Source organism: Camelus bactrianus, chromosome 18 (assembly GCF_048773025.1).
Source record: "Camelus bactrianus isolate YW-2024 breed Bactrian camel chromosome 18, ASM4877302v1, whole genome shotgun sequence".
NCBI lineage: Eukaryota > Metazoa > Chordata > Mammalia > Artiodactyla > Camelidae > Camelus > Camelus bactrianus.
Window position 1 is genome coordinate 16,267,223 of NC_133556.1, and position 457,524 is coordinate 16,724,746.

The 457,524-nt window shown below is 43.7% G+C and overlaps 1 protein-coding gene and 1 non-coding gene across 2 annotated transcripts; both read right to left on the bottom strand.

The window, feature by feature from the left end:
* Nucleotides 1-58,679: 58,679 nt before the first annotated feature.
* On the bottom strand, nt 58,680-403,657 carry HS3ST4 (heparan sulfate-glucosamine 3-sulfotransferase 4). Its single transcript, XM_010961116.3, has 2 exons — nt 402,927-403,657; nt 58,680-60,725 (listed from the first exon to the last, which is right to left on the bottom strand). The coding sequence occupies exons 1-2, from the start codon at nt 403,655-403,657 to the stop codon at nt 60,089-60,091; spliced, it is 1,368 nt and encodes a 455-aa protein (XP_010959418.3). The 3' UTR covers nt 58,680-60,088.
* TRNAS-AGA (transfer RNA serine (anticodon AGA)) lies at nt 158,181-158,253 on the bottom strand. The gene has a single exon. It is a non-coding gene; the product is annotated as a tRNA-Ser (tRNA).
* Nucleotides 403,658-457,524: the final 53,867 nt, after the last annotated feature.

Below are 457,524 nucleotides of genomic sequence, written 5' to 3' on the forward strand. Positions count from 1 at the left end.
TGCAATTTTCTTCGAGATGATCCCCGGACAAGAATTCCTAATATACTTATAGTAACCGTGAATTAGGAACTTTCTCTCTGCAGGGCACTGGGCTGAGATCGTTCACCCAAACAGCACCTTATTACATTCTCACCACAACAGGAGGAAGTCAACATTCTTAGCATCTCCATGTTAGAAATGAAGAAACTGAGGCTCCAAGAGTTTAAGAAACTTGTCCAAGCTTACTAGCTAGGACTGAGAGAGCTAGATTTCAAATTGAGGTCTGACTAGCTAGAACTCTCCGTCAGCCATTACTATGATCTTTTATCAACCACATTTTTCTTTATTCTGTTCTCCGCTCCCACCTGCCTGGATTTCCAAATTTTCCCTGGCCACCGTACAACCTCCTCAGGAACCTTTCTTCCCCCAGGCTAACCGTTACCTTTAGCTCCTGATATGATCTGCTAGGGTATCTCTGCTTTGGAGTGAACCTGGATTAATGGTGGAAGTTGGGAGGCTAATTAGGAAGCTGTCAGATCATAGGAAAGTCTTGTAACTGCAGACAAGCCTTCGGTCATTTAATCCGTCAAAGAGGGATGTTGAAGTATATATACCTAGCTAGGTTGTTGTAAGAATGAACCAAATAGCATAAATAAAGAAACTGGCACATGTCTGGCAGGGCTCTGACAGGTATTAATTCCCTCCCCTTCTCCAACTGCTGGAGCTGAGCTTGGCACTAAATCTAAGTGGCAGAAAGTTCTGTTGTCACCAGGAATTAGCCGGTGAGTGCAGGAAGATGCGGGTTCATAGAATGCCTTCAGGTATATTATAAGTCCATTAAAGTCCATGCCCTTCCTCTCACCCGTCTGTATCCCCGCCCACAGTACCTGGGGCTGTGTCTGGCATAAAGCGAGAATTGAATGAATATTTGAACGAAAAACTTCCCGATGAAGAAATGCCAAGCCTGGTCACACCCGCCATCTACCTTCAAGTTCCTTGCAAGTGTGGAGAGTTTAACCTAGAGGTTTAAAGCATGGAGACTAGTGTCAGATCCCTTGGGATTAAGCCCTGCCTCTACCACTTAGTATCTGTGTGACCTGGAGCAAGTTACTTAATGTCTCTGTGTCTCAGTTTCCTCATCTCGAAAATGGGGGTGAGATACAAACATCATAGGGTTGTCACGACAACGTAATGAGTTACTGGAAGTGCTTAGAACAGCACCTGACATGTAGTACTTGTGATAAGAAGTCAGTTATCATCATTATTATAATCTCTCCATTTTATGGATGAGAAAGTTAAGGCTCAGAGTAATCCAATGACTTGTCTTCAGTAAGAAAATGGGTCTATGGCATGACCACTGTCCTGAACGTCTAGCCTTGGCATTTATCTGAGCTTCTCAAGTTTTCCCTTGGGCTTGGAGAAGAGCTGTGGAAGGCTAACAGGGAAGAAAGGCGAGATTCGAGCTTTTTTCCAGAAGGAAGTCCCTTATCCCTGGGGAGCTTATAGCTCTCCCCATTTTCCTCGACCTCCTGCCCCCATAACACACTTCAAGCTGCTGTTCTCACAGTCTGCAAGCAACGGGATGCTAAACACCCATCGAAAGAAGAAATGACCTGTGCTAAGCGCCCACCGTCTCAACACAGCTTTATTAAAAATTAAGTCGCAAATTATAACACTCACTGGGGAAGACTTGCTTTCCTCCCAATTACAGTTAATAGAAGAAAATTAATGTAGCAATTAATGTGGCTGTTCTTACAGCCCGACATAATATGTGTGGGGCCACAGTCCTCGTTGCTCTAACCACGGCCTGATCACAGAACCAGGGCCTGGAGCTTAATAAAGTTTTGCTTTCCTCGTGTTTAAACTCTCGGGCCATAACTTATTTAAGAAACACACCCAAAAAAAAAAAAAAAAAAAAAAAGAGAGAGAGAGAGAGAGATTATTTAACATTTTAGAGGTTCCCATGAGCCATAAATCATTTTCACACACACCATATTTGTTGAAAAGGACAGAATACATTCAATTTTACAGTATATTAAACTTCATCTAATTTGAACGTAAGAACAGACCAGCAAAATAAATGACCAATTTCTGAAGCAGAAATTACCATTTGGTTGGTGCCATTACAGAGCTGCTGGCATTTTATCATGTTCTTAACATAATATTGCTTGTCTAGCGATGCATAGTTATAATGCTATTCCAAATTAGAAGGCGGTGAAAGAGAAGTGCGCACGGTTTTTTTTTTAATAGTCGTCATTTGTCAGATGCTGTTCTGAGGGCTTTGTGCTGATGATAATATGCAGATTATAGGAGAAGTAAATAGGCAAGAAAGAAGCCGCCACCAGGAGAAAGGAAGTCCGCACCCCTGGGCTTCTAAGAGCCCCAGCTGTCAAGGGGAGAGCCATGGCCAGCTGGCCACAGCAACCCCCCACCCCCGGAAAACACAGATAACAGTAATTAATTTGCATGGAGGACTTCCAAGGAAAGGAAGCTCGCGGTGTTTGACAAAAAGAAAAATGCCGCCTGGAATTCCAGCTCTGGGGTCTTGGCTGGTACGGTGACAGCTGTAATTAACCACCGCTGGCCGGGCGCCGTGTCATCCGTGAAACACTTTCACATCCGTTATCAGGCTGGATGGGTAAAGAGATCTCCAGAGGTTGTCACCGCGTTTCCTGATGAAATCCATGGGAGAGGGGATTGGACCCAGGCTAGGCAAGGTGGAACTTGCAGGAGTGGTCACAGCTCAGAAACGCAGGGCAGGGATGTGCAGCCAGGCTTCTCATCAGTTCAGTCATTCATTCGACAATGAGCCTCTTACACATAGGCTCAGGGTCTCTGAGTAATTACAGAGCTTGGGCCCTGACTTTCTGGAAAGCTCATGGTCTAAGGAGGTTTAAGCTAAGCACGTGAATTAAAATACAAGGATTTGGAACTAAACTGCTTGGATTTGAATCCCAACACTGTCACTTACGAGCTGTGTGACCTTATGCCAGTTTCTTAACCTCTCTGTGCCTCACTTTTCTCATCGGTAAAGAGGACAGGCTCGTTGCACCTACAGCACAGACTGGTGAAAGTGAAATCAGTTAAGCTGCGCTTTGGACAGCGCCTGGCTCAGTGTTAGTGAGGATCTGCTTTATGTCCGACCTGTAAACTCCCTGTCGCTTGCTAATCCAGCTCACCGTCGTCTCTCATGTGGAGTTCTCCGCATGTGACCTGGTCTGCCAGCCTCCTCCAGTCAATTCTGCATAGAAAAGCCCCGTGGGAACTTTGTGAAGAGAAAATCTGATCATGCTGCACTCTGTATCCCTCTGCCCTTGGATGAAGTCCGAACTCTTTATCCTGGCTGGAAACGGTCTCCACAATCAGACCCCTGCCCACCTCTCCAGCATCTTCTCTCCCCACTCACCCTCTCTAAACTGTTCTGCCCTCCACCATGCCCAGTGACTAACCACCTCAGAGTTTTCTGTCTTCTCTCTCCCATTTCTTTGAAGCTAATCCTGCTTCCTAGAAGTTTCATTCATGTCTCAGTTTAAAGAGCCCCTCCTCGGGAAAGCCAACCCTTATGCTCAAGACTAGCTTAGATGCTACCCTCTTTGCCCCCTGAATTAGGTTCCCAGACTCAATTCCAGCACGTGTGTGAAGGCTTCCCCACACCAGCAAGCAATTCTCGGACACCAGCAGGGTGTCCAAGAATTCAACTCAATTCAAACTCAGTTCTGACTCTATTTACCCAGAGAGAGAATCAGATTCCACAGATTTAACAGTTCAGTTCCACAGGACCACCCTCAACTTCAGGTGCCAGCTGCAAGCCCAGATTGTCACCCGTGATTCTGACCAACCTGCTACAGATTGGAGGTTCCAACTGAAACCAAGCAGGATCCTTGGGTACCTCCTGGGTACAAAAGCCCTCTGTGTCCCCCATTTCTTGTTTGCAGGAAAAAGGCTTCAGCCTCCTAGACCTTCCCTGAGTACCGGAGGGCAGATTCAAACCATTGCTAGTCAGGGAAGTGAAGGAACACAGAAACAAAGGAGGAGCAGTCAAGAAACAATAGTTCAGCAGCCATAAAACAGGGTTCTAGGTCCTCCTCAAGGAATATATAAAACAATGTATCTTTGAGGTGTTCCTCTGCAGGAACCAAGGCCCCCACCCAGGTGGAGGATGGTAACTTGGGGCTGAGCATGAGATTCCTGTGACCACGCCTTTACCTCACCACCAACCAATCAGAAGAAAGCCACACCCCCTGCAGCCCTCAGTCTAAATTTTGCCTTTAAAAACTCTTTCTCAAAAGCCATCAGGGAGTTCAGGGGTTTCTGAGCACAAGCCACTCATCCTCCTTGCTCGGCCCTGCAATAAACCTGTCTCTGCTCCAAACTCCGAAGTTTCAGTTTGTTTGGACTCCTTGTGTATCAGGCACACAACCACACAACGACCCTCTGCAGCTCAGGATGCTAATCACAAGTCCAGGTTGTCACCTGTAATTGACTCCCTCTCCTTAGGTTCCATTAATTCACTAGAATGGCTCACAGAACTCAGGAAACCCATCCACTTGCTAGATTATTGATTTATTATGAAGGATATTAAACGATATAAAACAACGGCCAGATTAGGATACCCAGAGCAAGGTCCTGAATAAAGGATGTCCTCTTGCATCTTGGGACTCAAAACACAGTAGCACATGGAAGCGTTCTGTTTCCCCAGCCTGGAAGTTCTCTCAACCCCCTTCTTTGGGATATTTATGGTACATAGGCATTGTGGATTAACTCATTGGCCATTGGTGATTGGTTCAACATCTAGCCCCTCACCCCTCCCTGGAAATAGGGGGTGGGACTTAAAGTTCCAACCCTGTAGTCACAGTTGGTCCCCTTGGCAACCAGCCCCCAACCTCAGGTGCTTTCCGAAAGTCACCTTCACAACATAAACCCAGTTGCGGTGGCAAGGAGCTGGTTATGAATAACAAAACACCCATTTCACCTTTATGGCTCTAAAGTGTTTTCAGGAACTGAGGACAAGAGACCAAATGTTATAATAGAAGATGCTCCCATCATTCTTATCCCTTAGGAAATTCCAAGGGTTTGGGGACCCATGAGCCAGGAACTATGGATGTAACTAAATACATATGAGAAATATAGTCTGGTCATCTGCCTGACCAAATATGTCTGTTTCTTGTAAATCACACTATTGCACTCCTACAGCACCTTGTGCTTCCCTTACTAGAGTGCTTCCCACACCATGATAGGATTATTGGCTGCCTTGTTTATTTCTCCCAGAGGAGTGTGACTATCAACAGAGTCAGGACTGTGTCTTTCAAGTTCTCCACTTATATCCCCAACTACCAAGCCTAGGATTTGGCACAGAGAAGGTTCTTAATATTTACTGATTGAGTAAATGATTGACTAAATGAGACCCGGCGTCCTCTGAGCCTAGACATTGATCTCACCCTTTGTAACCCCCACTGTAAGGTGAGAAGGGGCTCAGGGCTGGTGCTGTGCCAAGGTGTGCCAGGATGAATCAGGGCTCCCTGCAAGCCTCAGATTTATGCCCTGCGCTCCTGCTGTGGGGCCAGCCTCCCAGATCACATAAATCACCAGGCAGCAATCTGGCTCCCGAGCTAGGGAGCCTCCTAAGCTTACAGCACTTTGCAGAGGAGCCGCTGGAATTAGGCATAAATCCACTTCTTGATTGAATAAGCAAACACCCCACTGCTCAAAATGATTTACTAAATTACAGTGCACAATGGCAGGCTTGGGAGACTCGTGCGTGGACCTGCTTAGCAATCGGACCTCCTCTAAAGGTACGGCTTCCTCCACCTCTGCCCCTCCCTGGTTCCACCGATGATTTCTCTCACACCATCAGTCAACATTCCTGGAGCCCCCACATCATGTCACATTAGGTGCTTACACATGAATTAGCTCATGGAGTTTAATCTATGCAATAACCCCAGAAATTTGGTATCATTTTTTTCTCCCATTTTTCAGGTAACAGAACTGAGTTTCAGAGAGGTTATGAATGACTCAATATCACACACGTAGTAAGTGGCAGAGTTGAGATTCAACCTATGAAATATCCGTCGGCAAGCCCAAGAATATGTCTGCTGCAGACTGGATTCTCTGCTGTTATATTTCTTCTTTCTTTATTCGCAAATACCTCTTTCCACTTCCTCTCTTTACGCTTTTTCTTTTTCTTTCTTTTCCCCCCCAGCTTTACTGAAGTGTAATCACTATATTAAAAACGGCACATAATTGAAGAGTTTGGACGTAGGTATACAGTTGTGTTACCATCACCACCGTCAAGGTAATACACATATGTATCGCCTCCAAAATTCCCTTTATTGCTTTTTTGATTGCTTGGGTTGTTTGTCTGTTTGGTTTTAGTATTAAGAGCACTTAAAATGAGATCTACCTTCAACAAATGTTTAAGTGTGCAATACCCTATAATTAATGATCAGTGCTAGGCTGCACAGCAGATCTCTGGAACTTGTTCATCTTGGATAACCATAACTTTACATCCTTTGAACAACTCCCTGCCTTCCCTTCCCCATCCGCTGGTAACCACCACTCCATTGGCTACTTCCATATGTTAGACTGGTTCAGATGTCTTATGTAAGAGGACTCAGGCAGTGCGTGTCCTTCTGTGACTCATGTTACAGGCTTCACTTAGCACAATGTCTTCCAGGTCCACCCAAGTTGTTGCTTTTTCTTTCTCTTCTACTTGTATTGGTCAGGAGAGGGTAGGTTAGCTGACAGTACCTACATCTCATTGGCTTAGTGGAACAGAAGGTTTCTTTGTTTTTCACTCAACCTACATGTTTAACGCAGCCAAGCTCAGGGTTTTTGCTCCACGTAGACACTCCACACAGTGCCCTCTGCGCACTAAGTGCATAGACATGGCACCTAGGCTCGTAGTCCCTACCCTTCTGTAGGGCATCATTTGAACGCAGGGTCATCTTGGTCACTACAGCAGGAAGAGAGAGAGAGAATGGGAAGTTTAGTGCTGGTAATTAATGCCTTTGACTGAAAGGGACACCTGACCCTGCTGCTCCCAAGCCACTTGATAGGACATGACGACTCATGTGGTCCACGTCCCCACAACAGGATTGAAGCACAGCCTTCCACGTGCCCTAGTGGATGTAACTTTTTACTGACAAGCAGTATGCAGTATCACCCTCCTCCTCTTGTTCTCACTCACTGACAGAGATGAAGCAAAGCACACACGATCCCTGCAATCAAGAAGCTCACTTTATGATTACGGACACACATATTAATCCAATAAGCGTCCAAGTAAACAAATGTCCAAGTTCTATGAAAGGTAAACAAATGGTTTTACTACGATCTGTAACAGTAGTGTAATCTAACCTGGGAGTAAGGGAAAGCTTTCGTTCAAGTAAAGTTTTTGATGGCAAGCCACGGAATCCACCTCCAGCCAAATTAAACAGACAAGGAATGTAATCAGAGGACATTGGGTTGATCATAGACTTGAATCTACAGAGCCCCTGGTTCTTTCCATTTGAAATCTGGGACACGTAGTTTGGTTTGGTCATGTGATGTCTCTTTTCTGGCTCAAAGAAATTCTGGAAACAAAAGTATCTGGCTTTTCCAGATGCCAAAAAAAAAAAAAAAAAAAAAAAAAAGATAAATGTCCTTTGCAGCTACTCTGAGAAACTAACAGTGGAGCTGAGATTTAAAGAAATAACAAGAGTTAATAAAAGGAACAGGAAAGGGAGCAATAATCATAGACTTCCCTTCCCCTCATCGAAAAAATTCCAAATATATACAAGAGTAGAGAAGGTGACATAATGAAACCATGTACCCATCACTTTGCTTCAACAATCATGAACTCAATGTGGTTTCATTTAAACCCTCCCCCACCTTCCCCTGCATATATATAAGCACAGATATATCCCAGGCATCATACAGATAGTTTACATCGATTTATAAAAAATAAGAACTTACTTAAAAAAACAACATAACCCTGATGCAGTTGTCACATCTAAAAAAAGAAAGAATTATTTGATATCGCCAAATTCCCAATTAGTATTTACATTTCCTTGATAGTCTTAAAAATTATTATTATTCGATTGACCTGAGTCTAAATGAAGTCCATGTATCAGGATTGAGTGACATGTCTCTTAACTCTCTTTTAATATAGAGGTCTATCTTCTATTTATTTCCCCTGTAATAGATAAAAAGGCATAGACACAAAGTCTGACAGAAGTATAGACACAAAAATGACAGAGACAGCCATAGACACGTCATTGGCAAACACATAAATATAGACAAGAGAAAAAGCTGAGTCATTTGTTCCCAAAGTTTGAATTATGCCAACTGTTGCTCGCTCCATCATATTTCTCATAAAGTGGTGTGGACCCCGAAGCTTGATCAGACGCAAGTTCAATTTCTTGGCCACTCTACGTCATGGAAGTTGTGTACTTCCATTAGAAGGCACATCATTTTCGGTTGTCTCCATTTTTGTGAAGCCATTGCTAATCAATGACTCCGTTATTTCATTAGAAGTTGCAAAATGGTAATATTTCTGTTCTATCTTCTTTGTTCATTAGGTGCTATGCACAGTTACTATAGGAGAGTCAAGATAAATCCCTAATTATTCCCTTTGTTTATCAGTTTTCAAAACAGTGAGATGATTCTCCAGCTTTTCCCAACAGTAAGCAATACATTATTTAGTTTCTTTGAGACACCTTATGAATTTCTTGAATCTTGTAGGAAAGCCACGGGGGGGGGAGAAAAATAAAAGCAGTTTCCCAGTAGTCAGTAGGGTTTAGAGTTCGATTGAGACAGTGGCGTTAAGGTGCTCTCATTTGCAATCACAGAATAGCCAAACCCAAGCTGCCCTTGCACCCTTGCAGTGAAGCCCCACTCTCTACAAGTCTCATTTCTTTGTGATTGTAATAAGCCTAATTAACACCATTAGAGGAAATGAAAATAGAGATTTGACTGTCAGTGGTGGCAGAAACCTTTTCCAATTAACCCCTCCCTGCCTGACACTTGGTCTACTTTGGGCTTCTAACAACAGCTCAGACACCTGACAGTTTAATTTATTAACCCTCTGCTTTGTACTAATTGCCCTCGAGCAATGGATGTGGCAGCCTTTGTCCTTTCTCTTACAGTCTCAGTGACGGTAGTGATTAGACCAGTCCTTTTCACATCTTTATTTTCCTGCCATAAAGTTGCCAGCACGGTAGCAGACCCAAGAAGATGCTCCATCAATACGTCTCATGGATAACTCAATTAAAATTATTTTTTCTGTATCCTCTGTATCTTTTTAAAAGCCAGATAACCAGTCAAGCACCAGGTGCGTGTAGAAAAGTATGGTGTCCAGTAGCTCATCGTAAATTCCACGTCTTCCCCGCCTGCGTGGAGATTTCCCTTACTCAGCTCTTGGTCTGGAACACAGGCGTTTGCTGGGGCATTTCCACGAGTGCTGTGGCACCGGCCAAAGCAGGTGACAGGAGGAACCTTTATTCTATTTTGTTACTTTACATAATTTTTCTTGTTCCCAGTCCACCTCTCTGAGACACTTCAATCCACTGGTGCTGGCAGCTCTGGCAGGGGTGGCTGGATTTGAGTTCTGTGCCCTTGGGGAGGAAGGGATGGGGGTGGGGAGTGGTCATTTCAACCTGGAAAAGCTGCCAACACTTTCCAATTTATTTTTTATTTATTCTGGGGGGAGGGAATGAGGTTTATTTATTTATTAAGTTATTTTTGAGGAGGTACTGGGGATTGAACCCAGGACCTCACTCGTGCTAAACAGGCGCTCTATCACTTGAGCTGTCCCCTCCCTGACCCCGGGGGATTTTAATACTCAGCCCTGGGTAAGAACCACTGGGTCAATCAAGGAACACCCAAAAGGTTTAATCTCTCTTGCTATAATCCAAATGAAATTCTGAATTCTCAGCTCGCTTCCCCACACCCTTTTCTTAATTATCCAGTTGTTGATCTTGTCTCCAGGACTCATCAGTTGCCCCACACCCTAGCACTGACAGTCCTAGCCTCCTCCCCCACAGTAAGTTCTCCCCGTCTACTGCAGCCTGAGGGTCCCAGCTTTCATGCATAATGCACTGTAGCATCATGAGGAAGAATCAGAGCATGATGGGAAGAACACCTATTCTGGTGTCACCGAAGAAGAATGCAACCACATGATGGAAAAGCCAGCAAGGGAATTCAGAAGACTCAGTGCTATTGAGAAATCTGGTCTAGGGACAACAATCCTACTTTTTTTCAAAGACCCCAAACTGGGTAGAATAACATCATCCAGCCCAGTGGTTCTCAAAGTGTGATCCCCAGGCCAGCAGCATCCACACCCCAGGGATCTCATTAGAAATGCAGAATCTTGTGCCCCTTCAGACCTACTGAATTAGAATCTTTGTGTGGGGAGATGGGGAGGGGTGGGGTGCAGGAATCTGCATTTTAACCAGCCTTCAGATGATCCTCATGCGAACCCAAGACTGAGAACCATTGTTCTAACAGATGTTCAAGATGATGGCTATGTGAAAAATTAGATTATGCTTTGAGGAGCCGATGCACGCATAAAGCGTTGAAAGAGATTTTCACCAATACATCTTCAGTCTACAACCCCATGGCTATGACAAAGATTCTCCCCTATTTACTTGACCTGTATTCAGTTCTTCTGTTCATTCATTCAGTAAGAAGTTACTGAGCACTGACTTTGTCCTGAACATCCCGTGCCTGCCCTCTCTTGTTGGGAGAAACATGTGACCCCATCATGAGAATACAGAGTGGAGAAGTAACTAGACCTCAACCATGCCTTTGAAACCCAGCAGAGGGAGGAGCTGCGTGGAGAATCCACAAGGTTCCCAGGGAAAGTTGGCTTGACCTGGATCTTGCAAGGGGGCAGTTGTTCCCAGGACTCAGTGTCAGGGCTGGGAGTCCCAGCAAAGGGTGGAGACGGAAAAGAACACGGCATGGTCAAGGCACAGGGGGCCCCTGGAACATCAAGGGTTGCCGGTATCAGAAATGGGATGCGGAGGCTAGAATTCTGGGATGGGGTGAAGGCAAGAAAATGTTTTAATCAAGATTCTGCTGCAGTCGAGTTTTGCACAGGGAAAGTGTAAACTTTTCAGTCTGGGCTCACCCTTTCCTACCAATCGGCTCCTTCAGTAAAACCTGTCAGCTCCTGAGATCAATATTTCTGTTTCTTCTCCTCAGCCCGTCTCCCAGCTTCTCTTATCACCATGCTTCAAACAGGGCTTGTATCTTTCTCAGCTCACACCTGTCAGCACTTGCTAGAGAGGCGAGTGTGCTGTGGAAAGTGGGCCAAGGCCTCAAAGGTGCATTTCTGGACTGCATCTGTTCACTATGGGGGAGGAGGGGGAATGGGCACATGAGCTCCAGTTTGAAACAGAGAGGAAGAGGCCATGACAATTTCAGGGACTGTCGTCACGGCAAATTTTAGGGCAAGAAAGCCAGTTCAAAATCACCTGGTCCTCCCTCTTTCTGTAAAGTAAGTAAAAAATAAAATAAAGTGACCCCAGAGAGTTCAGTGATTTTCCAAAGTCACACAGCAATCATCACATTGGTAGACAGCACAGAGTAATTAGTTGTTTCCAAATTTAACTACCTATTAGAAAGTCCTGGGAAGCTTTCTAAAAAATATATTGTTAGCCCCGCTGTCCTCATATTGGTGGAACTAAATTTTTTTTAGAAAATCTGGGTGTGTTTTGTTTTATACAGCTTCCTAGATATTCTAGGAAGCCAAGTCTGAGAGCCACGATATAGGAGAAAAGGCAAGGGACTTGGAAAGTGATTTATTAGCATTATTTTCATCCCAAGTTCTTAATTCATACTGGCAAAAGCCAAAACAGGGATTTATTGCTCATGGAACTAATTCCAGGATGAACAGTTTCAGGCATGGCTGGATCCAGGGGCTTTGAATAATATCATCGGCAGTCTCTCATCATCTCTCAGCTCTGCTTCATTCTCAGCTGGGTCCTCCCCTGTGGTAACAAAATAGCCACTAGTGACTCAGAGTTTGCATTTTATCTTTTGGGGAACCTTGGCAGAATGAGAACATCTCTTTCACAGCTCCATCAAAATGATCTGGATTAAGTCTCATTGCCCTGCTTGTCTGATGCCACATGCCCACTCCTAAATCAATCACCGTCCTCAAGAAATGCTCTGATTAGCGAGGCATAAACCACATGCCCAACCCTGGATTCAAGGCTTTGTGGAACAGGTCCTGCAAATAAAGCAGGAATAATCATCAGAGGAAAAACCGAGGCTACCAGAGAAAGGAGGGTAGGATTCAGATCAATAAAATAACAACAAGATATTCACTGCACTTGGGTTCAAATGCCATAAATGCTAGAAATGGGACCTGAATGTTAAGGTTTCTGAGTAGGGTCTTCCACTACAGCACCAGGAGGAGGTGACAGGCTTAAATACCATCTGTCATCATCAGGTAAGTTCCTGCATTATTTGTGTCCTTTTATTTTTCTTTTTAGATTCCACATACAGGTGATATCCTATGGTACTTTTCTTTGTCTTTCTGGCTGACTTCACCTAGCACAACAAAGACCCTGCATTAGCTCTAAGTGCTGTCTGAGTGACTGGCTCCTGGCCACTTTAAACAGACCTGAACAAACGCCTCATAAACTCCCAGCTTTAGCGGCTGCCTCCTCTCCCTGTTTGAAACAGGCTGATGCTCCCCACTCTCCATTCGCATTTCCCAGCCTCCCCTGCAGCTCTGGTGGTCACGTGAGTACTCTGTGTGGTCATGTGACCTCAGACTAGCCAATGGCAAACAGACTGGTTGGGCAGAGGCTCCCCTGGTCTCTAATCTCCTCCTTACTAGACGGGAGAAGGACAGGAAGGGGGCAGCTCATCTGAACCACAAAAGGAAGCTTCACAAGAGGAAAATCACCTGCTCGACTTGTCTACCACCTGCATCCCTGGACTGTTCCATTAGAGAGAAACAAAATTCCATTTTGTTTAAGGTGCTTTAGCCTGGAGTCTCTCTATTCTAACAGTTTAGCTTTATCCTAATAAACCATCTTTGTATTTATCCGAGTCATCTTCCTTTAGCCCCTTTCAATCTATTAATCTCTGCTCCATCCTTCACTGACAGTCTCTTTACCACATATCAGGACCCTGGTTCATTTTCCAGGTGAGAAAAATAAGGACCAACGTCATATGACCATTTTGTGTTGGAGTGAGGAGCAGAATGGAGATCCTCTGTCTCCAACTAGTTCTTGAAATTCATTTCTAAATGACTTCCAGTTGCCTCGGGAGATAGCATTCCAGGACACGGAGGTGACATTCTCACAGCCAAGAGAATTTGGGGGATCTTCAAAACAGATAAAATCTCTCTTTATTTAATACGTAGGAAAATGAGACTCCAAGGCAAAAATCAGCTGATTTGTCTAATGCTCTGTTTTGAGTCTTTTCTATACAGTGGTTTAGAGCAAGGGGTTCATCAGCTGACCTAAGGGGTTTCATGAACCAGAAGAGAAGAGAAAAGAAGGGAAGGGAAGGGGAAGAGGAGGGAAGGGTGAGAGGAGGGGAAGGGAGGGGAGGGGAGGGGAAGGGAGCAGAAGAAGAGAAGGCTTACAGATAACACTCTAGTGAAAAATCTTTGGGCATAGATTTTCTTTCTTTTCTCGAATTACATCTAGAGAACTTTTTCTGAGGACATATGTGTATGTATATATGTATCTGTGCATATAAGTATATATGTAACAAATGTATGCACATACATGTTGTGTGTACTAAACATATATAATATTCTCCTTTTAGAAAGAAAGGTTAAAAGTTTAACCTCTCTAAAAGGAGAATATTCATTTCCAGATTATATAAAGTGTATTTTAGTATATGTAAGCAGTGTGTCTATGTGAATTGTGTATGTATGTGTACACACACACACACACACAAATACACGTACGTATAGGTAAGCTATGAAACTAACTCACTGGATGTCTTTCCATTCTATTGAGAAAGAATATTTGTTTCTCATGTTTCAACACAGTTTATTTTCCCTCTCCTAATGATAATGATATCATGAAAACTGCACTAACTCTAACAAATTAGATTTATTAAAAACTTACTGACATATCTTAGGTTCAAGGCTAGGTTCTTTTTAGACCTTTTTTGGATCTAATCTGGTGGGTACGATAATTAATTCCGGTTTAAAAATCTAGAGACTGAAGTAAACAGAAGTGGCATAATTTGCCAAGTTGGCAAGGGTGGAGCCGGAATAGGGCCCCACGTCTGAGGTGAAAGCTCTACTCTGGGAAACAAAGAATAAAAGCCATAGAGTCTCAGCCAGGTTTTCTCCACGCAGACAGCTTTGCCGACGCCTAGGGCTCCGTGAAGGTGCTTCACTGGCATGCTTTTATGAAGCCAATACCTCTCTCTGCTGGAGGGCACTCTCCAGGGAATTAAGAGGGTAAACCCGCATCTTCTTCAAGACTGGGGTACCCACTGTTTATATGCCCTGGGCTACTTCCATTCTTATTCATATTCCTACGATTTGTTTTAACACCTTTATTGTGGCATGGTTCCTGCACAGTAAATTACACATATTTCAGATCTACAGTTTGATGAATTTTGATAGATGTATATACCAGTGAAACCACTACTACAATTAAGACAACTAACGTTTCCATCACTCCCTAGGAGGTGCAGTTTTCAATTTCAAATTCCCAATTTACCCCTCCCTACATCCTTTACCCTCTGGTAACCATAAATTTGTTCTCTATATCTGTGAGTCTGTTTCTGTTTTGTAGATAAATTCATTTATGTCCTTTTTTTTTTTTTTAGATTCCACATTTAAGTGATATCATATGGCATTTTTTTTTTCTCTTTCTGGCTTACTTCACTTAGAATGACAATCTCCAGGTCCATCCATGTTGCTGCAAGTGGCATTATTTTATTCTTTTTTATGGCTGAGTAGTATTCCATTGTAAATATATACCACATCTTCTTTATCCAGTCATCTGTTGATGGACATTTGGGTTGTTTCCATGTGTTGGCTATTGTAAATGGTGCTTCTGTGAACACTGGGGTGCATGTGTCCTTTTGAATTATATTTTTCTCTGGATATATGCCCAGGAGTGGGATTACTGGATCATATGGTAAGTCTATTTTTAGTTTTTTAAGGAAACCCCATACTGTCCTCCATAGTGGCTGCACCCATTTACATCCCCACCAACTGTGTAGGAGGGTTCCTTTCTCTCCACACCCTCTCCAGCAGTTATCACTTGCGGACATTTTAATGATGGCCATTCTGGACTGGTGCGAGGTGTATTCCTACTGGTTTTTATCTTCCTGAGTATTAGAAGGATACAGCATGGTATTTCTCAGACTTCAGCTATTTCTTTTTCTTTCTTTCTTTCTTTCTTTCTTTCTTTCTTTCTTTCTTTCTTTCTTTCTTTCTTTCTTTCTTTCTTTCCTTTCTTTCTTTCTTTTTCTTTTTTTTGTGGGAGGGGGAAGTAATTAGGTTTATTTATTTATTTATTTTAATGGAGGTACTGGGGATTGAACCCAGGACCCCCAGCATGCTAAGCACACGCTCTATCACTGAGCTACACCCTCCTCCCACTGAGCTACACCCTCCCCCTCAAACTTCAGCTATTTCTTGTGTGTCACCAACGTGACTTAGCATAACCATGCACTATCTGTGCTGTGCTAGTAATAAAATAGTAATATTAATGCCGTGTATTGAATGCTGAATACGTGCTTACCATCTATTAACTCCTTTCGTATTTACTACAATTCTCTATAGTAAGTTCTACCCGTCCCCATTTCTCAAATGAAGAAATGAGAGGCACAAAGGGCTTAAGTCACTTGTCAAAGGTCACAGGGCTGGACCTGGTATAGCATCCCTCTTATTCACAAAACCCAACTATGACAATCTAGTTATATTTGGCCTAATCCAAATAACCGTGCTTTTTGGTTTTTGTTTTCTCTTTTTAGCCACGTATCTCTCCCAGTCTCACAATAAACTCAAGATCCAGGAGCCACAGGTTTGATAGATTGGTTGTATTTATTTTTCCAAAAAGGCATTCAAATAAACAGACAATTATGATAACAAAAACATATCTCCATAAAGTCAGCTCATCCACCTGCAAAAGCATGAGTTCCCGCTTTTGAAGATTCTGGGTAGCAGAGAGAGCCCTCAATTTTGGTTTAAGGTCCTGAACGAACCCAGTAGACCTGGCCTTAACCAAGTGATCAAAGTTAACATTACCAGCAGGAGACAAGTAGACATCACGTGCCTCCCAGCATGATGCACTGAGAAGAACACAAGATCCCTTGGGTAGCATTTCCGCCGAAAGTGCAAACCATGAGGAAACATCAAACCAAAATTCAAGGACATCCTATCTAAGAATCACCTAGTACTCTTCAAAAAATGTCAATGCTATGAAACACAAAGAAAGACTGAGAAACCATTCTGGGTAAAAGGAGAATGGATTTAATGTATCACCCAGGATGTTCTTACTCTGAAGACATTTACGGAATCATTGTTGGAATCTGACGACCGAGGTTTGTGCTTAAACAGTATTATTGCATCAGTGTTAATGTCTTCATTTTGTAAAAGAATAAACAATAAATAAGGAGAGGGAAAAGTAAGTTGCAGCATATATATGTATATGTATGTATACATATGTTTGTGTATATACATATATACGGTATTCTTTAAAAAACCACGCAAAGGTAGAGATAAATTTCCCCTTTTTTTTTTTAAGGTTTATAGATTTATTGTTTAATGGAGGTCCTGGGGATTGAACCGAGGACCTCTTGCATGCTAGGCATGCATTCTACCACTGACCTCTACCCTCCTCTGAGATAAATTTTGTAAGCACATAATAAAGATGAGAAACATTAAAAAAAAAAAATTGTCATCCAGCCTGAAATATCAACAGTGCTGAGACTGAAAAGCTCTGGGATAAGTGATATATTGGAATGTAGGGAGCTCCCCAGCAGGAAGAGTAACCAAGCAGAAATTTCTCGGCAGTTCGTTCGGCAGTGCTGCACTAAGGATTTCAGGTCTGACGGAAGGTCGGACTACACCAGGATGTCTCATCTCTTAGATCCTCTTTGGCACGGCTCACATGGCGGGGACCCTCCAGGTGGCAGGTTACCTATAATCCCTATGGAACTACGTAATTCCCCACCTCCACTCAAGAAAGCATAGCTCATGCTTATTTAAGCTACACGTTATCCCTTTGCCTTCACTCATGCCCAGATCCAGATTGGTTCTTCCGCATCAGGAGAGCATCCCACCGACCAAACCTGGGAATCACTGACTTTTTATTACAAGGTCTCTTCTGGTCCTGACATTTGATTATGCGAGGAACTGAGGCCTTAAAAAAAAATGAAAGCAATTTAGGGGAAAAGGCTTAGCCAAGGGAGACTGCAGGCCCTCAGAATTCGTTCATGTGTTTATTCACATATCCCTTCATCAACAAAAAATTACCAAGCACTATTTACCCACCACGCACTATTCCAGGTGCTTGGGAGAAAAATTGGAAATAAGATAGATATTTACTTGGCCCTCATGAATATCCAGGTTCGATAGGAGAAGAACATAAAACCAATAGAACAGTCATGATAAAACAGCAGGATGAGTATTTTGACAAAATTGTGTGGACTATGCTCTGGATGCACAGAGTAGGGTCATCCGAGCCAAACTTGGGTTCAGGGAAAGCTTTCAGGGAGACGACATTTAAGCAGAAGGATATGAGGGAGGCACCCAGGGGGTAAGGGAGAGGGGCCAGGCAGGGGAAGCATCATGAGACATGGCTCAGAGGTAAGAAAGATCCCAGGGGTAAGCATTTGCCAGCTTCCAAACCTGCACTACTGTGCACCAGGCTGGGGAGAAGAAGGTCTGGGATTTCCTGGCTCTTTGGGTGCACTGGCCAGAAATCCAGTTTGGGGGCCAACCCATGTGTCTTGACATTTCCATCTCTCTCTCAGAAGGGAGTCATTTCCCACCCACTTCGAGGGTGACATTTTTTTTTTTTCCTCCAAAACCATGATCTGTAAAATTAGATGTCTCAAGCAGCAATTCTCTCTGAAGGGAAGAGCATGTTCCGAGCCCAGGCTGGAAGATGTGTGTATGTTTCTGTCTTGTGCCAGGAGAGCTGGACAGAACCCAGACATAAGCAATTGCCAGAGACATTTGGGAGGAAACAGAGGGTGTGAAAGACACTGGCTTTTCGTGTAAGGATAGGCTTACATCTCTGATGTCTTGGGTATGAGAATGTTCAGAAGACTGGCGACGAGTTGGACTAACAAGAAATGAGAATCCTGCATATTGCAGAACTTTAATATAGCAAACAAGACCCTAGATGATCCAGCTTCTCTCTGCTTCTTCAGCCTCCTGTTGTGTGCGTTGACTGCCCCCAGCCACACTGAAATCCTTTTACTTCCTTCAAGCCACCATACTGGCTCTTAATTCCAAGCCCTGTTCTCCCTGTGCAAGGAGCAATGGAATATTCTTCCTCTGTGACTTTACCAAAGCAATTCTCCTCAGCTCAAATGGCCTTTCCTCGCCCAGCCCACCTCTCAAAAGGAGGTTCTGTGTTTTGGATTTCTTTTCTTTCTTTCTTTCTTTTTTTTTTTTTGGTGCGAGTAATTAGGTTTATTTATTTTTAATGGAGGTACTGGGGATTGAACCCAGGACCTCAAGCGTGCTAGGCACGCACTCTACCACTGAGCTATACCCTCGCCACTATGTTGTTTTTTTTTTTAATTGAAGCATCATCCATTTACAATGTTGTGCTAATTTCTGGTGTACAGACAGTGATTCAGATATACACACATATACATATTCCTTTTCATATTCTTTTTCATTCTAGGCTATTACAAGGTATTGAATAGAGTTCCCTGTGCTCTACAGTGGGTCTTTGCTGTTGATCTATTTTTTTATATAGTAATGTGTATCTGCAAATCCCAAACTCCTAATTTATCCCTCCACATTTATATGTTCATCCATATTACACTTGCTTACCCTAATACAGTCTTCTTTATACAGCCCTACAGCTGCTTTTAAATGTGTCCATCTCTCCTGCTAGACTATACATTCCACAAAGACAGGATTATGTGTAACTTGCCCACCACCATATATCTGGCAAGTCATAAAGTGCCTTATGTACATTCTCAATAAATAATTGATGAATAAATGAGTGATTGAATGAGGTGCGGAGGAAAATTGAGAGCTAATATAAGGCACACCCTTATCTTCTGTAGGAGACATTGAAGTCTTGGAGCTGGAAAGTAAAAACAGGACCCAGTGTCAGGCTTCCTTGTTCCCACCCAGGCCAGCCCAATTTCCACTGCAAAACTATCTACTGGGTATGAGATAGGCGTTCCCAGGGAATTACTGTTTTTGTTTTAATTTCAGGAGCAAGGGGCGGGATAGAGTCTAATAATGGGAATTCGAGGACCATGAGGCTGTCAAATAAAGACCTGAATAAGTTACCATGGGGTGCACCTGTGTGGGACCAGACACCCAGCTGTCTGCCTCTGTTGGTCTCTCACACTCAGCTTCCTCTACTCTCAAAACATTTTCCAGTCCAGCGGTAGAGCGCATGCTTAGCATGCACAAGGTCCTGGGTTCAAGCCTCAGTACCTCCATTAAATAAAGAAATAAATAAACCTAATTACTTCTCCCCCCTTCCCCTCAAAAAAATAACCAACCAACAAAACATTTTCATCACCCATAAAAACATCCTATGTTCATTAAGTAATTACTTCTCACGCTCCCGTCCTGGCTCTCCCTGGTAACTTCTAAGCTGCGTTTTCTCTCTGGATTTGCCTCGGGGTTTCATATCAGTTTAAAGTCTAGAATATGTAAAGAACTCTCACAAATCAACAACAAAAAGACAAACAAACAGTTTTTCAAATGGGCAAATGACTTGAATAGACATTTCTCCAAAGACACACAAATGGCCAACTAGCACATGAAAAGATGTTCAGTATCACTGATTGAGGAAACACAAACCCCAGCCAGATACACCACACCCCTTACAATGTCTTTAATTAAAAAATAAATAAATAAATAAGAAGAAGTGTTAATGAAAACGTGGGGAAATAAGAACTTTTGTACATTGCTGGTGGGGATATAAAATAGTGCAGCCACTGCAGGAAACAGTTTGGCAGTTCCTCAAAACATCAAACATAGGTTTACTACGCGACCCAAAACTTTCACTCCTGAGTATATACCCAGGAGCCACGAAAACATGCCCACACAGAAACTGGGACATGAATTTTTATAGTAACATTTTTCATAATATCCAAAATGTGGAAACAGCCCAAAGGTCCATCAATGGATGGAGGGATGGATAAACAAATTGTTGAATATCTTCATTTTTAAAGAAAAGTCTCAGAAGCTATTTTTCTTTTCATTTATTTATCTTTCCTTGACGGACTCCATGGTTCTCAGATACTTACCCGCAAAGTAAGGTTTGTTCCACCATAACTTCTGATAGGGCGTTGTGGTGAAATAAAGTATGTATTTCCCCCAGCAAGTTAAGCAAATAGCAGTGCTTTTGACACTTACAGAGATGCACTCCTCAATGCACTTTCACTGCGATTTCCTCTCTTTAGTTACCTTCCTATTTTTGGAATTGACCATAACAACGCGTTTAGAAAACAACCCACATCAGATTCCCTGGATCAGACCAGAATCATCCTTCCCTTCTCCCAGCAGATTTTCTTACTATAAGGTGGAATGTACAGACCATCCATCCTCGGACAGCTGGGACTTAGTCATGCTTCTCCGGTCCTGCATAATCTCGTGCCTGACTAGATTACAATCTAGTTTATAAACTGGTCTGTAAACTCATCGTGTTCCTCTCTACCTTCTGTTCAAAACACTCCAGTCACCTTGGGTCCCCGGGTCAATACAAGCTCAATTCCATTCCAAGTCCTTTGCAACTGCCTGCAATATTCTTCCTCTTGCAGGTCCCACGGTTTCCCCTCTTAATTCCGTTCTCAGCTCGCTTTTGAACTCAAGGAGTCCTTCCCTCACTGCCTTCTCTACCACAGCCGCCATGCCAGGTCACTCTCTTTCACAATCTTACGCTTAATTCCTTGTATGAAATTGGGCACTTTCTCCAGTTACCTTGTATGGCTATTCATTTTCTTAATTTTCTGCCTCTCCATGCTACAGTGTATGTTCCACAAGGACAACAAATCCCTTCCACTGGTCTAGCTCCCGTGTCAGAATATTTCCTGGCATGCAGTGTGCTCCCAATAAATATTTGTTGAACTAGTGAGATAATTAGGCTACCACTCCTCCGTGGACATGTACCCAGAGCCTGGGAATATTCTAGAAGGTTTTCCAAAAGAGATGGCATTTGGTCTGAGCCTTTACAGTTGTGTAGAATTTGCTGTGTAGCAACAACTGCAAAGACCCAGAAGAGGAAATAACAACGACGAGTGCGGGGAGAGGCACTCTGTCCAACCACCTAGAGCATGGCCACTGCTATATGCCAAGCAATGTGCTAAGTTCTCTACCAGCATCTCCTCAATAAAACCTTACCAACGTGGCCATGTTGTCATTACCATTTTCCATACGACGTAACAAATTCTCAGACTGAAAAAAAAACTTGAATAAAGAGTGCAGTGGTTGTGTGTTGGGTGCTCTTAGGTACTGTGCCTTACTGACCTAGTGAATAAGAAGGAGGAGAGCCAACTGGAAAGGCAGGGACGGCGCAGTTGAAGTCTTTGCATGCCGAGATACAAGTCTGGATCCAGTTCTATCAGGAATTGGGGATCCTCCTAAGGTAAAGGAAACATCACCAGATTTGCATATTACTGTCCCGTGTGAAGATGGGTGTGAGGCAGGAGGGATAAAGTTAAGGTATAAAGAAATTAGAAAGCTTGGAAGAGAGAAATAAGATAGTTTTGTCCAAAACAGTGGCACTGGAGATACAGAGGAGAGTAGGGATTTCTGTGATTTGGGGAGGGGGGTTTGAATCACGAAGAGGACTCAACAGGTAGCTGAACAGATAGGGACATGAGGTCCTTAAGAGGGGAAAATAAAGATGCTCCGTCGCTAAGCATCAGGCTTTAACACACAGCATGGAGGAGTGCATTCAGGTCTAGTCACCCCTCTTTGTGAAAGGCAGAGCCAGACTGTCACAGGTCCAGAGGAGTCTGCCAACCCTGTTATTTCAACTCAGTTAGAGGAGCCATCCACCCACTTGCTCAAGGCACACTCCCTCTTCCTCACTTCCCACACTCGCTTAGTCACACATCAACCTCTTCTACCTCCACCTAAACCCCTCTCCACATCCCAGGCTCCACGCTCCTGCCATAGACAGACGCGATCACCTCCTGCCCAGCCCGAGCGGTTTTCACATTCTTTCTTGATGCACTTGAAATTAACACCTTTCAAGAGATTCCAAATGTTCTTACCCCAAATCCATAAGATGATAAACAAGGACCCGCATGATCTCTGCATTTAACTCTACCTACCTCTCCAGCTAATCTTGATTTTGTATATTTTGGTGTAATTTCAAATGTATAGAAAAGTTGTATGAACTCTCACACTCTCCTCACTCAGATTGATCAATTGTTTCCATTTTGCCCTATTTGAATTATATTTTCTCTAGATAGATAGATGATGTTAAATAAGTAATTATGCATAGAGTTTTTTTTTTCTGAGATGTGATGTGCATTTTCAGAATGTATTTCTAACAGCAAAAACATTCTCCTACATAATAGCCAATTATCAAAATCAAAAATTTTAACAGTGAGGCAACACTACTATCTAATCCACAACCATATTCAAAATGTGTCAATTCTCTTAATATATCCTTTCAAGCTCTTTTTATTTTCTAGTCTAGGATCCAATCCAGAATCATGCATGGCCTTCAGTTGTCATGTCTTTTTTTTCATCTCCTTTAATCAAAGACAGTGCCATGCCTTTGTCGTTTTCGACCTTGACACGTTAAAAGAGGGCAGACCAGTTATTTTGTAGAATGTCCCTGATTTTGAGTTTGCCTGATGTTTCCTCATGACTGGATTTGGGTTCAGAATTTTGTCAGGACTCCACAGAGACAATGCTGTGTTCTCCTCAGTATGTCATCAAGAGGCCCGTGATGTCCCCAAACCTGCAGCGCTAACTTTGATCAACGGGTTAAAATGGTATCACTAAGTCTCTCCACTAGAAAGTTTCCATTTTTTCCCTTTTATTACTAAGAAGCATCTTGTGAGAAAATACATAAATACTTCATGCCCCATAAAACTTTTTACCCACAAATTTTATGATTCATTGACAATTTTCTAACTCCGTCATTCTCTCTGTATTTATTAGTGGCACTTTTTGGTAAGAAGGAGCTGCCCTTTCTTCTAGTGTTTATGCATTTTTTCATCAGTTTATGACAGAGTTGACTCACTAATGTTTATTTCATTTGATGGATTAGAATCCATTTCTATCATCCTGTATTTTGATGATCAAATGGTCCCTTATTTGGCCAGGGGGGTGGTCCTTCAGGAGGTTCCTTGACTTTTCAATATATATCCTTATCATTTTGAGCACATTATCAAGTGCTCCCTAAGACAATTTCTTATTCAGCCAGACAGGACTTTTTCCAATTCTTCAAGGAGTGCAAGCTCTTCTTTCCACTTTGGGGCTTTGAGGCATGTATGTCCAGCTACTTACATGATTTTTCTTCCCATATGTCTACCAGATCCATAGTAAGAGTACAACAAATATAGTTGACTAAATGAATAAAAATGTGAAAGAAGGAAGCAGATTTCTATCTGAGGTCGGAAGACAAAAATAGGGACACGTGACTAGCAATTCCAGGGAAGGGTTAGGGTTCTACTCCATGCAGCAAGGAACTGGGGAATGTATCCAAGCAGGTGCTTTTGACCTTTTGCCAGGAATGTCACAGAGAAGAACTTTGCTGGGCAGGGAAAGAAATGAGTGGACCAGATGACCTCTGAGGTTTTTTTCTTATTCCAAGAACCTACATTTCTGGTATTCTACAAAATATTCTTGGGCAAGTGTTTCTAGTGTATCCTAGAGCCCAGCATGTGGGTGCATTTCTGACCTTCCTTTTCTTCTAGCATTTTCACTAAGATTCCTGGGCAGCATGATGTTTTTAGATGCAGATTTTCCCATCAAGGCTGTCATCCACTGAGAGGAGTGAACGAGCATTACTCAGGAAGAATTCAGTTGTAGCAATTTAACGTTAGAAGGCACAATGACATGCCTTTCAATAAGATCCAATTCCCAAAATCTTTTGCCCTAGGAATCGGGATGGTACAGAGGAGGGCAGCTAGACTAGTGTCTAGCAAAGTGGGTTTGTCTTGTAGAGTCTACACCTGCTGGTTAAGATTTCCAGCTAGGTTAAGGCCAGAATCCTAGCTTAACTATCCAAGAAGTGTGGGAAATTTATAATGCTCCCACTTAGTGAACCTCAATGTCCTCATCTACAAAACGGGGAAAGTAAAGCCTATCAAAAATGTTGTAAGGATAAAGAAATAATATTGCATGAGACAATTGGTAGAATACAATACATACGGAAATGGTTGCTGTTGTTATGTAAATGACATGAATGACAATTACAGTCCACCCTCTGTATCCGCGGATTCCTCATTCACGGTTTCAACCAACCTTGAATCAGAACCAGTGGATGGGGGATGCGAACAGCTCAGTGACAGACCGCATGCTTAGCATGCACGAGAACCAGCTGATTAAGAAGGGCAGCTGTACTCCACCATTTTAGAGAAGGAACTTGAGCATCTCCAGATTTTGGTATCCACAGGGGTCCTGGAACCAGTCCCTCACGAATGCAGAGGGACAACTCTATACTTATCTCACAGGGTTTTATTGAAGCTTCACTGCACTAGGGCCCATAAAAGTTCCTAGCATACTGACACATTCTAATTAAATGCTCTGAAATGTTGGTTAAAATGTAACCTCATATGTAGCAATTTATGCAAAAGGAAAGTTTAGATTTTAGCAATATGATGTTCTTTAATCAAATTCTCAGACAGGATTTTTTTTCATGCAGCCTTTATATTTACAAATTTACCCCAGACAGGACTTAATTGAAAAATACCTCTTTCTGTTTGATTTTCAAAATGTGAAAGTAGCTAAAAGGGCTGTGACATTTAAAAATATTTCACGTCTGACTGGGAAAATATTTTTCAACGCAAAACACTCTGGGCTTCTTATTTTTACTAATGAGACTGTATGGGTGACAGGAATTGCTTTTGTGACAAGTCCAGGGTTGACTTGTTCTAATCTACTTTCTTTTTTATTTCCTGATCCTACTCTGTCCACACACACTGCCCTGGATAATTCACCAGACGGCTTGCAGTTAGACTTTGGGCTCTATACGGTGTGGGTACCACAAGTTCCATAGGAGTGAAATACTCCTCTCCTCCTGTACATCATTTTACATGACTTACCATCCATCTGGAACATCCAACCTTATTGCCACTCTGCTCATCCTTGTCCTCCTCGAAAACTCCTACCCTGGTTTCAAATCCAAGTTCAAACAACTAACCATCTCTCCATGGTTTATCAAACTAGAAAAGGTATTTCAAGAAAACTTTTTGAATGAATAGGAGAGAACTAGCAGAATTACCAAGAATAGTGACAGACCTACATTGGGAGAAGGGAAAGAGGAAGGAATGTTTGTGATGGGGGTGACACAAGAAAGCTAACCCACCACCTATACAGTAGGAGGTCAAAAACAATGTCTAAAGTTGATAAATAAGGGGGAGAGGGTATAGCTCAGTGGTAGAGCACATGCTTAGCATGCACGAGGTCCTGGGTTCAATCCCCTGTACCTCCGTTAAAAAAATAAATGCACCTAATTACCTCCCTACAAAAAAAAATTTTTTTAGTAAAGTTGATAAATAAAAAAATAATAGAATGAGAATATTGTCTTAAAATATGGAGAGTACCACCAAGAGACTTAAAGATGATACTGGTTAAAACTGGAGACAAAAATGGGAGAGATTCAACAGATGATTATAGCTTTTTATTATAGGTTATTCTAATATTTTATACTTTTAAAAATCCATATTCATATGTTGTTCTGATATGATAAATTAAATTAAATCACTTCTCTCATGTCCCTGGGTAGTCATTCCTGGGTGTCTCTGGGATCCCCCAGAAACTACAACACATTGTTTATCGTTATGTTTTTATATTTAACTGTTTTATCAAACTGTGAGTGCCTCCTTGGCAGGAGGCAACTATATCTTAGTTATCTCAGTGGCCCTAATGGGCCCTGAATATGATGAGTATACAGGAAAAGGTTGTTGAATGAATTCCAGGGACCTGGGGTTATGAAAAGGAAGTAAAGCTGACATGAAGCTTTCATTTAGAAGTTCATTAAATCGTCATACTAGTGACTATGTACTAACAAACTGACAATAGTGCTCTGATGAGTAAGAACAGAACATAGTTCCAGGAAAAGTTGAAACAAAGGACCTGAGTTAGGCTAGTGGGAACGATAGGGGTGTTCAGGGAGGTCACAGAGGTCTTAAAGAAATGATGTCTGTGCTGGAAACTGGTGTTAATGGGTCAAAATGAGTCACATGTAGTCACTTATAAGAAGGGAACAAAGGCATGGTCATTAGTTCGGGCTTAACATTCTGCTCTTATTGCAACTTAACGTCTTGGGACAGAAAAAAAGGAGCTTTCAGCCAGATGTTTTCTGAGTTCCAGCCAGAGAGAGATTCAGGAGCCAAAAATGTTGGAAGAGGAAGGGGCTGCCACAAAAAATGGTATGAAACACATCATGAATCCCATTCAAAGAAAGGAGTAGGGGAACGGTGTTTCCTGAATAAGTTATTTATCCCGTTGAAAGAAAGAAAGAAAAAGTTTTAATGTCCTTTTTCCCGCCAGCTTCTGTCCTAATTAATTTGGTCTCCTTGGTACTAAAATATTTAGTTTTCTACATTTTTTAACCTCTCATTCTTCTCTTCCTTTTCTCTCATAAATTTGCACCATAAAAACAGCTCTTTTTTAGATCAGGAGTGACCTCAAATTTGCCAAATCCTGGGATTGGTCTTATACCCAAACTCTCAGTAGTATTTCACATCATCATTCATTCTCTCTCCCCCAGGCATCCCAGACATCTTTTCTTCACTTGACTTTCCTGGAGTTTCTCCTATCTCACTGGTTCTCCCTCTCAGTTTATTTTGTAGATGCTCATCTTTCCTTGATCTCATCTCAGTCCTTGGACCTCTTCCCTGTTTACACACACTGCCCTGGGTTTCATTCACTCTAATAACTGTTCCTAATGACTCCCAGTTTTGTGTCTCCAGCCCAGAATTTACTCCTAACCTTCAGACTTATAAATCAGACTGCTTAATCAGTATGTTTTCTGAGATGTCCAAAAGACACCCCAAACTTCCTTGTCCAAAGCTAAACTCTTGACATTTCCAAATCCTGCTCCAACCACAGCCTTTCCCATCTCATGTGACAGCAACTCCACTCTTCCAGTTCCAAAGGTCAAAAATCTTGAAGTCATCCTTTCTATTTATCTCCCTATAATATCTGCCAAGAAATCCTATTTGCTTTACCTTCTGTATATATCCAGAATCTGGGTACCATTCTAGAATAAACAGCCATCATCTCTTTGATAAATTTCTGTATCAATTACTTTGATAAATTACTGTATTAGATTCCTAATAGTTCTCCTTGCTTACATCATTGAACTCTAGAGACGATTCTGATCATACAGCACAGTATTAACACCCTAAAATATAATTAAAGGAAGAAATAACAACCATCTTACACAAATTCTTTCAGAAAATAGAAGTGAACACTTCCCAATGCATTACACAGAGCCAGAATTACTGTGATAAAACCTGACAAAGACACTATATTAACACAATTACAGACCAATATTCTTTATGAACATAAGCAGAAAAATCCATAACAAAATATTAACAAATAAGTTAAATCCAACTATATATTTAAAAGATAATGTATCATAAATAAGTAGGGTTTATTCTAGAAACACAAGGTTGTTTTAACATTTTTAAATTAATTAATATAATTCACCATATTAATAGAATAAAGGAGAAAACAAATCATTTAATAGATAAAGAAAAATAATTTGGTAAATCCAACAGTCATTTAGGATTAAGGAAAAAAAAAATTCATGAAGCTATGAAGAGATGGCAACTTCCTCAACCTAACAAATGGAATCTATGAAAAACCTACATATCCAACGTCATATTTAATTTTAAAACCCTGTGTGCTTTCCTCCTGAGTTAAGGAGCAAGAAAAGGATAAACCGCTTCTATCCAACAATGTGCTGGAGCCAGTGTAATAAGGCAAGAAAAATATATGAGGCATCCATACTGGGAAGAAAAACAGTAAAACTATCTCATTTGTCAAAAGGTGAATACTCTAAGGAATTTACAAAACAATAACCAGAAACAAAAATTAAATTTAGCAAGTTCACAAGATCAAAGTTAATATATAAAAATCAAATATATTTTCGAGTACCAGCAGAAATAGACAATAAAATTAAAACAATTCCACTTAAAGTGATGCAAAAAACTTAAAATACTCAGAAATAAATTTAGCAAAACACATGCAAGACTCTTTCTGACAACCGTAAAACATTGCTAAAAGAAATTAAAAACAATCTAAATAAATGAAGAGATATGCCATGTTCATAGCTGCAAAGGCTCAGGATTGCTAAACTTTCAGTTCTCCCCAAATATATCTACAGAGTTAACAGAATCCCAGTCAAAATCCCCAGTAGCCATTTAGTATGAAGGGTCGAGCTGATTCTAAAATTTATCTGGAAAAATAAAGGATCCAGTTTTGTTTAAATAAAAAAATCAAACTCGTAGGACTTGAACTACCTGATTTCAAAACTTACTATAAAGTTGTGATAAGCAAGGCAGTGTGGTATCGGCAAAATAAAAAGACATGTAGGTCAATGGAACTGGATAGAAAGCCCAGAAATAGGCCTGCGCACGTATAATTCATGGTACCAATTTTTGACAAAGGTACCAATGAAATTCAATTGGAAAATGACTGTCTTTTTTTTAATTGGAGTATAGTCAATTACAATGTGTGGTAATTTCTGGTGTCTAGATAGTGATTCAGATATACATACACATACGTATTCCTTTTCATATTCTTTTTCATTATAGGCTATTGCAGGATATTGAACATAGTTCTCTGTGCCGTGCAGTAGGGCCTTGTTGTTTATCTACTTTATATATGGTTACTCCACCCCATTGGGCTTCTGATTTTCTTTTTAAGAAATGATTATGGGGGAGGGGGACGGTATAGCTCAAGTGGTAGAGTGCATGCTTAGCGTGCATGAAGTCCTAGATTCAATCCCCAGTACTTCCATTTAAAACCATTATTAAATAAATAAACCTAGTTACCTCCCCCCACCCCACACCCCCCCAAAAAATGGTGATGGACCAACTGGGTATCTGTATGGAGGACAATGAACATTGATCCTTAACTAATACCGTACAGAAAAATAACTTACGATGGATCATGAACCAAAATGTGAAAGATAAAACTATAAAATGTGTAGAACAAAACAAGAAAAAAGATCTCTGTGATCTTCAATTAGATCCAGAGCACAGAGAACTGGAAATCTGATCTCTGGCAGCAATCCTATGAAGGTACTGCTCATGTCACAATCACCTGACAAAAGCACTTTCTAATTGGGGTTCTCAGGAAGCTGAGGGAGCAGGTAGGGCTGAGGTGTACAGCAGGGATGGTCAGAGGGCTTGGAAGAAAACATAAGCCCCACCCGAAGGCCCTGAGAGTAGAACTAAGGCTCCTTGGGGTTAGGCTTGGCTGTAGAGTTCATGTTCTCTCTACAAGTATCCATTCAGTTCAATTCAACAAATATTTAATGATGCCAGCACGGTGCTGGGACCCTGCCAAACAGCGGTGAGCAAGCATCAGAACCACCCAGAGGGCTGGTTAAAACACAGATTGCCAGGCCCCGCTCCAGACTTCCAGCTAAGGGAGCTTTTGGTGGGCCCAGGGATTTGCGACTCTAATACGTTCCTCCGTGATGCTGAGTGTGCTGCTCCCAGTCTGGAAGCATCACCTTCAGAACCACTGCTTTAAGCTAAGGATTCAGAGCACAGGGTTTCTTACTTGTGAATAAACCCAACAAAAGAAATGCAAAAAACCCCCAACAACAACAAAGAGTACATGATTTCTCATTAGATCAGTGGTGTACTGGCCAGCATTCACTAGTTTGCAAGAGCCGATTGGTAGCTTGAAATCAGTATGGTGGAAATATTTACACTAGAGAAATGGACAAACTCTACAAATGAGCTCATGGCTTTTAGTTCCTTGTTGGTATTTACCAACATGCTACAGAATCAGACACGCCTATCCTTGTTCAAATTCTAGTTTTCCTCTCTCTGTTAATATGTGGAACCCTTTAGCAAGTCACTTGACCTCACTAGGCCTCAGTTTCCCCATCTGCAAACAGGCTTGCCTACCTCCACAGGACTGTTGTGAAGATTAATTGGTAAGAACGTTAAGCATTTAGCACCAGGCACATTTTTCAGTCCCCGTGATGGGGCTATTATTTGATTATTAGTGGGAGCAGTCTGAAATGTAAATGATAGAGATACAGTCCGATACATGCCCTCGTAGAAGGAAGTGCAGAGTGTTGTCAGGGTACAAAAGAAGGCCCTAACTTCTAAATGGGAAGGGGATGGTCAGGGACATCACCCTTTATCCATTTCTTTGGGACCCAGCAGGGTGGATGTATCGGGGAGGTAGGAGGGAGGGACCAAAGAGCCTACACGCCCATGGAGGAACCTTCTGAGATTAGGCAGTGGGACCTGATTCCCACACAGTGAAATCCAGGTTCTGCGCATCATTAAATATATGTCAGATTCACTTTGTCATCTTTGATCGCATCGACAGCCCTGTTCCCGTTAGCTGGTTGCTCTGGCATTATAGCTGTCTGCTCATGACTTTAATAATGACAACGAGTGGGGATTGTACAATGCTTTCTAATGGGCACAGCATTTCCGCCTCCTTATCTTATCTCATTTTCACAAACAACGTGGTAAGAAATACAGGTTGTATTTGCTCATGCACCTGTTTATTCGGAGACTATTCACCAGGTGCCCACACTGTGCCAGGCACTAAGCCAACACCTTTCAGATGCTGAACTGATCACGACAGACATGGTCCTCACACTCATGGAAAGTATAGATTCAACCCACTCTCTATTCATTTCCTTGTTGAATTACTCTCGGAGAATAAAATGTGAGCCCATAATCAGGAAACTCATATAGTCTAAGAAAGTGACATTCACCCTGATACCTAAAAGGATAAAGGGGAATTAGCTAGTGATGCTGAGCGTGAGATAACGAGATGAGGAGGAAGGCTCCGTGCTCAGGGAGAACTTTATACCAGGGGAGCAGCAGACCTGTCCATGATGTACAAGGAGACCAGTGCGGCCGGAGGTCAGGAAAGAAAACGGAAACGCAAGACGGATGGCTGGGAGAAACGCGGCAGGGTGATTACACAGGGCCTCACAAGCCGGGCTAAGGGCTGGGGTCTTTATCCTAAGAGGATGAAGGATTCTAAGCAAGGGAATGCCATGATCAGATTTGCATTTTTATTGTTATTTTTTTTTTTTTCGGTGGGGAAGGTAATTAGGTTGTACTTATTTATTTATTCTTAGAGGAGGTAGTGGGGACTGAACCCAGGACCTCGTGCATGCTAAGCACCCTCTCTACCACTTGAGCTGTAGCCTCCTCCAGATCTGCATTTTTAAATGTTCTCTGTAGAGAACGGGAGTGTCCGAGACAAAGATCGGAGGGAGAGTCTGCAAGATTTGTTGATTCTTTGGATGTAGCTGGTGAGAGAGAGTAAGGTCAAAGTGAAGGAGTAGAAAGCTAACCAGGTGGCTGCTGAGTGGTTCAGGCTGTGCTTCTAGCTAAACTGATCTTATGAGTAACACACTCCCCTCCTTGTGCATTATTTTCTTAGAGAATATTTCTTTAAGAAATATTGCAATATTTCTTAGAGTCCCTTTTACCCTAGAGGACTTGAAAGAAGGTCATGGACTGAATCTGAAGAAAATGGGCAGACCCTCCCCAAGTCCTTCATAACAACAGCAAGTTCTTATCAAGATGAAAGGAATGTCGCCCCTGCTCACGTCCTGATGGTTATCAACTTTTCTGTTCCATCCAGTTTTTCTTTAAAACCTCAAGACCCCAACCCCAAGAGGGGCTCTCAGTCTTCAAGGCATAAGCCACTTGTGACTCCCTTTGCCTGGCAAAACAATAAAGCTGTTCCTTTCTATCCTCCCCAAACTCTGCCTCCGACTCTCAACTGGGCCACTGGGGTACAGAGACCAATTTTTTTGGCAACAAACGATGAGTCCAAGTTTTTAGACACGACTACCCGGGTGGGTGGGACGCTCTGTAGTGAGACTCAGAACACTGCGGGAGAGGGGTTTGGGAAATTGGAGGTGCTGCGGGGGTACTGAGACCCTGTGAGATGTCCAGGTGGTGACCTCGAGCGGTCAGTTAGATAGATGGGAATGAACCTCAGAAGAAAGACCTGGGCTGGAGTGATCATCTTCCAGAATTATTGGCAAATAGATGACAAAGGGGCCGATCTGAAGGCGCCCACTTTGGGGCCGGGAGGCCATGAGAAGAAACAGGGTCTGGGGTCCTGCCCTAAGAAATTACAATGAAAGAACAGGACAAGGAGAGTCAGAGAAGAAAGAGAAACAGGTTGTGGTGAGAAATAAGCCAAAGAAAGAAAATTTTTCTAGAAAGAGAAAGTAGTCCACTTAAGTTAAGCTGTAAACAATAAGTAAAACCAGGAATGGAGAGACCTCCTTGGACCTAGCCGAAGGGAGCAATTAGTGACCTCGGGAAGGAGACTTCTAGGGGCTTGCTGGAGGCAGGAGCCAGACTGGAGGAGGTGGGTTGCAACCGAAGGTGACGTGGAGTCCGTGAATTTACCGAGATCTTCCTTTGAGGTGTTTGCTGTGTAGTGGAAGCAAGAGAAAGCCAACAGCTAGAGTGAGACGTGGGTGACATTTTTGTGTCACGTTTCCATTTTGTGCCAGCTGGGATGACTTTCTGCCTCAAGTAACAATGGGAAATCGATCACTCAGCAAATTGATTTTTTTTAAAAAACAGTTTGATTTTAGGTGAATTTTAGTAAATTGATCTAACGCCAAATTCAGAATAAAAATTAGTGAGTACTTTCACCCTGTTGGGTGGGTACTCTGAGCAATTTCATTCACGCCTCACAAATCACTCGGGAATAAGGTGGTGTTAGTCTCAACCTACCAGCCAGGAGGCTGAGGCACAGGAAGGGTCTGTAACTTGTCCAAGATCAAACAGCTAGCCAGGGATGGAGCCTGGATTCAAGCTGGACCACCCCACCCCGGCACCAAGCCCAGGGCTCTCCACAGCCACACCTTGGCTCTGTTCCAGTGCAGGGGAGGAGTCTGAGATGTCACATCAGAAAGTGTCATCCTGAACAGTAAACTGTGAGGAACAACTTTAGATCCCAGAGTGAGCATCTGATCTCAGGAAAGCATGATTGTAAGGTTTCTCAGATAACTGGGAAAGGTGCACTTATACTGGGGAGGTCTTCCTTCTTCTTTTTGCCTTTACTTCAAATGTACTATCTCATCTCTCAGATTTCAGTGTAATTGTCACTTTCTCGGAGGGCAGCCCCTGACCTCACTAAGTGGGGATTTCCCTTGATAGGGGTGGAATCTTATAGCTCCAGGTTTCACTCTTTTCAGTGCTTACTGTTTTCATGTGATACTGGTATGAGTCACATCTATGTTCTCCCCAACCAGGAGAAGATCAGATAGATGAAGTCAGGAACTGGGGAGCCTTCCTTTGTTTTTTAATTTTTAATTTTTAGTTTTTACTGACATACAGTCAGTTTCAATGTGTCAGTTTCTGGGGTACAGCACAGTGTCCCAGTCATGCATATACATACATATATTCATTGTCACATTCCTGGGGAGCCTTCCATCGCCCTCCCACATAAAACATCATAGTGCTCAATGAAGTCTTGTTGTATTCACAGGTTGTAGGAGCATCTCACCAGGGTCACGGGGAAGAGGCTGTAGCCCCATCACAACCTCTCCCCTCGTCCTGAATACCCTCAAATGCTGGGATCTGCAGGATGTGAGCTCCCTGGGAAGCAGACAGTTACAGGAATGGAGAGGAGGAGGGTGGCTCAGGCACTCAGGTCCTGAGAGCTATCTTAGTGAATCAAAGAGGCCAAAGGGCTAAGCTATGCTTTAAATCTCTTGCTGGGGATCCCTGGCTGATGAAATTGCCTTTGGATCAAAGGGACATTGAACTGGAATAATCAGATGTTTCTGCTGTGCTTTTTAAATGGAAAGATCTTTGGTATATTTGGCAGGCTATGTACAGATTGAAACAGAGCAGGGCCCTGTGGGGTCCTCTCTGGTACAAAGCCTTTCCATGTCCCTGTTTCTTGTTTGTAGGAAATAGGCTTCATTCAGCCTCCTTGACCTCCCCTGAGTTCCAAAGGGCAGATTCAAACAGTTGCTAATCAGGGAAGGGAGGGGATGCAGAGACCAGAGAGGACCAGTCAAGAAACAATAGTGCCGCCTTGGGGCAGGTCCTGGTTCCTCCTCAGGGAATATCCGTAACTAATCTTTGAGTTCTTCTGCAGGAACTAAGGCCCCCACCCAGGTGGAGGATGGCAACTTCAGGCTGAACACAAGACTCATGGAACGCAGCCCTTTTTTCTCACCACCGGCCAATCAGAAGAAAGTCACACATTCTGCTGCCCTCCCCCAGATTTTTCCTACAAATACTTTCCCCGAAACCATCAGGGAGTTCAAGCTTTTCAAGTGTGATCTGTCTGTCCATCCTCCTTGCTTGGCCCGGCAATAAACCTTTCTCTGCTCCAAACTTCAACGTTTCAGTTTGTTTGGCCTCACTGTGTGTCCAGCATACGAACTTTTTGTTTCGTAAAAAGATGTCAAACCAAGCTTGCTTGTCCGAGCCCCTCCCTCTGCCTCTCTCTCCATCTATGCACCCTGATCCATCCCTTCCTCTCCAGTCCCATTGCCTTAGTTCAAGATCTCGTGACTTCTCACGTTGGCTTCCCTCTCAACCTACCATTGGTGTCATCTACCATCCATTCACTCAGCAGAGGTGCTCTCTGTAAAACAGCAATCTGATCATGTCATCCCTTTTATAAAGCCTGGCAGTGGCTCTCCACTGCCCTTAGGATAGAATGCAAACTCTCTAGATGGGCAAGAAAATACCCCCACAATCCACTCCCATCAGGTCCCTCCCACTCCATCTCCTGCCATTTCTCTGAAGGAGAACTTTTGCTTTAGCACGAAGTACCTGGCATCTCCTGATTGTGTACCCCGTGAATATTCAAGTTACCATGCCTCTGAAGGGGCCATTTCCTCCACCGAGAAAGCCAGGTCCTTGTGGCCAAGTCCTGCTGACTTTTCAAGACTCAAATCAGACGTTCAGCCCCTTTGTCAAACCATCCTGCAAATCCTAGGATAATTGTATTCAGCTGATATGCAGATAATAATCCATTGTCTGTATCTGCCTGAACCTTACGCAAGGACCACAGGGCTCTTAACATTTTCCGTTGTATTTCTCTGCATGTCTGCCTCCTCTGCTGGACTATGGGAAATTTAGGGATGTTCAAGGCAACTCAGAGGTTGAGAATTCAGGCTATGGTGTCGTAACTTTCTAAGTTTAATCCTAGCTGTGTCACAGTATGACCCTGGGGGACTTATTAAACTCCTTGCTCTTGAGATATTTTTAATCTGTAAAGTGGGCACAATAGCAACCAATTTGTGTTCTTCTTATGACGTGGATTGAATATAGAATTAGCTTAGCTTAGCACGTTATTGCTTGGTTTTGCATGTAGCACATAGTAAGTGGACAGAGATGATCACAGGAAAACCCATTCATCTTCTCATCCCTTCAACACAGTGCTTGGAAGAGAGGAGGCATCAAATACTGTGGAATGAACGAGTACGCGTTCATAGGGAGGTGTGGGGATGAGGACACATGCTCCTTTCTTCCATCGGTACTCACAGGCTGGACTTTGACCATCCGGCTCTGTGTTCTTCCAAGCACAGAGGCTGGAAGGAGATTTGACATTTTCCTAGTCAGCCATTGCTGAACCCTCTCTGTGTTCCAGGTTGCTGCGCTTTTACATGGGAGCCGGATGGGCGCGTCCCCATTTTCAAATGAGAAAACTGAGACGCCATGAAGGTTAAATCAGTAAGTAGCCCTGAAAGGACCTGAACACAGATCTGCCTGATTCCAGACTCCAACCTCCAGCCTCTGTAGTCAGCAGCAGCAACGTTATACCCAACTGGAAAGCTTGGAAAGCTTGCTCAGGTTTCCCAGGCGGCCCTGGCATTTCTTTGCAGAAAAAGATTCAGAGGATGGTCCATTATGCCGATGCTGTTGCCTTGAAACATAAATAGTCACTCACTGTGGAACTGTTTGTTATGAGAAATGTACGGGCTAGAGAGAACTGAGACATAAAATCATTATTTCATGCAGCAAGACATTGCCAAAGGGATAGAATTACTTACTATATTAATTCTGTCCTTCAGCCCCCAGCTCATCTCTCTGCATAATAACTTAGTCACGGAGTGTATTGTTGGCAACATTTGGGGACATTTCCTCTATGATATTTGCAGAAATTGAATAATCTAAGACTTCCCGTTCTGTTCCCTTTTGCTCTACCTCCCCTCTCTTCGGTTGGTCCTTCAGTTCTCCTCCCACTGCCCTCACTCTATGTCACCCTATTTGCCAATCCCTGTTTCTTTCCACCAATCTCCCTTCCTTCTATTACTTACTCATACACCCTTTTTATTCCCCTTTCTCTTCTTTCAAACCCCTCTGTCAACCCTCCCTTTCTTCTTTCTCACTTTGCCATCTGCCAAATGCCATCTTCTACAACAGAGAAGAGGAGCTCCCAGTGGCCATTCCACATGGGTCTTAAAAATGGTACCCCAGGAAGAGTGCTCAGAGTCCACCATTTTGAATCACCATGTAGAACCATCCTAGAGAATCACCCTCTAGAGTCAACCCGTAGAACCATCGTGTAGCGCCATCAGAGAGAACTTTCCTATGAAACTATCACATAGAACCATCACATAGCATCTCAGAGGTAGAATGACAAGGATTAAGATAGAGGAGAGGCCAACACCATTTGTTTACCACCGGGTTTATGTATCTATGAATCATTCTTAATCCAAATCTACTTAAGGGCAGAACATGATAGTCACTTCTGCTTGAGTCGGAAATCTGATAGCTTTCATTTGATGTAGTTGGATGGACCTGATAGAGAATGTGAAGTCAGAGCAAAAAAAGAGTTAAAGCCACAACATTGCAACTTGGATTATGTCTGCTAACCTGTTGCCTCACTTCAAAAGATTTATGGGCTAATTGTACCAGGTGCATAGATAGTTGTCATGTGGAAGAGGAATTTTCCTCGTGGTCTAGTATGGACAAGATCATCTGAGGCTGTTCTACAATGTCTTTTAATTTAACACCAACTCTTCCCGCCGCAAGTTGAACACCTGGTGTGCTGTGCACTGCTCTGGGAGCTTTAAATTTGCCACCTCATTTAACCCTCACAGCACCCATGGGAGGCAGGGTGAGCAGGTCCAGTTTAGAGATGAGCAGAGGAAGTTTTAGAGAGGTGAAGTCATTTCCCCAATATTACAATGCTCTGGAATATAAATAGTGGTTATAACTGTTGCAAGAAGGACACAAAACATTCAAGATCAATAAAAAATTGCTACAAGTATTTACTGAGTGTTCATAAAAGTAGACTGAAAAAAACAGAGACTTACTATGTTTTCGTTTGGAAGAATAATATTTTAAAAACATTAACTCTTCTACCTTATGAGTGTAAGCAATTTCAATCAAACTCCTAATAAATTTTACTTCTTAACAAAGTGATTCTTAAGTTTTAAAAATAAACCTCCTGGAGCAGCGGGAAAAAAAATTTAATAAGCAGAGAGAAAAATGTATGTTAGTATAAACTAATAAATTAGTTTACTAATACGATAATGTAATGATATGCTAATAAGTACTATGTATATAAAATGGGATATTAATAAAATCAATATACTTGTTTAAAACACTAATAAGAACTCATTAAATGGATAGTTTGATCAAAGAAAAAGCAGAGATAGCCCAGAAAAAGATCAACATATATAAAAATGCACAGTATGATAAATATTGTATTTCAGCAGGAGAAGGAAGAATCATTCTATATATGGTCAACCCACTACTCATTTATAAAAATATTATAGGAATAAGAAGAAGAAAAAGAAGAAAAAAGAGAAGTGGAAAGGAGTCATTGAATGGTTACCGGAATATATAAAACAAAATGAGTAAGTGGGTTAAAGCATTGTAGTGTTTTAAGAAATGGAAGAAAAGAAGGAAGGAAGGGAAACTAAGAACCATGAAAGACACTCCAGGTAACCAAACCTGATATAGATGGGGAGACTTTTTTAGCATAACTCAAAAGAACAAAAAAAAAATGAACGAATATATTGATAAATTTGATTACCTTAAATATTTTTAAATAAAATATTTCTATCAAAAACATCATAAACAAAACTGAAAGGCCAATTACAAACTATTAAAAAAAAGTTTTTGTTAACTGTGTAACAGAAATAAGATATTTAAGTTTTTAAATGTTAATGTTTATTCCATTGCTATTTATATAACAGAAATTGAATATTTTAAATATCCAGAGCTTTTATAAATCAATAAAAAAAAAAAAGATATATGCCTTGAGAGGAAAGTGGGCAAAGAATGTGAACTAGTTGTTTCCAGAAAAAAAAAAAATCCAAATACTCAATAAATATAGGAAATGTGTTGGATCCCTAGCAGTTAAATAAAAAGTAAAAGAAATGACTGTGAGGTACGTTTCACCCCATTACCTTGGAAGTGAAGAAAAGAACCATTGCAGATGAGCGTGTGGGGTAAAAGCCATGTTCACACAATAACGGAAGTGGGCAAGGGGCTACAATGCTGTTACGTTTTTTGTTGTTGAAGACGTTATGCATCTGTGTATCAAAAGCCTGATGAGACATGCACAACACCTGACCTAGCAATAAACATACGTGTAATCCAACCCAGTGATTCTCCTTCTAGCAAACGTATTCCAAATAAGCCATCAGAGAGGTACTCTGACAGGTATTGGGAGGAAGACATCTCCAGCTAAAGACAGAGATGTGTGTATCAACCTGTGGCAAGCAGCTTCTGACACGGCTTTCAATTACTCTGTCTTCTGGTGTCTAGCCCCTTGTGTTAACCCACTAGTCGTGGCTGCACTTGAGGACTTGCTTCTGTAACAAATGGAATATGGCAAAATGATGGACTGTCTCTTCTGTGATTAGGTTCCAGAAATTGACTTCTGGCTGGCTGGCACCCTTGTGTTTCCCTCTACCTCATGTTGAAGTCCGTACTCCTGTAATCCTCAGAACGTGATTGTATGGGAGGTAGGGCCTTCAAAGAGGTGATTAAGTTCACAGCATCCAATATGATGGTGTCCTTACAGGAAAAGAAGACTCGAGGGAGGCAGGCACACTGAGAAACCACCATGTGAAGAGGCAGCAAAAGGGTGGCCAGTGCAGAGAGGCCCCCGAGGAAACCAAACCTCCTTGTTGAAGCCACCCCATCTCTGATTTTCTTGTTAGCACAGCCTGTTGGCCTGCTAGGGCTACCATGACAAGACACCAGAGACCGTCCCTGCTCTGCGTATCTGTGTCCTAATCTCATCTTCTTATAAGAAGACCACCAGCAATATTGGATTAGGACCCACTCTTATGACCTCATTTATCTTTTTATTTTTCTTTTATAAAGCTTCTAATGTCATTTCCATATATACATGCAAAATTTATGGTTGTTATTAACATGACTCTACCATTAAATTTCCCAAAACAATGGACTGACCTTACCAGTGAACAGGGTCTTACTAGGCAGTTCTCTGATGTCCACCGAGAAAAGACCTCATGTATCTTAATCACCTCTTTAAAGACCCTCCTCTCTAAATGCAGTCACATTCTGAGGTCCGGAGAGTTAGGACTCCTACATAATAACTTGGAGGGGAACACAGCCCGTAACAAGAGACCTTAAGAAAGATAAGGAAGGAGAGACAGGCATGGGCTTCTCTGGCTCATGTACTTTTGGCTAAACCCCATACCAGGGGCTTCCAATCTTTAAAGTGCTGGGAGGTCGACCAGATGGTCTCCCTTTTAAAGGCAGAAGAAGTGAGGCCAGGTGAGCAGACACCCAGTCATCCTCCCAGGTGGGAAAGGAAGGGATAGCCTGTGGGATATGAATTCCTTCACAATGGAGCCCAGGGCCACCTCACCAGCCTCTTTTCTAGCCATTCACAGCTCCCAACCAGAACCCATTTTGCAGAATCGGCCAATCAAAACTGAGATACTAAGAGGACCATGCTCTTAGGCTTGTGGCTGCATGAGATCCCTCCCCCGCCCCTTACCTTTCCCCCCGCAGAGCCCCCAGCAAAGTACTCAGACCTGCAAATGCGCTAAGCAGTAATGGATCCTCTCATCATGATGATTATTTTGAAAACTCTAAGTGCAAGATAGAGGGGCTATCACACTGGTGATTTTACCATCAACTTCTAGGGACCTCAGCCAATGCCAGGAAACTGGAGAGGGGATGTTTTCACACACATTAGCAGCCCTGGAAAGGAAACATCATCATTATCTTCCAGGTAGAGATGTGTGGTCTTGCTCTCCCTAAAGAGGCCCAGATGAACCTACAGAAGCCCAAGGTTTGTCAGCTCACCGGAACGGGCTTATCCTAATAAACCAGCCTCGGCCGCCTCCCCTGCCCCCTGACGCATCACTGTACTGCTGCGCTGGTCATCCCCATTCTTGGAGCTGGTAGATCACATTAAGTCTCTTTTCATCCTAAGGACACAGGTCCTCACCCTCTGTCCCACCTAGAATCCTCCTTCCAATTCTCACTGGTCAAAGCTTCTAGGTCTTGAAAGGTCAGCCCTGCAGCTCCAGGGATCTGCTCCATTCCCCTGAGGAATCTTCCATATTGAGGGGAAGAGGAGAAATAGCTACTGGCTATTAGGGCCTACAATGGACCTTTCATACCCCATGTTCTTTCTTGCTCCTAACTAGGCTATGAGAAGGCAGGCCATTGGCCCAGACATTATGGACGACTGAGGTCACAGAAATGTTCAGCAACTTGCCAAGGTCACCCAGTCACTAAGGGACAAACCCAAGCCAGACTAACTTTATCCTTCCAGAGTATATGAGTTTTTTCTGTATTTGATTCTTAAACCTCCAACCAATTTTACCAATAAGGAAACTGAGAGTGCTTTGGTGACGTGCTAAGGTCAATTAGCTCCCAAGATGGAGCTGGGATCAGAAATGAGTTCGTTTTCTTCTTCTTCTTTTTTTTTTTTTAAATGGAGGTACTGGGGATTGAACCCAGGACCTCGTGCATGCTAAGCATGCCCTCTACCACTGAGCTATTCCCACCCAAATCAGAAACTAGTTCTCCTAAGTCAAATGTCCAATCAATGGTCACTCATGTATTCAACATATATAAATTAAGCTAAAACACAGAAGGAACCCAAGGGTCCATTGATAGATGAATGGGCGAGCAAAATGGGGTTGATATATACAATAGAATATGACCCAGCCTTAAAAAGAAAGGACATTGTGAGATATGCTGCAACATGGATGAATCCTGATGACTTTATGCTAAGTGAAATAAGCCAGATCCTGTACGGTTCCACTTGTATGAGGCACTTAAGGGTAGTCAGACTCCTAGAGACAGAAAGTGGAACGGTGGTTGCCAGGGGCTAGGGGAGGTGGGCAAAGGGGAGTTACCGCTTAACAGGCCCAAAGTTTCAGTTTTGTAAGGTGAAAAGGGCTATGGAGACAGACGGCGGTGATGGTTGCATGACATTATGAACACACTTAATACCGCCGAGCGGCGGTGATGGTTGCATGACATTATGAACACACTTAATACCGCCGAGCTGCTCTCTTTCAAATGGCTCAATTTAGATGGCAAATTTTACGTGTATTCACCGCGATAAAAAATACCAGGAAAAAAAAACAGATTGAGCACCTACTATGCACCATAATAGGTAGTAAACGTTAATAGATAACATGAAAGTAGGGGAAATGGTGGCAATTTGAAATGAGTAAGAAGATGGCCTTTGAGCGAAGACTTAACAGAGGAAGAGGAAGGAGGCTGTGGCTCCCCAGGAGAAGAGCATCGCAGGCAGAGGGAAGACAGAGCATGCACATGGCGGCAGAGCACACTTGCAGCATATCAAGGAGGTGAACACGAGTAAGAGGAAGGCAGCAGGAGGAGATGATGACTGAGTCATGGAGACGATTGGAAGGACTTGGCTTCCTAATACAAGAAATATAGGAAAGCCCATAGTCACAGACTCAATTGCCCCCATGGGCCAGGCACCCCAGTACGGCTCAGGTGGTGATACAGGAAAAAATGGGGCACAAGGGGATGGCCCTGTCTTAGGTCTCAGCTGATTCCCTGGGACATGCCCTGTCCTTGGCTTCGCGCAGGAAAGGATTCAAGAGCGAGCCACAACTGAGGGAAGATAGATTTATTCATAGAGATACACAACCCATAGACAGAGTGCATATCGTCTCAAAAGACAAGAGAAAGGCTTAGGGTCCTGGGAGATGCACATTCCACAGACAGACTGCAGGCCGTCTTACTCAGAAGGGAGAGTGGTGGCTTCAGAGCATGGGGTCTGCTAGGAAAAGAGAGATCGGCCAGGAAGTGCGGGGGCTGTTAGTTTTTATGGGCTCCGTAACCTCACGTGCTAACAAGTGGGAGGATTATTCCAACTACTCTGGGGAAGGGGCTGGGATTCCCAGGAGCTAGGCCACCACCCACTTCTTGACTTTTTGTGCTCAGCCTGGGAACTGTCATGGTGCCTGTGGGAGTGCCATTAAGCAGCTATTGTATTTCAATGAGCCTATATTGAATCTCAAGTTCTGCTGGGGGTTGAATCTTGCACCATCTTGGTGCTAATTGCTGTGTCATTCTTTCAATGGCTGTGTCCTGCCCCCTTCCCCCGTCTCACTGGGACTGTGGCAAACAGGTGTTCCTCATCGGACCGGACCAGCACCTACTCACTATCATTACAAGTGTCCCCAAAGTAGAAGGCAAGCCTGATGTTGCCTGACCTACTGCTTTTCAAAAGAAGCCAGAAATCTGGCTTTTTACATGAAGTCTCCAGATTTTTTTTTAATATTAGCAATGAATTCCATTTTGTCAAAGCACCATGTCTCCCCCCAAGAAACTTCTGATTATAGAACTGTAACAAATCGACCCAGTTTGAGGCCTCTGCATTATGCCGGGTTGCCATGTGATCCTAACATCGCCAGGCCTGTCTGATAGATTTTGAGGCATCAGGGAGAATCAGACCATTATAGTCATTACCTGTATTCAGACATGGGAGTTAACTTCGATCAGCGCAGTTACCTCTTTGTGTTGCAATGATCTGTGTATGTCTGTTTCCCTTATTAATTTGTGAGCTAGTCAAGGACAGAGACTGAGTTTTCCTTGGCTTTGAACCCCTGGAAGAAGTCTACAACACATAATAGGAGCACAATTATTTATTGAATAAAGCTATGATGGTGAATGTAAAAATAGCTTTCGTATGTGTTGAGGACAGAAGGGAAAGAAAAGACACAAAAGTAAAATGTAGATTGTGTTAGAGGTTGGTATTTAAGGAAGTTCGTATTTAAGGAAGTTATTTTCTTTTGTTTTCCAAACTCACCATTCTGTTATTATATTGATTTTATAATTGTTAATGGGAGAAAATGTTACAATAAAAAAAAAAATCAGTTAGTCTTTAAGGCCTCTCCTTTCAGAGCTGCTTGCCCTGAGATACAGACCCTTCTGGGGAGAATTCACTAAGACATCCCACTGTCTGGCTCCAAACTGTTGCTCCCAGCCCTGCGCTCAGAACCAATACACCATCCTAGTTACATCTGGTGATTCACATGATCTCACTGTATTGTTAAGACCTGAAATCTTCTCTACACCAAAGCGCCAATCCAGCCCATCTCAGGCATTTCCCACCAAATTTCCAGGCTCTTTCTGGAAAAGGTTATGTTTAAGAAGTGGCAGGGATTCTGCGGTGGGGACCAATATGGAGAGAAGCAAGAGTCTGGGTGAAGGGACAAAATAGAGGACATGTTGTCCTCACACATCATGGTGGGTGGTCCAGGCACCATGTCTAAGAAGGGACATCCAAAACCTAATTGCCGAGCGGTGCGGGAATTCAATTCTGCACTCAAGGCAGGGCTTGACAGCCGCCAGGTGATAAACATCGGGGACCAGATGCATGGTGAGCAGCCATCCACTTCTTCCCGAGTCGTCCACTCCATGCACTCCATTTGGGGAAACTGACATGATTTGGGTATTTGTAAATGATGCCATAGTAGGCAAATGCCCTCTGCATGGCGGTCCACATGGGCTCTGATGTATGGACAAAACACTGGTGTGTTAGGCAGGGGACCCGACTGGTCCTAACCAGAAGCACCTATTACAGAATCTCTATCCTGTGGATTGAGCCAACAGAGTGGAAAGGAAACTGGAACCAGCTTGCTATGATGGACTTTGGTACACTCACCTCAACCTTGCTCCAGGATCTGACTACAGATAGCCAAGTAAGAACTCAACCATCAGCTTAATTAAACGCCAGCTTCCTCCTTGACTGCTTCCCCCACAGACGGCGGCCCTCTGGAGAGTATGGTTTGAACCTGGCCCTGGAGTAGAGGTTTCCAATTCTATTCCCCATGCTTTGGGGGTGAAATTGTTCTGTACAGAGGACTCAGAGCTGACCTATGACTAAATGGAAAGAAGCTGGGGGAACAGAGCCATCTCTTTCTCCAGTCTTTCTCTCTAAGCACAGGCAGGTGCAAGAGATCCAGGTCAGAGCTACAGGTGAGCAGTGACTAAACCTACAGGCGAGCAGTGACTAAACCTACAGGCAAATGTTGCCCAACGCATGTCGTGTTCTTATCAATTGTATCATATCAGCTACTCTAGTTGCCTTGGGGAAGAACAAGAAAGATGGAATCTCTCCTTACACCCTTTTTTGAAAGGTCAGAAGCATTAACAATAATTTCCTTTTCTATGGAAACCCACCAATGAGGAGAAACATACCTGCTGGGGGATTAGACAGTGGTCTCTGTGTTTTATAGGAGCGCTCCCATGGATTGAGCCCTTTCCAGTGCTCCAGGCAGCTTCCTAGATTTTCACGCCTTTAACCCTCCCAATATCTTATGAGGGAACTAAGATGCGATGAGCCACAGTGAGGCCAAATGATACAGCCAGTAAGTGGCAGAGTCAGACAAAGAACCCGACGGCATCACACCGGAGTCTGGACCCTGCACCTCTGCTCTGGAGCTGATGTTTGCAACCCTGCATCAGCCCTTTGTCCCAGTTTGAGGTAAGGAACGGGAGATTTGCCCCCGGTGCCAAAGAGAGCTGGGTCTAGAATAAAGCTCTGCCTGAATCCAGAGCATGTTCAATTATACCATGAAAGGGCTGTTGCATAAAAGTAGTTACAAAGGCCCCCAAGCCTTGTATCTGATGGGCAGGTAGCGACTCACCTGAGAAGATCCCGCAGTCCCACCTGAGCCAATGCATCATGGTTCTGGCCTGTTATGAATCCTAAACTCTAGCTGACTAAAGGCACACGGGACAAGAGGAAGGCAGAAGTTAATGTGCTGCTACCTCACTGGTCAAAAAGCTCTCAGCCTGCAGCTGGGGGAGATAAACGTTGTGGCCACCATCCTTGACTGCACATTAGAACCACTTGGGATTAAAATTTTAATAATGTTTTTAAAGGTTCCAATGTAATCGATCTGAAGTGGAGCCTTTGCCATAAAGGTGTTTTTTGTTTTTAGTTTAAGTTCCCCAGGTGATTCAAATGTGTAACAACAGTAGAGAAACTCTGGGTCAGGAAATGCACCCCAAACTGACAATTAGAATTAAAAGCTTCCCCCAAACTAACCTTCCTCTAAGACACCTGGGGCCTGACTGAGCAATGGCACCTGGAATGGAAGCGCTCCGCCGTCATTTACGGAGTTTAATTCCAGCTCTTGATACCGCTGCTGGGTCTGTGAGGAGAGCTTGGGGAGGGGGGCGTGGCGGAGGGTGAAATGAACGACGAGGCCACAGAGATGCGACAAGAATCAGCAATGAGCTGCCCTTGTTTGGTAAACACACCCAGTGCTTGATGGTGCCTAATGGTGCCTGTAATTGATGTCTAAAGTTATCTAAAAGTAAATTTACTAGAAAATAATTAGCAATTTTATAGTTCACTACTTCCTCAATTTATGGATCAAAATTTTCTCAGTGGTTTCATCAGGAACCACAATACAACAGTCTGTGAACTCAATTGCCCAAAATGGAGGTAGATACGGGTCCCCCTAAAGAGACAAATACATTTTAAAAAAATTGTTTGATTTGCTATTTCCATCCATTGGAATGTAAGCCTGTCTTTCCTCCCACCATCACTCCCCGCCCTCCCAATCTCCCATTTGAATCTGCAATAAATTATCCTTCATCAACATCCAGGGAAAGTTGTAGGAGGGCGGCTTGGGAACGGCGTAGACTTGACCTTGGGAGTTCTTAACCTTAGCAGTGGGAGTAGAGAAGAAAATTGTTTTCTCATTAGATACATCTTTCCTTAATGAGCTTGTGGGAATGTTCATTACAACCCATTAGCTCACCTCTGCCTCTTTCTGCCCAGCTAGTTCAGGGCTACAAGGAGAGAGGGAATGATAGAAATAAATTTACTAAAGATTTAACTAAAGATTTACTAAAGAATGTGCTTGGATGTCTCTTTCCAGAGCTGTCTGCTCACAGCCAATAGGGGAAGGAGTTGCTATCGTTTTCAGTACAGATGGAGGCGCTCAGTATCTTTTACAAACTTTCTGTGGATGATTACCAGTTTCCACATCTGTGAAACAGGTGAGATAACCTTTCCCCTGCTTGTTCCTAAAAGTGTACGTTGTCCAGAGATCAGTAGCATCAGCATCCTCGGAAGCTTGTTAGAGATGCAGAATTTCAGGCTCCTCCTCAAAACCACCGAAAAAGAATCTCTAGGGGGTGTGGACTAGATATGAGTGTCTTAGTAAATTTTCAGGTACCTCTTAAGCATGCTTGAGTTTAAGAACCAATGATTTACAGGGATATTGTGAACAACAAACGAGATAAATGAAAATATGCTCTGGAAAAAAAAATTGAAAGATGCTGTCAAGATTCTGGGTATTATTATTTCCTTTCATATTATTAAATATAAATGTCACAAAAATATTATGACAGATAGGACTAGAAGACATCCTGTAGCTTCATCAAAACTCTCTAACTGTGCTGTTAAATCTTGAAACTTTCAGAGACAGACATACACCATAAATCAGTCTGATGGAAGACTAAGGATGTGTGGGGAGTGGGGTGGAGCGATCCACATGCTTCCTAAGAGCGCTCCAGTTCTGTTGAAGAACAGTAGAATTAGACCTCGAGATTATCATACTAAGTGAAGTAAATCAGACAGAGAAAGACAAATATCATATATCACTTATATGTAGAATCTGAAAAAAAAAGTGATACAAATTCTATTTACAAACCAAAAGCAAAGTCACGGACATAGAGAACAAATTATGGTGACCAAAGGGAAAAGGACAAGGAGGGATAAATTAGGGGTTGGGGATTAATAGACACATTACTATATATGAAATAGATAAACAACAAGGACCTACTGTAGAGCACAGGGAACTATAGTCAGTTTCTTGTAATAACATATAATGGGAAAGAATCTGAAAAGAAAAATGTGTATGTGTATGTATAACTGAATCACTTTGCTGTATACCTGAAACAAATATAAATCAACTACACTTCAATAAAAAAATTTTTTTAAATGACACAAATGAACGTATTTATAAAACAGAGACAGACTCACAGACGTAGAAAACAGACTTATGGTTCCGGGGAGAGAGGGAAGGGGGAAGGAGGAATAAATCAGGAATTTGGGATTAGCAGATACAAACCACTATGTACAGAATAGACAAACAAGGTCCTACTGTATGGTACAGGGAACTATATTCAATGGCTTGTAGTAACTTGTAATGAAAAAGAATATATATATATGAATATATGTATGTATACGTATATATATAATATGTATAACTGAATTACTAAGCTGTACACCAGAAACTAATACAACATGGTAAATCAACTATACTTCAGTAAGGAAAAAAAAAAAAAAAAGGAGGGGCATAGAATTGTGCTGGCCAGATAAAATAGTTTTGCAAGATGAATTTGATCTCAGGACTGAAGGTCATATCAGCCCTGAGACCAAATTCACATGCACTGTACAAATGTTTGGATGGCCCAAGAAAAATGTGTCCCCAATATCTCTTTGTTATTTTTCTTCAGTTTTTGATAGGATGGAAGTTAATTGTTTAAGAGTCTAGGGGAGTCGAGTAACTTTCCTGAGTGACAGAGTCTTTGGGCCACCCCCCCCCCACCGCCACGCCTCCACCCCGTGGTCTGATAAAGTCACCTGGGAGAAGATGTGAACATTTTCCTCTGTTCACTCTCTCTGGCCACAAAGCACTTCCTCAGATCAAGAATGCAGAGAGGTGTTAATTAGAATACGGTCATCTGGGGGTCTCTTTGCAAGGTCGTCTCTCACAATATTGGCTAGCCACGAGGAGTGATCTCTCTGTGTGAATGGAATCTAATGACATAATGTTACCGAACAAAAGTTCGTGTGCCCCATGTGCAATGAGGCCAAACAAACTGGAAAGGAGTTAGGAGCAGAGAAAGGTTTATCACGGGGCTAAGCAAGGAGGATGGGCGGCCCGTGCTCGAAAAACCCCACCTCCTCGATGGTTTTCAGGGAGAAGCATTTATGAGAAAAATGGGGCGTGAGGGCAGTAGGGTGTGTGACTTTCTTCTGATTGGTTGGTGGTGAGGCAACAGGGCTGCGATCCAGGAATCTCATGCTCAGCCTGAAGTTACCATCCTCCACCTGGGTGGGGACCTTAGTTCCTGCAGGAGAACTCAAGGAATTGTTATTTATATTCCCTGAGGAGGAACCGGGACCTGCCCCAGGGCGGCACTATTGTTTCTTGACTGGTCCTCCCTGATCTCTGCATCCCCTCCCTTCCCTGATTAGCAACTGTTTGAATCTGCCCTTTGGAACTCAGGGGAGGTCAAGGAGGCTGAAAGAAGCCTATTTCCTACAAATAAGAAACAGGGACATGGAAAGGATTTGTACTAGGGAGGACACCACAGGGTCCTGCTCTTGTTTCAAAAATGGCCTTTTTTTTTTTTTTTTCTAAAGCAGGAACTTTGCAAATGGAATGGGCCTTACCCGGCACAGCACATTGAGGAACGGTCAGGAAGTTCCATTCTAGCAAAAATGACCCATAGCCTTGCATAGTCTGGGAGACAGAAGGCCTCTCAGTAAGGAAGAGTCCCTGCTCTTCCTAGCTTCCTACGTGGCTCTCAGCTGTTCACTGTCTGGGGAGACAAGCAGAGAAAAGGAAACCAGGCTGAGCTGGAAAGCTTCCTCTGGGACAGATCACTTAACTTCTCTCTCTTTTGTTTCTTTTTGTGCAGAATGGGGATCATAAGCTAAATCTGAGTGGAAGAACATCGTGGATGGAAAAACAATTTATGGCCTGCAAAGTTAAGGAGTCAGTTTCATAGCTCATCTGTGTCAGTCCAGCAACAGTTCTGTAAATCTCTTTCCTCTGGAGTCCACACGGTGACAGAGAATGGCTGGCTATCACCCTGGGAAAATGTCCCACTAGGTACTTAAGAAGAATATAAAATCCTATTTCTGCTTTTCTAGATGCCCCAAAGGGGAAGATGATCAGCGAGACCCCGGGAGTCCTGGTTCTGCCACTTACGAGTTATGTGACCTTAAGGTGGCCTCTTAACCCCCTCTAAGCTTTAGTTACCTTATCTATAAAGTGGAATGATATTAGTGCCCGCCTCATGGGGCTGTTGGGTAAAATTAAGTAGACTGATCTATGTAAGGTGCTTGCAGATGTCTTCATCAAGTGGGCAAGTTTTTATTGAGTGCTTACTGTATGTGAGGCACTTTTCCAGGAACTCAGGGCAGAGAGGTGGACCACAGCCAGGGGGTCTCTGCCCTGCCCAGGGTTATGTTCCAGTGGATGAGACAGATAGTGAGCAATTGAATGCAGAACGGTGATGTGTGCTGTGATACAACAACAGACATTGAGAAGGGCTATGAACAAAAATTGTCCAGGCTAGAGGGACAGGCACTCCCAGGTGGAGGGGCTGTGATTTTAAATGGCATGGTCAGGGAAGGGTTTCTGAGATGCAGACATCTGAGCAGACACCTGATGGAATGAGGCCATAAGTCCATGGGGATGTCCGACAGGAGAGCACTCCAGGAAGAAGGAGCAGCACTCGATCCTTAGTAAGTGCTCAATAAACACCAACGCAGAAAGAAAGGGGGAAGCTCTACAAACTGAAGGCATCTAGTCAGACATAGACGTGGAATTCTTAGCCCTGATGATCAGATGCTAAAAGGTACATTGATGGAGGTCTGGAGTCTGCAAAGCCTTTCAGGAGGAGAGAAAAACTGTCCTTCCTGGACTGTTTACCTTACCTCTTGAAGTCCTTAATGATGTTTTCAGAGGACAATTCAGGTGCCCATCCCCAGCTTGGCATAGGATCCCATGAATATGTGAACAGCTCTTCTCTTTCTTTTGTTCTTCATGTCAGGTCTTCATTCATCACCTCACCACATTTATTCAGTGGGTAAAGAGGCAACAACGGGAAAGCGAGTGAGATTAAGAGGAGGTAGTGGGCTTGGTAAGGGTTACTGTGTTTGTAACAAAGTAGTGGGGAGTGAGCTCAAATGAACTCAGTTGAAGATTGCAATCTCTTTCCCTGCTGCCCTCCTCATTAAATAACATGTTTACTCATTCACTGACCCCTTCCTCCAGCCTTTTGTTCAACATTTGCTTTATCAATCCTATGACTCAGCATCATTGGAACAGAGATGAATGAGAGACATTCCTACCACCATCCCCCCCAAACAATGGCTTGGAGAAATGGCTTGTCATTATAGAGCATTTAAAGTGCAGAGGATGGGACAACCAGTTCAGCCAGGGAATTACGGAAGGAACATTTCCATCAGGTCTTTAAGCATAAACACAATTTCGCAGGAAAAGAAAGGTTTGGTGCAGGGAAGGTGTCACAAGTGTGGGTACAGCAAAAACTGTCTAGGGGATGATGACAAATCAGTGTGGCAGGAACACTGAGTACACAGTAGTTGCCAGGGAGGACCCTGGAGGGAGGGGTGGTTTGGGCACAGGTTGTAAGAATCTTTTTATGCTAAGCTGAGGAATTTGGAATTGATCATGAAGACAATAGGGAATCATGCAGAACATTTTATTGGCTTCCCAACGTCTCCTTTTGGAATCATTCTCCTCCATTCAATAATTATGTTTTCCAAATCATAAGGGCAGGCGCTGGCTCTGCCTGGTCCCCAGGTGTGACTTAAGCCAGGCTATGAGAGTGCTTTAGATCCTTGGCCACAGTGATTGGTTCCTGAATGGCCATGTGGCCCATCTTTGATGGAGCTCTTAGGAACCTGTGTTTTCTGGGGAATTGTTAAGAGCCATGTAGTTTAGACCGCAAGCAGCCATAATACTATACCGTGAAAAGACTCTGAGAATGATGACTCTTATCACGTAAAAAGAAATCAGTGGAGGCAGAATATTGGAGAATAGAGGGAGTAAAGGGGAGAGGATTGAAAAAGAGCTAACTTACTGATATTACTCAACTCTTGGATGCAGCTATACTTTGAGTCATCACCTTTTGAAAAACTCAGTTACAATGAGCCAGCAATTTCCCTTTAGTCCTTAATCTTATTTGAGTCATGCTGTCTGTCACTACCAGTTGAAGAGGTGACTGACTAATATAAAAGTCACTGGTAGTTTATTAGTAAGGGGATGATGTAATTAGTTTCCTTTGTCAGCTAGCATTGCCCCAGATGCAGAACTGATTACAAATACGAAAGGGACTAAACTAGTGAAAGGGAGACCACTTAGGGGGAGACCTCAGAAGACCAAAGAGGAACGTAACTGATGAGTCTAAGTATGTCCTATGCGATTATTTGCTAACTCCAACCACCCTAAGTGGAGATAATGAGAAGTAACTGAATTCTGGATATATTTGCTTTTAAATTAGATGCAGGGTATAAGAGAAAGAGAAGAATGAGGATGAATGTAGGATTTGGTTTGGAAAGACAAAAGCCATTGACTTAGATGGAGAGACATCGGGAGGAACAGGATTGGGTGGGTTAAAACATCTCAAAATTGACTTGAGTGTATTGAGATAACCTTCTATTTCCCCCAAGTGGACAAGACAAGGGTAGGTTGACATAAGAATCTGGAGTTTTAGGAGAGAGATCTGGGTAAAGAATGTGAGATTGACAGTCACCAACATAGAGATAGTGTTTAAAACCACGACAATGTGGGAGATCACCTGGAGCAGATGTAGATAAAGAAAGACTACGCCCTGGAAAATGAGGACCAGCAAGTGAGGTTGAAGAGCAGACAGTGGTGTAGTGGGACGAGAAGGGGGGTAAATGCATAAAGTACATGGTCCTAGAGGTTAAGAGTTAGGGACTCAAGGCAAAAGTAGGAAATGGTAAGAATTGGTGGAGGAATTAAGGATTCACACCATGGCTAGTAATTTATAATTGATAATAATGAATTGATACTAGTGATAATAATGGCAAGACTATTGAGCTCTTTCTATCTCCAGCCCCTCTTTTAAGTTCCTTACATGTATCCTTTCACTTGGTCCTCACACTGTCCTGTGAGGTGGGCACTATCATTGTTTCCATCTGACAGATGAAGGAAAGCAAGTCCAATGAGAGGCAGAGAGAGATGACCTTGACTTTCTCCATGAAGTCAATTCCCTTGACCAGTAGAACAAAGGGGAGGGGCTATGGGGAGGGGCTATGAGGAGGGGGTAGAAAGCTTGAAAAAAAGGCAGAAACCTCTGAAACAAATACAAGGGACCTGGGGAAAAAAAGCTGCCCAGGGACAAATAAAAAGAATGAGTAACAGAACTGAGAACCTAGCTAAGGTTAGAAACCAGAAATTTATAGAGACCCCAATCTGCATTCTCTGCCAAGAGCATCGGAGCAGAATAAATGGATGATGGGCTTCATCCTGGCTTGGGGACTGGTCTGTGAGTCTATGATTTAAACTCGGTGCTCACTTGTGCTGCCTGTGGCATAAACAGTTCCCATTTTATTTTTTTGCTTTTTCTTTCCTCTCAGCAGGATGGCCAGGGTAATGAAAGCCCTTATTTCCAAAGCCCTTCCCCCAAGCATTCCCAGAAGCAGATCCTCTCCCCTGACACCCTTTATAAGCACTTCTACTGGGGTAAAAACCAAGAAATCTTTTCTTCCTGAAATGACGGAAAAGCAGCTATCTCCTGCTCCATCAGAAAGTCTTGCCTTTGATTGTCAGAGCCACAGTGGAATCTGCAGCCATCATCGCCCAATGGCATTTGTTCTTTCCTCTCGGGATAGAAGGAACCAAAGTGATTGCTAAATATCGCTTTTTCCAGGAGTTACCAAAAAGAACACACACCACTTTTTTTTTCCCCTTTATACCATTTATTGTAGATTTTTTTTTTTTTTATCGTTCCCAAGGCTGTTCCCATGATCTTAGAAACAAATTAGCGACAAGAGCTCATCCCCTAAAGACATGTCCATTTAAGGGGAAATGTCCTTTGTTATTGAGACACTGGTGTAACCGAGCTGCAACTAAAGATTTGGCAGAGGTGGGTCTGTCAAGGGGGTTGGGCTTGAGATTTTTGAGGGGAAAAAAACTAAGTACTTCCATCCAGTGCAGAGCTGTGGGAAGGCTGCCCTGTACTGCCCCACCTTTGCCTTTGTAGACCCACTCCCCAGGCATGCAGGACATGAAGTGATGGGCTCTTAACCTTTCAAGAACCACAATTTGTCATTTTTCCAACCTGGTTCCAACCTAACCCTGCAATTCCAGGTCATCTCATTTTCCCTTTCCCTCCCCAGGATAATCTGTGTTTCTTCCAGAAGCACAGGCTCTTTCCTCCTATTTTAAAATCATCCTTTTCCAAGTGGTCCAGAATGACTAGATGGAATCTGAGCTATTCAAAGAAAGCTGTTCAAGCCCAGGAAATGTCTTAGAGAAAAAGACGATGAAAAGACCCTTTGAAATCGTGTTTCCCGCTATTATTTAGAACAGGCTGTCCTGGCACTTCTCTCTCTCACGATCCCCTGTGCAGAAATCTGCATTGTGATTTTGCTTTCATTACATTGCGGCGCAGCTTTGGGTAAGTCCCTTAGATTCCCGAACCATCACCGTTCCCACCTGTAAATTACAGGGTACGATCTGATCACCCCTGACCTAGAGAACAAGTCTGTATCTAACTGAAGAGGTGTGAGTGTGTGCGTTTTCATTTTCACTCGGATTGATTTTTAGCACATTTTCAGAAAAGTTGGATTTCTTTTTTGGGGGGGGGCAGGTAATGAGGTTTATTTATTTATTATGGAGGTACTGGGGCTTGAACCCAGGACCTTGTGCATGCCAGGCATGCACTCTACCACTGAGCTATACCCTCTCCCACAAAAGTTGGATTTCTATTGGTTTGGATTCCTTCTTAATAATGCAAGTCGACAAGTAGCTGACAGCTAAAGAAAGGGGGTCGTCATTTGACCTTGACCTTAGACAACGCGCAGGAAGATATAGAGAAGTTGGTGGGTCGTCTCTGGAGGGATTTGCATTCCCTATTAATGGCGTGGCTATGGTTATCTAAAGAAAAGATATACAACTTTTCCTCTGAAAAAGGATCATCCTTGATAGCATGTCCCTCATACATACTTCTCTCCCTGCACCAAATCCTTGCCTTGTAGCCTTCATCATTACCCAATCTTGTCCCTTTTGTATTTTTTGTTTTGATAATATCTGCCTCTTTGTGCTTTAGCCTAACTCTAAAGCATAAAAATAGTTCTATGTTTTGAGATGAAGCAAAATGCTACTGAGTAGGGTCTTAGAATTTTTGGGGGGGGGGGAGGAGGTACTGAGGATTGAACCCAGGACCTCGTGCGTGCTAAGCACGCACACTTACCACTGAGCTATACTCTTCCCCCTGAATGGGGGCTTAGATGCCACAAGTACTTGGTGGTCCTTCCTTTGCCCTTATTATTACCACGCCCACCCCCATCTCATGTTTCCATAGCACCCGTGCACCCCCTCTGCTAACAGTGTAAACCTTTCCCCATGTATTTCTCCAGGCTCCAACTTCCCCACTCGGCTGGAAGTCCTCTCAAGGCAAATCAGCTTTGCTCTCTCCCAGATGTCTTTCAATTGTCCCATGGTCACTCTACACATATTTGTGGGATAAAAGTCTGAGTGAAACATGGCTGACTCTAGAGCAGAGCTGTTTTCCTGCGTCCAGGGACACTTGAGATGCTTGCCCATCTTCTGTCCGTGGACCCATATTTCATACATGTTCTTGGGCTTTTTTTCTTCCCTTGATGATGGATGATGGACCAGGATTGCCTTGAAATAACATCATTTCACAATTTTAAAAAAGTGGCTTCACATATCTTTTACATCTGAAAATGACACATCCCTCCCAAAGCTAGCGATCACAGGAACCCATCTCTTCCCACCCCAGTTTGTTACACAAAGAACCTGGGAGGTCCCCCAGCCCGCTTCCAGAAACATGAGACTTGCTCCCAGGCACCTCCCCTGCTCCATCGTCTTCCAGGTGAACTTTTAGGAGTCAGAGCTGCAAGCCCAGAATTCACAGCCTGGAAGCTTGAAAACTTCACCCTAATTTCCATGGGGCGAAGATCCACGGGAACTTTGTGAATGAGCCTCCAGGTCTTGTTGCATCTAAAAGCACCTTGAGTGAGGAACAAGAGAAAGGCCAGAGGGAATAGAATATGCCTGGTGTGGGATGTGGGGAGGGGCCTGACCAAGGAGGGAGAATGCTTGCATCTAAATGCCTGGAATCCAGCCAGTTCTGAGCTGTTTATAGACGGCTTTTCGTCTGGCCTTATCTCAGAGCAGAATCAATGGCGGCCCCCTTCCTCCGAGCATCTCCTAATTGGCCAGTCTGAGTAAAGATATACTCTTGAAACATTATATAGCCATGTTGTTCCGGAAGGGCTACAAGGAACTTCCCTCCTGCTCCTCCTCCTCTTCCACCATCTTCATCTTCTTCTTGACCATCATCAGCACCACCGCCATCATCACCCCTATCCAGTGTGCTCACTGTATTCCTCTCAAACATCTTCCCATCTATTAATTCGGCTTGATCATCACTGTGACTCAGGGTGGTAGTCCAGTAGTGATTAAATCTGCCCATTTTAGAGACAGGGAAACTAAGTTCAGATGGACAATGCTACTTGTCCAGGACACAGATAGAGGCCCAGCTACCTTTCTTCTGACAGTAGTGAGGCAGAAGGGTTTTTTTGGGGGGGGGGTGGATTTGGGGGAGGATAGAGAATAAGGAGGTGGAAGATGGGCAAATGGGAAAGGGCAGGACAGACTGGGAGGATCTGGAAGGAAGAAGCAGAGGGTTGAGGTTTTAAAGAAGTGAGACTCAGATGAGGACTCCCAGGACCAGGGGACTAAGCAGGCCACACTCTCCTGAACTTAAAATTCAGTCTGTCTGAGAGGCTCCTAAAGGTTGCAGGCAATTTCCAATGACTACATCTTTCCCCCTCTGAAGTCAGAGAATATGGAACGTAACAGTCTAAAGCTAAGAGAGGCCGCTGAATGTTTTTGCTATTATTATTCTTGTGCTTTGACCTGGTAGGTCTGTTATAAGGTCAAGGCATTCATGCCTCTCAGGTGCAGAATGTTACCGACAAAAAGCAATGAACGTGGCAAGAATGGCCGCTGCACGACTTGGAACGATGAATCCTCCCTTTCTCATCTCCCAGCCAGTCGCAGCAGCCTTTCCAGGACTGTGAATCATCCATTCGTGGGAAGGGAGGGGAAGAAAAAATTTAATATAATGTATTCTTTGCTAATTGAAATCAAATACAAAATTCAATCTCCCGTGAGTTGCAATGCTCCTGTTGAAACAGGGAGGAAGTATCCTGAACCTGACTCTATCTTAGTAGGTTGACTTGGCTTTTCTGGATAGGGAAATAATTCCTTTTATCAAGATTCCCCACTGAAGAAGGGGACACGACTTCGTGGCTCACTCTGAGTCACAAGGATCCACTGGAGTAGACACTGCAGAAAAGAGAACTCAAACAAGTCAAGTTTGCATTTCTTTTCTGAGCCTTGAGCTTTCAAGCATCTCACCAGACAGACCCTTAAAATAAAAATCCTCCAGAACTCCAGCCCTAGGTTTATGCCCTATTTCTCCAGAGAATTTGAGCCGACTGTTATATGCAAGAGCGGATAAAGACTTTAAGGAGGGTTCTCCACTTTTATTTCTCGGGCCAGAATGGCTTCTTCAGTGTTGGCTAACTGTATTAAAAATGGATTTGCTTGTCATCTTTATGTGGGGAAGCACACTTGCTCAGTTTCTTTTTAAGCAGCCCTTAAGGTCTGGATAGTCTGGGTTTATGGGGACAGGTAGACAGCCAGGGAGATGGGAAAGGGAGGGCAGGTATGATCAAGGGGGTGAGCTAAGGTGTGTCCACCCGCCACAGAAGAGATGAAGGTAGGCTGGAGTAATGGTTATCCATCCTTAGCTGGTAGGAAGACGTCTTTAGATCTTTCCTACAATCAGATACTCCCTTGACCTCTTAAGTTATAAGGTCACCCTTATCTAGTTGTCCCTGAACTCCCAAAGAGACTTACTTATTCCTCCAGGGAAGCCATAAACCCTAGGCGCTACTTCTCTTGGAAGTGATCCCCACGAAAGCATGAAAGGAGGGGAGGAAGGAGGCTGGGGGGCAAAGAAATTTACAGGTAAGACTTCCCTCATTCTCAATCCCAGCTTCCATAAGAAGATTTTTGAAAGGATAGATGCCTGCACCACACTCTAGAAGTTCTGTTTCCTTAAGAAGTCTAAAATGGAGCTCAGGGAACTGGAGCTTGAAGACCCCACAGCTGACTCTGATATGTAACCAGATCCACTCCTCGCTGTCCTTATAAAACAAGGCCCCCAGTCAACCAGCACACAGGACCCTGTTGTGAACGAGCAGGCATTGCCTTCCTTCAAACTTGTGTGTATGTTGTGTGTGTGTGTGTGTGTGATTTTCATCTGTATCTTCTTTTCCTCTGGGAGTCAAGGGATATATGTTGCCTTCAGTTCAATAACCACTTTCTTATCTGGTCAAAAAAATTTGTTTGTGAGGTTGCTTCTGAATCTGGCATCCCAGTCCATTCCTCTCCGGGACTGGTTAAGATAAGGAACGTGACACCCTTTACAGGAGCTGCTGCTTCTGTGCGATTTCAAGAACTGCCCCGCCCTGCACACAGAATTCCCTGGAAGAGTCTCTGATCTGGGTCTCTCTGGCTCTTCCAGAGAAGGGATACTCCCAGAATTCAAGGGTGGGGGGTCGAGGTGGGAATGGAGGTGACCAACACAAACACGCCGTCAAAACCCATTCATCAGATAGCATTAAGCTTTATAACAACACAGTTTCCATTTAGTGGGAGAAATGACAGTTTAATAACAGCTGAACACATTTCACTCCCCCCCACTCAAACATATTTCCAATTTTACTCGAACAGTTCCTGGTTTTGGAGATCTGTGAAGAGTGCTTTACGTCAAATGGTGCATTTTCATTGAATCAGACTAATGGGAAGGGACATTTTATTCAGCAGCCCTTGATGGGGGTGTCTGCGGACGGCCCTTACCCTCCCCCACCCCCACACACTGGCTCTGGCAGATGGAGTCAGCCCTCTTGTCACTGCCCCAATAGGTGTCATCTCTGAATCGAGCAAATGAAGCAGAAGATGACCAAGTAGGGGAGAGGATGGGGCAAACAGAAGAACGGTGACCGAGCCCCTGTTTGTTGCATTGCTAAAGGTTATTCAAAAGGCATGCCAACTTTCTGGTCCTTGACCTTCTAGGGAACCCTGCGGGAGCCCACTCTGATAACCTGTCTCAGAACCGAGGGCTCTGAGGGTCTTCAGGCATGGACACCACCCACCAAGAGGATTGGCTTTCTTTTTTTCACTCCCAGAGATGGCATTCCTCTTTACCAGCCTCAGGGCTCTGAACTCACACTACTCTGAGGCCAGCTCTGTGGGCCTGATCCTAAGGAGGGCATGTGCTAAGCTTCTCCACAACCCAGGATGCTCATGAAGAGAGAGCCCCACCCCCCCGCCCCCTTAGAGGGCTATCAGAAAGACCGCTTGCAGGGACGTCAGCTGTTTTCGGTGAGGAGCGTGCATGCCTCTGCCTTCCCAAGGTGAGGAGAGAGGAAGTCAAAGGGTTGTGGGATGAGACCTTTAAGGAGAAGGCTAGAGACACCTTAGAGGGAGGACCTTGCTCCCCAGGAGTCCTAGGGCATTTAGCCACAATCAGAATCCTGGTGAGATGCCACAATCAGTATTCTGGTGAGAGGCTGGTGGGGCAGGGGCCTTTGCCAGATACGCAGATAGAACTTAGGCTTCTCAAATTAAAGTGAGAGCCCCCTTCAACTGCCCTCAGCCAAAAGCAGACCTTCCTTTCTTTTTTAATCACTTAAACAAACATCCATGGCCCTGTCTCTGACCTTGACAGTTATTTATCCTGTCTTCAGACCTGATTAACCAGCAGAAGACAAGAATTCACCATGGATTCTGGTGGCCATCTAGTCAACCAGCTACTGCAACCCAGGCAGGCCTGGTACCCCCATGAGCATGCCATGGGATCCATCCGTTTGCCTAAGCCAACAGCAATCCTGATTGGGCAAAAGGGGAGATCAGAGATCTACTTGGCACTCCAGCAAGGCTGAGGCTGCAGACCCTGGGGGATGCGGGACTCAGGTAAGGAGCCACCCCCGCTCTTCCCTAGCCTTCCCTCCACATCTCTAGCCTCATTTGTCACCCTCTTCCTGTTCCCACTGGAAATCTTGACCAGTCATTTGGTAAAACATCACGTTGAAGGGTTTGTAGAATTTCCGCAGTCTGTGGATCACATCTGGGTCGATGCGGGGATGAGTCCGACCTTTGCTCTTGCCTAAGCACCTCGGGGCACTGCTGTCTTCTGGCTTCTTTAGGCAAGGGAACCCCTTGGTTTTGTTGAAATAGAAATGCTTCTCAGTCACAACACGCTTGAGGCCTAGAAAATCCTGTACTTTGGCCATTTCTCCGGCGGGGTCCACTATGAGCCGCTCGCCGCTGACAAAGAGGATCTGAGAGAGGGGAAAGAACTGGAGCCAGTTCTCCAGGTGCAGAGCGTAGATGCCTATCCGGATGGCGCTCCACGAGGCATCGATCAGCCCCAGGGTCCGGTTTTTGAAGGCCAGCACCTCAAAGGTGGGGATCTCGGGTTTCTTTGACAGTGTCTGGGTGTAGTCGGAGATGGCCCTGGTCACGGGGTTTCTCACCACCACGATCAGTTTGATGTCCTTGGCCATGGAATGGATGCGCTTGGGGGCCTCGTTTGTCACAAAGTAACTTGGCGTCTTCTCCATGGTTAACTGGCCATCCAAAGTCTTAGGCATCACATTTCTGGAAGAGGGAGGAACAGGAAAGAGAGTGGTTATTCCTCTCCAGAAATAGTTGTAACTTGTTGCACGAAAGCCCAGCGGGGAGCTACCGGGGAAAATTCACATACACTTGGAAGTTCTTTTTTATTCTATGTCCCACTGTAGTTCTGATGGAAGTATTATCAGAAAAGGCGGCAGAAGGTGGATGCATGCATTCTTGGGAACCTGATGATACACTTGAGTGTAAATTGCGGCTCTATTAGATAGACTCTTAGTTTCTCTACGTATCAGTTTTATAATCTCTGAAATGAAGATAATGACAACACCTCCTTCACACTTTTGTAAAAGGATTAAGAGAGAGAATGCCTTTAAAGCATTTAGCCCATGGAAGAGCTTAAAAAATCGAGGATATGATTGCTGGAGTGGCTTTCAGAAAACGCCTGCCTTCAACAAGACCTCCAAGATGACCTGGTCCAGGGGCTGGCAAACTGCTACCTGGTTTTGTACGGCCCACAGCTAAGAATGATTTTTCCTCTTTCAATGGTTGGGAAAAACCCAAATAATAATAACATTTTGTGATGCACAAAAATTTTAAGAACTTCTAATTCCAATGCCCCTAGATAAACATTCATTGGAGCATGGCCACATTCATTCCTTTTTGTGCTGTCTGTGGCTGTTATTTTACCTAAAACAGCAGAGTTGAGTAGTTGCAACAATGATCATGCTACATGCAAAACCGACCATAGTTCCTTTATGGCGCTTTAAGAAAAGTCCAAAGGTATCTTTGTCCAAATGAGGAAACAAGCCCAGAGACAGGGAATCAGGCTTGGTAAGCTCAGCAAGTCGAATCACATCCCCAAGCCTTATTATCCTCATCTGTAAAACCCTAAAACTTAGCTCAAGTTCAGTTGAGAATAAAATGACATATAGTCATTTTATGGTGTGACATATAGTCACTTGGTTTTTTTGTGTGACAGCAGCTAAGCATGGAGCTGGTTTTACACACGGGACTTCTCCTTTCTTGGCTTCCAAGGTTGCCCAGTGAACCAGGGATAGATCCCACACCGGGACCCATGTCTCTTGGTTTCCTTCCCAAGGATACTTCTCCAAACCGACCCCTCCATCCATCCGTGTTCACCTGCAGAGTGGCCTTGTCTGACTTGGGAGCTTCCAGATATTAAGGGAGTTTGATGCCATTTGTCCCCTGATCCCAATGTGGCAGGGTCTATCAGTGAGAAAATGAGGCTTGGGATTCTATGATGCAGTCAATTTGCTATAGGCATCTGTAGACCAAAGTTAATTGACGATAAACCAGCTCAAAACCTGTAGGTACAGCAGGCCATCTGCCACCATGTGCTCCATTAAATCTATTCACTTCCAAGCCTTGCACCAAAGTGGGACATTTAGGATTACACAAGACCTCTTTGTGATGAGGACATGTTTTTAAATGTCTCAGCTAATAAAACTTAATACAGACGAAGATCCCTCGGCTTCCCCTACCATAATTAAATTTATTTACTATCGCGTGTGGGGAGAAAGAATGACTTCTCTTTTATCTCTTATTCAGATGCTCTGTCAATAATTAATTGCTCCTGGGTTTTGAGCTTTCTTGGCAAGCACTTCTCTTAGGCCAGAGGAATTTGCCTGGCAGAGAAATTCACACAGAGTTCGACGTTATTGGAGGATGATGGTTGGACAGTGTGCAGTCTTCAGATCAAAGCATAGCCCTGGACATAAATAATCGTGCTTGTGTTGGACTGATGCTGTTTCCCTAGTATTTTAAAAAAAATTTTATTTTACTATTACTTTTTTAATGGAGGTACTGGGAATTGAACCCAGGACCTCATGCATGCAAAAGCATGTGCTCTACCACTGAGCTATACCCTCCCCCACCTCCCCAGTATTTTGAATGTCTTCACGTTTATGTGCTTACCTGACTTTCACCAGATGGAACTGTGTCCTTTGGAGGGCTTGGGTTAAGGAACACAGTTTGGGGGAGCCAGATGTGCCTGATTTAAGAATTCGGACTACCCACATCACCTTGAGGAAGTTACTTAACCAACATTTTGAATCTCAATTTTCTCATCTAAAAAAATAGAGTCAATGAGTCCCTCCCTTATGAAGACTGAGTGTGATAATGCAGGTCAGTTACTTAGAATAGTGCCCAGTGAAGGCCAGGATTTTAAAACCTTAAGCCAGATGCACAAGATCATTGGCATAGCAACTGTCAGAGAAGAACAAGGAGGAAATATTTACGTTTGACTAACTGGAAAAGCTGAACAACACAAGAACGCAGGAAGTGACCTAGAAAGAAAGGATATTCTGGTTCAAGCCAACATCATCAGCCATGACCCCTGGTCTGGAGGCTGCTGACCAATGGGGCAGCTGCCGTTAGTTCAGCTGGAGTTGAAGGAACATACCGATACCCTACTTTTATTTCAGTTGGAGAGATAAATTCTCTTATTTTTTTTTTTAATGGGACTCATGCTGTATTATAAAAATATTAAATAAATGTGGATGCAAAAATTATCTGAAAATTGATACTTTTTACAACGCCTTTTCCAGATTTTTGCCCCCCAGATTTTTGCTCCTTTATTGTGTTGCATTTTTCTTTAGACCCAGGAGCACCTGTTAGGCTTTTTCTTCTCCTCCTGTCTCTGCCAGTCCCTTCTTAGACCTCAGTGTTTGTCTTTACATAGACCCCGTTCAGCTAATTGCTACAGTCTGTCAAGCTCCTTGTGGACCTTGAGAGTTTTATCTGAAGCATCCGGGATAAATGGTACCCAGCCTGAAAGCCACTGTGTATGGCGGGGTAAGTGCGTGCCTAGCTCAGTGCCTGGGGCAAAAGGGAATGAGAGGAGTGGGGCTGGAGCTGGCACTGGAGAAGGCAGAGGGGAGCAGAGGAGCCCAAATGGCTTTAATCATCATACTGCAGACAGAGGACACCATCTATTTTAGGAGAGTTCCTATTTTGGAGCACACACGGTAAGACCATTTCATTGAGACAAGATACAACTGTCGTGGCATGAGACACACAGGAGTTTTGGGCCAGTAGGAAGCTATCCAGTAGCTGCTCCAAAATGAAGTGGCCGTTCCCCCTTCCCCAAACCAATTCGAATCAGTTATATTCATTCATTCATTCATTCGTCCATTCCGTAAATACCTATTTCCATAAATGGCAATATAATAATGAACAAAACAGACATAGTCCCTTTCCCCCACCGAGCTTCTAATCTAACAACATCTGGTAAGTGGAGAGTTCTTTACAGCATCACATAAGTATTTTAATCAACAGAGCAGGTATCATTACTATTCCAATTTTCCAGAGAAAGAAACAGACTCAGAACCTAAAGGTAATTTTTCAAGGTCTCACTGAGGAAGGATGTCTTTGGTTCCTAAGCTCAAGGCTGAGCAAATGTAACTCCACATCAGTGTCACTGATTCATTAATGGATGAATAAACCATTAATCTCCTGTCCTACAGCGGGGATTTGCTGTGATTTGTTTTGTTGCCCTAATCTGCCATTTCTCAGCCTTATCCCCTCACCTCTCTTATTTCCCGGGCCCTCGATCCAACAACTTTTTCTTTAAAAATTTTTTCATTGAAGTATAGTCAGTTTACCATGTTGTGTCAATTTCTGACATACAGTCATGTTTCAGTCACACACATACATACATACATTCATTTTTATACTCTTTCATTATAGGTTACTACAAGATATTGAATAGAGTTCTGTCTTATATACAGTAGATGCTTGTTGTTTATCTGTTTTATATATAGTAGTTAGTATGTGCAAAGTTCAAACTCCCGGTTTATTCCTTCCCACCCCCTTACCCACCTGGTAACCATAAGTTTGTTCTCTATGTCTGTGAGTTTGTTTCTGTTTTGTAAACGAGTTCATTTGTGTCTTTTTTTTTTTCTTTTAAGATTCCACATATAAGTGATATCATATGATATTTTTCTTTCTCTTTCTGGCTTACTTCACTCAGAATGACAATCTCCAGATCCATCCATGTTGCTGCAAATGGCATTATTTTATTCTTTTTTATGGCCGAGTAGTATTCCATTGTGTATATAGACCACAATTTCTTTATCCAGTCCTCTGTTGATGGACATTTAGGTTGTTTCCATGTCTTGACTATTGCAAACAGTGCTGCTGTGAACACTGAGGTGCATGTGTCTTTTCAAATTATAGTTTTCTCTGGATATATGCCCAGGAGTGGGATCACAGCAACTATTTCTTTATCTATTCTAATCTCCTTCTTCCTGAAAAACTAAAGGATGCAGCTCTTCCATGGGTGAGAGAACCACTCCTCAACTGGGCTTTGGGTCTTATCTCCCTCTGCCTTCTCAGGAACTCTTCAGCTCCAATTTTCTTTCTCTCTCCTGGTTTTAGGTAAGTTCTTCTCGCGTGGGTCTGACATTTCAACACACCCATGTTCTCACATCTCAGTGTGCTTGAGATGCAGAGCGGAGACCAGTCATGCTGGAGAGGAGTGAACATAGCTAAGAAAGTGAGAAAAGCAGAGGGGTGGGGAGGGAAAGGCCATGGTGGGGGGGTCTTCTGGGCCACAGGAAAGACATTGGGTTTTATTCTGTGTGTGATGAGAAACCACTGAAGGACATTAAACAGGAAAACATAGGATTTACATTTTAAGACCTTTTTTTTTTCTGGCTGCTTTGCTGAGAACAAAGAGGAATGTGGCAAGAGTGGGAGGAAGGCAGTCCACTAAGAGGGGGACAGGACAGAGATGGTGGTGGCACGAATGCAGGTGAAGAGGGCAACTGGGGGATGAAGCGTTCAGAATCGGATGCCCTTAAAAAGTACGGCCAATGGTCCTTTACGATGGGTGGGATGTATGTGCAAGAGACAGAGGGTGTCAGAGATGACTGCAAGATTGTTGGCCTGAGCTAATGGGTCAGTAGCAGTGCAGGTTATTGATGTGGAGAACACCGGAAAGAAGCCGGTTTCAGGGGAAGGTACCAAGTCTGATTTTGGACTTGTGATATGAGATCCTTAAGTGCAGGAGCTGAGTAATCATCTTGATCCAGGATTCTCAAACTCAAGGGAGCTCCAAGTTGGAGGTGGACATGTGTTCTCAGTCCACCAGCCAGAAAGTAGGGAGCAGGAATGTCAGATGCTCTTTACCTTCGCCAGTAGAAGATGGGGCCTGACTTTAGCCAATCTGGGGACTTCTCCTGACTAGGAAAGGGGCTTAGATGCTGGTGTGCAAAAAAAAAAAAGAAAAAAAAAGTTTAATTACATTATAAAGATTTTCACTAAGTCCTTTTAATTTTCAGAGTCGTTGGTAACTCCCCGTATTACCCAATTTAGAATAATGTCATAATATGGTTTGTTCCCATGCCTGCCCCCCTCCCCCCACATGCCTAGTCTCAGTTCTTCAAAGCCACGGGCAACGTTTTATTCACTTTGTCTTCCCAGTGCCCCACCCAGTATCTGCCGCGCGGCAGCCGCCCCATTACTACGTGTGGGTGTTGGGTGGACAAATGAATGACCTGTGCACGAACGCATGGCCCCTGCAGGCCAGGAGAACTGGGCAGTTGGGAGCGCACCGGCTCCTCTACGCGGGTTTCCCGCGCGCGCGGGGTCGCGCGTTTCTGAGTCCCGTGCCCCATCCCTGTCTGAAAGACCGCGCACGGCAGCGTGGACCATATGGTGAGAAAACACTGCAGCTGGGCTTGGAACAGCTCGTTAACAGTATCTGGGGTGCTCAGAGCAGCCGTGACACCAGCGTCAACACACAGTCCTGAAGCGAGAAGCAGCCCGCAAGATCGCACAGCTGCTCTCGCAGACACGCTCTCCGACTGGGCTCCGCTCCCCCAGGCGGCGGCGCTGAGCTGAGCGCAAGCGCCATCGGGGGACGCAGGTCAGCGCCCCGGGACCGCCTCCTAGGGAACAACAACAATAACCAGCGTAAGGTGGTAATCATACGCCACTCACTGCGGGCTCATTCTGTGCTGCTTTGCTGTTGAGAGCTCAGCTTCTGACACCAGACCAGCTTCTCCCAGCACTTTCAGACACTGGGCTCTGCAGCCTGGCGGTTAGCAGCAGACACTCCAGGTGAACCGAATTTGGATCCACTTATGAGCTGTGTGTGACTCTGGGCCAAGTACTAACCCAAGTAATTGGCACCTCAGTTTCATCATCTGGAAACAGGCATCATACTGAGCAGACCCATTTTATCAGGACTTTGTGGAGATTATATGAGTTAGTATCTAAAAGAGTGCCTTGCAGATAGCAGGGGAGAGGAAGAAAGAGGGGGGCTTGGAAGATATACAAAGAATTTAAATAACTGGAAAAGAATGAGGAAGTGATTCCAATTTTGAATGACACCTGACCACATCCTGGGAGAAAACAGCAAACTCAGGTCGCAGGTGTTTCTGTGGATTGAAAGTTTGTGCCAGGTAAGTACAGATATTTGAGGATTCAAAAAACCATTCATCTGTTCATTAACTTGGCAATGGTCATATGCCAAGCACTGTGCTAACATGAGGAGATAAAACAAAGAATAAGGTCTTGCCCTGAAGAAGCTTGCATCTTCTGAAATAGTAAAAGTAGTCAGGGAGGTCTGTCTTTATCTCTTAGGATCATAGAAGTCAGTGAGTTTCAGGTAGAGAATCACTGGCTGAGTTTTACGTGGGGAATCACTGGCTGAGGGTTGACTTGATTTCACAGTCTACAGTCATCTCCCTCAGAAGCTTGTCAGTGCGTGCTCACCCTGACCAAGGTGGGTGACTCAGCGTTCAACTCTGGGGTTCCATCTCTGAACCACAACTCGCCTTGAGCAACTCATTTCGTGTCTTTGAGCCTCAGTTCCATCATCCGTCAAATGGGGATAATGACATCTCCTCCTCATTCAAAAGAAAAGGTATCAGGCAGCCCTCATCCCAGCATAGAGCGAGTACTGGGAACTGTCCCCTCTTGTTATTACTGCTAGTGTATCGTAGCGCGTAGCGGGTGCAAACAAATCTATTCGTTGAGTGAGTGAAGGAGACTAGCCCTGCTTAAGTTCTGAGTCCAAGTGCCTATTACCCGTTGCCTAATAGAGACATGTGTCTGCAAATGATGACCCTGATTCACAGAAAGCCACACTGATACATATGGCGATGATACAGCCCACTCTGACAGCACCCAACCATTTCAGTTTGGCACAGATTCCAATGAATTCCTAGAAATCTCTTTCTCTTTGCCACCCCGAGGTGCCCAAGCATTTGAAAAGCCTCAGTTCTGGGCAGAGCTTGGCCACTTTCTAGGGCCCGTCCCTCCAACTGCCCCAATTGTAGGCTTGCTTTTAGTCCTCCTTGTGGTCCCTGACTTTTCCCAGTGTGACTAACCCCCACCCTCCCATTCTGGGCTTCAGCACCCACAGACCACCACGCAGCAGAAGCTGACTTGTTCATACAGTTTGATTTAGAAAACATATGGCCAGAAAGCAACCATGAAGTCGACAATCTTTTAAAATGAATTTGTGATTGAGTCGTCACCATGGAATCTACATGTCTGAAAAGTGGCCAGATGTGTGTGTGTGTGCGTGTGTGAGATTTCTATTGGTTTAGCTGATACTCCATGTTTGGTATCGACAGGGATGGGAGGGTCCCTTGCAGATATTCGTCAGCCCACAGGTTGGGAAGGATGGTTCTAAAATCTAAGCCTTTCTCCTGCCTACAACCTCAGACCCCATCAGTGTCTTCTGACCTACAGATCTCCCTCAATCCTTCCTCTTTTGTTATTGGACCGTCTCAGCCCAGAGATTCTAAAACTAGATGCTCCCTGCTTTTGAATTAACGAGATCTGGCTCAGTTCACCTGCCCCTGACTGGGGATTCCACCCGCAGTGAACTTCTCCGACACTATTCATACACATTCAAAGAGCGCCCTGCTGTAGAAGCTCACACACCAGCTTCTATTAGCTGCTTCATTGTGTTTTCTTTCCTCGGGCTCAGCGTTTCAAAGGGCAGGTGCCACAATTAAATGATGATTACGGAGGTGTCAGCGTTGTCTGCACGGGCACCTTGTGCTCACGATGTAACAGACGGTGACAGGAGGGGGCTCCTCTCGGGAAGGCTCCGTTCCAGGTCCCTCCACCTCACACGGCACTCCCAGCTGTGTGTCAGCTCATCACTGCCTGAGGGATGCTGCTGGCCTGCTTCCTTCTCGCCTGCATCCTGCTGCTGATCCAAGCCCTGCCGGCTCCCGATGAGTCTGCCTGTGTCACCCTTTTGCGTGTCTCAGCCCTGCGGTCCCTAACTGTGTTGTTCTCTCCTGGCTCTGCCGTCCTCACTCTAAAGGACTGCTAACTACTATATATAAAATAGATAGACAACAAGTTTCTTCTGTAGAGCACAGGGAACTCTATTCAATATCTTGTTGTAAAAGATTGAAAAAGAATATGAAAACGAATATATGTGTATATATATATGACTGAAACATTATGCTGTACACCAGAAATTGACACATTGTAAACTTCAATTAAAAAATACACAATGGATATTAAAGATTAAGCATAAGGGGAGAAAAAAGAATGCAAATACCTCATTAGTCATCTTCATACTGATCGCATGATTAAGTGAAAATATTTCAGGTATAGTGAATGCAATAAAATATATTAAAATTGAAACAATTAAAAACAAATAAAGGACTTTGGGAAACCTGTTTGGCCACCTCAAGCCTCAGTTTCCTCACGATATACAATGGGGATCGCAAGTAAGACCAATCTCAGAGCATGTTTTATGAAGATGGAGAGGGCTGGTGCTGGGGGGAGGGTACAGCTCAGTGGTAGAGTGCACAAGGTCCTGGGTTCAATCCCCAGTACCTCCATTAATAAATAAATAAATAAATAAACCTAATTACCTCCCCCCTCAAAAGGCTGATGGTTCTGGTGATGTTTGTCCACCTCCCCCAATCATATTTAAACCTGAACACCTAATGTGATGGTAGGAGGTGGTGTGGCCTTTGAGAGGGGATGAGGTCATGAGGGTGAGGGTCTCATGAATAGGAACAGTGGCCTTATACAAGAGACCACCAGAAAGCTCCCTCCCCTTTTCTGCCCTCTCTGGATACAGTGAAAAGATAGCCCTCTATGGGCCAGGAAGCAGGTCCTCATCAGACACTGAATCTGCCAGCACCTTGACCTTGGACATCCCCGCCTCCAGAACTGTGGGAAATAAATGTGTCATTTAAGCCCCCCAGTCTATGGCACTCTCGTTACAGCAGCCTGAACGAGTCAAGACAGCATGGTGCCTGGAAGGAAAGGCCTGCTGGGTACTGGTGTTAATCACTGTCGCCATGATACGAGAAGGCTGTTTATTTGTTGTGCACGCATAGACAAGGCCACCTCAGGACCTGTGCCGATGGGGAGGTCATTCGATGTTTACCTCATGGGCCTCCTTAGAACAAACTTTGCTTTTCTAGATAATTTGTGTTTCTTCCTTGCAGTCCAAGGAACCTGATGGGCTGGGCAGGTGAGGTTTGGTCAAAGAACTTGATGTGTCCTTGGTGGAAGGGTTGGTCGGGTCAGCTCAAGCCTGCCTACGGAAGCTTGTTAAATAAGTCCGTCAAGATGGAAACCTCCATCCATAGGAGCAGCAGGTGCGAACAGTGCTGCGAAGAACAGCGTTCTGTCACTGCCACGCACCAGCTCTAGTGTTGAAGGAGACTTGTTCTCTCTGCTGAGAGATGCAGTCCCAGAAGCTCCCCGTTTTTTTCTCCCTACATTTGGCCAGGATGGCAGGAGAGCCTCTCCCACAAAGTGCCCAGGCATGGGCCTTCCGTGTTTGCCCTTGAGCTATTTCCTCCATCCAGTTGCATCCCCAAATCAAGATCTCTTGCTTCAATGATGTAAAGCACAATCATAAATTAATTAGTGCATCCTACCGTGCCTGTCCTTAGACCTGACTTTCACAGCTTGGGGCGCGTGAAATACTAAACAGATTTTCAAACCCATCAATCTGATCGTATAACAGATGGAGAAATGACAGCAGGAAAGATCAGCGCAAACCTAGAAAGACATACAAACACGCACACATTGTGCTCCGGAGGTTGAAGACTCTTGTATTATGTGGTATTCGTAATGCGCCGATCCCTGACGGAGGGTCTCTCTGCCTCTCTTTGTCACACATGCACACACACACTCACTCACACACACACACACACACACACACACACACCACTCACACACTCACTTCCCTCTGCTCTTCCCATAACTGGCTCCTTCTCATTATTCAGGTCTTGGTTCAAACATCACCCACTCAGACCGCAGTCCTCTTCCCCGGACACCATCTAAAATCACTCTCCTTCACACCATCCTGTTTTGTTCACTTCCCAGGGCTTCTTGTTACCTGCCATTATCTGGTTTATGTGTTCATTTTCTTGTATAGAGTCTGTCTGTCTTAAAGAAAGCAGACTCCCAAGAAGGAAGATGGTTGGGTCCTTCTGCATACTGCTGAATTCCCGGCACCTCACGTAGCGCATAGAATCACAGAGGTCTGAATAAATATTTGCCCAATGCTGGAAGAGATAGAGGAAAGAAAGAAAAGAAAGAGCACAGCTGGAAAGAAGAGAAGGAAGAATAAAGGAAGGGAGGAAGGTAAAAGGAAGGAAAAAAGGAGAATGGATGGAAGGAAGGATGCATGGATGGAAGGAATTATGCATGAAGTCAACTTAATAAATTTACCTGAACTTTATCTATCGTTATTATCATTATTATTGTTACAGAATTCTTCTGCTTAAATCCATTTACTAATCTCTCATTCTATTAGAAAAGAAATCTAACCCCCTTTGAATGGTCTGCAAGACCCTATATGATATGTCCTCCAAACTCAATCCCAGGTCCTCCAAGTCCCAGCAACACTGGCCTCCAACACTCCAAGTTCCTTCCCTTCTGCATTTGCTCCTTCCTCGTCCTGAACTTGGCTTTCCCCAGATCTCGGAGAGCTGGTGTCTCCCCATCATTCAGATGTTCTATCAAATGTCTAGTTTTGGGCTCTTCTGAAAGCCACTAGCCACCCGTAGCTACTTAAATTTAAATTAATTAAGATTTAAATTGGACTAAAGATTCAACTCCTCAGTGACAGCAGCCACATCTCAGGGGCTCAGTGGTTATGACAAATGGTCAATGGTTGCTGTGTCGGAGATGCAGACCTAGTGCATTCCATCATCATGTAACAAACGTTCTACTGGATACTGCTGGTCTGGTCCATCAGCTATGATTTTCGTCCCTGGTCATTCTGCCAAGTCATGCCTGCTCCAAGTCACTCTCTATCCCCATCGTTCTGCGTTTTCTTCTTCACACTTTGTGGCGTTGGTCAAGATTTGGAATTATTTCCTTTACTTACTGGTTCACCTGACTGCTGACGCCTTTCTATCTGGCATGGAACTCAACAATAGCAGAACTTTGTCTTACTCACCAGGCATTATATTTATCCCTTGTAGAGCCTGGTATGGAAGAGGTACTTCATAAATGACAGTGAATAAATGAATGCTTCTCCGGATGTGCACATGCACATTTTGACACTCATGTCTACTCCTTTCACTCAGCCATACAGCAGTGAGACCGGAAGGAAGGGGGCAGCGCACAGCCATTCAAGGAATGACACAGCCATTAGCACCAAGGTGCTGAAAAATTCAACTCCCAGCCGACCTTGAGGCCCAAGGTGGTGGGAGATTTGACTTCCAGTAGACCTTGAACTTCATTATACACTCACTGTAATACATGAACATGGTAAATGTCACTCCCACAGGCACCATGACAGTTCCCAGGCTGAGCATAAAAGGTCAAAAGTGGGCGGTGGCCCAATTCCTGGGAATCCCAGCCCCTTCCCCAAAGTAGCTGGAATAATCCTCCCACTGTTAGCATATGAAGTTACCGAGCCCATAAAAACTAACAGCCCCCATGCCTTGTGGCCCCTCTCCCTTCTTAATGAGACGGCCCACACTTGGTCTATGGAGTACATCTCTCTGAATAAATCTACCTCTACTCAACTATGGCTCGCTCTTGAATTTTGTCCTGTGCGAAGCCAAGGACCCACACTTGGCGGGGCACATCCCAGGGACTCAACTGAGACCTGGGACACGGCCATCCTCTCGCCCCACATTGTCCTGCATCAGCAGGACAATGGAGGTGAAGTAGAGCCTAAGCTGTTGGGAGGTTGGCCTCCATCTCTTCACCAGCTGGTGAGAAGCTAGAAATGGCTGAGTGCGATGTTTACTCTTTATCCAGGGCCCGACCCCCTTCACTGAGGCTCTACATATTTTGCCAGGCTTCTCAGGGGCTGGGCTCAGCATCCCAGCCGGGTCCTAGCACCTAGGGGAGGGAACCTTGGGAAGACCCCGTCCAGGGGGTGGTATATTTGCTGCTGGCTGGCAGGGGAGGGGCACAGAAAAACTCACAGCCTTTGTTGCACGTCTGAACACTGCCTACAACGTTTATACTTCATCCATCCGCGATAACCTTGCAGTCATTCTATCATCATGTTAAGAAAGCTCCACTTGGTGAGAATATTTTCAGGGTGAATAAATTTTCTCTTTTGATGCTCCTACCTAGATCCTCTCACAATCGTCCTGCTAAAGTAAGATTCTGCTTTTGCTAAAAGTTCCCAGGGAAGCAGGACTTTGCCCCCAGATGATCTTGGATCTCATCCTCTGCCTGGACTCACTCTGCTTGATCTACAGAATTTTTGGTCCTATTCCAGAGTCCAGCACACATTTGATATGCTGCCTTGAGGAACAGGCTTCCTCTTTACTCGTCAGCCACTGTGGATATGTTCTGAATAAGCCTCAAACCTTTGCACCTTGAGTTAGGATATAGATTCGTGACTCTGATTTCAGGGGAATAAAATATTTCCCTTTCCAGGTCCAAATGGCTGGCTTAGTTGCAGAGAAACACAAATACCATTGCCTCCTCTCTGGACAGATGTCTCCCATCCCTGAGAGCTCCCCACCCTCTTTCTGTCATCCCTGACCCTCTTTCTTCATTTGTCTCATAGCTCAGCCATCCTGCACAAGACTCTGTGTCTCTGGATGAGAACACGTGCACGTGGGAGTGTGTTGACACAAATAGTATGGTACACTAGGCAGCAGTCTAAAATCTGGGTTTTCTACTCAAAACTTAAGATCTTCCCATATCAGTTCCCATCTCATCTTTAAATGGATGTTGCGGTCTGTGGTATCTGCAAACCACCGTTTAGCCATTTCCCTAAGGATGAAAATCCTTGGATTTTCATCAATTTTCCATGACGACCAAAAGGGCTGGAGCGAGCATTCATGCACGTGCCTGGCTTTGCACCCACTTGTTGGAGTGTTTTCCTAACACAGTCCTAGAGAAGTTGGATTGTTGAGTCAGGGGAATTTGTGTCTAAAGGTCTTCATAGGTACCCTCCTTGGTGGTCATGCCCAGTTATGCTCTTATGCACAATGTGTGAGTGCCCATGGCCCCTCACCAGCTCTCAACGGTACTGACCCTCTCTGTTTCCATCAACCTGGTGACTGATAACCATCCTTCAGGACTCAGCTCATATGTCCCGTTTTCCCCAGGGTGACCAGTGACCTCCCTGCTCTGGACTCTGCTGCCTGGTCTGCTTCTACCATTGACCCATCACACCCTACCGCACGTATGTATTTCCTTGTCTTCTTTATCAGGCTCTGAGCAACTTGGGAAAAACACCAAAATAGACTCCCGGGAAAAGTCTGCTTAGTTGGACCAGATGGACCCCCTGCTTTTCCCAGATGCTATACTATGTCTTTGCCAGGGATTCGTCTGCCCCTGGCAGCACCAGGAACAGGTGGGGTGTCCTATGAACTACTGGCATTGAGACATACTGACGGGAAAATAATTCTATGTGGAAATGAATGTGATTGGCTGCCCCTGAGCAGAAACGGGGGAGGGGGGGAAGACTCAAAGGAGGGTCTGCTGGCAAAAATAAATATTAGCCGGGCCCTGGTGACCCCTGCATTTCAGCTCCTCCATGAGGAGTGCTGTGTTCTGACCACTGTCCCGCCACGTGCCCCCTGCACTCCGTGTTTTCACCTCTGGGAACCTTTTGCCATTTCTGGCTATAACAGAGTTTGTCACAGCTTAGATTTTGCAGAGGGTGTTCCAATTTTCTGAAATGCCCTTCCTTTCCTGCCTAATCCAAAGGCCTCCTCCACTGCACAGCTTCCATGGAAAAAAATATAGAGATGTATATAATGAATACACAGGAACCATAAATTATTGACATCATCGCATCTATGTGTGTGAAGCCCCCTGCCATCTCAGACATCCAGATGGAAATGTCAGGTAAGCAGTAAGTCCAGAAGAGATCTGGGTGGAGAAATATTTGGGCAATGACAACATATACAGATACTATATGCTAAAGTGTATAGAAAGATGAGAAAAGTTCCAAGGACTGAGCCCTGGGGCACCTCTACATTGATCTCATGGGTTGGAGGTGTGGGGAGATGGACATGCCAGGAGGTGAGCCTGGGGGAGCAGGTGCCTCTTGACAGACAGGACATTTCCTCCCCCAGCTGTGAGTCAATTCTGCATCCCAGACTCTGAGATGCGCTGCCAGGGAACAAGCGCCGTGCCCAGTTCCTCCCGCCCCTCCCTCCCTCCACCCCGAGACGAATTACTAGCGCTAGTTAATGTTTGCTCTGGCTCATAAATGCATAATGCCTACCACACAAACCTCAACTGCCTGTAATAAGACTCACGCACATGCAGAAAAGATTGTGTGCATGGAAGATATAAATGACGCTGTCGCCCGAGGTTGCTGCAGGAAACGGGGCCACTGACATGGAAATTGCCTTCTGCATTTACTACCTAAGCAGCCTGCCTCCCTTGGCCACCGCCACCCTGGAAGGTAGAGGGAATTAGTTGTAAATATTTTACAGTGGGTAATTTGCAGGAATAAATCACAGTTCGTTTTGCCAGAGAGTGCATGGCACGAGTAGTGAGTTTCTTTTTCTTTGAGGGGTTATTTGTGATGTCATCTTCCTGGTTTCATCCCGCATTTAATTTAGTTCCCTGCTTGTTTATGTCTTTGTAGTGTAAGTTATTCTGTGTCTCTTGGATGGGCTGGAGGTATAGGGTGGGCAGGGGAGGGGAAGGGAGGCTAGGATTCCTTTTAGTGCTCCAAGACTGGGGCTCATGGGGCACCAATGCTCATCACTTGGTGATTTATTCATCCATTTACTGAGCCATTTCTGATTAATCACTGTATACCAGACACTCTGCTAAGTCCGAGAAGATGAAGATTGACATGACCAGTCCCTGTCATCAAGGAGTTCACAGCCTATTTGGGAAATCCCTGATCATACCTAAAACTTAGACATACCAACAAATGTTCGCTATTAACATTTGTTGAGATGTTACTATAGGTTCCGAGTGCTTTACAAGATGAAGCCCCTTTAACCCTGACAGCAAACCTCTGGGGTGAAAGTTACTTTTGTCCCTATTTTACAGACAGGGAAACTGAGGCACGGAGCAGTTCAATGACTTGTCCAAGGTCACCCAACTGTCAGGATTCCAATAAGGCAGCCCCTTCACCGCGTCAGTGCTACCATTTTATATTCAAACAAGCAAGAGGAAGAGGGTTAATTATGATTCAGCGTCTATTACATTTGCTTGATGATGCACATCTGTTTGGTGATTTCCACAACAAATTCCTTAATTTCCAATTCTGGAAAACAAGGTCTATGATTTTACCCATTTTGCCAAGGAAATGGGCACGTGAGTTTCGAGGCGCTTCTTAGATACCCGAGTGGAATGACGAGGAGGCAGCTGCATCCCCAAGTTGGGAGCTAATAGGTCTGGACCGAGCGCTGTAAATTGAAAGTCAGTATACGGACGTATTTGAAGCCTTGAAAGCGGCTAAGCTCATAAAGAGAGTGGGTAAACACAGAGAAAATGTCTGAGAGCTGAGTTGGGGGGCGCTCTTTGAGCCCTGATGGAGAGAGCCTCCGAACAAAGGGAGCTGCCGGTCCTTTAACGAGTGCTACCAGCACAGAACGGTCATGTTTTGGTTACTTCCTAGAGTCAGAAGGGTGAGTCTAAGGTGACTTCCCCTTACTGGCCTATTGTCCTTTCTCAACCACGTCGATCACAAACAGCATCAAACCTAGAGGCACAGTAGAGAGTGGGATGCATTCTCCAACTTCCAGGAGGACAGTCTGGTCCCTGACATCCTCAGACAGGATGACTGGTTAGTAGCACTGGAGGAAAGGACACTTTCAAACAAGCTAACGCTGAGATCTGCAGGTGCCTTAACCAAAGCCAGTTTATCAAAACCAGCATCTCCTAATGAGCAACCCAACTAGCGGTCAGGTCCTAAAACTCACACTTTCTTTGAGGAGTTCTAAAGCTGGTCCGATGTTTTTTGTTGTTTTTTTTTAAACCACACATATGACACATTAAGATCTAAACAATATGTTTAAAAGCGTCCCGATTTAGCTCTGTATTTGTGGTGTGTGTTTGTGTGTATGTGTATATATGTGTATTTATCAAATTTGCATACTTTGTGAAAGGCGGGCTTTCTCTGTATTGCTGTGGGCACCGTCTTTTATCTACTTTGGAACATTTTAAGTAGTTTTTAGTGACACTGATTAAAAAATTGGGTTTCTTTAAAATTGGGTTTCCAGGGATAAAAAAGAATAGGATACACAAATGGATGTGAAACCGTCGAGGGTACTGGATTTTAAAGAATACGGTCATTAAGTGATTGCATTGCTTGGCAGGGCTGCCCCATAAAAACTTCCCACTCCATCTTCTTTCCTTCTCTGCCTAGTGGATGGATGTTCACATCCAGAGTCGTCTCAGAAGCGACATGTTTACAATGTCAGAGCCTCTATCAGCCTCTATCCTGAATCACTGAGCGGAGGAAACCTTTTCTCCTCTTGCCCAATAATCTGCAACCCCTTGGCTATTTCTGGGAGTGAAAAATAAACTACTGTATTAGCCTGCTCAAACCGAAACAGGCAGAATCTGACACCTCGTATGAAAAAACACGAGCAAATGAGCAAAAACCCAGAGAGAGTAAATCACCGAACATTATACAACAGGGGTGGCAGGTAGACGTAACGCACGGCGATTGCTGGATGGAGGTGGAATGTATTTGTTCTGTCTCAGATCTGTACCAGATCTTGAATGGTATAATGAGCCTCACGCCGCCCAAGGGACAGCTGTTGCAAGGAATGGTATTTTTCTTGGCTTGATTTGTTACCGGGTGAGCAAATGGATCGGAGGAAAACGGTAACAGCAGGGGAGAAGGCAAGCGAGAGGAATGGTGGAGCGACTGACAAGAAACCCAGAGGCTTTTCCCCGAAGCAACACGGAGAATTCAAAACTTGGAGGATTAATGACAAACGTCCCAGCAGGAAGGTAACAGCAAGAACTCAGGGATCCTGGATGAGGATGAGGATGAGGATGATGCCAAATACCTTGGAGACCTTCTTGTTAAGAAAAATCCTTGCAGCGACTGAGCCAAGGGGTCTTACTGGGTTTCTGCATGACTTTAGGGTTTCAGGCGCCAGGGGCCAGTTTCAGAATTGTTACATTGACCCTACCCACCTCTGTTGAACCATTGCCTGTAAATTAAGAGTCCTTGCAGGTGGGATACGCTTTTGTATCACACAACTGTTTTTTCTCATCTTCTAGGAAGAAGGGAACTGACACCCAAGGATGGGTAGTACTTTTGGAAAACAAGCCCCTTTATTGTGCTAGGACCTTCCTGAAGGATCTCTGGTAGATAAGAGAATCCAACCCTGAGGCAGATTTTAAAAGGAGACAATATCGCAGAAAGGAAAAAGGGGTGGGGCAGCACTCACAAAAAGAAGAGAGCTTGGTTATTTGGTGATGAAAGAAAAAACAAAACAAAACAAAAATCTGAGATCACAAAGTAAAAGGCATATATCCATCCTTCCATGCATCCAAGCATCCATCCATCCATCCATGTGTCTGTTCAAGAACCACTGCTTAAGGATCTTCAATACTGTGCATATAAATGCAAAAAGCAACAGGAAAATTAACCAGGAATCCTATGGAAAAGAAGAGAGAGGAACATACTGATTATTAATATAGGTAACCAATGTAATGTTTTTCATTTCACCCGTGTGTTTAAACTCATTCATTTATTCTGCAAGTGTTTACTGAGCACTGCCCAGGTCCTGGGCACTGAGATGAAACACACACTTTTCTGCCCCCATGGAACCTGGGGTGACAGGGAGCATGTGTGACAGACCATGAACACACACAAACACATCACAGAGTAGAGGACTGAGAAGTTATACATTTTAACGAAGGAGATGGTCAGGAAATCTGCCTGCAGAGGTGACAGACATTTAGGCTGAGATGTGAGTGAAGAGAAGGCTAACCCCCCAAAAAGCTAGAGGCAACCATGTTCTAGATATATGGTTTGGCATGTGTTTGGTCCCCGAATCAAGGAAATAAAAAGTAGCCATCTGGCCCCAGTATAACCCGCAAGGGAGAGGGTTATGATAAGAGTCTGGAGAGGAGGGCACAGTCCAGATAGGGCCCAGCAGTTCGGATTTCATTAGAAAGCCCTTTAGGTAAAAGGACTGAGACAGGAAGGAATAGGGCAGGGCACAGCCATCCAAGGAATGACACAGCCATTAGCACCAAGATGGCAGGAGATTCAACTCCCAGCTGACCTTGAGGACCAAGACGGTGGGAGATTTGACTTCCAGTGGATCTCGAGCTTCATTATACGCTCATTGTAATATATGAACATGGTAAATGTCACTCCCACAGGCACCATGACAGTTTCAAGGTTGACCATAAAAGGTCAAAAAGTGGGTGGTGGCCCAATTCCTGGGAATCCCAGCCCCTTCCCCAACGTAGCTGGAATGACCCTCCCACTTGTTAGCATATGAAGATACCGAGCTCATAAAAACTAACAACCCCCCCACCTCATGGCCACTCTTCCTTCAGAGTGAGACGGACCGCATTTTGTCTATGGGGTGTGTATTTGCTTTAAACTAAACACCCACCCCCACGCCTCATGGCCCCTCTGGCCTCATGAAATGGCCTGCACTCTGTCCGTGGAGTGCGCATCTCTCTGAATAAATTTTCTTTTACTTGATTGTGGCTCGCTCTTGAATTCTTTCCTGTGCGAAGCCAAGGACCCTCACTTGGTGGGGCGCATCCCAGGGACTCAGCAGAGACCTGGGACACAGCCATCCTCTCGCCCCACATTTTTTTCCTGTATCAGGATGACTTGAAGTGAGTCAATTTTGAAAATCCCACTCAAGCTCTAGTTGGGGGGAATGGATGAGAGATGTGGGGGAATTTGAGAATGGAAATGAGGAGACTATTGAAGGAGAAAGATGGCAAGCCTGCTGGGATGGGGGGACATGGAGGAGGAGATGGGGAGGAGTGACGAGGTTGGAGACACATGTTGGAGTAAACAGGTCTGCTGACAGGCTGGATACAGGCAGTGAGGGACACGGTGACAGCCAGGACCACTCCCAGGTTTCAGGTTTGGCAACTGGGGCAGATGGTGAGGCCATTTGCAGAGCTGGGAGACTGCGAGGCCCAGCCCTCCCCGCCTGCCTGAGCAAGGGAGCTCCCACCGCCCCATCTGCAAAATGGGGGAAATGACAGCTTCCTTAACTACCACATAAGACGATTAAGACGATTAAGAGGCTTGCACGAGATACTGTGATGATAATGAAAGCACTAGTGCAGGAGTTATGAGGAGAACACGGCTCTCCATGTTGCCAGGTGGCGGTTGGAATACTTTTTTTTTTTTCAGCCGATACTGATGATTCCAGTTTGCTGGGGGTGCAGAGATTTATGAGGCTTGAAAATAATGCAAGGGGACTGATTTTCATAAATCAGAGTGGAAAAGTTTTCTCATTATTGTGTCGTTGCACCATGGATGGGGAACAGGTGTAAGGAGGGTGCACATGAGTGACTCAGGCACACCATGATGAGCCCTGCTGGCCCCCAAATCTAGGGCAAGTCATCTTCGACAACCTGGGGAGTGGAGAAGGAACGGAGAAGGCAAGGGCTCACGGGCATGGATCTGGAGGATTTGAGAGGCTCCCCTCCAACCAGAGCATTGGTGGCTGAGGGTACCCAGGCCCCTCTGCGACCTGGCGGCAAGTACCCAACACTAGGTCATCACAGCTTTTCACACCTAACACTGGGAAGGATCATGTCCCACAGGCAGCACTGTTCTGAGAAGATGATGTAACAGATGGGGACGTCCTTCCCCAAGATGGCCACTTGTCCCCTCCCTAGTTTCTGTCCTTTCTCCTTCTCAGGGAACCCCTTCTCTTCTCTACTGAAAGAGATAGGATCACCCCTACATCTTTCTTCCTAAATCTTAACACCACTGATTCTCATTTTTGTTTATTTATTTACTGTCTGCCTCCCCCCCGGGAATGTAAGTTCCAGGAGGGCAGGGATTTTTGTCTGCTCTGCTGAATCCTCTGTTCTTTGGCCTCTGGCTTATAACTGGCTCTCAGTGGCCATCTGTTGAATGGATGAATAAAGACATGTGAATAAACCTCTCAAGAAGAGGACAGACGTGGAGCTCAGGTTGGATTTCCTTCCTCTGATTGCCCCGTTGACTGTGGGAGCAATGTTGGCTCATCCCCGTTCATCCCAGATTTGTCCTTCAGGTTTGACCACCTGGGTTCAAATTCTAGCTCTGCCACATCCCAGACGCTACACTTGGGCTGAGTTACCGAACCATTCTGTAGGAGAGCTCTACTCACCAACCCGTCTTTCCATACGTCCACCCGGGTATCCATCCATCATCATCCACACATCCTTTGTGTCTATATATGTGGCTTAGTGGCACCCTCCTTCCCTCTGCACAAGCATCCCCAGCAGCAGAGGTGGAACAAAGGCTGGTCATCATGGTATATCTAAGCTGTCGAGAAACCAATGCCCACAGACACGAAAGATGGACCTCAGTAACAAATACCACCTTGGAAAGGCAGGGAGCAGGTGGCCAGGTTCTCCTCTGCTACTTAAAAAAAAACAGCACATAGGTGGATCCTGTCAGCTATGATTTATATCCAGTAAGCATTCACTGACTATCTCTTATGTGCCGGGTCCTAAGCGAGATGTTTTCAATGTATCTGTTGATTAATCCACCAACCAACACACCTGTAACATGTATTAAAGTTATAGAGCCTTAATATTGCCATAGATCAAGGTTAACATTGCAAGTGGAAAAAAAAATAACCCACTTCGTAATTTTCCATCCATTTCTCTTCTCTACTGGGGGTTGGTTAATTATGTAGAAGGCAGAATGACTTAAATGCCCAGACATCAGCATATAGACATTGTTTTTGCTTCTTTCTTAGTCTAGCTAAGTGGTTCTCAAACATTAGTGTGCCTAAGAAAAACTTTACAGGGCTGTATAATAAAATCTCACGGACTGGGCTCCATGGGTGATGTAAGGAATTCCCAGAGGTAATGTTGACGCCACGTGTTGAATGAGCCTCACCGGCTCACTTCAGAAGCGAGCCTAGTAAACTGAAGTGCCATTCTGTGACCTCATCTGCCCAATGCAGGCTCCTTACAAGTTCCTTGACGCGTGCTCAGGGCCCGGGTGAGGGGACCCAGGCTCACAGGGAAGTGCCAGCTCTTTTCTGGAGTCATGCCACCCCTTCCTATAACTCAGCGGTCCCAGTTTTCTTTGTTGTTGCTTGGAGGCTCAGCGCCGCCCATTAAAATCCCTTCTGACTACTGATGACTGCGTGCCCTCTAGATGGTGGTGCAAATCTGGGGTCTCCCTGAGGGTCTCCATGGGGAGGGGCTGCCATGCGGCAGTGCAGGAGCCTCAGGTCCCCTTTACGAGTCTAGTAGTTTTTACGGGTTCTGCTCTTTGGGTCTCACTCATTGGCTCTTGAGGACAATTGTATTCCTGGAGGAATCAAGTGCGTCCTCTCCAGGTTCCTCTGCAGAGTGAAAGAAAGGGACCACTGTCGAGGTAGGACCCAAGCGCCTTATATACAATCATCCCCAGTGCCTGGTAGCCTGTGTACCTCGGGGAATCCTGGCCAATCTGGACACGCTCCATGATGAATGACTCCTCCAGGATGGATGAAAGGACCATAAACGTCCGATGGCTGGGAGGTTTCATGTGACTCACGGAACTCTTCCGTTCGAGTAGAACCCTGGCACTGTGTGGACTCCACGCCAGTCCTGCTCTTTCCACGTTCCAGCTGTGTGATCTTGGGAAAGTTTCTCAACTAATCTGAGTCCCAGTTTCCTTTTCGGTAACACTATCTAGAGGAGACTTGTGAAATTTAGGGGAAAGGAAAAGAGGGGACTGACATTAAGTGACTACAATGAGCCTGTACCTTCATATGAATAATTTCATGTGAGGCTTATTAACAGGATTATGAAATTAGAATTACTAAGAATAATGATGAGAGTGAAGATGGATTGTTTACAATGAGCCTGGTACCTGGCCAACAGTTTTCTACGAATTTTCTCAGGGTCCTGTCGGGTAGGTAGTGCTGTTTGTCTGCAGGAGAAACTGAAGCACAGAGAGGTTAAGCGACTTGCTCAAAGTTGCACAGTCCAACATCTGGGGCTCCAGGACCCAAACTAAACTCAGTGGCTCAAAAGCCCGCGTGTGCTGTACCATCGCCTGGTATCATCATTCTAATTTTGTGCATGTGGAAATTAAAGCTACAAGAGACAAAAACAACCAGCCTCAAGGGACACCGCTTGCACAGGGCAGATCCAGGGTCTGCTTGCTCCTGAAACACGCTGCTTGTGGGATTAATACGACCACGTGTGTCAAAGCCAGCGGACCAGTTCCTTGCATGAAGGAAGCACTCAGCCTGTGTGAGAACCCTTGCCTCTTTCCTTCAAGTGTCCTTGTCTTCCTGTCTGCTCTTCAGACACTCTCCATGGTGACAATTGGCTTGCTGTCCCTTTTCACAAACCCACCCTAACCTTTCTGGCTCCTGCATCAAGCCCTCCTCCTCCCCCAGACTTGACAACAGACAGCAGAAGTCAGGCCGGGTACACCCTCTACTGGGGCTGTCAGGTCGTCCGCTGCTCTGCTCTCAGCTGCCCCAGGCTGGGAGCCGCCCTTCCACCTCTTAGCTTGAAGAAGTCCCCCTTCACCATCTGGAGATGCAGATGGTCCCGTTCTGATTTCTAGGGATCCTCAGGTTGCTTCCTCAGAGGCACCTTCTCTGGGAGGTGTTAAGGGGTCTGGTTAAAGGCCTTCCAGGAGGAACCGTGGGGATGGCCCACCAAGCTACACCTGCTCAGAAAACCTCCTGCAACCCTCCTACCCTGCTGACGGGAATGTGAATTGGTGCAGCCACTATGGGGGGCAAGATGGAAGTTCCTTAAAAAATTAAAAATGGACTCACTGTATGATCCAGCAATCCCACTCTTAGGCATATATCCACGGAAAACTATAATCCAAAAGGACACACACACCCACAATGTTCATAGCAGCACTATTTATAATAGCCAAGACATGGAAACAGCCTAAATGTCCATCAACAGATGACTGGATAAAGAAGATGTGGTGTGTGTGTGTGTGTGTGTGTGTGTGTGTGTGTGTATAGATAGATAGATATATGGAATATTACTCAGCCATAAAAATAATGAAATAATGCCATTTGAAGCAATATGGATAGACCTGGAGATGATCATATTAAGTGAAGTAAGTCAGACAGAGAAAGACAGAAAGACAAATTCATGATATAACTTTTTTGTGGAATCCCCCCCCCAAAAAAAGATACAAATTTCATTTACAAACCAAAAATAGACTCATGGACATAGAAAACAAACTGTGGTTATCAAAGAGGAAAGGGAAGGGAGGGATAAATTAGGCGTTGGGGATTAACAGATACACGTTACTATATATGTAATAGACAAACAACAAGGACCTATTGTAGAGCACAGGGAACTATATATTCAGTTTCTTGTAATAACATATAATGGAAAAGAATCTGAAAAGAAAAAAATATATATGTATGTATGTGTATAACTGAAATCACTTTGCTGTACACCTGAAACTAACACTGTAAATCAGGTACGCTTCAATAAAAAATTTAAAAAAAAAAAAGAAAAACTGCTGCTAGGCTTGTACATGCATGTGTGGATGGACAGACACAAACACACACACACACACACACACACAAAGCCCCTGCAGGAACCCTGGAGCAACTCTCCAGGCAGGCAGCAAACAAGAGGAGACGGGTCCTCCGGGCAGACTTTCATTCAGAGACGATTAGGCTTCTGCTGTTGGTTTGCGTGTGATGCGGCACAAGAAAATGGCCAGGTGGAGTGGGCGGGCTTTGCAGGGTCTGTTTTGGATGGTCCAAATATAACCTACGTGGCCCAAGGAAAACTTAATATTGGGGATCCTTGTGGAGACCCCAAACAGAAAGGCAGTCTTTCTCCAGAGCAGCTGAAACAGAAAATGAGAGGCCTGTGTGATTTCGGATTGGAGGAGGCGTGGCACACCTGAAAAACCCAGCCGTGATTTACCATCTGATCCGAAGCTCCTAACCGCAGGGGCTGGTTTGCGACGACAGCCACACACTGCAAGCTCCTCCCCCGTTCAGTCCTTGAGTGTAACTGACACGGACGCGTTTGGGGGACCCGCACCTGAAATTCGAGTCACGTGAGCTCATCCGCCTCCCACTCACTCCACAAGCAGCCAGCCACTACCACCGCCAACCGATCAACACAACTATGACAACCCGACAACCAGTACCAGCCATCAACACCGTGATCCACCACCACCACCACCACTAACCACGCACCATTACAGCCAATCAGTCATGACGACCAACCAAACGTCTCCACACAAAACCAGCCATCACCAGAGCTGCTCACTTTCTCAACCAACCCTCTCATCTGCCACAACCAACTCGACGAGATTGTAGACAATCCACCAACCACAACCGTAGTTAATCAAAGACCATCACAGCTAATCAGACGTCACAACCAACTTCCAACACAACCGACCCACCAACCAAATGCCTCTGTATTCAACCAGCCGCCACCACAACCCAGCACCACCACAGCCAACCAACTGCCAGCACAGCCAAGAGCCGCCACTAACTTTCAGCTTATTAGCTAACTTTTATTTAGCATTTGCTATGTGCCAGAAACCGCACGAAGTACTTCCCATGGCTTGACTCATGTTATCCTCACCCTAACCTGGTGGGATAGATGTTACTGTTCCTGCTGCTACCATTACCGTCACTACCACCACTTACATGATAGCACATTATATTAGTTATACCACAGCATACCCCGATGCCGTCAGTGATCATCACAACTGATGCAGAGGGTGTGATACAGAGAGGGTAGGTACTTTGCTCAAGGTCACACAGCTAGCAAAGGGCAGATTTGGAAATGGAACTCCAGCCCTCTGGCTTGAAGCCAAACACTCATCCCCTAAACAAAACTGCTCTGAGTGACAGGCATCACGTGCTAAGCACCTACCCAATGACAGGTGCTGTGCACCGCCACCCCAAGGAAGGTCTGCTCACCTGGTGGGGACATCGCTCGTCAACACTGAGCTGGTGCTGAAAACTGCACTAGGTCCTGGGAGAGGCAGCCCGCCTTGGCCCCTGGTGACCCTGCACGTACTTGCTAAGTGCGCCAAAAAAAACAAGACCGAGCTGGTGCTGCTCGGACACTGAGCTGTTTCCACAGCTGGTCACCACTTAGGGGGTCAAGGCAGCCATGGTGGGTACCAAGTACCGCTCCATCCCAGGGGAGGGGACAGCCTCGGTAATCCTTGCTTCTTTTGGTGCTGGGCCCAAGGCCCTGAGTTCCTTGGGGGCAGAAAAGCAGGGCAGTATTTACTTGCGCTATGACGTTCCCCAAGGGACTCAGGAGCAAGAACTGGCGTGCCATCTTGATGCTCCCAGTTTGCTGGGCTGTGAGTCATGAACAGTCGCACTCTGATCCATGAAGTCTCTACATCAACCCTCAGGGTTACCCCCTGCTGTCCTCTGGAGGGTTAGGGCTCTCCCCTGATGGTAGGCAATGGGGCCAAATATGAGCAAAAATGGATATGGTCCTGCCTTTCCGAGCTGTAAGTCTGATGAGCGAGACAGACATAACAGCCAATAATTAAATAAATGGTAAACTGTAATAGTGACAAGGGCTGCAGAGATGAAGCCTGGGGAACTGGAAAAGCCTGTAATTGAGGGATTGACTGAGCCAGGTGGACAGGAAAGGCTTCCATGAAGACGAGGTGCAGCTGAGCTGAGAGCTGAAGGATGAGCACTGAGTTGAGGAGAGGCGCTTGTGTTCCACATCTGCTGTGGCTGGAGGGAGCCTGGCAGGCGGAGTGGGGAGAGCCAGTCGGGGTGGCTGGGCAGAGAGGGCAGTGCGGAATCTCTCAGGCCCTCGGAGCAGGCCGTGCTCATGAAGGATTTTATCCTTATCGGAAGAGAAATGGGAAAGTCTTCCAGGGTTTCAAGCAGTGGTGGATATGAGAGGTATAATCCAAATCATTTTGTGTGTTTTAAAAATTTTTTTTTGAGTTACAGTCATTTTACAACGTTGTGTCAAATTCCAGTGTAGGGCACAATTTTTCAGTTATACATGAACATACATATATTCATTGTCACATTGTTTTTTCCGCTGTGAGCTACCACAAGATCTTGTATACATTTCCCTGTGCTATACAGTATAAGCTTGTTTATCTATTCTGCATATGCCTGTCAGTATCTACAAATTTTGAACTCCCAGTCTATTCCTTCCCACCTCCCCCCCTCCTTGGCAACCACAAGTTTGTATTCTATGTCTATGAGTCTGTTTCTGTTTTGTATTTATGTTCATTTTTTTCTTTTTTTTTAAGATTCCACATATGAGTGATCTCATATGGTATTTTTCTTTCTCTTTCTGGCTTACTTCACTTAGAATGACATTCTCCAGGGACATCCATGTTGCTGCAAATGGCATTATGTTGTCATTTTTATGGCTGAATAGTATTCCATTGTATAAATATACCACATCTTCTTTATCCAGTCATCTGTTGATGGATATTTAGGCTGTTTCCATGTCTCAGCTATTGTAAATAGTGCTGCTATGAACATTGGGGTGCAGGTGTCTTTCTGAAGTAGGGTTCCTTCTAGATATATGCCCAGGAGCGGGATTCCTGGGTCATATGGTAAGTCTATTCCTAGTCTTTTGAGGAATCTCCATACTGTTTTCCACAGTGACTGCACCAAACTGCATTTCCACCAGCAGTGTAGGAGGGTTCCCTTTTGTATTTTTAAGTCATCACTTTGGATCATTTTGGGGAAAATGGCTGGGGTGGAGGCAGGACCCATGTGGAATGGATTGAACTGGGGATGGCCGGGGCCACTAATCCAAGCAAGAGATGTCATCAGCTTGGCCCAGGGTGGCAGAGATAGTGAGGAACGCAGAGATTTGAATTCTTTCAGGGTTTAAACCAGCGCGCCTGCTGATGGCTTTGATGTCAGAGGAGGGAGGGACCCAGAGGTGCAGGCAGGTCCTGGGTTTGGGGTTGGCTCAGCAGAAGGACAGGTGTTCCTTTGTTCCCTTAGGAAGCCTTGGTTTGGCTGAATCCCAATTCTAGTACCAGCCTGTCCCTTAATGGGAAAGAAAGGGCCCCCAGCGAGAAGGTGGTTCATTATGTTCTTTCTAAGGCAGCGTGCGGCTTGCTTGAACCAAGTCAAGGAGATTGAAATCCTATTCATTGAGTCAATAGATCTGAGCCGTTCGGAGGTGCCCACTCGGCATGGCCGGCATCATACCTGCCCCTGACTTGAATGGTGGAGTTACATGCCCTCCAGCCCCAAGCGGGGCTTGTGAGAGGGGTGCCAGCACACTTGTAATTATCCTGGCTCTTCCAGGTGTCACAAAATAAACAAATGTGGAAACTGGAACCCTTGAAGCATTTGAAGAACAATTAATCAGCACGTTCTACATTAAAGCCTTGGGGGAAAAAAATCCCTGCACAATTGAGGTAAGTCTGGAGGAAGAAATTGTTTGCTTAACAATGACAGCAGGGGGTGGAGGAGAAGGAGAAGAAGGCAGTCGCATCCCGGCTCTGCATTTGGGCCAATATGTGTAGATGCCAGAGACCCAACCGAACTGCGGTCAGGTTACTAGAAAACATAGAGAAAAGACCTAACTGTGCACTTATGAAAGATGCAATTGGAGATTAGTTGGTAGAGAGAGAGAAGGGAAGGAAGGAATTGACATTTGCTAAAGGTCAAGGGTTTTCTGCATCGTGTTCATTCGGCAAGTACTTCTGGTCCACCTGCTAAGAGCCAGGCACTATTCTAGGTGCTTGGAAAAACAGACGCAATCCCTTACCCTCGTGGTGCTGACAGTCTAGTGGGTTCGTCACACAACATAAGCAAATAAACATGTGATGCACTGTCTTGTAACTAAAAAGACTGTGAAGGAAAATAAAACAAAGGGGCTAGAGAGGGAGGGTGTTACCACAAGTAGAGAAAGGAGGAGCTGACACCTCAGCAGAGGCCCTGAGTGATGTGAGGAAACAGGCACTGGGAAAACTGGAAGAGTCAGCATTCCAGGCACATCCCAGATAAATTCCATTTGATGCTCAAGACCAGTTCGTTTTATAAACCCATTTGACAGATGGGACCACTGGGGACCAGAGCAATGAGCTGACGTGTCTGGGGTGGCAAAGCTTGTGATTGGCAAAGATGAGGTTTGAATCTGCGCTGGCCTGACTTTAAATCAGCTGCCCTTTCAACTCCACCTAACTCCCTGTCTGCTGTGACGTGCCATTCAGGTTTCCATCAGTCAATGCCGGGGTTCAGGTCCTCCAGTAACCAAACATAGGTAAGGCTGGCTCAAAGAACCAGGTCTCAGCTGAGGGGAAGCAGAAACACAGAGGAGAGAGGAGATGGATGAGACAGAGGCCACAGAGGAGAGGCGGATGGGTCCCTATTCCTAACTTGACTCACACATAAACCCTCTGTGAGATCTGCTCTCTGCTGCAAAGTGGACCTCCTGAGGTTGGGAAGAACTGGGAGGTCACAGCTGTCAACTAAGAGTTCAACCAATGATAGCTGTGCCCGTGGCTAGAAGCTTCCCACGTGTTCTTTGAAACCCAAGCCAAGCATCACCCCCTTCCTGAGATTTTCTGGATCCCTCCAAGCAGAATTCGTCTCTCCCCTTCTTGTTTTACAAACCCCTACTAAAGTATTCATTTGTCTTTAAATAGATCCATAAAGTGTGCTTTTTGGAGGATAAGACGAAAAATCTTTATGTGGTTTTAGACGCCTCCACAATACCCAGTAGAATTTTAATAAATGTCTTTATGGTTAATATATAATATATGATCTAGACTGGGATTTCAAAATGTAGCATAGATAAACAAGATTATACTGTATAGCACAGGGAAACATATACAAGATCTTGTGGTAGCTCACAGCAAAAAAAACAATATGACAATGAATATATGCATGTTCGTGTATAACTGAAAAATTGTGCTCTACACTGGAATTTGACACAACACTGTAAAATGACTATAAATCAATAAAAATGTTTTAAAAATATGATCTAAGGTGCCCTAGGGATTATTTAGTATATGGTATACAGGAATTTCTTTAAAAAAAAGTATATGGAACGTGAATTAAACACTCTAAACAATCATTATAAGAATCACTTAAAAGATTCTGCCCCACCTACTGTAGAGCACAGGGAACTATTTTCGATTTCTTATAATAACATACAAGGGAAAGAATCTGAAAAGAAAAAATATATATGTATGTCTATGTATAACTGAATCACTTTGCTGTACACCTGCCACTAACATTGTAAATCAACTAGACTTCAATATAAGAATTAAAAAAAAATTCTGCCCCTACCCTGGAAAAGCAAGACCAACTAAAACAAAAACAGTGCTGAATATTCAAACTATGTCTTCCAAGATTTTAAGCAAAATAAACTATCCTCTTCACCTGCACGAAGCCATCAATTACAGCACCCAGGAATTCCACCATTCTTTCTACACTCATTGAGCGTGTATCTTACTGGTGAAGGGCACCGGTTTTAGAGACAAATTGATCCACCGAAGACTCAGCTCCTAGCTGGGTTCCTATTATCTGTTGACCTTGGGCAAGTGCCATAACGTTTTTTATTTTTCCATATTTTTCAAATTTCATCCGTTGTCTGATGTCTAAATTTAGGGCTGATATATACATAGTTCGTAAGGACTGACTGAGATCATTCACGGGCTAGCACAAGGTATGGTTAAAACAATAGCCAAGAAGTGGCAGGATATTATCATCATTATTTCTGCCCAGAGGGTAAGCCTCATAAAGGCAGTGGCTCTGCCCGTATTGTCACCAATAATTTATAACACTCTTGAGTCTCTGGATTCCTACACAGGGCCCGGTATGTCCTACACCCACAATAAGTATTTGTTGAATGAATCAGTGAATGTTACTTAGGCTTCATGCGACCCTATGAGATGGTATTTATTGATACGGTCCCCATGTTAGAGATCAGAGCACAGAGGTTTCCAGAAAGGGGAGAACTAATTGCCCCAAATTACAGAACTGCTAGGGAGGAGTGAGGACTTGATCTAACTTTTTTCGGATCTAAAGCCTAGCCTCGTTTCACCCCTCTGAACTGCCTCCAGAAAGTCTCCAGGATGTTGGATGAGAGAGACGCCAGTAGAGACATGACTTTCCATCCAAGAGTCATATCAGGAAGGCGAGGAGCTGTGTCCCACTGGACGAGTCACTGAAAGGAGGAGAGCTGCGTTCAGATGCAGGGTCTGCAGGGAGCATCACCGAGGTGTTAGCAGCCAGGACTCAAGGGCTTTATAAAGAACAGAGGGAAGTACAGCAAACTCCAATCAACCCTTTGCTCGGCAAAAGCAGGATCTTAGGAGACCACAAAGTGATGGCAGCATGATCACTGCTCAGACCTGGGAGTATTTCATATTTCAATGTCCATAACCTTGTGGGAAAAAGAAATGGGACTTTCGCTGGGGTGTGAGGTTTGAGACTTGACTTCAGAAAGAAGAACAAAAGGAAGAAGGACCAGGGAAAGTGAGTTCTGGCAGAAAGGCTATTTCTGAAGGGCTCTGGTGGCTTGAGAAAGACAAATTTCCTAAAATCTCCATAGATAGCCCCCGGCTGGAGGCACTGAAATAACAGGGAGGGATTAAAAAAATTAAGTCTGTTTAGTTTGGATAAGCAGGGCTGAAGGGGAGGTGTAAAAATGACTCACTGACATCTGAAGAAAGGAAATGCTCAGAAGGGACAGATGTTATAGAAGCTAGCTCGTGGGGACCCGGCCAGGAACAGAGGAATAAAGCTAAGCCAAGGGAAATTAGACCATCTGGGCAAAGTTCAAATTTGGCAGGGAAGCCATCTCACTAGGGTACTAGTCCTCTTGCTAGTCCTCAACTTACTATGCCCATTCCTGCCACAGGACCTTTGCACTTGTCACTCCTCTGTGATTCTGTATTTCCTTGCGATTCTCTCCTCCCCAGATCTCACTGCTTCAAGCTCATTTCATATGTTATCTCCCTCAAAAAGGCCATCCTGATTTCACAGTCCAAATAAAGTTAGCTCTCTAGCCTCCTCCCCCCAGCAACCATGAAGTGATTGTTTTTTCTTATCCAGGGCACTTTGTCACATGTGAAATTATTGCCTTTATTTAACTCGCTACTGGTTTATTTTTTTATCTTCTCTGCTCTAGAATATAAGAATGTAAGCCCCTGTCTGTCTAGATCCAGAGATTCGAGAAGCACTGTCCACAGGCTAAATCTGGTCCCTCGCTTGCTTTCGTAAATACAGTTTTATTGGAACAAAGCAATATCCATCCACTTAAGTATCGTCTATGGCCAGTTCCACTTCACAAAAGCAGAGCTGAGAAGGGTGGCAGAGACCTTATGCTCTGCAAAGTCTAAAATATTTACTACCCAGCCCTTTTCCAGAAAAAGTTTGCCAACTCCTGGTCTGGATAGCACTGGAATTTTGAAGTGCTTAAGACAGATTTGATGGAATTAATGAGTAGAAGAAAATAAACGTTGGAAGGAGGGCAAAATCTATGATGCTCAGATTAGCTGAAACAGCTACAGAAATATTCACATTAATGTAGTTCCCTCATTTGAATACATTTTTCCCAACACTCATTCTAGTGCCATGCACTGTGCTTACAGCTGGGGAAGAAATGAAAGAAATCACAGCATCATTAGAGGGTTGGAGACTCTAAGAGCTGGCATGAGAGAGAGACTAAGAAATACACTGCCGTAATTCCACGTGCTGCAGAGGTACAGGGGATGTGCTGTCAGAGGGCAAAGGAGGAGCAGCTGTAATTATGTCAGACAAGCGAACAGAAGCAGGCAAGGGAGAGCATCCTTGAATCGATGACATTTCACCTTGGCCTTGAATATCATTAATAATGGCTTCTATTTCTTGAGCATTTTCTTTGTGCCAGGCACTATATAAAGGCTTTCCACATCCAGCCTTTACAATAAACCCCTACGGCAGATGCCTGTGTTAGCAGGTGAAGTTATGCCGTAGCAACCACCAGCCCCCCATCTCAGTGTCTTAAAATAGCCCGGGTTTATTTGTTGTTCATATAACATGCGCAGTACAATTGGCTACAAGTGAAGGGATGGGGGCGGTTTGCTCCGTGAAGTCGGCACATAGGACCCCGGGGTGACAGACACCCCACCATCGAACGAAGCTACTATTTTAACATGAAGCCCCAGGTCGGTTGCTGCAAGGAAGGAGCGGATGGAGAACCGCGTTCACCTCTTCAAGTCCTCTGTGCAGAAGTGGCATGTGCTGTTTCGCACTGGTCCAAGCAAGCCACGTGATCACGCCTAACTTCAAGGGCACTTGGAGGGTGCCAGGAGGAAGAACAGGAAATAGTGGCTGTGCATTCGTCATGTCTACCAATGCATTATTTACAAATGATGAAACTACAGTACAGAGAGGTTAGGTAACTTGCACAAGCTCACATCACAAGTGAGAATGGGGTCTGGGTTCAAAACCCAGTCTGTCTGATCTTCCCACGTGTTCCCTTGACCAAAATGTCAAAAATGACCCTAGAGGTTGGACAAGAGCTTCTCAGGGAGAGAAGGAAAAAGTTAAGGCATCTTTAAGTAAATGATTTAAAAAACAGAGGGTAGGGAGTCGAGGATAGCTCAGTGGCAGAGCACATGCTTAGCATGCATAAGGTCCTTGGTTCAATCCCCAGTACCTCCATTAAAAAAATAATAATAATTAATAAATAAACCCAATTACCTTCCACCCCCAAAAAAGATTTTAAAAAAATCAATGTAATATATCACGTTAACAAATGAAGGAATAAAAACTGCATGATAATCTCAATGCAAAAAACAAAGGGCAAAGATCAGCGCTTAAGGACTGATGGAAGACAGCATAAGCGTTCCTGCAGCCTGGGAAGTATGATCAGATGAAGAACAGTAGTCATGTCAAACGAGGCTTAGAGAGTTTTAAGGGAATATGAAAGTGATTGACAGAACAGGATGCCCAGAACACCTCCATAAAGGCTCCGTTCATTTCCACCTCCCTCCCACGTCAAGAATACATCCCCTGAGTTCAACGGTGTCTGTCTCTACTGGCAGTTCCTCAATGGCTTGGTGTCCTCTTGCTGGCCTCCAACTCTCGGTACAAGCTGTCTCCTCTCCCTCAGACATTCTTCTGATTTCTGCACCTGGGGTAAGTCCTCCTGGTCCTTATGGATGCAGCTTGGACTTCTCCTCTCCTGGAAGCTGGGCAGGGTGTATGGCCCAGAGTGGACCGCCCAGGACACTGTTCACTTACTTAATTAGCAGACCTATTGTACTGTATTTGAAATGCCTCATGAACTCCTCAAGGGTTTTGTCTGGGACTTACCCATCCCTGACTCCTCTACACCTCGTGGAGTGCCTGGCACCTCTGAGATTCTCAATCAATGTCTATTGAATGAATGATTATATTTGGAAAAAAATCCTATAGCCTGGTGCTTCTCAAACTTTGATGTATATATTTATTACCTAGGGATATTTTTAAATGAGATCTTTATTTAATAGGGCAGGGGTGGTGCCTGAGATTGTACATTTCCGATAAGCTCTTAGGTGGATGTTACTAGGTGTCGGTCCATGGACACCCTTGGATTATCAAGGCTACAGGAGGTGCTGGGGTTGCCCACTCGTATCCTCTCATCGCGTTGTTTCCATGAATGTCAACTGGACAGATTGTAGCTCCAGTCACAGTGCTTGGGGTCTTTCTCTGGCTGCTGGAACCCATTTGGCCCTGCAGGAGACAGACTGGAAGTGGCTTAGGATGAAGACCCCCAGGAGCAGCCATCAACCAGTGACTGATGGGTACTATAAATACCCCAGCTCCCCCATCCCTTGGATGTTCTTCACAGCGCCTCCCAGCGTTTCCCTGTGGGATTGTGCTTCCACTGCCCACACGGGGACCCTGCCTGATGGTGGATTTGCTATTTGCTTTCTTCCCTTCTCTGCCGCCCTTCCACCCCTCTCTTAGTGTTTCCTCGGATGACTACCTAAACGAACCACTTGTAATCCCATCACTGTCTCAGGGCTGCTTTCAGAGGAAACCAACTTAAGTCAATTCCCAGAAATTCTAGCTACCTGCTCAGTGTGTCCTTGGGCTTCTATTAGGTATTCATTCATTCCTTCCACAAGTGGACATGGAGTGAAAGATCGATCAATACTTGACAGCAGAGAATAATCTTTTCTTTTTTTTCTGTGTTCCCAATTCCTAGCAGAAAAGCAGACAAAAACGGGATTCTAGAAAATGTTGGTTGGTGAGAGAAAAACAAAGGAAGGAAAGAGCTCTTCTGCCCTGACTTCTTGAATCCAGCCTTGGCCATGATGGGTGATGCTCTCCAGGGAGTGGTACAGTCAGAGATGAGGGGCATCTCTGGGGTTGCACGGTAGTTAGGCTGTTGGGTAGGTGAGTTCGAATTTCCCTTCTGCCAATTTCTCACAAGGTATTTGCATTCTCTGTGCCTTGGTGTCCTCATCTTTAAAACCAGGCTATCAAAGGGACCTATTTTTTGGCATAGTTATTCTATGAAGATGAAATGAGGTAATGGATGACTATCCACTGCCCCAAAGATGCCTAACTCCCAGTGTTCAACAAATGGAAGATCCATTACTGTTGTCATTCTCATTGTCTTCCTCCAAGAAGCCAGTTATGTGTGTGCTAAAGCCCTTAGGACTTTTGTCCAAAAGAGTCCAGAACAGAGGTGGGAGGCACAGCTTGCTATGCAGGACCCCAAGAGGAAGCTCCCTCCCTCCACCTGGATAGAAATTGTTTTCCGTATCACAGTGGAGGTTCTGGAATCAGACAGATAAGACCGTGTTCAAATCCCAGCTCTGCTACTGAGGATTCTGGGCAATTACAGAACCTCTCTGAGCCTCAGTTTCCTCATCTGTCTAATGGTCATAGTGATACAGCTCACCTCATAATGCTAAGATACTGTGATGTTTAAATGGCATCAAGCGTATAAAGTAACAGACAAGCAGTAGGAGCTACAAAGCCATTTGCTGTTCTCATGATCACTATTCCTGTTATTAATATCAGACCCAGGGATGCGATGAGGTTTTCAGCTCTGCCAGCATTTCTGTGAATCCAGGAGTCCAGGCTGGACTGGTTCTCCTGGACCACCAGCTTCAAAGGAGCTCTTCATCTTTCAAAGGATACATTTGTTAAGTTTGTACATTTGCATGCTGCCCAAAGTCCCCCGTGGCTCCTGGAAGTCCAGATTACCCTGCTTCTTCCTTCAGCCCCAGCTGCCGTTGATCATGTGGAGGTAACTTGTTTATGTTGTCTCCGGCTTCCCAGGCACCTGCTCAAGGCAGCCTTTGTAAACTCCAGCTGCCACCACCGCCACTGAGTGACATGTGGACGGTTGCACCCACAGTCCTGGTCACCCACAGAGGGGCCTGAGAAGATGTTGGGGCTGGGACCTTCCCGGGAAGAGCCCCTTCCTCGCATCCTTGCCGGGCACCACAAGCAACAGAGCCGCCTGTTTCACTATCGTTTTTCTGAACTGGGTACCAGCAGCTGCGTTCATCCTTATACAAGACAAACATAGTGTCGTTTCCCTGTTTTATCATTAACACATTCTAGCATAATTGCTTGGGCTCTCAGCTGTGACCTGTTAGAGATGCGCTCAGCTGTGGAATTTTCAAGGGGAATACAGCATCGTGGTTAAAGACAGCAATACGCATGTTTCCCGACCAAATCTATTTGCCTGTCAGCCCCCGAGTCAAATCTCTTGTTGAATTTGTTCAAACAGAAATTAATAGTTGAATTTACATAGATTTAATGTCTCATAATCTTTCTGGTCTGGGAATCTATATTCAAGACTAGACGCATTGGCTCAAATAGATGGCATTTAAGGCTGAAAATAATTTTAATCTCTCCAAAGCCCAATCCTTTTGCACATTACTAAGCCAGAACAGCCAGTCCTTTCTAATAAGACGCACAAAACCCGGCTGCTGCCAACGAGTAAACACACATTTCTAGGATTTGGGCCATGTGCATGGGTCTGTTTAAAAAAAAAAATTAAAGCCCAAACAAGTTTTGCAAGAGAAATGTGGTCATTTGTTATTCCTGTCCCCTCCTCCAAATGACACAAACACTGCTCATCATTGCGGGTTATTCAACATGCTTGGGATAAACATTCCTTCAATCACATCCACACAAATGTCAAGTGAATGAACTCAACTCATGCATGCAGCCAACATTCATTGAGTCCCTGCTACATGCTGGGCCCTGGCCTGGGTGCTCAGTACACAGCAGTGAACAAACTGGATGAAGGCCCTGCTTTCCTGGAATTGCTATTTCCAAGAGGGAGACAGACACAAACAAATGTGTACCGTGTCAGGTGGCAGTGAGTGCTCAGAACGTAAGTACAGCAGAAAAAAGGCGGCAGTAGCCGTGGTGGGCGGGACATGGCGGCAGTGCAGCCAATTGGATACAGGTGGTCATCTGCTGCAAAGGCTGAGTGAAATGTGCAGAGAGCCCTGCAGATAACCACATGCCGTAGGTAGTTATCATCATGGCCCCCGATTAACCAGGTCTCACTGTGACCATACCCTTTTGCAACATCCGTGTTGTGGCTCCTCCCATCAAGAGGTGATGTCTGTTTCCCTGCCTCCTTGAATCTGGGCTTGCCATTGCTCAAAGCAAGCCATGCTTGCAGCCCTGCCTTCCTTCACCCTCTTGGAACCCTGAGACCACCATGATGGAGAGAGGCCCAGTCTAGTCTCCTGGAGGCCGAGGTAGCCCAACAAAAAGCCAGCACAATGGCTGGACAAGTCAGTGAAGCCACCGTGGACCATCAGAGGATTACAGCTGTGTGGATGATCCCAGGTGAGAGGAGCAGAAGAGCCACTCAGGTGCCACTCTACAGAAATGGGAGAAAATATAAATCAGAGCTGTTGTGAGGCATTAAGTTTCAGGCGGTTTGTTACACAGCAAGAGCTAGCTGCAATACCGAGGAGACAATATCCCCAGGAGAGCAGATAGTAACACAGAGGCCTTGAGGCAAATGTACTTAGTGGTGGTGCTGGGGATGGGAGATGGGGGTGGTTCAGAGAACCACAAAATGGCCAGTGTGGCTGGAATGAAATGTGTAAGAACTCTTAACTATTCTGAATAATTTCTAAAGAAAGCAGGGTTCCAATTCTATGAATGTAGAAAAGCAGTGGCTACACCTGCCTCCTGCCATCCTCATATTCCAATAACAAGAGCTGGTACGGATTGATACAGTTTCTTATTACCTCATTTAGTCCTCACAGCATCCTGCACGGAACATTTCATTATGCCCAATTCAGAGATGAGGAAACTTTGCTTGGAGATGTGAAGTTTTGTACCCACTTAGCGAGTGGAAAAACCAACAATGGTTCTGGCTCCAAAAGCCATGTTATTAGCACAATGTTTCCCTGGCTGCGAACCGCTAATTCCCTCCCATGCGCAAATGGTGGGGTAGCTTCTTCCAAACCCACTGCCTTGACTGCAGCCACTCCCACAGGGTGAGTGAGCCTACGATGTTCCTCCCCAATCCAGGACCTTAACTGATGCCAACCCTTTCGCCTATTCAAATGTGATCTTTCAGTGGCAGTCAATGCCACTTCAGGTCAGTGTTTTAACCACATAACCCCAAGTATTGTGTTCCTACTGGATTCCTGGGATGCCCGTCTCCTTCCCTACCAAACCCAAAGCGCGCATGCCTCTCTCTGGTCCCTGCCCTTGGTCTGTTCCTGCAAATGCTTCTGTACTTTCACAAAGTGTGCGGAGCTCAAGCTGAAGCCTCCAACACAGCCGGTCTGGGACTAGCCGTGTGGGTTGAAAGAGGTATTCTTTGTCACTGACGGAGAAATGAATTATACTTAGAAATCAAGGCTGGGGATAAACTATTAAATGGCTAAATGACAATAGCTAAGCATTGTGGACATCCCACAGAGGAGTGTTGGGACTAGCCAAGTTTAAGATACTGAGAATTACTTCAAAAGAAATGTGCAACAATGCAGAAGACAGTAAATTCTTTTCAGTAGTGGAAAACCAAGCTGGCATGGATGAATCACTGGGGTGTGTGAAACAGCATGGGGATGCCCTTTGGGAATGTACTGGGCAATGTATTTAAGAAAAATGAACTGCAACCATATTTATATCCTAACCAGTTAGGAAAAGTTATCTGAGGCTCATGCTATGTTGTTTCCTGAACACTTCAGTCCCATTTACTGCCATGTTCCCAAAGGTCTGCAGAATATTTGCATAAAACTGCACATCCTGGGATGAGGCACGCAGGTATCCGGTTAGATTCATAAGTGGTAATAACAAATTCCAAAAGAAAATATTCAGTTAGTCATTCATTTCTTTAGCAAACCTCTGCTGAGGATCTATTAGTGATCTATTATTGATTGAGTGCCGGCAACTCAACGCTGTCCCTGTCCTCAAGGACATTACTATCTATTAGCAGGGGAGTCAGCATGTTAATGATTGAAATAGAGTATTCTAAGCCTTGGGGAAGATGTGAACAGGTGCCAGGCAGTCACCCTGGAGGTCTGCCAGTCCCTAATGTGAGGGAGAGAGTTGGGGGGGAAAAGGACAACCTGGAAGTTTCTTGGACTTAGTGAAACTCTTTTTGAGTCTTAAAGTGAGAGTTAGACAAAGAAAAAAAGGAACAGGCATGCCCCCAAAGTGAACTCAGAGGCTCAGAATTCTTGCTGGAAGCTCAGAGTCAGGACACTGGCGTAAAATACACGGGGAACGTGATGGTTGATGGACAGCGTGCAGGAGATAACAGTAGAAAGTAAAGATGCTCGTATTACAAATTGCATTGTGTGCCAAGTCTGGGAACTGAAGCTTTTTCTCTGATTCCAAAGGTCAAGAATTCATATCCTAAGAATGATAAAAAGATACTCGGCTGATAAACCATGTCTTTTAGGGACCCAGCCGCTTTCTAATTTCCCTTCCATCATTCTCAGCTGCTTGGCTTTTGTCTTTGCTGCGTATCCTTGTCAGTTGGCTACCCAGCTCCAGGCCTCCCATCAACATTCAAAATAGGAAGAGGGAGGGAAGGAGGTGGCACCGGTCCTAAGTGTCCTCTTTATCAGAAAACCGAAAGCAGTCCCGGAAATGCCTCCACAAATGTCTATTTACATCTTTTTGTCCAGAAAAATGCCACGGGGCCCCTATCTAGTTGCCAAGAAAGATGGAAATCTATGAAGCCTTTCCAGCCACGGAGGTAGAAAAAGAGCCGTATGAGACTGGTCAGTAAGTCAACTGTGCCTGATGAGAGATTTTAAGGGAAAAGAAATCATTTAGGGGTGAAAAAAAGCACTTCTGGAAGGTGTGGGGAAGCCACAAGTTTCCTGCCCTTAGAATGTCCCGAGAAATGACACAGGACCGGGGTGAGGAGCGCCAGGGAAATGATACTTCATACCAAGTGAAGGGCTTTCAGTTTGGAAGCTGGAAGGTGGAGAGAGGATAGCGGAAATATTCAGAAAAATAATCAAAATTGGAAAAAACAATGCAAGTTATTGATGGTATGAGCACAAGTTGCCTACCAATTTCTATAATCTTCATAATACCTAGATGGTGCATTAGAGTTTAAAACATAAATAGTGCTCTGTCTTGTTCAGTCCTATGACAGCTCAGAGGTCGAGAAAGCGAAGGAATCAGAGTGGAAGCCACACAGCATCCAGCCAGGGGTGACACCAGTAACGACTGGAGAAGTCCTCCAACCCAGGACTTCTGGCAGCACACCCCCAACACCACATTATCCCTCTGATAGAATATTCAGGAAATTTAATGATATCGAGAGTATGCCTGATGCTTTAAAGATTATTTAGATTTTTAAGAGCATAGGTTCTGGAGTCAAAAAGCAGCGTAGGTCCCCACGTTTGCATAACCCTAAAAACGTTTTCAAAAATAATGTGAACACCACACAAATTGCACCCTCGGCGTTGACACTGGCACCCCATCACCCTGTCAAATGGGACTGCACTCTTTCTAAAGGCTGCCATAAAAATAAAATAGTTCACGTAAAGTGCTCGGCACAGGGTCTGGCATAGATTTAGGGCTCAGTAAATACCTGCTGAATACATAAATGGACAAAATATAAGAACTTAGAACAGTGGAATTTATAGTAAGAACTGCTAATTCCAGAACTCTGTGCGGGACACGGTTCTAAGTCTTTGCATGTATTAACTCATTTAAGACTCTGAGATGAGTGGTGGTGTTTTGCCCCATCTCATAAACGTGCTTTTGGATCAGTATACTATCCTGCCTCTTGTGGACAAGAAGAGGAGTTACTAACTCTTGGGTGCCATCTTAAATGTCTTGAGTCCTTCATCACACAGTTACCCCTTCCAACTACACCATGGGCTCTAGATACCAGTGATCTGCTGTGGATACCAATTCTGATGCCCCATATCCCCTACCAAAGGCACCACCAGCTCATCAGCCAAGATTCTACATGGCAGGTAGAAGAGGAAACATCTCTCTTCTAGCCTGCTCTTCCAAAAGCTAACACCCCCTCATCCAGAATCCTAGGTAGTCTGAGTCAGAATGGCCCTAAGAAATAGTTCATCCAAATACTTCCTGGGAGCTGAGAACACAGAGCCCCAGACAGCAAAGGCACTTATATGAGGTCACATAGTGAGTGAGTGGCCCATCCGGGCCCAGAACCCATTCCTTCCGGTGCTGAGGTTTCTACATTATTTCAGTGTTTGATGGTCCTTCCTTCAGTTACGTCAAAACCTAAGGAGAGTGAAAGTGGGGCCCATTAGAGCAGAAGGGGGGAGAGGCATTTGGCCCAAGGCACACATTTCCAACTGGCTTCAATTCGAATGTTCCAAATGAGATTCCGTATTCAGTGATGGTGATAGGCTGACATGATGGAAAGACAAGGTATCATCCAGGAAGCAAGGACGAGAGAGGAGAGCGAAGTGCCTAAGGCATCAAATGGAAGGCGACTCCATCCCGATTGCGAGTGCCTCCTACACTTTGCCCCCAAGGCACCTCGCTTGCCTCACCTAGTCATGGGACCAGCATTTGCTGCCCTACTAATGAATACCTTTAAAAACAGAAATCTATTTATCTCGTGACGAGCATGACTATTGTGCATCCTATTTTCCTTCGTAAAGGCTTTCAATGTAAACATTTGATAAATACCATCATTCATAACTGTTTTGACATTTCATGATTTTTTAATAGAGCAAAGCCTCAAAAAATGTAAGTGCCCTGGGCTTCTCAGAAATGGAGACACCTCTAAGCACAGAAATACTTTCTTTTTCTCTGGAGTGGCTTTGGACCGAGTTGCCCTGATTCCTCGCTCCCTGCCTCGTCTCCCTCGTCACCCCTGAATCAGGACTCGGGGCCTCAAGACCCCCTCAACTTGTCTCTCCAGCAGCCCCTTCCCTGACCCCCGTTCCCCCTCACTCCTCATCTCCTCCCTCTGAGCTTTCTCTTTCTGTTTCATGTGCCTCCTTCTCAGATCACAAAGAATCTCATCTCCAGGGTTTGTGGTACTCTGTGTAGGGGCCTCTACGGGGCTGCATGCATAATTAATGACAATTCAGCTACATATGTTTTCTATTAGCAATTCAGGCTCTTTTAGGACTTTTTAAAACATACTTTGCAATTCACTGAAATTTTGAGAAGCATTTAATAGGAAAAATCCATAAAAGCCCAGAATGTCGGAGGGTTCTGGAAGGAGGCTTTAATGAAGAATTTCTCCCCAGAGGAATGTTTCCTGAAATGCTTTTTTGCTCTGTACCACAAGTTTCTCCAGATGAGTACAAGACTAAATCGCAGGTCTCCTCAAAAACAGTGTCAGTGGAATACATTAAAAAAAAAAAAATGGTCCCAGGTTACCATAACAACCAAGGTTCCAACATCATGTTGACTAACTGCAAAGTGATATGATCAGGAAGACCAGAGCAGAGAACCAAAGTATCGGGTTGCTATAGCAACTAGATATACAGAAAATGGAGTTGTTTCAATAGGGAAGTTTTCAGTGCAAAAGTAAATGTACAGCATCCTTCTAGGGTGAATGATCACCCAGGTGATTTTTAACATTAGTCAAGAGTTATCCCATCATTTTGTTTGGTTAGCAAAGCTCTAAGGCAGATGCTTTATCTGTTAGCTATTGCTGTGTAACAAATAATCTGAAAATGTAGTGGCATTAGACAATAACATTTATTTTTCCCATGAGTCTGTGGGTTGGCTGGGGAGTTCTGTTCGTCTGGATTGGGCTAAGGTTATCTGTGCCAGGCTCATTGGATTTCAGCTGGCTTTTTCAAGAGTCTGGAGTCAGCTAGCAGGTCAGCCAGGGGCTGGCTAGTCTAGGAATGTATCAAATGTGATGACTTGCTTTGTTCCTTGTGGTCTTCACCCTTAAGATAGCTACCTTGGATTTGCTGTCATGGTGGAGCAGTTCCAAAAGAAAACCATACCTCAGAAGGCTTCTTGAGCCCTTAAATCAGAACTGGCAGGCTACCATTTCTATTGACACATTCTACGGACTAAAGCAAAGTACAAGGCCAGTCCACAACCAAAAGGTATGGAAATAGACTCCATTTCTTGATGGGAGAGGCTGTAACATCCCATCGCAAGAGTGAAGAATTACAGTCATACAATACACCAAAATGCCAACTTTTATGTGTAATATGCCCTTGAAATCACACACAAAAGTTGAACATGCAAAATTCAAACAATCCACCTACATATTTAAAGGCATTTAGCTTCCAGAGAGCAAAACAATATCATAAAATGCCCAAGATATAGCCCAGGCATTGAATGTAATTTTCGATGATGTATTGTCAGGATTTTGTACTTGTTCTTTAATTTCATTCCCTTCCTTCAGAATTGAACAGAGTCAAGTGACCACTTGAGTCGAAAAGGGCAGATAATTGAAGCTGGATCTGAGACTGCCTGAAATGTTCATCCATCAGCTGATGGAAAGAGACAATTTGGTGAAGTGATTAAAGTGTGCGCTTTGGAGTCAGACTGTCTGGGTTCAAATTTTCTCTCAAACCCTGGTTCCATGAACTTGGGTAAAATACTTGACCCCCAGGACCCCCGGTGCCCTCATCTATCAAATGAAGGTAGAATGTTTTGTTGCTGCACTTTTCACTTTGTAATGGCTCTGAAGTTGAAGTTGGGGTGCACCACACAATTGAGACCATGTTAAGTCACACAAGAAAGTGTTGTGTGTCCAATGAATGGCATCTTAGACCCATGACTATGGCAGTGCCTTCCTCAAAGGGTTGAATTCATCAACACTGACTGATTAGAGCAGTGTCTGTCCCCAGTAAGTGGCCAATGAATGTGAGTTGTGAGGAGGAAGAGGGGGAAGAAAATTCACATTTGGCTTACATGTTGGAGGTTTAGGAATGTAGACATAATGGTTACGTACATTCAAGTTGTGCACAGTTTGAATGTTTGAAAGCAAAAGACAGTCAGCCTGCTCCTCCGTGGTGTCTTTTTGGAAGAAGTGAAGAAATTAAACTTCCCTGATTACTGGTTTTGGTGCCAGTAGCAACGTTTCTTGATTGCACCAAACTGTCACATCAAACCCCTGGGAGGACAGTATCATCTGCCCATTTCACTGAAGAGGAAACTGAGAATCAGCAGGATGGGAAAGAAAGATATGCCCAGAGTCACAGAAGTCAACTAGTGGCAGAGAGAGGTCAAACCCAGATACCTCTGGCTCCAAACTGCTTTCGTTCATCCACCCCTACCCTGCCCCAGGACACGAACAAGCAGAGAGGGAACAGAAAGGACTCCATTGCATCAGTGCTCAGAATTACCGTGTTAAATATGCAAAGAGGGCAGTGAGCCAATGCTGATTCAGAACTTCTCTCTAGAAGGTGCTCAGAAGCAGTCATTGGGTGGAAATGGGGCTAGGGACTTTGTGCTGTGGACTGAGTTTTTGTGTCCCCTGCAAACTCGTATGTTGAAGTCCTACAGGAGGTGAGGACTTTGGGAGGTGATAGATCCTAAGGGTGGGGCCCTCGTGAATGGGGTTAGTGCCTTCACAAAGGAGGCCTGAGGAAGCTCCTTGTCCCCTCCCACAGATGTGAGGTTATGGCAAAAAGACCAGCTGTCTAGAACATGGGTCCTCACCAGATAACAAACGTGCTGGCACCTTGAGCTTGGGCTTCCCAGTCTCCAGAACTGTGAGAAATAAATTTCTGTTGTTTATAAGCCACTCAGTCTATGTATTTTGTGACAGCAGCCCAAATGGACTAAGAGAGTCTGGAAATAATGTTTTCACGGGAAATGTGATTTTCACTTAGACTGCATGTTAGTTTTGAGGTATTTGGAAATGTTGTTTGATACAGATTACAAGGGACGAGCTACCCCTCAGAACAACACTGCAGCCTGTAAAATGCTATATAATCCCCCTCTACCTCTCAGATCCATGTGCTTACAAGGACCTTCTTGCTCAATCAAACTCCTTGGAGTCCCTACATGTCTTTATCCATGTCTGCACCTTTGGTCCTTGGCACAGACTCTGCAGCTGATTATTTGTTACATAAAATCCTCTGATGCCTAAAGAATCCTATAGGAATTCATTTCATCTATAGACCGGGATATTGAAGGAACTGATGACCCTGAACTTCATACACTGCAAAGGGATCTCTTTCCTTTGGCCCTAAAAAGACTCTACAGTAAGACTCTTATTCCAAAGTGAAAAGTAAGAAATCATTTGGAATTTTGCAGAGCCAGTGAGGCAAGGGGAATTCTGCACTGCACTCCAACCTCACTTATGCAGGTGTGTGATATTTTTCTGTTAACTAAACTTTCACATGTCTCAACATTGCAGCTGCTGGTGGTGAGTCTCATATCGGCTACATTTCTATTTACCTGAGGGATAGGTTCTTGCTGGGAGTCCTCCAGGTTTCTTGCAGATGCTCAGTGAATGAGTGGAAGGAAAGAGGCAAGAAAGGACAGAAGGAGAAAGAGAGAGAGGGAAAGAAGATGAATGGACCAAAGATGAATAAGACGAAAACCTTTCACCTTTGTTCATTTCTGATGTAGAAGCTTTCGTTTATTTCCTCAATTAACAGAGATAAAACAAAATGATGCAATGATATTATTCCTTCTCGCAAGGGGACTGCCTTGGTCAGTTGGGGCTGCTCTAACAAAGTACCGTAGACTGGGTGGCTTAAAATCACAGAAATATATTTCTCAAGTTCTGGAGACTGGAATTTTGAGACCCAGCTGCCAGCATGGTTGGGTTCTTATGAGAACACTCTTTCTGTTTGCAGACTGTCAGCTTCTTGTTGTATCACCACATGGTAGAAAGAGACCACCTAGCTCTCTGACCTCTTCTTATAAGGCACTGATCTCATTTGTGAGAGCTCCATCCTCATGACTGAAATCTCTCAAAGGTCCCACCTCCAAATACCATCACATTGGGATTAGAGTTTCAACAGAAGAATTTTATGGGGACACAAACATTCAGTCCACAACAGGGACCATCTGCTAAAATGTTCACTGTCTCTTGCAGGAAGAATGCCCTTCCCTCCACTTCCCTTAACAAATTCTTTTTGAAGTTTAGGGGGATGAAAAAGCAAGTTTTATATTATGGGCACATGTAGCTTCTTTTATTTAACAATTAGCTCACTTCCTTTGTGTTGCTCCTGAGAACCTTCACCGTCTCTGCTGTTGTCCCACATGCAGATGGCCATGTCAGAAGGAAAAAGCAAGTCTTCTACTGACTGGGTCTTTCTTGTACCTTGCATTTTAGGGTTCCTAGTGGAGACCACCTTCTGTCCTCTTTACAAGATTATAATGACCTGGCATGTCACACCCAACACTCAATTCCAGTTGTCCTATAGCATATATTCAGGAAGATCATCTCAAATACATCCTCCAAACTTTGTGAAACTCCATCCAGCTGTTTTGAATGATATAATAACATAAAAATGGGCATAAAAATGTTTTATTAACGTACATGAGATATAGATGATTATTTTACTGTCTTATCTTAATCTTTTCTACCACAACGAAGAAGCTAGAGCAAAGGTTCAGTACTTGGTATCAAATTTTCTTCCCTCTGGATTTCTTCATAGCAGGCTGTGGGTAGTTCAAGGGACCTGATTTCGATTCACTTTTGGTCTCTTGTAACTAGGCTGTGTATAGTACTTGGAGACTGGAGGTCTTCAATAACTGTTGAAATCCATGGGCAAAATTTTCCCTTCCTTCCTCTTTTCTTTCTTGCCTTGTGGTCTAGTCTTTGCTGACTGTCCAATCTTACCGCACTGTGTTTTTTAATTCAACCTCAAATTCGCTTTACCATTGGGCATGGAATAAGTAGCCAAATATATAAGAATATATTTCTAGCTGCCATCCCTGCTCCGAGGTTTTTTTTCTGCTCTGTCCTGGCTTATGCCCTCTGCCAGACTTAGTCCCTAAATCCTGTTGCTCAAGAACCTGCAAAGATTCCCTGTAGCTGATGAATTGTATCTAAACTACTCTGGCTGACTGAGTCTCTCCTTAACCTGGCTCCATGCCCCCTGTTTCTTTCTACCAGTCTTCAGTCTCTCCAGGCCATTCACATGCCTCACTCTGGTTCCTGTACGTGATGCTCGGTCCTGCTTCTGACCCTCTGTTCATGGACCACCCACACCTGGACTGCCTCCCATTCTCCCCTCCACACCCTTGTGATCTTCCTAAACATTAAGACAGATATGGGAAACTTTTTTTTTTTTTTTTTTTTACTGGTGATTAAAAAGAGCCAACATTTAAAAATTGAGTTTAGTTTTAAAAATCTAGATTTCCAAAATCTCTTGAAAGAGTGGAAGATTTGGCTACACTGGACTTTCCTTCCTATATGACAACTATTGGAAGGAGCTGACTAACCCGCTGGTGTCTGTAGAAGAGGACTGTATCATCTGGGGACCACAGTCCCTGTCATTCAGACAACAAGTGTATAAACACCAGCCCTGTTCACCCGTGTACATTACCCACCTAGCTTCTTATATTTTTCAGTAGTGAACCTAATTGAAGCCCTAATACCTAATTTAAGGTCAGTTTCTCCATAAGATGTATCTTAACTATGTTTCAGTTGTTTCGTCGAGGAAGTAACTGTCGACAGAGTGTTCTAATTTACTGGAGTTTACCAGTTACCCACAGTTTTGCTGGAATCCTGGGGGTTCACTATTGGCTTCCAAACCATCCTCTCTGTATCCAGCCCCATTCACCCAGCTAGGACCTTCCCCACAGGAGTGAAGTTATGTCAAATGACCTCTAATGTCTTTTCCAACTCAACTCAGTATGGTTTTGTGAGTATCTCACCCACTCAGTTTCTCCCCATCACATCTCATGCCAAGCCTGAGCATGGGCTTGTTAGCTGAAAATGGATGAAACACACAGGGACTAATCAGGGTCTATTCAGTGAACTGAAAGGACTGGGGAAGGTATTAGCCATGATGCAGATGGCTAGGTCGGGCTCTAAGCTAGGAGAAGAAGTCAGACTAACCTTGAACTCTAGAAAGCATTGATATATTCATGAGAAGGCTCAGTATGGGAGTCCCCACAGCGTATGATGCAGGGCAATGAACAGATTCCAAGATGGGGCAAGTAGGGCAGGTGTGTATCAAAGAAGTAGGCTAGCAGGGCTGCAGGCACCCAGCAGAAGCTCAGGTATAACTATCTCATCTTTGGGGGACAAGGAGATAGGTGAAGAGGAAAGCAGATCTTCATTTGACTGTCAGTACCGAGAAGGTTATCACGACAGAAATCCAGATAGATGTGCACCAGTCACTGGGCTGAGCACTGTGAAAATCTATTGTTCTGCCCATTTTAAAGATGAGAAGACTAAATCCCAGAGGCATGAAGCAGCAAATTAGTACTGAATCCAGAAACTGAACCAGATCTTATTCCAGTGTTCCTTTCTCTAACTTCTCTGAATTGGATCTGAGGAATTTACTTGGATTTCGATTTGGGGAATCTGGCTTGGAGACAGAAATTTAATGGTTGGATAGGGGACACATGCTCTTTTAGACACTCAGTGTTAATTAACCTCTTTCTTCCACTTTTAGCCCACATACTTCAAGTAGATCTCCATCATCAACTCCAGAAGGTGGAACACGTGACCCAGAGTAGGTGTTTAGAATAGTTCACTCTTCTGACCACATGAAGATTTGTTCAAGGATGAGCATGTGACATGAGCCAGTCCAATCAGGATGAATCTCAGGAATTTTGTAGGGACTATTGGGAGGGGAAAAAAAGCTTTGCCCCCCCATGGGACCTGGATTTTGAGTGGATTTGAGGCCAAAGCTGCTGGTTCCATCTTGTCACCATAAGATCAGAATTGGTCAGAGAATAAAGTCAGCACAGAGATCTGAACCCCAAGATAGAAGAAGAAAGAGAAACTGAGAAACAGAGTCTTGACGATACCATTTCAGCCTGAGTCAAACTCCCTTGAGCCAGAATAACTCTTATATTGTTCATATTCCTGAGCCAACAAATTTCTAGCTTCTTAGACCAGTGTGATCAGGTTTTCTGCCACTTACAATGAAAAAGTCCTACTCGAATTCTGGGCACAAAATAAAGTTAAAAGGATGCCAAGCTCCCAATTATCTGGCCAGGATTTCTTAAATTCACCCTCCTTCTGGTTATAATTGTTCCCAGATGCTGGTATGCAGCCAGGATGGTGGGTGGAGGTCATGGAGAGCTTGAAGAAAGAAGAGAGGTGTGGAGACTTGGAACTAGGTGAGACTGGGTATTCTTGACCATGACCTAGGGTTGCGCTCCGAGCCAGGACCACACTGTTCAGCAGTAAGTGTGCGCTGCATAATGAACCACCTCTTATTAGAGAGAGACAACACAGTGTCCACAGTCAAGCTCAACCAATTTATTAGTGTTTTTTGAGATGGCAAATAGACATCTGGTTAAAGGAGTCTGCGGAAATAATTTAATTAGACTGAAAAAGGAAAAAAAAAAAAAAGAAGAAAGAAGAAAAGACAAGAAATCCTTTGACAAATTCCCACATTAAAAGCTGTTCAAAACACTGCACCACCATGGGATTAGGGATGTGTGTGCCTTTTGCCATGAACAGAGAATGTGCTTAGAAACCAAGAACAGAGAAGTAAACAGACCCTTGAAAGGACAGGGACATGGAATCACCAGTGTTCCTCAAGGATCAGTGACAGCACTCGTCTTCCTGAACATCTTTATGAAAGATGGAGGATTTGCTGTAGAGTAGAAAACCCCAATATGTGGATACTAGTGAATTTTCCCAGCTAGTGAGAAGCCAAAGGGAAGGGAGAGAGTCTCCCACTGGAATCCTCAGCCACTCAGTCATCAGTGACTGATCAGTTAATTACAAATCCAGGTTGATCAATTGCAGGGTGGTGTTTGAAACTACCCTGCTCTCATGGGCATTTCTAGACCAAAGAGAACTAGAAATTGCTGCCTTGTTCCCAATATTGTATCAGGTAGAAGACTGAACACATAGTAGGCACTCAATCAATATGGTTAGTTGTTAACACCAGATTTCAGATGACAAATGAGCCACGACCTTGGCTATCTCTCACTTTGTGGCTAATTAGAGAACTCTGTTCTCTGTGAAGTGTCAGTGCTATGACTGATTGGCAACGTTTGCTATGGAGGACAAAAAAAAGCAGAGGGCAGTGCAAATGTTGAGTATTTGAAGACTGAAAAAAATTGAGCTATTTGAGAGCAGAAAGAAAGATCCTCAAGCAGGAGTCAATGATCACCAGGAAATTCTCCGAGCAAGTGAGGAAGACAACCACTGTGGCAGAACTGAAGCAGGGTCTACTCTGATGGAAAAGGTTCTACCTAACGTCTTATTGGTGTTCACTTCAGGTTACCCGCTACACCCCGCCCCCAAGACTCCAACAGTAAGAAAGCATAGGTCAAGTTCAAATTGCTGCAGCTACTCCCCAAGGCTTCTGGCTCCTCGTAGTTTGGGTAGTCACCCAATCTTTCTTTGGGGGCAGAACTGAATTTCTCTGACTTGGTCATAAGGAAAACCCTAATACACAGATGACTCTGATGACTGTCAACACAATCACAAGTAAAATAATAATAATAATAATAACAACAACAACAATAATAACAATGAAAGAGAGAGAAGGAGAGGGAGTTTTACAGACTTCAGAATGCAATGCGTTCGCCTTCTTATAGTAACTCATTTAATTGTATCAAAATCCCAGGCAGCTGTCATCGTCACCATCGTCACAGCTCAGGCTGGAAGTGCTCATGTGTGCTGCCTGCCTCTCAAAGCGGAGAGCGGAGCTGGGAAACTTGCATCTCCTGGGCATGTTCGTGAAGCAGTCAATGAATGAATGAACTGGTTTGTTAAGCCAGCTTTTCCGACCCAGGTTTAGTACGTTGCTTATTTTGTCAATACCGGTACCTAAAGGATCCTCTCCTCCCTCCTGTCGCTCACTGTTAGGAATGAAAGGTAACGCTTTTGTGAAAATGGTTCTGCCCCCTTCTGGCCTGGTTGTTTTCTGTAAGAAAACCAGATCTCATATCTTATGGATGGCATTCAAGAGAAAGAGAGAGAAAGGAAGAGGGAAAGGGCAGGAGGGAAAAGAAACAGCTCAAATACCCCAGCACTCATCATCCCGAACTCATGGCCTCTCATTCCTTCCGCATCGTCCCCCGCTGCTTTTTCACACATTCTGGGGTTCCCACTGGCTTCGCCTCACTCTTTGAACTGGAGGCTTCGGATGGCTGCTCTGCCTTCTCTGTAGATTCAGACCTAAAATCGTCCTTTGGGTCACATGCTCTCCACCTTCCTCAGAAAGGTCTGACCCACAGGGCCTCTGATGTAAGGCCACGCCTTCACAGTTGAACCTGGCTGATGAATGGGGCCAAACAATGATCCCTTGACCCACATTCACCTGGACTTGACTGTCGGGACACCAGCACCTAGCTCTGTGGTTCTGGTTCTACGACCTCCCTCATTCCCCTTCCTTCTCTGGGCCTCGGTTTCTCCATCTGCACCAGAAAGGGGCTGGGTGAGATGTTCTAGGAGGATGCTTCCAAAGCCAAGATTTTGGAATCATCTGCATTCAGGTGGCTGACATCAGAGGCAAATGATAGAAGAGAAGAGATTTCCAGCCCCCTGTGAGTCATCTCGACTCTGCCTTAGGGAGTAGGAGGGCCGAGCAGAAATACAGAGTTCTTCAGTGCTGCTCTGCAGCCGAGACGTGATGGACAGGAAAGAACCCTGTAATCACCGAGCAGGAGCACGCACAATCCATTAAGACCTTTTAGTCCAAGCTGCCACCGAGCTGTCCACCCCGTGCTACGCCTGTGAGCCCCGCCACTCCCCAGTGTTGATGGCCAGGTGCCATCAGGCTGACCCCTTCAGCTCATTCCTGTCGCCACCCTCCCCAAAGCCCGCATTTAAGCCGACCCAAAGGCCTGCACGAAGCAACACCGTCTAAAAATATTACCATCACTTGGGACCTGACTTGTTTTTCTTCTTTTGACAAATGGAAGATCTCCAGGGGTTGCTCTGAGCTCATGCCCAGATAATGCCCAGATAACAGGCACCTGCACAGCCCTTAGCTGCATCCCTTTCCCCTGCAGATGGGGACGCTGGGCTTCATGTCCCCATGGGTGTCGTCTAAGATACTCCATAGAAAGATGAAGACCCCACTTGGTCCCAGGTCTCTGGCTCTACAGAGTGGAATACTTGAGTAAAAGGGACAGTGACTAGGATCAGAGGATTTTAAAGTGAGTCATTGAGAGATTCTTACACGGGAAGTTTTTCATCAAACCCACACGCTTTGGTGTGTATGTGCAGCCTTAGCTCCATCAGAGGTAACACCTAGAACTAAGCTGTTGCCGTTAATCAGCGGTTATGCCCAAGGCTTCGCCAATAGCCCCTGTACTGCCCAAATCATCGTGTTTCCCAGCCCTTCTCACCAGGACCCAAACACAGCGCCTGAGTTTCTCCTAAACCATCATTATTGGTCCAGTGCCTGCTATTAATTGGGCAAAGTGTGGTGCTTTGCAAATATCACCTCCTTCACCCTCGCAACTGAGAGTTGAGCCCGGAGAGGGTAAATCACTTACTCAAAGCCACATATCTTCTCAATGTCAGAGCAGAGATTTGGGGCTCAGCCAGTCCAGCTTCAAATCCTCCCTCTTTGATCCCAGCAGGCGCCCTCCCTGCTGGGAGCCTTGCCCCCTCGTGAATGATTCGCATTAAAGAGCCATTTTGGGTGATCCCAAAAGACCAGCTCATCAGGTTAAGAAAGGATAATGGAGACGTGGCGAAGCCAAGCCAAATGACTCTGAATTCAGTCTCGCAGGAACGAAACAGAACAATCTGATCTAATCTTCATCAGGCCCTAGAGAACCTCTAGTCCTGGGGATGGAAATGCATGTGACTTCAGGGGCCAGCTATGAGATATTGAAGAGTTAAGAGTCTCTGCTGTGCGAGATGGCAAACACCTTTCTGTGGTCAAAGGTAGAATCTTCACAAATATTTGCTTCTCTCGCCCTCGGCATGTGGTAGGACCATGTGTCTTCATCTGCTTACACTCAGACTCCAGCTGTATGATGTGCTTTGACCAATCAAATGTGGGAAGAAGTGATGTGTGTCCTGTTAAGATCCAGAGCATCTCCCGCCACTCTCGCCTTCACTTGCCTTTGTGGTAGCAGCAGAAGTCTGTGTTTCAAAGGCGCCTCCATCCACTACCATCCCTGAACCCCACGCTGGGCAGTGCACCCCTGCTGATGCACGGTAAATGTGTCTTCCGAATGAGGAATAAACACTTTTAATTGTTGAGATTTTTGTTGTCATTGTAACTGCAACAGCTCCTAACCTATATTGCTACCCTTGTGGAAACATCCATATTAAGAGCTAATAATAATTATTATTATTATGAAAATTAAGAAAGAGAGGACTATATTGGGGGAAAAAAATCACATATACATGTAAGATTTTGATTTTCAAGTCTCCAGGCAAGTAACTCGGGTCCACACAGGTCTATACTTGACCCTGATGGTGCACAGGGGGACACACGGTAGTCCCAAACCTAGAATCATGATCTTGTCTTGGGTTGATTAGAATCAGACTTCCTAAAGTCCCAATTTTGGTCTTCCTGAGAAAAAATAACCCGTGTTCCTTTTACATCATTGTAAATTCTGCTTCTCTCCTAAGACCCTAGTGTTTAAATCTTCTGGAACCAGATACGTTTATTTTCTTCTCCATGGTATTTCTATGACTTGGGAGGTTCATGCTGGATAATAACTGCAAGAAGTGTTAGCATTAATTAGCTGTCTGAGTGCTGAGATGAGCATTTGAAATGACTCCTCTCACTTCAACTTCGTAAATGGGAAATCTCAAGTTTCCACCTGCTCTCATTGACCATTATAGGAAGATAACATGGCCATCAATTTATGTGGGAAAGTGGGTTTTTGAGGGAAGTGTCTAATATAAATGACAGAGCTGGAAAGGTGCCTAGAGAGCATCTTTTACCGAAGCCCAGAGAGGGAAAAGGTCTTGCCCAAGGTAACACAGCAAACCAGTGGCCTAAGACCTTAGCCCAGGTGTCCAGTCTTGTGGTCTGTTTCACTTTTTCCAATAAGCCTCACGGGATCATCTGAAGGCAACGAACAACATATGCTACGTATGATGAAAAGAGTTGAAGAAGCTAGACAAGGCATATTTTTAGTAAATCAGAAGTTCCCATCTCAAATCAGAAATCATCTGCAGAGATAAAGGTCCCCACATGGAGGCAAAGCAGCACAGTATGAAGAAGAACACAGAAAGGTATTCTGGCTTCAGGGTCCAGGAAGCCTTAGGAGTGGCGGGGACCACGGCAAAGCACAAGCCATGTGGTCTGCATGGTCTGCGGCCATGCACCCCAGCTGCCTGTCCCCCTGGAGGAACAGAGTGCCAGCATTTGCACATCTGTTGAGGTTTTTCAGAATAAGCCATAATTCTGGATCTTACATTTAAAAAAAAAAAAATCCAGTCTCCTGACTTTCAAATGATGCTCCTTCCTTGCAAAAAAAGCATTAGGTAAGACAGACAGAAAACTTCTGCAACATCTGGAAAGCGGATGGCTGTGTGGGCCAGTTCAAGGCAACAGGAAGGAGGAGGAGCAGACAGGAGGGTATCCAAGTGTCTGGTCCTACCTGCTAACAGCTCCTTGTCAACACGTGGAGGGTCTCTCTGCCCCGGCCAACAGAGTTGTACATGATTGGCTCCCAGCTGTCTCCTCTCTGAACTCATCATCTCCCAGTCTCCCTGCTGCTCACTCAGACCCAGGCCCACAGACCTTCTCACCATCCCTCATACACAGCAAACTCGTTCCCACTCGGCACTGTTACGACTCAATGATTGAGTTCCCCCCAAATTCACATGCTGAAGCCCTAACCTCTTGTGTGATGGTATCTGGAGATGGAGTCTTTGGGAGGTAATCAGGTTTAGATGAGGTCATGAGGGTGGAGCCCCCATGATGGGATTCATGCCCTTTGAAGAAGGGAAAGAGACACAGAGCTTTCTCTTCAGTGAGAAGGCAGCCGTCTGTAAGCCTAGAAGAGAGTCCTCACCAGGAACCATAGTGGTCAACGCCTTGATCAGGGACTTCCAGCTTCTTTAACTGCGAGAATTAACGTCTGTTAGCCACTCTGTCTGTGGTTTTTGGGGTTTTTTTTATTATTATTACAATGGCCAGGAGAGTAACCCAGACCCCTTTGCACTTGCTACTTCCTCCACCTGAAGTTCTCACAGGGGGCAGACTTCACAGAGTTTATTCCTTTACCCCATTCAGATCTCAGAGCAGCTGTTGCCTTTGCAGGGAGGCCTTCTACGGCCTCCACTTTGACAGCACTGCCTCGCCATCCCTCCCCATCACCCTGACCCTCCCCTGAACTTATTTTACACGCTTCCTTACTCGATATTCTCTTTGTTCCTGTCTCATCCGTCTCCCCCACTGACCATGCAAACCCATGGAAGCCCAGACGTGGTGCATCTTGACCATTTCTGTATCTGCAGTGCTTAGACCAGCAGCGATGGGAATCACGTTTAAATCTGCTGAAAGAAAGAGAAAGAGAAGAAAGCAAAGAAGGATGGATGGAAAGCAGGAAGAGAGGCAGGAAGGGAAAATGGAAAACAGAAAGAGACGGGTGGTAAGAAAAAGAGACCAGAGAACGAGAGGGAGACGGAGACTGAGTCAGGAGCCCCAGTGCTGTGTGGGGTCCCGGAGGGAGTTTCTGGTCGCACAGACCTGCGTTCTGCTCACATCTGTTCTACTCCAATCTGGGTGACCCTGGACGTATCCTTTTACACCTGTAAGCCTCAGTGTCCCCCTAGGTAAACAAACAGAAGAATATCGACCTCACAGGGTTTGCTATGAATTAAAAGAGACACCCCGGGAGAAAAGACAATTGGATTTACTTGCCCTGCGAAGCTGGGTTTCCCGGAGTAACGCTCATCCTTGTCAGGAAAGCCTGTGGGAAGACAGCTGTGTTATCTGTGCGGAGGGAGCTTAGGAAATCTGCACTTGTCAGTCTCTGCTTGAGGTTTGCAAGGCAATTAAAGGTACAGTAGGCAGGTGTCATTATCTTGTTAACCTGAAGTTTTCTCCCACCCGCGCCCCCACTGGGAGGGAGCTTGCGAGTGGGCTCCCACGAACCCGGTCTGACTTCCTTTCAATTATTCTCCCCGGAGTTCTGCACATTTGTTGGGCTCGTTATTAAAATTCAGGGGCTGCACTGTATTAATCCACAATGCCTCTCTAGAGGAACATGCCACGGAGGCTGGCCTCCTTAAAACTCACTGTTCCCAGAAGGAGATCCTTGACCTCCAGACTGCGTGGTCCCCTCCATCCCAGCTCCCTGCTGCAGAGAGGGTTTTTTTCCCTTTCCTTTCTTTCTTTTCTTTCTTTCTTTCTTTTTTTTAACATTTCCAAGTAAATTGCCCAAGTTAGGCAATTAGGTCTTCTGAGGGGCTGTGCCTTTTGCAGGCTTCTGAGTGAGGGCTGTCGAGGCAAGGACTCTCGGAATGGCACTTTGGAAGCCCTGACTGTAAGGCTCGCGGTAAGAACGCTGACCACATGCCTCCCCACAATTTGCAGATTGTGTTCAGACATCTCAGCTCATCCCTCACCAGGGCTGGCAGGTGGGGCAGGCCTCAGACCACTCAACGCTCAAAGGCTCAAAGAGTTCGTATCCCTTGGCCAAGGGTGCCTTGTCGGAAAGAGGTGCCTTTGGGGGTCACAGCTGTGGGGAAATCCTCTGACCTCTCAGCCGGGACCCTGTCTGTCTTAATCTGTGGTGTAGATCCAGCGCTTTGCACGCCACCTGGCACGTGGAATGAACTCAATAACTCTTTGTTGGTAACTATCTGTTTCCAGAAAAACCAGGAGAATTCATATCATTACGTACTGCAGAGCATGTGGCAGTATTTGGTTCTGTTTATAGACAGAAAACAGGCAGAGCCGTCTTCCTAGTCATCTGGGTTGATGGGGTGATTCCAAGGTATGAGAACACACACACACACACACACACACACACACACACACACACACACACACACACACAAGCACACAGGTCCCTCCCCTCACCAGACACATGCTCAGGCACACACACACACACACACAGGCACATGCGTCCCCACCACCGACACACACACCCATGCACAGCTACATCCTTCCCTAGATGATTTTCCCAATAATTGTCACCCTTTTCCTTCATCTTTTCCCTGGGCTCATCCCACAACAGTATCTCCTGGATTCAGGCTTTGGCATTCCACCTTCATCTCTTTGGCCATGGCTTATAAGAACTACTCTATCATTTTTCCAATATTTTCTTTAAATGAAGCCACTTATAAAAAAAAATTAACTACCTTTAGGTAATAAAGGAAAAGTTTTAGATGGTTATTGCAAGTGGATGCCCAGAACCATCTGTCACAAATGAAAGGCAAGCATAAAAATTAAAGCAGATGAGAAGGAGAGGATGCTCCAAATCTAGCTAGATTCCATCCTCTTCCAAGGCTCCTCGCCTTCCTCTTTGTTCAACAGGGGATCTTAGCAAATGTCAGAGAGGTGTGAAAGGCATCTTAGTGCCAACTGAGACAGTCTTCCTGAAAAACTGAAAGAAAAATGAAAAGGGAATGATTCCCTTGCTGTGGGATTCAGTGGTTGAATATCGCATCCTAGGACCACTTAAAACCTTGTCACACACAGTCACATGTGTCTGTGTGTGTTTACATACATTCAGTGGTGTGGGTCCCATAGAGGGAAAAGGTTACCAAGAGTAAAGATTAGGGCCCAGTCTCTCCAAGTGCTGTTCCAAGCCTTGTGCCACATGATCTGGTTTTTATCCAAAGCCTTTTTCATGCTGCCACTTGGACATACCGTTGGTTCCAGTTCATTATGGGCTGAATGGTGCCCCTCCAAAATTCACATATGGAAATCCTAACCTCAGAAAGTGATTCTATTGGGAGACAAGGATTTTAAAGAGGTGATTAAGTTAAAATGAGATCATGAGTGTGGGCCCTAATCCAACAGGACTGGTGTCCTCATAAGAGGGATGAAAACACAGAGGAAGGACCATGTGGGGACACAAGGGAGAGGACAGCCATCTGCAAACCAAGGAGCGAGGCCTCAGGAGAACCCTGTCCCATGGACACCTGATCTCAGACTTCCAGCTTCCAGGATGGTGAGAAAATGCACTTGTTTCTTTTCAGCTGTCCAGTCCGTGGTACTTTGTTATTGCTACCCTGGCAAACTAACAGTGAAGTCAAAACAGAAGGTGTCCCCAACGTTCATGCATTCCCCAATGCCCAGCCTCTGTCTAGACCATGACGTCACACCTGGTTGAATCAGAAGCCACGCCCCTCTGCAAGCCCCACTTTGAATGCTTCCTCCTCCATGAGGTTTTTTCCCCAACGGTCCACACACCTGTAATTGCTGCTTTTTTTTTTTCCTCTCTCTCTTTTCTCTCTCTCTCTCTCTTTTTTCCCCTCTCTTTTTTATCTGTCTCTTTTTTAAAAAAAATTGATTTATAAGCATTTTACAATGTTGTGATGTAATTTCTGCTTTTGCCCGAATCCTGTGGGCTTCTGTCATGCTGTTCATCGTCCGTGATGGAACCACCACCTTCTACCTTTCTCTTCCCATCAGGAACTTCCTGAGTGCAAAGCTTAGGTCTGTCTTTTTTTTCCCCTCCCTCACTGTTGATTGATTGATTGATTTTCTCTGTCTGACATAAGTTGCTGCAAATAAGCCCAGGTCTTTCATACATAATAGGAGCTCAGGAAATGCACCTTCAATAAGACTAGATTCAGTAAAAGGCAATACTGATGGGAGACAGGAGAAAGAGAGGAATGGCTGAGAAAACAAGGGCTCTGGAGACAAGATTCCGGGCTTGGGTTCTGCCTGTGTTGTTTGTTGGCTGTGTGACCTTCAGTGACTTCGGAGGCACTCTGAGCTCTCCCTTTCTCACCTGTAAAGCAGGGTTAGTAACAGCACGCTGCAAAGTGCTTTTAAGGATTAAACTAGATAATAGGGACTTCCGGGGCAAGAGACCAGCTGGCCAATGGCTGGATTCACTCTCCACCAACCTCTCACTGAGTCATGACAACGTGCACACCCAGCAGAGCTGCTGCAGCCCTCGGAACGAGAATTATTGATCACAGTCTCTGGGGCCTTGGAGGGATTTCCTCTAATCAAGGAAAAGAAGGGTCCGTATGCAGAAAAACACGGCCAGGCTCGCCTGCTACAACTTCTCAGCCCCAGAGGCGGAGAGCCCCGTGCGCGGCGCCAGCCAGAGGCAGGGGAGCCCCCCGCACCGCGCGGGAGCTGTTTCAGGAGGTGCCATGCACACGTTTTCTTTCTGCTCCTCTGATCAGTGCATCCCTTTCTGTACTCATTCAGGACTGAGGTCCCCCGTGGTGGAACACAGCTATCAGGCCACTTCTCTTAAAGGTGAAAGGAAGGGAAATTGGAGAGAAACAAGAAAACCAAGGCAGCTGCGGTTTTCCACCTTTTTTTTTTTTTTTTTAATCTAGAAAGGAATGAAAAGGAAGCTTATCATAGTAGTTAAGAGTACACACTCCAGAACCCATTTGCTCAGGTTTGATTTCTGGCTCAAATACTTAATTGCTGTATGAGGTTGGACAAATTCTACTGACTCAGTTTTCTCATCTGTCAAGTGGGACTGCTAAGAATATCAACCTCACAGGGTTATTATGCAGATTAAATAAACATAAAGGGCTTCAGAATAGTGACCAGTACCCCAGTAAGCATTGTTTAATGTTTGTTTAATAAACTATAGCATGTGTATGAATATATATATACAGACACACACATATATACGTGTACGTGCATGCACATACACAAATTTCTCTGCATAAAGCAGAGAGAGAAAATTCCTCCTGAGTCTCAAAGAACCACGCTGGTTAAAAGACTTTCAGGATGTCAGAAATTCAGTTCAGGGTGGTGACTATCACTGATGGAAGAGACGGTCTAACAGCAACCAGAAGTATCATATGGGAAACAAAAATGAGCCTCACATGGACAAGCGACAGGCCTGGAGAAGAACTCTTCTTGTCCTTTCAAGAGAAACCATCTTCCAAGTGCAACCAAAACCTGTGCGACAAGAAACAAGGATGCAGCACAGGACGAATACCCCCATGAAGAAGATATACCCCAGGCAACCAAAGAAGAGTTCTGGAAGCAAAAATGTCCTATGGTCTCCATAAAGTTTCAAAAACATAAACTCAATGAAATAAGAAACAGGAACGCTAAAACACCTGGCTGAAGTGGAAAGAGCTATTGCAGATAAGTCAGAGTGTTTGGAAAACAAGAACGAAACAAGAGAATTAAAATATGCATCCGGCATGGTAAGGGAACGGTTCATCTTCAATGGACAAAAATATAATCGTTAAAGTGAGAGGAAAATTGGGATGTTATCGAAGTGCATAGAAACAGCAAAAAAAAAAAAAAAGATGAGAATGTTGAGAGAGATGGAAAATCCACCAAAGTTAGCTGCTCCTAAAGAAAAAGCCAGAACACATAAAACCGACATCCACAGGTCTAGGAAGACTCAGTGGCTGAGGAGTTAGACACAAAACCTACATTAGCAGAGCTCATGGTCTAGTGTGGGAGAATCCTGGCTGTGAGGTGAAATCCGCCAGGAAGAGCAGTCTACACTTTTTATCTTCCCATACATTCTGCAAGTTCTAGGGCTGTGCTCGACAAAATCAGTATTTCCCAAGCTGAATCCTGGGGGGATACTGCCTGCCAGGCAACGAGACTTTTCTGGGTAAAAACAGTTCTCTGGTCAAAGAAATTGGGACAAGAATATGTTAAACCAAACAAACCCCAAATTCTTTACGACATAACTTGAATGCTGAGATGCATTATGAATTTTGAAGAGAGGGTGATATTATGCCACATTTTCAAATTCAGAAAGGGTAGAGGTCGTTTCTGGCTGAGGCTTTTGACCATGCGACGCCAAGCTCCCATCTTTTTCATCTCCTATAACAGCTACTGACATCTCACAGACACGGCTGAGAAATGCCACAGCAGACCCTGAGCAAGCAAATGCCAGGATCGTAATATGTCAGGCTTTCACAGATGTGCCCTCAACGTTACACCCACAGCCTTTAGAACAGCTTGATATACAAATTACACATTCACATAGGCTGTCAGTGTCTTTTGCAAAATCATGGCTGGGGAGACCACTGTCAGCCTTATAGGAGGGCACTGAGATCCACAGACTGGTCAGCCAGCAATCCTGTCCTGGAACTTAAGTGCCTCAGTTTCCTTTTCCTGACACTCTGGTGATGGTAACCACAGGGCATGGGAAAGCCCTGAGCCCCTGCTTTCGTCTGGCTGGATGTACCTCCCCTGGGACATGGATGATGTGTCCCCTACAGTACTACAGCATCACGTCGACCTGGGATCTTGGTCCAAACCAGCAGCCTCTGACACCACCAGAATCCAAACATCATCCCAACTTGGATATTCTCCATGCCAGACCCCACCCACTAGACCAGATCCTGGAACAGAGAAATGGAACTGAGTCTCGACTTTCTCCATCTCTAGTCCAGCCTTCCTCCTTTTTTGTACCTGGTCCAGATCTGTCTCTGGACAGCGTGTCATGATGCACCACCAGACAGTCTTGCACCAGAACTCATTTGGAGATTTCTGCCTTTCCTCCTCCTCCTGCTCTCTTCCTGTGAAATGGCTTGGTTGCTCCTGGGAGCTCCTCCCGAGTCAATGTAACAATTGGAGCAGCTCTTCCGAAATATCTGGTGAGGGAAAACCAGGACCCACTTGAGGTACATTAAGAGGTGTAGGAGGCACTGTCCAGTTTCCTCATCTAAATGAGGCACCGCACCTGAGAGCTCCAAGGTAGGGAAGAGCAGAGATCTTGGACCCGGGAGGCTTGGGTTGGAATCTTTGTCACACCACTGACTAGCTGTGTGATTTGGGGCTATTTATCGAATTTCTCTGTCTCAATTTCCTAATCTGTAAAATGGGGCTAATAGTGGGTCATGGAGGCATCAAGCTGAAGGTGGTGAGACTGGTTAAGAGGTCCTTGCATTAATCCCAGCTAGAGATAACAAGGACCCGGACTGAGGCAGTGACAGGGAGGATGAAGATGAGGAGGGAGAATTTGAAAATTATTTAGGAGGTCAAATGGCACAATCTGGCGACCAAGTGACCACAGAGGATGGAGTACAAGAAGAAGGGGAGGGGTAAGAAGAGAAAGAAACCATTCAAGTGTGGCTCCAAATTTTTTTTTTTTTTTTTTTTTTTTTTTTTGCTGGCATAGTTGGGTACCTGTGGGTGCTATTAACCAAGACAGTTCATAAAAGAGACTCATATTTGCTGTGTGTGTATTCCCAGGGGTTCTGCTGTAACGATTACTATCTCCATTCACTTTCATCACCACACTGTGGTTCCAATCCTCAGGTGAGGAACCTGTCTCTGTTGCTTGACCTCTTGTTACTTCACTTAATCCTCACAACAGCCCATGAGATAAATGTTCTACTTCTATCTCTCTCACAGAACAAAGGAACCAAGCATCAGAGAGGCAAAGCAACTGGCCCTAGATCACACAGCACCTTGGCTGGGATTTCAAACCAAGGGCTGGACTCCTTGAAGTATCAGCCTTCCAGTATCACACACTGCCTCTCAAATACACTCCACCGGAGACGCATTCCAGATAGCATCCTCTGCGCAATCTTCCTGCAGGAACTAGTCCAGAATCTTCTACATAATTTCTATTTGAACCCTTCCTTGTCTATTTGAGAGCTTGCCCTGCTAGCACCAAAGGGTTTTAGCGTTATTAAGTATTTGTCACGGCTGTTCTACAAACCTGTGTGGGCATCATGTCTGCATGGTGTGGTTTCTGTGTCTAATTACAGTGTTGAAAGCTACTATACGCATACATAGATATGTGTATAGAGATGAGGAACACACGGCAATACCATTTTAACATAAAAGTGCACATGCCTTAGAAGAAGAATTGCATATTTTTAAGTCTTGGGCACTATTTACTTAGGTGATAGTGAAGTGAAATTGGAGAGTGTTAGAAAGCTGTGAATACTGTTCAGTATTAATATTATAGGTTACCTGGGAAAGGTGGGGGGTGGTTTACAGTATAAAATGATACTGCCAAAATCCAGCAAAAGGCTTAAAAGTCCAAACCACTCTAAATACTGATTTGACTCAATTGTGCAATTTAGAACATTCCTATTCCCCCAGAGAGGAGTCGTTCCTGAGGAAAATTGTGAAAATGGAATGTGAAAAAGGAGAAAGCAGAAAAAAGTAATATTGTGGATCTCCAGCGAACAGCGTTCACTTTCATCTTTTGGGAAATTTGTTTTCACGTCCCCTCCCCAAAAAGAGAGTTACAAATAATGGGTCTCCCAATGAAACCATCCCAGCTGGATCATGCGAAAAAAGCTTTCAGGAGGGAAGCAGTAAGTAAATTCAACTGTTCAGATGCATTTGGATGTAATCCTAAAGCAGTAGCCTGGGTAATCGCCAAGCCATCAACAACTGAAAGGATTGAGACTATTAGATGCGGACAACAGAGAAATAATGGATGTTAAAGAGGTCGGGAAACAGAAATGATTGCATTCACCCAGCACACAGCTTTAAAGCTGATGGTGGGAGAATGGGAGGCTCCATTTTTTAACCACTGAACTATTAAAACACACACACACACACACACACACACACACACGCTCACACAGATAAATGCCAGCCTCAGTTTTATCATGTAGGTGGTTAAACAGTCACTTTCTTATTCAGTGTTTTGAAATGTAAGAGGACTTTGGTCTCCTACTAATCTCAGAGTGGAAGAGAAAGGATGGCTTCCTTCTCTGCCAACAGTTCAGACCGGAGAGGGTTTGATGCTGGGGCGTCAAAGGTTCCAGAACCTTGGAGGCAGGATGCTGGAACAGAAGGCAGGCGGGGACACACAGAATGTCTATCTGTGATCTTAAGGAATTTTTGAATCAGAGCCAGTTCTGTTTCTCCAGCCAAGCTTTCGCTACTTGCCAGGAACATCGTGCGTCAGTAGATGTGTGAGTCCTGCAGTAGGGATCCACAAAGTCTACTTCCACCCAATCATCTGTGTTGCTTGTTGAAATGCAGACCCCCCGGTTGAAAGCCCCGATGTACCGGAGCATAATCACCAGAGGTGGGGCAAGAATTCTCACGCCACTGTCTTTGAGAATTACCACGGTCATCAGCGGAACCAGAGGTTGCGGTTTGAGCGGCGCGATGTTCAAGTCCAGGCTCTTTGACGTTATTATGATATAGACCAGGGGTCAGAAAACTACTGCCTGTTAGCCAAATTTGCCTGCCACATGCCGTTGTAAATAAGGTTTTAGCTGGAACACAGTCATGTTCCTTCATGTTTGTTTCTGAGTAATTGCCAGGGAGACGACAGGGCTTACAAAATCAAAAATATTTACTTTCTGACCCTTTACAGATGAAGCTGGCTCACTTCCAAGGTAGACCAATGGTTTTCAGTCATTTCTGGGCATCAGAATCATTTGTGGATTTTTTTTTTAATGCCACTTCCTCAGACCTGTTTCCAGAGATTCTGAACCAGTTGGTCTGAGGATGAACTTAAGAAGGCAGTTCAGGTGATTGGTCTTTTTTTCAGTAAGTCTACATAAATAGTGGTGGTGATGGGGCTGAGGACAATGATGACAGCTGTGATGGAGGGCAATGTCGATGGCTTTGATAATACAATTAAGTACACGTTCATTAAGCACCAGCTGTGTGCTTGGGAAGGGGTAAGTGGAGAAAAATAAGATGTGATGACCATCTGAAGGAGCTCACAGCCAAGTAAACCAACCAAGCACGTAAAGAGACATTGACTGCAACAGAAAAGAAGAATGGGCAAAGAACATGGGCAGATGAGTCGCAGAAGTAGAAAAACTCACTTCCAATAAACAGACACAAACGAGTTCAACCTCAGGAATGATTGGGGCATGAGAAATAAAATCTGAGACATCTTTTCCCAGTAAACATGCAAGTATCAAAAATATTGAAAATATTCTGGTTTCATGGAAGTGTAATTTTATAGATGTTTTAAAGGGTGAGCTGGCAAGTTACTATCTGTATACTTTTCAAGTCCTCTATCTCCCTTCTCAGTATCTAGTCTGTAGGAATATATATGCACTAAGAGACCTGTGTAAGAATATTCCCGGTGGCAAGGTTGCAACAATGGAAACCATCTACTTACACATAAGATGTGGAATGGCTAACTAAGTCATCACTCTATGTAATGTACTGAGTTTTTCTTTTTTAATGAAGAATACATATAGGTATAAAATGGATAATTGTCAAAGGATTTTGTGGCGAAACAGCAAATAAGAAAAAATGTCAGAACCCACGAATAATAAAGCACACATACCCACATGCAAAACAAAACTTTACATTTTTATCTCTCTCTGGGTATGTAGATTCCTAGACAAGGTTACTTCTGGGAAGGAAAGGTAGATTTAGAGTAGGATAGAGGAGATCTTTCTGTTTACCTATATTGTCTGAATATTTAATAACGTGAATGTGTTCATGTACTTCTATGTATGTTTTAAAAAAAAAAAGCAAGACAATAATTCAATATGGTGAGCACGATAATAGAAGTGTGTGTAAAGTGTGATGGTGGTACCAAAGGAAAATCTGCTGGTGTGGGATGGAGAGGAAGAGATGCCACAGAGACAGGGTAACACTGAATTAGGTCTTGAAGGATAAGCCATTGGAGAAGATCATGGTGGCATCCCAGGCAGAGAGGGGACCATGAACAGGGGCTCAGGGCCCACGGACATGTACACTTTCATTCATTCACTCAACAAACATTTGTGGAGTGTCTCCTCGGAGCTCAGGTGCTGGACATACAGCAGAAAAAAAGACAAAGGTCCCCCCGCCTTGTGTCACTTCTATTCTAGTCTGTCTAGACAGACAAGTTGCATTCAAACAAGTAAAATGCATAGTGTGACAATGAGTGCTATTGGAAGCCTAATGCAGGGAAGGGGAATGGAAAGTGCTGGCACAGGAATGAGGTCCCCACCTTAAGCTAGAGTCACCTAATGGTAGCCATGCTAGGAGGTACCATGGACAGAGATCTGAAGGCACTAAGAGAACTAGCCTTGGAGACAAAGAGGGAAAGAACATTCATTCCAGGCACAAGAATAGCAGCTGCAGAGGCAGGGCTGAGCTTGACATGTCCCAGTGACAACCGGGACAGAACGGCTGCAGTGGGTCAGCAAGAAGACTGTGGGTCAGAAAGCAGGCGGGGGCTGGGACAGGTCATGCAAAACTTTGTGAAGTACGAAAAGGACTTTGAATCAATAACACAATGGAGATACTAAATGACACAATAGAACAGTTGGACTCAATTAATATTTTTAGGACATCACATTAAAGAAAAACCAGAATATACATTCTTTCCAAGTGCACATGAAACATTCTCTAGGATAGATCACATACTCAGACACAAAACAAGCCTCAACAAATTTAAGAAGACAGAAATTATTTCAAGCATCTTTTCTGACCATGATGACACAAAACTAGAATCAACCACAGAAAGAGAAATGAGAAAAAAAGACAATTGCATAGAGACTAAGCATGCTACTAAAAAACCAATGGGTCAACAATGGAATCAAAGAGAAAATTAAAAAATACCCTGAGACAAATGATAATGAAAACACAGCCTCATAAAACCTATGGGGTGCAGCAAAAGCAGTCCGAAGAGGGAAGTTCATAGCGATACAGGCTTTCCTTAAAAAACAAGAAAAATCGCAAACAACTTAACCTATCTTCTAAAAGAATTAGAAGAAGAAGAACAAACAAAACCTAAAGTTAGCAGAAGGAAAGAAATAATAAAGATCAGGGAGGAAAGAAATGCAAAGGGCTTTGGCTTTTCCTGAGAGAGATGGAAGTCACCTAAGGGTTCTGAACTAAGAAGTGGCTGGATCTGTTACACATTTTAATGGATGTGTGGTTGCTCCGCTGAGAAGACTCCAGAGTGGAAGCATTGAGACCAGTTGGGAGGCTCCTGCATTTGCAGGATCCGCTGAGCCCCTGGGCGACTGAACATGTGGGGGCTGGATCATTCATTGCAAGTGTGGGAAACGGAATCTTGGCAACACGTGGGCATCGCTGGTGCCTTTTCCTTGGGTATCAACTCTCAAATTCTCTCTGACAAACCTGCCTATGACGTTGCAGAACTCAGGGTAAGAGTACAAACGAGGGGCCATATACCACATGCCGAGGTATTTGAAAGTTTTACAACAATCTGTTAAAGTGTTATATAAAATATGTACTACCCTCCCATCTTCATAATGACCTGGGAGACCACGTTCAAATTTAAAATCCTCTAATTTCCCAGGCAGCCTTGCCAAAATATGGCAGCATGGGGAGAGCCAGCTCCTGATTCATGGCTCCTGGATCGCTATCCTTAGCCTGTCCCTCACTTCTCTTCCTCCTGCCAGCTCCGTCCATCATTGCTGTGAATTTTTTGCCCATGTGTGGATACACTGCAAACTGAACATTGAAAATTGGTGGGCAACTGGTTTTACGTCCCCTCTGGCTTTGTTATGCAACCTGCCCCCTGGGAGGACAGATCCAGGGAAGAGGCAACTTGGGCAGGGAAATCCAGGTCTTCTGTTACCAAGAGAATGGTCCAGAAGGAAAGGTATGGGTTGTGGTGAGCAACTGCCCTTGTCCATGGCCTCCTTATCCCATGGGAAGACATGCAGTGGGAGAAGGGACAGAGTGGAGATGATCCAAGGCAAGGATGCTTGTGTCAGGGGCTTAGGAATGACACTGCCTTCTTACTCAAGTTGGCAAAACATAGGTCACCGCTCTTTACCCAAGGGGCATGGGATGCTTTGATGGGTAACCCTGCCAAGAAGACACCCAGTGTAGGGGAGTTCCTAGGAACTTGAATCATGAATGGAAAGGCTGAAGATAAAGTCTCAGTGCTGGCTTTTTACTGGCCACAGGGTCTTGAAGAGATTGTTTCTTAACTCTTACTCTCTGGGGTATTGGGGATCCTCTGGTTCCAGTCCTTTCTTAAGTTTCTTTATTCAATTATTTCTTCTACTCCCTGAGGTTTCCCCAATGCATTGTTTTTAAGGCTTGCACTGTTCAGAGATAGGTACTGTGCCTGTAACCAAGAAACCCTGTAAGATGCAGGTCATATTACAAAGAATTTCATGTGTCTCATGAGAACAGGTGAGCTTTAGCTCATAGAAAACTGGAGGCTTTTAAACAGAGAAGTGGCCTGGGCTTTGTTTGTTGTTGTTTGTTTGTTTCTTTTCATTTTGGTTTTGTTTTCTGTCTCCAGAGAAACATGGAAGATGGATGGGAAGGGAAGAAAATATGTCTGGCTTTCCTCCAGCACTTAAATCAGTGGTTCAAACAGAGGCACTGATTCTGGAGTATAAGTTGAACCTCAAGAAAGAAAGAAGAAACATTTAGGGTAAGTAGGTGAAAAAGATGCCAAGAGATTGAAGACGGGCTGATGAGCTCATTCTCAGACAAGGCCAGAGTCCAGGCTGACTCCCAGGAATTGCAGATTGGGCCGAGTGACATCAAACCCCAGTTCAATTCTAGAAAACATGACAGAACAGATGGTTTTTGAGCAGGGAAAAGCCAACAGAGGCTCAGCGTGACCCAGCCACGCCAGACCGCTGTCAGCCGCAGCCTTCCCCAGTCCTGTTGAGCTGCATGAACTGAAACGCTTCAGCAGTAGGATGCATGCTAGGTGTTTTGGCCTCTCTAGCTGGTGTGCTCTTAATGGGGCTGCCATGAACTTGGTGTACATGGTTGGATTCCATTTAGCCGTAGCTATGGGCCTCTTACCGGTAACGGTAACTTGGGACTGGCCATTTTTTGTCATTTCCAGTGAAACTCATATAATAAAGTGCAGAAATTGCTATCTCAGATGTCTAGAGGGGTAATGTAAATGAGTAAAGCAGGTTGTGTGTAGGACAATAGGGAGTGGTGGGGACAGGGGTAAATGGCGAAAAAAATGCCCATCCCATCCTGCCCATGACGGATGCTGCCGCCCATCCCCGGCTGGTCACTGAGCTACTTGGCAAGAATGCAAGCCTCCTGCGGCCAGATCTTTTAACTTCTCTAAGGAAGCTGAAAATCCAAATATTTAGGTAAAATGTCCCCATATTTAAAAGTTGGCAACTTTTTTTTTAATCACCTCATAGAATAATAGAAATTTGCGAGACAAATGTGGCCCTTAGTCAGACAGTGGTCCAAGCCTGCTGAAATTAAATTCTTTTAATTTTAAATTATGAGTGTTTGCAATGATCTCACATACACCTGATGGATATATTCAAACCCTCATGCAAGCTCTACTTGGAGGTTTGAAAGCTTCAAACAAATAAATATCAGCAATCACATTTAATGAGGGCTTACAATATGCTAGGTGCTGTTGCCAATCCTTTACATCTATTTCTTTAGGCGTCTTTTATATATACTTTAAATTTTATTTTAAAATATTTTAAATATATATATATATTTTTTTTTTATTGAAGTATAGTCAGATTACTATGCTGTGTCAATTTCTGGTGCACAGCATAATGCCTCAGTCATACAGGAACATACATATATTCATTGCTATTATTCTTTTTCACCATAAGTTACTACAAGACATTGAATATAGTTTCCTGTGCTCTACGGTATGAATGTGTTGACCGTCTTTCTCATCCCCACTGCGTACACGTGGAAACTGAGGCATAGATAGGTCCGTTAATTCACCAAAGAGGACAAAACTAGTAACTGTAGGGGTTGGATTTGAGTCTAGGCAATGGGGGGTTCCAGACCTGGGGTTTCTTAGCCAGAGCTTTTCACCCTTTAATGTATATACAGATCACCTGAAGATCTAGTTAAATCCAGTTTCTCATTCGGAAGGTCTGGGTGGGACTTGAGACTCATTTCTAACCAGCTCCCAGGTGCTGCTGCTGCTGCTGGTCCCTGAACCACACTCTGAGCAGCAAAGCTCCTAACCACGCCACCAGGGGTTCTCAAAGTGGGATTCTTCAGAACAGTGGCACCCGCGTCCCCTGGGAGTTCCTTAGAAATACCATGCATCGGGTCCCACACCAGACCCGAAACGTCGGCAGCGGGGTCCAGCAATCTGAGTCTGCCAAGTCCTCCAGATGATTCAGATGCAAGTTCAAGTTCTTAGAAATGCAAAGCCTCAGTCCTAAGGCTCCCACAGCCCCCTCCTTCCTGAGCATCCCTCGCTTGGCTGTGCGAATAGTCAGAGTGAGCCTCCCCTCTGTCTTCAGACTTGGATCCTTGCTTGGGTCGGGGAGACACAGTAGAGGGTGCCACTGGCTCTGAGTCTACCACATTACTGGAACCCTATAAAGAGCATCACTTCCTTAAATAGAAGCAAGGGCTGTCTCTGTCATCCACATTTATCCTCCATTCAGGCCACGATCAAGTGAGATAAAGTTATCCCGGTGTGACTCAAGTCACCTCTTTGATTCCACCACCAACTGTCACAGGTGACTGCCACTGTCTTCTCTAGACCTGACATCGCTTCTCAGAAGTTCCCCAAGTCCTGGGCTTTAAGCATTCACAGACTTTAGAAGGTAAGATGGGTGGGAGCTGGGTGTAATTGGAGGGGGGTGTCGGGGGAGCACAGAAACCACGCAGCTGTTATCTGGAGCGCCGCCAGAAGTGTTTTGACAGTTTTCAAGATGGACATTAAATCACGCCCTGGAGAGACAGTGAGGTGGGTGTCAGTCAGGCTGGGGGGGGGGGGGGTTGCAGCTGGCAAGTAGCAATTGCGGTGACTGTGTGAGGGGAGTCAGAATGAAAATCATAAATCTTGATTATTCTCTGTCTCAGCTGATTTGAACCAAACGCCTCGGACAGGGAGAGAGTTCCCATCTCGCTGAAAACCGCAAAAAAAAAAAAAAAAAAAAAGAAAAGAAAAGAAAAGAAAAGAAAAAAAGAAAAAAAACCCTGATTAAATGGACAAACTGATATAAATAGCTCTCAATTCATGTTTGTGTTCTAGCTGTCACCACTGAGGAAAAGAGGTTCCACTTTGCAGATCTGAGATCTGTTTTGATGAGAAGTGGCATACGAGATCCTGGGGAGCCAGAGAGACCCACCGCCCTTTCTCAGTATTTTCATTCTAGTCCCAGGGAATAGCTTATCCCTGGGTGGCCAGAATGCTGGCTGCTCTTATAATGAAGCCAATTAGTATAGCCAGCCCTCCTGATTCTGAGCGCCCTTCTGTTACAGAGAGGCACCCTATAGAAAAATGGAAATGCAGAGTCGTTACCATAAAGCAATAATTAAGTAAACCATTCAATTATGGATGAAAAAAGGCCCTTGGACTAATAAGAATATTGTATGCTTAAGAGCATTAAAATATCAGTGTATTACCATTTCTGCATCCATAATGAATGAACTTCGAGACCAGAATGATTAGGATATAAAAATACTAAATGATGGTGCCCTGCCTCCTCAATGGATGTTGCTGCTTGGGGTCCCAGGGTGGAGGGGTGTGTGAGCAGCACAGGGCTCCTGGCCGTTCCTCTCATTGCTTAGAAGTAAGGACGGAGGGGTGAGATGGAGGGGAGAGCAGATGAGAAAGAAACGTTGGGTAGCTGGCAGCCTCCACGCGCAGAGGGGGAGTGTGGTGTTCTCCACCCTCTCCTGGAGGGCTGGAAGAACCCTCAGCAGCAAGATGAGGACATTAAAGGTAACAGTGTGGAGCAGGGGTTGCAAAGTCCCACCACTACAGGGGCCAGGCAGGTGCCACTCACAGGTGAACTGGGCCAAGTGCAAGGCCATGAAGATGGGATGCCTGTAAGGAAAGTGACCCACTGTTTGCTCCTGAGTTCCTGCCATTTCTCTGAACATGAGGAAATGTGGACCCAGGGTTGCCAGATCTTCTGATTTTTCCAGAGAAGGTAGAAAAGCTGATGTGTGCCTGAAGTTCCCCAAAGTGTGAAACACCACGTGGGCCAAGCATAGTGTTTGTGAGGACCAGATATGGCTCCTGGGTCACTAGCTGTGGTCCTTGGCGTCGTGTCAAATGTTCAGACGCTGAGGGTTGGGAAACTGTTCTTTCCTGACCTTGTCAGCAACTGGTTGTATCAGGCTAGAAAAGATTACATGGCCTCGCTAGGACTCAGTTTCCGTGTGTGTAAAATAAAGTCCTCTAGACTGTAAGTGCCTTTAGGGCAATTACGATGTCTCCTTTGCTCACTATGCTACTCCCAGAGGGTAGCAGCATGCCTGGCATATAGCAGGTGTGCAGGAAATGTTTGTTGAATGACTGAACAAGTGAAAGAATGAATGAGAGTCCTGCTCTGAGTTCCCACATTGGTTCCTCTGGATTCTTACCATCCGTTCCAGCCAGTCTTATCCCCCAGCTCCTCACCCTGCTGATCGAAATACAAACCCTGGTCCCTGACTCTGTGGCTTTCTCCACTTATACTTTATTTTAGCCACGCTCCCCTATCTGTTCCCTCATCTGCGCAGTCTTCATGTGGTCCCATTGTTCTGGGTGAGGTCCTGCGCTGGGGGCACTGAGCATGGGGAGATACACAACAGTGTTAGCCCTGCTCTCAAACAGCATCCAGCCTAGCGAGGTTGAAGTTCACGTGGGCATCAAAACAGCACACAATGGGATCAACTCTCTCACTTAAATGAAATTTTAAGCATGTGTTAGGGGAATCTGCATAAATGTGCTTTGAATGGTACTGGAAACATCTCCAGGAATAAAAATGGTAGACATTCTATTAGGTGCATACCCTACAATTTATATTAATTAACATGTTTGATCCTTACAACAACCTCTTGAGGTCAACGATGTTGTCTTGACCATTTTTACAGATGAGGACGTTGAGGCAAGAGTCTTAAGTAAATTACCCAGATTCGCATGGTTTATAAACGGCCAAACCAGGAGCAGGAACTGAGCAGTCGGGCCTTGAACATCTTGCCTCTAACCACTGGGCTGTACTGCGCGTTTCAACAGTGGCTCGAATCCAAGATCTGGTCTCCTTTTTCTGACCTCTCAAAACACACTTGGACCCGGCGGAGGGTATAGCCCAGTGGGAGAGCACATGCTTAGCCTGCACGAGGCCCTGGGCTCAATCCCCGGTACCTCCATTAAAAACAAAAATTAAAATAAATAAATAAACCTAATTACTACTCCCCTTCCCCTAAAATCACACGTGGACCTTTCCTGTGAATTTCTCATTTCATAAATACATTTATTCAACAAGGCGTACATTTATTCAACACGCATTTATCAAACACCTGCTAAGTTGCCGACCCTGGAACAGGCCCTGAGAATATAAGGGTCGTGGCCCCGCCTGTATACACGCCAGAGTGTGGGAGTAGAGACAAGTGTGAAATTTTAATGCACTGTTTCAATCCTTGAAACCTCATTTCACTATTTCATGTGTCTCCGGCTTGTCTTCCCAACAGGGATGTGTCAGCAGAGGTTGTGATGGGTACAATTTATTGCTAGTGAATCCACACATCTTCATAAACAATGGGGAAACCATGAGTGGCTTCTGAGAAACAAAAAGCTACGGCAGTGAAATTACAAATTTCAAGAAAATCTTCAACTGTGCTCAGAAGGGACCCCGCTAACCAGGTTTTCTCAGCTGCCTGCATGTTGATGTTTCTCCCTGAATCTTGCCTCTGTATTGGAAGAGCTGGCTCACTGGATGAGGAACAAATCCTCCCTTTCTTTTTGCTTCTGTTGCCCATCATTTCTTCTCTCCCTGGTCCTCAAGTTCACACACTTTGATGGGAAACTGCTGAGTCCTTTCCCCCACGGGCCCCAGGAGGGGAGGTAAGACATGAATCTCTGTCTCCTTGTTTTATGGTAAAACAGGATTGTCTGCAAACCACGCCCTGCTGGCTCCTCTACTTCCACACCGGGCCCCATTGCCTTGGCCGATTAATTCTTGAGATTGACTTGGAATTTGTACATATCTCCTTCACCATCATTAAAGACGCATTAATTGAGTATTCAGGTGTAGAATCTGTTCTGTTCTCCAGCTTTACAGCCCTCTCAATCTCTTCCAGAAATTGCAAGGGCCGTTTGGCCTGGCTTTCATTAATCCTGGCTTGAGTAATACATGGGAAAAGAATCTGTGCACTTCATGTCTCCATTTCTGTAACTTAGACCTCAACCTCATATGGCCTTTATTTTTAATGGATTAATAAAACGTGGATTTCGCTTTCCTTTCTGTTATAACCTCCGCATGGTCTCCATTCCAACTGCATATCCTCTACACACACACACACACACACACACACACACACACACACACACACACACTCACACACACACACTCCTGTTGTCAGACTGTAACTGGTAGTCCACCAGTCACACCCAGCCGGAAGTCATGTTTTAGTGGCCACATTCATGTCTTTTAAACAGTTAAATGTGAAGGTTTTCAAGTAACACTGAGGCTCTCCAGGACTGGTGGGTACCACAGACCCGATTCTCTGGTTTCATTTAAATATCTCCCCTGCCTGACTGCTGGAGGAGTCTGAATTTGCGATTCCTATCTCCCATCACATGAAACAACTTCCAGTTTGCTAACCACGCCAAGCTGTGTCTTAGCGTTACGCTCCTGCCCGTGCTGCTAGTCATGCTTGGACCCTTTTTCCTCCCCAAGCTGGGACTAAGAGCTGAGAACGGGACAGGCACTATAGTAAGCTTTCAACATGAAGGAAGAATGGTTGAAAACAAAACAACAACACAAAACAGGAAAACACAATGAACGAGAGACTACTGGCATCCCATTTATAGAAGAGGAAAACTCGGGCTTCCAGAAATTAAGGTAATTGTGTGATATCATGTAGCCAATAGTGAATCCTGGATGAGAAATTCAACCATCAGCTCCCAGACACACCTTCTTTTCCAATAAGTTATCTCGGTCATTCTGCCTTATTCTTCAATACTCAACTCAGACAATCCCTCTTCTGTGATGCCTTCTTGGAGTTCCCAGGGGCAGAATTAGTTACTCCCTCTTGAGCATTCCCTCAGCATTATGCATGACACGTCTCTGTGAAGTTACCACTTTATAGCACTTGTTTGATTCCATGTAAATATCCCACTGGACTAGCATCCCTCAGACTTGAAAATGACAGACATCCCACAGCATATCCACAGAGTCCCAGGTTTTCCTTGAGCCTCAATTTAAAAGCCCGACCCTAACAAACAAAAATACATTGGAAAAAAATCATGATTTTCACACTATAAAGCCATTTAGATGACAGAAATATTGAAAACTCCCACCCAGACTAGTCTAGAGCCCTCTTGAAGGCAGGGGCCGTGTCTTGCTCATTTTTAGATCGTTATTGCTCAGCCATGGGCCTGGCCCAGAACACAGCTTCCGAAAATATTATTTGAATGAATGGATAGATGGATGAATGATAACGTGGGCTTCCTAAGAACAGAGGAGAGGCAGCCCATGTGGTTAGAATGAATTAAGTGAAGATGAAAGGTTGACTTTGCAGGACTGATCCCCTCAAGGTCAGTGGTTGCAGTTCAGACCAGTCTCATAGCTGAGACAGTTGAACTGGTTTTTGGCCGGGTCTGCATTTCTCTTGCAACATAGAATTGCACTTTGCTGCCCTGAGGAGGTTTGACAAGAGCACGTGACTTGCTTGAGCCAATACAACGGAAGTAGAAGAGGAAGTTGTCACTTCCGGGTGGAAGGAGGTAAGTGCTGGCAGCAATCTGCAATTTTCCTTCACTTACAACATTCCAGGTGACAGAGGCAGCATCCGCCTACCCACCTGAGCAAGGATGCTCTGGGGCAAAGGCTGGAGCTTACTGCTCAATGGATGGGATGCACAGCTGAATGGGAAATGGCCCTTCACCGTGTTAAGCCACTCATATTTGTTGATTTCGACTGTGGCAAACCAATTTACTCATTCACTTAACAAATATTTATTGAGCACCTAATATGTTCCAGGTTTTGTGCTAGGAGCTCAGGATGGAATGATGTGCAAAATCAGATATGGTCCTTGATCTCACAGTAGTTTAGTGGGGAAGACAAATATTTATTAAAGAAAGACAGACTTTTAGATGTACAACATGACACATGCTTTGAAGTGAGGGGCATGATGCCATGAAATAAACTGACAGAATCAGGTGATCAGAAGAGCCTTCCCCAAAGAACTGACAGTCGAGCAGAGAGCTGAAGGAAGAGAAAGAGTGATGAGGTAAGGGCTTTGGGGGATGGGAGAAGAGCATGTGAGGCACAGGCAAGAGCGTGTGCAGAGACCCCAGGACAAGACCCCATGAGTTTAAGGAACTCAACGAATGCCAGCGACACGCCAACAAGACTAGCTTAGAACGTCCTCACTTTCTCTGACCCCAGGAAAAATGGAAGCACTGGAATCCTGTCCATGGGTGCTGCCAAGTGAGGCAGTGCGTGTGAAATTACTCAGGAACCTAGTAGGTACTTCACAGATGCCAGCTGAGTCTGAATCCATGGCTGCATGGACTGAATTCCTGACTTCTTGCTTCCTTTTTTTTTTTTTTTTTGGCAACAGGAGCCCAATATCTAACTGCTTTGGCTCCCCACAGTCTATGTCCTTGGGGAAACGAGAGAAGAGCAGAGTGGTGAAGCAGTTTCCCTCCATATTGCTTCATAAACCCCCATGTCCACTCACAGTTCATGAAAACAGACTGTGACGTCCCTGAAAGACATTGTCACATAATGGATAGACGCTCCGGTTTTCATTGTCTGAAAGTGCAAGTTAGAAAGGGAGGGAACAGCCTGATCTTGTGAATCTGCACATCTTCTGAGCAGCAGCCCCGGAGGATTTGAGAAGATGAGACAGGGCAGCAATAGTCATTAAGTTCTAGGGTGCTTTCAGATATTGTCCCTTCTACTTCCCTCAGCCATACCAGGGAGCATTCCCATTTTGCTAATGTGTGCAGACGCTAAACCAGATAAGGAAATGGAGACACCCCGAAGTCCCAGAGCAGGTGACTGGTGAAGCTAAGATCTGAATACAGTTCTGTCAGATCTCAGATCTTCCCGAGGCTAACCGATCAGCTTCAGGTGGTACAAAATTTAAAGCAGGACTTACAAAAGCAAATACCTCCAGGAGCCTGTGCAGGGCAAAGGTGGGAGAAGCAGAGTTGAGAGCGGACCTGGAGAACACGTTGTTTTGAAAGGGGGCAGCTACTAATCAGCTCCTATGGGTGATTGCTGTGTACTGAGGACAGATCGCTGGATATTTCAAGAGAATTCCCAAATCCAAATAATTATGTGATTATCTCCAAGCTGTTAAAATGCTAGCATCTTTAGACAGATAGACAGATAGAGGGTAGATAAGCAATCTCTGAAGAGACCAAAGCTGTACATAAGCCTCATTTAACCCAGTGGTACTTAACCGTTTGTGATTCTGGCCCCCAGGAGACACTTGTCAATGTCTGGGGACATTTCTGGTTGTCACAACTGGGGGCAGGAAATGCTGATCTAATCTGGTGTATAGAAGCCAAGGATGCTCCTAAACATCCTACCAAGCGCAGGGCAGCCCCTCACCACAAAGAATTATTCAGCCCCAAGGGGCCATAGTGCCAACGATGAGAAATCCTGGCTTAACCTGTGGTCCTTCAAGCTCTGATCTCTGGTTGAAAGGTTTCTTTACCCGGCTAAGTCTTCTCCAGGTTTCATCACCCCTCACAGCTACCCTAACGGTGGGGATGACATGATAAGCACTTGCTTTTCACTTGATTTGCCTTGTTCGAGACCTGGGCTAATTCTTCCTAAGGCGGAAGGTCTTGAGTTACACTTGCAAATCCAGCTTAATGTTCAAGTGCATAAGAAACAGGAGCAACTGCACCCCAGTCAATAATGTAAACAAAGCCTGGTTTAGATAAACCCCATTACCAGGCCTGAAGTGGCCCAGGGCACCCCTGCTACTGCTGATTAGCGTAAATGCTAAACACAAACCAATTAACACACTCTAAGGCTGCTTATCTCCTGTCACTTAGCGCGGAAATAAAGCCCAGCGCTAAATACACATATTGATTTAGCCATTAAATCCAGCATCACTCAAAATAAAACTCATTATATTATCGAGTAACAACAAAGTCACCTAAGTTTTCAGGATGGGCTGTATTATTAAGAAATTTCACTTTTACACTTTTCCATTGATTTCCCAAACCTCTCTGAGCACTTCCTCCCAGTGTGGGTCTTAACCAGCCCCGGACAAACCTAGAAAGTAGAGTTTGGCATTCACCTTGCCCTGATCTTTGCTTTTAGCTCTACCAATGTACATTCACGTGGGAATCCCTTTTCTTTAAAACGCTATTTCAGCATAGACAAGGAAATTTTATGCTTGAAAGAAAGGATATTAAACGGGAAGATGAACTGGGATATTAAACAACAAATACAAAAACCACAGGCGTTAACAATAAAAATGGGTTAACTCTGAATACGAACCGTAGGCACTGATCCGATGCTTATGGATATAAAAAAAAAAAAACAAACCAGAAATATCTTCCCAGTTTAGGTGTAAACAACAGACTGAGACGTCTGAAAAAAATGGAATCGAGAAACCACTTTGAATAGGTATTTTAATTTAGAGGTCAAGTGCCATATCCCACAGAGCATTCTACCATTTTGGCAGGCGATGGATTTTACCAAAATGACTTAAAGCTCCTCGGTGGGGAACCAAGCCCCAGTGAATACTTTGTTTCTTATTGACCTGCATATCCCATACCCTAGTTCTGCTAGTGATGGTGTTAGCATGTAGAGGACACTGTTTCAAATGTGTAACAACACAGACCTGGCCATGAGCTGTCTCAAGAAATGCCTGCTTCCAGGAGTGCCGGTAGAAGTGAAGCGTCTGCTTGTAAAAGGATTTTATACATTTTTGGAGAATTGGCCTGTGTGGTGTGAAAGGCAGCAGGGCAGAAAAGTACTGTTTTTTATAAGCCTACAGATTGTGTTGATTTCTTTAACCATGTCCTAGATTCACTCACTAAAATTTAAAATTAATTTAAAATGCCAAAAAAAAAAAAAAAAAAAGAAGAAGAAGTTAAGTGTCTGCTTCTTGTGCTGTGTTCTCAGATTTCATCTGAGGGCTCTTTTATTTCTGTTGGATAGAATTGGACACATGATCTTAAACCTTGCAAATGTCTCTCTACCAAACATTGTCCTTCCCACAACATCCTTGTAGGGTACTTAACAGCCAGTTTATTTATCAGCTGCTCTTAACGCATGCTTCTGGTGTGTGACAGATCAATGGTAGAGGAAGAAGTGTCCTTACAGCTCAGGGAAGAACACATAATCCATAGTCCCTCCAATTTATCCAACACACCTTATTGCTGGAAATCTGTCATACTCAAGAACCTTGTCTGTGAGCATGGCAAGGACCCCTGCCTTAACAAAAACCTTCTGCAGGGACTCAGGACTACAAGGTGGAGTGAACAGGTGCATTTATCTCCTTTCCTTCCAGAAAGACCACTAAAAGGACTGTAAAGACATGTTAAACTCTACTTTCTAGGTTTGTTAAATATGTATAAAAGCACACATGGACGAAGAGAACTGGAGAAGGGGACAAGATGAGGTGAGGAAACTGACTTGGCAGGATGGAAAAAACTGGAACTCAGCACCCACACTGGCGGGGACCAGAAAGAACAAGCAAATGTGTTCCAAAGAAGCAAGGAAGGCTCAGAACATGGAGGTTCCAGGCTTTCAAAGGGGTGCGCACACTGCATGGAGCTCCATACAGCATCGTTGGTTAAAAATCTCCTTTTCCCACACTGCACTGCCAGGCACCTCCTTCACCCAACTCCAACCCACCCTGTCAAATGCCACGCTTAAAATATCACCAACGTGGAAGAGATGGAATCAAATACAATCTGTGCCTTCAGAAGGGGGACACAATCAGTCCAGTTCATCCCACTGCCTGTAGTGACCAGTTTGAGGATGGCCATACCACCTAGCTGTTCCAATGAAAGTCACCCTTGCAACTTTTGCTGGAAGTGTTCAGCAAAAGACACGTTCCTCCTGCTGGGACTGCTAAACTGGTAGCATCCAAGCCTGCAGTTTCTGGTGGTCATCTTTCCCCAGCAGAGAGAATGCCTGAGAATAGAGTCAATAGGAAAGCTGGTCCAAAAAATAAGAGAGGCAGATTCGCGATGGGCATTGTTGAAGAACCAGGATCCAGCCACACCTGAAGCCAGCTATCCCTGGATAAAATCAGCAAGCACTCACTGAGCGATTACTGTGTCAGCCCCTGTTCTAAGAGATTTACTTACATTAAATCAATGAACCTTCACTGCAGCCCTGTGATGAAGGGACTGTAATTATTTCTGTTTTACTGATGAGAAAATTGTTAAGACAAGTTAAATAAGGAGTGGATCAAAGATTCTAACTCAGGTGGTTTAGCTCTGGAGCCTACAAGTTTAAAACATTATATTACACAAACCCTGGTTGTTAGTTCTATGAGTCAATAAATTCATTTGTCAGTTGGAGTTGGATTTCTGTCCCTTCTGTCTGAAGGAGGCTTAACCAATCTACTGCCTTGTCTGATGGGAACAAGAAGGAAATCTTTACTGATGGGAGCCTGCCAAGCATGTTAACACTATTTGCAAACCCTTCTCCTGTGAACTGTTTCCAAGTAAGGAATTTTCTCTGGAAACACTGAATAACCCAAATCTTGTGCTGGTTCTAAGTCCATATGTTCAGTAGCTCTTGTTTCTGGATTTTTCCAAAGATCTAAGCCCATTTTCCCACCATTCATCTGGATTTGTCAGTTAACGCCGAATTTCCAGTCAGCAAGGAATTTAGCTCTTAACCCTTTCCTCTTTCCTCTAGAACTTTGCCTGACTTTGTCCCCCTTGGCCTCATGAGATACATTTCAAGTGTGGTGAATATATATTGTCCCAGATGCTCTGGAGTGGTCCACAAAAAGCGGTATTCATAGACTCCTAAATTAGTCCCTCTCTTTTTTTATACCTCTTTTTCTTTTTCCCGAGTAATCCCAACCATTAAGGCTTTAATGACCACTAACGCAATGATGGTCCCCAGACATCACAGGGAGTTTTGACTCTTCTCTGAACACTGCACCTTTAATTCCAATTTCCTGCATTAAATACATGCAACTGGAAATCCCACAGAAGCGGTAACACCAGAATAATCTCAGTCTTTCCCATGCTGCTCCAGAACCCCCAGCCACCTACCCCTCCACCAATATTTCAGTTCTATTACTGCCATTATCCTTCACTCAAGAGGTCAAAACAGACAACTTGGCTTTGTCATTTTTCTTGCCCTGGCCCCCTTGTTCAATTAGTTACCAAGTCCTGGCAACTTTCCCTTAAAATATCCCTCAAAGATATCCTCTCTTCTCTTCCTTCCTTATTTCCTGGCTGAACTATCGCCAATAGCCCCCTCAGCATCCTCCCCCACCTTCAGGTCCTGTCCATCCTAATCTGCCCTCCCCATCGAAACCAGAGTAATCTCTCTTCAAAAAACATTTCAAATCCTTGGAGAAAATGGCACAGTCGGTGCGAGCAGTCAGGAAATCCTTTCTGGAACCCCTTTAAAAACGCCCTCGGACAACCAATAAGAAGGATGGTGTGGTATCTCCGCAAACAGGATAAAATCAATCGCCTTCTGAATCAGGGCCGAGTTTATATTAATTGCAGTATCTTTCCAAATGGATTTTAAAACATACCTTATTGTATCACAAGCTTGCTGAAAAATCTCAATTACTTTGTTATTGCCTCAAGAAAGATAAATCCCCATTTTTTTTTTAGACTTCTTATTTGGAGCTAATTTCAAACTTTGAGAAAAGTTGCAGGAATAAAAACAGCACACAAAAAAATACCTGTACTCGGATTTGCCTATTGTCAACATTTTGTCTCTCCTGCTTTATCATTTGCTCTATATAAATATTCACACAGACACACAGACTGTCATTTCCCACACCAATTTAAGAATATATTGTACAATATCATGGTCTTTTACCTTTAAACAGTTCGGCGTCTATTTCTAAGAATAGGAAGTGTTTTTATAGACCCACACCACAGTTACCATTGTCACTAAATTTAACACTGATCCAATATTTTAATCAAATCTACTGTCCAAATTCCAATATTGTCAACTGACCCAACAGAGTCCTTTACTGCTTATTCCCCTTCCTTTAGTACAGGATCTACTTGACGATCAGAGGTTGCATTTAGTTATTATATCTTTTTAGTCTCTTTTAATCTGGAACATTGCCACAACCTTTCCCTACCTTTTATAACATTGACGTGTTTTCAGGAACACAATCCTTTTTTGTCTTTTAAATACAACTTCCCTCATATGGGGTTTATCTGATGTTTCCTTATAGTTAGATTCAAATTACTCATTTCCTCATTGAATATCACGTATGTCTACTCTGTTTTTCTCCGGGTAATGTGTCCAGGAAGCCCACACATTACCAATGCGGCATTCAGTGTCTTTGCATTTTGACTCTCCCTCAAGAATCCACACAGTCACCGTACTCTGCCTGGCTGACCACCCAGGGACCAGCCTTTGGAGAAATCTCTTTGCCTGTCTATCATCCACCCCTTTGGGAAATGCCTTCCCCCAATTGCTTATGAATGCGGCTCAGTCGTCTTGGTTTTCAGGGGGTAGATCCCACTTCTCTGGTTCCACAGGGATCATCATCAGAGACCAGGGATGTCCAACAGACAGTTGCCACAGAAGTGCAATCAAGGATGTGTACACATCCCAAGTCAGGCCATCCTGGACTTCCTCTGGACCCTTAGGACAGCTCTCTCTCTCTTTTTTTTTCTTTGAGCTTTGTGAATTATGAGGAGCACATATGTTTGGATCTGTGGAAGAAGAGCATCTTATCACAATGTTGAGTGAACCTTCTCGAGAATGAGGGAAAACGTAGCCCTAACTTAAAGTGAGTGTGTGAGAGAAAAAGAGAGGAAGAGATGGCCTCGTTTAAGCACCTGATTCCAACCATGCCTGAAGCCTTCATTACCTGTGTTGCTGAAGCTAGAAGTGTGTCTGTATCTTACAAACTGCATTAGCGTTGTCACCTTTTTCATGCTAGTCTGTGTTGCTGACGTCCCAGCATGATAACAGACTGGGCATAATACAGACATTTACTTCAACATTGTGCACATTTATCTACAGAATAGATGAGCATTTTTTTAGATTCTGTGTTCACATATTGCTGCACAAACTGTTCAACCCTGCTCACGAGTAGTCAGGTAGAAGAGACAAGTACATAACTATCTAAAATAGTATTTTAAACAGAAAGTTCAATATGAATTTTTGAGAACCCTTAGGATGTGTCTAAAGCAGTTCTCAGAGGAAAACTCATAGTTCTACATGTTATGAATTTTAAGCTATACAAATGAAAATAAATTATATTTAATACAAGGATCTAGAAAAAAGAACAAGATATGTGCAAAGAAAACAGATGGCAGCAAATTAAAAAGATAAAAGCAGAAATTACTAGATTACAGAACAGAAGAAAAATACTTGAATCAGTGAACACAATCCCAAACGTAGTTTTCTGAAAAACCATCTGTTCACCTCATCAGGAGAAGAAGAGGAAAATCTGAATTGGCAGGACTGAAGTAAGAATGGAAGAACAGTCTCAGATGCAGAGGCAATTCCATTATGCAGGAAAGAAACAGAGGCTCAAAAAGCTTCAGAAGTGAACTCCATCAGAACTTCAAGGAACAAAAATCTTGTGTCATGTAACCTGTTTTGGAGCATTCTTTTAAAGCATAACGTGATAGATGTTCAGAGAGAAATCGTAAAAACTCATCAGGGCACTTCCGCAGGGGCATGTTGCTAGTTCTCAGAGTCTGACATCGATTCATCAAATGGTCAAAAGAGGAAAGTCCATCCCAGGCAACGGGAATCTGGGGAGAAAGGCTTGGACGTATGAACATAGGAAGGAAGCAAATATTCATCAAATGGCACAGATCTGGGAAGAATGAAAAGAAGGATTAAATGTCAGGACCAGGAATGAAAAATATTCCAATAACCTGGAGTGATTAGAGTGGATTCTAAAAACACCTGGATGTGGCACCAAACTTGTAGGTAAGACCAGGAAAGTAGTAATGCCTGTGATATTAATTATGCCATACGAATTCCTTATGACTCAGAAATGTGATGTTTTTAGTAAAAAATGTGAAGTAATCTTAGGTTATATTGGAGAAGCTTACTATCTACAAAGAAGAAGATGGCAGTGTCCCTCTGCGGTGCTCTGGTAGGCACACTTTCATACAGTGCTCAGTTTTAAAGGAAGGAATATCAATTTTTTAAAAGAAAGAGAACATATCCAGAGGAAGACTAGGATAAGGAGGAGTCACTTGGTGGAATCTATTGTTTTGCTTCTTCTCGTTCTTTGGGGAAACAATTCATTTCTCCTTGGGGAAGCATTTGTGCCCCACCAACACCAACCCTCACACACATACACCATTCTTAGCACATGTTAGGCCTTAAAATCAGCCAGAGCAATGGGTGCATGATCCAGGCATATCCGATCACAGTTTTATCCTCCCGGAGAAAAATAACTGATTAGATTTTAGGCTCATGATCACCAAATTGAGTCAAGACGAGTTAGAACTATTAGAAGAACATTCACTTCCTGCTAAGATGGCAAAGTTGAGGGGACCTAAGTCTGGAACTACTAGGGGACACTGTGACCACGAAGCCAGTGGAGAAACCATCGTAGATAAGAGATGAAGAGGGACTGGTTCCAGATGCCATTAATAAGAACTGTGGTCCAATCTTGACATCAGTACGAACTTTTCAGTTATGTGAATCTACGATGCTCTTTAACAAGTTTGAGTTCAGTTTTTGCCATTCTCCACCAAAAGATTTCTAGCTAATTCAGTGTGCCATTTGAGAAATGACTAAAGGAACTGCGGATTTTGAAATTTAAGTGACACATGGAAACCAAGACCACCCTCTTTAAATTCTCAAAAACCACTTCTCTGAAATCAAGACAAGGTAAGGATGATCTGCACTATTAGTATTATTTTACATTTCCTTGGAGGTTTTAAAAATATAGTAAGACAAGAAAAATAAATTGCTGAACTACTGGAAAAGAAGAGAACTTCTTTTCTCTTTGCTGATATGATTATCTGGATAAACCATTTTGACTTGACAAAGTGGCTGGATCTAAGATAAATACACAAAAATCAATACACTTTCTAAATCAAGCACTCACAAGCTAGAAATGAAAAAATAGAAAAAAAATTCATAAACAGGATAAAAGAAATACTTAGAAATGCACTAAACCCAAATGCTATGGGAGGTATATAAAGAAATCTATAAAACTGTATTTAAGAATATCATTCTACATATCAGTAAGGAGGAAGGTATATTATGTCCATGGATGGAATGACTTATGCATTAATATATCAACTGAAAAATCACCATATTAATTCAATGAAATTTCAATTTGAATACCAAAATTTTTTTTTATTTTATAAAAGATTACTTTTTTATATGGAGGAATAAATTCCCCAGAATAACCAACAATATGAGTCAAGAAGAATAGTGAGGAATGACTTGCCTTGCAAGGTATTAAAACATACTATGAAATTACCATGATCAAAACAATGCAGTGTTAAAACAAATAAATAAATGGATGAGGGGGTGCAGTAATGAGCCTTGAGATAGTATGTATTATCTGTAGTAACCAAAGCATAGTTTCATTTAATAAATGGTGCTGCCTATTATCTGGGGGGGGGGGGAACCCATTATCTTATAGCGTATATTAAATTTTTGACAGATTAAAATGTAATGCAAAGAAATAATAATATAGTTAAAATCCTAGGTTATAAATATCTCCAGACACTGAAACCACACAAAATACCCAGAAGCTGCAAAACTCTCTTGACACTTTATCTTGTCCTTACTTTTATCCCAGCCCTCTGGTTGAGGGGGACAGATGCAAAGCAACTGCATAACAAGTGGAGGATTCTTAGACCCTATGAAGGTATCAGGGGATAGTGTTGTCATCACCACTGTCTGCAGAGAATTGCTATAACTAATAATTAGAAGGCATTTGGTCTCAAATCTTACCTGGTCTCTGATCACATTTCTTTGCTAATTCTCAGCCAAGGAAAAATTTCCTGTATCATTATTTATACTGATTATCTCCTGGTCTATCTGAGCTACAAATATACCATTTTTTACAAGAAGGAAGAACAAATCAACTGAAGCAAATGTGCTCTTAGCAAGGTGGCACACAGTCACTGTTCGAATATACAGTCCTGGTACAGTCTGGGGAAAATGGAAATTGGGAGCATCAGCAGAAGAGAGAAAAATTCACATTTACTGTTCACCTACTATGTACAAAGTACTTTCAATACCCCAAAACAAAAAACAAAATTAAAAAAACAGTGTGTGTCATTCTTCTTGTCTTAGAAATGAGGAGGTTTCGCCTCAGCAAGTTTGACTTGTTCAAGGTTAAGTTTCCTGATGCATTTTCCGGCCTGTTCTCTCCTTTCAGCACTCTGATTTCTCTTTGAGAAACCATAAACCCCTATTCTTAGTCCTTGTGTATCCAGGCATGGGCACATGGCTGAGGCATCACTTTGTTTCATCCCCTCACCACAGAGATTGGTTCAGGATAGACATGGGACTCTGGTCAGTCCTATTGGAGCAAATTTTAAAATTTTGTTGGAATTGTTGAAAAGCAGAAGTTTTTTTCCAGGCAGGTAGGTGAGCTGGTAAGTGTTAAGCCTAGAGCTAACAGAATCGAGCTGAATAAACAAAGCATTTTCAAGAACTAGGGCAAAAGACAGCGTCTTGACTGTACAGTTTGAGCCCCTGGATCCAGCCATACCTGAAGCAAAAGCTGTCTTTGGACTTTATAGGTACACAGACTGATAAGATCCCTCTATTTATTTAAATCACTTCACGTTGGGCTGCTGTCCCCTGTGCAGAAAATGTCTTGATTCATTGAGTCACCACAGAGCTAAAAAGTGATAGAGCCAAGATATAAATGTCCTTTTTTCTGACTGCAAAAGTCATAATCTTTCCACAAGGCCGTGCTTTCTCGAAAAGCACTATTTATTAGCTGGAGAAAAATAGCACGATTCACAAAAGAATCCGCTGTGATACCTGACACGTCCTTAGCCTGCTGTGAACACTACACTGCCTTTGATGAACGGGATTAGGGACGAACATTCTGGGAAAGTTGATGTTAATGGGATTTAAAGTGCCTTAAAAAAACAGTGAAGTCCGGTTCAAAAGGATTTGTTTTAATTCAACAGGGACATGGTAATTGGGTAAAAGCACGTGTTGAAGTGGAAAGAACAATGGACTCTGAGTCAAAAGAACAGAAAGATAATGCTGGTTTCCCCATTCAGCTGTGTGATTTTAGGCAAGAAGGGATAGTTCTCTGGGCCTTAATTCTTTCTCTTCCTCTTAGCAGAGATTTTGCAAGATGAAAATAAGATCTTGGCTGCTAAAGTCCTTTTATTTATTTTTCAATTGCAAAGGGCTATAAAGGAATGTTATTAAATGTTGCTAGGGTATTTGAGCAGTTTAGATTTCCAGCCCTTATTACAACATATAATTGTGAGTCTTTAGACTGCCCATTAAAAACAAATAAAGAAATGAATATTGGTTAAAAATAAACAAGTAGGATCAAGTTAATTGTATTTACTAATAGAAGACATTAGCTCAAAGGCAGTATTGGAAAGATAAAAATGGTGGCTTATCAATAAACAGCAATATGTTATGTTCTCTTTACAATATTGTATGAAATGGTAAGATATGTAGGTAATATAAATAATATAAAATGGGCAAATAAAGAGAATAAGTAAGTTATAATAAGATTGAAAAAAATAAACCTAAAAGATTAAAAATACCAAACAAGACTATGTAGACTAAAAATTAAAATGTGATAAGGTCATAACAGGGAAAAGAGAAACACAAAGAGAGTTAAGTAACACAAGGTACTAAGAATAGAGGCATTCTGAAGCCAGACAGTTACCTGGATCTGTTGGAGGCAACTGACATTTATTGAGTGCATAGTATGTTCCAAGGACTGAGTGTTCTATATTCAGCATCTCACATACCCTAACAGGAGCACTGCAAGGTCAGTATTAACATTCCCATTTTACACACAAGGACGCCGCGGCTTGGAGCGGTTATACGATGTGCCCTTGGTCTCACAGTAGGTTCACGTGCAGCTTAGACGGGAACTCCACATTTTGGTTTCCAAAGCAAAGCACTTGCTTCGCCCCACACTGCCTCTAAAACAGCTGGGGCTGCTTCTCAGCATCCCCCAAATCCTGCTGCTGGATCCAGTCACTGGGATTTCAAGACAGAACTGATATCCTTGGGGTGTGAAGTAAAAGCTGGCTGGAGCCCACTACCCACCCCACGTTATTTCAGTAACCATCCAACTCCTCCCTTGGGAATCCACCCTCCCACACCCTCAGCGCATCTCAGCTCTGGGCAGAGCACCTAACCCAGGCCTCAGCCAATCAGGTTATTGCATTCCCTTCACAGCAGTGATTGGCTCTCAGGTGGTCAAGATGACCCAAGCCGGGCCAATCAGAGCTGCAACCTCATATTGCAGGGCTTCAGGTGGTGCTTACTGAGTTTCAGTTCTCATCCCCATCCCAACCCCACATCCGTCCAGCCTGATTTACACGGAAAGTATTAAGCCTTCTATTCACCCCAAAGAGGAGGGCCCGCCTGGGAATGGGCCACGCATTGTGCAGGACGGAGCTGAGCAGTGGAGAAAGAACAGCATCTTCGTGGTACTGTTTTACCCTCAGCCGAGCCGAACCTAAAGCAAAATTCCCCCTGCACCTTACAAGGGCTGGAGCCAGCATGCCTGGGGGTTTCTCTTCCTCATTACCTAAACTTTACAAACAGAGACATCAGTTTGAAGCCTTACATCCCTATTGTGAGAAGCCATGAAGGAAAGCAAGAACACTTCCCACCCCTAGCCTCAAAGCCCCAGGAAGATGCTGACTTGCATCTGGGGCCATGGGTGTCACTGTCAGACTGCTATGGTCCTAACTGGGAGCTCCCAGCATACCTCAAACGACTTGGATGTTTCCTTTGCCGATCGTATGGCTAAGAAGATCACAGATTCCCTTTTGTGTTGGGTTTCAGTAAAAAGAGTCAGATAATCCTGGATTCAAATATTAGCTTTGTCACATGCTAGAAGTACAAGCCTTAGGAAGTTAGTGGCTTTTCCCTATCTCTGTTCCTTAAAAAATATTCCTCTCCCTGGAGCACTCTTCTGTCTCTCTTCTACTTCCCCTGTTTGCCTGGCTTAGCACTAGTCATCATTCAGATCTCAGCTTAGACACTGCTTCCTCCAGGAAGTCTTCCTTGACCTCTCACCCTAAGAGCTCAATCAAATTCACCTTTTCCAGATTCTCAAAGCACCTCCATTCTTTCCTTGTTCCAGCACTTATCTCACTATAATAATCATCATCAAAAGATAAATACCAGAATAGAAGTCCCATGCGGGAGGAAGGCTGCCACAGTATTCACCATCAGATCCTCACAGTGAACTCCCACAGTGCAAAAGTTTTGATGAACGAACAGATATCTCAGCCTTTCCATTTTCTCATCTGTGTAACTGACATCATGGTAGGACTGTCTGGAGAAGTAAGTCAGAGTGCAGATAGCCCAGCACACGTCTGGTACACACTGGGTGCTCAATAATTGTTAACTTCCTTCTACTTCATTTACTCTTTCCAAGAAATTTGTTTCTTACGGAGTCATTCTTTGCTAACCACTAACTTGATCTCTCCAAATGCCATGAATAAAACGAGTAACATCTTCACTACTTCCTCAGGAGACCACGACGCCTCAAGGGTTAATGATAATCCGTCTCAGCCTGAAGGTAATTCCTGGGTCACAATCACCCCGGAAAGCTCTTTTTCTCTCAGTAGCTGTCAACACGGAAATAAAGTGATTAAAAATGTTAAATATCATATATAACAAATGGCAGCAATATAAAACTTAATGCCCCTAATATTTCCTTTGAGTTGCTACCTTCTGCATTAATTGAAGCAAGAAATGTTCCACTTAGTTAAAATAGCTACTTAGTATCCTGCTCATAAACATATCTGCAACCCGAGCTCACTGGTTCAGTGGGTTTAAATTAGTTGGTATCAATGTTATTGATGATACGAGGATTCCGAGAGCAGGCTGAGGCCATAATGAGGAGGGCAATGCTCTAGGTTTTCATATTCTCTGCAGGAATGGACACAGAGTTCTGTGAATGTGTGTGGGTGAGCTGACTGCAGGGTCTTACAGCAAAAACTACAAGGAGGGCCACAACGGGAGACCCTGGCATCATAATGGATCCTTTGCTGAAATGAATGGAAACCATCCTGCTGGGTGCCAGAGGCAGAATGACAATTCTTATTGAATATCTCTTATAAATGAGGCAATGGCTTAGCACACTGTTTAAGGGCACTGGCTCCAGAGTCAGGCAGATTTGAACCTACCTCTGCCACTACCCATATATTCTTGGGCACAGCACTTAATCTCTCTGATCTGCTGTTTCTTTATCTGGAAGATGGAGATGATAACAGCACCCGAGTCATGAGCTTACCGTGAGGATTAAATCCATCTAAGTCATTCAGCATCGTGGCTGGCACATGCCGAACTATCATTATCAATATTATCATTATCATAACACTTGTGTGATGTAATTTCCCCTTCACACTGGTCTCATCAGATTGCATTATTGTCCCACTAGAAGGCTCACTGGATCTAGAGCCAAAACATCTGGGCTCAAAAGTGGTTCAGAATGGCCCAAATCCAGAACACTGACAACACCAAATGCTGACCAGGATGGGGAGCAACAGAAACTCTCTGGTTCATTGCTAGTCGGAATGAAAAATAGTGCAGCCACTCTGGAAGACAGTTTTGACAACCTACAAAACTAAACCCACTCTTACACAATCCAGCAGTCACACTCCTTGGTATTTTCCCAAATGAGCTGAACACTTGTGTCTACACAAAAACCTGCACTCGACTGTTCGTAGCAGCTTTGGTCATAATTGCCAGAAGTTGGAAGCTACCAAGATGTCCTTCAGTAGGTGAATGGATAAATAAGCTATGGTCCATCCAGACAATGGAATATTATTCAGCACTAGAAAGTCATGAGCTATCGAGCCATGAAAAGACATGGAAGAAACTTAAATGCATATTACCAAGTGAGAGAAGCCAATCTCAAAAGGCTGCATGCTGTATGCTTCCAACTATATGCCATTCTGGAGAAGACAAAATTATGAAGACAGTGAAAAGATCAGTGGTTGCCAGGGGCTGAGGGTGGGGGAGGGGAAGGAAAGGACTAGGCAGAGCACAGAGGATTTTTAAGGCCGTGAATCTACTCAGTGTCATACAACAATGGTTGATAGATGTCATTATAAATTTGCCCAAACCTGTAGAATGTACAACACCAAGAATGATCTGTATTACAGACTTACGATGAAAAGAAAAACCAACCTAGAGACTAAGTAGCTGTGTCACCTTAGACGATGTGTTCAGTCTCTCCAAAAGTCCATGCTCTTAGTCAGCCATAAAATGGGAATAAACAACCCAGGTAAAGTTACTACGAGTTTAAATGAGGGCATGGCTCAGGGTAAGCAATCAACAAGTCAGTGTTAGGGCCAAGACTAAACAGAGGACACTAATGAACTCATCTACAAAACAGAAACAGACTCGCAGACGTAGTAAACAGTCATGGTTACCAGGGGAGAGGGGGTGGGAAGGGATAAATCTGGGAGTTTGAGATTTGCAAATGTTAACCACTACATATAAAAATAGATAAAAAAACCAAATTTTCTTCTTTATAGCACAAGGAACTATATTCAGTATCTTGTAATAACCTTTGATGAAAAAGAATATGAAAATGAATATGTGTATATGTATGCATGACTGGGACAATATGCTGTACACCAGAAACTGACACATTGTAACTGACTATACTTCAATTAAAAAAAAAAGCATCTTGAAATCCCACGTTGGCCTCAGCTTGGGGGAGGGGCACAACCTGGGATGGGGTTGGGGGGATGGTACTGGAGGCTGGCATGGAGCCAGCACTGACAGGAGGAAGCCAGAGTTGTTTACATTCCTAATTACAGGACCCAAGGCTTCAGCACCGCCAGGTGTCATTCCAACAGACAAGGTTAATAGGATGTGAACGGGCCCAGCTGCCACCACTCTGCTCCCGGACGACAGGCGTGGAGGCGAAGTCAGACGAATTAGCCGGCTGCCCGGCCACGGTGGTCAAACTCAGCTGCTGGGAGGCACAGGTTAAAATTCAATCTTGCAGATTCTGAGTTCCAACTACAACCTCCTCAAGGTTGCTGTAGGTGTGTTTCACGAAAAGGCGCTCTCAAGAGGATGGGGGGTTCAGTGGGCCAGCAGCTTCAAACACTGTCCTCGTTCCCCCCCAGCAGGGGGGCGGGGAGGAGAGATGCACATGGCCGGTAAGCGCATAAGCTTCAGAGTCCAAACCCTGGGGGAGATCCCACCTCTCCCACTTTCAAGTTGTGTGAACAGCAGCCAACCATTGCACCATTTTGGAATTCAATTTCCTCCTCTATAAGGTGGGAATCGTCCTTTTAGGGTTGCTGTGAGGATAAAGTACTTACAGGCACATAGGAAACAAGCTCAACAAATATTAGTGAAACTTATTAGCGGTATTGCTTTAATGGGCTACCTGGGCAAGTTCTGAGCCCAGGCATCCATCAATTCACAGTCCGCGCCCTGCCAGCTGGCAGACGCTTTAACCAGACCGATTAACAACCTGTTTCTGATCGATGATTTATGGCTTATGTTTCCCTGTTAATGAAATGTAATTGCCAAGCCTGAGATGTAACGCGGTGGCAAAACAAACCGCCATCTGAAAATTACATTCCAGGTCCCATAAGGAAAGCTGCAGCAACGCACCGGAATGTCTTACGATCAGAGGCTTCAAGGCGCTTGTTCTGTTTGAAGGTGGAAGAGGTGCTCCTTGCCAGTGTATTATTCTCCATAAAAATTAATGCCGTAACAGGACGCCAAATGGCTTCGGCTAATGTGCTTTTGAATGAGGACTAAATTTTATTCATAAGCATCAGTGTCAGGACTAAACTAACATTTTTATGGACACTGTGGGCATGAACAGCCGTGCTGACTCAACCAGGACTGCCACTGAATTGACTTCTTTTCCTCTGCGTGGCTGTTAAGACAACAGGGCACCAGAAACGAGAGAGCCTGGGCTGGGGTCCTGCCTCTGGCCTCTCCTGTTTTGAGTGAAACAAAAATGAAAACATAGCGCCCCCAACCTTCAGTCTCGTCATCTAGAAAGTGGGGATGGTAATAAAACCAACTTCAGAGAGATGTGGCGAATATTAAGCTCGTTTATTCCTTCATCCAGAATGCCAGCTTCCCATCTTGATTCTGGGTACACACCTATCATCAAAACAGAAACAACCTTGATCTCATGGAACTTACATTCCAGTGGGAGAAGACAGATAGTAGAGACTGAATAAGAACATTGGATGCTATGGTAAGGAGAGGTAATTGCTACTGAGAAAAATTAAACAGAAGGGGATTGGTTGTGCCAGTTGGGATGGAAGATGCAGGAAGCTTTAAACTCCAAACATTCTACATGTAGTGTAGGTACAGTGTAATTTTTTTGTTTGTCTTTTGTTTTATTGTCTGCCTGTGTTTCTTTACCTTTTCTTCTAAGAATAACCCCAATTTTCTCTTGAGGGAATCTTCACATCCAAATCACCAGTCCAGGTGGTTTATCTGAAATAACTCTATCCCCAGGCTCCAGAAATGAGCCATCACCCAACCAGGGCCACTGAATGTATGCCAGGATGTTTACTAAAATATTAGGGAACACACAATTTTTATTCTGGGATGACCAAGCTGGAAAGGTTTAAGCCCTGCATATGTGCGTGCCCATTTATTCCTTTACAAGGAGATTCTAGATGAGAATTAAGAGTAAAACAAAAGGAGACAGATACCAGATGGCCTTGTTTGAACCCCTTGATCTAGCCATACCTGAATCAGTTAAATGCTCCCATACATCTATTTTTTTTTTCCCCGAAGTTGGGTTTATTTTGAGTTGGGTTTCTGTCACTTACAACTAAAAGGCTCTTAATGAACACACATTCTTTAACATTTTAGGCCCGCAGTCTAACCCTTTTATAATTTTTTTATTACAAAGAATGTATTCTATTATGTCAGTGATCTTATAGACCCCTTAAGGACAGCAGCAGATTCCTTTCACAAGTCACTAAGAACTTGTATGAGAGTCAAGGGTACCTGGGGCCTGATCACATTAATTAGAATAACCTGTTTAGCAGTCTTGCGTTTTCATGCTTACAGCATCTATGGTGTCATGGACAGAGATGGGGATATAAAGTCAGGCTCCCTCAGAGCTGGTCCTGCAGTTTCCTGTATGTCCTCGGCAGAGTCCTTTCACCTGTTTAAGTCTCAGTGTCCTCATATAAGTGGGAGAAGATAATAATGTCTAGGATGCTGGGTATAAAAGTGAAGTGATAAGACTCATTTCTTGAGAAAGACAAGAAGTTCCTACTTCCCTTCCCTTTTCCTTGGCCCCTAACTCTGCCTCTATCCACACAGGCAAATGTACCTACTGTTCCAAGCAAGTGAATAGGTAGAAATTTACTTAGTGAGACGCACATGTCAACTCTGCTTGAAAACACAAGGGAACCTGGTGGACTGGTTAACAGGAAAAGCACCACCCACCACCCACCACAGGGCTCTTCTGTGAATTACATGATGCGTGGGAAAGTCTTTGCAAACTGCAGATCACTATATAACTGTGTACCAGGAGAACCAGAGAGCTGATAAGAGGGAATGACCACCTGAGGAATATGAGGATGCTGCTGGAGGAGGCAGAAAAGGAGAGAAGAGGTTCCCAGGCACAGGGCTGTGAGCTGAGCAAGAACATGTCAGCTGAGTGCAAACCACAGGGCAAGCCTTGCCCTGAGGGTCTTACATCTCCATCCCATTTGTCATGCACAAGATTGGGGGATGTAGGTGTTGTTATCACCTTTGTGTTTCAGCTGAGGCTGAGCCTACAGTCACACAAAGCAGGGAGAGCAGTTCGACCTCCCTCTGAAACCCGAGGATGCTTGGGGAAGGGTGAAGATGCCGGTGAGGCTGGAGCATAAGTGGGCCAGCGTAGATGGGTGTGGAAAGCGAGCCTGGAGAAGGTAGCTGGGCTCTGATGGTTGAGGGACCTGAACAGCAGCCTCGTCCCCTATCCCTTCGCCCTCCCTTCCCTCTACCCATTTTCCTTCTAGCATTTACCATCATCACATAACATATCATATTTACTTATTAATGTGGTACCATTTACCTCCCTCCATGGAATGTAAGCACTGCCCCAAGAGCAGGGTTTCTACCTGTTCTTGTCTCCACAGTGCCTAGAACAGCACCTGCCACCCTGCTGGGGCTCAGCAAATATTTGCTGAATAATAAATAAGAGATCGTTGCAGACGGAAGACTAGACTACCCTCTGTAGACACGGGTTTTTAAACAGAGAAGTGCCATTATCAGTTTTATTTTAGTAAGAAAGCCGTGGCTGGGGAAGCATCGGGCCCCAGGAAGTAAAGCTGGGTACCTGTTCATGATGAGGGGACGGAGGCCAAGGCAACAGAGTCAGGATGACCCTACACAGGTTTCCAGATGTTGCTCCAACTCAAGGCCATTTAGCAGACAGGGTCCAACCTCCTGCCTGGGGCTTTTGGGAGGCATGGGGGTGGCTATTTGTCAAAGAGCATCATGAAGTTCAGAGCCCGGTGGGTGGGTGAGGAGCAGAGAATGCAGTGACGATGGAGCCATCAGCTCATCTCCCCCTGACATCCTCCTGCAGCCGCAGCTGTGTCTGGGCCAAGCAGGATGCTCTTTATTTTCCTGGGGAAGTTTTCCAGAAGGTGGAGTGTGCAGACACAAATAGGGACCATCGGGCCCATGGATGGAAATCCAGTCATGTGTGCACGTATGTGTGGGAATATACACACGCGTGCTGGTGCGCGCTCGTGGACGATCTCCGACATGCCCTGTGGAACGTGACCGCGGCTGTTGACAAGGTTTGAGGGCACCAGAGGCCGTATTTTGAGCACTAACTCCATGCGACAGCCATACTGAACATTACCTAAGAGACAGGTATTATTGTCAATATCCCCATTTCGTCCATAAGGGATTGAGGCTCCAAGACCGGGCAGTTCCTACATGGAGAATCAAGATTTGAAACCACACTGCCTACCTCCAAAACCCACATCCTTAGAAGCCACATACACAGCCTCCCCATGGAGGCTCTGCCCCTCCTTTTCGGTCTTTCTTGAATGACCTTCCACTGTCACCTGTGGGATGAGGTGGTCAGAGAAAGCCTGTGGACCCTGCACTGTCTACACAGCAAGCCGGGACAGACCACAGGTGAGAGCCCTCTGCTGCCTGGGCGCCTGCCTGGGTGGGCCTGGGGACTGGTCCTGCAACACAGCTTCTCTGCCCTGTGATCTCTGAAGAGTCACCACCAGAGCGCCACGCACACCCAACTCTCCATCGCGGGGGTTGGCAAGCTCTGGCCCTTCAAGCCAAATCCAGCCACTTCCTGTTTGTGTAAATAAAGTTTTATTGGAACACACCCACACTCATTCATCCATGGGTGTTCTACACCTGCTTGCTATAGCAATGGTAGAGGTGAGTAAGACCTGTCACAGACACCCTATGGCCAGCAAAGCCAAAAATATTTCCCATTTGGCCCTTTAGAGAAAAGTCTGCCAACCCCTGCTCTACTGGGTAGCTCTCAGGGCTGGTTGAAGAGAAGAAAGAACCAATATTTTTGAGCACATACTCTTTGCTAGGGCTTTAAAAACTCCTAAGCGAGTTTTTAATTTGTTACCCAAGGTGAAAGTAACATTTCTATTCTAATCAAGTTCAGTGCTTAAAATTCAAATTTAAAAGAACTGAAATTATACATATATATATATGAGGGTATGTGGATATACAAAATTACTATCATTTGGATTTTTGCCATCCACGGATACACATTGTTGCCATTTTGTTGAACAGCATTCCAAACACACATAGACATGTGTATGTGTGTAAGGGTATGTGCATATAGACGTATATATGTGTGTATAAGCATACATTTATTTAGATAAGTAACACCATGCTACACATGCATTTTTGTAACCTGCTTTTTGCCTGTAACAGTATATTAGAAACCTTTCCGTGTCAATGAATATAGATATAAATAGGCCAAATAAAAACAGAAGGAAGAAATTATTAAAGACAAAAGCAACATTTAATAAACTAAAAAACAGAAGAATGATAGTGTTGGTAATCATATATTCACTTAAGTATTTTTTGTTTTTTTGTTTGTTTGTTTTTTGGGGGGGAGGTAATTAAGTTTATTTATTTTTTTTCATTCATTCACTCATTCATTTATTTAAATGGAGGTACTGGGGATTGAACCCAGGACATCATGCATTCTAAGCATGCACTCTACCACTGAGCTACACCCTCCCCTCCAAGTATTTACTGAGTGCCTACTATGTGCCAGGCCAGGAATATGATGGAGATAAATACACCTGAGCCTCTGCGCACCTGTCTTATAGTCCAATGTGGGATATACACGCTTATTATTCTGATAACCCCATATTAAATCAGCTACACGTTGAAAAGGGATTGTATGCGATGTATGATTAATAACTAGCTGGAGAAGAGATCAGAGCTCAGGGGTGAAGTAGAGGTAGGTGCATTGAGCATTTTTTTTTTTTTTTTGATGCTTTGATAACTTGGGGCCTTGCTGATCCTGGAAGGGACTGCCCCTCCCAGGTCGACCTGATCCCTAGATTTAGCAAACTTGCCCCGCAGCATGCTTGTCATATGCAAACCAACCAAGCTGAAGCCCCGACCTCCCAACTGCCTCCTTTCTGGGGCTCTTACCTGCTGCACCACAGTCCTGCTCCATCCAGTCTCTCTAAGGCCAGGTATCAGATGACTAGGGACAACCCCTGGCCCCAGAGGATGCGGAACTTATTCAAGTAACCAAACCTAAACCTGCTTAGCCTGCTTACCTTGCCTTGCCCATTCCTTCCCCCAGAAACCACACGCACAAGGTCCTGAGTTCAAATAAACAAATAAACCTAATTACACGCCTCATCCCCACCAAAGAAAGAGCTCAGAAGTGTGAAGGCACTCACTGTAGGTTAAACAGCTAGTAAGTGGTGTAGCCAATCACACAACTCTCAGACTCTCTCCAAAAGCCTTGGTCTTTGCACTCTGCTGACCTCCAAGAAAGATGTCTGCCAGAGGGCGCCAGCCTGGGGGCGGCAATTTGGGTCTGACATCACTGGACATCGCAGGGCACCCACCCCAAGGTGCTTGGAGTTCCACTTCCTCTCCATGGAGGACTTTAAATTAGACTGTCAACCGTCCTAACAGCAGTTACTGCTTTCATTAAAGAAGAAACAATACCTTGCCTCTTTCCTTTTATAGGCCAAGTATCATGGGACTGAAGAACTGAATTCCAAAGAAGCCAGCAACCTTCTATGGTGTTAACAGGGTGATGTTTGGGGATGGAGTTCTCAAACTCATTCAAGGGACGGTTCAGACAACTTGAATGTGATTCTATGGGGGAAACTATTTAAAAACAAAGAGACTTTGGGTTGGAGAATATAATGATGAATGAGTAAAAGACCTTTTAGGTCTTAGGGCTCTGTTAGCATTATTCATTGTCTCAGTATTGAGAGGAAACTTGGCTGAACGATGTTTAAAGGATGAAGATGCAGAATGTGATAAGAATTTAAAGGTGAAGGAGGGCACGGCGTGTTCAGAGACCTAAAAGGATTTCAGTCCACTGGAGCCCAGAACGCAGGTGGGGAGCAGTGACAAATTATTTGCATTGACACAGGGTAAGAGAAAGAAAAGTATTCAATGCACCAGGGCTGCGCACGCAATTTAGATCGTCCCAGTTATGCTCCAGCAAGGATGGAAGGTGAGAATTAGCCCTCGTTTTAAAAATGACAACTCCGATATTACAACATTGTGTTAGTGTGATAAGGACAGTAATGATATACGCTGAGCACTCAGTCTTTGGTGCCAAACAACAGGCCAAGTTATTTACAAATACCTTCTCATTCAGTTGGCCCAAGACCCTAAGGCAGAGGCCAAACCCCACCTGCAAGCGAAAGATGGTTTTTACATTAGATAGATTAAAACAAAGAGAAGGAGGAGGAGGAGATTTTGTGACATGTGAAAATTATATGAAATTCAGATTTCAATGTCAATAAATACAATCAATTGGATCACAGCCACGTTCATTCATTTCCATGTTATCTATGGCTATTTTAGCCCCACAATGGCAGAGCTGAATTGCTGCAACAAAGACCATGTGGACCACAGAAGCCAAACATATTTACTGTCTCTGGTCCTTTGCTGCCTTTGGCCCTGGGAGATGGGTAGGTCTTCTCCCTAGACCCATTTTACTGGTGGGAACAAAGCGACAGAGAATCCCCTGTCTGACCCGCTTTGCACAGGCAGGACCACAGAACAGCGCTTGGAAACCAGTCCTCTGATTCCAAACACTGCGTGTCTTAACACGACCCCGCAATGCCTCCCACCCACCTCTCTTTCCCAGATCTGGGTTTGCAGGAAGCACCAAAGCTGTTTTGGAGATTCAGAGATGAGGCCAGTCGAGAGATAAATGGACACTCCTGGAGAAATCTGGGCAGAACACACCAACAGACAACTCACATACGATCAACCATGTTTTGAAGAAGGTATCTGAGCTACTTGTAATGAAGTAAATGCGATGACAAATAGACGCAATATTTAAAATTATGAAGTTGGGATACAGGAAAAATTCGTGAAATTCACTGCTGTTTGAGGGGACAGTTTTTCTCATACACATTTGGTGGAAATATAAACTGGGGGGGGGTGTTCTAGAAATTAAACCGGGCAGCATTATTCAACTTCTCTCCTTTCCTGACAAATTCGAGATGTTGCCTTTATTTAGTTTCGTTTATTTAGTAATCTTGCCTCTAAGAATCCATCTTAGATAAATTATATGCAATGTAGAGAAGGACTGTGGTTCACATGCATCATGGAATAATGAGACTGGGCCTGGGCGGAGGAGTCCACCAACAGGTAAAGAAACTTACTGGTGCATCACACTGTTTGGCCATATCAGCCATTTTTAAAAATCATGTTTTCGAAGAATATTTTACTTATGAATTTTATTCTGACTGAGATCAGAAGCCACAGAGAGATTTGAAGAGACGTGCTTGGACTTAACACTTAATGATCTCTCTTTCCACCCTGGAAGGACTAAATCAAAGGAGGGACGAGATGACCCATTCTAGGCTAGAAATGACGTTGGCTTAGACCCATGTGGTTACAGTAGAAAGAAGAAATCAACAGGATATCTTTCAAAAGTAGAGATGACAAGGATTTGCTGACGTATTAACTGCATAGAAATGGTGACAGCAGAAGCCAAGGATGAGTCCAGGGCTTTTGACCCGAATAACAGGATGAATGGAGTGGCTATTTACTAAGATGGGAAAGCCAGCGCTGGAAGAGGTTTGGGAAGAGAAAAAAATAAATTAAGAGTTTGGTTTGGATACATTAAGGCCAAATTTACTATCATGGCAACTTCATGTGATTCTGTAATTCTGATTATATCAAAGATTTATTACAAGTTCTTGAAGGACCAGAAGTATATCATTTTTAAAATAAGTTTTTCTAATTAGAGTATTTTTTGTAAAAATTATAAAATAGGACATTCATTAGAGAAAATTTGGAAAATAAAAAATACGAACACAGAAAATTAAAATTGTTTACAATGCCCCATCTCTCACAAATAACCTCTGTTCTCTCTTGCCTTTAGACAGCAAATTGCATGCTACATTCTTGGAACATGGTCCTCAGTCACTCAAGGACGCCAAAGGGAAGTTTCCTTGTCGCCCTGAGCTTTAAGGATCTAGCAAGCTTCCTTTGCTGGCTTCTCAATCAGGACGTGTTGTCTACCTCTAGAACCAGATTAAAGGACCCTTCTGGAGGAACGGGCATCGTTTAGTTTCTGAGCTTCAATTTCAACATAATTTCCACGTCATAACAGAGGCCTTCCCACGAAGTGGTGTTGCAAAGTGGCTAAGCAGCTTAGCACCTCCATGCCCCATAATGCCATCCAAGACATCGTGGACGGGGAGTCAAAAATAGCTTCAGAAGCAAACAGCCCGAGACCATGCAGGGCCCTCTGATGTCTCACGCAATCTAGTGTCCCACAAACTAGTAATAGCTAATGGCTTTGGTGACTTAAAAAGGTATTTAGATAAATACAGCTCAGAGATTTAAAGGTGAGTTCTCAAAAAAAAAAAAAAAAAAAAAGAGGCTGACAGATTATGGAGAATTTATGTGGTGAATTTGTAAATTTTAAATTCCTTCCGTCATGTAACAAGTATATATAAGGGCCTTGTTTCTGGTCAGAACTTGGCGAGAAGCTGGGGTAAGTCTGGCCCGGCCCCTGTCTGACCTGGCCCCTGAGCAAGCTGTCCTGAATGTTTAATCCTCAGGCAAATGGAAGGACTCTTCCTTTTCTCTGACTGTTTGCAGAGAGGGAAGGGCCATTTCCTCAGCTCTCAGGCATTGGCACTAGAGCAGAGGCATGTGGGCTACAAAATTAGATAGCCTGAGGTTGTGCTCTGCCAATTATTATTAAAGTCTCAGTTTCCTTACCTGTAAAATGGGTATAATAAAAGCCTACAACACAGTTGAGTTCTTAAAAAGTATTCCATATATGGCAGCATTTGTGTGCGTGTGTATGTGTGTGTGTGTGTGCATGCGTGCATGTGTGTGAGTAACTGTCAAAGTATCCAGGGTCAGCAAAATCATCCCAATTTCAGATGGTGAAATTGAAGTGCAGAAGGTTGACTGACAGCTCCAAGGTCACAGAACTAGACACTAGGTCCAGACTGAATATCAGCCCCGGGTTCTTGGGACTACTTTCCAGCAGCCAAGCAGCAGTCAGACTGGGAGGAAGAAAATGGTGCTCTCCTTATGGGCACCTTTCGAGAAGGCTCTTGCAGTAGAAATATTTGAGTTTCTTGCACTGGATTTTCATCTGTTAGACTCTCTGGACTTTAGTAGGTGGCTTCAGAATCTCCTGTCTTGTCCCCTCCTTTCTGGGCCATCCACCTATGTCTAGGACCTTCCTTGGCTTAAAAATCCTTCCTTGGCTTACAACTTCATAGGAGAGGGACTCCTGTCACAGTCCGGCACTCACGTAATTTTCTAACCTTCAAGTGTCCTGCTTTCCAGCCAAACTGAACAACTGCTAACCCCTGTGCACATCCAGGGCCTTGAGCACTGCAGCTCTGCCCTCCCCTGACAGTACAACAGTCATTTTCTACTTCATGGTCTTTACTTTTTAAATGAACTTCCATCCCCCAGTACACCAGGAGCTCTTTGAGAAAGGACCCACTTACAATTCTTCTGCTCCCAGTTCTCCCCCTGATAATTCCCAGTAACAAACAAGATGGTGACTTTGATATGATAGGAAATGTAATAAATATTTGCTCAAAAAATACAACATAAATAATAATATTGTAATAAGAGTTTTTCAGTGTGAACTTTGTCCCTGACACTCGTCTAAGTACTTTATATGCATGACTCACTTAATCCTCACAAACACTGGGGTGGGCAGCTTCAGACAGGGCTCCCAAGATCCCCCCCATCCTGGCATTCACACCTTGTATAATCCCCTCCCCTGATTGTGAGCTGGACCAGGAGACTAACTCCCATTGTACAGAATACACAAGAGTGATGGGATGTCACGTCTGAGATTAGGTTACGGAAGACTAGGAGGTCTGTCTTGCTGGCACTGTTTTTTCTCTTGTCCTCTCACTTGCTCTCTCCGCTGAACCAAACTGACATGTTGTGAGCTGCCTTACACAGAGGTTCATGTGGCAAGGGACCAAGGGAAGTCTCTGGCCAACAGCCCGGGAATAACTGAGACCTGGCACTCAGGTCACACCACCCTCAAGGAATTGTCCTGACAGTACCCTCTGGAGTAAGCTTGGAAGCTACCTACCTTCAGCCTTAAAGTAACTGTAGCTCCAGTTCACACCTTGATGGTAGCCTTGAGAGAGGCCCAGAGTCAGAGAATTCAGGCGTGCCAAGCTCAGATTCTTGACCTACAGAAACTGTGAGATGATAAATGCTGTCCTTTCAAGCCACTAAGTTTTGGGCTAATTTGTTACACAGCGATAGATAGCTAATACAACCACTTAGGTACTCTCATTACCCTAATCTGTAGCTGAGTAAACCAAGGCCCAGAATGGCTCAGGAATTTCATGCAAACTATGTAGCCAGTAAGTAGCAAAGCCAGGATTTGAACCTAGGGAGTCTGGCTCTAGAATCTTCACTCTTGACCATGATGCTATAATAATAACAATAGGGGATGAATGCAGGAATGAACAATTGGATAATTTTCTCCCTTCCCTGATTGAAGGGGCCTGTTGTTCACCCCTGAGAGTGCTCTCACTATTAACCTCATCAAATTGCACCATCAGCCCAAGACTAGCCTCTGCAAGAGTGTCTTCATCTTGGTGAAGGTGATGTTTGGGTGGAAGGGACGTGAACAAGGTATGGAAACAGACTGCACGAATTGAGAAATGATGCAATTATGTGAGCCTGGAGCAAGCTTCTAACAGATGTATCACCTTGCCCAGTCACATATATTAGAGGTAACTATTTTCTTTCTCTCTCTAAAGATTGCAATGTCCTCAAGTGAAGTATCTGGTGCTACTAATTTCTGTATCCCCAGTGCCTCACAGGGGCTTGTCATATGAAGGGTACTCCTAAAAAGGGTGCCCCTCTTAGAGGAATGAATGAGTGAATAAGTTAAAGGAAAAAAAAAGTGATGGATGGATGGATGAAATGGTTTATGATAATTAGCATATGGATATATTCAACCATGAGCTTCTTTAATATCTAATTCATACGCAAATGATCACTCTAAAACCACCAGAGGAAGGGGAAAAGGAAATGAACATTTATTGAGCACCTATTACATTCCAGGCCTTGCCTTGAAATCATGTTTAATCCCCCCAACAGTTTGATGGCACCATTTCCATTCTGCAGTGGGGAAACTGAGGCTCAGGCAGGTAACGTGGGCCTGCCCAGAGCTGCAGAGTGCCCAACTTCTGAATCCACGGCTTCAGGCTCCAAAGGCCACTTGCCCGCCTGTCCTTCCACTCCTGCCTGCTGCATGAACGGCTGGGGGAGGGGAGACGGGTTCATATGTAGAAGGAGACAGTCTCATCCCGGTCTATTGCTGACGGTAGGAGTACCACCTGGGTATTCATTCCGGCCACAAAGCCTGATGGTACAGGCACCATTCTAGGCACTGGGGGCAGCAACTCTGTTTGTGGTGCAGTTTAGGATGGAGCACTGCTCCGGGAAGACTCGACACAGGGGCCTCATCTCAGAGCATGTGACCATGATAGTGCTCACACCGAATAATCAGCTCATCTTCCCAGGATCTGAAATGGGGACCGTCTGCTCCTTATCAGCAGCACATGGCTAGCTCAAGTTCAAGTGCATGCTACAGCAACTTTCATTTTCCCTTAGGAAAAGGAAGGAAAGGGCAGGAGACCACTGTGTCTGCTGTGCGCCAGCCTCCCACACACACATTCCCACATTCAAGGCGAACTGGAGCTGGTAAATTACCATCGCCCTCAGGTTAAGGAGGAGAAAACTGACACCCAGAGAGGCACAGGGACTTGCCCCAGGTCACAGCTAGGAAGAACCCGATCTCGAATGAAATGAAAGCCATCCAGCTCTACAGCTGAGGCTCTTGGCCGCAATGCTGTGACGCCCACTGACTGCTTTGCAAAGCACTTTTACACACACACACACACACACACACCCGACCATACCACCACTCCCACCAGTTCTGTCCAAGTAGATTGTGGCACCCCCACCAGCCACATCGCATCGTTTTTTTTTAACAAATTCGGGTAGAATCCTCCGTATGGCCAGAACACTCCCTATCTCAAGGAACAAAGTATCTATTCCAGACAGGAACTTGCCTCCAAGTTTTGTGTTCCAAAGACTTTGGGGGCCATGGCACGGGAGCCTGAGAGAAGCTCTAAATCAGTAGTTAATAATTCAGATATCAGTGTGGCAGGTTTATGACGTAAATGACGACTGGCAGGGGTAACAGGATTACTAGTAGTCGTTGTTTGAGCCTTCGCTGCGTTGCAACTAACGACCAGACACTGCTCTCTGCCTCTGACTTGTATTCGCCCATTCATTCCTCATAGCCACCTTGTTTTATGCATTTTAAAGTGGAGGACGTACAATGCACAGAGAGGTTAAACAACAAATCCGAAGTCACACAGCCAGTGAGGGGCAGGATCTGGACCCCAATCGTTGGGATCTAGAACCCGCACTCTTACATACTACATCCCACGATTTGTCACTCATATGAATACAGGAAGGACGCTACGGGCAGAACAGTAAAGGAACACAAACGAAGTAACTGACACCTGTCACTCGACCTCAGTGAATGAGTGGAGGTGATGGGGACTGGGGTTAATTGGAGCGTTCATGCGTCACCTAAGGGCACCCTGCCCCACCCCGGTCCATCTCCTATGCCCAAAGCCTGTAGAGGAGATGGCTTCTATGTTTCCAGAGGTCTTGCTTTTCCAGATTTGAGGGGAAATTTCCTGATTTTAACTGTTGGCGCTGAGAATACACCTGCAGGCCCCACCTGCTCGCACATTGTCCGTCTGCAACTCACCCTCAGGGACAGCAGGTCTCAGATTGCCCGGGCTCTTGCTTACCCCATCTGTCCCATCCAGCCTCCATCCCTCTCCTTCCCTCCCCTGAAACAGCCTCCCACTTCGTGTAAACTGGGAGATTACTCCCTCTTCCCTCTGACAGCCCTTCACCTATTTTGATGGTTGGGGTGATTTCTGAGCTGACATAAATCTTGTCGCCTCTAACAGGGATGCTAAGGCGGGTACCATATTCACAGACAGATGAGAGCGGCTGAGGGTCACTGCCTCTAGGGCAGCTCGGCCAGCCCTGCCGGGCCCTAAGCCTCCCCCGAGGCAGGCACAGAAGCTCTGAGCTGCAAAATTCCCCCCGGGGCCCCTGACTCCATCCGTCCCTGGGTCAGATGTCTCAACCTTATCTTCTTCCTCTTCTCCCTTGGGTCCAGGAGGTGATTCTCAGATTAACTCATTGAAATTAAGGCAAACAGGTGATACCCTTATGATCTGCATGGAGAACAGTCTAAAGAGGAATACTAATAAAGGTTACTTCCTGCTGACAGAGAAGACTGGTGAGTCTTAAATGTTTCCGTAAATTCTCCTTTTGCAATTCCTAACTTTTCTGAAAGGCTGGAGTATGATTTATATTATCGAAATAAGCTATTTTAAATTTCTGATTTTAATATAAGAATTGGAAAATACATTTCCTGCTCTGGACCAGAAGTCCTCACACTTGAACTGGCACCAGAATCACCTGGAGGACTGGTTAGAGCTCAGATTTCTGGGGCCCATCCCTAGCATTTCTGACTGTGTAGATCTGGGGAGGTGCCCAAAAGTTGTGTTTCGAGCAAGCTCCCAGGCAATGCTGATGCTGCAGATCTGAGAACCACATTCGGGAATCACCACTCAAGAGGATTCTGGATAGGCCCATGAAAGTCAAGTAGGACACTGTCTGCCTCCTGGGTCTGCCAGCCACTCCATCTCAGAATTGGAGGCCCCACGAGCTTCTCCTTTTACACGGCTCTGTGGAACAATGCTCCGAGCATAGCCCCCTGTCCACTGCCCATTCAGGCAGAACCAGGCAAGGACGTGTGTTGCAAGACCATCTCCTTGCCACCAAGGTACCCACCTTCCCAGAGCAAAAATGGAGGACAGTATGTAATTCTTGCTTCTACCATATATATAATTTCACTGCAACTTGGAGATACCCAACACGTGGTCGGTCCCTCCGTAGTCAAAAGCCGACCCATACCTGCAGGAGCTGGTGGCCCATACCTGCAGAAGTTCAAGCTACTTGAGGAGACAGAGAATCCAGGGGCAGGCCACAGAGCATCCCAGCTGCAAGCCTATAGGCGGGAATCTGAGACACAGTCTCTAAGGAGGCTTAAACCTCTCTAAGGAGGAGGCTTGATACTCACAATCACTTCATGCGGGCCACGGTCACTTCATGCGGCCCTGCCAGGAGTCAGAGGATGGTTTCTTGGGCTTATTCCTGAGAAATATACTGGTCCCAGCCGCCTTCTGATGGGGAAGGATTGTAACAACATCGCACAGCGAGAGGCACATACAGGATAGCTGTTACGTGTGCGGGCGCTGAAGTTACAACTGTATGAGTTCAAACCCCCAGCTCTGGTCATGTGACCTTGAACACGTCCCTGAACTTCCCTGGGCCTCGGCTCCTTCCTCTGTAAAACAAGTATAATAACCCGGCTATCTTAATGGATGACTGTGAAGATTCAATGAGAAACACTGTATAGAACATTTAGAAGAGTCAGTGCTTTTCAAGAGAAGGATACAAAGTTAAACTAAATAGCATGTACAGGAGAAGTACTTGTGCAGAGTTCTGGATGTAAAATGGCATGATGCTGCAATCAAGTATATTTGTAAATATCTTGCTCATTGTGATCCGGGGTCAAGAATAAAATGCCTCCAGTCGGCATAGATAGGTGAGGGTGACACGGACAGTGAGAAGGAAATGTTTTGGTTAAAAAGATATTTGAAGACACAGGCATGATGAACAGGAAAGGACTTGTAAGGGAGAGCTTTGCAGAAGACAGCGGTGGGGCTCACAGGTCCAGAGAAGGAAATGGACAAGCCTGGGGACTCAATAACTCTTGGGTATGAAATATCCCAAATCGGGAATTCACACTCCCTGTCCCGACTGTTAATATCACTGTGTGGAACGAATCTGGCCCCGGAGACAGCAGAGCGCGTCCACTCATGGATTTATGTGTGGACTTGCCTTGCCAAGGATCCGGGATGCTGAAGTCGGTAGTCCACTCCCTCTGCCGCATCTCCTCTGAAAGGACCCAGCCTCCTGCACCCACAGGGTTGGAGTTCTCCCACGTCCAGTTCCCCAACTCCTTTCATACACAGAATACTTGGTGCGCATTGCTCTAGCAGAACTCACCATCATCTTTTATCTGTTACAATGTCTCCCATTAACCTGGAAATGTCTTTAGAACAGAGATTCTGCCCAATTCGTTTTTATGTCTCTAGGTGCTCAGCCTATTGCCTGGCGCATAGTAGCTACCTATAAATGTTTGTGGAATAAATGAGAGAAAATGAATAAATGGTTAAGTAAAATGGTATATATGGAGCATCATATAATATTATACCCTATCATCAAGATAACTGGCAACACGAAGTGATGCTGATAAGCTAATGTTACGTAAAATTACAGGAAATAAGGTGATGTGTACCCCACCATTGAACTGATGGGGAAACATCTACTTCTGGGCTGAAACTGGAAAAGGAATATTCAAGAAGCATTGCCCTGATTAATTATCCTTTACTGAGTGGCAGAACTTGAGGGATTAAGAGAACAGGCTCTGGAACAGCTTGCCTGCCATGATCAAAATCTCTCCAGCACGAGGGTGTGGGGGAAAAGGGACCTCCGTGCACTCTTGGTGGGGATGTAAACTGGTGCAGCCACTGGGGAGGTCAGTATGGAGGTTCCTTAAAAAATTAAAAATAGAGTTACCATATGATCCAGCCATCTCACCCCTGGGCATAGATCTGGAGAAAACTGTAATTTGAAAAGACATATGCACCTCAATGTTCACAGCAGCACTATTTACAATAGCCAAGGCATGAAAACAACCTAAATGCCCATCAACAGATGACTAGATAAAGACGCTGTGGTATATATATATATATATACACACACACACACACACATACACACACACAATGGAATACTACTCAGCCATAAAAAAGAATGAAATAATGCCATTTGCTGCAACATGGATGGACCTGGAGATTATCATATTGAGTGAAATCAGAGAGAGAAAGACAAATATCATAGATCACTTATATGTGGAATCTAAAAAAAAAAGACACAAATTCTATTTACAAACCCAAAACAGACTCACAAACATAAAAAACAAACTATGATTATCAAAGGGGAAAGGGCAGAGGAGGGATAACTTAGGGGCTGGGGAGTAACAAACATATGTTACTATATACAAAACAGATAAACAACAAGGATCTATTCAATTTCTTGCAATAATATATAATGGAAAAGAATCTGAAAAGAAAAAAAAACACATGTGTATGTATATGAATCACTCTGCTGTATACCTGAAACTAATCTTGTAAACCAACGATGCTTTAATAAAAATTTTTTTAAAAAAACCTCACTCTACCAATTCCTGGCTGTGGGACTTTGGACAGGTATTTCAATATGCCTCAGTTTCCTCCCCAACAAAATGGGACAAAAAAATGGGTTGCTGTGAGCCGTTATATTGACTGAAATGTACTGAGCACTTAAAACAGTATTACATGGTGAGTACCCACTGCTGTATACATTTTTATGATGAGGGAATCCGGGACATTCTGTTTTTCAATATTCTTTAATCTTGTTCTGTTGAATGGTCCACTTTCAAGAGCAGTGTTAAATCCAGCCCGCAAAGCACACCAAGTCACCGCACCAGCCCCTCCCCTCCCACTAGTCAGAAGATCCCCAGCACAGCCATTCCGACTCAGCCAAAAGACCTCAGGTCTGCAGAGGACAAGGATGTCGAGCTAAAACGGAAGGACGTTTGCCTCCAGCATTACAGCACTAAATTCTTTGATGGTTCTGAGAATAAAATGCTGATGAAATCCCTACGGGAGTACATGCTATTGTGTCAGAATCACTGAAGATGTTTGGTCTGTCTGGGAACGGGAAATTCACAGGCCAGGCAGACACAGTAAAAGCAGCTCCGAGTGGGAAGTCAGAAGGGCGAGTCCCACGTCTAGCTGTACCTATAATTGGCTGAGGTTTCTTTTTTTGAAATATGGTGGGACTATTCCCAATACTCCAGGGCCATACATGCCAATATTATTCCACGGGGAAGCACTTTAGATAGTCAATCTAAGACACTAATTAAGGAAGGGGTAGAAAATCCAGAAGCTGGTGGAGAAGGTGATCCCTGCAGTATGGACATTTAGCCAGCAGGAGCATGAGGAATCCGCGCTGGTCAAGGAAAGGTAGACGTGGTCAGCCTGGCATGAAGGCTATTGCTTCACAGTTCATGAGCAAACTCTGGATGTTGAAGATTCAGGTCTCACTGCATCTCTCTGCTTGCAATTTGAGGTGTGGAGGTGATGCCAGGGTAACATCGAGTAAGGGATTTTGTATTTGTTCAGAAGTCCGCCTTTGCTTTCTATACCACACTTGATTTTTATTCCTGTTGCTACTGCTGCCCCAGAATTTCTCTCGTTTTGGTATGATGGCGCTTTCCCCCTGCATCTCAGGTGGGAGGAGGAGGAGTAATTGCAGCTGTAGTCTCAGTGTTTATGGAGTGTGTTTTGTGTGCTGGACATTGTGCTAAGTGATGGTATGCGTGTTAACTGATGTAGTCATGGCAACCCTATGAGATAGTGTGGGAGAGATTCTTAGCGTTCACCAAAGACACCTCTGCCTCTCCCAGCCTACCTGGGCTTGGTCAGCCATGCACCTTACTCTAAATGGAGCAGGACCACTGTGTGTCACTCCAGGCTGACGTGCTCGGTGTCCATCTTGCCTCTTCCATGTTTTCAAGGCTGGATTTCAGGGCTAAGGATTCCAGAGTGGTGGAGCCAAACGAGGGACACACTGGATCCCTGAGTGACTGCCTAGAGGGGAGCCATCCTGGAAACATGCGAGATCCTCATCAGTTTGTAGGAGGAAGAAATGCAGATTGCGGGTAGGCACTGACGTTTGGGCTTGATTTTTTATGGAAGCTAATTAATTACTCTGAGGAAAACAGATGGAGACTGTTGTCATGCCCACTTTACAGATGAGAACACTGAGGCAAAATATGGTAAGTAATAAGTCTAAGGTCAAAACTCAGTGAGTGATAGAGCTGAGATTAGACCCAGCTCTCTTGAGCTCTAAAATCTGTGTTATTTCTTTTTATTTGGTCACACCCTGTTCATTTTTTTTGTAGTTCTCATCTCATTTTCCAAGATGGATATCACCTTGTACTTGTTCCAACAGTTAAAGTGATTTCTATATTAGGGACTGAAATCCACGATGTTCTACCTTTTGTCCTCCCTAGGTGTACAGGAGAGCTACCCCCACCAGAAATTATACTGAAGAGGGTATTGAGCACGTTAGAGAACTGTCTGTAATTCCCTTCTTTTTATAATCACACACTACAATCACATCTGGCTAAAGAGAGAATCAGTGACCAATAACCTTGCAAACTGTCTCAAGCCTAACGAGTTTTATTTTCTAAATATCAACACCACCATGTACCTTGCAGACCTGTTTCACGGTTTACAGAGAAAATATGCCTATATAATTGGGAGCGAGGAGGTGGTATAGCAAGAAAGTTAATGGCACGAACTTTTTAAGTCAGGAAAAATGACATCGTTGTCTAACTCTTTCATTTACTCCTGTGTGACCAGACATAAGTCACATAATCAGTGCCATCAATTTATTCCTTTTTAAGAACAGAAATTTATCTCACCAGGTTGCTGTGCTAATTCAATAAAACAATGCTTTGGACTCCGAGGTTTGAATTAGAGTAAGCTGGAGTGAAAAAATCAGCATGCACAGATATATTGCCCATTCCTCTAGGTAAGAAATATAGTCTGTGTAATTATTATTCATTCTAATTTTCATTATTCCTTGCGGGCAGGAAACACAGTGGTTTCATTCTGTGGGCCCCTTGTCTTTCAAAAGTATACGACAGAGTAAGTGTTCAATGAATGTTTTGGAAAAAGAGGAAAGGATAAACCATGTGGGTATAAACCACATGAGTAGAGACAGAAGGAATAATACTACCAGAAAAGCACAGCACACCGAGATCGCACACACCAAAGACGTGATGCCCACATCATGGTTGGCTTGGGGGGCAGAAACCTCCTCCTCCTACTCACTTCTTATCACCATTCAACATGCTCCTGGTGCCCAAGTAGACAGAATAAGAGTTTGACAGATTCTAAGATACCTACTGTGGCATATTTGCAAGTGGGTGTGGTTACCGTATATGCACTAATAGATTAGCTCAAGAGATTGGATCTTCTCTTTCTTCCAACCTTGCGGAAGACGGAAGATGCAGTCACCTGTCCCAGCGACTGTTGTGAGGCCAGTGCTCTCCTAGTTGCCCTTCTGCGTGTTAAAGTCCATATCTTGTGGACTACAGGAAGAGGCAGCAGTGGGAATGTGGAGAAAAGGACAGGCCAGACAGCTGAATTCTTTCATGTGAATTCTCAGCGGTGGATTTGAGGATTAAACCCAGTTAGCAATCCTCACCCGAGTCTCCTTGGACGAAGTTTCCTCTATTCCCTGCGGCTCCAGAGCTCCTGGGGAGGAGTGTCGGGCTGGGCAAGGGAGTTAACACATCTCTGATTTTTAACATTTTATTTATTTTGTTTGTGTTATTTTTAACATTTATTATCTCATTTTCAACTCCCAAATGACAATGTTACTGAAGGGGTCCCTTTTATAATACCTGGAGGCTTCAGCGCTGATAGACAACATCCCTGGGCCAAGATCACAGGACATGTCTGTAGCCAACGGGAGCATGGGACTCAGATCTTCAGAATTCACCTCAAACAACTCAAAGCACAATTCTCCCAGGGTTTTTTCTAATAGTCTAATAGACCCTGGGGCATATTTTTTTTTTTTAAGAATTCAAAACAATTTTTTGAAGTATAGTTGATTTACAGTGTTGTGCTAGTTTCTGGTGTACAGCACCATTGTACACATATATATATATATATTCTTTTCCATATTCTCTTTCATTATAGGTTATTACAAGCTATTGAATATAGTTCCCTGTGCTACACAGTAGGTTCTTATTGTTTATCTACTTTATATTCAGTAGTTTGTATCTGCTAATCCCAAACTTCTAATTTATCCCCCAACCATAAGTTTGTTTTCTATGTCTGTAAGTCTGTTTTTCTTTTGTAAATAAGTTCATTTGTGTAATTTTTTAAGATTCCACATATAAGTGATATCATGTAATATTTGTCTTTGACTTACTTCACTTAGTATGATAATCTCTAGGTCCATCCATGTTGCTGCAAAAGCATTATTTCATTCTTTCTTATGGCTGAGTAATATTCCATTTCATTCATATATATATAATATATATAATATATATATACACACAAACACATACACACACACACACACATACATACATACACCACATCTTCTTTATCCAATCATCTGTCGATGAACATCTGGGTTGCTTCCATATCTTGGCTATTGTAAACAGTGCTGCTATAAACACTGGGGTGCACGTATCTTTTTGAATTAGAGTTTTCTCCAAATACATGCCCAGGAGTGGGATTGCTGGATCATATGGTACATGGGACCTATTCTAATAGTCTTCTGGACCAGAGAACGAGACCTCCCCTCATTTATTTTATTTAGAAGAAACATAGTGCCTGGGAAACAACAATGACCATGAATCGCACAGAGTCACATCGGAGCTGGGTGGAGCCCCAGTATTGTATGTTTTCCACTCTCCATCATGTTGCTTATTTTTTAAGGTCCTCGCTCCCCCTCCCCAGACAGGAGCCCTGTCTCTGGGTTCTCACAATAGATTCTATTTTCAAAGATGGCAGCAGCCACAGTGCCTGTTCTGTGGGCTCTTCGGCAACGTGATCTTGTCACTTCCCCACCAAGAGATGGAGCCCACTGATTTGCCCCTTGACTTGCAGCTGGCCCTCTGACCGACTGCTCTGACTCACAGAACGTGGCAGAAGTGACATTCTGGAACATCTGCACTTGGATGTTAAGAAGGCCTGCCAGCTTCTGCTTTTGTGCTTCGGGGGAAGTCAGCCACGGTGTAAGAGGCCTGACGACCCTGAGATCGCGGTGCTAGGAGAAACCAAGGCCAGCCACGTGGAAGGGCGCCATCCTGCTCGAGCCCCACTCCCACCAAGAGCCAGCACTGGTTTCCCAGCCTTGTGAGTGAGACCATCGCAGAAGCAGATCCTCCAGCCGCAATGAGCCCGCTCAGCTGATGCCACGTACATCAAAGTCTCCCTAACCATACTCTGCTCAATTTGCAGAAACAAAAATATGATGGTTATCATTTAAGCCACTTAATGTGGAGGTGGTTTGTTATGCAGCGAAAATAACCACAAGTCCCCAGGGCATCTGCCCCATCAGAGCAGTTATTCTACTGAACATTGATTATCGTCTCATCATTCATCTGCCTCCCCAGGGCTTGTTCCCCGTGGAGGACCCAGAGTCCGGAACAGTACCCGGCACGTAGAAGGAGTGCAAAGAATCCTTGCCGAAGAGAGTGGGCTGTGAATATGAACAAGCCTCTGCGCTGTCTAGCCTGCGGCAGACACACTTGCAGTGACCCTGCCTGGCTGTACCGCGAAATGGGACCCCCTGTAAAGGGTCCACCCATCTGTCTCCACGTCTCCCTGCATCTCAGAATTCCCAGCTGCTCCCAGGAAACACTGAACTTAGCCAAATGACACGCTTCCTTCCTTCACGCTGCTGTGTTGCAATATAAAGTGCTTGTGTTAAGAGGGCCGTGGAAGGTTCGCTCATTTTTCATCTGCTACATGGCTGCAGATAAAATTTAATTAAACAGATCCCTGCAGTCATGTGCCCACTGCCCCGGATCAAGTCAATTATTTTCCTTTCCTGCTCTTTACTGGAGAAGATGCAGGGGCAGGGGTTTAAGCTACTGATGTGCTGTGTGACTGAGATACAGGAGGGCTTCTCTTCAAAAGAGGAGTCACAGGGTCCATGGAAGGGCCAGATCTGGCCACAGAATATTCCAGACCCTCATTCTCTGACCTCCTCCTGTCCTTGCCTCTACTACCCAGCTCTGGACTCTGATGGTCTCTCTACTGAAATATTGTCATAGCCTCCTTGTTGTCAGTTTCACCCAGATCCAACATCAAACTCACACTTAAATCAGAACCCCCTCACCCTTTTTTTTTTTTTTAAAGACACACAAATCTAATCACAGCATCTCTTACTCCTGCAAGGCAACCACAGGAAATTAAAGTCTTTACTATTCCAACCTTACCACTTCCCTTTGCTTCATGTGTAGCCTAAGCTAACAGGGCTGGGAGTGAGGGCAACGGACCTAGTTTTGGCCAGTAAGACTTGGTGGTTTCACTCCATGAAAAAAGACACAGAGGGGAGACCTGCCTCTTCTTTATGCCGTGAGCACGGCTGTGTGAGAATGGGATGCTCAGACGTGGGGCAGGCATCAAATGGTCTAAGGCAACAATCCAACTTCCCAGGGGAAGGCAGAGTGGAAACTCAGGCAGGACTACAGTACTTGATGACACTTCTCAGTCACTTCTCAGTCCCAGCTTGGCGTAAGACAATTAAGTATCTTTGGTGTCCATGCCTCCAACTACATTGTTGCTATGAAACTTCCATGACTACTACTGATAGTAACACACTTACAGAATGAATTATGGAATGAATTACGCAGCCAAAGGAAACTGGATACTGTATTGACTTAGGTCAACCAAGTTTTATCACCATGGTCTGACCTCCCAGAAATGGTGCCATTTTCCCCCGAACAAGAGTCTATAAACATGGAGAAAAGAACAACCCTTTGGGTAGGCTACCAACAATCTGCCATAGCCTTAAAATAGCAATAGGATTTTGCCAACAACAGTAGAGAAGAGAAGGTGTCTAGGCAGAGGCATCGGTACGCAGGAAGGCATGGGGGTGTGTGAAGAATGGGGAAAGGCTTAGCGCTTGTACGAGCTCAGGCAGGTTATCGCTTTCCTAACTCCTCCAGGTGAACTTAGTCACTCGTCCCTCTATCCAACACCTTAAAAAGGTACATACGTCATTGTAATATAATTGAGTCTACTTTCCCCAAGACACTGCCAACTACAGTACCACGTCTTAAGTTATCTTATTCATGTTAGTATCATCTTCCACCATCCAGCGCCTCAAACACACCAATCACGCCAATAAATGCTTGTTGAATAAATACACGAATGACATTATCTCATTAGAAGTGCCCTGGGAGTGAAATAAATCAGACAGAGAAAGACAAACACCGTATGTTCTTTGCTTATATGTGGAATCTGGAAACAAAACAAAACCACCACCAAACTCGTAGAGAAAGAGATCAGACTTGTGGTTACCAGCTGAGGGGATGGGAAGAGGGGAAACTGGAGGGAGGTAGTCAAAAGGTACAAACTTCTGGTTATAAGATCCATAAGTACTAGGGATGTAATATACAGCATGATGCTTAGAGTTAACGTTGCCGTCTGTTACATAGGAAGGTTGTTAACGTACCATCTACTAAGAATTCTCACACCAAGGAGAAATTTTTTCTTTTCTTTTCATTGTATCTATGTGAGATGCTGGATGTTAACCAAACCTACTTGCAGTAATCATTTCATAACATGTGTAAATCATCATGCTGTACATCTGAAATTTATACACTGACGCGCGTTAATTATTTCTTAATAAAACTGGGGGAGAAAAAGAAGTTCTTTGGAAGTAAATCTGCCACTAGACAGCCCATGGCCAAACTCTCAGAGCCCAGGGACTGGAGTGATGCCCACACTGGAGATAAATACACTTTGCACACTCATCTATTTACGGAGCCACTGTGAAGATTCCTAGCTGGGAAATGCGTTGTACATGCTAACAGTAAAGGTGATTGCTTAAAACTCTAGACTTGTATGGGCTTCCCAGGGACAAACTATCAGTGGATGAACACTTGCACTAAGGAAGAAAGGATGCTTGCCCACTGTGAACTGGAAACCCATACTGAGGGCGATAAAGGCAGAGATGAGGTTCATTATCCCTTTAGGACCTTTCTCAGAGCCTGTCATGTCGAGTCTCCGAGCCCAGCTCCATAAACCTCTACAACATCCCTGATCATTTGCCAACCAGCCTCTGTTTGAACACCTTTAGGGTAAATGCTCCTGTGCTGGGGGCCAAGAGTACCTACAAGGTTATCTGGTCACAGGTTCAATGGCTCAGCAAAAGGAGCTTTGAGTGGCAAGGGAGGGAAGGAGGAGGCTTTCCAGAGATGCCTCGTTCCGAGTCCCACTCATGGACCACTGTTCCCTGGCCTGGCCTTGGCCTTGACAGAGTTTCCAGGACAAGAGCTGCTCCTGTCCTTTGCTACAAGCCTCTGACTCAGCTCCTCACGTTGACTTTTTCTGAAAATGACCTATTTCACAAGCACATTCACTGCTTCATCCCATCCCAGGTCTCTGTCTTTGCCAAGACGCAGGCTCTTGGGCATTTTTACGTCAGTCCTTCATAGAAGAGGGTTTCGCTTTTCACCATGACACAGAGGTTAAGAGCGGAGGAGCTGGAAATAGATTAATAAGGGTTCAAATCTTGGCTTTTTCTTTATTTTTTCTCGTTTATTCATCCATTAAATACATATTTTCTGATTGCTTGCCGTGTATCAAACAGTATACTAGGTGTCAGGCAATGAACAGGCCATAAAAGATCATAAAACTTACCTTTGTGTATGTGTGTGGGGGGTGGGGCTGGGTATATCAATAAGTAGATTCGAATATCATGTTTAATATATGCTGGCTATCTTTATTACCACCACCACCACCACCACCACTACCATCACCATCATTTGGAATTAGGTTTGGCTGTGAGTGACAGAAAATCCAACAATGGCTTAAACAAATCTATTAGATTTTTTTTTTTTTTCATTTGACCTAAACTCTAGAGGTAAGCTGTCCAAGCCTGGTGTGATGGCCCCACAGTCAGCAGGGACACCAAAAACCTTCTTTCACTTTGCTTACCATGCTGGACCTCTTGGTCTAGAGCACATGATAGCAGTGCCTCTATATCCCTTTAAGTCTTCACCATTCCAAACACAGACTCTCTGCCCCCTTCTCTAGCCAAACACTTGCGGATGAAAACCTGACAGTGCTAGGGAAGTAATGCTTCCCAAGAGCATCCTTCAGCCAATGACAGACAGGTGTTGGGGTATAAATACCCCAGCTCCCCCACCTTTCAAGCAAAATGCCTCTGAAGCATGTGCTACATGATTTCCCAGAGTTCCCCAGCAGGATGGATCTGCCATAATTTCTTCATTAACACACCCTATACTAGCTTCCTTCCCCTCTCCTCTCACTTCCCCATCTCCTATCAGTGCTTTCTGGGATCACCTGCCATGTAAATAACTTGCTCTCAGATCTCTGAGAGTCCACTCTTCTGAGAGAACCTAATCTATGGTATGACTTAAAATGGCCACTTATGCTCCACCCGTCTAATCCACATTCCAGCCAGCAGGAAGGAGGAAGCACTGAAAAGAGGTGAGCCCCTTCCTTTAAAGAACATTTCTTGGTAATTTCATAGGATATCTCTGCTTACACCCCATCAACCAGAACTTACATAGCTTCATTGGGTAATGAAGGAAGCTGGGAGGTTTAGTTCTTATTCTGAGTGGTTGTATGTCTTGTGCAACCAGGCATTCTATCATTAAAGAAGGGGAAAATGGCTTTAATGAGCCAGCTTGTCAATGTCCAGGGGATGTGACAGGCAGAGCCTCGTGGTGAAGGCTGAGGATCCATGAGCAGATGTTTGGGTTCCTGATCAACCATAAATAGCATTTCACAAAGTTCCTCTCTGGCAGCCCCCTGAGCCATCACACCTTGGTGCCTGCCTCCCCACCTGCTCTCCAGCACAGTCTAAGTATAACTTACTCGATCTCTCCAATCCTGGGAGAAAAGCCAGGACTTAGCTACATCAAACCATGCCAGGATGCAATTTGTATATTAAAATCATTCAAGCTGGCTTTTCCTTCACCTTAATTTTAGATTAAATAACAAGTGGCACACAAGACACCCCCCCCCCCCAGCCCTCAAAGGCTTAGATGTCTTAGATGACTCAGAGAGAGGCATGACAGGTGCATTAAAAAGACGCAAGATGACGGTGGCCAATGACAAATGAGTGGTCCCGGGGTGAAAGCCACAGGGGGAAGCTCTACAGACACTGCAAAGCCCTGGAATATCTGTGCTGCAGGGAAATGGAGAAATTTAAGAAACCACCCACTGCATGCTGACTGCACGCAGCAATGCACTATCTGAAGACACCTAAATGTCACAACCACTCTATGAGGTAGGTTTCTTCTACCGGCACTATTTTAAAGATGAGAAGCTAAGGCTTTGATAGAATAACTTGTCCTCAGTCACACAGCCAGTAAGAAAGACACTGAGAATAAAATTTTTTAAATGTGAATAATCATAATGGTAATAATACACATTTTAGCTCTTTTTTATGTGCCAAGCGCTGGGCTGGGTGCCTGTCATGCTTATGCAATTTAAGCTTCACAACAGCCCTTCAGATTATTATATCCATTTTAAAAAATAAGAAACTGAGACTGAGAGAGATTTATAAGCTTGAAAAGAGTGACACCAGGACTTAAGAGACCATCTTGTCCAACTGCCAATCAGATGTCTGAATCCCCTTTAAGGAAGCGTTTACCTGTTGTCTAAAATGGCCAACGTCAGAGTCTCTCAGACTCATTCATTCCTTTCCTGGAGGAAGCCAGTTGGACAGTCGCTGTTTCTGACATCCTAGACTGTGAGCCCCCATGGGAAGGACCATTTCTTATACTGAATAGCCCACCCAAAAGTTTGCCCTAGGACAGAGCTTGGAGAACTTGGAGAAGGATCAGAGAGTAACTATTTTCGCCTTTACCACCTACATCGTCTCTGTCATGACTACTTAACTCCATCATTGTAGCTCAAATGTCGCCAACAACACGTGAACAAATGGGCATGGCTATGCTCGAAGAAAACTTCATTCATGAACACTGAAGTTGGAATGTCATAAGATTTTCATGTATCGCAAAATAGTATTCTCCTTTTGATTTTTCCCCCCAGCCATTTAGAAACGTAAAAAGCAATACTAGCCTGTGGGCAACACAAAATCAGGCAGCAGCCCAGACTTGACTCATGGGCTTGCCAACCTCTGGCTTAGGATCCAGAAAACTATCTGGACAGAAGTGGGACAAAGGAGCCCTGGTCTTCCTCCCTATACTTAAAAAAGGCACTAAGACAGATGACAGTGCATTTGCTTTTCTGATAAAGTGGTAAATGATTAGAGAACTGGGGTATAGTTTGGGGCCAGCCTACCTCAATTTCAAGGGCTAACCTTGAGGTTTGCCTGCTTTCTGAAGACTAGAATGGAAAGTCGAACCCCTATAATAAAAGCCTATAGAGCCTCACTAAGGAGGTTAACGTTTTTTTTAAATCGCCTTTTGGGTGCGTAGTACCATGTGATAGTTCCTGAGATTAGTATGCTAGTGTTTTTTTTTTTTTTAATCCCTAAATCTTTTTTTTAATTGAAGTATAGTTGATACATAAATTACAGGTGTACAATATAGTGATTCACAATTTTTAAAGGTTATAATCCATTTATAGTTATTCAAAATATTTGCTATATTCCCCATGCTGTGCAATTTATCCCTGTAGCTTATTTAATTAATTTGCTTACTTAATTTTTTTTATTGATGTATAGTCGGTTTACAGTGTTGTGTTAATTTCTGATGCATAGCACAGTGATTCAGTTATACATGTATATATGTATTCCTTTTCATATTCTTTTTCATTATAAGCTATTACAAGGTATTGAATATAGTTCCCTCTGCTATACAGTAGGACCTGATTATTTATTTTATATAGAGAGTATCTGTAAATCTCGAACTCTCATTTATCCCTCCATCCTCCTCTTCCCCTCTGGTAACTACAAGTTTGTTTTCTATGTCTGTGAGTCTGTTCCCGTTTTGCAAATAAGTTCATTTGTCTCATTTTTTTTTTTAAGATTCTACATATAAGTGACATCATATGCTGTTTTTCTTTCTCTTGTGTGCTAGTGTCTTATTGCCTTATATTGCCATCAGGAATGAGGAAAGTATTATCCGTATTTCATAGATAAGGAAACCAAAACTCAGAGAGGTTAAGTGACTTGCTCAGTATCACCCAGCTGACAGTAGGAATTCCCATCCAGGGTTGCCTGACACCAGTTTCTTGCACTGCAAATCCTGCACTGGGTGAGCAGAGAATTGAGCCACAGTCAGCTTCCCTCTGGAAAGATTGGCAGTGGCTTCAAGCTGGTCTGCAGCAAATCCATTGCTTCAGGCTTGATCCAGGAATATCCACTGCTGACAGCTGTCTCTAATCTAACTCCCCTCTTAGCTTCCAGTCCTACCCAGCAGCAAGTGATGCTGGAAGGCCTATGCCCTGGTGGCAGGTGAGGATCAACCCTACAGAAGGAGGGATTAATTAGAAGACTCAGTGGGGTGCACCTGCACAGAATCCATGCTTCCTACAAAAACAGCTTGTGCTAGGAGTCCACGTGCTGCTCAGGACGAGGAGTACCTGGTAGGGTAGGGGCAGAGGAGTTGATCCATGGGCAGTGTTTTCAATAATAATGACAAGAGTGATCAAAGCTGGCATCATAAAAGGACCTTTCCTCACACTGGGCTTGGGTCAAGAGGCATCACAAATGTTATTTTACTTAATTCTCAAGACAACTCCAGGAGGTGGGTTTTACCACACTTATGTGCAGATGGAGGGACTGAAGCTCAGCTGATCAATGCATCAAGCTGAGAAAGTATGTTGAACTGTAAAGTCCATGCTCTTCTACCTGCTGGGCTCAGGAATGCAGCTCCAAGGTGTCAAACTGGACCTTTATCCTCCTTTGGCTTGCAGTGGCTCAACAGCAATTGACCCAGATATGTCTGAAATGACCCAACAGAACTGGTTTAAAAATAAACATTTCAAGGAGGGGAGGGTAAGACAGGGGTATGGGATTAAGAGATACAAACTACTGTGTATGAAATAGATAAGCAACGAGGATATATTGTACAGAACAGGGAAACATGGTCGTTATTTTGTAATAACTTTAAATGGAGTATAATCTATAAAACTTCTGAACCACTGTGCTGTACACCTGAAACTATTATAGACTGTATATCAACTATACTTCAATAAAACTTTTAAAAGCATCTACGTAGGAAATTTCTTAAAAATGAATATCTCGGGCAAAGAGTAAGTCAAATCCATATGGCATTAAACAAGAAATTTGACAGTCATCATCCATCCATTTGTTTATTCATCTGGTCATCATCCATCCATCCAAACACCTGTCCAACTATCCGATTAATCAATCATTCATTTAAACATATAATCAATATTGCCTGGGTGTCCCCTATTAGTCAGGGGACTACCTTTAAAGAGAGAAAGTTAAAAAAGGAGTAAGTCCACTCACAGTGGTTAACAGTTTAAAGAGGTCGCATTTCTCAGTGTGTCAATGGGAGTAAGTTGTGGGAAAGAAGAGCAGACGAAGACCCTTGGAAAAGGGACACTCAAGGCCAGGGAGTCAGATGGGTCATCTACCTGGACACGAATGAATTTGTGTTCCTTGATTACTTCCATCTCTTTTTCCTCCAGCCCACTGCGTTCATTGGTGTCAAAACTATCATTCCTTAAAAGATCGGAATTTGGATCAGTGAACAGATGTCACAAGTTGGTAAAACAAAGGTACTTGGTGAAGTTGTGAAGAATTCTTAACCTGGGTTGTCCTGTGAAGGGATATGCACCGGAAGGCACTGGGCTCCTTGGGGGTACTCAAGGAGACCCTGATGACCACCATCCCTGTGTGCAAGAGTTGCTCCCTGACCAACCTTGGGTCAGGGACCATTTTGACAAGGCCCAACCTCGGGCTCAATCCTTGGCTCATTTAGTCCACTTTTAGCAAGAATCCTGCTGACTCAGTTCAGCCAAAATAGCGCTTACCCCGATGTTTCCTCTAGTGATTTTCCAGGCACTGACCCCTCACCTTGATTCTTGGCTATAAATCCCTACTTGTCTTTTGTATTTGGACTGGAGCCGAGTTCTATACTGAAGGCTCTTCCCGTGTTGCAACGAACCCTGAATAAAATCACCTTTCACCACTTTAACTTCTGTCTGGCTCTGGTTTGCTCTGACACATGGATGCTGTAGAAGGAACGTCCACATGGAAAAGATTTCTGTATTTCCTCAAAAACAACTCACTAGAGGATACCTGCTCTGAGAAGCAGTGTATCCTAGTGGCCGTGAGTCACAGGGAGTAAAAAACACCATCTGGACATGTAAAGTCTTTGGGCTGATAGTCAATTCAATACTCTCATCCTCAGATTCCAGCTTTTATTAACTGGCAAGGTATGAAATCCTTCTCTGCTTCAGTTCCCTTATGTGTAAAATAATGGCATCACTGCAGAAAGATGTGAGGATCAAATCGGGAGATGAGTACCTACCAGAGGAACTGACACTGCAAGCGCTCGATAGATACTAGCAACGGTGATTATTGCTGCTAATGGTAACTAGTCATGTAACCAGTAGCGGTCATCAGTACTGGGTGTGGGAAGATGAAGGCATATAGCCTTCGAGTCAGAGAACATTTATGGAGCACCTGCAATTTTACACAATCCCTAAACTCAAGAATCAATACAAGTAATTAGAGCAAAGGGGTACAGAGTGATCAGTGTTGTGGGAAGGCAGCAGAGGAGAAATTATTTCCAGCTTGGGGCATAGCAGGGCTTCAAAGGATGAGGTCATATTTGGGATCATGGCCCAACTAGAATTTATCCACTAGGAGGGGTCTGGAGGGCATGTCAAGGGGCGAGCTCAGCACACACATGCAAAGACCCACTGGCACACCCCGTTTCAAAGCTAACACCTGCCACCACCCTTTTCCCACAAACCTAAAACCCCAAATGCTCTGAAAACCAACATGTTTTCGTCACTAACTTTTGTGACAAACCTGAGCGGATCTCATATATATAGTGTTTATACTTTTTATTTTTCCATTTTGGTAATGTTTCATGGCAGAATAGTCAAGACTTTGGTTATAGGTTGTTACCCCAGAACCCATAGGGGATGCTCTGTATTAATACGGTGTGTGTATCACATTGTCTTCCATTGAAATAATTCTAAATTTCAAAACATGTCTGATTCTGAATAAGGGGATATGAACTTTTATTAAAACTTCCTAATATTTATTGAGCACTTATTATGTCCAAGCATTTCTCTAAGCACTTAACCAAGTTAATCCTCTTGATGTAGGGAGGTATTATTTTATTATTATTATTATTATTATTATTATTATTATTATTATTATTATTATTATTATTATTATTATTATTATTATTATTATCATCACAGATGAGATACATGATGTGCAAGGAGGTTACTAACTTGCCAAGACTCACAAAGCTAGGAAGTTTTAAAGCCAGGATTCAAAGTCACAATGTCTTGACTCAAAAACTTTATTCTTTTTTTTTTTTTGAGGCAGGGGTAGGGAGATTTGTGTGTGTGTGTGTGTGTGTGTGTTTTTAATACTATCCTTAGCCACTTCTGCATTCTATAATTAAGTAAGAGCAAGTGCAGCTGATTGTATCATTTACTCACAATTCTTCCATCCTTCCTTCTCTCTCCTCTCTTTCCATACCTTCCCCTTTAGAGAAGGACTACACTTCCCACTGCATTGATGTTGGCTTGCTTTAGCCAAGAAATGGTGTAGAAAGTGACATGAGCAGAGACTTTCAATGTGCTTTTGTGGTTTGGCTTGGCCTCTCATGTGCTTGTGATTTATTATGGACAAAGCATGATCCAAGTAGCTGGATGCATCTCAGAATGACAGACAAGTAGACCAACGCTGAACCCAGTCCAGAACTTGAAGCAGAGCCGCCTCTGCCAAATCACAGACTTATGAAGGAGAAAGAAAAAATAAAATAAAATAAAAATAAAACCCAAAAAACAAAAACAAAAACCCCCACAACTGCTCATTGTTGTAAGTCACTGAGATTTGGGGATTGTTTGTTACCTAGCATTAGCATAGCAATAGCTGACTCATTTGAATTGCTGAGCATGAGGTGGGTAAGGGAGCATTTCCTGAGATGAGGATTTAAAGCTGACATTAGCCATAATGGAAAGTATCCTAAAAAAATGTTAAAGATTTTGAATTCTATCCCAAAAGCAATGGGGAGTCTTCAACTGCTTCCATGCACAGGCATAAAATGATATGACTTCTATCATCCACACTGCAACAGAGTTATTTCTTGAAAACACAAAGTGAGTCACTACATCCATCCCCCATCACCACACATACACTCAATACATGTTAACAGCTTTCTACTGGTCTTAGGCTAAAACCCCAAATTGTTAACATAACCCAGCGTCCTTCTGTCTGGCCCCTGCTCAGCTCCCCAGTGTCTTTTACCATGCTTCCCCTCTCACTCTGCTCCAACCCCACCAGACTTCTTTCAGTTTCTTGAATGTGCACCATTCCTTTTCACCACAGGACCTTTGCATATGCTTTGCTTGCTGCTAGAAAAGCTCTTTCACTGACTCTTTGCACTTAACTCTCTGTTTAATTGTCCCTTTCTTCTCAAAGCCTTTCCTGAGCTCTTTGGTAAGTCAATTTCCCCAGTTATATGTGCTCTGAGCATCACATGTCTCTCTTTTATTTAACTTATCACAGGTTTAGTTTCATGTTTGTTCATAAAATTTGATTACTGTCCGTCTCGACCACTAAATAGTCAACTTCCTGGAAGCAGCTACAGGGTCTTTTTCTCCCCCTTTATCTTCGTATCCCCAGGATTAGTACACTTCCTGATACATGGCTGGTGCTCAGTAAATTTTGTTGGATAAAAGAATGCTGTCGGCTGACAGCTTAGGCAGCAGTGAGGACAATGGATTCTTTTGGCTGCCGAAAGCACACAAGAACAGAACTAATCCTTCTTCCTTACATCACCCCTCTCGGCTCCCACTTGCTTTCTCTGAGACTTTGCCAAGACAGATCTCTTACAAAGCAAGAGTGTGGTGGGACTGCGTTATCAATCTGTTATCACCAACCGGGAAATATGACCTCAGTGCAGTGCAATATGGTCCATATACCTGGCAGGTGTTCATCCCCTGTCTCTCAACATCACACCGAAATTTTACAATCCAAAAGACCCCCGTAATTGGAGGAGGATGAAACATCTGGATGTTGCAAACTCTCTCGACAGGTTGTCTATATCATCACCTTCAAAATCGATGCACAAGAAATGAGGGTTTCTCAGACAGCAGAAATAGTGGCTGGCAGAGGAACGAGCTGTTTAAGTTCCCCCGATCGCCACCTCCCGGGTATTAAGCAAAGATCATCTGGATTTCCTTTGGGAGTGACTGGGAATCTGGGATCTGGAAATCGAAGAGGCTCTGGGTAGAACGGAATGATGACTTCATTTCAAATGTGTCTGTGCTAGGGAAAAGGACATCCCTGTCACTCACATAATATTTGTGAAATAAATAAATAACTTCAGTAAATAATTAATCAAGACTCCAGCATCATTTTGACCATAAGATGGAAGTCAGTGTCTGAAGAAAGGTCAAGTGAAGGGTAGTTAAGTGGGAGCAAGAAGGCAACGCGGAGAAGCTGGAGACTGGAACACGAGCCGCAGGCAAAGTAGAGCGGGGGGAACTATGACCTAAACTGACTATGATTCAAAAATCAACCGCGAGGGCACCAAAGAGAGAATAAATCTTAGAGACTATAAAAATCCAACTGCTGATATCCAACGTCGGTGAGGACCTAACGGGAGTAGAAATTGCCTTGATTCCTTTGGAAGGCACTTTGGCATTATATTTAAAAAACTGAGATGCATATATACTTCATGTACAATTCTTCTCCTCAGTGTATTCCTAGAGAAACACTCATCCAAGCGCCAGAGAAGGCAGATGATGGGACGTTCACTGCAATGCGTTCATCACAGCAGAAAACTGGGAACAACCCAGCTACCCAGTACTAGAGGACTGATTAAACAAAGCCATCTATGTAGCCAGCTATGGGATACTAAGCAACAATGGGAAAGATCTTCATATGTGTAAACACGTCCAAAATATATTGTAAGCAAGTTGTCAAATGCTGTAGCGAGCATGTTATAGTGATCTTAAACACACATATTTAAAATAATAACATTGTATACTGTGCATTTTTTGCTGACATATATATGTGTGTAATTGTGAAGCGGGTGGCTCAGTGGGTTACACCCCAGATGGTCAACAGTAGTGGGGTGGGGACTGGAATTGGGTGTGGAGGGGGGTCATGGAGATCTTGGCACTGTCTACATTATTCTGTTCATTTCACAAGGGATAACAGAGCCAGACTTAACTAGTGAAATTAAACTTAAAAAAACAGAACAAAACAAAAGAAAAAAGACCCAAGTTGTTCAAAAGCATGAACGCATAACAAAGAAACTAAAGAACTGAACTGAGTGAAATTACACTTGAAACTGCAGCCAGGAGAGAGGGCAGGTTGCTCAGAATGAGACGGAGGTTTCTTGATGCCTGGATGTGGTTCTGAGGGCTTTTATTGACGGCTGGTCTCTCTGTGGACATTCTCAGCCCTGTGTTACCTCCGGGTTCCAAGGAACTTCTGACAAATGTGGAAAAGGAGGCTGTTTCATTATGGATCAGCAACTTGGGAGACGGGGGGTGTGGAGAAAAATAGCAACGAGGAACAGGAAAATCATCACATCTCTCAGATACAGAAAGGTTCCCCAGGCACCACTGCCAACATCGGGCTTATTTAAAGTTTTTACAAATCATCTTAAAGGGATTATGGTTAAATATCGAAATGTACAAAGTACATTTAAACTCTGGTGTAGGAAAATGCCAAGCAGATAAGGATAAACAAACCACAGGGCAGAAACGACCACAGGTCTGACCCAGTCTAAGAATTCTTACATCTCACCACATCGTTGTGGAGGATTAAATACGATTGCTCAGGAACGCCCTCGGAAAATTGCACAACGGTACACAAACGTTGTTTATTACTCTGATTATGACATAGCTGGTTTTACATCAGAATTTGGTAACAGAGCTAGAACAGAATCCATAGTGGAATTTGGTCTTCCATTCAGCTATCCACTCCGACTGCGCTCTATAAGAATGACTTTGCCTTTACAAGGAATCAGCCTCTGGTTTTTTGTTTTTGTTTTTTGTCTGTTTTGTTTTTCAAATAGAAGTACTATATCCAAACTTAGAAGTTGGAGAAGTACAACAGAAAAAAACAAAAACAAAACAAAACAAAAAAAAAACGCTACCCGTAGTCTCAATAGCCCCAAAATGTCACCCAATATTTCCTGTATGAGTAACTGAATAAATGAAAGAATGAATCCACTTGTATTGTTCATTTGCTGCCTTTCCGTTCAGTCTTTCCTCGTTAAGCAGGCTTTACGTAGTGGGAAGTGCAGAGAGCCCTGCATTTTTATAGCCTGCATTTTCCACTGATAACACAAACAGCTCCTCCTGTTGCTCCATAGTCTTCAGAAGTGTGCAGTCTTTCCTGGATTGGATGTATTTAATCCAGCCTCCATGCGGGAACAGTTGTCACAGCCTCCACACCCTTTTCCAGGGGATATCTTTGTACAAAGTTTTCCATTCTTTTGCCACCTGATGCCCAAGAACGTCTCAGGGCTAGGGAAGTCTATTCAACATCTTGTAAAAACCCATGATGAAAAATAACCTGAAGAAAATAGAACTGAATCGCTTTGCCGCACACTTGAAACTAAGGCACTATTGTAAATCAACTATACTTCAATTAAAAAAAAAAAGAAAAAAGAAAAAGAGAAAGTATGTCCAAGTGGCTAAAATATGGTTGATGGCTGGTGGCTGGCAGGGTCCCCATGGTACAGACTTGGCTATTAGTGTTCACAGGTACAGTTATTGTTACCATTTTGTGTTAATGAAGGGGGATTGTCTTCTGAACTGCTTGGTTTATTTCCTTCATTTTTAAGCTCAAGAAAGAAAACACATCTCCAGGTGCTGCAGAGTTTACTGTAAAAAGGAGACAGGGCAGAGAACACACAGTACCGTAAATTTCAATATAAAATCGCATCCACGGAAATAATTCTATGGAGAGACAGATGATTTCAAAGAATAAGTCAGCCCGGAGTGATGAAAGCTTTTTCAGTTCTCTTTCAGAAAGGGTATGGAATAGCAGATGACCCTCCTCCCCGAGGCTGTCAAGAGCAGGCAGATACAGTAAGACATGTGATTACAACCCTGTGAGACTAACTGCCCCCAAAGCAGACAGAATGCATCCGTTTGTTCTTGACTTCCTTCTTACAAGAATTCTGTTATTGGCCAGAGTTTTCAAGACCCACTTTGTATTGTTCACTTTGTGATGGAAACTCGATCAGCTCCTGTTTCTCCTCCCCCTGGTCCCCAGGTTCTGGCCCCAGGTCCTTTACTATTACTGAGTTCTGGAGCCCATCAATTGGAACAGCCCCGACTACCTAAGACTTGCTGCCAAGTAATTCTGGGACCAAGTGACACAGGGGGATTCTATTCATCCCCTGAATTCTCTCAGCCCCTACACTAAATGGGCTAATGTCACCCTACGGACCACGCCGCCATTCATTTGTTGATTCAGAGTCATTTCAGCAGATACTGACTGAACACCCATCATGAGCCACACACAGTCATAGCTCTGAAAATAACTGCGAGAACAAAGATCCCGCCCTCATGGAACTCCATTCTAGCGCTGGGAGATGGATAATAAAGGAGTGAATCCAGAAACAACGCAAGGACAAAAATGCTGTGAGGACATAAAACAGGGTATTGGGTTGCAAGTAACTGGGGTTGGAGGGAGAACGTTCTGGTCTGGATGGTCAGGGAAAGGGATCTCTGAGAAGCTAAGATCTGAGATGAGACCTCCCCAAGCAAGAGCCAGCCAAGCGAAAATCTAAAGTAAGTGTGTCCCGGGCAGAAGAACGGCAAAAGAGAGGCCCCAGAGAGGAAATGAAGTAGATGGGGTCAAAGAACAGCAAAGAAGCCCCTGGTGGGTTTTTCTGGTTGAAGTTCAAAGAGCAAGGGGAAGAGAGCTAGAAGATGAGGATGGTGCCAAGGCCAGAAAGCAAAATCACTTGGGTAATAAAGGGCTTGGTGTAAGGAATACAGTATTCACTAGGGTGAGAAGCATCTGCCTCGATGAGCATCTGGTCAACCTGCTTCACACTCCACTCTCTCAACAGAACTGGTGTTTTCTCCAAAAATCCTGATGGAGATTTTGCAGACTTGCCCCCAAAAGGACATCTCTCCCAGCCCATGGCACAGCTGGAACTGACTGCAACTTTGTGGTTCACTTCGTAAATCTCTGTTCACATCAGGCCTTCTGAACCAATTCTTCTTTGCCTTTGGATTTGACACATCGGGCATTCTGGAAGCGAGTAAGCACCCCTAAGCCCATATCCTACCCCTACTAAGTGGGGTTCCACTTGGCCCTGTATCCTTCCTGCTCCCCACTGGCCAAGGGGCTGGTCCTAGCATCCCTTGTCCTGACCATGCTCTTGTTAAAGCTTAAACTGCACATCACAGTGCCCCCAAAACAGTACTGCTAAGCTTAATCATCAGACCCATTTATTCGGCTTAGCTCCAAATAACTCTTGGCTGTTTCACAAAATCAAATCTGGAGATTTGTCACAATTGAGGACATTTAAAAATTATGTTCAGACTCTGATGGCAATTTCCAAAAAGCAGTTCCCAGAATAGCTGGGAAACTGCCATGTAATTGGAATAAAGCTCTGACCTCCTCAGGGGTCTGCTGGGAAGAAGGACCACATCCATGCGGATGCGTAAGAACCAATGCATTTGTTACTAATCGGCCTCGTTACCGACCTACCACCCATGTGTTTGCGGTCATAACTCCTACAGCACTTTGGGGTCCAGATTCTCATCTGGTAAATTAGGCACCAAACTGGGAGAGCCAGGGCAGCAAAGCTGAATAGTCACATAAAATATCTGCATTTTGGGCAACTGCTCTTTTCAGGGCATAGCTTCCAGACCCTTCATCCTTCTGGCTGCCCTATTTTCACCTGTAGTTTTCAATAAGCATTTTTAAAAAACAGTACAGAGCATAGACTTCTCTCATCCTCGTGCAGTCTGAGCCCTGCAAAGAGGTACTGAGATTTTCTGCAGAGAAGGCCACCCATTTCCCCCAGGGCCAGGGCCCACTTCCACAGGTGATGGCTTTGATCAAGACAGGGTCTACTTTTTAAAACTGCTGTCGTCAGCTTTAAGAAATTGGAAGGGAACCCAGAAAATCAAGACTTCAAAACTTTCTTAACAATATTGCAAGATCTGTGCACATTGAGTCCACTTTGCTTGCCAGGTAACGAACATCTGGATGCCCTGTTGCAACTGTTCCCTTCTGGTCAGGAGATGAGCCCCCATTCGCCACCGTCCCCACCTGGTCCCACGAGGTATATGTGTTTCTGATCTCTGTGTAGGTTTCACAAACCAAACCATGAACAGTGGCAAACATATCTGATTTGGAGTCAGAAGGACCGACTTCTATGCATTCACAGCCAAAAAAGCATTGTCGATCATTTATGAGGTGTCAGATGTCACCCCAGACTCTGAGGATACGGTCATGAGCAAGAGGACACAGAAGTTGCCCTTGGAAAACCTCCAGCTTGGGGTGCGGGGAGGGAGAAAGGACATAAACAAAGTGTTCCCTGCCTTTCTTACTAATTGCAAAGGTGAAACGTGCTTCCAAGGAAAACTGGAGGTCAGGGCAGCCTTCTCTGGTACAGTGACATTTGAGCTGAGGTCTCAAGGACAAGGCGACATAGACAGAGGATGTGAAACACAGAGGAAGAAGAGTCCTGGGATAAGGAAACAGCAGGTGCACGTGCCTTGAGGCACGGAGGAGGCTGGCACAATCTTGGGAATTAAAAGAAGGGTTTTTTTCATTTTTATTTTATTTTTAATACTGTAGATAAAACCTCAGGAGGATTTTATTACTGTTTCTTTCTTAAGAACAGGTCCCAGCTCCCTATCACGGTGACCATCTTTCCAATATGCTCAGCATTGTTGAGCAAGAGACAGGTGTGCGTGCCCTTGCCCCTGTTTTCACACATAGACGCGTGAATCCCTGGCAGGAGAGGCACACTGTCTTTTTTTTCCCCCCTAAAAAGACAATGAAATATATGTAACTCGTAAGTCCCCAACCTCATCAGCCCGTGACTACAAAATGAGATTATGCTCTCTCTTCTTTCATAGGCAAATTATTATGGCCTGAGGCCCTCCAACTGTCTCCCAGCTGTTTCTGAGAGCTTCCCTGGGCCTCCTGTGTGTCCACAATGATGCTTTTAGTTTCAGTTTGCTCTGAGCCTCTTGTCTTACCGGGCCCATCTGTCCTTGTTGGTGACTACAGCTAACGGAGGACTTGGCTTTGGGGAGAGGATGCTGTTGCTTACATCCAGAGGGACAGTCCTGGTGAGTTTCCACACTTGCTAGGGCAATCTGGATTCAGAAGCCTCTTTGGAGCTGGGAAACTTAGCCAGTGCAGCTCCCAAGTGTTGGCTGCCCCAGAAAGCCCAGGCTGCAGGGTTGTCTCCATCCTTCCTGTCCCCTCTTGCCTCCCGGTGGCCAGAAGGCCCCTCACTCCCACCAACGGACCCCTCGACACTGCAGAGCTGGGATTCTTTACTAGATAATCACAAGCTACTCGCTAAATCTCTCCGTTCCTAATTCTGTATTTACAAAACAGATATGCTCACCGACTTCACCGTGTCCCTGGGAGAACAGAAGAAGTAAATGAATGTTGGCGGATTCTGGACCTTGAACAATACCCATCGATGCCTCACACAAGGGATCCGAGCTCTGCCCAGTTAAACGCTGTAACTGACATCCCAGTGCTGGACCAGACAACATGGGACAGTGGAGGCCAGGGGTTCTCAAGACTCACCATAATCTAGCCCCTACCCTCTCTACAGTTGCATTGCCCACCAGTACCCTCTGCAAACCCAGTGACACACACCAGATTTCAACAAGCACACTGTTGCTTCCCTGTGTCTCTGTGCTTCATGCCCAACTAGAATAACTTTTCTCTCTCTCCACTGGCAAAGAAAATCACATGCAATTCCCATTAATTGAAACGGAAGAGATCACTCAACTCAAAGTCATACAAGAAAAGTAAAAGTGAACTGACAGGTTTGTGCAACTGAACAGTCCGTGGATAATATTTCAAGCACCACTCGGTCTAGGGGTCAAATGATAGCAGAGGGCAGAATTTCTCCTTCTTCGTTTCTTGTCTCTTTTCCCCTGATGTTGACTCCATTCTTACCCCCTATAAACTCACCCCCACCACCAGCCGCAACAGTTCCTAGACCAACTTCCTCTCTTGTTGGCCATCAGCTAGACAGATGTTCAATTTTCCTATTAACCCGCAAAACAGTCCCAGAAAGGTATTGCCTTGTCCCTAACTGATCCGACTTGTGTGGCCAGAAAACAACATGCCTGACTGTGCATTCTGCCTGAGATGTGGGAGCTGAGTTAACTTCACACTAAGGGCAAGGCCTCAGAGATCCCCAGAATCTCCATGTCACATGTCAGCTACCTGGTGACAAAAAGCACAAATATTTGCAACGGCTACTCCTTGGACCACACTCTCCATTTTTCACAAGAAGGACTCCTCACCTTCCTTCCAAAATCCACTTTATTAAGAATCCTTATCAGAAAACAGTACTTGTAACTCTGTATGTTGACGGATGCTAGCGAGACACATAGTGATCATTTTGCAATGTAGATAAATATCAAATCATTACACTGTCGACCTAAAACTAATACGGTCATCCCTCTGTATCTGAAGGAGATTGGTTTCAGGACCCCAAGCCTCAAGGATTCCAAAATCCGATGTTCAAGTCCTTTATAGAAAATAGGACAGTATTTGCATATGACTCATGCACATATCCCCATATACTTTAAATCATCTCCAGATTACTTGTAGTACCTAATACAACATAAATGCTACGTAAATGGTTGTAAATACTATGGAGAAGTTGGCAGGGTGGCAAATTCAAGTTTTGCTTCTTGGAACTTTCTGGAAAATTTTTTTTTTCTGAATATTTTGATCTGCAGTTGGTTGAAGCCTTGGATACGGAACCTGCAGATACAGAAGGCTGACTGTATAATGTTATGTATCCATAATATAATGTTATATGTCCACTTTAAAAAAACTCACTTTGCCTCCTATGTGAAATTACGTAATGCTAGAAACTCAGGGACTATATATTTGAGATTCCCATAATCCTCTGTAGAAATCTCCCTGGTAGAATTTACCCCACTGGACGGTAATGTATCTGAGTCTGCGGCTGGGAGAGCCTCCAAAGCAGGGATCCAGCCTTACTCATCTCTTTATTCCCTGCATGTAGCATGTTCCTGGCGCAGAGAAAATGCTTAGTAGGAGTGGATGAACGGGGGGAGGTATAGCTCAGTGGTAGAGTGCATGCCTAGCATGCATGAGGTCCTGGGTTCAATCCCCAGGACTACCATCAAATAAATAAATAAACAAACCTGATTACCTCCCCCACAACAAAAAATAAATAAATAAAGAGTGGATGACTACATATTTTTGGGTCTCAGTTTTTTTAAAATTATCTTTATCAAACTGTTGTCTGTATTCTCATCTTGTGGCTCAACAAATCCTCCCCAGATTTTACCCTTTTCCCCTCTTCACAGGTACACACTCCAGGTTGGTTTTTCTGCTCATCCAGTGAAAATGCAATTCATATTTTAGACCTCAACACACAAGACTTCGCCTTAGCTCCTACTCAGTTTCAGCTTACCTGGTTGTGTCTCTAGCTCTCCAACTTGATCAGACAGTTCTGACTTCATCACTCCTCTTAACAACAGTTATACTCAGCTTGGCATCATCTGCATATCTGATTGGTAGACCTTCAGGGGCCTCATCAAATCACTGTTTAAAACGTTTACTAGGACAGATTCGAACGCAGAGGATCATTAGTGGACCCTTGGATCATAAATAGAAGTCTCCCTCCAGGTGCAGAAAGGACTGTCCATCACATTCCAAGGCTCAACCAGCTGGAAATCTACATGATGATGTCATCATCAAGGAAATACATCACCGTCTTAATCAACAGGGGCATACAGAGATGCTCCCTCAGTTTTCCAGCAGAAGTCAAGAGATCCTGGCACCCTAATGGGCTTTGTTGGTCCTATAGATTTTTTTTAAACCTAGTTGAGTTTTTTCTGACCAAGGCTCTTTTTTTTTTTTTTAATTGAAGTAGAGTCAATTACAATGTGTCAATTTCTGGTGTACAGCATAAAGTTTCAGTCATACATATACATACATACATTTCATTTTCATATTCTTTTTCATAATAGGTTACTACAAGATATTGAATACCGTTTCCTGTGCTATACAGAAGAAATTTGTTTTTTTAATCTATTTTATATATAGTAGTTAGTGTTTGCAAATCTCAGACTCCCAGTTTATCCCTTCCTACTCCCTTTCTCCTGGGTAAACACAAATTTGGTTACTGTAAACCTAAGTTGACATTTTTTTAATGTGGGAGATTTCACATAAAGGTTTCAATTTCTGGCTTTTAAAACCTGGCACTAGGGGGCCCATGTTATCAAACTGCAGCCACCAGCTGAAACTCAGGAACGTGTCCTCCAGTTTGCCATAGTCCACATCCAGACTCTTCATTTACCCTGCCTGGCCCTCACCCACACTGGAACTCACCAGCCCTGGTCTTTGGCGTTCCTCTTATGTGCTAAATCGATGGTCAAGGGCTTGGGAGATCACCAGGTCCAGACTGCCATGCGTGTACCTCCATCAAGTCTCAGGCAGGAGAGCACACGGCCTCAGCCCGAACAGTCCCAGTGTCGAGCCCACAGCGCTGCAGAGTCGGCTCTGCCTTTTCTAACAGAGCTGATCATTAATGCCCTTGCTCGGGGGGGGGGGGGGGATATACTTCCACTAGACCGAATCCTGTCCTCTGGCGCCATGTTGGAAATCATGACCTCCCTCTTCCACGTGCCAGTGCGTCTACATTTGGAGGGCTTTGCCTCCTAACTCCCCCGGGGGAAGAGTGAGTCTTTTTGTTTCCAATGTAAATAATCTCAGCTCCTTCAATCATTTTAATAGGTCAAGGTTTCTAGACCCTACCTGTGAGCCTGGTCCCCTATCCTTAACCCATGAATCTGTGGCAGTACTCAGAGGACAGAATGACATTAAGAGCCAGACAGAGAGCAGACACTTAGAAACAAGTCAAAAAGGTATTTACTTCTATAATGGAAAAGAATCTGGAAAAGAATCTATATATATATGTACATGTGTCACTTTGCTGTACACCTGAAACTAACACAACATTGCAAAATCAACTATACTTCAATAAAAAACAGAAAAAGGTATCTACCTGGGAGGCAAGGACCTCCTGCCAGGAATTATCAAGGCGCCTCGAGGCTGGAAGGAGGCTGAGGAATCGCCCGGCCCCTGCTAAGATACGTGTGAAGCTATCACAAGCACTGGGGAAACCAGGTGTGATTTACTCTCCTCGCGGTGATGAGAAGAAACAGCAGATAGACTTGAACAACAAATGACCTTCTGACAACTGCCAGGGAGTTCCTAGGGCAGGGTCAGCCTTCTCCATGGTATCTCCAAGTTCTTTTCTGCCCTAAGAAAGAGCGGAAATAGGGACGTTTCTCACCTGGGCTGAACCTCACTTCAGATGCACCTGAAGGAGGAAAACCAATGCGAGACGCCTGTGTTTCAGATGTTGTTTCACCTGGGAACCAATTATCACCAGGAAGCGGGTTAGAGAATTAGGGAAACTAACCTTTTCTGATCTGCTGTCTGACAGAAAGCTCTCCGCAGCCAGTCAATAACGTCTGCGGTGGAGGAGCACCTGAGGTCTCCCTCGCTGCCTTCACAACAGTAATTAAAGCCAGTTTAATGAGATTGCCCAAGAGCTGGTGTCTGAGAGCAGGAGAGGCAGACAGCTGCGTTGAACGAGAGCGAGCTACTGGGTGTGAATCACCCTGAACCTCTCTGGCAAAATGGGATGAGGAGCTGTGCAAACAGGTCCCTGAGTAAACAGAAGGGCTACGATCGCCTGCCAGAGCTGACGGCCACCGCGCGATGGAGAACTGGAAAAAGATCCACCGTGTCGAGATCTCCACCCCTCAACTAGGCCACTGCCTCGTTCCCATCTCTGCAGAAAACTCAGCCCTGAAATCTCACCGTCCCCTGCGGAACAGGGAAAAGAGCCTAGAGTTAGAAAAAAAGAAAAAAAACTAGACTGTGTTGAGTTTAAAGGCCAGTTCAGCCACTGAGAAGCATCTTGAGCAGGCTCCCTCACCTTCTTAGACCTCCATCGCCCCTTTCCTAAAGTGGGATTATGAGAGTAAGCACCACGGAAGGACCGTGTGCAGGGTGAGCAGGGTTGTGCGTTTCAAGCCCCAAGCGCGGTGCCTGGCTCCCAGCGAACATTTAACCCATCAGGTGTGCTCAGCAGCAGTGGTTTTCCCTCCACGTCTCAGGCTCCTCCCCTCCAGGTGATGGGAGGGGGAGCACCCCACGGGGGGGATGCCGTCAAGCTGACACGAGATGCAGAATCCCAAGGTCTTAACGAGGCCCAGCAGGCAGCAGCCACAATAAACGGCTGTTCTTTCCCTGGGCCGAAAACCGCATATAGAACATCAGCAAAGAATGAGCAGGTAGAAAACTGCTTTAGACGCTGCAAACACTGTGATTTTTCGGGGCAGGGGTGGCAGAGAGAGAGAGAGAGATCAGGGGAATGAATCTTCAAGACGGGGTTTTGCTCCTCGCCTTTCAAAGACCTCCAGGTGAGGGAAACGTCGCCTTTGGAAACCAAGTGCGGGCCAACAGAACTGTTTCCCCACGATCCACCCACTGGAAGCAATGAGGCAGCCTCCGTCTCAGAGATGGAAAGTCTTGAAAGTAGAGAATCAGCAGCCAGGGGTGCTGGCAGGCCCCAGACAGAACCATATGGCTTGCCACGTGTTCCATGTAAATTACCTTTTGGCACTGAGCTGAACAAAAGAACTTCAGCTAATTCTGCATCTTGATAACAGCCTCTTTTTCTGCAGCAGCATCGTTTCCTGCCAAACAGACTCTATCTGCACATGCCTGGGCCAAGCGCATCCTGGTCAGCTGGCCCGTGATTTAAGACCAGCGATTTCTTGCCTCCGTCCTACATAATGAAGTCAGTCACAATTTTATTGCCAAATGGCCCCGGTAATGCCTCCGTAACTGCCCATCGGTGGTGCTCCTGCTTTTGGAAATAAAGAGCGCATCTGAATTTCACCAAGATAAACTCGTGACTGGGTCAGTACATCGGATGGTTATCAGGGGTGCCCTGCCTCTATCTATTTTTAGGCCTTGTTCCTGCAAGGAAATAAAAATGTATGACCCGAGTGCGCAAAAGCCACGGGCCTAAGGGAGCCAGGAACGTTTGTGAACTGTTTTCTGTAGGGTGGGGAGCAGAGGGAGCGAGGTCTTCACAGTGGGTAGGAAAAAAAATTCAGTAGGGACGGGAAGGGGCTATAAAAGGAAGGAAAAATCACTTACTCCAGAACGAACTTTGCACCTTATAAAGTCTTTTCTTCCCCCATGGGTGACATTCAATCCTCTAAGAGCTTTGAGCGGTCAGCCTCATTTTACACAAAGGGAAACTGAAGACCAGCAGTTGAAGGGGGCTATTGCAAGGTCACACAGGGATTCTGGAACTTAGATGGGAACCATGTTTCCAGTTCTTTCTCCTAGACATGTGGAGAAGTCATACCTCCCCGGCCCTTTTGGAGTGAGGTGTGATCTGTGACTCATTTTGGATCATGGAATGAGAGCAAAGAGAAGAAGGTGTCATCTCCAGCAGAAGCTTTGACAGCCAGACTGCAATTCACGACTCTCTCTCTGCTGGGACAGAACCAATGTTCCAGAAAGTGGCCGCCCTGGCAACCTGGGTCCTGGAGTGAGAGGATATGAAACAGAACTCCAGCCAAACCACAAAGGACATGAGCAAAAGTGAGAAAGAACACTTTGCCGTCTCACGCCGCTGGGACCCGGGTGCTGCTTGTTACTGCAGCACAACTGAGCCCAGCCTGACTCTCAGCTCCCATGCTGAGCTCTTCACTCCACCGAGCAAAGCCAGAAATGGAGCTCAGGGCTCCCAAGGCCAGTTCCCAATTGTTCTTTGGCCCTCCTTCTTCCAGTAGGAGTTCCTCAGTATTTTTATCCCTATTTTGTAGAAGACAAAATTAAGTTCTGGAGACATCGCTTGCCCAATGGCACAATGCCAGTAAGCAGCTTTACAATGTCTGCTTCAGCATCAGAGCTGCCCTTAGCTTCCCCTCCTTTTACTTCCTGCTCCTCAGCTCACAGGAAGTCCTGCAGTCCAGTGATTGGTGGCACAGGCCGTGGAGCTGGCCTGCCTGGATGCAAATGTGACTTTGGGCCAGTGTCTAATCTTTCTGAGCCTTCAATACTTCATCTACAAAATAGGTGTCAACAGTGATTGCATCGAGCTGACGAAGTTATAAGAGTAAAGGTAAAAGTGCTCACGCCTTTCATGGTGTGCTCTAAGTGCCCACTGCATGCTCACCCTCTCTCTCCTTCATCCAACCATACTTTGGTACTCGCAGAGGATGCCAGCTCAGTTCTCCCCTGTGTCCACCAGCCTGTACTGCTAAGATGCCAGCACGCCTGCCCCTAAACCTCAGCAGTGCAGGAGGGGGACCCAGCTTGCAGTGGGCATCCAGAGGGTCCGTGGGCAGATGGCTTCCGGCCTTGGGCCAAGTTTGCCCAAACTTTGTCCTCCACTGCTCACGTGACTTCACAAACTATAATCATTTGTCCTATTGCTGTTATCATTACTTCCGATCTCTAAGAACTTACATTCCTTTTCTTCCGTGTTCATTAATTGTTTACTGAGTGCCTGCCAAGTGCCAGGCACGGTGCTAGGTGGCCCGGAATATAAACGGCGATTCAGACACAGCCCCCCCCCCCCAGGATTCACAATGCAGCAGGGGAGGGAGACCCATAGGAGAACAAATCTAAAGCACTCTGGTCAGCACTTAATGCTAGAGGATGTGTGAGGTGTTCTGGGGGCGTGTTGCTTTATTCAACAAATATTTATCGAGCACCTACAACATTTGGTTCAACCCTGAAAATACAGTGGTGGGAAGGCCAGGAGCTATTCATTCTCACACGGAGTTTAGAATCTGATCTCTGCACCCGCATCTACTCTCCCCATATACTTTTTTAAAATTGAAGTATAATTGGTTTACAATGTTGTGTCAGTTTCTGGTGTACAGCAAAGAGATTCAGTTATATATATATATATTTTCTATTTTCAGACTCTTTTCCATTGTAGGTTATTACAAGCTATTGAATATAGTTCCCCGGGCTGTACAGGTCTTTGTTGTTTATCTGTTGTATACACAGTAGTGTGTATTTGCTAATCCCACTCTCCTAATTTATCCCTCCCCCACTTCCTTCCCCTTGGTAACCATGTTTGTTTTCTATGTCTGTGAGTCTGTTTCTATTCTGTAAATAAGTTCATTGGTCTCATTTTTTTTCTGGTTCCACACATAAGTGATATCGTATGTTATGTGCCTTTCTCTGTCTGACTTATTTCACTCAGTAGGATCATCTCTAGGTCCATGCATGGTGTGTGCCAGCATCTTGCACTTGAACTTCCTTCTTAGGTGCCTTCATGGCTCCCGCAGAAGAGCCTTGGACTAGATGGAGGATGCTCCTGCCGCAGGGTGGGGGGACCATGAGGAACCCCCACTGGGTGCATTCCTCAGAGCCATATGGGAAGGCTAGAGGAGACGACTGGGGGAATAACGTTTGGAACCGCTCAGACTGGGAGGAAGGACAATTGTTGCACAAGGAGAGGTCTGGGGCCATCGGAGGACTCAGGCTGAGGGAGAATAATTGAGGTTATTCAGGGCTTCATCCTGGGGCAAAGCATAGGAGGCCATGCGAATGCTGGTGGATGGTGAATGGTTTGGAGGTGTGATCATTACATTTGAAAATCTCCCATTTAGAATTCTGCATCTATAGTATGAGAGAGGCTTTTTTATTTTTCTTGCTAATGTTTTGTTCGTGATGTTTGTTTTTTGCTTTGTGCCAGCCCTGATAAGACCGATTCCTTACATATGAAAATGAAAATTCCTTACATCCTCTGATGCCTTTTTATGCAATAGCAAAATCAAGTGTGTGTGGTCCTTCCTCCAGCTTTAGAACAGAACTCCTTTACTAAACTGGTAATTTTTTTTCCCCCACTGAGCAGGCTGAAATTTGCTGGAAGGCGCACTTTGGAAGTGAACATGTGTGTTATTGGTGGTTTGTGCTCAGTGGGCAACACTAGTCGGGGGGGAAATGCGGTTGCTTGAACATTCTTCCAGAGACAGGCTGCTTGCGGAGCCAGGTTAAGCTCTGAAAACTGGTGGGGAAAGGATGCTCCCTGCTTGCGAAATGTATAGTTGCGGCAGACTTCCTGGCGTCCAGGGGAAACTGGCTGGACACTGACACCCTCTGTGGGGAGCAGGAAACAGCCGTGAAAGCATCCATGGCCCTCAAGGTCACGGCAGGGAAAAGGCAACTTGGGGTTCAAGCGTCAAAGCCAGAGGTTGCAAACAGGTCCGTGGACCAATCTGACCCGCCAATAGGCTCTGTTATTGGTCCCCATGTTTCTAAAAGCTTTGTCTCTTCTGGTCCATTAGATTCTCAGCACCAAAAGCAGCCTCCTCACATAGTAAGTGCTCAGTAAACACTGACTCAATTGATGAATAAACGGATAAGGGAATCAGGAGATTTTCAATAAGCATCCAGACTTCTAGCTTCTTTCGAAAAAGCAGAAAAATGAGGAAAACAGTAAGCTGGCACCGAGTAGCAGCCGCTCCCTGAAGACAGAATCTGTTCCCCCCACTTTACCACAGCCCTCCCACCGCTCCACAGTGTCTCAGTCCGGGCCCACTTCATTTCTGCACATCACTGCCAGCGTGTAGGCATTTATGTTTGCTGACCTAAGCCGCTGTGAGAATTTTCCAGGTTAAGTCAACTCTAGTCCCTGATGAGGATGCAGCCAAAGGGCCCAGATTACCACTTCCCTTGCTGGTGGTCCCTTGAGCACCCCCCCCCCCCCAAGAAAGCTGGGCTTCACTTCTACCAAGGTCCGTGGGCCTTGGCAGGTCAAAATGTCACAAATCCATCCCGTATCTTGTTCTTCCCTTGTTTCCAACATTTCCAAGATGGGGAACACGAATCATTCAAAATTCAAAAGAATCAGTTCAGTTTTTTTTTTAAGTAAGTTCACAGTCTTTTTTTTTTTTTTTTTTTTTCTAAAACGCTTTACGAATGCTAAGTTTGTTACTATTACCTCATAGTCCACTGGGCCATTGCTTGCAAGCAATCAGTGGGGAAGGGAAACATGCAGTTGATTTGGCTGATCAAGAAAATCCAATGGAGGGGAGGGTATAATTGAGTGGTAGAGAGCGTGCTTAGCACATGTGAGGTCCTGGGTTCAATCCCCAGTACTTCCATTAAAAAAAAAAAAAATTAACCTAATTACCTTCCCCCAAAACAAATAAAAAATACATTAAAATAAAAAACCCAGGGAAAATCAAATGGTTTCACACTACATGAGTCAAAGGCTTAAGGTATTCTGAATGGTCCCCCTCCAGCCAGAGGGACCCCAAAGTGAACGCGACATGGGGCACCCACTGACCAGATCACAATTAAAGTCTAAAAAGTGCAGACCGACTGAGACCCCAGGAAACCCAGCAGGCATGGTTCTAGGGGACACACTTTGGGCAGCTGGGAGGCACTGCAGTTTCTCAGCTAAACAGAACCAGGCTGAAGGTCTGGTTTGTCACTTACTGTCTGAAAGTTTTTAGCGTCTCAGTCTCCAGACCTACTGTAAGTACTGCTAATAATACAAAGTACTTCTTCGATTGAAAGGAAGGTTAAATAAGGACTGTGAAGTTTCAGCAGTAATATAAACACTCAGCAGGGCTTCCGGCACACAGTATGTGCTGAGTGAACGTTAGCTATGTTCTCCTAAAAGAGAAGTGGCGTGCAAGTTTGCCCCCAGATCAAGCAATAAACTTAATTCGTGCCCGTGCTCAGACAGACACAGACAGTTCTATTCGATCTCCTGTGTGCAGGCGTTCTGCTAAGCCCCCAGGGTAAGGAAGTGATCCCGGTATTTAAAGTCTAGTTGGAGAAACACACACATAAACAATAACTATCGGATCATTTTACAAGCTCACACAAAGGATGTTAGGAGCCTAGAGGACGAAAGCACTCTGCCAGGGAGGGCTGAGAGTTCTCAGAGAGGCAAAGGGACAGAGGCAGAAAGCAGATTAGCGGTTGTCCCGGGGGCAGGGTGGGAACGGGGATTGATTGCAAAAGGGCACGAAAGAGCTTTTGGGAGAGAAGGACATGTTCTAAGTTGGACTGTGGTCATGACTGCTGAACTAAAAACCACTGAGTTGTTAAGTGAATTTTAGTAAATCATTTAGTAAAAAATTTAGAAATTTGCTAAAAACCATTGAGTTGTACACTTAAGTGAATTTTAGTAAATCCAATCTCAATAAAGTGTGGTATGCGGTTTTTTTTTTTTTTAAAGGAGTTCACAGAGGAGGTACCACGGAAGCTAAGCCTGCAAGATGGGTGTCATTCACTACAGAGAGAGGAAGGACTTGGTTCTCCCCGAGATGGAGGGTCCTGGCATAGAAGAAAAGGCAGAGAGTGGGCAAAACTTAGTTGATCGGGACCAGAAACATGGCAGGTGGAGAGAGATGGGTAAAAAAGCAGGTTGACTATACTTCGATAAAAATATACATATACCAAAAAAAACCATGGTGGCTGACAGATGGGAGGGGCTTGGGGAGTAGGAAAAACACGTGAAGAGGGTCAAGAGGTGGAAACTTTCAGTTATAACATAAATAAGTCACGGGGATGTGATGTAGAGAGAGATGGCTACAGGCAATAATATTTCAGGGCATACTTCAAAGTTGCTGAGAGTGGAAATCCTAAAATTTAACTTTGCGTGGTGATGAGTGGGAACTAGATTTACTGTGGTGATTATTTCGCCATGTACACAAATGTCGAATCATTAAGATGTACACCTGAAACCAATATAAAGTTATTTATTAATTAAATCTCAATAAATTTTTTTAAATGAGAGGAAAAAAAAAAAAAAAAAAAAGGCCAGGTTGAGGCATTCCACCTCGTGTGAATCTGCAGGGCTTCCCCAGGACAGTGACACGGCTGTCTTACTCCGTCCTCAGCAACGCCTGGACCCTGCTGGGTTACCTTCTATCCTCTGCGCTAACAGTGGGCTTGGCTTTGCAAGAAAGAAAAAAAAAAAATTCTGTTCACGGATTGAAACCAGAAATCCCCTCCGAGGACATGAGAGCAGAGCGAAGTGTTTGATTTCTCCGATGTTTCCCCAGTCGAAGCTTCCCCTTCACTCGTACTTAGGAGATTTGTGGTTTCTTTGCGGAAACAGCACAAGAGGTTTCTCTGCTTAATCCCCAGATCTTCGGGGTTTGGGCTGCATTCGGTTTCTGTTTCGAGAGCGCCACGGTGTAATCTGTGACAGTGAGCTTCGAGCTCTCCGTGCAGGGAGTCAGCTGGGAGAAGTCAAGGTGCTCAGAAACCTTTTCAAGAGCCAAAGCAGCATCTTTCAGAGTTTCTACCTGAATCACAACTTCCCTTCTAGCTGTCCCACCTGCCACCTTAGCAGATGGGGTTACAGTCTCTGACCCCACCCTCCTGACCTACAGTGATGGGATCCCTGGTCCCAGCCAAACACTCACATGATCTCTCCAAAGAGTTTAGAACCCAACTGATGGATGTTCATTGTTCTGGGCTGGTCTGCGGACCTGCACCCATGAAGAATTGACATCTGCTCCGGAGAGAGTGATGGAGCCGACCCTTCCCCTCTACCCTGACAGCTGTCTGGTTTCCGGGTCTAGTCCTCTGCAAGGCTGGGTTCCCTTTATTACACCCCTGGGAGTTATTAGATGCTCTCTGAGTTCCCAGGAAATTGCTGTATTTTGCTTACACAAGTGGGAAATGGGTTCCCTTCACTTGTAACCGCAGCGTCCTAATCGAGTCAGAGCGTGGTTTGCAGAAATCACAATGCAAATTGACACCTGAATCCTCCTCTTCTGCCAGACCAGCGACCTTGATGTTCATTTTCCCAGATGGCAGGGGTCAGCTGCTCATCCGCCTGGGCACCTAATAGAGAATTCAGATGATTGTTTCCAGAAGCAAGTCCACGTCAAGTCTAACCTGAGAAGGGACTGCATTCTATAAAAGAGAGAAAGACTGTGGTGGGTGTGGAAATCACGAAAAGAAAGACAAGGCAGGAGAGGCAGGTAGGGGTCAGAGTAGCAGGACTTTATGGCCATTGCAGCAATGTAGGTTTTACCCAAATTGGGTAATATGGGAATATGGGTTGAAACATGTAAAACACAGAACAAGTGCAAGTTACGATTAAATAATAGTTATCATCCTGAGGGTAAAGGGAAGCACTTGAAAGATTGTTAGCGGAGGTAATATCTTTGCGATTTTGAAAGGTCCCCTCGATGTGGGGTGGAGAATGAACTGGTCCGGAGCCTCAGAGGATCCAGAAGGCAGACAGAAGCTGTCGTCATCCTCAAGATGGAAAAGGATCGTATCTTTAACCAGAGTTGGTGTCGGTGGATAAGAGAGAAGCTGATCATTTAGAGAGATGGTTAAGGGGGTAAAATTGACAGGATTTGGTGATAGGCTGACTATTTGGAATAAAAAAAGCAAGCAGCTCAGAGATGACTCTCAAGATTTTTTTGGACTGGACAGCGAGATGGCTGGTCACGTCATTTTAGCTGAGACAAGCACCAGAAGAAAACTCAGATGTGTGGGGAGGCTGTAAGTTTCGTCTTTGGGCACTTTGAATGTGGGATGAATGTGAAGTAGCCAAGGGAAGATGCCAAGTAAGCATCTCGGTACTGATGTCTCAAGCTCAGATGAGAACGCTAAAAAGGACACATTTCGAGTCACTCTTGTTGCAAAGTTGAAGCCATGGGTATGCATGAGATGTTCCGGTGGGAGTGCCCGGGGTCACTCTCCAGAGAAAGCCCATGGGATCTGCTTAAGCATGATGGATGCTGCGGCCCACGGAGCCCCCCTTCCCCACCAATGCCTCCAGCCCCAGCTCAATAAATAGTTACTTATTGAATAAACAAATCAATCAATCAATCCATGAACGAGATTGAAAGCGAGTGCTGCATATCAGATCCTTCTGTGGGGGCAGTGAGAGGAAACCATGGCCTGGAACCAGATTTGGGTTGTTTTTCTTTTTTTTTTTCTCTCTCGGTTTCCTTGAGAAGTAATTGACATACCTCACTGTATATGTTTAAGGTGTACAAGTACGGCGATTTGATTTACACAGACTGTGAAATGATTACAACAGCTTTAGCTAACATCCGTCATCTCATGTAGAGACAGTAACAGGAAAAGAAAGAAGAAAAGGAAAAGAAAATTTCTCCTCGTGATGAGAACTCCCAGGATTTACGCTCTTAACAATGTTCCTATATATCATACAGTCATCATGTCAGACAGCGCATCCCTGGTACTTACTTATAACTGAGAGTTTGTAAACTTTTGACCGCCTTCCTCCAAACCTCCCACCCCCAAATCTGGTAACCACAAGTCTGATCTCTTTTTCTACGAGGTGTTGGGTTTCTTGTTTTTAGATTCCACATATAAGTGAGATCACACAGTTATCTGTCTTTCTCTGACTTATTTTACTTAGCATAATGACTTCAGGTCCATCCATGTTGTCCCAAATGGTAGGATTTCCTCATTTTTATGGTTGAATAATATTCCATTTAAATATATACATAATACTCCATTTTATATAAAATATATGTGATGGAATAAAATTTATATATATATAAAATGGAATGTATATATACAACTTCTTCTTTATCCATTCATCGGTCAATGGACATTAGGTTGTTTCATGCCTCTGCTGTTGTAAATAATGCTATGAATATGAGACTGTAAATATCTTTTTGAGTTAGTGTTTTCATTTCCTTTGGATATATTCCCAGAAGAGGAATTGCTACATCATATGGTAGTCCTATTTTTAATTTTTTTGAGGAGCTTCCATACTGTTTTCCACAGTGGCTGTACCTGAAACCAAATTTTATTTCCTGAATTCTAGGCTCTCTTTAATTATCATTCATATATATCAACATATGTATATACATTAGAATTATATATATATATATATATATTAGAATAAACACAGAGCCAGGATTACAAGTAAACAAGACATGTCTGAAGTCCCATTCCAAAAACAACAACAAAAAACCCTGAACTTGATTTCACTATGGAAATCTATTCATTATAGAAATACTATCCTTCTAAAATATCTTCCTCTGTGATGGACATCTTATGTTTCAGGCAACAGAATTCCAGAAGAGCCAAGCCCTGTGCTTTCTAACCCGGACAAACGGAAACAGAAAAGAATCAGGCATGGTTGGCTGCAAGTAGACACGTAATAACTTTGTTTTAGAGAAAGGCAGAATACAGCCCTGAGCACTGTTATCTTCCAGATAACATTAGCTTTTCCTCCCAACTCAAAAAAAGCTCTCGAAAACCCCTGCCACCACCCCCCGCCAGAAGAAGTTACAGAGTAGAGTAAACTGGAATTTGAGGAGTGTCATCCTAGACTGCTTTGTGTGAAATTCGTTCAATGCATGGATTTGTACAACAGTGGTAAAGAAAATGGGAGAAGCAAGAGCGATAAAAACCAGGTTGGTAAACCTGACGGAGCAGAGTCAGAAAACTTAATTTCTAAGGGTGGCTGCTGTGGGCAGCAAGCAAGTGTGTATTTATCGAAAAAGTTTCTATCATATTCTAGATGTTGCTACTCCATTGGGAACTGACCCATGGCCCTGGCCTTCTGCCACAGCTGGGTGGACCAGGGTGAGACACAGCTCAAAGGCAGCTATTCTATGTGGCGACAGCCGTTCGATTTTAATGTGCGAAAGAATCACCCAGAACATTTGTAAAAAAAAACACGGTTTTCTGGGACCCAGGCTCAGAGACTGGAATCCAGTTGGGCAGCGGGCAGCCTGTAAATCGGCATTTCTAAGAAGCTCCCAAGTGGTGATGCCGACGCCGCTGGTGCCCAGGACTGAATGCAAGCACTTCGCTGAACAGCTGCCATATGCAATGGCAGTGAATGAATGAGCGTCATTTCCTTGATAACATGCCGAAGGTCTGCTTCCCCATCAGTACTATGGTGACAAGGATATTTGCCCATCTTCGGGCCCATATTACTCGACTGACCAAATAAAACCACGAGGTAGCATAACATTCTATTATATTTTTATTCTCTAGGAGAGAAAGGCTGTTCTAACTGTATTTGTATCAACAGCACCTGGGACAAAGCTACTGGCCAACGAATGTGTGAACTGAATCACTATTATTATTGGTCTGCAGAAAGATAAAAACAAAAGTTGATGTCACCTCCCTGGTCCACAGTGAATGCTCCTAGCCATCTGTCTCAAAAAGATGCTTTGACCTGATCATAAGGTTTGGAGATCTTAAGAATGTTGGGCTGAATCAATACATTTATGGCCTAGGGCAAAGGTTGTGTTTTGTTTTTGGAGGGGGCCCTGAACAAGTTTCTGTTTCCTACCTGTTTTTTTTATCTTTGGGAAGGCACCTGAAGTTCATCAATGAAGGTGGTGTTCTTTGCTTGAAGATTTGGCCAGTGAAAGAAAACAGTTGCAGATTATAGAAAGTCTATTTTCACCCAAAGTCACGTGTCTAGTTCACAAGAACAGCCACGGTTAAAGCAAAGCTGTACAGCCATGGGGAGGGGAATCCCAGAGCTGGCCTGTGGGTGTGGTCGGCCTGAGGATACCCACATTTATCCAAAAGGCTCGCCTCCATGACTGTCCACTGCACGGGGGAGAGTAGCCCACAGGGATTCAGTCTACACAATCCATCTGTGGCTTCCCTGTCCTGTTCAGGATGCACGGTAACAGAATGCAGGCTTGTTGAGCCCCTGTTACGTGCCAGAACCAAGCCAGGCATCCTCCCAACTCATTTAATTCCCACCTAGGAGGGATCATCATCTCCTTTTAGAGATGTGGAAATGGAGGTTCCAGGAGGTTAATTTGCCCAGTATCACAAAATTGGCCAATGGCAAAAGGCACTGGTACCTGCACTGAAGAACTGATTCAAAGACCAGTGGCAAAGGACATAGTACGCTAGACACCCGCACGTTTCAGAGTTTACGCTGCCTCACAGAGCATCACACAGCCAATCACTTTCTGCTTGAGTGACATCTCAGCGCACAGCACGATGCTGTTGAAGAAACATGGGTTTTGGAGTCAGATCTAGATTTGAATTCTTCCTCTGCCACTAATGAGCTAGCTTCGTGATGCCAGGGTACTCGTCTCTCTGTACCCCTGGGTCAGGAGGTCACGCGGTCTGCGGTGGTCTGGCCCGTAACATACACACAATGAATGGCAGTGCCACATTTCCTCCTCCCTGTCTCAAGGGAGTAAATATCACCATGATGTGTCCCCGAAAAATTGACACTGAGAACTTACTTTTTTTTTTTTTTTAACATGCCAGGCACTCACTCAGCTAATCCCTTAACATACCATCCTTGCATTTAATCCTCATGAACCCTTTTTCTTCCAGATCATGGCACTGAGTCTTGGAGAGGTTAAGTAGCTTTGCCCCATCTTAGCAACGGGACCAGGACTCTGACTCAAACCCTATCCTGTTTCAAGCTGCAGCCCATGCTATCTAACCATTACCTCTCTCTCCCTGCACTCCAAGACCATCAATACTGAGAAAGTGTAAGGTTATTTTTGTTGTTGTTCATTCATGTTTTTCACAGTTAACACTCCCTAGCCTGGCATGCTACGTGTACGCAGCATCACTAGGCAAAAGTGAAGGCAGAAAGATCAGGAGACGTCAGCTCAGGTTGTGTGAACATCAGCCAGCCTGATCTGATCTGACGACGGGCAGGAAATTACTAGACGCTCGCTATCTCTGTGGGAATCGACCTGGGTATCATCCTACCTTAAAAGTGTTCTTAGAACTCCAAACACGTCCACAGACATTAAGGACCTGGAATTTTCATGATGCGCCTATATTCTCCTCGACAGCTCCTTGTGCATCCAGAAGCGGGAAAGGGCTCAGAAGTGGAGGAAAGGGGCAGATAATTCTATTACTTTTAAAACAGAATTCATAAGCAGGTGCGTTCGTGTTTCTCACTCCAGACCAGGCTCTCCTCTCCTCGCTGCTGCTTCAGAGAAGCAAGAAGCAGATCGATAGAGCTCGGAGGTGATGCTCTTCAACTGAACCTCTTCCAGGAATCTTGCAGGGCTACTGAATATTTGAAGGATCTGGGCTTCCACGAAGGGGATACAAAGAAGCATGAAACATTTCATGCTTGAGAGCTGTGGTTCTCAACCGGGGGCTGTTTTGCCCCCCAGCGGACATCTGGTCATATCAGGAGTCATTTTCGGTTGTCACAACTGGGGACGAGGATGCTCCGGGCATCTAGTGGAGAGATGCTAGTAAATATTTTACAATACATAGGACAGCACCCCCCGAAAAAAGAATTAGCTGTCTGTAATGTCAACAGTGCCCAAATCAAGAGACTCTGCTTTAGGGGAAGTGTCTGGTTTTGAATTTTTAAAAGATTATCATTGGAAAAGCAAATTACTATCAGCCTGTCAATGAAATGGTCTTTCTAAAACATTCTCCTTTAGATGGCTGCCTGAATGAGCCTCCGTGGCTCCCTGCCCCTTACAGAGCCGTCCGAATCCCTTAGCACAGCGTCCACGCGGCCACCTCACCTCCTACCCGACCAAGGGCCAATCGCGTTGTACTTCCCACAGTCTCCCAGGCCAGCCTTGAACTGCACCCCTCTGGGTACCACTCTCTCTCAGCCTGGGAACCCTTTCCCTTCTTCTCCACCTTGCAAAGCTCGATTCACCCCTTGAGGCTTTATCACGTCACCTTCTCGTTTCTGCAAACTCTAACTCAAAGCAGGGCTCCTGGACCAACAGCATCACCATCCCGGACCTAGCGAATCAGATCTGCCTTTCAGCAAGATCCCAGGCGCTCTACCTGAACATTAAAGGGTCAGAGGCGACCCTGTTGTAGGCGATGCGAGCTGCCTGCCGTGCTCCTGCCTCCCAGAACTTCCTAAGTATAGACCCGTACACCCAGATCATGGGCCACTCAGCCACTGTCTGTTCGTGTGTCTGTCTTTCTCTCTACTCTGTGGCTGATCTGGAGAAGGATAATCTTTTATTTATCTTTGTATCACTGGCATCAAAACAGAAGAGACACACAGCAGACACCCAAAATATGACAGCCAAACAAATGAACAGCCCACCAATCCATGCTCCCCCAGCCCCGCTGGATGGAAACACTACAGCCTCCTCCAGACAGCTGAGCCCAGTGCCGGTCCAGGACCAGCCACAGGGGTCTGATAACACCCTCAGCAACCCCATCTTATTAATCTTACTAATTACTTATCATTTGTTAATTATAATTAATAATTAATATAAATTTATTGGTCTTATTAAGGCTTAGAATTTAAAGGACCTAGGATCCATCCTGTAAAGTCCCACTGAAGCTTCCTGTGTGCCAAGCCCTGGGCTTGGCAGTGGGGCCACGATGAGAAGGAAGACACACCTGGTCCCTGTTTGCTGGAGCTGACGGTCTGGGGAGGAAACCCGAAAGGAACAAGTAAACCCAGGGTGGTGAGTGCTATGGAAAAGGAAGTTTGGGGTGCTGGGGGAACAGCTGTGATGTGAGGGGGTGCAGTGCTCCTGTTAGCGCAGTCTTCCCCCTGAAAGAGTGACATTTTAGCGTAGGGGTTAAGGGAGAACGGTGGTTAGCCAGGGGAAATGGGGTAAAGTCTTCTGGGTTGAGGGGAAACAGCAAAGACCCTGAGACGCAGAGAGTGTGGTGAGTTCACAGCATTTTCTACCACGCGGGCACGGACGGTCTCCTCATTAAAATCCTCTCTATGCACCCTTGTGCCTCCCTCCGACGGCCCTTACCTGGACTAGTGCTTATTTTTCTAGCTGGACTTGAGACCTTCTGAATCAACAGCCCTCTTAGCCCTCTCCATCCTTTCCAGGCTGGACCACGCTTTTCCCAAGCCCCATCTTGTACCTGCTTCCTGTCAGCATTTAGACAGGTGGCTGTCACTCACTCATTCACTCACGCCCTCAGTCACTCACTCAGTATATTTATTTTGAGTTCTTCTCCGGGCTAAGTCCTGGGGACACCGAGGTGAATAAAACAGACATAAAACCAAGCCAAACCAAAACCTGTCCTTTTCTGGTCTCTGCAGGGACTGGGGAGCAGGAGACGGGGACGAGGGAGGGGAGAGCTCCCAGGTGAGCTCCACCTGAGTGAGTCCCAAGATGCCCCGCCTGCCCATAGAACCATCACCGCGGCGCTCAGACCTCCCCGCCACCTCCTCCAGCCCACCGCGGTGACCTCCATTTCTGCATCCCCCCTAAATAAAAGGGGGACCATTTTCTAGGGAGCCAGACTTCATAATTTTTTAAGGTGCTGCCGGGCACGGGAAGCACGCAGGATGGAGCGGCCTCCCCAGACTGATAACACTTATCTGGTCTCCCTGTCTCAGGGAGATTCATTCCATAATTTCTGGGGCCTCGGAGGGACCGTCTTTGCATTTCTCAGTACAATACAAAGCAGTCACTATTCATGGGCCCTAACAGCTCCATTATCAAAGAGTCCAGTATGATTACCACGCATTAAGTTACCTACAATAATTCTGTTTTATTCTCCATTTTGGTGAGATAAGGCGTGCAGACTGGCAGAGTCTGGGCGTCATTTGCAATTTGTATCCAGAGCCTTATCTGCACTCTTTCCTGGGCTCTCTCACTGGATCCCTTGATGTGCCTTCTTAGTAAGAATATCATGATGATACTGCTCTGTATCCGGGGTTGGCAAACCATGACCTGGGTGCTGATCTTGGCCCACCGGCTGCTTTTGTAAATGGAATTTTACTGGAAGATGGTCACACCCATTCGTTTAGCTGTTGCCTAAGCTGCTTTCATGATTAAACAGCAGAGACGACTAGTTGAAATAGACTACAGACTTTGAAACCTAAAATATTTACTATCAGGCCTTTTACAGGAAAAGATTGCCAACCTTTGCCAACAGCTAATGTTTCTCGTGTCTAAGTCCGGTGCAAAAACCAATCACGCTTCAGTAAAATAAAAGTAAGAATTAAAAAAGAAAACAGGAAAACAAAAATCCTTTACATCGTTGGTGTCCTTTAATCCACGTAAAAGCCCATTTTAGAGATGAGACTATTGAGGCTCCGAAGTGATGGCCTACGGTCCCATCAGTGCTGAAAAGCAGAATTGGGGTTCCAGCCTCCGTGGCATCAGCGGTATCTGACTGCCATCTCCACAAGCCTTGTGAGATCTGAACCTGCACTGACCTTCACCAGCTAAGGGACCTTGTTAAATGAGGCAAGGCACTTTGTCTCATTTTGCACATTTGTTCAAAGGGGCCCCTGCTACAACCTAGTGGCACCTAGTGTTTGGAGAGTTAGATGAGGCATGGAGGGTAAAAACATACTGAGACTTGGTTCAACATTCTCCGGTGGTTGCCTCCCAGGTGACCTCTGTCCCATTTGTAGATGGCGGGCTGTGTCCCTGATCCCCACCCCCCAGCTGCATCCAGTCTGACAAGGCTCCTCTGCTCCCTTGCTTCTCGAAGTATAGCCCGCACACCACCCGGATGCTTGTTAGAAATGCAGAATCCTGGGCCCACCCCAGACCTACTGAACCAAGACCCGCACGCTGACAACACGCCCAGCGACTCGGTGGGGATGTGAGATGCTCTGCCTGTATCCCCCACCTGATGAACTCCTGACGGCAACGCCACCAGCCTCCACCGCTGTTAGGGACAGGAGCATCTCCACCACCTCGCCGCGCTGGCCACGTGGACTTCTGTCCTGGTTTGCTCCCTGTAATCCTTTCAAAAAAAGGGCACCCCATGCTGTCCCCTAAGACCTTCTGGTTGTGCTCTGATGCCTTCCCTGGGTCTTGGGGGCTTCCTCTCCCAAGGATTTGCCCTTTCTATCCCTTCCCCTAACTCCTCCGCACCTGCTGTGATGGGACTCTTGACATTTGCTACGCTCCCAGCAGTGGGTACCACCCTGTGTCGTCTGAGGGCAAGAGAAGCCCCCGGGACACTCAGAGTGATGAGTGGGTGCTGCCTCCTTACTTTCTTGACCCTAAGGGCTCATCCTCACCCTGGCTCCAATTCCTGATGTCCCAGCCAGGCTCACGCCTGGGACGTGACCCTCAGTAACTCTTACAGGCGACGCAAAGGAGGTCTGCCTTCACCTTAGGGTGAGCTGCCTTGTCCCCGGGGAGGTGGAGTCCACCTCACACGGCCCCAGCTTCCAGCACAGGGCTCCACGTACAACAGATGCTCAGTCATGACCTGATCATCCATCAACTAATCTCTGTATCTGTGAATCCCAGCGCTGTGTTTCTGGCCTCCGGTCTCCCACCCACCTTCACCTCCATCCTTTTCAAGCACGTAAGAAAGAAAGGCAGTCCCGTTAACGACCGGAGAAGTGAGGTAGCACTACGGCCAAGCGATGTCAGAAAACACATCATTGGCTGAACCTGACCCCCTTCCTGCTCCGTTCTTCGGTATCTCGGCTTCTGAGGGACTCAGCCGTGGCGGATGCCACCAGGTCCAAGCAGATCCAGCTAGGCTGAGCCCGCAGTGTTTGCCGACCTCCTCAAATCAGTCAGATGTTCCAATGCGGACGCCAGCAGGTTTCTCCTCTCTCTCCCCACGCCTCGGATTCATCCTCCTCCTCCCCTTTTCTATCACAAACACACATCTGTTCCGACTTAGGATAACGAAAGGAAAATTAAATGAATCTGTTTCGTGTGTTGCCAAGGTTATTTATAGGACTTGAATACAGGCAGATACGAAACAAAGAAACCAGGAGAGAAATAAAAATAAGTTATCTCCTCAAGAAGCCAAGCAAAGTTCAAGGAAAAGAAAAATAAGTCATGTCCTTCGGGCTGATGAAGCTGTACACGTCTTTGGTTTATCACAGCCTTTCTTCCAGGTCCTGGGAAAAATCAATGAGGCCTGTTGGGTTTTGAGAGATCAATATGAAAAATACGCGCTTTGCAACGCAGAACATGTGCGCGGTGCATGTGTTTCAAGGGGCCACAGGGCCGACAGAACAGTCCTAATCCAGCCCTCGGAGGAGTGTCAATATTGATGGTGGGGATGAGGGCACGGCCAGGGCTTTGCGCTGCCCCCTCAGCTCTTCTCCGTGGGCTTTGCGCTGCCCCACGAGGGCACGTGGCGGAGGCTTTGGGACATTGATGAAATCTGCTGCTTTCCTTACGCCCTGCGTGCGATGATGCCTTTCAGGAATACGCAGGTCAGAGACAAGATTTTATAATAACTTTGGATGGAGTGTAATCTAAAAAAAAATTGCAAATTACTATGCTGTACGCCTGTAACTAATGTAATATTGTAAATCAACTATCCTTTAAATAAATATGTGAATGAATAAATGAATGAACAAACGAATGAATGAATGAATCAATGAATGAATGAATAAAATTGGGGAAAACGCTATTAGGGAATTGCATGGGCACAGGGATCGAGTCTGTTGCTTCCAAACCAGCACATTCTGAAATGCCATGTTATTGGAAGTAAATACAGAGTCACCTCTGTTTTTTAAATTTCTCATGATGGGAGACATAGAACTAGCCAGAAATGGGGCATTTGACAATAAAGAACACAGAGACGGCTCCTGGACAGGAACAGGAAGAGACGGCGTCGGACCCTACGAAGAATCTTCGTGTGCAATATTGGGTAATAAACAAGTATGCAATACCTCTTTCTTTAAAAAAAAAAGAAAGAAAGAAAAGAAAAGGAAAGGAAAGGAAAAAAAAAATAGGTCAGAGAGAGAATTGTAGGCTCCAAAGGAAATGGCTACACTGTCAGGATGAATGTTACCTGTAACTTAGGGAAGTAGGTAACAGGTCCACACCTGGACACCTCTGACTCACCTCCCTCCTCCCCAGCGTCCCCATAGCCACTCGCTCCTTGAGCTCCTCCCCAGCTGACGTCTGCCAGAACCAGCCCCCAGGTCTCACTCAGCCTCTCCATCTCTCCACCACGGTCTTGGTTAATCTCTCCATTAAGTCCACATCTGCCTCCTATCTGTCCTCACTTCCTGATTTTCTTCAGCAGATAAAAATGTTGACTTTTTGGTGATCCCTCTAGTTTAGCATTTACTCCATTGCGTTATATTTCATATTTATCTGTTTACTTGTTTCACTGTCTTCTTCATTGGAATAGAACCTCTTTGAGGTCAGTGATTTTGTTATGTTTAACGGCTCTAACCCCCCACACCCTAGAATTAGTGCCTGGACTATAATAAGCACTCAAAATATATTTGTTGAATGAATGAATCAAAGTCAATGCCCTCCCCCCAGGCTAGTTTGTGAGTTCACTAAAGTCAGAATCTCTTGTTCATTTCATATTCCTGGTACATAGTTAAGTGTCTGGCACAGGGTAAGAATCCAAAAAAATAATTTTTGTTCAACTGAATTGGCTGGAAAAGCACTTTGCAGGGGGAACTCACCAAGGGGGCCCTCAGAATTGCTTCTCTGTCTCTGTGTACAAAGCCAGAATAAACGCTTAGGAAGTTGAGACCGCCTTCCACAGCAAGAGAAAGGAGTCTTCCATGAGGCTCAAGGACAAAAGATCCCCAAATCTCAACACCCCAAATTGGCAATTACGCTTCTCGGGCCTCACAATTCTATTTATGAACGTAAATCCTCACCTTATCTCGAGGAAACATACTGCAATGTCAACTCGATTTTAAAAGACCTTTATGGTCGCCACAACTTTGATATATACATTTTATTGTGGCACCATTCGCCCTGATAAAGTTAAGGTTGAGTCAGCACTTCCAGAAGGAAATCCATGTTGGGGGGATTTACAACTCAGCCATAAACACGTAGCTTTGGCTTTGGTGATAAAGAAAGGAAATTCTGCCCCGATGTGCAAGGATGTGTAAGTGAAGCCAACAAGCTCAAGGAGAAATCCTGGATCTCCCTTTTTATCACGTAAGTTCTCAGTCAGTATCAAGGAGAACATATCATTAATGAGGGCTAACAGCTTCTTCCATTTCTCGTAAAGCAGAATCCAGTAAGCGTGCTCGACTTTGTGGACTCCCAAACTCCTAACTAGTTATCCGCCTTTCAGCCCACACTCAGGTGGTCACCACATCCCGGTGAGTGTCCCTGCAGTCCTTCTCAAGCCTTAATGCACCCATGAATCCCTGGGGAACCTTGCTGACCTGAAGCCCGGGGCGGCACCTAAGAGCCTGCATTTCTAACAAGCTCCCAGGGGAGGCAGGTGTCGCTGTTCCACGGACCAGTCTTTGAGAAAACCAGTATTCAGTTCAGGAGGCCCCAGATGTCCACACCTCTGCCTCCTCCCTCTTCCTTAATGCAGACCCTCCTCATTTCATACCTGGCCTATTTCACACCTGCTCCTCCATCTACCTTTCTGCAATCTCACTTGCCTTTATTTTTTCTCCTCCTTCTTTATGTTGCCGAGGACATTTTAGCGGAAAAATAGAAATCCTATCACTTCCCAGATTAAACCATTATATCATCTCAACATTCCCTTCCCTCCACAGTAGAGCCCAGAATTCTTTAGCCATCCCCAGCCAAGCTTCCCAACGCCCCACAGGGAGGCTGAGTTATTCCCTCCTCAGTCCTACCACTTTCCACGCTCTGCCATTAAATCTGTCCAAGTGTCTAATAATGGACCCGTGCATCTGTCAACTCCACCTGACTGTGAGGTCTTGAGAGGCAGGAAGCATACTCCATTCAGGGTCCACCAGTCAATATGAGTGCAGTAAGTATTTGATGACAGGAGGAATGAATAAATTAGGGGGTTTATAATAAAAACTAACATTTATTGAGCACTGCCTGTTTACCGGGCACTGTGCTTTATGTTTATTGACTCATTTCATGCTCAGAACAGCCCTGAGAGTTAAATACGATGAGGCCCACTTTAGACATGAGCTAAGTGAGGCTCAGAGATGCCAAGTAACTGTCCCAGAGATGCACAGTACCAAGTGCCACAATCAAATCCAAACTCAGTTTTATTTAAATTCCCAAATTCTTTCTCTTAATTGCCAAGCTATGGTGAACGACCGACTGAGCAGACAAATGAAGGCAGGAATGAAGGAATGAATGACTTCTGTTGCCCTTGGGGATCTGTGAAGCCAGGCCGCCTCTTCCCACAAGTCAATGAAAGCAGCCTATTCAGATGGCCGAGTGCTAATATAGAAAGACAAAAAAAGGTGAAGTGTGCTTCTGGTTTACTACTCTGACCTCTGGCGGCTCAAAATAAGATTTGACTTTTGAAAAGCAAATGCCTCCACCTGCTATGTCAGCTCCTTGACACCGAGATGAAGGACATGAAGACGCCTGACTCTGCATCAGAGCTCTGGACCCAAGGAAGTTGAAGAGCAGCGAGTAAGTCTTACCTAGTGATAGCACTAGGGTGTGAGAGGCCAGAACACTGCATATCATTCACTCACTCATTCATTTATCCATCCACCCACCCACCCATCCATCCATCAATCCACCCACCCACCCATCCATCCATCCACCCACCCATCCATCCACCCATCCATTCATCCATCCATCCATCCTTTCACTCACTCATCTATCCATTCACTTAGTCATTTTTTATTCATTTACCCATTCATTGATCCATCCTGATGTTCATTTTTTTCATTCATTCAGTATTTATCAAGCCTTCGTATGCTTTAGGACCTACTGAAGTCTAGAAACATGGCAAGGCTGGAAGGGAGTGGCTGAAGGAATTTTCCTGAAAAAAAAATTACCTCTCAACTGACACTTGAAAAATATATAAAAATTATTCAGGCAAATAGGTATGTGGATTAGAGTGTGTTACACAATGGATGCAGGGGGATGAAGGTAGTTCTGGACATAAGCAACAACACGTGTGCAAGCTGTGGGTGTGAGAGAGTGTGAGCCTGGCAGGCTGGAGGCACTGAAGGAAGTTCAGGGAGACTGAACAGGAATGAGAGTCCAGAGCAACAGGAAGAAGGGAGAATGATGAGCTACAGAGATGCGGGCAAGAGTGCTCAGGCCTCCTCTTAGCTTCTAGTAACTAGAGGGTGTCAGCATCCCTGTGGGTCAGCAAGGGATGTTCGGAGAAAGGACTGTGCCATGTTGAAGGGACTTGATAAAACGATACTCATGCGTATGTCCACATCCTTGTAGATTAGCAATGAAATGAGGAATCAAGTCTGTATACAGCACTCAAACATGGAAGGACAAATGCATACATACAGGAATATTTCTTTCTCTGCCTGTCTGTCTGTCTATCTATCTATCTACCAATTATCTTCATCTTTCTGTACAGCAACTTCAGGGCTGACCCTAAGTCTTTATTATGCAGAGTGCAGTGGGGGGGAATCCCAGGTTCTTCCTGATGCCATCCCCTGACCTTGAGGTTCCAGGCCATGGTGCTGGGAGTTTGAGGGTTAAAGTGCTAATTACTCCAGTGATCTATCCGGCCAGTGTGGCTGCTCTAGCATCGCCCTGCTGCCTCAAACGCTCTCCGCTACTTCTGCATCATGATCAGTATCCAGCAATGCTGTTTTTTTTTTTTTTTTTTTAAAGCTGCCTGCAACACCTTTTGCCTAGAAGCTCCACTTTGACATTTTCTGGTGGAGTCTTGTGGCCTCCTATGCATAGATCCAGGAGGTGTGGGTCGCCTCTCTTTGACACCCAGAGATCTCACCCTCACCACTCTTCCCTCATTCTCCAGCTAGATGGGTTGAAATGAGCGATTCTCTTTCCAGGATGGTAAGGAGGAGGCCCAAACTCTCCCCATGATGCTACTCTCCAGCCCAAATCCCTGCCCCATTCAGGGCTTCAGCTTTTGAACACAATAGCCACAAAGAAAGTCTGGGGCAGGCAACATTGTTTTTTTCCGACCAGATCCTTCTCCTGAAGCAATGAGTACTGAGCTGAGTATCTCCTTTGTCGGGGCAGGATTAGGAGAGAGGAAAAAGAAAAGGCAGGGGGTGTGCAGAAAAAAGAAACATAATTAATATCCGTCTGACCACCGACCTGTGCTGTAGAGGTGAATATAGATAGAGATGCAGTGACAGAACCGGTAGATAGTAGACATACGTATACGACAAGATAAAACAATGTTAGATATGTTCGGATTTCCAAACTTCTAATCCCTGCAGGCTAAACTCATTTTTCCCATTTCCGAAAACTCTTAAGGATGGCCCTGCCTGGGCAGACACATTTGGGGGAAGTTTCGTAATGGAAAAAAATGAAAGTAGGGGCAGGCAGAGGACAAGAAAAAGCAGACAGAAGCAAGGGCGGAGGAACACTGGTATACAGTCCAGGAGGAGAGGTGCTGAAACAGCTCTTCTGTGAGAACAGGGAATGGAGGAGAAAGCAGTAAAAGAGCATTTTAAGAATGTTTGCTGAGTATTTCCCATTACTCCCTGGAGCTGGATGGGGGATACAGCACTGCCAGCTCCCATGGTGGGTGGTTAAGTGTCTGCTGATGCTGAGTGCTGCTCTCAGATGATTGGACCTGGCCCTGGGACCTGGTGGAGCACAGCGACTCAGTGAACAACCTGGGGCAGAAACAGAGCAACGTATTCAGGGTCAGGGATGAATTTTGTCCCAGGTTCTTCACCAGGAACCTGCAGGGGAGGAGGAAAGGTAACTACCAGTTATGGACGATTCAATGCACATGAGCTCAGGGAAGCCAGAGAGCCTCTCCTAATACCACACAGGCACACACTCCAGGGATGAACCTGGGGGTCCCTGCCCTGACTTCCAAGAAGAGTAGATCAAAAGCAGGGTATCACAGGGTCCTCAAGCAGCTGTTATCAGGTGACAGAGCAAGAACAACATGCGATCTGGAGTCTCATAGGACTGCATGATAATATTCAGTCTTTCTAAAGCTATAATCTCTCTGGTGACAGCTACATCCCCGGCTTGTTATGTTACATTAATGCACACACCCAACTCACTTGGCACATAAGAGGATCTGAATCCACCCTAACATTGCCCCTTGTTACCCTCCTAAAAGCTCAGGAATATACATTTCCATGGGTTCGGATAAAGGATGTTAGGAAAAAAAAAAAAAAAAAACTACAGAACAAATGACAGAGCCTCGTGTTTTAAAATCCTAATATAAATTCTAATAAAGCGGTAAAGTAAAACTGGCGTAGAAACCAATTTCTGCAAATCTTCCTGCTGGTAAGTTATTCATGCCTTTATTCATTCATTCCGTTTTGATCCACCACCAGAATTACAACATAGTGGTGAAGGAGGGAGGCTCTGGAGCCAGACACACACAGAGTTCAAATTAATATCAGCTGTTTCTGTTGGTAATAATAAAAATCAACATGCCCCTGCTCCAAGCCTGATGTGAGTGAGGGGATTATAAAGATAACAGTCTACTCCTACCTGAGAATTGCTCAAAACCCAGCAAGGGATGGAGACCAGTAAAGAAACTCTGTTAGGGATGCTTTCAACGGCATGTAACAGAACTCTTAGTTAATAGCGGCTAAAACCATGACAACATTTGTAATTTTTTTAACAAAAAGTTTGAAAGGAGGTGGTCCCAGGGTTGGTCTGGCAGGTCTCTCATCTCCCAGTAAGACGTGTGTCTTTCTACTCCTCCTTCCTTAATGTGTCGACTTACTTATCCTACGCATGTTGCTGTGTGTTCAAAACAAGGCTGCCATCAAAGGAGGTAGCAGGCTTGCCTTTCTAGACAGGAAGGAGGAGGAAGGCGTAGTTCTAGTGGCTCCTTCTCTCGAGCTTGCCCTTAACACCAAGAAGCAAAACATCTTGGGGGCAGGTATAGCTCAGTGGGAGAGTGTGTGTCTAGCACGCACAAGGTCCTCGGTTCAATCCCCAGTACCTCCATTCATAAATAGATAAATAAACTTAATTACCCCAGCAACAAAAAGAAGCAAAACGTGTTTCCAGAAGTCATTCAACAGTCTAGTCCTGACATTATTGGATAGAGACGGATCGCAGACCCCCCCTCCCAGTCTCCCCCGCTCCCCTGCTCCTGGAGGTTCAGCAGAGGCTGGGGAAGCACAACTTGAGTTTTTCAGCTTCTGGAAGGTGTGGGGATACCTGTTGGGTTAGCCAACTAACAGCACCTCCCTCAGAAACTTCCAGCAGGTAGGGACCACAGAGGTGGAGGAGGGGGCACGTTTAAACTGGGACCAGAGGAGAGATCGACTGATTCTCTTTTGGGACTTGGGGAAGATCTTACAGTGAAGGCAATGTTGGAGCAACACCTGGAAGAAATGTGCCAGCTGGGGTCGGGAGGGCTTCCAGCGACAGAAAAGAGCGATGCAGAGGCAAAGACAAGAAAGAATAAGGAGATCAGAGAATTGTGAGACTGGAGAGGGTAGAGGGAAACTGTGCCGGGAGTGGAAGGGATGGGGACTGTCCAGCTGGGTCCCTGCATGTCAGCTTATCACACAGTACTTCTCAACATAAGGGACCACTTTGAAGAATATGAGATGATTGTAGAAGACAGAGGAACTCCATACTGAAGAGCATTGAGTCATACAAATAAGATCCTCTCTTACAAACTCTCCTTTACATCTTGTTTTCGCATCGGGGAGGAAGTCTTGGTTTGGGGTTGCTGTTATCTTTAACATCTCTCATTCCTCTTCAAGTCCCTCTGTAGCACAAAGAATGGCAAGCCTCAGGCGGGGGACCTTGCGGGCAGTCCCCAGTTAGGATTTAATAATGCTCTTTTGTTCTGTTTGCATTATATTTATGCTTAAAGTTACCTGCCAGTGATGGCAAAATGACATTGCATTTGAATGACACTCTGCACTTCTTTTCTCTTAATCTACGTAATTTTGGTTTTCAAAAATGAGCTAATTTACAGAAGAAGCTTGAGTAAATAAAGGGACGGGTGGTACACAATATGACAGGATTCAGGAAGACCACTCATATTAGGGCATAAGGGGATGATCCCATCTGTTTCCCAAAGACTTGCTGTGACCAGGACATGAGTTCATATATGCAAAGAGCTTAGACTCATGCCTGGGACAGAAAATAAATACTGACTACTGGAATCCTGTCAAGGCTGCTAATCATCAGCTTAGAGGCAAAGTGAGTTCAAGGGTAGGAGACTGGACGCAGATGAGTCAGGAGTTTGTAAACTGGATAGACACTGAGCAAAATCTAGGGACAGTAGGGCTGGGGAGAGAGAGACGGGACACATTTAGGCAGAAGAATCTGCAGGTCTCCGTGGGACAGAGGCCACGGTGAATGTCTCCTGTCTCTCTCTGCGGGGGTTGAAGCTGTCTGGGTCCCGGGCTCGCCGTGACATATTACTGGGTCTCTGTGCACAGACTGACTCAGATGAACACTGTGCACACACAGATAAGAATCACCAAGCACATTCTGTCCCCAACGAGGCGCCTTGTCATTTTCAGAATATCAGCTGTCACACAGAGCGAGAGTGCTCTTCTGCTGAAATGAGAGAGGAAGGGGAAAGAAAAAAAAGGGAAAAGAACCTGAACATAAACTAAAAATAGACCTGAAACCTTGATGGGAGGAACATTCCATCAGCCACAGAGCCCACTCAACGAGGCACCCTCTCCAGGCACAGACTCCACGTCTCACCCAGGCGGGAGGAAGGTGGGGGGGGGAGCCTAATTCAATGGGGTTTACGTGGCTAGCAACGCCCCCCACCCACCAGCCGCCCACTCCCCATCCAATTCAGTCCTCACCACGGTCCTGTAAAGAGACCAGAGTGCAGAGGAATTAGGTAACTTGCCAGTGGTGGACCAACTAGCAAATGACGTGAACCCTGTTTGACCAGCCCCACATTTTGCACCTGTGGGCCACTTTTTAAGGAAACTGGAGATTGGGTGAAATGAGGGCTTGGAGGCTCATAGAACCCCATAGTATTATTTTTGGCTTGACTATGTTGAATCACCCAAGACATATAGGCTCACTTTTCTCTAGTCAAGTCACAGCATCCTTGAATAGTTTTGTAGTTAGGTGTGCGGTAGGTGAGACAAGCAACAGGGCACTCACAGATCACCTTGGTTTCAATCCCAGGAGAGTATCTAAGGGACGGCGATTCTGTTGGTTGGGGGCAGGGCCCAGAGGGATGTGGGATGCTGAGCCTAGCCCCCAGCCCCTACTTCCTAAAATAAGTCACTCCACAGGGCTGTTGATATTACTCCCATCCCATCTCCCATCACTCCCCATCTCTCTGTCTCCTTGGCGGCTGCTATGAACGGAATGTTTGTGTCCCTCCAAATTCACATGTTGGATCCTAATCCCCAGTGTGATGGTCTCTGGAGATGAGGCTTTTGGCAGGTGATTAGGTCATGAGGGTGGAGCCCTCATGAATGGGATTAGTGCCCTTGTGAGAAGAGACACAAGAGAGATGATCTCTGTCTCTGTCTCTGTCTCTCTCTCCAAGAAGGTGACTGCAGGCAAACCAAAAAGAGAGTTCTCCCAATCAGCTGGCACCTTGAACATGGACTCCCCAGGCTCCAGAACCGTGAGAAACAATTTTCTGTTGCTTCACTCACCCAGTCTATGGTGTCCTGTGACGGCAGCCTGAACTGGCTAAGACAGGCCGTGTCTCAGCTCTGGTTTTCCTCCTTCCCTGGTCCACTGCCTGCTCCTCAGGCTCCTGTCACTGGTCCTCTGACCACCCCAGGGTCTGTCCATGCTCTACAAATTCATCAGAACGATCTCTCCAGAACAACTCCGATCATGTCACTGCCCGTGATTAAAACTCTCAGTCATTCTGCACTGCCCTCATACACCAGGTCCTGATCTATATTATCTGACCCTTGTCCTCCGACCAAGCTTAATATCCGGCCAAATCCCATCTATCCTTCATCCCAGTCATATTTTAACTCACATCACTCTATTCCCTCAAGCCCTGGTGCCTTTCTTGGTTTATACTTTTCCCACTGCCCGACATACACACACGCACGCACGCACGCATGCACGCACCCTGCCTCCCCCATCTATTCACCTTGTCAGCCCCATCGTCAATGTTTATTGACTAGTGACTTCTTTGTCTAGAGCTGGGAACAACTTCATTTGCATACTATACTGCTTTATTTCAGCCTCACTCAGGCTTAAAGTAAGAAATCACTCCAGTTAAACTAGCAGCCCCCTCACCACTAACAGATCAGAGCATCTTAAAATTTGATGACGTCCAGAGCCCGCCAAGGAAAGCATCTCGAATGGCAAAGAAACTGTGACCTGGGTAGAGTAAGACATGAACTGAGGTTATCGAGGGCAGAAGAATAAATATTTGAGATGTTGTTGAGATGTTATTCCCTTCAAAAGGGCTGCAAGGAATGGTGTTTGGGCGCACTTGACAGGCTTCAGAAGGCAGAACAAGGGCCGCATAGGTGGAAATTGCCCTGGTTTAAAACCTGGAAGGAATGCCTTGCCATTCAAGCAATTCCTTAGTGGCTACCCTGGTGCGTGGCGGAGCGGGGAGGCAAGGAGGAGGGAACTCCCTAGACATCACTGAACGTGTGCAGGCCGAGATGAGATGTCTACGCTTCAGGAATGCCACTGAGGGGGCAGACAGGATTCCTATTACTTTTTCTTGTCTAACACCCATCACCTCACTTGTTAAGTATATCCTCAGTGTTCATTTAAGGAATTCGTTCTTCATTCTCAGTGGATGGGATGGGGTTAACCCCACTCCCAGGCTCCAGAAGTGGATATGTGCTCATTCAAAACACCACATCATCATGGTCACGGTGACTGGTCCATGACTTTGCAGGCTATGCAAGGCTGGTCAATGAGATCCCTCCTTGGGACTTTGTCTGGAGGGGTTGCTAATTGGGAAGGATGTCCGCCTGGACTCAAGAATGTCCATCTTTGCCACGACATTCCCTACAAAGCTGAAAGAGTGATCTTTAATTTTTTTTAATTTTTTAATTAAAAAAATTTAACACCTTTATTGTGATATGATTCTTGTACAGTAAACTATGCATATTTCAGATGTATAATTTGATGAATTTTGTTAGGTGTACACCCATGAAACCACCACCACAATCAAGATGGCTAACATTTCCATCACTCCCCAAGAGGAACAAAATTCTAATTTGCAATTTATCCCTTCCCACCCCCTTCACTACCTGGTAACCATGGAGGCGAGCAGTGAGAGCCACGGATTGGGTGCTCCACTCCTGGGGTCCTGTGCAGGGGAGATGAGCCCCCTTGGCTGGCTGAAGGACCACTGGGACTAGCAGGAAAGCTGTCAGAAACCTGGACAAAGCACTGGCCTGCCCCTGGCAGAGCAGAGAGGGTGGATTGAAGCCACAGTGCTGGCTGACTCCTGAGGGCACACCCCAGTCCAAGCCAAGCAAACACTCCAGCCCCACCACAGTGCAGCACTGGATCTGGGGCAGCCATGACCAGGGAAAAGACTGTGGGATGCAGAGGCGATCCATCCTGGAGTGAAGCCTGGGTGGGGCAGAAGTGGTCATTGCTGGTGCTTACTCAAGCAGCACATCAGAAGCAGCCCAGTTCTCTGACGGTGGCTATTCTAACACAGCTCATGCCCCAGTACACACCAAGAGGCAATGCGGGCACCATCTACCCCGCAGTGTGGCTCCACAACAGGGCAAGGGCGGTGGAGGCTGTGGGGAGTAATCAGCCCTGAAGGACAAAGAGGATTTGGACCCAGGACTGCATCTGAGCAGAGAAAAAGAAACAACTGCTGGCACCTGCATGGGCAGCACATTGGAAAGAGCTCAGATCTCTGTCTCCAGCCAACATAAACTGAGAGCTGGCACAGCTCCCCCACCCCCGCTTTGGTGCTCCCTCCGTCTAGGGCAAGGGTCCCAGTGCTGGGGAAGGGGAAAGTGCGCTTTTAAAGGGAACAGAGTCACTTTGGGACCGACCCTCAGGGCTTCCGCTCCAGCAACTTGGGATCAGACCGCACCTCCAATAAGGCAATGATGGCAAATGAACAAAGGAGAAACCTTGCCTCCCACCCGGCTCCAGCTCTAGCCCCTCCATCTCCAGCCCCACCTCTACCTAGGTGACAGCTGCCAGCACACCCTGGGGAAAGATGTGACTTGCATCCACATCAAATCCAGCTTTCTCCCCACACGTACTGGCCATAGCGATGCTCCCACATAAGAACACCCTTTCAAGACTGTACTAGGTGAATTTCACTTAGTGAATTTTGTCAAATGCTTTTTCTGTATATATTTTCTGTAAAATATATTCACAGACACAGAGAAAGTTAAGCAAAATGAAAAAGCAGAAGGACTGGTCTCAATGAAAAGAGCAAGAGAAAACCTCCTGGAAAAAATAAATAATGAAACAGATAAACTTCTCAGGTAAAGAAACGAAAGCATTGGTAATAAGAATGTTCACTGAATAAGGGAAAAGAATACATGAACACAGTAAGAATTTTAACAAGGAACTAGAAAATATTTTTTAAAGCCCAAGCAAAAATGAAGAATTCAATAACTGAAATAAAAAGCACACCGAAAGGAATGAATAACAGACTAGGTGATACCAAAGAACACGTAAGTGATCTGGAAAATAGAATAATGGAAATCCCTCATTTAGAACAGCAAGAAGAAAGCAAGTTTTAAAAAAATGAGAACAGTTTAAGAGATCTCTGGAATAACAAAAAATGTACCAACATTCCCATTAGAGGAGTCCCAGAAGGAGAAGAGAGAGAGAGAAAGGGATCAAAAATGTATTTGAGGAAATTATGGCTGAAAACTTCCCAAACCTGAAGAAGGAAACAGATATCCAGGTACAGGAAGCACACAGGGTCACAAACAAGATGAAACCAAACAGACCCATACCAAGACACATCACAAATAAAACAGGAAAAGTTAAAAATAAAAAGAGAATTCTAAAGGCAGCAAGAGAAAAACAAATAGTCATTTACAAGGGAGTGCCCATAAGGCTGTCAGCTGATTTTTCTGCAGAAACTTTGCAGCCCAGAAGGGAGTGGCACGACATATTCAAAGTGCTGAAAGGATAAAACCTGCAACCTAGGATAATCTACCCATCAAGATTATAATTTAGAATTGCGGGAGAGATCAAGAACATCTGAGACAAGCAAAAGCTAAAAGAATTCAGCAATATTAAACCTACTCTAGAAGAAACATTAAAGGGTCTTCTCTAAGTGGAAAAGAAGCAATAATCTACAAGAAAGGGAAAAATCCCACTAGGAAGGCCAACTATATAGTAATGACTGAGAATCAACCACTTAAATAAGCTAGTACAAAGATTAAAAGACAAAAAAAAATTGTAAAAGCAATTATAAATACAATAAACAGTTAAGGGATAAACATGAAGATGTAAAATATGATATTAAAAAACAAAAAGAGGGGAAGGGAATAAAAAAAGTAGTACTTTTAGAATGTGTTTAAACATAAATGACTACCAATTTAAAACAGGTTGATAGTTATAGGTCAACATATTTGAACCCCATAGTAACCACCAATCAAAAACTTCCAGCAGATACACAAAAAACAAAAAGAAAGGAACACAAACATACTACTAAATAAAATCATATGCCAACAAATTGGACAACCTAGAAGAAATGGACACATTTCTAGAAACACCAGCCTGCCAAGAATGAATCAAGAAGAAAACAGACAATTTGAAGAGATGAATCACTAGCAGTGAAATTTAATTTGTAATTAAAACGAAAACTCCCAGCAGACAAAAGTACAGGACCAGACAGTTTCACAGGGAAATTCTACCAAACATATAAAGAAGAGCTAGTAACTTTCCTTCTCAAACTTTTCCCAAAAATTGAAGAGGAGTGAACAATACAAAATTCATTCTGAAAGACCACCATTTCCCTTATACCAAAACCAGACTAAGACAAAAAAAAAAAATTACAGATCAATATCTTTGATAAATATAGATGCAAAAATCCTCAACAAAACATCGACAAACCAAAATCCAACAATATATAAAAAGATCATATACCATGATCAAGTGAGATTTATTCCAAGAACACAAGGATGTTTCAATATTTGCAAATCAGGCAATGTGATACACCATATTAATAAAAGGAAGGATAAAAATTACATGATCATTTCAATAGACGCAGAAAAAGCATTTAACAGAATTCAACACCGACTCATATTAAAGACTCTCATAAAAGTTGGTATAGAGGGAACATATCTCCACATAATGAAGACCATTTATGACACATTCACAGCTAACATTATACTCAATGGTGAAAGGCTGAAAGACTTTCCTCTAAATTCAGGAACAAGTCAAGGATGCCCACGCTTGCCACCTCTATTTAATATTGTATTGGAAGTTCTAGTCACAGCAATCAGACAAGAAAAAGAAATAAAAGGCATTCAAATTGGAAGGAAAGAATTAAAACTGTTACTATTTGCAGATGACATAAAACTTTAAATAGAAAACCTTAAACTCTCCACCCCAAATCTATACAAACTAATAAATGAATTCAGCAAGGTAGCAAGATACAAGACTAATACACAGGAAATCTGTTGTTTCTCTTTACAGTAATAATGAACTATTAGAAAGATTAAGTTTTTTTAATCTCATTGAAATTGCATCAGAAGGAATGAATAAAATACCTAGGAATGAAATTAACCAAGGAGGTAAAAGACCTATACTCTGAAAACTACAAAACGCTGATGAGGGAAATGGAAGATGATACAAAGAAGTGGAAAGATAGTCTATGCTCTTGGATTGGAAGAATTAATACTGTTAAAATGGCCACACTGCATATAGTAATCTACAGGTTTAACTCAACCCCTATCAAAATACCCAAGACATTTTTCACAGAACTAGAATAAATAATCCTAACATTTATGTAGAACCACCAAAGACCTCAAATCACCAAAGCAATCTTGAGAAAAAAGAACAAAGTTGGAAGTATCACCCTTCTAGAGTTCAGACTGTAATACAAAGCTACAGTAATCAAAACAGCATGGTATTGGCACAAAAAGACATACAGATCAATGGAACAGAATAGAGAGCCTAGAAATAAACCCACACACTTATGGTCAATTAATCTATGACAAAGGAGTAAGAATATGCAATGGAGAAAAGACAGTCTCTTCAATGAGTGATGCTGGGAAAACTGGACAGCTACTTGTAAAAGAATGAGATTATAGCATTTCCTCACACCATCTACAAATATAAACTCAAAATGGACTAAAGACATAAATGTAAGACATGAAACCATAAAACTCCCAGAAGAAACACAGGCAGAACACTCTTTGACATAAATCATAGCAACATTTTTTTTGATCTGTCTCCTAAAACAAAAGAAATAAAAGCAAAAATAAACAAATGGGACCCAATTTAACTTAAATGCTTTTGCACAGCAAGGAAAACCATTAGCAAAAAAAAAAAACCCCAAAAACTTAGAGAATGGAAGAAAATATTTGTAAGTGATATGACCAACAAGGGGTTAATATCCAAAATATATAAACAGCTCATACAACTCAATATCAAAAAAAAAAATCAAAAAATGGACAGAAGACCTGAACAGACATTTCTGCAAAGAAGACATACAGAGGGCTAACAGGCACGTCTGAAAAGGTGCTCTACATTGTTAATTATTAGAGAAATGTAAATCAAAAAAATGAGATATCGCTCCACACCTATCAGAATGGCCAGCATCAAAAAGAACACAAATAACAAAGGATGGCGAGGATATTAGAAATGGGAACCCTTGTACACTGTTGGTGGGAATGTAAATTGTTGCAACCACTATAGAAAACAATAAGGAAGTTCCTCAAAAAAATAAAAATAAAAACAGATCTACAAGTTCCACTCCTGCATTTATATCTGGGGGAAAAGAAAAAACTAATTTGAAAAGACACATGCACCTCAATGTCCCCTGAGAGGTCAGATCTGAGAAAGTTGAAAGTTGAAAACAAGATAAATTACAGATTCCAAGATGGAAAAGCCACTGCGTTTTTCTCCAGGCAGAGAGTCCACCTGATATCCCAAGAGAACAACAGCCGTGGTCCAGATCGCCTCTACTTTGGAAACACACCTTGCATCATAAATACATCTAGGGAAGAAAGATGGTCCTTCCCCGTGAGTTGGTGTGGTGGATGTGACTAAGAGGATGTGTACTGGACAGATTCCTCCAGATTTTCTCTCTCTCTTTCTGTTGCATTCCAACATCTGCAAATCTGGGTCCTTATGGTATGAAATCTGCCTCTAATGAGTGCCTTCTTATGGATGTAAACATATAGGGGCAGCTAAAAGAACAGCCTTTGGGTGTCAAACAAAGGTATAAATACATGCCCCTGCTACTCACCAGTAATACGAATTGTACGACGTGGGACCAGCTAAGTAACCCGGCGAGTCTCCGTGCTGTCATCAGCACAGTGGGGATAAGAGGACCCATGTCATGGGGTTGTCGTGTGGACTAAATGAGATAATGCACAGATTAGCATATAATAACCCCCCCTAAAAAAATGACCAGTATTATTGTTATTATACATGGAAATGGAATGATTTCCTGCCAAACAGAAGTAGGCAGAATCTTACCACATCCTGGGAAAAAACACCAAATTATCTCAAACTACAGTATTAACAATCCCTTAAATCCCACAGAAGCAAGAATGCCAACTCCGACATTCCCAAGTGTTTATTCACACAATTCCAGCCCCTTGTTGCTAAGAAACATTTTGACACTCGTCATCCCCTGCAATCTCAAGATACGAATCACCACATTTCAATCTTCTCCAGTAAGTCTAGTAGTTGGAAGACCCAGCTTCTGACCTAGAGACTGGAGGTGGGAGCCCTGACCTTCTTAATCTCCAGTTAAAAAAAAAAAAAGTTAGGTAAATGATGAGAGCAGTGTTCCATGCTTCTGGCAAAGAGGAGAGTCCATAAAAGCGAGTGAGAAAAGATTCCATTGTAGGCCAACTAATGCATCTCCAGAAGGGTTGCTCTCTGCATTCGCATTTAAGAAATCAATTCAGCATTCGACTTCTTCTCCTGTGGTGCATACTGAAGTGGGATCTGACAAGGATGGAAAACAGATTTGTGTTAAATACTGCCAATAAAGCCTGTAGCTCAAGGTTATAGCAGTCAACGGAAATCCAGTGCCGCGGAAACCCTGAGACCCTCATCCATCAGCTAGAGTCGGCAGCTTTGAAAGGAAGCCATCGGTCTGGCTCAGGAAGGGGGACAGTCAACAAAATTGGGTTTGGGGAGGCCACGGTAGCCTAAGGTGCTGATTTTGCATTGGGTCCTTAAAACAAGCTGGAGCTTCCAGGTCTCCAAGCATCTCGTTGGCTTTTCTTGGTTGTAGTGGTTATCTCTTATTTTTGCTTTCCTCGCATCTATTCAGCTCATCTTTTTTCTATCAATAGCACCCACTTTATCTCAGGAAACAGCTCTTTTTCTGCTTCTCAGTCCATGGGATTTGGCTGGAATTTAGCCCACCTCCAGCTCTAAGGATACGTTGGCACATGAACTCACTCTGGCCAATCAGAGCTAAACAGCATCCTGACCTCAGTGAATTCTTCCAGGAGGTGTACCATGACCCACGAAGGCCGATCAGAGCCAGTGTGACTCTGGAATTTATCATAGTTGTTTGTTAAAATAAGTCTTCTTTCGACTGGGTTTGGTGGGAAGACAGGAGGCAAACCTGAAGCTTCTGGAAAACCATCTTATCATAATAAGGGAAGAATGGAATCAGCCCAGAGAAAGAGAGAAAGAGATGGACAGAGATAATCCAAAATCTGATTAGATCCCTGGAGCTCCTAGAACTAAGCTGTACCTGAAGACCATCCTTGGACTTTACAGTTTCAAGATCTACTAAATTTGATTTTTTTTTTTTTTTTTTTGGTTTTAACCAATTTGAATTAGTTTTTTTGTCACTGCAAGTAAGAAAGAGCTGATGACGTCAACGTAGCTGTATGTCCCAGGTAAGGCAGGCCTGCGTGGACAGTTCCAGCTCCCTGGGGGGCCAAACTGAAGGCCATACTCAGCAATTAGACACATCTTCCAATCAGATTCAACTTCCCAATATATTAAGAACATCCAGGCATATTACGGAAGCTGGCACGCAATACCTGGGAAAGCAGACACCACGTCCCAAACCAAGAGGGTGCTGGTGACCCTCCGCACACCCACTCAGATCCCTCACCACTTCCACGCACTCCATTCTGCCCTGAGCAGACAAAGCTTCCGTCTTCCCGCGAAGGCTGCCCCAGGTTTCAGAATCCTGCTTTGCCCTGCCTATGACGGGTCGGCAGTGCCCAGGGAACTGGGCACTCCTTCACCGTTCACTTCCCCTTTGGCCAGGCTGATGCAGAGGCATTTTATTCCATTTTTTAAAATTGAAGTATAGTCAGTTTCCAATGTTGTGTCAATTTCTGGTGTACAGTGTAATGTTTCAGTCACACATATACATACATATATTCCTTTTCACTTTCTTTTTCATTATAGGCTATTCCAACATATTGAATAGAGTTCCCTGTGCCGTACGCTATAAACTTGTTGTTCATTTATTTTATATACAGCAGTATCTGCAAATCTCAAACTCCCAATTTATCCCTTCCCACCCTTCCCCCACCCCATAACCATGAGTCTGTTTTCTATATCTGTGAGTCTGTTTCTGTTTTGTAAATAAGTTCATTTGTGTCTTTTTTTTTTTTTTTTTCAGATTCCACATATGACTGATATCATATGGTACTTTTCATTCTTCTTCTGGCTTACTTCAATTAGAATGACGATCTCCAAGTCTATCCATGTTGCTGCAAATGGCATTTTCCCAGAGTTTCTCCCATAGGGTTCGGTTTTAGACACCCACAATGACGGCTGGCTTACTAATGCACCCGTCAGCTGTCTTCCCTTTCCCCATCACCTCCCCACTCCCTTCGTGGTGTCCCCGCACCTCCCAAATCACCTACACAAGCTCAGTCACTGTCTGCGTCTGCTTCTGCCTAGAGAGCAGAAAGGTCATCAAGTTTCCCATCAGACTCGTCTGTTCTCACCCTAATGGAAACACCACCCCCTTCTCTTTTTAGGCTGCCCAGCCTTTTACAAATCCCCTTTCATGATTCCTAGAAACTCATCTCTCCCCTCAGCCTGCATATCCTATGAAGGAAAACAAAATCCTAGAAGCTCTCACAACCGCTCCCGCCCATCCCCAAAACTTATCAATATATTCATGTAGCAAAAATAGATTCCCTCCAGAAGGGAATGCTGCTGCCACCCAAATATGATGTACCTATAAATACCAGTGCAAAGGATGGCAGCCAGCACTCAGCTGACGCCAAAGCTGCAGTCAGAAGTTCGGAGCATGGTCTGCTGTTTCCCGAGGGTCCGTGCTGCCCCCCACCTCACCTCTCCCCTCTCCCCACCTCCCCTTTGGCATTTTGTGTAGATCCAGCCATACTGAATTAACTACTTGCAGTTTCCCTAAAACAGGCCACGCCGTCCCCTTCTTTCTGCCTAGTTAAATGCTGTTCCATCTGCCTAAAATATCTTATCTTCCCAGAGGCTCCTAAGGACGTGTTTCCTTCTCACTCTACTCAGGACTCCCACGTTCCAGGACTTTCTCACCCTAGAAAAGAGAGGACTTGGAGGGGATTGGGCCAAAAGACTGAGCTTCCTTCAAAGGAGATGATCAAGATGGGTCTGATGATAACTTGGCCAGATGTTAGAGCTAAGACTGCAGACTTGGATAATGAAGTGGTTGCCAAGTTCTGGCCACACAACCGTTAACATCTGGTGTTTTGCCAGATGTCTTTAGGCGATACAGAAATACAGCAGTAAACAATATTAAAATACACAGTAGGAAAGATACTCTTTCCAAATTGCCTCCATTCTTTCTGACTACTTTAAAAAAAAGAAAGTCTAATTTTCGTTATTCATGTTTTTAACACCGAACATTTGTGAATCTCTCATTTTCAAAGGGCACAGAATTAGTAACATTGTTTTCTTCCCATTGTATTCTAAGTCCCGTCTACATTAGGTTAGTGATGCCTTTTGTTTTTTTTCCCATTTATGAATGATATAAAGTTTTCATTTAAATGTAGAGTCAAAATAAAGATATTAAGTAATTGTTCACACGCAGAGATATTTACACATATATGGGTGATAGACTTATATATCATATATAGAACATAATGTGATATTATACATATGATTGCATATATTAACCTCAGGTGGTGCCTGGATATGACAGAAAGTTGTGACATTAACACTCAAACTAAGTCAAGTTTAGTAAAAACCCCCACAAAATTGTGAAGTTAACACTCAAGTTAAGTTTAGGGAAACAACAACCTAGAAGAATTAGCTAGAGTGGCTGACTTTTAAGATGCCCTCCTTCCTTGATATTTAGGAAGGTGAGACAGGAGGGAAGCGGGCAGGGTACAACCATTAAAAGAATGACACAGCAATTGAGGACAGGACCGAAACTGGTCAGAACCAACTAAGCCCAAGATGGCAGAAGATTCAACTTCCAGTAGACCTTAAGCCTCATTATACATTCACTGTAATACATCAGCGTGGTAAAGGACACACCCACAGGCGCCATGACAGATCCCAGGCTGACTATAAAAGGTCAAAAAGTGGGTGGGGCCCAATTCCTGGAAATCCCCGCCCCCTTCCCCCAAAACAGCTGGAATAAACTCATTACCATATGAAATTACCCAGACCATAACGGCTGACAACCCCATAGCCTGGGGATGCCTCCTTTGCCTTCGGAGATGGCCTGCTCTCTGTCTATGGACTGTGCATCTCCTTGAATAAACCTACTCTCACTTTACTGTGGAACGTGTATCTCCTAGGCCACTCCCACTTTCCTTATGCTCTGGGGCCTCTCCCTTCTGAGACAGACCACGTTCTCTCTATGGAACGTGTGTCTCTCTGAATAAACTTGCTTTCCCTCTACTCGGGCTGACTCTTGAATTCTTTCCTGCAGGAGACAAGAACCTACTGTCCGGCAGCAAAGAGTTTGGTGATCTGAGCCCAAAAGCAAGTGTACTCCCAAATCCTCTGAAGAAGCAGAATTTGAGAAACAGGCTGGAGCTATTCTTCCCAGCTTCATAAAGGGCTTCAAAAACCAGCTAACAATTTGAACTTTCCTGCATTCCCTCCTCTTAGGGTGTCTAAGCTGAATTTTCACATTTCTGGATTATTTCAGAGTTGAAACACCACTGCTCTAGCTACATGTGGCTCCTCTGATGTACAAGGCAGAGGAAGTCCCCGTCTTGCCAAATCCCAGCTGTGATCCCAGCTGTGATGTAGGACAAAGGCTCTTCCGTCTTTGATAAACAAATGAAGCTAAACATTAAAGGTGCTTTCTGATCCTCACTTAAAGAGGCAGCCCCAAAGCCAGCCAGCCAGCCCTTCCTAAGCAGCTTTTTGACGCCCAGGTTGAAAAGCAATGAGTGGTTAAGCTTGTCATTTTTTATTCTGAAATGTGGCTCAGAGATATGCAAGACGAAACTTTCCTCTTCCTAACCTTTCTGATTGCTCCTTCTCACTCGACCAAACTCATTCAAATATATTTACCGAGTAGGTTTTCCTGAGTCAGGCACTGTTCTAAAACACCAGGGATAAACAAGAGATCAGAACCACGAAGTACCTTACTCTCCAAAGGCTGTCTGTGCTCCAGAGAGTCTAGAAAGGGGAGACAGACAGTAAACACATACAATAAATGAACAGATGATTATTAATCAATAAATGAAAAGGTGATTCCAGAGAAGGCGGTGTTATTTAAAACATAAAATCAGATTCATCAAAATATGTCTGAGGGGGTGTGTACACACAGTGGGTGGTTCACTGAGAGGTAGTCAAGGATGATCGCTACCTTTTGATCTGAAACTTGAATAATAAAAGGATCCAGCCTTATAAGATCTGAAGAGAAGGTGTTCCTGGTAAAGGGAGATACGTGTACAACAGCCATGTGATGAGACTCCTTGAATTTACCTCTTTATTCACCTTCCTCAAGTAATGACCCTCCCTAGGTTCCTGCCACTTCTTTTCACACAGCTCAAAGATGGGGCTGTAAACTGGCTTTGATTCCTGGTTCCATCACTAACTAACCACGTACCTCAACTCTGTACCTCAGTTTTCCCATCTGTAAAATGATAACAAGAATAACAACATTTATTTCATAGGACTGCTGTGAAGACAGGATGATGTCTCTAAAATGCTCAGTTTTCTTCCTGGGTAAACATAACTCAACAATGGTTCCTTATGCCTCTAATTTTCTTGCTTTCCTTAGACAAACTCCAGAAGGCACTTAGGTTCATTTAAGCTACAAGATGAATCCTTTGTAAAAAGCCATCCTGAATTTGAATTCTGAGTCCCTTCTTGTTTGAATGACTTTGGGACTGATGACTGTGCAATAGAAACTGATGTAAATTTTATTTTAATTTTTTGAGTTCCACGTATTTTCTGTTACCCCTTCAACAGCTAGAGCATTCTATGCCCACTGTCTTCCCTGTAGGTTCCCCGCCACCCCCCCCCCCCCTTAGCAGGGATCCAAGGAGAGAAAGAAACAATGTTTGGGGACTTTGAGGTTCAAAACAGGTCTTTGAAACTCAAGGCAAGGACTATAGTGTTGAGTAAAAAGGTTTTTTGAGTTTCAAGAGCTCATATCCTTTGAGTTTCAAAAGACCAAAGTCCTGTGCTAAACAATCGGCATGAAAGAATATTCTCATTGATCAGTGAGAATGAGATTTTCCTCTGCCACAAAAAAAAAATCCCACCAGCTGGGGAGAAGCCACAGAGGAGAAACATGAGGGTTAGAATCTGGTCAGGGGACCTAGAGAAGCCAAGCCCAGTGGAGTATGAGTTCAGAATAAAGTTGCAGATATGCGGGGACAGGTCTCCAAGTGGAGACCAGGAAAGTGAACAGGATTCAAGACTTTGCCAGCACCCTCCTGAGAACCAACATCAACCTGGTGTCACTGATGAGGACAAGAGGCTAAGGTTCCCGGAACAGAAGGCACTTTATGGCTAGGGGCTGAAGCCAGTACCTGCCCGCACCTTTCAGGTGAGCACTGGGCATCACCATGTTAATTGCTCTTCTCCTGGGTATCTGGTAAGGGCAGCAGCCAGCGTCCTTGACAAAGAGAAACCTGCCTGTGACCTAAGACTTGGCTTAGCACCATCTGAATTACACAACGTGGACAAATCCCCTTTACAACGGCCCAGAGTAGTCGTAAGCCATCAAGATGGAACGGAGGCTCTAAAAATCAAGATGAAGCAGCCTCAGCACTGATACTTCAGTGGGGATGAAAGGAACCAGCTGGAGATCCCGCCGGAGCTCGAAGGACACTAACGCACCTACCTTCATTATACACTTGCAATCAAAAGAGATTTGCTGGAAAGACAATCCACCATCAATAAACCCATGGTCTAGAGAGAAAGTAGCCGGAAACTGCCTGGCACGAGGCTGGCACAGCCCTCTACCTACCTGTCGTCATTCACCTTCTCTCCTAGAACGGAAATGAAATTTCAGGAACATAAACTCCTGCACCGTAGAGTCAGCTGGGGGAGCGGGGTGCACTATGCCCCAGGGTCTCCCAAGCTCATTCCTTTCACTTTCTGGACTCCACGCCCCAGAAATCTTTCACGGGAGCTCTAACAAACAACTTGACAAGGGGAGGATGGAAGAAAGTGCTCGAACGTGTATTCAGCTGAGGAACTGTGCCTTAATCCTGGGCTGCCGCCTGAGCGCCGTAGCAGGTGGGACACAAGCCACCAGCTTGACTGGATTCACAGTGACTCTGTGTACGTGCACATCAGCGACAGAGAAGGACGGAAGGTGACTGCCTTGGTTTCCCCAAGGGGACTACTCTTCAGGTTTGTGAAAACCAAACAATCTGAAGACACTGAAAGCAGACCCTTAAGAAGCAAAAGGTGAACTGACTTGACTCGGCTCAAGAAATAGAACTTTCCATTAAGACTGCCTGTAAAAAGCACTGTTGGAGGCCAGCCTATAAACCTGAAGGTCTTTTTTTTAAAAAAAGTAAATTTAATAAAATAAATTACATAGTCAATGTGACTTACACTTGGTATGAACTTGTGGGTCACTGAGTGTCCTGAAGTCTGAGTCCCCGGTTGCTCTCCGAGGTTCCAGTGTTCCAGGGAATGTGGGCTGTTCTCCTCCAGATGTGGACACCAAGGTCTCAACCCCGGAACCAGTCCCACCCAGCCTAGCGGAGCACGACAGGATATATGAAGCCCAACAATTGCACTTCCAGGAATGTATCCTAAGGCAATAACCATGCACCTATGTGGAGCTTCAACTACAAGGATGTTCATCCCAGAATTAATTATAATAATGAAAACTGTAAATAACTGAAATATGGGACAACTGGGTAAGGATGAACTAAATTACAGGAGATCTGCGGGGTAGTATGTGGTCCTTAAATGTTCTGTTCTGAAGAATATTTAATGATGTGGGAAACTGTTAAGAGTGTCACATCTTTATATTACATGAATGCGCGTATGCACAAGGTTTGTAAATATTCACATAAATAAAGTGGGTTCACCAAAATACAACAGAGACTCTCTTTGAATGGTGGGACTACAGGTGTAGTTAAGTTTCCTATGTGTGAAGGTTTAGGCCAACTGTGAAGTTAGGGGGCACGGTTCCCAAGACTGCCCTCACTTCTGACGCCAACTACAAGTTTGTCAATGTCCAGTTCTTTGGTGGCTCCATTATGCAGGCATGACTGGTCCACAGGGCTGATCTGTCTCCCATCCCCACCCTACTGGACATGACCCAAACCCCCCCTCTCAAATCACATTGTTGGTCTTTCTGGCATGGCTCACCCTCACCCTCAGGTGTGGCCGCCCCCCACCCTAAATCATATTGTTACACCATCCAGTGTGACCCAAGGTCCCAAGCAAAGACATTCCAATCACGCATGACATTAGGTGACCTCCCAGTAGCCAAAAACAAAGACTGGACTTCTTGGGCAAGATTAAATTCTTTACTACGTGCTATGAAAAAGAATAAAAGTTATTACAAACAGTGATAGTAAGATGCTGCGTTAGGTAGCTACCGTGTTTGAAATCTGATCCTGGGACACTCAGACATGCCCAAGAGCTGGTTCTGACCCCTCCTTATCGCCCGGGACACTAGCTAAATGGGCTTCTGCCTTTCTTTGGGTTGCACCCTATGCCGTCAGTGGGGCTCTGACCCTGCTGTCATTTTGTTGTTGCTATTTTATTCTTCTTGTAGCACAACGTCAGTAATGCTGACTGTAATAAGAGCAACTACTGCGATCACGGATTTGATCACTGACAGGGTTCCAAGTACTGAGATAAGTTTTTAACATACGCCATCAAACATTTTCCTTTAGAAAATGTGTTCAGTTGATATGATTTTAGCCCCACTCTGCAGATGAGAAAACTGGGGAACACACGGGTGAAGTTCTTCAACCAAAATTCCACTGCTAAGAAGAAACAGAGCTCAGACTCAAACTCCAATCTGTCTCACGTCAAGGGCCCTTGATTTTGCTGCTGCACTAACAGCCCCTCCCCCTCCCCGGGGACCACCACTCTCTGGTTCATGGCCCCCTCAACTCTGACCAGTCCTTCATCAACCCAAGATGATCACCTAGGAAGCCAGGCAGCCACTCACTTGAGGCCAGTGATGAAGCTTCCACCAGCCACCGTACATCGTTCTGAAAACAGCCCCATGCCAACCACAGGAGCCAAGAGCCCCTGTCTAGACGATGGACACCAAGATGCAGCCCCCTGCCCACTTCACCCAAATAACCACTGCACCTGGACCCTGATCCCTCCCCAAACTTCAGTTCCCTTTTGGATATCTTGAATTTCCACTCATCCAGCTAACCTTTATGGCCAGTCACTGACATCTAAGGATTTTTTTGTTTTTAAAACAAATTGTCTGAGGACAATTTCATCAAAATTTTACATGTCTAATAAACACCAAACAAATCTCAAAAACATTTTAGGAATGTTCTATATCCTGAGGGACTTCTTTGTCTGTTTATTTTTATTTCACTTTGATTCTGTAAAAAGTCAAGTTCTGATTAAGTTCCATACTTCAAAATTTATTTTAATTCCTACTGACGGACGAAAGGATGTGAAAACACACAAAATAGGATGCGGAGTATCTTGGTCATTAAGAGAAAGAGTTTAGACATATTTGCCTGTAAGGGGCTTTCACGGGGTGAACTGGTCCTCACCCCTGTCCCCTGACTTCAGCGGTTCCTGTTTATGTACCTTTCCCACTGGACCAGCACCTCTGGGCACCTCCTGCTTGTTTTCAATCGTTGTCAAAAAGGCCTTTCCCATCCCTGTTTTGCCCCTGCTCCAGAAGCCGGCTGGTTCTTTCTCCCTTCCCTTCTTGACGGGTGAGCCCTCTGTACTTAGAGCAGAAGATGACAGACGGCCCCCAAGACTTCAGACAGAACCAGAGGAGACCACCCATCAAACACAACCCCCGCGTCCTCCCACAAAACCACTGAACTAGCAGCCCCGAGTCTATAAAAATCCATTCTGGCAAGCCCAGCTCGAGTCATACTCTCTATCTCAGAGACACACAGGCAGAGAAAACCTCCGTATCGGGACGTCTCTATTCATTCCACACGCCCGTTCCCATTCTCCCTCTATTATTTCATCTATTAATTTAGCAACCCAAGCACTCTGTGAGTTGCTCAGCAATTACTGGGGGCCACACGGGTCTAACACACTGTGGAGGGGGAGGAGGTTGACAAACACCCATTAGCACCAAAGCCCAGTAATGGCTCCATAACGCCGCGGTGCACTTAGCCAGATGAAAGCAGCTATCTATTATAAGGAGTTTTAAAGGGTGTCACAAACCTTAATTAATTCTCAGTTCTCTGGGAGGAAAGTATTTACTCCCCTCTGGGACTCTGGGAAGGGGCGCTCAGAGATGGTGGCATGTCAAAAGAAAAATACCCTAAATCTAGTTTATCTTAGAGTCTCTTGAAGTGTTTCAAAGCCCATTTGCATCTGAAGCCCTTTGCTCATTCAACAGATATTTACGGGGGGCGGGAGATGGAGGTGGCCACGTGCTGGGCAGTGTGCGAGGCTGGAGGGGGACAAGGGTAAGTTGAGTAGACGCGGTCTCTGACCAAACACATCTGAGTCTCACGGATGAAACTGCCATGAAAGCAACTATCTTTCATGAAACTGATGCATCACACAAACATCCTGCTGAGCTACGTAAAGAAGAGTTGCTTGGTGCTTAAGAGAGGAGCCTGAGGGAACCCGGAGTCTCAGGGAAGAGATGCCCGAGTTTGAGCAACTGGAGGACCCGTGATTAGCCACGTGCCCTCAGACAACGTTCTTAACCTTTCTTAGACTCAGTTTCCTCCTCTACCGAAGAGCATTCACATCAAAATTCCTTTGAAAGGATTAAGTGAGTCCGTGTGTGGTGTCTACCCCAGAGTAAGTGCTCCATCAAGGGGAGAGGTTATAGCAACAACTGTTACTCTCCATTAACCTCCTAAAGTGTGGGGTCATTGCTCATCCAAAGACACATCACTTACACCTGGAAGAAGTTTCTGGAATCCCTTAGAATTAAATGGAGGTCTAAAGGTCTCCTATGTGCAACTGTGTCTAGAGTCAACCCCAGGGAATTCGGCTGAGATTCTTGAAACAGCAACATCCTCCCATTGTCCTAGGAAGAGTATCCTTGCCTGAAGTTTTTCTGAGAGGAAGAGCCGGGAGAGAGAGGCTCTGGGTGCTGTCTCAATCTGAAGCAAAGGTCAGCAGATTCTTGGAGCCGTTTCCAGAGCTGCCAGCAGGGGCCCCAAGATACTGCCAGAGCAGTGTCTTCACCACTCAGCCACGGGCAGAATAAAAGCAGATAAAAATCTGCACGGGATAGAAAGTTGGGACTTTTACCATGTAGGCAATATGCTTCCTAATGGAATTCAGTTCCCAGAAGACCTCCACCAGCTGGTGTGAGAGACTGAATTACACAACGTGAAATGTATCCGAGATCAGCGCAAGGTCCTGCCCTCGGGGCCCGACAACCATCTGGACAAGCCCTGAGCGGGGAGGCAGGTGTGACTGCACCTGGCTGGTTTTCATCACTTACAAGCTCCGTATCAGTCAGCAGAGTAGTGTGGCTCTCACAGGGCAGTCAGATCACTTTTGGTTGCATTACCAGAAGTAGATTTCTAGAGCTAAGGAGGTGACGTGTCTGCCCTGCTCTGCTTTACAGGTCTGGGTGTCACTCTGCTAGATGTTAGCATCACAAAATAAACGGAACCCGGGCAGTGATGTGGGACTTCGAATCACACCCTTTGTGGTTGAAGAAACTGGGAGTGATTAACATGGAGAGGAAAAGCCTTGGCGTAGCAGGATCATTACTGTCACATTTTTAAGAAGCTGTAAAAATAGCAGCTGATTTGGGCCAAACGATGCTTTGAACACTTAGCATGCATAACGCCTTCCGTCCTCATCACAACTCCACGTGATCCTCAGCTGAAAACGAGGAAACTGAGCCCTTTAGGGGTTAGAGGACAACTTGCCCAAGCTCACACATCCAGTGAGTGGAGGAGCCGAGTCAGGTCCGTCTGACTCCAGGCTCAGCGCGTTAACCACAACGCGACGTGCTCTATGGGAGACGCCCCTTCCTTGGAGTCACATCACAGAACAGGGCTTACGGGTGGCCTGTTTGCCTGCGCCCTCGCCGGGAAGACCCTGACAGTACGGGCCCAGCACAGAGTCATATCTAATGAACCTGCCGAAGAAACAAGTGGGTCAGTGAACAAAGATAAGCCGCAGGGCTGCGTAGGGAACAACTCTCTCCAGCAAGAATCATCACGGTGCTGGATCCTAGGGCTGCCAGCACGAAGCATCATGAACCAGATAGCTCAAAACAACAGGAACTTGTTCAGAGTCCTGGCGGCCAGGAGTCTGAGATCAAGGTGTCACCTGGGCTATGTACCCTCGGAAGGTCCTCAGGAAGAATCCTTCCGTGTCTCCTCCTAGCTTCTGGCAATTTCTGGCAGTCCTTGGGGTTCCTTTGCTTATAGCTGTGTCACTCCAATTCCTGCCTCTCTGTGGCAACCTTGCCACACAGGGTGTGTCGCTCTGTGTCTCTAGAACTCTTCTTCTAAGGACCCAGTCATCGGATTAGGACCCCTGCGAACCCAATATTGGATTAGGACCCCTTCTAATCCGATATGACTTCCTCTTAACTAATTCCATCTGCAAAAACCGTATTTCCAAATAAAGTCTCCTTTTATAGGTTCTGGGTGACCATGGATTTTGGGGGGACACTATTCAACCTGCTGCAATCACTGAATACGATGAGAGGTTTTAGTGGGTAGGGCCTGGCTTGACCCTAGCAATGATCAGGAGAGGTTTTCCAATTTACTAATGAGGACTCAGGCCAGAAAATTAAAGATCGATGTAGAACAGCATCCTTTGGTTCAATAAACATTGACTAATCCCAACTGTCTACCTAGCATGAAGTCATATGGTTGGGATATTTCACCATGAATAAGGCACAGTGGTTCCCTTGGTGGGTCTCAGAGCCTGAGGAGGGAGACAGATGTGCAAAGGAACAACCAAAACGCGAGGCAGGGAAGTTTGCTCCAACGAGCTACAAAGGTACGGACGTTAACGTAAGTAACTCAGCCTGGAAAGAAGATGGAGAGGAACAACTGTGTCGATGAGGAGTGGCATTCTCCCAGCAGAAAAATGATGGCAAAAATACAATTTTTATCACTTACAAGCCCCGCCCAGATTCCATCTTTCCTTCCTCCTTCTGGCAAAAATACCAACTTGTCCTTTGGGAAACCACTCCTTCTCCATTCCGAGCAGGCTCAGTTGTGTAGCATACTCTCACCTACAGGTCCAAAAATTTCAGGCCCACCAGTATATCCCACGTCCTTGTCTAACTAAGGCCAATAAGAGACAAGGAGACAGTGGCCAAGGTTGGAGGAAAGAGACATTTGGATTCCACTGCATTCAGTGTTACAAGAATAGGAGGCTTACGGCAGCTGGAACCATCTTGCAACCCAAAGAGGAGAGTCTTGAAGCTGCCAAGAAAAATAGCAGATCCCGGGAATGCAGCCAATCACAAGAAGCACGGCCAAAGGCTGTCCTGTTAGTATCATCTATGTCCTGAATCAAACCGTACCTGAAGCCAGCCCTTCCCACGGACCCTTCATTATGTGAGTCAATAGATACATTGCATTTGCTTAAGTCCGTGCGACACTTACAACTAAATGACTCTTGACTGAAACAGCAGTCCAGGATGTAAAAATGGCATGTCAGAAGTCACAGAGGCCAAAAGAGAAGGCTGCTTTCTAGAAATGGTTGAGAATTTAGTGTGGTTGGTAAGTGAGCAAAGAGATGCTGGAGGTCTCACTGGAAAGGACTTTAAGCCAAGTTGGGTTGGGGTTTCATTGGGAAGGTTTTACATCCTTTCCACTTCTGGAATTCTTTGGTTTCCGAGGCTGTGTTCCAGAAATCTCTGCAGGAGAAAAGGAACTTTAGCCCGAGAGTTGCAGCCTTGCTGAGTTACAGCCTCGGAGCTGAATGGGCCTTCTGCTGGGCACTTTATCTGGATCCATTAATCTACAGGGAAGCAGGGAGTCATGGGTAAGAATTACTGCCCTGGGCGGCTGGAGCCCTGGTCCCTGGGATGCTGATCACACACCTGGCAGTCACCTTTACAGACTGCAGGAGCTACACCTCCATGGCCAAGTTCCTCCAGCCTCAAGTACCTGCAATCCAGTCATACTCAGTGATGCTGGAAACTTCTACCTCTGGGCTCCTGAGCATTCTCAAGAGCAGGCGAAGAGCTGAAGCCTGCAGTCATATCTTAATGTGCATTACTGGGCTTAGCAGCTGTGACACAGAGAAGCACATTGCCCAGGAATCACCAGAAATTCATTCTGACCACTCCATATGGGGGCACATCTGTCTGGGGGGTGCGGGGAGATGGGGTCTGCAGAGTCAGCAGTCAGCGTCAATATGCAGGCTGGACTGGGCACATGGACCCCAAGAGATTACTTGGCATTCTCACTGTACCATGAATGGCCAAGGCCACAGAGAGGGGGCAGAAGGTCCCCTCCTTCTTCAAATGGAGCCAAGGAAAAAAGCAGCCAGGCTCCCGAAGACCCAGGGATCCAAGAAGCAATGACAGAGACCAGGGAACAAGTTCAGATAAAACTGAGGTGGCAGGAGAGTTTGCTTATCTGGACTCATCTTGGTTACCTGGCTGTTTGCCTGATAATCATCTAACTCACTAAAAGGTAGGTTCCATCACAGCAGGGACCTGGTCTTTTTTTGATGAACACAGTATCCCATTTATTTAATGGTAATAAACCAGCAACCCTACAATGGGGCTACAATGATCGGGCAGTAGTCTAAGCGCGCGTGTGTGTGTAAGTGGGTCAGGAATCCTCTCCATAGCCACAGGAGGTAGGCACTACCATTCACCCCTCGTCCAAATGAGCAAGCTGAGGCTGGGGCCGAATAACTCACACAAGGTCACACAACTGGTAGATGGTGGCGTCAGGATTTGAGCCGGAAACGAACTCACTCCAGAGTCCATGTGCTCATTATTACTACGCTTACACTGCCTGCCAGCTGTCTCTGGGACATTCACTCAACAAGTACTTATTAAGTATCGACTACACTCCAGGTACATTTCTAGGTGTTGAGGATTCAGCTATGAATAAAAAGAAGTCAGGAGTTCATTAAACACTTGCTGGATGGATGGATAGATGGATGTAGAATGGATGGATAGAAAGATGGATGAGTTGATGGATGGATGGGTTGATGGATGGATAAAAAATATGGAAAGGTTCCATTGACTATTACAAGTGAGTCATCAATAAAAGAGACAGTGGATCTCTCCTCCTCCAGCTTTTTTCCTGCTTTTGATAGTAATTTGTCAGTGGAATGCACACGGGCTCTAGGACTAGAATCTTGGCTTCATCTCTTTACCATGTGTGTCACCTGGAGCAGGTCACTTAACCTCCCCTGGACCTGTTTTCTCACTTACAAAATGAGAATCACCCCCGTTCGTCACACGGTTGCTGTGGATTAAATATTATTTGCTATTGTTTGGAGCCCAGTTCAAAGGTTATCTCTTTTCTGTAGCTTTCAATTCAAGTCAATTCAACAGTGTTTATGAAATGTGTCCTTTCTGCAGACACTGTGCTGAGGGTGAGGATACAATGGTAAATTAGACAAATATGGTCCTTTTATTCAGAAAAATTTTAGTTTAGCAGGGAAAACATGAAAAAAAGGAACATGTCAGATGGGTGTTAAGAAAAGGGAACTGTGGGATGCTAAGAGAGCGCTGAACAAGGATAGAATCAGCCTCTCCTATGTTCCCATGTTGCTTCACTTGGGTTAGCTACTACAGTGCACATCTGTCTCCCCTGTCAAACAAGGCTGTTAGAGAGACGCCCACAGAACCCTCAAAGAGGAATCAACTGCACCAAAGGGATATATGGATGGATGACAGATGATGGATGGATGGATGGATGGATGACAGATGATGGATGGATGGATGATGGATGGGAGGAAGGAAAGCTGAAGAGATGGGTTGGTGGACGGATGGAAGGAAAAAAGGAAGGAAGGGAAGGAGGGATGTTGGCAAAAAGAATTATTTAGATAGCTGGACCCAGAGGCACATGAGCAGCATGGTATGTTACAAAAATGGCAACAAAGGTTTCCCACCCGTAGAGATGCACCCGTTTCTAATATGACTTGGCAGCTCCTCCCATCAACAGGTGGAACTGATTCATCTACACCTGGCATCTGGCCTTGCCCAGGTGAGTTGCTTGGGTCAATGGGACATCAGCAAATGTGATATCAGCAGAGGCAGAAAAGCACTGGCACGTTGGAGTTGACTCTCTTTGCTGCTTCGGGAACCCTGAAACCACAGTTCTGTGACCCGCCAGGCTCACTAAGCTTGCCAGATATTGAGGGACACCTGGCTGAGTCATGCCTATTGCCCCACTGACACAGAGCCAACCGTCAGACGTGAGTGCGACCATCCTCGAAGAGGCAGCCACGCTACCAGCTGCCTGCAGAGAGCAGGCTGCGTTGGCCCATGACCAGAAGAACCACCCCACCAGCCAGAGAATCATGAGAAATTATAAAATAATTACCATGTTAAGCCACTAAGTTTGGGGTGGCGGGTGATGCTCTGAAAGCTCATAGAAACACAGGGAATCATGAGTAGCCACGCCCACCCCAGCAGACTCCGCCCACAAGCCAGTGAGAATTTAGTCTCTTCTTACTATTCACCAGCCCTTGGGGTAGAGGGATCACTTCCAACAAAAACCTTCTCTGCGGTCTGAGCACAGGTCCGAGCTGACCACTCCCTGGAACTCCAGAGACAATTTGCATGCATGTATTTATACAACCACATTTTAATTGGTGAGTAACTTATTCACCAAACATTAACTGAGCACCGGGATGGGTTAAGCCCTGCAAAGTGCAGGGAAGGCAAGATAGACCTGGGTCGTGTCCTGACATGGGAAGTGATCACATCAGGGGCTGGCGTGCGGTTTTGAGCAGGAAGAGAGTTTTGAGCAAGAAATAGCATTGTGACAACTCTCTGGCCTGATCCTGAGCCTTTAGCAAAAAAAAAAAAAAAACCCCAAAAAACAAAAACAAAAAATCCACCCACGCTCTGCTCACCAGCACCCAGGAAGGAGGAACTCCAGCTGTCTTTGCTCTTCACAGAATGGTTAAGAGGACACACACCACTGTCTGAGTCTGGATGCAGGACTTGTAATTTGTGTTAATTAGACTCTGTGCATTTCAGTTTTCTTATTTGAAAAACAGAGCTGGTAACAGTCACTACTTGATAGGGTTGTTGTAAGGATTAAATAAGATACTGCATACACACAGAGTGCCTGGCTCTAGGTAAGTATACGTCAGTATTTCTTTTAGCCTTCTTCCTGTCATCCTGTTCTCACTCCTCACTCTATGAAGCTTCTGACATGTGGCTCTGATTTTTTGGCCCCGAAATGGATTTTCCTTCCCCCAGTTTAGATCCTGGGCACCCGCTTTGAGGCAGCTGTGAAAACAACACGCCTCGAGTCCACGGCAGCAGGAGCGTAACTGATGGGTGGGTGGCTCTGGTTTGAGGACTCTCCATTAGCCCGGCCCAGTTTCTTCTAGAATCGTGTCTGCGGCAAGTCCTGCCCAACCCTCCTTCTTCGGCCTCTCCTCTGCAGGCGTCAGGCCTGCACTGCAGCCTGAAAACTCCCTGCCACGTCCATCTTCCTTGCCTTTTTCTTCCACCTTCTCCCCTAAACCTCCTGTATGACTCATCTTGTATCGGCCTCTGCTTCTGCTCCTTGGAGGTACCAAAGTAACAGACCCTCTGACACCATCTCCTACCTACGTTCTCTGAGTGCCCTGACTGCAGGTCATTGGGTCGGTTTTGTTCACTGCTGTGCTCACAATATGTAGCATGGCATCAGGCACATGAGGGAGAGAGGGAGGGAGGGAGGGAGGAGCGGCGGATGGATGAATGAAGGGAGGGAGGGAGGGATGGATGGGGAGATGAAGGGATGAAGGGAGGGAAGAAAAGAGATAGAGAGGGATAGAAGAGGAGCAGAACCACGGATGGAGGGCTAAAGGGACGGAGAGATGGATGAGGGATGGAGGGATGGATGGAGGAGAGGAGAAAAGGACAAAACAAGGGCAAGAGAGAAGGAGGGAAGAGATGGGGCAGCCAGGTGCTGGGAACACCACAAGGCTCATCAGAGAAGCAGACTGATCTCAGCAAGGACATAACTCATGCCCACGGGGATGGGACCCATGGATTTACCCTGAAAATACCCCACTCTAATCTAATTTAATTCATCCCTCCAGGCCCTGAGTTGAGTGGGCCAACAGAAGATTGGATGGCCTGGGACTTCAACCTGCTAATATTCCAAAGACAGAGAGAGGAACATGGCAGGAAGACCTGAAGCTTTGGAGAGAGACAGACAAGAGATCTGAATCCTGGGCCTGTGCCGTCTTGGCCAAGTAACCAAACCTCTCTGAGCCTTATTTTCTTCATCTCTAACACTAAGATAACAATACATTTATATTGAGCTTACAACAGAGGTGTTCCAGGAATTAGATGACACATACGAAGGGCTTGGCACAGAGTCTGGAATCTGAGAAATGCTAGTGACTCCCGGAGACAAGTGACTCTGTGCCTTGGTCTCCCCGTGGGGAAGCAGGGGTTAATAGCACCTCCTACTCATAGTGTTCCTGTGAGGATCATACGAGGTGATGCTGAGCTCCGAACAGAATCAACGTGCGGTGTTGCTGCTTCTGCTGTTGAAGACGGTGGGCTCTGCAGACGTGGGATGTGGGTCCAAGGTCCCTCCGATATCCTGGGACGAGCAGTTGAACTCCTGAGCCTACCCTGTAACTACTAATGAGATGTTCCTATTTACTTACTTTGCTTCAGAGAAGAAAAGTCAAAAAGACGTCAAATAACTTGCCCAAAGCCACAGAGCTTACAAGTGGCCGAACTAAGATTAAATCCACGGGTGGTGGTGGTTGGGGAGAGGGGCCTGCCTTTAGCATCCATCCTCTTCCCAAGTCTCTGACGCCATCCCCACCATCCCCTCGCCACAGGGGAAAGTGGCCATGACCTGTCCTCTTGCACTTGTTAAGAGAGTGATATTATCTCACAGTCCAGACTTCCTCTCGCTCATAGGGGATCGATCTGTAGAACTCGCACCATCCGTGCTGTTTCTCCACAGACTGCCAGTCACCAGGCTGGTCCCTGGGGCTGTGACTCTGATGCAAGCCCCTCCCGCTCCCCAGGAGCAGATGGCCGCCCCTCAAGCCATCTTTCACTGAGCTCCTTTCTGGTACCCCAGGAGCCTCCAGTAATTACTGCTATTATTCTTGCATTACATGTGTTCATAAAATCAGAATCACAGAGGTACAGTGGAAATACACACACTTAGAGGCCACAGGGATTCTCAGAGGCTGTGAGACAAAGCAGCTCTGGGAGCATCACCCGACCAGCGGACCTGCCTGAACAGGGATCTTTTCATCCCGTTTTCTCTTACAGGCAGACGCAGTGTTTATGAACCACCTCGCCTGCAATTTCCCGGCAAGGAGTGTGGCAGGGGCGTTAGGCAAGAATCCCAGCCAGTGTGTAAAGTTGACCATCGGAATTACCGCATTTGCTCCTTCAGGAAATTCCTCCCGCAGAGCTTCAGCCTCCCGATGAAACGCCCGCTTTTACTTCCGTTTGTTTGATCCTGAACCTTTTCAAAGTGAGGGCTCACCAAATGGTTTCTGTTTAGGAAATATTTTCTTCTCCAACCTCAACAGCGGTCGCATTTCCTTTCCTTTTGAGACGACCCTGCCATGCCGCAGGCTGTTGCTGGGGCAAGGAGCGCCGGGCCGTGGAGTGGGGGCAGCGGGCGAGGAGAGAGGAGCAGGCTGGGATGCCTGCCGCTCCATCTGATTTAGTAGCTTACAATGAATCTTCAAGCTGTTTAAAAAGAAAAATCAGCTTGTTGGCATAGAAGTCGTTGTAGCCACCAAAGTTCCTAAGACTGTTCCATTCTCTTTAACAAGATCCCAGAGACAGTGGTTGAGTCCTGGCGTCTTCCGTCTTGGCGGTCCCCATCCTCGTGCAGGTGGGAGGCAGGAAGAGGCAGGGGCAGCAGGTGCAACGAGACAAACACGGAGGGATGGATTCTGATCTGGTCGGTACCTGTGCATCATTGGACAGGAACCATCCTAGGACCTTTTTTTTTGCTTTATTTTTCTGATGTCTCAAAATAACACTCTCAAGGAGATACATGCTTACTTAAATCTACATTTCTACCTGTCTGTCTGTCTGTCTGTGTGTATATTTTACAGCCGAGTAAACTGAGGCTCAGCAGACACCGAGCTCCCATTACATGTCAGGCCCTGAATGGTCGAGCCACTTGCTTGCATGTGGGGAGACGACCTTAGCTGTCCCAACCTCACTCCCAATGTTCCTAATCAGGATCCCATTGACTTAGTAATTCTTAACGGTGTCGGCCAACGATTCAGCATTCACTCAAACTATATTTATTGAGCACCTAAAATGCACCCGTCCCTACAGCCAGTGAAAGAGAGATTGGCTGAATCCTGGGTATTCAAACCTGCCATTAAAAAAATGCCTCAGTAGACCTGTACGCATTGAGCAATGTGTGTGCGTGCGTGCGTGAGACTGTTTGCTGAAGGTGAAGACAGATGATGCACAAATCTGAAACAGAGGGACTGCGCCACAGCAGAATGTGACTGATTAGATTAAAGGAGCCAGTCTTCCTAGCACAGGACCCTAAAGCCACACGCAGGGCACTGTAGGGACAGGAGACTCCCCTCTTTGGGAGAGTTTCAAATCTAGGGGTTGACAGAATTTCTCCCCTTCCACCTTTGCCAAATCAACATCACAGGAGAAATGGCCGTATCTGCTCCTCCTGTCGACAGGGCTGTTAACTTGCCCGTGCCCTCCTTCACCCAGCGCCTCTCCCCGATACCCTCTGTGAATCTGCCTGAAGCCTTCAGGCACGTTCCTAAGGCACACCAGTGCTCTGGAAACTGGATCCCAGCCGCCAGGGCGGACAGAAGGTGTAGGGTTTGACAGATCTTCTTTATTCTCAGTGGGAGGCCGGGTTTTAAGGATGGATTTTATACTAAAGTTTGTTTTAACTCTCTCAAGGACAAGACCGCCTGGGTTGGGTATGTTTTCTGAGACTCTGTGGCCTGGTAAGACTGAGCCCACTTCTCTTCTACGTGCATGGCTGAGGGAGCCTTCCAGGAAACCAGGATTCCCTCAACACTCATAAAGGAGGAGTATCAGACTCAGAGAAGCCAACGAAATGGATGTTCTGACCATTAAAATTCCTGCGCAAGATCCCAGCGCATGGAAGAATGAACCTTACTGCCTCCTCGGCAATAAATGTTATCTTTAATACAGAGGAATAAGCCCTCTGCGCACGAGGCAGGTCTCCAGCCTTTTAGAGGGACCCGTGAGTTACTCAGAAGCACCAGTCAGCTCCCATCAATAAAGGACACGTATGAAGTCTCAGATCATTAGCCTCCATTATGAACTGAATCATGTCCCCTCAAAATTTATGTGTTGAAGCTCCAGCCCCAATACCTCAGAACGGTACCGAATTGGAAGATGGGGCCTTTGGGGAGATAAAGCTGAAATGAGGCCATCAAGTGGCCCCTAATCCAATCTGACAGGTGTTTTTGTAAGAAGAGGTTGGGACACTCAGAGAGACACCAGGGGTGCCCTGCACAGGGGGACGGCCACGTGAAGAGGCAGCAAGAAGGCGGCCGTCTGCAAGCCCAGCAGAGAGGCCTCCGAAGAAAACCAACCCGCTGACACCTTGATCTTGGACGTCCGGCCTCCAGAACTGTGAGAAAATCAATTTCTATGGTTTAAGCCCCCAATTCTATGGGATTCTGCTATGGCAGCCCGACCAGACTGATAACGTGACTCCAAATGCCGGACATCGTGGGTGAAATGAGGTAGCACTGGAGGAAAGCTTTATGCACAAAGTTTCTAGGTTCAGATGACTTTAAAGGAAAGAGGTATTTAAACCTCTACCTACCTAGATTAAATACTTTTTTTTTCCCCCAGAAAAACATACCATAGAACACTTGTCTATATAAAAAAAATTAAGTTCAGGGGCTAACTTGATCTTTTAAATCAAGACTGAATAATTTTTTAAAATATATCCAATTGGCCAAAATTATAAGAGTTTAGAGGATGATACAGAATACCTCCATGCCATCACAGTGGACAGAGAAATCTTCAAAAAAACCCAAGAAGCTCAATGAGTAAACATAAAGAATAATACCTTTTTATTACATTAAAATTGGTTAAGTTTCTATTTATCTTTCTTTCCTCCTTAACGGAGGTACTGGGGATTGAATCTAGAAGTTTATGCACGCCAAGTACACATTCTACCACTGAGCTATACCCTCCTTCCCACTAATAAATTGTATTTATCACAAAAAAATCATTGAGAGAGAGGAAAAATCAGGCCACACAGTAGAAAATATATTTCAAATACATAAAGCTAACAAAAGATTCATATCCAGGATATTTAACAGTAAGAAAGCCGGATACACAGGAGAAAAATGAGTAAATTACAACACAAAAGAAATAAATCCAAATAGCCAAAAAAGAAAGAACGGGTGTCCAATTCCATTAGAATCAGGGAAATGCACATCAAAACCGCAATAATCTACCACTACATGTTTTTTGGCAAAGATGAAGAATTCAAACAATATCAAGAATAAGCAAGACCGTGGAGCAACAGGAACTCTCAGGCGCTGCCAGTGGGAGGAGACACTGGCAGAACCACTTTGAAAGGCAGTCTGGCATTGTTCGCTAACACTGAAGATACAGGTACATCCAGTGACCCAGCATTTCTACTTCTGGACAAGTGCTCAAGAGAACTCTTGGACACATGCACCGAATACAGGTACACATACAATCACACTGTCAAAACAGTGCTCGAAAGATGACGGACAGCCATGAGGGTAGGTATTCAGAACAGAACCCAGGTAGTTGGGTCTTCTTATTTTGCAGGTGGATGAAATGTTATCAGAGAAATAAAGCAACTTAGCTGCTTAGAGGAAAGCCTTTGCGAGGGCACATCAGAGCAATTGATTATGAAACTGATTTGGTCCTGGCCCTGCACTTAACTAGGTGAATTTCTCTACCTCTCTCAGCCTCGGTTTTCTCAACTATAAAATGGGCCTCAGTACATAGTTACCTGACAGTTCAGCTCTGGAAATTAAACCAGATAATGCAAGTGAAACACCCTGAGAACGTATGGCCATATTTAATTTTCTTTGTCACTATTGTTTTTCAGAGATTTGCCAAGAATTGCACTGTATCTGTTTTTCCTGTCTTAACAAATATACATTTGTTAAAACTGCTGGTCCATTAAAATGTACATCGAGAAGACTAAATTAATGTGTGATTTTTATAACAAGTGTTTCCTTTCTCCACCAAAATCCCAAGAAATGACCCCAAAACATGTTTTTTTTAAAAGAATAAGTTTCAGAAGCCAATGAATTGTGCCAGATCTATTGGGGGAAACACTGGAGTAATTCCCACACTGTAGGAAATGACTGTGCTGAAGAGGAAAGAGTGGTTGATTCCAAACCTAAAATGAACAAACACAAAAAGTTGCAAGTCCCTCAGGGTATTATTCTCAAGTTGAAAAACAGGAGAGTTACTTTCAGAGCAGCTAGACAGAAAAAGAGAAGACACGTACAGACACAGTGTTCAAAGGTCTACAGATGTGGGGGAGAATTTTAAAAATTGTATGAGAGCACTATGTAAAATGTATACCCAACTTAAAAATCCATGCAAAATGAATGACTTCTTGGGAAAATACAATTTACAGAAACTGTCTCAAGAAAAGGTGGAAAACTTGAGTCAACCAATAACCATCGAAGAAATTGGAAATGCTGTCAGTGAAAGCAATGGGGAAACAGCTATTAAAATTAAAAACACACATATCTCTCAACTCAGAAATCCCACTCCTGGGAGTCCATCACATAGAAATAAAAGCACCAGTACACAGACATGTGTTAGGGTTCTTAATGCAGAATTATTTGTAGAGGAAAAAAGCAAGGGAGAAAGTACATGGCCTACTGTGGGAAATTACATAGTCACAACAAAACAAGCTTCATTTTTATCAGCTGATTTGGGGCAATTTGCAGAATGTACTGATAGCAGAAATGGCAAGACACAGAGAAGTCCATTTCAGTGTATTCTGCTTTTTGCAAAAAACAATCATCAAAATAATTCCCCGGGTGTGTGATGGTGGGTATGTGTGCACACACCTGGATTTGTAGAATTTTATGATCGTAGAGAAGGTTCTGGAAACCTACATACCAGACTATAAGCACTGGTTACAGAGTGAGGGTTGGGGAATGAGTTGCTAAGGAAAGAAGGGGGAAAGTAGAAGATGAAGTTTGATCAAAACAGGAGAAACAAAAGATTGCACGTAAATTAAGGATTCCATGACCAAACGTCTTCATGCTAGCTAGTCCTTTGAAGTAGCATTATGTATGTGTATGTCTGAGTATGCGTGTGTATATAGGTGTGTTTGTTTTGTGTGTGTTCATCAGTGCAAACAGTACAAGAAAAAAAAAAAACACAAATAAATGAAAAAGACACCCAAGCTTTTCACAGGTTTCTCAAACCTTTAGGATACAATAAAAAGCCCTAAAATTAAAAAGAAAGGAAGCGTCTCAGCTTATTCTGTACAAACAAGATACGCGCACACACACACCCCGATGGAAAATGACAGCCTAGTCTCACTGATGGACACCGATGTAAACTAGAGGGCAAACCTCTTCAGAAGTGGATGAAAGAATACCAGAGCCACGTAGGGTTCATTCAAACAATGTGAGCAGACTTCCAGTTTTAGTTTCAGCATCAAAAGATCTTGGAAGTTGTCGCTCCCAACCTTCCAATAAGAAAAAGTTGAAGAAGTGGAAAATCAATTACTTTTCTTGGATCTGTCAGAGAACTGAAGTTGCAGGGGGCAAACCCCCACCTTGTTATCTGGAGAAACAGGTGACTCGAGAGAGTTCTGGTCAAGATCTGCTTATCTGGACTGTAGGAACAGGTAAATGGTCATTTTGACAAATTGCTGGAGGCCAGGTGTGGACCTGGTGTAGCGTGAGAGTGAGAGAATCATGGGGGAGCCCCAGCCTTAGGATTCTCCGATGCCAACTGGGTGCCCAATGACTCAGTTTAATTCTGACACCACCCAGAGTTAGTGCAGACCCCACGGGTCCACGTGCATGTCCAACGAGACAGCCCCACTTCAGATGCCAGCCACAAATGGGGTGCTCAGTCTACTGACACTTTTGCCAGCCAACTACAAATTTGGGGTTCCCATGACCATCTTCTGAGATTCTACAATTTGCTAGAGTGCCTCACGGAACTCAAGAAAACATTTTATTTACACTGGCCAGTTTATTATAAAGGTTGCAGCTCAAGAACAGCCAAGTGGAATGCATGTGTAGGACAAGGTACGGGGGCGAAGGGTGGTGCACTCTTCATGTCCTCTTTGTCTGTGACACACTCCCAGGGCACCAAGGTGTCCCCTAACCCAAAAGCTCTCTGAATCTCATGGTAGTTTAGGGGTGTTCGTGGAAGTTTTATTACACAGCTTGATTGGCCATTAGTGATTGCACTCAATCTCCAGCCCTCCTTCTTTCCCCAGAGTTTGGGGTGTGGGGCTGCAAGTTCCAACCCTATAATCCTGTCTTGGTCTTTCTGGTGGCCAGTCCCCACCAGAAAGCCATCTAGGGGGCCCCTGCCAGGAACCACCTCATTAGCATACAAAAGATGGTAAATTCCAAGGATTTTAGGAGCTCTGTGCCAGTAACTGCGAACAAAGAGCAAATGTTTATTTTTTATTACACCACAGAGGGACCCCACACTTCCATGGGCTTTACCTCTGGAAACCCCACTAGGTTCTCCCAGTGAAGAGCAAAGAAAGCACAGCTTGCAGGTCTGGTGAGGGAAATGAGAAGACTGACCCCTGCAGAATTTGTCCAGAACATTCTCCACAATGAAGGACTACTCTCTGGGGATGAGACTGTATCTGAGTTTTATCCCACCCACGGGAAGGGCATTCCCTCACTCCAGGAATTTGAAGTCCCTGGCACGTGCAGCTACAGCGAGTATTAAATACAATCCACCCGAGAACCACAGTAACATAAAACTTCACATTAAGGGTCCATTTACCTCAGTTCCTGTTACTCAATACATCATGTCCAACGTTCAACAAAAAAATTACAAGGCCTATTAAAAGGCCAAGAATGAAAGGACTGATGAACTTGAGAGGGTTTCTGTTTGTATAACTCACCACATTACAGATTAAGAACAAATGTATCTGATTACTCAAGTAGACACTAGAAAACCATTTCATAAATTTCAGCCCTTATTTTTTCTTTAAGAAAATTCTCAGAAAAGTACCTCCCAACTCAAGAAAGTATACCTACCAAAAATCCACAACAAATGCAAACATAAAATTCTCAGTGAAGTCAGGGAAAGACAAAATTCCTGACATCACATTTTTCTCTATAACATTATTCTAGAGTTTGAATGAAAGCAATAAGCCATCTAAAGGAGATGAAATATTACAAAAGAAAAGGTGAGAGTCATTATTAGTAGAAGATATTTTTGACCATCTGGAAAAACGAAGAAAATCTACTGAAAAACTATTCGAACTATAACTCAATCCAATTAAGTGGACAACAGATAAATACACAAAAGCTGTTTTCTTTCCTGTACACAAACAACAATGAATTTGAAGGATTAATGAAAAGATGTATCTTCTTCAAACAAATGAGATGCACAGGAAAAAACAGGCAAGGCAAATATAAAGAAAATTGTGTAAATTTATAAAAGTATCTTAAAGAAGGTCTGAGTAACTCAATAAAGCAAATTTTTAAAATCTCCCCCCAAAAGTACCTATAAATTCAGTCCTCGATAAATTAAATTCTCAACAGTATTTTTATCAAAATTGGCAACCTATTTTTAAAGCAAATATTTTTTAAAAATCATAAAAATGCTGTAAAAAAAAAAAAAAGTGAGGGACACATGCTGTATCTGCTACCAAAACATCTTAGCAAGCTAAAGTAATTTAACAAGTGTGCTGTTGACGTAAAAATAGACAAATAGATTAGGAAAACAAGAGAGTCCAGAAACACAATTACAACTTGAAGGAAAGTTTGTGTGCCATGAAGGTGGCCCTGAAAATCACAGAAGGCTCACTGAACTGTTTTAAAAACTGGGGTTGGCATAACTGACTATATACATTCAGAAAATTTTGAGTAACAGTCATCCTTCACATTATACACACAACATTAAACTGCAGATGAATTAAAGATCTGGGCATTAAAAATTAGATTGGAGGACAATACAGTACTTTTATAATCTTGGGATGGGAAAAAAAAGGAGCAATAAACAAAAGAATCAATAAAAGAAATAACTGACTGATTTGACCTTGTGATAAATTTAAAACATCTGTTTGACAAAAGACTCTGTAAAGAAAGTTACAAGATCAGATTCTGGGAGAATTTATTTGCAGCATACATGACAGTAATAGGATGGTGAAATCCATAGTATTTCAGAACTCTTAGAACAGATTTTTAAAAGAAAAAAAAAAGACTACCAATTTTTTTTTAATGTGGGGAAAGACACACAGGAAATAAAGAAAGGAAGAAAAATAAACAGCAGATAAATACTTGAAGGGATGTTCAAGTTTACTAGCAATCAGGGAAATGGACTGGAACTCTCAAGCAGTTGGATCTAAGATATTTTAACAGTACCGAGAAGAAACTGGCAATGAGTTCCTGTACCCAGTCTCCAGAACTGGCTGCATTCCTATCCTTTCTGCTACCTTTTTATTCAGTGTCATCTTTAATCCCACAAGCTGCCCCGTATCTTTGCTCTGTATTTGCCCTTATGTTTTCTAGGCTCACCGTTTGTTACTTACAACCTTAGCTGATAGAAATTTCAAGGGATTTTTAGCAGTCCAGAAAGCCACATATTCTTCTTGTATTCGTTTCCTAGGGCTGCTGTAATAAACTATCATGAACTGGATGGCTTAGCACAACAGAAACTACCATCTCCCAGTTCGAAGGCTGAAAGCCTAAATCAAGATGCTACCAGGGCCATGCTCCCTCTGAGCCCTGCAGGGACGGGATCTTTCTTTTGCCTCTTCCTACTTCCTCCTGGCTCCAGGAATCCCTTGGCTTGAGGCCTCATCACTTCAATCTCTGCCTATGTCTTCCCCTGGCTGTCTTCTCCGGGTGTCTTTGTGTCTTCCCATGGCATTCTCCACATCATGTCTCCCTATTCTTCATAAAAGGACACCAGTCGTATGGGATTAAGGACCCACCTCACTCTACAATGACCTCATCTTAACTAATTGCGTCTGCAATGGTCCTATTCCTAGTAAGTCACATTCAGAGGTACTAGGGAATAGGACTTCAACAAATATTCTGGAGAAGTGGGGGACACCGTTCAACCCACAACACTACTCAATAATAAAATGAGTGAAGTATAAATACACACAGATTTGGATGGGTCTTAAAGACATTAGGCCAGTGAAAGAAAGCAGTCTCAAAAGGTCACGTATGGTATGATTTCATTGGTACAACATTCTCAAATGACTGAACTATGTGATGGAGAACAGATCAGTAGTAGCCAAGAGGCAGGGGTGGGAGGAGGGCATGACAAGAAAGAATTTGAGGAGGGCGGCGATAGAACTATTCTGCATTCCAATTGTGGTGGTGGTCATAAACGTAACACATGAATCTTTATATGTGTTAAAATTCATAGAACTGTATACTTTAAAAAAGTGATTTTTACTGTATGATGATTTAAGAAATAAAAAATTTAAAAGCCACACATTAGAGGGCTGTTGGACCTGCAGACTGCACTCACAGACCCAAAGACTGATGTTCTGAGGGCCATTCAAATAGTTAGACTAAGATCATATCTTGTGTTGTTTCTGCCTCATAAAATCAGCCCTGAGCAGAACTAAGTGATCCTGACATATTCCCAGCCTTACATGTATAGTCTTTGATTTGATATTTTCCTCTATTGAGAGCTGTAATGCAACATTGTTGACTCATCATATCCCTCACAAATTGATGATTATAGAGTCAATCCTACAAAGCTGTGGGAGTTCTTTAAAAAAAAAAAAAAGAAATGGTGAAAACTAAGCTATTTTGATGTAATTAATACAGCTCAGATGTGGAATCGGTTGCTTCAGACAAATTTGCAGTGATCTGACCCTCCCATTCCTCTTAGAATTATTGTCCTTGGTACTAACCAATGATCATGTGATTCTGCTCTTCCCACTGCAAAAGACCTAGCACAAAACAGGTAATGTGCATTTCGTCTTGATTCAGTCCCTGATGACATGTAGAGATTTCTGTCCAGAGTGATGAATGACTTTTATGGATGGTATGTAGGCCTATTCTTGGTTTCCACAATGTGGAAACTGAACAATTTCAGCCCATCATTCACCAAAATTCATTGAGCTCCAAAATGTGCCAGTGTCTTACCATGGACATCATCATCACCACCATCCTCATCACCTCTACCACCACCCACCACCATCATCATTATCATCATCATCACCACCATCCTCATCACCATCATCACTTCTACAACCACCCACCACCATCATCATTATCATCATCACCACCATCATCATCCCCACCATCATCATCCTCATCACCATCCTCATCACCATCATCACTTCTACAACCAACCACCACCATCACTATCATCATCACCATTATCATCATCATCACCACCATCATCATTATCACCACCACCACCACCATCATCATCATCACCATTATCATCATCATCACCACCATCCTCATCATCATCACCATCCTCATCACCATCATCACTTCTACCACCACCCACCACCATCATCACTGTCATCATCACCACCATTATCATCATCATCACCACCACCACACCCATCATCATTATCATCATCACCATCAACACCTTGAAGAGTTGGGGTTTATTTCTTGCTCCCACTCTATGTCCATGGGCTAGCTGGCTGGAAGCTCTGCCCCATGTCACTCATCTTTCCAGGACCCAGTCTCTCTATCACCTTGGCCAAGAAAAACTGGAGAAGTCTGAACATCTTGGGTGGGGTCACGTGGGATGTGCCATGAGAAGGAGATTGGCAGCAAAGGCTAATGGCTAAGAATGGCCTCTGGACTCACATCATCTGAATTTGAATCTCTGCTCCATCACTTACAGTCTCTGAAACCCTGGAATAATAACTGAACTTCTGTGTGCCTCCATTTCCTCATCTGGATAATGGGGGTAATAATAATAATCACTTCACAGAGTCATGAAGATTCAGTGAATCTCAACAAATTTCTATGTTCTATGTAAATCTGTGATGTTATCTTAAAAGTGATGGAGACCACTTGAGGACTTTAAATAGGGGGTAACAACATTTGCCTTAATTGTTTTAAAAATACAGTTCATTCTAGCTTTGCTGTGGAAAATGGACTGGAAGGTGGGACAGTGGATATAAGGTAGAGAACAAATTTGCTGCCCTTTCTTCTGTGTGTATACACGGGGGTGGTGAGGGAGTGGGAGCATCTAGCATGAACTTCAAGTTTCTAAGAAACTTCATTAATCAAGATAGTTACCAAAATGCTGAGTTGAGGCTTTGTGAATCATCCAAAAAGGAGCGCCCAGCATACATGTGGCATACAGTTCGGGAAAGGTCTAGACTGTGGGTATCAACATACAGAGAGAGGTGAGCAGAGAGAGGTGAGCATACTTCAAAGAGAGTTGGTAGGATAAGAAGTAAAGCCCAGAGTTAAAGGAGTACTTAAGGACTTTCAGAGGAAAAGGATTCAGAAAAGAGCTAGACAAAGAGGATTCAAAGAGAATCAAGTAAAACTCAGGGACAGTAAGAGTCTAGTTGTCATGAGAAGCCTTGATGATGGTTTTCTCACCAAACCTTGGCAACACTGATTCAAATCCCAGCTCCGCCACCTACTCATCTGGCTTCGGATGAGTCCCTTATGTCATCTTCCTCACTGATAAAGGCAGATAACATAGAACCCACCTCATAACTATTGTCATTGGTGATTAATGAGTGAATATATAAAACACACAGATCAGGACACGGAGCCCATGGTCCCTAACGATCCACCACTATTATTGTATCACAGCCAGACCCATTAAGAACTTTTCTAAAGTGATGATAGGTATTTATTATTAAGATATTGTATGTCACTATCAAAACTGAACTGAACCGAATGGAACCTTTTGGAAGTAGTGTCAACAGGTGACAAATTCTTGGTTGTTTTCCAACACACTAGCTCCTGATCTGGCTGTTCATCCCCAGAGTCCTCCCACCTGACCCCACTCCCCTCCACTGAAGCAATAGAGATTGTCTGCCTGAGTCCTCTAACTGTGCCCCACAAGCTATGCCCCAGAGTTTTCTTCCAGAGGAATCTGTGTTTCAGCTACCTCTGGCCACTGGAATGGAGGAGGGGGCTAGGTTTTGGGAGGGCAGTCTCAGGAGTAAACCCAAGAAAGAACAATGATGGGAATTATTCCGGAAGAAAGAGAAGGACAGGCAATGGCAGGGGTGCAGGCACTAAACACAACGGAGGCGGGCTCTCTGAGGCAGAGGACTAATGATCAACCAGCCCCGTCTGTAACACCACATGAGCATCAGTGCTCGCCGAGCTGGGGACAACGGGAAACACTGATGACAGCCCTTTGCAACGTGCCCTTCTGCCTGGAATCAAGGACAGTAAGCAAATAATCAACACGCAAAAAAAGCAAAATGAGCCTGGTGCCCAACCTGCCAGGCATCTGAGTGGAAGTGTGAGCACATAATATAAACCCACAATACAATCAAGCGCTAGCAGGGACGGCAAAAAATCGGAACGTGTCGCATTATTTATGAGTGCCACAATCCTTCGCCATGTCTCAGTTCCCTTAGCAAAAATATTCCTTGAGTGACTTCTCCAAGCTAAACTCCATTTTTTTAGGAGTCCAAGGACTGCCAGCCATTCAACCATAGGAGTGAAATGGGAAATGATTAGGTAAAAGGTCCAAGTTGAGTCCCAAAGACTTTGTAATGGGCCAACAGACTCTACATCTCCCCTTGCAGGAAAAGAGTCTTTCCACCTGAAAATCTATTCCTTTTTCATCCTCACCTACCACCACTTCCTGCTCCCTCTTTAATAGAAAAGTAGTTTCTAGCCACAGTGACCATCTAGTAAAGTCCCAAACAAGCCCAGTGCTTTCCTGCCTTTGTGCCTCTATAAAATTTCCTTCTCTTTCTTTACTTTGAAATCCTTCTGCATGCAGCAGGCATCAACTCTGATTACTCAGGAGATCCCACGGTCTCTGCAGGGTGGTTGCAGAACCAAGAATAGCAGTAATTGTTTTGGGGGGAGGGGTTGGGAACAGGGAGACTACAAAGAACTTTGTTTTCTTTTTCATGAATCCTGGAGAAAGTTCATTAAGTAGATATGGATAACACAATGTTCTAAGTGTTAGAATTTATATACAATAAAGTGACATAGAAAGAGAAAGGAGAAATCCACTTATTTTCAGTTTTTTCAGCACTAAGAATATCTAAAAAGGTTTCATATGGGAGGTGATATTTGAATTTATCTCAAAGGCTGAGCAGAATTTGTCAAGGCAGTCAAGGTGTGAGGCTTTTTCAACTGATAGAGAATTTTCAAATTTGTGATGCCAGAAGATGTTTCATTATATATATACATATATGCTCATTAAAAGACACCCTCCTGGAACAAAGTAACTCAAAAAGATTGAAAATAAAAGAAAAATACCATATGGTATGTCTCATATGTGGAACCTAAGAAAAAAGAAGACATTAATGAACTTATCAACAAAACAGAAACAGACTCACAGACGTAGTAAACAAACTTAGGAATGGATAAATTGGAAGTTCAAGATTTGCAGATACTAACCACTATCTATAAAATAGATAAAAAACCAAATTTCTTCTGTGTAGTACAGGGAACTATATTCAATATCTTGTAGTAACTTATAATGAAAAAGAATATGAAAACAAATATATATAGAGAGATGTATGACTGAAACATTATGCTGTATACCAGAAATTGATACACTGTAACTGACCATACTTCAATTAAAAAACAGATTAAATTAAAAAATAATAAAAGGGAAAAATGTCAGTTAAATGTAGAAAAAAAGAAAATGGAATTAGTAATTGAAATATCAGGAAAAAGACAGAATTCAAGAGACATCATAAGGACAGAGGAGGGTATTTTATTAATAAAAGATGACCAGATAAGAAGCTACAAAAGTGATGAAATGTTATGCATCAAACAACAGAACTTCAAAATACATACACCAAAATCATTTGGAATTCCAAGGGAAAAGTACACATTTCCCACTCAATATATTCACAGATCAAAAGAAAAATATAGAAACGATTTCAATGATGACAATTAACAAGTCTGAGTAAACAGAGATACGTTCATATATATGCTTATGTACAGGTAAATACAGTTGACCCTTGAACAATGTGGGAGTTAGGGATGCCCACCATCCACACAGTCCAAAATCTGCATAGAACTTTACCGCTGGCCCCGCCTATACGTGGTTTCACATCCACGGATTCAAATAACCACAGATCGTGTAGTAACGTAGCATGCATTTGTTGAAATAAATCCACATGTAAGTGGACCTGCATAGCTCAAACCCATGTTGTTCAGGGGTCAACTATACACAGGTATGCACTTTGCAGGTTCATTTTGTACCCAGAGGACATACATCCTTTAAAAATGAACTTACCAAAAGTTCCAAAGTTTTTTATCAGGCCATAAACAAAAGCTCAAATTCAAGAATAGTCAAAATTGTCACAGGTGCATAGAGGAATTCATGTGGTCAATTTAGACATTATTAACAAATAGCCAAAAATCAAACGTAAGTAACAATATCACAAAAATATCCATTTTTATACTGAACACTGCTTTCTAAATAACTCTTGGGTTAAACAGAAATTCTAAACTGAAATTACAACCTGTCTAGAAGTGAACAGTTAGAACAACTATGTATCTAAATTATGGAATTTAGCAGGACTGAGGAAAATTTGTAACAGCAAATGCTTGCATTAGAAAACAAAAACTGAAAAGAAATGAACTAATCATTCAACTCAGGAAACTGGAAAAGAACGAGAGAAATATTAAAAACAGTGAAGAAAGTGAAAAGAAAGAATAAAAAAATGAATAAAGATAAAAGTAGGAATAAATGAAACAGAAAACAAAAGAAAAATAGGAGACTGCAGCAATAAAAGCTAAAAGCTAGCTCTGTAAAAAAGAGCAATAAAATGAACAAACTTCGAGCAAGCTCAGTAAAGAAACTGAGCACAAATAACAACTTTAGGAATGATAAAGGGAGTTTAACTACAAATGCAAGGGAGTTTATGGTATATATAAACTTATATCACTAAAGCTGAAAATCCAGGTTATATAGCTTATTATTAAGGATTGTTAACTTACAAAGTAAATTCAAAGAAGGGTTTTAAAAAAGCAAAGAGAAATTTTTAAAAATTAAAAGTCAGCAAAATAACCCTCCCAAATCACCAAATCTAGAGAGTTCTACGGAAAAATTCTACCCACATTCTCACAACAAATCATCTGTAGTTTATTGCGATTATTTTAGAACATTAAAAAGATGGAAAGCTTTCCAAATCATTCTCAAATACAAACATAAAACTGATACAAACACTGAACTGTACTTCACCAGAAACAAAAACTCTCAAAAGGACAAACCCATTTAGTACATAAACACGAATGCCAAAAATTACAACAAAGGTCAGTGGTTTTAATCTAGCAGGGTCTACACCTATAATACAACAGGATCAAGTAAGAGTTTTCTCAGAAACACTATGATGGTTCATTATTAAAATTTCTGAAATTAACCACCTTCATGAAATAAAGGAGAAACCTTATCTGACCATCTCAATACACATTGCTGATTCTGATAAATATCTATCTAAATTCCCAAGAAAAATTCACAGCAAGTGAGAAAAGGAAGGAGATTTGATTTCATCTGTAAAAGGATATCCAGCAGAAATCTATTAGAAACACCACACTAAGGAGTGAAACATTACAAAGCATTCCAATTAAAATAGAGGATTAAACTCAAATGTTTATTATCACTGTTATTATTCAGAATTGTTTGGGATATTCTAGACATCATACTTAGTCAAAAAGAAAACAAATTGAGGAGTTGAAATTATTTTTAAAAAACCACAAGTTGTTCTCATTTGCATGTGTTTTAATTCTTGACCTAAGGGGAAAAAGTCTGTTAAAATCAACTTATTTTTTAAGTTAATAAGAACATTATAAAGGCAGCTAACTGCAACAAAAATCAATAGCTCTCCTCAACACCAATAAGAATTTACAACGGGAAAAGATCCTAATTATAATGATACCAATATGGAATACCTAGTTATAAGCATAATAAAAAAAATACATAAGATGAAAGGAAAATTACACAATTTTACTGAAATATATTAAAGATACTTAAAAGGTTAAGTATTCATCTTTTATTTTACTTATTGATTATTATTTCAGTGCAACCCCATAAAAATTACAATGTGACATGTAAATGAAACTTAACAATCTGCTTGCAAAATTTATCTGTAGAAGCAAATAATGAAAGAATATGCCAAAATAAAAATCTGGTGTTGAAGTGGCTGGAATAGGCAAAGGTATTTGCCATTCTGGGCATTAATATTAGCACATAAAAGAAGCTGTAGTAATTAAAAGAATATGGTTCTGGTAGAGAGATGAATGAGTGGAACAGAAGAGATAATATGGAAACAGATGAAAAGTTCCATTATGATACTGAGGAAACTCACTATCCAGAGAGTGACATTAGCAAGATGGTGGACTAGGTGGTCCCTCAACAAAAACAATGAGTTAATAACTATCCATCAACAAAAATAGTTCTGCAAGAGTTTGGGGGTATAATCAAGAAACTGTAGCAACCCAGTAGACCACAAAATACAGAGGATGTCTGCACAGAAAGGTGTAGAAAGAATTCTACTTGCATTAGTTTATTGCCAGACTGGCACAGCTCAGGGTCATGAGGGATCTCCTTGGCCACAACTTCCCCCTATGGTGGAAAAGGAGAGCAGGAGGACTCCAGAAGCCTTTGCCACTGAGGATTTCAGCAGCCATTGCTACCACTGCAGATATATGCAGCCTTCACTGCTGAGGACCCCTGAAGTCCTGGCCCACACCAATGCTGATCCCAGTTAATGAAGCTGCCTGGAGTCCATGCTGCTGTCCCTTCTGGGAGCCAGAGCTGCAGCTGCTACTGCTCAGCCCAGAGTTGAAGCTGTGCCACCAGAACCACCACTACCACACATCCTATCCAGTCAGTACCCATGTGCCCACTAGGTGAAGGTCTTTCCCCATGGAAGCCAGTCCATAAAGTCTGGAAGAAGTGACTGCTCTTTCAAATGCACAGACACAAAGGCAATAAGGTACATGAAAAAAAAATCAAGAAACATAACACCACCAAAAGAACACAATAAATTTCCAGTAACTGAAGAAATGGAGATCTACAAACTGCTTGACAAAGAACTTAGAGTAATTATTTTAGATGCTCAGCAAGCTACAAAAGAACACAGACAATTCAATGAAATCAGGAAAATAACACAAGTTCAACAAAGAGTTATAAATCACAAAAAAAGAACCAAAGAGAAATTCAGCAGCTGAATAATATAATATATTTAAATTTAAAAAATGCAATAGAACACTTCAAAAGCAAATTTAACAAAGCATAAGAAAAATCAGCAAACTTGAAGACCAAGACACCATAAGAAAAGAAAACTACAGGCCAATTTCCCTAAAAAGATAGCAGCAAAAATTCTCAACAAAATACTAGCAAACCAAATTTAACAGCACATTAAAAGGATCACACACCATAATCAAGTGAGATTTATCCCTGGAATGCAAGGATGGCTCAACATATGCAAATCACTAAATGTGTTACAAAACATCAATAAAATAAAAGGTAAAAATTATTTTGTCATCTCAATACAGAAAAAGCATTTAACAAAATTCAACATCTTTTATGACTTAAAAAAAAAAACTCTCAATAAAGTGGATACAGAAGAAACAAAACTCAACATAATAAAGGCCATATATGACAAGCCCATAGCTAACATCATACTCAGTGGTGAAAGATTGAGAGCTTTCCTTCTAAGATCAGGAACAAGAAGCCAAGGGTGTCCACTCTCACTACTCCTATTTAACCTAGTACTGTAAGTCCTAGGTAGAGCAATTAGATAAGAAAAAGAAATAAAAGATATCCAGATTAGAAAGGAAGAAGTAAAATTATCTCTGTTTACAGATATGATCTTATACATAGAAAATCCTAAAAAACAAAAGAAAAAAAAAACTCCAACAAAAAATGTCTTAGAACTAACAAATTTAGTAAAGTTGCATTGTATAAAATCAACATACAAAAATAAGTTGCATTTTTATACACTATCAGTGAACTTTCTGAAAGAGAAAACAATCCCATTTATAAAAGCATCAAAAACAATATAATACTTAGGAATAACTTTAACCAAGGAAGTGAAAGAAAGTAAAGTAAACTGTAGGACAGTGATGAAAGAAATTGAAGACACACAAATAAATGGAAAGATAAACCATGTTCATGGAATGAGGAGTTAATATTGTTTAAATGTCCATACTACCCAAATCCATCTATACATTCAATACAATCCCTATCAAAACCCCAATGACATTTTCCCCAAAAATAGGGGGGGAAATCCTCAAATTCATAGTAAACCATAAAAGACCCTGAATAACTAAAGTAATCTTGAGAAAAAACAAAGCTTGAGGCTTCACACTACATGATTTCAAAGTATATTACAACATAAAAAAGCCTAATTCATACAAAGAGAGTAGATTGCTGGGCCAAGGACTAGAAGGTAGGGAAAATGAGGAAATGTTGGTCAACAAATACAAACTTCCAGTTAGAAGAGGAGTAAGTTCTGGGGATCTAAAGTAGTGTGGTGACTATAGTTAAAAATACTATATTGCATGCTTGAAAGTTGCTAAAAGAGTAAATTATGTATTGTTACAACAACAACAAACGGTAACTGTGTGAAGTAAAGATTGTGCAATATATACATGTGTCAAATCATCACATTGTACACCTTAAACTTACACAATGTTATGTGCCAATTATGCCTCAAGAAAGTTTGGGGAAAAAAACATTATAAAGCAATAAATAAAAAGAAAGTGAGAAAAATTCCTACTCACAGTAGCAACAAAACAAATAAAATGGGAATAAACTTAATCAAATATTGGTACAGTGAAAATTCCAGAATATTGTTAGAGGAAATTGAAGACACAGATTAATGAAAAGACATATTGTGTCAATGCACTGGAAGAATTAATGTTGTTAAAACATCTCAGAGTAATCTACAGATTCAACACGATCATTCACATAGAACCACAAAAACCATAAGGAGCCAAAGCAATCTTGAGCAAGAAGAACAAATCTGGATTCAAAATATATTACAAAGCTACACAAATCAAAATTGTATAGTAGTGGCATAAACGCACACATACAGACCAATGAAACCGAATCAAGATTCCAGATACAAATCCACAAATCCACTGCCAAAGATACCATGAACACACAATGGGGAAAGCAAGGTATCTTTAATACATGGTATTGGGAAAACTGGACATTCCTAGGCAGAAGAATAAAACTGAACCCTTACCTCACACCATACAAAATGGAAAGGCTTGGAGGTAAGACGTGAAAACAGAAAACTACTAGAAGAAAACACAAGGGGAAAATTGTCTTGATGTTAGTCTGGACAACGAATTTTTTGAATATGACACCAAAAGCACAGGCAACAAAAGCAAAAATAGTCAAATGAGATTTCATCAAACTAAAAAGCTTTTGCACAGTGAAGGATACAATCAATAGAGTGAAATGGAAACCTACAGAATGGGAGAAAAGATTGGCAAACTATATATCAGATAAAAGTTTAGCATCCAAAATACACAAGGAATTCATGCAACTCAATAAAAAAACTAATTAACAAAAAACCTAATAATTCAATTTTTAAAACAGGCAAAGGACCTGAGGAGACATTTCTCAAAAGAAGACATACAAATTGCCAACAGTTACATGAAAGGTGTTCAGCATCACTAATCATCATCAAAGTGTAAATCAAAACTACCATGAGCTATCACGTCACACCTGCTAGAATGGCTATTATCAAAAAGACAAAAGATAACAATTGCTGATGAGAATGTAAATTGATACAACCGTTATGGAAAGCAGTATGGAGGTTCCTCAAGAAACTAAAAATAGAACTACTAGACGATACAGCAATTTCATTCCTGGGTATTTATCCAAAGAAACCAAAAACACTCATTCAAAAAGACACATGCATCCCTATGTCCATGGCAGCGTTATTCACAATAGCCGTGAAATAGAAATCATCTAAATGTCCATTGATGAGTGAATGGATAAATAAAATGTGATATACAAAGAACGGTATTAATAAAAACATATATTATTATATTAATATTATTCAGTCTTAAAAAAGAATGAAATCCTGCTATGTGCATATGAATGAACCCCTAGGACTTCATGCTAACTGAAATAAGCCAGACACAGAAAGACAAATACTATATAATCTCATTTATACGGATCTAGCAAGGAGGGAATGAGGAGATATTAGTCAAGATACAAAGTTTCAGTTATGTAACATGATTAAGTTCTTTAAATCTAATGTACAACGATGTGACTGTAATTAACAATACTGTGTTGTATATTTGAAGTTTGCTAAGAGGGTAGATCTTAGGGGTTCTCACCACAGGAAGCAAGGAAGGAAGGAAGGAGGGAGGAAGGGAAGGAGGAAGGAAGGAAGGGAGGAAGAGAATGGTTATGTGAAGTTGTGAGGTGAAGGAAATGTTAATTCTTTTGATTGTAGTGATTATTTCACAATGTAAACATACTTCAAAACATCAAGTTTTACACCTTAAGTATACATAATTTTTGTTTGTCAATTATACCTCAATAAAGCTGAAAAGAACTCCCTTAACTATAATCTAAGCTATAATTTTTTTACAGGAGAAACATAAATTTCCTACTTGTTTTGGAAAAAAAAAACCTACTGGTTTTCACTGTGGGGAGAGGGAAAAAGTATTTTCCCACATAAATAAAATCAAATCCCAGATTGATTTTTAAAAGAAACAAAAATTGGAAATATGGCTATATTAGAAAAATAGGAAAAAATTCATAATGGAAGTAATGAAAACTAAAATCACCAACGAATGTATTAACAGAATTTACTGCCTTCTAAAATGTAAATTCCTGTGAGCTGAAAGATACTACAAATTTCATTAAGATACTGATGACAAATGGGCAAATGTGACTTAAATGGCAAGTAACAGGAGGTGTTAATACCAAAGTGGGAGGAACTGCTGGTTAGTTAACCCAGAACTCCTTATCAATGTCTTTTGACTGTTCCTGTCTCCATTCCAGCCATTATAAACTTCCTTGCAGATTCTGGGAAAGCTATAGCTTTCTGATAAAAAGGACAGATGCCATTGGCACTATTTTGCGTTCAAAGGGAAAAGGCAAAAGACTTACAGAGACCCCGGAGCTGACAACAGTGAGCCACAGAGCAAATGCCAGCAGCCTCGTACCTCCGGGCTTCTTGTTGCATAAGAAAAATAAACCCTTATTTGTTAAAGTCACTGTTAATCCTGTTCCCTTTTCCTTGCAGGGGACACTTCCAAATACTATTAGTAATACAAAAGAAGCATAACAGGAATCACCAAGATAAACAACCCAACAGGAAAACAGGCCAAGGTCAGAACTAGTAATTTAGAGGAAAAGAGAAACAAAGAAGCCAACGTGCATTCAAGTTATAAGAATAACCTTGTAAGAAAGGATGAATTGAACAATGAGATGGCATTTTTCAGCCTTCAGGTTGGCAAAAAATAAAAAGAGAGAGACAACACTGTTGGTGGGAATGTATTTTGTTACAGCCACTATGGAAAATAGTATGGAAATTCCTTAAAAAACTGAAAACAGACTTACCCTATGATCCAGCAATCCCAGTCTTGGGCATATAGCCAGAGGGAACTCTCATTCAAAAAGATACATGCACCCCAATGTTCACAGCAGAACTATTTACAATAGCCAAGACATGGAAGCAACCTAAATGCCCACTGACAGATGAATGGATAAACAAGTTATGGTATATGTATACAATGGAATACTACTCAGCCATAAAAAACAATAAAATTATGCTATTTGCAGCAACATGGATGGAACTGGCGATCATCATTCTAAGTGAAGTAAGCCAGAAAGAGAAAGAAAAATACCATATGATATCACTCCTATGTGGAATATTAAAAAAAAAGACATAAATTCATATTCTTTTACAAAACAGAAACACACTCATAGACATAGAAAATAAACTTATGGTTACCAGGGGGAAAGGGTGTGGGGAGGGATAAATTGGGAGCTCAAGATTTGCAGATACCAACTACTATATATAAAATAAACAAGTTTCTACTGTAGAGCACAGGGAACTATATTATCTTGTAGTAACCGAAATGAAAAAGAATATGAAAAGGAACATGTATAGGTATGTGGATGACAAACATAATGCTGTGCACCAGAAATTAACACGACACTGTAATCGACTATACGTCAACTAAAAAATGAGACAGACAGACAGAAATACAATATCCAGTGTTGCCACAGCCCAGGGAATCACTGTCATTATCACGTGCTATTCCTTGTCACAGCCAATTCTGAAAGCCAATTTTTCAGCCTCACTCAATCAAAATTTTAAATGAGTTTTTCCTTTGACCCAGCATTTCCACTTCTTAGACTCCATCTTACAGGAAAAAAAAATCTTGTGTGTTTGGCCAAAGATACATGTTCCGGGAGGATCCCTGTTGGGTTGTTTGTAGTGTCAAAAAAGTGGAAATACGACATGAGCATCATTCAAGGAAGGGCTAAATGAGCAAGCTCATTCTGCAGCTAAAAAGCGGAGGGAAACTAAATGTACTGACAGAGAAGAGTGGCCAAGATATGTGGCTTAAAAGTGAAATAAAATTTCAGACCTACTGGCACTCAGTATGTAATTTCTGAACCAATAAACGTGAATGCTGAGTTAAATGAAGAAATGAGCCCAACTTTATTTAATAAGCAACAAAAATGTAAGTATATCTTTGCAAAAGAACAGAAAGTGGTTTTGGAGGATGGACACCAAGGTGTTAAAAAATGAATATATCCAGGGAGAATAATGATGGCCCAGGGTGGGGATGAAGTCTGTTCAGCCGTTGGGAATTACTATTTTAACTCATCGGCAGAGGAGCTCAGGGATAACAACGCCAAGCTTAAATACTGTCTGTTTCAAGTCCCAAGATACAAACTCCAAGAGGCAGGGCCAGTGTGAGAGGAGAAGCCATTCAGAACCCATTAGAGTGAAGGTCAAGCAGAGTCATAGCAGATCACCTTGCATCAAGCAATTCTGATTCTTCAAATGATCATGCCGTCCAAGACTTGCATGATAATCAGAGAATCCAGCCTACGATGCCACAGGCTGCTGCCATATACGTAACAGGACTCATTAATAGCCATGAATGACAGATTGAGGTTGATTACAGTTGTTAAAGGTAGATGATCATTGGACAGATTCCCCCACCGTGTTTATTTCCAGGCCCTCTGTCAGAGGCGCTGAGCTCACTTTGGTAGCTCATCTCGGAAAGATAACCTTTTATCCTTCCTTCCCCAGTAAACCGTTTTTCCCAGTATCCACGCCCTGTGAGAGTTTCTCCCCTCAAACCTGGGCTGGCCCTGGGATTTGACCAACAGAATCCAGAGGAAGTGACACAGGTCTAAGGCTAGGTCATGGAAGTCTTGCAGTTTCCACTGAGTCTCTTGGCACATTTGCTCTTAGGACGCCTCCCTGTTGGAAATTAGCTGTCCTGGAAAAGGGCAACTTCCTTGAGACCACCGTAAAAATCCTCAGCCTTATGGAGAGCCCACGTAGAGGGGCTCCGGCAGACACTCGCAGCCGACAGCCAGCGTCAAACACCTGCAGAGTAAGTGACCCCAGACAAGCCTTCAGAAGCCACTATTTTACAGAAACTGCTTTAGAGACCAAAATGAGAACTGCCCCCACTAAGCCAAATTAATCCACTGACTGTGAGAAATTATAATAAATTGTTGTTGGAATCCACTAACTTTGGGGGTAGTTCATATGTACCGATAATCATTCACTTTCAAGAAGACATGGGTCCTGTAGGAGGAGTGAATGAAAGTCAGGCTGTGAAAAGTGCAGGGAGGTGTCCACACGTCTTGCCAAGACTTATAAGTTGCTTACAGTCATCATTTATCTTTCTCATCTCTGTATATGGTTAATTTCATGAAATCCACTACCTCATAGGTAGACACTGTAACTAGCGCCATTTTCTAGATGAAGAAACGAAGACTTTAGAGGGTCAGAATAACTTGCTCCAGATGGCACAGCTAGCAGACAGTGAAGCCAGCATATTCACAATTACTTGTTCTCTCAGGAAATATGGACAGAACACCTGTCAGGCACCTACTACAAAAAGACACCAAGCCCCTTAAGTTCAAAATATTTGTCGGTCCCTGAAGATTCTGATTTCTAGGATTCTGGTGGTGGAACCACATTTCAATGACTTCCTAATAATGGGATGGATAAAGCACAAACTAATTCAATTTTCAGGACTAATTCAATTAATTTACAGAGTACCTAAAATGCGCCCATCCAGGTCCTAGATTCTGGGAATCAAAAGATGAAAAAAGACAGAGTGTCTGCCTTCAAAAACATTCCAGCCCACGGGGAAGAAAGAAAAGAGAAAAATCACAGTACTGTACAATAGACACAATTATTAAGCCATTTTAAGTGTCTGAAAAGCAGATAAGAAAAAGCCCACATTGTTTCAGTGTTATCAATTATCCAAATTTACTTTAACATCAACTCAGATCTTTTGGTGGGAAACTGTTAAGATTTCTACATCAGTCCCGCAAGTATTTCACTCAGCCTCAAAGAAGTGGATCACAGTGCCATATGTCATCCTCAAACTTAAGCCAAAGCTTCAAGACTCCTTGAGGTGACCTTTTCTTCAACAAAAAGCAACCTCATCTGAGCCACTTCCCTGCCCACTGGAAAAGGGCATGTTCTGCAGCTGGCCTTGCCCATATGATGAAGAGACCAAAATGTCAAGGAGCCATTGACTTCCGTATTGGTGCCAACACATCGCAAATATGGTTTCTTATAGCGGTGGGGCTGGGCTCAGCCCCAAAGCGCCAGATGGTGCTGAGTACTCGAGAATAAAGCCATCTGCAGAACTACTCCTTCTACGGCCGTTACAATTTGTACTGATTATAAGCCTCCATCAGAATGTGTTTAGAACTCTTATCGATGGGTAATCCTACCCTCTTCATTACAGCTCTGGGTTTAAGACTATACTTCCAGCTCTAAGAATGGGAAAAACATATTGAACGACTATTCTGCGCATCACCCACTGATGTAGGTCCTAATCTGTTTCACACCCCCTTCATTCGGAACTCGCAGACCAGAGGACAATTTAGACCCACTTGTGAAAGCTAATCTAACGATACAAGATGCTACCTGGGACTGATCCTGGGTTTGAATTAAATGCGAAGGAATTAAATGTTAGAAGAATTAAATACTGGATTTCATCTGGCAAACTAGGAGGCTCTCTCCTGTCTAGGACAGAAAGCCTTCTGTGGGTTGGGCCAAGCACCACAAGTTCACTCTTATACGATATTTTCATGGGTGCTGCCCGCAACAATAAAAACTCTGCATTGTTTATTCGATCCAGGATGTTAGGATGTATAACAGCTCGTAAGAGTATATTCTGTAGGTGATGAAATCCTTTTCTGAATCAATTTTGGCCCCAGTAGGTTGATACATAATTTCCTTACAGTGCTCAAGGCATTAAGGTACTCATAAAATGAGGTAATGACCCATTTAAAAATGCCCTTTATGGAAAAAAAAATTAGTTTTCTACTCCAGGAAGCTGACATGACATTATCTTTATCATTACAATGTGATAGCATCTGAGAACTATTTACATGAAGGCACTGGCTAGGCTCGAAGTTACATGATGACCAACCATTTACTTGATACGGGGAGTAAAATCAAATAGGAGAATTATTTAACATAACCTATCAAAACACTCTCTAGTGGAGTAGTCACTCTACCATGCCGACTTCACAGAGCCATATTATGCAGGGAAACTTCTGGGTCGTGGGAGATGGCTTGTCAAAATGGCGAAAGGCATCCTAAACCAATCTCAAATTCCCATTGCAGTAACCAAAGCTTTCTGTCCAGTATTCGCAACATAGGGCTTCCCAGAAACCTTTTTTTGGACAGTTAAGGGATTGTGGACAGGAGTCTTGTCTGCACTGTCTCCATCACACCCCCTCATATTCCAATCAGTTCTCAGGATAAAAAGGATGTGCACATGATCGAGACACCTTATGCTGTCGTCAGAGATCAACCAGAAAGGACACCCTGGTTTCTGCTGATCAACACGCCAAAGGTGGCCGAACTCAACCATTTCGTTCTGGACCAAGCCACTGTCTTATAAGACAAGTATTTTGTAATGAAATGTTCCAAATTTAGCTTCTTCTCTGCCTCTGCTTTCCCCTTTTTAATCGGTAGTGTTTACCTTTTCTCGCCACAGACTAGATCCGCCCTAAAATTCAGTCCATGATCCCAGTGGCACCTAAAGCTCAAAGTGTTGTTTGGCTTTGGCGATCATCACTTTAGCCATAAAATCAGGGGACAAGACAAGGGCAGGAAGTTCTACCTACAACCTCTTCTGGCTGACATTCTAGGTCCTCACTCTGCCCACTTATCACAAACATAAAAATAGAGCGATGGTCACTGACCACTACAACTGTTCTTCAAGGACCCTGTATTTTAATCAACACTAGAATGTATAGCACAACACCTTCCTGCCAGAAGAAAGAAAAAAAAATCATGCAAATAACTCAAGGAGGGATTTCATGTGTCAGAGAACGCTGAATCAGTAATAATTCTGTGTATGTGGGGGAAGGTGGGTGGGAAATGAATGGAAGGTGCTTTGATTTTGCTGATAACCTCTCATAACCGCTGAGGAACAATGATTAATTGTCCTAATGTAGAAAATTCTAGAAAAATACTTTAAAACTGGGAGAAGGGAGGATCAAGCAGGGAATGTCATATTTTATCCCATTGTCTCTCATGAGAAGAAGGCCACTGGCAGAAAAGCAAACAGCCTTCTTTGGTGAGATTTCCTTTATTTTCTGTATGATGTCCCAATGTAACCAGATTATTTCTTCCCAAACAGATACATAAATAATACATTCCATAAAGACATTCTCTTTGGTCCAAGAAGTTCATCTTTGGAGATCTGTTTTAAAAGGCTCAATACCAAAGAGGAGATTGCACAGGGTACTGGATTTACATCTGTCAAATAATTTTCGAAGGCTTTTTATGCAAGGTTGGTTCCTGTCTCTCATGGCCAGTCTTTAGGTTACTTGGCCGCTTCAAAATGAGGGACTACCTAAACCTGCCAGATTCCCTTAACCAAAGGCCAACTCTCACAGTGCCAAGGCCAATTTGGTTCCATTTTATTTATGTGGAGCAGTGACACCTAGTGGCAGGGAAGGCAAATCACAAGAGGTAATTCTTCGGTGGTACCTCCCCATCCCTCAAGGGATCCTTAATTTCTCATTGGGATTAGTGGGGGGAAAAGTGACCCTTGAAAGGGCTTATTTTCATGGCTGAGCATTGGTCTTATTTTGAAGCTATCCAATGACTTATGATGAAGAACCATCTCAGTGGGCTGGATCTATTCCAGCTGGAATAGATGCAAACCTAGTATAGTGCTCAGGGACGGGAGGGTCTACGAAAAGACACAGAAGGTACAGGTGTTCTCAACAAGGTGCATGAGCAAACAGGGCACCATAACTCTTCAAGAGCCAACTGAGAACCCTGGACGATTATCCAAAGATTCTAGAGTGAATGGCACACTGAGGAGATCTTACCAGAAAACGGAGATGGAAGAACGAACTGCAAATATGCAGCGCAATTATACACTCATTGGTTTCCTGCCATTAGACAGTGAGTTCCCCAAGAGCTGAAACTATTATCTTTTCCCTTTGTTCCAACCAGCTCCATGTGTCTGACAAATGGCAGGTAACAGTAAACGTTGAACGAAAAAAAAAGAGCGACAAAGAGAATGAATCAATCGGATGAGTACTTCAGGGAAGCCTGCATAAGATAACGAAGCTTGCGGCACACCTCCCCTGAAGCTGAGACAGCTTTCAGCAAACTTGAGGTCGTTAAGTAACAGTACTGGTAGTTGGTATCCACTGAATACTTACAATACACTATTTAAATGTATTCCCCTCTTAGCATTCCCATGTAGCATCTAAACCAAAGCACGTTTATGCCAGCTAGGAAGTTGGCATTCTAACCAGGCCGCCTTGCTCTTCGCCACAATGGTACACTGCCTCTCGTCAATAGAAGTGATTAAGTTGTTTTTTTAAAAAAAAATTGAAGTATAGTCAGTTACAATGTGTCGATTTTCTGGTATACAGCATAATGTCCCAGTCATTCATATATATATATGTGTATATATATATATACACACACACACACATATATATACATATATTCATTTTCATATTCTTTTTCATTAAAGGTTATTATTACAGATATTGAATAGTTTCCTTTGCTATACAGAACAAATATGTTTTTATCTATTTTTATACATAGCAGCTATCATTTGCAAGTTTCAAACTACCGAATTTATCCCTTCCCACCCCCTTAAGTTCTAAAAGAATTATTTAACCCACAACAGGACTTCTTAAAGAGCGAGATCCATTATTGCATAGAAACTATGATTTACATATATTATTTCTTCAATGATTCTCTTACATAGAAGGAATCCAACCCTTACTTATACCATGCTGATGCAGAAAAATGTGTGGCGTGAGAGGATGGCCATGTCCCAGGTCTTGGTTGAATCCGTGGGACATGCCCCTCCAAGTGTGTGTCCTTGGCTTCGCATAGGAAAGAATTCAAGAGCGAGCTACAGCTGAATAAACGTAGATTTATTCAAAGATACACATTCCATAGACAGAGTGCAGTCTGTCTCACTCAGAAGGGGGAGTGGGCACAAGATGTGGGGGCGGTTAGTTTTTATGGGCTCAGTAACTTCATATGCTAACAAGTGGGAAGATTATTCCAACTATTTTGGAGAAGGGGCTGGGATTCCCAGGAACTGGGCCACTGCCCACTTTTTGACCTTTTATGGTCAGCCTGGGAACTGTCATGGCAGCTGTGGGAGTGACATTTACCAATGCTAATATATTCCAGTAAGCGTATACTGAAGCTCAAGGTCTACTGGAAATCAATTCTCCCGCCATCCTGGGCCTCAGGTCTACTGGGTGTTGAACCTTCCGCCGTGATTCTGCCGTGTCATTCTTTCAATGGTTGTGCCCTGCCCCTTTCCTTCTTGTCTCAATGCAATGGGCTGTCCTGGCTGGAATATGGGTGGAGGTAGGCGCTGAGCCCTCCCCTATCCCAGTGACATTTGTTTTTTATAACTTCAGCATATTTTACAAGAGATAGGCTCTCCCTTCCTCTGCTCTCCCCCAGACTTTTTAAAAACAAGATTATGTCACTTCTTAAGAGTTCCTGGAAAATGGCAGCTGGGTCTCATAATTCTTTTTCACACATTCCTTATTGAAAAACTCCTCCTGAGGCCATACGAAACCCCCCTTTGTCTACCTGGGGGCTTAGTCATTCAGAATGAAAGGAAAGCAGGGTATGGGTATATTTCACATTCAGGGTTCATATGTGTCTCACTTGAACATGAATGAGTTGGATGACATCCAATGAGTTTTTGGACTCAACAGTATTTTGCGGTGGAAAGATCTGTTAGCCTTGGTTGCAACATAAGGTCAGCTCTTGTACTCAGGAAGGAAATCTGGTATCTCTGAAGCCTTATTTGAAATCACCCATGAACTGAAGATTGGAAAATCAATCGTGATTGGCATCAGCCCATATTGACCTGAGAAGATCCGAGGTCCCCAAGAGGGGGCGTGAGCACATAACCACATAGCAACTCCTCCTCAAATTTCCTTCTTGTTATTATTATACCCAGAGTTACTAAAGAACAGCTGTCAAGCACATTTTGGGGGAGCACTCAGACCACACCAAGAGTCTCGAAGTCACCTGAACTATAAATCGTGCAGGCTTCCTTTAGTCTGAATTCTTGCTACCTTGGGTTTTCTGGTCCTCATATCTTATATTCAAGAATTATGCAAGGTTACATTCTAGGTCGATAGTAATTTAGCATTTATAGTCCACGGTGCCTTTGGGACTAGATTACCTCCCTGCGTGATACTGTTTTTCATTTCTATGCTGACAAATACACCATTTCACCTGTCACTTAAGCAACCAGTTCAAGCTCCGCTGTAATTTTAGCTCCATATTGTCAAACAGGTGGATTTATAAATGTGTTACCTGAAGGAAACGTTCCCCCAAAACAGTAGAAGTGGAGGCTTTATCTATTTATAATTATTTGTTAGATTTGTAAAAATGTTCCTGTTGCCGCAAAGCCTCTGGCTAAATACAAATTAAAACACTTTTGAATGTAGTAAAAGCAACAGTGACATCATTTTAATTACCCATCGGGGGACGCCAGCACACAAAGATGTATTTTTTTCTTTCCTAGTTTAATGTGACTGCCTGCTTAAGGATATGAACTTCCTGTCTATGTATCTGCCACCCTGACTGCATTTTCAGCATCTGTTTGGCGGGGGAGGTAAGTGGGAGAAAGTTTATTCTCTCCCATGTTGTAGGCTTCGGAGGAAAGTAATTCAGGATGACTCTCTCCCAGAAGAGAAGGAGGAGAGACTAGCTCTTCCCTCTTCCCGGTCTAGACATGGGCTAGACTTGGTTTTGCTGCCCAGCCCTCCAGAACATCCTTCCAACAATTTCCATTTCTTCCAGTCTTCTTTTCTATTCCTCTTGATAGCCTCCCACTAAGTTCTTGTCCGTTTACATGAGCCAGCATCAATTTATGTTACTTGTGATCAAGAAACCCAACCTCTACAGAACGTTAAAAGAAAAACAGAGACAATATGGAGATCCTGTTTCCAAATCCAATCAGCCTTACTTAGGCAAGTTAGGGAACCACACTGCTCTTTAAAGAGAGCCAAGAATGGTCATTCAAGCAAAATTTTGAACTTCAGGCAGATCTGATTTTGGCTTCTGACTCTGCTCATACTGGACTTGAGCAAGTTCCTTGAACCTCACTACACCTCAGTTTCTCCATCTCTCAAATGGGCTCACCATAATGATTTCATGAGAGAACGTGTATAAAGCACTTCTCTCTTTAGATGGTAATAAACAGGGCTCAATAAATGGTAGATACTTTTTTTCATCATCTGTCAAGTGAGGAATAACAATACCCACGCTGAGTTATTTTTGCAGAGTTATTTTCAGGATGAAATGTGTGAGACAACCTTTTGAAATATATAAAGAGTCTACAAATATGAAATCAGAAAAACCAGAGGAGCTGCCCTCTGGCTCCAGCACAGAACTGGACCGGCTCATGTAACAAGGATGTGCTTGTCCAGCGATTCCTCTGGTAAAGGATGTTTAGCAAGTGGTTGGAAGTTTTCATGTTCTAACAAAGGTGGGAAAAGGGAATCTGCCCTGAGGACAAAGAGATGTCTTTTAGGAAAGCTGCTTTTTTTTTTAATTAGTTGATGAGGATATATTTTAGACATTCAAATATGACGAATAATATACTAGAAACCAACATGCCCATCACTCTACTTGGTGACTCTACTGTTTAATTGCCCTAAACCTCACATTCCACCTTTTCGTCCAACAGCCCTCTGTATGTAACCAAGATGGAGCTTATGCTGGCTGAATCTGCCCTGCAGGGTTCATATTACATGAGCGCTTGGGGAGGTCTGTTCTCAGGGGACAGGTAGAAACCTACATGCACTGAGCATTATCTGCAATTCATATAAGTTACAGAAAAGTTAATAATAATAATAATAATATCAGCTAAAGTTATCAAGTGCTTCCTGTGTGGCAGGCAGTGTTCTAGGCTCTTTGTATGGCTCAGTTCGTTTAATCCTCCCTACAGCTCATGGTATGATGAGTCGTGGTTTAGCGCAATTAAATAACCTGATTCCAGTCCCAGCACCAGTCAATGCAGTCCTAATCCAGCTCACTCCAAGATCAGCGTTCCTCCCTTTTTCACAATCGGCATCAGTCACTTCTCTGGTTCACACATAACATGGAAACCCCAAGTCTGGGGAGATGCAGTCTCAGCTTTGTTTCTATCAATTCAGCTGAAATTAGTCCCAAAGATCCCAAGCCATTAACGGGAAACACACAAAGCCTTATTTGAACAACCTCTTTTTTTTTTTTTTCTTCTTTCCAAAGGAAACTAGCTAGATTCAGTGGGCCAAAACTCCAACTGGAAAGCTGTTCAGAAGAGCTGAAAATCAACACAAAATTTAATTTGAAAATATGCTTACCGACACCCCTCTGTCAATCAGATGTCCACCCGGCGTTTGCCCGGGTCTAATAGCTGTGAACTTCAGCTGTCTGCCGCCAGTCAGAATTATCATATCACAGTCCATTCACATTCAGAAGCTGTTGCCTTCCCTGTATCTTATTTTTTTGTTTTGGGAAATACTGAGAGAGTTTTTTTGCTACAGATTGTGCTACCAGACAAGATGAATGATCATCAAAATACAGTCAGCAAAATTTAAAAATATGGATAAAGAAAAGATATTAATATCCTTTCTAAGGTAATCAGTACTTTTTGTTTGACAAAGAAATTGCCCACTGTTTATGGTTTATGCAAATAATGTATGTTAATGTCAGAGCTGCCGAGTATAGAGCTTTGTATCTAAGTGTTTGTGGAAAATACATGCCAATACATTTTAAACCTTTTCCTCATATAAACACAACGATTCCATAAATATACAGCACCTTGTTCTTGGAAACATTTATTATAATTTTATGCAATGCAAATCACATTAGAATAAATTATTTTTTGCTAAAACGGCAAAGTCAGCAAAATTACAGGGAAGTATCAAGTCCCCGCCATTGTGTGCTTTTCAGTGACATCAAAATGAGCCCACATCCTCCCTGGCGGTATTCACTTGGATGGTCTTAGCCAGTGGGGCCCCTGGCCTCTCAGTCAACCCAGGGACTCCCTGTGTTCATGGCACCAGCTCGTGCCATTGCTGCCCGAGGTACTGGAGAATGAGCTTGCTTTATTATGGATTGATAATGAGGGCCTTTAGCCAAGGTAATTTTTGAATATGGGAGAATCAACCTTGATCATTACAGACGGAGCAGGAACAGGCCCACATGGAGACTGTTCTTACAGGGACCCAAAGCAAGACCTAAGAGAAAAAGAAGATGTATGTGACTGCAGACGGTCACTAACATAAATCCTAAGTAACCATATCTTCATCCTTGTAGCCACCCATGTACTCAGCTAGTTACTGAGCCCCTACTGTGTGCCAGGTATGATTCTATGCTTGCACACAGAGCAATGTACACGACAGAAAAGGCCCACGTCCTCATGAAATTTATAGCCCAGAAGCTTCGATATGTAAACAAAGAAGGAAAGATGATTATTTCAGATAGTGATGAATGAATGTACCTCTCATGGGAGGCACTCTTGATGGGGTGGCGAGGGGACACTTCTCCAAGGAAGTGACATTGGAGGGAAAATTAAAATGAAGAGATGGAGCCAAACATGTGACAATCAGAGGGACGGTACTCAAGGCCCAGGGAAAGCATAGGCCTGAAGTAGGAATGACGATGGGAAAGGTCAGGGTCAAGAGGGGATAAGTGAGAGAGGGACAGAACACAGGGTTGGAGAAATAACCAAGGGCCGCGTTGGCTGGAGCCCTGGAGGCCAGGGTATGGAGTTTGGAGTTGATCCTAAGCACACGGGAAGCCACTAAACAGGGCACTGACACATTTTAAAATGTCACTGTGGGAAGAACAAGTGGAAATGCAGGAAAGGGGAGCCCAGATGGAAGGCCGTTGCTGTCCACGGGATAAAGAGAAGGAGGGAGGGTGGACCAGGGATTCAGAAGTGGGCTGTACACACGTGGACCAAGGTGGGATACATTTGAGAGCTAGAAAGACAGAACTGGCTGATGAATTGAAAGTGGAAGAGGAAGTGAAAGAAGGAATCAAGACTAACTCATTGGTCTTTGACATCAGCAGGTCAGGAGACGGGGGCCCCATTTACTAAGAGAGAAAGAAACAAGTTTGGGGGGAAACCAAGACATCCATCTGTCTCCCCCCAAGTCATACTCCCCTTCATCCTTTCACAAAGGCCCCATGGCTGCCTCCATCTGCCACTCCTTAGTCTTTATTCAGAACTCAGTCCAAAAAGGGAGATTTTTTAAAATTGTGCACCCACCCTGCCTTGGAGACCCCCATAGGCATTTTCATGTACATTAAATTCTCACATCAACTTTATACTTTCATTCCTATGATCCACCTGAAAGAAGAGAAAACTAATGTTCAATGAGGTGAATTACTTATGCAAGTTCGTAAAGCTAACCAGGGACAAAGCTTCTCTGAATCTATAGCTTGTGAATCCAAAACTGGCTTTAAGAGCCAACTCTACTGATGGGGAGCTCTGCGGTCTGCAATGAGTTTCCTCATCTGTTAAACGGAAGTGAACAATTTCACAGACAAGTGTTGTGAAGGTTAAAAGAGATGAAATTCACAAGCCAATCTGGCACACAGTAGGTCAGAGTTACTTTTGAAAGTGATTCCTGCAGATTAATTGTAAAACCTGAAGGTTAAAAGAAAATAAATGCTCTAATAATTTCAAATATAAAAATATATATATTTTATTACCCCGGTCTATAGAAGCCAATTCCTTTAAGTTCTTATACTAGAAGTATGCTATGTTTCCTTTATATTCAAAAAGGGTGCCTACGGTTTAGAAAAATCTTCATAAATTTCTTTTAAATTAAACTAACTTTTGATACATTAAAAGAAACTTGAAAGTTATTCAATAATATTGGAGAACTCAGAAGAGGCTAAATACAGCATCTTCAGAGATCTTTCTTCTAAAACCTCTTTTTTGGTTCTTTAAATCCAATTGATTCTTTAAGTAAAATGGTTGTGTTCCATCTAGATACAAAAAGACTCTTTTTTCTTTTGCAAAGAGCACATTTTATTTTGTTTGTTTGTTTTTTACATTGGCAATTAACAGCAAGTTTAAAAGACAGAAAAATCTTCAAAGGGATCTGAGGAACTGCAGTTTATTCCTTAACCGTCAGTGCATGTTCTGGAAAGCCCGACTCCACCTGAATGATGCCTGCATCTGTCCTAGACACCTGTGTTGCGGAATCAGGGCACGGATGATAGTAACTCTCTGCTGACTGTTTGAACGGATGGCACACAAACTCTGAGACTCTTGTGGGGCTGATCCCACACTTCCGTGACAAGAGAAAACCCATCTGGAGGGTTGCATGGCTCTCTGTGTGGCTGACACACAGAAAAGACCTGGTGGCTCCAAGAAAGAGGCTGACAGAGGAGCTACCTTGGACCCTGGTGGCTTTCTGATTCTTGATTCTGGTCCCTCGTTCCTGTCAAGTTTCCAATTTCTGATTCTAGCCCCCTGAGAGGTCTGGCTCTATTTCTTATTAAGTTCCGTTCTATACCTTTGAATCCTTATAATAAATCTCCCTTTCACTTTTCCTGAGCCTCGTTGGAACAACCTCCTGTCACCCAATAAAGGCATCACAACAGATGCAGATCTCGCTAATGCTGGAGCTCAGGCGGTGGGTCATCACTGTCTCAAAGAACGCATATTCTGGAAGGCTTGAAAAGGGCAAGCATGTCTATGCTTTATAAAGACATAAATGGCTCATAAAAATGATATGCTAAGGAAGGCATTAAAATCACCGCTGAAATCACTAACATAATCACTCCACTCCACAACCAAAGCTCCAACCCACCGACTCAACCACACCCTCCATGACCCTCGCTGGCCCCACCAGGACGTCTTGTCACTGGCTCCAATACCACCTTCTCTTTCTTTCAGTGTCCTCCCCGCACCTTCATTTCTCTCTCTAGTTCCATGGTCCTTAGTCCTTATTTCTGCAATTTCCTTGATCGCATCCTGGCCACGCCCTCCCTTCCTCACTGCCCTACACTCACCAGGACAACACTCCCAGCCTCGTTTCCATGTGCTATGGGCTGAATTGTCTTCTACCACCTCCCCTCTCCCCAAATTCCTGTGCTGAAGTCCTAACCCCCAGGACTTCAGAATGTAACTGTATTTGCAGGTAAGGTCTTGAAAGAGGTCATTAAAGTGGGGTCGTTGGGGTGGATGCAATCTAACATGACTGGTGTCCTTAAAAGGACATACACACAAAACAAAGACTCAGTGAGATGGAGAGGAGATATTTACCTACAAGTCAAGGAGAGGCCTTGACCTGGGACTTCCAGCTCCAGGACTATGAGAAACAAACGTCTGATATTTAAGCCACCCAGCCTACGGTACTTTGCTTTGGCAGCCCTGGGACACGTTGTCCACTCCTGAGCATCTGAGAGTTGCTGGAGAAAAACTACACAACCAGGCAGAATGCTTTCACAATACATTTGTGATCACCAACCCTAACTGGACCCTTGGCACAGCCCAGGAATCCCGCTACAATTCTCTGAGCGACTTGTGTTTCCACTCTCCTCAGTAACCAGTTTTTTGCCTATTATCTTCCAATTTCCACATGTCCCCTACTTCACTTCCCATCCCTCTGAATGATGATCTTAGCTCCTACTTCACCCTCAAGCGAGACTATACCATCATAATCCGGGACCTGCAGAACCTGAAGGTCAACACAGCTCGCACCCACGACAGTCCCTCTCTTCACAGTGCTCTGGCACACAACGTGCTCTTGAGAGGTCCCTAAAGGCCAAGAGGTCTGGGACATCATGAGTCATGACGAGGAACTGACAAAGGAGTTGAGCGGCCTCTTCCAGTGGGTAGTGGCCGAAAGCAACACGTACTGCAGCTCCTACCAGGCAACCAAGATCTTAGACGCTTGGACTCTCAACTTTTCCTTGTCCTACAGACATTCAGAAGCAGTGTCTACTCCATCACCATCACAAACTATTGCATTGCCTGTAGAATTACAAGAACCTTATTGCATCAGCTTCTTAGGGTTGCCATAACAAAGTCCCACAAACCTTGGCAGCTTAAAACAACAGAAATTTCTTCTCTCACAGTGCTGGAGGCTAATGGTCCAAAATCAGTATGTCAGCAGAGCCAGGTTCTCTCTGAAGGCTCTAGGGGAGGAATGCTTCCTTTCCAAATTCCTGGCTTCTCGTGGTCGCCAGCATTCCTTGGCTTCTGGGTGCACCACTCTAATCTCACAAAGCATTCTTCCTGTGTGTCTCTTCTGTCTCTGTGTCTTTGAGGCCTTCCTCTATCTGTGCATCTGTCTCCAAATTTATAAGGACACCAGTCCCTGAATTAGGGTTCACCCTGATCCAGTACAACCTCATCTTAACTTGATGACATCTGCAAAGATCTTATTTCCAAACAAGATCATATTCACATGTTCCAGAGGTTAGGAACTCAACGTATCTTTTTTGGGGGGGGAGATGCACAACTCAATGCATGACACTCATCCAGGTGTGAGACATCAAACACAAGGAACAGATGCAGAGCTCACAGATGCCTGGGTACCACATGTAGCCTGGCAGTCCCCTCCATGGCACAGCAGATCAAAGTCTTCAGTATGTTCTACCACTGGCCACTAGGGCCTGGGGCATGGACAGTATGATCTACATACAAGATCCTCATGTGGCAACTGGGAAGGTGGATGAGTTGGCAGTGTCCCACGTTGGCTCTACTGGGGGGCCATGGATAGGACATGGGAAGGCTGGATTTGCTCACAGAGTATCCAGGCCAGGCCTTGACTCTCCCTGAAAGCATCCTGAGCCTGTCTGAGCCAGGCCACCACCTCAGCAGGCCCTTCTGTTACTGTATCTGCCATGCAGGGACGGGTGGCTTAGCCAGGGCCCTCCCAGCCCCAGACTCAGTGAGTTGGACTCTCCGCTCAGCACTGATTCTCCCAGCGCTGCCAGGACAGCACCAGGCTGCCCGCACTCGGTTGCCGGGTACGGTGCTAGCTCAGTCCACACACTCCCTCCCAAAGGCACTGGAGCCCACTCTACTCCAGTGTTCCACTGTTTTCTAGATTGTATATAAGTTTTACTATTTTCTGACTTAAAAAGGCAAAAACAAGTAAATATATAGTAACCTTTGGAAAAGATTTCCTGGAAGTCTTACAAATCCAGTACATACTAAGTCATCCCAAATGATTAAAGGAAAATTAAGACTGGGAAGAGTCGTGTAATGAGATACACACCCCATTCCTGTATTTTTCTTTTTACCTGTGGCGCCTCCTCTGTTTAGACAGACAACAGTCATTATCAAGAGGAGGCTAAACAGAAGTAGGGAGTCTTTCTCTTGCTTTTGGCTTTCAGAAGTTTAGGCCTTTGAATTTTGGAAACCTAAGCCCTGAGGGAAATCAGGAAGCAGGAAAGACAATGTGTAAGCACATCCTCTGAACAGAAAGAATTCCCTGGGCTAAAGGAGTCACTGGCACAAATACGGCCATTGGTACAAATTTCTAGGAATCCTTTTTCAGCAGAGCAGCAATAGGACTAAATGTCAAGAAGAAACTGGGGCCTGAATTGCAAACATCTTCCCAAGAAAGCAGCTTGTTGTTATTAAAGTGACAGCAAGAATCTGGGAACACCACCAGCCCCGCTCCCCCCGCCCCCTCCTCCACATGCAGGAACAAGGTGCCTGCCACTCTAGATATGCTTTCTTCTAGTAGAGCAGGTCCTCGGCAGTTTCCACGGTCTTCTATAAACATTAAGTCGTGTGTCCCCCACAGCACTCTGGGAAATCCACATTTCACTGGTGAAGAAATTTTGGCCACTGACTGCAGTGAGCGCTAAAGCAAGGGTTTTATGGCTCCCAAGTTCCGGCAGGAGCTACACGGTACACACTCATTCCAGCCTTCGGGCACCAAGACAGTCTCACAGGAGAAAAACATTAAATAAATAATATCACAAATACATAATTATAAACCACAATAAGCAAAACTGGAGCTATATCTCCAGCAGCAGAGGAAGTGCTAAATAAATGATGGTTCGTCCATGTATAATAAATTACTAGTGGAGGCAATAAAAATGAATATGCTATCCGGAAGAAATTTAAAGTTGAAAAGATACGTGCACCCCAATGTTCACAGCAGCACTATTTACAATACCAAGACATGGAAGCAACCTAAATGTCCACTGAAAGATAACTGGATAAAGAAGTTGTGGTATATAGACAGTGGAATAGTACTCAGCCATTAAAAAGAATGAAATCATACCATTTGCGGCAACATGGATGGACCTAGAAATTAAGTGAAGTAAGTTAGAAAGAGGAAGAAAAATACCATCTGATATCACTTATATGTGGAATCTAAAAAATATGATGCAAATGAACTTATTTACTAAATGGAAACAGACTCACAGGCATAGAAAATAAACTTATGGTTACCAAAAGGGGGAGGAGGGGAGGAATAAATTGGAAGTCCGAGATTTGCAGATACTAACTACTATATATCAAATAGATAAACAACAAGGTCCTACAGTATAGCCCAGGGAACTATATTCAATATCCTGTAGTAGCCTATAATGCAAAAAAATATGAAAAGGAATAATTATCTATATATGTATAACTGAATCACTATGCTGTACGCCAGAAATTAACATAACATTGTAAATTGACTATACTTGAATAAATAAATAATAAATGAACATGTATAAATACATTCATTTATTTACAATATGCCCTCTGTATGTTGATAAGTAAAAAGAAAACAGGGTGCAGAACAGATTGTAAAAATCCTATTTTTATTAAAAGGAAAATAAAAGACATAGATACATAGCCCAGGCTTCTAACTGCTATGTGACACTGCCCCTATTCTGGGTGAAGACCATCCTGTTAGCCCATCCTTTAGTACAGGGATGGGGAAAAATCACAGCCCATGGACCAAGTCCACCCTGCTGCCTATATTTGTAAATAAATTTCTATTGAAACACAAACCCACTTATTTACATATTGTCTATAGTTCCTTTCATGCCACAACAGCAGAGTTGAGTAGACGTAGCCAATCCTGTATGATACTAGCAAAGCCTAAACTATTTACTATCTGGCCCTTTACAGAAAAAGTTTGCCAACCCCTATACTAGTCTAGCCAGGAATCTGGGGATCTGAATGTTCTGAAATTACTGCCATCTCAAGTCCCGTCTCAGCGCCAGTCCCTGTGTGAGCATGTTGCAAGCATCACTCACTTCATCCTCTCCACATCCCTATGTGGTACGTACCATTATTAATCTCACTTTGCAGAGGAGAAAACTGGGGTGCAGGAAGGTTAAGTAACCTACCCAAGGTCACATCGTGGATAAGAGAAGGTGCTGAGATTCAAAGAAGGAGCTTTCACAGACTCTGACATCAGCAGAAGACAGATGCATCCTCTTCCTTCCCCTCCTCACCTTCGTGTCCTTCCCTCTGGCATCATAAACAGAGCCTTACCTCTGCCCAAAGTCTTGTACTTCTGCCACTTTCCCTAACTTTGGACATAAATGATTAATAATATTAATCAGATCGGACATCAGCAGGAATGGGGGGCGGGCAGCCAGGGCAAACCACAAGTCTGGACGGATGTCGGAGGTACAGATGGCAATGGTATTGATCATCACTGGAGCAGTCAGCTGTCGATGGAAGCTTCTGGAAGGGGTGAGATGAGGGTCACCGTCTGATCCTTGATTCTGGAGAATTTTTAAAGATAGGACAGTGGAGAGGGGAGAAGGCAGTACAGAGAGAAGGTATAGGGTATGCCAAGGCCAGAGTCGGAAATGGTCTCATGGAATGGTTCCCAACATTAAAAGCACCAAGCTCTGCAGGGCAAGGGAGGAAGCGAAAGGTGATGGCAGTAACTCACAGGTACATACTTAGCCCTTTGGTTTAGTCAGGACCAAGCATTTACACAGTCGTATGCACCTTATTTTATAATAAATCCCTTTCTTTTTAATTTCTCCTTTATATTACAATTAGATCATACTGATTTTTTAATTATGCATGTGGATTGGTTATATTATCTATGAATTTCATTTCAGAAGGTCTTACAAAAAAATTTTTTTTATAAAAAGGGAACTCTGGGTCAAGTGGACATTGAAAAACCACTAGCCTAGTAAATTCAGGCAGTAGTGGGAAGTCCCACAAGGCTGGAGCTGGGTAGGAGGTTGGAGATACGAGGTGTAAAGGGATGAGTTGAGTGTGATAGGAAGGAAGCAGATTACGGGAAAGTCCTTGGGCACAGAGGCAATTTTACCTTGAAGGTGATGAACATGACGCTTCAGTTGGCCCCTCACATGCTTGGGGCCAATCCAAGACCTTGGGAGGAACCCTACAGCATGTTCAGAGGGTCTTTTATTTTTTTCAATTTGAAACATATTTTAATTTTCATTTTGCTTCAAGAGGGCCTTCCTAAAATGCATATGGTGGGCCCCACCAACTCTGGATAGCCTTGCTTGGGTGGAATTCATGCTTCAACCACGGGGAAACACAGAAGTGTTTCTTCTTTCCCAATCCACAGCAGTGAAACCGGCAACGTGGTGCAGATTCGCTTGCTGCACTGACTCTACCGTGAGGACACACCTCTATCCATCTCTTACCTTCCTGAATCTGTGGCTCCATTACCTGGGTAAGGCACAGCGATGCCAGCACTCATGTCAAATGCATTCATTCCCTCCACAATCATCCATTGCACTCCTGCTACAAACCAGATCTCGTGGCAAATGCCAGAAAGATGGGTAACAGGGTGGTTCATGTGTAGCCGTTGCAGTCTTTGCCCACCTCTTACTCGCCATGTGAACTTGTGCTTGATGTGAAATACCCTACATTTCTACAAGAGGAGAGAGACAAGAACAATCTATGGGGAGAGCTCATAACTGGACACAGAAAAGCACGTCAAACTTTCCAACAAACAACTGGAAGATTATTAGGCAATAAGACGACTTGGGAAGGAAGATGGCAGAGGGATGCAGTCTCTAGAAAAAAGGAAGAGCAAAGTAAAAGGTCAATGGGATGCAAATACTTGTGGCATATAGGCAAGGCTGCCAGCGTGTGGTACAGGTTGGGACATGATGGGAGATGGGCTTAGCAAGGTAGAGGAGGTCAGATTATTGAGGGTCTTTGCCCCACAGGGTTTGCTTTTTGCCCTACAGACCTAGCTTCTCAAAAAGCATCCTCAGAGCAGCAGCAGCAGCACCAGCATCGCCTGGGAGCTTGTTATGAGTGGCCAAATCAAAATCTGAATTTAAAAAATACTCCATTTATATTCAACCAAAGTCTGAAAAGCACTGCTAGGGACAATAAGAGTTATCTGGAGATTTGAGCCGGAGAGTGATTTGATCGGATTTATAGGTTGGGAATTTGTGGAGACAACATGGAGAAAGGTCTGAAGGAGGTTAGAACACAGACAGGAAGTCATTTAAGAGTCACTGTTGTTAGAACTCAGGAGTTACTGTCTTTTTTTATTAAAACAGTTTTGGGACTCAGCTTTTCTTGGAGGCATCCCTACAATGTTGTCCTTCTAAGAACTTTCTGTAGACATTTACTAACATTACTAACCATCACCATCATCATAATATCAAGTGTTATTTGATATGCAATGAATAACACCAGGCACTACAAAGGGTACCCTTTGCATATTATTTCTACTCCTCATAGCAACCTTGGAATACTGGCAACTCTAATAGACATATATTGTCTGCCTCCCCTGCATCCATTTCCCCCTTAGACCAAGAGAGATCCCAATTTTCAGCCAAGTGGTTTAACCAGGACCGACACTGCCCTTAGCGCCATCTTAATAGTCATGATGATTGGTTCAGAGAAGGTCATGTGATTCAGTAACAGCCAATGAGAAGCAATAAAATGTCTGGAGTACTGATGAGGAAGAAATTCCTGTAGGAATTCCTTTGGACATGATGGGAGATGAGCTTAGCGAGGTAGGGGAGGTCAGATTATTGAAATTCCTGTAGGAATTTCTCGCCCAAGGAGATGTTCACCCTGTCTATGTAAACTGTGGTGGAAAGGTGAGAACCTGTGATGTCTGCAACAATGCGAGTTATTTAGGCTTCTCTGAGGGATGCCACTCCAAGGATAAAACTGTCACAGAAGGCCAAAATTACAGAGAATCACAAAAAATACAGCTAGATTCCCTGATGAGAAAAGGAACTTCTGACTGGATCAGGCTGTATCTGGAATGAGTTACCTCTGAAATTTTCTATGAAATAAACCAATTTTTGTTGTTCTTTAAGCCAGCAGTTCTGTCAATTGTCACCAAAAGGTTCCCAGTTGACAGAGTGCCATTATTTTCATTTTCCAACTAAGAAGCTGAAAATCAAAGAGGCTAAATTATCTGTTTGATCACATAGTGGATATTTAAAATCAACTCTGTCTCACCCCAAAGTCCATGCTTTTCTAGTGAAGTTTTGATCCTTCTCAAACTTAACAATTTTTGAATCAACATTAGAAACCATAAATGAGGAATAAGATTTAATTGAAAACTACATGATGCATAATTTATACTACCAAGGGAGAAACAAATCACAGCTTGAGAAAGTGAAACATTTTCCATCCTTCACTTATGTACTTATTTAATTTTTAACCTGCTAAATTGCTCAGGGAATATTTGCTGAAAGCCTCTATTACATGTGGGCACTGTATTAGAAATGTAAAAATGAGTAAGAGACCGATCCTAAATGTGTGCTCACCAAACAACAGAGCCTGAAAAAAAAAAAATGAAACAAAAACAGCGCTAAAAGGAGAAACAGACAAATCCACAGTTAGCGTTGGAAGCATTAACACCCCATCTCAGCAAATGATAAGATGACTAGACAGAAAATCAGCAAAAGAACAGAAGTTCTTGAACACAATCAGCCAATAGGATCCAATGGATATTTATAGAACATTCCATCCAACAAAGCAGAGTATTTTTTTTTCAAGAACCACAGGACATTCACCAAGATAGATCATACTCTGGGACATAAAGTAAATCTCAACAAAGATTAAAGAGTTGAAATCATACAAAGTTTTTTGACCACAATGGAATCAACCTAAAAAGCAATAATAGAGAAGACAACAGGTAACAGCTCTAAACAATTTGGAAAATGAACAACACACTTCTAAGTAAGTTATGAGTCCAAGAGAAAGTTTCCAAGGAAATAAAAATTATATATAGCTAAATGAAAATGAAAATACATCAAAGTATCTGGGATGCAGCTAACACAAAGCTGTCAGCAAAATCTATAGCATTAAAATGTTTACTTGAGAAAAAAGGGAAAATCTCAAACCAAAAAAGGTAAGCTCCTAAGGGGAGGAGGGTGGGAAGGGACAGACTGGGAGTTCAAAATTTGTAGATACTGACAGGCATATGCAGAATAGATAAACAAGATTATACTGTATAGCACAGGGAAATGTATACAAGATCTTGTGGTAGCTCACAGCAAAACAAAAAAAAAATGTGACAATGAATACGTGTATGTTCCTGTATAACTGAAAAATTGTCCTCTACACTGGAATTTGACACAACATTGTAAAATGACTATAACTCAATAAAAAATGTTAAAAAAAAAAGAGAGAGAGAGAAGGGGCAAAGACTGCTGTTTTTCCTCCTTTAGATCAGCCTGCCTCCCGTTCTTGGAAGTGTAATTTCCCCTTGCTAAATAAACCCTTTAAAATCTTTCACTAAAAAAAAAACAATAAAAATAAATTAAAAATTTTAAAAATTAAAAAAAAGGTAAGCTCCTACCTCAAGAAACTAGAAAAAGAGCAAAACAAACCCAAAGGAACCAGAAGAAAGCAATGATAAAGATAAGAACAAAAATCAAGGAAACTGAAAATAGGAAAACAATGGAGAAGTCAATGAAATGAAAAACTGATTCTTTGAAAAAAAAATCAATAAAGTTGGTAAAACTCAAGAAAACTGACAAAAATAAAAATAGAGAAGATGCAAGTCACAAATGAAAGAAGGGACACCACTATAGATCTTGCAAACATTAAAAAAGATAATGAAGAACTATGACGTATAACTTCACATTCATAAACTTAACAACTCAGAATGCACTCTTGGGCATTTATGCCAGAAAAATGGAAACTTCTGTTCATATAAAAACCTGTACATGAATGTTCATGGCAGCTTTATTTCTAATAGCTGAAACTGGAAACATCCCAGAAGTCTTTCAAGAGATGAACAGTTAAACACATTGGATGACATCCATGGTGTGGAATACCATTCAGCCATGAAAAGCAATGAACCAGAGATACATACAACAACTTGGATGAATCTCTGGGAATTACGTGGAATGAAAAGAGCCAACCTCAAAAGGTTGCATACAGCATGATTCCATTTATATACCCTTCTTGAAATGACCAAGTTCCAGAAATGGAGAACAGAACAGTAGTTGCCAGGGATTAGGGGATGTGCAGGGTGGTGTTGGAGGAAAATGGGTGCAGCTATAAAAGGGCAACATGAGGGATCGTTGTAGTGGTGGAAACGCTGCTGGCTTTTGGCTGTGGACTCACAAACCCATACCTGGGGTAGACTGCACAGAACACATGTACACACACACACACACTCATGGATAAGTTCAAGTGAAACTGAGGAAATCTGAGTAAGATCAATGGATTTCATCGATGTCAGCATCCCAGTGGGGATATTGTTCTACAGTTTTGCATATGTTACCATGCTACCATTGGGGGAAACTGAGTAAGAGAGGAGGTGTGATTTCTCTCTATTATTTCTTTTTTTTAACATGAGAAATGGGTTTATTTATTTATTTTTTGAATGGAGGTCCTGGGGATTGAACCCAGACCTCGTGTATGCTAAGCACGTGCTCTACCACTGAGCTATTAACCCCTCCCTATTGTTTCTTACTACTGTCTAGTAACTGAAATTCGTAATTATCTCAGAATAAAAAGTTCAGTTAAAAAAAAAGAGTAAGCAGTCTCCACTCTATAGAAGCTCAATGGACTGCTGGAGAGTACAAACATTTAAAGGAATAGTTAGACCATATGATATCACTCATATGTGGAATCTAGAAAAAAAAAGGATACTATGACCTCATCTACAGAACAGAAACAGTCTCGCAGACATAGTAAACAATCTTATGGTTACTGGGGACAGGGGGTGGGAAGGGATAAATGTGGGAGTTTGAGATTTACAAATGTTAGCCACCACAGATTAAAAATAGATTTTAAAAAGTTTCTTCTGTAGAGCACAGGGAACTATGTTCAATATCTTGCAATAACCTTTAATGAAAAAAATATGAAAATGAATATATGTATGTTTATGCATGACTGTGACACTGTGCTGTACACCAGAAACTGACACATTGTAACTGACTATATTTCAATTTTAAAAAATACAGAATAAAAAAAATCGAGTGTGGTAACTCTCATGTGTAAGTGTGTGCAGTTAACATGGGGATGCAATGGACGTGACCCTGACAGGGGAGCTGACAGTGGATGAGTGGAGGACTTGTGGGGAAAAGGGAGGCGTAAGGATTAGACTAATGTCCTGTCTCCGTTGTGGACACACACATATACACACTCACTCATGCACACAAAAGAACTCACTGGAGACCCACCAAAAACAGGGAACTTCATCTCAGTGTTGAATCTAGAGAAAGGGTACCCTTGACTTGTCAGCACTTTGGGAAACAGGCGACATACATGGCAAATGTAGGGACACTGAAATAAAAGACCACAGACAACTTCCTCTCTGGAAAGTCGCCAGATGCAATTTCAGGGAAACTGAACAGCATCCTATAAGGGCCGTCTTAGGATAGAAAGCCCCGATTCAGTAACCAGTAAGTAGCATCAAAACAGGGGTCTGGTTGGGTCGTACTGCTTTGCCATCAAGCAATCGAACAGACACAGGCACCAAAGTTTTAACAAACATACAGAAATTGCTGACTGAACTGTCTTGGTCCCCAAAGCCCCCTGGGCATCTCACCTTGACCTCCTGGTGCCAACCTAGGTCAGCCTGAGAAAATACTGTGATACCAAGAATGGTAACTAACAAGTACTAAGTGCCAATGGCAAGCGTTAGCCAATGAGTGATGCTCATTAAACACGTTATTTCACGTCATCATTCATGGTATGTGATCGAAGCTAAGGATCCCGGAGGGCATAAAGGCGAAGAGAACAAAGCCCTGGGAAAATGCTGCGCAATTTTGGGGCAAATGACAAGCTGGAGCATGACTGTCCACAGTCAAGGATAAATTTAAAAGAGAACAAACACCACCTCCACCACCACAAGAGGCTTGTGAAAAGAATGTGTAACTCTGAAGGAGGATTTAAACATAACACACAACACGCAGAGGAGGGTCCTATTTTCAAGGAAAATTGCTCGGGAAATTTTTGATACCATCTGCTTTTCACTCTCAAGGAAATCATAGAAAACACAGACCCTGTAAAACAAGAGAAAATAATACGGCAATTTATGGAGGGGAAAAATAAAAGAGAACGCCGATAGGGCTAGGGAATTAATTCAAGAAAAGAAATAACGACTTACAGAATTAAAACATTAAAGGGGGTAAAAAGCTGAACTGACAACACAGGAAATTTCAGCACCTGGTTGAGCAAAACAAATTGAAGCTCGTTCTGAATGCATAAGAAAGAGGAAAGGAGATAAAGCTAATTAGAAATTACTTTTATGGTGGTTTCTATAGATAAGCTGATGACGGTGATGCAAAATAGAAACTCAAAACCCTGAGGAAGCACAGAGGACCAGTGGGAACAGAAACTAGATGACCACAGATCAGGTCCTCACTTCATACACGTGAGGTGGACCTCTTCTGCACTGCATTCTACAGTCCAGGAAACTGGGACCTACCTAAGTCAGGTACTTACTCAAGGTTCCGCAGCCCGTGAACAAAGCTGGAATTCACACCCAGAGACCAGTCTCCCCCTCTAGGGGAAAAGGGGAAACAGAGAGAGAAAGACAGAGAGGAAGAGAGAGAAGAAAAAAGGAGCGCACAAACAGAAGGAACCTAAAAACCACAAAATGGGAGGGCTCCTTTTTTACCAAAGGGAAAAAGTGAAAATAGAGCCGTATCTGCACACGCCTTAATACAACGGGGATTGGTTCCAGAACCCTCACGGATACTCAGTGCACCACATACAAATTTTGCTTTTCGGAATTTTCTGGATCCTTCCCTCCACACACCCGAGTCTTTCCCCAACTGAGGATGCAGAAGCCACAGACAGGGAGAGCCAACTGTATGCAGTTCTGATGTGAAGCAGCTGTAACCCAGCGACTATATATTCAGGCAAGTTGTGAAAGCAACAAAAAAGAAGTTCTCTTGACAGAAACTGACCAAGGAAATGAAGTCCTCATTTAACTTTCATGAAAGAAGGCAAAAAAAAAAAAAAAAAAATTGATAAGAAAACTCAGTAAAATAAGGAATGAATTAAAAAATAAAAATAAAAACCTCACTGGTGGGGAAGGCATGTCATAAAAGAACCAAAGGGCATGAACTGAGAGCTGAAAACATCTGCACATAAAACTTCCCTGACCTCCCTCCAGCATCCAGCACAGTGCATCACCTGCAAAATATTAAGTGCTTGAGGGATGTCTGCTCCATCATATTTAATGATGATACGAGGAAGTCTCATTCAAGTTGAGAACAGGAAAAGGAAATTGTCTCAGTTTTTAACGTCCTTCTGGAAATTGTTGGCAATGCAGAAGTAGAAGATGAAGCAATATTGGGTTGATATTGGAAAGGAAGAGGCAACTATAATATTATTTGTGGACCGTACCATACAACTTAGAAATCCAGATTTCACTAAACTTAACTACAATTGTTCAGTAGGAGGTCCACAATATATATCATTAACTTATTATGTATTTTATATATTAAATTATGTATATAATTTAAAATCCACTAGCTTCCCCCTATGGCAATAATATCCAGTTAGAAAATTTAATACCCAATTACCAAATTCACAATAGCTACCAAAAATGTCCAACGCCTTGAAATAATGTTACAGAAAAATGCACACAACCACAATGAGAAATATCTGCCCTTTGATAGAAAACAAAGTTAACAGAATATACTGTTCATACAAACCAGGTTCTTAGATGGGACAACTCAATACTGTATCAATTGACTTTAAGTCCTTAACATTAATCTATACATTTAATATCACTGAGTAAAAATCCTGAAGTGACTTTATTTAGAGCTTGAAAATATGATTCTAAAATTTATCAGCAAGCATAAAAAGATCAGAATAGTCTAAAAGACACTGCAAAAGAATGAAAAGGGGGGGAAGTTGCAGTCCTGGAGAATAAAATACAAGGTAACGATAAAAAAAAATTGTTCCTGAGTCCATAACAGAGGTAGATCGAGGGAACAGAATACAGAAAAGAAAACGACCCAAATATAAATGTTCGTGCACCCTGAAGATATTTCAAATATGTAGGAAAAGAACAATATAATCAGTAAATAAATTTAGATCAAAGCAAGCCTTAAACCACATGTCATGTCTTCACACTAGGATGACTTGTAAATGAATGAAAAATTGAACAATGAAATTATAAAAATACACTGAAGAAAATCTAAGTAAACATTCGTGTCATCCTTCCCTGATTTGTTTTTCTCCACGGCAGTCATCAGTTTCAGAAATACTGTATCAGTTCTTTATGACTTTGTTTGCCGTCAAGTGCACAAGCCCAAGAGGGTAGGATTCTTAACTGTTCATCCCCAGTGCCTTGGAAAGCTTCTGAGTGAAAAATATGTGTTAAATAAACAAATAAACTACTAATATCAGGTTATGAAAAGTTTAATCTAAGGACAAAATCCAAGAGGAAAGTAACATGAAGGAAAAGAAATATACATAAACTACAAGGCAAATTAAAATTTTCTCTACATCAAAAAAGGCAAATAAAATTATATGATAGATGAGAAGATATATGCAACTTTAAAGGCTGACTGTCTATGATTAAAGGACTAGCTTTTAGAAAACAGTAAGAATGAAAAAATGGGCAAAGATGGTATGTCCAAAAGAAAAAAAGTTAATGGCAATAACACATTTAAAATGTGTAACATCGCAAACAAAAGAAATTATATTAAAATAAAAATGAAATACAATTCGTCTTCCCTCTGACTGGCACAATGTGATCGCTCTCTGTCTTCGACCAGCATGTGAGGACCACCAGTAAGCAGAAGTAAATTTGAGTACGATGTTTCTGGAAAGCAGTGACATGTGTCAAATTTTATAGGAGCTTGCCCGTCTGCCAGCAATGCTGCTTCGAGGAAACTGTCCCACAGAAAGGTCTGCACAAATGCAGTATTCAGACAAACAGGCACCAGGATTTTTGATGCACTGCTACCATAATAGTAAAATCGCAACAACTTAAATGCCTCTGATATCAAATAAAATCAGGGTACCTCAACCCAATGAATGGAATCGTAGGCACGCTGGTGCATAGCAAGGTGGTATGAATACTATGTGTGATAAACTGAGAACGACATGAACTACATGAATACTGTCTGGGATAAACTGAGCAAAAGACAGGAAGTTACTGAGCACTGTGGGCGCCTGGTCTGTGTATAACAGCAGTGGTTCTCAAACTGTGCTCCCCAAACGAGCACAATCAGCATTACCTGAGAACTTGTCCAAAATGCAAATTCTCAGGCCTCGTCCCAAACCTACTGAATCATAAATTTGGGGTACAGGAATCGGAAATCTGTGTTTTAACAAGCCCACCAAGACTCCCTAATCCACAATAAAGTGGGAGAACCACTGGCACATCTTGAAACTTAAGACACCAAACTGCACATAAAAGCTGTTTCAGGGTACAGTTTCATAGGAAATTTCATTTTCTCCTTTATAGATTTCCATTTTCCAGCTGATACGTATTGCACCTGAAATTAGGAAAGTTATTCCCATCAGAGAGAGAAAGAGGGGGAGAGAGGGAGAGAGAGGCAGGAAGAAAGAGACAAAATGAAAATACGAGCAACGAAAAATGGACAAGAGATTTAAGTGGGTGATGACGGGCCCACCAAAAGAGCCAAACATTTTCTAATAAAGGTATATTTTAAACATTCAACTTGATTAGACTTAAAAGAAATGTGTATTAAAATTTGGCAGTTTTTCCCACTTACTAGATAAGCAGCATTAAGAAAAATACTAAACTAAATGGAGTCACAGGTACAGAGGATTCCCAGAAACTTCTGGCAAGCGTTATAGAAAGAGTATTGGAAATCAAACACAAAAAAGTGCAAATCTCTGCATATATTTGACCCAGTAATCCAAAACCCTAAGGATTTCTCTTAGATAAATACTTCAGGGCATGTTTTCTTTCCAATAATAATAATAATAAAAGCATCTGAAATATTCTACAATATAAAATTGATTAAAAGAATTATGTTATACATTGCTATTGTAATGTAATTATCTTATTAAAAAGGATGGCATGACTATAGATATATTGATATAGAAATATACTAATTACATGGATTATCAAGGAAAAATATACCTGTCAATATTAAGCACTTAATATGTGTTAGGCTGTAGTCTAAGAACATTATAAACAGTAATTCAGTCAATCTTAACAATGATATGAGAAAGTAAAATTACGATTTTACAGATGTAGAAACACACTTGAAGCGTTTGAATAATCTGCCTGGGACCACCAAGGCATCCACATTGGTAATCACCATGTGTATATCATTGACATTGTTGGTGATGGTTCACAGAGAAAAATCTGAAAGATCAAACACTAAAACATGAATAATGGTTATCTCTGGGTCACTGAATTCAAGGTAATGTAAATCTTGTTTTCTGTTGGTTTCTCTTTTGTCTCTTAAGATTCTGTAAGACTTGTGCTAAGTCCTAAGTGATCAATATTTAATTGGGAGCATTTTTTTTTTTTTGGTATATTAGCAAAAGAGAATGAGTAAGAGCTCACTAGGAGGGCAAACCCTACAAAATCCAACCAGCAGAGAAAGACCCTTTGGAAAGCATGGAGTTTTGAAAAGAAATGATACTTCAAAGTAACAAGGAGAATCTGAATGTGGGTGGCATGGAAACCACTTATAACAGCCTCATCCCACTTTGAGACTGCAGCTACCAGGCTGCTCCATGGAAATGAAAATGTGGTTCTTCCTCATTGGAGAGACCCTGACAAACTGGGATATTGAAATTGCACAGGACCCTCCTGCTTCATATACATCACCAACAAGATTATACTTGAGTTCTTCAAGAAAGTCTTTATTTGCTCATTAGAGAGGTCACATATGTTATTATCTGTGCTATGCTATCAACAATCTCAACTGAACGTCTACAGATATACTGTGAGAGGAGGCAGGTGGGCATTCCTGATGAGTACAGATCTCTGGATGAGAATACATCATAATGAGATCGTGGGCTTGAACAGAAGACTGGAGATAAACATCATCAACAAGGCTGCTGCAGGACCTTATATGGCTCAGCACTTCCCAACTGCCAGCAGTTTATATTCAGGTTTCTCCAATCAAGCCTTCCTAGGGCACCCAATCCTTTTCGTTGTGGGTGAACTTGTCCTTGTGACAGATATGATTCCTCAAGATGTTCACTGCCTCACCCTACGGAAGGCTTGTTTTTCTCCACCCCACTGACATCAACATTATCCATGTGACTTTCTTTGACCAATGAAAGAAAAATGAAAGTTTCACATAAACACTTCTAAGTGGAAGCTTTAGGAGTCATTGTAAATGTATGATATTCATCTATTATGTTCTCTTTTCTCTCCACCATTTTTAAAACCACTGATATGCCAGATAGGTGCAGCTCTATTAGCTCGGATCCCAGAGAAAATAAGTTGTGTAGCATAATTATAGCTGGTTTGTGGTTTTAAGCCAGAGACTTTGGGGCCATTTGTTACTGCAGCATATCTCAGTATAAACTAACTGATACACTACCACATGCCCACTTTCATACTTGGAGGTCCACTCAACACCAAGACTCACTTCCTCTTGGAAGCTGTGTAACAACTCTCTGCATTGTCAGAGATAGAAAAGCTAGCCTGTGTGCATCTTCCTTCTTGGAACTGAAGGAAGTTTTCACCTCTCCTTTGGATTTGATGATTTGAACCACTGGTCCCTCTCTGGAGTAGAGTGGCAGGCTCATCTCCTTGCCCCTTCCTTCTACCCAAAATTCACTATGTAATTGTATCAAAAACCTCTGCTTTCTTCCAGCAAGTCACACACCCTCTGCCACTCTTCTGATGACAGGATATAAGCAGCAATAGATCGCTTAACCAACAAAGAATGAAGCAGGACTCAGACAGCAGCCAAAAGATGAGAAAATAGGACATCCCTTGCTCCAGCCAATATCCTCAAAGGCTCTTGGTTTCTCCAGCCCTGCATAAAGAAATTTAGAGTTTGAGTACCACTGTTTTCCAAGAATCCAAGATTCTGGCTGTTACTCACACTTCTACCCATTAACAAAAAAGCATCATTGTCACTGGCAATAAAATGCAAACATGTGCTTTCTGAATGGTTTATGAGTGGTACCTTTGGACCTCTGCAAACCTACCACTTGGCTATTACAAGGGAAGGCTCGGACGGAAATGAAAATACAGGAAGCTTTGGAAATGGTCAAGAGGCATTAGTAACAACAGCAAAAATAGCAACAATAATATTATTATTATTAAATATGATAGCTAACAAGAGCTCTTGCTGGAACACATAGTGTTCTAAGGTCTCCACATGCATGAATTCTTTTGCCATTCCTCTTATCTGACACTAAGGTATAATTTATTATCCATACTTTAACGAAGACAAAATAGAAGATTAAAAAAGTAACTTGCAAAGGGTCATCTCATAATTCAATGGAAGATTTTGAATTTGAATGCAGGTGTCTTAACACCAGAGTCCAAGAACCTATTCATTATATATTGCCTGAGATTAAGGATACAAAAAAATATGTGGGGATTCTTCCATATCTAGAATCTTCTTTCAAGAAAAGTAATACAGATGAAGGAGAAAAACTTACTGTGTAGATATCTAGCTTTTGTTTGAGTCCAAATAGTGGCATGTTTTCACTGTATGATCTTGAATAAGCCACTTAATCACTCCTAAAAGGTGCTACCCGATTTATAGAATGAGGGAAACGATTCTCATTTTATCAGGTTGCAATGAAAACAGGAAGTGGTAATAGACAGGAACAACAACTATAAACTCCAAGATACTAAACACGTGTCATTTATAACACATCATTCATTTTTGCAATGCCATAATATGCTGTCCAATGGCAACAAAGAACTGATACTGACCAGTACTATTAGACCAAAGGCCAGAAATCTGAATATAATAGCAAATTCTGAGCATCCAGTGTCTTCTAAACTGGAGTAGCTTGTAACAGAACAATACTCCCACCAACAGCAATGATAAAAACCAGTAACATATCAAAAGTCATTTGTCTGAAAGCATCAGAGAGTTTCTGGGGCAGCCAGAATTTCAAATTCAGACCCCAGAGAGAAGGAAAGCTCACTGAGATGAGCCTTATTTCAGAATATTGATATTTTCCACAGGACAATTTGTCAATTTCTGGCACAGGTTAAGAAGCTGAAAGGATAGGCAGGGGTAATTGTTACAAAGGAGAGAAACCAAAAGAGATATAAGTGATTGCATAGGACTACGGTTAAAATAAATTGGGGTTCAGAGCTGCCAAGTTAGCCAGAACTTGAGGAGCAAAGATCAGAGACAGAAGGAAAGAACAGAGATTTGAGGCATTTATCTCTTGAGGCATTTATCTATAAAGTGTCACAGAACAGAAGGTTAAGAAGCCAAACTAAAAGGGATAAAAAGAAAACAGAGTTTTGACAGTCTCACAGTGCTAGAAAGACAAAAATTAGAGTTGAGACCTGCCAGAGGGAACAGTTCTAGAAAATGTGATAAGCTCTAAGTTGGGGCACCTAGTGGGTGAGGCCCTAGGATTGTGGCTGAACAAAAGGGAGATTAGGGTTTATAAAGAATATAATCTAACCTCAAGTCAGCTCTATCCATGATGGTATGAGATGATCTGTTCCCTGACGCTCGCCACAGAAAAAGGTGACTCTTCTCTGAAGAGCAAAAACACCATCCAGAGCTTCTAAAATTTGACGTCCACACTGGTATTACCAGAGAGATCAAAAATAGTATCCATGGGAAATAAATAATCAAAAGAAACCCCCAAGTGAGTCAGTTATTGGAGTTTACAAGACTCAAGACTTTAAACTTTGATTACAATGGTCAACAAAATATTTGACCAAATAAATGAAATATATTTTAAAAAGGACAAAATAGAATTCTCACACTGAAAGATGCAATAACTGAGGTTAAGAACTCAGTAGGCAGGTAAAAGAACAGATGGGACTCAGGTGAAGAGAGATGGAAGATGCATGGGTAGAAATACCCAGAGTGAAGCACAGAAGGTTAAAAAAAAAATACAGAAAAGAACATGAAAGACATATGTATAATCCTGGAAAAAAGTTTATCATATATGGAATTTGAGTCCTACAAGAAAGAAAATATATGCAGCATAGGACCAGATCAATATTTGAATAGATAATAGCTCAGAATTTTCTAACACTGGTGAATAAAATCAAGGTGTGGATTACAGAAGTGTTATGACTCCCAAGATGGACACCTACAAAGAAAATGACACCTAAGTACCTCATATAGAGACTACCAAAATGAAAGAAAAACAGAAAATTTCAAAGCATTTGATACCTTCAAAGGGGCAAAAATTAAACTAACAGCTGACTTTTCAATAAAACAGTGGAAGCCAGACACAATGAAACAGCACCTTTGAAGTGGAGAAGGAAACAACCACCAACCTAAAATTCCATATTCAGAGAAAACATTCTTCACTAAAGAATAAAGTGAAACATAAGTGAATTAAGTAAATAAAGGTGAAACAAAAACATGTCCAAACATTCAAAACTTCGAGAATTCACTGCCAGAAGATTTGTGCCAGGTAAATACTACAAGGAATTATTCAGGAAGGAGGAGAATAATCCCATAAAGAAACAAGAAGTGCAGAAAGAAATTTTTTAAGTTTAAATATAAGGATTAACTTAATGAAACATTGCCCAGAAATGTATAAAGTTTTGAAGTATATAAAACATATGTAGAATTAAAATACATGACAACAAGAACACAAAGGGCTTGAAGGGGTAGAAGAAGCTAAAGTGTTTCATAACCCTCACATTATTTGTGAATTCATTAATATTAGGCTGTAACAATTCAAAGATTCATGTTTTAATCCCTAGGGAACGCCTAAAAGAATATCTGCAAACAAATAGAAGGGGAAAATGGAATAAAAAAATGTTGAACTAACCAAAAAATAAGCAAACAGAGAAAGAGGGGGAGAGAGAACACTGGGAAAATAAAAAAATATAAATGGTTATGTACAAATAGCCACATATCAGTAATTAAGTTAAATAGCTTAAAGGTACCAACTTAAAGTATCACAATGAATTAAAATTAAAACCTATATTTATAAAAGATATACCTTTAATACAAGAACAAAGGCTGACAGTAGGAGCTGGAAAAATGTAAGCTTGCAAACACTAAACTGAGGAAATTGATGTAGCTAGAGTTATATAAGGCAAGGTAAACTTTAAAGCTAGACACATAACTAAAGATAAAGAAGAACATCTCATGCAAATAAAATGGTCAATCCTCCTGGAAGATATAAACATTCTAAATTTCTCTGCAACAAATATCATAACATCAAATATATAAAGCAAAAAAAGGCTATAACTAAAAGAAGAAATAAATAAACACATAAATATAATAAAAGACTTCAACAAACTCTTCCAGTAACTCATAGTAACTACTAGAACAAGCAAAGCAAAAATACTAGAAAGAATTTTTTTAAATCTTAACATGATGTTACCTAAATGAAACATATAGAATGCTACAATTAATTAACAATGGCATAAAAATACACAAAATTTCCAAGTGTATTTGAACATTTATTAGAATTTATCATAGTCTGGATCATAGAGTTAGTCCAAGCAAATATAATTCAGAATATACTGTTTGACTATATTAGAATTCATCAACAAATCAATAATAAAATAAAAACTGGGAAATCAAAAATGTTTGGAGATTAAGCAATAACTGTAAGTAACAATGGGTGAAAGAACTTATTAACATGGAAATTAGAAAATAGTTTCCTCTGAATACTAACGAAAATAAAATTGGTAGAATGTAGCTAAAGTTGTAATTGGAGGGAAATTTAAAACCTTAAATGCATCTATTAGAGAAGAAAAACTGAAAACAATTATCTACTAATCTAGCTCAAAAAATTAAGAAAAGAGCCAAGTAAACTAAAACAAGAGAAGGAAAGAAATGATAAATGTAAGGGAAAATTTAATATGAAAATAAAATCAAAGAAGAAGGTGGTTTTTTAAAAAAATATACAAATTCATAAACACCTAGCAGATGGTCAAGAAAAGAGAAACAGCATAAAATTACAGTATCAAGAGTGAAAGGCGCATCAGTCCTCAACAAAATATTAGCAAAATGAACTCAACAATACATTTAAAGGATCATACAACATGATCAAGTGGGATTTATCTCAGGTATTCAAGGAAGGTTCAATATCTGCAAATCAATGTGATATACCACATTAACAACTTGAAAAATAAAAATACTATGATTATCTCCATAGATGCAGAAAAAGCTTTTGGCAAACTTTAACATCTATTCATGGCAAAAAAAAAAAAAAACTCTCAGAAAGGGGGTCTATAGGGAATATACCTCAAGACAATAAAGGCCACCTATGAGAAGCCCACAGCTAACATCATACTAAATGATGAAAACTGAAAGCATTTCCTCTAAGATCAGAAATGAAAAAGGATGTCTACTCTCACCACTTTTATTCAACATAATATTGAGAATCCTAGCCACAGAAATCAGATAAGAAAAAGAAATCAAAGGAATCCAAATTGGAAAGGAAGAAGTAAAACTGTCACTGTATACAAATGACATGATATTATACATAGACAATCATAAAGATATCAGCAAAAAAACTACTAGAGCTCATCAACAAATTCAGTAAAGCTGCGGAGTACAAAATTAAGATACAGAAATCTGTTTCATTTCTATACACTAACAATGAACTATCAAAAAGAGAAGCTAAGAAAACAATCCCATGTACCATCAAATCAAAAAGAATAATATACCTAAGAATAAATCTAACTAAGGAGGTAAAAGATCTGTAATGGGGAAACCCTGATGAAAGAAACTGAAGACAACACAAACAGACAGATAAACTGTGCTCATGGATTAGGAGAATTAATATTGTTAAAGTGACCGTACTACTCAAGACAATCTAAGAGATTCAGTGCAATCCCTATCAAAATACCAATGGCATTTTCCACAGAACTAGAACAAATTATCCTCAAATTTGTAAGGAAACAGAAAAGACTCTGAAGAGCCAAAACAATCTTGAGAAAGAACAAAGCTGGTGTTATCACACTCTTTGACTTCAGGGTGTACTGCAAAGCTACAGTAACCAAAACACTATGGTTCTGGCACAAAAACAGACACATAGATCAATGGAACAGAACAGAGAGACCAGAAATAAACACATTCAATTATGATCAATTAATCTATGAGAAAGGAGGCAAGAATATACAATGGGGAAAAGACATTCTCTCCCATAAGTGGTGCTAGGAAAACTGGACAGTTACATGTAAAAGAATGAAGTTAGAACATTTTCTTACACCATATACAAAAATATATTCAAAATAGATTAAAGATTTAAATGTAAGACTGACAACCATAAAACTCCTAGAAGAGAACATAGACAAAACACTCTTTGACATAAATCGTAGTATTTTTTGGATCTGTCTCCTAAGGCAAAAGAAACAAAAGCAAAAATAAACAAATGGGACCTAATTAAACTTAAAAGCTTTTTGTACAAAACAGGAACCCATCAACAAAACAAAAAGAAAACTTACTGAATGGGAGAAAATATTTGCAAATGATATGACCAATAAAGGTTAATATCCAAAATATATAAACAGGTCATACAACTCAACATCAAACAAAAAAAATGGTTAAAAATGAGCAGAAGATCAGAATAGACATTTTTCCAAAGAATATATATAGACAGCCAACAGGCACATGAAAAAGATGCTCAACATCACTAATCATCAAAGAAATACAAAGCAAAGCCACAATGAGACAGCACCTCACACCTGTCAGAATGGCTATCAGCAAAAATCCTACAAATAACAAATGCTAGCAAGGATGTGAAGAAAAGGGAACCCTTGTACACTGTTGGTGGAAATGTAAATTGGTACAGCCTCTATGAAAAGAGTATGGTGGTTCCCCAAATAACTAAAAATAGAACTACTATATGATCCAGAAATTCCACTCCTAGGTATATATATCTGAGCAAAAAGAAAACACTAATTTGAAAAGATACATACACTCCAATGTTCATAGCAGCATTATTTACAAGATATCCAAGATTTGGAAACAACTTAAGTGTCCATCAACAGATGACTGGATAAAGAAGATGTGATACATGTACATAATATATATGTGTAGTGACTACTCCAAATAGGAAGAGATGTATGCATACAGCATACATTTCTGACAGGAAGGTGTCAGCAGGAAGAAGAAAACTCTATCCAAAGACAGCCCAGCCAATCACAGACTGTAGGAGCCCAACCAATGAGAAGAAGCCTCCATACTTTGAACTCCCAGCTTCCTCCAAATGACTCTTTGGTTATTGCAGCCTCTCCCAACTCCCTCTTTTTCCCTAGAAAAGCAAGTTCCCCTCCCTTGTTCCCTGGGTTTGCCTAGGACAACCACAGTTCCTCTACCCTGAATTGCAGTTCCTCTGTCTAGTAAATAAACTTGCTTTTGCTGATAAAGTAACTGGCAATTACATTACTAATGTTGACAGCTTCAAGAAGAAATGGGAAACCTTAATAGTTGTATATCAATTAGGGAAATTAAATATAAATCAAAACTTCCACACATATAAAACTCCAGGTCCTGATGGCTTCACCAGTGAAGTCTTTCAAACATTTAAGTTATAATTAACACTAGTTTTACGCAAAATCTTCTTGAGAATCAAAAGAAAGAACAAAAACAAAAACAAAACAGGAATACTTCCCAACTTGTTCATTGAGGCCAGCATTACCTTAAACAACAACCAAAAGCTAACATGACTAGTATAAGAAAGGAAAATTACAAAGGAATCTCTCTAACAGACATGGATATAAATATGCTAAATAAAAATTACCAAATGTATCCAGTCAATTCATGTAATACTACATCTCAATATTTTTTAAAAAATCAACATTACTCACCATATTAACAGAAAAGAGGAAACAGTCATACCAATAGACGTATAAAAATCACTTGAAAAGATGTAACGCCCATTCATGATGATTTATAAGCAAATAATTGATAAAACGATATATTCTTTATCTGATAAAAAGCAACTTAAAAACCCTAGAGCAATTATCATAATTAAATTTGAAATGTTGAACGTTTCCCCTCTGAAATAAGGAACAAAAACTTGCTACTTGCTGTCCCCACTGTAATCCAACAATATATGGGAGACAAAGTGCCATAAGAAGAGAAAATGAAATAGGAGGATTAGAAAGGAAGAAATAAAAATGTCTTATTCACAATTCACTGGCTCATATATATTAGAAAATACCAAAGAATATGCAAATTATAAGAACTGAAAGTGAATTTGGACAATATCCAAAAACTCTACTGTATTTCTATATACTAGTAACAAATAATTAGAAAATGAAAAACTTTTAAACATACCATTGGCAGTATCCGTAAATACTTAGGAGTAAGCCTAGCAAAAGATGGGCATGACCTCTACACACACACAAAAAAACCCAGAAAACATTACTGTGATAAATTAAGACACCATAATAGATGGAAGGATATATCACATTCATGGGTTGATAGAGCAATTAAATAAAGATGCCAATTGTCCCACAAAACACACCATAGATTTGGCGTAATTCCAGTCAAAATCCAGTAAATTAGTTTTGTGGAAACTGATGCGATGAGTCTAAAAGATATCTGGAAACACAGAGGGTCAAGAGAAGCAAAGACAATCATGAAGAAAAAGAATAAGCCTGAAGGGCTTCAACTTTCAGATATCAAGAGTTATTATAAAGCCACAGGAACCGAAATGGTGTGAAACTGGCTCAAGGAGAGATTAAACAGTCCAGCAAAACTGAAGCGAGTACAGAAAGAAACTCACAAATATTCAATCTTTTGGTTTGTAACAAAAGTGACATTATATTGTAGTGGCAGGAAAGTGGACTTTTCAGTAAGTCGTTCTGTGTCATCTGAATACCCTTATCAGAAAAATAAATAAACAAAAGAAAGAACAAATCTTTACCTTTACTTCAACCCTTGCCAAAGAAAACAATCAATCATATACGGACTGTAGACCGAAGTTTGAAAAATGTAACAATAAATCTTTAAGAAGACAGTATATCTTCAGACCCTAAGATAGTCTTAATTTTTAAGTGGGATGATAAAAGCACTTATTTTTTAAGGATACTGATAAACTAGGCTATATAAAAATTAAGAATTCCTGTCCACAAAGACAACATGAAGCAAAAAGTCATGTCACAGACTGGCTGAAGATACATACAATACACATATCCAACAAGGGACTTCTATCCAGAATATACAAACACCTATAAATCAATAAGAAAAAAAAAGAGTAAACCATTAAAAACAATGGGTGAAAGATTTGAAGATGCACCTCACAAAAGAGTATAGCCAAATGTTGGATTAGCATATGAAAAAGTGCTCAATCTCATTAATCATTAGAAAAATCCTAAAACCACAATAAGATACACTGCAACCACCAAAAAAACCCAAAAAAACAAAAAACCTAAGAATTAAAAATTAAAACAACTGACAACACCAAGTGCTGGTGAAGATGTGCAGCATCTTGAATCCTGAAACACTGCTGGTGGGAATTTAAACTGTCAGCAGCAAATTTCAGAAAACTGTCCACAATACCACCTAAGTTTGAAAGTAAGTATACATTATAACCAAGGAATTCCACTATTTGGAATACACTCAGCAGAAATGTGTATATATCCCAACAAAGGAATGTTTAAGAATGTTAATGGTAGCACTTTTCATAATAACCAAAACCCAGACTCATTCTAAACATTCATCAAGAATAGAATGGATACATTATTTTCGGTATATTCACACAAAGGAATACTACATAGCGAGGAAAAAGAATGAATGACAACATGGTTGGATCTTACAATGTGGGGCCAATGAAACCAGGCACAAAAACCAGATACTTTATGATTCCGTAGATGTAAGGTTCAGATAGGCAAAATTAATCCGCTGTAACAGAAGTCAGGGTAGTCTTAGTGATTAGATGGTGAGGAATACAAGTGGGCAGTGTTCTATTTCTTGATCTGGGTGCTAGTTACATGGGTATATTCACTCTGTGAGAATACATCACACTGTACGCTTAGGTCTTATGCACATTCCTGTATGTGTTACATTTCCATTAAAAATTACTTTTAAAAATCCAGTTCTACTCATTATCATCTTTTCATGAGACAATAAAGGAAAAAAAAAAACTCTTTGGATCTGGATTCTTTTATTAGGAAGGGGAGAAACTGGAATTAAATAAGATCTTTTGTGGCAATCATTTCAACTTCTTCTGGAAGGAAACATCCATGCCCCTCACTCCCAGGCCAGGAATTTCAGGTAGAATGGACCCGCGATCTCACATGACCCAGGCTTGGCCAGAGTATTCCATCTCCTGGCCACAACACTGACTGACTAAGAAGTGAGCATTTAACCCAATAAGACCAATGATGTTTTAAGACAGCTTTTTGATGGAATTACCTAACAAGAACAATGGAATTACCACTGAGATTGACATCTAAATAGTGAACACAATCCTTAGCATTGCTATCTGCCTGAAAATAAAGGAAAAAATTGAGAAAAGCAGAAATGATGATGATGACAGACAGACAGACAGATAAGAGATAGATGGAGCCAGAGACAGACAATACACAAATGATAGAGAGAGAGGATAAACTGGTTATTCGTAGAGACTGACTTATGATGGCATAGTTTTGAGAACCTGGATATAGTCACATCCAATCTTGGACTTTTCAGTTTTGCGAGCCAGGAACTTCCCTCTTTGGCTTGAGGCAGTAAGTTGGGTTTCTGTCACATGCAGCCAAGAACCCTAACTGATAAAATCCCCAAGGCCACTTTAATTCCATGACTTAGACATGCATTCCAAACTTTCCCAAACATAAGCCTGCCTTATAGCCTAAGGAGAATGAACAACAGATTCAGGAATCAAGCTCTTCCATTTGCTAGCTTGATGTTTCTTTGAAGTCTCATATATTATTTTGTAAAAAAAAAAAAAAAAATGCAAATTTTCAAACCTACTCTAGAATATTGTCTTAAAATGAAGATACTTCCTCCATACTGTCACATAAAATTGACACTCCAAGAAGATGCACTGTATTATTCTGAAGTTATCCATGTCACCACACACTACCGAGGACTCCCAGGGACAGCACATACCAGAACAGACATAGGGAAGGGGTTACAGGCTCAAACTCCTACCAGGGTCAGGCAGGGAAGACAAAAGGATATGGAAGACAGGGAGGTCAAGCCAGCCAAGGTGGGCAGTTACTTTTCAGCTCTACCCAGTTGTGGCTACCTGGGATTTTTTTTTTCTAATCGTCATGCAGGCCAGACACATCTGCAAGATGAATAAAGTCTGGGCATGACCCCTTCCTCCTTCCCCCTTCCTCCAATTTTGAACACACTTTCTTCTATTTTCCCATCTAAGACTCAGGCAATATACCATTGCTAACATCCTTTCTCCAAATACCCAATATTTTTCTTCTTATAAAAGATCTTTGTTTCAAACAGAGATAAGGCATAGAAGCTTTGGCATATATTTACTTAGCGAAACTATATTACACTTTCTGAAAATCAGATGGCTTTACCTATGCAAGCTCTAGAAGGAAAATTACCCTAACCCAACAGGTACCCTCCCGTTTTCTGTGACATTTTTAACAGCCTCGCAGTTTCAACCTCCAGCAGCAATGTTTGAATTGCTTTTAATTTAGCAAGTCTGGAGAAGGGAATAATCTGGCAGCTTCTACTTGATACATGTCAGAGGCGGGGGTCCTCCCAGGAGAATCTGGTGTTCATCAAAGTCATTTTTCCCATTCATCCTGCTGAGTGCATCTCCCTCACAGCACAGCCACGTGGCTGTCACTCTCTGAGTCAGACACCAGCCTCTGAAATTACAGGGTGGATTTTTTTTTTTTTGAGGATAACTTAATATAATCAAGAATTTGATCTGAACTATTAAAGAAAGGAAAAATTAATTTAAAAAACTGACACCAGTGACCTTCACAATTATGTACGGTGGCTCTTGTACAACATGCATTCAAAGGCGACTGTTTGCCTGATTTATTTGTAATAAGATGTCCTTTACAGGGAACAAGACTGCATTGTTCCGGGGAGTCCATTGTTAAGTCAAGAAGGTTTAATTGGTATATACCGAAAAAGTAAAGAGTTATCCACCCTGTTGCCCAGAGGTTCTCCAATATTTTATTTTCTTTCATTTTTTGCAGCAATAAACTTGACATGTTTATTAATTAAACTATCACTTAAATTTTTAAAAGTGCATAGAAAATAGACATGTTTAAAAACTCTTGTTTTTTACAACTACATACACTTTTTGCCCTTACATTCAGTCTTCTGTCGAGAATTTTCAGCATTATTATTTTTTGAACTATTAAAGCACTGTCCTTCCTCCCTGACACAGGGACTTAACACTGATGGACTTTAGACACATTTTTTTCCTTTTTTTTTCTCTCTTTCTCTTTTTCTCTAACCAGAAGCCTGGAAGAACACAAGGGAAAAAAAGAAAAAGATTTGTTATACATGATAAAGTTGTCAAGAAATGTTTCCAGCATTTTAGAATAATCATTTCAGAATAACACCAGTGGTGATCATGATAATGATCTAGGTAACCAGACTGAGTAATACTATGAGCAGAAGACTGGGTTAAGATCTTCATGCACATTTTCAACTTAATCCTCTCAGTGCTTTAGGGCAGGTACTGATAATATCCCTTTGACCCAAGAGGAGACTGAGTGAGGCTCAGAGGAGGGACTGGAAGCTGCCAGAAGTTTCAGAGTGTGGACCCCAGTCCATGCTTTATGCCAAAGACTATGTTCTTAATGACACAAACTTGCTCCATGACTTGCTGATTCTACCTCGTCAACAGCAACTGTTACCAGTTCACTTCTCTGACATCTCCATCACCAGCAGCCTTGTCCAAGCCACCAACATTTCTCCAAAGATTGCAACAGCCTCCACTCCGATCTGTGTCCAATTTGTGTTCAGTATGGCTGAAATCTTTTAGAAATACAAACGCCACCTTTCCTGCTCAAAATCATTTGATGGTTTTCCATTACCCTGGGAATAAAGACTGGAATCCCTAAGATGGCTTCACTAGCCCGGCACCCTGCCTGCCCAGGACCCCGTGCCTCCTCACTGGCCTCACCCACTTCCCCCTTTCCTGTCTGTGCTGTAGTGGCCACACTGGACTTCCAGGTTTCTGAAAGCTCTCTACTTCCTCTGATCACAACCATTGTGCATGATGTTCCGTCTGCCCAGAATTCTCTTCCCTTCCTCTTCACCTGCTAACATCTATACATCCTTCAAGTTTCAGCTCAACAAATTCTTTCTGAATGTCTGAAATTTCTGAATTAACGAACTGTCGGAGGCAGCTTGGTGAAACGGTAACCATACATGTTTCAAGGTCAGGGACCTGAGCTGGAATCCTGACTCTATTTACCAGCTGTGTGATCTCGAACAGAACACCTCAACTCCCTGATTCTCAGTTTTTCTCATATATAAAGTAGGATGGTGTCCACACTCACCCCTTCCCTCCCAGGGCTGCTGTTCAGGTCAAATGAGGCAGAAAGGGGAAGGGACTAGCTAGCCCATAGCTCCTGCCACGCGGGGAGGTTTCAGATACCATTTGTTGGAAGCTTATATATAACAATATGGATTCATTTCCAAGAAATATTGTTTTGTAAAGAGCAAACTACAGGTGGCCACAAAGTACACCCTTCCACTTACAAGATAAATAGGGGGTATAATGAACAGCAGAATGATGATCGTTAACACTGCTGTACAGTATATTTAAACGTTGTTAAGAAAGTAAATCCCAGAAGTTCTCATCCCAAGGGAAAAGAAAATCTTTTTTCTCTTTTTCTTTTTTCGTATCTATATGTGAGAATGGATGCTGCTTAAACTTACTGCGATAACCATTTCATGATGTACGTAAGCCAGATCATTACTTAAACTTACATAGCGCTCTATGTCAATTATATTTTAATAAAACTGGGGAAAAAAGCAAATCGCTTAGCAATGCGTACAATATAATATCATTTATGTTTAAACACGCATGAGACAGGGCTAGGGAGAAAAAAGACTACAATGATAATCATCCAAATATAGTATTGGGATAGGGTTTGAGAAGACGACTAGCGGGGAGATCAAAGTAAGGGGACTATGGCCTTATTTCTCTGAAAAGGATGACACACTCATGTATGTGTGCAATAAATAAACGTCAAATAGCTAAATAAGACGTATAAATCACTCCAGTCGACTCACTAATGTACGAGCCTGTGTCTTTCCAGTTATCACTCTGGTCTAAGAACTATGTATGCCTGGATCAGCAAAAACACTCAATAGATACACAGTAAATGAATGAAAAAATATTTTAATTGGAATATTGTTGATGTTGAATATTATGTTACAGTGATTCATAATTTTTAAAGGTTATATTCCACTTATAATTATTATATATGGCTATATCTCCTGTATTATACAATAAATCCCTGTAGCTTATTTTATATCTACTAGTTTGTATCTCTTAATCCTCTAACCCTATAATCCTTCTCCCCCATGCCTGCTCCACACTGGTAACCCCTAGTTTGTTCTCTGTATCTGTGACTGTTTTTTTTTTCGTATATTCACTAGTTTGTTGTATATTTTTAGATTCCACATATAAGTGATATCATGCAACATTTGTCTTTCTCTGTCTGACTTACTTGGCATAATACTCTCCAAATCCATCCACGTTGCTACAAATGGTAAAATTTCATTCTTTTTTATGGCTGAGTAGTATTCCATTGTGTGTGTGTGTGTGTGTGTGTGTGTGTGTGTGTGTGTATCCATTCATCTGTTAATGGACACAGGTTGCTTCCATATCTTGGCAATTGTAAAAGATATATTTTAAAGAACAATTAAGAAATACATAATGATATAAAAAGTGCTTTAAAAGTGTTTAACAAATTTGGTCACCCAAGTAGTTCAGTATCTCTGAAATCTATGTAAGTTCTGGAAGTGGATGGTGGTGATGGTTGCAGCACAACACTATAAACAGATTTAAAGCCCCTGAATTGGATGCTTAAAATGGTTAAAATGGTAAATTTTATGTTATGTATATTTTACCACAACAACAAAAAATGTTCAAAAATGTCTTTCTTCTGAGCATAAAAATAAAAGTAACCTCTGTGTCTGAACTACCTCAAATTCTTTATTAATCATATTTTTCACTGTCACTGTGCCCTATTCTTCAATAGAACAAATTTCTCCCAAGAGGGCTGCAGTTTCAAAATGGTTCAAGTGTATAGAAAGCAGGAAATTGTCATCACGCCACAGGCAGGAAAAAAAAGCTCCAACTGGCTTGATTACTAAAGCTCTGGTGAAAAGCAGCGATGTGATTCCCGGGGACAACTGCCGTCAATGGAACTGATGGTAAACAGAGGGCAGGCAAGCCAAACCCCTGTGGTTCTAACTACAAAAACTGGAAATACAGGCAATCAGCGGTTGCTTTAAAAACCGAACCATTCTGGAAAGTATTAGAAGGTTTGGAAGAGGAGTCACAAGCTATAAATAAAAGCAGTGATGAGTTAACGAGATAATTAGATTGGTGAATAGAAACATAGCGGAAAATTGAAAAAGAATCCTTTCACCCACAATGACACCTCCAAACATCTTTGCAATCTACAAGATGTGACAGGGAAAAAAAGCAGCAGAGGATTCCTCTGATATAAGAAACTGGGGCAAGGCAGATTGGCTTAATAGCTCCCAATCTTACTTTTTTTTTTCTCCCAAAGAAAGCAGGAAAATGAAGGAGTGCGGTAGATTTTCTTTGCGTTAAGTGGGGAAAGAAAATGCTGATGACAATGAAAGCATCTGACAAGAGACCCAGTACCACTGAAACAGACAAGCTATTACCACCAGAGAACTGAAACCCATGAAAAGTATTTTTAAACGATTAAGCCAGTGAGACTGGCAGTTTGATTTCATAGGCTCATGTTGGCAGAAAGGCACGAATCAATTTTATTTTTGCCTATTTGGATCGTCTAATTTAATAAAATCGCATTGATTTTAAATGAGGTCAGAACATGAACAAAAACTGGCTGATATTTGATTTGCTTGCATTGGATTAACCAATATTTTTATTAAAGACAAATGGAGCAGCCCCGCAGCTGCAAGGAGCATCCTTCTTTCACTAATCGAGCCCTTTCTTAATCAAGTTGACTTCTCAAATAATCCTGAGACACCAGACGTATCAGTGAACAGATACAGAGGGTATGCAATATAATGAAGTGTAATCTACTCTTCTTATAAATTGAATTCCAAACTGTACCATTAAGATCCGATAGCGGAGAAAATCTAAGCGTGAGCTAAAGAGAACTGGTGCGAAACACACAGAAAAGGCGAAAAGCAGAGAGACAGCTCCTGGGAGGGGTACCGTGTCCAGCACGCCCAGGGGTCAGGTTCCGTGATGCTGAAACAAGAGACACCAGCAAAAGACACGAGTGTTTCTCTTTGGTGGATGAGTTTGGTTCTCTTTTTCTGTATGGTTAGGTCTTTTGAAGGGAGAAAACATCAGATGAAGATGACTAGAATGGTTTCAGCCCCATATCCAAAAAGAAAACCCAAAAAAATCCAAAAAAAAAAAAAAAAGAGAATTGTACACAATCTTTAAACACCTTTTCTCAGGAAAGGAAAACAACAGTGCTAAGTTTAAGTTGGGAGTACGACGCAGGTGGTCAGAACCTCAGGCTCTGGGGCCAGAAGACCTGGATTAAGACCTCGATGTCGTCACTGACTAGCTGTGTGATCCTTGATAAGTTACAGGTCCACCAGATGCCCCAAGTTCTACCTTTGTCAACACGGATAGCGATAATTCCATCCCATCAGGGCAGGGAAGATTAAACAAGTTTTTTGGGAAGCTCATGATTCTATGGACCAGATGTAGGCTGTATGTGAGGGAAAGTTCTGTCCAAGCAGACAACTTGGAACGAAAAAATGGAACTTCAATAGGAAAACGAGGGAAGTGAGAACGTACTTTCCTGAAGGTGGAGGAGGAAGCCACAAGTGACAATACAGAAATAGAGACGCAGTCACTGCCGCCCAGAGAACTGCTGTTGAGAAGGAAAGCTCCAGCTATCAGGGATGTAAATACATGTGGGAACCTCCAAAGAAACCCCAAAAGCAACCACAAGAGGAAAAGCCTGCTTGGAAACATCTGCCAGTTCCGGGAACTGTCGATAGCAGCTCATGACAGTTCTAAGGAAGTGCATTCAGATCCCCTTTCCCCCTCCCCCTGGGACCTTCTCCAACCCTGGAGAAGGCCCAAACTGGCCAGCAAGATGAGGGAGAAGATACAGAAAGGTTGGCCACCTCCCTTTGGTGATCGCAAACTGCCCTGTAGGTAGCAAGCCCCAGAAACCAAGTTCAAAGGTTTAGCAATTGCACCGGACTGGGTACTTTAATTCCTGATGTGCAGCTCAGTTTTGTGACTTACAGGGACTGGAGGACCTTCTATTACTGACTAGGCACCAGAAAGGTCTGGAGGACCTTCCAGAATTTTCATCCAGAGGCAGCCACAGAACCAGTCCCACTGAGCAAAACTAAAGAGCCAACAGAAACCAGTAAGTAACTTTAGGCTCACATCACACAAATCACACTCATTTAACACAGTCGGTGAAATGTTTTAAGGTGCGGAGTAGCCGTTAAAAATGACTATGTCCACTGGGCATTGACTAAGGGCCAGAGACAGTCCTCAACACTCTCCAGGCAACATCCCATTTAACCTTCACAACATCCCTGTGGGGCGGGGGACCGTCATCATCCCCATTTTACAGACGACAGAAAACTGATAACTTGCCCAGAGTCATGTTACTTAGGGGCAGCGCTGGAGTTTCGAGAAACTGTGCCAGTTCTCTGCCTCGCCTCCTCCTTTGAGGATGACTTAAATAATATAATAAAAATAATAATTCTCAGGGATTTAGGGCTTATGCTGTGATTTATGTGGATTAGCTCAAATTACAAGTGCCCCCTATGGTCCACGCTTTACTGATGCAAAAACCGAGGTAGAGAGCGTGGCCAGCCCAAGACGATTCCTCAGCTGGGCTGGAACTCAGACCGTTTGGCTCCGAAGACCAAGCCGTCAGCTCGAGTGACCTACCGCCTCCCCGAAAGCTCTTTATAAACTTATGGGCTCCATGAATGTCAAAAGGGACCACGATTTACTTACAGAAAGGGCAGGACTCCCACCGACCTACAAGAACAGGGAGGGCACACCAGGAAAGGCGAGAGCAAAGGCCCAGAGGCAGGAGTGAACACGGCAGGTTCTAGGAGGAGGGAGGCCAGGAACTGCTCCCACAGTGGAACTCCGCAGGGCCCGCCAGGAGAGCGAATCAAGCAGAGAAGAAAACAATAAACCCACGAAACAACAGTTTGCACCCGTGTGCTCGCTTGCCTCCGAGGACACCCTCATCACTCACGTAAAGAAGGAACGGAGCAATAATCAGCCCGGGGACCTCGGGATGAAAGCAGGGGAGACGGACTCCTCCACTGGCGACCCCGGGGCCATAACTCCGCAGCCCGCCAAGATGCCCAGGCAGCCCTGCGCGCGGACCCATCCATCTTCCCCCCACCCATCAGGAGGGCTTCCCTCTTGTAACCTGCGGTGGGTGCGGGTGCCATGATTGTTTTTACCCTCCTGTTTCTCTGCCTGACTTCATGCTGTGAACTGAAAGCCAGTTAGTTTGGTGGGAAAAGAATTTGTACTCATCTCTGAAGACCTGTTTGGATTGGGGTGTGCCTGCTTTGAGAAGCTCAAGGAAAGAGGGTTGTGTTCAGAATATCTGAAAAATGGTCTGCATCACAGGGCATTTTTTTTTTTTTTTTTACTTTTGGGAGGGACACATTTAAGGTCAGATGGTTCCGATTCCTCAGGATCCAGCACAGTCTATGCCTGTCACAAGTGAGCAACTAGTAAATATTCGTTTACTGTTGGTTAGTTTGGTTGGTTGGTTGGTTGATGAATGAATGAATGAAATGATTGATACAGAGGAAAACATGCAAACTTCAAGATCAGGCCCACTTAGGCGTGGATCCTGCTCAGTCCCCAACTTCCTGTGTGACTTTGACCAAGTCACTTAACCTCTCTGAGCTTGTTAATTGATTTGTAAAAGGGAATAATATTCACTACAGTGATGGACTTGTGTTCTCTGTATTATTTTGTTTCCTTCCAGCCTCCATTTACCTTACTTGCTGTAACATTCTGATTTTGGTTTGGTGACCCAGCCTTCTCCCAACCTCGGTACTCTGGTCATTTGGGTGGATCTCACTCTACCCACTGCCTCAGGAGTGAATATATAACCTTAGCCTAGGCCAACCAGTGTGTTGCATTCTTATGGGGCAGGATCATGACTCAAACTAGGATAATCACAGCTGTATTAGTCAGGGGACTCTGGGGAAACAGAACCAATAAGATACATAGATATGTAGATAGATAGATAGATAGATAGATATACATATAAAGAGAGTGAGAGAAATAGACAGACATAGGTGATAGAGACAGAGACACAGAGATGGAGGTGGAGGTAGAGATACAGGCAGAGATAGAGACAGATTCCACTGATTGGATGAAGCCCCACCCACATTATGCACAGTAATCTGCTTCACTCAAAATCGACTGATTTAAATATTAATCACATCTTTAAAAATACCATCACAGCAACACCTAGACTGGTGTTTGACAGAACAACTGGGAACCATAGCATCACCAAGATGGCACATAAAACTACCCATCACGACAGCCCACAGGGCTCAGCCTCAGCTCTCGTTTGAGCTGTAGAGAAGCAGTCTCTCCTTCCTGGTATTTGAGCCAGAAAGGACACAAGGGCAGAAAACCCAGGGCAGGAGGCACATGGCTCAAAGGGAGGACAGGAGGCAAGGCACTGTGGGGTGTCAACCTTAGGAAGCCAGCTGTCAGCCATGCAGACCTGACAGGCTCAGCCAAATGGCCAAGGTCCCTGCAGAACATCTGGTGATGCCAAGAAGTTGTGAAATGTTGACTTAAGAATGAAATGATGTAAGAGATGTTGGGTGCACTTTGGAAGTCCTTTTACTTAAATTATCTAAATTTTATAAAAATATGTCACTATCTATAGATATAATATAAGTATTATAAATAGATATGATGTATATTTTACCTGTATGTATGTATATGTATTTTATCACAAACCAGCAATCCCACTCCTGGGCCTCAATCCAGAGAAAGCTATCATTTGAAAAGACAAATGCACTTCAGTGTTCACAGCAGCACTATTTACAATAACCAAGACATGGAAACAACCTAAATGTCCATCGACAGATGACTGAGTAAAGAAGATGTGGTATATTTATACAATGGAATACTACTCAGCCATAAAAAATGAAATAATGCTATTTGCAGCAACATAGGTGGAGCTAGAGATTATCACATTAAGTGAAGTCAGAGAAAGACAAATATGATATCACTTCTATGTGGACTCTAAAAAAATGATAAAAATTCTATTTACAACCAAAAACACTCACAGACATAGAAAACAAACCATGGCTACTGAAGGGGAAAGGGCAGGGGAGGGATAAATTAGAAGTTTGAGATTAATAGTTACACACTACTATATGCAAAATAAACAACAAGGACCTACTGTATAGCACAGGGAACTATATTCAATTTCTTGTAAAACATATAATGGAAAAGAATCTGAAAAAAAAATATATGTATGTATATGTATAACTGAATCGCTTTGCTATACACCTGAAACTAACATTGTAAATCAACTACACTTCAATAAAAAATAAAATTAAAAAAACTCAAATAGCATGAAGTAACATTAAAAAATAAGGCTTCCACCACCCATGCCCCCTTGGGAAGTCTTTTTAACTATTTCAGTTTTATAAAAGTATGTATGTCAATATTTATACTTTTGATATAAGTGTATTTTTTATATGTATGTGTATGTTTTCTAACATTTTTCAAAAATCAAATGGCATAAGATAACTCATTGAAAAGTAAGTCTCCATCTCACCCATGACCCCTCTTCCACCTGGCCCCACCAAGAATCCAACACTGTCTCCAGTTTCTTACCCATCTTCCAGAACTGTCCTAAACACACACAGGTGTGTGTCTGTAAATATCCCTGTCTCCACAAACGGAACCTACCATACACAGTGTGCTTCGTTTTAATTATTCTCCCTCAAAATATATCTAAGAAATCACACCATATTGGCACACTAGTCTACACAATTTCTTTCCAGTACTGCACATTTCTTAACTGATCCAATCAATGGAACTTTAGGTTTTATCTGTGTATCTCATGAGTGATTCCATACACTTTGTTAACATTGATATTTTATATATTTATATTTTACATTGTGTAGTACATAATCATATCTCATCCATATACATGTGAAATTTCCAGAGAAGAGAATGTCAAAGTGGAAAAAAAAAACTAATTATTTTCTAAGGAAGTGAAACGACGCAGGATCTCATCCATCCTTTGATGGACAGTTTGATTAAGACCTAGAAATAACAGGCAGAGTCTTCTCAGCTAGATTTCATCACATTAAGATGATCAGAAATGATGAGTTGTCTCCTGATGATTCAGTGGAAGAGCTGATCTCTGGGGGAAGAAGCACTTAGCCTTCCAGACCTAGGTTAGGTTCCTTGTTCTACCATTTACTGGCTGGGTGACTTAAACCCTTGGAACCTCAGATATCCCCTCTGTATAACGGAGATGGTGCTTCATGAGGCTGTGTGGGGATGAAACGTGAAAATACACACAGGACTTAGCCAAGGTGACCCATTCAATTCATGTTTCCATTAGGTAGCTTTGCCAGGTGCGTCCTGCCCTCCAAACTGTTTACCATGTCCTAGGCTCTGTGCTAGTCCCTGGGAATTCGGAGATGAATGAGCAGCCCCCCCCTCAGGATTTCCAAGTGAAGTCAAACAAGTGTAAGAGACAAAAAGTCAGTGATTACTAAAACGTGGAATTTACACAAAATGGGAAATTACGCAAAATGTGATGAGAGGCCAGAAGAAGACAGTCTGGTAAAGAGTGACACAAGAATGCCCCAGCCCCAGATCTGACAGGAGAAAGAGTATGACAAGTTGATGGTGGGGCCGGGGGTTGGGGGTGTCTTCAGGATCTTAGACCACCGCTGTGTGAGCCTCCTTAATCGCACATGTGGATTACCGCGCACTTTTCTAACTGGTCTCTGTTTTCACCCTTGGGCCTGAACAGTCTATTCTCAACACAAGAGCCGGAGAAATGATGTGAAAACACACAGTCTATCATGTTTCTCCAACTCAAAACTCAATGTCTTCCCACCGCACTCAGAATAAAAGCCAGAGTTCTCACAATGACTTCCCATCGCCTCCACGATCTGCCTCCTTGATGTTCCTCAAATCTATTAGGCCCGCTTCCACCTCAGGGCCCTTGCACCTGCTGCTTCCTCTTCCTGGAATGCTCTTCCCCCAAAGAGCGACCAGGCTTACTCTTTCGCCTCCACTTTTCTCCCTGGTACTCTCACCTTCCAGCACAGTATTTAACTGAGTCACGAACCCAATGCATCAGCTAATCATTGCTAGATGAGTACTGCTAGGTCCCCAGTGCCTGGAGCTGTGCCCGACACAGAAGGCAAACAATAAATATTCGCTGGAAAAAAAAAAAAAAAAGGAGTGGTCACTGAATCCTGGCGAAGCGATGGAGGTGTGAAGGATGTTGGCAGGTTCTGAGTAAAGGATTCAAGAAACAAACAAAGCAGACAAAGTGGCGACAGGAAATGTTCACGCTGAGGTTGTGTCCGTTGCTGCCTGAGTTCATCTCACCAACGTGGAGATCAATGGGCTATGTCAACAGAGAATCCCGACCCATATTGTTGGGGTGCAACAGAGACATCTCACACTTTTCAGAGAGGAAGCCCTACAGGAACAGGTGACCAGGAGGGACATGGATTAAAACAAGGAGGAAGTACTGACTTAGCAATACCCATGAAAAACAGGTACCTTGTAAAGAGGGCATCAATATTGGGGGGGGGGGTGTCACATTTTGCTGCAAAAAAAGGAATGCATTGACTTTGTAGAACTAGACAAACATGTCTCAGTCACCAAGATGTGCAGAGCCCTAGGAAAGATGCAGAGGAAGAGATTTTAGAGTTGAGATATTCTTGTGTCCGAAAGAGACAAGAAAGAGCTTAAGTACACGTGGCCCAGAGCTAGAGCTTCAGATAAGAAGGGTTGTATGGAGTGTGTGCAACTGAGCATATATGGAGCGTAGGACCTGACCTTTCTTCTCCCTTGGGCATGATCACAGCCACGGTTAAGCCGAGCATCTGAGGTCTGAGGACTGAGGTCTAGTCTCTTGTCCCGAATCCTTGCACCATGGTGTTGAAGCACTCTCAGCGGAAGTAGCATGCGGGGAGTCTCCTGAAGACCCAGGCATTCATCATCAGTGCTAAGGCTGCAATTCAACTTCTGTATTGGGAGGAGAAGGCTGACTTCTTTGGTAGGCTATCACTGCTGGACCCCAGGCTGAGACTCACCAGGTAGGCATGGCCCTGCAGAAACTAGATTCCTTCAAGCCAGGATCTCTAACACATCTTTCATCCTTATAATAAGCACGGGGCTGGGACTATGCCAGGAATTCAAAGATAATTGGTCTCTGCCATCAAGGAATAGGGACTGGTGGAAAGACATACAAAATTAAGTGGATCCACTATCATATTAGAGAAGAGAGCAGTGGATGAGGAGAGAGGGTGAGTAATTTGGCTTATGGACCTTGTAGAAGGCTTCTCCAAAGGAGGTGTTATCAGAGCTGGGTTTTGAAGGATAAGTAGGAGTTTGCTATTGAAGAAAAGGGGGGAGAGCATTCCATACAAAAGGAAGAGCACATGCAAAGGCAAAAGCTATAAATGAACATCAGCCAGCTAGAGACCAGTCAAGAAATTCTGTGGAAAGTGACTATGGTGTACGTGTCGGAGGAAAGGGGTGGCTTTGAGGACACAGCTAGAGATGGGGTGCCTATGATTGTAACGGCCTTATGCGCCATGTGGAGGACTCTGGGGTTGATTCTGCCCCTAACGGATAACTAGAGGAGGTCTGCAAGCAGGCAGGTAAGATGACTGGATTGGTGTAGGAAGGGCTTTTCCCACTAAACCATCTAACAAGCCCTGATGTTTTTTAATGACAGAATCTGTGTCCCTTCAGCCACGGAACACTCTGCAGTCATGTACCGCCTTCTTTTGTGGAAGGGCAGAGGCAGGCAACAGCGGCTCATCCTGCAGACACATGCCAGCGACACTCATTGCCCAGATCCATTCTCTAGAATCTTCAGTATTGATGTCCAGCGAGCCGGGGACCCTTAGCCAAACCATCCTCCAGCATATCAAACAGAGAGCATGGCCAAGGCCTTCGCAGAATAACAGAATGGAACGCGCTTCTGCTTCTGGAGCCTTTGCTGAATCAATCTGCCAGTTCGCAAACTACACTTAAACGTGGTGGGGGCAACAGCAGCTTAGCCCCCAAGGCCCCTGTGTAAATAGCATCCTATCTAGCTGATGCTAAAAGAGGTCTCCCTGGGATGCCTCATCTTGCAGAAGAAAAATAATAGTCACCAGGTTTTCAGCTATGAGCCAGGACATTATGCAGCAAAGGTTTCCGTGTCCCTGGAAATTCAGTGCCGCCTGAGAAAGGGACAGTGGGTGAAGAGGACAGGGCAATATGCAAACAGACTCTGTGTCAGCCAACTGGCCTATCAGGAAGATGAATGCAAGACTATGAAACAAACAGATCAAGTAGGTATGGTGCATGGGGAAGAGGTAGTCAGTCCTGTGGGATAATAACAAAGGCTTGTGTGGTGCCGACTGCACATCAGACCCCGTTCTTGGCACTTTATACATATTACATCATTGAATTCTCACAACGACGTAGGAAGCTGTTAATATTTTTGCTTTACAGGTGAGGCAGCAGAGATACAGAGAGGTTAAGTAACTTGCCCGAGGTCACACAGCTCATAAGCAACCGAGCTGGAAGTGAAACTCAGTCTGGAAGTCTGGCTTTAAAGCTCATGGTCAAAACCACCATGGCCACAACGGGGGAAGAGACTACTTCTTGAAAGCAGGAGACCTGAGTTTGAATTTTAGTTCATCCAACTCTCTAGCTTTAAATCTTTGGGACAGGTGCTTAATCTTTTGAACCTTGATTTTCCTAGTAGGGAAATGAAAATATTGGTAGTGCTTCTCTCAGAAGATCTTGAAGCAACTGAGTGAGTGCCTGGCATACAGGTGACAGTCGATGGATGCTGGCTCAATCCCTAAACTGAGACGCTATCCAAAGGGTCCTCGCTGGGGCTGCCGACTCTAATTTAAGAGCTCACACATTGGACATTAATCACTTCCCAAAGTGACTTTTTCCACCCAGTCGCCTTGCCCTCTAATCACCCTGTATCAAACCTCTTACATAATGGCCACGACTAGTTCTCAGAGCCAAAAACTTCAGATCCTAGGGTGTCCCTGGAGGGGTGGTTCCCTTCCCTAGGGCTCCCACAGGAAAGCCCTATGAGACTGACATTTGGAACGATGAATAAAGGTCATCAGTAAAACCAGTCACGAAGAACTTTGAGTAATTTTTTCTTTTTTGGTCACCAAGATACTCTGAGATTCATCAAAGATTTATTAGCAGGGCTGGCTCAAAAGAATGGGCCACTCAACTTTGGAATCAACACAAAACTTTTTTTTTTCCAGACTGCCAGCATTTCAAGCCATTTTCAGTATGTCAACTTGCAAATATCTCCCAATTTATCAATAATTTCCTGTTTTCAAGTTCAGCAGTACGTATCAGGCTTTTATCATGTGCCTGCCACCACACTAGGTCCTTGAGCTAAAAGGATTCATAAGATATGACCCCTGTCTTCAAGCAGCTTTTAATCTATGAGGGAGACAAGTTCACAACCAAGGTCAATTCCATGTTTTAAGTGCTCTGGGGTATTAGAAAGAAAATGCTGTGGGGCTGGACCAGAAGGAGCATTTTGATCTGCCTTGGGGAGGAGCCAGGTCATGGTGATAAGATATAAAAGATGACCAAAGCTCAGGGGTAAAAACACGAAGATATTTGCAGCCAAAGAGCATGGAAATCAGCCTGGACCAGAGACATTTTTGAACATTTGCAGAGATCCTGTCTGGGAACAGAACTGGGGAAATGTGGGCAGATGAGGAACCTGACAGCTCTCTGTGTGACATTTAGTTGCCCTACACCATATGCAAGTAGTGGTGGAAGGCATGTACTTTTGGTACGTGGTGTGTGGAGACAGAGATGGCGGTCTGATTCCGTCTCTTCTATTTCCTGATGGAGAGTCTCAGTTCTGAGTCCTTCTGGTCCCGGTATTTTCGTAAGAGTCCCTTCAATATCTTGTAGGTATCAAATCTACCTGCCTTGCAGAGCTGAACACGGCACCTCTGCCCTTGGTCTATTGAACACTCACCCTGCAATCCTGGGACCGCTTCCCTGTCCCCTGACGTCATAGCCACCTTTGATTCCCAGGCTTATATTAGGCTTGTAACATTACAGGTGTGAAACTGAAATGTCAAATTTTTCTCACTCTCTCTCAAAAGAATGGTGAGACAGTTTAGAAATGACGAATTCCTCAGACTTAAATGTCTCTCACTTTTCAAAGGCTCTTTCTAGAATTCTAAAGACACCGGGCCTCCCTGGGCTCCACTGCCTTTTACAGTTTACATTTCCATGTTTCAGTGGAAAGGTTGAGCTTTTGGGTAAAAGTCGGCGGGAAGACAAAGTAACTCCCAGTGACTCAGTCGCTCCTATTATGTGCCTGAGACACACTAAATGTTGGCAGCCTATTAAAACCCTACAAGGTCAGTATGATGATCTAAGTATCACAGATGACAGAAGTGAGGATCAGAGAGGCTCAGAAACTCACCCAGGGTCACACAGCTCAAATGCAGAATCCAAACCAAAATAGTTGACTCCAAAGCATAGGTCCTTTCCACCATAATCTCTGGCAAGATGATACCCAGACGGACCAGCAGGGATGCAGAGTGACTGATGTATGACATAGAGTAGATAATCCTGTCTTCAAGGTCCAGGTTAAGTTCCTGGTTTAGGCACCTAAACTAATCTTGACTGTGATAAGAGAAACCCAGCTACCATCTTCCAGTACTTGTCAAGACAACAATACTCTAGAACAGGGCTCAGCAAGCTACAGCCGGTGTACCACATCTAGCCCGCCACTACGTTCTGTCAACAGAGTTTCATTTCACGCTACAAGAGCAGAGTTGAGTAGTTGTGACAGAGATCACATGGCCCGCAAAGCCTTAGAATACTTACTATCTGTCTCTTTACAGAAAAAGTTTGCCAACCCCTGGGAGGGGAACATTATTCCATCTTCCACTACCTGCCATTTGACATGCCAGAAGATGATGGAGAGGTGGGAGAGAGAGCAGCACGATGAGAAGCCACCAGTGGAAATTTACTGTGATGGTTAATTTCATGCACCAACTCGAAAGAGTGAGGGAAGCCCAGACAGCTGGTAGAACATGATTCTTGGGTGTGCCTGTGAGGGTGTTTCTGAAACAGACTGAATCAGCAGATGGAACAAAGAAGATCCACCTGCATCAACGTGGATGGGCATCAGCCAATCAGTGGACAGCCGGAAAAGAACAAAAAGCTAGAGGAAGGGTGAATTCTCTCTCTCCTCTTGAGCTGGGACATCCGTCTTCTCCTTCCCTCGAACATCAGAGCTCCTGGTTCCAGGGCCTTCAGACTCGGACTGAATTATACCACCTGCTTTCCTGGTTCCCCACCTTGCAGGTGGTGGATCCTGGGACTTCTTGGCCTCCATAACCACGTGATTCAGTTCCCATAATAAATCTTCCCTTCTTTGCATCTATAAATATTCTATTGGTTTGGGTTTATTTGGAAAGCCTTCACTAATACAAGCAACCTATTACAAGTGCTCGGTATGACTGCTCCTGTCCTCCAGGCTGGATGCCAGCAAGAGAGAGACTCATTTACTCACTCAACAAACACTTTTTGAGCACCTACCAGGCACAAAGCATTGGAGCAGGTGCTAGGGAGACAGTGATAAACATCATATTCTAGTGAGAAGCATACCTCATAATCTCTGCCTCGAAGAATTTATGACTGCATGGGGCATACAAATTATGACAATACCGTGTACAGAGAATAGTAAGAGAATCTAAAGACACTGAGCTTCCCTGGGAGTGAGGAGGAAGAAACAGCTAGGTCTTTCCCCAGAAGATGAGGAAAGCTTTTGGAGGTGACATCTGAACTGGGTACTAAATAATAGCTCGTTAAGGGGAGAAGAGGAGGAAAGGTATGCCAAGCAGAGAGAAGACGTGCAAAGGTCCTGAGGTAGGAAACCACTTAGCATGTTAAACCAACAGCAAGGAGCCGTCCTGTGGCTGGAGCAGAGGGCACCGGATGCGGGGAGAGCAGAAGAGGAAGCTGCAACATCGTGGGCTGAATGGTAGGTTCTGAAGACAACTCCACAAGTTCAATCCTAACAGTATACATCCTGCTCCAAATCCTAGCTGTGGGATCATGGGCAGTGACTTCCACACCCAGCTCTCATAGGCACTGTGAGGGCCAATGTGAAAACACATTTAAAGCACTTAGCACTGTCCCTCATACAACAAAGGCACTGAATATTCACTTCTATTGTTTATATGGGGCTGATCAGAAATGTCCTGCCAACTACACTTCATAAATTGCAATGTTCAGCCTCCACGGACCTTTAACTGATGGAGAGAAAAGTATCAGGAAACACACAACCAGGTGAAATGTATCAACATAGGCTACAGTGTAGCATGTGTTCCATTTAAGAGAATGGGCAGAGCTCAAATCCAGACACCACCATCCCCCACTGTGTGTTACCTAACCTCTCTGTGCCTTGGTCTCTTGATCTGTAAACTGGGGATGATAATAGAACCAAACTCCTAGGTAGATGTGAGGATTACAGGAGATGATCATGGAAAGCGCCCAGCACAATACCGAGACGTAGAGAGTGATCAATAAACGTTAGCTCTTCACTTATCATCTTCAAGACCATCATTCTGTGAGTGCAGCAAGCGTATGCTTCCTTTCTCACACTCCAGGAAGCCCTAATGGAGGAGCAAGGGCTTTTACTCAACTCCTTGGCAAAACCACTTAAGAGTCCAGACACCCCTAGTAACAGCAGAGAAAAATATTCACTGGGTGGGAGGCAACTATGACTCCTGAAATTCCTAAGTTTCGTTCCAATGGTCAACACTCTGTCTCATCATCTTTACTGGAAACTCCACTAGGTTAACAATCAAACGATATTTCCTTGTCTGCATTGTGCATTTATAAGGAGGGAAAAAAAACCTTGGAGCGACCACAAATTATGGCAATGGAACTAGAAGGGGCAGGACAGAGTCTACACGGGGAGGGGTGGGGAGAGGAGGAAGAACTCCACCCATGACTGCATTTGCCATCTTCTCCCCACTCCCGACTGTTGTCAACAACCTTGTAAACATCAGGTCTGTCCCCAGGCTGGTGAGGAATTACCCTAGACGGCCCCTTTCACTATCAGGAGTGGAATCAATTAGAATATTGTTTGCTTGTTGAAAGAATATAATCCAGCCTGCACTTCAAATCCCAACAGTTAAATATGTCCTTATTTAAAAATCAATCTGAAAGTCAAGGTTTCTTTTTCAAATCCTTTCCAAAGGAGGGCAGGGGTGGCAGAACGGAGGGATAAAGCTTTGAGCGGTACCACCTGCTGAACACGTGCATCTCAAGGAGGCTGCCACAGATTTCAGAGCATCGCAAATGGAGAATGATTGTGAGAGGCGAACAATGGATAAAAATGCCAAGATCGCTGGCCACTAAAGGGCCCCCATCATGAGCAGGAGGATGCCTGGTCCTGCCTGCACCAAATAGCAAGAGGTTGCTTCCTCCGAGCCTGAGAGCCAGGGCTGAAGACTGCAGAGGGAACTGCCGGGTAAGCTGACTGAAACAGACATGAAAAGGATCAAACCCACATGTGCACACAGAGAAGAGGCAGGGGTGTACACACACTCACCCATTCACAGACACACACACACACACACACACACACACACACACACACACACACACACACACACACACACACACACACACACACACACACACACAGACCTTACACCAGATGCAGGTGAAAAGGAAATGAGTCTTGACATGGGGAGATCCCAGTAGGACTCACTTTGCTCCTGGGAGTTACCTCCTGCTTGGGGGGAGATTGATTCTTGCTGCCAACCCACGCTGACACCAGGTGAGAAGGAATGCCCTTTTTGTGTTCCGACCCAACATAGATTCGAACCTGAGACCACAAATTCAAAAGCCTGGAGGAGCCAGAAAGATCACATCAGTAAATAAAAGTGAGCCAGAAATCAACAATAGGGGGTAGTGGGGACTGTGGCAAAATAAAGAACACTTAACTGTCTCAAGGAACTGCCACCACTCAACACCAGTGGACTGCGACTGGGTAAGAATGTGGACCAAGTACTGTTCCACTGTTGGCTCTTTATTTTTTCAAGAGGCCAGAAACCCAGATTTTTATGTGAACTCTCCCAAGTTTAAAATATTAGCCATGGATTCAAAATAGTCTTAAAACCCTCTGAGGTAAACAAATCAAATCTGATCTTTGATGCAAACCCACCTCTTCTCTCCACGGAGAACAGCAGGACCTGGGTGGCCCTTCCAGGCCAACTTTTTTTCTTAATTCATTTTTTAATTGAGTTATAGTCAGTTTACAATGTTGTGTCAATTCCTGGTGTCCAGCACAATGTTTCAGTCACAGATATACATATATATATGTTCCTCTTCATATTCTTTTTCATTATAGGTTACTACGAGATTGGATAGAGTTCCCTGTCTTATATACACTAGATGCTTGTTGTTTACCTATTTTTATATATAGTAGTTAGTATCTGCAAATCTCCAACTTCCAATTTGTCCCTTCCCACCCCTTCCCACCCCACAACCATAACAACAGGAGAAACAGGAAGTCATTCAGGCCATACAGCTTCCGTTGGGAGCTCACTCACAGGGCCAGTGGCCCTGTTCCACCCCACATCTGGTCTGCAAAACCTACATCCTCCTCCCTCAAGCAACATTCTGGCTTTGCAGCTCCTGGCCTGCTCAGACCCAGTGGGATCCCCTGCCCTGAATTCCTAGCACCCAGGAGTTGGTCTTCTAATCATTGTGTTTGTTCAAGAAACAAGTGAAACAGGGAGAGAGGTATCAGAGCTGCCCTCCTAGGGCCTCTGGATCAGTCTGATTCCCCAGGAGACACACTAACCTTCCCAGCAAATAGCAGCGCTGTGACGCTTTAAAAAAAAAAAAAAAAAAGACGCTGGAAGGGTATGATCCAGGAAAAAATATATATGCTGTATGATTGCAATCATGTTGACTTAGGCGTGTGTGGGTGGGAAAAGACAGGAAAGCCACAAGGTTGGGGTATTAGAAAAAGCACAGGCTTCAAAAACCTAGTTCTCCATCCCGCCCCACCCTCCCCCGCAACCCCATGTGACACGGGTCTAGTCCCGTCATCTCCTGGGCCTCTGCTTCCTCCCCTAGGAAATGGAAAGGCTGGCCTTTAAGCGTTAAATTTCTAATCTCCACAACGACACAGATCCTGATTCTTTATGTACCCACTGCAAAGTACAGCGCCGGGGACACAGCACACGGCGGAGGAACAAATCTGCCCAGACGCCATAAGGAACTGAGAAGAACCAGCCAACGTGAGTCTGAGCGGGAGCTTCATCACACACCAGCTGTGCAACCCTGGGTGTGTGACTTAACCTCTCTGAGTGCCCGTTTTCACCGAAAAGTGTTTATGGAGCATCTGCAACAGGCCAGGCATTGCTTAGTTCTCGGGCACAGAGGAGGTGCTTCGAGGAAAGCAGCCATCACTGTCCCATCACCAGCATCTTGAAATCCGGAGACTGAAAACTCTCAGCCTATGACCCAAAAGGCCTGGCCCGCAGGCGTGTTTGATTTGGCCCACATGATGGGTTTTGTTTCCTTTTGTTAAAACTGAACTAAAATTTAAATTCAAGATATTACGCAAAGACATTTGATATGTGTTATCTCTTAAAGGAGAAGTGCTGGCAATATTGAGCACCCTCAACGCCGCCCCTGACCCCACCACGGGAATGGGATGGAGTTGAGTAGTGGCGCCCCCTGAATGCAGGTATGTTCACTTCCAGGACCACCAGCATTCGCACCAGGCCCCCTTCACTCATTTTTGACATCAGCCTTGCGGCTCCGGGACTAATCCAACAAGAAAGGAAGAGAATCGTCCAGAACGCTGGGCTAGGGCCAAACTCCAGAGTGAAGCTGCGCAGATAACGGTGACGTTGCATTATCCGTAAGGAAAAATAGTTACCTGGCATCAGCAAGAAGCTGAAGTACCCTCAGCCACTCAGAGAAGGTGTGCTGTGGGAATTTAAAACCAGTCGTGAAAATAAAAGTAACCGAGCGAGCTATTTTTTCCCCCTTTGCCATTCACAGAACTTCTGCAGGTTGATTTACAAACTGTTATTTTGAAAACTTTCTCCTTTTTTCTGGCAGTCCGTATTTCTTCCTTCCCCTGGAAAGTTCCATTATGACAAAGTCCAAAAGACGCAGGATTTGGAGTCAGGAGGCTCTCAGCCCCAGACTGGCTGTGGCCGCCTGGTGACATTGATGCCCCTCCCAGAGCCTTCCTTCCTCATCCTTAAAATGGGATAAGACTCACTTCACAGAGATGCAGTGAGGGTAAATCAGGCCATGCACGAGGAATCTCATGATACTGTCACTAGCTGCCGTGTGCTGGCTTTCACGTATCACCTTTTATATCACCTTAACGCCCCAAAGGTAAGCTCTGTGAAGTCAGGGCATGTAGCAGGCATTCAGTAAATATTTCTCGATTAAAAACTGGTATGTACAGAGATAGACAAAATAAAATAATGAAATGAGTGAGCAGGAAAGACAGAGAGACAGAACTATCACCACTACACCCATGGATGTCTCTCCTCTCTGGATACTGACCCAAAGTTTGGCCACAGCCCACCAAGCTCTTTTGGCTACAATAACTAAAAACCTTTACACCAGTTACGTCCCACTCGCGTGCCCCTGGGAGGACACACTCCTTCTGCGATTTACTGTTCACTGAGAAGGTCACTTATATTTCGCTCTAGGGAGACTAACATCATTACGTGGCTCCTAGGTACCAGGAGTGAGGCCGGCACATCTCACATGATCCTCCCAACCATGGGGGGCGGCCATTGTTATTCATCCAGCTCAATGGTATTAGAGACGGAGGCTCAGAGGGGTTAATTGGGCTTCCCAAGACCACACAGCTATTAAGTGGTGGTGCCCTTTGACCCAAGGTTCTATTTTTGAACCTTGCCCTTTGACCCAAGTCCAGAGAAATTCCCACATCGCTGATGGAGTAGACTAGATAAGCCTGGGAGGGTCTCTGCATCATTCACAGATTCCTGACTTGCTACTCAACGCATGTGCTCTTCCTGGTCCCACTCTCCAACCACAGCGGCCATTAACACACCAATCCATTAACCAGCCTGGTGACTCTGAGCTAAGCCTTTGCCCATGACAAAAGAGTGCGCCCTGGGCAAGTCCTGGTTCAGCCACACCCAAATGCCCCTCCCAGCACGGTGCACTCAACAAAGTAACATACTTTGTCTGACTTGCCCACTGATAGGACTAGAACGGGGCGCCTGACTCAAAGAAGATACATGCGTGTTGGCCAACGACTACCCTGAGGCTTGCTATAGAGGGTTCTGCCCACCAGGGGGCAGTGGTACCCAGTGAAGCCAACGAGGGTGTTCATTCTGGACCAGTTGGACCAAATTCACTGAGATACAGAGAAGCCAAGAGCCCACACAGGGCCTAAAAGGGACTTGAAAATTGTCATAGCCATTCCTGGAAGATGTGCTCCAGTCTTGAGTCCTACTGGCAGAAGGGCAGGATCAACACCCACTGAGTCTCCCTGGTCAAAGCAATGACAGCCCCCTCTGGTCTGGCCCTGACTTAGTATCTGGCCCATGTGCTCCATTCCCAGCTCTGAACTTCATCTGACTTGGCCCTTATTTCAGAGGCACTCGGGGAGCCCACATTTTCAATCCCAGCTCAAATCTAACCACGTCAAGGGCAACCAGCACCTCACGATTGGGTCTTGACAACCCGAATCCCTTAGAAATGCTTTCTTGGCGGGATCTCTGGATTTTCATGGCGCCGTGGCCCACTGAACAGAAGCATCTCTCAGAATAAATTCAGTGGAGCAGCATTTCATGCCAGGATTCATTTCCTTTTCACACACACGCACACACACACGCACACACACACACGCACACACACGCACACAGTCTGCTTCTAAGGTTCAAAACATAACTTTTAATAAGGGTATGGCCCGTGGAAGCCCGAAGGCTGTGGCCTTGCTCTGTGCTATTTCACAGAGTGCTTGACACGGTCCCCACCCTGCCACGCTCCAACAGCTAAGTGCATCGCACGCATGGCTGTGCCACCAATCACCCCCCACCCCCGTTCCATCTCTCCCCCTTAAGCGGCTTCTCCTCTTTCATGTCGGAGCTTTCTTTCCGGGTAAAGGAGAGGGCTGGCAGGGTCAGAAGGTGGCCTTTCGCAAGGCGACTCTTACCTCAGATAATTCCGTACCAAGTTCACGCACACACAGCGCTGAGCGGGCTGGTTTTCTGATCTCTTGTTCTTCAGTCCAAGAGTGATTTCACCAAGATCTACGTTCATGGCCACGGTAGCTGCCCATATGGCAGGGTGCAAAAAAGCCCCTTCTAAATCGAGCATTCACCACTCATGGTGACAAGATTCTCCGTGCATTTTCCGAGCCATCCAGCTAGCACTAGATGGAGCCCCGAGTTCCGGTACCAACGTGCCATCCCTCGTCTAGGGGCAGTCAACGCTGGATGTCCCATAGAAGTAAGCCAGGGATATGTGCCAAGTTGGCAGAGGCGACTGTGGTATTGTCAAACATTGGCTGTCACAGGGAAGAGTGATGACAAGATTGCCTCTTGGGGAAAACACACACACACACACACACACACACACACACACATATACACACAAAGGGTGTGGTTCAAATCTCAGCTTGGATACAAAGCCGTGTATGATCCTTAGCCTTTATGTGCCTCTGTTTTCTCACCTGTAAAATGGGGCTGTATTACAGATATTAGAGGAAAAGACTTCGATGACTGTGCCCTTTCTCACCCTCCCCTCCTCTTACAACTCTGCAAAGCATCTCCAGTCCAGGTAAATGGCTGGGCCCGGGGTCTGATTGCCTGTGGTCACCTCCTTTCAATGTCCCAACACATCCCCAACAGAATTCATCATCTTCCCCAACATACCTGCTCATCCTTCTGTGTTCCCTGAATCCCTGCCTGGGACCACTTCCACCCAGACGCCTGAGCCAGCAGTCAGCCTGGAATCTGCACTCTCCTTCACGAGTCCTCTAGAATCTGCCTACTTCCTGACTTCATCCACTTCTTTCCAACCCTGCTTCTGCCTCCGAGACGCAATCCAGGCCATTGCCTATGCTAGTCATCTTCTAACTGCTCTTCCTGAACCCTTTATTGGCCTCTCTCATCCATTTCCAATCCCACCAGCTAGAGCGACGTTCCTAAACATTCAAATCTGAACATCACCCCCTTGCTTAGAAATCTTCAGTGGCTCGCCACTGCCTTCAACATAAAACACCATCTGCTTACATCCCGGGGCATAGGAAGCCCTTCACTGTCTGATCTTACGCATCTCTCTGCAGCCACACTTCCAGCCCCTCCCTGTTGGCTTTTAAGATCCAGGCACAATAAATTTCTTTCTGACTCCTGAAGGCACCTGTCAGAGCTCTGAACACATCCCTTCCCTGTGCCCCCAATACCCCATGCCCCTCCCCCAGCCACACACCCTCACCTGGCTAACTCCCCATCCTTCCAATACTTGACCTAGACCGTGTCCGTCCTGTCTCTGCTCATGTCCCAGCACCCACCACAGTGCCTGGTGCACGGTAACTATTTGGTAAATGCATCAATCATCCGACACGCAAAGGTCTGCCCAGAGGTGGCAGAAAAATGTCTCTCTGGACCCCCCCCAAGGTCTTTAGCTGGGATTACCTTCGCCAAGCCCATTCTCAAAATCTGGTTGAAGCCTGCTGGGAGGAGGCTTGGGAGGTGGCCTTCAGGTGGCATTTCCCACTGTCTGGGCTGCCTCCCAGCCCAGAGGAGCAGCTGAGCAGAAAGCAAACAGCCTCGGAGGTCAAAAGGGGTTGCCATGCCCCCCAAAGGCAAGTTTCTCCTATAAACCTGGAGTTTCCTACCGTAACTGCTGTCAGAGCAGCCTTCTTCTCAGGCCGCCTGGTACCCAAGCTCGCTGCTGCTCTGAGACCGCAGAGGGGCAAGGCTGTGGGAAGTGATCAGAAGCAGGTGGATGAGATCAGTTCTTCAACTTCCACGCATCCTCTCTGCCTCCCGGGCACCTGGGTGTCTGTTCCTGTCCCCAACACACCTTTCACGACCCTACAAGACTCGAGTCCTTCACTGGGTCTGGACACCTCGCCCCTTCTGGTTCGGCATTTTCACAGTCTGCTTTCTCCCACATTTCGCTCGAGTTCCGTGCCTCGGCAATGCCTGTGGATACTCTGCCCACAGCATCCTCCTGACAGGAGTTGGTCTTGCAAGCGACAGCGTCTCTAAAGTCAACCAGACGTGCTCCTTCCTTTGCTCTTCGTGGAACTTCCCCGGGCCACGCCCCTCACCTGCACCCTCTCTCCAATGGGATCTTCGGAAAGAGCAGTGGTTATGAGTATGGACTCTGAAGTCAGACCGACCTGAGTTCAAATCCTGCCTCTTCCAATTACCTGGGCAAGGCACTCAACTCAACCTCTCTGGACTCAACTTCCCTTGGCTATAAAATGAGAACGATAATAGCTACCTCAGAGGATTGCTACAAGGATTAAATTAATACATATAAAGTGTATGTAGCTGGCACATGGCAACCACTCAGTAAATGGTAGAATCAGGTAGTAAGGATTCTGCCAGTGGAGCACAGCAGTGATGCTGGAACAGAGGCACAGAGTAGGCACTTAGGAAATATTTACTGGATAAAGAAGTTGTGGTGTATTTATACAATGGCATACTACTCAGCCATAAAAAAGAATAAAATAATGCCATATGCAGTAACATGGAAGGACCAGGAGATCATCATTCTAAGTGAAGTAGGCCAGAAGGAGAAAGAAAAATACCACATGATATCACTTTAGTGTGGAATCTAAAAAAGACACAAATGAATTTACAAAACAGAAACAGACTCATAGACATCGTAAACAAATTTATGGTTAACAGAGGGGGAAAAGGGGTGGAAAGGGATAAACTGGGAGTTTGAGATTTGCAGATACTAACTACCGTATATAACACAGATAAACAAGTTTCTTCTATATAGCACAGAGAACTCTATTCAATATTTTGTAATAACCTATAATGAAAAAGAATATGAAAACAAATATATGTACGTTTACGGATGACTGAACCATTACATTGTACACCAGAAATTGACACAACATTGGAAACTGACTATACTTCAATTAAAAAATGTTTAATTAAAAAAAGAAATATTTATTGAATAAATAAGTAAACTCTGCCTTTTCTTGAGGATACTGGAGGGGGCTGGTTCCCTTCAGCGTCTCAGCTCAGTCTCCAGGTCAAGCAGGTGAGGACAAACTGCTCCATCCAACACAGGCCACTCTCCATGGGACTCACCCCAGCCCTGGTTCGTGGAGATGCCCTGAATCCTTTCTGGCCGAGACACCAATCAGTTTAGATCAAGGGCGCACAGACTAGGAATGAGTTACCCAATATGGTAGCCACTAGCCATCTGTGGCTTTAAAATTAAAATGTAAGTTCACTAAAATGAAGTTAAATTAAAAGTCAGCTCTCAGTCACAGGCCACGCGTGATCCGTGGCCACCATTCTGGAGGGCACGGCACGGAGAACATCTCCGTCACCACAGAAGGTCCTCATGAACAGGGTGGGTGCAGGGCCATCTGAGTCAGATGGCGGCTGTGGAATGATGCCCGGTGAGTGCCTGCTGAGCAAGACACGTGGCAGGAAATCCTCCGGACAGATCCCGACCAGGCCCTGGTTTCCCCAGGGCCCGAGCCTCACCAGGCCTCCTCCCGGCTCTGACTCCGGTGTCCGGTCTGGAGACCGCTCTGCGTGCCTCCGCCCGCCCTGGAAAGCCACGACTCCCCGTGCCCTGTCCGGCCCGGCCTTCCCCACCTGCACACCTCCTGTCCGAAACCTCACATCAGGGAGGTTCTGCAGTGCTTCCACCTTGTCTCTGACCCACCCACCCCTACAGCCCACTTCCCTGGACCATCCTAAGCCCTGTCTTTGGGGAGGGTCACTGCCATGGGCTGAACCGTGTGCCCCCTGCAAAAAATTCACGTGTTGAAGCCCTAGGCTCCAAAAATCAGAATAGAACTGTATTGGGACATAGGGACTTCAAAGAACTAACGAATGGGGTCATTGGGGTGGGTCCTCGTCCAGTATGACTGACGTCCGTAAGATCAGGACACAGAGACACACAGACACGCACACGCAGACCAAGGGACAGCCAAGTAAGGACACAGCAAGAAGGCGGCCGTCTGCAAGCCGGGTGAGAGAGACCTCAGAGGAAACCAGTCCTGTCAGCACTTTGATCTTGGACTTTCAACCTCCAGTGTGGTGAGAAAATGTATTTCTCTTGTTTAAGCCCCATCCCCCACCCCCGTGGGTGATGTTTTGTTAGGGCAGTCTAAGCAGACAAAAACAGCTGTCCAGAATGGAGCTCAAGTCGTGACTCTGTCCTTTACTATGTCACCTTAGACAGACTCCTGGATCTCTGCCTCAGTTCTCCCAGCTCCTAGTTCCTAAGGTTTCGGTCCCTCATACTGCTCACTCTCTTGCTTCACAGCTATTCCCTCTGCTAAGGAAGTCTTGCCCTCCCTCCCCTCTTCAGCCACCCAACCCCTGCCTTCAGATCTCAGCTGAGTCGCACCCCAACCTCCCTGAGAGGCCTGTGATAAGTGTATGGCCCCTGCTGGCAAATCAGGCAAGACCCTGGCCCTCCCTCCTCCCAGTACCTGTCCTCAATGTCTACATGGTTAGTTCATTAATACCCATTTGTATAATTAAGATTGTAACCTACAAAGACAAGGGCCTCTGTTTCCTCGCTCAGCTGAGCCTCCCAGCACCTCACACTGTGCCTAGAACATGGCAGAAGCTGTTCAATGGATAAATGAGAGGGCGATTGGTAAGATTAAATTAGATAATCCACGCAAAGTGCTTAACACAGTGCCCCGTGCGAGGCGGGCTCTTCCCAAATGCCAGCTGTTGTCATCTTTAGTGAATCGTGTAATTAACGGTGCTCTGATCATCCGCTCAGCACTTGAGGGGCCTTACGACCTTATTTAGCCTCTTGTTTCCTGTTCCTAAGCATCGTCTCTGAGCCTTGCTGACCTTTCTGGGCACCTTCGTTTACACTGAAGGCCCCTATTCCTCTTTGGCTGTAACTCTGTGGAGGCTGGCAGGTGAGTCTCATCCAAGTCATCCATTTCCCCTGCCTCCATACGTCTTACAAGAAGCTGCACAGGTGGGCGCAGGGCTCCCGGCTGAGGAGGCCATTATACCCACGTAGGGGATGGAGGATGAGCAAATGGATGACCCATTTTGAAGTTCAGGTAGGGAGGAAAGCCAGGCGCCCAATGTAGAGTCTAGACCCTCTTAAAGATCCTGGAAAGAAGGGCTTTGAGAGAAGTGGGCTTGGCCCAACGACAACATACGAGATGAGCCTGGGTGCCGTCAAAGACTCCTGACAATGGGTTAAGTCTCCAAGGCAGGGAATGGCAATTTGAGCACAGGGATGGACAGCAGATACAATCCATTAGGCAGGGACCGTGATGAACATCTGTAACCAGTTAGAAATAACTAAAAAGAGGCTTCATGATGTGATCAATACCGGTATAGGACTAGAATGATAGAATAGAGCAAAGACACTTGAAAGGTGGGGAGAAAGAGGCAGGAAGGACCTGCTCTGTTCAGAACTGCCTACTCCACTCTCCCCTTTGCAGTGGAGAGAACTGGAGGAAATGGGTGGAGGGTGTACCCAAGGAGGAACTTCTCCATCCTCTCCCATCCTGGGTGCCCATCTTTTTGTGACATCCTGGAAAGGCAGCAAGTTATTCCAGGGGCTCAGGAGAGAGGCAGCAGAGAGAGAGCGTGCAGGAACTGAGTGTCCCTTAGACATCTCTCTGGAGAACAAACGTTACCTTCCTTTCAACGTTCCAACTGGGAAGCATATATATTAAACATGTATTGTGATTCTTCAATGATCCACACAGTGGAATAAGGGCTGGGAACTCAACAGTGAACAAGACAGGTTCAGTCGTCGACTTCCAGTAGTTTTGCTCCTCCTCAGCCCCCACCTGCTCTCAGTCTCTGTCCTCATGTCCAGGAAGAAAGGATGAGGAGCGTGGGATTCCCGCTAAATTAGGCACCAGAGTAAAGGAAAAGGAACGGAGACAGGAATCCCATAACACATGACCGGAATGTAATAGGTAGACATAAATATAAATTACAAAAAAAAAATTGACAATGCTCCACATCATATGTCATCAGGGAAATGCAAATCAGAACAATGAGAAACCACTACACACCTATTAGGATGGCCAAAATCCAGAACACTGACAACACCAAATGCTGCCGTGGGTGTGGAGCAAGGAAAACTTTCATTCACTGCTGGTGGGAACGCAAAGTGGTACAGCCCCTTTGGAAGACGGTCTGGCAGCTTCTCACAAACTAAACACATTCTTACCATAGAATCCAGCAATTATGCACCTTGGTATTTATTTACCCAACGGAGTTGAAAACGTTATGTCCACACAAAACCCTGCACACAGGTGTTTATAGCAGCTTCGCTCATAACTGCCAAAACTTGGAGGCAACCAAGACGTCCTTCAGCAGGTGAATGGATAAATCACCTGTGGTCCACCCAGACAATGCAGTATTATTCAGTGCTAAAAAGAAATGCGCTGCCAAGCCATGAAAAGACATGGAAGGACTTGAAGTGTGTATTTTTCAGTCAATGAACACAATCTGAAAAGGCTACATACTGTACAACCTGCTGGAAAAGGCAAAACTATGAAAACAATAAAAAAGTGGTTGCCAAGGGGGAGGAAGGGAGGGATAAGAAGGCAGCATGCAGAGGATTGGGGGGGGGGGCAGTGAAACTGCTTTGTGTAATATTGTAATGTTTGATGTATGTCATTAGAAATTTGTCCAACTGCCTAAAACATACCACAGCACAAGTGAAAGCTAATGTTTACTGTGGACTTTGATAATGATCTACCAATGCAGGTTCAGCAGCTGTAACAAATGTACCATTTCTGGTGGGGAGATGTTAATGATAAGGGAGGCAGTGCATTTGTGGGGAACATGGGACATCTCTGCACCTTCTCGATTCTGCCGTGAATCTGGAATTGCTTTTAAAAAGTCTATTTTTCATGCATAAAATGGCAATAAATAAGTTAGAATGGATAAACAGGCAAAAGGAGAATTAATCAAAAATAATTTTTTTGAAAAATAAAATTTTAAAGTATAAAGATAAATTTCTTTTTATAGAGTAAGACTCTACCACCATTCTTCTAGTGAAGGAAAACCATATGCTCTCCTGCTTCAATTGCTTGAACTGGGATTTCCTTGTTCTAGTCTTTTCAAAGCCCAACTGGCAATGTTTGTGAAGCACATAGCAGTCATCCAACTGACTGAACATGTACTTTATGTCAGGCCCGGGGATCTTCCCCAGGCCCTACAGAGCAGAGAACAAGTTCTGGGAAGGACATAGTATCTTAAACTCACAAAACAAGCAATAATTTGCTGAGTTAAAATAATAAGCTTTACGGAGCTATGATTCTATGCCAAACATTGCACCACACGCTTGCCTTAGTAAGAGCTGGCCTTAATTGACCATCTGTTAGGTGCCTTGCTCTGTTCTAAGCACTTTACACATATTAACTCATTTAATCTTCAACAACTGATGTATGTGCTTTAATTGTCCCATTTTATGGATGATAAAATGAAGGCACCAAGAGTGTAAGTAAATTTTGTCAAAGTCCCTCAGCCAGGAGGTGGCAGAAAGAAAGGTTCAAACCCAGGCAGCCTGGCCCCAGAGCCCAGAATGAAGGTAGGTATCATAACTGTATCAAGGTTAAAGAGAAGGAACATAAGGCTCAAGGTAACTAAATAACTTGCCCAAGGTCACATGCTTTTAAGCAGTTGAGATCTGAACCCACGTTTTAAAAAGTTACACGAGAATAAAGTTGGAGGACTCTCACTTCCTGGTTTTGAACATACTACAAAGCCACAGCAGTCAAAATAATGTGGTTCTGGAATGAACTGAATCTAACAAGGCCACTTAGTACAGCTGTGCAGGTTGAACAGGGCATAAATCCAGAGAGCGTCATTCACACTGGGATCTGTGTGGTGCAGCCTCCTAGACTTGTGCAGTGCACAACCCGTTCAACCTTACATGGCAATCCTGAATGCATGGGAAACTGGTTTTGTTAAACTAGAAACACAGGTAAGGGGTTATTAAACTAATATAGGAAACACATGGCTAGGTAAATGCCCTTTTTAATAAGATTCTTGATCTTATTAAATAGATAAGACATACAGGATAAGAGTTGAAGGAGCTACTATAACAAATTTTGTTCTAGTTCTTTTAATGAAGCCTGAGGTTTCACAGGTTTTCACCAACCGGAGCAGGACAGATATGTAACTTCAAAGCAGTTTTGCTCCTTTGCTGTGCTATGCTCTTAGGTCTTTTTTTTTTAAAGGTGTTTTCAACTCCATTGTAATTCTTTATCTTTCCTCATCTTCCAGCACCAGCACCAGTGACATCTGTTTCACAAAGGATCATTTTTATCAACAAAGCAATTTCACTACAAGGATACAGCGTAGATTGCAAGAGGCTGCCACAGAAAGGTCTGTGGTCAACATCGAATGTGAAGACCTGGGTTCTTCTCTGGGGTGAAATGAGAGGAGGAGGAGGAAGGGTACACATGGCTGTCGTGCAATCCATCACTTGCACGTTCTGTCTCAATCTCTAACCCCACCCTTGCTCTCAGCTCCTCCTGTTGCTGTCTTATTTTCATTCACACTAACATCTTTCCTCCACTGTACCAGCCGTTCCACTTGGAGATCTGTCCAGCACCCTCCCCTCCAACTGCAAAACCATCATCATCATCCACAACCCTCCCTCCGGAATCAGAGTGATTTTACTAAATCACTGTTCCAACCATACCTATGTCACAACTCTGCTTAAAATTATTCAAGATGCTTCAACTCCTGCAGCAAGGGTTATAGATTCAAACGTCTTTCAGAGGCAAACAGGTAATATAAAGGAAAGAAACAGGTGTGTGCGTGTGTGTGTGTGTGTGTGTGTAATGCTACCTAGAGCTGTATCCTTCCCACACTGACATACCTTGTTTGCTATTAAAGATGAAGGAATATTCCTCACTCTCACTAAGAAATATGTTTTCTCCCTCGCTTTTCTTGAAAGAGACAGACCTTCTCAGTCTAGCTTTTGTTTTTCTTCTTATAATGGAGACATCAGGAAAGGAAATATTTTTCCTCTTTCTTCTCAAACAACAGTGCAAGTGTGAAGGTAAAAGAAAACTGATACTCAGCTTCACTATCAGGGAGGCAGTTGGGGAGGGCAGGACGGGGGCAAACCAGGGGACACGTGCCCCTGCTGAAGACGGCTGCCTTGACAGGACGGCCAGCCCCAGGTGGGCCCAGAGTTCCTGAATGTTCCGATTTTTCCAAGAGAAGTTGAAAATGGGCATTTCTGTGTCTGAGATCTCCTCATTAAAAACTGGGAAATGGGTTTATTTTTTACAAACCTCCATCCAGCCGCAAGTCAACTGTAACCTGTGACTTCGGTTTTATGATCTTTGATCTAAAATACAAAAGTGTCCTCACCTCCCTGAACTGCCTGGCTCGCTCCATTCACTCTTAGGCCCCCTCCAGGTGTGCCTCGGTCTACTCACTGCATCTTTGCACATGCTGTTTCCTCCTACTCCTTTTCTACTCGGAAAAACTCCTTCTCCTCCAAAGCACAAATGTCACCTCCTCAGGGAAGCCTTCCCTGATTCTTCCAGGAGAGTTCATCACTGTCCCTCTAGGGCTCCATGAACATCACATGATGAACCCACTTTTTCCATTATCTATATTAATTTCCATCTCTCTTGACAGTATGTGAACTTCTGAAAGGAAGAATTCTACTTTAATCATTTCTGTGGCTCCAATGCTCACAGTGGAGCTCACTGCAAAGTAAGCTTACATGAATATTGGCTGGATGGATGGATGGGTGGATGGGTGGGTGGATGGGTAGATGGATATATGAATGGATGGATGGATCATGCTGGCTGGATGGATGGGTGGGTGGATGGATGGATGGATGGAAGGATGGGGTAATTGGAGGTTCCTCACCAGGACCTTAGGAACAGCTGACAAGGATTAATCCAGACCCTCTGGCTTCATTTACAAGTTCCTCAAACACACCAAGTTCCTTCTTTTACAAGGAATTTGAACTTGTTCTTTGCCCAGCTCTTTCTAAGACTAGCTCCTTCTCATGACTCAGGTTTTCAGATGAAACCTCATTTGATACGATGGTTCCTTTCTCAACCATCCCAATCATAAGAACCACAACCAACTCTATAATTATTACATTGTTGTGCTTGCTAGTAATTCTCACTGTCTAAAATTGCTTCGTCTATATTTTTGTTTACCTGTGTATTTTATGCCTCCCATCTACCTCCATTAGAAAGCTTCATGAAGGCATGGCTATAGATTTATGCCTACCATTGTGTCGGGAACAGTGTAGCTGCTAAAAAAATATGGAAAAAATGAATAAACGGATTCTAAGAGAGGAAATAATCAATTAAAAGAACAAGTAGAACCCACTTCTTTGGTGCTTTTATTGGCCTTTGTGGCAAAACAAAACAAAACACAAAGCAACACTGGGAATAAGAAATCTCTTGTCCTTGCTAAGATTTCCTCTAGGAAGCCACAAGCTATAGCTGTTAAGAACCAGGGGTTTATCCCCAGACAGGGCTGCGTCGGAGACCAGGACTTGTCACTTGTCTTCACTAAGTGCTCTGGGGGAAAAAAACCACTTAACCCTCTAAGCTTCAGTTTCCTCATCTGTCAAACAGAAATAATAATCACAACACAAAGTCACGAAGCGCTTGTGAGGATTAAATTAGATCATGGCGCACAAAAAGCGCAGAACACGAAGTCAGCCACAAACGACACACTTCAACCGCAAGGGGGCACCACGGGGCAGCTGTGCGGCCAGGCGGCCCTCTGACCACTAATATCGCGAGACCTGGCCCGTGACTCCTTCCCAACGCACTTGCCTTGCTGGCATCTGGCAAGCCCCCAGCTCTGCGAAAGCCTGTCGGGCTGGACAAATGTCACGAGCGATGCATCACACACCGTGCTATTCACTCAGCTTTGGAGAAAGGCTCGGGGTCCCCCCCTCCACCAACTGCAGCAGTGGGGGAAGGGCGTCCACACCCAGTGCCAGTCTGATCAGGAGCACCTCATGCCAGGACAGCGCTCGTCTCCAGGCTGACTTCCTCCCGGCGAGGGCCACTTTTCCCCGGGGAAGTTTCCACGGAGCCCGGTTTCTTTGGAGGTCAGACCCCCATGGAAGTGCATCTTCTTTGTGGGCCCAGCATATGTCAACATGGCACTTCGCTAAGAAAACTCATAAAGAGGATTGCCGGCTGCAGTACGACACTCGCTCTATAATGCCGTCAGTCTAATTGTTTCCAGAAGCAAACAATTAAACGGTTTATGAGAAAAACTCTATCTGTAATTGTGAGGCCCCCACACAGCTGCTTCCGAAGGAAGGCAGTTGGAGAGGAGCCGGTGCAGATACTAAAGTTCAGTGTGTTTAGCAATATGGCACCTACATGCATCATAGCAGACCTACTGGGGAAATAAACAGCATTCAAGTGTATTTTTGGAAGACAAATACTCGATACTTCATTTAATGTATGGTGTGCAGTTAGTGGTTAATCTAAGACAATGAAGAGAGAGCCGTGTTTCACGTGGCTATTGAGGAAATGCAGAATTGATTGTGAGAATGATAGAAGATTTTTAAAGAGCCCAATTCCCAAGCCAGTAATGCCCTTTGTTGCTTTTTTCCCCCTCCTTTTAAATGTGCCTATAATCCATTCAGACACATCCTTTTATCGCGTTGATTTCCTCTCCTCATTATAACCAACGTGATTAATTACTCAACTTTTCTCTCAGTCTTGCATGGCTCTGAGATCTCATTTTTCATGTGCAGAACGGCCTGTCTTGTCCAAGTACACATATCTGCACACCCCCAAAGCATCTCTATTTTATGTCTCCAGGTTATTAATAATAGTTTTCAATTGGCCCATTCGGCTGTCCATTTGCAAATGTGAAATATATCGAGAGAGCACTGCGCAATGCTGGAAAGGAGCCCAATGCCTTGATTTGATAATTAGTTAGTATAATTAGTGACCATGACCCTCAGAGTCTTTCAAGAAAGTCTTCTTCTTGTGACATATTTATTCATGGAGTAAAAGGAACTGGGAAAGCCCTGCCTGCTCCAGTCACCACCTGTATTTTCAAAGCTGGTCTGAATCATCCCCTGGTTCGGAAGCTTCTAAACAGTCCCAGATTTCATCTAAGGATAAAGAAAGAAAATGGAAGCAGTAGAGCAGATTTAAAACTTACAAGTCACAGAAAGACAGCAGGAAAGCCATTTTTTTTTTTTAACAATTGAATGCCTAACAACTTAGGGACTTCCTTTCATCCATCGTAGCCTGAGATCACTACCAACAGCAGCAGATGCATCTTTTCTCACGCTTACCTTCCAGCAAGCCGGTCTAATCCTCGTTTCCCACAAACGCTAGCACTGTGCGTAAGCCAAGCAGCAGCAGAGAACATGAAAGGCAGTTAGATTTAAATCTAGTCCTGCTTACCCTCCATCACTCCATTTTCTTTTCCCCCATGAAGATGCTCTTCAGTCTAGTAACAAATACAATTCCTGTTTAGCACAGAGCGAGGCAGGGATGAAATTCAGGTCTGTGCGCACTCTTCAGCTAACTGATGACTTTTCAAACTCCCGAAAGGGGACTCTAAACACAGATCACTAACAAAAACGCTGAGTGCTTTGTAATTACGTCTGTGTCAATCCTACCTAATCAGTTCGCTCCAGCACTCACAGAGCCTCATTCCTTGCTTTGTGCAACGTTCTCTGACATTCTGGGAGTCAAATTATAAGGACTTTCCACTCGATCTCTGCCACCGACTGCACCTTCCCAGTGATGGTCACGAGGAAAGAGCATTTCCGTAATTGGAGAGGATGGAAGAGAAAGGAACGAGGCCTGGCACAGACACACGTCAGCACGCGGGCATCCATCCGCATCTGCACACACTCTCAGGGGAAATCTCTCTTCCAAAGTGGACAAAGGAAGGATGGCAATGAGCCATTTCAAAGCCAGGCTTTGGGCAGGACCCACACAACACCCTCTCGTAAGGTCACGGGTCTCCACACGTGCAGACACAGGGGACGGCGGAGGGTGCAGTTTTGAGCGTCCTTCATCAATTCTTCATGTGTCCGTGAGTACATCAAGTGGCAGTCCCTGGGCTCCTCGTCAGCAGCGCTCCCACCACGCAACAGGGACTCCCCGCAAATTAGCATTCCTTTCCTCCTGCTGGCCCTGTCCTCAAGTTTTCAAACATAACAACAATCTAAATGAAGCAATGAAAGAGTCTCATTTGAATGCTGTGGAGGGAACCGTTTTATTGCCAAGGCAGCAAAGATAACTAATTGAATCCACTGGAAAGAAAGAATTAGAAGGGAAAAGGAGGAAAGGAGAGTGAAGTGAATGGGATGGAAGGACGGAGATGAAGAGGCTGTGACTGCATGTGCCGGCACTACACGCACGCACGCACGCACACACACGCATGCACGTGCGTGCACGGCAGGTGAGTGGTTGAATATTCATAGGGGAGAAACTGCATATGTGTGAGTGCAAAGAGCCTGCAAGATGGCAACATCACCCAGGGCTGGGCTCACGAGTACTGAGAAGTTCCTCAAGCAGTGCTCTGAGCTTTCCAAAAGCCGCACGCATCATAGGAGCTGGAGCAAGTAAGAGCGCTCCACATCCAGATGCAAAGGTCACATCATGTCACAACAGCATGCATGGTGGCTAAAGCACACTGCTACAAAGTCTCTGGCACTTCTCCCGTGGAAAATGGAAATCTCTGTCCCTTTCCCTGGGACTCATCACCTTTGACCCACTAGAGCATGGAGTGACGCCATGTGACTTCCAAGGCTTGCTCATTCAAGACCATGAGGTTTTCTACCTTTACCACCGGAATGCTCCCTCTGGGAGCCCTGAGCTGCAGTGTGAGAAGTCTGACCACCCTGAGGTCACCATGCTGTGAGGAAGCCCAAGCCACAGGGAGGGGCCACATGGAGGCATTCTACCCAACCAGCCTTGATGAACCCAGCCTTGGTGACATCCCAGCCCAGGCAGGCCCAAGACCGATGAAGGCAGGCGCCTCCAGAGCATTCGGCACCAAGCCATCTGGGTTCTCCCAGCTGAGGCCGCAGGTGCAATGGAGCAGAGACAAACCAACCTTGCGGGGCCCTCTACTATTTCTTCCCCACAGAATCCAGGAAACTAATAAAATATCTCGTCGCGTGGGACAAAATTTGGTGAGTTCGTTACACCACAACAACCCAGGATAGTACGTGCTTATCCTCTCTGCTTCTTCAGACAATAATCAGTTTCTATATTATTAACCTTAATTTCAACATATGGAAAGTGGAACTAAGACTAGTAATATCCACCCCACTGAGTTTTTTGAAGAGCCACCAAAACACGATACTATTACTAATAATAGTAATGATAATAATAATAATAACAAACTGTCCACATTTATTGAGAACGTCTTGTGTTTCTGGACCCATCTCGCATAACTTAATTCTCTTAACGTCACGAGATGCAAAGCTGTTATTATTCCTTTTAAAAATGGGAAACAGAGGCACAGAGAGAACAGGAGCTTGCTGAAACTCACACTTCATTAAGTAAGAGGCAGAATATGAATTCGAAACCAGAGCGGTCTTGCTCTAGCTTCTTAACCATTCTAAAAACCTGCTTATAGACAGACAAGCCTACAAGACAGCGCCTGACATACTTAAGCCTAAGCAATGTTCTGTTGTTGTGATTACTCTTGTTGTTGCTGTCATTCTCGTTTAAGAATCTGATAATTACTGGACACAGGCTTGGGAAACACCAAGATGGGTTTTCCCTGCTTCTCCTGGGTTGGCATCTACAGGTGAACTCTGCAGTGTTCTCCACTCTCTGTAATCCCCCCCCCCAGAAAAGGGAAAGGCTATTCACATTGTACATTTCATATGCCAAAAAGATTTCAATTTCATGCTGTACTGAACCTTAGAAACCCCCCCTTTAATCCTGTTTTTATTCTACCGCCGTATAAAAACTTTAATATTTCCTAATGGACTGTACGTTTATTCATTCGTACCAATCTAATGGCAATTTATGAAAAGTCAGGCAATAGCCAGTAAGATAAGCTTAAAGCTTTGGTTCCAAAAGTTCAATCAGTTAACCTAGGACAGCAATCACTTCCCCAGAATGAATAATGATGTGGAATAATATTTGGATGGAGATAAACCCTTTTTTGCATAGAAAATTGCATTATCATGTGCAGTATCTCAGCTGGATATGTAAGTTTACCAATAAGGATATTGCTTCATGCATTTTTATCATGGAGTTTTTTGATTCTGAGATTTCCAGAGGATCCTGCACTGGAAGAGGAATCCTTAATGTCTGCATAATGTGTGATGTTCTCTGAGTTGTAGATGTAAGGGTGGGAAGGCGGGAACAGGGCTCTGTAGCTTCTGAAAAGCTGCCACCACGTTTTCCCAGGGGTTCTTCATTCCACTTAGCAAGGGGGGAAAGCTAGCAATGCACAGTGAGACTGAGTTCTTTAAAGAAATGGCATTAAAATAACCATCATGTCAATTTCAGCTAATGGGGCACAGTATGGGCTCATTTTAAGGCGAGGAGGAGTGGCATGCAAACATTAAGAAAGAAATGCTTATGCCATATGTGAGCATGCCCATCCAAGCACAGCCAGGAGTTCTCTGGGAAGAGCTCAATGCATCTCTCCCACAGACTTGGAGCTGGGCCTCCCACTGACCAGATCCCAGACAACCATTAAGGAAGAAGGATAATTATAAATGAAATTACTGAGAAAGTAGCTGAAGTTTTTTTTTTTTCCACCCGAGCTTCAAAGACTCCTACTGGCATGAGAGAGAGAAAGCTAATTCCTGAATGCCACAAACTTCCCTTTCACAGGTGCAATTGCTGGAACATTAAGATGCACACACCTGCTTGCCAGCTGACACGTTTATCTGAGAGCACCCTTCCAAACTCAGGAGGGAGAGAACTAGGGAAAGCCCTCTTTCTTCCCACCACTGCTGGTACTACTGAGCTGGCTCAGGTAAGATTCCAACTATGAATTACCTACAATGCTGGTTCTCTGTTAAGAAAATCCACACTTCGGCACCTGAAGGAAGTTGGAGACTTCCACAAGAGTCTTTTGGTGCCCACTGGGAGACAAGCGTAGGGGCTAAAAGCAAAGATACTGGTATCAGGAAGACCCACGCTTGAGTTCTGAATCTGCCCCACATCTCTTCTCTCTGTGCCTCAGTTCCCTACTCTGTTAAAGAGAATCAAAAGTGACATCTACCTGAGAAGAGTTGTGAGGATTCGATGGGGAAATGCACTACCCCTGGGCCAGTGTTCCTTTTTGATTCTGAAGTGTGAATGCTCTGCCATTATACAGGTCAAGCCTCCCATCCTGCCAAGTGTCCTGCATGGAGACAAACCAAATATCTTGTTGGCCTGTCGAAGGCAGCAAAAGCTCAGCGCTGCAATGGGTGCTGTCCTCAAGCCTGGTGCTGAAAAGGAGCCACGGCTCTACCTTCTGAGCTAGCACTGACGACTATCTCTGACTCGTGTCCACAGCCTCTAACTGGCCAGAAACCAATGGAAAGAGGGATATTAAAAAATAATGTTGAAGGATTTTTCCCACATCAAATATAAGTTTCTCTCACTTCTTTGTGATTCACTGGGATGGTTAACATCAACTTCTGTTTGGCTCACAGCTTGTTCCCCTCCTTGCTCACTGCACACCTTAGACACTGATCACTTGCAACTCTTCCTCCCTCTCAGAATACCTCCAGTCCACTCATCTGTCTCCATGCTTTCTGTGCACACTGGTTGCTGTATTCAGGATGCTCGAATCCCATTCTCTGCCTAGCAAATTTCCTTCAAGGTCCAGATGACAACCTCTACAGGTCACTCTCTGAATCTCCACAGCCATATCCTTTGCTGACCTGTAGCACTTTTACATCAAATTACAGCACTTATAACACCATTTTGTGTTCAATCAATCACTTGAAAATATTTTTCAAGTACTGTCACCAAACCAGATATTGCCAGAGGCACTGAAAGCCACTGCCCTTAAGAAGCTCACAGTCTAATGGAGCAGATGAACAGTAAGCTTAGAATCAACAGGCAAGTCCACGGAGCAGTGCAGCACATACAACAAGCACCCGATGTATGACAAGAGGAGTGAAGAAGGCTTTCCAGTGGGAGCGAAATCTATGTGAAGATCCAGAGGATGACTTAACGAGATAAAAATAAAGGGTAAAAGGCTGTATGCAGTGGACACTTTTGTTTCAGTATCTGTCAAATATAACATCTGACAAATCGTCCCATGATACTATAGAGACCAGACTAGGAAATTAGAGCCAAATGAAACAATAGTTAAGTTAGAGCTTATTTTTACTGAAATCATGTAGATTAGTGAATCTCAAATTTTGATGATAATGCAAATGACTATGGCTCATATATTCGTGTTATATAAAATTCTAGACAAGGCAAAAATAAACCACACAAAGTACATTTCTTGGGAGGGGACGGCAAAGGGGAACAAAAGAACTCCTGGGGTGATAGAAATGTTCTATACCTTGATGGTAAACATGACTGTATATATTCATCAAAACTCATCAATTTAACACTTAAATTTTGTGAATTTTATTGAATTGAAACTATACTTCAATAAAATTGATTTTTAAGAGAGTAATAAAATATTTAATGTGTATGAAAATATAGGACATGGCCCAGGATTCTGCATCTTTAATAAGCATCTCCAGCAAATTGGCTACGGTCTAAGAACAACCATTTCAGAAATGCTGATGAAGCAATTGCCTACCAGAGTCATATTCAGGAAACTCTCAAGTTGTCCAACACATGACCTAATGCTTGATCTTATTCAAAATGTTACCATGAACATATCTGTGGCTAACACTGTCAGCTGCCCAGCTCATCATTTATTCCTTCTTCCATCCTTAGTACCAACCCTTATTTTCTATCTGGGTACATAGTCTCTAGCCAAAAGACTATATTTTCCAGCCTCTCTTGTTAACTAGATATGATCATGTGATTACGTCCTAGACAATGAAAAGCGTTTTTCAAGATTTCCAGGAAAACACCTACAAAAGGAAGAAACATGCCCTTCTTTTTCTCTTCTCTATTCCTCCCACTTAGAATATGAGTGCAATGGCTGGAGTCCCAGCAGCTATCCTGAACCCTGAGGCAGCATATTAAAGATGGAGAAACATCTGTTAAAAGGATCCTGAGTCCCTGATGGCCATAGAGAATTTATAGACTACATTAGAATAAGCTCAACTCTGGAATTTTTTTTTATGTAGAAGAGAAAAATAAACTTCCGTCTTACTTTAAGTCACTATTATTTGAGATGTTTTTACTATATGCAGCTGAACCTAATCCTAACTCATACATGTAGTTTATTAATTTTGTTTATTAATTGTGTATTTCACACAAAGCTGGTTTCATTATCCAGCATGCTGGGTGACAGAATCAAACTTTAGGAAAATGTCTAGACCCCCTAAAAATGCAACTATAAAAGATATCCAGTCAAAATTGGGACCAATGGAAAAGTCTATTGGGAGTCTTAGTTGATCACAGGACTCAGTTTTAGTTGATGTTGTGATGTAGATAATTAAAAAAAAAAAACTAATTCAGTGTCAGGTTATATTAAAGGAGGTAGAGCATAAAGAACAGAGATGAGCTTTCTAATAGGCTTTTCAGACAACAGATGGAATACTGCACTCATTTCTGAACATGTCTTTTGAAGAAGAATGCTGACAAAATTGAGGTGCTCCAGAATGGAACAGAGTGGTCAAAGGCCTAAAAAATGTCAACTGAAGCGAGGAATACTGGGATGAGATAATACAGATGATGGGAAATATCTGCAAAGCCATCACATTCTAGAACAAGACACTTTCTGCATAACAATGGAAGAAGAAAGTGGGACAGGATGTGAGACTCCAAGGAAATCAGTATAAGAAGACCCATCAAGCAAAAAAAGAACGAGCTGCCTTACAGAATATTGACTTCTCTGATATGCTGATTGATTAATTGATTTACACCTCACGTTGTGCCCAAAATAAATGTCTTAACATTTTTAAAGTGATTATGTGATAACACTATTCTGAGTGCTTTATATGTATAATTCATTTGATTCACACAACACTCTTAAGTAGTTACTATTATTATCCCTATTTTTATGGATGAGCAAACTGAGAAAGAAAGGTTAAATAACTTGCTCAAGGTCACACAAATGAGAGGATGGATGCTAAGCCGAGATTCAAAGGCAAGTGCTCTGGTCCTAGAAGCCCATGTGTCCATCATCAGACAGCTACACTGCCTCTTTCCTCCCGGAAACATGCAAGGCTACTTATGATTGTCCCGTTACTGGAGCAGATCATAATAAATAGCTAACTGTCTGGAATGTTGAGGTGGCAACTGGGTATTGTGGACCTCTAATGCCTTCAGTGACTTGGGGCTTCGGGAAGCCCAGTGCGATTCCGGTTTGGTGGAACAGTTCATATGCTGGGTTTATAAAATGTAGAATTTGATGTGAATATAACACAACCAGAAGGTAGTTCAAGGGAAGCGTTAGACATCAGCATACATTTGTCAGAAAGGTCAAGGTAGAGCTACAGAATTTGAAATCACCCTTTGGATACATGATAAGTGAAGCCAGGAAGCATTCACATTTGAGAAGGTAGAAAGTAGAGAACGAGAAAGGCAGAGATGCCAAGGCTCTAACCATGAACCAGGCAATGCACACAGAGAGTGGAAAGAGAACTTAATGGCAGCTAAGCATGGAAATAGTCTAATGCTCCAGAAGACAGTACCAGAGTCTTTCAAAAAGCTGGATGACTGAGAAGTATGAGATCTCTATTGCTTTTGTTTACCCAGAATCCATTTCCACTTATTCTTCCAACAGTACCCCCTTTTACTCTGGGAACCCCTCGTCTCTGTCATGTTTTCCTGGAGTGGTTGACCCCATTCCCCTGGGAATCCAAGGCTACCCATGTTTCCAAGCTGGGCAATAAACACAGTCTATTCCTTGAGCACCACGGTTGGTTTGGTACGAATATAAGACCCAAGGGGGTCCCATGAGAATCAACACTGGAACTTCTGGTGGAATTATCAGGGAAGATAAACTTTCTTTTTACCATCCAGGGCACTAAGGCTGTAAGACGAACGCACGGAGCTACCGGGACCACCTTTGCCACTTTAACAGGAGAGCTTTCATGAACTTACACAAAAAAAAGTAAAGTCAAGGGATTGCTGGGGCGGGGGGATTGGACTCCCACATCCTGCTATTTGGGTATTTCCATATACTCCCTGGATTTTTCAGTTATGTGAGCCAATAACTTCTTTTCAGTTGGTTTCTGCCACTTGCCACTGAAAGTGATGGCCAATATATCACTACTCTGCTTCAGAGAGATCCCTTTATATATCCACGCCTGTCTACTACATCACAAACTCCCTGAGAGCAAGAAATGTGCTTCGCCACATGGTAGCACCCAGCACATTCTTAGTAGAACAAACCTCAGTGAATTAATTTGAATCCAATGAAGAAAATAATACAGGCAAGGCGGTGTTACGAGCTGCAGAACAACCTCTGCTTTTAACTGTTTTTAACTGAATCTGGAGTTCAGTCAAGTTCACTACGGAGAGGTACCCTCAAAGTACTTTGCTCAGCTACATATAATCCTACCAACCCGGACTCACTGCCTTCCCTCCCCCCTACACTGCCTGTCTCGAATGCATCCTTGAAGGCAATCAAATCTTGGCAAGGTAAATGCTTTCCTTTATACAAAAACAAAACAAAACCAAAAAGACTGAAGTACATCATTTAAAGTAATAAAAAAAAATTTATGATCCGTCTCTGATGTTCAAATGCAAAACGGGACGGAAAAAAAAATGTCTGCATATAATGAATTTTGCAGCATTTGCTAAAGTCCTGCATGGGAAGGAAAGAAGACAAATGATTCAAAAATAGAAATCTCTTCAAGTCAAATACCTTTCTCAAAAGTAAACTACACACACACACAGAAACAAACTGTATAGCATAATCAAAACCGTAACAGTGACAGATTTCTAGACAGAAGCTGAAAATCTATGGCAGACTCAGTAATGAGAAATTCTCTCCATAACTTTCAGCTAAATTTACTCATATACTCTTTCCTTCCGTGGATCTTAGCAAACAGAGATGAAAAAGTTAATAATGGGAGAGGAGGAAACCCCATGCACTACCGCAATTAAGAACATGGGTTTGGGAGGGTAGGAACATGAGGGACCCTGGCTTTGGCACTATGTGACCTTAAACAAGTTGTCCTATGTCTCTAAGCCTCAGTCTCCTCACCTATATAAGGTGTAATAGTCATAGGTTGTTGAGATTGAGTGAGAAAACAGCATGGAAAGTGCCTACCATAAAGGAGGGGTCATTCTTTCAATTACCTTTTCATTTTGCACGGTTTAAGTCAGCCACCAGGACAGCAACCAGACTCCTCTACATGAAGGGAAGGATACCTGCTTGTTAACTGTGGCTCTGCTCCCATCTTGACCAAATTAACTCACCATCTGCAAAAGGAGTCACTTGGAACCTAAGATCTTTGAGGTTTGTTCCATCTAAGACACTGGACTTGTTCAGAGCAGGCAAATATTTATATTAAGGGAACAAGCAGAAACACGTCTTTGGCTTAGAAGGAGCCCTGGGCACTGGTTAAACAGTCTCTCCTGAGTCTCCTCTCTCCCTTTAGGAAGGAAGCCTTGAAGAGATGCTGATACTTCAATCACTTCAACCACAGGAAGGTGCCAATGCCGGAACAGCATTGTTGCCCTGTAATCAAAAGGTCTGTGAACTCACACTTGTAATCTCAAAGAAAGCTTAAGTGGAGAGGACTTCTTTCAATAACCAACATCATAAGCCACACTCTTCCCCCCACCAAGGTCTTGCCATCCCAAATAGACAGAGACTCCAGGAAGCCTTGCTCCAGAAAGCACTTTTCAGGAAACAATCAGCTTAAGACATCAGCCGCCCAATTCACTTTGACACTGATGTGCAATGACACTGTTCCTTCGAAAACAGGAACAGGAATCACAGACGGTCACTATGACAGCCAGCTAACTACGGGTAAGTCTTCTGAGCTGCTTGTTTTGTTGTTTTGTTTTTTCTTTAAGTACGTCATTCACTGAAGAGGAGACAGAGAAAATGGGCAGGCTGCAAAAAGCTTCCTGTCTAACTGAGGCTTAAGATAATCAGCAGACAATTCTGAGCCTTCATTCTCTTGTTCATTTATTCAATAAATATTAAGCGTGAGGTTCTGCTCTGGACGCTGAGGACATGGCAGGAAACAAAAGGGGCAAGATCCTGGTTCTCATGGAGTGTATTTAGTGGAAGGACACAAACAGAAAATAAAAAAGTAACAGCACTGCTGTGAACACTGGGGTGCATCTCAAAATCAGTGTTTTCGTTTTCTTTGGATAAATATCCAGGATTGGAACTGCTGGATCAGATAGTGGTTCTATTTTTAATTTTTGTGAAAAACCTCCATACTGCTTTCAATGAAAGTAACCTGAGTATCTATCAACAGAAGAATGAATGGCTGAAGATGATGTTGGATAAGTGTATGTGTGTGTGTGTGTGTATATATATATATATATATGAATATATACGCATATATTGTATATGCATATATGTGCATATATATAACGGAATATTACACAGCCACAAAAAAGAATGAAAATTTGCCATTTGTGACCACGTGGATGGACATGGAGGGTATTATGCTTAGTGAAATAAGTCATACGGAGAAAGACAAATACTATATGTTTTCATTATATGTGGAATCTAAAAAAGAAATAAAATGAATGACAATAACAAAACAGAAACAGACTCACAGATAAAGAGAACAAACTAGAAGTTACCAGAGGGGAGGGGGTCAAGGTACGGCCACACAGTGAATAGGATTAAGAGGTACAAACTACTAGGTATAAAATAAGTAAGTTACAAAGATGTACCGCACAGGAAACACAGCCGACATTATATGGAGTAGAATCCATAAAAATGTCGAACCCCTATGTTGTACACCTGAAGCTAACATAATATTGTGAGTCAACTATATTACAAGGAAAATAATCATTATCAGATAAACAAACAAGACAACCTCAGACAGTGACAAGGGCAGAAATTAAGGAGTCTGATAGAAAGTGGCCTGGGCTGGAGGGAACAGGACTGCAGCCCACGCAGGCAGGGTGTGCTCTGAGGACACCATTCACACCTGGAAGGAGTGACGAGGGAGAGAGACAGCCAGGCAAAGCCAAGGGCAGAAGCCACTGATGTCAGGTTTTCTTGAGAGGGATGCTACTGGCATTTGGCGCGGGATTGCTTTCCTTACGTAGGTCTGCCCTAAGCATCACAGGACACTCAGCATCGCTCGACCTCAGCAACCTAATATCTGTAGGGTCCCCTCTGTAGTCACTAAGGGAGGAGAAAATGTTCCCCTTCATTTCCAGAAAGAAAGGGCCAGGACTCCCCTTGCTGAGAACCGCGGGTACAAGAGAACAAAGAGCAAGGCCCAGAGTTAGGAACAGCCCTGGGCTGCGCAATGAACAGAGAGAAGGCGGTGTGTGCGGCATGTAATGAGTGATGGGGAAAGAGGCAAGGGTGGAGTTTACAGTCATCTCCGCTGAGCTGCGGCACACTGAGTTTGCATGCTGTCAGCTGGGAAGATTTTCACGCAATAGACAGAGGATGAACGGCACACAGAAGCCACAGTTACCCACACATTTGCTGTACAATCTCAGGATAGGAGAGACAAGTCTATGGGCAATTACAGTGCCCTTTGCTGCAATTAGCAAAGCTGGGAGGAGCTGAGGGAAGTGAGCAAAATACTGTACTTCATCACTCCTAAAATACATGTTTTTATTCACAGTTTCACCTATCTGAAATCAAACTGTGTCTCACAGTTGTCACGACATACTGTCAGTGCCTGAGCCTCGGCATCGTAACAAGCAGCAGCCTGGGAGAAAATCCTGGGGGCAGCAGTGGAGCCCTCTTTAAGAAATGCTGCCAGAGTGACGGCCTGGAAGGGGTTAAGAACAATACCAGGGCATAGATCTGGAGGGCACTGCAACTCAATAAGATATATGCACCCCAATGTTCACAGCAGCACTATTTACAATAGCCAAGACATGGAAAAAGCCTAAATGTCCATCCACAGATGACTGGATAAAGACGCTGTCGTATTATACAGTGGAATACTACTCAGCCATAAAAAAGTATGAAATAATGCCATTTGCAGCAACATGGATGGACTTGGAAATCGTCATTCTAAGTGAAGTAAGCCAGAAAGAGAAAGAAAAATACCATATGATATCACTCATATGTAGAATCTTAAAAAAAAAAAAGACACAAATGAACTTATTTACAAAACAGAAACAGATTCACAGACATAGAAAATAAACTTATGGTTCTTACCAGGGGGAAGAGGGGATGGGAAGGGATAAAGTGGGAGTTTGAGATTTGCAGATACTAACTGCTATACATAAAACAGATAAACAACAAGGTTCTACTGTAGAGCACAGGGAACTCTGTTCAATATGTTGCAGCAACCTAGAATGAAAAAAGAACATGAAAAGGAATATATATATGTATACATGTGACTGAAACACTATGCTGTACACCAAAAATTGATGCAACATTGTAAACTGACTATATTTCAATTAAAAAAAATAGTAATAATAATAAAACCAAAAAAACAAACCGGAAAGAATGTGCAGGGGCAGGGCACTGTGAGATGGGGGTGGCTTAGAAGGGTCCAACTTTGGATAGGAAATGTTAGGGATACATGAACCCATTTATATCATTTTTTTTTCTGATGAATGCACAAGAGTGACAGAAGATAAATGTCCAAGCCTAAGGAAGCTCTTTCCAATAAATACAAACTTTTAAAACTCTAAAGCTAAAAGTAGCATCTCGGTGTAAGGAGCAATGATCTATTCCTAGTATCAAAAGAATGAGAACGCACATTATAGATTCAAGGAAATCTGAGAGCATTTACTGAACATCCAGTGAGTGCCAGGAATTCTGTATGTGCTGTGCAGCACATAATCTCCCGGCAGCGGTCTCAGAATCCACCCGGCGAACTCCACTCCACGGACATTAATGAGTAACTTCACGTAGCACCGTTTCTTTTCTCACTTCAAACGAACCATATCCAATATTTCAAGGGCCAAGGTCACTCTGTAGGGACATTACGGCCAAGAGTCGTTACAGCCTCCAAGACATGTTCTCCCAACACTGTTTTTGATGTCACTCCAATCAGCCTCCTCACTCTGCCTCTGGGATGGTTCATTTTAAGCGTCAACTTGCCCGGACAAAGGGAGGGAGGCCCAGATAGCTGGTCAAACAGGATTGCTGGGTGCGTCTCTGAGGATGTTTCCAGAAGACATCAGCATTTGAATCAGGAGCCTCAGTAAAGAAGACCCACCCTCACCAACGTGAGTGGGGCCATCCACACTTCTGAGGATGAACAGAACAAAAAGATGGAGGAAGGGCAAACAACTCCCTGCCTGAGCTGGGACACCCACCTCCTGTCCTCAGATATTAACACTTCTGGTTCCCGTGATGAATGACACCACCAGCTTTCCTGCTTCTCCACCTTGCGGACAGCAGATCATGGGACTTCTTGGCCTCCAAAACCACATAAGCCAATTCCTATAATAAGTCAAATATTTTTCTATAGATGATACAGACACAGATACACTATTGGTTCTGTTTCTCTGGAGAGCCCTCATACAGCCCTGGAAAATATCCTTTGACGTCTGCTCAGACACATGGCGGGAGGCCCATCTGGAAGCCACTCTGAGGCACGAAGGGGTGACACACGCACCAGGACGGATGGAGAGGGATTTGTAGGAAGCATTGCAAAGCTCAGTGGAAATAAGTGATGAGAGAAATTAAACTGTTACATCTTGGGGAAAGAATTTGACCCAATAGAGCCTCCTTGCCCAGGTTTTATTCTTCCATCTTCTAGCGTTTAGTGCCCCAGTGTTCCCTTGGGGAACATCCTTCCCTCTTCTTGGTCTGTGTTGTTTGGGACAGGATGCCTCCAGCCCAGCTCCAGGGATGGCAGAAGGCCCAGGTCTGTGCCATCAGGTTCATAGTGACTGGTTCACAGATGGGTATGTAGCCCAGTCAGGGCCAGTGAGAATCAGCCGTGGAACTTCCCCTGCATCTATTTAAAAATGCCGCATTCCCTTGCCTCTGCTACGGGGGGACCATCTGAAAGTAAGCCTGCCACTACTGGCGGCCACCACGTACAGGAGGCCTGCCTCAGAACGAAGTCAGTGCAGCACAGAGTAAAGAAGTAGATAGATAAAGACGCTGTGGTGTATTTATACAATGGAATACAACTCAGCCATAAAAAAGAATAAAGTAATGCCATTTGCAGCAACATCGATGGATCTGGAGATCGTCATTCTAAGTGAAGTAAGTCAGAAAGAGAAAGAAAAATACCATATGATATCACTCATATGTGGAATCTAAAAAACAAAGAGGAAAAGAACACACTAATGAACTCATCTACAAAACAGAAACAGACTCACAGACATAGTAAACAAACTTATGGTTACCAGTGAGGAAAAGCAGTGGGAAGGGATAAACTGGGAGTTCAAGATTTGCAAATATCAACTACTATATATAAAATAGATTTAAAAAATGAATTTCTTCTGTATAACACAGGGAAGTCTACTCAATATCTTGTAGTAACCTAGAATGAAAAAGAACATGAAAAGGAATATATGTATGTATATGTATGACTGAAACATTATGCTGTACACCAGAAATTGACACATTGTAACTGACTATAGTTCAATTAAAAAAAAAAAGGAGAGAGAGACAGAGCCTGGATGGTTTTGAATCCCTGGATCCAGCTTTGCCTGAAACCTCTGCACAATGCTAGATTTTTCAGTTTGTTGGGCAAGTAGATTCCTCTGTGGGGAAGGGTGATGTCACTTGGAACAGAGAGAGCCCTGACTTACACAAACACTAGACAAGTATGCCCCATTTTCAAAAGTTCACTTCATGTATATGTATAATTGAATCACTATGCTGTACACCAGAAATTAACACAACATTGTAAACTGACTATCCTTCAATTTACAAGAATTTTTTAAAAGACAGTTCACTCCATGCCATTTGGCTTTTACAAAAGACCTACCTCAGGACCTATTATTGCTAACTGAAAGAAATCCGTAAAGGCTTTCCACTGAAATGAAAACAGGTGCAAAGCAAAAATAGCTTTCAGTGTTTTGCAGCGAGCCCAGTCATTACAGAGGCAATGCACACCCCCTGCAGCAAGATGGTACCCCAGGCTCCTTCCCGGGGAGCTACAGTTGGCATCTCAGCCTTCAGTCGCCACAGCCTTGAACTGTGTCTGTGAGCATCGTTGCTTTAGCTCAACTTATTTTGTGCATCCATGAGCAAGATGTGTCCTAAGGCTTCCTCACTTTATGCCATTTCAGCTCACAGAAGGCTTCGCAGGCACACTCTACTTTTGGATAGCGAGGGAATCCTGTGTGCCACCAGATCCGGGAGTGCCAATGGCTTCAACGTTCAGGCAGGTGGACTGTGCTCGCATCTGACCCAAGCTTTGACTGAGACTTCTTCTACAAGAGTGTAAATAGCTGGTGGCCAAGCTCTTCGACACGCAGACACCAGAAGTGTACTCACGGCAAAACCCTAGGAAATCAGTTACATTGCCAAGGGTTTTCTGAATCACCACCTGGTTCGGAATTTACGAAGGACACTCCACTGTAGACAGCATATCTGGTAGGGTCAGTCCTCCGTAGTCCAGAGTGAGTGTCCCAGGGGAAATAATGTCACATCCACAAGAAAACTCTACTGGGCCAATGAAGCTACTGGTCCCCTCACCACCCCCATAATAAAGCCTGAAGTCCCCGCCATCAGGTGCCCCCTTTGGTTTCCAACACTCTCTCTCTCTCAGAGGCTTCTGTTGGGATACATTTGTGTCACACAGGAGAGGTCGCCTGAATTCACAAGCTCACCTGTCCCGATCACTGAGGTATGCTCATTATACGAGCTGCAGCCTCCCAGGGGAGTCAGGAAGGCCTGGGATGGTGGGCTCGTTTGTGGCTGGACGCTCCACTATGCTGCAGATTCCTCAAGAGGGAGGAACTGTGTCTTCCTGGGCTTCACTGTACTCCCGGCACCTCATACGGTGCCTGAAACAGAATATGTACGGATAAATGGTTTAAGGTAGAGAGCCCCGGGGCTGGGTGTTAGGGGCCTGGTTTCTGGCCCAATTTCTGCCTCAAGCCTACACCCTCATTCATGCTGTGCCCCCCGGGGGGCCTGGGTCCTCAGTCCAACAAATGAGAAGGTGAGTCTCTGAGATCTGAGATCAAAGCCAGCAGTCCTGCACAACCAGGTTTCTTTGGCCCAACTAGTGATTAGACACTTTTGTTACAGTCTAAAATAAAAAATGAGAAACGTCATAAAAATTCAGATCTCTAGTTTTTCTTTCCAAATGGAAAGCTCTCACAACACTGAGTCCACATCGCACGTGGCAGCCAAGGGCCAGAAAAGAGTAAGGGCCACCTCTTTGGCTGATGCCCGAAATCTCCCCAAGCCTGCCTCCCCCATCCAGTCCCAATGTAGTCCCTGCACCAAGGTCAAAGGTCAGCTCTGTATGACTACATGACCCGGTTTTTTTCTTTTACTTTATAAATGTCTATAAAGATAGACTACGAAAGCCATGTTTTAAAAAAAAAATGGTTAGAGGGAGCACATTTCTTTGTAGGAGTGAACTTAATCCCTACACGGTTAATAATACAATCTATCATCCACGCAGCATTTACTATACACGCCAGGTACCATTCTCAGCATAGTACATTTATTTAACCCATTCAATCCTTACAGCTATGAATACGAGGTAGATACTATGACTCTCCACATTTTTACCGGGAAGAAAGTGAGGCAGAGAAAGGCTCAGTAATTTGTCCAAGATCACAGAGTCAATGAGCAGCCCCCAGGCCCGGAACTCGGGCGGCCTGCACGTACCCATCACATACCACACCACGGCCACGTGCTTTTGGGCTGAAAGAACCCAGCCTAACTCACGCCCAGACTCCTGCACTCACCTGTTAACCAGTGTAGTCTCCTCTGCTTCCCCGCCACTTTCCAGAAAGGGAAACTGAGACCCATAGATGGAAAGTGATGTTCTTTCCTCCGAATTCATAAGAAAATTGGGGCAGGACAGAAGCCAAAACTCAAGCCAACCAACTTCCAGCATTGCTCTTTTTTCTACACCAGGATGTTTAAACTCAGCTTCTTTAGGAACCAAGAGAACTGAGTCGTTTTAGAGAGTCTCACTCACTCCTCTGTGAAACGTGATGCCACATGACCAACCTTGATGCTCAGGTACCCGGGGAAACAGGCCCAGATACAGAGGGGTGTCCAGTGTTGGCCTGGGCAGAGGGGTCTCCCGGCCAACAGGTGACTCCCAGTGAACTCCTGTCACTCTGCCCCAAGATGCTTGAGAAAGGAGACTATGTAACAAATCCAGGTATCTGAGACCTGGCTCAGGATGGAAAGAGTCAAGATGACTCAGGTGAACAATAACCAAAGATACTAAGAGTGTGTCTCACATCACCAATGTATTGGCACTTCTAAAATAGTAAGATGCATGTGCTTCCACCTTGATAAACTCTAAAATACATCAGCCACTAGTCCCATTTCTCCCAATCCTGGAGGAAGAGGAAGCCTAGGCAGAAGGTTCTAGAAACTCCCTACAAGGGATGGACCTCAGAGACGGTCTTATAGGGAAGGCTCCTTTCATCTATAAATCTACAAGGCAGGAACGGAGATCCTTAGCTCAGCATCAGCTGAGTACCAGGATGTACAGTATTACACTACTAATGTTGACAACAGTGTCTGTCACCATCACATGGCTGTCTACTAGGAGCTGACCACAGTGCTGAAAGCCTTCCTTGCTCTACCCCAGCGTAACCAACCAGTGTAACTACGCCATAAAGTAGGTGCTGTTGCTGCCGCCATGCAACTAATGAGGAAACAGGCAGCCTCGGGGATTAGAGGATGTGCCCAAGGAGCACCGTGCACAATTAAAATACAGAGTTTCCAATAACCCACACTACACTGCCTCCTTCCAGAAATCTAACTGGTCCCGTGCAAGTAGTGAGACGCTTTCTGGGTCTTGTTGTTTAATGAGTCAAGACGGCACAAGATCATGGCCAAAATCCTTCTCCTGAGACCTCTTCAGGGAGTCAAGAGCTCCACGAGGTCACCCAGGCTCTAATCATCCATTGTGACATCCAGAATGTCAGCTGAAGGTCAACGGGTGCCACTGTGAAAAGCGAGGGGGGGAAAAAACGCTTGTTGCTCTCCAGTGCTTGTTAGTGTGAAAATAATCATGCATTTCCTACTGTTTTGGTGGCAGAGTAACAAGGGTCAGCCAAAGAGATGGCATATCAATGTGGTTCACCATATGAGTCATCAGGATGAGAATATCAATTTATCTGAGCAGGCACGTGTCGGCAGGATTCAGCCTGATCCAGAGGCTTCGACTGAAGCTTGCTCCCTGGATTCTAAGAGATTCTAGTCACTTGCCTTGTGGGTTTTGCAATGTGTCCACCCCAATCCTGGATCAGGAGAGGCCAACTGGAAATGCAGCAACACAACTGAACTGCTCCTTTGCAAACACTATGAAAAGACTCATCCTTCCAAGGCAGAGTCTAACAAAATTGTTTGCTCACCGTGGGACAGCAAAGAGAGAAAGGCAAGGCTGACAGCCCCAAGCACGTGTTCAGATTTGCACATAAGGAAGCCTCTTTGCTTTCCCAGCCACTTGCACCTGCCTGACCCAGTCTGCGCTGGGGTGGGAGTGTACATTAAAGGGGTTGCACAGCAGGCTTGGAGTCCCTAAGTTCTGCACAGTCCGAAGACTGACTGACCCATGACCAGGGTCTCTGAGCCCTTGGAGTACCCTGCCTGATAAGAGTGTCTCTATACCTGAGACACTGGACAATGCTGAAAAGTTTATGCTAACACTGTGATGTAAAGTGAACAGCTGTTTTTGTTTGCCTGGGGCCCTGGGCCACACCGTGGACCTCTGGGTGGGGAGGTGGGATCCTGGAGACTGAGTAGCTAAGGCCATCACATGGGCACTTCATTCCGATGCGACTGGCCCCCAATACAATTCCTGGACACCAAGCCTTACTGAAGCCTCCCTGACAGGTAATAGCACATCTGTCACACGTCACTGCTGGGAGAATTAGTGCTGTCTGGGCACCTCCACTGGGAAAGCACGACTGGAAGCTTGGCTCTGGTTTCTCCCCTGGACTCTGCCCTCCCTGTCTTTTTCCTTTGCTGATTTCAATGTGTATCTTCTCACAGTAATAAACCAGGACTGTAAGTATAACAGCTTTTCTGAGTTTTGTGAGTCCTTCTTGCAAATCGTCAAAAACAAATGTGGTTTTGGTGAACCCCCATCCTGGGCAGGGAGAGAGAGAGAGGAGAGGAAGGGAGGAAGAAAAGAAGGAAGGAAGGAAGGAGAAAGGGAAGGAAAGGAGGGAATTAGGGAAGAAAAAAGGAGGGAGGAATAAAATGAAACAAACAAAAAGATAACAACCCAAGGAACTGTTCTAGTGCCAAATGTCTTACTATTTAGGCTCAAAGTAACAACAGGAAAGAAAATACCATGTACATGAGAGCCCTGAAAGACACCGAAAACAGATAAAAATCAGACGCTGCCCATCCAACACCCAGGGCATAATTTAAGACTCCACCACGCCGTCATCGAGATTGCTTTGTCTAACTGTTTCCCCACTACAAGAACTAACCTTCATCTTTGAGAAATCGGAACTGTTCCCTTTTGGTAAAAACATTCCATTTCAGAAATAAAATAAAACTTTCAAAAGTGATCTGGAAGAGACTTAAACAGATGATAGCATTCAATAATGCCTTTTTGTTTTCCTTTTTGTGGTCAAACAAGAGAATAAAATGGATTGCTGCCTATTTCGGTGCCCTCCCAGGGCATCTCTACACCCACGTTTGATGCTCTGACAAGGCGGAGGGGACCTGCTCCACGCCTGGACCCGCTGCTAGAAACTCAGGCCTCCGTTCATACTCTTAACCCTTCCCAATTCGTTGAAAACCACTTCAAGCCAAAACCATTTGAAAGAAATTACCTCTGTATATTACACCACGAGCAGTGAAAAATGTCCCACCCGAGACTCGATGGTCCCGAAGCAATAAAATTTTTGCTGAAGTGCAAAGATGTAATAACTCAGGGAAAAGAAGTCCCCAGGATAACAAGGAGGAAAAGGAAGTGAGTGAGAATCTGAGGCTTCAAGTCTCTTACAATACAAAGCATCACTAATGTGTACTTGGAAATCTGTCTTTGGGACTGAAATCCCGGAAAGTAACTTCCTCTCTATTGCATCTCTACCTGCCCAAGTGGTATTGTTAAATCTAACTCTGCTTCATCAAAAGAGGATGGGAATCCAGGCACTAGGCTGGAACCTGCATCCATTCCGTGCATTCAACATTTCCTGAATCAGAATGATGCAGGTGCGCTGTGGAGTTTCTACAGCAAGACTGGGATTTTGGAGGGTTCCGTACGCATGCGTACAGAAAGTGTGGCCGGTGCAGGAAACCACAGGATTTCACACTGAGATGTCTGGGGTCATTTTCCAAACACTGTGTCCTGTTCCTTTTTGCTTTTTTTTTTTTTAAATGTTATCTTTATTTTATCACAATAATCTTTTTAAAGAGGGAAAAAGCTGTGGTCCAAGAATTAAAAACAGCACTAGTTTTCAGAGCTGACTTATTTTAAATGGCACTTTGTCTCTTGTCTAATCCATATTATCTGAAGGAGCACTGCCAATTAGTGAGTCAAAGTTTTATGCAAGGGTTTGCTTTTATAACAGGTGCACTTTTTAAAATTGAACTACAGGTGATTTACAATGTTGTGTTAGATTCATGTGCAAAGTGATTCAGATGTGTGTGTGTGTATATATATATATATATATATGTATGTATATATATATGTATGTATGTATATATATATATAAAAATACATATACATATATATATAAATACATATACATATATAGATATATATATTCTTTTGCAAGTTCTTTTCCATTATAGGTTATTACAAGATATATTGAATACAGTTCCTGGGGTTATACAGTAAATGCTTGTTGTTTGTTTATTTTATATATAGTGGTGTGTATCTGTTCATCCCAAACTCCTAATGTATTCCTCCCTCCCCCCTCCCCCGTTTCTCCTTTGGTAACCATAAGTTTGCTTTCTATGTCTGAGTTTGCTTCTGTTTTACAAATAAGTTCTTTTGTATTATTTTTTTAGATCCCACATATAAGTGATATCATACAATATGTGTCTTTCTTTGTGTTACGTTTCTTTTTCAGGAAAAGATCCCAAGAAGGACCGCCTATTTCCCCTACCAGATTCCTTGGTTTGCTACTACCAGCCTGGCTCCTTGTTGGGGCCCCATCTCTCCAGACAATTCCTTCACGCCCCGCCGCCAAATCCAATGGACTAAAACTTCTTAAGGGTTTACTAGTTATCAATACTGAGAAACAGAAGACACAGAGAAACAAGCACTGGAGATTCTTCTGGAATCTTGGTTTGGACAGCCACTTCCCCCCTGGGTCTCTGATTCTTCAGTCCTGGAGGTGTTGGTGCTGTGACCCTCCCCGCCCTGCACAGCCCAGAGACCTTCTTTAATTCCCACGAACACCTTCCAAACAGAAGGCCTCTCTCCCCAGAACATCATAACAGAGACAGCTTTCAGCTAGCCAGGACCTACCAAGGGCAGCCACCAGGCTAGGCACATGATGTAACTTATCTCCTTTAACCCAAGCCAGAGCCCTATGGCAAAGGCACTGTACTTTTCGCTTTGCAAGATCAAAAAATAAAGTTCAGAGAAGGGATGCAATTAGCCCAAGGTCACACAGCTAGGATTTGGCTGTCCTGAGACTTAAGCCTGGGTCAGAAGAATGCTAAAATCTGATCTACGGAAAATCCGTTCAGAACGTAAGTCAGGTGAAATGTCGGTAGTAAGTGATGTGAAGTGTAGAGGGCAAGCTCCCAGGGTCTCCACATGGAGCCAGACGTTCTCTCTTCAAGCTCACCCCAGCATTTCCACAAGGTCCGTGACGTTAAAGTGTGTGCACGAGTGTCTGTGTGCACGAGTGTCTGTGTGCACACGGTTTTTTTTCTTCCTGCCAGTTTGACTCTTCCATAAAACACTTGAATGATCAGCAACCCTAGAAGCCGATCACAATTCTAGTCATGAGGTGCACCAACTGGCATAATTCGGCTTTGAAAAGGCTCCCTTCTAAATGGATTAAGTATGATTGAATGATTGCCGGTTCTCCCTGGGTGTAAATGGGGTGGCAGTGGACGGGCACTCTGGGAAGTGGAGTTAATTCTTTCCAAGTGTCTATTTGATCTCCAAGGATTTCCTCCACCCAGGGAGGACTCAGCTCAAAAGCGTCCATCAGAAACAACACAGTGTCAATATGAGACAACTGAGGGGTTTTTCTGATGGACATTTTTCTAAAATATCTTAGACACTTGCTAATCTTTACTTTTTTTCATCGTCTGTTTTAATTGGAGTAATACACTCACAGGGTCTTAGAAAAAGAGAGGTGTAAAGGCTTTAGACCAGACGCGTTTCTGCAGCCTGTTCTTTCTCATCTACAACAGACCCTAGAGATGGTGCTTGCCTACATGCACAGTGCGGCTGTCTCACTCTTTTTAAAAACCGCATTGCATCTCTTCTGTGGATATCCTATAACTCACTCAACCAGTCTCCCACTGATGTACACTTAGGTGCTTTCCAATTTTTGCCATTAAAAATACAACAACTTGTGTATGCCTTTTGCTGGGCCACTGAGATTTCTCCAAACTGAACACAGAGTAGTGTTGTTCTCAATGCAGGTACATACCTGTTATTACGGAGATGCTACAATCCAACTCAAAAGTAAGGACAAGTAAGAAATATAGGCGGACCAACGCAGAGCTGGAACATTTGAAATGAAATCTGTCCTGAAAATTGCATGATGCATGGTTACTGCATTTTTACTCCTCCTGGGAGCATCCAAGGGTCCATAGGGCCATGGACAATGGAAAGATACACAGGATCTAAAGAGCATTGGGCAATGTTTAAAATGAGCTCTTTTTTTTTGGTGACGTACAAGAGAACTAGGAATGCTAAACCTCACCTGCAGAGTGGCTGCACGGGACATTAACAGAATACAATTTAGACACAATAGCGATCCTCAGTCATAGAGCAGACCGTGATGGCTGCCAAAAGCCTTTCTCCCCTCCCTGCTGAACGATGCTGTGAATTTCATCTGTGACTGAGATTCTAACTCAAAAAAGTAGTTCTTATATGTAAGGGCAGGGGGAACCTGGCATCTCCAGACACAGGTGGGGAGAGTGTAAATATTTATAAAAGCTTCTTGGAGGGAAATTTAGCAATGTGCGCCACAAGCTTTAAAATCATACGCACTGCTCACCTTTTGACCCAGTGTATGCCCTGGAATTTATCCTGAGAATATGTGTCTGTGCATGTGCGTGTGCATGTGTGTGTGTCTGTGCCCATTTGTTTACTGCCGTGTTTTAGGACCAGGGAAACACTGGAAGCAATATAAATGTCCACCACCTGTGTGACATCAGTTAAATACGTTACAATACACTCAGACCATACAGCGAACACTGCACGGCCAATAAAATTCATGGAGGAAAGGAGCTGCTGTCAAACTGTGGGTCACAAATCATTAATGAGTCGTGAAACCAGATTTTGTGGACCATGACATCTTTTTAAATAGAAGAGTATCAGAGTGAATTACACAAAGTAAGTGTAAGCATGGTTTCACGAAATTTCTTTTAAATGCATGTGTGTTTATTCTAGGTCATTATATATAACGTATTTCTTACTGCAGGATACAGGAAAAAATAATAATAATAACTGAAAGCCACTATGGTAATAGAATTTTCAGTAGCAGGGGAAAATGTCAATAATCTATACTTAAGTGGGAAAAAATAGGTTAAAAATTATATAGTATAATCTCAAATTTGTGGTAATATCAATAATCAAATATACATGCACATAGTGCACAGCAGAGAAACATCCTCTGGATAGTAGGGTTACAGAAGAAGGCAATTTTTCCCTGTTTTCCCTATGTGCTTTTGGTATTTTTCTAAATTTCCTCCAGGGAACAATTACTATGTTAGTCAGCAGAAAAATCCAGAGGCTACTCCCAAGTGTGGTTTTGGTTAAGTTACCTACCACCTTAGAAGGGCTTCTAAGAGAGAATCAATGGTGACAGCAAATGAACGTGGTGTCCAGGCAACCATCCCATCCTCTGACACCGTCCTGTGAAAACTCATCTTTCAGAAATGCTGCATACCAACGCACTGGGACCAGCAGCATGGTCCTAGAAACAGCTGCACAGGAAAAATAACATAATGGTAGTTTGTTCAAAGTATCCTGTGTAACAACATACACAAGTGACTATCGTTTCTGTAAAAAAGAAAGGGAGGAAGGGAGAAAGAAAAGAAGGAAGGGAAATAAATGGAGGGGAAGAGTGAAAAGTTAAGAAAGTACCAAAAGAATCTGATACCCTAAAAAAAAAATTAAAAAAAAAAAAAACAGGAAAGCTTGTCTTTAAAATACAGCAGCCAAAAAATGGACAAAGCTCTCTCCTTTTATGACTAGAGGTTTCAGCCACCAAATATCCTTCTGAGGTTATTAAATTTTAAAATGCCCAAGAACTCAATAAACCCTTTGTTTTAATTCATAATGAGTTAATGAAGTGGTCAATGACTTGACCTCTTTTCAAACTGGATGAGGGATTTGATGAATCAGTTCTAACTCAGACTCCGTTCTAACTGAGGTGACCACTTCTCTGTTAGGGAAACACACTTACATTTTAAAAAGGGTGGGGGAAGCTTTAGTATGGAAGCATAATCCTTAGTGACTCTGTTTAATCTTCTGCTTCACCTCAGTGGGACCCCAGGGAGGCACATGGCTGATGAAATTGCTCAATACTAAACAAGGAGGTGGCAGCTTTTCAAAATGAATGCCATTTCTTCATTTCCCAAATCTTTCTTAAGCAGAGAGGGGACCCTGTCCTCACAATGTGTACACTCTGTTAGAGGAGACAGTGGTAGCTCCTGGATTTCTATTTAAGTAGGTGATGGAGAGGTTTGGTCGGCTTGGAAGAGAACACTTGCTGACGGAAATGATTGGCGGTAAGAGTTAAAGCCACCCTTCCTATTGCCTCTCAGACGAGACATGAGTAACAAGATACAAAGCACAATGAGAGAAGAGAGTGCTAATAATAATAAATAACTCAAGAAGAGTCGAATCACTTCTAGACTGAAGGAGAAAAGCACGTGGAGCTCACCAGTTATCTTTTGGGGACAAGTGGTACAAAGTTGTTTGACACATGGACAAACCCATCCTTTCGGATGCTACTGTGAAAATTTGAAGCCAAACTAAGGCGGCGTCACCGATCACATAAGATTTTTCCACAGAGTATACTGGTCAAATGTATACCACTTTTTTAAGTCTTGAGACTTGTTTGTGTATTCCTAGCATCTTGCAAAGCACTGGAGAGAACAGACAGTTATAAAGGAATTATCCAATATTAGATGAATACAGTTGCTTGATTTTTTTTTTAGTGGAATCCAATAAGGATTTGAGAAAAGAAACATAGATACTGAAGGAGAACTGGGATTGAAAAAAATACCAAAAAAAAAAAAAAAGGCACCAGAAGCAACGTGTCTAGCCTCACAGATAACTGGCTTCTCATTTTTAAAAATTTCTACATTACTGACTTTGCTTTATAAGTACCTCTTTTCCCGAGCTTGGCATGTGTATCTCATTTAATCCTTACAACCAGCCTATAAAGTATGTACTATTAATATCCCCATTTTGTAGATGAGGAAATTGAGCCACAGACCAGTTCAGTAACTCATTCAAGGCCACACAACCAGCAGGTCATACAGCCCATATTCACAGCCAAGCAGCTGGTTCCAAAGCCCATGTGACCCTACTGCCCCCTATTTCCAAGGCAGTCTAAGTGTTCGGCAGGTGGAACCTTATTCTTTTTCCCAAAACCCACTTGAAATAGCTTGTTAAAGTGCTGTGACCTTCCCCAAGTCACATGCCCTTGCTGTGTATTGTCTGAGAGACCAAGGTAATTTCCCACAAGGCCAGCTTCACTCCTCACTAGCTAAAACGCAAAACAAAATGAAACAGAAGAAAAGAACACAAGGGGTTCTTTAGGCACTCGGTGTATTGGACATAAACAAATAAAATGGTTTTAATAAAGGAATGGCAAGTGAGAACATATACCAGTCACCTTGGTAGACCAGATAACCCTCCTCCCTGAGTCTCAGAGACATGAAAAAGGATGTGCCCTTGATCTGAGTTCTGTATCCTCCAAGGTCTGATAAATGTCTGCAGGTTTTAATGAAAATAATTTGCATTGTTTGAACATCTTATGTGATCAGTGAAGCCGCGTTTAGTATGGCTTCAAATTTTCACAGTAGCATTCAGTGCAGAAGGTGGCACGTTAATTTTAGGGTGGAGTTAGTTGGTTAGTTGTATTCTCTGAAAAGGTTTGGTTATGTCAACCCCACTCCCAGTAGAATCCCCCAGGCAGCTATCTAACAAACTGGAGTTTCCCAAACGAGCCGCACACTGCCAAAACATAATGCTGACAACAAAGAGTCTTCTAAGAGTATTGAATAAAACTGGGTGCATTAAGGAAATCTGGTCACAAATGAGCAAGGAGATGCATTAAACCTTCCCCACGTATTCCATGCCTCCCTTCCAGCTTGGTGTTTCTTGTCAAGAGAAGGAAGTCTTTCAGTATAAATATGCATTTGAATCATAAAAAAAAACCACCCCGTACTTTTGCAGAAAGAGAGAAAGAAAAAGGCACTCCAGCTGCCCTCTCTTCCACTCTCCTCTTGGCGCCGAGCGGTACACACACTTTACACAGACTGTCAGATATAATTCAACAGATGTCACTGCGAAAATGGAGGAGAAAATGGCCCGGCAACAGTCTCACGAGAGTTGCCTGCACAAAAATACACTGACCGCCTTTGATTTTGAGGGCAGTGGTCAATGAGACCAGCCCCCATGGGGGCAGGGAAACCTGTTCCCACCGTCACCTGAGTCAGGCGGATGCGAGTTGTGAAGAATATTCCTTTGGCAGAAAGAAGGGTATCTCATGGCTACGCAGGCATGTGCCATCAGGAAACAAAATAAGCAAAAAAAGACTAAGGCTAGCCCATATAGGGTTGTTCTTTGAGGCAACCTTCAATCCAGAATATAAGTGTGCCTCAGGGACCCCCTCCCGCCCCCTCCCAGTAATAATCCACACTGAAGACATGTTTAAATAGAAGAATCATGTCATTTCACCTTCTGATGTTTAAGTACCATATCCTTTCTCTCCTCCAAACCTTCGCAGACTCTGTTCCTTATGCTCTGACACTCTCCCCTTCCCACTGGCTCTTAGCCTAAATGGTAAACCCCTTCTCAACTTAAGGGTCACTTCCCTTGGGAGCTCCCTTGTTCTATGCACTGTGTCTACCCCATACCTACAGCAGTGCCTGGCAGGGCGCAGTGACTGAACAGATTATTTTTATAAATAAATGAATATGACCCATTTGTGGCCAGTGGTTGAAGAGGAAATACACTAGGGTCTTGTAGAAGGAATTTCCCCCCTGATGAAAGGCAAGAGCTGCCTGCAGAAGCCTTTGTGTCACCTTTCCTCCCTTCCTCCTTCCCATACTCTCATGCAAGAATACCATGCCTAGCGCTGCAGCCGTCATCTTCAGATCACGATGCAACAACCCACGGTTCAAAGTCCAACGGGCTAACATGGCAGAACAGAAGGATGTAAACAGCCTGAATCCTTCACAGGCTGAGCTTATCCTGGGACCCCCATCTAGATTTCTTGCTAAGTGAAATCTAAACAGCCCAAGTCACTGTCCATTACGTTTTTCTCTTGCTTACAAACCAAAGCATCCAAAGCAACACATTGTGCACTTATTAACTGAAATTGCGATTGGCATTTGCTTGTCTGTCTTCCCACCTAGACTTGAGCTCCACAAGGATAAAAGTGTCGTGCTGTTTACCATCTCCCCGGCATCGACAGCACCTGGCAAAGAATGGGGTATCTTATTAAACATCTGTTCAATGACAGACTCGTTTCCCTCACACTCGCCTCCCCAAGTTCCCAAGAACTGAAACTCTATGCTGACCCATTTCTATCTTTCTGAACTTTCAGAGGTATCTTTGATGTGTGATCTGGCATTTCTCAGCTCTCAGAATGCAATGATACATCTTAAAAAGTCAACTCTTTCTCAAGCTTTGTCTAAGTCAAATGAACATTTTTTTCAGACTTCAGTATAGAAAATCTCCTAGTGACATTCAATGTGGTTGATCAGTCTTTCCTTTTAAAAGTCTTAGTACCATAAAACTTGCATTTTCTTTCTTTTTTTGGAGTATAGTTGATTTACAGAACGGAAGAAAATATTTGCAAATCATAAGACTGACACAGAGTTAATTTCCAAAATATATAAGCAGCTCATAAAGCTCAATGTTACCAAAAAAAAAAAAAAAAAAAAGCAATTTGATCGAAAAATGGGCAGAAGACCTGAACAGACATTTTTCCAAAGAAGACATACAAATGACTAACAAGCACATGAAAAGATGCTCAACATCGCTAATTATTAAAGAAATGCCAATCAAAACAACCACAAAACACCTTTCTGTTGATAACTCTCAAATTTGTAACTTCCAGCCTGGTCCTCTCCTCTGAGCTCAGATACATACATCTGACTACCTGTTTGATACCTATATAGAGATGTCACAAAACCATCTGAAATGCAACATTTTTGAAACTGAACTCATTATCTCCCCTGGCAAATCAGCGTCCAGGTGAAGGTATCAGAAACCTACCTCAAGCTGAGTCAAGACACTAGAAGGAAATGTATTGGCTCAAACACCCTTGGACAGAGCTGGTCTTGGGCATGCTTGGATTCAGGAATTTAAACAACAAAATAAAGTCTCTCTCGCCATCTCTTGTCTATTAATGGCCATCTAACTCTTTTCTCTCTCACTGAAAACCAGCTTTCTCCGTAGGCAGGAACCATCTCCCTCGGCAGAAACATTTGTAGGACTCCATCCTTTCTGCTCCAAGACCCCTAAGGCAAGTCACCTTCACCATCACCTTCAATTTCTCACAAAAAGGAATCTCACTGTGCAAACCCTGGTCACTCAGCCAGTACTGCCCCAACCACGCTGCCTTGCCAAGCACTGTGTGCTACAGCCGGGGAGGTGGGTTTTTCTTAAGGAAAAGATAACCAAAAATCATGATTGGATTGACAGTTCTTCAATGGAAGAGGCCACAGGGTTTGCTGGACAGACAACCTCTAATTACACCAAGCCAGCTCTTCTCCTGGTGGTCACTTGGTTAAGTAAAGCCATCATTCTCCCATCCAGTTACACAAGCTGGAAACCTAGGAGTTCTTGCAAACTCCTCTCTCGCATCCCCCAAAGGCAAGGCTACATCATATCCCTTCAGTCTTGCTTCCCAAATGTCATTCAACATCCTTCAATTCTTTCCATCCTCACTGCCACCCCCCTAGTCAAAGCCACCAGAAACGTTCTTCCTGGACTATTTTAAGAACCTCCTCGAGGCACTTACTCTGTCTCTCCAGTCCATTCTCTACAGAGCAACCAGGATGATCATTTCAGAGTACGACCCTGACCCTGTCACCTGTCCACTAAAACCATTAGAGAGGCCTCCATCTCGCTGAGGAAAAAGCCCCAAATCTTCGGTTGGTTTTTTTTTGGGGGGGTTGGGATTAGGTTTATTTATTTATTTGTTTATTTTTAGGGGAAGATTCTATTTTTATTATTTATTTTGTTTTAAAATTTTTTTAATTTATTATTTTTTTTTTTTTTGGTTTATTTGGGGGAGGGAGGTAATTATTTATTTATTTATTTATTTATTTATTTATTTATTTATTTTTAATGGAGGTGCCAGGGATTGAACCCAGGACGTTGTGCATGCTAGGCATGTGCTCTACCACTGAGCTATACCCTGCCCGCAAACCCCAAATCTTAAACATGTCCTGCAATTCCCTGCATAACTACCCTCTCCAGCTTCATTCTAAGCCACGCCTCTCGCTCTTACCGAGCTCCGCGCTGTGAGCCTTTAGTTCTTCCAACACGCCCTCCGCCTTCCTTCAGATCTCATCTCAAATGCTGCTCACTTGGGAGAGTGTCCCCAGACTCTGCAGACCTCCAGTAGGTCCGACGTCTAGGTTCAGACTGCACCCGCTGTTACTTTCTCTTACCACACTGGGTCCCGTTCCTTCATAGGACTCATCCTGCTTACAATTTTATTTAGCTTGATGGATTTTATCTTTCTTCTCCACTAGAAGACACACAAGCCCCAAGAATCATCTGTCCTGGTTTACTTTTGTGTCCCCCGCGCCAAGCACAGTGCCTGCCACATTCCCATTGGGAGGTAACCAGTGTGAATTGCGAAATGAATGTCTGAATCCCTTCTGGAAAGTACAGAGATTAACACAAGTACAGGTGTGGAGTCAGGCAGGTTAAAACCCGGGGCCAGCAGGAATACACAGAGTGTGTCCTGTTGGACACATCGCTTATAACTTCCCGTCTTTAAGTTTCAGTTTCCTCATCTGTTAAAATATGGACAGCAATAAAGAGTCATAAGACGACCTACCTAAGACACTTGAAACAATGCCTGGGATGCAGACGGGAGATGTATCTGTTACAATTCAGTTTATCCAAGAACAGCCAAAAGCCAAAACAATACGGCTGAAGCAATACAGAAACGTCTCTCCCTCGCTCTCTTTTTTAAAGTGTCTGATGTTCTTTTTTTTTTTTTTTTTGGTTTAATTGAAGTACTAGAATTTGCACATACGAACGGACCATGAATCTCTCTCTGACCCAGAGGTTTCCATCGGGCTCCTCCTGCTTCTTGCTTCTCGAGATGATGCTCTTGCCACAACAGCGCCAAATTTCTGTTCAGGCTTCACCTCTCATATTCGCATTCTCATCAACAGCAAAAGAAAACAGCATTCTCGTGAGGACCTTTGCTCAGAAGTCATACCCAGCATCCGCTGTCAGATCCCACCGGCCCAGACTTTACCTTGTCAGCCACACCGAGCGGAAGAAAGGCTGGGAAGCATAGTCTTTAGTTCAGAGGGTCACCTACCCAACAAAAATTGAGGGACAAATAGCAGCCCCTTTCACAGCCAGACGGTGAAAAGAACTTTCTGATACGGAGATTGGGGATTTTGTGTCAAGGAGCGCCTGCATAAAAGCCTGTGAGGACAGCTGAGACTCTGGAAGCACCAGCCACAGAAACGCATCCTGTCGCGGCCACAGGCTCATAAGTGAATTAACTGCTGGGTTTTAAAGGAAACCATCACCACGGTACCACTCGCCAACCTTCTTCATCCACGGGCCCCTGCTTCCCAGGTCTCCAGTAAAACCGTTCAGCTCTGCTCTTGCCCAGAGAGAAGCCTTCAGAGGTCTGGCCCATTGTCACTCACCTAGGCCTGCCTTGGGATCTGCTCTCTGAATGACGCAAGGTGCCAAGAGGTGACAGGCTGGACTTCCCAGGGCGCCCCGGGGCAGTCTCTTGCCTACAGAAGACCCCCTACCCCCAAAATCCAGGGCAGGTCCCAGACAGGAGGACTCTGGTTCCCCACCTGACCCTAACCACCACCTCTGAAATCTCAGCTTGCTGTATGGCTAAAGCCATCCTGTCGCTCCACTGAAATTTGCTGGGGAAAAGTTTAAAAAAAAAAAAAGAATCTTTGACCTCACGGTGAATTCTCAAGTCTGTAGAAAAAGAAAAAAAAAAAGAGTCTGCAGCAGTTCAAAGAAAGAAAGAATTTACTTTTTCCCCCCATTCATGCAGAAGGGAAAGGCACATTGATTATTATTTTGTAACAGAAGCCAAATGCCAAATAACCAAGAGGGATAACCACATGCAAACTGTTTATTTTCTTTCATCTCACGGTTATTTTATACAGAACCATCATCCTTATTATTAAAAGCTTTTATCAAGGGCCAGTAGGTGCCTGGGGCACCAAGGGGCTGAGTTTTACTAAAGCTATAACATTACTCGGGCACTACATGGAGATATTCCCCACGAACTGAGGAATAAGATTGCTTTCTGACAACTTATCAAAATACATCAAAGTGTATCAAAATTTTAAAAGTACGGACTCCTTCCATTTTCTCTACAGACACAACGCATTCGAGAGCACAAGGGTATTCTCGGTAGCCTTGTTTGTAAAAGCAATGGATGGAAATGACAGAGATGTCCAAAGAGAGGAGAGAGCTTAAGTATATCATGATAAAACCCTACAGGGCACCAGAAATTGACACGATATGGTAAACTGACTATACTTCAATCAAAAAAAAAAAAAAAAACCCTACAGGAAAACACAATGTCAAGATTATAAAAAAGTGAACTCAGGCTCTACGTACAGTGTTAATGGAGAAGTGTCCACGATCTAATGATGAGTAACCACAGCAAACACAGCTCTGAAGCCAAAAGGTCTGGCTTAACCGTGTCCCAGCTCGGTGCCTGTGAGCGCATTACCGGACATCTCTAAGGTGAAAGCTGCCCATCCGAAAAATGGGGTAATGCTGGGACCACCTCCTAGGGTCCTGGAAGGATGAACCACAGCACTCAGCCTAGTAGGTGGTGAGCCGGCAGGGCGTCCGAGTGCTAACGAATTAGTTTCGTGGCAGCCTTAATAGTGTCAATGACACCTCATCCTTGTCAACAGACTAGGTCAGTGACCACCACAGGGAAGGAAACACAGCCTACGCAGTGGCTCCCTCCTGCGAGTGAAGCTGGCAGTGCAGGAAGACGGAGCGGAGTGTCGGGGAGATGAGAAGTCTTTTGCTTTATTTTCATGTATTTCCTGGTGGTTTTTCTTTTCCTTCTAAAACCAGCTCATGTTACTTTTATAATAAAGTTTTTTTCCCCCAGAGTGGCCTCTAAGAATTAAAACTTTAATTGCATCTCTTAGTGGATGAGAGCAGAGATAGGCAAAGTCCCCAGGAAGGAGATTCTGAGCCTCAGGACTTGATGTAACGTGACTGGAAATAGTTAATGTCGCTAAAGAAAGGGTGTGACGGCCGATGGGCTGGGGGTAGGGGTGGCACCAAGTCCCTGTAGCTGAAGAAGAGCAGGGACAGCAGAGGTGGCAGGGCACCCCAGCAGCTCACGGGGAGAAGGAATCATGGCCCTTAGACCCATGTTTGCAAGTGTGTCGTTCAGGCTCCCCACCTGGCTTCTGCTCTGTCTTACAGACTGAGTAGTGTGTCCCCAAAATTCGTGTGTTGAAATCCTAATATTCAGAATGTGACTTTGGAGGCACGGTCTCTCAAGAGGTAATTACAGGGGGAGGGTACAGCTCAGTGGCAGAGTGTGTGCTTAGCATGCACAAGGTCCTGGGTTCAATTCCCAGTACCTCCATTAAAATAAATAAATAAGTAATCTAATTACACCCCACCCCCCAAAAAAAGAGGTAATTATGGCCAAATAGGTTCATTAGATCAGCCCTAATCCAATACTAGTGTCCTTGTAAGAAGAGCATGTGAAGATGCGGGGAACAGAAGACACAGACAGACCTGAGAAGAAGCCAGCCCTACCGACACCTCGATCTTGGACGTCTAGACTCCAGGACTGTGAGAAAATAAATGTTTGCTGTTTTTTAAGCCCCACAGTGTATCAGCCCTAACAAACTCATAGCCTCTGTTAGTGTTTCTTTTTCTATACGTGAATTTTACATCCTCTATGTGCAAGTCCATCAATCTTCCCCTTTATGAGTTCTGAGTTGTCATTATTTTTTCAGAGCTTGATTTAAAAGGACGCTGCCAGCCCAGTATGGCTAAGATCTGTCCACACCGCCTTCTGATACTCGTCATTTGTGCCGTTGTTGCTGTTGCTCCCATTGTGCTGTGGCACCTCTTCTGTTCCATTTTTTATCTGAAAATTTTTTTTGTAATTGTGGTGTGGTCAGGCCCTACTTTGGGGCGGCCCACTGTCTGTATTACTTTCGTATACTCATAAAAAAAATGTTAAAATTATATTACAGAAGTGCATCTCAGACACAGGAAAATATTCAGGATCCACTTTGAGGTGAAAAAAGGAAACTATATTTAAAAATATACACTTTTGAAATGAAATGATTGATAGAATTCTTTGCAGGTATTGAAAAATTTATGAAAGAACATACACTAAAGTATTAATTATCTTTGGGTGATAGAATTTTTTATGCTTTCAGTATTTTCTAATTGTCTTTACCAAAATATAATGATTTAAATGAAATTCTTCTGGGTCCCATGTGCTCTACCAAGCGCTGAGTGGTTAGGAAGATCAGGAGAGAACTCTGACAGGGATACAGAATTTGACAGTGAGAGTGTGGGATTCAGACCAACTCATGTTAGGATCAGGGCAACCTTAGGCAAGTTACCCCACCTTCTCTACCTTAGTTTCCTCACGTGTAAAAATGGGGAGAAGGACAGTCTCTCTCTCACGGGGTGGCCACGAGGACTGCTGTTTGGGGAGAGAGTGCATACAGAAGTTCTCAGCAGGTGTAATATGCATTCCATCAATGGCACCATAATGTTCCCTCTGACTCTGAAGCAGGGCGAAGCCCCAGGAATAGCAGGTGTCCATCACCAGGACCACAGGCAATTCCGCAGGGGTGGTTCATCAGGTGTAGTCAGGGGGACAAGAAGTAAAGCCCAGCTTACGCAGGAGCCGGGATGCAGAAGCTCTTCTGCTTTACTTCTGCTTTATAAAGACCAGGAGTAGTCATGCCCCAGAGCTTGGTAACAGGGGGTGATGCTATTACCAAATTTTCAGCCCGAGTACTTCTCATGAAAACACGTTTCCAAAAGCAGTTGTCAGTCTGAGGAGGGGAAAAAATTCTTCATCAGGAACAGGAGTGTGGCCATGATGCCACTGAGCAAAAAACACAGCCTCGCCACCAGCCCCTCCCTGCAGAGACCCCACACAGCCAAGGCAGCAGGTGGAACGCATCCCAAACACGATGCCAGTGAAGAGATGCTCTCCTTCCCTCGCACCGCTTTGAAACAGCCAAGGCTGAAGGATTTTTTTTTTCCCCTCCCTGTCTTTTTAAAGAAATATACATCCCAGGGCACTTCTTGTACCTCAGCTGCCCTGAGAAAGGGTACTCAAGTCACTGGGTCTCTGAAGCTGCCCGCTCACAGCAGGGCTTGGAAAATCAACACCTCTCTCTGAAGTCATCTAGAGTGCCGAGACCTTTCAACCAAACCCCAGTAGGGAGACCCTATCAACCGTCTTTCACAGCATTAGAAGATGTGGATGTATTTCCCAAATAGCCTGGAAATGCGACCATGGGAGGCTACCCTCTAAGATGCAGACATGTGGAGTTTGGCTGCAGAAGTGGTTTCTAGAGAATCCCAACTCTGTCTGCCCACAGGAACAGGAGACAGCAGGACTCTGGATAACTGTGGATGGAACATTCCCTTAAGCGTCCCAGCATTGTGGCTACAAGAACACATCCTAAATGCTTACGCTGGAATCCAGGTCACATCACTAATGACCGACCTGTGTATCTTTGGGGATCACTGTTCACCTCTCTGTGCCTCGGTCTTCACCTAAAATCCAGTACCCCAGCCCGACAAAGATCACAGTGAGGATTACACAGGATAAAGGAGGGACACGCATGCACGGGGGTTTCCTTTTAACCTGCTAAGCACTCCAAGGACGTTAGCTGTTGCTATTAAGAGTGCCTAATATCCAAAAGCCCGACGGCTAGACAGTAGACATCGCAGAAGTCAACTTTGCACATAATCGATTCGTTTTTAAATTTTGCCTTTTTCTAAAATAAGAGAAAAACACGAAGAAGACTTCAGACTCAAAATAAGTCATAAGAAATCTGGAAGAGCACTCTCTCTCCGAAAACAAGCGTGCAAATATATCAGCCTAACGGAGGCAGTACGGCCAGCAGAGTTCAGCGACGCTTTCTAGTTCCTCCACCCCCTCACCTCTAGCAGGCAAACCCTTACAAGGAAGAGTTCTGTGGCTTTCTTTTGGCGGGGAAATAAGGCACAAGCTAGACTCCCCACTCCACCGGGGATGCGGGAGGGACCCTAGGCAGAGGGAGAAACATCGCTGCGTTCTAATGAGAATTCCCCAGACAACACACAAGGTACCTATTTTTAACCAACACATTAGATTTGCTCCCCCTCAAAATTGTTTTCCCCAAAATGTGCATTTATTTTCATGAAAAGCCTTACAAAAGCATAAAAAATTAAGTCACGCTTAATTCTAGATCACTGGCCTTACCTCAAATGCAAAGAAGAAAATGACATAGAATCAGGGCTGTTCTAGAAATTCTGGGCTATCGAACTGTTACATGAAGGCTGATCAAACGCCAAATCATGTCTCCCTTTCTACTTGAAGTGAATCTGGGCAGGAAGACTTAATGTGATGAAACGATTTCACTTGCTATTTGAAGAATTTTCTTGTAAGCTATACATTCCCTTTGCATTTTCCCAGGCAGCTGCTAGGGGTTGCTAAGGAAATGATGGAAGGAGAAAATATTCTAAATAAATAATCAGTGATTTCTGAGGGGCAGGTCCTTTAAATTTTTTTTTCCAGGAATTCACGCATCTTAGGTACCGAGACTGGACAAGTGTCCTGCCTTGTTTTCCCTCCCTCTCTCTCTTCCTCCTTTCCTTCCTTCCTTCCTTCCCTTCTGTGTTCATGAAGAGAGGTGGAATCTTCAGGAGATTCTGAGCTACACTCTGCCCACCCTGGCGGAGAGGCGCAGAACCAGCACCCAGGCCCTCCAGCCTCACACAGGTCAGCGGAACTCTCAGTGTATCTGTTTTAATCTGCTGTTGCTTCGGTGAAAGATTATGTCTGAACAGAAGAGTCTTGAAATAGACATCTGTTGCTTTGGCACCAGCATCCACTTCCCTTCTTTGATAACCGTATCCTGGTTCTGCTTTGGGAAAATGCCAGCATCTCATCCTTTGCGCCCCCAGGAAAAGCATCCCTCTGCTGCAGAGGGACAGTGCCTCAAGCCTTCCACCATCTCTGGCAACAAAGGCTGGTTGCTGAACATGTGTGTGTGACTCCATAAGAGAACAACGAGCTTCAGTGAGACGTTAGCGGACACTTCCAGGACAAAGATGGCGTCCTCTGCCTACTGCATTAGGAGCAAGAAGATTGGGTGGGCAACCACTTCCAACCACAATGGGACAGGTTATTAAGAAAGCAGCCAACCACCTTAGAGGCAGTAGAATCCAAAAAATGAGCGACCTCCTGACATTAAGACCTAAGAGGCCCTTCCCCACCTAGGACTTCTCAAATATGTAAGCCATTAAATTCCTTTTTGGTTCATGCTTGGTTCAGACTTATAACCAGAAGATCCTGGCCCACAGAGTTCCACGGCAGAGCTTCAGACCAAAGGAAGATTTTCTTTAAACGTGTTCTAAAATATTATGATGGGGGGCAACTTCTTCCTTCTGGTGGATGAGAAGTAAAGAGACTGGAAAGAGACACAATCCCAAGAAATTGGGAGCACTATGCTCAGAAGTTGAAGGCAAACTAAAAGGAAGAACTTTCAACACAGCAATTCATAAGTGAATGAGAATCAGTAAGTCCAGAACAAACTCACACTGTATTCCTAATAAGAAAATCAGTGGTTCTGGGTGAGGTCATGGGGTTTGTGTTGGTTGAAATCACCACGTGATGTTCAGAGTCCAAATGGGTAGCATTACCTATTTAATATCTGGCATATATGTTGTAATAATAATTTCTAATATTAAATGCCTTAACATATATTTATGGAAATCTGCCATGTTCATCTTGTTTTGTCCACATTCAGACACTCATAGCTAAGGAGGAAAAAAAGTGCCACCTGGCAATATCCTCTCTGCATCTGAACACTAATTTTTAAAACTGGCTAACAAGTGGGTAGAGAAAAAAGATAGCCAACTGTATTTGAGTTTGTTTGTTTTAAACGTGCTTCTCAGCATCTGCTTTGAGGTCTGTTTACTGTTTACTGAAAGTGAACCTTTAATAAAGCGTCTTATTTTACAGGGGCAAGATAGGCAGGGTTAACCCAGGGGGGAAGGAGCCTGAAGCCACTCACATCTTTCATCTCAGGAAACGCCTCGCTCTGAAGTCTGCATGTCACATCACCACCACCTAGTGGCGGTGTCCTTGAATTGCAGGGGTAGCTGAGAGTTTAACATCTTTTAAATGGACCCCAGCAAGGTCATGGTCATTTTGATCAGAACTAGATCTTCCCTTCAGGATGGGGGGATTAAGAACCAGGAAATTAAGACACCAGAAATCTGAGTGGGGGCATAATAACTACGGAATTAAGCAAATATTAGTGGTAACACCATTTTTACCAGCATTTTCCAATGACTGGCGCTCCTACCACTAGGAGCACACAAAGAAGTCCAGGTAGTGTAAGAAAAGGGCATACTGAGGAGGGACAGTTGAGCAGAGGCTCAAATGAAGGGAAGAGGCGAGTCAAGCAGTTACCTAAGGAAAAAACACAGTCAGAGGAAGCAGCAAGTGCAAAAACCCTGAGGCACGGCCACGTTTGGTTTCTCAGGGTACAGCAAGGATGCTCGTGGGACTCAGACAAAGGAGCAAAGGGAAGAAGGCAAGTGAATGTAGTTGAAGAGGTGGACCAGATTCCATAGGGGGGCTTGTAGATCAGCACTTGGGATTTTTTTCTAAGTTGACAAAAGGCCATTGGAAAATGGAAAGGAGGAGAGTGATGTGGTCTGCTTTATGTTCTAAGAGAAGCACCTACTCTAGTCACCATGTAAAGAGCAGACCACCGAGGTCAAGAGCGTTAGCAGAAACGAGACCAGAAGTCTTCCGCAGCAGTCTGGGCAAGAGATGAGCGTAGGTGCCAAGGCAGATGGACAGACACAAAGACAGGTAGGCAGCAATCTATAGGCACAAACATAGATGTGCGTATGCATGTATGTCTCCGGCTCATCAAACACATTTATACTAATGAGATAATCTTTACAAATATTGAAGAAAAATACTGTTTTTCATGTGAAACAGTCATTATAGGCAACTATATCTATATGGGAAAAAAAAATCCTGCAAGAGTAATACTTATACAGCTGATGTTTAGAAGATACCGAACTTTTGATATCAAAATACACTGTTAGAGAATCACGTAAATTTTACATGTCCCTGTAAAATTTCCTGTGACCTCCTAAAATAGTTCTGTGTTCCAATTGCAAAAAACAAGCAAGCAAAAAATGTTAACGCCTACTCAATTTATCATCCTCCCAACTGGACTCCCTTCTAAAAGAAGAGAATAAAAAGAGGTATAGTATGACCATATTCTTGTGTCAGTCACTTGAGCAGACTGCTGATTGTCCCCCAGACTCATTTTCCCCTCCTCCTTGGGCACAGAAACACTCATATGTTCTGCAGACTCCTCTGCAGTGGGATGTGGCCATGCAACGGAATTCTCACCAACAGAACGAGACCAGGAGTCGTGAGAGTCACTTCCGCCCCACGTGCTTAAGAGGAAATTGCTTCCTGAACTTCCACCCTCTTTGATGGAAGGTAGATGGTGAGGGGAAGTCTCAGCTCCGATCACGCAGGAGAATAACCCTCTAAGGCAGGGGTTTTCACTCAATCACAGGCAAATTTGCTCCCCAGGGGGCACCTGGCAATGCCTGGAGGCATTTTTGGCTATTCAAACGAGGGGTGAGGAGTTAACTACCGGCATCTGGAGAGGCTGCCAAACATCCTTCAATGTACGGAAAGAACATCCTCGCACCACAAAGACTTTCCTGACCCTAAACGTCCACAGTCAGCACTGTACGGTAAGGTGAAGAGCCTTACCATAAAGCCACCTTTCTCAAACTGTGCGCAGAACAATTCCCTAAGTACCTTCTTAACAGGTAAATTTGGCTTCAGAAAGTTTGGGATGGGATCTGGGTTCTGCATTCTTAACAGGCTCCCCAGGGGACTGTAGAGCAATGGAAAGAACAGAATGTGGGTCCCTGAATGGTCTTCCTGAGCACAGCTGTCCCAGCAGTGCAGTCTGGCTGGAGTGTCCCGGCAGGACGGCTGTTCAAACATGTACACCTGTACGCCTGAACTCACTGTTTTCAGCTTGCATTCCCCCGGAGTGGTTGGTCGCCACCGACTGCTACGAACTTTGCAAATCAACTTTCATTATGGAGGAGAAAAATCATCTACCTATTTAAGCCACTGTACGTTGGGGTCTCTGTGTTGCAACAGTTCGGTCCCCCACCCCCACCCCGCAACTAGTCCAGTGACGGTGGACGGTGACATCTGTGCTGCTGTTTGGAAGGAGACCTGAAGAGCCCCCGAGGCAATTCTTTCTAGAAAAAGCAAAGGGAGGAAAAGAAACCAGATGGCGAGTGCTGGAGATCCTGGGGAGCGCGTACTGCTGTAACAAACGACCACAAACGAACTGGCTTAACATGCGGGAAGTCAGAAGTCTGAAATGGCTGTGCATGGGCTGCCATCAAAGTGTCAGCAGGGCTGCATTCCTTCTGAGAGTCCCAAGGAAGAATCTACTTCCTTGCCTTTTCTGGAGCTTCTAGAAGCTGCCTGAATTCCTTGGCTCATGGCCACTTCCTTGGTGTTCAAAGCCAGCAACAGCAGGTTAAGTCTCTGTCAAGCTGCTATATCCTTCAAATTCTCCACCTTCTGCCCACCTCTTCCATTTAAAAAGGACTCTGGTGATTACATGAGGCTCATCCAGATAATCCAGATAATCTACCCTGACCAGGTTAGCTGTTGAGCCATCATAATTCCATTTGCAACCTTAAATCTTCTTTACCATGTAATCCAGCAGAGTCACAGCTTTCAGAGATGAGCACCTGGTTATGGGGAGGGTGCATTATTCTGCCTTCCACAGCTTATGTTTTTTTCAGTGTCAAAGGATGATGCCTCAGTGGTCATGAGTCAGGTAAAGGAATTATGCAGACATATGCTGCTCAGCAGAAATTGACACACTGTAACTGTCTAAGTAAATAAATAAAAATAAAAGAAGGGGACATGAGCCAAAAGAATTACACAGACAGAAGTTCTCCAGGAATTCTCAGGATCTTTATGCAGTTTGCCGTCACGGTGTTGGACATCCACGGTAGATCATAGTTTCTGTAAATTAAACTTCTTAATCTAACTTTAGGATAAGAGTGCTAGTCCTGTATTTTTCAGCTACTCCTTGGAGTGCAACACTCCAGAAAACCAATTACCTGGGGGATCTCATGGAAACGTGCGTGGGTTAATAACAACTGCGGTATGGAGATAGAGCAGACCCCAACACATCACCACTATTCTGTTCTTGCAAAATCACTGTGGCGTTATTGGAAACTGTCACTCCCATTTTAGAGATGAGAAAACAAAGGCTCAAAGGCTAAATACTTATCCAAGCACACAAAGCCAGGGAGACACAAAATTCAGATTCAAATCTTTAATTTCTGATTTTCAGTGGGGTTTTCTTTTTCAAAATACCATATAGCCCCCAAATAGGTAAACTGTCCTATGACATAGGCACTCAGGTAGTTTGACTCGGATTTCCTCAGCTCTGGGGACACCCAAACCTCCAACCGCCTGCAGAAGTTATACCCTGCAGGCAGAGAGAAAGGTGTACCCACACCTATGATGAGTAACAAATCAAACACAGCCTGGGTGGAACTGTTTGATTATTAAAAGGCAATTACGTCATGTTGATAGTGCATTCAGAGAAACATAATCCCACTATTCTGGAGCATCGGAAGAATCCAGGATATTCCATAACTTGGGCCACCCCACCAACAAAAGCCAGGGGCCAAAAGCCACAAGTTACAGTGGAAAGACCGCTGTCTCGTGACAGCCTGCTGTGTGACCCCGGGACTGTCACCTGCCTTTCTGAGGTCTCATTCTCTTTATTTGTAGAACTGGGATAAGACAGTCTCTACTTTGTGAGGCTGCCGGGAAGAATAAACGAGGTACTGTGGTGAGCGGCCGGGACCTTTTGGGGAGACCGTCTAGCCCACACAGCTTGTTTGAGTGGGTTTCTCTTTCTTGTACCCAAAATAGTCCTGCAAAAATAGCACCTGAAAGCACTTAGAACAATCCTTACCCAGTGTTCCCAGGAAATGTGGGTGTGTTCTTTCTTTTCAGAAGCCTGGAGTTTTGCAACAGAACTGAGCACACAGGAGGTACTCCTTTCATTCAATCATTCATTGATTCAGAATTAGTGATTAATAAGCCACCATTATTAAGCACCTACTGTGTGCCCAGTACTGTTTCTGGTTCTGGGCATGGGCAAGAACGGGTTGGACAAGACCCTGCTCCTGTGTAGTTTACCTTCGTACGCAGGATGATGTGGGAGAGTAATATACGCTCTGAAGAAAATACAGCAGCGTAACAAGCTTGGAAGTGGAAAAGGGGTTTTAAATTAAGCAGTTAGGTAAGGTCTTTGGGGGGAGCTGAAACTTGAGCCAAGATTGGAAGGATAGATAAGGAGATATCTGCAGTTTAGGGATCTGGGGACAGAGTATTCCCAGAGGAGGAGGAAACGGAAAATTAAAATAAAGTGGGAAGGAGCTTGGTCCCGGAACAGAAAGGGAGACACGTCCACAGTCTGCTCTGGGGGCAAACGCCGACAGTTAGTCTGTCCTGCAGACCAGCCAGTCCACGCACACATGGGAAATCAAAACCTTCCAGCACAGAGATGCTAGCATTTATTATTCACACCCAGGACACTGGAAGACAATCCTTCTGTTAGAAAAGAGCTTTGGGATAAATGAAAGGAAATGCTCTAGGCTTGGGGCCAAACTCCTGGGTCTGAATCCCAACTCCACATTTTGAGCAGGTACTTCCCTCACCTGTAAAGCATGAGCGATCACAGCACCTGTCTCACTAGGTTCTTAGGAGGATGGAATGAACCCATTCCTTGGAGCAGAACCCAGCATATACAAATAAATTAAGTACCCCACCGCCGCCCATGAGTCTCACCACCCCACCGTGTGATTCTTTCCAGTCCATTTCCCTGTTCCATTCAAAATAACCATCACTTGTCCCTGATTTGTTTTGCGCTGTGTAACAACAGGGGTGCACCCCTGTTAATCCACACAGTGGCATGACCCTACGACCCCCATCCTGGGGATATAAAGCAGTCAGCACCTGCCCTCCACAGAGATTTCTAACACTGGTGATGAATCGAACAGTAACGACCGTCTTACCAGCCTCTCCTCAGTCAAAGAAAATGCAGAAAGTAAGGGAATCCTGTGTATGAAGTACAACGTTTCGGCCACGCTCATATAAACAGTATCTTCAGACCACTCTCAAACACATCTGACCTCAATTTAGCAGCAAAGATCTCCAATTAAAAAGAGGAGGTGGGGGAAGGAGACGGAGCAGGAAAGGGGGGGGGGGGGGAGAAGAGGAAGACATGCTTTCCAGGAGACGCTTTCTCTTACTGTTTTCTTCTTTGACATCCCTCAGTAAAATAGTAAAATGTTCTTACAAGTCCCTTGCAATTTTTGCAAAATTTATTCCCAATTATTTTGTCTCTTTGGTGAGTTCTATAAATAGACTATTTTCTCATTATATTTTCAAAATGCTGGGAGTAGGCATAATGGAAAACTATAGATTTTGCATAGTAATCTCCTTACCGGTCACCTTAATGAATCCTATTATTGTTTCTAATAGATTCAGGGGGGAGTTGCTTATCTTAGGTTTTCCAAAAAGAGATGAAATTATTGGTAAATGATCATAATTCTCCCTCCCCCTTTCTTACTCTTTTTTGTATCTAACTGTATTATCTAATAATTCGTGAGCAATGGTAAATAACAGTGATGAGAATGGGCATTCTGGTCTTGTTCTGGATTTAATGGGACTATTTCCAGTGTTAACCCCATTTAATATGATGCTGGCTTTGGGTATAATCCTATTTTATTAGCAAGTATTCTAAAAATCAGGAATAAATATTTAATTTTATCAGACTTTTTAGCATTCACAGGACTTTTCTCTTTCATCCATATTAAGAGTAAATTACATTATTAGATTTCCAAAGATCAAACCATCCTTCCATTCCTAGAATAAACTGCACTTTGTCAGCACTTTTACTATCTTGTAATATAATCACGTACGTGTCCACTTCTCCACTCTATGAGTTCTTTCAGATCACTAGCCATGACTATCTCATGTTTTGACACAAAGTTGACAATCAATATATGTTTGATGAATAAATAAATGAATAACTAAAATAACAAGCGCACTGAACCTCCCCAAACCCTCTGTACCTCTTCCCGGCTTAAAATAGTCCAAGAGATCACATGCCTGTCCCAGAGTGGATCTTCATATGTTTAATGAACTTGTAGTTTAACTGGTCTCTACTTCGTATCAGTAGAATGTTTGAACACCTCATTCTTTATGGAGAAACTATCCCTATGGCTGCAATGAGAATAACCTTACTTTCCTACTCCCACCCCGACCCAAGCCACAGGGGTAGCTATATCCCCCAGGCCTGACTGGACTGCTGCACAATGACTGCTTTAGGAATGGACACATGACCCAACCTGGGCCAAAGGCATCTCCAGGAATTTCTGACAGATGCTCTTAAGAAAAATTTTGTCCAAAAAATTGATAATCATAAAACATGCTTGTCTAGACTTGCTGCCTACCATCCAGCCTAAAATGTCATGAGACAGCCTATCTGTGGATGAAGCAAGGTAGAAACAAACAAGGCAAAGAATGGAAAGAGACAGAGACCTAGTGACATCATTTGCGCCCCTGGATTCAGCTTTTCCTGAAGCCATTAATCTGAAGATTTCCAAAGTATATAAGCCAATAATCACCTTTCTAGGTTTGTAACAGTTTAAATTCAATGTCTGTCATTTACAACCAAAACAATATTGCCTTATTTATGTGTTGCTTTGCTTTCCTGTATGTGTGCTTTATACATTTGTAAATAAAGGTTGAAAAAAGGTTTTTTAAAGGAAGGCAATCCTAACTAGTGAGTGCTAAAAAAAAAAAAAATCAACTGTCTGCTTTTAACTAATGGCAAGATAGGCTGAAAGGCTCCCTTAGTGAATTATAATTTCAGATTGAAATTCCCAAGACAGTTATACAGGAGCTTGTTAAACCGCAGAAACCAATGGAATCAAGAGATTATTTTAACAGGGTGGTGGTTCAATCAGTTCCAGGGATACCATCCATTATGCAAAACCAAAACCTTTAAAACTTTCTAATGTACAGCCCTAGCAATCCCCCATTCACCTGAAGTCTCGAGCCCTCTGTCCTGATTCCATTTAAAAGTAAAAATGCCTGGCACGATTTACAAAAAGAAAAAGAAGAAGAAATAAGTCAGATCATGATGGCTGGAGAAGTCCCCAGGGAAAGCCACCAAATCCCAAGGCAGGGAGTTTCATGGGGTCTTCTTGAAGCGTCCCGCGTTCTCAGACACTTTCAGCTCTGCCGAAAAACGGAAGGCAAGCGTGCCCTTGGCATCCCAAATGCCCCAGCACCCATCCATGCAAGCGGCATTAGTTCCTACTGTAGGCTCAAGCAAACGTCAGCAGGCCAGCCCAGAGAGCCTGGCCACTTCCCTACCCTATCCCCTTCAGGGAGTATTCCAGCTGCTCTTCCTGAAATCAGACTCCTCTCCTTCAATTCAAGTTACAATAGACCAAATTCTGGGATCTGGTTTTGATTATTCTCTGGAGAGCTGCTTAAGAGCTGCTTCAGGGTTTGAAATCCCTCATTCAGACATAATCTTGAAATAAAAAGGCTATATTCAAATGAAAAACGCATTACAGCATTCTCTTTAGGGTCTTCTGTACTGACAGGCAGGATGAAAGGAAGGAATGGAAGGAAAATGACAAAGAAAAGCAAGGAGAAAAAGAAAAAAACGGCAGAGAAAGAGAGAGAGACGAAGGGGAGAGGGACATGGACTGTGTCACAAACTCTGTGTGGGGCCCTTTGAACATCATTTCATTTCATCCTCACATAATCCCTTGGAAGTCAACACTATTGAGCCTATTCTGCAGATGAAGAAATTGAGGCTTGATGACGGTGAGTAATTTGTCCAAGGTCACACAACGAGGATGTGGTGGATTCTGGTTCAGGGATATAGCCACGTGCTCCGAACTACATTGCTGCTACTCAGTTAGCTTCCTCCCTCTGAAGAATCCAATACAGACATCTGTTCTAGAATTAAAGTAGTTTAGTGGGTGAATAGACCCTATGGGGACAATATAATCTCATCATGTAAGAAATAGATTAGAAATAAAGAAAGAGAAAGGAAGGAAGGAAGGAAGGAAGAAGATATTAAGAAACTCGACATCCAACTGAACTAGTATATGGTAAAGAAAAACCTAGAACCCAATTTTCTAACTCTCAGGACTTAGTTCACATGACCAGAACCTATTTTATAAGTGCAATTGACTGATACAGATCAAATTCCAGCACTCCTGATTAAAAAGGGAGCCACTGAGAATTTTCCCGCCTTCAAGAAAACGTTCATTGGGAACAAAAGGGAAATTTACTTGTGGATTGTCTATTTTGTTTCCATGTTCTTGTTTATATCCAGCTCCCCCTGTGGTTGTTGCAATATATCTGGGAGGTATCTCCCCCATGGTGTTAACAAAATCCGTAAAGGGGGGAAAAAGTCTAAACTAAAATAGCACATGTAAGCTGCAGTTCTGGCAACTGCAAAGGGTATGGGTTGGCCAGCTACTTTCCGAAATGAGTTTAAACCAAAGGTCACAAACCAGTAGCCAGCTGGCTGTATCTAGTCCATAGATGTGTTTTGCTTGTCCCGCAGTGCTGGCCCACAGCGCACTTTTAAAAAATTTCAGTCTGTTGCCAACATTATAAACCAGGCTACTTCACATCAAAACCTGGATTTCTAGTTTCTCTTACTAAGTGGAAAACCTGGTCACCCTGACGCTACATCTGCACATGGAAAAGGGTCACTGGAACATAGCAGGGATCATCCCTTTGGACAGGACAAACGAGCCCCAGTTTCTCCCCACCTAGTCTATTTTACTTATTTATATTATCCACATGAGCCCTGATGGCATCTGAGTTGGTGACCCTTGGTTTAAAAGGTTAAGCAGATGTAGATTGCAAAGCCAATCATTATTAGGCTTTTCCGAAAAACATCCCCAATAAGAGACTCCAGTCAATATTATGACAGCTGCAATAGAAGGTTAAAGTATGTGAGACCAAAGCCCAGTAGTTGGGTTCATTTGGATTCCTGCTCTTGGCTACTCATTGTTTGTTTAGAAAATATATTCACTTTCATTAGTTCATTTATTCCTCCCAACAATCCAACGTGAAAGAAACTACTCTCAGATAAACAAAGTGAAGCTGAGTGATGTTGAATCAGTTATCCAACCAAGATCACCTGACTAGTAAGTTGCAAAGCCAGGTTGTAAACCCAGTTTTGTCCAGCTACAAACATCATGCTTTTGGAATAATGAAAGAACACTTTGTAAAGCCGTGAGGCTTGTTTCTGCCACAGGGCCTTTGCACTTGTTGTTCGCTCTGCTTTAAAATCTCTCCACCCAGATCTTCACATGGAAGGATCTCACTCTTTCATTTCACCTATACCACCTCCACGTTTGGTTTTCCCTAATCATTTGATTTAAAATAACACATGCACATGCGTGCGTGCACACACACACAAATTACTTTCCAGGCCCCTGCTACTTAGAGGCAGGTCCAAGAATCAGCAGCATCAGTATCACCTTGGGAATTAGAAATGCAGACTCTCAGGTCCCTCCTCAGATCTTCTTAATCAGAATGTACACATTAACAACATCCCCAGAAATTCATGTGCATTAAAAGTTTAAGAAGCAGTACTCTACTGGAGCGCTACACAGTGGAAATAAATAAACAGGAGTCACAAGCGTTAATTTAAATTTTTCTAGTAGCCACATTTTAAAAAGTACATAAAAGACATGTCTGTTTGCTGTCTCCCCTAGCCCCCGCCACCCCCACCCCCCACTAACATGTCAGTTCCAGGAGAACAAGTGCTTCCTGTGTCTTGTTTACCACTTTATCCCCAGCACCTAAAACACTACCGGGCACATGGTGGGCATCATTAAATGTCTGCTGAACGAGCGAAGGGAGGAAGGAGAAGCCCTTGCTAGCATTCTGTGTGTGGTAGCGTTGGGACCAGGGAAGAAATCACACTTTGGACAGATGTGGCTGCAAATCTCAGCTCAACCACTAACCAGCGGAGCAGCCTCAAGTTGCTCAAGCAAGTCGTTTTCCACCCCTGGGAGCCTCATGTAAAGCAGAGATGCTGCTCTTTGGCGCACAGCCTCATCCTGTCACCCAGATATGGTAATACGTCTATAAAGCGCCAATGATAGCAGGTGTTCAATATAAGCTGGTGTCTTAAGCCGCCCTCCTTCCTTCTCTCCCCAGACACTGCGTCCAAAGGATGCTGCTGACCACTCTCCCCTGGGTAGCGTGAGCAGGACTGCTGATCCCGTTTCCCGAGCTATTTCCTTCCAGCCAATTGGACTCAAGGAGTAACCACTGGCAGTGAAGACAACTTGAAACCATGGAAGGTCACTGCCCATCGCCCTGTAGCCGAGTGGCTTCCAAACCCAAGCGGTCACAGTCACTGTAAGTCTGTAACCCACGAGGGAGACCACAGCTCAAGTCGTCTCCGTCACTTTGATGAGTTCTGCCATGGGAGACACTTGACCTGCCACAAGGTCCCACCCCTTAGAGGAGTTTAAGGTCCCTGCCCAGACAGCGCCTATCAGCTCACAGTGAAAGGTACATTGTGGCCTTGCCCATTTTTCGGTGGGGAGGAGTGGAGGGTTTAATCTTCCCCCACTTGTTAATCACTGGCTTGTGTCAATCCACCAAGTGAGGCCTGCTGTTGCAAAGCTTTAACACAGCCATCCTAATCCATCAGCGTATCCTGTCCTGCAAATCTGATGCATATGCTCTAATCTCAAATGTGTTTTTAATCACATTAGATCAACAGCATAGGCCAGAGCAAAACAAAGCCCAGATTTAGACGTAACGGGAGTGACACCGAGGCAATAAAACTGGGGCTGCTTAGCTAAATATGAGGAAATCCACAGATGAGCTTCGCGGAGAGCAGCCCCCATTTCTCCTGGCTTTCCTTCCTGCTGGAAACACAACCACCAGAACACTTGCAGAGTCAGTGGGCTATTGGGAAGGACTCTGAACAGAAAAAAGAAAAACAAAACAAATAAATGGGGGACAGGATCCAAACTTTAATGACCCTGTGAATCTCTAATCAGGCAAAGAGTAGAGTAAGATTCCAGACGGAATACACAGTGTATGGACAGGAAGTCTAAGTTCAGGTCCAGATGCCACCATTTAAAAGACTGGGACCAGGGAACCAAGAGGAAGGTTTCTGTTTCTGGTTTGAATCAATGCCACTGCTTTCCTTCCACAATATACTGATGATGCTATCCCTGCCTCCCACATGGGTGAGAGACAGACAGACAGAGAGACAGAGAGAGAGAGGGAGAGGAGCCTAAAGAGACAGAGCTGATGGAAACCTTAAAAGTGCCCTCAAAGCACTGCTATTCCTAATAAGGCTGGAGAGCTCTCCTAGGATCTAAAGAGTTTCCGGGAGTCTTCTCGACAACCAGGGTTGGGTGGAAAATGATTCCTCTATGTTAGACAGATCCTCCTCCAGCAACTCCAATCAGCACCATGAAACACAATAAGGATCTACACATAGGTGTGATGCTGGGGCAGGGGATAGAGGATACAGAGATATCACATGGTCCTCTTCAGTGAGGATCCGGGGAACAAGTTCTATCTACATCCCTTAGTCCTATGGGACACGAAGCCCCAAATACCACAAGTGATGGCTGAGAGTACCACCATGCTCGAATCATATCTTCAACAGCCAGGTCGTGACAGCGAGGCAGTTTACATGCCTTCTTTTCCCAGCCGCAGGATAAAATCTATCCTTTCATTCAGAGGATTCTTCAGACCCCATGATGGGACTTCCTGACACACGTTCCACCCACCACACACGCTTCATCAACTTTATTTTAAGTCATCTGGATAAAACACCCCCTTCTCCATTTCCAGCTGCCGCAAAGCAACCCAAACACACGTTGGAAAGACTGGATCTTTATGCCTCCCTTTCCCCCAAAGGTTGCTTGACACTTCTCACAAGATACCGAGCTTTAAAATTTAGAATTGGAAAAAGCCACTGTCACCCGCAGAGGACCACAGTTACCCCACAGCAAAAACCAGAACATTCCTACAACCAAGAACTAAACAACTGACACCTTCCCAGACATTATACCCCCTTTTCTATTTTGCTGTTGTTGCTTTAATCATCCTAACACCTTTTTAATTATAATTGCAAACTGGAAGCCATGGCTTGTGATGTTATAAATACTGATTTTCCAGTTAAATTAGGCATTTGCTGCTTTATGTTTTGATAGGAAGGGGCTGTTTGAAGCCTCCTAAAATATTGCAATTAGTTCTCTGTTGAAACAGACAAGGCATGAACAGACACATTTGCTGTTTCAGTTTAATGTGCTGGAATGTTGATGCCGAAATGTACTTCTCTCAAGCTTTGAAGGCATCAGGCATGTTTTTCAAAGGGGGAGAAATCAATCACCATACACACATTTACCACATATTTCCAAAGTTCAGTCATTTCTAAAACTTTCCCAGGCTGTAGTTTAACTTAGATAGCACATCTCTTCCACAGGAAGGCGACTTGTCAGGGAACAATCCTTATTTTCCCTATTGGCTCTGTTAAGATGATAACATCACTTTAACTGACAAAGCCTGTTTCTGCTTGACAACTGCAATTAATTACTGAGATGCAACCGAGATGGGGCCAGCCATCCAGATTTGTTTTCCAGAGAAATTAAAAAAAAAAAAAAAAAGAAAGAAAGAAAGAAAAAGGAGAGGGAAATGGGGGCGGGGAGCAAAGAAAGTCTGCATTTGGGCATCTGCACCTGTGTTGTTTACTTGTTATGGCTGGCAAGAAAGCCGGATTATTCATTTATTTTACCTGCATTTAACTTATCACTCCTCTCTTCTCCCTTCCTCTCACCGCTGGCAGACGGCGGAAAAGGAGAGAGATGAACAAACATCTCGCTAGACATAAGCTCCAATCTGTTGCGAAGGAGGCGCGGGTTATAAAGGGCACGGGTACAGAGCAAAAAAACTCTTAAGGCATCAACTGTCATGTAGACACGGATGCTCCTGATGCAAAGTGACCCAGCGTTCACGCAGCGCAAGAGAGACAGAAAGTCCTGGAGATGGGGGAAAACCTGTCTTTACTAGAAAGCCACAACTCGCCAGCATCATCTTTTTAACTGTTCCCTGTTCATTATGCTCTAAACTGAAAATACTGAAGTTGGATTCCAGCCACGCAAATGCATTTGAGGGTGATTTTGAGAGATTCCAGGGCAACCCAAAGCCCCTTTGCCAATCTGCCTATCCTGCTCCATTCCTCCGGCGTCCCCAACACAGCAGCGCACGGCCCCGCAAGAGCCTGGGTTAGGAAACACGCCGCGGGCGCGAAGGCTGGGGATTCCCAGGCTTGGAACGAGGCAGATTCAGAGAGCAGCTCCCTGGACGAGGAGCCTGAGCCGGGCAGAGCAGGGGACAACTCTCTCCACGCCCTTAAAATAAAGTGATCCCTGGCTAGTCTCCAGCCCTCTCTGCCGCTTCCCCTCGCCAGGGTTGGCAGAGCCCTCGCGGGGCTCTGGGCTCTCGGGACGCTGCCTGAATCCCCACGGGCAGGGGAAGCGGCGGCTTCCAGTCCGGGTCTACCCCACGCGCGTACCCCATCCGCCAAGCCCAGGGTCCTACCTGTACCACTCCAGCCCCTTCTCGTAGTTCCTGTCGAAGAAGTGCGGCTCTACGCCCACCGCCCGCACGTCCGGGTGCACTCGGATCGCCTCCAGCAGCGCGCGGGTCCCTCCTTTCTTGACCCCGATGATGAGCGCCTGTGGCAGCTTCTTCTCCCCATAGTCGGGGGTGCTGACGGCGCCGCCCCTCTCGCTGCTCCCGTTGGCCGCCCTCCGGCCTGCGAGCTCCTCGTCGGTGGTGCTGGACTCCTGCGCTTCCCTCTCCAGCGGCGCGCTCTGCGCCGTGACCATCTCGCTGGGGGCCGGCGGGGGCCGGAGCCAGGCGTCCCGGACGCCCCCGCCGCCGCTCGCCAGCCCCCAGCCGTCCGCCCGGGGGACAGCGGGCTGCTCGCGGGGCTCGGGCGGCTCCCCGCGGCTCGCGTTGTCCGGCGGCGGCGCGGGCGGCTGCGAGGGGGCGCCGAGGCGCACGGGGGGAGGCGGCAGAGAGGGTGGCGGCGGGCTCGGCGGGGGCTCGGCGGCGGCGCCCAGCGGCTCCTGCAGCGCCAGGGGGAATTGCAGGGAGCCCGAGCCGCCCAGGAGGCTGTAGCACAGGTAGGTGACGGACAGGGACAAGGTGCACATGAAAAGCAGCTTGCGCGCCGGCGGGCCCTTAGCCGAGGCGCCGGGCGGCGGCGGCGCGGCGAGAGGTGGAGGCGGAGGCGGAGGCGGAGGAGGTGCGGGCCACGGGGCCATCGCGGCTCCCGGCTCGCGGCGGCGGCGGCGGCAGCCCCCGGCGCTGCCCGGACATGGTTTCAGCCGCCGCCCCCGCCGCCGCCGCCGCCGCCGCCGCTGCCCAGCCGCCCCGGCTGCATGAAGCGACGCCGCTGCGCCCCCGGCCCTGGCCGCTGTCCCGCTGAGCCAGGGGGGAGCCCGGCCGCATGGCCCCCCGCCCCACTCTTCCAGCGGCGTCCAGGGGCCCCCACCACCACCCCCCTCAGCCTCTGGCAAGGGGACCGAGGGGGGCGCGCGGACCCGCCGGCTGCACCTGCTCCGTCTGCGGCGCCTCCGCTTCCCCGGCTCCGCCGCCGCTCCCGCTTCAGCCTCTGCCGCCGCCGCCGCGCTATGTTGCAGCCCCGAGTTCCTTCCCCGCTGCTAACTTTCTGCCGGGAGAAAGGAGAGGCGCGGAGGGGAGGCGGAGGGGGCCGGGCGCGCGCCCCGCGCCGCCGAGGGAAGGGGGAGTGCGCCTCGCGCGCGCCGGCGGAGGGGGGCGCGGGAGCGGAGGCGTGCGCCGGGGCTGGGGCACCCCGGGAAGCGGAGACCGTGCCCCACAGCTCGGCACGCACTCGCCGGAGGTGCTCCCAGCCCAGCCCCGCGTGCTCCCCTTCCCCTGGGAGCTTGGGAGCCTGGGAGCCTGGGAGCCTGGGGGTTCTGCTTCCCTTTCCCAATACTTTTAGGGACGTAGAGCCCGCCGCCCGCCGCCGGTGCCGCGCACTAGGGCGCTGGGGGTCACAGGATAGCGAGCTCTCGCTGCTCCTTTTCCCCTGGGAGTCCAGACCAACTCGGCCCACCCTTGACTCTCCCTCCTGCCTTTGGCCCAGACGTGGTTTTTTTTTCTCCTTAACAGCATTCTCGTCCCAACTTCCATCTTTTCAGCCTCCCCATCTTACCTTGAAGCTCCTGACGGCTGGGGTTTTGACACAAATCCCGGGTTTCCCTACCCCCGGAGCTTCTTCCTCTGTCCCGCCACGGGGTGACTGTGCTTTCTACCCCAGAAGATCAGGTCGTCCCCGCGTCTACAGCCTTAACTACAGATACACCTGCGCCCCTTGGGGGCACTGCCACTAAAGGAGTTAGATTTCCCTGGACTAAAATAGACTGAGACCATCATCGCTCCAAATAAGAATAGACAAGTTGGGTTGGAGGGTGTCTGTTCGTCGCTTCATTGAATTTAAAAAAAGAAAAAAGTGTATTTTCTTTGCAGAGAGACTTTCCTCTCTCCCCTCCCTCCCCACCCCCCGGGGTGGGGGGATCAGCGGAATGGTAAACATCATTAGGCTTTGGAAGATGCAAAGCTAGACTCTGCTTCCTGGAGGGAGGGGAAATGGGAGGCTGCAGTGGGAGGCAGAGGCGGAACAGTCAACTGAGCCACTCCAGCGAACTCTGCTTCCTGAAGACAAGGGCTGGCCCTGCACATACCCGCGGCCAGTGTCTCCCTGGGGCTGGCTCACGGAGTCCCCTTTACCCTCCCAGCCACAGCTGGGTGCCTGGCGAGTCTGTTTTCACCTGGCGGGCTGGTGTGGTTGGCATCTGTGGTTTTGTTTGATCACCTAATAGGAAAAACAGTTGAAAGAAAATGTACATAATGTCTAAATATTAACTAGATACCTAGTGCCAAAGAGAGGGGGAAAATGTTAATCAAATAAGATGAAGAACACGGACTTTTCTCTGAGTGAACAAAAGCTCACTGCTGCTCTCAGCTGGACACGGGTTTCCTTCACTGCAGCTCTAGTTCAGATAAAGATTATTCCTTTATAATATATTTTTTATGGTACACTGGAGACCTCTGAAATGCAGAGTCTGGTGTCCTGTAAATCATGCCGTGTAACTAGGGATGCTTTTTCAAACACCACACGACGGCATTACTGTAATGTTAATGGGAAGGGGCCGACTAGAGCTAAGAGAAACCACAAGCCTGGCCCATTCCTCCTCCTGCCCCAAGCCCAGCTTGGGGTGGTCAGCCCGGAGGCCCCAGTTGCATCAAATGTGGCCACTGCCTTGACCCATCTCCCCTTCAAGGTCCAGCCACCAGGATACTCAGCATGTGGGCCTTCACGTACTTTGGGCCTAGCCCCCAGAACTTCTCTTTCCACCCTCCCAGCAATCCAAATGAGCTTGCTCAGTGTCTAGTTTTACGAAAGATGTGCTTTCAAATTTGGAAAGGTTTTGATAAAATGGTGTTAAAATTTACCCCAGAGGTGGCAAGCTGGTGACTAACAAAGCCGAATATGGCCAACACAGGGATATGAAGAAATTTAAACAAGTTGCAATATTTAAACATTAAGAGCTCTCCACCAAAAAAAAATCTGGAGATGAGGTTTCTGTTGAAACATTAGATCCAGCAACTTTGGGCCCCTCAGTGACAGCAGAGAAGCCCCCTTGAGGTGGGGCGTGTGTGCCCTATTTTTCCTGGGACACCAGATTGTCCCCCTACATTTGTGTTACTTGCCTGGAGGATGCTAATGAGGCAATTCTCAAGAATTCCTTCTCCCTTTTGTCCCCAAATAGTCATCCTTTAGTAAAAGACTCTTCGAAGAATGGAGCCCCACTGGTAAATTGTCAGGCCCCACAACTGATGGGGAACAGGGGGTTTTAAGGGAGCACTTTCCCACTTAGGCAGTTGTCTCGTTCCTTCTACTCTTTCTCTTTCTTTTTGGGGGGGTAGGTAATTAGGTTTACTTATTTATTAATTCATTATACTAGGCTATATTAGGGATTGAACCAGAGACCTCATGCATGCTAGGCATGCACTTTATCACTGAGCTATACCCTCCCCTCTTGTCTCCTTCTACTCTTGGTCCAGGCTTTTTCTGGGAGCAAGTTCTTGAGAAACCTATGATAAAAAGGAGGAGCCAGCTACACAGCAGGAGCTCAGACTGTTCAGCAATTCCCAGTGGGTCTGGAGACCCAGTAAATTTGGTTTTTTGTTTGGTTGGTTTTTTGGGTCCCCCCCCCCCCCCGTTTCCACTGCCAACACCTATGCTCATTCAGGCCTATCTGAGTTTTTGCAATATTCCTCCAGCTGCTATCCAGGCCTCCCGCACGTGCCATTCCTCTTCCTCCTGGGCAACAGTAGCAGATGGATGCTTCCGAGACAGAGCCCTCCTGAAGCCCTCGGTGACTCAGAACCCTTCCTCTTACTGCCTCTCTAATGGACTCCAACCTCGTTACCTCTGCACTCAAGATGCCCTTTCACCTGTCATGTACCTCACAGTCCTGCCAGACCAAACAGTTCCTACCATCCAGACATCCACACTACATCATTCTGTTTCACCTCCGTGCGATCAGATGATTGAGTTAAAACAAAGCTGTCATTTGCCAGCTGAGTGACTTTTGGACGGGTCATTTCACCTCCTTGAGCCTCATTTTCAGCTTCTATAAATGATGGATAACAAGACTCACCCCAAATTGTTTTTATAAAGAATTAAATTGACTTACAGAGCATATGCAAAAATTACCTGGCTCCCTGCCTGACACGCGGTGGCTACCAAAAGTTATATGGATCTAAATATTGACTCACACCATGCCCAGCTTCTTCTCCTATTAAAATCCTATCCTTGAAAAAATATGTGTGTATCCTTTCTTCAAAACCAGCCCAGTGTGTCTGCTGAAGTTCACTTTTCTAAGCTGCTCAGTTGCATTCATAATGCAACTCTACTGCCAAGGAATGCCAAGCCTATTACTTTTGATAGTTGTTTTTTTTTTTTTAAGCAATAGACACTAACTTTGGCCAGCTTCAGTTTTGTTTGGTTTTTTTAATTAAAGAAATTTACCAGGAAGATGTATGATAACTCACATAACAGAGGGGATTTTTGAAAAATCAGCAAACAAACAAAAAGCAACAATCGGCTTTGGAAAAGAGAGCAAATACAGCATGTAAATGTATAGTTGTCATCACTGCCACTCACCAAATATTGTTGGCTCTCCTGTGACCCACAGAAGTGATATCTTTTCTTGGCCCCTTAAAGTTATGTGTGACTCTGTGACATGTTGGCTGATGAAACCAGCAAGCAGAAGTGAGACTGTCTCTTCCAGGCGGAACCTTGGGCAGACAGCGGGGGATTTACCAATGGGGGTGTTTTTTCCTGCCTGGCAGCTGTGCAGGAAGGGGTTTGGGCCCCTCTTAGCCACCAGCTACGCAATCCTCCACACGGAGCAAGGACAATGTAGATCCAGCCCCTGAAGACTTGCAGCGTGAACAAAAAAATAAGCCTTGGTCGTTTTCAGCTCCTGAGACGTGGGGTTGGTTGTGAATACAATGCAACCTAGACTATCTGGCTGATGAAAACATACTTATTAACTTCCTCTGCTGTTGACCAGAATGACTTCAGCAAGCCAACATTAGCATTCCCTATCACAGAGGTGACTGGATGACAGATTAGACGTCTACACTGTTCCAGCAGTGTAGACAGAACCTTTGTCTCATATATAGCAAATATATTTCCCCATTGTGTCTTTTACCTGTCAATAAAAAAAGTCTATCTATAGAAATCCGGAGGTAAAACTCCAGCCAAAACCAACATGGTGACAAAAAGGAACATTATATACTTGTAAAAGGAGCAAGAGATTAAAAAATATTAATAATGGCTATGAACTTATAGGACCTGGCACTGAAAAGGGTCTCACGGGGGAAATCAGAGAATACTTGGAACTGAAAGCTCTACATGGCAAAATCTGATGGATGGAATTCAGCAATACTTATAAGAAAGATTACATCTTCAATATACTTATCCAAAAAGAAGAAAGATTAAAAGCAAATGAGCTACGTGTTCAACTCAAGAAGCTAGAAAAAGAGCAAAAGAATAAAGTAAGGAAGAAAGGAACTGATACATTTATAGGGATGGGCTGAATTGTGTCACTTTAAAATGTGTGTGCTGAAGCCCTAACCCCCAATGTGACACATCCAGAGATAGGGTCCTTAGGAATAAGGTTAAAATGAAGTCACAATGTGGGAACCCTAATCCGATAGGACTGCATCCTCATAAGAAGTTGAAGAGATCACTCTGTTTTTTCACACACATATACACACCCTGCCATCTGAGGACACAATGAGAAGGGGACATGATGCAAGCCAGGAAGAGAGTCCTCACCGGAACCTGGCCACGCTGACACCCAGACCTCAGACTTCCAACCCCCAGAACTGTAAGAAAATTAATTCCTATTGTTTAAGTCACCTGCTCCGTGGTATTTTGTTACGGAAACCTAAGCTAAGACATTCACCTTTCAGGGTTTGTAAATAGGTTCTAGTACTAATAACAGAGCCTGTGGGGTTTTTTGAGGGGGTATGAGGGAGCAGGATCCCCACTCCAACAAGAAATTCTTGTGACAGCAGCTGGGTGTTCCACAATTCAACTTGATTCTGACACTACTTGCTTGGAGACGGCATCAGATTCCACAGGTGAGGGGCTCAGTCCCACAAGACCTTCCCCCACTGCAGATGCCAGTTGCAAATCCAGGTTGTGGCCAGTGCTTCTTACCCACTGGCTATAAATCAGGGGTTCCCAAGACCCGATTAACTTTCTAGAGCATCTCACAGAACTCAGAGAAACATTTTACTTACTAGATTACCAGTTTATTATAAAGGGATACTCCGGAACAGCCAGATGGGAGAGATGCCCAGGGCAGGGTATGGGGAAAAGGCTGGGAGCCTCCACGCTCCCTCCAGGTGCTCCACTCACTCTCCCAGTATCTCTACGTGTTCACCAACCTGGAACCTCTCCAAAACCATCCTTTTGAGTTTTTATGAAAGCTTTATTATCCAGCCATGACCAATCAGTCATTGGCTGTTGGCGACTGATTCAACGGTCAGCCCTTCTCCCCTCCCAGGAGGTTGGAGGGGGTGTGGGGGGGGGCGGTGGGGCAGGGACTGAAAGTTCCAACCCTCTAATCACATGGTTCATTCCCCTGGCAACCAGGCTCCAGCCTTAGGCTACCTAAGGACTTTCCAAAAGTCACCTCATTAACATCACAAAAGACACCTTTATTGCTCTTTTCATGGAAATTCCAAGGGTTTTAGGAGGTCTGAGTCAGGAAAGGAGTGGAGATAAAATATATTTCTTTTGTAAGTCACAGTATCACAGTCCACCTCCTGGTCTTCTAACATGGATTCCTTATAGCAAAATAACCATAAAAGGCAAAAGGTACTGGCCGATTACTAGAATCCCATTCAGTCATTAATAACGATCATCAGATGGTATGAAAATGCCTCCGAGGGTGAGGCCCCTCAGGTTTGCAGGCTTCCATTCAACCGTGTCAGGTTCCAGAAGCAGGAGTGGTGTCAGTAACCTATGGCTTCACCCTTCCACGTCTCTGGTACAATGGAGCTAAGAGATATCTCTTGCTCCAAGCCCCTTCGGAGGTGTTAATGAAATATTAGATTTCCACCTTTGGAAGGGACAGTCTTTTCTGCCACTGTGCTGGTCTACATTGCAGGCAGCAATACTGGTCCAGCAAGTGCCTCCCCTTCAGTCCCACTTCTATTCAGATAAGCTAAGGTTACACACAGGTGCAGAACTAGCAGGCAGTTTCCCACCAGGCAGATTAGCCACATTCAGTTAATCCCCGTTTTGCCCGGTGGAGTAAAGGCACATCCTGCCCCATCAGGCTCTTAGGGATTCTGTCTAACACGAGGTTCGCTTTCTCATAATAGCATATAATGGAAAGGAATCTGAAAAGAAAATGTATATATACGTAGGTGTACGTGTAACTGAATCACTTTGCTGTACACCTGAAACTAACACTGTAAATCAACTACACTTCATTACAAAATTTAAAAAAACAAAAACAAAAAACACAGCTACAGTTTTTCGCTTAGGAATCATCCCTGCTTCCAGCCTTTGTAGTTGCAGCCCTGGTCCTATGACCACTGCATCAACTAGGAGGAAATAAAAGTAGAGATGATGTAGGGAAGCAAAAAAAAGACCAGTATCCTCCCTCAGCAAGAAGTGCATAGTCTTAGCAGCATCCTTCCCCACCCTTTTCCCCCAGAGCCACCAGAATAACAGAGAACTCCAACCAGCGGGAACCCTTTTAGCCTCACTCATGTTCGTGTTGAGTCTGCATGCAGTCTTGTGAAGGTGTTTATTTTAATTTTTATCAGTTTTCTATTGCTTAGTTGCTATTTTATACTGACTGATAAAAGCTTCTTATGTAGTAAGGATATCAAATTTTTTTCTTTTCATATCTCTTCCAATGATTAAATTACCAATTTGCCTTTACCAGTAAGTTGCTTTTCGTGTTTCTGATTGCATAAGTTTTTCATTTTTATATACACAAACTCTGTTATTTCCTTTGTAGTTTCTACCATTGATGGAAAACCATATTCCCCGAAGTATGTAAATGTACTTTTTCTTCTAGTGCATTTTTTGGTTCATTTTCTACAATTAAATGTTAACATCATCTGAAATTTATTTCGGAACACAGTTTTATAGAAGGATCTATTTTATTCTTCATTTTCCTAGCACTAGTATTTCCAAGCAGTTTGAAACTCCAGTGTTATAAAATAAACCCAGAATGTTGGAGTTTTCCTACCCAGAAATATAGAAAGTGAAACTCCATTCATTTAATCTTCTTTTCTATCTCTTATTGGACTTCTGTAATTTTATTGGCATAAACCCCACACAAATCTTTGGGTGAGTGTTTTGACATCTAATTCTGCTTTGTTCAATTTTATAGTTTCTTGCTCTCTTTTGGTTTCATTCATTTATTCATTCTTTCAGTTGTCATTTTGAAGAGGCTAATATATTCTGGGCCCTGGATTAGATGTGGAGGATAAAATAGTGAGGCAGAAGGCAGCCTCCCTGTCCTCAGGAAAGCAGAAATAATTACACAAGCAAGTTTAATAAAGCGAGGCATTTAAAAGAGAGAAAATGGAGGGTATTACAGAACATGTTGATGGAGAGTCCTAACCAGTATACAGGTAAGAAAGAAGCCTTCAAAGAGGAAGTGACATTTAAGTCCATATATAAAGGGGAAGATTGGAGTAAGCCAGGTAAAGCAAGATTATTTTTAGTATGTGCAACATCTCACTCATTTCATTCATTATAAATACGCTTAGCAAACTAAATTTGAAGGTAACTTCCCTAAGAGAATAGGGGCGTCTACCAAAAACCTACAGCAAACTTATAATGAGACATGACAAAATATTAGAGCAGAACCTTTAAAGACAGGTGTGCCTTCCATCACAGCTTCTGTGCAGCCTTAAACTGGGGTTCCCAGTTAATGCAATAAGAAGAGAAAGAATAATAAAGGACAGGAAAGTTGGGAAGAAAAAAACAAATGATTATTAATAGCACACTATGTGTTTGTCAGCAAGAGAAAACGCATGCAAATCTACAAACAGAAGAGTTTGGCAAGGTGGCCGAATAAAATTCAAACTACAGAGAGTATTCTTATATACAATCCTGATACAATTAGAAAATACAATTGTAAGAGAAGACATGATTCAGAACTACAATAAAATCCATTAAGTACTTAGAAATAAACCTAATCAAAGGCAAGCAAGCCCTTTGTAGATAAAACGGGAACTTTGCGGAAGGGCATTGTCTAAGCCTGCCGTGACAAAGTACTTCAAATCGTGTGGCTTAAAGAGAATTTTGTTCTCTCCCATTTCTGGAGGCTGGAAGTTTGAAATCAAGGTGTCAGCAGGGCCGTGCTCCCTCTGAGACTCTCAGTAGACTCCTTCCATGCTGCTTCTTAGCACCTGGTGGTGCCCAGCAATCCTTGCATTCCTTGGCTTACAGCTCTGCGACTCTCATCTCTGCCTCTGTTGTCACTTGGCCTTTTCCCTGTGTGTCTCTGTCTTCATATGACACTTTCCTCTTCTTATAAGGATACCAGTCATATTGGCTTAGGGCCCACCCTGCTGACCTCATCTGAACTTGCTTAAATCTTCAAAGACCCTATTTCCAAGTAAGTTCCCATTTGCAAGGGACTGAGATGGTAGGACTTCAAAACACCTTTCTGGGGAGACACAGTTCAACTCACAACAGGCATAAAAATGTGTGAGCAAACACACCTACACATCTACGCAAAAACTCAGTACTGTAAAGGTAAACTTCTCACTGTTAACCAATGAATTCCAAGTAATTTCACACAAAATCCCAGTAGGGGCAGGTGTAGGTATAGATTACGTATATTTTGATAAATTAATTCTCAATTTCACGTGGAGGTAGGGAAGCAAAGTGACACAAACCCCTCTATGAGAAAAGAAAATGTAGAATCAGAAGAACCAGTCTCCCTTTAAGAAGGGAAACAGAGTTTAATTGAAGGGGAAGATTAAAATACATTTCTTAGTCCAAAAAGGACTTTGTTTATTCAGGTGCTATGATGTAAATTCTTTCCATATTCCAATAAGAAAGGTGAATTGACTACTTCATGAACTAATCAAGGGGCTTAGGTTTGTTGATATTTAATTAAGATGAAGTCCTTAAGTAGGAAAATTGCAAGAACAAATAAACATAGCCATATTATCTGATCTCCGTCATAGGTGGCAAGTCTGAGCCCATATATTTTCCTGCCCTTCCATGTAAAAAGAAAAGACGTCTCCTGCGGTGAAGTTATTTATAACAGAGTATGCCTTTACCTTTTTGAAATGCAAATATTTGCATGTGCATGAATGTTGAAATGTGTAAAATGCATTTCCCATAGCTATGAGAAGTCATCAAACGTGACTAATGCAGGAGGAAGTAGTGATTGCTCACTGTTGCTCATTTCAGTGAACTCATTTACAATTAACTCACTGGGTTTTAAAAAACCTTTTTATGTTGAAGTAATTTTAGAGAAGACTGTCAACCCAGCACAGAGAGTTCCTCTCAACTCTTCATCCAGCTTCCCCTAATGCTCACGATTTACAGAAACTATGGTAGACGTGTCAAAACTAAGACATTGACCTCGCTACGATACTAGCAACTAAACCACCCTTTTAGTTGTATTTCACTGGTTTTTGCACTAGTATCATTTTTCTGTTCCAGTATCCACTTGTGTTGTGTTTTGTGGTCATGTCCTCTTTGCCTCCTCTGGTCTGTGTGTTGGAGAAAGAAGATCAGCATGAGGACATGACCACTGGTAGACCCTCGAGTCTGGCAACTGGAGTCTCCTGTCCTTGGAATGGATGCTCTGTCCACTGATCCCCTTTTCGAGGACGCAGCCTTGATAGAGTCATGTGCTGCCCAGACCATCTGAACCCTCTACATAAACTTTCAAGATTCTAGTAGGTGGGTACAGAGATCTACACAGCTCAAGACAAGCCTTGTAAGTAAGTTCTCTTGCCTATTAAAACTGCCACCTTCGAATCTGGAATGATCTGCCTCTTTCTCCGGTCTTTCTTTGCCCTCCACAAATGGGACCAGTTTCAGATTTCACCCCTGGGAACTCCTGAGCTTGTAAACTAACACTGCGGGAGTTCCTCAGTCTTCCCTAGTCTTCCACGACCTTGGCACTTTTGAAGAGCACTGGACAGGTATTGGGTTGAATGTCCCTCAGTTTGGGATTTGTCTGATGTTTTTCTCATGATTAGATTGGGGGTATAGTTTGGGGGGAAGAAGACCACAAAGGCAAAGTACCTTCCTCATCACATCCTATCAGGGATACAGGACATCAGCACGGCTTACTGGTGATACGAACCTTGAAAACAAGATTAAGGTGGCGTCTGCCAGGTTTTTCTACTGTTAAAGTTATTTTCTTTCTCTTTCTATACTCTCTGTTTTAGAACTGAGTGACTAAGTCCAGCCCATTCTCAAAAGGCGAGCAATTAAGTTTCACTTCCTAGAGGGAGGACTACCAAAGATTATGCAAACATATGTTAAAACGATATGATAATTAATAAGTATTTGGTGGGGGGAAGATATTTGAGGTTATACAAATATCCTGTTTCTCTTTAAAATTCCATCCGCTAATTTCAGCATTCAGCAGTGGCTCTTACCTGCAGCAATATTACTGTGGTGGTCTAATGGTGATTTTCTATTTCTCTCATATTTTTATACTTATTAATTGGAATTTTCATGTAAGGAAGATTTATCCCTTTTCCTCCATTTGTTTGTTTATTCAGTTGCTTGCTTACATCAGTAAGCACCCTTGGATATTTATTTTACTCTTTGATCCATATACTCAGTATAATCCTATACTATTTTAATTTATTTTGTTGCCGAAAATGTTCCAACTTTAATCTTTGGGAGTTCTTTCATGTTAGCACCTGTATCCTTTTGACTTGCTCCCTTTTTTTTTTTTTTTTTTTTTTTGGTTCTTCCTTACTTCTTTCTAGCCGTTTCAATATATTTCAGTTCATCTGTCTGTCTGTCTGTCTGTCTATCTACCTATCTATCTAGATATAAATCTCTCTATAGAGAGAGAGAGAGAAAGAGAAGAACTGAGATTTATTATAAGGAATTGGCTCACTAGATTATGGGGACTGAGAAACCCCAGGATCTGCAAGATGAGTCAGGAATCTGCAGGACAGTGGACGGTGTAGCTCTACAACTCCAAAGGCCTGAGAGCCAGGAAAGCCAATGTTTCCGTTCAAGTCCAAAGGCAGGAAAAATTCCACCATACTCAAGCGAGGGTCAGCCTTTTTGCTTTATTCAAGCCTTCGACTGATTGGCTAAGGCCCACATTAAGGAGGGCAATCTGCTTTACTCTTCTACTGATTCAAATGTTAGTTTCATCTGGAAACACCCTTCTGCACCCACTCAGAATAATGTTTGATCAAATATCTGGTCACCTTGTGGCCAGTAAAGTTGAAACATAAAGTTAACCATCACACCTGCTATATAGAATAAATTATCTAGCTTTTACACTCAACCCTTCTCAACCTTTCCATCATCTAATTCTTGGTATAAACCTTGGAATATTGGACTTACCATGGCTGAATCAATATTTTTACTATAGCTCTTGTTTTATATTTACACATGTTTTCCACCTATATTTATGTAATCCTTTCTTCTCAATGCATGCTGTGTTAAACTTTAATTATTCATTCCAGTCCTTTTATATTCCCTGCACTTGGGGTATTTTGATCCGACTCTTGGTTTTCTAGAATATATCTTTCCACAGGGTTTGAGCTTCTAATGGGGGCCAGAACCTGGCAGGGCCCCCAATTATGTAGTCTGCTTTTACATAAAAGACCAGAATTGGTTGTTTCTCTGGACACAAAGGACTCTCAAGCCACGATGAGATCAAAACAGGCAAACACACAAAAAGCATTTTTCATGAAAGAGTAAAAATGTACAGAAATGCAATTTGGCCTGCTAGTAGGTAGCACAATTACAATTATCTTCCTTTTCTATTGTTTTCTGGTTTTGTAATTACAAAATAAAATATGAATACATGGTAGTGAATTTAGCAAAAAATAAATCCAAGAATACAGATGTAATCGGAAGCTCCTCCATTAACAAATATTGAACTTACACGTTTTCATAGACGTAATGAAAGCGACGTTTCCAGGTCCAAACGCATCAGGTCTGCCACTGACCCATAATGTCCTGACCCATAATGTCCTGACCTTCACGCTGCCACTCAGTCTACGCTGTATTTTCCCTGCTGATGCGCAGCATTTAGATATTTTACAAACATTATTAAAACCATCATATCTGATGAGCAGAAAAGCAGCACAAGGACACTGAAAAAGTTGCTAAGAAAGGGCACACGATTAAAAGAGGGAAAAAAAGAGTTTCCTAGAAATAAGAGACAAGAGAACGAAGAAGGTGGCACACGAACAGGGCATGGATTATTTGAGAGTGTCAGTGACTTGGAAGTAAGAACGAATTGCAGAAGATAAGAAGAGAATTATGGCTACGAAATCAACCGTATTCATCAGGAAGGGAGAGAAACTGACTGAGTGAGGGAAAGATGTCAGACGTCCGTCCGCCTGGTGTTAATGGTTGCCAAGACTTGAGATGGGGAACTTAGGGACTAACAGATCTTAACAGACTGCTCCTGACTCTTTGGTCTCACGGATTATTCTCACCAGGGTTGAAAGCAGATCTGAATCAATATACCTTGCATGTGAGCGGCAAACTAGCCCGTGTGGGCTTCAAACCGCTAAAGAATAATATACGACACTCCCGGAGATTATGCAGGAAGAGACAGATACCTGCCTTAACAGATTTCCAAGGAAGACAAAATTTATCTATTTGGGGAAAATAAATCTGCTAGAAAATATATGTGTAAGAGGGAGAAGACTGTGCCTGCTTTTCAAGCTTCAAAGAAATTGAGTCATGTTCCTGTTAGGCAGAAATGCAGTGGGGAATCACAAGTTTAAATCTGTCTTAGTTACTTCAGAGTTGAAAACATATGGGCTTACAAATACCCTTTCAGAACTTAATCTGTCCCAAAATATAGACTTGCCCTAAATGACAATTGTTAACAGTTTGATAGCCACTGGTCTTTTTTTAAAAATATATAAATAAAAATTGGATTACACTAAAAATACTATTATTTATCACATTATTTTGTCGCAAAGATTTAGAAGGCTTTTTTTAATCAATACATATAAATCCACCCCATTCCTTTCAATAACAAAAGAGTATTACATAGAGATTCATCTACCATAAAATATAAAATATTAAACAATTCTACTGATGGACATTTAGGTTATTTACAATTTGGGAGTGTGTGTGTATATATTACATATAAATTGAATTTATGTGCATGTGTATATGGTATATATATGTATATACATATTGCACAAAGATTGCATATATATAGCATATGTATGTGTGTTATACTGTGTTAAGAATTGCTATGTCAACTGGTACAACTGTTTTCATAATTTGAAGACCTAAAAATCTGTTGCAATTTATATTTTTATGCAGTTATTTCTAATTATTTGGAGAAAATATTAAATTTATATAACATTTACAAGATTCATGCATACAACTCCCAAATGCATTTAAAGAAGATTCACCAACTGTTAACATTTTGGAAAGCCACCTTTGTTTTATTCTCTCCTCCCTTTTTGCATTCTTTCCGATTTCAGAAGAGTTTGCACGTATAACACCAATTTATCCTCTTATGTTTCATCATATATTTTCTAAAAACAAGGAAATTCCTTTATCTAACCACGGTGCACTCATCAAGTTCAGGAATTTTAATGATGATGTAACATTTTTTATCTATTTCACAGTGTATATTCCATTTTTGTCAATTGTCCCAATAATGTCTTTTATAGCATTTTTTTCTCCACCTGTACAGATCCAGTCCAGAATCACATTTTGCATTTAACTGTGATGACTCTTTAGTCTCCTTCATCTGGAAACAGTCCTTAGATTTTCCTATTTTTTTTTTTCTGACATAGACATTTTTAAAACATGGCAGGTAATTTTATAGAATGTCCCTCAATTTGGTTGGTCTGATGTTGCCTCATGATGAGATTCACATTCTACTTTAAGTCTAAGTCATGCTGTGTTTTCAGAAGTTTACACCTGGAAGCACGTGATGGCCATCTTCTCCCTCAGTGGTGATTTAAATTTTTCTCAGCTGATAAGTGTTGTCTAGTTTTGCTGTATAACTACCATCATCCACCTGTAACTAATAACTTATTTGAAGGGAGACACTTCCAGAGAATGCTAATATCCTATTCTTCATCAGAATTTTATGGCCTAGATATACTATCCACTCCCAACTATTATCTGAACAAGTCTTTAATATAATGATTTCAAAACTAGTGACTATATCCCTTTACCACTTCCTCCACATTTATCAACTGGCATTTTACTGATGGAAGAATATTTTCTTTTTATCTACCTACCTACCTTGCTGTTTATCTATCTATGTTTCTGTCTGCCTATCCACCCATTCATTTACTTATCCATTTACTCGCAGTGTAGACTAATGGATTACTATTTTATTCAGTGGGTTATAATACATTTAAATCCTTACTCATTTTGGCACTCAGTTTTCCCCAGATCTGTCCATTGGGATCCCCTTCAGGTTCACATGTCCTTTTGAGAAGTCCCCATACATTTTTTTCAGTACTTGCTTATCTCTTGGCACAACAAGATGTTCCAGGGTCTTGGATGTTCCAGCCCTAGAATTGGCACTTTCTCCACGGATCCGTGGTCTTCTTTGGTGAGGACCAGAAACTGAGATCTGGGCTCTGGATTTGTTCATTTTCACTGAGATGTCATTGCTTTTGGGTCTTTTCAGTTGACAGAGCTATGAAATATTTATATTTGTATACTGGAAACTATGAGTTGATACTGATATTCCCTCAAGTTCCAATCTAACCCCACAAAGTCCTTCCTGGCTTTCCCCTACTCCCCAGTGAGAACCCTGGTTCCCAAAACATGAATACACACTCATTTGCACAACCCTTTATCACACAGAAAAGTGTGTCAGAGCTGCTACACCTGTATACTACGAAAAACATATCTACTGATGAATGTTTGAGATTAACCTGCCGTTTTTTGTTCCCTAGACTGATGGTATATAGGAAACACACTGTGTGCTAAAGTTTCTTGCATCACTATTTTCCCCTCCAGCTGATTGTCTTAAATTTGCAAAACAGATGGGTTCATTTGTCTCTTTTTTGCATTCAATTTAGGCTGTTTTTGTTCCATTATGATGATTGAATTTTATTTTTGAATATGTAGAACCTTAGCATCCTTAGTTGCAATATCTACATTATCAGAATGTATAACATTTATATACTATTCTTTCCACACATGTTCCCCCCCTTGTTTTAGTCTTTTTACAATTAAATATAATTATATATTATTACATTTAAATGTGATACATTTACATTTAAACATATTAAATATACTTATTAAATATAATTAAAAGTATTAAATGGTCACCATTAACCCTTTCCCAGTTATCTCTTGCCTGCAAGTTCATGTGCAAATAGATTCTCCAGGATAGTCACAAGTATGTAGTATTCCCTTGATTCTTGCATGTTCAAAACTCCTTTTATAGCAGGGCTTCTCAGCCTCAAAACTATTACCATTTTGGGCTGGGTAAGTCTTTGTTATATAGGCCTGTTCTGCACATAGTAGGAAGTTTATTAACTTTCCTGACCATTAACCACTAGATGTCAGTAGCCCTTTATCCCCCAGTCATGACAACAGAAAAGGTCTTCAGACATTGCAGAACTGTCCTGTGGGGCTGGGGGAGAAACTGCCTCAGCTGAGAACTATCACACTACAGCCTAGATACATGAAGGACAGCTTGCTGGATATAAAATCGTAGGTCAGCACTGTGCCTTGTTCCCTTGAATTGTTTGTTGCTTTCAAAAAGTTTGATGCCAGCCTAATTTCCTTATTTTTATAAATAAACTTGATTTTTATTTTCTGTCTGGAAGCCCAGAGGACTTTCTCTTTGTCTTTGAATTTTAACCGTTTTACTAGGATAAGGCTTAGAATTGATTGTTTCAGGTCAGTTTTCCCAGGAACATTGTGGTCCCCCTCAAAATGAATATTTAAGTTTTCAAAAGTTTCCAGGAACTTCTCTTGAATTACAGTTTTAAATACTAGTTCTATTCAATTGTTTTGGGGTTTTTTTCCTACTCCATACCCAAACCCCAGAAATCTCCAGTTGTATGTATCTTGGACCTTCTTTGCCTGTCTTCCATTTCAACCATTTGGTGGTTTTAATGCCTTTTCTTCAATGATTTTATTACAGTTGCACCATCAAAAGACACCTTCTATCTTAGTCTTCATTTATTGAGATGCTTTTGTATTTTTCCTCAATATTTTTCTTAAATTGGATCAAATCTCACTTCATTTCTTTCTATGCTATGTCCATTTCTGTTCACAGTATTTGGATTTCTAATTCTAGGGTTGTTTTTTTTTTTTTTTTTTTTAACATTTTTCGAATGCTAGTTTACAATAATTAAATGTGGAGTGTTTGCTATAGTTTTTCTCCTTCATGTTTTCAGAGGAGCAGAGGAGAAAATGCTTATCAGCTGAGATGTTATGATTCATTTTCTCTGTTTTCTTCTTATAGCAACTTTTTAGGGAAATTTTTTTCTGTTCCTAGATATTTTTTGGCTAGAATTCCAAGTTCCAAGTGCTCACTTCTGTCAGTATAATGAAGTGCATATTCTTTAACAGATAATATTACTGGGAAGTGAGAAATGTATATTGTTTTCCTTTCATTTATGCAAGATCCTTAATATTCCTTTCTAGTGTGCTTATTTCCTTTCCCCTTCATTGTCTCACTTCTAAGAAGCACGACCTCTTTTCCAAGTTTCTGATTTTCCCATGGAAGCAATGCTTCTTCAAGCTGACACCTCCAGAACCTTTCACATTCAAGCTGCTTGCTTATGGCCAATGCTGAGAGCTACCAACTCTGAGACGTTTAGCATTCAGTGTTGGACCTATTTTAGGGGGGTGGTTTTATCTGTGTTTCATCTGATTCCTCCATGACCCTCTCCTCCTTTTCAGGAAGTCTCTAAAACCTTCTAATCCTCCACTCTCTCAAAGGCGTTCAGTAGTGGTGGGAGCTGGGCTGGAATTTGATGTTTACTTATGAACCCACACACAACTTGAAGGTTATGGTAGTCTTTATCTTGTAATGCTGAAGGTTTGGTTGTATGTAGTTCTGTCTGTTCTCCTTGTTAATTACATGATTTGGAGGGAGCTGATTGATGATTATGGAAAGATTTAGATTCAGGGAGCTGTCATTATCTTTCAGACACTGAAAACTCTCCCAAAGTTTTTTTTCAGTAACTTTTTTCACATTCTTTTCCAACACATAAAATTATCAGCATTATTTTCTCAATATGATGGTTGAAGATGGTATTCTACTGTCAATTTCATTTTTAATTAATGAATTTTAACATCTTTGCATATTGGTCATCTATATTTATTTCTCAGTAAATAGTTTATTCATACCCTTTGCCTGTTTATTGATTGGGTTTTGGAGGTCCTTTCTCAGTATTGATATTAATCATGTGTCTACTTTCTGTGTTGCTAATATTTTTTCTGAGTCTGACTCATCTTTCAACTCTGTTTATGGTATTATTGCTAAATGGACTAGTGTATTTTCTGAGTCCTTGCACATTAGTATAAACCTTTTTATTTTCTTTTTGCCTTCACAGTGAATGAGAGATTGTCTGGTTATAGAATGCTTATCTCACAAAAATTTGCCCCTCATTTCTAATCTACACACAATACTTCATTGTATTCCAGAACTGCAGATGAGCAGTTTAATGCAAACACGACCTTTGTTTTCCCTCTTTCTTCCTAGATACCTAGAAATCTTTTTGATTCTTTAAATTCAAGAACTTTCTCAATATGCATTATGGTAATATTTTTTTCTCATTACTTTTTCCTAGTGTAGGATGTACCTTTTTGATGACTGGGGCCTTCTGCAGTTCTGGAAAGTTTTCCTGACATACCTTTAAATATTATTTTTTCCCGTTTTCTCTATTCTCTCCATCAGATACAGCAGTCATTTTTATTATGGGAAGCTCTTTCATTTCTGGAATCTTCTCACACATTGTTTTCTCTCTTTTTCTCTATGTCTTTCTTTCTAAGACAATTTCTCAAGAACGGCTTCAGCATTATTGATTTAATTCCCAGGAGTATAAATTCTTTTTTAAAAATTGTTTCTAAGCTGCATTTAATCTCCAGAGAAATTTTATCCTTTTCAAATATTTCCTTTTTACCTATTTTTATCAGTTTCTATATGTTATGCTCAATCTCCCTTTTCATCTCAGTCTCTCAACTTGTCGTATGATTTTTTTTGTTGTTTCTTGATTCATAGAGCAAACAATTTCCTGATTTTTTTATTGAGAACGCAGGCACAAAAGATACTTTCCAAAGTATGTTTCTGTTTCCTCTAATAGCACTCCTTCAAAGACCCTTCCTGTGACTCTTGAGCTTAATATTTCTGTCTTCATGGTACATAAACTTGGGGAAAAAATGTCTCAGATGAATGGCTGAGATCTATGTTGTTGTTCTTATTTCTACTTCTGCTTATTTATCAAGGAACAAGAAATGTATAGCCTTTTCCTATTTGCTGTATATGTATAATTCCCCCTTAGTTCCTCAGAGTGCCCATCAAGTTGCTATGTGATCTCTTCCTCCTTTGTGCTCTGCTGTTGGAGAGCTATTTGATGTGTACAGCCTTTAGCCAACTTTCTAGTTTAATGTAGCCAACTATCATTAAACTTTCTAGTTTCAAAAGCCAATTATTTTTTAAAGTCATAGTCTGATGTCCTAAAGAGGGATATTGCAGTATTATTCCCTCATTGTCTTTCTACAATATTTAGAATTTATTTCTGAATGGGCTATTTCTGCATTTATGACTAAAAATCTACAACCTTTACCACTGCCACTCCACAGCTCACTTCTTTGCAAATGCAGATTGCATATCATGCTGGGCAAGGGTGTTATGAGACTCCGAATACTCGAGTAAACAGTTCCACCATATACCTGAGCTTTAAAGGTTTAACTCGTAGATGTTCTTCCTGTTTTCTAGCAAGTCATTGTATAAGATTCCTAATTCTCAGTGCTGTTGAAATTCTCCACCTCCTTTTGAGTTTTTACATCTACAAGGAATGGTTAATCAGAAGGCACTATATTTCTATTATCAAAGCTCAGAATTAAGTAGGTTGTGATTATGTCAGTCTGCCATATAAAACCCTTCAAGGGTTTCTAACTGTATATAGTGTAAGGTATAAAAGCCTCTCAGGCTAGCTTATGAGCTCTTTACAATATGGCATCAAACTATCTTTTCAACTTCATATTTATTCATGTCTTTCCGTACGTGTCAAACTCTCACCATACTAGATTATTAGTCTCTTTCTCCAAACATGCTGGGTAATTTCAGACCTTTCTACTCCTGTCTGTATACTGTTCCCTCTGCCTAAAATGCCTTGCCTCTCCTAGCTCAGTGGAAAATTCCCATTTATCCTTTGAAGCAGAACAGAAAAAGCATCTTTTCTTTGTAGTATACCCAGATGCCCAAAGCAAAATGAATTATATCATTCTCTGTGGCCCCACTGCTGTGGTCTCAATGTGGTGTCCCCCTAAAACTCATATGTTAAATCCTCACAGCCAATGTGATGATATTTGGAAGTGGGGCTTTTGGGAGGTGATTAGGTCGTGAGGGCAGAGCACTCGTGAATGGGATTAGAGCTTTTATAAAAGAGGCCTGAGAGACCGCCCTAGCCTTGTCTCGGGGAAATTATCTCCTAATAGAACATTGCATTTTCCCTCCTTTTTATTACCTCTGTTCTGTCTCCTGAACCCCAATAAAAGAAATAGCAGACATCCAGGCTGCTTCAGGCATTCCATTATTTTGCCTTTGGCTCAGGTCTGTAAGATTCCACTGATTTTATCATCAGAGCCTCGACATGGTTGTTAAACATAGCCATTCTCTTACTGTCTGTCCACTGAAATTTTTTTTTTTAGTGCCAGACGTATTTTTAATTACCAGGTACTCATTTCCGTTCCAGTTGTTCCTTTTTGCAGCAACAGTCTGTTCTGACTTATGTAGGTGCCACTTTCCAAGCTCACTAGAGTCATTTATTAATGCCTTAAAATTGCTTTGTTTTCTGAATGATCTTTATTTCCTAAAAACACAATTATTTTATTTTTGAATTTTACTGTGTCTCATGTGTGTGATTTCTTTTCCTCCCACGTTTGTTGACCCCTGATGGTTTGTTCATGTTTATGAAGAAAGATCTGGCTGTAAGTAATGAGAGTTTCCATTGGATTTGTCCAAATCTGTTCCCCAAAAAACTTCTCCCTGGATGATTCTGCAGGTAGGATGTGATAATGGGAAAACTATGTTTAAGAGTTGTGGGTAAAAGATCAGTAGGCTGTGGATTGTGAGTCAAAAAAAGGAGGGCTTGACTTTGGCAGTGGATTATTTTGATGTGTTCCGTCTTCAGACAGGATGCCTTGCCACTCTTTTTTCATTAGGTACCTGCTGTGTGTTCCAGAGTTTCCTCAGAGTCTGCTTTACTTCCCATTCAAGGTCTTACACTCAAATAAAAAAGCATCTCCATGTAGGCAGGTCACTTTATAGCACACAGGCTGGATTTTTAAGTAGGGGCAAAAAGTTATATGCTGTGTATATTTGAGGGGAGGTCATGGAACAGAGACAGGGTCTGACTAGCTCAGACTTCAGTTCTTTAAATCAAATGTATTCAGCATATATTTACTGAATAGAATGACAAGAGTGCAAAGATTCTACAGATTCTGCCCATCCCTGTCTCTGTGCACCTCTGCAGTGTGACTTTGGAACTCCTCCTGGAAAGAGTTGGGGTCAGTTTCTCCACTGCCTTGAATCTGGGCTTGGCCATGTGGCTTGCTTTGTCCTGTGACCTGAAAGAGAGACTTGAAAATCTTTTGCACATTGGGGCTTGTTCTGTCTTGCTGCTCTTGTAAAGAAGATAGATGAAAGACCAGAGAGTTAAAAATACATTCTTTTGCATATGCATCCTGAGATAGCAAAAGCAACAGCCCTAAGAAGGTGTCTGGGAGCGTGAGACAAGGCATGTGGCCCTTTTACCTCCATTGCTCTGATCAGTGGCCTGTTAGACACTAAGGATGTGAAAAAAGATAAGCCCTTGATTATCCAACCATCAGCCAACCCACAGCTGACCATGGGTGCTTGAAAGAGCCCAGCAGAGACAAGTTGAGCTCACACAGATAAGGAGAACTGCCTAGCTGATCCAAATCATGAACTGAACTTGAACTTGTTTGAAGCCATTGCATTTTGGAGTAGATTGTTACACTGCAAAAGCTAACTGATACAAGCACCAAACTGTATTAATGTTCTAGGCTCTGTGAACACAAGATTAAGTAGGTAAGACCTGTGCCCTCACATGGTGATAAACAAAGAAATAAATGAGGGAGGTAATTTCAGAGAGTAATACACGTTGTGAAGGAAAGGAAAGAAGGTAATGGGACACAATGATGGGCTAGGGGTGGGATCAAATTTTGAGATTGTGGTCAGAGAAGAATTCTTTGAGTAGCTGAACTGTGGGCCAAGATCTGAAAGACAAAGAAGAGCCAACCATATGAAGGTCTAGAGATAGACTGCTCTAGATAAAGGAAACAGCAAGTGCAAAGGCACTGCAGTGGGAACATACTTCAAATGTGAAGGGACATATAGAAGGTCAACAAGGCTGTGATATAGTGAGCAAAGGAGAGACTGAGTGGAAGGATATAAAGTCAGGGAAACAGACCAGGACTTGGGTCTGTTTAAAAGCTCCAGGACTTGGAGCTTTTAAAAGCCTCCTGTGGGAAGGACCCCCCTTCCCTCCAGCATTTGGGGCTACAACTTCCTATGATCTATTTTCATCAATCAGATCCATCTGCTTTCTGTCCTCTATGATTTCTTCAAATAGTCCTCCAGCTGCCTGCCTTTCTAGTTTTCTAACATTATTATGGATTAATTCTTTTTTTTTTTTTCAAGTATAGTTGATTTACCATGTTGTGTTGGTTTCTGGTGTACAGCAAAGTGTACAAAATATACATACTTACTTTTTTTCAGATTCTTTTCCATTATAGGTTATTATAAGGTACTGACCATAGCTTTCTGTGCTATACAGTAGGACCTGGTTGTTTGGATTAAATCTTTTTAAAACACAGGGTTCTTGGTGTTTTGTTTGGTCCTGTTCTGTGTTTACATTTTTAAGGACCTTGGTATATGTCAGTCCTCAATTCACCCTTTTATTGAAGTCCTCTTATTAAATTTGTATCTCTAAGCTCATCTTAATCTATTATCCTCCTTTTTTAATCCTATCTTTCTCTCTTTGTTTCTTCTCTTTACAGCTTGTCTTTAGAGTGGCTGTTAAGAGGCGAGAACTCAATAGGATACTTACTTACTACCCAATGAATGTTTATTGGCATCTCTTACCTGCAAAGAGAATTAAGGGGCATCTCCCCTACTGGTTATCCTTGAAGACGCCCACCTTGCTTGGTTCCAGCTGAGTTGACTGTAGCTCATCAAACTACCTCATGCTGGGACACTGAGGAGACACAAGGGTTAACTCTTCCCCATGCCTCAAATTTCACTAGACCCTTCAGGTGTTCCATTGCCTAGGGAGGTATTGCTTTTGATATGTCTGAATTCATATGCCAAAAAATGTATTTTAACTCCATAGTTTCCTTCCTGTCTATCTATCTATCATCTATTTATCCATCTTCAGTGATGTGGGGGCGCCATAAGTCAATAGGAGATGGCACACCTGGGAGAGATGGACCATGTAGCCCTCATTGAGAACAGCATACCTTTCGCCCTTGCAAACCAAGAGCTTGACCTTGGTCGGCACCTGTAAAGTTCCCGGGCACAGAAAGCTTAACTCATCTCCCTAAAGCCAATAAATATACTTTTGTACAGAGATTCGAGTTCTCAACAGGTGATATTAGCTATCTTCAGAACCCAGGACACCCTCATAATATTCTCTCCCACATATCTGTTGGGTCCTTTGCAGAAATGCAGAGTACAGAAATATTTGCCTGTCCTGCTGTTGCCTTATGGGAACTCTACTCATTCTCTTAAACCCAGAATCAGGAGGCCAGAGCATCTTTGAACAAAGAGAAAAGGAAGCCAACATTCTCTTCTCTGCCTCAGGGCCACGGTCTGTGCTCACTCCTTTGCCTGAGACACCTTTCTCCCTGCCCCTCCTCCTCCAGGTCGCTTACATATCCTGACTGTTACTCACCCTGCTGGTCTCAGCTTATAAGCCATTTGCTCAGAGAGGCCTTCCCCGATTTTTTTCGTCTTCCCTCCACAAGTGAAGTGGACGCTGCTGTGTACTCATCCCACAGCTGCTGTGAGTATTCGTTGTTAAAATGGAGATGCCTTGCCTGGGAAGTTACTCCTGGCCACAGTGGGCAGCCAGTGGCCAATGGTGGACTGGGGTACCAAAGGCTGGCTGTCTAGTCTCAAGGTGGACCCAAGCCTTCCAGGGCATCAGGCAGGGTATCGGTTAGTTTCTAGCTGAGATCTCAGCTTTGCTTAGTTTTCCTCTCCTGTTTTTTCCAGCTTCCCTCATACCCTCTCTATAGAGAGCACCTCGCCAGTAATTCATTTCTACTGGGATCACCATCTCAGGCCCTGCCTCTAGGAGTCCTGACCTAAGACACTTAGGAAGCTTTATTTAAGAGGTTGATCTATTTCCATAACTAAGAACAACTTTTCTCTCTGATCCCTGCACCTCTAACAGAGATGGAGAGTCACATGGGCAGCCTCAAATGAGAACTGCATCCCCGGAGCAGGCCACAGAGTAGCCGCCCAGCCTGAAGCCTGTAAGAGTTTCTCATCTAGGAAGTGGAGGTGGGGAAAAAAAAGAGAGAGAGAGAGACACTGCACATGAGCAATTCACCCTGGAGGCTGCGCTGGCATTTCAGAAGCAAAGCTGTTTGTCTGACCTGATAAAAAGGGTTATTTTTTTAGAGGCTTTAGTAAAATCATTTAATCTAAAATTCAATATAAATGCTACTCTGTGTTAATCTTTAAGAACCAACAAGTCAATCCCAGATCTGTTCTCTCCCTGAAATGAAACCAATTTGCTTAAGGATGAGGTTTGAGGGGGTTTATTTACCAGGAAGTTCAAAGTTCAAAGCCACAGTTAAGTATCTGCTCCCAAAGGTGACCCCTTGGGAGCCACAGTAACAGCACAAACTAATAAAACGTGATGAATTCATGTTTGAAGAGCCTGTAGGGACGCTGACTAATGGCAGGAGACCCACAGAATGGTTTAGGAATGAGTTCATATGCAAATATTTTTAAACACCAGTCCCTTGTCACTTACACATTCAGTACTTAAAAGTTCGACTGTTTGAAAGTGCCTCGGAGACGTAACCATCGTGAATTTGTGGAGCGGGGGCATGAACTCAACTCACAATGGCGCTGGGATGCCGGCCGACGTTGGTAGACGGTGGAGAACCGGCTGACCACACGGCATCTTCTTGGTACGGGTGTGGGAACTCACAGGAAGGGATTTAAAATCTTTACAACTGTGACTGTTCCTAATGGAAGTGCAGAGGTGGAGGGGGGAAGGGCAAGCATGGATTCGGGGGCACCCAAGGCCAAAGGTCTCGCAGATGTCAAGGTATTACTACAGTCCATCCCTTTCTGCCACCAGGACGGCTGCCTTAGAAACTGATTGTCCAAACGCACAGTTAAGGAGACATCTTCCATCTTCAGGAAGAGGTTGGAGCCTGGACATCTGTCAAACTGGAATTTGAAAACGGTCAAAAATGGCCATCCTCCCTCTGATTTCCCCCACGTCTCCACCTGCCATTCAAGAAGCCACCTCTTTAGAGCCCCAAGCAGGCTCATTCCACCCAATCCCTTCACAGTGTAGGTTTGCTGTTCCTTCTGCATCTTTCCTTTCTGTTTACGGCACCATCACCATCTCAGCTGCCGAAGTTTCAAACCTTGGTCTTGGACCCCGATACTTTGAGCCGCCTTCGTTCTTCTTTTGCTGTAACAGCCTCAGGGCCACTACCATCCATAGGCTTCTGGCTGTGATCCCTTGACCACCTCTTGGGATGTGACCCCCCCCCCCATCACTTTCATACCACTTGAGTAATTCATGAGCCTGGCCACACCTTGGCTCTTTGTATTATTCTGAGTCTCTCCTCCTCCGAGAGCACGATGATGGGGACCTACTGGGAAAATCCTCTGTGTTGGCTCTGCTACCATGATCTCCCCCTACACCAGCTTGTGCTGGTTTTTTTCTCATCACGCGAAGCACGTGAGAGGAACTGTTTTGACTCTTTTCTCTTGTTTTAAAGAAAGCAACACCACGATCCGTGTGTTTCCTCCCAGAAAGGAGAGAGATGTGCAACAAGGAAGAAAAAAAAAGTGTGTCTGCAAATCTGCAGCTTAAAGTGCCCTGTATTTAAAATTTATTCTTGTTTGCCTTTTTATTTCTATAAAACGTGTGGAGAATCGTATCTCTGGTACCGCAAATAAGATCCAAAAAGCTCATGTCTGGATAGCACCAATGAAAGACGAGGGGGCCCTCGTTCCCTGCTGCCCCTGAGCAAAGGCTCAGCTGCAAGGTAAGACAATCATTCTGAAATCTGCTCCATCACCAAGTGAACCACAGCAGCTCCGGGGCGCGAAGCTGTTCTGACGACAGCCAGAAAACAAGAACAGTGTCAGTTATGATACCTGAGTAGTACTTGGCATTGGACTTGATAGACCTTTTAGCCAGTTTTATTCTTTTAATATCTCACAATGTGTATATTGTTTCCATCAAATGGAATAAACGCGTGACATTGGCCAGTGAGATAGAACCCTGGTGTTGACCTACCCTACATCTAGTGTGAATCTGAAATCCTCCCCACCGGCCACGGTAACTTCTCCTTCCACCTCTTCATCTCTGTTTTTCCCCTGGAACCTGCTGTCTGTCTAACACAGGTGCTCCAATCTCAAAACTCACTGGTCTCACTTGTTTCAGCCCAGAAGTCAGCCACTTCCCTGGTTCTCATGAGCCTCCCTGATGTCCTTGCCTCCATGAACTTCCATTACCCCTGCCTGCCCATTCTCAGCTGTGCCACTCGCTAACCCCCTCAACATCTAGAATGTCAGCTAACACTTGGTAAAATCACAAGAGTTATTTGCTCTTTATCTGCTGGGTCCTTTGATGGCTCTAAAATCCTTGATGTCTCCCTGGTTGACTACATAACGTATTCATAAAGGACCTCAAACCGAGTCCACTCTGATCAAGGGACATACTCCGTTCCTACCACTAAACTCTGCAAAATCATGTTTTGTGGGGACCAAAGTCCATGCCATCTGAGCTTTCTCAAAATCTCCTCTACCTCAAATTTATGTTTGTATTTTCCTTCTCATCTCAAACAAAGAAATTTCCTTTGGCATTATCTAATAATGCTGAAAATGTACATGGTCTATGACCCAGTGGTTTTTTTTTTTTTTTTTCCCCTTATCCCCTCGTCTCCTAGACCATTTTCTGACTGACTTATCCTACTTTCTTTTTTCAGAGGATCTCTTTGTTTAGTAGGGGGCTGAGACTGTCAAGAGAGCCATGCTAATTACGTATGCCCCTTTCCTCCAGCATCTAAACCTCCCCCAAAATAGACACAGAGGTCAGACACGGTCATCACGGGTCTCAGAGGTCAGTGGGGAAGGTGGGGAGTATAAATCATAATGCAGCCTAAGTGCCATAATGGATGTCGACTCGAGGTACGCTCGTGGCACAAAAAAATGGATTAACTCTTTGAGGGCGGAAGCAGAAAAGCATTATGGGCAGGAAACAGCTGTTCCAGGTCTTGAAGAATTCGTAGTTCAGTAGACAAGGTGGGGAGGTAGCCATTATTCATTTGTTAGATTAGTAACTGAATGGCACGTCACACAGAGAAGACATGAGCAGCAAGAGTGACGAGTGTAAACAGCTCAGCCTCTTCAAGAACAGCGCCAGCTCGGTGTAGCTAAATCAAGGGGCAGGAAGAGAGTGGTGGCAAATGGGCCTCGGAGCTCAAAACATAAAATAGAGGGTACACCTAAGAAAAACTGGGGGAAGGAAATAATATTGATAAAAGCAGAAAATTGTTGGTTTGAAGGTGAGAAAACAGTAGAATTAACAACGAATTCCAAGAGTTGTTTTGACAAAAGAAAGAAAGAGCAGAAGAGGCAAGAGGGCAAAAGACAGGAAGGGAAGGAAGATGGGATGGAGGGAGTGGGGAATAGACCAAGGTCTTGCAAGTTGCATCAAGGGGAAATGGAAACGACACAGAAAGTAACTTTACTGAAGATCTGTCCATAGAGTGCTTCATACTTGCCAGGTCTTGGACCAGGTATTGGACACAAAACAGCTGTATTAAGAGATATGTCCTCTGCCTTTGAGGAGCTGAATTTTGAATGAGGAAGTGCTTCTTTGAACATATAATCATCAGATAAAATATAACTACAGACTGCAAGTGGTATGACGGAAAAGCAAAGAGTACAAGGAGAGGTTACGGCAAGGTCAAGAATTAACATTAGCTGGGTGCTGGATCGTGGACGGCTTTTTGAAGTTGTGACATGGAAGCCAATGTCTGGTGACAGAGAATGAGTTAATCGGGCAGAAAGTGACTGGAAAAGCAATCCAGGAGGAAAACCAGCCTGTGTAAAGGTCTTAAGGTAGGAAAGAACATGGTCAAGTTCAAGCAACTAGAAGAAGGTCAGGTCTGGAGGCTGGAATGAACAAAGAAAGCAGAGAGTCACAAAGACTTCGAGGTAGGGTGATTGACAGTCCCAGTTTGGCCAGGACTGAAGGGTCCTGAGATGTGGGACTTCCTGTTTTAAAACTGGGACAGTCCCAGGCTAACCTAGATGAATTGGTCACCTTATTTACAGGCCTTATTCAAGATTTTGGACCATGGTGAAAGAATAATATGGCAGCCATAATCAAGGCAGCCGTAGTGAGGATGGAGAGAAATGGATGGATATAAGAAACATTTAGAGGTAAGTTGATAGAACTTGATGACTAAATGATAGCTAGGGAAGGAAGTAGGGCAGAGGGAGTAACCAAGAAGGAACCATATTAAAAAAAAAAAAAAAAAAAAAAAGAATGAACTATAGATTCTTTTGACTTTAGGAACCAAAGGAATATGCCTAAAAAAGGGACGAAAGCACAAATGACACTAAATTTGTGCTTTGACATCAGCTGTCGAATCAGAGCTCCCGATTTGATCACCACGAAGTCACCCAGGAATAAATTTTAGTGCCCTCCATCTCTTCCACCCCCGGGACTGAAATGGAAACTAGGCCAGTTAGAAACCCAAATGCGCTCGAGAGAGAATCTGGAAGTCAGTTCCAGCCTTTAAAGAAGGGGAGGGTCCCTCACCCTGGTCAGGGGGGGTGTGACTCAACATAACGGGGAAAGAAAATCGGGCAGCCTTTCGTGCAGGCTGCACTCATCCTGCATCTGGATGGCGCGTCAAGGAACGTGTTACTCTCGCTCCTCCCAAGCCTCCCCTCAGCCTCTGCTGTTCAACCCGGAGGAAACTGTAACTGAATTACGAAGTCCTTTCAAAACTAGATAGTTGACACGTCTGTCATAGAAGCCTTGTAAAAAGCACACAGGATGCTTGTAAATTTTATAATGATGTTAATTCAAACTCAAAGACCCTCCCACGAATTTTTTAAAAAATATTTCCAGCTCGAGTTGCAGAGTTTGCTCTGCCTGCCATTCAGAGGTGGGGAATATTTGCTGTGTGCACTAAATTCTCTTCTTTAACGGCCCGTGTCAGGAGAGCAGCGGGCTGGAATAGAGATGAGCACAGTAGACCAAAGAGGAGAGTTTACTGAACACGTAGACTTAATCCAGGTTCAAAGGCACAATCCTAGTGAGATCTAAATCAGGCATCTGGACGGGTGAGAACTTGCTTTCCAGTACTCCTGAATCCCAAATGGAAGGATGCTTTTTGGGGGACATGGGAGCAGAATGTCAAGGCTGAGATGGGCCACCACAATCATTCAGTCCGCTCTTACATCTATGGCTTGTTCTTCAAGCATTCATTTACTCATTCATTCATTCAACAAATATTGAGTAAGCTCTTGCTATATACAAGGAGGCGCTCTTCTAGGAACCTGGGACACGTCGGTGGAAACTGGTACAACCCCTCCTCTCACTGATTTTAGATTCTAAAGAAAGGATTCAAGTAATAACCAATAAGAATAAGCAATAAACATAACGAGTGAGGAAGTTATACGGCACCATATGTTGGAAGGTGGAAACAGTTCCACTGCAAAAGAAAAAGCAGGATTCAGGAGATCAGTGTGGCAGTGAGAAGAGAGGCGGGTTGCAATTTAAATAAGATGGTTGAGTAGCTCTCGTGGTGAAGATGATGTCTGAAACAGAATTTGAAAGAGGTGAGGGAGTCAGCCATGGGGATCCTTAGGAGGAAAATCTGGTTGATTGTTGGGTTTTTTTCTTCCCTCGAAAAGGAATCCAGAGTCATCGGAAAAGGGATTTTTAGCAAACCACCCTCCTAGGCTCAGAAACTGAGTTTGGCTTGTGTCTCACCTGGAAGTCATGTGTCCTGATCAATGTGCTCCCTAACGCTCGGAACTTAGCCCATCACCCTTACAAATCCCATCCCCCCAGAGCCTCCACTTCAGCAGTTCCGTGTTGTGACTTAACAGAGTACCGTGAACTTGCCTGTTTGGGTGTCCATCCTCTGTACAAAGCAGTAGAGAGGCTCAGAGACAAGACAAACAGGGACAAAACTTAGCCAATTAATACTGATTGTCCTTGGGCAAGTTATTCAACCTCCATGAGCCTCAATTTTCTTATCCATAAAGGTGAGATAATAATATCTATTGGGTAAGGTTGTCATTGGTGTCATCAGAGAAATTGTAGAGCACTTGACATGGTGCTGGGTACCAAACAGGCACTTTATTAAAGCTAACACTTCTTGGTGGTCCTCACATCAGAGCCATCTGCTTGGGGGCCAGTTCCCTCTTGGCTTCCATTCTAGTTTACGAGCACCCAGCTTAGAGCCTGGCATGGATAAGCATGGTTAAGAGTAATGGAATGCATTTTGTCCTACAAAACCCAGAAAAACATGCTCAAAGTCCCACTGGAGAACTCACCCTCTGTATCTGGTTGGTGAATAGCCTCCCATCCATCTACCAGGATGAGAAGTTTAAACACACACACAAGAATTGGATTTTAGCCCTCTTTTTCCCCTGAATTTACTGTTTTGGGAAGAGAAGAGGAACAAGGTAAGAGGAAATATATCCAGCAAAGTTTTCCTTCCTTGCAATACCTTATTAAATGAGACTGTTTCTTATCTAAATTACAGTATTTCCTGGTCCTTCTTTTTGAGATGTATTCTTTGTGTAGAAATGAAGCATCATAATAATAATATTAATTCTCTGGCGTGTCAGTCTGCAAAATAAAGGTAGGATGTGATTCTATATATAGAAGGGCTTCATAAAGAGAATCAAATCTCTGGTCCCAAATGCCTTGCAGTGTGGACAGGAAGTTAGATACCAAATTAAAAAGACTTCTCCCAAATCTCCTTTCTCACTGCATTTTGGCTTTTCAGAATTATAGCATCACGGTGCGCAGACTCTGTTAGTATGCATTCGTCTCTGGTGGCTAATGCACAAAGTCCATAATTACTGGGTCCTTCTGGATGTCCCCGTGGAACCAAGTGGTTGTGACCTGCAGGCATCTCTGAACTTACAGTTGAGGGGCTATGGGTGTGAACCATGTGCCGGGCCAAGGAAAGTGGCAAAACGATCATTCTTGCCGTGAGCTAGTTTGGATACAGATGTTAAGGAAAGAGATCATCATTATCCAATACTTTTCTACATCTAAGGTTGAAAGACCATGGTTTGCCTACCAAATCCAGCCTACTGTCTATTTTTGTAAGTAAATTTCACGGTTAATTGTAAGTGGTGCCGCCTCCTCTTTTCCCGTGGTCTCCTGACTGTCAAATGTGTGTCCACAGCTGAACAGAAATCCTACCAGTTTTCCACATCCCTAGTGGAAGTCCGTGATCTGGAACAAAGGTCAGCAAACTACAGCCTGTAGGTCAATTCTGGCCCGCTGCTTATTTTGCCAATAAAGTTTTATTGGAACACATACACACCTATTCATTTATGTATTGTCTGTGAATGCTTTCAAGCAATAATGGCAACTTTGAGTAGTTGCCAACAGGGGCCCACTAAGCCTGAAATATTTATCATTTGACCCTTTCCGGAACATTTTGCCAACTCACCCTGTTCTGTATGAATAAAGTCTTCTGAAAAATTTGCACCCAAAGAAGCTTGTGAGAGAGTTAAATCATCACCTACATAAGGCAGCAGACGCCTGTACTCAGACTCAGGAGAATCTAGGGACCCACCTTGGACCTCGAAGCAGCAGTCTTGTTGAAGGAGAAAGACATTATCTCTCACGTTAAATTAAGGATGTGGATGTGAAATGGATGGGTCTTGTAGTTTTGTGTGTATGGACTTTTTTTTTTTAAGTTTTTTGGTTTGTTTTACAATTGTACAAGAGCTAAAAGAATATGGAATTTTTACCAAGATGTCTGTTTGTAAATATTTAATTTACACTTGAATAAAAATAATTTAAGCGACACTAGAATGTCTGCAGAAGTTTCTTAAGGGGATTTGTACAATTCTCAGGCTCAAGAAACAGGTGGAACGACTGTTCCCTCCCACCCTCACACTGAATTCCCCACTCTCGGTTTTCTCTCTGCTCTAATCTGCACCCTTTAACCAGGGGCCATGAGACTTTTTCTGTAAAGGATAGATAGCAAGTATCTTACGTGATCTCTGTTGTTTGGCCCAAGGCATAAACAAATAGGCGTGGCTGCGTTCCACTAAAACTTTATTTATAGACACTGAAATTTGAATTTCATATAATTTTCACATGCCATGAAATCTTCTTTTGATTGATTTTCAACCATCTGAAAATGGGGGGAAAAATACACCCTTTGCTCAGAAAATAAATAAAATTTAAAAACTGGGGACTGGATTTGGTCCACAGGCCGTAGTTTGCTGACCCCTGTTCTTTGCTATTAACGAACCTATCTTTCTAAACAGTACATTTTGTTGTGTTCCTGCTCAAAAATCTGCCCTTGATTCTGTGTTTCTCGTAAGATTAAGTCCATTCACCTAAGGCACAACATTTCATCCTTTTGGGATATTTTTCCAACCCCATGTCCTTCTACATTCTTCCATGAAACCTGTGCTCTGAACACACTGAACAAATTCTCTCCCCTGTTATTCTGTTGTTGGTTTTTTGTTTTTGTTTTTGTTTTTTAATCATCTTGCCTTTCTACGTGACCTCGTTAGCCCAGCATACCTTCCCCTCATTCTTCACCTGGCCAAGCCCTAAATGTTCTTGCCGACCCCTCTCTCCGGTACAATGTCTCACCTGGTATGAGCACAACGAGCTGCACCCCGCCACACACTTCACACAGTGCTCAGCACCCCTATGACCGAGAGACCTTGCGATGTTGAATTCTAAGTTGTTTATCTTCGTGTTTTATTGCCCTGATCACGTGAGCCTTTTTTGTTTGTTTGTTTGTTTATGACTCAAGTAGAGTCAGTTTACTGTGTTGTGTCAATTTCTGGTGTACAGCCTACTGTCTCAGTCCTCCACATTGTGAGCCTTTCGACAGCAGGGATTATGGCAATGCATCCCAGCTTCCCTACCATCTAGCGGAGGATCCTAACACCAAGTAGATGTTCAACACAAATCTACTGAGGGCATGCTCCAGCAATTCTGAGAAACAGAAAAAACCAGCTATTATTTACTGAGTACTTTCTATGCCCCAGACCCTGAACTGAGTCCTTGGCAGGTATGATCTGATATACTTACTAGCTTCAAAGCACTTTTTCCTCCCATTTGTTTTGTTTTTTTTTTTTAAACTAGGTCACACCTCCTTACTTTCGCAAGGTACGTACTATATATTCAACAGTGGAATTTCAGGCATCAGAGACAGGCTGATGGAGCGAATACATGCGTCCCTCAAATCCCATTGGCTCTGCTTCATGATTAAGCCAATTCCACCTACTTGCCCTGTCACAGTGTCATGCCCTCCAAGAAAGAAAAGCTACCGAATTCTTACTAAAGAACAGATAAAAATAAACTGTTGGCATTTCAGCAGAATGCTGCTTCAGCTTTGTCACTGGGCAAAATTAGGGGTCTGCCTGGCTTTCGTGGAGTTGCTAGAACATAAATGAAGACCAAGCTGAGTTAAAGAGCGCCCCGGGGAACTGACTGTGCATCCTCCTCCTGGTGAGGCGAGAAGAGAGTCCCTTTGTTTGGTGGTGGATGCTTTCCAAATTTAGAGAGTCCTTAATGACTCTTCAACTGCATTACATCCTGAGGATAATTAGTAATGTTGCTCCTCGGCTGTTCAGCGCTAATCAATCAAAGAAGATACACAGAACATGCAATAAATCCAGAATCTGAACTCGTTCCAAGGAGGAAAAGACATCTTCTTCAAGGTTCAATAAAAGAAGTCCATCCTTCTGGGAAATATATTTAGAGGGGGCAAAAATTAAATACACCGGAAGCCCTTGTTAGTTTTTGTGCAGTGAGGATTCGTGTTTGTCTCGTTCTTCAAGGGTCCAGGATAAAGCACAGGAAGGTCTTTAGGAGGAAACATCGTAGAGGGCAAAGCAGGAGAGATATGGAATTTTTCCTTTGTCTTGGGTAAATCCCCAGGAGTGGGGTTGTTGAGCCATATAATAATTGTATGTTTAATTTTATAATAAGCCACCAAGCTGTTTTCTAAAGTGGCTGTACCATGTTGTTGAATATAAGTTTTTTTCAAAAACTGGGGAATGAAATTAAAATACATAAAAAGCCAAAGGCAAGAACCTGGTAGAGAGGAACAGAACAAAGATACAGAATGGAGCAGGGATAAGTGAATCTTATCCAGAAGGAAGAGCGGGATGGGGTCCAGAGAAACACCACCTTTCTCACTGTGAGAGGAGAGAGGGTGGGAAGGTTGGTCAAGAGGTGGGTTTGTTCGCAGAAAGTTGAGAGGAAGTTTGCGTCATTGAAGCAGGAACTGGCAAGAGAGGAAAGGAGACAGAAGTTTGAGAAGAGTGGGGAAGATTTAAAGTAGTCTTTGCAGAGTGTGGAGAAACAGCCTGCCTGGAGAAATGTAGTGAGACGTATGGGTGGCGTTGGGCTGGTAATTGGTGCTACCAACCTGCTCCTTTGGAGCTAATGAGTTTTTGATATCGACCAGAGTAACTGAAATGCTGGATAATTAATCCCCAGACAGACAGACAAGAGAAGACAGGTGGGGATGATGGATAGAAAGAAAGCAAAAGAGTTGTTTCAATTATTAAGCTATTGTCTCAGCTTCAGACTCACCTGGAGCTGGCAGTGGTACTCTGGCATGACATTCTGGCATGGCCAGCTGGTTTCCTATTGGACTCTGCCAACTGAGAGAGGGAGAGAGAGAGAACTAGAGGGTGATTGCAAGGCTGGAGGTGGGAGAATGAACTGGCTCATCGCTGTACGCCCGTTGTTTCTATAACCATCACCCTAGCAACATAATGGAAGCAGGACCTCATAAGGTCTTCCCGGGACAGAAGCCCCCCCACCCCCACCATGTCCTCTGCCTGTCTCTTGTCAGTAGAAAACCTTTAGCCAAATAATAAAATTAATTACAGAAATGAGAAAAAACAGAAACAAAGGGAAGTAGTCAAATAGAACAAAAATAATAGTTTAGTCATTAAACAAAGTCAAGGACCTTTAGATCCTCCTCAAAGGTTATAGATTATATCCTGAGCCATGTCCTTTGAGCTGTGACGTAGCTGATACTGGAAACCCCCCACCAGGTGGAAGAAGTTACCTTCTAACTATGATGACCAGACTGTAGCCATGACATAATCTGCCACGATTCTGAGAACTGGCCTCAAGGAAATGGAAACAAACTGACCTTGGAGCTGAAGACTAACTGTACTTAAAACAATCAAGATTTCTAATCCTAATCCCAATGGAGCTTCTTCAGACCTTGATAAATTTCTAATTCTTATCTATAAGAATATCATGCCAGAAACAATAAAATTTGGGGGTTGGAAAAAAAGGGTAATGAGCATTCAATAAATATTAATATGTATTACCCAACTAAATTATAAAAAAGCACATTGATGACACAGGAATACAGATAATGGAACAGACTAGAGGGTCTAGAAATAGATCGAAGAAAATTACATGAAAGTTTAGAATATGATAAAGGTGGTATTGCACATTTGCGGGGATAATTTGAAAACAATTATTTAGCCCTTTCAGAAAAAATTAGACTTATACAGGTGAATGCATAAAGGAAGAAAAAACGGTTTCTTATTAAGTTACCTAAGTAACATTAATAATAAGCAGAAACTCACTGAATCTTGATGCCTTGAGCCTGGTGTTTTGTGTACCCTGTGTTGGCCCTAGGCATCCAAAGGCAATCTCTTTAGTCAGGAATCTTAAAGCTGCTAGTGACAGAAAACCAAACTTATGCTGGTTTAAGATAAAAAATGGAACTTGATATAGGCAGCAGCCCAAAGACATAATTGGGATTTGGCCTCATCAATAGTCTGAAATTTTGTCATTAGAATCTGTTTCATACAATCTCTGACTGCCACTCTGTTGGCTTCATTCTCCAGTTCCATCACTTGGTGGCAAGACAGGGGCCAGCATTTCGGAAGCTAACTCGTCCCAAGCTCAAGCTTAGCAGAAAAGAGAGCAACTTCTCCAGCAGAAACAGCAAAAGTCCCACTCATTCTCATTGGCTCCAGCTGGGTCACATGTCCATTCATGAGCCAATCACTGTTACCAGGAGAACACAGTTTCCATTGGTCAGATCTGAGCCATGTGTCCTTCCCAGGATCCAGGGGTAGAGAATTGACTTCATTAAAATCACATGGACCAAGAATCAGTAAAAGGATGGTTCTCCGGTGGAACTTAAGGAACTATTACTAAAAACAGAAGGAGAAAATTGTGGATAGTTTCAAACAACAATTTAAAAAAAAAATAGATGTCTCCTATAATAATTGATATGGTTAGGGTTCTCCTCTTATTTGTATTTTATTTCCCAGAACGCCTCCCCAGTGTCCTGGGGCTCTGCTCACCCTTGCTCACCTGCTTCTGCTAGTATTCACCTAGGTTATACCTGCCCTTGGCCTCCCCTGTTTAGATGGAGTCCTTCTTTATCCATAAACATCCTCTTAAATGAGATCCAACTCCTTGTCTGTAGGAATAGCCTGGAGAACTTGGGTGTCACTGAATATTAATTATTCTTTTTGTTTGTCTGTGGGGGGAGATAATTAGGTTTATTTATTTATTTATTTTTAGAGGCAGTATTGGGGATTGAACCCAGGACCCCGTGCACGCTAAAGCATGCACTCTGCCACTTGAGCTGTACCCTGCCCCCCGAATATTAACTGTTCTTGACGTCAGCATTCTTTCATTCAGCAAATATGTATCAAATATATTCTATGTGCAGAAACTGAGCACATGGTGGAAATCAAGACACAAAAGAGGAATTCATTCAAATGTTACATGAAAAGCACTGTTTGTATTAACGTTACCACTTTTGGGGGCCAGCCTTACTTACCCTTAAAAAAAACAACCCTGGTTTATTTCCCCGTCTCCAATGGCCCACCATGAAAGTTCTAGTGTGCACCAGCCTGAGTCCACGTAAGGGTGAATTAGTTCACATCACGGTGGTGACGATGTCCAGCCTACTTACTTGGTACTTTAAACTTGCCCCTTGGGTCTCTATCTTTTTCATGGACATTATACTCCCAGCCAAAGACAAGAGAACAGCATGTTGGCCGGAACTGTCCATCCATCAGCCATGGGGTTTCAGAATTCATCCCCCAACATGTACAAACGCTCCTGCAATGACCAAAGGATTGCACGCAAGGGGGGTGACAACTGAAATGTGAGTCGAGCATGCCCGGAGCTTGCCATGTAGTTGGGAGGAAAGTCACGTGCATAGCCAGCAGCACAACAAGGAACAGTGGAAGGAGAGCCACATGGTGGCATGACAAGGAGTTGTAGAAACGGAAGCATTTTCTGGCTGGGTGTGGGAGGGGTCAGGGTTGGAGAGGGAGAGAGTTGCTTTTGGAAAGTGGGCTCTGTGAGTTTGTGGAATGGCTGTCGTGCTTTATAATTTATCCTAAAAGCTGCACTCCTCCTTGCCAGATCTCTATAAACTCTGAGCTTCAGTTCTAAAACACTGCCTGCCCATGGGCATTGAAGGCACAAAACATTCTCATGCCAGTAGTGGTTATCTGCTGCTGTGTAACAAATTACCCCAATACTTAGTGGCTTAAAACAACACACATTTATTGTCTCACAGTGTCTATGGGTCAGGGGTTCAGAGCAGCTCATTGAGCAGTTTTGATTCAGGGTCTCTCACAAGGTTACAGTCAAGATGTCGCCTAAGGCCATGGTCTCTAAATGCTTAACAGGAACTGGAGAACTGGCTTCCAAACTTATTCCCATGGCAAGATTCCTATTGGCCAGATGCTTTGGATCCTTACCGTGTGGACCTCCCCATAGATCCTCTTGAGTGTCTTTACAACATGGCAGTTGGCTCTCCCCCAAGTGAGTGATCAGAGAGGGAGAGCGAGGATGTAGCCATGGTGCTTTGCATAACCTAATAGTCTTCAAAGCCACACTCTTGTCACTTCTATTCTGTTGTACTCATTAAAGCAAGTCACTAAATCCAGCACATACTCAAGGAGAAGGAAGTTAGCCTCTGCCACTCGTAGGAAGGAGTATCAAAGAATCTGGATGTGCCTTTTAAATCACCACAACACTTCCATGCCTTTGATGATACTGGTCCTCCAGATAATATGGCAAAGAGGTTAAGAACACAGGCCCCAGGGTCAGAATGCCCAGGTTGGAACCTCAGGTCTACCACATATTTCCAGTGTGACCTTAGGCAAATAACACCCTCTTGTGCCTCAGTCTCCTTTATCTGTAAAATGGGGATAATATGAACGCCTAACCACATGGTTGTTATGAGGATTAAGTGTTAATACATGTAAATATCATATGAGGAAGTAATACATGTAATAGATGTAAATACAGGTAAAACAGAACAGTGATCAGTACACAATGAGTGCTCAAAAAATGTGAGGTCATTATTATTATCATCATCATCCACTCTCATCTGCACTTGGTAAAGTCCTGTTTTTTCAAGACTGAATTTGAGTGCTTTCTCTTTTGCTAGGTTTTCTAGATCTCCTGGGCACATTTTCTTCTCCCTACCTCTACGGCACTCTAGCATTTTGATTATTCTTGTAATTGGTACTTTTCAAACTGTGTCATCATTGCTTAATTACACCTCTGTGTCCCACGCCAAATGGTGTGGCTCTTGAGAATAAGACTGAATCTTCTTAGAGGCAGATTCTCTGGGAGGGGGAGGAAGGCAGATTATGGGCAGCCTGTGGGAGGCTCCATTTTTCACCCCAAGAGCTGGGGCCATGAGGACAAAGAGGACTGAGTTTTTAATGGGAAGTGGTTTCCCAACCATAGCAGCCTGGAGTTAACACCAACTGCTCCCCAGGGTCACCTGGTGGAGGCTCTTGGAGGGAGCGCTGCCTTGGGGAGAGCAGCCTCTCTATCATAGCGCTGACACCAGGAGCCTGGGCACTCATTACACGTTCAAACGCTTCTCGGGGGAACTGTTAGCCGGTTTCACCTACAAGGAGGTACATTTTCAGGAGCATGTGATATTCTGGAAATGTCTTCATGCAGGAGAAGAACAATTAAGGAGGAGGGATGACTTCGAATTTCCTAAGCATCTGAGGACAGTTGTTTTTGCATAGTGAGGTATTAGCAGGGGCTGAATTCAATGAGAACGGGTTCCCCTTCCTCCAGTATGCCACTGGGGCGGGCAGGGAGAGGAGGCATGGGAGTGGTACGTGTTCTGCCCAAGCAGACCTAGGCTGCTCTCGACAGAAAGGTCCTGGACATCACACTATAGAAGGTGTTCCATCAGCCTTTACATCCTCTAAAAGTAACAGACTACTATGCTATTTAAAATGATGCTTAAAGGGAGTTTTCGTGCCTTGTTCCTATGGCTGTTCCAGGCTCAGACTTTTCTCTCTGTTGTCGTGACATCTTGGATGTAACAGGCAAGTACATCCCCTCCTTCCCCAGCAACACTGTAACATTGGAAATTACAGCCTAGGCTCTAGAAGATGTATGAAATGGAGATAGCTGATGGAAATGTCCAAACCATTCTGAACATTTTGAAAAGCAGCTTCTACTCTGCTGAAGGGCGTCCTAAAGCCCCTGTGGGCCTTGCGGACATCAGTTTGGCATGCATACCCCAACTCCATTAAAACCCTTAAATCTCCCAAGTCATGTTGCTTGGAGTAGGGGGAGGTCAGTTGGTCACTCCCGTAACATCTGGCTCCAAGGTGGGCACGTGACATGGGCCTGACCTGGCCAATCAGAGCTTTCAACCGTCAGCACGGAGGTGGAGGGCAAAGAGTAGAGACGACCTGATTCATGGCAAGCGCCTGGATCGAGTCGTACCTGAAACCTACCACACTACATTCCAAATTCCCAAGTTACAGGCCCTTATGAGTTTATGGAATTAAGCCATTTTTAATTGAATCGGATTCTTTCCTTTGAGACTCCAGGCAGTTCGGACTTACATGGTAGAGACAGTCAGAATAGCAAGTACCGATCTCCTTGGCCCCCTTGATCTACACATCAAGTCTCTACCTGAAATTTTTGTACTGGAAGTTCCTCCTGATAGACAGCAATACTAATAACTTTCAGTGCCCCTTAAAACTCTACCTTTGAGAATACATTTTTGTAAGTGTTCTAATTAGAAGATGGGAAAAAGTAAATTCATGTAACATTTCTGAAAAGTAATTTAGCAATATGTATCAAGAACCGAGAAAAGCAACCTTGTATATTGTATCTCAAGAATTCTCTTTTTTAGGCATCTAACCTCCCCCTACCAAAAAAAAAAAAAAAAAAAAAAATTGGTAGTATGGCTTTATGGTAAGGATACCTGGGAAATTAAGAAAGACAAGAATCTCAGTTGCTAAACTGCCAATTCTCACAGAGACTAGAATGTCGCTTAGGATTAGATCATTCAGGTCTCAGGGCTCTTATAAACCCTACATTATCTTGACACATGCTCAGAAACACATTGTTTCCTACCCTATTATGATGGTGAATGACTTACACTCTATACTTAGTCGACACTGTTATCACTGAGTGCCTCTACTCCGCTTCTTGTTATTCTGTGGCCTTTGCTTAATCATGGTTTCCACTGTCTTAAGGCATCAGGCACCTCCAAGTCTGGGGCTGCAACCTTTCTGTGTGTCTTTTTAGCCTCTGCCCCCGCCACCTACTGCTGACTCTCTCTGGCTGATGTATGGTTCCTACTGACCCACGGTTCCTGATGAACAAAAGCTCCTACTGAACTCTGTCTCCTGTTGATCCGCGGCCTTTGCTCACTCATGCTAACTCGGTGTTTCTACAGATCCACAGTTCTCCCTGATCCACGGCTTCTGTTGACCCCTCGTTTCTGCTGACCTCTGGCTTCTGCTGACCCATGGCAACTACAGACTCATGACTCCTGATAACTCTTAGTCCCTACTGAGTTATGTCTTCTGCAGACACATATCCTTCGCTGAAACATAGCTCCGGATAACTCATGCCTTCTTTTCACCCATAGGAGAAAGAAGATGATCCCGCCCTTCAGAAGACTCGGGGTTCCAGAAAACTAGATCTCAGTTTAGGGAAGGCTTGGAATCTCAACAAAGATCAGTAGCACTGATTATGGAAACTGCCTAGGAGTGCACTATGCCTGTACACATTTCTCACGACCCCCTCAAGCCCCCATCCCAAGTAAATTGACTCCATTGCCCATTTTCAATCATATCGTATCTAAGAAAGACCATGAAAAATCTTCCAGCTCTAGGCTAGTGGAAATAGTTTATTTCCACTAGAAAATCCCTAACTCAACTTCTTTAAGGCATGCTTCTCTGTGAAGCCCCCAAGAAGTCAGTTTTTGCAGTATGTGTGATGATTTTTGAGCATTCTAGAAAAGTTTATCTTTTATTTCAAAAGAAATAAGTTCTTCAAGTGGAAATACTACTGAATATGAAATATTAAAAAAGAAAGACAGCAAGAAATGCAGATTCATAGAATTTCAGGGATGCGAGAGATACCCTTAAACTTTGACTCCTTCCTCTTTTGTATAAGTTTCTTATATAAGAGCCTCCCTAGGAAAAATCCAGTCTTTCCTTGAATGCCTCCAGTGAACATGAGCTCTTTAATTCTAGAGCGAGACTATTTCATTTTTGCATGGTTTTTATTACGACAAAGATTTCTTACACTGATCCCAATATCTCTCTCCCTGTAATTAATTCAGCCCTAGGGACCAACAGGGAAAAAAGGAGAATTTCTCATATCACAATTCTCCAAATATTCAAATGCAAATGATTGAATCATTCATTCATTCACTCATTCATTCATTCATTTCTTCTTTAGTCCCTAACAACAAATAATCATCTGGCCCAAATGTCAATAGTACCAAGGTTGAGAAACATTACCATAGTCCATTTCAATATGTAGAGAGAAATGTTATTGTTTCCAAAGAAAGTATTTACCTGCAATGAAAGATATTTTTTCCTTTCTCAAAATGAAATATGCTTGAGGATTGAGGGAAGAAAATGCCAGGCCTCAAAGCACTTTTTTTTTTCCTTTTCTTTAGATTTACCAAGGAGTATGAGAATGAAGTTCTTGCCAGTCTTCAACTTCATAGTCTTCTAAATAAAGTTTTCATTATATTGTTTTCCATATCCTTGTACTTATTTGAAAGAATGGTGAAATAGTGAGTGCCTTGTGGCTGCTTATAGAACAAAGGCAGCCCTTCACTCCATGCTTACAATCTACCTCAAAAGCTCCTCTCTACATCCCCTGGCTGCCTCCTGTTTGGGCAGATTTCTACCCTGCAGTTACATGAGTGAAAGCACAGCCCAGTATGTTTGCAGTCTGTCCCAGAGATCTGGAAGTCATGGCTAAGCCTCTCTGCTTGTGGTTTCCAGCCACCTGGCAAATTCTATACACAGAGGAAGCATTCGTTGTTGCTACTAGTCTTGCTGCTAAATGGGTTGAATGTTAATGGTCTGACTGTCTTTTGCTATGAATAAGACAGCAAGTAAATAGGGATGAGTTTATTTTCCTTTTAAAGGGTAAATAAAAATCTGGGAGTAATATTTGCCAGAAAAAGAACTAGTAGTGTCCTTAATATATAAAGAGCTGTGACAGATTAATAAGAAAGCCTCAAAGTGCCACTACTTGACAAAAATCAAAGTAAAACTACAACACTTTAATCCAATAAGTTATCAAATTTTTGAAAATTAAGTTGTCTATTTGGTGTTAGGTATATCTGACCTACTCAGGAGAATGAAAATTCGTATAAATTTCTAAAAAATTCAATCTAGAATTACGTATAAAGAACCTTAAAAATAATTAATACCCTTTGGAGCAGTAATTCTCCTTCCAGAAATTTATCCTGGGGAAATAACTGGAAATTCAGAGAGAGATTTATGTATAGGAATGTAATCAAGGCATTTATGATAGAAAAATATAAAGTATCTAAATCATAAAAAATTATGTTATATCCTATGACAAAGAAATATGCAAACATTAACATGATTTTACTAAAATTTCACAATTTAAGAAAGTGCTCCCAATCTTATGTGATTAGTAACAAATATATAAAATATTTTATTTAGTATGAAATTGTGAAGGAGAATGAACATGGATCAAGATGGGGAAACAGCACCAGACTGGTAGCAGAGATTATTTTGGGATGGTGGATCAAGAATGAGTCTTTGTCATTATCTTCATGATTGTTCCAATTCCTGTACAATAGACATGTACCACTTTGATAATTCAAAAATTGTGAATGATTTTTAAAATCTGGAGGCAATAGGTCTGGAGAGATCACTGACCTTAGACTCAGAGAGACTGAGAGTCAAAGTCTGACTCCAAGCTCAGATTCTCACTCGGGGTGGACCTTGAGAACGCTACCTTATCCTCTGGAAACCTCAGGCACTAAAGGGGGAAAACAGTACTCCTTCATGCAACTGTCCTGATAAGTAACTGAGATGATGCACCATGATTGGAATATTGAGGCTACCCAATAATTGTTAAATAATTGAAGAACTGAATCTGGGATGTAGGGAGCCAGAATGATGACTCCTCTAGGAATGCAAGAGCTCACCCAGACATGATGCAGGAAATCCTGAATTTTGGCAATCCTGAATCTATCACTTACTGCCTTGGGATCGCATGCAAGTTACTTCATCTCTTCGGGATTCAGTTTCTTTATCTGTAAAATGGAGAAACAGTAAAATACCTACTTCTCAGTCTCATGCAGGTAGGTCAGTGAGATAATGCAGGAGTTAGCAAACTGTACCTCATGTTGCAAATCTGGCCCACCATGTGTTTTTGCAAATAAAGTTTTATTGAAACACAGCACACACATTTGTTCATTTATTGCCGATGGCTGCTTTTGTGCTACAAGGGCAAACTTGAGTTGTGACAGAGACCACGTAGCTCACAAAACCTAAAATACTTACTGTCTAGCCCTTTATAGGAGAATTTTGCTGACCCTTGAGATAATGTAGATAAGCCACCTCGAATGACATCTGTCACTCAAAACCTGATGCTGCAATAATAATAATAATAATAATAATAATAATAATAATAATAATAATATCATTATTATACATTATTGATAGATTGCTCTATTTGAAAGTAATTCTGAAAAATTCAATCACCCAAATCTGTTTTCATCAGTATTAAACCTAAAGAATCCCAAATGGCTGAGTCATCCTTGCTGACTCACACTTTAAAAACTGTCAGAGCAAGAGCTCCCAAGGAATTCCACTGCCACCCAGCCCAGTACATATCTATCATCACCTTGAGAATATTTTGTCTCCTAGCCTTCCCCTTTCACTGCTTTTTCAATGCATGCTCTATTCTTAATTCAGACAAAGACATTTCTTGGTGTGAACTTCCTGTGTGGCCACTTTGCTTGCCTTAAGAATGGCAGACGGTCACCTCACAGGTTCCACCCCTGAAACTCATGTGATTCCCGGTGTCTGCTATTTACTCAGGCAGGTTTCAGTCATAAGCAACTTCGGATTCCAGGAATTCAGCCAGTGTAGACAGGAGAGAGACTGCAGGGCAAGGGAACTGACCTCACGATAGAGCTGGCCCAAATACACAACGGCTAAAACAGGGCAGCAGTTTCAGGCTAGGCTGAGGAGACAGCATGATCTAAAGAGCCCAGTTCAGTGAATACAGTGAAGTCAGGGGAGCCCGGGCAGCAAGCAGGATCCCAAATCAGTGCAGGCGGATGGAAGGGCTTTGGCTGGGGAGCTATCCATCCAGCTCTCAAATGCCTGGTGGGAAACGGAGGCAAAAGGCACTTTACCTGGATTGGCCAATGTGCTGAAAGTAGGAGCAGCCTGCTTTACGAACCTACAAATGCCCAGACTCAGGGTAGCTTAGCCAGAGATACTGGCTTAGGATGGGAGCCTAGGTGAGCCCACAGATAGGAGGTGTCGAGGATTCCAGAGGAAAGGAGCTATGAAAGGTCCATTCTTCACATACTAACCTTTTCCCCTGGTCTCTTTCACCTGGAAAACTTTACCACCCTACCATGAGCCTTTTTTTTTTTTTTTTTTGGCCAATTAATGTTTATTAAATATCAGCTATTTATCAACTTTAAGAGAATGTTATAACTGTCCTTAATAAAATATATTCTATGTCTCTTAAAGTTTAATTCATGAAATAGTCTTCCATGCCACCCATGACTCTTGACTGAACTTTCTTCAACTTCATAAAATATGGAGCTCATGACAGGTATTTGATCCTGGTGGAATCCACACAAACTTCCAGCCTCCCCTGAAACACCTGGCAGTTCACTGAACACTGACGTCTCAGGCGGGGCCTGAAAGATTGTCCCAGGTGGTGCTAGCACTGCTGGTGCAAGGACCGTACTCTGAGAAACCCTGGGTAGAGGAACAACCTGTGTATAAAACAGACATGCAGAGCTTAAAGCATGATCTCCACCTCTATTTAATCTTGATCAGAACCCTGAATAGGTGCTATGGATCCATTTTACAGATGAATAGACGGAGGTACAAAGAGATAAAATGAGCTGGCTCAAGATGAAATGCTTGGGAGCGGTCATTCTCAACTGGGGAAGAAGTAGAGAGGTGAGAGCATGAACCAGGGGCTGTAAGTGGAAATGCCTGCAGAGACTGTGCAGATGTCATTAGTGAATGAAGCGGTTCCCTAGCAGCTTGGAGCATGTATTGTCCGTCTCCAGCTGTCATCACATGGGAATGGAGCCCCAGGGTTGCTAGATCTTTCAATTTTTCAAGAGAAGTCAAAAATCCCAACTGTTGAGTGTTGTCAATCAATTCTAAATTAAAAAAAAAAATACTGTGCAAGCCAGGAAATAAACATCTGCCAGCAAATGTTGGCCCAGGTGCTGCACGTGTGCACATTCTACGTACTGACGCTTTTCAATCCTGTGCACGTGCAAATGTCCTAGAGCCCTTTTCGAAACATGGATTCTGATATAGCAGAGCCAGGATGGGCTGGAGATTTTTAATGGCTAACAAGCTCCTGGATGGTGCTTCGGCTGCAGCTCCACGGAGTGCACGCCAAAGAGCAGAGCTCGAGAACAGAGCTACTCAGCGTATGGTTTGTGGAAAGACACCAGCAACATCACAGGGGAGCTCGTTAGAAATGCGTGTTAGAAATGCGTATTCTCAGCCCAACGCTAGACACACTGAATCCGGATTTCTGGGGCTGGGGCTGGGGAATCTGTGTTTTGACAAAAACACATCCTACAGCTGATTCTTACGCATATTCAAGTTTGAGGAGCACTGCCTAGATCCGTGGTTCTCTGCTCCATTGTGTAGTGAAATCCTCACAATTTGAAAAGTCTGATGCCTGCAGACTCGTTAAATTGATTTAGAGCGGAGCTGGGGGCCAGGATTTTTAGAACTCTGTTATTAGTTATATTCGTTGTATTAGAACTCAGTCGGTTCTGATACAAGGCCAAGGTTGAAGATCACTGCCCTAGAAGGTCACATCAGATTCTTCTGTGTATTTTGTCCAAATTGGAGATATAGAAATACGGTTTTTGAACAGAAGAGGTGATTTCAGCTGAAGCCTGGGAGTGGGAGCTGCAGATACATGACGTCCATTGTTCCTGCCCAGCAGCCCCCGTGTCTGGGAGGAAAGGCACAGAGGCTACACAGGGTGGCAGCCCTGACTCTACACCAGGACCCAGGAAGCCAACACCACTGCTCTCCCCGGTACGTCACAGTTCTTCCCACAGTCAAGACCCTGCCGAGAAATGATGCTGCGTCACACTTGGCCACTTGGAGGATGACGAACCAGTCAATGCCTGGAGCGGCCAATGGCCAAAGTAACTGATTCACAAGTGGCCCATCTGGTCAGGGAGAGAAGCCTGGCTTTGTGCTGTGCCTGATTGTACAGTGATAATGCAGGCCACTCTGTTTTCTGGTTTTGTAAGTTAATTCATGAAGAGTTAAGTGTCTGAAATAGCAATATGAATCACAGTGGATAATGACCACATGACTTCCTCTCCTGAGTGATGTTTGAAAGCTCAGGTCTGGACTGTCTCTAAAGACCAGAGCATGGGAGAAAATGGGACTAGTCCAGAGCTTCAGAACCCTGAGAAAAGAACTGGTACCCCAGAAGGAATCCCAGAGGAGGATGGGCCTGTTTCCAGTGGCAGAGAATGGAGCAGAGCAACAGAATCGTTGGGTCCACCAAGCATACGGAGAGATGGAATGGGAACTAAAGCCAGTAATCAGCAACAGAGAGGAAGCAAAACAAAGCAAGTGGGTTCTGGAGGCAGAATTTGGAAAGCATCCCAGAGGACCGTAGAATGCAGGTGGATGCAGACGTTTATGGGATGGCTGTGGCTGGGCCGATGGGCTGGAAAGGAGATGCTGAGGACAACAAGCCTGTTGAGACAGTATCTCTCATTACCTCCTTCTGCATTTGTCTGCTGGTCAGCAAATATTTATTGAGACCCTACTGTGGGCCAGGCAATGGGTTAAATTGGATTGAGTTTCCCCAGTTTCATTGATGAGTAGTTTTAACTTGAATAAGCATGTTCTAAAGATTCACTCATACCTTTTGCCAGTATTTGTTGAGTGCCTTTTGTTTTCCAGGCACTGTGTTAAACAATAGCAAAGAATCTGTACTTACAATATTCTAAGATGGCTTCCACTCTCATGGAGATTACGTGCGAATAGTGGAGGCAGATCATAAACAGAGGAACAGTACAAATAAATATATTTAAGGATGGAGAAGAAAAACCTTGGGAACTAACAAGGAAACTTTTCTGAAAGAAAAACTTTTAGAGGTGTGGGAAAATTTCCCATAAGAAGTGACATTTAAGTTGCTATCTTAGGGGAGAATGGGAGTTAATTAAGACAGAGCTGGGATGAGACTCTGGCAAAGGGAACAGAATGTGCAAAGGACCAGGGGCAGGAAGGAGTATGACGCTTTCAAGAGATGGAAAAGACTGGAACATAGTGGACAGGAGGAGGAGTCAGTCCCTGCCCAGCCTGGTGTGCAATACAAAGGACTTGGAGTTCCATTCAAGAGGGCCGGGATGCCATTTTCAAGGCTTTAACAAAACAGGATTTCCTGAGGAGTGAGGCTGGGCAAATTCTTCAGGTTGTCAGACAATGGTTCCCCAGCCACCCCTGATAAGGGGAGATTTGCCTGAATCCAAAGTCTCACATGATCAGGAGTTCTCAAGATTTCCAGCTAATGGAAGCTGTCTTTTCCCAGCAGTGCCCCTCGCTGGCAACTAAATTCAGATTTCTTAGTATCTGATCCCTAAATGTTTATGGGGCCCAGGTACTAGCTGATCCTCTCACCCAAGAGATACTAAGCCAAGACTGAGTGACACTGCGGGCGTCACCTGAGCTCTTGGCTAAACCATTGCCGAGTCAGCTTTGTATTTTTATAGGATCCCCTGGGCTACTGTGTGGAGCAGGGATCGGAGGCTCCAGAGCTAATGCGTGGCAGCGTGCTGTCTCTGCGTATTCATGTGTTACGGTGGTTGAAACAGATCCTGGACATTAGTGTGCTCTCTCCGTGTGGATCTGTCTACTAGGATAGTTGAATTGCGTTCATCAGCTCCTCATTGTGCTTCCTCTGTATATTTGTCAACTGGAATTGTTGAATTGGGTCCTCAGTGTGCTAGATAGATAGACAGACAGCTAGATAGATAATAGATAGACAGACAGATAGGTAGATAGATAGATAGATAGGTAGATATAGCTCTAATTATAGGAGAACTTTCTAGCTAGGAGAGCTTGGACACTCCTCTGTGCCTCAGTTTCCCCAGCTGGAGAAGCTGAGGATAATAACAGCTCCTCACCCAGAGGGCTGTTGTCAGTCAGTGTATCTAAACCCTTAAAATATTACCTGGCACAAAGGAAGTGTTACAAGTACTGACTTTCATTTCATGTACTTATCTCATCTAATCATCATACATAGAAGGTAGTAAATACTGCGCCCATTTTACAGATGAGCATAACCAGGTTCAGAGAGTTTATGTAACACCCCCAAGGTCCACTCACTGAGCTGCCACAACCCAGCACTGCTATGCCACCCCTCCCTGTTCCTCTAGACTGGGTCCTTTGATCTCCACGCCACCCTATACAAAAATCAAACTTGTTACAGGTGTTGAACTTGCCCAGTTAGACTTTAGACTCCTTCCTGCTTTGGCCTCTGCACCCTCTTTCCATCTACCTGGCATTCCTGATGGACCTTGCTAACACCTAGTCACACAGAATTAACCCAAGAAGGAGCTAAGTGCGCCCCCACTGGTCCCCAAACCGAGGTAGGTCGTGTATTCCAGGCCCTGGCATCAGCAGGGAGCTTACAGGAAACGGTCCCTGCCCGCTCGGTGCTTAGCCTTCACTGAGAGAGACAGATAAACAAGTGAATATGTAGCATAGCAGGTACTAACAAGGGCTATAAAGGAAGATGAAGCAGGATAAGAGACAGCACCAGAAAATTCTTCAATTTCCCTTAAACTGTTGCTGTCTGTCTTAAGGCAATCATTTTTTGTGACCTGCCATCTGACATCCATGGTCTTTCCTAGTGGCCAAGACTTTTCAGAGCAGACAAGAGAGTAACACTTAAAAGATCAACTCCACGGAACAGATGGCTTAGTTATTCCATGCCAATTAAATCAACCGTTCAGCTGTCTGATCCACTGCTCACCGATCCAAGCTGCAAGGAGCCTCTTGCACGGGTGCAGCGATCTGATTGAATGGAAAAGACGCTAATGGAGACAGGCATGAGGGTCACACAGACAACTGAGCAAATATTGAGATAAAGACATTCTACCATGGCTCCGGAGACCACGGAGCAAGGAGAAATCATGGGATGAATGATAGGGGCTGAAAAAGCTTTCTGTAATGAGGATGATGTTGGGGAAGGTGAGGCGATGCTAATTAGTCAATCCACTTAGACAAATGTTATTGTGATAGTGTACTTGCTCTGTGCCAGACTCTGTGCTCAGCCCTGGAAAGTAGGACCAGGACGTTTAAAGGCACGTAAGATGCTATCCCTGCCTTAAAGGAGCTCACAGTCCAGAGCTAGAGGTAGATTCAAAAACAAAGAGCTGTAACATAAAGTCCAGAGATAAACGGACAGCAGTAGGGTCCTGGGTGCCACTGGATCCCATGTTTATTTTTTTTCAACTCTTGATAAGAAATTGACTAGTAATGAGATAGGCTTGGCACATTCTAAAACTACCTGGGCTGTGACATCACATGTGATAAAGAAAACCAGACACTCAGACACTCTGAAGTAACTGATGCTGGAGCCACAGGGACCATCTGGAAGACTTCATGCTTGTACACTTAAGGTGGAGTCAGCCCAGAAGTGAAAAATTCCTCATGTCACCAGTCACCTTGGAAAGGGCTGAACCCTAGGTTAGGATGTGAGGATCTGTGAGTCTGGCTAGACTGAAGATGACCAGGAAAATCGTCTGTCTTCCTTCTGGGATTATCAGTAAGTTTAGGCCATTTATTGAGCTATGAAAATACTTGAAGCCCTTCCAGGGCTGAGCACAAGGTTCTCCTCACCACAGGCGGCAGGAAAAGGGCTGAGTCAGCGTTCCTGAGCAGAGCTCTGAACATGCGTGAGAGATGTAAGTCATTTTCTCAGTTGTATGTTAGTAACTCTATTCCATTACCCCAAATCTCCAGGAAAACCTAATTAAAAGCTACAGCCTATCACAATGTGGTTCTGGTATGGAACTAGCAAACACATAGATCAATTCGGTAGAATAGAGAGCCCAGAAAAGGCTTATGAAGGTGAGGGGGTTTAGTAAACTATAAAAGCAGCATTTCAAAACGGTGGAGAAGAAATTCAACAAATAGGATCTAGCCCTTTGAAAAGAAAAAAAAGAAATCAGCTATCTACTTTTCCCCACATGCAAAAGGTAAATTCTGGTTGAAATAACAAGTAAATCTGCCCAGTAAAGCCACTTCCAGAAATGGAGAGAGAAAGACTTTCCCAGACAAACAGAAGCCGAGGGAATTCATCCACACTAGACCTGCCTTACAAGGAAGGCTGGAAGGAAGTTCTTTAAGCTGAAATGAAAGTAGCAGACAGCCCCTGAAAACAAAGGGCCACGTGGGCAGATGTAACGGGCATCTCAGCCACACTCTATGGAGGCCAGAAACTAAATCTGCACTTCCATCCCACGATGCCTCCTTACAGCCCGACATCACACCCATACCCTGCGAGAGGGCCCGTTACAGGAAGAATCGGAGTTGGTTAAGTTTCCTGATGTCGCTGGGGGACTGGGGACTTGGCGAGAGAGATTCATTGTTTCAGAAAACAAGGAAAGCTATTTCCCGCATTTTCAAGGCTTTTTGGGTTTGTGTGTGTGTGTGTTTGTGTTAGGTTGGTTTGTTTGTTTTTGGCTTTCCCGACTGGATTAACCACCTTTATTGCACTCAGAGGAACAACTCGACTCACGTGCAGCAAGTAGATTTTCAAATAGGTGTTTTCTTGATCCAGCTAAATTTTTCTTCAGTGAAAAAAGCTGACACTGAGACAAAAATTATCATAAAATTTTGCGACAATACAGTAAAATCTCAGCGTGAGTCAGTGATTTGGAAACTTATGAAATCGTAAGTATCTCTTTTCACTTTGGAGAGGAACAAGCATACAGTGCTTCACTGTAAAGCAAGAGCAGAGTTGCCCTTTATTTTGCTGCATGTGACACGTCTGTGCCCACTGCACTTGCGACTCCTTTTACGTAAGGCCTCGGTGCCTGACGAGCGTTCCTCCATCGGGAACGGTCCACACCGGAAGTGAATGACCACAGTCAAGCACGCCTGTATCAACATTCTTTTCTTGTCTCTCCGGCTGGTTCCTTTGATGTTTATGGCCAAGTCCTAAAACTGCAGGTTTTTTTGCCAGTACAGGTTAGCTAACTTCAGTGTGTTCTGCATCACCAAAACCAAGTCTAACCCTGATCGATCTTTTCCCAAAGACACATGAATATCGTGCAGAGTGGATGGCCAGTGTTTAAAGAGCCCCAGTTATTCTCAGCGTTGCTCCTGACTGTTCAAGGCGATGCCTGGAGTCCAGGTGAGGACTGTGATGGCAGCTGTGATGTCACCTGCAGATCTGGTGACATGTGCTCTGATTTAACCCTCAGATTATAGGCCAAAAAAGAATCCGTGGTGTGATGTAAGCCTTCCTCCCAATTGACCTCGAGCTCTACCTTCCACCTTTACTCTCACTGCTGGGTTCTCTCATCTTCTGTGGTACCAACTTTTCCAAGCAACATCCTCCCACCCTTTAGACATTCACAACACTGGATTACCTTTCTGCCCCTAAGAGATTCGGCCACAGAGCCAGGTGCGTTTCTCTGCCCCGAGGACTAAAGTCCTAGGATGTCTTGCCCCCGAATCTGCCCCATTTTTAATACCCAAGTTTGGAAAGCAGCTTCAAGAACAGGCCCAGTGAAATGTGCTATGATTCAAGATCCTCTTCCTTTAATTCTTTTGGCCCAGTCTTGGTTTTAATACAAATTCTGAAGGAAAAAAAAAAAGATCTCCATTCTTTGTTCAATTTGATTTCTCTCGAGTCATGGTGATGGTGACAGTCGGGGGATGTCTCGGTTCCCTTGGAACTGGCTCCTGGGAGTCCTCCTGTAGCTGAAGCTTTCTCTGGTCCCAAGGACAAGGCTTAGAGCACAAGCTCCGGCAGTCCCTTGCACTGACAGCTTGGGAACTCTCAGGTCTTTATTCACAGTAAACAACCTCAGAAACCTCCCTCCAAGCACCATTCTCCCTCAGCAAGTGAAACCAAATGTATTCAGTAAAGGACTTGACAGAGTACGCCAGCCTGAATTACTGTGAACAAATTACCCGAGGCTGTTGTACACTCCATCATCTATCCACGCCATACTCGGGAACTCAATTTTGTGTTTGGGAGATAGCGAGGGCGTGACTTTGCATAACAAAGGCAGAGCAGGGCGCAGCCGTGCTGTGTCTTAGCCGCTAACTTCAGGGACTCATTCATTAGCAGGGCTGGAGCATCTGAGAGGGAGAAACACTGAACCTGATTAGGAGGAGAATTTATCACCCTGCCTGGAAGAGTAAACAAAACAGAAGAGCTGTCCATCACAGTGGGGTCTGGCACCACCTTGGCAGCCAACATCTGCTCCACTGGCTGAGCGTTCACCTCGGAAAGGGAAGGGCAAGCACGTGGCTTCTAGAAATACTCTGTGTCTTGGCAAGGCCAGAGGGCACTTTTCCAAATAGCCCAGAAGTGTCTAGGCAACTGTAGGTCCCAGAGCAGCAAAGTGGTCTTTAGGAAAGTGGGTGTGTTAGGTTGTGTGACTGACCCACCAAATGTTCCTGTGCCCTCTTAGTGATATCGCTTGTCATGGGAGGGTTCTATGTCCTCATTCCGTTGACATCAGGCTGTGCCATGTGACTTACTTGGGCCAGTGAAATGTAAGCAGAAGTGTCCCTTCCAAGCAGAAGCTTTAAGTGGCAGCGTGTTTCTTTCCGCTTTGCCGTGAGAGTATGGACCCCAAGAGAGGTTGCTGTATTAGCCTGACTCTGGGATGAAGATGTAGTGTGTCAGGACAGCCGCTAAGCACTGATGGACATATAACGTGAGCCAGAAATAAACATTTGTTGCTATAAGTCACTGAGGTTTGGGATCATTTGTTAGCGTAGCTTCCTCCAGCCTAGCTTGACTGAAAACATATCCATCAATTCCACCCCTGACACACACACATCCATTTTGTGTTTCTTTCTGTTATAAATGGTACCAAAGTGGGGTTACT

Bases quoted from the DNA above. Each gene is read 5' to 3' on its own strand.
- HS3ST4 (XM_010961116.3), bottom strand. From the start codon at position 403,657: ATGGCCCCGTGGCCCGCACCTCCTCCGCCTCCGCCTCCGCCTCCACCT. The intron at 60,726-402,926 runs GTAGGACCCTGG...TCCCTCTTCCAG, and splicing joins AAGGGGCTGGAGTGGTACAG to AAATGTGATGCCTAAGACTT.